A 575,316-nucleotide genomic window follows, 5' to 3' on the forward strand; every position below is an offset into this window, starting at 1 on the left:
CACTTGTCCTGGCTTACTGGCCTGTCTCATCTTGACCCTCAGATTACCTTCCAACCCAAGGACCCATTTACGGTTAGGCCATAATTGCTAGGTTTCTAATGATTAACGTAGCCAATCTATTCACACCTTTAACTATTCTTTGCATTTTTCTTCTTTGTAAAAAACAAACAAACCTGTTTACAAGATCAGGGGGATGCTCTCTCTAAAGCAGCCGGACTTTGGGCAGGCCTTGGAAGGATGCTGGGTGTCTAGGGAAAGTTAGGCTTACCGTGGGCCCGGCACAGTGCTAACTGCATTATATAGGGCCTATATAAAAGAAAGAACCTATAATATAGGTTCCTTTAAACCTCAAGACAACTCTGTGAGGTAGATATCATTACGATCCCCATTTTACAGATTCGAGGCTTAGGGAGGTTGTCATTCATCCACAGTTCACAGCTACTATGCGGACCCCACTTCTGCTTGTAAACTAAGGCGATGAAGAAAAGGGAGGCAGGCCAAGAAGTAAAATATAAAACGGAGTAAGAAGCAGAGGAAACGTAGGCAGGCGATCGGGTGCAGCCTCTTTCCGGTCTCCTCTCCAGCCAGGGCTGAGCCAGCACGATGCCCCAACGCCTCCCAGCGGCCGCCTCTCTCCCCGCAGTGCTTCCGGCCACGGGAGGGTGTCATTGACGAGCGCGACTGCGTCGGCGCAGACCACGTGCGTGCGTGTGGCGTAAGACGTCGGCGAGGAGGCGGGTCTTCCGGTCCTGGCCCAAACTATTTCCGACAGGAGCCGGAAGACCATCCCGGATGGCGCCGGGGGTGGCCTGCTGGTGGAGGTGAGCGTGGGGCCGCCCGCCTTCCCGCGCCCGCGGGTCGCCTCATGCTGCGGGCCGCGGCCGCCAGTCCCCGCTCGGATCGGCGGCGCTGAGGCGCCCGGGCCGAGTGCACCATGTCGTCGGGTCTCCGCGCGGCCGACTTCCCCCGCTGGAAGCGCCACATCTCGGAGGAGCTGAGGCGCCGGGACCGGCTGCAGAGGCAGGCGTTCGAGGAGATCATCCTGCAGTGTGAGCGGCGGGCGGGCCCCGGGAGCGGGCGGACGGACGGGCCTGCAGAGGCACGTGGGGCGCCGGCGGGGACCAGAGTGCCTCGGACGCCCCAGACCATTTTTTTTTTTTAGACCTTCTCTTTCATTTTACCCTTGGGTGTGACTGTGGAGGGGTTCCTTTACTAAATCGTGCGCTCTTCGGAGGCTGGCGCCGTGCACGCTGGCGTTTGTAAATCCCCGCAGCTCACGCAGCGCTTGCTCCAGAAACGTCCTGTTTCTCGGGCATCCGTGTTTTTGAAACGGGCACTGACTTTAAGCATTAACTCGCGCAATGAACATCTTCTGAGTGTCATGAAATGTTTAGCATTTCATCCTTTAGACCTTCCTTATTCCAACTTGATATTCTTTGACCATTGAATATTTTGAGGCTTAATATACTTTAAATTTGGGGCAACATAGTTTTTGCTATTACTGAAAACTTCAATATAAGAAAGGTAGTTAGTTTCGCCTTAGCCGGTTTGACTCAGTGGATAGCGTTGGCCTGCGGGCTGAAGGGTCCCAGGTTCGATTCTGGCCAAGGGCACATGCCTGGGTTGCGGGCTGGATCCCCAATGGGGGACATGTAGGAGGCAGCCGGTCAATGATTCTCTCTCATCATTGATGTTTCTTTCTCTCTATCCCTCTCCCTTCCTTTCTAAAATCAATAAAGATATATTTTTTTAAAAAAAAGAAAGGTAGTTTCCTTCCACCACCGGTGCAATATGAGTAGAAAAATGTACCCTTAAATGCGTTCTAATGAGCACTTCCTAGCTCCCCCCTTCTTCAATGTTACCATAACTGATGACACATTTAGGGTAAGAAATGGGCAGTGTTCAGTCCTGTGGTTTCATCTACCCCCTTGAAGTAAGCCTGACAAGTCTCTCCATTTATATTGATTGATGAGATTTGTAATACTAGTAGTTGACCTGTGTTGAGTTCTGATTGCACTAAATCAGTGGTTCCCAAACCTACCTGTACGTCAGAATCACCTGGGGAATCTTATAAAGTGTGCCGACAAGTTTGAGTACTGTAGTCAACATTTGGCATTTATTATTTCACTTAATCTTCCTGAAAATCCTACGAAGCAGGTCCTGGTGTCCATTTTACACGAGGCGGAGAGAGGTTAAGTAATCTGTCTGGAAAGGTACAGCAGGTTAACAGTGGGGGCCTAGAATTGAAGGTAGACTTGATGGCTCCCAACTTGGATTTGCTGTTCTCCCTTGGTCCCCCAAGAAATGGCCCTTAGATGGGAAAGAAAGGGAGATGGTGGAGCCCTGTTATGGCTTGTACTCAAAGGCCCTGGCAGACCAGTATCATTTCAAAAAGCCAGAGGCACAGGCAACCCTCTTACTCAAATGTGATTCCTTAGCAGGTCATCAGGTATTTATTTAATGCTTGTTCTTCAAGAGCTAATGCACATTGTAAGTCAAATTGGGTTGGAGATCGGACTCCACTCCTTACTAACCATTTTTTACACTTGCCTTTCTGAGTCTGGTTTGCTGCATCTATAAAATGGGGGTGACGCTTGCTCTGCCTGCTTCATAAAAACAAGGCTGTGCATGTAAGTGCTTTGGAAGCCATGTCCGTAAGTCTATAAATGAAAGATGCTTGTAATCACATTGGCACAATTTGAATGTTTTTCTGCACTTTAAAAATGGGCATCTTGATGGGGTGTGAGGATGTAGAAAAGTCAGGAGAGATCAGTCCTGGAAAGGGAACATATCTTTTAATGAGCTGTGGTGGGCAGAGAATATCTGAGGGGCTAGAAGCGGGTAGGAGAGCAAGACCACCTTTCTTTACGCTGAGGATTGACATTGGGGAGATCACTTCTAGTTTGACCTTGAAACGGCCCCAGTCCTCCTTCCAGCCTTCCCAGTCAAGTTCTGACTGTCTATCAGCCCAGAATCTCATGTTCAGTTCCTGCCTCTGAGCCTGAAGAGAAAGATGAAAAGAGGCTGTGGGAGCAGTGGGCATCTTCATCCTTCTCTCTCTTTCTATTTTTTTAATAGTTGGTATGGGGTTTTTTATTGATTTCAGAGAGGAATGGAGAGGGAGAGAGATAGAAACATCAGTGATGAGAGTCATTGATTGGCTGCCTCCTGCAGGCCCTGCACTGGAGAGCAAGTCCACAACCTGGGCATGTGCCCTGACTGGGAATCAAACCGTGACCTCCTGGTTCATAGGTTGATGCTCAACTACTGAGCCACTCAGGCTGGGCCTTCCTTCTCTTTAGTGAGAGGAACTTTAGGAAGGATGCCTCAATACCGCATGTCCTTTGAAAGACCTATTATTATCACAGGGCACCCAGCTCTCCTGTAACATTTGAAAGATCTTCTTAGAGCCCTTTGACACTGGTGAATATCCGAAGTTGGAGCCACTTCCCTGTTCTGACTAGTTCATTAAATTAATGTAGATGAAGAGAGTGTTTCTTTTTCTGCCAGTAATTCCATTTTCAGATATTAAGAAGAAATAGAACTCAAGACTCTTATTTACTTATCCTCATTGGAGGATGTGCTTATTGATTTTGGAGTGAGAGGAAGGAAGAGAGAGAGAAACATCAATCGTATGCATCCTGGGGATAGAACCCACAACCTAGGTATGTGCCCTGACCAGGAATCAGACCTGGGACCTTTCAGATGCAGGGTTCGATGCTCCAACCAACTGAGCCACACCAGCAAGAGCTGAACTCAAGGGCTTGAGAACCTTTAAGAAAATAAAAAAGCTCTTCTAACAGGAATGGTCACTAGCATAAACCCTATCAAAATTTTGTTCTTAAGCAGTTATAATCTTGGACTTTTAGGATATGCAACAACCCCCATCAAATGTAGCTATTCTGCAAATTCCCCATGGTCACTCTCTTGTTCTGGTTAAACACCCCTACCCCCCACCCCAAATATGATCTTGCTGGGCCCCATGTGCCTGTCATTACTAACTACAAGTCCATTTCTAGCTCAGACCTTTGTTTTGAATTCCTGCACTGTGTTGCTTGTCACATTTGCAAAGTTCAGAAAGGGAACTCATTTTCTCCCTTAAGCTCTCCACTCATGTGTTCTCTGATACAATAGCATCTTCCACGCAGTTTCCTGAGCAAGAAATCTCAAAATGATATTTGACTTCTTAGTTTTTACTCCAGGGTAGAAATGGGTAACTGTGGGAGTAGAAAGAATTTTCCATTGCCTTTAATAGGGTGAACATGGGTCCCTTGACTGGGTTGCCCTTGCTTAGGCCAAGCAGCATCTAAGGAGTGTATGTTCCTGAATTTTGGATAATTGCTCTAATTGGTGACAAAGTACAGTACCTAGTACTTTGATACTTAATAAAAGTGAAACCATTTATTTAGGTCCAAGTCTTTGTGTGTGTGTGTGTGGTCCAAGTCTTTATATGACATTAAGTAGTAAACACACGTATGTAGGTTATAATAAATAACTTGATTTTCTCTCTTTTGGGGGGTAGATAACAGGTTGCTGGAAAAGTCAGATCTTCACTCAGTGCTGGCCCAGAAGCTACAAGCAGAAAAGCCGGACATACCCAACAGGCATGAGATAAGGTATTTTGAAACTATCCTGTATAATTTGTACCTCTCATGAATTGAAATTAGTCTCAGTTCATTTCTCTAATTTAGAAGCAAACCAAGTACTGTTTCTGCGCTCTAGTTTTTGTCAGCTCTTTTTAGATAAGATTCTGAAGCCAGATAACTAAAATATTTTTTAGAGGTTCTCCCACCTACCCACCTTGAAGGGTTATTGGTAAGATGTTAGCTAGAGAAATTGCTTAAGGCGGTACTTGGCCAGTTCCTTCTCCAGCCAGTCAGGGTTCACATTTTCTAAATAATCAGACAAGTAAGCATTCCTGAGCAGATTTACATAGTTCTTGTTTAATACAGATTGCCATAAGTTGCTTTTTCTACAAAACAGGTCTATTTGATCCTTTTTATTCATTGTTTTTTCAACATATTTTAGTAGATTGTGAAATAAACTAACAGGTTGCAACAAGTCTTTTTCTTTTAAGAAAGATTAGGGGAAAGGTCTGCGTTTCTATAGGAAGGATGAGTATTGTCTTGTTAAATATGCATATATGAGTTCATGATGAGGATCTGATGTGTTTACTTGGGTCATTTATGTAAACTATATTTCTTTCTGAGGGTGACGGTCCAAAAACCTGAAAGCCAGTCTTCAAAGCAGGGTAATTGGAATCATTCTAGAGTCTTACTGTCTTTTTCCATATGCTCATGTTGCCATATTAAATTTGATGGTTTGTATGAGAACGGTAGCCATTATTGCTCTAAAATTCCATTCTTATTTGCATATTAGTTAACAGTTTTAAGAACAAGGTTAATGGTAATTTGGGGTTTTTAAAAATCCCACAAATGCTAGATGTAGCTTAAGACATATCTTTACTGCTGTAGCTGAATGGGCTGTGTAACTGCCGTGCATGTTTCCACATCTGGCCAGATGGGAAAGAGGAACAAATGGGCTGGCCCAGGTTCCATCCTTGCTAACAACAGTTCAGCAGAGTGTGCCTGGCTGGACCCTGTTGGGAGTCTTCTGTAGCATTGAAAATACTCGGTTCAGTCTTCTAGTCAATTTCAGGTATAGAGAATACCATTTCACCTTTTCATCTAAAATCAATCGATTGAAAACTTGAAGCATTTTATTTCTACCAGGCTAGACTCTTGGTGACTATATTTCTGTATATATTTTTTTTTCTGACAAACTCATTTGCTTGGAAAGGTACTATAAGTAAATGTAAAAACAATTATTTTGGTTGAATATCACAGGGGTGGTAATTTGATTGGGGGTCTTTCCTTCCCCACAAACGTGTGTCCATAATCAGGCCTCTCCTGACTGCCTGATTCTTTATTTTCCATGAGTCATCTATGGTTCCTTTTTCCTTCACTGACCTGCCCCTCCACATATAGTCAGTTCCCTGGGCCTGTTGGTTCCTCCCACAGTCTCGAGTGCATCTGTCCTTTATTTTTTTTATTTTTATTTTTTATTTTTTTGCTGTGCCCCTCTCCCCTTCATTTGTTACCTGCCCTTCCATTCCTGCACTGTGACACCTTCTGCACTCAGACATTCTGTGACTGTAGTGTGAGCCAGGTATTAGGGATATGGAGGCGAATAAGTCAGTGCCCATTTTTAAGGAAGTGGGTCTAATGGGGGTCACCAGTTCAAGGGGTGTTTGCTAGTGAGATAAGTTATGCACAGAATATGGCTACCTGGGTGATTATGTTTTTAAAAAAATTCAATAGTAAATTTGGAGAACTAATGGGATTTATTAAACAATTTGTGAATCTGGCAACATCCCATCTAGCAACTGGAAGTTGTATAAAATAGGAAGTTTTTATAGGAAGGGTGGGGCAAGGGATTACAAACAAAAGAAAAGAAAGAATTATAATCCCAAGGATTTTTATCATGCAGATAGCCTCTTTCTTTGAGGAGGGAGGAAATGGAAAGGGTCCACCTGACAGGTTACCTCTAGTTGTTGATCAGAAACTTTTAAACTGGCTGACTCACATGAGAGAGATTGAAACTGCAGTTAGATCAGATATTAAATGTAGGTTTGGGATTATAGGCTTTTAGCACAAGTGATCCCATTTTGGGCCTTTTGTTTTTTAAGTTTCCTTTCTCCCTCCTGTCTCCTTAAGTCCTGTGCATCTTGTCCTTATTAATCTTAAAAGAATTGTACAATTGAAACCTATTTAATTTTATTAACCTGGGTCACTCCAATAAATTTAATAAAATTAAAAAATACTATCAATTATCTGACTTCCCTCGTCAGTGTTTTAATCCCCTTGCTTACTAAATAGATTAAAATTAAACTCTTCAGCCTGAATATCGTGGATTCCAGTAATTTTCCAAGTATGCTTCCTGAACAGCAGCATCTGGGAAATTGTTAGAAATGGAAAGCCTTGGGTCCTTCCCCAAACCTATTCTTTCAGAAACTCTGAGAGTGGGGCCCCATTAATCTGTTTTAAGAAGCCCTTTAGGTGATTCTGATAACCTCCAACTGTTGAGAACCACTGTGTTAGTCCATGGCTACTCAGGAGTCCTTGTGAATCAGCCAGTGGACGTACGGATTATCAGCTCTATCTCAGACCTGTATCAGTCTGGGGTGGGGCTTGGGAGTGTTTAAACATGCCTTCTAGGTGACTCTTACCTACCTAGTGAAGCACTGTTGATGGACTATTGTTAGGAGTTTGACTTTTATTTTGAGTAAAATTGGAAGTAGTAGGAGGCTTTGAAGTGGCATGAGTGACCTGTATCCTTGCCCTAGTCTCCAGCTCTTCTTTAGAATGCCAACTCCTTTTAAGAGGGCTTTTACATTTTGCATATTCCCCATTGCTCTGCATTAACATAAGGAGATTTGATAAAGATAATTTCTAATCCACATATGCAGTTAATCACCCAGGCCTGTTGATGATTTCTCCTAAGATTGGGGAAGCACTAGGTCGCCTCAGAAGATGAGGCATTGTGTGCTTGAACTTGTGATAAAACTTTAGAGATGGAGATGGGAATTGGAGGGAGCATCGTGCTCTCCCCCCTCCCACTTTCCCCTCTGTATTTCCTTATCCGTGGTGGAGGAGGCAGTTCTCCCCTCCTTTCAGGTGGTGGTATCCCAGCTTTCTTCCTTTCCTCCATTCATGTACATACCCTGGGCGATGGTCTGATAATTCACATCTGTAGCTCCAGCTGAGACCCCTTGCCTGCTGCTGTTTCTGAGATACTGTGCAAACACCTGCAGAGTTCCCAGAACCCCATTGGTCCTTGAAGCAGTCTGAACTCAGTTGCTACATGTCAGCCTCCAGCTAGAACCTCTTTACTTGAAGTTCAGACTCCAATTTCCACTTGGTTGGTGGACATACCTACTTGGTTATCCCCACTGAACTCTTCAGCCCTCCCCCAAACCTGCTTCTCCCATTGTCCCTCCCATCTTAGTAGGTGATGCCTACATTCTATCAGTTGCTCAGTCCAAAACCCTTGGAGTCATTCTTTACTCCTATCTCTGATACCCCACATTCAATTTAAGGGCACATACTGTCGTCTCTCTTCAGAATGGATCTAGCTGGGATCTGACCACATCTCACCCCCTCACTGCTACCACCTTCATCTGAGCTGCACTATCTTAACCCAGACTGTGGGCTGTATAACAGCTGTATAGCTCTAACTGGTCACTCTGTTTTTACCCTTGTCCCCTGCATTCTGCTATCCACCCAGCAACCATAGTGATCCTTTTAAAACCAAAGTCTCTCCTCTGCTCAAAACCCTCCAATGGCTTGCAGTCATACCCAGTAAAAGCCACAGTCCTCCGGCCTGTGAGGCTCTGCCTGACCTCCCCACTCCTCCCCAACTGGCTCTAGTCACACTATCCCTGGAGAACGCCATCTGTGTCCCTCCTCCAGGCCTTTCCAACACTTGCTGTTCCCTCTGCTTAGAAGGGCCCCCACGGACCACAAAGCTTGTACCTCACCTCTTTCCCGTCTCCATTCTTGTATGACCTTTCAGAGAAGCCTTCTTTAATCACCCTGCATAGAACAGGACCCCTGTCACTCTGTACCCGACTAAGTTTTTCTCAGTGCATCGGACCACCTGCCTTTATCTAGTTACTTATTGTCTGTCTGCTCTTAACTTCTTGTCAGTCGCATGAGAGCAGAGCTCTGTGCACTGCTTTCGTCAAGCTGCAGGAGCAGTGCCTGGCACAGAGTTGGTGCTCACATACTTGCCTGGTGAGCAGCCTGCTTGTCTCTTCCATAGTTACCTAATCTTTATTCTGGAACCTACCCTTTATTCCTGAAAGCACGTGGTGGTTTGGGTAGTGGTTGGTCTCCTACTTTCTCCATCAGGTTTATGTGGTGTATAACTACACTGGCCTGGAGAGACTGGCCTGCTTTATTGGCTTTGTTGTCATGTTCATGGTTGAAATTCTGGAGTTATTGTTCCACTACCTGATTGAAAGGGGTCTGATTCCCCCCCCCCTTTTTTTTTTTTTGCACATTCTCTTCATCTGCCTGGTTTGGGAATTCAGTCCCGGACATGATGGTGCATGGAATGATGGCCAGCTACAGGAAATGGCCCACCTGAAGATGAAACACCAGGAAGAACTGACTGAGTTGCACAAGAAACGTGGGGAGGTAAAGATAGCTGCTCTCCTTGTCTGTTTTCTGCTCTCTGTGGGTCTTTTAGTGGGAGGATGGGCAGGCTGGCTTCGTGTGGCATCACCAGCTCTATCTGGGGGAATGAAACAACGGGAAAGGTGTGAGGGCCTTGTTTCCATCAGCAAGAGGGCAAGCCATTGAGATAACTGCCCAGTTGTCATGCTCTAAGATAGCATGGAAGGTACAAGTGGAGAAATTTGAAAGGAAAGAAGTTTTCTGCTTGGTCCACTGAAGATCTAAAGCTTTTTAGAAGCAGATAGCCGATGGATGGTTACCAGAGACAAAAGGTGGGGGGTAAGGGTGAAACAGGTAAAGAGGTCACTTATATGGTGATGGATGGAAACTAGACTTTCGGTCGAATTATATATAACAGTGATGGCAAACCTTTTGAGCTCGGTGTGTCAGCATTTTGAAAAACCCTAACTTAACTCTGGTGCCGTGTCACATATAAAAATTTTTTGATATTTGCAACCATAGTAAAACAAAGATTTATATTTTTTATATTTATTTTATATATTTAACACATTGTATGCGGGAACGTATTTATACATTTTACGTTGACTGGTAGTAGAGCGCGGGACACGTATTAATACGTTTTTTTATAGACTAGCGGTAGAATGCGGGTAACGTATAAATACGTTTGTTTTTATACTTTTTTATTGCTCTAAAGGGTTACTAACATGCAGATACACGAATTCCAAAGGACAAAATTTGGGTCTCTAACACATACAATGGGGAATTATGTATGTACTTCCAGATATAACGGTTATCAATCTATTCAACTGCAAAAATGGCCCGTGCCACCTGTTAGCACGTGATAAAAACTACCTGCAAACAGTGTGTTAAATGCCATTTAACAAAGAAAAATCAACCAAAAAAATGAGTTCGCATGTCACCTCTGACACGCGTGTCATAGGTTCGCCATCATTGATATATAATGTTGCACACCTAAAACTTCTATAATGTTATAAACCAGTGTTATGTCAATAAAGAAAATAATTTTTTAAAAAATCTTTTGAGAGTGAATCCTGAAATTTCAGAAAGAATCGTTAGAATTAAATCCTGAGCTATGTTAACTCTCAATGGTATTGTGATGACACATTATGAAAAAGTACAATAAAATTTACAAATCAGCTGAATTGATCGTTTTATCAGCTGAAGAGTCTGAAAAGATAGCTGGGGTGCAGGGGTAGACAGAGTCCTCAGCAGAAACCTGTCAGTCACCTAGAGCGCTTCTCACCCATCCGAGCCTGCCTTCAACAGGGACCAGCACCCACCATTCCCATGAGCATCCTTATGGGCCCTTCAGCTCCTCTCCACCACCCAGCTCATTTCATCCTGCCTTAGCTCAACCCACAGGCACCTTTTCTTTCTTAAAAATAATTTAACCCACTGTTATTTAGTTTTCAACGAGGCTCTAAAATCTCTTATTTATTAAAGTATTCTTCTTTACCCCCCAGTTAGCTCAGTTGGTGATTGACCTGAATAACCAAATGCAGCAGAAGGACAGGGAGATGCAGATGAATGAAGCAAAGTGAGTAGAGACAACACCTACTTTGGGACTGGTTGTGGGATCATGCCCCTGTTTTATCTACTGTACTCTTGTGAGTAGGGCCAGTGGTGATCAGTGGCAAATGGTAGCCACGTTGGACTCAGCAAGAGTTTCATTTTTGTGCATGTATAGCTTGGGATCTTTTTTCCTGCTCTAAGGATGGAAAAGGCCAGGACAGTGCCCTCAGTCTTCCAGGTTCCCAGCATACTCCTGGGAAGTACCTTTGGCCCTTGGAAATGTCCTTGGGGCATTCACAGTTCTCCCCATGGCCGCTGGGTATGGGAGCTGGTGTCTTCTGTGGTGGAAATGGCCCAAGATAAAGAGTGTGTGGTCCTTGAGAGCAGGGATGAGTTTGTGGGCAGGATTATTCTTGATTGGAGAGAAGCCTGGCAGATAAGATAAACAGAGACTCAAGCCTGAGTCATTGTGCCTTTTTCCTTAACGTGCAGAGAGGGATAACTAGAGGCTTAGAAAAATAAGGGACTTCCTCAGGCATTCTCAGTCAGTGAATGATAGAGCTGATGGAATACACAGGATTTCCAGCCTCTTAAGCCCCTGTTGACCGCTCACATTAAGCACCAGAAGCTTCCTCTCTTCAAATTTTGCTTTTCTGAAAAATGCTGTAATAGTCATTCATTATCTGGATGAATTTGACCCCAGATGCTTCCTCTCCTAATGGGGTTGTCCTGTAAACCATTGGGACTGGACTCTAAGTGAGGTGTAATAACAATGAAGTCTCCTGCATGGTGCCTGATGTGATGGCTGAGGTCACTGCTGGTGCCCGAGCTCATACAGCTCCAGCACCTGGCCAGGTCCTCTGGCCCCCAGCAGGGCTCCTGCAAAGTGCCATTTCTTCCCTGTGTTGTGCTTTCAGAATTGCAGAATGCTTGCAGACTATCTCTGATCTGGAGACAGAGTGCCAAGAACTACGCAGTAAACTGCAGGACCTGGAGAGAGCCAACCAGACCCTGAAGGATGAATATGATGCCCTGCAGATCACTTTTACTGCCTTGGAGGAGAAACTGAGGAAAACTTCGGAGGAGAACCAGGAGCTGGTCACCAGGTGGATGGCCGAGAAAGCGCAGGAAGCCAATCGCCTCAATGCAGAGAATGAAAAGGATTCAAGGTAGGAGATGTATCCATAGTTAATAGGTTTCTTTTTTGCTAAAGTGGAACCTAGGTCTTTGAAAAGAAGGAAACAAACCTGGCAGCTCCTACCACAGGGTGGGGGAAAACCAGAAAACATTAATAAAAGTAATTTTGAGAGTGGATGCAACTGTTGACAGCATTAAGATTTTGCCACAGGCGAGGCTTCTGTGTTCAGCCCTAATCTCATTTGTAAAATGGGAATAATGGCACTTAACCTCAAAGCATTGTTATGAGGATTAAATGAGTTAAAAACTGTAAAGTAATAAAACTCAGCTAAGAACAAGTAAATTGTAAGTGAAGCTTAACTATTATTATTCATGCTCTTGGTATGTCGGTGTGAGGCTGTTTGCTGTAGAAACTAAGTTGCAGCCATGACTAACCCTGAATACACTTTTCTGTCCTGAGAGGCCCTGGGTCCCAACAGGCTTCTCCCTTGCTGGTTCACTGCTTTTTCTAATAACACTAGAGGCCCGTTGCAGGAAGATTCCTGCAAGAATAGGGCTTCCTACGGCTGGAGTGAAGCAGAGAAGGGAGCGAAACCCGCTGAGGCAGGCTTCGCTCCCATCTCTGTCGCCCGGCTTCTTTTGCTCCTGCCTCCACCTCCCGGCTTGTTTTCAGCCGCCTGGCTTGCTTCGCTCCCAGCCGGTGTATGCAAGGTAACCACCATCTTTCTTAGTGGTTAATTTGCATATCGTGCTGATTAGCCAATGGGGGGGGCATAGCGAAGGTACGGTCAATTACCATGTTTGTCTATTATTAGATAGGATAATCCTCCCTCCAGGCTTTGCTCTGACATCCTTTATAACAGCATCTTTACCAATGTTACCAGTATGGATTTGGGACTTTGGAGTCTTTGCTCAGGGCAGTTGTTATTTTGAATGCACTGAATATTTAGATACATTATTAGAGCTAGTTTATTGAGAGCCAAAGCCCCATGCATTTTTTAAGCAAACATAAGTAGTGGGCTTTCTTTTCTTTTTTAATAGGCGGCGGCAAGCCCGACTGCAAAAAGAGCTTGCAGAAGCAGCGAAAGAACCTCTACCAGTTGAACAGTAAGTAGAGCTATGCAATCAAAACTGCTCTGAATAATTTGATTCTCTCTTTTTAATATATTTTTAATTTCTATAAAACCATTTTATGGATTGCTGAAAGAAATGTAAAAGATTTAAGGAAGAAAAGAACCCTCATTACCTTCCAGAAAATTGTTCCTCTTTACACCCCTCATGTGCTATGAGTTCTAACTCCCTGCACCCCTAACTCATGACAACCTCCCTGTTTTCCTGTTGCTACTGACCCACTTTCTCCCCCTGCTTGGGGCAGTGTTATGCTGGGCAGGGTTCTTTTGCTCTTGGTTTGTGGCTTTAAATGGATGTTTGGGCAAATCCTTGAAGCATAAGTGAAGACTAGGATCTGTTGGAACAAAAGGAATTGAATCAGTTGGAGCTTTTCCTAATCTGGAGACAGGGTGGAGAATCTTCCCTGAGACCCAAAGCTTTGTTTTGAGGTGGTGGGAGCTTTCATGACTGAATTCCTTTTGTCTCTAATTCAGAATGTGTTCTTTTCCTGTTGAATTATATTCTGGAATATGGCATTAGAATTATCTGGTTTTTAAAAAGTTACTTGCATATAAATGAAGGGGGGGTGGTTGAAATTCATTTAGGAGTCACCTAGCAGACAAAGGTCTTATTTTATAGGGAAACAAGAAGGTTCTCATACCAAGCCTTTGCTGTAGATGCAGAATGGACATTTCTTCTGTAATTGTAGAGGTGGAAAATGAACCTGACAAAACTGCAATGTAAATAAATTAATTGACCTGGAAATGAGGTTTGATTTCTTAAAAATTACAGCTTTGTTATTTTTGTCCACCAAAGCATTGATTGTCCATCTATTTGCCAGCATAAGTGGGTGACTAGGTGTGACATGATGTAGACAGATGGAGCATCCTGCCCAAGATCACCCAGAAAGGGGCTGAGCTGGGATGCAAAGCCAGGGGTGTCTGTCAAGGCCTGTTCTTAGTCTCTGTGCTTCCCTAAGAGAGGAGTTTCTGGAGGAAGGACATTTACATCTTTGAAGGGTTTTGATAACCAATTGCCAAACCCTTGTATTTTCTGATGGCCCTGGGCCATCAGAGTTCAGAGTACCTTTATGGCTTTAAAATTCTACTTTAAAGCATTTACATGATCTCAACTCATTTTTGCTACTCTTGCCATCTCTGCTGGTCTGTTGTCACCCTTGTGTGAACACAAGTGACTTCCAGAACCACAACCTAGAAGAAAAGAAAGCCCAGCCTTGTTCTCTTCTTCAGACCTACCTTTGTTTCCCTGTACATCCTGGCCCAGGCTGGGTTCAGTTACACAGAACCCTAGATGCAATAGCCAAGGAAAATAAGTTTTCTTTGACTTGGTTTAACTTGCTTGATAACAGGTCCTTACGTATATACTTACCTAATCCAGATAATCATGGAAAAAATCTTGCTTTCAAGCTTCTATGAATCCAAAAATTAGTTGATACAGTCTTGGGTTATTACATTTTATCATTTTACTTCTCCATGAAGATTGAAACTCGGTAGGAGTTCATTAAGACCAAAATAATTACTTGACTTCCCCCTACCAGGAAAATGGGGGGGAGGGCGGTGGATTCCAGAGGCGCTCTTGCATCCATAGGATGAGCAATAGCAAAGGAGTGTGTTCCTGTGACTTGATGGCTTTGTGTGAAATGCGTTGGACTCTCCAAATGTCAAGAGCACCAAGGACTTAATTTTTTCTTCTTCTTCTTAATCCTCACCAGAGAATATTTTGATTGATTTGAGTGGGGGGCTGGGGGGGACATCCATGTGAAAGAGAAATCAGGAATTGAACCTGAAACCTTTTGGTGTACTGGATGACACTCCAACCAACTGACACCCAGCCGGGGCAGGAGCACTGAGTAGTTTAAACATGAACTACCCAGAGTGTAAGTGAATTATGTTTAAATTTTGCTTTCCTGTTTTTTATATTATTAAAGTAATATTTAAAACAGTTGTTAAGGCAACTATTGATTTCATTGCCCTTTTATGGGTCCCTTTGCTTATTCAACAGGACCTTCTCCCTTTACTTGTTTTCTTATACTTTGTAGCTGCCCCTATCTGTGTCCCTTCCCTGTCCCAGGGAACTATTTATTGGTGAGTACGGTCCAGTTGTTCAAGGGCAGGAGGCCTTCAGCTGCTCGCCAGACTTCTGATGGCAAGAAGTTATGTGCTGGTTATGTGGTTCTGGGCTTAATAAACCATTATTTGCTTTCTAAGTGGGATCTGAAAAGATCAAAAGCTCACTTTTAAGGTTGTCTTCAGCTGACTTCTGGATATGATTTAGGCAGGTTAAATGTTTCTTTTAGTATTGTTCAGAGCATGACAGCTCCTTTTTCTCCAGAGAACCCTTAAACATTGATGTCGTAGCAAAGTCACATAAGTGGTATGTTACTGGGAAATGTTGTTGGCATTTGCACAACAGACTCATCATAAAAATCCTGTTGAGCCCAGCCGGTGTGGCTCAGTGGTTGAGTGTCAACCCATGAACCAGGAGGTCACAGTATGATTCTTGGTCAGGGCACATGCCCTGATTTCTGGCTCGATTCCCCGTAGGGGGCATGCAGGAGGCAGCAATCAAAGATTCTCTCTCATCAATGTTTCTATTCCTCTCTCTCTCTCTCTCCCCCTTCCTCTCTCTGAAGTCAGTAAAAACATTAAAAAAAAAAAAGAAAAATCCTGTTGGTCCAGATTGAGCAGAATCAAAGACTCTACTTCTTGCCCTTCTTTCCAGGGATGATGACATTGAAGTCATTGTGGATGAGACCTCTGATCACACTGAAGAGACCTCTCCCATGCGAGCCATCAGCAGAGCAGCCACGTAAGTAGATGGGTTTGGCCAGGAAAGGAGAATGCAGGTGCAGTTTCACAGAGCACATTTGTGGCCACGACAGCAATCTGATGCACCCAAGCCTCTGTGCTGGGGCACTGGTCCTCTTGCACAACCACAGAGATCAGTAGGCTCCTCGGTGACCCCATCTTGCAGTCTACTTAACGGAGGCAAGCCATCCCCTAATGTTGCCACCTGCTGTGAGGGGAAGCAGAAAAAGTTCAATGGTTCCTAAAAAATGACAGTTCAACCTTATTAGGCAGGGTGATTGTTTAGATCAACGGTCGCCAACCGGTGGTCCTCAGACCACTGGTGGTCCGTGAGGTCCGAGAGGTTGGCGACCGCCTGTTTAAGGAAACCTTTGGAGCAGCGGTCGCCAACCAGTGGTCCGTGAGGTCGGAAAGGTTGGTGACTGCTGGCTTAGATCATACTGTTTAATTCTTATTGGGATCCAGGATTCTTTTTATTTGGTTAAGCAGGACTGAAAGAATGGGGATTGGATATTAATAGCCAGAAATTATTAGGTCAGTTAGACAGTTTCATTGTCAAAAGCATTATTGCCAAGGAAGTTAATTTAATTCTAGAGAGCCTTGTTTCTTTTAAAACTTTGAGGCTGGGTTTCCCTCCAACCTTCCCACTGTTGTCTGGTGGTTTGTACTGCGATGGGTTTCTCAGCTGGGGTTTGGGAACTTGTGGGAAACATACTCCCAGGTAACCTATTTTTGTGGACTGTTTTTATTGATTGATTATTTGGGCAAAATGTTCCTAAGGTTTAAACCTATCCTCCCCTCCTCTTTAGTAAGCGACTCTCGCAGCCTGCTGGAGGCCTTCTGGATTCTATCACTAATATCTTTGGGTAGGTTAGAAACCTTCACCTTTCCTTGTTCATATGTATGTAAATATACCTAAGTATATATGTACATGATTTATTATCTTTTTTTTTTTTAATGTACACCAGAATGTCAGTGGTACAGAATATACAGATGCCTTAATTTCAGCTTTTCATTTAGCTTCTTTCTTTTTCCTCAACTTCCTTTCTCTTAATCTTGCTGCGTGCTGATCTCTGGCCTTATCCTTTAGTCTGTCCGACTCTCCCATTTTGGGACATCACTCTTCTTCTGATGCTGCCAGGTGAAAATATTATCTACTCTTATCCCAGCATGTGGGTGTGGGTCATTGATAATTGAGCTGATCAACGCTTCACTGCCCTCCATCATCTATGTCCATGTTCTAACCAAGATGCTTTGCATGTTCCTAGGAATGCCGGCAGCCCTCTGAGTGGGGGCGGTTAGGTTGAGCTCTGTACAGCAGCCACGCTCTCGCCGCTCTTTCTTGGCATGTTTTCAACTTGCCTTGACCACAGTGTATGCTGAGGATGACTGACTAGGCATAGAAACGTCTTTAAATTGTTTTACAAAAATACCGAGCTCTTTCTGAGCTCGCACTTAGATTATGTTCAGAAAGTCTTCAGTAGTTTATGGACTGGGAAGCAGTAGTTCAGGACTCTTCTCAATGTTGAGTTTTGGAATCCATGAGTTAGCAAACAGGGGAGTACATGTATGTGCTGTCTATTTTCCCAGTTATCCTTGAGTGAGGGTGTTTCTGATTTGGCCAGTCATTTTCTAGTTTGAAGGGTCTAAAAGGGAAAAGAAGTTATTGATAAAAAGGTCTTTGACTCCCTTCTGAGGTTGATGGACAAGTAGCCTTGTGCTGTCTTTTCTAACGTTCTCCTTTATGTTACTTCTTAGGAGGCGCTCTGTCTCTTCCTTTCCGGTACCTCATGACAATGCGGATACTCATCCTGGTTCTAGTAAAGAAGTGAGAGTCCCAACAACTGCAGTGTGTGTCTTTGTAAGTATGGTTTCTCCCCAAACCCACACCAAGCCTAGTATGGTAACAGTGTGACAATTAAAGGGTCCTTTCTCCTGCTGCAGCTAATAAACTCTTGCTTTATTTATATCAGGCCTTTGCCCCTGTCTCTGTGTGATGAAAGGGATTAATACATTTTGCTTAGCTTCAGAGGATAGAATTTATTACAGCCACCCTCCGTAATACAGGACTGGCTAAGAGAGGATTGGAAGCATGAGGGATGGGGCATGGGCAAATAATTAGAGATGTGAGAAATTAGTAATTCATGCGATCGCTATCACCAGTTGGCTCCAATTTAGAGTAAGAGTCTAGTCCATGGTCTGTTTGGAAGGGTCAATAGGGTGACTATAGGCTTCATGATTCCCACCTCTATCTGTGGGACTTCTGACCGTTAGGAGCACATGGTTGGAAGCAGTTCTTGGCAGAAGCCATTGTGGTATCAAGTACTGTCAGCTGGAGTTCAGAGCTGGGTCCTAGTACCAAAGGATAGTGTGGTCCCTGCTGGGGAGGCTGAGCAGACATTGAACCAGCGTGGAAACAGGAGAGTGCCTGGCTCAGGGCTCAAGTGAAGGGGGGCGTGGGGGGGGGGGCAGACAGGAAGAGCAGATCCCAGTCAGTTGGGCTGACACTTGCAGTGAGGTAGAGGAGCCAGCTTTCAGGGAGAGAAAGACTTGTTATAAAAATGAGATGGGATTTATAAGGGGGAGCTTTCCGTTCTAGGCATCAGGAGAAACTTTAGTAATTGGATATTTGCACACAGTGAACTACCTTAGATGTAAAGAAAGTCCCACTGTACTCCTGTGGTTCCCTGGCAGGCCTGGCACCTCACAGAGGTCAATGATGATTGGTAAAAGGTCTGATTGCACTTAGTGTCACAGTCCCTTCCTTGCCCTCAGCTCCCAGCAGCCCATTTTTTCCTCCTATCACATTTAAGTCATGTGCATGGGATAATGGAGCAGCTGATAATTGGGATTCTGTCAGTGTGTGTTTCTGAGAGTGGTCAGTTCACAGCTGACAACTATCCAACAGAACCAGCCTTCAGGAGCGTGACGAGGGCAGCATGGGTGTGATGGTGCATGATCTCAAGTTTTCAATCTGAGACCTCTTCAATAGAAAGACATAGTCTTTTTAAAAGACAAGGAAGGGAATTACAGGAGCTAAAAAGTTTGGTCTCCTGTCATACAGCTTTTTAGCAGTGGATACAGGAGGGACGGGAAATCAGATCACCAAGCAAGGAAATAATAAAGTGATGTTTATATTCAGTTATGCTCGAAATAGTATGTTAAGTAAGCATCTTTTTCAGTCCCAGGCAAATGTGAAGATCAGATTTTGTCTTCCCCAAATAACCTTTTGGGCAAATGATTGATGACCTAATGATCTAATGTTTATAATCCATTTTTTCATGGTCTTGGGTTTTTTTCCATTTTATTGTGGAAATTTTCAATCATCAGAGTGGAGAGTAAAAAGAACGTTGGGGTACCATCATCCAGTCTGGCAGCTTCATTTAGCCACGTTTCTCCATCTTACTGTCTCTCCCCTGCACATTCTTGTTGGAGCAGAGTCCCAGACATTGTTTTATCCATAGATATTTTAGTATCCATGGTCTTTTTAAAAAAATATGTTTTTATTGATACTTTTAGAGAGAGAGAGGGAGAGGGAAAGAGAGAAACATGAGTCGGCTGCCCGCTGCACAACCCCTACTGCAGATCAAGCGACCTCTTGGTGCATGGGTTGATGTTCAACCAACTAAGCCACACCAGCCTGGCCACGGTCTTTAAAATAATTTATTTTATTTTATTTTATGTTTTAATTACAGCTGATATCCAATAATAATTTTATTCCGTATCCAGGGTCTTAAAGAGAAGAGATTATAGCAACAACTTCTGGCATTTTCTCCTCTCAATCTAGGATGGGATGCTTTTTGCTTGGTTTCCTTTATTATCCTGACCACAGATGCCATTTTGTCATATCATGTGTTCCAGTGTGGAAGCCAGTCTTAGTAATTTCCCTATGATGAACTTAAATTCTCCCAACTAACACCTGTTAACTTTTGTTGAAGGTCTTGTAGTCAGGCACAGTCCTAGGTCACAAGACTTCTGGAAGTCCTTTTTTATAGATGAGCAAACTGAGGCTTCAGGAAGGTAAGGAACTTGCCAGAAGTCACACTGCTCATACATGTTAGTGCCCGCATAGAATCTCACTCTAACACTGCTGTGCCTCAGTAGCACTGGCATCTGCTCATATTGGGACTCCATGTTAGAATATCCTTGTTAGGAAACCCATAAAAGCTTTCTTTATCATGAGAAGTCATGCTGTATGTTAATTAGATACATAAATGTGATGTGTATTCATGCAATCTGGACCAAAAGGAAAGCAGGTAATCACACTCTTACTCTAAAGCTATTGAGATCATACAAGAATATAAATTGAAATTTCTTATTCTTAAAAGAAATAAGATTAATGTGACAACAAACTTGAAGCAGTTTACACAGAGTTTGAATCCTGAAAGGTTGCACTGTATTTAAATAAGTGGAACTGTTAGCTATAAGAATAAAATGATAGAATCTTAGGAAAGCCTGTGCTAGGAACCCGATGTAGTTTATGATGAGATTCTTCTCATTAGGGATGAATGTTCAACCTCGTGAGACATTCAGAGGGCTCACTTGTATTGGGCTGTCTCTTCCTGGGAATGGCAGTGATTGGGTCTGAAAGGGTGCTTGTCTTGCAGGATGCTCATGACGGGGAAGTCAACGCTGTGCAGTTCAGTCCCGGATCCCGGCTGTTGGCCACGGGTGGCATGGATCGGAGGGTTAAGCTTTGGGAAGTGTCCGGAGGTGAGATCTCAGAGTGTACAAAAGGAAGCTGTGACATCTGATTGACTTGGTTTCAGGCAACCTTTGAATTGTTCATCTTCTCAAAGCACAGTTTGTGTAAGGAGCCTGACCAGAGCATCATTACTGTCTCAGTTGCACTTTATAGCTGATGATGTTTTCTCTGCGTTTCCAAGCAGTGACTGGAAAATACTGTAAAGTTATGGATATGTTTGTGTCTTACAAATATATACTAATCAGAACACCTTCCAAGAAAGTGCAGGTTTTTAAAGGAAAATTAAAAGCAGCTTATCAGACAAGGACCCTAAGATCAAGACACGGTCTTTGATTAGACCTTGTTTCAGAATTGATCTCAGAGCTCTCAGAAATGGGATGGCATTTTGAAAGATGGGAGTTAATGAACCCATCTCTTAAAATGCTGAAGCTACAACATAGCCCACTTTCAACATTTTGAGATTCAGTTAAATATACATATACCTTTAATAAAGCAAGGTCAAAGAATAGGCTGAAGGTTTTTGTAGGAACCACTTTGTCAAGTTTCGAGTCCCTTGTTTCCTCCATGACAGCCTCCCCTAAGCTGTAGAGTTGCTGAAGAACACTGTAGATCACTGTGGTTACAGAAGAGCAGTCTGTCTGTTAGAACAGGTGGTCAGTAAAGCCCCAAGTGTGTCTGCCCTGGCATTTGATTTTCAGGAAAGTGCCTCATTAGTTAAATCCCTGGCAGTTACAACTAGTTGAAGCCCATTAGAATTAGTCCACAACAGCCTGTTCAGTCTGCAGTTTTGTTCCTCTTGGCTAATATTTACTGAACCTTGGAAGGTACAAAGTCCAAGAGACTGTTTATGAAATAGTTTGGGGTGTCCTGTTTTTACTCTTTTAAAATATCAGAAGAATGGCACTCTCCACCCAGTAGGAACACCCATCCTTGCTCTTTCTATCAAAGCAGAGGCTCCATTGGTAATTACTTCTATAAACAGCGTTAACATAACCTCCCTTGGTGCCTTCTAGATAAAAGAGCTTTTGACTTTTAACAAGGTGTTTGGTCTTTGAGATCAATCTCTTGTGTGGAATAGCATTTATCAATCACTTCTTGCATTTTGGCTGCCAAACAAGTAGACGACTATTTTGGGCATAAGTCAGAGAGCTGTTTCTTAGAATTTGCAGTAATAATTTGGTCTGTAAAGGTGTAATCTAAATAAAGACCTTAATTAGTGGATGTTGGCCCTTTTTTACTTTAGAAAAGCTAATGAAAGCTAAGATCCAGGAAGAGGCATATAATGTGCTATATTTTTCAGTTAAGTATAGAGGTGGAGTTCATAGACCAGGTTAGTAATCCCAGTCCTAAATCTGTTTGACAGCTCCAAACCAGTGTTCATATTGCTATTATTTAGAAGTGCTGAGAAAGATAACATTGGAATGTTTCTCGTCCTGTGCTCCCCTTTTATGAACTTGATTTAGAATGGGTCCCTAATTGTTTTCCTAGCTTGTCTATATAGGTCACCCTTAAGCCACCCTATAAAAAAGGAATATAATCACTTCATCATCGAGACTTGTAATCCTGTAAGCTTATGTCTGCATAATTGAAGTTTCCGTGTGTGGGGCCAGCTCTGTGAAAGCGGGACCCAGGAGCGGTAGCTGAGTCTGTTGGTGAGGGAGGGAACACTGGCAGGCAGTTGGGTTGCCAGAGTCTTGGGGTTCATGGAAAGAGTAAGTGCAAGGACAAACTCCAGAAATTTCAAACTAGCTAACTGGAATTCTAATGACTAGTCATTTACATCTAACTAAGCAGAAGCTCTTTTCAGACATTCCTGAAGTGATCACACCTGGATTTTGAAAAGTTGATGGTTCAGAGTTAAGTTGGTCCAAACACGGATCAAACCCAAAGATGTGTTTATGATGTAAGTTAGAAAATTTTACTGAGAAATAACAACTAAATGAAACTCAGTCTCTAAGTCGATTGACATGGCCTATATACACTAAATTTCTCTAAAAGGACAGCTTAACACACATGCAAAATGCTAGGCTCTGCATCCACATATACCTTCGTTGCTCTTAGAAATGTCTCATATTCTGTCTGTCCTGCTGGTTGATTCTGTGATGGTGCAGGAATGCTGTTTTGACAATATAGTTGGCTTCCAGTGTTTCGGGTGCCCCATTTTAACTTACATAATGGCTTTACCTTCTTGTCTTTCCTCCATCTTTCTTTTTATCCAGACAAGTGTGAGTTCAAGGGTTCCCTCTCTGGCAGTAACGCAGGAATTACAAGCATTGAATTTGATAGTGCTGTAAGTATCTAACACCCAGGGAAATAGGTGCGTTCAGAGGTGTTTAGAAACAAGACATCTGGTTTTCAAAATTTAAAAATAACTCACCTGGTTTGCTACTTATCTTGAGTAAAATCAGTATTAAAGAAAGATGCAGGTAGATTACAAATTCTGTGCTGATCATGACTGGGTTGGGGAGGCAGGTCTGCATTAACCCAGCTGATCTCTGCAGACTTGATAAAAGTCCCAGTTTGGGCTGAGGTGTTGTGGGTGGAGAGGAGGGCATCCAGCTAGACCTGCACCAGAGATGAGCAGATCTCCGAGGGGGTAGCTGGGAGGTGAGACAAGGGGAGAGTCAGTTCCTGTGGGCTTTCTGGCTGGAGCAGCGTGTAGAGAATTAGTATTTGCTATTACTGAAGGCGGGCAGCGGAGGGAAGTGAATGCAGGAGGCCAAGTTCCATTTTGAGCTGGAGGGTCTTCAACCTTCAGGCAAGATTGAGCGAGCTTAATAGAAAGGTCTGAACGTAACGGGGTGGGTGAGTTGACAGACACTGGTGGTAATAGTTGGTATTTGGATCAGGTATATAGTTTTAGACATCTAGACCTTCTTGGACTTGATTATTGGGGAGTTTGTATTGTGTGAACTGAATTCCTCTATTTTGGCTGAAATCTGTGTCTCACCCTCCCTCTCCCTTTATTTCAATAGGGATCTTACCTCTTAGCAGCTTCAAACGATTTTGCAAGCCGAATCTGGACCGTGGATGATTATCGGTTACGGGTAAGACCCAGTTAGGAAAATTAGTATAATCTCCTAACTTCTCATGGTTATCAAAGGCACAACAATGGTAGGCAATAGCAGGTCCATTTAATCTGCAATAGGAAACCTTCACTTTTCCATGAAAGACTCAGAACATTCCTATTCATAAGAGGAGGTACTTCCATAGATACCAGTCTTAGCTTAATTTCCGTGATCTTGATGACAGCATATAAACTGACTTAGTAATTACCTCCCAGAGTATAGCTGGAAAGTAGGATATATAGACATACATATGGATGCACTGTGATTGAGAGAAAACAACTGGTGCTAGGAGTCAGATGGAAGGGGCGGGGGGGGGGGGGGGGAGTGTAATGGGATCAGATGTGGAGGAAGCCTGTATCTGAACCCAGACTTGCCGAAAAGTCCTGTGGATTCCAAGACAAAGACCAAAACGTGAGGGTTATATTGCCTTTGTTCTAATGAAAAACACATCATTTGATTTGGAGACTGGCTTTTCTCCTTAAGCTTGAAGGAGTCTTCACATGAGCTCGTTAAATAAGGGCTACTGAAAGCTAAGATGGAGGGCGAACTTGACATTGGTAGGCATTTTACCAAAAGACTTTGACAGCAGCTCTGTGTGTCAGCCCACACAGAAAACGGCATGATGTCAAGATGAACTTATTAAAGGTAGATGCAGGGAGGTGGGAGCTGTGCTGGGTGGTGTACGGTGGTCTGTTTTGGTGACGCAAGAGTGCAGCTAGAAGATTCATTAAAAACACAGTGAATGGATCCCTTAGACTTTCCATTTTCTTGAAGGTGCTGTGAAAAATGATCACAGTGGTAATTCTTGACTCTTAGTTGAAAGAAGATCCAGGGCTGCACATATAAAGTCTAAGGCTTGAAGATGACAGATTATGTTCTCTGAAAGCTGAAGAGCCTGCCTGGGTTCTTGTCTGAGTGAAGGAGTGGAAGTGGACTGCTGGCACCCACAGGCAGCGCTAGGCTTGCCTCAAGCAACAGTTCACGTCTGTTCAAATATTTGAGCGAGTTTTCAGCTTAAAGCGTGAGAGTTCACGCTAAACATGGAAAGATGCCTAGCCTGTTCCATAGCAGTTTTTTAATTCGTTCTGTGGTCTGCCATGTTCTGTGTAACTGCCGTGTAAGACAGTTGTATGCGTCTACAATCATTAACTTACCTAAAGGAAGGTGGCTTTTCTTGAGTGGCCTCTGTATTAGACCCAGTACCGAGGGTGTTATGTGCATTACTGCTGTCGTCCCCAGGGAGGCTCCGATTTGCCCGAGGTCACATAGTTAACAAACAGGTGAGAACTGGAATTGAGGCCTGTGCTCTTTCCTGTGTTGGATTGGCCTGGATTATTCTAGACTGGGAAACAGCTGAAGTGTTTAATTGAGGGACGTACAGCTTTCCTTACATTTGCGGCCCTTGGAGGGAGGACCCAGGCAGGCAGTTGATTCAGTCAGTTGTGCAGGATGTGTTTTTCGTTGGTAGAGTTCTTTACAGGTGGGCATCACCTTTGGGTCTGACATAAGAGGAAGAGGATCTGGAGGTGAGGTAGCTCTGGAAGACAGAGGTCATACTGTTGGGAAACTTTTCTCAAGTGCGCTAGTTTGCAGAGTTTTATCAGAGAGGGTTCTGCAGGGTTCTGCAAGCTGGGCTCGTTTTGGGGCCGTCGTCTCCTTTGCTGGACTAGCTGGCTCTGTGGCCTCAGGTCTGCTCACAGCCATGTCCTGTCCCTCAGTAAATGTGGGAAGAGATCCAGGAGGCCTTTTTCATACATCACACCCTTACCAAGGCCTGGAACTAAGTGGGCTTCCTGTTGTAGGGGCTGTGGCTCCCACTTAGACCCTCTTTACAGAGGATGAATGGACACCTATGGTCTAAAACTCAGATCCAAGCTCTGGTCAGTCTCTCTTTAACTTTGATGATAAGTGAATAGTGTTGGGAGAGACTAGAGCAAGAAGCAACTGGGTGAGTGCTTGCTTTAAAACCCTTTCAGTAAAGGGCCCCTAGAAACAGCCTGGCATTGAAAGGGGCCCATGACAGGACTCCTTCAATACCAGGTGTGTTAAACTCCCTTAAAAATCTAAAGTCAGTGCCAACTGGCCCGGCCACTCTCTGAGCTGTGACTTGAGAAACTGGATTGAAGAACCCACCCTGTTCAGTTCTCTGACAGTGACGTGGAGAGGTGGCCAGAGGCAGGACTGGCTTTCAGGTGGTGGTTATTATTTCAGAAACTTCCTCATCAAGTTCTGCATTTCTCTGGCATCAGTGGTCTTCGGTTGATATTAACAGTAGCTGCCTGCATGGTGGGCAGCCCTCAGGGTCTGCCCCGGAACACGCGAGTCTGGGCAGAGCGCTAGAGAAGAATGCCAAACCTCCCTCCCATGTGGGGCTCGAGCTGCTGCAACAGCCGAACCCACTGTGGCATGTCTAATGAGTCCTTGTTGAAAAGACTAAGGTAAAACTTAAAAGTAGTATTAAAATTAAGTATTATAAGTGAATACAAAAAACTGAGTGAATGATATAATTTTTAATCTGATCCACTTAGAATAAGCACTTTTTAAATGGTAAAAGTGAGTGCTTGTAGGAGGCTCAATTCCTTGCCGTTGAGAACATGGAGATAGAGCTTGTCAGCCTCAGGCAGATCCATCTGGGTTTCCACCAAGAGCAAGATTTGCAGAAGTCCAGACTTTAAAAAGCAAGCTAACAATACATATGAAGGGCCAACCAATAAAAACATTCCTTTTCTTTAGTCCATTAGTCCAGCGGTTCTCAACCTGTGGGTCGCAACCCCTTTGGCGGTCGAAAGACCCTTTCACAGGGGTCACCTAAGACCATCCTGCATATCAGATATTTACATTACGATTCATAACATTAGCAACATTACAGTTATGAAGTAGCAATGAAATAATTTTATGGTTGGGAGTCACAACATGAGGAACTGTTTTACAGGGCCAGAGATTGAGAACCACTGCATTAGTCCAATAGTTCATTCCAGGAAATAAGTCAAGAAAAAAAGCTGTGTGCTCATAGTGTTCATTGCAGCATTATTTGTCATCATGAAACTTTTAAAGCAACTTACGTGTCTGCTGGCCAAGGAAATTTCAGCTAAATTGTCACCTCACCACATACAGATTATTCAGCTATTGAAGTATTTATGAAGACTCAAGTGTGAGGGTGCAAACAGGAAAAGAGTTAGTGCTGTCCACATGTGCCTATTTCATACTGCTAAACCAGCGCGAGAAAGAGATTTGTCTTCCTCAGTTTAACTTAGAGGCCCAGGCTGTGTAGAGCCACATCAGTGTGACCCCAAGCCCATGTGTTTTCAGCTCTCACATGAAAACCTGCTTATACTATAATGTTAAAAATAACAAGAAATATACAGAAATGTGAAAGTGTGCAAGAGTGAGTGCATTCGCATAGCCCATTCATGAGCGATGTCATTTTCTCCCTATGTTGATGAAATGTGATTACAGACAGTGCATATACACAGAACTAAGGACTTAATTAACATTGCATGAGAAGTACCTACCCAGATTCCTGTCTCCTCTGACTTGTACAGATTGGTTGAGTTGTACTGAGTGGACTCACGTTCCTGTACTGTGTGGAATGTCAGCTTTGGTGCTGGAGTTGCTTTCACCAGCAGGATTGGTGGCAGCTTTCACACTGCTACAGCCCAGCCACCACCTGCTGGCACACTTGTAAGATCAGTCCCACTTTCAGAGAGGTGTCGGGTGAGGGATGTGAGTGAGAAGCGAACAGACTTCTTAGAAAGGGAGAAGTACGCGTGTCCTAAGTTTCTGTTCCTGTACTAAATGCAGTTGCTCCACTCAGTATAGCAGAAAGACGGGACTCTTAAATTTCAACACTGAAAACTTTACACGAAACTCTGAGGTCTCATCTTTGGGAGTGAGGTTGAAAGCCATCATTACCAGTGGAGTAAGTATACTAGGGTCTTTTAAAAAGGCTTGTTTTTATTAGAAAGAAAACATCAGTGAATACCTTTTGAGCCTTGGAGGTTTTGCAAATATAAAAGAGGTCAATGATGACTAGTAAAAGGGCTGACTCCCCAGGTCCCCTCCCTGCATCCTCACCATCCCCAGCCGCCTTGCTCCCATCAGGCTCCAGTAGTGCTTTGATGAGTAAAGGGGCAGCTGACACTCTGTGATGTCCCAGGTCTGTGTTCCTTGGCGAGCCCAGGGAGGACACGTGGTTGACATCCCACAGCCAGTCTTGAAGGGATGTGATTACTGGGAGTGTGGTACCTGTGGTTCTGATCTGACTTTCAAGCTGAGACCTCTCTTTGAAAAAACCCCCAGGGCTTTTAATTGTTTATTTAATGAGGCCTGATGTTTCCTTTTGTAAATTGTGTCTATTCTGACTTTTAGAGGCACTGGCTAAACCCAAAGCTTTTAAAATGTTGTGATTTGATATAATACAGTCTTATAAAAAAGGTGCAAGAATAGTGCAGTGTTTCAAAAAAGTCCTCTGGTTGCCCTTGCTGGTTTTGAGGATGGGACACGTGAACTTTGTACTGGTGATGTTTTTGTTTTTTGGTTTTGGGTTTTTGTTTTTTTTTATGTTATTGTGGTCAGAGATTTATCCTATTCCTCTAATATACCTCACCTCTGGGCAGTACCCGTAGATAGATAGGCTTTTTGGGTGTTTCCCCAGCTACTGGTCCTTCTGCCTCTGATGTTCCTGACCAACCGTTGGGTGTTTGGAGAAGCTGGCTCTCGCAGTGTGCTGCCCGCAGGCTTATCCCGCTGTATTTTCTCTCTTCTAGCACACACTCACGGGACACAGTGGCAAAGTGCTCTCTGCCAAGTTCCTGCTGGACAATGCGCGTATTGTTTCTGGAAGTCATGACCGGACCCTCAAACTCTGGGATCTGCGCAGCAAAGTCTGTGAGGAAATTCAGTCTCTCTGTTTATATGTGGGATTAGACATTAACTGCGGAGGTGTTTGTTTCTACATCAAAGCCTGCATTTAGTGTGATACAGTTTGAATGCAAGTGAGAATGGTGCTGAGGTGGTGGCAGTTTTCCATGTTTGAAGCTTCATGTGAATGAGGAGTTCTGTTGGCTTGGGGTCTGAGGGAGTGAGGTTATGTGGACAGCCACAGAGGAGCTCTGCTTGATGACTGATGTTCGGCTTTCTTTCAGGCATAAAGACAGTGTTTGCGGGATCCAGCTGCAACGATATTGTCTGCACAGAGCAGTGTGTAATGAGTGGACATTTTGACAAGAAAATTCGTTTCTGGGACATCCGGTATGATACCCAAGAGCTCCCTCGGTGGGGAGGCATGTGAGAGGGTCTGTACGTGGTAGAACTGTGAATATTTGTATATCGGTTGTTTTTTTAAATCCCTGGAAATGCAGAGATAAGCTCCAGTCCACATTTACTTTAACAGTTTGATATTCTTTACCATGAAGTCGACAGTTGTGGTCAACAACCATGGATTTGCACTGTGTACTTACCGGTGCATGATCAGCAGAGATGAACACCTGGGTGGGTGGGTAATTAAATGTAGTAGGCGGGACAGACACACAGGTCTGCCCTGAGTGCTGAGGCATTCAGAGCCAGCCCCTTTGTTCAGCGATGTTAGACTCATCTTGAGAGGAGAGCAGGCTTCTTATTGCAGAAAAGCCCCCGAGAGACATTCTGGGCAGGGGAGACTGATACTGTGTGTTGGGACCAGATGGCCAGGGCCTTTATAGGCCATTTTGTAAAAGACTTGATCTTAGAAGCCATTGGATGTTCAGCAAAGGATTGCTTCCCAGGAGTCTAGTAGATTGTGTGGGTGGCACTTTTAGAGGGAAATCAGCAGAGTTGATGAGGATCTGAACTCCAAGCAGTGGAGGAAGAAGGTGGGCATCCACTTGAGTGAGAATTCTGGCAGGATTTGGTGACAAGTTGAATGTGAAGGTAGGAAGGAGAAAACTAAAGCAGGACAATAAATGACAAGTTTAGGAAGAGGGTGCAGAGAATGTGTTCAGCTAAGGACATTAGTTTGTGGTTTCTAATAGGCATTTGGGAAAACAAAAGCAGAATTTTTGAAAGAGGTTGGAAGTCCTCAGGAGAGGACTTTGGAGGCATGAGAACAGATTACTCAGACACACGTAAAGCAGTAAGAAGATAGCACTTAGGGGTCCGTCTGAGGAGGAGGAACTAGAAAGGGCAAGAGAACCAGAGTCCTGTGGATGGGCCACGGCTAAGGGAGTAACGGGGTCAGGTGGCAGGAGGGGTCCAGTTGGATGAGGCTGGTTTGATAGGAGGTGGTTGGTGATCCGATTGAGTGAAGGGAGGGCAACTGGGGCAGAAGCCCAGTTGTTGAGCAGTTGTGGACAGAATGGGGAGTGAAGAGCCTTGGCTATAGATGAGGCTTTGAAAGGCCTGGGATGATGCTCCTGACTCCTAGATATCACTTCAAGTTTTACTGGTGTAGCGCCTAATTTAAGAGATGAAGACCCCGAGTTCCAAGGCAGTGAAGTGTCTTGCCTCCAGCCACATACTTACCAACACTAAGATAAAACACTCTTACTTAGTTATGGTTTGTGGTAGGAAATCATCTCCTTAATCGCTTGCTAGTACACCAAAATGCCTGCAGAAGGGTCTGCACCTCCTTCACCTGCATCAGCAACAGGGTCCTGCCCAGGATTTCTGTTCACAGGCCTGGCTATGGACGGGCCCAGATGAGAATCTAGAGAGTGAAAGAGAGAGGGCCTTGCAGAGTGTGGTGACTGCCCCGGAGTCCCAGTTTCACATCTAGCATCACCAAGAAGTTGGGGGCCCCTGAGCTGAACTTAGTGTGGCAGGGAGACTGTGAGAAAGCACAGCTTTCTCCATATTTGGATAGGAGCCCTGGTTGGTACATGCTGATCAGAAGCTCCGATTGGCATTTATCGTATGGTTCCAAAAGTGGGCAGGGAAATGAATCCTTACCAGATTTAGAGTTCTAGTTCTCAAAATTATTACCATAGAGTCTGTTGATGGAAAGATAATAAAAGCAACACTGGTTATTTTTATAAGGCTGGAAACACATTCACTGCCTGGAAGAGCTTTGCATTCTGGTTGACTTGCCTTTTCCCCTTCTCTGCTCCATGGCATGCCATCCTGATTCAGATGGGGAAGTCTGACATTTCTGTGGTACATTTTCTCAGACTTTCCATCTCTTTGGTAGGTCAGAGACTATCATCCGAGAGATGGAGCTGTTGGGGAAGATTACTGCCCTGGACTTAAACCCAGAAAGAACTGAACTCCTAAGCTGCTCCCGTGATGACCTGCTAAAAATTATCGATCTCCGAATAAATGCTGTCAGACAGACATTTAGGTAACTAAAGCCACGCTGGTTTGGGGCTCCTGAGGGTTGCATGAAGACCAGAGGCCCCGGTTTGCTCTCAGACCCTGAGTACTCTGAGCTCTCGGGGTGACGGTGCCCTCTTGTTTGTTTCAGTGCTCCTGGGTTCAAGTGTGGCTCTGACTGGACGAGAGTCGTGTTCAGGTTAGTGGTGATTCTCCTTCTGCCCCACCTCACCCCCAAGCTTGGTTCACCGCAAAGGTTAGGCATGGGCATTTTCCCGCTGAGAAAGTGAGCCAGATTTATACAGTGTCTCAGCCAAGCATCCAGGAGTGAACCTGTAGATTCAGTGCTAGAGGTCACTATCATGTCCTTCCTCCCTCCTGTTCCTTCGTGATTGCACCAAAATGAACTGGTTGCCCACTTGGTTCTTGCTGGGCACGGCAGGTTCGCATCTCTCCATGCATTTAGAGAAGAGCTGTTTGAGAGCTTTTAGGCAAGTGTGGGAAAGTCTAGTGAAAAGTTCCAGCATCGCAGAGAAACTTCTCCACAGTTAATGCTTCTCTCTTTCCTCTTCCCTCTTTCCTACTTTCACTGAGCCATGTGACCAGGCAATCTGCCAGACAAAAGAAACCCTTTGCCATTCAGGGGTTGACTTGATCTCCCTGTGTGTGCTGAGCTGGAGTCTGAGGTAGTGAGGGACTGTGGCCTCAAGAAGTAACATAGTGGCACTGTTCTTCATTGGGTGGGTGAGGCCAAGATAACAGGGTGAAATAGCTTTGGTGTAACAGTCGTGAGTGTCAAGTTCTGATTTTTTGGGTATACAGGCCCAGCCCTGTGTTTGTCTCATAAATGAAGACTAAACATTGCTTCTTGCCGGGAGGTCCATGAGGATGCTGGGGGGGCGGGGGGGGGGGGGGTGACACCATTTCCTGTCTTCTGTGTTCTCCAGCCCTGATGGCAGTTATGTGGCAGCAGGCTCCGCGGAGGGCTCTCTCTACGTCTGGAGTGTGCTCTCTGGGAAAGTGGAGAAGGTCCTTTCAAAGCATCATGGGTAAGATGACCCCTGGGAGCCCCTCTGAGGTTGTGAGCAGGTCCTGTGACTTCATCCCAGGAGTCATGCTCTCTTCAGTCATGGACCTGAGTCTGCCCCACGAGGGCAGTGTGCACTCATGTGCTCTGCTGTGAGCTAGGTTAGTGGAGAGAAGCAGCCAGTCCCCCCAGTGCAGCCTGCTGCAATGCTCTGCTGGTATATTTATACAGAATCTTCCGGTTTGAGCAATCAGAATAGTGGCTGTTGGAGAAAAGAGTAGAGAAACATTCTCTTGTCTTCCCCTAGGCTCCTTTTTTTCTTAGCTTTGCTCCATCCACCCAGGCCCAACTGCTAGTTAGAACACAGTCCCAGGGTTCCTCCACAACCACCTCTCTCTGTGCCTCAAAAGCAGTGACAATTTCTACTCCTCCGTCAGTCGTCCTGTCTCTCTCTGCTTCATTCACCCAGAGCTGTTCGCTTAGGGTAGACTTGATTGGGCCTGCTCCTTTCATTCCCAAACTGCTTCCCAAAGCACAGTGCAGGGTTCCTTCTGCATTCTTCTGCTCTTTACTAAGTGCCTGCCTGTGAGCGGGAGCAGCCGGGTGAGTAAAACAGCTGTGGAGAAGGCACAACCCCCAGGAGCGAGGGAGCCTGGTGCCGAGCTCACTGAGGCCTCACAGATGTTCTGACCTCTCCCTTTGAAGCTCGTCCATCAATGCGGTGGCATGGTCCCCCTCCGGCTCCCACATCGTCAGTGTGGACAAGGGAAGCAAAGCTGTGCTGTGGTCAGAATACTGACGGTGTCTCCTCAGGAGAGAGCGGATCCGAAGCCGGAGAAGCACTCAGGCCGCAGCTCTGTCCTGGCAGGTGGCGTGTGGGGTGTAGCTTTGACCTCCAGAGAAGAGCCAGCCAGGCGACTTTCCTTTGAGCAGGACTTCTGAGGATTTGGGCTGCAGTCTCTAATGACCTGGAGGAATGACGCTGCCTCTGCAGCCACTTAGCAGAGGTGGGTCGCTGCCTCCATTCTGTGGGAAACACTACTAGCTCTGACCGTCCATACCTCAGCGGGGCAGGCAGCACAGGCAGTGCCAACAGCACCCCACATGTGTGTGGGGGGTGGGGGGTCCTCCCGCTTATTTCTTCCTTCAGAGTCAGTTCTGGCCAACGCATGTCCTGTCGCCTTGGATCATTTTCCTGGTGAACTTGCTTTAATCATTGGATTAACAGATACCCAAACAGGATTACCCCTGTCCTCAGGTAGCCCACAGGGACTGCCCTGGTTTCCAAGGAGACATGGGACTGCCGCCCTCCCTGCTGGTTCGTATCATTATTCCGAAGCTCTTAGTGTGATCTCCTGATTACGGTTGGCATTTTCTTAGGTCTCCTAAACAAATCTTGGGAAGTAACTGTTCTTCAAAGCTCCTGATTCTACATATCTATTTATTGGTCAAAACATAAACCGCAACTTGGTTACAAAATATTTTTTTGAGAGGAAGTGCAAAAACCTTTTTTTCCAGAGAAGTGTGTGTGTGCTGCAGGAGTAGGTGTCTTCCTAGACCCATCTGTCCCTTCCAAGAAAGTGGGTGCATGCCACGGTCTTTGGGTACAGCTGCTGGGACTCGGGTGTATCTCTGGAGCCAGCAGCTCCAGGTCACTGCCACTGTGCCAAGCCCATGTGCAGTGCCCTCAGTGCTGGAGCACAGGAAGCCCATTCCAGGAGGCGGGAAATGAATATCACCTTCCGTTTCAGGAGCTGTGATTGAGGTCAGGGAAACTGGCCTGGGGCATTTTTTTTTTTAAACATTTCTTTCCCATTTTCCTTGTGTATAAAATTTTGGTTCCTCGAGTGACTGAAACACCAATATTTTTATCACTTTCTAATTTGCACTTTATTTGTTTCCTCCCATACTTGCTCTCTGGACAGATGTTGGTGTGAGTGCTGGAGCCTGGTGAGGGGTGGGGGATGAGGAGTGCCTTTCCTCCTACAGGGCAGAACTCCCCTTCCCTCTTGCCCACCTTCATCTTCTCTTTTCTGTTCAGAGAGCTCGAGTTGAGGGGAGTTGAAATTCACAGGCCAGGGCACATCTTTTATTTATTTAACTGTGTTGCCCAACAGAACTTGATTGTAAATAAAAAAGAAATCTGTTATATACTTTTCAAACTCCATGTCTCTTGGTGGTTCTTTTATTCTCCTTTATCCTGGGCGGGGGGGGGGGGGGGGGGGGGGACTCTTTTATTTATTTTCCTGGCTTTTATTCATTTGTAAGTAATGGAAATACTTTCCTGGTATCTTTTTCTCCTTGTTCATTTAAGTCCAGGTTGTCACTGCCTATAAATATGAACGTCCCAGCTTCCTGTCATTTGCAATTCTTAAACAGGAAAAGGGTGTCTTCAAAACTTGGGGAGTTGTGTTCTGAGAGCCCCATGCACTTCTGTCACCCCTGCAGTTGGCTCCACAGGCAGCAGGACACGCTCCTGGGCCCTGCACGGGAGACTTTGTCCACAGGATTGATCATGAACTCTCCGTGTCTCCAGGCTCCTCTTTGTTGAAGGGGCATGAATTACCTCATTGAGGAGTGACTTTTAAATGGCAGCTCAGATACCTAGCAAGCATCCTTCTGCATTAACAATTAGCATCTCCCTGGAATCCCCCTGTAAGCCAGTTGCATTACAACACTGTTTACCAAGGAGTTGGCCAAACATCTGCTCAGCCCAGCAGCTTGAGTCAAGATAACATCAAGATCTGACGTCTCAGGCAGCACTCTCCAGAAAGCTGAAGAAACCCTTTGCAAGTGGGAGTCTTTTTTTTTTTTTTTTAATGTTTTTACTGATTTCAGAGAGGATGAGTGAGAATCTTCAATTGGTTGCCTTCTGCCCGCCCCCTGTTGGAGATCAAGCCCAAAACCCGGGCATGTGCCTTGGCTGGGAATTGGACCATGACCTCCTGGTTCATGGATCAATGCTCACCCACCAAGCCACACCAATCAGGCAAGGGAGTCATTTTTAAAGGAGACCCAAAGTAAGCATTGCAGTAGCCTTTGATTATCCTATTTTCTTTGAACTTGGAGGGGAGCATTCCTGCTGTCTCTGCTTTTTAAAAAAGTTTCAATTTGAGGTTCATCCACACTGAAGCTTTTCAAGTCACCTGGCCACCAAGATTGAGTTGATGGTGTAGACTCACTGCAGTGGAGTATGGCTTCCATCCAACTCATGGTCTTCACCCTGCCACCTTTGAGGTTATCAGGGACCCTACCTGTGCTACTGGTTTCGTTGGAGGGTGGGAGGTGGGCAAAGGACTCCTGGGTGGTTATAGCTAGTGAGCTCTTTATCAGTGTTGATGCATGCATTAACATGTCAGAAGTTGAGAATTTTAAAACATCTTAACTATTTACTAAGTCGTTGCCCACAATAGTGTAGTAAATCAAATGTGATGTCTTACTAAAGCACAGACTACGCATACTTGCCTTTATCCTAAGAGTCTTTTGTAAAGCCCCTCTGATCTTCACATGATGGCACACGGGACATTTTGTGTGGACATGGGGAAACGGAGGGGCCCAGAGTGGGTGGGTGGGGAAGTTCCAGATCACGGAGTGTGCCAAGGTGCGCAGAGCTGCCTGTGTCTTCACAACTGTGTTCTTAGGGAACTGGACATTTTAAAATGTAGACTTGAAACTCATCACTATGGGGCATCCAGAGAGGAGAGTGGCCATGATAAAGCACCCCATGCAAGACTGCTGGGCTGCAGAAACCAAGTGTTTCTGGTCTGGCCAGTATAGCTCAGTGGTTGAGCATTGACCTATGAACCAGGAGGTCATGGTTCAATTCCGCTCAGGGCACATGCCCAGGTTGCACCTCAATCCCCAGTCAGGTACATGCAAGAGGCAGCCCATGAATGATTCTCATCATTGATGTTTCTCTCCCCTCAAATCAATAAAAATGTATTTTAAAAAATGAAATTATAAATGGTATCTCAAGTGGGCAGAGCCCCTTGAAAAGCATTTAGTCTACACCCCATTCCTTGCTTGGATCTCTTCTACAATAGCCACAAGAAGTTGAATGCTTTCAGGGATGGGGAAATCACTACCACCTTTCTTTGAAAAAGCATGAAGTGTGAGAAAACCAAACCAGCCTCCACTCTACTTCTCTCCGTTGCTCCAAGTTAATCTAATCTCCTCCAGAAGTGACTATTATAATTAGAGCACAGGTGCTTATTTTTCATGGGCACTGAAACCCTTTTGCCACCCTGGGGTCCTACCGCAAGACAGATTTCAAATGTCCATCTTGAGGCAACTTGCCGAGAATGTACATGATGCTCCTGTTCTTCTTGCAGCAGGAGCATGTTGTACAAACAGCCCCAGACTGGAGTCCTGGGTTCTGAGGCTCACTGATTTCAGGTATAAGCAGCCCAACCCATAACAGCCCTCTATTCCCCAGGTCCATTGACTAAGATCATCTTGAAATTAAGGTGGCTTTTAAAAGCTCCCATTCTCTGGCACTTTTCATAAATAGAGTTGCCTCGAACTTCTCAAGCACTCTGCTCAGTAAAACGAAGGCCCTGAAGAACAAGGCTTTCATTCTGTAGCTGATGGTCAGCAGAGTGTACCAGCTTTCCTCATGCATGTGCCCTAATGAACCCCTGGATGATAACCTTGCCCCAAAGCCCGTAAGCTTCTTAGCTGAACATCCCCACCCCCACAAGCCAGAGCTGGGGTTGGTGGCAGGAGAGGAAACACAGGGCATGTTAGCTTCATCTCACAGGACGGCCAACTCCAGAGAAACAAGTATTGCTAGAGCCCATGGTGGCCAGACTTTGAGAATTCACAGTCCAGTAAATTTCCAAAAGAACTGTAGGAGAAGGATAGCAACTTTAAAAATTTTTTATCCTCACCTGAGGCTGTTTATTGATTTGAGAAAGAGAGAGACAATCAGTTGCCTCCCGTACTCACCCTGATCAGGGATCAAACCTGCAACCTAGGTATGTGCCCTGGGCAGAAATCAAACCCAAAACCTTTTGGTGTACTGGACAGTGCTTCATCCAACTGAACCACCTGCCAGGGCAGGTTGGCAACTCTTCTCTACTATTTTAAAGTTCATAAATAATAGGAAATGCAAAACTAATGACAGAGGCAAATCAGTGTTTTCCTGGGTTGTGGGGAGGGGGTGGCAGAGGAGGTTGGTGGAGGAGTTGACTAAAATGGGGGCCAGGGAACTTTGGGGTGATGGAAGTGTTCTGTGTCTCGATCATAGTGGTGAACTCGTCAGACTGTATATTGAAAATGAGTAAATTTTGTTGTATGTCAAGTATACCTCAATAAAGAAGGGGGAAGAAACACAATATTTTAATAACAAAAATTAGAACCTGCCCTGGCCAATGTGCTCAGTGGTTAGAGTGTCGGTCCACACACTGAAGGGTCACGGGTTTGATTCCTGGTCAAGGGCATGTACCTAGGTTGCATGTTTGGGAGGCAAGCAATTGATGTGCAATGTGTCTCTTATCCCTCTCCCTTTTACTCTAAAAATCAATGGAAAAGTATTCTCAGGTGAGGATTAACAGAAAAAAAAAAGTTGATAAGCTTGCAAGGAAGGTTTGCCAGTTTGATTCCACTCGGGGCATATGCCCAGGTTTCAGGTTTGGTTATCAGTCAGGGGTGCACACAGAAGGCAACCGATTGATGTTTCTCTCTCACATTGATATTTCTCTCCCTCTCCCTCTCTCTCAAATCAATAAAAATACATATTTTTTTAAAAGTCATAATTAATATAATCAGTTGGTCAAATAATGTTTTTCTAATTTTACCATTTGTTTTCCACTTATTAGCTGGCATTCCTCTATTTAAAAAGAAGTTTTCTCCCTTAGAAATTAAAAAAAAAAGGTTCCACCCTAACCGGTTTGGCTCAGTGGATGGAGCGTCGGCCTGCGGACTGAAGGGTCCCAGGTTCTATCCCGGTCAGGGGCATGTACCTTGGTTGCAGGCACATCCCCAGTAGGAGGTGTGCAGCAGGCAGCTGATCAATGTCTCTCTCTCATCAATGTTTCTAACCCTCTATCCCTCTCCCTTCCTCTCTGTAAAAAAATCAATAAAATATTTTTAAAAAAAAAAAAAAAGTTCCCCCAAGTTTATTGCCAGCTATTACACTGTTGCAATCCAATGGCTCATTGATTCACTCAAAGAATATTAAGGTCCCTATTCTAAATGCTGGAGATAGGATAAGTAAAAACATTTTTTAAAAGCTCTAAACTCTTGGAACTTATATTCTAATAATGAAGTGTAGGGGGGCAGACAATAAACAAGATTAAGAAAGTAAATTCTCTTGTATGTTAGATGACAATGATTGATATGGAGAGGATAAAAGATTTGGGAAAGGGTATAAAATAGGATGTAAATGAATAGGGTGACATTAAAGTGAAGACCCAAAGGAATGAAGGGCTATCGGTGGGAAGAGTGAGTGTTCCAGAAGAGGGAACAGTGAGTTCAAAGGCCCTGAGGCAGGTTTGAAGAAAAGCAAAGAGGCCAGTGGATGAGCTGAGTGGGTGAGACGGTGAGAAATAATGTCTGACAGCAGGAAAGCCAGGTCCTGCAGGACCTCGCAGAAATTACCACCTTAGGCGGGAAGCCACTGGCATGTTTTGATAGATGCTCACACCCCAAACAAGCTTTCTGCATATACTCCCTTCATTCCCAGACACCAGGTAAAGTCCAGCATGTGAGTAAATGGGTTAGTGGCCATGTCGTGCCATCCATTCGCTCCCTGGGTGTTCTTGGGAGCAGCTGTTCTGGGAACTGGGATCCAAAGGTGGAAATGCAGCGGCTTGAGTGCTTGCCCTGGTAAAGCCTAGAGCAAGTGTCACGTGCACTGTGCCTCTAACCTAGTCCTGGAGGATGGGGAAGGCTCCCCTGAGGAAGGGCTCTTGAGCTGGAATCTGAAGAGGGACTGAGTCAGGGAGGTGAAGAGAGGAGAGAATTGTTCCGGCACAGAAAACAGTAGGACTGGGGTTCAGGACCATGCAGAGAGGTGGGAGAGTTTTAAAGATGTGTGCCTGTGTCCTGAGAGCAATGGGACATGGTAAGCAGGGGGGTGCAGAGCAGGGCTTGGAAGGGCCTGGAGGGTGGAGGTAGATGGTGCAGTCAGACACCGCAGGGAAGCAAGGTGGCTGCTGTGGACTCTGGGGGAGGCTCTGGGCCTGGAGAGCTGTGGACAGATTCCAGAGACACTGGGGACTCAGGAACTAGTCCATAGGACAACAGGCTGGAAGAGAGGGACCTGTCTAGTTTGGCTTGCCTAGCACAGGGGTTCATCTTGAGGTTGACATTTCTCCTTGACCTTTTTGTTTATATCCCTGCCCCCAAGGTTGTGTTAGCTGCCTACTGAGTTTAATCAAGTATGTTGAGCACTTGAAAATCCCCTGTCCTTTGCAGGGATAATCAGTCTATTTCCAGATCCCAAAGAGGGTTAGGATAAAAAGCCGCTTTCTTTGAGCCACTGTGCCTCCCTCCAGGCGCTCCCCACTCAAGTGGGGGGCGGGGGGGCCTCCTGCATCTGAGCCCCTCTGGACAGAGACCCTGGCCTAATGCCTAGAACTGCTGAAACGGCCAGTTCACCCATCTGGACACTAATCCAATTTTCACCCTGATCCTTACATGGGATTTGGCTTTGAGACACTGAGACCTGGGTGCTGGGCCCCACTCCAGATCCCCTACAAATTCCCCATACACATCAGCCAGGGGCCTCTCTGGGGTCATCTGGTTAGACAGCGAGGGCTGCCTGCCATCCCGAGGGCACAGAGACCTCCTCCCCTGGGCCCAGCCATTGGTTGCACAAGGTATGTGACTGCCCTTGCACAAGCCTTCTCAGACATTTGGGGCAGGCACAGGGAAGAGCCAGGGCCAGGATGACAGGAGTCAGGTTTTCATGGAGTCAGCCTGTCCCCATTTCGCCTGTTCCGTGTAGCTTCCATGGACTTGGCTTGTTGGGGAGACTTGGAAGGCAGTGAGCTCCAGAAGCTAAGACGGCCTCTTCATGGTGCAGCTGGGCAGGAGGGAGGAGGAACAGGAAAGCAGCACCGGCTACAAACGGCTGCACAGAACTTTTGGGGGGATTCAGTGCATTTGAAAAGGGTATTTGTGAAGGGGCTCTGTTGTGCTTTTCCGGAAACTTTTCTATTTTAATTGCCATAAGACAGAAAACCTTAGGACAGAAAACCTTCTCATTGGAAGCCAGCTAGACTTCCTGGAGAGGTCTACTAAGGTCTGCTGGCCCTAGCCAGTTTTGCTCAATGACTAAAGGGTCCTGGGATTGATTCCAGTCAAGGACACATGCCCAGGTTTCAAGCTCCATCCTAGTGTGGGGTGTGCAAGGGGCAGCCGATCAATGATTCTCTCTCATCATTGATGTTTCTATCTCTCTCTCCTTTCCTCTCTGAAATCAATAAAAATATTTTTTTTTAAAAAAGAAACGTTTGAGGCTTAGCAATAAAAATAAAAACACAGCTTTAAAAAGTAGCACACTGCCAGGCAACACAAATTAGACAAAGACCCTATTTATAAATCAAACATGGAGATTGAGGCAGTAGCAGGAAATGTCTGATGGATGTACAGCATCTCACAAGTAGGTTTTCTACCCAGAATGCTCTTGACTTTATATTCAGGATTGATTTTACCTTTCTCCAGCCCTCTAATACCCAACGTACATCCCAAGGTGGAAGAAGCTGCCAGAGACAGATAATATGGCTGCCAACGTCAAGACCAGTAAGTCTACACCACACCATGTTATCTTCAAGAAGATCTCCCGGGACAAATCGGTAAGTGACACAGAAGTGAGTGGCTTGTGAAAATGTTTGTTTGTTTGCTTATTTGTTTTTTAAAGGAGCCTTTTCAAGAATAGATATGATCTGCCGAAACCGGTTTGGCTCAGTGGATAGAGCGTCGGCCTGCGGACTGAGGGGTCCCAGGTTCGATTCTGGTCAAGGGCATGTACCTGGGTTGCGGGCATATCCCCACTAGGAGATGTGCAGGAGGCAGCTGATCGATGTTTCTCTCTCATCGATGTTTCTAACTCTCTATATCTCTCCCTTCCTCTCTGTAAAAAATCAATAAAATATATTAAAAAAAAAAAGAATAGATATGATGAACATCAAGACCCTGTGAGGCCAAAGGAAGCTCTGTCTATTTTCTATCTCTGCCTGAGATGGACGATAAGTGAGATATAAGTGAATAAGTGAATTGCAGAAACTCAACTTCTCTTCAGTTGCAGCAAGACTTTAGTCCTGAGACCCTTAATTTTTTTCTAATCACTCATTCTCCAGCCAACCTCCAGTTTTACTTCTTTTCCTAACCCAACCCCCAATTTTATTTCTCTTCGTAGCCAGCCTTGATCCCATGACTTACCATTTCAAACACTGTTTTGCCAATCACTGTATTTGGCCTTTTGTCTATCACCTGCCCAGGGAAAGCCCTAATGCTGCTTTGACACAACTCTCTATTCCTGTGTACCTGCAATGCTCTCAACCTCGCTGGGCCTTCAGGGCTACGGGGTAAGGGAACATGACGGGCCACTCCCTTTCCACCATGCTGCCCTGTGGCTGCGTAGCCACCAATATCCCGGCAAACAGCATACTAGACACAGTTAACGCCACTGTTGGCTCCCTCAGAGGCACATTAGCTGGTCTAGTTGTGCCTATGAACCTCCTGGCAGGGGAGACCGGGGAAGGTCCACCCCAAAGCCTCTGTGGATGGGGTCTCCTTGCTCCATTCAATGGCTTCTTAGGGGCTAACGATCTCACTCAGCACCATCAATTTTAAATTTTCTAATAGCTGCATTGAAAAAGTAAGAAGAAACAGGTGGAATTCATTGTAATATTAAATTTAATTAACCCAATATATCAACAAACTGTCATTTTAGCATGTAAATGACATAAATATTATTGAAAACATATGACATGCACTTTCTGGTGTGCAGTCTACATTTATAGCACACGTCCATTTGGAATGGCTGTATTATACCTATAAGTCATCACCTGTAAATAGTACCTACCGTATTGGACAGTGTAGCTCTAGGTCCTTCTTCCAGTTGACTTCTGAAGCCTATACGGGGCCATCCAAAAAACTCTCTGATCTTTACGGTATTACAGGAGGGAATCGGGCTTTGCACAGTCTCTCTCTACCCTCCTCTCCTTGCTGAGGAACTCCATCATTTTCATCAAGGGCTCTGATTCTTTGGGGTGATACGTTGGGTGCTCCTCAACCTTTCACTCTTCAAACTCTTTTCCAACTTGTGTCTTTCCAGCATGCTTTATCTTGGCTTCTGGCAGAAGTAGAGAGAAACCACTCCTGCTGGGCCATATCATTTATCTATTCTTTTGTTCCTCACACCTAAATATGCATCCTTTGAACCAAGACATTTCGAATTTTTTGTAAATGTAAAAAATAATTCGCCAATTAATGTCTCACAGATTAGGATCACTCCAACTGCAACCCCTGTATGGGTCCCAGCATGGAGTGCCAGGGCTCAGGGTCACTTCTCTGTGATTCTGTCCACTCGGCCCTCTTTCGTCATCTTCACCCTCCAGCTGGTGGCTGCCCCAGGTCTATGTGTCTCTCCCTCCCTTTCTTCCAAGAAAAGGAAGAGGCTGTTGCTTCCTGGGGTCTCTTTTTAAGAGTGAGGAAATAGGCCCTGGGCCTGTGTGGCTCAGTTGGTTGGGCATGGTCCCCTGCACCCAGAGGTTGCTGGTTCCATTCCAGGTCAGGGCATGGGATGCAGGCTTGATCCCCAGTAAGGGACATGCAGGAGGCAGCCAATTGATGTTATGTTCTCATATCATGTTTCTCTCTCTCTCTCTTAAAAATCAATGAACTATTCTTTAGAAAAAGAAGAAAAAAGTGAGGCAATATTTTCCCAGCAGAATTCTGTCCTATATCGTTGGTCAAAACTGGGCCACATTCCCTCCCTAAGCCAATCCTGAGCCGTAGGAATTGGATGATCATAATTGGATCCAGCCAGTCAAAAATCATCCTCTGGGGCTGGTCTCCTCTTAGCACAGGACCACATTGGGGATGGTGGACCCTGCCATAGTTGGTGACTTTCATCCAGGAAGAAGGAGCATGTGGCTATTGGATAGGCAAGCAGCAGGTTGGCTACAGTCCCACATTCAGTTCCACTTCTCTACCTGTCCCTGTCCTTTCCCTTCCCCTTCTATTCCCACGGAAGAGGTGCCTTTGCTCCCATCTGAGGTTCACATCTCTCATACCCTGAGTCTCATGGTCCACCACCTCCTTAGAGTCCTCCATCATCAGCCTCCCTCCTGGGCTATATCTGCAGCCTCTCCTTCTCTACCAGGGCTTTGCCTGAGCAGCAAAACAAGTATTGACCGTATGCACCTTAAAAACACCACCCACTCCCCTTGACGCTTGTTCCCTTTCTAGCTCGCTGACCTTCACAGCCAAAGCATGAAAATGGAGATAACTCCCACTCCTGTCACCAGCCCTCTCCCCTCCCACTCACTCTTCAGTCCTCCCCTTCCTGACTATCTCAGCTGCCTAACTGGCCCTCTTTCCAAACCTGCCAGTTCATTCTCCATTTTGCTGTTGACGTGATCACAATCTGTATTCTCCTCTGTAAAATGGGGTTAATTCCCATCTCAGAGAGTTGTTGTGAGGATTAAATGAAATAATGTAGCCACAAGGCTTAGCTTGGTGCCTGGTACAAGATAAACACTCTAAATGCTATTTAATTGCAGATTTTTCATCCAGCTACGAATGCTTCACTATCTTCCTTCCTAGATTCTTTAGGGTCAGTTCCCCTAAGACCCTTTCTGGCATCAGTCTGCATCCCCATTCGGTGACCATTCACCTGCAGATGAAAGCATCCTTTTGCCTGTGGGCTTCGTACACACAATTGTTTTGCCCAAAAAGCATCCCCCACCACCCAACCTCTCATCCCCCATCTGGTCACCTGCCCATGCTATTCTCAGGTGCTTTAACATCAATCACACAAATAACCTAAGACTTGGGAATTCGCTCCAGGACATCTGATGGGAGAGGGTAGATCTAGGAGATGATTTAAAGTCAACAAAAATGATTTAGGAGTTTATGGAAATAAAAATATGAATTTAAGAGGCTTAGGGAAGAAGGGGGTTAGCCATTCACTGGTGCACTTAGCAAATGTTGATTGAATTCCTGTTACGTAGCAGGTACTGTTGTAGGTACTGTGATGGCTGAAGGACAGAATTCTTGCCATCGAGGCACTCAGTACCTCAAGTTAAAGTGGTGACTGGTGGTGAACCAACCTGTGCTCTCCCACAGGGGGTGATGGTAAAGAGACCTTTGCTGCCAGGGGCGTGGAGGTGGACAGGATGAGGGCTGAGGCAATGATCCTCTCCCTTGCACCCAGCTCCACCCTCCCCTATCCCTCAGAGCACAGGTTCAGGTTTACCTGTAAGGAAGCTCACCTGGTAGGATTTCAGAGCCTTCTCCGAATTCCCAGCTCTTTGCTCAGAATTTCTTTTAACAAGGAGGAGAATCTTTTCGCTCACAGCTAGACATTAAAGGATTAACATGCAAATGTGTGGGAGAAGCCTCATTTGCATAGATGTAATTTTCTACTAAAGTATTATCAGTTAATTCAACCAGTTGAACTGGTCGATATCAGACCTGGGCTTGATGGGTAAAGGTCGAGAGAACAGCGTGCACCCAAACGGGTGGGAAGGATTCCTCGGAGCAGATTTATGAGGCGGAGGCAAGTCCATCAGTCCATCATTTCTGTCCACGGCCACACAGGGGGAGAGTGGGCTGAGAACCCAAGTGGCTCCTCTTCTCAAAACTCATTAAAAGGTTTGGTTCTTGCTGATTATTAAGATGAATGCCTTAGGTTACTGTACTTTGGCCATTTAGAATCCATACCTGTTCTTCCCACAGGTGACCATCTACCTGGGGAAGAGGGACTATATAGACCATGTTGACCAAGTAGAGCCTGTGGGTAAGTTGAGTTTAGAGTAAAATTTCCATGCTGATGTTCCTTTAAGTTATCAGACAACTACTTGTTTTGTATTTATAAAAATCAGCTTGCTAATAATCTAACCAAAGAAATGCAGATTAAAGCATCAGTGAGGTGCCACTGCCTGATTGGAAATAATTTTAAAGAACATGGAGGAGGAGGAAACCAAGATGGCGGCATAGGTAAACACTGGAAATTGCTGCCTCCCACAACAACTTCAAAAATACAACGAAAAGACAAAACAGACATCATCCAGAACTACAGGAAGGCTGGCTGAGTGGAAATTCTACAACTAGAAGGAAGGAGAAAAGCACACTGAGACTCAGAGGAGCTGCGGAAGTAAAGTGCAGAGGCTGGTACCTGAGGACGCGGCTTTCTTTTTGAATCAGGAGGGAATCACAAGCTCCTGACTGCTCTGAACTCCAGTTCCGGGAAGTCTATGGGGACCCAGGACTCATACGGGGAGAAACTGGACTGTCTGGCAGTGGGCAGAACTCAGAACTTGAGGGCGGCTTTCCCTCAGAGGTGCTTGCAGCGATTACCGGGACACTGAGACACGAGGCCCCTTAGGGCAGGGCTGAGGATCAGCCATAGCTGCTTGCTCCACCCTGTTGATTCCCTGAAACCCACCCCACCCAGGCTGTGGCAGAGCCTTTTGCATATGAAAGGCCTGGCCCTTTGCAATCTGAAAATTACCTAATGGATTGCAACTGGGCCAGACAGACCCAGAACTTCCAAGAGAAGGCCTGGGGCCCCACGGCAGCTTGCATTGCTTCACAGCTGGGCCTCATCTGGGCACTTCCAAACCCCCCCAAAAAAGAAGGGGAATCTGCAGATCTCTTCGTAGCTCCTGCTGGGTAGCCTCAGGCAGAGGCTAAATTAGTGCCTCCTTAGATCCAAGAGCTAGTGTGCCCAGTGGTCAGAGTGGGACCATCCAGATTGCAACTCCTCAGATCCATAAGGGTCACACTCAGGGGGCAGACTCAGTGAGCACCAAAGCCCCACTGAAGCAAGTCTTGCCCCATAAGGGTGTCTTCAGCACAGAAGTTGTCCCACTGCAGACACAGCTGATTCTCACAGCCAATTGGCCTGGAGGTCAATTCCTCCCAGCGATACCTACAACAATTAAGGCTTAACTACAACAAGACTGTGCACAAAGCCCACAAGGGGGTGCACCAAGAGTGTCCACCTCAGCTAATTGGGGAGACTGAGCCACTGGGCCCTATAGGACATCTAGCACAGAAAGCCACTCTATCAACACAGGGAAGCAGCCAAAATGCGGAGACAAAGAAACAGGACACAAATGACAGAAATGGAGGAAAGCAAACTATTGGATATAGAGTTCAAAACCCACACTTTTAAGGTTTTTCAAGAACTTTCTAGAAACCACCAACAAATTTAGTAAGACCCTCAAAAAGACGAGTGAGACCGCTGATAAATGTAGTGAGATCCTCAAGAAATCTTGAGTGAGGGCCGAGGGCGGGGTGGGAACCGGGTGATGGGGGGGAAAAAGAGAAACAACTGTAATAATCTGAACAATAAAGATTTAATTATTTTTAAAAAATAAAATAAATAAATAAAAAGATTATGGAGGAGACAAAAGACTCATCTCTAGACTATACAAAGAACACTCAAAACTCAACAGTAAAAGGAAAATAAAATCTAATTAGAAAATAGATAAAAGACATGAGGCATTTCACCAAAGAAGACATGGATATCAAATTAGCACATGGGAAAATGTTTGACATCATTAGTCAATAGAAAAATGCCAATTGAAACCACAATGAAATATCATTATATGCCTGTCAGAATGGCTACAATTAAAAATACTGACACCACCAAATGTTGGTGAGGATGCAGAGACACTGGTTCATTCATGCATGGCTGGTGGGAATGCAAAATGGAAGTCACTCTAGAAAATAGCTTGGCAGTTTCTTAAGAAATTAAACATACACTCACCGATGACCCAGCAATTGTATCCCTGGGCATTGATTTTCCCCAGAGAAGTGAAAACTATGTCCACGCCGAGACCTGTACACATTTGTTCACAGCAGCTTTGTCCGTAATAGCCCCAAACTGGAAAGAACCAAATGTTTCTCCATGGATGAAGACGGTTAAGCAATCTGTGGCGTATCCTAGCATGAGATTCTGCTCAGCGATAAAAAAATAAGGAATGGCCCTAGCCAGTTTGGCTCAGTGGATAGATCGTTGGCCTGCGGACTGAAGGGTCCCAGGTTCGATTCTGGTCAAGGGCATGTACCTTGGTTGCGGGCACATCCCCAGTGGGGAGTGTGCAGGAGGCAGCTGATCGATGTTTCTCTCTCATTGATGTTTCTAACTCTCTATCCCTCTCCCTTCCTCTCTGTAAAAAAATCAATAAAATATATGTTTAAAGGAAAGAAGGAATGGCTGACTCATACAACCGCTTAAGGATCTCCAGGGTGTTATGCTGAGTAGAAAAAGCCAGTCTCAAAAGGCCATGTACTGTAGATTCCATTTATATAGCATTCTGGAGATGAGAAAAATTATAGAAATGGGAAACTGACCAGCAGTTACCAGGGGCTAGAGGGGTAGGGGTGTGGCTCTAAAGCAGCAGTTCTCAACCTGTGGGTCGCGACCCCTTTGGCGGTCAAAAGACCCTTTCACAGGGGTCGTCTAAGACCATCCTGCATATCAGATATTTACATTATGATTCATAACAGTAGCAACATTACAGTAATGAAGTAGCAACGAAAATAATTTTATGGTTGGGTCACAGCATGAGGAACTGTATTTAAAAAGCCAGAAGGTTGAGAACCACTGCTGTAAAGGAAGCACCTGAGGAAGAGCCTGGCGCGAGGGAGCAGTGCTGTCCCCAGGCTGGAGTGGTGGACACACAGCTCTGCACGGGTGATGAAATGACAGAACTGTGCACACATTGTACCCATGTCAGCTTCTTGGTGGTGATATTATGCTATAATTATCTAAGATGTAACCACTGGGAGAAACTGGATGGCGGATGCACAGGGACTTCTCTGAACTATCTTTGCTACTTTCTGTGATTCTATAATTATTTTAACTCAAATAGTTATTGAAAGAGAAAAAAGGAGTGTACAAAACAGGCATTTTTAGGCACTGAGGATGAGCCGTCTCTCAGCAAAACGTCTCTGGAAGGTGGTTTGGCAGTGTGTTATCGAAGGCCAACCCAGGTCTACCATGGGTGCCGACGAAGGTGTCTATGAGGATGCTCATTGCAATATTCATTACAATGGAGAACATTGGAAGCAGCCTAACTCCCCTAACAAGAGGGGGGTAATTAAAAATTTATGCTACATTTAGTCTTTGGAGCAATGTGTAGCCATTGAAATGATGAGTATACAGTGTGTGTGTGTGTGTGTGTGTGCGCGCGCGTGCGCATGGGTATAGATGTTTGCAATATTGTTGAGTGAGGAAAGCAGTTACTGAATAGTATGTGTAGTAGGATCTCTTTTTCTTTAAAACATCCATGTAAGTGCATATACATCTGGGAAAATATCCATGTAAGTGCATATACATCTGGGAAAAAATTCTGTACCAATGTCTTGACCATGGATATCTCTGTGGAGTGGAAATTTAGGTGACTTTTTTCTCTTTGCCTAATTTTCCTATGATGAACATAGTTTACAAATGCAAGTAAAGATCTCTGTCTATAGAGAAGGCCGCTGGTCTCTCTTGTCTCCCCCAGCCTCACTGTTCTCTCTCTTTGCTGCAGATGGTGTTGTGCTGGTGGATCCTGAGCTTGTGAAGGGAAAGAGAGGTGAGAAGCTCTCTTCCTCTGGGAACAGTGGTCTGGGCTGGGCTGGCGCTGGGAAGGGGTGTTTGTGTGGCAGGAGGGCTGGGCACCACTGGGGCTCTCCTGCACACCGTGCTGCCCTCCCTGGTATCATCCTCAGGAGCCGGTCCTGCTCACAGCAGAGCTCACTGTCCCCATTTCTCAGATGAAGCTGAGGACTCAGGGAAGCCAGGTGACTGAGGCGGCAGGAGAAGTAAATGGTGACAGGGCCGGAGCCCAGGTCTGTCAGCTCCATCAACTCTGCACGTGTCCCCATGTCACGTAGTTCTATGCCACAGCCAACCGCAGGCAGGCTCCTTGGTGGGTTTCTCCAAAAGGGGGAGCTGGAGCCTGCAGGAAGGCAGGGTTGGCCTGCTGCTCAAGGTGGTGGTTCTGAACCACAGCATCACAGCTGCCTTGAAGATTCTGGCAGTTAGGAAGTGTGGCAGGTAATTTGGCACAAATAACAGTTCGGAAACTAAATTAGAACAGATTTGAATTATCCTTGTGACAATGTCACAGACTCAGTTCCATTCTGAAGATGCCTTTTTAACTAGTTGCTACTGGCAACCATGAGGCATTGTTCCTAACCCTGGATGTGCCCCGGGAACTATGTCAGATGTGGGGCCATCAGCAGTGAGGGGGCCCGGCAGAAATGGGGCTGAACATCGCCACCCCTGCTGTCTGCTCCCTCCTCATGGTGCCCTCGCCAGGGAAGGGCTCCTGCTCCGAGGTAATACCACGTCACCTCAAGCGATCCGTGTCTCTTATCCTTGGGACAGACACAGACAAAATCCTCAACTAACTCCCTAGGCCCATGGGGGACCACTTTTGTATGCTTTATGTTCTAGAACAATGTGTGGTTTTACTTACCACATTAAAGACAGTGGCAACATGTGTAGGTTCGTGTAATTCTTTGGTCCACTGGGCACAATTTACATCTTTCAATTAGATTGAGTCTCCCGCAGTGGCCACTGCAAGCATGTCAAACTCAAAGGCTAACACAGACCAAATAAACAAGGCATGCGGCCCGTGGGCTGCGAGTTTGACATGCTTGACTTACTAGTAGAGCATGCTGGTTTCCCAGCAGTGTGGGAAGAGGGGTTTCTTCCTGCATTCGACTCCATCTCTTCACTTGGTCCAAAAGCCTCTCTAGTTCCTCTCGCATACCCACATCCAGCTCTGGCACAGACCTGTTTGTTCCCTGGCACAGCTTCCCTCTGCTTCTTACCTTTGCCCTCAGCTCCATCTAGACATCCTCCTCTCAGAACCCAAGCGACCTGCACCATTTAAAAGCCTCCTGAGGTCACTGAGCTGGGGGTCAAGAGGAGGGGGTGGTGAGAGATGGAGGAAACGGTGCGGTCAGGTGACAAAGTAACAGGGTTCTTGGGAGGTGCCCCCAGTCCCCTGGCATGCCCCTGTACAGTAATTAACACACACCCTGGGAAAGGTGTGTGGGCCAGCTGGGTGGTGTGGTTCTCAAACCCCATCCCCTCCAGAAGCTAAAGGTTGGACGCCGTTACTGATGGTGTCAGTGGTCGCCCATGCTCACTCAGCCGACGGGCAAGCCCACGCTTCTCTTGCCTGCCTTCCAGTGTATGTCTCCGTGACGTGCGCCTTCCGCTACGGCCAGGAAGACATCGACGTGATGGGCCTGAGCTTCCGCAGGGACCTGTACTTCTCTCGGGTCCAGGTGTTCCCTCCTGTGGGGGCTGTGAGTGCCCCCACAAAACTGCAGGAGAGCCTGATCAAGAAGCTGGGGGCCAACACGTACCCCTTTGTACTCACGGTGGGTGACCCCTACTATGTGCACACCCCTGCCCTGGTTCCTTCACCCGCAGCACCTTGTAATGTGACCCAGAGCAAAGGAAAGGGGACAGGAGTGACTTCACATTTGTGGGCCTTCAAATTGCACCCTTGGAGGAAATTCTAGATTGCACGGGCTGTGGTTGTCTTTTTTTAAGCCCTTGAAAATAGCCTGGCAGCCTTTGAAGGCACCGTTTGAACCAACGGCTTAAATATTTCCCTTCATCCGACTACCTAATTACATGCGCATGTTATTCCTTAACTTGCCCAGCTATAAAAAGAAAGATGTGCCCCTCCACTGGTCCCGAGGAATTCTAAACGGAAGAGTTCCTTATGGGACAGGAGATCTCAGTGAAATAAGAAGCCTTGTCTGTAGCTCTGTGAGTCATGTCAGAGAAATCGCCTCACCTCTCGAGGCTACATCTCCCCTGGGAGCACCTGGCTCCCCAAGGGCCAGTCTGCCTGCCCTCTGAGACTTGGCGTGAACTCTGCTAGTGTGTCTTATGATTATATGCTCCTCCAAAGTTACATGGTTCAGCCTAAAAAAAGGAAGGAAATTCTGATACACGCTACAACATTATGCAAAGTGAAAGAAGCCAGACAAATACTATGTGATGGTTCTCATAGGAGGTCCCTAGAGTGGTCAGACCCATAGATTCCGAAAGCAGAATAGAGGTTGCCAGGGGCAGGGGAGAGGGAATGGGGAGTGAGTGATAATGGGGACAGAGCTTCAGTGTGGGATGATGCAAAGGTTCTGGAGGTGATGGTGAGGATTGTGCAGAACAGTGTGAATATACTGAATGCCACTGGACTGCGCCCATAAAATGGTAAGTTTCATGTTGTGTATATTTTATCACAGCGCTTTTTAAGGAAGTCACTTTAACAATGTTTCCTGGTCCTGGGTGGTCCCATGCACTGGTGCTGGGAGCCTGAAGTGACATTACCTTTTGGAGATAACATGTCAACGTGTATCAGAACCTGAAAAGTGTGATTTTGACCTGACAGTTCCCTTCCCAGCAGAGTAGTCTCTGGAATTGATTGACACTGTGCTGAGGGGGATGAGGAAGGGTACTTATTGCGACATTGCTGGTCATGGCAAAAAAGTCAAGACCAGCCAACGAAGGTGTCTCGGGAGCCCTAGCAGAGGTGGCGCAGAGCCATGACTCGTGGCGGGAACATTGTCCTAGCACAAGCCCATCCTGAGGAGTAGGATCAGGGTCAGTGACATGAGCAAGCCAGATGGCAGGACACCCGCATCACATGGTCCCATGTCTGAAATCCCCCCACCCCATGCATATTTGTGTGTCCGGTGTACACAAGACTCTCGGGTGGTTTTGTTCACGGCGTCCTTCTGGGAATTGGGGTCGTACATGAACATGTGTTTCCTTTTCCCTGCTCCTCACCCTTGTTTTCTAGGTTTTGTGCGATGTGCATACTTTCCCCATGGAATCACCTCTGAAAGAAGTGATCTGTTGTTTCTTTCCAGTTTCCTGACTACTTGCCTTGTTCGGTGATGTTGCAGCCAGCTCCGCAGGATACGGGCAAGGTGGGTTCAAGAAGAAATGCCATGGATTCGTTCCTTCAAAAGACTTTCAAAAATGGCTTTTTTTTTTTAATGGAAAATTTCAAAAATACACAGAGAAACAGTCTAATGAGCCTGTAGCTTGTCTTCAGCAAGTATTAACCATGAGTAATCCTGTGAACAAAATGGTAGAGTCCCTCCCCTCGTAGGTCTCACAGGTTGATGGAGAGAAACAGGCAAGAAGCAAGTAACAAGTACCTATGGTGCATTTGAGGATGCCGGGCGCTCTGGAGAGCAGGAGACTGTGAGAAGCAAAGGGAGCCTAGAGGGTGCTTGTTCAGGATGTTTAAGGACGGCCTCTCTAATGGGGTAAAGGAGACGCCATTCCCTCCTAGGGGACAGCCTTCCAGGCAGAGGAGATGCTGCGTGGTGTGTGCTGGAGCGGGAGGAGCAGGGGTGAAATGTGGGACCAGGTCAGAGAGGTGTGGGAGGTCTGGCCAGATCGTGAAAGGCCTCAGGAACCATGGTGTAGACTCAGACTTTTTCTGAATGAGATGGGAGCCCCTGGTGGGCTCTGGACTTAGGTTTCCAAAGGATCGCTCTGGCCACTCAGTGAGAATGGGGTTGGAGTGGCCAAACCTGAGCTGCGAACCGACAGAGAAGCAAAGGGGCTGAATCTGTGCAGGGGAGCAGTGGCCATGGTGGACCAGGGACTCCAGGCAAGGAAGGAGGACAGGGGACAGGAGGAGGGAATGGAAGGTGCTGGGACCCAGGGTTACTGGTGGAAGAGTCATTGGCATCTGGGGTACCTGGGGGAGGGAGCTAGACACATGCCAGGTGAGGGCAGAGTGGCAGGTCTACACCTGGATGGAGGGTGCAGTGACAGGCAGTGAGGGGTACAGGGCAACGCTCTCCAATGTGGGTGTCCTGCCTCCATGTTAGAGGTTGTGAAATCAGTGCCATGGGCCCACAGTGGCATTTAAGAAAAGTGGAACGGAATGAAACAGAAGAGAGCGGGAAATCTCAGTGTCTCACATGCAGCAAAGCTCAGGGATATTTTATGGGAGTTGTTTCACATGCACGTGTCTGTTTGCTGGGCCACACTATAAACTTGACTTCTTACCATGGTGGTGAGACATTTGAAAGCCACTGGTCTAGAAAACCGGGTGTGGGCAGCCCAGATGGAGGAAGACGAGGTCACTAAATCAGACTGGGGGACACTGTGCCAGCCAAAGTGCCACCATTCAGTCCATCCTGGGAGAGGAAGTTTCAGAGCTCAGTGTGAACTGAGGCCAGCAAGGCCCGGGAGAGGGGGCGTCTGCATGCCTGGGGGTCCCAGGGCCGTACAGCTGAGGAGACCTTTGCTCTGGGGCTTAGAGAATACACAGGAGTTTGTCAAATATGAACAAGAGAGAAAGAGGAGCGTTAAGCATTTCAGAAGAAGGAATCGTGTGTGCCCGCCGTAGACTGGTGAAAGACGTGGCTTGTGCAGGAAATGGACACGGTGGGAGGGCAGGGGGGCCAGAAGCGAGGTGTTGCATGGCTAAGAATGCCGGGGTGATGGTAGGTAATGACATTTTTATGGCGAACCCTGAAAAGGATAAGGCTGAGACCAAAACAGAAGGTGCAAGTGACACTCCCAAGTGCCATATAACCTATCCAAGAAGGGTGGTCCTGACCTTGATCTTGTCTGCTCTCTGTCCCTGCAGTGCTGTGGGGTCGACTTCGAGGTCAAAGCATTCGCTACAGACAGCACCAATGATGAAGAGGACAAAATTCCCAAGAAGTAAGTTGTGGGAGTTGGTGAGGGGCCAGGGTGGGAGGTGGTAAGAGACCACCCTTCAATTTGTGTCTATGGCAGAACTCTTCCCAGGGGGCCTGCACGTTGAGGATAATGGAGCCTCCCTAGCCCAGGGCAGTTGGGACAACCTCTACCCAGGCTCCGAAGGATCAGTGACTGATCATTTGGGGGAAAAACCAAAAGAGAATGACGGGAGTTAGCAACCTCAAGGGCTCCTGTAAGGCCCTGAAAGCCTCCAGATTCCTTCTTTCGTTTTCTTCTTCTTTTGCCATTTTTTTCATGTGGTAAAACATATATATCATGAAGTTTACCATTTTAACCATTTTCAAATGTACAATTCAGTGGCATTAAGTATATTCACTATGTTGTGTAACCATAGTTACACACAAAATGTCTCATTACTCCAAGCAGAAACTCTGCTCATTGAGCAATACCTCAAATCTCTCCTATCTTCCCAGGCCTGGTCTCCCGTTTTCTTTAAAAATATATATATATATATATATATTGTGTTTGTTTTGAGAGAGAGAGAGGAAGGGAGAGGGATAGAGAGATAGAAACATCAATGAGAGAGAAACATCATTAATTGGCTGCTTCCTGCACGCCCCCTACTGGGCGTTGAGCCCACAACCCAGGCTTGTGCCCTGACTGGGAATCAAACCAGTGACCTCTTGGTTCTTAGGTTGACACTGAGCCACTCCAGCCGGACTTGTTTTCTTCTTCTTCTTCTTTTTCTCCTGTTTTCTTCTTATACCTGAACACAGTTTCCAACTCTGTCACCAACACTTTCTCCTCATACTCAGCACACACCTATTGCTGCCATAGTAATGAGTAGCAGTGATGGAGCACACATTTGAAGCATGTCATGTAAAGCACATGACATGAATTCCCACATCAGCCTCCCCCAGAGGAGGCGGCCCAGAGCCCTAACCCAGGATGTGAGAGTGACCCCCGGGAGAGCGGATGGGCCCCACACCACCCAGCTGGTGAAATCACAGAGAAACTTCAGCCTGGAAACCAGGTCCCCGGGCCCCTTCTCCATCCCTCATTGGGTTCAGCTGTTTGTTGGTTCCCAGGATGACTATGGGAGAGAGACCTGGGGGCCGTCCTGAAGAGGCCCGAGCACTAAATGCAGGACTGTCTGTGACTTCCCGTCCACAGGAGCTCTGTGCGTTTACTGATCCGTAAGGTACAGCACGCACCGTCCAAGATGGGTCCCCAGCCCCGGGCTGAGGCCGCCTGGCAGTTCTTCATGTCCGACAAGCCCCTGCACCTCGCAGTCTCCCTGAACAAAGAGGTAATTCATAGGCACTACTGTGCTCCCTGTGGGAGCAGGTCTGGGGGTGGGCTCCGCCCAGTGCCCTAACGGCTGTGGGCGTGTTTCTAGGGACAGTTTAAGTACCAACCTTTGAGAATGATTGGCTCTTTTTCTTCATTTGGAGCTAGTAAAGGTGACCATTAGAATAAGGCCACACTGACTTGCACTCCACTCATTGTCAGTCCTGACCAACTGGCCATGGGAGGGGCAGAATGTCACACCCTGACTCCAGGCTATCTTTACCCCTCTCTGCCCTCATTTATTAGTGTGGCATCAATGTGTGTGGTATTGCAAACTGTTTACTTCCCTGGAAAATTCAACCATGGGGGGGCGGCCATGACATAGGTTAATGTCATCTATGAGGTGTGTCATAGACAAAAAAGGTGAAGAACTACTGGCTGAGGCTGTCTCTGGCCCTTCTGGTCACCAAGAGTCACACACACATGTTGGCAAGAGCCTAAATACTCTGTGTGCACATGGGTGTGTGCCTGCATGTGCATGTGTGCACGTGCAAGCATGTGCATTCACACATGTGCAAGGGCTTGCCTGCCTGGACCCAGGTTACACAGGCACCTCCACTGAGGAGAGCTCTACCCCACTGATTTCATTCCATTTCATCGTTCTGCCCCAAATAACCTTATGGTTCCACCCAGAATCCCAGGGCTAACTCTGCAGTGAGTCTCAGGACTTGGATATTCTGGGCAATTCACTCTGCTCCACATTAGTCACATTTTCCGTCTCAGCACCCACAGATGGGCAGAGCGTGTTCCAGACCCTCCTCTAGAGTAGACACATGGCTGTCACTTTATCTTCCTTGAAAGTATGGGGATCCAGCCACTCATTCTAGTTAAAGAATTGAGATGAATTTAGAAAGCCACGAGATTAAAGATACCACCACACTCTGTTCTACTTTTCTGATTTATCTGTTAACCTTTTCAGGTCTACTTCCATGGGGAACCCATTTCTGTGACCGTGACTGTGACCAACAACACAGAGAAGACAGTAAAGAAGATTAAAGCATTAGGTAGGACCTACTGCTCAAAGCTGGAGGGTGGAGTCTTCTGGAATTTCTCAACCTAGTCCTATTCCCGAGGGTCTCTCCTCTGGTCAGATAAGGCCCTCCTGGGTCCTTGGAACTACCTGTTTGCCTCTGTTGTCATGGACAGTAGGGCCTCACAGGGAGGAAAGCCCTTTGATGTCATCTCAGCTTCAGGCTGACTTTGGTCTGGGGACAACTTCCTGACAGGTGATTTTCCTGGAGGGGCCCAGGGCCAGGTCTCAGGACAGCCTGGACAGGAGTTTTCCTCCTGGGATCAATGATGAGTTGTGTTGACAGATCAGCACAGCATGGTGGGAAGACACTGGCCTGAGGACACTGGCTTCCTGTGGGCTCTGCTATGTGCATCCTCTCCAAGTCCCACTGGCATTCATGGCAGGGGCTCCTGGTCTACCTCCCTGGGTTTTGTGAGGGCCTTTGTAAATGGTAAAGTGCTACTGTTGCTGGTCATGTTGAATCCCCACAAGGTGATGGCTAAGCCCCACCAATACTACAGGAGAGGCGCCGCCCACTTGTTGTTCCGACACTTCCTCAGCTCAAAGGGCGTCCACATGCAGGAGATGGTCTTATATAATGGTCTTATATGGGCTACATAAAAAAAGACACGACAGAATAACATAGGTGGGACACCTCCAAATTCGCTTCCAACTCAAACATTTGATGACTAAGACAAAGGTAGACTTTGTGTGTTAGGGTGATTTACCATTCCAGGACTTTCAGGCTAAAACGAGGCCAGCCCCAGGCAGACCAAGATGGGTCACCCTATGTGTCATTGATAAGGTTCAGGAATTTTGCTGCATGCATACTAAAGAATTCTAGGTATTTCCTGATGCTAATATGAATGTTTAATTTACGGCTTGTTTTATATTGGTTTAGTTCATATGCCTTTAATTCCTTATAGAACCTGACTTATTTATATAGTGTTCAATACAAAGTAACATGATTGTGAAAGTATCATTTGATACTTTGATTTCAAATTATTTCTCAAAGTTTTATAAATGCTAACATTAACACCATTAATTTTTTAAAGAAGCTATTAAATTTTCGGCTCTGTGCTGAGTGCTTCAAACAAATTATTTCTTTTAATCCTCAATTTTTAATTTTTATTATTATTTTATATATATATCTCCCTCTCCCTTCCTCTCTGAAATCAATAATATATATATATATATATATATATATATATATATATCACCCTCTCCCTTCCTCTCTGAAATCAATAATATATATATGTATTATATGTAATATATATGTAATTATATATGTAATATATATATTATTGATTTCAGAGAGGAATGGAGAGGGAGAGAGATATATATATATCAATGATGAGAGAGAATGATTGATCAGCTATTTCCTGCACACCCCAGATTGGGAATCAAGCCTGCAACCCGGGCATGTGCCCTGACCGGGAATCAAACCCTGACCTCCTGGCTCATAGGTCAACGCTCAACCACTGAGTCACACCAACTGGGCTCAATTTTTATTTTAGTGGAGATTAAAATTCATCTTTTTAATCATCACAACACCCATATGAGTTAGATGCAGTTATCACTCCCATTTTGCTGATGGGCAAATTGAGGCTTAGAGGTGCTAAGTAACACACAGCTGACAGCTAAGCTGGGATTTGAACTCAAGTAGTCTGGTTCCAGAGCCCACCCTCCTGTCTACCATGTGTACCCACAAGCCCATCCTGAGGGGCCTCCAGATGGTTTCTGGCTTGGACACCTGGAAGGAGATGCTCCTTCAGTAAGACAGAGAATGCTGGAAGGGGTGGGCTTGGAGGAGAAGAGCAAGTGGTGAGTTATTTGATGCTGGAAGATTGTGTGCCTTGGGAGGACACCCAGAGGCACATCAGAGGCTCAGCAGAGAGGAGGGGCCTCCCAGGAAGTGCAGTTTTAGGAGACTGGCTCATGGGTAGGAGTTGTGACAAAGCAAGTTATATTGGTGAACAGAAGTGGCTTCAGAAATCTCAGCCTTTAAGCTTTGAGCTGAGAAAGCTAAGCCTGAGAAGCATGAGAGAAGGAAGACCAACCGCATCCCCAGAAGGCCAGGCACCTGCATGAAGGACCCCACATGAATCGCCCACCCCTGTCCTCCCTCTGCAGTGGAACAAGTGGCCAATGTGGTTCTCTACTCGAGCGACTATTACGTCAAGCCGGTGGCCCAGGAGGAAGCACAGTGAGTAACTGTTGGGTTTCTATTTCCTGGGCGGCCCAGGCGTCTTTGTCAAGTTCCCCTTTTGTCCATCTTGACAAGGGAAGTGAATGCTCAGCTAGCTTGCCAGCTCTTCACTTCCTTCCCTTTTCTCACTTCAAGGGCTGCAAAGAAGGTTAGCGTCTCCATTCCGTTCTCACTCCCAAGAGTCCTGAGAGATCGGTCAAGCTAAGACTTGACGGAGAGGAGAGAAATGTCACAATGGGAACAGCTGGACCTTGTATGTATCCTTGGAAGACATTGCTAGAGACTTGATACTATTCCTTACCTCCCTCCCCGCAGCAGATATTCAAACAGTCTGTCAGCCCAGGAAGGGCTCTCTATCTTTTGATCTTCTCCTCAATTTGAAAATCTCATACCAATTGGATTAGCATGCTGGATCAAGTCTCAGCCCCTTATCACGAACGACTTTTCTCCCTTTATTAGAACCAAAACCAAGAATCAACACTGTGATAGCTTCTTGGTGGAGGGAGAGACCTGCCTATTCTTGCTTTGTGCTAGGCAGGCAGATAGAGTCATTAAACACACATGCCCCAGGGAGGATCCCTTGGGAAGGTCTTTGTCTAGCTGGCATGTTCTAAGTACTGATGTATGCAAACAGTATTACCACGGTTAGAGGAAGGGGTGGTGAGGAAAGACAAACTGATTGGCAAGATAATATTACCCAATATTTAAAAGGTAACTTTGGGATAAACTATTACCCAAAGCAGATCCAGTTATGCAGGAAAGAAGCATAACTCACCAACCAAGCCTAAGGTCTCTTTTAGGAGCATCTTTGCACACTGTGACCTAGGAGTCTTCATGGCTCACCTTTGGGCATATGCTCAACAGTGATAGGAGGGAACGGTCCTCAGCTGAGTTTCCACTAATATACCCTATAATCTGGTTCTCTTTTCAGCTCTAGGTACATTTTTGGACCAAATGATTCTCAGGAAACTAGGAACCAATCTAGGGCCCCCTAGAAGTGGCAGGGAGACTGAAAGCTAGGTGGGAATGTGCTAATGGGTCTCAGACCAGAAGCCACTCAGAAGGCAAGGGCAGCAGAGCATGGCCCTCGTCCTTGAACCCTGGGGCTCCCTGGGCTCTAGTGGGTGGTCCTCCATCACTCATTCAGGAGTACTGCCCACCATTCAACCCCAGGTCCTAAGGGCCTGAGAAGTGGCCTTGCTGGCCATCCCTCTTCCTGTTACCTTCCCCTTAGGATATAATTTCTGCTTTTGTCATTTGTGGCTCAAACCAAACAAGTTAAGAGAGGTTCCTGCCCGGCCAGCATGGCTCAGTGTTTGTGTCAACCTATGAACCAGCAGGTCACAGTTCAATTCCCGGTCAGGGCACATGCCTGGGTTGCGGTCTTGACCCCCAGTGGGGCATGCAGGAGTAGCCAATCAATAATTCTCTCTCATCATTGATGTTTCTATCTCTCTCTCTGTCTCCCTACTTCTCTAAGATCAATTAAAAAAAAAAAAAAAATATATATATATATATATATATATATAGAGAGAGAGAGAGAGAGAGAGAGAGGTTCCCACAGGGCCCAGATGGGAGGGTGGGGGCCATCTCGTGCTCCAGCAGAATTCTGTAATGAGCATGCCCAGGAGCTTCCTGTACACACTGCAGGTGAGAGAAGCCACAGCTGCTTGAAACTCCACAGGGGGCTCAAATAGGGAAACCATTCTGCGTGTGGTAGTTCAGACTCCCAGCCTGTCTCAGGGCAGGCTAAGGAAAGAGTTGAGGCCCACTCCTGGGCACTGTTTTTAGGGCCCAGCCCCGCCTACCCCTGGCCAGATACAGGGGTAGGGGGTGGGGGTGCCCGGCATGCTTCCCTGGTTGCAAAGTGGAGATCCTGCGAGTGCTTACTCATTCATAAGGTTGGCAGGGAAGTGGTACAAGGCCACTCTGATGGCTCAGTGTGGCCTGGTGTCAGTGTGCAGATGTGTGGCAGAGCCACTGGGATCAGTGAGCTGGGTCCTGCTGGCCTGGAGAAACATGCTGCTGTGTTCCAAGTTCCATTTCAAATCTACGCTTTGATACCAGTCCCCTGTGCCTGTCAGATGGTGGGCACACCTCCGTCCGACTGACCATGGAAAAGATCTGGGAGCATGTGCTGCTCTGAACCCAAACCAGTGCAGTCTCTGGTTCACAAATGGAGAACCTTGCCTTCCCCTTTTCGATCACCCACCACCATGGGACATGCTGACCCCCCAGAGTGACAGTTTTTGGCAACAGGTGGCCTTGCAGCCAACTGTGTGGTTCACAGTCTCAAGAGGAGATTGGTGTGGTCCTTGACCCTTGGGCCAGTCGGTATCATTTAACCCCACAGAACATTCTAGAATTCAGTGATTAGAGCAGACCAGGGGACTCGAGGAAATGTCGTACTGTTGCTGGCAGCCTATTTTGACTTGTCAGTAATACTCCTCTGCCTCTCGTAAGGCAAATCACAGGTACCTGAACTACATTTTCAATGAATCGCAGGGAGCTAAGATCTGGAACATGCTTGATGGCACACAGGGGCTCCTGGGATGGATGGTGGCTTTATGGCTGTGAGAGCAATTAGCCAAATCGCCTCTCTGATTATCTTCCTGCAGAGAAAAAGTGCTGCCAAACAGTACTCTGACCACAACGCTGACGCTGGTGCCCTTGCTGGCCAACAACCGAGAACGGAGGGGCATCGCCCTGGATGGGAAAATCAAGCACGAGGACACGAATCTTGCCTCCAGCACAATGTGAGTCCTCACAGCTCAGGAGATGACTCAGTGTAAGGCAGAGCAGGGAGAACCAGGAAGCACACCCTGTCCTTGAACTTCCAGAGGGGAAACACCAAGCTACAAGCAGGAGAGGAATCCCTCTGCCCCAAGTATAGAAAGTTCTAGGACTTTGACAGCTTGGTTGAGTTCACCAGTTCCTTGAGAAAACGCCCCCATGATGGTGGAGATGAGGGGTTGGTTTCCCAGTCCTTGCTTTCTATTGCTCCCCCGCATTCTTTTACTTTTCCTTCCTGTTTGTGCAGCATCAAGGAGGGCATAGACCGGACCGTCCTGGGGATTCTGGTGTCTTACCAGATCAAGGTGAAGCTCACAGTGTCAGGGTGAGTGTCCAAGTCCCACCACTCTGTTGGCCCTGTCTTGGCCTTTGATTAAATTGTTTCCTTCCTGAATGATGAGACAGAAAGCACAGGAAGGGCCACAAATTCTACCGATTACCGAGTAGAGTTTTGGAAAGACTCTGTTGATTTAGTTTCATATTTCTGTCTGATAGAACAGCACATGGAAAAGGGTAGAAAAGTGGATGATGAAATATGTGTACTGTTAGTACCACATGACAAGAGGGGTGTGCCTATGCTCATGTGGTGGAAGTTGACATGCAAAAAAGGATGATGAGTTCAGTGTGGTGCTGAACCTCAGGAAGGAATGGTGGCTATCAAGGGAGCTCTCTTAGATCTCAGGGAGGCATCCGTCCATAAGGAAGAGATCTTTCCTTCCCTTCCTAATGTATAATCACAGGATTTGGGAGTTTCCTTGTTATTCAAGAGCACAGATATCTCAGAATTCCGAGGAAATGGTTTTATCTTTTTTAGTAAAATGAATTTCATCCATTTTAAAAACCTTTTCCAAAAGAGAAAAACTTGAGCCCTGGCCGATGTGACTCAGTTGGTTGGAGCATTGTCCCATGCACAAAAGGTTGCTGGTTCAAATTCCTGGTCAGGGCACATGCCGGGGTTATGGCCTTGAGCCCCAGTAGGAGGCATGCAGGAGGCAGCTCCTCCCTCTTCCTTCTGATCTCTCTAAAATTAATTTTAAGAACACATTTTAACGAAGGGAAAACTTTGAATTCTCATTTTCCTTTTCAAATTCCATTGCCAATGGCTCTGGCCTCTAACCTATATGAGCCTTGGTTAGTTCAAACATCAAAGACAAGTCCAGGCATAGATTCCGTAATTCTGAATAGATAAAGAGTTGCCCAAATTTTGGTTGGGACAACAAAGTAGAACATAGGTTGATTTTGCAAATTTTGTTAACAGTGTTTGTGTTCGTTGTGTGTTTTTCAAGATGTACAGTGTTTTCTTTCATTTTCTCAAAGAGGATGTAAAGCAGAGTAGAGTTTCTCTTACAATAATCTTTGTGGCCAAGAGAGAAATTCTGATCTGCGGTTTACTCTTAAACAGTATGGCTTGAACCTAAGTGCCTCCTCATTTGAACTAATCCACTTGAGAAATCACAAATGGAGAGGAATAGTGGAATATTCAGGGACACAAAGGTCCTAAAAGTTGTGAGTGAAGGACAGGACTGGGACACGTCCCTCCTTTAAGTAATGGGAAATGAGGCCATGCTACCATGGTGGGCAGTCACCACAGCCCTGTCTGCTTTTGTTTCCTAGCTTTCTGGGAGAGTTCACCTCCAGGTAAGCCTTGTCACCTTCCTTCTCGCTTGATTCCAGGGTATCAAAGGAACAAACCTGGGGTTCAAAACAGTCACAGTGGAGCCTGGTTTCCTGGCAGCTGTGCTCAGAGCCATTATGAAACCATGCCCTCTGCCTTTCGGGTGCATCATGCAAAACTTGGCCAAGAGCTGGGGATGTTTCTTTGAGACCACAGCTGAGCCTACACCTGGGCAAGGACACAAACACACACACTCAGGAAACCGGCACACTCCATGCAGCTGCCTTGGTTTGGCTGTGTGTTTGATAAAATGTACATAACATGAGGTTTACCATTTTAATCCTTGAAACTATACGATTCAGTGGTGTTGGGTGTGTTTACAGTTGTTGTGTGATTGTCACCGCCACTGAGCTCCTGTACACTGAAAATAATAACCAGGAGGAAAGGAATCTGAAAATCCTAGACGGCTTGGCCATGAGTATGTGAAGTTTCTGGACCACTGCCAGGGAATACATTTAAAATTCTTACTTGATCACTTCTTGACATCTGGTTTATTTTGCTCTGAATCTCACTGGATCCTGTGCAATTTATAACTGTGTATGTGAGAACAATCTGCTTTCTTCTCTTTTGTAGTGAAGTGGCCACTGAAGTGCCGTTCCGCCTCATGCACCCGCAGCCTGAGGACCCAGGTCAGTCCGCAGTGCCCTGACTTTCTCTGTCATTCACAACTTTCAGATTGATTACAAATTCACTGCTAGTCTTTCCTGACCACACCTGTCAGCACGGACGGGCATGGCCATGTCATCTTCAAGGTTCCCGGCCCCGGAAAGGCATGCTCACATGCTCAGTCCTGAGTCAGGTGCTTGTCCACCCTCCTTGAGCACGTGGAGGACGTAGCAGCCCTGGGCTCAGACATGGGCAATCTTGTTAGGTTTTGTCAGGAATAATTTAAGAGTCTCATGCTCTACCGACTGAGCTAGCCGGGCGCGGTATGTCAGGAATAATTTAAAAGCATAGGTTCTCCTGTTGAACAGACCTAGGTTTAGATGTAAAGAAAGTTTAAGGTGAAAAATAATTTTGAGAGCCTGAGGCTTTTGCATTTCATTTGGAAACATTAGCAGGCCTTTGGAAGATGAGTGTTTTGACAATGGAGATTGTGATGAGAAGATAGAAAATACCAGGAAAGAGGGTCCTGACACCGTGGCTCCTGTGAATTGTAACTCTATTGGCTCTCGTACAGGTGTTAAAAGTAAATGAAGCAATGCCTATAGGACTCTGAATGTTCTAAAAACTGTTGGCCTATACACGTGAATGGTGAATTGTATGCTATGTGAATTGGATCTCAACAGAGCTCTCTTAAAAAAGATGGATGAAGCAGCAAAAATAATACAGGTGCCATCTGGGAAATTCTGAGAAAAATTCTCCACTGAGTGTTCAGTGGCTTAGTTGTCAGGACAGAGGAATGGGCCTGCCCGAAAGGGAATCTCGCAGTTACAGCAGTAAGGAACATTGGGAGTAAAAGTGGTGTAAGCAAGCAGGATTTCTTTTTTCCTTATACTTTATATCTAGCTTTTATGAAATGGATAATGAAATGACATCTGAACAGTAGAAGGGGCCCCAGAGTCATTTGGGTTTGTCTCAAAAATATTTTGTCTCCAAGCATCTTTTCCAAATAGTTTGGATTCAAATGCTCAGTGTGCTTTGCCAAAACCTTCCCCCGGGGGAAACATACAGTGTAGCCATGTTTATTTTATTCACTTATGCTTGTGTCATTAAAATACTATTTTGAACTATGTGAGATTGAGATGCATTCTGGTCTCTTTCAAGGACATTTTCAAAGCTATTTTTAAACTGTGGCCTGAGGAGATGTCACAGTTTATGTGAAATTGTTTTCTGCAGCTGTGAACAGACGTTATGGCTGAGCTGGGGGGAAGTGACATTATTCCTTTTCTGGGTATGACATTTCCATGTTCCAGTCATTCTGGTCCTTACATTGAACATATCACACATCTGGACTCACCAATGATCTTTTTTTATACTATGAGATTTCAGGGAAAAAGGACAAGTCACCCTATGGCCTTGAAATTCTGATTTCCAGAGATTTATGAGTCACTCAGTTTTATTCATGGATGCATGCTCACGTCTCACCTGCCTAAGTCCCTGCTTCCTGGCCTGGATGGCAGACTCCAAGCAGAGGAAGCGTTAGGTTGCGGCTGGGAAACTCTGCCAGGGCCAGGGGCCAAGTAATTTGCATGTAGTAAGTGCTGTAGAAATGCTACCAAGCTTTTATTGTCCCCTGTCAAGAGCATCCACGTGGAACGCAGGGTGTTGATTGGATTCTCTTCTGGGCTGATGGTCCCACTTAGTATAATTTTATGCTCAGCACTGAGGGGGTCCTGGAGGCTTCTTGCCCAGGGGATGTTTTGATGAGTCAGTCTCTCCGTAGGCTTCCTGTGGTTAGCAGCCCACACAGGCACTTCCCTCTCAGGGCTGGCTTCCAGGTGGGCACGAGGCACAAGAGCAGTGGCTTGCCATCAGCATGGGGTTCCCGAGAAACCATCTGGAGTTGTTTAGCATCACTTCCCTCTTCCTGGCTCACCACTGAGGGTTGCACCAGTGCTTTACTAGGGAGGCAGAAAGCTAAAAAAGAACAAAAAAACACCCCAAATGAATAGCAATTAACTGGGGCTGCAAAACATACATTAGAATATAACCCAACAAAATGAAGATCAATATGCTAACAGAGAAATAGAGAGGGGCCAGAGGTAGTTCTCAAGGTCTAATGCCCACCCCAACCGCTGGGGATGCTGGGTAAGCATGAGGCCTAGGACTCACCCCTCAAGAGCTGAACGTGTGGATGGTTTGAAGTGGGTAGGCTTGGATCCTGACAGCACCTGGGGACTCTGATCTGGAATGGTCCTAGGGACACGGAGGGAGAGACGCTTTCAAAGAGAAGTGTGACATCAGAGAGAGTGAGGCCAACCAAGGACAGGGTTCTGGAGATGAGATTGTGGCTTGATCCCCTTGAGCAGGTGAGGGTTGTGGCACTTTAAAAAGAAGCGATGGCTAAAAATGCAGGGAGAAGGCTCTCCGAGCAGGAAGAGGCAAAGAAGAAGGAATTACATGCCATTATAATGAAATGTATGTATCTAGACCTTTTATTCCCCCAACTATAAATCACTAAACAAGGAAGACATTTTCCAGGTGCAGCCAGTATACAGAATTTATGCTACTCTCTCTCTTTTTCATTCCATGCCGCAGCTATGGCAAAGGAAAGGTGAGCCACTGCCCTCTGTTGCCCTGTGTTCTTTCTGTGACTTTCTCATCTGGCACAACCATTTTTAGGGTCATTTTGTACACACCTCATACTCTTGACACAGGTTTGGACCCTGGTTTTCCTTTTGTTTCCTAGTACTAAGACACACAAACAAACACATGCACACACATGACACATGCATGCACGGATATAGTGGGTGTGTAGTCTGCTCTTGGGTTTTCACTCTTTTTTTGCCTGTTAAAGAGATTTTCCATGAACAGCTATGAGAAGGGTGGGGTCCTGTGTTCATCATGCAGGAAACTCTCCATCGGTTCCTTTGTTGCAAAAAGATCTGTTTTGCTCGAAGATTTCGTTGTAAGCCTCATAGTGTGCCATGATCAAAATGTTCTTTGTTTAATTTTAGTTTTCAGGATGAAAATTTGGTTTTTGAGGATTTTGCTCGTCAAAATCTGAAAGACTCAGGAGATCCTGAGGAAGGGAAGAAAGACCAGGAGACAGCTGCGGATGAGTGAAGATTGTGACTGAGGACCGGAAATGGGATATTAGCAGTCTATGAGCAAAGCTCCACAGTTAGCCCTTTAGTTATGCTAAATACCAAAGTGTGAGTCTCTTCACAGAAATAAAGTTTGTCTGTTCTGTTGGGTCCTGAGTCAGGCTGGCTTGCTGTGGAGGCTGAGTGATGTCACCAACAGAAGCTGCAGCCTTTAGGGTACCTGAGTCTGGGATGGGGAGGGCAGCATCTAAAAAAGAGGACAACCTTCCCTGCAGCGGCTCATCTCTGGCTCTTCAAGGTGAGAAGGCAGCTGAAATGGATGTGCTCACCTGTGGGGCCCAGTGTGTCCTGGGCTTTCTCCTAGGGTCCTGTGTAAGCCATTTCCCTGGAAATATATAGGGGAGGGGCAGTGTTTCTGATCCCTTTGACCAATTCTAGCTCCAGGACCACAAAAGAACCTCCTGAGATCAACTGGACAGAGGACAAATGTGGGCCAAACACACTTCACTGATTCAACTCTGGGGGCCAAGTCCCTGTTTGAGCTCAGGGTTGTTGGCTAAGTTTCTATTGAATGCAAGCAATAAACTCAGATTTGGCTGGTGTAAGGTGGGAAAGGAATGCATCGAAGGACCTTGGAGTGGCTCAGAGAACTGAATTAAAGGAAGAACCTGAGCTGCCATTTCTGGGTTGGGCAGAAATTGGAGAGGCTCCAGGGGTCCTGCCATTTACCCAGAGCTGTGGCTCAGCACCAGAAGCTCCTGGTCTCGGTCAGGTGGATCAGTGCCCTGTGGCCCACTATGGCAGAGCCAACCCTAAGACCGTGTTGCCCTAGAAGAGGGGATTCATTGCAAGCCTGACAGGCTTCTTGGTTAGAGTATCTTCATGGAGATCCGGCTTAGAAGGGGTGGGGCAGAGAGAGTGCTTTGTGTCAGGGAAAAAGGAGGAACTGCAGGGGGAGGAGGGAAAACCAAGGTGATGCCAGGGCCCTGTCCTTCATGGAGTACCCTCCTGGCCTGTGGTACCCAGCCTGGGGGCCTGCTAATGATGCAGAGAGAGCTCTCTTGGTGGCCTGGAGGGACTTGAGGGATGGGTAGCTCTAGTCCATGCTCCAAGGAGCAGGATAAAAGGGGTTTAGAGAGTTCTGCACAGTTCAACCCACTCACAGGAGGTTGGAGGGTGAATGGGAGGGGGTCGTGTAAGGAGTGACACTTGGGGTCAGGTCTCCAGCACCAAGAGCAGTGGCAGAGGGCTGGATAGCAGTGTGGGGTCCATGCACACGAAGGTGCCCAGAGCTGGGGTGGTTCTGCCAGATTCCAGGCTGGTCTGTGTCTTGGGAACTGGGATTTAGATCAGAGGCTCCACCTGGGACTTTGGACAGGGGTCCACATACACAAAGCGAGGTTTTAATTCTTGTGTTGAGTTTGAGGTACTCATATTGACAGGGATGAATATTCATTCATTTCTAGAGGAATAATAATAATAATAATAATAATGATAACAGGAAGAAGATTGGGCCTTTGACCTGTGGGTTTGCAAGGTCAGACACAATTTCTTCTTCCTTATTTTTCCCATCCTAAGAACACAGCATGTGACCCCCTCCAGCCTGGGCCTCTCTCCTTGTATACTCAGGAAAGGGATGATCAGGGTGGCAGACTCCTCTGGGGATCTGAGCCCTTCCCCTGCTGCCACCACTCCCCCAAAGCCCAGAAGCCAGCGTAGTTGGCTCACACTGAGATCTTGGGTAAGCCAGGGACCTGGGATTCTTCCCTGGAGTGCCTGCTGAGAGAACTAGCTTGCTGGTTCCTGCATTGCTTGACCCCAGGACATCCTAAGTCAGGGTGGATGTTATTAGGCCTGACCTTTGCAACTGTGTGGGTGGGAGAGACGGAGAGAAGAGTGAGCAGGCCAGTTCCTGGAGACCAGAGGTCAGAACAGCCCTTGCCCCCCAGGTTATTCTGGTACCAAAATGGCTGACTTTCGGATTTCCAGGTGCTGGTTAGTTTATGGCCTGCAGTTGGTCACTGGGGAGGGCGTGGGGGCCGGAGCAGGAAGTGAATGGCTGGCCAGCCCAAAAGGGATGTGGAACTTGGCTGGGCCTGCACACGCATGGTGTTGTGTCTGCTGGCGTACTCCCTGCTGACAGGATGTCCGTGTGTAGGTCGGATGTGTGACCCAGGGTTTTCCAGGTGAGCGCAGTGCAAGAAATAGGGTACAAAGGAGTTGAGGGTGCTGCATGGAGCAAGTGGTGGGTGGGAACTTGGGACAATGTTCTGCAACCACAACCAAAGGGCTAGAGAAGTAGGGTTCCCTGCTATGTATTGAGCACCTACCTCGTGCTGGCCATTTTCCATATTACATCTAATCATTCCACAAATGCTTGCAAATTGGTACTGTCATTCCATTTGTTGGATGAGGAAATTGCAGTTCAGAGAGATCATGTACCTTACCCAAGGTCATACAGCTAGTGAGAGTCAGAGTCAAGATTTGAACTCTGGATTCCCTGACTGTATAACCAGACCTTCGTTCACCTTCTGATGCTGAAGTGGATGAGAGTTTGGAGGGTCAGAGGGGGAGATTAGCATTTGTGACTTTACAATGGCTGCCCTTAAGTTCTTTTCTTAAATTGCAAATTTTATTTATTGAGATAATTGTAGATTATCTGTCCCCCAAGGGGTTACATTCTGCAGAACAATAGTCCTATCCCAACCAGGATATTGACATTGGTACAATCCACCCATCTTACTCAGATTTCCCCAGTTTGACTTATACGTGTGTGTGTGTGTGTGTGTGTGTGTGTGTGTGTGTATTTAGTCCACTACCATTTTATCACATGTGCAGTTAATTTCTTTTTAGAATGTCTGTTTTCCTACTCCTTCAACATGTTTCATCACTTCCCTCCCAATCTATTGTCACATCCCTAATGGGTTAGTTTACTGAATCTTGTGGGTGGGATAGATGGGGAGTTGGACACATTTGGAAATGTATGGGGGTGGTTCAGGTTGCCACCATGCCTGGGGGCCAGGGGAACTGTATACCACACCCAGTGAATAAATGTCCCGCTCCACATGTCAATCATAACCCTAGTACAGGGGAGAATGAGACCATCCCCCTGTTTTCAAGTGCATTGTTTTTCTCCTCTAATGGGAAGCGGTTCTTTTTGACAGGAGGTGTGCTTCTACATTGACAGGTCGAGAAGAAAGATTAGGTTGGATGTGAAGTGTTTTATTACTGCCACCTTGATATGCCCTTAAGGTGGGGTAAACATAGGGAGCAGCGTGTTGTCAGAGATGATTCACAGCATGACTCAGACCATAAAGCGGCACTGGGGAGAATGTGCCCTTACAGGCCTGCCACTCCGGGGAGATCTCCAAGGGAACAGCCATTACAGTGAACATAAAGGCTTCTTTGCTCATCGGGGAAACATCCTTATAAGCTTTTAAAGATTACACATTTTATTTTCAAATAGTTTTAGATTTCCAGAAAAGTTGACAAATAGTACAGAGAATCCCCCCATACCGTTTTCTCTATTATTAACATTGGAGGCTACGTTTGCCACACTTAATGACTCAACACTGACATTTTATTATTAAGCTAAAGCCCATTCTTTACACAGATTTTCTTAGTTTTTTACCCAATGTCTTTTTTTTTCTGTTCCAGGATCTCACATGACATTTAGTTGTCATATCTCCTTAGGTTCCTCTTGGCTGTAACAATTTCTAGTTCTTTTTCATAATTGCAAATCTACTTCCATCTAGCCACAGTATCTACCTGCCAACTCTGACTTGCACTCACATTCATGCCCATGGCTTTTTCACCTCTAAAATGATGGTTTCTAGGGCCCAGATGTCCCCTGAGCTTCTGACATGTGCAGGCAACAGCACACCCAGGGACTGCAAACTCAGTTTGTTCAAAAGCAAGTTCATCTCTTTCATCTTCTCTAGGGCTGCTCATGTTCAGTGGGGCTTCATCCCCTGGAGCATCACAAGTAGTCCTGCTCCCTCGTCTCCTAATAAGAAGCAGTTGGTCCAGGTTATACGTCCTCTCGCACTCCTTTGGAGTGGTATCTAAGCCTCTAGAACAGCGGTTCTCAACCTGTGGGTCGCGATCCCTTTGGCGGTCGAACGACCCTTTCACAGGGGTCGCCTAAGACCATCCTGCATATCAGATATTTACATTACGATTCATAACAGTAGCAACATTACAGTTATGAAGTAGCAATGAAAATAATTTTATGGTTGGGTCACAACATGAGGAACTGTATTTAAAGGGCCAGAAGGTTGAGAACCACTGCTCTAGAATAAGACCATCGAGCTTATCTGTGGGGCTTGTGTGAAGACTAGACTTGCTGGTCAAGTGTTTGGCATATCCCCGGTGGTCAGCACAAGGGCACTGTGTGCGACAAAGAAATGTTCTATATCTGTGCTGTCTATGTGGTAGCTTCTAAGCCACATGTGGCTACTGAGCACTTGAAATGTGGCTAGTATCACTGAGGAACTGAAAATTTAATTTTAATTAATTGAAATTGAAGTAGCCACCTGTAGTTAGTGATTATAGTATTGGGCATTGCAGCTCAGTGTACCAGGGGCCCTTGGCTTGTCCCAGAGTGTTTCTGAATTAGACCCTTACATGCTCTGCCATGGATATGAGTCCATTCCCCTGGCCATGTCCCCATGCTGGATGCTACTCTGTGGCCTCTTGGGGTCTTCATTTGTTTTGCTCTAGAAAGCATTGCCAAGTGCAGTAGGGGCCAGAGAAGGCTGTCAGGTGGGCAGGCCAGGGTCAGCTGAGTTTCCAGCAGTCCTTTGAAAGAGTATGGGGACACTTATTTGTGCAGTCCCCTAAAGATCTTCTCCTCTTGGATGGCACCACGCTCCTGTCAACTGGATGTCCCAAAGGGCAGCAGAAGCTCAACTGATTTCATCTGCAACTGTAGGCCCCCAAGTGAAGGGCTCCAACAACCTACCCTGTAGCTCAGCCCAGGGCCTCTGCTTCTGCCTACAGATCCCTCCCATCCTGAGTCCACTTCTCTATTTTGGCAGCCACTCCCAATAATCCAGGGTAGCTACCTGCCCTGATTACCTCATAGCCTGATCACAAGTCCCAGTTTTGTGACCCAGCCCCTCCCAGCTTCCAGTTGCCCTCAGGACTCAGCAGAAAAGACTCATCCCATTATCAGGTTCACAGAGTCTTGTCTGACCTGCCTGACCTAGGCTTATCTCCTCCTGTTATTTTCCTTCCGTTAGGCTACAGCTGCTTCTTCTTCATTTTTTTTTCTTCTTTTTTTTTGAAGACTTGTTCTTTCTTGTCTCCAGGCCTTTGCACAATCTGGTCTCTCTGCCTAGAGCACAGATCCTGGGGTTCTCTTACCATTAGTTAGAGATAACTCCTGCTGGCATTTCCCTTAAACATCATTTTCTCCAGGAGCTTTCTCAGATGGCATCGTGTTCTGGCATCCCAGAGGTCCGTCCAAGTAACTTCTTTCTCTCCTGCATTCATCCACTGCCCAACTGTTTATCGTGCAAGTAACTACAAAAACCAGACTCTGCTTTAGATGCTGGCGGCACAATGCAGGTCCGGGGTCTCCTTAAGGTCACTTACATTCTTTAAAAAAATTAAAAAAAAAAATATATATTATTGTTGGTAATATTACAGATGTCTCCCCCTTCCCCTTTACCACCCTCCTCCCAGCCCCTACCCACCCGGTCACTTACATTCTTGAAGGGGAAGGTTAAAGATTAAGAAAAAGTGAGCATAGATACAAAAAACAAAACAAAACAGAAATTGTGTCCTAGGAAGACAAACAAATGCTAAGATCAGGGCCCCGGACACCAATGGTGGGGGTACGGTCCAAAGCACTACTTGCAAGGGACACAGAGGGACGGAGCGGGAGGTCCGCCTAGGCCCGGCCCCGCCCCCCGCCAGGACAGGCCCCGCCCTCCAGGCCCCGCCCCCGCCCGCCCCCAGCCGCCGTGCGCGCGCTGGCCGGGCAGCATGGCGGCGGCGGCGGGCGCCCCTTCGCCGGGTTCGCCGCAGCAGCCTCCGCCGCCGCCGCCCGAGGAGTCGTCGGACAGCGAGCCCGAGGCGGAGCCCGGCTCTCCGCAGAAACTCATCCGCAAGGTGTCCACGTCGGGCCAGATCCGCCAGAAGGTGAGACGCGGCAGCGGCCCGGGAGCGCGCCCCTCACGCCGAGGCAGCCCCGTGAGGCCCGCAGCTCGGCCGGAGCGGCCGCCCAGGCCCGGCCCAGGGTCCAGCTGCCGGGGCGGAGCGCGCTCCGCGGGGTAACGGGCTGGGCTCCCGGGCTGAGCGCGCCTCCCGGCGGGGCGGCGGCGGGGACCCCGAGCCGAGGCGCAGGTGGGCTCCGCGCGGGGCGGTGGGCGGAGAGGAAGCCCCGCGTCGCAAGGTCTGGGAGGGAGGAAACTGAGGCCTAGAGGCGGGGTCGGGGGGTCGAGCGCACCAGAAATGGGGGCGCTTGGTTGCGCCGCAGGCGTGCACTCCCGGAGCCTGGGGTTCTGCCCATTTCTGATAACTGGTCAGGTCATTTCCCGCTGCCTGCTCTGCAGACACTTACCTGTGGTCTCCTTATAAATCCAGTGGATACCGGTGTGGAGGCTCGTCCCTTCACTCGAGTGCGTTTTCGTGCCCGAAAGGGAAAGGATGCCCGTTTGGTGACCGTCTCTCCCCCTCTCCTCGGGGAAGCGGAGACGGGGTTTTCCCTGCCTGTGCACCTGCTTGGCACCTAGAGCTCCGTGGAGAACTCTAGACGCCAACTATTAGCTGCAGAAAGACGCATTTCCTTTCTGCACGAGGAAAGTTGCACCTTTTGTTTTCCCATTGCGGTTCCCGTGGAAAACTGATTACGGTTTTTGCAGTAGGTGAGCCCTCCCTGTTAGAATTCGGCTTCCTCAGGCAGGTGGCCGGACAGGTGGCCGGACAGGTGGCCGAGGGCAGGCCGGTCTGTGGGCAGCCTCGGCAGATCCAGCTGGCACCGACTTTCTCATCCTGCTGCAGTGCGCTTGTCCTCGGGCCAGTTAAGTTCAGCTGTTACTTTTACCGTGGGAGCCATTTCTCTCATTATCTTCTGCTGGCTTTTGATACCCGTGGTGGGTTAGCCCTTAGCCCCGACATGCTACGAAGCGGGTTTATTGTGATGCGCTCCTGTTATCCAGCAAATAGGTATTGAACACCTGTTCCATGTGGAACAGTGATAACTAATGATAGCAAATCTTCAGTGCTTGCTATGTGTGCCAGGCACTTTTCTTGGGTTAACTTTACAGCACGTGACGTGGGTTAGCTCATTTAGTACTGGTGATAGCTGGTGGAGTTGGGTGTTACCTATCATCCCCATCTTATGGAATTGGAAATCCAGGTAGAGAACTTAAGGGACGTGCACAGGGTATCACAGGTAGTAAGTGTGGACCTGGATGTGAGCCGTGGTCAGAATACCAAGGTGGAAGGCCGTTTCTCCACCCAGGGGTTCCCAGTCTGTAGGAAATGGACACCGGTGTACTTGACTGTGTGGCATAGTAAGTGCTGTGGAAGCTCATAGGACTGAGAATCCAATTATCCTGGGAGGCAGGGATAGAGAGGTCCCCTTTAAGACAGGATCTTGAGGGAAAGGATTTGCCAGGCTAAGTGGGAAGGGAGGGCTTTCCACATAGTTTACTGTCGTAGCTTAAGGTTTAAGCACACCTGGGAATGGTGAGAAGGTGAATGCATCAGGTTGAGAGGAATTAGGGAGAGGAGATGGGAAGGGTAGATTTCAAAGGGCTAGCCTGGGCTTGGGTTTTTGGCCTTGGGCAAGAGTGAGCCCCAGAGGGTTATTCAGAGTATGGGAGTGACCAGGTCAGATGTGTTTTTAGGAAGATCTCCAAGCGACCTTAATCGGTACTGATAGGAGTTGCTCTCTCCTGTTGATTGGTCCTCCAGCATGTTATGTTCCTAGTGTAGGGTAGATCATGTGATTTACAAGTGTGATTAAGATTTGATCTCTCAGAGATTCCAGTGTTTGACCAGAATTCTGTTCTTTGGAGATGGGTCTCCTCCTCCCCAAAACAACAACAACAAAACAGTAGTAGCTGCTATACCAGCTGTTCTGATTGAGGAGTGATGGGGAGAGTGTTAAAAATACACTCTGAGGCTTTGAGTTTCTGAATACAGTTACATCTGCTGTACAAATAGCTTAAGACTGATTTTTCTTTTTGGTAGTTAGTGATTGTCAGAATGTGGGAAATCTGAGGTTTACTGTGTGTGCAATAGCCCCTCCTCCCCCTTTTAAGCCAGTAAGCTTAAAGAAAATTCTCTGCTGAGAATTCTTAAGTGGTGCTTAAGAGAACTATTTAAAATGTATGGAGTATCATTCTGGGCCCAAAAAGGAAAACAGAATCCACTTTAAGTATTTAGAACAGAGGGAATTTAATGTAGGGCATGCTTGCATAGGTGATGAAGAATTGAGAATGCAGACAGTGGGCAGTGAGGCAACCCTGAGATGAGGCAACAAACAGGAAACTACTGCTACCCCTAAGCTGGAGGACAAAGGGAGGAGGTGGCTTGGCTGACTCCAGGAGGTGGCATAGCTGACTCCCCCGAGGCTGGGACCACCCTAAGTTGTCTGGATGGGGCTGGAGCCTTGGGGAAGACACAGCTGCTGCTGGGGACTCACCCATCCCCGTTCCTGCATGGGAAACTCAGCCTGCAAAGATCAACCCCTCCACCACTTGGAATACAGCAGATGAGGAATGGAACTGAGGACAAGCTGGCCCAGGACCAGAGCTGTATGTATGTCAAGTTTTGAAATATTAGTCCAGCAAGCTAGAGCTATCTTAATGGAAAAAGAAAAGGAAGTGTCTTAGGACAGTGCTTCTCAAATTTGAATGTGCAGCAGACACATCCCTTGGGGATCTTGTTGAAATGCAGAATCTGGCTGAGTAGGTCTGGGGTGGGGTCTGAGATTCTGCATTTCTAATCAGCTCCCAGGAGATGCTGCTGCTGCTGGTTCAGGGACCTTATGACATGTGTAAGGAGAGGTCGTACCAAACTCCAGATCTTTAGTTTATGAGTTTCTTTTAAGACTTCCCCAAGTCTTCAGCATACTGAAAATTTGATGTGTGTAGATTGGGGATGGTTATTTGTTAATTTAGCATTTCATTCATGTCTGATATTTTTATATGTTCCAGTTTCCCCAGCAAACAATTCATTTGTATTTCCTAACCATAATACACAATAATGATTCTATAGGACTGCATAGCTAGAGTGGAAAAAAGAAAATGGAGCTAATACACTGGTAAATTAATTCACCAGTACATTATAGGGTGTGATGAAATTTGAGTAAAAGTAGTGTGATCTGTGGAGCATATCAGTTAAGGTAGAGTTTAATTTATTTAAAAGCTTTTTAAAAGTTAACATTTTTGGCTTTGTGCATAAAAGTGCTTAAATTCATGATTTCAAATTTAAACAAAGCACTTTTCCATTGAAATGAAGACTACTAGAAATTAGGTAAAAGCTTAAAGTTATAGAAGTCTTAACAATGACATCTTTATTAAGATATAATTCACACACCACACAGTTCACTCATTTAAAGTGTATAGTTCAGTAGTTTTTAGTATCTTCACAGTAGTGTAACCATCACCACAGTCAATTTTAGAACATTTCATCACCCCAAAAAGAAACCCCACAACCATTAACTCCCCATTTCCTCCCAACTCTCTCAACCTTAGGCTACTGCTAACCTACTTTCTGTTTTTTGGGTTTGCCGATTCTGGACATTTCATATACTAGTAAGTAGAAACATGCAGTACATACCTTTAGTGCCTGGCTTTGGCTTCTCTTATTTATTTATAAATAATTTTTTGAAAAATTTAAATAAGTCCTCACCTAAGGATATTTTTCCATTGATTTTTTTTTTTTTTAGAGACAGTGGAAGGGAGGGGAGAGACAGAGAGAGGGAAACATTGATGTGAGAGACACATCGATTGGTTGACCCCTGTGTGTCTCTGGTGGGGAACTCAGGTATGTGTCCTTGACTGAATCAAACCTGGGACCCTTCAGTTTGGGGGCTGACGCTCTATCCACTGAGCCAAACTGGCTAGGGCTGGCTTCTTCATTTAGAATAATGTGTTTGAAGTTCATCCATGTTGTAGCATGTGCCAGTACTCTTCCCCTTTTTATTCTTTTTTTTTTTAAATATATTTTATTGATTTTTTACAGGGAGGAAGGGAGAGAGATAGAGAGCTAGAAACATCGATGAGAGAGACATCGATCAGCTGCCTCCTGCACATCTACTGGGGATGTGCCCGCAACCCTGGTACATGCCCCTGACCGGAATCGAACCTGGGACCTTTCAGTCCGCAGGCCGACGCTCTATCCACTGAGCCAAACCGGTTTCAGCCCCTTTTTATTCTTGAATAATATTCCATTGTATGGCTATACTACATTTTACATTTATCAATTGATGGGGATTGGGGTTATTTCCATTTTTTGGCTGTTCTGGATAATGCTGCTATGAACAATTGTTGTACACGGTTTTTGTGGATATATGTTTTGTTTCTCTTGGGCATCTACCTAGGAGTAGATTTGCTGGGTCATATGGTAACTCTGCTTAACTTTTGAGAAACTGCCAGACTTTTCCACAGTAGCTGTACTATTTTACATTCCTACCAGCAATGTATGAAGGTTCCAGTTTCTTCATGTCCTCAGTTACTGTCTTTTTGATGATAGCCATCCTAGTGGGTGTGAAGCGGTATAAAAGGTTTTCAAAGCTAGTGTTCAGTAGCATTTAATATCCTGAACTTTGGTGTCAAATCAAGTTGATTCACATCCTGCTTATAAGACGTGATCACAGACAAGTTTCTAAATTTCTCTTAAGACTTGGTTTCCTTATCTGTAAATAGGGTGAATATTAGTTCTTGGGTTGGCAGCAGTGACAATAAATATTAGCTGTTTATTTCTGAGTCTCAATTTCCATATCTGCAAAATGGAATGATAATCATAGTTTTCAGATCTGTAAAATAGAAAGGATGATAACTCAGAGTTAAATGGAATAATCCATGTATAACACTTAGCATAGTGCGTCACACATTGTAAGCATGCAGTAAATGGTTGCTTTTATGATTATTTCTGTCTTTCTAATTATTCACTTTTTGTATCTCATATAGTAGCCATCTCCCTAAACCTGTCCTTCCCTAGCTCAGGCTGATCTGGGTGAGTCTCCATTTCTGTCAGCTGGAAGAGCAAATAAAAATGAGTCTGGCAGACAATTAGCATTGAAGATCTTTTAAAAAAATTGCTAATTTCTTGAATACTAGTGGAAATACATGGGCCAGGCATTATTTTCCTTTTTTCACAGATTCAATTTAACTCAGCAAACATTGGAGATCTTAGGCCCTGGTCGGGTAGCTCAGTTGGTTAGAGCATTGCTTGGCTATGCCAAGGTTGTGGGTTCAACCTTTGGTCAGGGCACATACAAGAATCAACCAATGAATGCATAAATAAGTGGAACAACAAATTGATCTCTCTCTCTCTCTCCCCCCCCCACCTTCCTCTCCCTCTCCCCCCACCCTTTCCCCCTCTTTCCCCATCTCGTCCTCTCACCTTCCCTCCCGCTCTCCCTCCATCTCTCCCTCTCTTTCTCTCTCCCCTCCCTTCCTCCTTCTCTCTCTCTCTCTCTCTCTCTCTCTCTCTCTCTCTCTCTTAAATAAATTTTAAAAAAATTGGAGATCTTAAAATTATTAAGTGTGCTAGGCACTTGGGGTACCTTACTGAACAACAACAAAAACACTCCTAGTGGCAGTATCGTAGCCAATGAGGTTTATCCGAGGCGCGATTATTGCTAATTGAAAACTTTTCCCAAAAACACTCCTAGAGCTAATAGTCTGAAAACAAGACAGACATTAGTAAGATAATCACATTTAATGTGCTGTTGTGGACAGCAGTGAGTGCTAAACAGGAGAGGGCTGGAATGCTCTGGGAGACTACAGTAGATGAATTTGACTTGATACTAAGGGAGGTATGGAAAGGGCTCCTTGAGGAAGGGACTGTTTAGTTTAATCTGAAAGGTGGGTAGGAGAAGGTGACTTCTGGTAATGGTGGGCCAAGCAGCTGACTAAGCCATTCTTCCGGCACCGTCAGCTACAGTGATGGCGAACCTATGACACGCGTGTCAGAGGTGACACGCGAACTCATTTTTTTGGTTGATTTTTCTTTGTTAAATGGCATTTAAATATAGAAAATAAATATCAAAAATGTAAGTCTTTGTTTCACTATGGTTGCAAATATTAAAAAATTTCTATATGTGACACGGCACCAGAGTTAAGTTAGGGTTTTTCAAAATGCTGACACGCCGAGCTCAAAAGGTTCGCCATCACTGAGGAGAGAGCTAAGATAATGTAGAATTACGAGGTTGGGATTTGGGGAGGATGTAATTTGAGGAAGTGAACATGACATTTGGGGCTGCTTTTTACCATGGGATCAATAGTGGGGTCTATAGTGGGAATAGTGTTCCCTCAAAATTCACCCGGAACCTCAGAATGTAACCTTGTTTGGAAATAGAGGCTTTGCAGATATAATTAGTTAAGAATCTTGAGATGAATCATCTTGGATTTAGGGTGGACTCTAAATGTAGTGTCTGGTGTCTTTATAAGAGAAAGGGGAGGGGGAGTTGGACACAGGAAACACAGAAGAAAAGAGCATGTGAAAGAAAACAGATTGGAGTTCTGTTACCACAAACTGAGGCCTGATGGGGCTACTGGAAGGAGGTAATGAATGGAATCTCCCTGGATCCTTTAGGCCTTGTTGACACCTTTATTTTATTTTATTTTATTTTTTAAAAAATAATTCTTTATTGTTGAAAGTATTACATATGTCCCCCTTTCCCCCATTGACCCCCTCCAGTCCGCCCCCACTACCCCCTCCCTGCCCCAGGCCTTCAGCACCCTAATGTCTGTGTCCATGGCTTATGCATGCTGACACCTTGATTTTAGACTTCTAGCCATCTGTATCACAAGGCTACACATTTCTGTTGGTTAGGCCTCCCAGTCTGTGGTACTTGGTTACTGGGCAGCCACAGGAAATTAAAATAGGGCCATATACTGACTCTGAAGGGGAAACTGAGAGGCGGAGCTCTGCGAGGCTGTCAAATGCTTTGGGGGAAGAAGGAAGCTGAGGTAGCAAGGTCTGCCAAAGGGCAGCAGTTCTGGGTGAACTCCCTTAATTTGGGTTGGGATCCCAAAAGCCACTTCCAAGATATGAGGATGAACCAGAAGTAGGACTTCCTAAGGACCGCAGTCCTGCTTCACATTGTGTCCTGTCTCTGAAATTAATCTTTTGTAGAAGCGATAATACCATACAGTCCTCCAGTCATTTTCACAAGCCCTGTTGTAAATTCAGTGTCTGGCTACAATAAAAAATAGACAAACAGGGAGGCAAGGCTACATGAGTTAAAACAAATACAAACAATAGACTATGAAGACGGTTTAATAGGGGCTCCAGATATCAGATGCAGACTTTCAAACAACTATGCATCTCAAAATCCTTGACTGATTATGTTGCAAAGACCCCATTTCCAAATAAAGAGGAGATAAAGACCAGATTGAGAATTTTGGCAGAGACTTAGAAACTAAAAAAGAACCAAATGAAAAATTTAAAACTGAAAAATGTAATAAAGCTAAATTCTCAAAGGAAGGGTAAATTAGACACAGCTGAAGAAAGAATTTAATGGCCAACAGATAGCTCAACATACCCACAAGAAAGCCTGGAGACATGGAAAATTTAGGTGAACAGGGTAGGAGATAGAGATAATATGAGAAGTCTAACGTGTGTTCAGTTGTCATCTCAGAAAGAGAGGAGAGACAAAATTGGGCTGAAACAATATTTGAAAAGATAATGCTTGAGAATTTCCCACAACTGTTTAAGGTACTTACGTCCACAGAAACGATAACCCCATGAACACAAAGAAAACCACAGCCAGTCACTTCATGATATAACTGCTGAAAACCATAGATGAGAAGGAGTCTTGCAAGCATCTGGAGACAGATTACCTTCACAAGAGCAACAGCTGTGTTCTGAACAGAAACCATGGAAAACAAGTCGACTGAAATTTAAGTGAAAGAAACTGTGAACACGGAATTCTTTACTCACCAAAGAAATCCTTCATAGAGACATTTCAAATAAATAAAAACAATTTTTTGGTGAGCAGACCCACGTTAAAGGAAACACTAAGGTATTTTTTTCTTTGTTTTTGGCTGAAGGAAAATGATCTCTGGTGAAAGGTTAGAGTTGCAGGAAGAAATGAAGAGCAACAAAAAGTGTATTTATGTGGAAAAGACCAAGTGATTATTGACTGTAAAAATTAATTATGTCTTTGGGTTTAAAATATCTATAGATTAAAATGTACAACAATGGAGTATAAGTCAGAAAGGAGATAAATGGAATAAAACTATTTTAAAGTCCTTGCATTTCCAGGAAAAAGAACCATTAATGTTAGACAAGTCTCAGATACATGTAATCTGTGTGGCAGCCACTAAATTGTGAAAGACTATATTATATTAAAGCTAAAAGGCAAGTAAAAAATTGAATAATTTCTAAATTTGAAAGAAGGCAGGAAAGGCGAGAAAAGGGAACATTGAGCAAGCAGAACAAATAGAAAGCAAACAGTGAATTGATAGACTTAAATCTTTATGTATCAGTCATCACATTCAATGTAAATGGACTCTAATGCTCCAATGAAAAGACAGATTGTTAGGTAAGAAAACAAAACCTGACTAGGGCTATTTAAAAGAGACATTTAAAATAAAAGCACATCAAAAGATTGAAAGTAGCCAGGACTGGCTTGGCTCAGTGGATGGGGCGTCGGCCTGCGGACTGAAGGGTCCCGGGTTCGATTCCGGTCAGGGGCATGTGCCTTGGTTGCGGCACATCCCCGGTGGGGGGTGTGCAGGAGGCAGCTGGTCGATGTTTCTCTCTCATCGATGTTTCCTGCTCTCTGTCTCTCTTCCTTCCTCTCTGTAAAAAATCAATAAAAATATATTTAAAAAAAAAAAAAAAGATTGAAAGTAAAAGAATGGAAAAAAATACTACGCACACACTAACCAAAAGAAAGTTGATGTAGCTATTTTAATATCAGACAAAATAGGCTTTGAAGGCAAAATATATTAGAGATAAAGATATACTGATAAATGTTAAATGGTTTATTTCAGGTATAATTAAAATCCTCATGCACTTCAAAAATCAATACAACTGTAATAGAAATAAATCCGCAGTCAGTGGGGTTTTTTTGGTTAATCCTCACTGGGAGAATATTTTTTCCATTGATTTTAGAGTAGAAGGGAGGGAGGAGGGGGAGAGACAGCCACATCAATTGGTTGTCTCCCGCACTCCCCCAAATGGGACAGGGAACCTGCAACCCAGGTGAATGCCCTTCACTGGACTCAAACCCATGGCCCTTTGGTTCTCGGGCTGACACTCCAACCACTGAGCAACGCTGGCCAGGGCCATAGTGGGATATTATAACATAACTGTCTCAGCTGCTGTTATGATAAGCAGATAAAACGTTTGTAAAAATGTAGAAGAACTGAGCAGCATAAGTATTAAACTTACCTAGTGGACATATATAGAGCACTGCACCTAGCAATTGCAGAATCAAATTATTTTCTTTTTTCTTTCTTTTTTTTTTTTTTTAAATATATTTTATTGATTTTTTACAGAGAGGAAGGGAGAGAGATAGAGAGTTAGAAACATCGATGAGAGAGAAACATCGATCAGCTGCCTCCTGCACATCTCCTACTGGGGATATGCCCGAAACCCAGGTACATGCCCTTGACCGGAATCGAACCTGGGACCTTTCAGTCCGCAGGCCGACGCTCTATCCACTGAGCCAAACTGGTTTCGGCTCAAATTATTTTCTTAAAAAATATATATATTTTGCCCTAGCTGGTTTGGCTCAGTGGGTAGAGTTTCCACCTGTGGACCAAAGGGTCCCAGGTTCGATTCTGGTCAAGGGCACATACCTTGGTTGCAGGCTCCTCCTGGCCCAGGCCCTGGTGGGTGCATGCAGGAGGCAACCAATGATGTTTCTCTCACATTGATATTTCTCTCTGTCTTTCTCTTTCTCTTCCACTCTCCCTGAAAATCAGTGGTAAGTGTGTGTATATATATATATGTGTGTGTGTGTGTGTGTGTGTGTGTGTATATATATATATATATATATATTTTTTTTTTCAGAGAAGGGAGAGGGAAAGAGAGATAGAAACATCAGTGATGAGAGAGAATCAGTGACTGGCTGTCTACTGTATCCTGTATGCCCCCTACTGGGAATTGAGCCTGCAACCTGGGCATGTGCCCTGACCATGACCTCCTGGTTCATAGGTTGACCCTTAACCATCAAGCCATACTGGCTGGGCAGAATAAAATTATTTTCAAATGCACATAAAAGTGCATTTATGCAGTATAAAAGGCACATTATGCTGGCCACAAGGCAATTCTCAACAAATATGAAGTGATTGAAATTATATAGACTGTTCTCTAAATGGAATTAAGCTAGAAACCAATAAAATGAAAATTCCCATGTATTTAGAAATTTAGAAATCTATTTTTAATTAACTTATGAGTCAAAGAAAGCTAGAAAATATTTTGAGTTGAATAATAGCAAAATATCTATCTATCTATCTATCTTTCTATCTATCTATCTAAAAGCCTAAGCAACCGTTCAGCCGGTAGCTATGATGCACACTGACCACCAGGGGGCAGACACTCAGCGCCATTCAGCTGACCAACAGGTGCCAGACACAGGGCTCATGGCTGGCAAGTGCAGCTGTAGTGGCCTGGGCCTCCCCCTGCGCGCCCCTCCCCCATCCAGACTGGGACCAGCATCAGGACCAGCGGCCCCTTCTTGGTCATGGGCGTGGCAGTATCACCCTAGGACGGGGCGCACCAGAGACCGCAGCTGAGTGGCGGCAGCAGGCGTAGTGGGGCCCGGATGAGCGGGAGCAGCTAGTATCATATATAACTAATGGAATACAGCTGAAGTCATCTTTAGAGGGAAGTTTATGCCTTTAAATGCATTTATATTGGAAAATAAGACATGCTGAAAATCCATGAACTAGGTATATATGTATCAGGTAGTTAGAAGAATAACAACACATTAAATTCAGAGAAAATAGCATGGAGGAAATAGCCAACAGTATTTAATGAAATGGAAAACATTAGAGAGGATCAACAAAGGCAAAAATTGATTAGAAAAATCTGATAAAATTGACAAACTCCAGCAGGAATAATGTTAGAAATGAAAAGGGACATCATAGAAGGTCCTACAGACAATTAGAAAGAATTAAAATGTATTACAAGTACTTTTACAACTAAAATGAAAATTTAGAAAAAGTGGACAGATTCCTAGAAAAACACAACTTAAAACTGACACAAGCAATAGAAATTGCATATTGTTTTATAACTATTAAAGATATTGAATCCATAATTTAAAATCTTCCAGTAGATCCAGATGACTTTTCCAGTGAATTCTAAGTATGTAAGAAAGAAATAACAACAGTGTTACATAGTAAACACTTCCAGGAAATGGTAAAAGAGGGAACACTCTATATCTTTTTATGAGACCAACAAAACTTGAATAGTAATGTTAACGTAAGAAACATTCAAACTTGTAAAGAATTTTTGTGAGTTTATTTGAGCCAAACTGTCGACAATCCCCGGGAAACCAGAGGGTGGTGGTTGTATAAATTATCATCAAAGGAGGAGACGTAAGTGGGTTACATGAAATCCATTGGTGATAGATTAGGGAGGTGGGAGAAAGTTGATTTTCGTCAGGGAAGATACTGGCCTAAGATATGATTGACTACCCACTACAAACTGCTTTTTAATTAAAACAGTTTAAATTTCAGACCATCCTTTGTGGTTACTTTAGGTCTCTGAGTTTGTAAGGCCTCCGCGTAGGCCTTTCCTGAGTTAGTCAGGTTAGTATGTGGCCCCTTTCATCCACAGTATAAAACTTGATATGGTCATTACAAGAAAGGAAGAATTCAGACCAATATAACAATGAACATAGGTGAAAATTTCCTAAACAGAATGTATGATCATCTCAATAGATGCAAAAAACCACAAACATTTTGAGAAAATTCAACATTCATATTCAAATTGGAATAGGGAGAGTGTCTGTAAAGGGTCAGAGAGTAAATATTTAAAGCGTTGTGGACTATATACATTTCCTGTGGCAACTATTTAGCTCTGCTTTGTAGTGTAAAGCAACCATAGACAATATGGGCATGGCTGTGTTTTTTACAAAAAAGGACGATGTGCTGGGTTTGCTCATGGACTGCTTTGCCCTCTCCTGGAATAGGGAAACCCCCATAATCTAATCAGGAGTGTCTACAAAAGCAGCAAACCTCAAGCCTAGTGATAAATGTTGATAGCTTTCCTCATGAGATGGGAACAAGAAATGGATGTCCACCATCACTATTGCAATTCAACATTTGCAGTAATGCAAGAAAAAGAAATAAAGGTATGAGGATTGGAAAGGAAGAAAATAGCATCATTATTTGCAGATGATAGAAACATTGCCTTAGATCTACAAGTATACAGATAAGTTATAATAAATAAATGAATATAGCAGGGGTGCTGGATTCAAGGACAGTGTACAAAAATCTGTATTTCTGTGTGGTATAATAAATATATTTGCTCTTTGTCCCTGGTTCCTGACACAGAGCTCCTTGGTGATAGGAGTGTCTTTCCCTATTCATAACGAGCCCCTTTTGACTATACTTGACTTTATGCTAATGAATTGACTCAGCGTAGGGACCCCTTCAGGATGGGAGCTGGTCACCAGAAAGACCAAACAAGTGATTAGAGGTATGAACTTTCAGCTTTACCTCCTCATCTTCCCCGTAGCAGAGGCGGGTTGGAGATTGAGTTGTAAAAACTCTCAAACCGGAGAGATTGAGGGTTGGTGAACACATTAATGTGCTGGGAGGGTGGCATATGCAAAGAGGGCATGGAAGCTCGGTCTATGCCTATACCTTTCCCTATGCATCTCTTCCGTTTGGTGTCTCTTCCAGGTATTGGTAAGGATGTGGAGCAGTGATGGCGAACCTTTTGAGCTCTGCGTGTCAGCATTTTGAAAAACCCTAACTTAACTCTGGTGCTGTGTCACATATAGAAATTTTTTGATATTTGCAACCATAGTAAAACAAAGATTTATAGTTTTGATATTTATTTTCTATATTTAAATGCCATTTAACAAAGAAAAATCAACCAAAAAAAGAGTTCGCATGTCACTTCTGACACACATGTCATAGGTTCGCCATCACTGATTGTGGAGCAAAGCATGTCAAACTTGCGGTCGGCAGACCACATGCCTCGTTTATTTAAATGTGGCCCTGTGGCTGAATGGAGCAAGGGACCACTCATCTATTAAATTGGTAACACCACTTTAGAAGACATTCTGGCAATTTTACTTGCAAGTATATATCTAACAGCTTATATAAGCAAGTGTACTCCAAGGGGCATGCACAAGAATATAATTAGTGTTAGTAGTTGTAATAGCTCAAAAGTGGAAGCAACTCAAATGTCTACCTATAGTAGAACAGATAAATGATGGCATGTCCTTATAAGAGAACACTACACATCAATGGAAATAAATTGCTACTTGCTGATTTAAGGATTAATCACTGCATTAAAGTTGTCTGGCCAAAAAAGCTAGACATGAAAGAATATGTTCTGTATGATTTCATTTATATCCAGGTCAGAACAGAGAGGATACTAAGGGGTTTAGGCTTGCTTGCTTGTGTATTTAAGCTTATGTGCAAGGAAATGATTACCAGAGAATTCCTGATGGTGGGAAAGACGGGTAGCGATTGGATGGTCCATGGGAGAAGGAGCTTGTGGAGTGCTGGTAGTGTTCTGTTTCTTTCTTTCTTTTTTTTTATTAGTTAAGGTATTACAAATGTGTCCTCATCCCCCCCCCCCCATTAACCCCTAACCTCCCCCCCCCCCCCCCCCCGTTCTGTTTCTTGACCTAGTCCTAGGTGGTGTTTAGTTGGGCTATCAATTTGTGATAATTATACATTTTTGTTTTGTGGACTTATGTTTATATGTGCTATTTTATAATGAGAAAATTTTGTTTTAAAGGATTAATAAATGAATGAAAAGGTGGTAGCTGGTCAGAGTCATGCAAAGGCCCTGTGGCCAGAAAGAGCTTCGGGAAATCTAGGGACTAAAAGAAAGCTGGTGTGGATAGAGTTAGCAAGCGTCAAGGAGACCTTGGTTGTGCTGTGAGGCTGGGAGCTGGGTAGGAGAACCATGTTAGTAGTAGTGGGCTACTATTGCTTTAAGATTTTAATACACAGACATAACCCGATCCAGGTTGAAAAGATTGCTCCGGCTGTGTTGTGGCTGCTTGAGTGATGGTGGCTGACCATGTGGTAAGAGATGATGGTAGCTTGGACCAGGGTTGTGGTGGTGGAGAGAATTGGTTGGATTTGACATGGTCAGAACTTGGTGATGGTTTTGGTGTGGATGTTGGGGAAGAGAAGGCTTGTGGTTTACATAACTAGCTGGGTAATGGAGCTCTTTTCTAAGATAAGGAACTGTAGTTGAGGACTATTTAGGACCATCTTGGATTTTGTTCTCTCTGAGCTCTGCTGCCTGGTATCCTGGGTCCTGTTATGCTCAACTACCCTAATTTCACAGGTGAGGGATATAGACTTGGAGCAGTTAGGTGACTTGCCAGTATGCCAAGTCTCATAGATTCCAGGTTGTACCTCTTCCTACGGTACCCTCCAGCCCCTCACAGTTTTTTCCAGTTCCTCTGAGCCTGAGTGAGAACAGTGGGCCAGTGGCAGAGGGCCTGGTCAGGCTCTGGTTGTTGGCGTTTAGGAAGTGGGCAGGGGAAGAGGACCAGTCAGAGTAGGAGTGGGGAGATGGAGTGATGGGTAAGAAGGTAAGCCGCTGATCTCAGCACCCAGAGCTCCACCAGCACTATCGTTATCATGACTTTTGTATTTCCTTCTCCACTCTTTTCTGGATATGTATAATTTAATTGAAATGAAACTGTGTAAGTTTTTACTTAAATGTTGTAAGCATTTCTCCATGTTATTAAAATCTCTTTATTCTTATCCTTTGTAATAGTTGCACCAGTCTGTGAAGACTGTCTTTACAAAGAAAGCCCTTTAAAAAATTTTTTATTATGAAAAATGTAAAAATAATAATAGTAGTATACACCCAATATACCTACTACCAAGATTTAATAATTAATGTTTCCAAATAATGTTACCCATAGGTATTGAATATAATAATAACAAATTCAGTGGTTATAATAAAAATTTGCTAAACCTTTTGAAGGTGATTTGTAGACATCAGGACAATATACCCTTAAACAGCTCAGCATGCATATCTTAAAAATGACATATTCCTATACACCGTTATTACAACTACACTCCTAAAAATAAGGACTTTTGCCTTGACTGGTATGGCTCGGTTGGTTTGAGCATCATCCTATGCACCAGAACAGTGGTTCTCAACCTTCTGGCCCTTTAAATACAGTTCCTCATGTTGTGACCCCAACCATAAAATTATTTTCGTTGCTGCTTCATAACTGTAATTTTGCTACTGTTATGAATCGTAATGTAAATATCTGATATGCAGGATGGTCTTAGGCGACCCCTGTGAAAGGGTCGTTCGACCGCCAAAGGGGTTGCGACCCACAGGTTGAGAATCGCTGCACCAAAAGGTGGCAGGCTTGATTTCCGATCAGGGCACATACCCAGGTTGCAGGTTCGATTCCCAGTAGCGGTGCATGTGGGAAGTAACCGATTGATGTTTCACAATGATATTTCTTTCTCTCTGAAATCAATTAGAAATAATAAAAATAAGGACACTTAAAAATAAGGAATTTTTCTATATAGTATTATACCTAGACAGTTAATTGTAATTTTCTAATATCCACATAGTTTTTAGATTTCCCCAACTGAACCAAAAATGTCTTTCATAGCCTGACTTTTGGGAACCTGATACCTGTCAAAATTCATGCATTGTATTTACTTGTATCTCTTAGTCTTTTAACTAAGAACAGCTCTCCCCACAAACCTTCTCCCTGCCCTCCCCTCTATGACACTGACTTTGAAGAGAGGAGGGCAGTTATCTTGTAAAATCTGTTTCTGGATTTGTCTGATTGCTTCCTTGTGGTTTCTTTTTCATTGTTCTTTCATCCTCTGTGTTTGCTGTAAACCGAAAGTAAGAGGTTTGAAGACTGGTTATATTCAGGTTGATGTGTGTTCATTGGGTTTATGTGCAGATGCTAGACATTTCCTTTGGACATGTGGATCTCCCTCTTGGCAGTTAGGAAGTAATCTATGAGGTGATAACTGGACACTGTGAAAATATCCTTTTGTCCAACAACTGATAACCAAATGTTTTTCAGCATTCATACATGATACTTGCCTGAGTCAGTTTTATTGAGAGAGTCGGCAAAATGGAGATCCCCACCATGCCCTTTCTTCCATTGCTTCCACATTTATCTGTTGGTTTTCTTCTGGAAATTCTTCCACTTAACTGGAGAAGCTAAAAAGGCAGGATAATTGTCAATCCTATCTAATAAAAGAGAAACTTGGTAATTAGCGTACGACCGCTACCCTTCCCATTGGCTAATCAGGGCGATATGCAAATTAACTGCCAGCCAAGATGGCAGCCGGAAGCCAGGCAGCTTGAAGCTAACATGAGGCTTGCTTGCTTTAGTGACGGAGGACTCCAGCGTTCCCCGCCTGCCTTGCCGGCCTCTAAGCTTGCAGTTTGAAACATAGTTACAAATATAGAAGCTAAACAAAACCCCAGCCGGGCTTTCAGCCAGCCGGGATCACAGAGCTGGAGTTGATACAGTGTTTCGATTATAGAACGCAAACAAACCAGATACCTGCTTCCAGCAGCAGAGGCCTCAGAGCTGGAGCCAGAGCTAAAGCTGGCCCAGAATAAAGAAAAAAAAAAGAAAAAAAGGAGCAGTTGGGAGCTTCAGTCACCCGCCAGCCTGAAAACAGCCCTCAGCCCCTCACCCAGACTGGCCAGGCACCCCAGTGGGGAGCCCCACCCATCCAGGACACCCTTCAGGGCAAACGAGCCAGCCCCCACCTGTGCACCAGGCCTCTATCCTATATAGTAAAAGGGTAATATGCCTCCCGGCACCGGGATCAGTGTGACAGGGAGCAGTGCCCAAACCCCCTGATCGCCCTGCAGCTCTGTGTGTGACAAGGGGCGGGGCCACAACCTCCCTATCCGCCCTGCTCTGTTCGTGACAGGGGAAGGCGCCCCAACCCCCTGATCAGCCCTGCTCTGTGCCTGATGGAGGGGGCTCCCCAACCCCCTGAACGCCCTGCGGCTCTATGTGTGACAGGGTGCGGCGCCCCAACCCCCACCCCCCCACAGGCCCTGCTCTGTGTGTGATGGGGTAGAGCTGTAACCTTCCCATCGGCCCTGCCCTGAGTGTGAGAGTGGCGGTGCCCCAACCCCCTGATCGGCCCTGCTCTGTGGGTGATAGAGCGTGGCGCCCCAACTGCCCCCCACGGGCCCTGCTCTGTGTGTGACGGGGTAGAGCCATAACCTCCCCATTGGCCCTGCCCTGAGTGTGACAGTGGCGGTGCCCCAACCTCCTGATCCGCCCTGCTCTGTGTGTGACAGGGGGTGGTGCCCCAACTCCCCTATCGGCCCTACTCTGTGAGTGACGGGGGAGCTCCTCAACCCCTGATGGGCCCTGCTCTGTGCATGACAGCGGGCAGCGCCCCAACCCCGTGATCGACCCTGCTCTGTGCGTGACAGGGTACGGAGCCCCAACCCCCCTGATGGGCCCTGCTCTGTGAGTGACAGGGGGCAGCGCCCCAACCCCCTGATTGGCCCTGCTCTGTGCGTGACAGCGGGTGGCGCCGCAACCTCCCCATTGACCCTGCCTTGAGTATGACAGAGGGCAGTGCCCCAACCCCCCAATCGGCCCTACCCTGAGCGTGACTGAGGGTGGCATCGCAACCTCCCGATCCGCCCTGCTCTGTGCATGATGGGGCGGCACCCCAACTCCCCAATCGGCCCTGCTCTGAGCCCAACCAGGGGCTGCACCTAGGGATTGGGCCTGCCCTCTGCCACCCGGGAGCAGGCCTAAGCCAGCAGGTCGTTATCTCCCGAGGGGTCCCAGACTGCGAGAGGGCACAGGCTGGGCTGAGGGACCCCCCTCCCCCCCGAGTGCACAAATTTTTGTGCACCGGGCCTCTAGTTTGATATATAATTACCAATTTTCAAAGCAAGGATTTGGTACAATAGTCATCCCCAATGGAGGCAAATGTCAATTTCCCTCTCCTCCTCTCTCTCTCACTCTCCCCCCTCTCCTCTCTAGGGTGTGTATGTGTGCCACTGTGGATTCATGGCTGTTTTTATTCAGTGTTTGACTGTCAGTCATTCTTTCTGATGCTCACAACATTATCCCCGTTTTCCCAAGAGAGCCTCCTCAGGCTGGCTCTTTGGTCTTTGAATGTTTGCTTACTGTGACACAACCTGTCTTTTAATTTTCTGGATGTAAACCAGAGGTGGGGTTGCGGGGCAGAGTGGACAGCTTTTGTCCTGTGGTTGAGGTGGCTGGCCCAGGAGCCACTTGTGTCACTGCCCGTCTCTCCCCTATGCCTGGGATAGACAGTGCCCTGTGATTTCAGCACATCAGCTCTTTGCTTTTCATTTTTTGGTTGTATTAAAATGAATTGGAGAGTTTTTGTCTTCTCTATCTCTGATTTTTGAATCTTTATTTATTTTGTATTTCTTTTAGTTGGTTCTTTATTACTGTTGGTTAGGCAGTCTGTCCCTTCACCAGGAGCTTTTCTCATCTCTGCTCTGTCCTACAACATTCTGTGAGCATCTCCATTTTGCTTTGTACACCACCAGTGACATTTTTTTCAGTGTACACTTTTCCCTTTTGCCCCTTCCATGTGGATTTTAATTCTGCTGAGATGTGATGATTTGCTTCCTTTTCTAATCATGGCCTTTATCTTAGGTTGTTTCCTTTAAATTCATCCTGTTCTTATTTTGTTTGTCTCTATATTTAAAAAGAATTAACTTAAATTTGTTAATAGAGGCACTAATCTTCATGTAATCTTACAAGAACATATTGCCCAGCTGGTGTGGCCTAATGGTTGAGTGTTGACCTATGAACCAGGAAGTCATGGTTCAATTCCTGGTCAGGGGTTATGCTGGGGTTTTCGGGCTTGATCCCCAGTAAAGGGTGTGGAGGAGGCAGCCAATCAGTGATTCTCATTGATGTTTCTATTTCTCTTCCTCTTCCTTCCTCTCTGAAGTCAATTAGAAAATCTACTTATATAAAAACCCTGGGTGTAACATCATGTCCCGAAGCTCGACCAACCGGAAGGAAGTTAGCCTGCAGGGGTCGTCTTGAAAATGGCTGCGCCTTCCCCCAGCGAGGTTTCAGGCAGGAACCCGCCCTCGGAGCGGAGCGTGGAAGTACTTAGTCTGGCCTTCAAACCAGACCTTGACAGTAGGGAGGAGGCAGCCCATTCCTCACAGAATCTGCTGTTGGATAACTTGCTGTCAGTGGCCTGCCAGCCAGGAACCCCATTCACCTGCACCCCGGACCCTGACAGGAGGGAGGAGGGAGCCCCATTCCTCACAGAATTGGCAGGTGGCCAGCTTGCGGTCAGGGGCCTGCCAGCTAGGAATCCTGTTCACCTGCATATCTGTATAAAGTTTTAATACATTATATTAGAGGTCGTGGTGGTTCTGTTTTACCCACAGTGTCTATAGGAATTGTTGCAAATTTACTTCTCGGTGGAAGCACCTTTCATTCCCAATTTAAATTACTGATTCCATTAAATGAAACTTCAATTTCTAGACTCAATATAAAGAGTGAAGTTGCTAAAACCATTAAAAAGGCCCAACTCATTATTGATGAATGCACTATGGGATCCAGTCATGCTATAAACGCCATAGACAGATTTCTAGGAGAAATTATGAGTTTGAATGTTGTATTTGGTGGGAAAGTTCTCCTTCTTGGAGGGGATTTTTGACAATGTCTCAGTATTGAACTGCATGCTATGGAATCGGTCATAGTACAAACGAGTTTAAAGTACTGCAATGTTTGGGGATGTTTCAGAAAGTTGTCTCTTACAAAAAATATGAGATCAAAGAGGATTCTGCTTATAGTGGATATTATTGAAATCCCCTGTAATGGATCTATTATTGAAGCTACCTTTGGAAATACTATATCTATAGGTAATATTAAAAATATATCTAAATGTGTAATTCTTTGTTCAAAAAATGAGCATGTTCAAAAATTAAATGAAGACATTTTGGATATACTTGATGGAGATTTTCACACATATTTGAGTGATGGTTCCATTGATTCCACAGATGATGCTGAAAAGGAAAATTTTCCCATCAAATTTCTTAATAGTATTACTCCTCGGGAATGCCGTGTAATAAATTAAAATTGAAAGTGGGTGCAGCCGAAACCGGTTTGGCTCAGTGGATAGAGCGTCGGCCTGCGGACTGAAGGGTCCCAGGTTCGATTCCGGTCGGGGGCATGTACCTGGGTTGCAGGCACAATCCCCAGTGGGAGATGTGCAGGAGGCAGCTGATTGATGTTTCTCTCTCATCGATGTTTCTGACTCTCTATCTCTCTCCCTTCCTCTCTGCAAAAAATCAATAAAATATATTTAAAAAAAAAAAAAAAAAAAAAAAAGAAAGTGGGTGCAATCATCATGCTATTGAGAAATCTCAATAGTAAGTGGGGTCTTTGTAATGGTACCAGATTTATTATCAAAAGGTTACGACCTAACATTATTGAAGCTGAAGTATTAACAGGATCTGCAGAGGAAGAGGTTGTTCTGATTCCAAGAATTAATTTGTCCCCATCTGACACTGGCCTCCCATTTAAATTGATTCGATGACGGTTTCCCGTGATGCCAGCATTTGTGATGACTGTTAATAAATCACAAGGACAAACTCTAGACAGAGTAGGCATATTCCTACCTGAACCCGTTTTTGCACATGGTCATTTATATATATGTTGCTTCCTCTCTAGTTTGAAGAGCATGTGATGTTACAGTTAAAGTTCTAAATACTTCATCACAAGGGAAATTAGTCAAGCACTTTGAAAGTGTTTTCACTCTTAATGTGGTGTACAGGGAGATAGTAGAATAAGTTTAATCACTTTATCAGTCATTGTTTGCATCACTGTTGTTTTTATATCATGTTTTTGTTGTTTTCATATCATGTTTTTGTCATTTTTATATCATGCCTCTGTTATATCCTTTTGTTACTGTTTATTTATTAATAAATTTATATATTATTTTCATATACATTTTACTAATTTCCTTTCATCTCTCACACTTCTATTATAGAGAAAGGGCAAATAGCAATATTAAAATATCTCCGCTAATTAATTCTCTTTTAATGTGCAAGAATTTCGTGCACCGGGCTACTAGTATATATCCTATCTAATAAAAGAGAAACATGGTAATTGGCGTACAACCGCTACCCTTCCCATTGGCTAATCAGGGCAATATGCAAATTAACTGCCAGCCAAGATGGCGGCCGGCAGTCAGGCAGCTTGAAACTAACACGAGGCTTGCTTGCTTCAGTGACAGAGGACTCCAATGTTCCCCGCCTGCCGCTGCAGGCCTCTGAGCTGCAACTCTAAGCAACTATGTAACAAATATAGAAACTAAACAAAACCCCAGAAACCTGCTTTAGTCTGCCGGGCTTCAGCCAGCAGGATCACAACATTGTAAGCAAAGGCCAGAAACCTACTTTCAGCAGTGGAGGCCTAAGAGCTGGAGTCAAGCCTCAAAGCTAAAGCTGGCCCAGAATAAAAAAAAGAATAAGAAAAAAAGGAGCGGTTGGGAGCTTCAGTCACCCCCAGCCTGAAAACAGCCCTCAGCCCCTCACCCAGACTGGCCAGGCACCCCAGTGGGGACCCCCACTGTGATCCAGGACACCCTTCAGGGCAAACCAGCCGGCACCCACCCGTGCACCAGGCCTGTACCCTATATAGTAAAAGGGTAATATGCCTCCCAGCACCGGGATCAGCGGAGCCGCGAGGCCTCCCGGCACGGGGATCAGCGTGACAGGGGGCAGCACCCAAAACCCCTGATCGCCCAGCGGCTCTGTGTGTGACAGAGGGCGGGGCCACAACCTCCCTATCCACCCTGCTCTGTTCGTGACAGGGAAGGGCGCACCAACCCCCTGATCAGCCCTGCTCTGTGCCTGATAGGGGGGAGCTCCCCAACCCCCTGATCGCCCTGTGGCTCTGTGTGTGACGGGGTAGAGCCATAACCTCCCCATCGGCCCTGCCCTGAGTGTGAGAGTGGCGGCGCCCCAACCCCCTGATGGGCCCTGCTCTGTGCGTGACAGGGGGCAGCGCCCCAACCCCCTGAATGGCCCTGCTCTGTGCATGACAGGGTACAGAGCCCCACCCCCCTGATGGGCCCTGCTCTGTGAGTGACAGGGGGAAGTGCCCCAACCCCCTGATTTGCCCTGCTCTGTGCATGACAGGGGCCGGCGCCCAACTCCCCAATCGGCCCTGCTCTGAGCCCGACCAGGGGCTGCACCTAGGGATTGGGCCTGCCCTCTGCCACCCGGGAGCAGGCCTAAGCCAGCAGGTCATTATCTCCCGAGGGGTCCCAGACTGCGAGAGGGCACAGGCCGGGCTGAGGATCCCCCCCCCCTCCCCGAGTGCACAAATTTTTGTGCACCGGGCCTCTAGTATATATATAAAAGCACATATTTTTTAAAGTCTTCCATTTTCTATAATAATTCATTTCAGATTTCTGTATGTGCTTTATGGTATATCTCCAACCATCCACCCTTCCACTTTTTTGTTCTGATTTATTATCCTTGAATGGTGTTTGCTAATCTGTGGGTTTGAACTGCCATTAGCTGTTTGCTTGGCTGTCCCATCTGAGACTGGCCACAGTGCTGACCACTATTGCTCTGAGCAGGCTTCTCTGCCCCTTTGGTCTGAGTAGTGGGTTGTTTTGGGTCACCTGCCACCTCCTTCTGGCTGGCTCTGCGTTTCTGCATAGAAGGTGAAGGGTGCCTATGTTGGTGGTTTTCCTAAACCTACTTCCTCTGGCCCCATTAGGGTGAGGCACAGCGCAGGCTCCAGGATGAACAGTGATTTGTCCTGTGGCAAGAAGAGGGCCACTCTCTTTTTCTTTTTTTAAAATTTACAATTTCAACCATTGCAAATTTATAGTTCAGCGGCATTAAGTATATTAACAATGTGTGCAGCTATCACTGCTATTTAGTTCCCTACATAGGAACCCTTTCCCCATTAAGTAGTCAGTCCCCATTCTCCCCTCTGTCCCAGGCCACCACCAATCTGCTCTCCATCTCTATGGATTTGTGTGTTCTGGACATTTAATAAAAATGGAGTTATCCAATATGTGTCCTTTTGTGTCTGCATCTTTCCCTTAGCATAGTAGCATGTGTCAGTGCTTCATTCCTTTTTTAACAAAAATACATTTTTATTGATTTCAGAAAGGAAGAGAGAGATAGAAACATCAATGATGAGAGAGAATCATTGATTGGCTGCCTCCTGCACACCCCCTACTGGGGATTGAGCCTACAACTTGGGCATGTGCCCCAACTGGGAATCGAACCAGTGAATGCTTGGTTCATGGGTCAGTGCTCAGTCCATTGAAACACGCCGATGGGCAGTACTTAATTCCTTTTATGGCCGAATAATATTCCATTGTATAGATAGGCCACATTTTATTTTTCTGTTCACCTGTTGATCTATCTTAGAAATGCTTTTACCCTTTGGCTATTGTGAATAGAGCTGCTATGAACAAGTTATTATTTGGATGTTTGCTTTCCGTTCTTTTGGGTATATGCTCAGAGAGTGGAATTGCTGGGTAATTCTGTGCTTACTTTATTGAGGAAGCTTCAAACTGTCTTCCACAATAGCTGCACCATTTTACAGCAATGTTAAAGTGTTCCAGTTTCTCTGCACTTTGCTAACAACACTTGTCTGTTTTTTGTGTTTTTGAATTATGGCCATCCTGATGGGTATAAAGTGGTATCTCATGGTATTTATTAATTTTCACTTCCTTAATGACTAATGATGCTGAGCATCTTTTCATGTGCTAGTTGGTCATTTGTATATTTTCTTTGAAGAAATGTCTATTCCAGTGCTTTGCCCATTTATTTTAAAATATATTTTTATTGATTTCAGAGAGGGAGAAGGAAATAGAAACATCTATAATGAGAGAGAATCACGGATCGGCTGCCTCCTGCATGCCCCCCATGGAGAATTGAGCATGCAATCCAGGCATGTGAACCAGGAATTGAACTGTGATCTCCTGGTTCATAGTTTGACACTCAACCACTGGGCCACACTGGCCAGACAAATTTACTGCACCTTTAAATATAAAAAGGTGAAAATCCAGAAACACTCCAGTTTAAGACTCAGTGAGTTAATGACAATAGGGTGACACCTGTTGTGTGCTGGTCCTGCACTGTGCACCATGCAGAGTGGTCTGATTTCACCTTCATGACTGCTTGACCATCGATTGCCATGAGGTGGCTGAGGCTCCCAGCAACCCCAGGTCACATAACTGGGGAATGGTGGAGTGTGGTGCTGTTCCTGTGCCTAATGAAGCCATGCAGGTGATTGAGGAAGGCAGTAGGGTGGACAGTACTTGGAGATGTTGGGGAAACAGAGAGGCATTGTGTCACAGGATACCATTCAGCTGTGTACAAAGCACGTGCAGGGAAAGGAAGACAAAGGAAGTGTGCAAACTGATCTCAGGGATTGTGCTGGGTGGTGCAATTGAGATTTCTTTTATTTCTATTTTCCTTCATTTTCTAAAATGAGCATTATTATTTTATATAAAACACAAGCATGGCATGCTACCCTTGAAGTGAAGATTCCTGATGGTGGCATGGTGACATGATGGTTTAGAATGCTGTGCTCTTGTAGCAGAAGATAGAGAAGAGTCTGCCCTCAGTCTCCTCTCTCGAATGTCCTAAAACACAGTTGGAACGGTTACAAATGTTGGATCAAAACAGATTAAATTTAAGGAACCAGATATACAAAATGGCATGACTTGTAAAAACAGGATTTAAATTTCATAGCATCCTAATAAACGTATACAGTTTATGGAACATCTTAGCTATGTTTTCCTTTGCCTCAATTTTTAACTCCTATGTTGAAAATAAATCTAAACAGGGAGTTCAAGGACTTGATATAAATTAGCCTGACACTGAAACGATTTTTTAAGAAATCCTCACCGAGTATATCCTTAGAGAGAGGAAGGGGAGGGGGCATTGATGTGAGAGAGAAACATCCATCACGTGCCCCCTGTACATGACTGGGGATCGAACCTGAAACCTAGATATGTGCCCTGACAGGGAATCGAACCGGCAACATTTCTGTGCAAAGGACAATGCTCAACCAACTGAGCCACCTGGCCAGTCAACACTGAAAGTATTTGATGTACGAAACATCAGTTTCTTAGATATGTTCATAATTATGCCAGGGTACATTTGAATAAATTAAGTAGAAATAGGCTGTAGAGAACAAAACAAAATAAAAGCAGAACAATATATGGTTTGGGAAAGCAGCTTATTAAGTAATTTGTGTGTTCTGTAACCCACTTTTTTAATACACTGAAAACATACTGGAAGGATCTTATTTCAGGTTGTAGTGGTGGGTGTTAGCAGTGGCTGGACTCTTGAGTGTTCTCAAGTAAAGTAATCGCCATCCAGTATGCACAGTGGCCTGGCCTCGAGCTGTTTAACAAGGGACTTTATTTCCACCTGATGTTAGAAAACAGCAGGAAATAGTGGACCGAGCGTGTGCCCAGGGAGGAGGATAGTGATAGTTATGATCTTGCTGTGCATTTATTTGTGCAGTGTTTGGTTGGATATGAGTGTTTCCTGCTCTATACAGCACCCCCTGAGGTGGGAGGGGCAGATCGGGAAACTGGAGTGTAGGAGAGTGGCTGCTTTCAGCTCAAGTAGTTCCAGTTTCATGCCTTGAATTCCAGCCTTGGTGTGTTTCATTCACTTCTGAGTTACCAGAGCATCCTGTCTGTACCTCTGTAATGGAAATTTCCTAACTTACACAAAAGTAGGGAGAGAAGTTGGATTAATCACCCAGTCTAAACAGTCGTCAGTGCGTTGTGTCTTGTTTCATCTGTCCCCACCTTCCAACCCTACTTTTTTCTGTTATTTAAAGCAAATTCTTATGGTACTTTTTACTTTGTAAAAGTATCTCTCTATCAGCATGCAATTTCCTTAAAGGTCAAGGGTCCCCGTCTCTTTCATCATATTCCCAGCAGTGCTAGCATTTAAGTGTTCAATAAATATTTGTTGAAACAAAGAGTGCATTTCATTCTACTATCCATAAGGAGGCAGATTTTCCTTTGTAGGCTCAAAGATTCCGGTGAATCTTTGGTGCCTTAACTGAACCCCACTGCGTGTGTTGTGTGTATTTGGGATGTTGCACCTGCTACTGGTGACTCAGGTTGGCCCACTTCCTGTGTAGAGAACTTGGGTTGTGCCTTGATACATGCACACTTATCCATATGTTTACCCCAGAAAAATGGGAGGAGTTATGACTATAGTTAGTCTTGCTTACTGGTAACTTGTAAAAACAAAACAAAACAAAAAAACACAAAAAAAATCTTTGCTCAAGCACATATTTTTTTCACTTGATAATGAATCTTAGAATTGAAATCAGACAGACCTGGGTTTGAGCCCGACCTCTGTCCCTTCTCTATTGATACAGGTTCTCTCTGACCCTCAGTTTCTTCATAAGTGAAATGGGGTGGTAACTGTTCGCAGGGTGGTGAAGATTAAATAAAATGCTGATGATAACTAAGTTCCTGGTATAGAGTAGACACTCTACAAATACTGACCCTGTCTCGCATCTCCCTGCCCATGTTTCTGTGAAATTGGATGTTTACCATACCTCCCTTAGGATGGTGTGTAGATAAAGTGGGATCACCTGTGGAAAGCTCTTAAACCCTGGAATACCAGCATTAGTGATCATAGTGGCCACTGATGGTGACCCAACTGAGCTAGCTCAGCCTACCACCTTTATTAGACAGGAATGCATTTAGCAGATCGATGACACCGGTAGGATCCAGATTATTTCTGCTTTACTACCAGCATTAGACTGTTGCTTGCCACCTCTTGATCTCAACATGGCTGCTATAGCTCTATACACAGTGACTACATTCAAGGCAAGAAAGAAGGGGGAGTTGAAGCCACGTGTGTTCCCAGATATTAATGAAGCAACTCCTATGCAGGATTTCTGTGTAGGTCTGTTTGACCAAGACTGAGCTATGTGGCCAGAACTGAGGAAGTGGGATTAGGACTGTGATGATGGGCAACATTTGGTACAACCAGTCCACTTAGAATTGAGAACGTGTTAGCAAAGAGGGGAGGGAGACAGTAAAAGATGTGCCCTCAGATGTAGGGAAAGAGGCTGTGGACTCCAAATGAAGGGCAGATCTGTGAGCAGCCCTTTTGGGGAGTTGGGGATTACATTTTGGGCTACTTTTAGGCTCTTCTGCTTGTCCTTCGTCATATAGTGGGGACAGGAATGAGGCCTTTCCCTTCCTCTCAGTGGAACCTCTAATGCAGGGGTCCTCAAACTACGGCCCGTGGGCCACATGCAAATACAAATATTGTATTTGTTCCCATTTTGTTTTTTTACTTCAAAATAAGATATGTGCAGTGTGCATAGGAATTTGTTCATAGTTTTTTTTTTAATCTATAGTCTGGCCTTCCAACGGTCTGAGGGACAGTGAACTGGCCCCCTGTTTAAAAAGTTTGAGAACCCCTGCTCTAATGACATAGGGGCTTTGGGATGTGGTAGCTTTAATCTTGGTGGCACTGCATTGAAGGAGGCAAACCATTGGGAAAAGGGAAATTATGTTCTCTTGATTAGTAAGAAAAGAAAGGCAGTCCTTTTTTTGGGTTTTGTTTTAATTTTTATTTATTGATTTGAGAGAGAAACAAACATCAATTTGTTGTTCCACCCATTCATGCATTCACTAGATGATCCCCTTTTGTACCCTGACTGGGCATCAAACCCATCCGGATGACGTTTCAATCAACTAAGCTACCTGGCCAGGGCAAGGCAGTCCTTTTTCTCTAAGTTATTATTTTGGGTCTTTAGGAAAAACCTAATGCGGGGTGCTTTTGAATCAGATTGGCAGCATCCGATGTAGAACCTGGCTCTGAAAGTTGAGAGGAATTCTCCAGCAGAGCAGTTACCTACGTGTCTCTCCTGCTGGTTGTTGGTGCCACGCAGACACAAATATGTGCAGCATTTGGTGTGCCCCTTTGTGTGCAAACATCCTCAGCTTCTGATAGGCTGTGATAAGACCAGATGGTAGGTAGGTTGTCAATAAGTTGCAGATAGTTCGGAATCAGGATGAACTAGTGGGTGGTGTTTTGAATAGGTAAAGGAATTTACCTTTGCCTAATTGAATTAAATCAGATTTATCAGTAGACTTTTATGCTGGTTTCATTTTGCCAACAAATAGTTTTGGTCTGGTTGTGCAGGTCTTCCATTTACTGTGTGTGGCCTTGCATGAGTTAATTCTTCTGTTTCCTAATATGTAAAATGAGAACAAATCTCCAGAGCTGGTATGAAGGTTAAAAGGTAAAAATGGCTCATCTGTATGTAGTAAATGTGATGAGTACTTAATGTTTAAAATAACCTGTAATTCTTTGAATATGTTGTACATGCTTTATGCTTTTTGAACAGATTATTTTTTATTGTTTCCTGTTTATGAATTATGGTGTTCATAAACTATAAACCATAGAAGAAGGTTCGAAATAAGAGTAAGGAGGCCTGACATTTCTTTTGTGGTCTGTTATGAGCTGTTTAACCTTGAACATATTACTCAGTCTCTTGGTAACCAGTTCTCTTATTTGTGAATTGGAATATTAGTGTCCGTTTTGTAGACCATAAGTGTTGTATTAAGAAGGCAAATAGATATGAAGATGCTCATGAAAAGTGCTCTGCACATTTAAGGTAATAAATTTTTCTAGCTTCTTTCCATTGAAATATTTTAATAGTCCTTTTGTATATTAATGTTTTATGCTAACATTCCTACTTTTTTTGGACTTGGTGAATTTGGATGGTATTGTCTAACATAGTTAGTTCCATACCATTTTTTTGTTGAAGGACTAAAAACGTTTAAGGACAAGTAGATGACTGAAGTGAACATTTGCTTAAATTTTCACTCCTTTTATTTTGTCTCTATTCCCCCTTCTATTACCTGGCTTGCCTGCAGCCTGTCTCCTCCCTCAGGCAGGTAGTGGTCAGGAAAATGGGGAAATTTCACACTTGCATGCATGAGACACTGATAGCATCAGCAAAGCTCTGCCTGGAGCTGTACTTCTATCCTTTTATTGATTAACTTTGTTTTTCCTTTTTTTTTTTTTTTTTTAACAACAGACAACATAAATTGTAATGTATGTAAATAAGTTGTACACACATGCACCCACGCACCCAACAGAGCACTAGGATGTCACCCTCAGGGCTCCTTTTTGTCAGGCCCATGATTCAACATCTTTTAGTCACCATTCTGCTGACTCCAGGTCATGCCTTTTGCCAGTTTTCCTTGTAATAGTTTCTTTTTCTTTGTTACTGTTGTTTTTGCAGAAGTTATTAGAATATTCTGGATGCTGGCTCTCACGTATCTTCTCCCAGAAAGTGGCTTCTCCTCTTTTTTTTGTTAAGGTTCTGATGAGCAGAATTTCTCATTTGAAATATAGTTGGCTTTAGTAGTCTTATAGTATAGTATTTTTAAAAATCCTGTTTAAGAAGCTTTTTCTAGTCCCAAAGTCATAAAGAAATTCTCCGATATCATTTGCTGAAACTTTTAAAGTTTTGCCTTTTGCATTGGATCTGTAGTCTGTCTGGAAGTGACTTGTCTGTGGTTTGTGAGGGAAGGGACCATTGTGTTTTGTCCTTCAACAGCCCATGTTTCAGCCCCATTCACTGACTTGTCTCTCTGCTCCTCTAACCTGTGATGCTGCTGCTGTCAGTTTCAGGCCTATTTCTGGGCTATCTTTGATCCCCCAATTCTACTTCTAGTAATTTGCTCTGAGGAATAGCCCAAGACAGTGTATGCATTTCGTTATAGCAGTACTCTTTGAAGTATTGTTGATGGTGCTGAGCAGGAAGTATTCTAAATGTTCTAGCAGTGGAGTGAGACACATCTGCACAGTGAAATATATACTCTGTAGCTGTTAAAAATATGTTTACTAATATGAAAGGGTGCTGACATTATAGCACGACAGAAAAAATAGGAAGTTCAAGTACGGTATGTACAGTCTGATTCCATGCTTATAAATAGTTAACGTGCATGTTAATAAAACAACCCTTTCAGTGCACTTTGATCTGGCTTCCCCCTGGCAGGTCCTCCTCTGACTTCTCCCATTGCCACCGTATTTGACATCCACGAGGTCTTCCCAGTGCTTTTTCATCTGCTCCCTGGTTTTTTGCTCACTCTTCTCATCCTGTTTTGGATTCCCGCCTCCTCTCTGCACCAGTGTTGGTGTCCTGGGGTTCCTGGTTGGGTCCCTGGACTTCCTCTCATTCCATTCCTTATCCATAAGGGACTGCCTTTAGGCTTCTCTCCCATAAACTTTCTCTTATACCCCCCACCATATATCACTCAGCTGGCCCAGCATTCTCAAGACTCCTAGAGCCAGGATGTCCAGAGGGAAGCCCACATCCTCCCCATGAGGACCCTTGGAATCATTCTGGTTTTCTGTCCTGCCTCCTTGCCTCTGTCTGTGGTGGGTCTTCTTCCCTAACATGCATGACTATGTCATGTCTCTTCCTCCCAGACGCTTGTTGCTGGCTGCTCTTTTACAAGAGTTTCTGGAGTATTCTTCCTGCCTCTAGGTTTTATGCCTTCTCTCTTTGCTCCACACTGTGGCCAGAATCATCATTCAAAAGTGTATATATACCCCTTGACCTGTGGCTCACAGGCCTGGCTGTCAGTGATCTAGGCCTGTTCCTCACCTTCCTGGCCATTGTCCCTGCCTTCCTGACCCTCTCAGGCTCTGTGCAACCAGTGCTGTGACTGTGGTGGGAGTGAAGGACTGATGAGGGAGGGGCTCCCACTTCCTTACTAGAGAGGGGCATCCTCACCCTGTGACTGGGAACATGCGTTCCCTCAGAGACAGAGGAAATCTGGTGGGCAGGTGGGTTTGACCAGGGCTCACCGGGTCTGTTTTTGCATTTCTCTGCCTCCTGGTTGAAGCCTCTTTTAAGGACACTTCCAGAGTTGCCTTCCTCAGTTCTTTCTTTGTTTCTGAGCTTCCCCTGCAGCAGGTGACTAAGCAGTCTCGCTGTGGCCAGGCACATGTCTGTCTGGGCAGTGGGTGGCTTAGGCTCAGGCTGAGTGCTCTGCTGGGTTTCACCTCTGGAGTCCAGCTGGGGATTTGCTTCCTCTCTGTCTGGATGTGGGCTAGTGCTCACATTCTCACTTGCTACTCCATCTGATTTTCAGTGCCTGTGTGTGTACTCTTCTCGTCTCTGGTGGTAACGAAAGTGTCCTGGATTGCTTGTAGGACAGAGTCAGCCCTCTTGTTTGTGCAAAGAACGTGACGGGATGATTCTGAGAGCCTGGCTGCCCAACATGCCCTGAGCCAGCTGCAGTTGAGATCTGGATGTTTGAATCTGGCTCTTTGCTCTGTGGGGTGTAAGGAGGAGCCCTGCCAGCCCTGCAGTTTCCTGTGGGTGCTCGTTACAGGCTGCCTGATGCAAAACATAGCGGATTATTCAGAGGTGTTATTTTCTTGACCACTTTTGGTTCATTGCTTTTGACCGAGTGTTTAAAAATACTCTGCAACACATCTATAGTATTCACAAGCAGTGAATCAGGAGAAGAAATGTAGTTTCTGAGAAAGCTTCAAAGAAATACCGACTTTATCTCTTCCCCAGCCTTTTCCGCTGAAACCCACCAGTCTTTTTCTGAGCATTCTTGTTCTATAAATAGAACAGCAGCTCTCCTTGGGTAGCCCACGATCAGTTCTCATTCGGTCTCTGAAAGATGTGTGTGTGTGTGTGTTGGATTGTGTTTTAATTTTGCTTTTCTTATGTGTGATATGTGTAGCCGGAGATGCAAGAAAAATTATTCGAGTGTTTATCCTTTAAAAATAACTCAGAACTTTTCTGGGTCTGTGCTTGTTTTTTTTGTTTTGTTTTTTTAAATTTGCATTTAAGAAAGAGATGGAAGAGAGTCCTTCCCCTGCAGAGGTAAGGAAAACTCGTGGGCGAGGAGAGGTGCTTGCACCTGTGAGCAAGTCCTGTGGGGTCAAGAGGAAAGGCTCTCCTGCTGTGGGGTGCAGGCGTCTGAGGTTCTGAGCTACTGTGCACACTAGCTGGCCTGTGTCTTTGAAGAGCACATTGAAATGAACATCACCATGTAAAGAAGGGGTCTGCAAAGAAGGTCAGGAAACTCCCTGGGATTGGAGGTTGGGCTGTCTCGCAGCCTGGGTTCTGTCTGGTTCTGGTTTAGCATATGTTCCCGCGCTTCCAAAAAGCCAGGCCTTTATTCAGTTAAGGATGGAGGTTTCAGATTCTGACTGTAGTTGGTGTGTCTCTCCTTTTGATCACTGGGTGATGTTGTGTTCCTCTCTCTGGAGCAATTACCTGGGAGAGCAGGTGGGCGACCTTCTTACAAGTAAAGGTGCAGGTATACATCACAGAGTGAGTAGGTAGATTCCTCAGTAGATTTTCTCCTGGGTTGGTTCTCTTGGGAGTTGAGAGCAGCTTCCATCATACCTGGCTTGTGGTTGTGAGCTGGCATGTGCCTAGGAAGTTCACAGAAGGGACATCCTGTAGCGGGGTAGGAGAAGAGCATGCTGTCTGCATTCCCAGGACACCCTGGACTGCTGTGCTGCTTAGGTGGGGGTTCTGCTGCACAGCTAGGTGTGTGTGGTGTGTGTTTGGGACAGGGGCTTTCTTCATTGTCATCATCTGGGGGCAGGTAACATTGCATCCTGAGTTCTGCTCCCTCCCTGGTTAGGAGTAGGCCGATGGAGGGAACAGATGACTAGTGCTCTGCTCTTACCTTCTGATGTATTTGGGGGACAGGAAGTTTCTATGTCTGGTTTTTTCTTATGTCATCTGAGGTGGCCCCAGATACCCAGATGCTTCTTACAAATACTTTTTAAAAAGTTACTTAAAATTACTATGGGATTAGGTGATTAAACAAAAGCTTATTTGAACCAATATTCTTGTCCTTTAACAGAATTTTTGTACATTCTGCTTCCATTCCGTGATGAGACTCTATGTAGAATGGACATTTCTGTTAGGTGGGGTAAACCATACCCTGCAGACTCTGAGAGCCAGGCTCTTGTTCATGCATCTTGTTTATTAGTTTTGACCTGTGTTAGTGGCTCCTAGTGGTTCCATGTGTCAATGACCGGGTAGACTCTGGAGCATTTAACTTCTGAGTGATCCGCTGGGCTCTCTCAGCCCACTAGGTGTCCAGCCCATGGGATGCAATGTGAGGGAACAGCTCCAGGATAAGCCATGCCCGATCTTAGCTTTCATTGAGACGAGGTGAGTAGACTGCTGTCCACCTCTTGATTCTCTTAACAAAACTCCTGTTTTGTTGTGGTCTCCTCAGATTTACAGGATGAGATAAATTTGAATGACTTTGGCTATCCACTTATCTCTTACCGTGTGGACAGACACATGTGCCTGGCCTGTGAATATGGGTGAGGGCTGAATGGGGCGCAGGTCTGGAGCCGCACTGAACCCCACAGCAACCTACGTCGACAGTTTTGGCAACAGGATCCTGAGAAATGGCAGGAGTCCAAAGAGCATGGAGACGAGGCCAAGAATAACTAAAAAAATACCAAATGCTGAAGTTGGAGAAGGCACTGGCCCAGGCCGCTTGCTGTGGTCCTTCTAACCTTCTGTCCATTTTTGCTGCACCCCAGGCATGTCCAGGGCACACCTTGGGCCTCTGAAACCCCCACTACTTAGGCATGCCATCGCCCCACAGAGAATTGTGTTAGCCCTCCCCCAGCAGTGCGCTCGGCCTGTCCATAGGTCAAGGTCTGGGGAGAGTGTGAGAAATATTTCTGTTAGGCTGTCAGCAGTTAGAGACGCGCATGTACCAGACCGTCAGTGTGCAGCTTGGGTGGATGAGTGCAGTGGTGCTGTGAAAACGTGTGCTCATGAGTTCGTTTCTGTGCTTTCAGACTGTCATCAAAGAGGGAATGCTCACCAAACAGAACAATTCATTCCAACGATCCAAAAGGAGGTACTTCAAGCTGCGAGGTCGAACACTGTACTATGCAAAGACTGCAAAGGTAAGGAGAAGTACCAGAAACTTCATGGGAGGAAATATCCGGGGACCTGCAGGGTGCTGGGTCTTCATCTGGGAAGAAATCTTCGATTTTTAGAGCTGTGTTTTCTAGAGAAAATACTCTAGGGTTCTAGATTTTATTTCCATGGAGATCTAGGTGCTTATAAACATTGAGTTTTATTTATTTTATGTTGTATGTCACCAACGGGGAAGGAGAAATGTCACAGAAATAACCATATTACAGCTGGATATCTTTCCTGCAGGAAGATTAGGGGTCACAGACTTATATATCTTTTATGGATTAGAGTGTATTTTTAAAAAGTACTTTGAGGTATAATTGGCATACAGAAAGCTATAGATATTTTTTAATGTCTACATTTTGATGAGTTTGGAGATAAGTATACACCGATGAAACCAGCACAAAGTATTTTTGAAATGTACCGGGATTCTTGGTGTGTGAACAGCAGTTCCTTATCCCTGGGCTCTCTAGCCAGGGTACTTCCTGCTGGGTGTCATGTTGCACGTAAGACTGAAAGCTAGAATCGCCCGGCAGATGCTGGGAAAGAGGAGGAGACAGTGGGAGTCACTAAGTTACCGCCATGTTTAAACAAATGTGGTCTTATACTTTTCAGATATTTGTGTGTTTGTAAAACTAGTTTTTGGTATTCTGAACACTAGTATTTTTGTATCATGTTGCTGTCAATACTGATATTTTGGTGTTAAGAAAAATCCGAAATCTGAATCATTTGCATTTTGAGGTGTATCCTTAGAGAGTTAGTACATTAAAATTTGAAATTGAACAGAGCACCTTGTTATAAAGGGTTCTGACCATGTCCCTCATTTTAAAAAAAACAACCTTACAGTTATTTTAGTTCTATGGGCATTAGGGGTTGGGGAGAGGTTATTTAAAAGGCCAAGCCTCTTTTCTGGGTTATTATTATTTCCTCCAGGGGTTCCCTATGGAGTCCTCGTAGAGGGGCCAGTAAGGTTAACAGGAGGTGGGGACTGTGATGGTAGGTTTGGGGGTAGAGGAGAGGAAAATGGGGCCTGTTCCCAGGCCTAGATTCCATACCTTTTTCTGGAGCCTTTCTCTCTCCAGGACTAGATACTTTCCACTTTGCTCCCTCGTTTTCTTTCACAGCCCAATGTCTTCTCTTTGGGTCAGTCTCTCTTCACTAGAATAATTTATTTTAGTGGGGACCTTTCTTCCAAATGTGCTTACTGGAGAAGCTAGAGCCAGGAGGACAGAGGATCCTCAGTCCAGACCCCTGCTCTCTCAGGTAGATCTTGTCTGAGGACATATTTCCCATTTAAAATGAAATGCTGATATTACAGAAAATAAATAACAGAATTATATTATTACCATTATTTTTTCTACTAATGCAATCACTAGTGAACTCCCTCTTTAAAAAAAAAAATCACGGAGCCATGCCTGTGGCTAGATGGGGGGATGTTGTCAGCGCTTAGTTAGGCAGCAAGCCTCCAATTTCAGGGTCCTTGGCATCTATGGATGCTTGACCTGGATTGAGGAGAGTGGTGGGCAGCATTGGGCCAGGGTTTAGGGATGTGCCCACCTCAGGGGTGCCTTAGCTTCATGCTGACTGTGGTCCCTGTGTCTCTCCAGTCGATCATATTTGATGAAGTAGACCTGACAGATGCCAGTGTGGCTGAATCCAGCACCAAAAATGTCAACAACAGTTTTACGGTAAGACTCTGGATACACATCTTTCCTGATTCTTCACCATATCTGGTTTCCCTTTTTAATTTGAACAAATGTGTGAGCAGTTCAGACTTTTTCATCCTTTTCACTCTGATGGGAACGATTCCTGGTAAATATTGAATTTAAGGCTTAAAATAATACTGTGGTTGGTGAATAACGGAGAATTTGGCACTTGTAAGCACAAAAGCTTGGTACAAATGAAAATTTTTAACATGTTGTAGTTTATATTTCTCTAACAGTTTTACATAGAAGTTTGTTTTTCATTATTGTAGAAAATTTGGAAAATACAGGCAAGTATGTTGAAGCAATGTAAAAATAGCCATAATTAGGCCACCTCAAAACAGAATGTTGATATTTTGGTGTATTTTTCTTTTTTTCGTTTTAAACTACCCCCCTCCCTCCCATTTATAAAAGTTTTGTGCTTTCTGCAAAAGTTCTAAGTGCATAAAATCATATGACCCCCCCCCCCCCCCAAGACAAAGGTAGCAACTGTGCACTCTGGAGTGTTTATCTTTATTTCTAAACTAGAGGCCTGATGCATGAAATTCATGCAAGAGTAGGCCTTTGCAGCCCCGGCTGCCCCGCGACCCCACCCCCTGCCCACTGGTCATTCCAGAAGGTTGTTCTGCCGTCGGTCTAATTAGCATATTAGCTCTATTATATAGGATATCTGTGTCTTCACCCACATCCACCATAAGATCATAGTGATCCTTTTGTATTTACACTTTTTTTTCTCTTGACAATTTATGGTGATTATTTCTCTGTGTTAATTGATCTGAATGTTCATCATATTTTTTAATGGCTATGTGGCATTTCTTGTATGACTTTCTAATTTTGGCTTCAGGAGTTGACTTTAGAACCTATAAGTTATGACTCCAATATTAGGAATGGAGTATTTAAAAATAGTTTTCTTAGTATTACTAAGCTATCTCATTTAGACATAAAGTATGCTTCCTATTTTTTTTTCAATTCTTTGATAACAGTCAAGGTGGGTAATTTTCGTCATGTTTAGGATCCGATATTTTGGATTAGTGTTAGTTTCAGATACTTCCAGGTTTTGTTTTTATCTTATTTAATTATTGATTTGATTGATTATTGATGTTGCTGATACAAATGGGATTTTCCTTTCTTCATTTAAATTTCCACTTTGTGATGATGTAACTAACTGTTCCTGGTTTTGCTTCATGGCTTATCGAATTAGCCTTTTCTGATAGTTTCTCTTATCTTATGCTTTATTTTACTTGGAATATTTTTAGCCTTTTCTCCATGAATTTTATGGTTAGTGTCTGGGAGAGACATCTAAAACTATGTAAATGATTGTTCTTTGATATGTTGCTTTTAGAGTTTTTAATTTAATAAGAATAGGTATTCTCATTGGAGTGCTTTGAGCATTAATTTAGGTGACCAATTTGGTTTTAGTATTTGTACATTTCCTAGCAATAAATTTTTCTTGGTAATGTTGAACTTTACAACCAAATTTTGGATTTAGAATTTTCTGTCTATGTGTGTGCTTTCTTTAGTGTGGGAAGGTAGCCTTTGTTGTGTTTTGATTTCAGAGTTAAAATAGCTGCATAAAATTCATTTAGTAACTTTTTTTGATTTTATGTGTTCTGGAACACTTAAAAAAATTTTTATTGTTGAAAGTGTTACAGATACCTCCCTTCCCCCTCTCCCCCATTGCCCCTTCCAACTGGTTTCTGCCCTGCCCCAGGCCTTCACCACCCTGTTGTCTGTGTCCATAGGTAATGCATATATGCATATAAATTCTTTGGTTAATCTCTTCCCCCCTCACCCACTCCCTCCTTCCCTCAGAGATTTGTCAGTCTGTTCCATGTTTCTATGCCTCTGGTTCTATTTTATTCATCAGTTTACTTTGTTCATTAGATTCCTTGTTTGTCTATTTTGATTTTTAGATTCAATTGTTGATAGATTGTATTTATAGCCATTTTATTGTTCATATTTTTTATCTTTTGTTTTCTTCTTACTAATTGCTTTTCTTTTGCTGCTTTTAATATTCTCTTTGTCTTTAATCCTTGGCATTTTAATTATGATGTGTCTTGGTAGGGGCCTCTTTGGGTTCCTCTTGTTTGGGACTCTCTGTGCTTCCTGGACTTATAAGTTCAGATAGGGAAAGTTTTCTGTCATTTTTGTCTTCAAATAGGTTTTCAATATCTTGCTCCCTTCTCCTTCTGACACCTCCATAATGCAAATGTTGGTGTGGTTGAAGTTGTCCCAGATGTTCCTTATAATATGTTCATATTAAAAATACACACACACACACACACACACACACACATAAATACATACACATACATATATATACACATACATACATACTAGAGGCCCAGTGCACAAAAATTTGTGCACTCGGGGGGTCCCTTACCCTGGCCTGTGCCCTCTCGCAGTCTGGGACCCCTTGGGGAATGTCCACCTGCTGGCTTAGGCCCGCTCCCTGGGGGGATTGGGCCTAAGCTCGCAGCCAGACATCCCTCTGGCAGCCCGGGAGCCCTCGGGGGATGTCCACTTGCCAGCGGGGAGCAGGCCTAAGCTGCAGTTGGACATCCTTAGCGCTGCTGAGGAGGCGGGAGAGGCTCCTGCCACCACCGCTGTACTGGCAGCCGTCAGCCTAGCTTGTGGCTGAGCAGAGCTCCCCCTGTGGGAGCTCACTGACCACCAGGGGGCAGATCCTGTATTGAGTGTCTGCCCCCTGGTGGTCAGTGTGTGTCATAGTGACCAGTTATTCCCAGTCGTTCTGCTGTTAGGGTCAATTTGCATATTACCCTTTTATTATATAGGATAGAGGCCTGGTGCATAGGTGGGGGCCGGCTGGTTTGTCCTGATGGGTGTCCCGGATCAGGGTGGGGTTCCTGCTGGGGTGCCTGGCCAGCGTGGGTGAGGGGCTGAGGGCCGTTTTCAGGCTCCCCACACCCCCTTCAGGGTGGGGGTCCCCGCTGGGGTGCCTGGCCAGCCTGGGTGAGGGACTGAGGGCCATTTTCAGGCTGGCCACACCCCCTTCAGGGAGGGGGGTCCTGCTGCAGTGCCTGGCCAGCCTGGGTGAGTGGCTGATGGTTGTTTGCAGGCTGGCCACAGCCCCTTCAGGGTGGGAGTCCCCACTGGGGTTCCTGGCCACCCTGGGTGAGGGGCTGATGGCTGTTTGCAGGCTGGCCAAGCCCCCCAGTGGGGACCCTCACCCCACGAGGGTGTGGCCATCCTGGGTGAGGGGCTGATGGCTGTTTGCAGGCTGGCCACAGCCCCCAGCCACCCAAGCTCCCAGTGGAGGCTGGCTGGAAGCAGGTATCGGATTTATTTGTCTTCTGTAATTGAAACTTTGATGCTTTGAGCGGAGCCCACAGCCGGCCAGGGCAGGCGGGAAGCTTGGCTTCCTCCATCGCTGGGGCAACCAAGCCTCCTGCTTGCTCCAGCTCCGTAGCTGCTGGCCACCATCTTGGTTAGGTTAATTTGCATATAATCGCTCTGGTTGGCTGGTGGGCATGGCTTGTAAGTGTAGCGAAGGTATGGTCAATTTGCATGTTTCTCTTTTCTTAGATAAGATGTATATAAATATATATTAATTTCAGAGAGGAAGAGAGGGAGAGAGAGATAGAAACATTAAAGATGAGAGTATCAAAACATCAAAGATGAGAGAATCATTGATTGGCTGACTCCTGCATGCTCCACATGGGGGATCGAGTCTGCAATCTGGACATGTGCCTTAACTGGAACCTAACCATGATCTCCTGGTTCATAGGGCAATGCTCAACCACCAAGCCACACTGGCCAAGCTGTCTTCATATTTTTTTATTCTTTTTTCTTTTTGCTCTTCTGATTGGGTGTTTTTTGCTTCCTCATATTCCAAATCGTTGATTTGATTCTCAGAATCCTCTACTCTACTGTTGAATCCCTGTAAATTATTCTTTATTTCAGTTAGTGTATGCTTAATTTCTGACTGGTCCTTTTTCATGTTTTTGATGTTCTCACTAAGGTTCTTGTAATTCTCACTAAGATCCTTAAAATTCTCACTAAGACCCTTGAAGCTCTTATTAAGTTCCTTGAGCAGTTTTATAACCATTGTTTTGAACTCTGTATGTAGTAGTTTGCTTTTATCCATTTCATTTAGTTCTTTTTCTGGAGATTTCTTCTGTTCTTTCATTTGTGAATGTTTTTCTGTCTGCATTTTGGTTGCTTCCCTGTGTTTGTTTCTATGTATTAGGTAGAGCTGCTATGTCTCCTGGAATTGGTAGAATGACCTTGTGTAGTAGGTGTCCTATAGGGTCCAGTGGCTCAGACTCCCCAGTCACCTGAGCTGGCACTTTAGGTGCACCACTGTGTATATTGTGTGCACTGTCTTGTAGTTGAGCCTTGGTTGATGTTGGCATCACTGGGAGGAATTGACCTTCAGGCCAATTGGCTGTGAGGACCAGCTGCCACCACAGTGGAAGAGCTGCTGTGCAGGAGACACCAATATGGAGCAGGACTTGCTTCAGTAGGGCTTAAGGTGCTCACAAAGTCTGCCCCTTGAGTGTGTTGCTCATGGATGTGTAAAGTTGTAAGTTGGTATGATCTGAAGCTGTCCACCTGGTGCACTGGCTCTGGGGCCTCTTGGGAGGTGCAAAGTCAGTCACTGCCTAGGTCCACCTGCCAAGAGCTACAGAGAGATCTGTAGATGGCTGCTACTTGTATTGGGCTTGGAAGTGCCCAGGAGAGGCCAAGCTCTCTTGGGCCTCTTAGTGATAGGTATGTGGCATGCTGACTCCAGCTGCTGCTTGTTTGAGAGATTTTAGGAAAGACTGAAGCCTAAACTAGGACAGGCCATTCATAAGGAGAAGCTGCTGTAAAAAGCTTGGGTAGGGGCTCAACGAATCACCAGGGTGGAGCAAACAGTGTGAGCCAGGCTGATGAAAACTCAGATATGGCTTCCAGTCAGCTCTGCGATGGGAAAGGTCTCAGCATAGGAAAAATGACCCCTGCAAGCACCTCTGTCAGGGAGAAAGCTGCCCCTGAGTTCTTGCTCCAATGTCAGACAATTCAGTTCTTCCCCATATGTCCCTGGATCCCCCTTCTCCCCCAGCCTTTGCCCCAGTGCTGGAGTTCAGAGGGAGTGTCCGAGTAAGTTCATGTGCCGGCCCTTTAAGAGGAACCGCCTGGGACTCCAGCTGCCTCCGGGTTACTCAGTCACAATCCCTGCTGGTTTTTACAGCCCGAAATTACTGGGACTTCTCTTCCTAGCACTGGTACCCTGGGCTGAGGGGTCTGGTCTGGGGCCCTTTGCTCCTCACAGGAGCTTTCTGCAGCCTAGATATCCCTTCTGATTAAAAAACATGCCACAAGTAGGTGTCAGACCAGCCTGTTCAGCACCTCCGCCCCTTCTACCAGTCTTGATGTGTTTTCTTCTTTATTTCTCTAGTTGTAGAACTAGCTTTGTTTTTCTTGTCTGATTTTTTAAACCCTGTCTTTTTTAATTTTTAAGAGAACCAGTTATTTGATTATTGATCAATCCTGTTTACTCATTACCTAATTCAATTTCTGCGAATATTTATTGTCCTTTCTTGTTTTTCACAACTTTATTTAAAACAACTTGTTGATTGGCTTATTTTCATATACATAATATCATATATATATATAAAATGAAAACATGAGGGACTGAATTTAACTGAGTGCCGTTTTGTTCACATGCCCAAAGTTGTTTTTTTCCCAGTAGAAAAATGTTATTAAAGACAAATTATTTTTTGTTGATCATTGAAGTTATTGAAGAAAACTTTGAAGTATATAACTATAAATAGGAAATTTGAAACCATCCATATTGCTATTACCCAAATATACCCAGTAATATATTTTGATTTATGTCCCACCAAATACATTTTATAAAATGCAATTTTTAACTTTCTTCACGTAACAGTGAGCTTTTTCTCTTGTAATATCCTTTAAAATCTTATTGATATTTTTAGTATTCCATCATATAAATGTATAAGTTTATGTATTCAGTCTATATTAAACATTTCAATATTGTGATGTACATTTGCACACAAATCCTTTTGTGCATTTCTGATTATTTCCATAGTATAAATTATTGGAAATGGAATTACATTTGAAGTAGAAAACATAAACTTTTAAAAAGCTTTTGAAAAATAAATGCGGTACTGATGCTTGTTACAACTTGAATGAGCCTTGAAAATAACTAAGTGAAAGAAGCCAGACACAAATGGCCACATATTTTATGATTCCATTTATATGAAATGTCCACAATAGGCAAATCTGTAGAGACAGGAAGTAGATTAGTGGCTTTGAAGGGGCTGAAGAGGAAGAATTGCCTGCTAAAGTGTGCAGGATTTTTTTTTTTTTTGAGGGTGACAAACTTCTAAAATTAGATATGGGAAATGGTTCACAACTTTGTGAATATGCTGGAAACCACTAAATTGAATACTTTTAAAGGGCGAATTGTATGGAAATTTTATCTCAATAAAAATATGATGGAAATAGTATGCATTTTGGGACTATACTTGTTACTATGGAGCTGTCAGTCTGATCTGCGAATGAAGCCTGACTTATATTTCATCTCTGTGGGAAAATTTGTGCAGAGGACCAAATGCTCAGCTTCCAGATGTAGAGCTTGTTCTATGTTGGAGCCTTTGGAACTCCATTTCTGGCTGGTAGTCATGGGTGATTCCCAGCCCTCAGGGAAGAGGCACCTATTCTTTCACATTTATTTCCTATTTTGTTACTGCTCTAACACTGCCTTTTCATCTGAGGATGTGTGGAAGGACAAGAGAAAGAAAGATTCATACTGAGTTCTCCAGAAACATTCCAATATAAGGAAGCTCATCCCTTGAATAATCTGTGATGGTGCATGGAATATGGAGATAAATGGGGAATGTTTGGTGCCCAGTCCCCTAGTCACGCTTCCATAGAGTCAGTAACTTCTGGGCACTGGGGCTTTAGGTGATACAAATATTTTCTTTGCTTAAAATTCACTTTTAATGATCTGGCCCAGTTCTCACCCCCTGCGAAATTTACTGTCTGACCTCTGAACCTGTCACTTACCATGCAATGAATGCAGGAGTCGTGTGCAGTTGTCTCTTCCATTGGCTGTGCCCATCTGGAAGGCAGCACACGTGCTCAGGGAGTGAGTGCAGAATGAATCAGTGAATTCACCCAGAAGCTACTGCACTTTCTGGAATATCTCATTTGGTTTTCCAGCTATTCCAGTAGTGATTTCCAAGCTCTACAACTGCTACTAAAATTTGATGCCTGGTACAAACTACCAGTCAACAAGAACTACTGTTACCATGAATCAACCAACAGATAGAAACGTCTAAGGGAGATGGGCGGAGGTACTTGTAGGAGAGGAGAGGTTTTGAGACAGGCTTGATGGAAGAAATGGCATGAATGAGCTTCATGTAATTGGACAAGGGTCTGCCTCTTGTTCTTTAAGGACAGTGAGTCGGGATGAAGCTAAAAACATAGAGCTTGCCTTTAGATTTCTGATAGGCAGAGCGGTGGCACTGGGTGCTTTCAGAAGGTGGGGAGTAGAGCAGACAGTGGGACCAGCCCCTTACAAGGCCAAAAACACAGCAACATGACGAGAAAGAAAAGGGGATTTACCAGCTTCATGTCTCAGCCTCTGCAATAACATGAAATTCTATGCTTTTGATGATTAAACATGTTAATGCTTTTCTATGAAGACTAAAAGACTTGGTATATATTATTGCCAAATTCCCTTAGAAATATCAATAAGACTTTATGAAAATGCTTATTTTTCTATCCTTTTACAAATACCATGTGTTCACATTTTAGAATATCTTTGCCACTTTGATAGTTTAAAAATGGTAATTTTCTTCTTCAATGATTAAAGTGAGTTGAGCTCAAACATTCCTTGCTGTCCATTGGCCATCTGTATTTCTCTTTATGAAATGATTTTTTTTCATGTGCTTTTAGATAGTAGTGTATTTGTAGGGTTCAAAGTTACCTTTTTCTCTCACTCTTTGCCCTCATGGGCTATAATAGTTTTAGTGCTTTTTTTTTTTTTTTTTTTTTTTTTTTAACTAGATTTCATACACTAACAGTGTGCTGACGTTACCAGGTAAAATGTTTTTCATTATCTAACATCTATTTATTTATTTTATTTATTATTTTTAATTGATTAATTAATTCTGTTATTTTTTTCTCAATTTTCATCTGAGGATATGTTTTTATTGATTTTTAGAGAGAGAGGGAGGGGAAGAGAGAGAGGAACATTGATCCAACCAGGGAATTGAACCTGTAACCTTAGATATGTGTCCAGACCAGGAATGGAGTCTGTAGCCTTTTGTTGCACCGGATGACACTCCTACCAACTGAGCCACCCGGCCAGGGCCTAACACATTTTAAAATTATTTTCAGCTTTAGGATCACAAAATTTACAGATTTGTGCTGAAGGTATATTTTTACTACCATAATTTTTCAAAGGAGTTTGTTAAAGCAGCATTTCTGTTTTATTGAAACTATATATTTTAAATAAATTTTTATATTGAAATGTGACTTCCAGCCTGGCTGGGGTGGCTCAGCAGTTGAACATTGACCCAGGAACCAAGAGGTCTCCAGTTCGATTCCTGGTCAGGGCACATGCCCAGGTTGTGGTCTGAATCCTTACTGAGGTTGGGTGCAGAAGGCAGCCTGTTCCTCTCTCATCGATGTTTCTATCTTTCTAACCCCCTTCCTTCCTCTCTTTCTAAAAATCAATTTAAAAAATTTAAAAAAACCAAATTGACTTCCATACCAAAAAGTGCATAAATATGAGTAGAGTTTGTTGTGTAACCACTATGCAGATCAGGTGATGGAATGTATCCAGTTCCCCGGAAGCTCCCCTTCCCACATGTAACAATTGTCTTGACTTCTGATACTGTAGGTGAGTTTTGATTGTTTTAGGTATTTGATGTAAATTGACTCATAATGTATATTCTTTTGTGTCTGTTTCTGATGTAATTCCTGATTTAATGGCATGTGGGGAATTTTTCTAGTTGTATTATTACTGATTTGTAGCTTAATTTTACTGTGATCAGAGAACAGAGTCTGTGATTCTAATCTTTTGAAATTATCGAGACTTTAATACCTGTTGGTTTTTATAAATGTTCCATGTGCATTTGAGCAGAACTTGGATAGTAGTTCTTTATCTTTTTTTAAAAAATAGCATTTAGCCCTGACTGGTTTGGCTCAGTGGATAGAGCGTCGGCCTGCGGACTGAAGGGTCCCAGGTTCGATTCCAGTCAAGGGTATGTACCTTGATTGCGGGCACATCCCCAGTAGGGAGTGTGCAGGAAGCAGCTGAATCGATGTTTCTCTCATCGATATTCCTAGTTCTCTAACCTTCTCCTTCTCCCTTCCTCTCTGTAAAAAAATCAATAAAATATATTTTTTAAAAATAGCATTTAAAAAATCAAATGTTTTTAGAGAGAGAAAGGAAGGGAGAGGGAGAGAGAAATAGAAACAAAAATGAGAAACATCTTCATTGATTGCCTGCCTCCTGTGCGCCCCCTATTGGGGATCCAGCCCACAATCCAGGTATGTGCTCTGACGGGGATTGAACCAGTGATCTCTTGGTGCATGGTTCAATGCTCAACCATTGAGCCACAACGGCCCGGCAGTAATTCTTTATTTTGTTGATTAGGACACAAGTTTAGACATTTTTCTCAAATCTTTTATAATCTACTGATTTATTTTCTGCTTGTCCTATTAGTTATCGAGTGAGATATATTAAAATATCCTATTGTGATTGTAGACTTATCTCTTTTTGTTTTCTTTCTGTTAATTTTTGCTTTATATATTTGGAGGGTTATTACTGAGTCCATACAGATTTAGAATTATTTTATATTCTTACTAGATTGACCCTTTTATTATGAAATAACCATTGTTATCAATCTTAATGTTTTTTGCCTTAAAGTTTACTTTGATGTTATTATAGCTACAATAGCTTTATTTTGGCTAGTAATTGCATTACAAGTAATGGTATATAATTTTCCATCCTTTTACTTTCAACATCTTTGTTCTTATTTAATGTGTGATTCTTGTAAGCAGCATATAGTTTTGTGATTTTAATATTATTGTATATTTAATTTGATTATGTCTTCAACTGGATTATGTTTAATCTATACTTAATTTAGATACTCTTGTACTTGGGTATAAATTTAACACATATTATTACTTGTTTTCTCTATGTCTCACATTTTTTTTTTCACACCTTTATTTTTTTAATCCTCACCTGAGGATATTTTTTCCATTGATTTTTTTCTTCTTTTTTTTAGAGAGAGTATAAGGGAGGGAGGGATGAGGGGGGAGGAGAGAGAGAGAGAGAAAGAAAAAGAGAGAAATATCGATGAGAGAGGGACACATCTATTGGTTGTCTCCCACACCCACGTGCCCTTGACTGGGAATCGAGCCTGAGACCCTTCAGTGCTTGGGCAGGTGCTCTAACCACTGTGATACCACCAAAAGCAGTGCTTTCATCACTTTTAACCTAAGTCCTATTTTATTTTTATTTATTTATTTATTTTTGATTAATTAAATCTTTATTGTTCAGATTATTACATTTGTTCCTCTTTTTTCCCCCCATAACTCCCCTCTACCCAGTTCCCACCCCACCCTCCTCCCTCACTCCCCACCCACTGTCCTCATTCCATAGGTGCACGATTTTTGTCCAGTCTCTTCCCGCATCCCCCTCACCCCTTTCCCCCCCAAGAATAGTCAGTCCACTCCCTTTCTGTGCCCCTGATTCTATTATAATCACCAGTTCATTCTGTTCATCAGATTATTCACTTGATTTTCAGATTCACTTGTTGATAGATGTGTATTTGTTGTTCATAATTTGTATCTTTACCTTTTTCTTCTTCCTCTTCTTAAAGGATACCTTTCAGCATTTCATATAATCCTGGTTTGGTGGTGATGAACTCCTTTAGCTTTTCCTTATCTGTGAAGCTCTTTATCTGACCTTCAATTCTGAATGATAGCTTTGCTGGATAAAGTAATCTTGGTTGTAGGTTCTTGGTATTCATCACTTTGAATATTTCTTGCCACTCCCTTCTGGCCTGCAAAGTTTCTGTTGAGAAATCAGCTGACAGTCCTATGGGTATTCCCTTGTAGGTAACTGACTTTCTTTCTCTTGCTGCTTTTAAGATTCTCTCTTTGTTTTTTGCTCTTGGCATTTTAATTATGATGTGTCTTGGTGTGGTCCTCTTTGGATTCCTTTTGTTTGGGGTTCTCTACGCTTCCTGGACTTGTAAGTCTATTTCTTTCACCAGGTAGGGGAAGTTTTCTGTCATGATTTCTTCAAATAAGTTTTCAATATCTTGCTCTCTTCTTCTGGCACCCCTATAATTCGGATGTTGGTACGCTTGAAGCTGTCCCAGAGGCTCCTTACACTATCTTCGTATTTTTGGATTCTTTTTTCATTTTGCTTTTCCGGTTGGGTGTTTTTTGCTTCTTCGTATTTCAAATCTTTGACTTGATTCTTGTGATCCTCTAGTCTGCTGTTGGGAGTCTGTATAATATTCTTTATTTCCGTCAGTGTATGCTTAATTTCTAGTTGGTCCTTTATCACAACCTCGAGGGTCTCATTAGATTTCTTGTAGGTCTCATTAAGTTTATCGGCAGTTTCTAGAAAATTCTTGAAAAACCTTAAAAGTGTGGTTTTGAACTCTATATCCAGTAGTTTGCTTTCCTCCATTTCTGTCATTTGTGTCCTGTTTCTTTCTCTCCGCATTTTTTTATGCTTCCCTGTGTTGATAAAGTGGTTTTCTGTGCTAAGTGTCCTCTAGGGCCCAGTGCTTCAGCCTCCCCAATTACCTGAGGTAGACACTCTTGGTGCACCCCCTTGTGGTCTTTGTGCACAGTCTTGTTGTAGTTAAGCCTTGATTGTTGTAGGTATCACTGGGAGGAATTGACCTCCAGGCCGATTGGCTGTGAGAATCAGCTGTGTCTGCAGTGGGAGAACTTCTTTGCTGGAGACACCCCTCCAGAGCAAGACTTGCTTCAATTGGGCTTTGGTGCTCACTGAGTCTGCCCCCTGAGTGTGTCCTTTATGGTTCTACGAAGCTGCAAACTGGATCCTAAGTCCTATTTTAATAAAGACTTGATGAAATGTCATCACCTCCTTTACTATTACTTAAAGTTTCAAAATGCAGCAAAAACAAAAGTGGTGGGGTACACCATACCTCTGTTCTCACAGTGCCCCCCCACCCCCGGCATCTCTCCGAGAGTCATCACTGAGTCCATTTGGCTTATTTTGTTTTGTTATAATGCTGTCATGGATGCTGCATGAGAGCAAGGATTTTTGTCTGTTTTTTTTTCACAGCTTTCCCCAAGTGCCAGCACAAAGTAGGTGCTTATAAGTACTTGTTGAAGAGTGACTTCGTCAGCACTAATTTCAGGATGATTTGGGCCCTGTTCTTGTCACTGATGTCACTCAGCAGAATGCTTTCAGTGGCCCAGGCTTTCCTTGATGCAGCATACAGTGTCACAGGGGCGGCAAGTAGTGCCAATGCAGGAACAGCAGGCCATCAAGGAGAGCTTGGCTGCAGTGGGGGGGGGCGGGGTCAGGGAAGGCCTTCTGGGCTAAGGAGGATTATGGCTAGTGATGCCAAGTGTCTTAGGTGCAAGTGGTTCCTGTCAGAGGGAACAGGTGTGTGAGGTAGGCAGAAGTCAGGGGTGTAGTACTTTCCTGGCTTTGGGGGGGATTAAGACTTTTTTTTTCTAAATGTATTGGGAAGCCATTAAGATTTTTAAAGCTAGGAGTGGTATTTGTTCTGATTCTGGCTGCTGCTGGAGACTAGATCTGCAGAGAAGAGGTAGCCAGAATGCGTGTGAGGAGGTCAGCCGGGTCCTTTACTGTGGCCAGGCAAGGGATGTGGAAGTTTGGCTGGAGCCATGAGGTGGGACACAAGGACTGGGTGCAGAGCAGGGCAGTGCAAACAGTTAAACTGTTCTCCTTGTTACCAGTGCCATTCTTTGTTTTGCATGACTTGGGAATTCAATAACCGTATTGAAGCACACTGGGGAATTGAGCAATCCATGGTAGATGGCTTCCTAGAAAGCATCTGGTCACATTGCACATGGCGAGACTCAGGCGGCTCTGTACTCTCCCTTTACCAGGAACCTATTGCTGGCCCCTTCCAGTTTCAGAAACTAGACCTCTTCACCTCAGAGACTGACTTCATGGCGGCTGGTGTCCAAGGCTCCGTTCTTTTTGAGGAGGCAGAATTAGTGGAATTCAGTTTCGTGAAGTTTTTCTAAACTTAGTAGGACAAGGAGCTCGTCATCTTAGGTAGAGAGGTGCTCCTGAGGGATTGCAGGAAGCAGGTCAAAGGCTGAGGGCAGGCAGGTGTAGGCTGCAGCCTGGCCTGTGTCCCTTGAAGGGCAAGGAGCCTGGAGCATGTGGGGATTGTCAGACATTCATGCCCACAATGTGGGCAGAGGATGGCCCACATTGCCTGACAGAGGACAGTGGCTTTTTTTTTCTCCTTCATTTATTTTTAGAGAGAGAGGAAGGGAGAGGGATAGAGTGATAGAAACATGGATCAACTGCCTTCTGCACACCCTCTACTGGGGATTGAGCCCACAACTTGGCATGTGCCCTGACCAGGAATTAAACCAGTGACCTCTTGGTTCCTGGTTCAATGCTCAACCTCTGAGCCACACTGGCTAGGTGAAGATTGTGGCTCTTGATGGAAGTTTCATTCCTTGGAGCTCTTCACTTCATTCAGTGTGGCCCTCGCCACTTGCTGTCATACCACCACCCACTTGTTGCTCTATGCCGTGGGGGACTTGCCTGAGCCTTCTGCCTCAGACCCCTCAGGTTGTGGTGCTGGCGTTGGGCGACACATTGGCCCTGGGTTTGGCTGAGGCACACATTGGTTGGGGATTGGACACCCTCCCACAGGGGCCTCTAGATCCATCACAGTCACAGTTGTCTGAGCAGCATGATTATAGGCACTCTATTTATTCAATGAGTTAATTGAAAGCAATTACCAAATAATTTATTATGTCATTTGGTACTTAATTGGAAATTTTTATTTTAGTTTGGTTTACTTATATTACTTAAATGAAATATACTTTTTCTGTTTGTTGAATAATAACTTTTAATTAAACAAGTCACTGTGGATTACTCCAGATTTCACTGGGCCTAGTGCAGCTGATGTTCACTTTTACCCTTTGGGTCATGGCAGCAACTGCAGTTGAGTTGGACCTTAAAGAGAAAAGACAAGTTTTATTGGAATATATCTAAAATACAAAACCATTAAAAAGAATCATTCTGCTCATTGTTAAAAGCACTAACTCATCCAGTGCCTCCTCATTTCTTACCTAATGCAGTCCAGGGATCTGTGCTCCCATCCTCCTACCCTCCTGCCCAACACGGACCTGCTCTAGCCAAGCCTGCCCTTTGTAGAGAATGACTGCCCTGTGTACAAGTCACCTGGTCTTCATGGGGCCCCTCCATCTGGAGCCCTCTCCCCAGTTCTCTCTATAGATCTGTCCATTCTTCAAAGGTAGGGCAAAAATTTTCTCTGGTAAGATCTCCCTGTTCACACCGTGGCTTCTGCTCCTTTGGGGCAGTGGTTCCCAAACTTGGCTGTGCCTGAGCACTCTATGGTACTTAAAAATGGTTCCTGGCACTATCCCCAGAGATTCTGGTGCTGTTTTACACATGGATGATTTATTTAAGTTTTCCATGATTTTAAAAATATATTTTTACTGATTTTGGAGAAGGGGGGGGGGTGGAGAGAGAGAGAAACATGATGTGAGAGAGAACCATCAATTGGCTGCCTCCTGTATGCACCTTGACTGGGGATTGAACCCACAACTCAGGCATGTGCCTGACACCCTTTGGTATATGAGATGGCGCTCAACTAACTGGCCAGGATCACTTCCATGATTTTGAAGTGTAGCCACCTTTGGGTCACTTAGGTGACACTGCATGAGCACAGGCTCCAAGTGATCTGTGCACTTGGTCACACACACCTACTCACATCTTGCCTTTCACACTTGCTGTCCCCTGTGCAAGATACACCCTGCTGTGCCAGTCAGTGGGAGCTCGAAGTCACTTCCTTGCTCATTTCTGTTCAGAGAGGATGTTGAGTCGTTTCTTCTTTGCAAAGCCCTGCGGGATAAATGTTCATTATTGTGGCAGATCCTGTGGACCAGCCCCATAGATTAGCTGTACCCACTTACCCACACCTTGAGTGCCGGAGTGAGCAGGACCCAGGAGCTTCTCTGACTGGGGATTGAAAACTTCTTTACCCCTGGAGAATATAGGAATATGGGACAGCAATTATGGCTCTACCCTGGCAACCTAATTGCTAAAATCAAACAGAAACCAACTGGAAAAAATGCATGATGTAGAAAGACTAGTTGTTCCTTCTTTTAACAATACTGTGTTGTGGCAAACCCTGGGTGCCTGAGGGTGGACAGAGGTGGATAAAGGGTGTGATTAGGGACTTCACAGCCTGTTGGACATGAAAAGAAATAATTATAGTCCCTGTGACAAGAAGAAGTTTCAAAATAGAGAGGGGATGGGGAGGTGGGGCTGGGGAATGGAAGCTTCCCAGAAGGGGACATGTGAGCTGGACCTGAGAGGAGACTGTCTCTTGCAGAACAGCGTGGGAAGAGCCAGCAGGTGCCTCGAATTCAGAGATCCGACAGACTAGCAGTGTGTCCCGGGTACCCGAGGCCGCTAATTTATTTCCTGAAGTGTTCAAATAATAAGTAATGATTTTAGAGGAGATTTAAATAGGGAGAAAAAAAAAGATCCTACAGTAGCTCAGCAGCTGCTTCTTTTTTCCAAGTTCCCTTCAGACTTTTTATTTTATAGGCAAACACTAAGTGATACATATTGTAATGCACACGTCATGTATGTACCTGTATAATGTATATTTTTGCTTTATTATTTCATCATAAATGTTTCTACCTCAGGAGTCTGTAATGATCGTTTTTATAGTTGCAGATAATTCATTGTGTAGATAGATGTGTCATAAATGATCAAACTTTACTTCTCAAAGTATTTAGGGACTAGGTATGGTTTTCATTTTTCCTGTTGAAACTCTTCCTAGAGTGAGCATCTTACTAGTATGTCCCAGGAAGGACATTTGGGAAAATGCATGTAGTCTCCCCAGCAGAGCAGCTCTGATGCTGAGCCCCCTTCCCAGGAAGGTGGCAGTTTTCCCTGAGAGGACGGCCTGTGCTCCATCTTTTCACCTCTGTCACCTGCCCTTGAAGTTGAGAAGATAAAACTTTTTTTGCTCTATTTGATTTGGGTTTGGTTGTGGCTTATAGCTTCACTTTTGGGCATGAGTACTTTTGTATTCCTGCTTCTACTTACATTGCTTTAGATGGATCATGATTGGATCTTTTGTGTATTCTAACCCCCCAGAATCTCTGGTGAGTATGTCACCTGTGATAAAGGAATAAAGGAGACCGGGCTGGGTTTGATGATGAGAAAGTGGACAGATCAAGGGACCCTGGCATTAAGTGACCGAGCTGGTGGAGGAAGAAACGTGAACAGAAGCTGGATGAACATCTGCTGTCCAGGCAGTATGGCCCAGAGAATGGTGGTGGAGGAGTTGGAATGTGCTGGGGTGAAGGGTGAGGGGGTGGTTGAAGGGGACGGAAGGAGCCTGGGCAGAGGGCGGAAAGTGAGGACTGAATACTTGTTGGTGTCATAGGAGAACAAACTGGAGAGAAATACATGCCCCAGTTTTATTTTTAAATTTCAGGAAAATGGATTGGTCAAATAAAGGAGATTGAAAATAAAGAGGGTTTTCAGTATAAACTGAATGAGAATTAAGTCTAACATCTACATGTTAGAAGGTTGCTTCTGCATAACTTTATTTAACACTGCATACACAAAAGGGAATTTATGTTTAATTCTTAGCAGTTAATGTTTAGAAAATCATAAAAATGTGTTTATTAGAAATAGGTCCTGCTGCCCTGTTAATTTCCTAGGGCTGCCATAACAAGTTGCCATATGGCTTATGCAACAGAAGTGTATTCCCTCACACCTCTGGAGGCTAGAAGTCTGAAACCCAGGTGTCAGCAAGGCTGCACTCCCTCCTGACGTCCTAGGGGAGATCCTGTTGCTCGCCTCCTCCAGCGTCTGGTGGCTCCAGGTGTTCCTTGACTTGTGGCCACATCACTCTACCAGTGGTCCTCAACCTTCCTAATGCCGCGACCCTTTAATACAGTTCCTCATGTTGTGGTGACCCCCAACCATAAAATTATTTTCGTTGCTACTTCATAACTGTAATTTTGCTACTGTTATGAATCGTAATGTAAATATCTGATATGCAGGATGTATTTTCATGGTTCGCGACCCACAGGTTGAGAACTGCTGCCTAGTCTCTCCTCCATCTTCACATGGCTGTCTCCTCTTTCCCCTGTGTCTTCTCTTATCATTGACACTAGTCATTGATTTAGGGCCCACCCAGATAATCCAGGATGATTTTATCCCAAGATCCTTAATTACATTTGCAAAGACTCTTCCAAATAAGCTCATAGGCACAGGTTCTGGGAATTACAGCATCATGGACATATCTTTTGGGAGGCCATCATTCAACCCACTGCATCTGCTTATAGGAAAAAATGCCAAGGTAAGAATGGTGTAAACATGCGAAGTTCATTCTTCCATGCAAAAAGAAGGTAGTTCTTGTTCACTATGGCAGTCCTCCAGGGCATCTGGGTCCTCCCAGAATTTGATTCTCCTGGTTCAAGATGCTGCAGAGTGCCAGTCACCCCCATGTCCCCTTTTGGGAGATGGGAGACAGGGAGGAGAGAAGACTGTAGCCTAGCAGGGGTTTGTAGCTTAGGTTCATGGGTTTCCCCAATTTCTAAAGAGTCTGTGGATATGACTATATTTTATTAAAATTAGTTTCCATTGCAGTCCTAAGTATTTTATTTTCTATATTTAGAGACATTCTGAGAAGGTTTGTATAGGCTTTATCAGACTGCCAAAAGGGGTCATGGCACAAAAATATGTTTTTTTATATATGCACACACACAAGTATAACATATGTTTCAATGTAAATTGAATGAGAGTTATATTCTCATGTAGGATATACAGGTTTAGAAGGCTGGCTTCTGCAAAATACCAGGTTGAAATCTTGCATGACTTCATAAGGCTGTTGGGATGGGGATCTAGCAGGCTTCACTCCTAGCATCATCCTAGTGATTGCCCTGCAATGACCATGTCAGAATGACCATATCGTACAAAGAGAGGACTGGTCTTTCATGCCTGTGTTATAACTTCCTTTTCCCCAAGTGATATTGTTGAAGTATTTTATGGTACCCAGAAGTTTCGTGAGATAAACGTGTTCTTTGTTAACTGTGTGACTTAGGGTAAGACGCTTCATCTTTTAAGGCTTCGTTTTCTCATCTGTGAACTGGGGATAATACTGATCCATCTCACAGGTCATTTTATTAGGTTTGCAAAAAGTGCACTCTAAATATTTCCGGCTTTTATCTCCACCACCACTCATCACTACTAATAGGAATGTGATAAGTTCAACTTGCTAACACAGCAGTTATTCTGATTTAAAGGGATTCCAAAGGATTTCAGATGAAGTCAGTTTTCTAGACTTCTAAAAAAACAGCATCTGCAGTTGCAGAGTAGATATCCGGAAAGAATTGTTATCCTTAAGAGTTCGTAGGCTGCACTACTGTAAACAGGAAAAATGAAATATAGAGAAAACCAAGTGTGATTAAAAATATAAGACGCCTTTGTTTAATTACCTTACATTTTAATTGCATTTGGTTTTCCTTGTATTTTCCCTGTTTTTTTTTTTTTTTAAAATATATTTTATTGATTTTTTACAGAGAGGAAGGGAGAGAGATAGAGAGTTAGAAACATCGATGAGAGAGAAACATCGATCAGCTGCCTCCTGCACATCTCCTACTGGGGATGTGCCCGCAACCCAGGTACGTGCCCTTGACTGGAATCGAACCTGGGACCTTTCAGTCCGCAAGCCGATGCTCTATCCACTGAGCCAAACCGGTTTCGGCAATTTTCCCTGTTTTTTATTACTCTAAATAAAAAGGAAGCTATGTGATAGTTTAAGTAATATTTCTAGTTTTTAAAATCTTGCCTGCTTGGCAATCATGTTTGTTGAATGAATGAAAGTTCCTTATTAAGCCTGCATAGGGTGAAACTGCAGACCTGTTTCTCACACTGTTTCCAGCAGATGTCAGTCTGTGGGGTGGTCAGGGCTGCTCCTTTGGTGAGGATCCATGACCTTTACCCAGATTTCAACATCAATTTTCCCTCTCAGCTTGTTTGGAGCTCAGGTACTTCCTGGGCAAAACCCCTGGGCTGGTCATTTTGGCTTGGAGAGAGGAAATGCTATATATATAATTGGCAAATTTCCTTGCATGGAAAAACTCTTCCTAATTTTTTTGACTGCCGGCCAGGATCTGGGATGGGAGAGTTGGACTTGTGGGTTGGACTGTCTCATAAGTCCTCTGAGGCCAGAAGCCCTGCCAGATGGGAAGCTCTACGTTAGGGAAGCAGCACCTGCCGCCTAGGCTCCCTGCCATGAGTGAGCCCACCCGGTTCCTGGTCACGTGGAGGGCTCCAGAAGAGCCTGACCTCACGTCCTTGCTGTGCCAGCTGTCAGCTGTGGGATCTCAGTTCTTAACACCTGTTGCTTCATCCTCCCATTAGCACAGTGGGGGCAGTACTACCTTGCCCATGGTGGTGGGGCAAGCACCAGGCACATAGTAGGTGCTTAGTGAATTAAATGCTGTGATTGTTAAAACACATCTTGGACAGTAGAGCAGGACTGAAAGGGCAACTGCAGAAGGAAGTTAATCCAGCAAATTCTATGCTTTATAATCTACTGTGTTCTCAGTTTCAAGAAGCAGGAAGAAGCAGGCATCGAGCCCAGTTGGTGGCTATGTGTTTGCTAAGTGTGGGGTTTTGCTGAAGCAGCACCTGCTCTGTGGCACAGATGGCCTGAAGAGCCAGGGACTCCACGTGAGCACTTGGGATTCAGTTCTTACAGTTGTTCCAAGCAGGCAGAGAGAGAAGACACCGTCTTCTGCTGACAGCCTGGCTGGTGAGCAGTGGAACCAATTGTGGTGTCTATTATGTGGATTCAGAGTTGGGGGTGGGAGAAGAGGAGTTGTCTGGGTTGTGTGTTATTAGCAAGTAGGGAAATTTGTGAAGTCCAAGCTATTTTCACAATACTGTTTGTGTGTGTGCGCATGTATGTGTTATATATGTGTGTGTATATGTATGTATGTGTGTTAATTATTAATACTTCTAATTGTCTTTATTTACTAATGACAGGAAACCCAAACCTCAAAAAATAGATAGTTGACAGACCATAATTTGACTATTGTACTTTTGTAAAGCAAAGAGTTCTTTGAGGAAAAAAAAAATGGAGAAAGTACATGGATTTGATTAAAGTTTTTTCTTTGTGTTTCTAGGAAATTAATAATTTTAGTCTTTCTTTACCCAGTATTCTTTGATAAATACGCCAGGGATTTGACTGGGCCAAGTCCTGTTTGGCTGTTTTTTTCCTTGAAAGTTGGGAAAATGATATCATTCTGTACCAGAATGAGCTGGTATTTCAGAGCATGTTGAGTGGTGAGATCTTTTTATTTCCTTGAAACAGTTTATTAAATTAAGATAATTCCCTGCTCTGTGGTGGGGAGGCTGTACTATTATTTATTGACTCAGTAATTCCTCCCCTCCAAAGCTAAAGCACCTGGTTTGAAATGTAAAATCAAAAATAAAACATGGGATTTTTCCCCCACCCCCTGCCTTTTCCCCCCTCCAGATGGTGGAGGACTGTAGGAGCTGTACTAGTTCTGTACAGGATATTTAGCTAAACCTTAAGACCTCCGCCCAGTGTGGAGGTGCTCAGATAAGGTGCCCTACTCAGGGCGACTCCATGGCTACTCCCAGGCTCACCTCCATCCCTGGACGTGTATTAGAAAAGCTGGTTAGTGTCAGGGTGCCTTCTTCTCTATAGCCTTCACTGGCTGCAAAGGTCTAAAGACAGTGGGTCAGAGTAATTAGACATTTGGAAAATGGGCATGGGGGTGGTCCCCACCTCATCAGTGGAATGGCTGTAGGGACACTGACCTTGAGGCAGGAGCCGTGGTGTCTGTTCTGTCCCTGACACTGGAAAGCAGGACCACTTCCTTGCCTGGAAAATAAGGGCCCAGGCATAGCTGAGCCTAGAGGCTGTTGCCAGCTCTGGTTCTGTCTTCTGAGAAATGAACTTTATGGTTCGCTTTATCAAGCAGTATCTAATCACACCAAGGAATAGAGTGGGTATTTGTTGTTCCCAGAGTCATAGTGCTGGTTTGTCCAGGGCACTGCCTGTTCACACACCCTGTTGTAGATGAGTTAGCACCTGTTAATGATTCTTAGCACCCACTTTGACTTGCAGAAGTTTCCTGGCTTGAGTGATAAATTATGTGGTCACTTTAGTCATTCAGAAAAAGGTTCACCCTGTCTTTTAAAGAATATTCCAGTACACTAAGATATGTAAACATTAAAAATATTTTATAACTTGGTTGAGGCATAATTGCTGTACAGTGACCTGCACCATTTGAAATGTACAGCTTGATGAGTCCACACACAAACACACCACCTATTGAAACTGTAATCGCAGTAAGGATAACAAGCATTCAGTCCCCCAAATTTCCTTATAATCTTTCCCTCTCTACCCCTCGATCCACAAGCAAACATTTCTGTTTTTGCAGATCAGTTTGTATTTTTTAGAGTTCTGTGTAAGTTGAATAATGGTAGTATGTTCTTTTTAAAAAATGTCTGGTTGCTTTGGCTCAGTATAATGATTTTGAAATTTTCCTTATCAGGCATATCAATAATATGTTCCTTTTCCATAATTTGTTGATCCATTTACCTGTTGGTGGGTGTTTGAGCTGTTTCTAGTTTAGAGCTATTGCAAATAAAGCTGTTCGTGAACATTCATATAATAGTATATGCCTGTGTGTGGAGGTATCTTTTCATTTCCCTTGGGTAAATACTTAGTAGCAGAATTGCTGGGTCATATAGTAGGTGTATGTTTAACTTTTTAAGAAACTGCTCAACTGTTTCCCAAAATGCTTGGAACATAACATTCCCACCTGTAGTTCCAGTGGCTCCACACCAACTCTTGGTGTGGTCGGTCTTTTTATTTCACACTAGAGGCCTGGTGCATGAAAATTTGTGCACTGGCGGCGGGGGGGGGGGGGCGGTCCCCAGCCCGACCTGCCCCCTCTCACAGTTTGGGAGCCCTCAGGGGATGTCCTACCGACGGCTTAGGCCCAATCCCTTGGGGAGCAGGCCTAAGCTGCAGTCTGGCCTCCCTCTGTGGGAGGCAACAGGGCCGATCAGGGAAAGGGGCCGCCCCCATCACTACCCTGCTGCTGCTGCAGCCGCTGCCGCCGCTGCCACCGCTGCTGCCGGCCCTCTGCCCTCGCTTCTTAGCGCTGGCCCTGCCCCTCTGCCCACTGGGGGGTGAGGGGTGATCTGGGGCCAGGCCGGCTGGGGAGGGGGCTGTGGTAGGTTGAAGCACAGCAGGTTGCACCCTGTCCAGCCTCTGTGGAGGCATGGTGCCAGGACCGGGCCCGAGCTGCTGCCTCTGTGGCTGTCTCTGTGGAAGGGGCAGCACGGGGACTGGGACCACGTAACCTCCACTCCCACTGCCTCTGTGGAAGGGGCCGTGGTGCTGGACCGGCCTGCGCTGACACCTCTCCCGTGGCACCAGCCCTTGGCCCTCGCAGTTGCTGCGGCTTTGTCTGGAAGACGTCCGGTCTATCTGATCTAATTAGCATATTACCCTTTTATTAGTATAGACTAGAGGCCCAGTGTGCACAAATATTTGTGCACTCGACGGGGAGGGAGGGTCCCTCAGCCCGGCCTATGCCCTCTCGCAGTCTGGGACCCCTCAGGAGATGACCACCTGTTGGCTTAGGCCCGCTCCCTGGGGGGATTGGGCCTAAGATGGCAATCAGACATCCCTCTGGCAGCCCGGCAGCCCTCGGGGGATGTCCACTTGCCAGCGGGGAGCAGTCCTAAACTGCAGTCGGACATCCTTAGCGCTGCTGAGGAGGCGGGAGAGGCTCCCACCACCACCGCTCTACTGGCAGCCATCAGCCTGGCTTGTGGCTGAGCAGAGCTCCTCCCATGTGAGAGCGCCCTGACCACCAGAGGGCAGCTCCTGCATTGAGCGTCTGCCCCCTGGTGGTCAGTGTATGTCATAGTGACCAGTCATTCCCAGTCCTTATGCTGTTAGGGTCAGTTTGCATATTATCCTGTTACTATATAGGATAGAGGCCTGGTGCACGGGTGGGGGCCGGCTGGTTTGCCCTGAAGGGTGATCTGGATCAGGGTGGGGGTCCCGCTTGGGTGCCTGGCCAGCCTGGATGAGGGGATGATGGCTGTTTGCAGCTGGTCACACCCCCTTCTGGGTGGGGGTCCCCACTGGTGTGCCTGGCCAGTCTGGGTGAGGGGCTGAGGGCCGTTTTCAGGCTGGCGGGCGACTGAAGCTCCCTACCTCTCCTTTTTTTCTTTTTTTTAATTCTGTGATTTATTTACCTTCTATGGCTGCCACTGGAGCTGAGAGCCAGCTTTAGCTCTGAGGCCCGGCTCCAGCTCTGAGGCTGCAGCTGGCTGAAAGCAGGTATCTGCGTTTGTTTAGCTTCTATAATTGAAACATTGTTGCCATCACTGCCGCTCTAAGCTCTGAGACCTCGGCTGCTGAAAGCAGGTTTCTGGGCTTTGTTTAGCTTCTGTAATTGAAACACTGTTGCAGCTCCAGCTGGAGGCCGGTTGGCTGAAAGCAGGTTTCTGGGGATTGTTTAGCTTCTATAATTGCAACATTGTTTCTTAGAGTGCAGCTCAGAGGCTGGCAGCGGCAGGCGGGGAACCTTGGCTTCCTCCATCACTGGAGCAAGCAAGCCTCCTGTTCGCTTCAGCTGCCTGGCTGCCGGCCGCCATCTTGGTTGGCAGTTAATTTGCATATTTCCCTGATTTGGCAATGGGAAGGGTAACGAAGTTACGGTTAATTACCATGTTTGTCTATTATTAGATAGGATGTTCTAATATGTATGTAGTGGTATCTCATTGTGGTTTTAATTTTCATTTGCATTTCCATGGTGACATTACATCAACATCTTTTCATGTGTTTATTGGCCATTTGTCTGTCTTTTGTGAAGTGTATGGTAGAATCACTTGCCTGTTTTTCTGTTGAACTGTTTATCTTATTATTGAGTTGTAAGAGTCCTTCACACATTCTAGATATAAGTGTTTTGTTGGATATATGTTTTGCCAGTGGTTTTCCAAATCTGTGGCTTGCCTTTTTTAAAATGATATCTGCAGATGAATAGTGTCTTTTTTTTTTGGTAACATTGAATTTATCAGGTTTTTTTTTCTTTATGGTTCATGCTTCTTGTGGTCTGTTCAAGAAACCTTTTTGTACCTGAGCTTTTTCTAGAAGTTTTGCAGTTTTAGGTTTTACAGTTAGGATTATGGTTGATGTACAGTTAATTTTTAAAAAAATATATTTTATTGATTTTTTACAGAGAGGAAGGGAGAGGGATAGAGAGTCAGAAACATCGATGAGAGAGAAACATTGACCAGCTGCCTCCTGTACACCCCCTACTGGGGATGTGCCTGCAACCAAGGTACATGCCCTTGACCGGAATCGAACCTGGGACCTTTCAGTCCGTAGGCTTACGCTCTATCCACTGAGCAAGACCGGTTACAGCTGTACAGTTAATTTTTGTGTAATGTGAGCTAAGAGTTAATATTCATTTTTTTCATATGATCAATTTTTCCAGCAGCATTTGTTGAAGCGACTTTCCTTTCCCCATTGAATTACCTTGATACCTTTGATACAGGACAGTTGACCATGTATTTGTGAGTGTATTTCCAGATTTTCTCTTCTGTTCCATTGATCTATATGTCTACACTTACCCTAATGCCACATTTTATTGATTACTGTAAATTTACAATATATGTTGAAATAACACAGGGCAATTTCTCTAAGTTTGTTCTTTCTTTTTTACTTTATCTCTCTCTTTTTTAACTTTGTTCTTTCTTAAACTTGCTTTTGTTATTTTAAGTCCTTTGCATTTTCATGTGACTTTTAATATTAATTTGTCAATTTCTAAAAAATAAGTTCTCCTGGAATCTTGATTGAGATTGCATTGACTCTATAAATCAGTTTGTGGAGAATGGTATCTTAATAACAGTGAGGTTTCTCTTGAATGTGAGAAAAATTTCTCTCAGAAAGTTATAGTTGTCATGTAGATATCTTTAACATCTTTTGTTAGATTCATTTCTATGTAGTTTATTTTTGTTTCTATTAAATGAAATTTAAAAAATTATTTTCCAGGTGTTTACTGCAAAAATATAAGAATATAATGGATTTTGTGACCTTGGAAAATAACTTATCAGCTCTAGTAGTTGTTTTGTAGATCTCCTAGATATTTCTATGTAGACAGTCAGCATGTGCAAGTAGGGACAGTCTTACTTCCTCTGACCCAGATGCCTTTTATTTCATTCTCTTGCCTCATTGCCAAGGCTGCCAGTACAATGTTGAAGTAGTGAAGCAGTAGTCCTTTCCTTTCTTCCAATCTTAACAGGAAAGAATTCAGCTTTTCAGTGTTAAGTATCATGTTAGTTGTAGGCTTTTTTTTTTAATCCTCACCTGAGGACATGCCGAGAGAGAGAGAGAGAGAGAGAGAGAGAGAGAGAGAGAGAGAGAGAGAGAGAGAGGAGAGAGAGAGGAGAGAGAGAGAGAAGAAGAAGAAGAAGAAGAAGAAGAAGAAGAAGAAGAAGAAGAAGAAGAAGAAAGAGAAACATCGATTGGTTGCTTTGTATATGAAGAAGAAGAAGAAGAAGAAGAAAGAGAAACATCGATTGGTTGCTTTGTATATCCTCCCCAGCTGGGGATCAAAACCAGAACCCAGGTATGTGCCCTGCCCAGGAATTGAGCTGGAAACCTTTCCGTACATGGGAAAATACTCAACCAACTGAGCCACTTGTAGGTTTTTTTATAGGCACTGTTTATCAGTTTGAGGATTTTCTTGTTTGCTTATAATTTTAATTATGGTGTATGTTGAATTTTGTCAAATACTTTTTTGGAAATATAAACGTAATCATGTTTTTTCCCTCCTTTATCTTTTTAAAAGGGCAAATTAAATTGATTGATTTTCGAATGTTAGACCAACCTTGCATTCCTGAGATAAACCCTATTTCTTCATGTTGTATTATTCTTTTATTTATTATTGGCTTCAGTTTGCTGTTATTTTGTTAAGGATTGTTTTTTGTTTGTTTGTTTTATTAATCCTCACCTGAGAATATTTTTTCCATTGATTTTTAGAGAGAGTGGAAGGGAGAGGGAGAGATAGAGAAATACGTGAGAGAGAGACACCAACTGGTTGCCTCCTGTACGTGCCCAACGGGCACTGGGGATTGAGCCTGCAACCAGCGTACGTGCCCTTGACCTGAGTTGAACCCATGACTCTTAAGTCCGCTGGCCAGTGCTCTAACCAACCAGCCAGGACTGTTAAAGATTTTTGCATCTATATCCATGAAAGATACTGATCTTCAAATTTTTCTTTCTTTTCGTTGCCTTTATTAGGTTTTGGTACTTAGGTTAAGCTGGCTTTATAAAACATAAACTAGCATCATAAAATGAGGATCATTATTCTGATAAAGTATGGTGTTATTCCTTTCTTAAATTTTGGCTATAATTTACCAGTGGAACTGACTGAGTGTGGAGTGTTTTGGGGTAAAGTTTTTGATAGTACCTTTGAAATTTTTTGATAATGAATTAAAATTTTTAATGGATGTAGGCCCGTCAGGTTTTTTGTTTCTAATGTCTATATAGACATTTTATGTATCGATTTCTGTTTGTTGGAGGAAGAGATAATAAACTTCCTGAGAGAAAGAATGTCCTGGGAATAGTCTTGGGTTAATTGGTTTGTTGTTGCTGTGTGTCTATCCCTTGGCTTTTCTGTCTGGGAAGCTTTTGTGTCTGCTCCATCCACATGGGACTGTCACAGCTGTGCCATGACAAAGGGAGGTGCCTACTAAGTCAGGCCAGCTGGCCTCGGCTGACCCGCATGCCATGGCTCCCCCTGTGGCTGTTCAGATATCTGTGATTTGTCCACAGGCCTGGGAGACAGATCATCTGGGTCAGAGCTTGCTGAAGGGAAAAAATTACAACATTTTTCAGTTTTAGTTTTTTAAAATGTTAAATCCTCTGGTTGGAGTGAAGTTTTTGAAATATATTTGAAATACCAGAGGGAATACAGGAAATTTGGTCAGAGGAAAGGGGTAAACTGGCTGAAGCTTGGGAAGGGGGTTATAGATGAGAAGGGTTATCCCGAAAGGTGGTGACTTTGCATGTGATCTACCTGCCTGCTGGGAATGTGCTCTGAGATACTCTTTCCTGGATCACTTACAAATAAAAGCCCCCGACTGAGTATATTAGTCACTTGGGGAGTTCAAGGCAGGCTGATTTGGACTGGACATCTCTGAGAGGACATGACTGCTGTGGCTGTGTCCTCCATTTAGGCCCCCAACATCTGGAGGGGGTCTAGTGCCCACTCCCTCATTGCATCTCAGGGGCTGGTTCTTTGTGCACCTGCAATAGCTCCAGAGGTTGGGTGTGGGAGCCAGGGCTCCCTCATCAGGGCTTGGGGCAAAGGACAAGAGGACAACCATGCTCCTCATGGTCCTGTCTCCTTTCTGGGTCGAGATTCGAAGGACACAGGCCCCCATGCTAATTAGAGTGCTGTGTGCATGTGCTGGCACTCATGGCTCCCCAGGCCATGTGTGTCATTGGGTGGGCACTCCATCCCTTGAGGAGGGAGCTCCATGGGCCACTATGTTCCCTGGATGTGATGATTTGGCCAAATCTCTTCTGGCCCTAGATATGTCCTACAAGCAGTGTGGCCTTGAGGAGTCCCCTGTCCTCTCTGGGCTTTTATTTTCCAATGTGAGAAAAGGGGTTAGAATAAATGGTCATCCAGTTAACAGGCATATGCACTAGTCTGTGACCTCACCTTCCAGCTAAACCTGACCATGTGACAGTCATCAGCTGTGAAGAGAACTGGCTCAGATCCAGCCATCCTTGCTTGTCTCCTCCTACAGCTTTGTTTCACAAGCATCACATTTGAATACCATGTTGTGGTGTTTTTTTTTGTTTTCTTATGTGAAAGTAACATGTCTGTAGACATTTTTCTTAGACTTAGTTCTGGGGGAGAGGAGATGACTGCCCCCTTTGTCTTGCATGGTGGATCACCTGGGAGGGGTGAGGCCATTTCATGGCCAGGTTCCCACTTGAGGATTCTGCTCCTGCTGGCCTTGTTCTTTACCTAGAGCAAAGCTTGAGAGCATCCTCACACAGGTAGCAGAGTGGCCTCAGCATGGGGTGTGGCCTTCGTCCCAGACAGTTAAGCTTCCAGGCTGAATCGCAGTCAAGTCCACAGGCTAAAACTACATAGAAATGTTCCTGTGAAACCGGTGTGTTAGGGGAGTTATGCTGAAGTATTTATCAGTGTAGTGTTTTTCACTTTGTGAGGCCTTTCACTTTAAATTGCTTACTAAATGTAAGTACACATACACAGTTTTCATAGGTGACTCTGTAAGTGGGAAGTGTTCAATTCTATGAGTTTTTATTGAGCACGTATTACCTGCCGGGCACTCAGGGATTCCTCTGGGAACGGCACTGAGACCCCCTCCTTTGTGGAGCCAGAGGCAGAAGGGACAAGGTACAAGTTCCATTTTTATGCAGCAGATTGCATTTTACACCTTCACTTCTAATTATCTTTATGCCCTTCCTAAGGTATATTGTTGTAATATACCCCGCGAATCACAGAAGGACGCCTCAAGAAGTCGAATTAAAGAGTCACATTTATTGCAATCAAGGACTATGAGGTGGCATATTACTCTCCCAAATCTCATAGTAATAAGATGGTCGCAAAACCAGACTTACATAGGCAAAGATCACAAAGGTATTGATTACATCCCAGTGTTTGGAATGAGGAACCTGGTTCACAAAAAAGCAGTTTACAGAAGCAGATCAGCATGTTATCTAAATTATAGCTTGGGGTCTCAGGATCACTGAATTGACAGAAACACATTATCTAGAGCCCTCGGCTCTGGAATGAGGAACCTGGTCAGACTTAAGCATGTTATCTAAATTAAAATTTTGGGTCTCTGGAACACTGAGTCAACAGGGACACGTTAACTGGAGCCCTCTGACCTTGAGATAATTGTGCTGTCCTTCCCAGGTAAAGGAAAATGTGCTTTCTAAGACCATTATGACCACAACCAATGAGATATTCACAGTACAATCAATAGGGTATTCAATCGAATGAGGTGATTTTTATAATTCAGAAAATCAAAATAACTTTTCTGTTATTTTAGCAAACAAATAAGTACAGAAACCAAACAGCAGGGTTAAAGTTAAACTATAGTTTCTACCCGAGATGATTGCTACCATACTTCATTATGGGACCAATAATTTACATCAGAGGTTAGTGATAAACTTTTATAGAGAGCCATGTATTTTCAGGCTTTGAGGGCTGTAGGGTCTCGGGCTATATGTAGCAGCCAAAACAATGTCAATAAGTGGGTGGTGGCTTCGTTTCAGTAACTTTGTTTAAAGAAGAGGGGACAGGCTGGAATTTGCCCAGCCCTGACTTGAGTCCTCAGATTTGGTCTGTGGGGTTGTTATTTCAGCCTTACTGGTATTCTCTGTTAAATCAGGCTTCCTTAGTGTTGCTGCCCATTTGAGTTGAGAGTTTTGTTTTTTTTAAAAAATATAGTTTATTGATTTTTTACAGAGAGGAAGGGAGAGGGATAGAGAGTTAGAAACATCGAGAGAGAAACATCGATCAGCTGCCTCCTGCACACCCCCTACTGGGGATGTGCCCACAACCAAGGTACATGCCCTTGACCGGAATCGAACCTGGGACCCTTCAGTCTGCAGGCTGATGCTCTCTGTCCACTGAGCCAAACTGGTTAGGGCTGAGGTGAGAGTTTTGAGTTCTTATGAAGTAAATTAAGCTATTTACCTGGAAGATAAGGAAAACTCAAGTTCTGTGCCTCAGCTTTCTCTTCTGTGAGGTGAGGGGCATGGTGCCTCAATTCAGATGAGGTTTTGGATGTTTAACAGAAAACACAGGTAATAGTGGTTTGAGTAAGGTAGAGGCTTGTTTTTCTATTTTTGAAAAAACCAGGGCCAGAGACCAGGCTTTTTCCCTCTTGGTTCCCTCATGGCAGATGCCACAGGAGATGCCACAGGGAGACAGGGAGGAGGTGGCCCGGGACAGGAATGGCTGCCGCTGCTTCCCCCAGTGATGGCCCTAGCTGCAGAGTGGTGGGAAATGTGCTGTTAGCTAGGCCAACAGAGGCCACCAGGCACAGCAGGGTCAGTTTGGAACGAAGAAGAGGAAAATGCTTGTAGTTTTTGTCCCAGATGTTGATTTTGTAGGAAAAAAGAAAAAGATAGGTATATTTTAAAACACTTTTTTACTGTAGAAAATGTAGAAAATACAGAAAACCAGAAGGAAAAGAAAAAATAATCCCTTAACCCCAGTACCTGAAAGGTCAGTTTCCAGTTTTCCAGGCTGTGTGTCTTGCCCTTTAATCAGCCTCCCTCCCTCCATCCTTTGTTAGGCAGTACTATAACGTAAAGATGCCTTCTCATACATTCCTTGTAAACCTGGCTTTCCCCTTTGGCAGTTTGTTTGTTTTCTGGCTGCATAGCATGTTGCCTGATTTACTTAGCTCATCAATAAAGGCATGCATAAGATTGTTCCAAGGGTGGCCTCCTGGTGAGTCAGCACTTGCAGCATTTTTTCCTTGGGCCTGGGATATCTTACTGCCTAATCAGATTGACCTTTGGTGGTCAGTAAAGTGCTTGGCTGACCTTGGACTGCAGAGGTTGCTTATGAACCCCTCCCCTCCCATTCCCTCCCCTGCCCTCCTCTCCCCTCCCCTGCCCTCCCCTCTCTTCCCCTCCTACCAGTTACTGTAACATTACTTGGGTGTAAGCAGATCTACCATCAAACCATCCCAGAGAAAAACAGATACATTATGACAGCATGGTGGTGTCAAGATTTAAAATTGCCAAAGCCTTTCTGCCCTCCTCCCTCCATCCCCATGATCCACTGTTAGGGTACTTTGAATTAGATTTCATGACCACTGGATCAATATTAGTTTGAGCTAATGACTTGGAGCTCATTGCTCCCTCTGTGCAGTAGCCAAGAGGGAGATGCACTTAGTCCTTTTTGCTGGGTGTGTTTCTCTAACAAAAAGTGCACTGGCCCAGTTGTGATCATTAGATGCAGGAGGAGGCCGGCCAAAGGGGAGCACAGTGCTGGGGCTCCCCGCCTTCAGGCCCTGCCTTGGAATTGCTTATTGTGTCTTAGATCTTTGTGCATTTTGCTCATAACTCCACAACTCAGCTGCAGCAACTCTCACTTCTTTTTAAAAAGGTAAAGTTCTATATTTACTGTAGCATTTTCTTATGCACTAGTATTTTTATTAGGATTGCTGTTATTTGTTAATGCTTGGTTACAAAATTGCACAGGTTTTGAGTGCTCTGCCCCATCTCATCCTTTCCCATGAGACTTGTTTTTATTGTGCCTTTTTATAGAGTGTGAGGGTTTATCGCATTGCCTTATAACAGTGATTTTCAACCTGTGAGAGAGAATTTTTAAAACGTGCAATACTGACTATTTCATCAGGGGCACTGAACTCTTTTCCCATAGATTGTCAAATAAAAAAATGACAGTGGCCAACAAAACAATATCTGCTTGGTGTGAATGAAGTATAATTATACCAATTTTTTTTTTGGTCAGATTGGCAAAATAATATATTTTTTGGTGTGTCACAGAATTTTAGTAATTTGTGTGTCATAAGATGAAAAGGTTGAAAATATCTGCACTATAGCAAAAACACTTGTAATGTTTTCCCAATGCTAGGATTGTGTTTTATTCACCTTTATATACAAACTAGAGGCCTGGTGCACAACATTCATACACTTTGGGGGGGGTGTCCCTCAGTCTGGCCTGCACCCTTTAGCAGTCCAGGAGCCCTTGGGGGATGTCCAACTGATGGCTTAGGCCTGCTCCCCGTGGGGAGCTGTCATTCGGACATCCTTAGTGCTGCTGCGGAGGCAAGAGAGGCTCCCACCACCACTGCTGCGCTCGCCAGCCATCAGCCTGGCTTGTGGCTGAGTGGCGCTCCCCCTATGGGAGCACACTGACCACCAGGGGGCAGCTCCTGCATTGAGCCTCTGCCCCCTGGTGGTCAGTGTGCATCATAGTGACAGGTCGTTCTGCTATTTGGCTGATTTGCATATTGCCCTTTTATTATATAGGATACTAGAGGCCTAGTGCACGGATTTGTGCACTGGTCGGGAGGGGGCATGGCCCTGCGGGGATCTGCCTGCTGTGGGAGCACTGCTCATCCTGGTCAGCTGAGAGGCTGTGGACCTGCCCTCTGAGTGGCTGCTCGATGAGGAAATTAGTCTGAGCTGATATTTCGGACTAACGTCTTGGGTAAAGGTGTGTTCTGTGTCCTGGAGGTACTTGGCGGAGAGCTTTGCACCCCAAAGTCACTCGGTGAATGTCCTTGATATGTGATGCCAGGTTGGTTACACCATTGGGGATGTTCAAGGCAGATGTGCTCCAAGATCCTCAGCCATCAGGACAGCCTCCCCGGGGAGTCCACAGTCACGCGCCCTCTTGCCATCCGCTATGCCAGCTCCCCACGCTCTTTCTAGAACACACCTTAGAGGGGCTGCATTAGCTGGTGGGGTCAGGCCAGAGTCTGGATTGTCTCAGGTACTTGATAGGTGCAGAGACTCAGCCTCACCCTGGGCCTGCTGGCAGCTGTTCCCACTGTGGGATCACACTGACCACTAGGGGGCAGCTCCTGTGTTGAGCGTCTGCCCCCTGGTGGTCAGTGTGCGTCATAGCAACTGGTTAACCAGTTGTTCTGCCATTCGGTTGCTGGGCTCTTATATATATAGATGAGTAAGTAAGTGCCATAACCCAAACAAACAAAAGGACTCCCAGGTCTTATCACTGAGATTCTAGATTTAAACACTATTATACAGACCATGGTTCTCAAACATGGGTGGGATAGGGGGTGAGGGAGTGTGATCAGCCCACAGAGGACTTTAGTAGTCAGAGACATTTTGGGTTGTGATAACTTTGGGGTGGGGAGTATGTCCAGGATTGCTGCTCAGCATCATACAATGTTGTGGGGGACAACAGAGAATTAATTGGCCTCAAATGTCAGTAGTACAGAGATTTAAAAACCCTAACATAGACATATAGTTTTTTAGGTGTTTCCTATGAATATCAATACATATGCATTAGTTTCACAAACAGTGGGATCAGTGATACACATACTAATTTATAACTCACTTTTTAAATTTCTGTGCCTCATCATCCTTTTAACAATTGGCTATAAGGTTTTCTGTTGTATGATCGAGTCATCATTTATTTCACCACTCCCTAGTTTTGGAGATTTAGGTTATTTCTAGTGTTTTGCTGTTGGAAACATGCTAGATTTTTTTGGTTTGTATTTTGCCTTCTTTGTGCCTGTTTCCTGTTTCCTACCTGCTATTGGGGAAGTGCCTTGTGGGGCACCACCTCCATACCTGGTGCCCTTCCTGTGGTGGTGCCCCAGGGGCTCTCTGCCTCCACCACCCATGCTCAAGGTGGGCTCTGCTCTATCTCTGAGGTTTCCCACACATCAAACACGTTGCAAGGCTTCATGAAGCACTGTTGAAATATTGAATAGATGAATAACCCCAAATAGGTTTTTCATGTTTCAGTTTTAGGTATTACTTCTTGCTTCATTTTACTTTTTGTTCCTTTTTAAAAATCTGTCTTCTGATAGATTACATGTGATTTTTAACCTCTGGCCCAATTGGCTGTGCTGCCTGCCTGGGCGTCCTGCATTCCTGGGTGCTGGTGTCCTCAGGAAGGCTGTGAGGTGGGGCAGAGCCAGGAGGAGGGTGCTTGGCCTTGACTGTCTGCTCTGGGCCCCTGGGCAGGTCAGTTGCTGTGGTGGTGGTGACCCCATCACCACTTTGCCCCCAGAGATTGGAAGTGAGGTGCGGATTCAGGGAGGAAAGTGTTCCATCAGTAGTTCATGCCTGGCTCCTCTCTGGGGCTCAGGCAGCAGGCAGAGCTGAATGCCTGGAGGTCTGGACCTGCCTTCTGGGGCTTCTTTTGCACAGGGACCTTCAGGAACTTGTTTGCGTGTGTCTATTTTTGTGTTTCGTACGGCTCTCCGTGAGGAAGTGCGTTGTCTACGCACATCCAACTGTTTTGAATAGTCTGTGTCTCAGGGGGCTTTAAGGTAGGATTTGTGTGCACCATTCCAGGATTTTGGGCAGCATCTGAACATCAGGATGTGAGTAACAGGAAGTGACAGAAATTACCGAGTGTGTCAGATGCTTATTCTCAGCCACTTTTTCAAGCCCTGCAGACCGGGGAGCTATATTTAGGAGAGCGTTTCCAGGCTTCTGGTCCTGTCCCAGTACTGTCGCTTTTCCCCTCTTCTGGTCAGTGCTGACCTGCGTGGGGCTGCTTTGTTACTCTGGCGTCTCTTCTCCTCTTTGGTGGTCCACGGGTTCTTCTTGTCCATTGATGTTAAAACTCAGTTTTTGGTTTTGCTGGACCACTCTAATTCTGATCCATTTTGAGCAGTTGGATAATGTTCTGAAAGAGAGGAGAGCAGCAGGTAAGAGTTCCAGATGATGGTGGGCAACATGGGAAGCTGTGTGGGAAAGAAGTTACACTGTAAGGATTTAAATGAAGTGAGTTGTGGGCTCGATCCCTGGTGAGAGGTGGATCAATGATTCCCTTTCATCATAGATGTTTCTATCTCTCCCTCTTGAAAATCAATAAAAATATATTTAAAAAAATAAAATGAAGTGAGTGGAAAGAATTAATAGATTATTGGGTCTCTGGAGGGTTGACTTTTGTATTTCTTATAAGAGGAAGGCTGGGATTTTTAAAGCCATTGGCTTGGTATATGACTTCACCTATATGTTAGAAACAGCCTTTAGTCCCTATCTGACCAGACAGAAAGCCTGCAGGACAGGTAAGCTTTTCTGTGATGAATTCCTGTTGTCTGAGCTTTGTCACAGGAGAAATTTCACCCCTGATCTTCAAAACAAGCACGGTGGAGCCCTGGAAGTCACCTGCCAAGGTGGAGCGCCCACTCCTTACTCGTACTGCTGTAGATGTGGGCGATCTTTGCCCAGTGGTGTTGGACGGTGCTTTAGGCAGGTGCTGACCAGATGCCCACATGGGTTACTCGGTGTCCCCTAAGCCCAGGTGTCTGCTGTGGCTGTCCTCGCTGCAGGAGTAGCTGGGGAGCCAACCATTTGCTCTTAAGCATCGTCTTATATGCCCTGACCTGTGCTGGGCCTGATTATTGCTCCTGTTGCTAGCAGCAATAATGTTCTATCTCCTTCCCTTTGGAGTGATCTGAGGGCCAGGCACCGGTACTCATTTTGCAGGTTAAGAAGTTGAGAACTAGAGAGACAAGTCATTTGCACCAGTGACTCTGACATTTTAGTCTATGTAACTTTTGCAGTATTGCTCCTGTGCCACACACCAGTAACCCTCACCGAAGCTTATTGAGCTGACTTGTCCTTTAAGCTGCAGGACACATATCTTTGTGCTTTGAGGATCCTGAAAAAGGAGTTTCCAGGGTTCAATGTTAGCTTCCAATGGCTGCCACCCTAACGATTCATGGAAGATGGGTTATGTGGGGAGAGAAGGCTTTTTATTGGTCTCTAAAAGCTTCCTTCTGAGGGGTCCCACCAGTACCTCCCTCTTCCTCCTTTTATAAAGCATGCCCCTTACTTTCACACACTCAGCCAGCTCTATAAGATTAAGGATTCTACTCCAGGATGAGATATTTGAGAGGCAAGTTAGGCATAGTAGTGTCTGCCATGAAATGTATGGCAGCCAGTGGTGCCTGTCTGGTGTGAAACTGCCAGAGAGTGCCTGGTGACGGTATTAACTATGGTGAGAATGCAGGTATGGAAACCAAGTTCCAGCGCTGGAGAGTTCCCCAGTTTCACCAGCAGAATCTGTCTGCAGGCATGGCTTCAGGCTGACCCATTCCCTTTTGTAATGTTAAACTCTATACGCTTATATAGTATAACTAGAGGCCTGGTGCATGAAATTCGTGCATGGGAGGGAGGTGTCTCTCAACCGGCCTGTACCCTTTCCAATCTGGGACCACTTGGGGGATGTCCAGCTGCCGGTTTAGGCCGGCACTACCCTCCCCTGCAGGCCTGGTCACCCCCAACTGCCCTCCTCTGCCAGCCTGGTTGCCCCCAACTGCCCTCCCCTGCTGGCCATCTTGTGACGATGTTGTGCAAGGGCATCGTGCTATGCCACCTAGGCTTTTATTATATAGGATAAACTGTGTGAACTGTATATGTGTGTATATATACATAAACATAAATACTGTAAACTACAAATACAAGACATGCTGTATGTGTCACCAGCTCTGGCTTGGGTATTTTAGCTTATTTTTGTGCCAAAACGTTTAACATTTTAAAAATCATTAAATATTTTAGACATTCAAAAAGTAATATAATGGCCTGGCCAGAGTGGCTCAGGTGGTTGAGCATCGTCCTGTGCACCAAAAGGTTGCTGATTTGGTTCCGGGTCAGAGCACATACCTGGGTTGCGGGTTTGATCTCCGTTGAGGGCCTATAAGGAAGGCAACCAATCGATCATTCTCTCTCACATTGGTGGTTCTCTCTCTCTCTCTCTCTCTCCCCCTCCCTCCCTCCCTCCCTCCCTCCCCCCCTCCCTCCCCCCCTCCCTCCCTCCCTCTTCCTCTCTCTCCCTCTCCCCCTTCCTCTCTCTAAGTATGTCCTCTGGTGAGGATTAAAAAAAAAAAAAAAAGAAAGTAACATACTGAACAACTGTGTACATTTACTGGCCTGAGAAAGAAGCATTATGGATGTGCTCAACATGTATGATGAAAGGGAATCATCGATCCACCTTGCAGTCCTTTGTCATCCCTTTCCTGCCCTCCTGCCCTTCCTCCCCAGAGTTCACCCCATGCTGAGTTTGGTGTCTATCACTTGTTTGCATGTTTTTAATACTTGCTCTACTCATATATGTAGGTACAAACAATATGTAGCATTTTTCACCAGTTTCAAATTTTTGAGTAAATGGTGCAACCTGCTTTTTCCACCCAGCATTGTTTCTGAGATTTATTCATGTAGCCACATCCATCTCTAATTAAGTAGTTCAAAGTTTAAAACAACTGATTCCTGGGGAGTGGGGAGTGGGATGTGAATCTCACAGTTACAAGCGTAGCCCACGTTGAGGACCACAACGCTTAATTGTTAGTGTTTATGGCTTATGTATACAGTGTCCTACTGTTGACTTGGGGTTCCCTAGTTTCACACTATAAACAGCACTACTGTGAAGTCATACTTGTCTTCCTGGGCACTTGGGCACAAGTTTCTCTGGAGTGTGTTTCTGAGGGTAGAATTGCCAGGTGTGTACGTCTTCTGCTTGACTAAATGTTGTCAGATTGCTCTTCTAAACGTCACTTTTTAAACTACTGGCAGCAGTGGTAATTTATGAGGGATCTCCTTTCTTGTTTTAATGTAGCCAAGCTGCTGGCAAGGTGAAGAGCTCATGGGTGAGATGACATTCTGGTAAGACACCTCAGCATATCCGAAATGGGACTACTGGTCCCCACCCCACAACTGCAGAGCCTGTTCACAGCTTACTGTCCCAGATAGTGGCTCCTTTTCCAGCTGTTCAGGTGTTGCTGTTGGCTCCTCTGCCTCACAGCCAGCCTGCCAGCCGTCTGTCCGTCCATCCATCCATCCATCCATCCATCCATCCATCCAGTCAGTCTGTCAGGAGATCCTGTTGCCCTCAGCATACTTCAGAATGCACCTTCCCTTTATCTCTTGATGGGATCTCTGAGCTCCTTCCAAAGGGTTTCCTGACTTCTATCCTGGCTCTTACACTCAGTTTTCAATAAAGCAGCAGAATGGATGTTTTTAAACCTAAGTCAGATGCCAGACTTTTGCTCAAAAGCTCTGTGGTTCCCATTCCACTCCGGAGTAAAAGCCCAAGTTCCTACAGGTACCAGCATGGCTCTCTGTGTCCCGTTATTTCTCCAGGCTCTCTCCTGCTCCAGGCCTTTGCTCACCTCTTCCTGCCTTGCCCTTTCAGCCTTTTCCAGTGAGGCCTACCTTGGCTCCAACCTCGTTTTTCTGATCTTTTTTCTGTAGACTTATCACCAGCTACTATTCCATACTGTATAATTTCTGTTTGTTTTTTTGTTAACCCTCATCTAAGGATATTTTTCCATTGGTTTTTAGAGAGAGAGGAAGGGAGAGGGAGGGAGAGACAGAGAGAAACATCGATGTGAGAGAGACACATCGATTGGTTGCCTCCTGCACGCATCCCGACCAGGGCTGGGAGCCTGCAACAAAGATATGTGCCCTTGGCCGGAATCAAACCCAGAACACTTCAGTTCACAGGCTGGTGCTCTATCCACTGAGCCAGACTGTCTAGGGCTATAGTTTATTTCTTTATTATGTTATTTATTCCCTGTCTGCATTTGAGCAGGGATCTTGTCTGTTTGTTTAAATGAATTTATTTCTTAGAAAAAAGGAAGAATTTGGAGCTTGAGGCCTCCCAGCTGGGTTGGGGTGGAGAGTAGTCAGCCTGAGGACATGTCTAGGTATGTGAGAGGGGCCCCTGATGGTTCTGTCTGTTGGGCAGTGGGATCTATGGGTCTGGAGCTGGGGAGGCAGCTTGTCTTGGTGGCATTTCTGGTAGTTTCCAGAGTGCACCTGCTGTCGATGGGGTTCACCCACCAAGGAAGCACAGTGCTGTGTGAGGCAGGACCTGTGGTTCACGACTGGTGTGAAGCACAGCCTGACTGATTTCTCAGGCACTGCTGGTGTAGAAACGAGGCCTGCTATTTCCGGGGCTCTGCCCTTCACAGGCCACGTGTCGCAGCCGGCGGCAGCACCATGGCCCTCCTGTGTACTCGGGCACAGGCATATGCAGAGGATGTGGTTTTCTTTGGGAATGTGTGCCAAAGGTGTGTCGCATAATGTTTCCTTGGCAAGTCAGATGTTTCATGAGCTTGCACTGCCTACAAATAGGGACTTTAATAAGATAAGATTACACTTTTAATTTGTGCTGAGAACACAGATGTCCTTGTCCTTAAGAAAGATGGCATTGTTCTGGAGTTACTCCCAGTTTTCCCACCTTAAACATGTTAGATGTTAGAAAATGTTGTTGATTGGGGTTACTTATTTTTGGTGTAGAGGATGATGCTCCAACCGAGCCACCTGGCCAGGGCGTGGTTGCTTATTTTTAATTAAACCTTTTATTTGGAGAGCAATGTAGATTTACACGGAATTGAAATAATACAGAGATCCTTTGTGTCCTTCACCCAGTTTCCCCAGGAGTAAGGTCTTGCAAAGCTATAGCAAACTTCACAACCAGGATGTTGACATAGACACAGTTAAGATCCAGAACATCTTCATCTCCACCGGGATCCTCTGGTGTCTTTTAATAGCCACACCCCCTTAACCCTCCGCAACCACTAATCTGTCATTTCTGTACTTTTGTCATCTCAAAAGTGTTCATGGGGTCCCACAGTATGTAACCTTTAGGGACCCGCACTTTTCACTCAGGGAAGCTGCTGTGGGTGGGTGGGGGTAGGGAGTCAGCAGTCAGGCATGGAGCCAACCTGCTTGGTGTCTGGCCCCCTACTTCATTAGCTGTGGGACTCTGGGCAGGTGACTCGGTGGGCCTCAGTGTTCTCTCGATAGCTACTTCATTAGGTTGCAGAGAAATGAAACAAGCAAATACCTATAAACACCCAGACATTCCCTGGACTACTAAGTGCCCACCATGGTAGCTGCACTGTCATTTGGCACCTTCTTTGTCATACCAGCTAGTGTCTTTATCATTCAGGAGTCCACCTTCTCATCCAATTAAACATCCCATCTGTATTCTTCCAGCATGTCTCCTTTTTCTCCTTGATTTCTCGAAGAAATCAAGGCTTAATAATCTTGGCTAATTCTTCCCAGGACCTTGGAAGATATTTGTCTGGCTTTAGTATCATAGACTCATTTGGAGTCTCCAGATATTTTATATTTCCTGGAAGTTCATTTTTTGGAAGCAGAAGTTCTTGTTTCCAATAGAACTTTTAAAGTTCTTTTTTTGGTATTTAGCATGTAATTCTAAACTTAAGAATATAAGAATATGATATGGCTGTATAGTATTCCACTATAGCAGCGGTTCTCAACCTGTGGGTTGTGACCCCTTTGGGGGGTCGAACGATCCTTTCACAGGGGTCGCCTAAGACCATTGGAAAACACATATATAATTACATATTGTTTTTGTGATTAATCACTATGCTTTAATTATGTTCAATTTGTAACAATGAAATTGGGGGTCACCACAACATGAGGAACTGTATTTTTAAAAAATATATATTTTATTCATTTTTTACAGAGAGGAAAGGAGAGGGATAGAGAGTTGGAAACATCGATGAGAGAGAAACATCGATCAGCTGCCTCCTGCACACCTCCCACTGGGGATGTGCCCGCAACCAAGGTACATGCCCTTGACCCGAATCGAACCCGGGACCTTTCAGTCTGCAGGCTGACACTCTACCCACTGAGCCAAACCGGTCAGGGATTGGAACTGTATTAAAGGGTCTTGGCATTAGGAAGGTTGAGAACCACTGCACTATAGGAATGCTCCATAATTTATGCACCAGTTGCCTACAGATCTTTTTTTTTTTTTTTTTTTTAATTCTCACCCTCAATGATATGCTTTCCTTGATTGTAGAGAGAGAGGAAGGGAGAGGGAGAGAGAAACACCGTTTGGTGGCCTCCTGTACACACCCTGACCAGGGACCAAACCTGAAATTTGGGTATGTGCCCTGATTGGAAATGAAACCCATAACCGTTCGGTGTATAGGACGATGCTCCAACCAATTGAACTACACTGGCCAGGGCATACCGGTTTTATCTTGATCAATATTTGAGTCATTTTCAATCTTTTATTTTTACTATGAATATTGCCATGAAAAACTGTGTATATATATTGTATGTCACTTCGCATGAGGCATATTTGTAGGGTAAATTTTTTTTTTTTTTTAAACATATTTTATTGATTTTTTACAGAGAGGAAGGGAGAGAGATAGAGAGTTAGAAACATCGATAAGAGAGAAACATCGATCAGCTGCCTCCTGCACATCTCCTACTGGAGATGTGCCCGCAACCCAGGTACATGCCCTTGACCGGAATCGAACCTGGGACCTTTCAGTCCGCAGGCCGACGCTCTATCCACTGAGCCAAACCGGTTCCGGCTGTAGGGTAAATTTATAGAAGCACTGTTGATAAGACAAAGATTTGTATTTTAAAGTTCGCTAGATTTCACCCTGTGTTCTCCATAGGAGGTGTATTAATTCATGCCCCCAATATAGCAGGTTACCAGACTAGTCTCTCTCTGGGAGATTAAAAAAAAAGGTGTCTTGCCCCAGCTGGTTTGGCTCAGTGAATAGAGAGCGTCTGCCTGTGGACTGAAGGGTCCCGGGTTCCATTCTGGTCAAGAGTACATGCCTGGCTTGCAGGCTTGATCACCAGTAGCGGGTGTGCAGGAAGCGGCCGGTCAATGGTTCTCTGTTATCATTGATGTTTCTATCTCTCTCTCCTCTCTTCCTCTCTGAAATCAATAAACATATATTTAAAGAAGAAAAAAAAGTGTCTCATAATTTTAATTTGCATTTATTTTGTAAGATTGAGCATTTCTCATGTATTCAAGATCCATTTCTAAAACTTTAATATTTAATTTCTAACATTAAAAAAATAGCTCTGCCAGTCTCTCATATTCATTTATACTTCTGTCTTCTTTTGCTTCAGCATAGTAGAATTCATCATGTTACTGCGGTAGCCGTGGTGGGTCGTTCTCGTCCTGTACGAATCTGATATCACTGCGTTTCAGTGTGTCCACTTCACAGTGCTGGGTGTTTGGGCGTGTGCAGTGCAGGCCTGTGAAGAGCAGTGCTGCTGTGTCTTGATGAGGATGGCACATTGGCATTGCTGTTGTGCATGTGGATGGAGTTCCCGAGCCATGGGGTGAATATAAAGTCAGCTTTACTGTTTTCCACAGTAATTGCAACAAAGCGCCTTCCCACCAGCATGTGAGAGTTCAGGGTGTTTGCATCCTCACCAATCCTGGATATCTGTCTTGTTAGTGTTGCCATCTTGTGAACATGCCGGGGTTTTAATTTTCATTTTCCAGATGACTTGTGAAGTGGAGCACCTTTCCATGTGCCTTTCTGGCCATTTGTGAAACAACTGTGATGAAATAATGGTTCAAGTTTTTGTTCATTTTTTTCTTAGTTGGTCTGCTTTTTTTCTTACTGATTTTTAAATGCTTTTACATCAGGATTCCAGCAGGAGTAAGAATTAAAGTCCACTAACTGCTCTTCTAGCTTGCCTCAGGGAATTATGTGAGAAATGCTTTTTACCATTTCTCTCTTTCCCCTTCCTTTCTGTTTCCCTCTGTCTCTTGTCCTTCCAGCTTCAAGGCCTGGGGTGTGCTTTCTCTCAAGCTTGTGGGTTTCCATGTAGCTGTCTTGCTCTGTGGTACTACTCTGCTCCTTCCCTTGGTATCAAGTCTGCTTATTCCAGCCATGGACCCTGGCCCGCTGAGTCTGGGATGTCACTGACTTGTCCTGTCACATTCACGGTATTACCCTGGTTTTAATTTGCATTTAAATTTTAAGTTGATTTAGTTATGTGAGCCATTTTTTTACGTTACAACTTTGCTTGAAAAATATAGACCAAAAACATTCTTTGGTCTGCAAAGCTTTTCATGTGTGAAAGCTCGATTTTAGGGATAGTCCTAGCTTTCTCGTACTATCTTTAGTTTCTAGGAGTTATGGTATTGGCTGCAGTCCAAACGAAGGGATACTCTTATTATTCCTTAGAGTGTCTCCTCTAAATCCTGCCTTCTTTTGGTGATGTGGTGAGCAGCCAGGAGGGAATCACCTGAAGGTCTCTTCCAGCACCTGCTTCTCTCCTGGGTCCTGTCCTGGCTGCTCTGTTCCCAAATCAAGGGACTGAATAGGGAGCCCTGCCCAAGACATCTCTCTTAGAAAGCCTCTCACTTCCCTTTCCTTCCGAGGAGGCCCTCCCAGTCTCACCTGTCTCACTCTCAGTCCTGGGTATCTGAGGTGTGCAGACTGCTCCCTGGTGTCTGGGAGGCTTCTCATGGGCTGGAAGGCGATTGGGGATAAGGAGAGGAGTCATGCCTGGTCCGTGGGTGGCTAAGAACTATGAATTCTGTCTCAGGTGGCAGAGTATGACCAGACAGAGGCAGAGACTGATTTTTGTGTGTGTGTGTGAATCCTCTCCTGAGGATATTTTTTCCATTGCTTTTCAGAGAGTGTAGAGGAGGAGGGGGACGGGGAGGGGGGGAGGGAGAGAGAGAGAAACAGAGAAACATCAATGTGAGAGACACATCGACTGGTTGCCTTCCACACACACCCTGCTAAGACTGATTTTTATTTAGTGGGTGGGAGTCTTCTCTGATGATTCTCATAATCTGGGAGGTGGACTCTTGGCCCCAGAATGGCCTCAGAAAGGTGGGTCCACAGGGAAGAGCCTGAAATTGCACTGAGAGTGACAGTGGGACGCGCTTACACGTGAGTACTGTTCTCAGCACTTCCGGGTTCCCGCCTAGAACCTCACAACAGCCTGGTATGTGTCCTCACCATTAGTAGCCCCAGTTTTCAGATGAGCAGATGGAGGCACAGGGAAGGGAAGCACCTGTTCCAAGTAGCACAGCTTGTGAGGGCTTTGGACCCAGGATGTGTCCTGAACACTGTGTGTTGGGTCCCATGCTTGGTTCTGTCCACATTTGGTTCCATTTAATCTCATAACAGCCCTGTCAGTTAGCTTTTATCACCCCCCCATTTCCAGAAGAGAAAATAAGACATTCTTCCCACGTTTCCTAGCCAGTCAGTGGCCAGGTCTGAGGCTTCCAACAGGCACAAGTGTTTCTTGAAATAGCTGAAAACCAGGTTCTTAGACATTTATCTGTTGGTCAGTGTTTACTCCCTGTAAATAACTGCACAGATTGAGGAAATGACATCATTTATCATTTGTTCCATTAAGTCACCATCTTTAAACATAACAGTTTGTCTGTAACTTGCTGTCCAGTGGTGCTAGTGCCCACGAAGCTATTCCAGTAACCCCCCTCCTTCCTTCAGCATGTGGGCGAGGGAGGGCCCAAAGGTCCACCTGCTCCGACCACAGAGCTGAGCTCTGGAATAACATGCACACTTGATCTTGTACAGGTTGTCACGGGAGTAGTGGAAACAAGGCTTAAAATAGAACAGGACATGAAAAATCTCATTGTTCTCTTCTGTAAATACCTTATTGCATAACCCCCAATAAAATCCCCAAGTTATGCAAAATAAATTGTATTATCTTTTTGAAATTGTATTTATTATACTGATAAAAATGTTCAAATATTAAAACTCACCCCGGAGTGAATAAAAAGAAGTGTTTGCTGAGATTTTATAGTTACTGATGAAAAGTCCTTAAGCACTGACCCAAGGCCTTGTCTATTGCCCAGCTGTCTTATGGCCTTTTCTGACCACCCTCCAAAGCACCCATCAGCCCCATTCCCATGATCTGCTTTGTCCTCATGGCACATGTCAGTTTCTGAAATGTCCTTTTTGCCTGGGGTGAGTTCTTTGTGAGCAGGAACCTTGGCTTGTCATGGTCTTTGAGACACTCAGCAGGTGTTTGCTGGGTGGATGGGTAGGTTCAGTGCTGGGATATAGGCTATATGTGGTGCTTTTGAAGCTTCAGAGACAGTGGCTCCCCCCCGGCCCCCCCCTCACTCTGGAGGGCACTCACTTCTCCAGTCTTCTGTTTTCTGTCTTTCAGGCTCCTTTCACCTTCCTCTAGCTTCGCCTCTTTCTACACCCAGCCTGGCCCCCTTCGTGTAGTTATCCCAGTTACCCTGGTTACCTAAAAGAATGAACAGTACCCTGCATCTGTGACTCACTTCTGATTATCCTCTTCTCTGGTTAAGCTTTGTGGGTAGTTTATGGAAATCACAGAAGAGATAATCTACAAAACAGCAGAAATCCAGAAGTTAAATAACATACTTCATTGGTGAGTCCCTGGGAAAGCTGCCATTTCTCTAATACTGCAGATGGGAATGCAGAATGGCACAGCCCCTGCAGAGGGGAATTTGGCAATAGCTACAAAATTACATATGCATTTACTCTGTCACTGCAGTACACTGGTACATATGAAAAGATCTGTGTAAAGGCTGTGCATTTCGGCACTTTTGACATGCCAAAGGCTTTTCAACAACGTAATACCCATTAATAGGGAACGGGTTGAACAGACTGGGTAAAGCTACAAGAAAGACCAAGGAAACACTGCATGCTGCTAAGGAGTGAGGGCGGGGTCTTATACTCAGAGGGAAAAGCAGAGGAGGAGAAGAGCGTCTGTGGCGTGCTACTGCTTCTAAAGAGAATTGTGCTGACACATGTATTAGCACATACCTTACACATGGAATGATAAACCGTAGTTTCGTTTATTTATTTTTAGGGCTCCTTTGGCATAGGGAGGGAACCAGGATGGAAGGAACAGATACAAAGCTAGACTTCTGAATGTACTGTATTTTGTAGATTTGACTTTGGAACCATGTAGATACTTTACATCATTATAAAACAAAATTAAGTGAAAGGCTGTAACTTTAAAAAGTTTTAATAGACATGGCCAGTTTTTCTTTTCCCACCCTTTTTTAAAAATAATTTTTTAAAACTATATTTTTATTTATTTCAGAGAGGAAGGGAGAAGGAGGGGAGAGAGAAAAACATCAATGATAAGAGAGAATCATTGATTGGCTGCCTCCTCCATGCCCCATACTGGGGATCGAGCCCACAAACTGGGCATGCGCCCTTGATCGGAATTGAACCTGGGACCCTTCAGTCCATAAGCTGACAACTATCGGCCAAACCAGCTAGGGCCAGTTTTTCTCTATAAAGTTTATATGCTGTTTACCTCCTGTCAGTGCTTCAGGAGAACTCTTTCTCCCCCCGCACACCCCCCATATCTTTGAAAACACTGGATTATCATCTTTTAAAACTTTGCCAATCTATTAGGTGAAAATAATTTGTTATTTTCATTTGCATCCCCTGATGGCTAGAGTGGTTAATTAAGCATCTTTTTATTTGTTTATTAGCCATTTTGTATTTCTTCTGTGAAATGTAAATTTATAGCCTTTTTTCTGTAAGAAAGATTTATTCTGTTGGTATATAAAGACTTTTTTATATGTTGTGGATATAATTTCTAGTTGTTGATTATTACCAGGTTCAGTTATGTTGCTCAGGCCCTGCATTCAGTAGCTGGCTGTTATTCCATTGTCATGTATTAAAAGGTTTTGTGTGAGAACACTTACATGTGGTACATGTGAAATGCCCACCCTGTTCTTTGAGTAACTTGGACCAGACTGTCCCTGAGCTCTGTCAGTGCAGGATGTCACCCCATGAGCGATTTAGAACAATAACAGCTGTTTCTATTCCTTTAAAAATTTTTTCCTATGCCTTATTACTGTGCCTGAGTAGTAAGTAGATTGTAAGTGTCCACTTAAGTTGATTTTTAGTGAATGTATAACCTAAATATGATAGTCTTTTGGTTTGAGATTGTTCTTGTTTTTCAGTGATTCATGATAACCATTTTTATCCTCTGTTCAATTGAGTATTTGAATGAAGCAGTTATTTTTCACTAAAATATATATGGTGAAAGCAGGTTTTTAAGATGTTTTTATAGTTGTTAGCATTTGTATTTTGTTCATAGATTTGTTGGATATGTTCCTTTCTTTAGGTTATCACTCCATGTAGGAAACTCATCCTGTGTGCTGACAACAGGAAAGAAATGGAAGATTGGATCGCAGCGCTGAAGACTGTCCAGAACAGGGAGCATTTTGAGGTAGAAAGAAACTCTTCTTGTTGCCCTTTCCTTAGTTGCTGCCGTCTGGGTGTCTCTCATGTGTGGGTCGTACAGCTCTGGACTTGCGTTCTCAGCATGGTCCTTGTAAACCAAGGTCGCCCCATCGTACTGCGACCCTGTCTTTTATAACCTTCCTCCTCTCCTCCTCTGGATACTTTATTGATTCCTGTTTAAGTTACCACATTTAAGAATGTCAGAGGTTCACCTTCTCTTTGCTGCCTTTATTTTCTTCTTCCAGCCAACCCAGTACAGCATGGACCACTTCTCAGGGATGCACAATTGGTACGCCTGTTCCCACGCGAGGCCGACCTATTGCAACGTGTGCCGCGAGGCTCTATCTGGGGTCACGTCCCATGGACTGTCCTGTGAAGGTGTGGACGATGTGTTATCTGCTGGGAAAGGTGGTCTGACCCTGAGGTCCAAATGTAGTCACCCCACATCGTCAGGAGTGAAGCGATTGCTGTGACCCCATGCTTATTTATTGTGCCTACTGAGGAGTCTTTGATAAGTTCTTTTTTATAGTAATGGATCAAAGGAAAGAAGGGAGGCAGTAATAAGGAGACATGGAGAAGAAAGTAGAGGCCACGGAGGGAAAGAGTTGAAACTGTCAGCCCCAGTGTAGTTAAACCCCCTCTTGGGGTGAATTGGGCTGTGGATAAATGGATTGAAAGTTGTCTTCTAGATCTAGAGGGCAGGGTTCCAGTGTTTGGGCAGGATCAGAGAAAGGCAAACTGTCTTCCTCGGGCCAGATCCCACCTGTCCCCTGTTTCTATGCAGCTTGTGAGATTAAAAAGGGTTTTACATTTAAAAAAGAATGTTTTTACTGATTTTAGAGAGGAAGGGAGAGGGATAGAGAAATAGAAACATTGATGAGAGAGAAACATAATTTGTCCACCTCTCACATGCCCCCCACTAGGAATCCAGCCGGCAACTCGGGCATCTTCCCTGACTAGGAATCGAACCCACAGTCTCTTGGTTTGTGGGTCGACATTCAACCAACTGAGCCACCACTGAATGGGCTGGTTTTACATTTTTATATTTTTTATTATTTTTTTTTAAATATATATTTTATTGATATTTTACAGAGAGGAAGGGAGAGGGATAGAGAGTTAGAAACATCAATGAGAGAGAAACATCGATCAGCGGCCTCCTGCACACCTCCCACTGGGGATGTGCCCGCAACCAAGGTACATGCCCTTGACCGGAATCGAACCTGGGACCTTTCAGTCCGCAGGCCGACGCTCTATCCACTGAGCCAAACCGGTTAGGGCTGGTTTTACATTTTTGAATGGTTGGAAAAAGTCAAAAGAAGATGACTGTTTTGTGACGCAGAAAGTCATGGAATGGACATTTCAGTGTCCATATGTGAAGCATGGTTCATGGCGGTCCTTGGGCTGCAGGGGCAGGGTGAGCAGTTGGGATAGAGACTGAACTGGTTACTCTCTGGCCCTTTCCAAAAGGTCTGCCAACTCCTGGCTATACTGGGTGTCTAGTCTCACCGAGATCAGTCCCTACCTATGTCCCAGTAGTTAGTTAATAACACAGGGAGTGCTGTCTGTCTGTTCCAACTGTGCAGGAGGCTTGGGCAGTTCCACTGGACCAACTCCTCAAGCACAGGAAGCAGCTGCCATGAATGAGGCTTGAAGGTTCATGTATTCTTTCTCTCACAGTGTGCAAGTTCAAGGCCCACAAACGGTGTGCTGTGCGTGCAACCAATAACTGCAAGTGGACCACACTGGCCTCCATCGGGAAGGACATCATTGAGGATGAGGACGGGGTACGCAAAGGGGCACTGGTCAAACTATTGTGGCTCTCCTCTCCCTCAATTCTCTTCCTTGAGGTTTTGAGTTGCTCCCACTCTGCATTTGGGGGCTCACTGTGGGCTTTTGTGCTGCCGAGTTCTGTCCAGTCCCTGTGAGTCATGCTGTGCCCGGGATAGGAGTGTGGGTGGGACAACCCTGTTCTCCCTCTGCTTGTGGTGAGAAAAGTGTCTTGGTTGAAGTCATTTTGGAGCATCTTTGCCCACGGTCTTCTGTGCCCCTGTGTGGGGTGCTGGGACATGTCCCTAGTGCATGTCTCTGCTTGGTCTGCAGATTGCCATGCCTCACCAGTGGCTGGAAGGAAATCTACCTGTGAGTGCCAAGTGCACGGTGTGTGACAAGACCTGTGGCAGCGTGCTGCGTCTGCAGGACTGGCGCTGCCTGTGGTGCAAGGCCATGGTGAGTGAGCGCAGCCCTCCTGAACCCTGTCAGTTCCTCGATGGGAACAGCCCATTCCTCCTGCAACTGTAGGCCGTATTTGAAGGAGGCTGTGACCCCTTGTGATGCATGGATTCTTGTTCCAGGTACACACGGCGTGTAAGGAATCCTTAGTGACCAAGTGCCCGCTGGGCCTATGTAAAGTGTCGGTCATCCCTCCCACAGCTCTCAACAGCATTGATTCCGATGGTGGGTACAAGGCTCTCTCCTGGCCTATCCCGTTCCTCATGCTCTCCCTCGTGCATTCTCCTTCCTCACTCTAAAAGGCTCTGTTGGTGATTTTGAGATGTGGTGGGGAAGAGGTCAGACCCAGCCATCAGGGGAGAGGACTTATGTACAAAGGTGGTAAATGGTGTCCTGATGGCCACTGGGCAGGCTTAGAACTCAAGGCTGGTACCTTGGTTAAAGGTGATGGATCCAGTAGGCTGTGAGTAGACACCAAGTCAAAGACTTGTGTCTGTCTCTGCTGTGAGCCATTGAAATCATGTGCTACGTCAGCTGGTCTCCATCTAGCAGCTGGTATTAAGTAGCACGTGATTCCATGCTGTTGGCACTTGTCCAGAGCATGTTTGATGATGCATATTAGTAAGTCAAGCATGGCAAACCCTCTGGCCACGAGTTTGACATGCTTGTAGTAGTGTTTGTTGGAAAGGTGGGAAACTGGAGCCTATATCCGGGAGGAAATCAGCTCTTCAGAATAAGAGCAAGAGTGAAAGAGCAGTGCGGTGCCCCTTCTTTCTGAAATTTAGAATCCTTGTAAATATGAAGTCAGACTGGATGGGCACTCACTCTCTTCTGTAGGGATAGTGGCGATGTGGACATATGCTGATTAACTCTTGCTGGTTCTGTGTAAGTTACAGGGCCCTCGGGTGATTACTTCTTACAGGATCAGGCATGCCCATCTGTCTTTCATGGCTTTTAGTCTTCCTCTGCCCTTTTCCGTTCTCAATCCAGGCTTCTGGAAGGCCACATGTCCTCCGTCCTGCACAAGCCCCTTGTTAGTCTTCGTCAATTCAAAAAGTGGGGACAACCAGGGCGTGAAGTTCCTCAGAAGATTCAAACAGCTGCTGAACCCTGCCCAGGTTTTTGACCTCATGAACGGAGGGCCACACCTTGGGTAAGCTTGTGAAATAGATCTTTCTTGGAGTTTAAACATTTTTTGAAGATAATGCATGTTTATTATTAAGAGATTCAAACATACATTTTTAAATAAGAAATAAAGGCCATGTTTCTTGAATCACCCCCTCGTTCCCCAAATTCTACTCGCAGAGGTACCCACTCAATAGTTAATAGAGTTGGGTGTCCTTCCAATTTTCAAATGTGTATTTCAGGCGTGCACACACACTTTTGAACTGAATGTGGTGCACTGTTGCCTGGCATTGTGCAGTATACTGTTTAAGGGTGTCAGCATGCAATAGTGTGGGTGTTTTCTGATGTCAGTGGTTACAGACTTGCTTTGTAGCTTTCAGTGGCTGCTTAGTATTGGGGAGGCTTTCCTCCAAGGAGGCCAAACAAGAGAGTTTTCATTTTGGAGGCACAAGAAGATGCTCACCTTGCAGGTGCAGTGACACATGCAGACGTGCGAGGGCCCAAGTAGCTGGAGAGCTGATGTGTCTTCTTCCTAGTTTTGTGCATACTATAGGTTTGTAAAAACATTTGCTTCTGTGAATTTTGTCGTTTGAACTAACTCCTTCCTCATTTGGAAGCAACAGTTCAAGGTCGGCGCTCTAAGCCTCCTAGCTTGTGAGGGGATGGATCATCCAGAGTATTTATAGTGGGAAGTGCTTGGGGGCCTGTTCTCTGGTTTGTGTTTTCTGGGAGGGTGCTGTGTTTGGAGCAGGGGCTGATGTAACAGGAGCTTCGGGGAGGGGAGAGGATGTGCACATACCCCCAGGGCCTGATGTGGGGGTGTTCCCATGGCAGCTGCTGCTGGAGAAAAGTCCCATGGCAACTTTCTAGCCTGCTCCCTCCAGGCAGCACTCCCGAGATGTAGATAGGTGGACTCAGTTAACTGAATGACGCAGGAGCATATTCACCGCTGGGTTTAGAAAGGAATCTTTTTAGTTAAAAAATGGGGCCAGTGCTCTGGCCGGGTGGCTCAGTCAATTGGAGCATTGTCCCATACACCAAAAAAGGTTGTGGGTTCAATCCCCGGTCAGGGAACATACCTAGGTTTTGGGTTTGATCCCTGGTTGGGGTGCATATGGGAGGCAATCTATTGATGTTTTTCTCTCTCTCTCTGAAAGCAATAGACATATCCTCAGGTGAGGATTAAAAAATGGGGGGGGGGGGCCAGTGAAGGGATCAGATAGCCCTTGTCCTGATATACTAAACAGGTTCACTCAGCGAGGCACTGAGAGTGTTGGATGAATGCTGTGGAATGGCTTTGGACAGGGAACTTGAGAAGAACCAAATATTCCTTGGCTGCATGCAGACCCGTGTTTGGGGTGGTGTTGTGTAGGAGACGGGGCCCCACAAAGGCACAGGGGCAGTTGGTTTAGTAAACTCTTATTTCTGGGAAGCAGCTTCGATCTCACACTTTATAAATAAACTTAGGCACACTGTTTCATTTTCTTGATTCCTGCCCTTGATGTGTCACCTGTCCTTGGAGAGCAGGAGGCCTGGGAGAGGTCAGTGTTCTCAGAGAAGCATCCTGACAGTCAGAGGCAGCCTTGCTGCTTCAGAACCTCACCTATGTTTATTCCCTAAGTCACGTGCATCCCTCATTCCCTTTTGTCTTTCCAGGACGTCCTCTGGCTCAGATTCAGCTAGATGGAAGGCCTACTAAGGTGGGCCCCTGCCTGCCGGGAGTGCAGCACATGGACACATAGTCAAGGTTACATGACAGCGTGTCTGTCACCATGACAGGGAGGCATGCAGATTCTGTGGGAACCCACAGGAGGAGTTTATAAATCAAATTGGGGTTTCTCAATTTCTCCCTGAGCCAGTGTTTGAGGAGAATTGGTGTCATGGGGGGAGGGAGGTTTGGAGCCTGTTGGGCAGAAGGTACTGTGTGTGCCAAGAGGTGAGAAGACAGTGGGATGTCAGCTGCTGGCCAGGGAGGGTTGTGGGTGCTGGCCGAGAGGTTGGAACCTTTCCTGTAAACAAGTGGCAACTAGTTAAAGTGAGACACTGGACAAGACTTGTTTTGGGAAGATCATACTGGTAGCAATCAGAGGTATTGTATTCGCAGGAGACGTGAGCTAGGAAGAAGGCTCTTGTAGTGATTATGAGAGAAGCAATGGTGGACGGGACAGCGGGGTCTGGTCTGGTGACTGTTTTGATGGTAGCTCTGCTATTTTCCCAGGAGGGGAACCTAGGACACTTGAGTGACTCTTTTGGTAGACAAGTGCAAGTATTGTCCTTCAGGAAAGCCTGGAGGTCATGGTTTAGGGTCATTCAGGGTCATCGGCATATGTGTGGTCTCTGAAGCCAAAACTTGGATCAGGCCACTCAGGAAGTGGGTGAGGAGTGAGCAGAGGGGGACACTGCATGCGAGGGGCAGGTGACCATGAAGAGCTCAGGAAGCAGATGGAGGTGGGTTACGTGGGGAGGAGGGATGGGTCACATCACCTGGGAGGATGCAGTGGCCCAGCGGGAAGGTAAAGTGGACATAATTGTGCTTCTTGGGCTCCTCAGCTGCCCATGCAGGTTCTGGCTGCGTGTGAGGACTAGGCAAGTGGGGCGTGGGGACTAGGCGAGGGGGTAATGGGCACAGAGGCCTCGGGTGGGTGGCTTTTGCTCTCAGGTGCCCAGTGGCCCCAGCAGGCTGAGTCTGAGCACCTGGGCTCTGCCTCTGACAGACTTAATCACAGGGAAGGTGCAAGGTCGGCCTGAGGGCCACAGAAGGGGCCCTCGCCCAGGACTAACTGGCCATCATTTGTCATTTAGAATGCATCTCATCTCATTACATTCTCTTTTCTTTGCAGCTTACGCTTATTCCAGAAGTTTGATACATTCCGGATTCTGGTTTGTGGTGGGGATGGCAGTGTTGGCTGGGTCCTCTCTGAAATCGACAGCCTCAATCTTCACAAACAGGTGCCTGAATGTGGAGGAGCCCAGCCCTGGGAATGGGGTGGTGGGGGGTGATGTCACAGTTAGAGAGAAGCTGGGCTGTCTTGGTGACATTCCATGTCCCCTTGGAGTACTGTTCTCAGGCAGGGGTCAGCTAAGGTCTGGAAGGGAAGAGCTGGTAGCTCGATAGCATCATGGGGCCGGGGGCTGAGGCTGGGGCTGGGCTGTGACAGGGGAACAGGAACTTCACAGTTAGAAGTAAAGGTATGACCTTTTTGTCTACTTAGTTGGGCAAAAACGAATAAGATGAACAATGGACAGGTGTGGGAAAGGACACTTTTGTGGCATCAGGAAATGAGATTGGTGCAGTCTGGAAGGACAGCAGTGTGGCAGTACAGATCAGAGTCCAAAGGTTGGACGCTCTTTGAAAGAGCATAGTTGGGAAAGGGTCTCTATGATTTTCACCAGTAGTCGTTATGAATGCCCAGGTAGGGGATCATCAGTGGGGGGAGTGAGCTAGCTCAGTGCAGAGCTTTGACAGGTGGAAACCACCCGCAGATCTCCACTTACTGCCAGGGGGCGAGTGCAAGATGCCACAACATGCTGATTTATAAAGTGCAGGCATGGAACAGCATGGGTGATACGAGTCTGTTGTTGATAGAACAAGGTCCAAGGAAGCCTAACTGTGACTTGCAGTTCCAGTAAGTCTATTTCTGTCCCTTCCTGCTCTCCAGGGTATGTCTTATTTTTATTTCTTCACTACTGGTGAAATCAAACATCTCAACCGTGAATTTTTTTTTCTTTTTCTTTTTTCAATATATTTTTATTGATTTCAGAGAGGAAGAGAGAGGGAGAGAGAGAGATAGAAACATCAATGATGAGAGAGAATCATTGATTGGTTGCCTCCTATGCGCCCAACCTGGGCATATGCCATGACTAGGAATCAAACCATCACCTCCTGGTTCACAGGTCGATGCTCAACCACTGAGCCTTGCCATTCGGGCTAACCATAACTTTTTAAGTGAGTTACCTGTTTATGTTCCTTGCCTAATTTCAATTGGGGTATTTGCCTTTTAAAAAATTAAAAATATTTTAATTTTTAAGGATTATTGTCATTAGGGATGTAAACTCTTTGTTGGTGACATTTTTTCCGTTTGTCATTTGCTTTCAACATACTTTTTTCCAGATCTTCGACCTGACTCTCAGGTGGGGTGGACTGTTTTTAGGCATTTTTTAGCCTCGTGCACTAAAATTTTGTTGGAAGTTGGACAGTGAACTCTCCAGCAAGGCCACTTGCTCAGGAAAGAGAATGCTGCCCTCTAGTGGTAAAGTTAGAGCACTACACTTAGGTCCTGTGTTCTGTTGACTTCCAGGATGATCTACAAGTTTGTCACTAATCAGGAAGGCAGGTTTCATCCACTCAGCTGAGTTCAGTGAACACTATCTCCTTTGGCTTCTCTGTGGCACTTGATTCTCTGGTCAGCCATCTTTCCCCTAGCTTTCCTCGGTGTTTCTCGTCTTCTTGGCTGCCCCTTCCCACCTCAAGCCCAACATTTCCAGCACTGAGCATACCACTCAGCCCTGCCCGCCCCCCTTTCTTTCCTTAGAGTCTGAAAATTATCATCCACCAGACATCCAAGCCAGAGATTTGGCAGTTGGTCATTCTTGATTCTTCCCTTGCCCTCCCTCCTCATTTCTACTTAGTTGCTAGACTCAGTCCTGCCACCCCAGAGTGTCTAAGCTAGCCCCTGTGTGCTGCTGTCCACCCTCCCCGGACTTTCACCATGGGCAGTTCTGCCCGTGTACCCCCCTAAGTGTTCTTTGGTGGCCCCTTGTCTTTAGGACAAAGTCCAGACTTCGTAACACAGCTTGCTAGGGGCCCAGTTTGGCTCCCTCTTCCTTTTCTGCTTCTCTGGTTCACAGGTTGACACTCAACCATTGAGCCATGCCGGCTGGCTCTTCTCTGCTTCTCTGACTTTTTCCTCACTACCCTCCTCTTGATGGAACTCTGACGTGGCAGGGGCCACCTCTCCAGCTGGACCATTACTGTCACCGCCACTGCTCGTGCCTTTTCTTTCAGGTTCCAGGGAGCCAGTGCCAGGACCTCTTCACCTAGTGCTCGGGCTCCCGGTCCTCACCCTCCAGCTTGCTGTCCCCCGCAGGGTGGCAGGGCCTCCCTTGTGCTGGAGCAGGTGACCATTGGCTGTGCAGTTATTAGGACCAGTGACCCACCCTGCACACTGCATGTAGACGATGGAGGTGGAGAGGTCTCCGCAGCCAATGTCTAGGGAGCTTCCTGAGGACTGACTGGATGTGGTGGGAGCTCTGGGGTGGGAATTCCAAGGGGAGGGTTGAGACCTGAGCATGTAGAGGTATGTTGGCTGAGCACTGGGTGTGCTTGAGTTTTGTGACCAGACTGGATGTCCTGGTGCCTGTTCTGATGGGACTTAGAAGCCATTGCTGATGTTTTTAGAGGAGTAAGATGACACTAGTGGTGTCTTTAGAAGATGAGCTTGGCTTCAGTGAGTCAGATTTAGTGGATGGAGGGACAGGCGGCGGGAGTTACAGAATCATTCTTCAGGGGTTCAGACACTCAACAGTCAGAGACAGGACTGTGGCCATAGCTATAAAATGGGAGGGGAAGGGATTTGGGAAATGTAGATCAGAGAGGTACTAGAGCAGCGGTTCTCGACCTGTGGGTCGCGACCCCTTTGGTGGTCGAACAACCCTTTCACAGGGGTCGCCTAAGACCATCCTGCATATCAGATATTTACATTACAATTCATAACAGTAGCAACATTACAGTTATGAAGTAGCAATGAAAATAATTTTATGGTTGGGTCACAACATGAGGAACTGTATTTAAAGGGCCAGAAGGTTGAGAACCACTGTACTAGAGGGTAGTCAAAATGTAGCAACATGTGAGATGCAGCTTGTGGGAGAGGGAGGACTTTTCTGTGGGATTAGAAAGGCCTTGGGCTCTGTGGCTCTGCCTGGGATGGAAGCCCCACCCCTTTTGGAGCAGGTCTCTTCCACTGAGTTCAGCCACCATTGTCAGCAAAGAGGAGGGGGCTCAATACTGTATCTTCCCACTGTGTTCTGCCAGTGTCAGCTGGGAGTGCTGCCCCTGGGCACAGGGAATGACCTGGCTCGCGTGTTAGGCTGGGGCTCGGCCTGTGACGATGACACCCAGCTCCCGCAGATCCTGGAGAAGCTGGAAAGAGCCAGCACCAAGATGCTGGACAGGTGAGTGGGGCGCATTCTCGTGCTGCACCACAGGAGCTGGTTGGAGACAGGTCACCTCGACCAGCTGTTCTTACCTGGGGTCCCTGCGAACCATAGGCCTTTGACAAATAGTTGTAAAAATTTGACCTGAGCCGGAATTCGTTTTTCCTGGGAGTTAAGTTTTGACCAGGGTTATGAAAAAGATAACAGACAGGTTATGAACTGAGTGCTGAGGCTTCTCTTGAGGCCAAGCCTGATCCACTGGGCTGTTAAAGAAGGTGGCTCTGTCCCCTTGAGCCATTGCAGCCGTCATCTGGTGCCTATCAGTAGAGTGCTCATTATCCATAATTGAGCAACCCCATTTTCTCATGTTCTGTTCCCAGAAGGAACCTAAGTATTGGATACATAGTCTCTGTGTGTTTAATAACCCTTTGGCATCCTTCTTGGGTGAACTGCTTTGAGTTCTGACTCATGTCTGAAATCCTGCTAACCAGAGCCTGTGGTGGATTGATGTCATTGAAAATGCTCATGCTCTTCACGATCCTGTGGTTGCCATGAGCAGGTTTGATCACGCGTCCACTCAGCTGCCCCTCCCATGTTGTGCATTTGATGAAGAGCTGGCTGCTGGCTTTCTCTTCCATCACTGGAGCCATAGTGACTAAGTGGTGTAGCATTTTTTCTTAGCTATGGGAGGAGCCAAGTTAGGGACACAAGCCAAGATAAAGGACTTACAGATGAAGTTAGAATTGTTGTAAGGTCAGGTCTCCAGGACACAAGGAGGGAGTTGTAGGGCCTGCCTGGGAGGCGGAGCAACCTCCTGGGAGCTGCCTTTGTGTGCAGGTGGAGTGTCATGGCCTACGAGACTAAACTGCCCCGGCAGGCCTCCTCTTCTACCGTCGTCACCGAGGACTTCAGCGAGGGTTCCGAGGTATTTTCCAGTTACCTCCCGTCCCCTCCCCTCCCCGGCACCCCAGTGCTCTCATGCCCAGCCCTAGGTTAGACCAGGAGTTCAGGGTCAGCTCAAGGTTGAGGTGGAGCCACATGGACTCTGACCTCCCCAGGCTTTGGGTCATCTGGAGGCTTCCCAGTTGTCATCAGGATTTGGGGCCTTCGTGGTGACACTTCCCTAGGACTTCCCACCCTCCCTGCACCTGCTGCTGCCCCACCATCCTCTTCGTTGCCTCCCTTTGCAGCTAGCTGTGCCAGTTCAACCATTCACTCTTCTTTTTGTTTTAGGGCTATTATGTCTTAATAGTTCATAAGGGCCTAAACTTTGCCTTCCTTATTTTATATCCTGCAGTAGTGCAGTCCTGGCACACAGCTGTGCTCATCCCCACTGGGCAAGCTGCTGCTGGCTGAGCAGGAGAGAGAACTCTGCCAGGGGCCGTCTGCTCGCCAGCAGGGTCGACAGTGGGCTAGATCAGCGGTCGGCAAACTGGCCCCCAGGCCACATCTTCCTGGGCCTGCTTTGACATGGCCTGTGAGCAGAGAATGGTCTGTACCTTTCAAGAGAGGAAGACTATGTGTACGGTCTAGCTGATAGTAAAGTTTGTTGGCCCTGGGCTAGGGACTAGAGTTGGCCCTGGGCTAGGGACTAGGGATTACACAGCATCAGATCTCCCATTTCAGCAGGCAAAGATGAGTGAGGAAGGGGGAACTTACATTGAGAGAAGGAAGTGGGCCAGGCCACATTCCCAACCAGGTAGACAGATGTGTTGTCTGCTGTGAATGGAACCTGAGTTAAGGAGTGTTGCCTATGGGAACAGGATAGAAGATCCTAGTTCCTAGCACAGGCTGCTGGTGGTGAATCTCAGGCTAAAGGACAAAGAAGCATGAGATACTTGTAAGTCTTTATCAATATGCTCTTTTTTGTTAAGGCCCTTCTGTCCACATCTGGATGAAGCCTTTGACGTCTTTCAGATAACACTGGCAGGTCTCAGATTGTTGAAGGAAGTGAGCTGAGGCCCGACTAGTGGGCACAGTGGGTGAGGAGTTCACTGGGTGAACTTCCTACAATGATCCCACCCTGTTTTGGGGTAATTGTAGGTGCAGCAAATTCTCTTCTATGAAGATTCGGTCGCGGCCCATCTTTCCAAAATCCTGACTTCCGACCAGCACTCGGTGGTGATCTCATCAGCGAAGTGAGTGCCAGCTGCCTCAGGGGGGTGGGGGGAGTGGGGGGGGCAGGGGTGCCCATACGGGGCCAGTCCGCAGCCAGGACTGTGTCTAGAAGCGATTTTCTGCGCTTTCTCTGCGCTTTCTCCCAGAGTGCTTTGCGAGACGGTGAAGGACTTTGTGGCTCGAGTGGGAAAGGCCTACGAGAAGACGACCGAGAGCTCGGAGGAGTCTGAGGTCATGGCCAAGAAGGTCTGTTCCCTGAGCCCCTGACTGGGAGGGTGTCAGGATGAGAGGCACTCCATTCCACTCCATTTGTTCCCGTCCAGTGCTCTGTCCTGAAAGAGAAGCTGGATTCTCTCCTCAAGACCTTGGACGACGAGTCCCAGGCCTCATCCTCTTTGCCCACCCCACCGCCCACCATTGCTGAGGAGGCAGAAGATGGAGACGGAATGGGCAGCAGCTGTGGCTCAGCTGTGGACCGCTCGATGGGGTCAGCGTGCCCAGCCCGGCCGCAGATATTCAGGCCTCGGGAACAGCTCATGCTGAGAGCCAACAGCCTGAAGAAGGCGATTCGTCAGATCATAGAACACACAGAAAAAGGTAGCTGGTCTCTTAATGACAAAGGGAGCTTTCTTCAGGCAAGTGCTGGGCACTCCCAGTTTCCTCCGAACATGGTGCTGGAAAGGCATCCACCACGCAGGCCAAAGCCTGATAGCCCGAGGTCACTTCCGGCCTAGCGGTTTATCCCTAGGCTGCCTGACAGGAGGCAGCACCTCCTACCTGAGCACATGCCCGCAGCGTTTCTCCCTGCTCACCTACTTGGTCTGATGTAAAGACTGTGGAAAGAGCACCCAGGAATCCAGAAAGTGGAAGGCAGAGCTGGAGGGCGCCCCTGGCTGGTGAAAAGGTGCCTCATGGGCATACGCAGGGGGCTCCTTGGAGAAACTGATCCCTGAATAGGGGGCCCACTCCCTAGAATGGAGCTAACCTGTGGGAACTCTGCCCAACCAACCTCGGGTGCAGCCCTGCAGGATGTGTGTCCTCCAGTTGGAGGAGGGGCTGCCCTGGGGGAGTGTGTTCTGAGAGAGCCGTGGTGCTTAGAACTGAGGTGCTCTTAGGACACCTGGAGAGGTGGGCCCCATCCATCAAGTCAGTGGACAGAGAGAGTTTGGAGGTTGGGGGAGCCCAGGGAGGTAGTCAGAGAAGTGGGGGGACCATGTGCACCATGGTGTCTGAGTCAGGACTGCTGCAGTGGTGGAGGGTGCCCAGGGCCTGGGCAGGTCATTGGCCTGGCGTGCTGACTGCCCACCATCAGCCTGGGGCCTGGGAGAGGTAGATAGACCACATAGGATAAAGATTCGCCTGGCTAGTCACTCCCTTTCTCCAGACTCGGTTTGCTAAGCTTAGATGAGAATGCTGAAAAACCACACTGACCTGTGAACTTCATTGCCTCCAACCTTGCCGGGACCCCCAGATCCCTCCTCGGCAAGTTTTTTCTTGTCTTGGGTCTGTCTTGTCTGTCATTACCCTCGGAAACGATTTCACACATCCACACCCCTCAGATGCTTTCCTAGCCCTCACCTTTTCACTCTGAGCAGATCAGCCTGCTTCTTGCTTCGTGAGAAGAATAAGTCGTGACCTCCTACCTACATACTGGTGGATGCACGAGGTGGAGCCCTCACCACATCTCCCAGGGCTGCTTTAGGCTCTCAATCTTTCACTCACCTTCTTTCCACATCTTCAGCCTCTGGGCCCTCTTCCCAGCCAGCTGGCACGGATTCCCGGTGCCCATGGTACTTGCAGTGTGCTAGGCCCAGCGGGACAGTGGGGATGAGGTGGGAGCTTCAGGTCTAAGCTGTAGCCAAGAGGACACTTGAAGGAAAATCAAACTGGTAGATGAAGAGGGGAGTCTGTTCAGCAGACCTCCATCAGCCTGGCCTTGCCTACAGTAATGTCCTTGGGCTGAGCTGTGGACATTCTTTCCATGCAGCTGTTGATGAGCAGAATGCCCAGACCCAAGAACAGGAGATGATTGTCTTAGGTCTCTCTGAGTCAGAGGAGAAAAAGGACCTGAAGTCAGAGGACACCGTGTGCCACAGTGAGAGCTGCGGGGTTGCCAAGCATAGAAGTCTCCGCAAAGGTATAGCCGCCAGCCTGGGTGACCCTCAGTCCTGCCATCGGCCTGTGACACTCAGAAAGCTTAACACATGGCCTTTCCCTGTACTACCTGCTGTGCGTCGTTTGTCTGGGGGCAGGTGGGAGGGGGTTCTGGGGAGGGGGGAGCCTTGCTGCTGAGGCTCCCTGTGCCCCAGACCCAGTAGATCTCAGAACCTCCTGGTTGCAGCCAGCCACATGCCATGAACATAGGAAATTTGTTCCAGCCAGAGCCAGCCTGGCCTGGCATTTAGGTCAAGGCATTGCCCAGCCCCACGGGTCCTCTTCCTGCGCCCCTTATCTGTCCTGGAACAGCTTAGGCTCCAGGTGTGGAGAATGTCCCTGCCCCCTGGCTGTTATGGCCCCTCCCTTGTATCCAGACAAGCCAATAAGAGGTATCTGTCTCGGAGTTCACTCCATGGTTGTGACCACTTAGAACACTTGGCATGCGCCCCCAGTGTGAGTAGGGTCCAGCCCCTCCGTGCCCCGCCCCAGCCTCACCTTGAAGGCATTCAGACCCACTTGCCTCTTGTCCCCTCTTTGCCTCTCTCTCTGGGCCTCTTTCTTTATCTCACCAGCTCCACATGGGCTGACCAGTGGCTTGGAAGCTCCTCACTTCCCCCGGCCCCTCCACCTGGCATTTCCCTAGTGAACTTTCACAGTAGTCAGTCATGGTTTGTTTTGAACAGTCTTGTGGCTTTGTGTCCTGTTTTTATAGTGTCCAAGTCCCCATGTGAGAAGCTGATCAGCAAAGGGAGTTCTGCCTCTCTTCCTCCCCAGCCAGGAAGCCGGGATGGCCTGCCAGCACTGAACACGAAGATCCTCTTCCCGAGTGAGTGTTCCCACCACCAGGTGGGCACAGTGGGGAGCCTGTCTGTGGGAGGGTGTCACGCCTGTCGCTTTGCCCGGCACTGGGTCTGTGGGAATAAACGAGACCGGGTCTCTGTCCTCGAAGAGTCTATAGGTCCTTGGGAAAGTAGATAGAATTCAGAGTTAGGTCACGGTATGACAGTGCTCTTATTCATTACAAAGGGCAGATGGCACCTAGATCACCTTGGGGCTGGGGATATGGGGGTGGGGCTCCAGGAAGGCATGTGAAGCAGGCAAAATAGTTGTTCTGAGTGAACAAGGAGGGTGGCAGGCTGTGGGTGGGACTGTGGAGTCGTGCCTCTGTTTCTAGCATGACTGCAGCAGGAGCAGGTAGCCGCCGGGAGGGCTGGCCCAGTCCTCTTCCCTGCCCTTGCACTCATTTGCTGGGATGAAGTGCAGGCAACTCCGGGGCAGTGGTGACAGACCTTATCTTCATAGGAAGGAATGCCACAAGGGGTTGAAATTGCCAGCAAGGCTCCCTTAACCAGCTTCAGGTAGAGTCTGGAGGCCTCCTAGCCACACCATGTACTCCTATAAGTGATTTGTCAATTTCTAGTGAATCTCCACTAAATAAAAAGAAAATTCCAGAAACCCTTGGGAAGTGAGCCCTCAGAAATGAGGAGCATTTGGGTAGCCAGTGATAAAGATATTACTGGAGGCATGGATGGGCAGAATGTTCAAAAATAGGTTTCATCTCTGCCTTAATGTGTGATTTAAAGATTTTAAATTGATGCAGGTGGCTCGAAGGTGTTTATTTCTCATGACTGTAGCCTTCCAAAGCTGGATGACTGGGCTCTAAGATGAGTCGTACGAAGAGCTCATTCTGGCGGAGCTTTGTACATTTAATGAGGACTGTCTTCACAAGCCATTTTTGTACGTGTCGCACAGGTGTTGATTTCTATCACCAGTATGTTTGCTTTTGTTTCATGAATATGGGTTGTCTCCCTCACAGATGTTCGCGCGGGGATGTCTGGTTCCTTGCCTGGCGGTTCAGTTATCAGTCGCTTATTAATTAATGCTGATCCCTTCAACTCCGAACCAGAAAACCTGTGAGTGTGGCATGAACCAAGGGGGCATGTTTGTAAAAGAATGCTGGAGCCTAGAAAAGTGATTTGGCATTAACTGGAGTAATTTGTGAGCAGTTGACTAGGAGACCCCCTTCCAGCTGGTGTCAGCTGGTAAGGAAACCCCAGAAATGGGACGATGGGACGATGGGATGTAGCCTGTCCTGGCTCATTTCCTATGGTCATGAGGCAGCGTCTTCTGAATATATGTAATGTTCTGAGTTTTTGGCAGGTTCAGAAACTCCAGTTGGGAACTAACTATCCACTTGTTCTTCATTATCACTGTTTGGTAACTTCGGCTGACCCTGTGTTGGCGCCTCTTCCTGGCTACTTCCTCCCCACCCCCCCCTGCTGTTCTGCTGCTTTCTCCTATGGGGTCTGCTCCCGTTAGAGCTGCAGTCACAGATCCCTGGGCTGGAAGCTCCTGGTGATCCCCAGGGAGACACTGTCCTGGGCTGAGATGTGTGGGGAGGAGAGTTCCAGAGCTGCTTGGTGCTCCCACACTGTGTCCTCTGCCCCTGGCCTGAGGCAGTGAGCAGTGTGTACAGCAGTTCAGTTGCATCTGTTCCTGTGTGTACACGCCATTGCAGACACAGATGGTGTTTGAAAACCCATTCTTCTAGGTTTTCCTTTCTGCTGGCTGATAGCAAATTCTGGGCAGTTAGCGACAGGTGGTAGTGATTGGTTAGAAGTTGCCAACCATGTGTTTGGTGTGGTTGGGGAGAGCCGATGAGAAATGTGCGGTTACAGAGACTCTGGGTTTTGGGAAGGTGAAGCTGGAAGTACGCAGAGTGGCAGTCTTGCCAGGCCAGTTGCCAGGGAGCCGCCTCTGTTCAGACACCTGTTGCCATGTGCTGGCCTGCCCAGTGCTTGGGCATCCCGTCTAGGACCTGCCACTGCCACCTACAGGCCTGTCTGCTCCTCACTCCAGGCCCCTCCCGGGGTTGCCTGGGCTCTTGTTTGGACCCTTCCTGACATTGTTTCCTTGAAAAGGCCAGAGCTACTGTCCTGTGAGCAGTGTCCTGGCCCCCCCCTACCCCCACAACTCCATATTTTGTTTGTTTTCTTAATCTGAGATCTCTGAGGTTCCAAGTCTGGCCGCCACAGCCATTGGTCTATCTTTGATCTCTCCGCTTCAGACTGAGGAGACTTACCCTTCATCTAGGGAGACCAAAGCTTCTTTCCTCCTCCACCCAGGCTGAGGCACCAGGCCGCCACCCGTCACCCCAGGACCTGGTCATTCTGTCTGTGCTGCCATGGCCTTCTGTGGCCTGCCTGTCCACTTCCCAGGCCCCCGAAGCCCTGCTTCCTCCAGGCCCTGAGCCCTGGGAACACTGTTCCGTGAAGGGAGCCAGACGCAAGAGCCCCATGTTTGGGGACCCCATTTCTATGAAATGTTCAGAGGAGGCAGATCCATAGATATAAGAAGTAGATTAGTGGTTGTCAGGGGCTGGGGAGGGGTTGAGAGTGCTGGCTAACGGTGTGAGCTTTCTTTTTGGGGTGATCCGGTAATTCTGAAATGGATTGTGGTGATGGTTACATGACTCTGTGATTGCATCAAAATTGCGTTGTAGTCCTAGCTGGTTTGGCTCAGTTTTCAGATGGTCGGACCCATGGACTGAAGGGTCTCAGGTTCCATTCTGGTCAAGGGCATGTACCTCAGTTGCAGGCTCTATCTGCGGTCCTGGTCGGGGTTTGTGTGGGAGGCAACTAATCGATGTGTGTCTCTTACATTGATGTTTCTCTCTCTTTCCCCCTCTCCCTTCCACTCTCTAAATATCAATGGAAAAATATCCTTGGGTGAGGATTAAGAAAACAAAATGAAAAACAGCCCCCCAAAATTTCATTGTACATTTTAAGTGAGTAAACTATATGGTATATGCATTATTTCTCAACACTGTTACAAAAGAAAAAAAAGAGTTTTGCCTTCAGGAAGAACTGCTAGAGGTTAGGAAGCTGCTAAACAGGGTTGTTTTAATTGCTCTGAAACCCCTTTTGCAGAGAGTATTACACAGAGAAATGTGTCATGAACAATTATTTTGGCATTGGCCTGGATGCGAAGATATCCCTGGACTTCAACAACAAGCGTGATGAGCACCCGGAGAAGTGCAGGTGGGTGACACCTGTGTGCACACCTGTCCTCGAGTCTTCCTCATTTCTCCTGGTCAGTAAGGTAATTTTTGGAGTCAGCAGATAAAAGGATGTGCAGTGTGCTACCTGAATGCCTTGTGTCTGCAAATGGAGGTGCTTTCAAAGGTGGGTGGAAGCAGGTGAAAGTCCAAGAGGCCAGCTCAGAGGAGGCTTCCCCGAGGGTTATCCAGGTTTGGGCAGATTCAGCATAAGAAAGCGAGGGACCCCAGTCAATGGGAAGAGGACTGAGTCTCTTAGGAGACTCCTAAGTCTGTGAGGTTCCTAGCCAGGGGCAGGCAGCACAAAGTGTGCTAAGAAGTGCACAGTGCGTCAGGAGATGGCAGGCTGGTTATTCCACCTGTAAATCGCACACCCAGAAAAGACAGAAACCCCCAGCAGCATTGATCACCAGCACTTACAGATGTGCTTTCCAATTGTCGGGTGGTACACATAATTTTATAGTCAGAAAAGCTCATGGTTATAAAATTTTTGTGAAGTTTTACCTTTCAGGGTATGATTACTTTCTTGAGAAATACTACTTTTCCAGTCCATAAACATGCCTCTGTGCCTTCCCTTCATAGATACTAATAGGAACATGTCCTTCCTGAGGGGTCACTGCCACAGGTAGTCGCTGAGTCGCACCCTTTTGTGATCAGATGCCACCCCCACACTTTTTAGCAATGACTGTAGTTAACTAGAAAGAAAGCCATGACCTACGCCCGTTCTGTCATTCCTTCTCTAGGAGCCGAACCAAGAACATGATGTGGTATGGGGTGCTGGGGACCAAAGAGCTGCTGCACAGGACCTATAAGAACCTGGAGCAAAAGGTCCTGCTGGAGGTGAGCTGGAGGGCTTCCTGTGAGCACTGCTCACTGTGGACCCCTCGGTGGGAGCCCCCCACAGCGGAGCCTCCTCGGCCCTGGGGCGGGTTGCCTGTGAGGAAGGACTGGTTGATGCCCGAATCTCTCCTTTCCTTGTCCTGCTTCTCCACCACGCAGTGTGATGGGCGGCCCATCCCGCTTCCCAGTCTCCAAGGAATTGCTGTCCTCAATATTCCCAGTTATGCCGGAGGGACCAACTTCTGGGGGGGCACCAAGGAAGATGATGTACGTACAGGGGTTCTGGTTAGCATGGGCCTGAGCTTGGGGTCAGGGAGGCGGTGACCAGAGAGGCAGCCCCTTCAAGGAGCATAGGCTACTTGGGGCCCTGATAGAGCATCAGCACTTGGGGTGCTCTGTCAGTGATGCAGAGGGATGGATGCACACCACCTTTCTTGTACTGGCAGTGGGGGTACAGTGAAGAGCAAGACAGGTGGTGTCCCCTGCTCATGAGAAGGGAGGCTGACTAGAACAGATGTGCTCAAGGCACAGGTGTGACGCAGAAGCCAGGCCCAACCCTGACTGGTGGCGATCTGGGAAGGCTTCTAGGAGGAGGGGACATCTATGTTGAGTCCTGAAGGATGATTTGGGGTCAGCCAGGTCAGGTGGAGTGTTGGGGGAGGGAAGAAGAGGAGGCTGTTCCGGGCAGAGGGTTAGTGGCTAAACAGTGACATGGGGCAGAAGTTGTCTGATGGCACTGTGCCGGGGGGGTGGGGGAGGGTGCAGAGAAGTTAGAATTCACATGGGGTTGTATAAGCCAGGGGAGAACTTCGGAATTTATGCTGAGAACTCTGGGAGGCAGTGGTAGGTTTTAACCAGGGGCATGGCTTCCTTTGTACATAAGAGCTAATAAAAATCGTTAACACTAATTGGACATTAATATGTGCTGGTCACTCTTCTGAGACTGTGCACATAGTCCTCATAACAACCCCTTGAGGCATGTACCAGTATTATCCTACTTTACAGATGAGGAAACTGAGGAACAGGGTAATGAAGTGACTTGCCAGGGTTACAAGGCTAGTAAGTGGCAGATCCGGGATTTGATCCTAGGCAGCTTGGTTTCAGGATCTTAGTAACAGGTTCATACTGTAGCTGCTGCTTCAGTTAGGACGCATCACCTCCTTGTAGGGGCCTGTCTGCTTTCACCAGAGCAACAGCCCTAACAGGGAGAAGTATGTGGCGTGTGTTCAGGGAAGTGGGAGCCCAGGTCAGCTCTGCCTCCACCTTTCAGACCTTCGCAGCTCCGTCCTTTGATGATAAGATCCTGGAGGTGGTCGCTGTGTTTGGCAGTATGCAGATGGCTGTCTCTCGGGTCATTAAGTTGCAGCATCACCGGATTGCCCAGGTACTGGCTGTGGTCCTGGAGGCAGGGAGGGCCTGGGAGGCCGTCTCTGGGAGAGCAGGACCTGGCCCAGAACCACAGTCTTGACATTGCACTCTCCCTAATAAATGCGTCCTGGTGCAGAGCCCAGAAGAGTGGGTGCTCAAAATTGGGACCAATTAGCACCCAGCCTGAGCTCCCTGCCCTGACTTTTTCTGGGGGTGCCCCCTGTCTACCCCTCTTGCTGAGGTGGGATGAGATGAGACAGGCCTGGCCTGGATTTGGACCATGCCTGCAGCTTTCAGAAGTGGCAACTTGTGCTTAGGAACAGAGGCTGAGCATATATGTCCGGTGGAGAAAGTGTGGCCTCGCCTAGCTACTCTGAGACCCAGTGCGGGAGGGGATGTAGTGCCTGCGCCCCGCCCCCCGCCCCTCCCCGTTGCTTATTTCTGGTGATGGGTTGGGAAGGGTCTGTCAATCTGTGGGGTGGGGGAGGGTGGTGCTTTATGCCCAGAAACCTGGGTGGGAGCTGACACACCAGCTGACTTGAGCTGCAGCCTGTGTTGTCCCACCTGTTCCCAAAGGAGGCTGCTGGGATTTCACTGTTTCAGGTCTTTGACTGCATTTTTTGTTGCAGAGAGGAGCAGTGCATTCTTTCCCACTTGTGGGCTGTTGGCTCTGTTCAGTGTCGCATGTGCTCAGGGACCCAGTGGCTCTTGGAAGCCATGTGCCCCGACCCTGGGCCTGGTGTTTGTGCCTGATCACTGAGATTTCCTCTGCGATCACAGAGGCAGTTCTGGGCGAGGGGACAGTGGGGCTAGGGCACAGACCCTAAGGCTCCCTGAGCTTCGACCTGGACAGGGATGCTCTGACTGCAGGGTTGGCTGTGGGTGTGGTGCCTGCTGCTCCGGAGGGCAGCTGCCTATGCAGGGTGCAGGGCAGGAAGGTTCCTGTAGTGCCCAGCGGCTGTGAGGCTCCTTGGTGAGCTCTGTGCACGAGTAATGCTGTGATGTTTGCTCAGTGTCGCACGGTGAAGATTTCCATCCTGGGTGAGGAGGGCGTGCCTGTGCAGGTGGACGGAGAGGCCTGGGTCCAACCTCCGGGATACATTCGGATTATCCACAAGAACCGGGCCCAGATGCTCACCCGAGACAGGGTAAGAGGCTGCCTTTGGGGCCAGGGCGCACCTGCAGGCACATCTGTGCTGCTTCTATAAGAAGCCTCGGGGGTTTTTAATGTTTAGTTCTGGGAAATTATTCTTTTTTAGACGCCAGTATTAAGCCAATGGTGTAGGAATTCCTAGGACCGTTTCTCTTCCCCAGTGTAGAAGAGTCTGCCTCTCCCTCTCTGGGAGCCTAGCATGTCAGGTGTGCTTGTCATTGGTAGAGACATGCTCACCTAGAGGGCAGTAGAAAGTGTAACTCTGGGTTCTCGTGCCCTAGGCATTTGAGAACACGCTAAAGTCCTGGGAAGACAAGCAGAAGTGCGAACTGCCTCGCCCGCCGTCTTTCTCCCTGCACCTGGGGATCCTGTCCGAGGAAGAGGCCACCCAGATGGACCAGTTTGGGCAGGCGGCGGGAGCCCTTATCCACAGGTCAGTTTCCGCTCACTGGAGCGCCAGGGCTCCACGCCCATCACTGGCATGCATGGGTTGAGTTCCTCCTCCCAAACCCTTGGTGCTGGTTGGCCTCCTTCACGCAACCCAGCAGGGTTTCTGCTTGCCCTTGGCTTTGATTTATTTCCACCGATCCTCTTTGAGAGCTACTCAGTTTACGTAGATGGAAGTTTAAAATCTACGCGTGTTTTCAGAGCCAGCTCACAGATCTGCACACCTGTCCTGGATTCCTAGGAACGGTGCACTTACAGCTTCCACTTTAGACCACCCTTCATCTGCTCTGATGTGTGGTGTTTCTCGTTTTCTCTAGCATCCGAGAGATAGCTCAGTCCCATCGAGACATGGAGCAAGAACTTGCCCACGCCGTCAACGCCAGCTCCAAGTCCATGGACCGTGTGTACAGCAAGCCCAGAACCACGGAGGTACCTGCCCTTTTCCGGTCTTGCTCCTCTGGGCATGTGTAGCCCTCGGGCCTCCTCCATGGTGTCTTTCCTGGTTGTTCTCAGGGGCTGAGCTGCAGCTTTGTCCTGGAGCTGGTGAACAACATGAAGGCCCTGCGCAGCGAGACAGAGCTGCTGCTGTCCGGGAAGATGGCCCTGGTGAGCTGAGGAGCCGGGCTCTTGTGGGACGTGGCCATTGTCGCACATTTCAGTCCAGATTTTCTGGCTTTAAGAATCTAGACTCATTGCTGGGAGGGGCCTCAGAGCTCCTGTGACCTGACTGTGTGGTTGGAGCGTCCACTTCTGGCCATACCTCCCCACGCCATCCCTAGCATGTCAGATTCCTGCAGACGTGACCGCCTTTGTCATCGTAGACAGAATTCTCCCTTAGACGTCTGTAGGTCGGCAACCATCCTCCTGGGCCCTGGTAGGCACACGAGGTCACTGCCCATCCTCACTCAGCCCTGCAGACCTGGCTGAAGCGGCGGCTCTGGGGAAGCACTCAGGGTGGGGAGGTTACTGGGTCACAGGAGCTAAAATAGGGAAAGGCCGAGAGATGGCCTGACCAACCTTCTTGTTTTAAAAAATGAGGACTTGAAAGGCCGTGCAGGCGAAACAACTTGCTAAAAGTCACACAGCCGGAGAATGGCCCCAAAAGTCTAGTTTTAATACCCTCTGCTCTTCCCTCCAATGTGCCGCGCTGTCCTGGAATGGAACGGCATTTCCTGCAGCTGGTGCCGGCGGGCTGGTCTGTCCCTTTTGACAGAGGGCCCACGGCACAGGGAGGCAGGTGAAGCGTCAGCCCTTGAGTGTGACTGTCCGGCAGGCGTGGTTTCCTGCACTGTTTATGGAGGAGAGCTTAGTTCTCTCCCCCAGCCCTCCTCAGAAGGGGAGGTTTAGAGGACCTCTGAGTGAGCTCAGCCCTGGGGACTGCGTGGCCCCAGCTCCACTGCTAATAACCAGCGCGTCTCTCTTCCCCACGCGGGAGCAGCAGTTGGACCCCCCTCAGAAGGAGCGGCTGGGGGCTGCTCTTGCCGAGATGGACCGACAGCTCAGGAAGCTAGTGGACACCCCCTGGCTGTGCCAGCCCATGGAGCCCAGTGATGAAGAGGTATGTGGGCACAGGCCTTCAGCGTGGGCACCCTCAGTGCAGGTATTGAGTGTGCTCTGTACAGCTTTGGGGTTAAGACAGGGGTGGGCAAACTTTTTGACTCGAGGGCCACAATGGGTTCTTAAACTGGACCGGAGGGCCGGAACAAAAGCATGCATGGAGTGTTTGTGTGAACTAATATAAATTCAAAGTAAACATCATTACATAAAAGGGTACGGTCTTTTTTTTTTTTTTTAGTTTTATTCATTTCAAGCGGGCCGTAGTTTGCCCACGGCTGGGTTAAAATGATGTCAGTCTTGTAGCCCCTGATATGGCTTCTTGAGTCTTCTTTAGTCAGATGCTGTGGAGAGAGGCTGGCGGGAGGAAGGAGTTGGGGGGTGGTATCGAGAAGGACCGTTGGTAGCTGGGCATGTGTTGCCCTTGGAAGCAGAACTCCTTGCTGACCCAGGAGTGGGCAGAAAGAAGGCTGAGCCCAACGCACTGCTTCCCCTCCTGTGGACAAACATTGGTCGGTTAAATGGCAGCTTTTTGGAAGTTTGTTTGTGACAGGGACAGAGTTGGTGTGTTTGACACTTACTCACACTTTTCTTCTTCACGCATTAGAGACCCCCCACTTGGCACAGGTTCTAGAGTTGGACAGACAGGACCCCAGGCACATTGCGCCCTGGGATGCAATCGCCTCCTGCCGCGGAGAGCAGGCAGAAGAGCCCAGACAGGTGCTTGCCAAAGGGTCGTTTTTGTGGGCAGCGTCTGGATAAAGGCAAACCCTAGGCTGCCTTCCTCTCAGGGATAGCGAGCAGAGTGGGCCAGGAGGAAGTTCACCCTGGGTGACACATCCCACAAGGTAACTGCTGGGCACCAACATTGAGCAGCCCAGTCCTCGGCACAAGGAAGCCTCAGATGCTAACTCAGAGTGGAGATTGTGCTCCTACGTCCGGCCCTGAGCACGTCGGGGCTCCTCCCTCCACACAGATGTCCTCTGAAGATGGAGAATGGAGGGCTAGGCTTGTCTTCAGTTCATGGGCAGAGGAGCAGCTGCAGCCATGGCGGGCTCGCAGCCTGGTGCATGGCTGCAGGGTCACCGACCCACCCTGTTTGTTTGGGACTGTCTGGTCTTGGTACTAAAAGCCCATGTCACAGGGATTATAGCTCCAATGCTTCAAACCTAAGAATGTTTTCAAAACAAATATCACCAAGTGCTGTGCAGCCGCCACAGAAACAAACACAAACCACCACAGGTCGTCCCTGTGATGACCCTATAAGCATGTCTAGAGCCACTGGTTTCTAGGTTCCCGGACATGGGCTCAAGGGATAGTGCAGGTGTTAGTTCTTGCAGGAGTCGGTGGGAAATAGTACAGGTAGGTGGAGCCTAAGGGCAGGTTTCGTTACAAACCAGAAACGCTCTGCACTCAGGGAGGGCAGCATGCAACGCAGGGAGGGGCTGGGGCATTGCCTTCATCCGATGGAACCTGAGGCCAGAAATTGCAGCCAGATGTCCTCGGAACAGCACTGGGCCCTGGGGCTTCCTGTGGCTCCCCTGCTGGCCGCCTGACCACTCAGTGCTCCCTCCACCGGGCTCCGGTCAGTCTCCCTTGCGAGGGAGGAGATGGGGGTGAAGTGCAGAGGCCCCAAGGAACCCTGGAGGGGATGATGGCATTTCTACTAAAAAAATAGGAAAGTCATTTACTTGAAAGAAAAAAAATAAGGCAAATCTATGAGCTGGGTTTTTGGGAAAGTAAAATAAGTCAAACTACTCTCTGGCAAATATAATCAAAGAAAAAATGAACAGAATGCAGTGTTGAAGGGAATGTAACAAAACACAAGAAAATAAAGCAAGTTATAGTAAAAGAAATGATAATAAATTTTAAAATCTTGATGAAACTGTTGATTTTTCAGGAAAAATTTAAACTATACAAATTGAAATCTGAAGACATTTAAAAAAGAATAGCCACAGAACAACTTGCAAAATAATCTAAGTAAATACAGCTTCCAAAGGCAAACTGCCAAGGAATGTGTACTTCCAAATGTAAGCAGCAGCATTAAGCTGGAAAAAGACAGACATTGTCCCAGTTCATTTTTTTAAATTGTGGGGAGAAACATAAAAGGTACCAGTCTCTGTCCTGTCTAACTTTAGTGTTAAGTGTATTCACAATATTGTGAAACAAATGTCCAGAACTTTCAGTTTACTTTTTAAAATTAGCACATTGATTCCAAAATTCAGTATTATCAGTAGATCCGTACAAGTCATTTTTTAAATCAAATAATTGATGAAAGAGCTGATTTTTAGAAGAACTCTAGCTGGAAAGTGCAGCGGGATTAAAAGATCATTTTGTGTCCCCTGTGAAATACTGGCATAGGCAGGTCATTGGTGGGGAAGGGAGGGGTGGGCTTAGCCAGTGACCTCCTCTTGCCCAAAAGTGTCCATGTCCTGAGCAGCCTTGCGCTGCAGGGAGGAGCAGGGAGCCATCAGTTCTTACAGGACAGACAGCTGGTTTGTTGGTGGGTGAAGCGGGGTGGGGGGTGTAGGGGGAGAGACTGAGGTTGCTTGGGGACCTGGTCAGGGCCCTGGTTCAGATCAGCGCACTGAGGACAGACTGACCTTGAAGCAGTTGGGGAGATCGGGCACAAGAAGAATTCATTAGCTATACATGGATTGTTGGTGGTGGTTTTGCGTGATAATGGTGCTGTGATTGTGTTTAAAAAAGAGGATTGTCTCTTAGAGTTGCTTATGAAGTAGTCTTGGTGGAATAATTTATCTGAAATGTGTGTATTTTAAAAGGCTGGGGAGTGCTCCCTTTGGCAGCACATATACTAAAATTGGAACCATACAGAGAAGATTAGCATGACCCCTGCGCAAGGATGACATGCAAATTTGTGAAGCCTTCCATATATATATATATATATATATATATATATATATATATATATATATATATATATTTTTTTTTTTTTAATAAAAAATAAAAGGTTGGGGAGACAAAGTACTATAACATGTTGATAATCAGCCTCATTCTACTGGTCTCCTGTCATGAATGGATGAACATATCCATATTAAAAGTTAGAAATAAATGTAATGCTCATTTACATTAATAAAAATTATATAAACTCAGGAACAGGATTTTGTTTGGCTCCTGCAGGAAGCGCTGCGAAGTGCAAGGTGGGTGCCAGCCTGTGTGGGGGACCCATGAGCTGGGCTGATCGCCTGGGAGCTGAAGGTCTAGCAGAGCAGCTGTTAGAATCAATGATGGACAGTTTTGCTGAGTATAAGGAATTTGTAACTGTAAGTTTCTTGAGTGGTCGGTGAGAAAATATCTTGGTGAGATCTCTTTCATAGTAGAGGACTTAAAACTTAGAATGCCTATGATAGGAAGTCCATGAAGGCGACTCTGAAGGGCGTGCAGGGAGTTAGAGCGAGCGGCTCCACAGCACATTCCCACTATGAGGCACTTGTCATTTCCAAACTCTTGGGTTTGGTGCAGTGCCAGTGAACATCCCTGTGCAGTTTTTTCAGTGTGACCCAATGTCCCTATCATAAGCTGCGAAGTCTAACCGTGAGGGTCAGTGTGGGGATGTAGGGGGCTGGGTCCTGGCGTGGATTCCAAGCCGGCGAGGGCAGGAAAAAAGGGGCACAGCTGGGGAATAGGGAACGTGGCTTTATTTGCAAGTGCAGCCAGTGACACACGCTCAGCTTGAAACACGGTATCTGTGTGCACGGAATACAGGCTACCAGGGCGGAAGGAAAGTCGAGTGAGGGATGCTGGGCAGAGTTGGCTCTGCCTGGCCCCTGGAGTGCGCTGTGGAGCTGTGGCTGTCCAGTGGGGGTCAGGGTCACGCTTGCTCCCCTCCTTGACAGTCTGCCTCCAGGAGTAAAATCCAAGGGAAGAGTGCAAAGTGCAGGAAAAGCTTTATTTAGGAAGTTGTGCATGACACAGTTGGGAAAGCAAGGCAGTTCTGTAGCTGCAGACAGATGACTCCTGCAGGCCACAGTGGCGGGGGGTGTGGGTGGGAGGTATGGAGGGTAGAGGGGGGGCATCAGCCTGGGAAAGCACTAGAAGATTGGCTAAATAACCTATTTAATAATCTCCCTATAATGGTACTGATGTCTATACTAATAAAAGGGTAATATGCTAATTAGACCAGGTCAACCGAACATCCTTCTGGACAAAACCATGATGGTGGGGCCGAGGCAGAGGCAGTTAGGGCCGAGATCAGGCTGGCAGGGAAGAGCATTTAGGGCTGAGATCAGGCTGGCAGGGGAGAGAATTTAGGGGCGAGATCAGGCTGGCAGGGGGTTAGGGGCTATCAGGCCAGCAGGGGAGGGCAGTTGAGGGTGAATTGGCCTGCAGGGGAGGGCAATTGGGGGCAACCAGGCCGGCAGGGGAGGGCCGTTGGGGGCTACCACGTCAGCAGGGGAGAGCAGTTGGGGGCATTAGACAGGCAGGCAGGTGAGTGGTTAGGAGCCAGTGGTCCTGGATTGCAGGAGGGATGTCCGAGGGGTCCCAGATTGGAGAGGGTGCAGGCCAGGCTGAGGGACACCTCTACGCCCCCCCCCCCCCCCCGTGCATGAATTTCATGCACCGGGCCTCTAGTTTAAATAATATTTACAAAGCTTTTTAATCACATGGGAAATGCATGGTGTAAAATGAAAAGTGAAATATGAAAATACACACAGCGATCACTGTGAAACCACTTCTAAAAGGCATTAGAAATTAACAAACACTAGACTAAAAATAAAGGAAAAACACAAGAATAAGTAAATTTGGAACAAAGCATCTTTAGGCCCTGCTGCCTCTCTGATCCAGGTGTGACTTGGGGCTTGGTGCCCTGGTGTCTGATTCTCAGTGTTTCTTGCTTTCCACACAGAATGTGATGGATCTTTCCAAACGCAGCCGCAGTGGAAAATTCCGCCTGGTGACTAAGTTTAAGAAGGAGAAGAACAGCAAGAACAGAGATGCCCACAGCAGCCTGGGAGCCCCGGGTACCTGCCTCCTTCCTCTGGCTGTGTGCGCCGCTGTGTGTGCCTCCCAGCCTCCCCTTCCTCCCCTGGTCCTGTGGCTCTTCCCCGATTTCCCAGGCCGCCCCCCCCCAACCCCCCCCCCCCCCCCCAGTGGCCTGCAGGAGTCTTCTGTCTGCAGCTACAGAACTGTGCCTTGCTTTCCCCTCTGTGTTGGGTGCTGACCGTTGTCATTTCCTGCCCTGAACTTGTTCCCCATGTAGACAAGGTGACTGGCCACTGCGCCACCTGCCTGCCTGGATTGGGGGTTTGGGGTGGGAGGACAGCAGAGGTGACGAGACAGAGACACAGAGCTCCCACTCAGACCTGCTTCCTCTGTGGGGCTGCTGATTACCTTTCAGTTGGTTCACTGATCAAGGCCCCTGCCCCTCGGGACCTGGGCCACCAGCTCTTGTGGGCGGTGAAATCAATAGAAAATGATACTAAAGGAAATTTTTCTTTTGGGTCAGCAAATTGGTGCTTAAAGTCTCCGTCTGAAGAGTTGGCCCTGAGCACTGCTTTCCCCAGCGCCCTCGGGTGCCAGGGCCCAGCCTGGGCTTGGGTGGCATTGGTGCCCGCTGGGGCAGTGCCCTTTGATTATTCTTTTTCGCATGTTTGTCCAGAAATTGGGTTTCTTTTAATGATCGTGGCTCTGACTACATGAACTTTCTGCGTGTCTCCCTTCCTGCCGTGGCTCAAACTGAAATGAACCCTCTTACAACAGCGATTTTCAACCAGTGTGCTGCGGAATGTTTAAAAAACGCAGTGCCTGACTGTTCAGTCAGGGTCACTGACCTCTTTCCCTTAGATTGTCCAATTAAAAAATAATCATAGCAGCCAGCAAAACAATAGCCATCCGAAATGAATAAATCAAAATTATGCCTATATTTTTTGTCAGATCGGCAAAAAATATACTTTTTGGTGTGACGCAGAAGTTTATGTGCCAGGAGGTGAACGGCTGAAACTGCTCGAGGTGGAGGGAAAGCTGGCTTTAGCTGCACAGCCAGACCCACTTTCCCTCCATTTGGTGCCTATGACTCCTCTGGGGACACGGGGACAGGGCTGCAGGGACAGACACCAGCTCCTGCCGCAGCTGCACCCCTTTCTGCACAGCTCAGGGCAGTGCCAGTTGCTGGGGCATTGTGGGTGCTGGCTGCTGTGGTGTTCTGGGGTGCCTGTTGTTGGGGTGTCGTGGGTGCTGGCTACTGTGGTGTTTCAGGGTGCCTGCCGCTGGGGTGTCTGGGGCACCTCGGTGCCTGCTGCTGCCTGCCTGGTGCTGGGCGCTGGCACTCACTGCTCTCCTGCTTTTCCGTCTCTGACAGTTCACCTCTGGGGGACAGAGGAGGTTGCTGCTTGGCTGGAGCACCTCAGTCTCTGTGAGTATAAGGACATCTTCACTCGGCACGACATCCGGGGCTCCGAGCTCCTGCACCTGGAGCGGAGAGACCTCAAGGTACTTCCACACCTGGGCTTGCCCGCGGCTCCGTCTGTCCCCTCCCTCTGACCTGGCCATGTCCCAGATCAGGATTCTCTTTACGTTTCTTCTCGGCCCTTTGTGTACAACGCGGGGTGACGCATGCGACTCGGGGTGACGTGTGCGGGGCTCTGGGCAGTGATGTCTCTACCCACCATACCCAGAAGGAGCCAGAGCAGACAGGCGAGGGGGCGGGGGGGACTTTGCTCTGCTGAGCCTGGTTGGATGGGAACTGTTGTCACTGAAGAGCTCCCTGTGGTGGAGGACTCGGAACACAAGAGGTTCCTCTGTCGGTGACACAGTCGATTAGAGTCAGGGAGACCCTGTGGCTGCTGGGGGCCTGGCAGCTTCCCCAGTGCAGCCCTTCTCACCTGTGTCCATGCGCACGGGCTTACATTGCAGGCTGGGCGCCTCGCCTCATCTCGGGGGACAGGGAGGGGCGCCTGGCCCAGCTCAGGGGTGTGGTCTCGGCGCCACGTCCTGGGCAGTGGTGCTTGGGGAGGGAGGGTTTTACTTGCTGCCGGTTGTGTGTGGTCTTTGTCTTGGGTGGTGGTCCCTCAGCAGTGTTGGTGACTGGATCACAGGAGGGGTGTGGAGGCAGCTGCACACTTGTCACTTCTTATGCCGTTCCTGTCCATCTGGTGTCACCATCACTTCCCTCATTTGTGTGCAGAGTTGCTGGGCAGCCCATGGTGGCGCCCGGGGCCTGGCTTGCTGCCTGGCATCAGGGTGCTGTGCTCTCGTTGCAGGACCTCGGCGTGACCAAGGTGGGCCACATGAAGAGGATCCTGTGTGGCATCAAGGAGCTGAGCCGCAGCCCCCCTGCCACCGAGGCCTAGCCTCCGCCCTCTCGGCCTGCGTCCTCCGTTCCTCCTGCGACTGAGGCGGGGCCCGTCCTGGGCCCTTCTCATGGTGCTATTTCTACGCCCTGTGCTCGTGACAGGAAGCCTCTCGGACACTGTTCCTGGCCAGCTCCAGGGCCTCGGGCACACCAACATGGCTACCTTTGGACACGCACCATTCTAACCCAGTGGTGTACGTGGTGACCGTGCCACCACCTCTCTGCTCGCTGACCTACGTCCTGGGCCAGGTCTGGCCTCCCTGGCCCCTGGCATCCCAGCAGAAACAGCCTGGCTGGGCTGCACACAAGTGTCCCAGGGCTCCTCTCTGCCCTTTCATAGCGCGTTGTCAGGCACCGTCTCCCGCCAGCCACTCATGGTTCTCCACAGAGCCCTACGAGGCCGCCACCCACTGCAAATGTCCCTGCTCATTATGAGGTCCTGCCTTCCCTGGTTCGTAGGCACTGTGGATGCGTTTCCAGTCCTGTTCATTCAAATGTGACGTGAAAAGAAAGGAACACTTGCTCCTCCTGGAGCTGGTAAACAGGTAGCCACGTTCTAGGGCTGATGAAGCCCTTCCCCTATGTCTCGGGTCCCTCCTGAGCTGCGGCGGGGGACTTGGTCCTGTGTGTCCAGGATGCAGTAGCCTCGGTGCTGTCCGGGGCCGGGAGCACCCGATGGCCAGTGGCCTCCCTGCAACGGAGGCTGTGTGTTGCACGGGGTCAGTATTTCTCTGGAGACAGCATGTCCATTCTGTGGGACAACAGGCTGCTGCCCGGGCTGTCCTGAGAGCCTCTGACCCGTGGGTGGCTTCTCGTCTGGTGCTGCCAGGCCCCAGGTTCCTGGAGGTGTCGGTGCCTGTGTAGCTCTGCAAGCCGTCACTGCCTTTGACTTTGCCCCTTGCTGCCCTTCCAGAGACAGTCACACCTTACAGGGCTCTCTTCCACCCTGGAAAGGGGGTTCTACGACCCCCACCCCTGGGTGCCAGGATCCCGCATCCCAAAGGGGGGGGGCTGACCTTGTGAGGGGACTGGGCAGGAGGCCTCAGGGCGCTGTCCAGAGTCACCCATAGGGGCCCCTTGGGGACTCACAGCTGAACAGCATTTACCTGCCACTCACTTTGCAGACCCCTCTGACCAGCGTGCCCAGTGGGTCCTCCCTGGGCCTGGCCAGGCACCCGTCTCTGGTTTGGGGGTGCTCGCACTGGTGGTTCTTCTGGGTGCCCAATCCTGTGCTCACGTGTGGCATTGTGGCGGGGTTTGGAGAGCCCCGTGTTCTACACATACCTTCATTGGAGGTGAGGCCAGGTAGCTGTGTCTGCCTTCCCTGCCTCGTGATTCTCTTCCCCATCAGAACAGCTGAAGGTGAAGAAAGGCACTGCCCTGTTTGAGGTGGGCACCTGGATTCTAAGGTTCCCAGGGCGTCTGGATGGGACGGGACAGGCTGGAGCTCGGGGAGTTGCAGGGGGAGTTAGGTTTGGGTCATGTGTGGTATTTAAAGTTAACACTTTGTCAGTGATGAAAGCAGCACTGTTTACATAAAAGCCATTTTTAAAAATCTCGTCAGAAGCAAAGGAATGAACGTCCGTTTTGCATGAAGGTGCGTCAGTGAAGGGCGGGCATCCGTGCCTTGTGGTGTCTTTGTGGTTGCACGTGGGGCTGTACCTCTGCCCGCTCCAGCACCCCTGCTGTGTCCTAGGGTGGGGTGTCTGTCAGTGTGGAGGCAGGAAGGATACCTGGAGTGTCTTGGAGAAAAGGTTTTGTGTTCTTGGGTGGACTCACCCTCATATTTATGATCTTAATTTATACAGCACTCACCGTGGAGCATATGCCTGCTGTGTTGCTATGTACATAGTCCACGTCAGGGGTTGTAAATAAGTGGTTGTGTGTGTAAATAAAAGAAGCCTGTTTTGGATCTCTCATTGTCTGATTTCTTGTCCTCATTCCTTGTACTTTGACATAAAATGTCGGTTGCCAAAATCCTTCCAAACTCCATCAGAATGACATTTTTCAGCTGCTCTAAAAACAAGTTGAATTTGTTCATCATAGGCTTTTCTGCATTAACTTTGATTTCCAAAAGTATTGTATTGAAAATGATTTAGCTTGCTTACTGAGTTTTTGGGTGCCTTTACATTTTGTGCCCAAGGTCTCACCGTACCCTAGTGCTGGCCCCGTGCTGTCTAATCTAATTTTGAGCATTTCTAAGATTCTTAGCTTTTGTGGAAGCCACTGCTTGATGCCTGCAAACACCAGGTCTCCTTTCCTTCCTGCACCGTAGTGGGGAGAGGGCTGTGCCCAAATATGCCCTGCTGCTGTGACCATGTATCCTCTGCAGCTTGACTGACGTGACTTAATTTTGGTCAAAAAGATTCAGTATTTACTGGGATTTCCAGAAAGTTTCCTTAAAAACCTGGGAGCATGCCTTTCTTTCCTCCTGCTGCAGGCCTGGAGGGTGGGCTTGATGGCTGGTCCTCCAGCAGCTAGCTTGGGCCATGGATGGCTTGAGAATGGAAGCGAGTATTGAGGTTGATGATTCTGTTTGGGAAAAGCAAAAGCTTTTTTTAGAGACATGAGTTACAGTGATTTTGCAGGTGTGGGGCCAGGGCCCCTACAAGAGATGGGTGAACTGGTGCAGAGAAAGCTGAGCAGACTGGGCACATCTGAGCAGATGGTTGTGGTGTGGAGGCCTCAATGGAGGCGTGGTCTGAGCACTGAGGTGGGCTGCACAGGGGAGCTGCTGGGGGGGGGGGGGGCGGTGGGTGGAGGGGCAGCTCTGACTGTATCAGCCCCGCCAGGGTGCTGGCCTTAGAATCTGTCTGTATCAGGCAGAAGCGAGTGCTCAGCCTCCTCAGTTTGGATCACAAAAGCATGAACGGGTTGTAGACACATGGAAGGTGAGCACTGGCGGGGAGGTAAAGGCTCCCTGGCTCACGTTGTTCAGAGGCAGATTCAACCATAAGTCTCTGAGCCATTAAGGAAATGGTGTTGCCAGCCAAACTCCAAGCTGGCAGACGAAAGCCTGTGCTCACTTGGTCCCCAGGCACCTCAGCCCCTAGGCCTCCAGGATGAGCCGCCTCGGGAAGGCAGTGCCTAAGTGTGAGGTTCTCCCAACACCCATGGAAGGTGTACCCACAGGGAACATGGATGTGCGAGCCTTTCTGAAGAACAGGGTGGCCAGCGCAGAGGGCAGGGGCTCACCTCACAAGTGGGCGGGGAGTTCGTGCCATCGTGTAGCAGCTTGGGCTGTGACTGCTGCACTGGGCGTCTTCTGTTTCTCGGAAGAGAGGTTTCATTGTGGTCATACCACTCGTTGTGTACTTGGTTCCAGGCTGGGCTTAACATCTCATTTAGCTGTAGATTGAACCTTGAGGTGTTACATCCCAGAGGACCTTGTTGTCCTCCCCCGAGACGGTGGGGAGCAGGAGCTGCCTGTGGAGGGGGACGTGTGGTCTGCTGGTAGGTGGACTAGCTGTTAACATCAAGTTGGGTGCTGTCACATTTGATGTTTCTGTTTGGGGTCTCTTGTGGGCAACCCCACCTGCCTTGCTCTCCCTCCGCTTTTATTTGAATGGAGTGACAGCAAGGTGGGCAGGGCACCCACTTTGAGCCCATGGGTGTCAGGCCCAGGACTTTTACAGGCCCTAGAGTGAGGCAGAGCCTGAGAGGATGCCAGTGTAGCGCTGCTGGTGGCGTCTCGCCACCTGGGGAACCTCTGGGAGGTGGAAACCAGCAGAGAAAGGCACCAGCGCCTGGGACAGCTGCCGCAGCTCTGCTGTGAGCTCCGAGGTTCATGAGCCAGGAGTCCTCAGGCCAGCCGCGCTGAGGGCTGGGTCAGCGCCACAGGGTGCCTGGGTGGGAGGGGTGAGCACTGGAGGGAATGGAGACATTTCTCCCTCCCGACCTGTGTGAATTTCACTGCTTCACTTTCCTCTTTGAAAGGTAGTGAGTCCCCAGAACACAAAATGAGTTTGTTGTGTACTTGACTGACTCGCATTACTGCCCTGCTTTAGATGTGACACAATCAAGAACAGAATCAGATGAGCTGCCGTGCCCCTCCCCGATGGGGTGAACGGCCTGTGAAGCCATAGTTATGGATTACTGGAATTCTTGTAACCCCTTTTGGCAGAAAAATGTCAGGGCGAGTAACTGTCTTCTGCACCTTATGCCAGTTCTGTTCCCTAGAAGGAAAAGGCCACTGCAGTTTCTTCACAGTTTTTCCCAGGAATGTGAACTTATTTAAAACCAAAACATGCTTCTGTTGTTTCTACTGTGGTCCCGATACAGTATTTCCAAATATAAACCATGCTTATTTAGCATCTGACATGCACTCGGGAAAAAAGTCCAAGTGGAACATGAAGCAGTCAGCTTAAAATGGAACGTGAAGACACTTTATTTGTTCTTTATTAAATTGTACAGCTCTCTCTGCAGCCCCAGTGCATCGCAACTTTAAGAAAAAAGGGAGCTGGAGGCCCCAGTGGCTCATTGCGGACGCTAAGGCACACACACCCATCCCCCTCTGTCTTGGTGAGTCACATCCAGTGAGGTGTCTGGCTTCTCAACAGCAAAGCTTTCAGTTACTACATTACTTCATTACCTTAAAATGACACGAAGGGTGCAGCAGGAGACATGTCAGTCACAGTAAAAGGAACAGGAGAGTTTGCACGGAGGGCTGGGCTCCCAGCCACCCTGAGCTCACAGTCCGGGATCTTCACAAACACGCCGCCACCCCAAGTGCGCATCCTGAGACGGGCTGAGTGTTGAGAACATGGGGGCAGCTTGCTAGTGAAAGTCCAACTTCTTACAAATTAGCAGTTTAGACCCAACAATCTCAGACAAATAGGGAGGAGACTGAGGGTTCCAGCTGGTTCTGATGAGGCTGGAAGGGGGACAGGAGGCAAAAGCGGGCTCATCCAACCCAATATCCACTTCCTCTCTCAGCGAGCGGGACAGGAGACCTCGTCCGTCCACCTCTGAACATGGAAGTGCTATCTTAATGTCGGTGATGAAGGGCTGATGAGAGATTTGTGTGACGTTGTAACCGTACTTCGCCTTGTTGGAGGCATAAAAGTGAAGAATTTACTTTCTTTTCAGGAATCCCACTTTTGACTGAGTTAAGTGAATCGTCTGTGTCCTAAGTGTCAGTCGGCTCGTAACACAGATGCAGCATTTGTCATAAATGCCAGTGACACCTTTTAAATCCATAGCTGGCCATGCTGAAGGGAAAGGAAAAGGAGCTTGTGCACGCTTCCTTTGTTTGTTTCAGGAGAGGTTTCTCGGACCATTAGCACAGCGCACAGGCTTCCGGAACGTTCTGATCATGGACGACACACTTTGAACTAGAACAGACTCCCTGTGTGTCCTGCACCAGCCTGGCCAGCCCATCCGTGTGCTGAGCTCTCAGAAGCTCTGAGTGCAGACACTACGCTGTCTGGTCAGTGAAGGGAGGAGAGATGACTGTGTGCACTTCACTGGCCAACATGCTATGCGAGCCTGGAGTCGATGCAGAACTAGGAATGTTCTTGTAACTGTGGTGGCTGGGTCCAGTGCAGTCTCACTGGCACCTGTGAGACAGCCCAGCTGGGAGTCCCTCGGTGGCCATGCTGTGCAGGCCGGTGAGAAAGTGCACTTGCCTGGCCTGAGACCAAACGTCCCTCTAATAAAGTGGAAGCAGCCTACAAGCCTGCTCTCACGGAACCACAAGCAAAGTTGGCAGGGGCGGAGTCCCCTGCTGGCCAGGCCCTGGTACCAGTTCCGACTGAACCTGAGCCCACAGGGACCTCAGCGGTGCCGGCGCTATCTGAAACTCCCCACGTGGATGGACAGAGAAGCTTCTGGTCTGTGGGGCCGGCCAGGTGTCTCTGCACTGGAGAGAAGGCTGTTGCTCTGCACGCGAAGTGCTTCCAGGCTGCGGGAGACAGAGGCTGTCACCAACTCACAGTCACAGACACGGGGTCCACCCAGGTCGGGTGTGGAATGACTTCAGGAGACCAAAGTGGGGAGTGAGTAAGGAGGACGGGCACCCCCGGTGTGGCCTGCATGGAGGTGACGATGCAGTGGTGAGCTGGGTCTGGGCACTGGGGTTTGAAGTGTGGGTTTCAGAGGATATTTGGAGGTCCTGGGAGGTACAGGTGGCCCAGAGGCCAGGGGAGCAAGCCCACTGTACACAGAAGAGGAAACGGGGAGAGCAGGGCGCTTAACCCCGGAGGGGCCTGGCAGGAAGAGGCCAGTGAGGTGAGGCAGCTCTGGAGCAGCCACCGGGGGCAGGTGACAGCTGGTGGACCTGTGATGGGGAATGCCCGTTTTCAGGTGACTGAGCCCTCTGTGTCTGAAGGAAAGACCCAGAAAGTTGGGGGGGAGGAGGGCGGAGATGAAACTGTGTGGCTGTGTCCTCGAGGTGAGGCTGTGAGCATCTCTGTCCCAAGCTCACAGGCCTGGTTCATGTTCTAAAGGACACGAAGTTTCTCCAAAGCACTCAGCCCTGTAATGAGACCTGAGGCTTTGGCCAGAGCTCTGAGTAAGAGCGAGCCGTCCAGAGGCCTCGGCACCCATGAGACAGTGAGAAACCTCACGTTACCTTTTCCTTTTTCCCAGAGCAGGGTCCTCCCTCCCAATGTCATCTCGGACTGTGCTGAAGTCATCGTCCTCTTCCACCAGGAGATTCTGCATTTCAAAATAAGGAAGGAGCCACGTATTCAGACATCGTTTTAGCCTACATTTGAATAAAGAATGTAAATTTATGTGAAAATTACCTAAACCAACATAAGGATATATCCACCTTTACGTAAACTGGATTAATAACTGACAGGAAACACTCTAGTGCCTGATGACAGACTGAGTGGCAGGCAGAGCAGAAGTGACTCTGGAGCCACCCAACCTTTGCTTGTGACTAAAAACGCTGCCCCTGGAGTGAGCCCCGCACAGGCCCCATCAGAACGACAGGGAGAGGCAGAAACACACTGTGGTCTGGGGGCAGCCATGTCCACCTGGCACCTCCAGCTCCAGTGGAGCTGCCGAAAGGCGCACCCGTCTGACTTCCTGGGAACCTCCTGGAAGTGTCTGGCAGTGCGTTATAGACGCAGGACGCTCAGCATGGCCTCCTGAGGGACGAGCGCTCTCCTAGTGCTTGCCGTCAGTTTTACATCTGAATTTATTTACCATCTGAATTTATTTACCATAAATACTGGCCACCCTCAGTGTGAACCAATCAAAATGTTAACCTGAAGGAAGATAACCCCGAAGGACAGCACAGGTCAGAGGACCAGACGGCTCTGGGGGAGCTGACTGGGTCACCTAGGCTGGGACCTACACAACTGCAGGGCTGCCTGCTTCTGCTCTCGGGAGAAACTATCCCAACAAATACTGTCACCTCCAGTCCAGTAACTTGTACATGATGTGCTTTTGTGAAATCATGAAAATACAGAGATAATGGGACAGACACCATGTCCCCAGGGTAGTGAGGGCTGGGCATGGCCCTGCAGTTAGCTCCCTCCTTCCCCTGGCTGCCATGAGGAAACCTGAGTAAATGTGTGCATGGCCTATAATAGAATTATCAGTGAAAGTTAGCAATTAGTGCTAAACTTTTACCATATTTGCTTCATTTTAGTATTTTCCAAGGAAAAGACAGACTCGGTTGATGCCCACCCCTGCTCCAGGTAAGCCCACCATCAACTGGGTGCTAGTGTTCTGTCTGCATTGCCATTCGATGGCAGCACAGGAGGCGGACTCAGCATGTACATGGCTTAGACTTTCTGTAAAAAAAACCATCCTGGGACATCATTTTCTATGTCAGAATGCTCACCTGGATGCACACAGCTCTGGTTTATAAGTTTTAACTGCTGTGTTCTACACCTGTTTCAGTATTTTTCCTCATTGTATCCCCTTTCTGAGGGTCATTTAAGTTCTTCCCAGTCTACGCTGTCACACAGTGGACATTTTTGTGTCTCCTCGCTCCCAGTGTGAGTTTTTCTGGGGTGATGACTGAGTGGAATTACCTTTCCTGAGTGCTGCCCACCGCTTCCAGAGCGGCTAGCCCAGGGGTGGGCAAACTTTGTGACTCGAGGGCCACAATGGGTTCTTAAACTGGACTGGAGGGCCGGAACAAAAGCATGGATGGAGTGTGTGTGTGAACTAATATAAATTCAAAGTAAACATCATTACATAAAAGGGTACGGTCTTTTTTTTTTTTTAGTTTTATTCATTTCAAACGGGCCGGATCCGGCCCGCGGGCCATAGTTTGCCCACGGCTGGGCTAGACGCAGTGCTGGGGGTCTGGCCACAAATCACTGCTGACTCGCAGCTCCCTGGCTACCGGAAGATGCCCACCTTTTCATCTGCTTGTTGGCCCTTTAGTTTTCTGAGAATTGCCAGGTATTATTCATCTTTGCCTATTTCTCCCCGATTGTATTTTTTTGAAACTGATTGGTAGAAGTATTTTACATTTGGATAATGATCCTTATTAATTCTATTGTTGCATATATCTTTTCCTATTTGTGGCTTGGCTTCTGATGACGGTTTCTTTTGATATATGTTTTTCCTTTTAATGTAGTCAATTTAATCAATACTTTGAGTTGTGCATTTTGTTTCTTATTTTAAGAAATCCCAAGTCAAATTTTTTTTCCATCTATTCTTCTGAAGATTGGAAAGCACTGCTTTTCACATGTAAGCCTTTACACTGGCTGCTGTGCTTGGTGTGCGCCGAGGTGCATAGATGTTATGGGACCTGGGGCTAAGGTAAGCTTGAGGGCCCTCTTTATGAAAACCAAAATGACTGCATTTTTTTCTACATGGAACCAATTTCCCCAGAACCACTTACTGAATAATCATTTTTAATGTGGATCTGAAATACCTGTCAGTTCCCTGTCTGCGGGGGTCGGTTTGGGGGCTGTAGCGTCAGTCCTAATGCTGACCAGGCAAGGACCCTGGCCGAGCTCTTCCACGTTTATCCTCTTTAATGTAACCCGTCTGGGTTTTCCCTGGGACGACACCGTTACTGAGAGGCTTCCTTTCTAAGAACATGGTAAAAACTGAAGCTTTAACGCCACTCAAAATGTCTGTGATCCTCTCCAGAGAGGCCTCAGAAGGCTTCTTGTTGGATGTATTCCTAGTTACCTTAGAATTTTATGGATGTTGATCTTGTGGTCTCTTGAATGTCCTATGCAGAAACATGGCAGGTAAACAGCCTTATTTACTTTTTAGGGAAGAGGGTCAATTGTCTAATACAGTGTTGACTAGAAGTGATGATTAAGGGATTAAATCAATCTATTATCAGTAAATAGTTCACTTAAGAATTAAAGAATTAAAAAGTATTGACAACAAACCACGTTTGTCGGAGGAATGTAAGAATGGCCCATGTCAAGGACGTGTTTCTCAGTGACACCGATTTTAATGATTTACAACAAAGAACTCAGCCAACTAGGAATGGAAGGAAATGTAACCTAATGCAGGGACCTCCTCAGACCTACAGCAGCATTTTACTCAGGTCAGACCCACAGTTAGGGTTTTGGTGCTGAGGCCCCACTGGCCACACGAGGAGCTGTCTGCTCTCCCTCTTCGTGTTCTGTGCTCTGAACAATTTACATACAAAAGACTCTGTGCCTTGAAGATTTCATAAATCATTTCTACGAAACCATCTAATCCTGGTGTTTTGTCAAAGTGGGAAAGTTGCTGTTAAAAAACTTACCTTAATACCAATAATATCTCCATCTTTCAAGTAATAAGGTGCACCCTGCAAATTATCTTGCTTTTTCTTCTTTTTCCTCTTGGTAATTTGCTGGTTCTATAGAAAAATCAAGCATCTTGAATAAAGAAACAACCTCGCATTCTTACTAAATTCCCTCTGTGAAAACTTGCAGGGAAGGTGTTATGCAGGAATCCCCACACTTTACCCAGCTGGACACTGGAAGCCACTCAAACTTGTCAGGAAAGTATTTGGCAATTTCAATCTTCTCTACAGGAAGGGAATAGAAGTCAGCCACTCGCTGCCGCAGGGAGCTGGCAGTGCCCCGGGCAGCGTCCCACACCATGTCCATGGGCAGGGCATATGCCCGTTCGCCAGGGAGGCGCATCTGTGTCCTCAGCAACATGTCCTGAGGGCTGCACCAGAAAACAGTAAAACATCAGCTTTGAAGTAAAATGAGGAACACACGATAGATACGAGGGGGGTGATGTGTGAAGCTTCCCCTCCAGCTCTTCTCATTTTTTAAGAGGTTGCCACTAAACCCTCATTTCCTTTCATCCCGACCCAGGATGGAGTGAAGCTCCTCCCAGATGAGAGGTTCCCAGCCACAGTGGCTGCCTGGGCGGCACTAAACATCTGACTGCTGTGGGGTAGCCAGGGAGGAGGGAAAGAACAGTCAGAAAGATGGGAGTAAAAGATCTATGGAAGCTGTTATGTACATGAAGTAAATAAAAACTGCAGGTAAGCCGAACCGGTTTGGCTCAGTGGATAGAGCGTCGGCCTGCGGACTGAAGGGTCCCGGGTTCGATTCCAGTCAAGGGCATGTACCTGGGTTGCAGGCACATCCCCAGTGGGAGATGTGCAGGAGGCAGCTGATCGATGTTTCTAACTCTCTATCTCTCTCCCTTCCTCTCTGTAAAAAATCAATAAAATATATTTAAAACAAAACAAAACAAAAAAAACTGCAGGCAAGACTGGAAGCTGGAGGGGAGAAATGAAAACTACTCTTTCACTTGTTTTTAGGATGGTGTGACAATGAGTGATTTTAAAGATTACTTCTGTTATATTGGTGATTTCACCAAAGGAAAGAGTGATGCAATGGGAGAAAAGGAGTAATTGGAGGAGACCGAACCTTCTCCATGAGGGAGTGGAGGGTCAGCATAGATGCTGGGGTGAAGAGGACGATGAGGAACCAGAAGCTGGTTGGGGGTCTAAGTAAGTGGAGAGCACAGGCTTCAAAGGGATACTGCTTATTGAAAACAAAAGATCCTGCTTAAAACAGACATGCAGAAAGAGCTCACACACGTTAGACCCCATTAGAACAGGCAAAATGTATGAAAGAATTCACAAACTACAAATGGCTCACAAGCCTTTGAAAAAAATGCCCAATCTTAGTAGCAATCAAAGCAATGAAGCAAACCTTTAAACAATGACAATATTCAATGTTGATTTGAGGATGAGGTGAAGTAAATACTCAGAAACACTGTGTGAACATAAATTGATATCACTTATCTGGAAAGGAATAATTTATTTTAAAAGGTTTAAAATGTCCATATCATGTGATCCAGAAATCCCCCCGAGAAGCTACTGGTAACACAATTTGTATTAAGACAGTCACATCACATGAAGGTCAGTGTGGCTGAAAGAGTGCGATCAAAGTTACTGGATGTCAGGTGAAGGAATCTTAACACTCGGTGATGCTAACAAAGACGGCTTATTCAGTTAACTGCCACGCGTCCAAAATGGAAACCATCCCCACACGCCATGACATTTTGAATTTAATTTAAAAAATCAATTTGCAATGAATATTATAAATATATTACAATTCACGTGTTCTTGAATATTCTCAGCTGAAAATTCTCATGAAAAATGATTTTAAAGTTGGTCAGGGCTGCCACTTAGGGAAGACATTTTTTTTTAACAGACACATGTGGGGAAGGTCTGCCACTTGCGTCTACATGCACTTATGGCGTACAATATAAAAGATTCTTCTAGCCCTACCCAGTTTGGCTCAGCGGATGGAGCGTCGGCCTGCGGACTGAAGAGTCCCAGGTTCGATTCCGGTCAAGGGCATGTACCTTGGTTGCAGGCACATCCCCAGTAGAGGGTGTGCAGGAGGCAGCTGATCGATGTTTCCCTCTCATTGATGTTTCTAACTCTCTATCTCTCTCCCTTCCTCTCTGTAAAAAATCAGTAAAATATTAAAAAAATAAAAATTAAAAGATTCTTCTATAGTGAAAAAATAATAGAAAGAAACTTTGGGGTGCTTCTTTATTCAAAAAATACTTTGACGCCGAAACCGGTTTGGCTCGGTGGATGGAGCGTCGGCCTGTGGACTGAAAGATCCCAGGTTCGATTCCGGTCAAGGGCATGTGCCTGGGTTGCGGGCACATCCCCAGTAGGAGATGTGCAGGAGGCGGCTGATCGATGTTTCTCTCTCATCGATGTTTCTAACTCTATCTCTCTCCCTTCCTCTCTGTAAAAAATCAATAAAATATAAAATAAATAAATAAATAAATAAATACTTTGACTATGACAAAGACACTGTTCTAGATATTGGGGATACAGCCATGACCAAAAAACAAAGTACTTGCTCTCGCAAAGATTACATCCTAGTAGTGGGAGACATAATATGTCAGGTTTGATATTAGGATGAAAAAAGTAGAATGAAGGGCCAGAGTGAGAGGTGCTATAAGGCAGTTTGACTTCAGACTCTCCACCTGCATCAACAGAGCGGAACACAGCATCCTGCTTGTCTTTCAAGACTGAGTGGCCTTAGTGTGCACTTGGACTTACTGAACAAGTCTAATTTCTATGGAAAATGGGTTCCATGTTACACAGAACAAAATCTGTTTTAATCTGCCATACTACTGAGAAGCCACCCACTGTGATAAGACATGGAATTCTTACCCTAAGTGTTCTTCTTTCTGAAGGGGTTCTAAGCAGATCTCAGTTCTCCTCCCCAACTTATATTCCCTGATAATAAAATAATAGTGACATTTAATTTTTTAAAACATTCTTTTGTCAATTTTAAGCTGTCTTAATAAGCAAAGTATTATACATTTAAGACGACTATGGCCCTAGCTGGTTTGGCTCAGTGGATAGTGTCGGTGTGTGGACTGAAGGGTTCTGGGTTCGATTCTGGCCAAGGGCACATGCCCAGGTTGCAGGCTCAATCCCAAGTAGGGGGCGTGCAAGAGGCAGACGATCAATGATTCTCTCTCATCATTGATTTTTCTATCTCTCCCTCTCCCTTCCTCTCTGAAATCAATAATATATATATATATATATATATATATATATATATATATACATACATACATATATATATATGTATATATATATATATAACTTTAATACTACTATGAACAATTATACTCCAACAAAATGGAAAACTTAGGAGAAATGGGTAAATTCCTAGGAACATGTAACCTACAAGGATGAATCATGAAGAAATAGAAAATACAAATTATTACTAAGGAAATTGAATAAAAAATCACAAATCTCCCAACCAAGAAAAGTCTAGGACCAGATGGTTTTCACTGATGAAGTCTACCAGATGTTTAAAAAAGAATAGTAATCCTTCTCAAACTCTTTCAAACTTATTTTATGAGGGCAGCACTACACTGATATCAAAGCCAGACAAGGACACTTTAAGAAAAGAAAATTACAGGCTAATATCCCTGAGGAGCATAGATACAAAAATCCTCAAATTAGCAAACTGAATTCAATAATACATTACAAGGATCATATACCATGATCAAATGGGAGTTATGCTAGAGATGGCTAGGTTGTGTCAAATATCTGCAAATCAACTAGTGTGACATACCACATTAACAGAATGAAGGATAAAATCTGATCACCTCAATAGATGCAGGAAAATACATTTGACTAAATTCAACATCTTTTCATGTTAAAAACTCAACAAACTGGATATAGAGGAAATTACATGAGAAAGATCATATATGACAAGCCCACAGTTAACATACTCAGTGGTGAAAAGCTGAAAGATTTTCTCCTATGATCAAGATGCTTGCTCTTGCCACTGTTATTCTGTAGTACTGGAAGTTCTAGTCAGAGCAATTATGTAAGAGGAAGAAGTTAAACTTTCTATTTGCAGATGACATGGTTATATTTAGAAAACCTTAAACCCTATACCAAAAAAACCTATTAAAACTAATAAATAAACTTGCAGGATACAAAATCAACATACAAAAGTCAGCTAGCTACATTTCATACACTCTCAGCTATCAGAAAGAGAAGGTTCCATTTTACAACAGCATCCAAAAGAATAAAATGCTTAGGAATACATTTAACCAAGGAGGTGAAAGGCCTGTCGACTGAAAACTGTAAGACATCGATGAAGGAAATTGATCAAAACACAAATGGAAAGATATCCCGTATTCATGCACTAGAAGAATACTGATAAAATGTTCATACTACCCAAAGAGTTCCACAAGTAAAATACAAACCCTATTAAAATGTCAATGGCATTTTTCACAGAAATAGAAAAATCAATCCTAAAATTTGTATGGAATTTGTATGAAATTATATTATGAAGCTATAATAATCAAAACATTATGGTACTGGCATAAAAACAGACACATAGATCTATTATGGAATACAATAGAGACCCCAGAAATAAATCCACATATATGCTTAATTAACTTACAACAAAGGCACCAAGAAAATACAATGGGGAAAGAATACTCTCTTCTATAAATGGTGCTGGGAAAAGTGGACCACTATCTTACTACACCATACACAAAATCTACTCAAAATAGATTAAAAACTTGAACCTAAGACTGGAAACTATAAAACTCCTAGAAAAATAACAGAGCTCCTAAGTTCCTTGACATTGGTCTTGGCAATGATTCTTTGGATTTCACTAAGAGCAAAGGCAACAAAAGTGAAAATAAACAAGTGGGACTATATTAAACTAAAAAGCTTCTGCACAGCAAAGGAAACCAACAAAATAAAAAGGCAACCTATGAACTGGGAGAAAGTATTTGCAAATCATATACCTGATAAGGGGTTAATACCCAAAATATATAAAAAATCCATACAACTCAATAGCAAAACCCCCAATTTGATTAAAAAAAATAGAGGAAATGAATAGACATTTTTCTAAAGAATATAAACTAACAGCCAATAGGTACATGAAAAGGCGCTCAACATCCTACACTAGTCATCAGGAAAATGCAAATCAAAACCACTAGTTTTCACCTCACACCTATTAGAATGGTTATTATCCTATATAATAAAAGCCTAGGTGGCATCATGCCCTCACGCGATGTCACCACAAGATGGCCAGCAGGGGAGGGCAGCTGGGGGCGATCGCCGGCAGGGGAGCGGTTAGGGGCAATGAGGCAGGCAGGCAGGTGAACAGTTAGGAGCCAGCAGTGCCAGATTGTGAGAGGGATGTCCCAGATTGGAGAGGATGCAGATTGGGCTGAGGGACACCCTTCCCACTACCTCCCCCCGCCTCCCCCCACCCCGACCCCATGCACGAATTTCATGCACTGGGCCTCTAGTAAACAAATAATAAAAAAAACCCAAGAGATAAGTACTGGTGAGGATGTGGAAGACAGGGAACCTTTGTGTACTATTGGTGGGAATGTAAACTGATACATCCATTGTGAAAAAACAGTATGAAGGTTCCTCAAAAAATTAAAAATAGAACTACCATACCAAATGATCCAGCAATCCTACTTTTTCAGGATATCAATGAGAAAGGAAATGAAAACAGGCTATCAAAGAAATACCTGCACTCCCATGTTCATTGCAGCATTATTCACAACAGCTAAGATATGGAAGCAACCTAAATGTCCACCAACAAACAAACGAATGGATAAAGATGAAGTGTGTACACACAAACACACACAGCTATTTTCAGCCACAAGAAAGAAAGACATGCTGTTGTTTGTGACAACATGGATGGACCCTCAGGGCACTATAATAAGATTAAGTCAGACAGAGAAAGACAAATACTGTATAATATTTATTTATTGTAGAATCTGAAAAAGCCAAACCCATAGCAATAGGCACCAGAACGGTAGTTACCAGGGGCTGAGAGAATAGATATTAAATGTTCTCACCATGAAAAAGAAATTATGTGATGTGATACAGGTGTCAGCTAATGCTATGGTGGTGCTAGTTTTACAATGTATGTGTATCAAATCAACACACTGTATGCCTTAACTTACACAATGTTATATCAGTTACAGCTTAATAAAGCTAGAAAAAAAACACTCAGAATTCTGTTCACAGTCTCTGGAACATAGTAAACTTACATGAAGCTACATTTTGTACTTAATATGGAAACTGAAGCTGTTCCAGAGTTTGATTTATGGTAAGAAGCGTCACCCAGTTGACATGTGGAATTGCCAGGGTCGGGCTTTGTTACTGAATTCAACAAGGAACCCACCTGAGCTGCTGCTGGTTTTTTCGTAAAAGCCTCCCAGGGCGCTTACTGTCCACTGTCCAGGCTCTGAGGAAGGCAGGGGACGGGATGAAAAACTCCGACAAGGAGGGCAAGGTCATAGCCTAGAAAAGAAACAGGCATTTGTAGAAATTTGCCTGAGGGTTTGGAAAGGCACTCTTAAAAAGATACTGCTTTAGGAAGAAATGAAGCACTATACAAGAACATCTGAGGGAAAGAGTATCTTGAGTAATGGTACTATCTACTGAAACATTCCCAGAACTAACTCAAACTAATCAGCTGAGAGAGAAGTGAGTTTTCGATTTCTAAATCTGAGCCCAAAACTCTTTTTTGATCAGAATGTTTTAGAAAATGAAACTTTAAAATTAATTTTTAGATGAGTCTAACTCACAAGAGAAGAGGTCACTGTAGAGGAAGCAAGGGCCTCGTCTACATCCATCCTGTGATTCTCCAGCAGGGTCTGCATGGCCCAAGAAGTATCTTTTGATTCTGAAATATTTCAGTATCTTTGGATCCTACTGCTAGCCCCAAACTGATGCACTAATTCTAGAGGAGTAGGCAATTATTTATATTATTTAGGTTGCAGTATATAAAATGGCCAATATTCATCCATTTTAACCTAAAAACAGCAACTTTGTATCTTTCAATCCAGTATGAGGAAAACAGGTCTCTTCCTACTTGGTCTCATGATAATTAAACCATCTGCTTTTTTTTGAGGACACAGGTCAAACGTTAGTGACTGATACTCTTATTGTCTGCCCCCACATTTTTCCCAGAGGAAGAAGGGATGCTCACTTCAGTCCAACAGTAGTAAGATGCTTCTGAAACATTTAGTGTTGTATTCAATTTAGTCTTTCCATTTGGACAAAACACTCTTTCTCTATGAATATTAACACACAAGAAGACACTATAATCTGACATAAAGCTGATATTCTGACCTGGGAAATGGATACTGTCTCTTTAACAACATATAACACATGGATCACAATGATACAAAAACAATGTAAAGGTTAAACTGAATGTTTTACAAATGTTTCAATAAATCATGTTTACCTAAAAGGTAAAAATAAACATAAGCCGCAAGTCACTGAGGGTATATTTGAATGAAAGCACAGCATGCCTGTCAGAGGAGGAGGAATGAGAGCCGCAAGGGCAGCTGGTGGAAAAGAAGACCAGGGAGCTGAGCCGTGTGCGTGTCGCCTGCTGGCTACTTACCACTAAACATGGCATGTAACACATGCCATATCAGAACAGACTGTAAGTGAGGGAAGAGGAGATAGAAGAATAGATTAATATCTCACTGGAAGCAGCCAGACCCCCACTCAGGTACGCTGCAGGAAGAAGTCTGACCTGAGCCTTCAGCTCCCCTAGGGTGGCATCTTCTGAGATTTTGACGTCTCCCAGGTAGCGGAGGGGAACATCCGCATGCACATCACCAGCAGCACCTGCAGAGGACAGAGCCAGATGTTAGAAAGGAGCTTAAATGCATTTATTTCATATTTTTAAAATATATGCCATGTTTTGATGTTGTAAATACTTTTAATACAATTCCATTCATGTAACTCAGAATCGGTTCCTCCAATTCAGGCCTCCTGCCTTTGGAGGGGAGGAAGCTATTGGCACAGGACCATGGCTTTCTCACTGGTGGGGGTTTGAGGAATTTCACACATGTGTCTACTAGAACGTTCTTTTTGATACTCCTTCCGCAAAGAGTACTTTGCCCTTATTCTTTGTATCACCATCCTGTTTCTTTCTCATATCACACCTATCCCACCTGTTTCTCTGTCTGTTTTCTTGCGCGTGTATAAAGACTACGACAGTCAGGGGAGGGCAGACCTGCATGCTCATTGTCTGTCAAGTATGTGGCAGGGTGGGTGTCATGTGGTTGATGTTTACTGACAGAGTCCTTGAGAGTAAGAAGGCCTTCTACATTTGTTATAAAAAGGGGGAAATAAAACGCTATCTCATCTAAAATCCTGGGTATAAAAGTTTGGCAACTAAATTTAAAATTCAGAATAATTTAACTCATTTTGCTTTAATTAAATCTCTTAGTTTATTGTTGGGCACACTGCTAATATACAACAAAATTAGATTGTAAATAAGTTAAAACAAAAAGCTTCATGAATGGTTTTTCTTGTATCTCAAGGACACCAAATGCTAACAGATACTTTTTGGAAACTCCGGATTTAAAAATGTTTCTCATGTATTGTTATATAAAGAAGGACTATCAAACAATGATCCTGTTTCTTCACTTTCATGGAAAAACTCACTAATTAAACACACTTTTTATGTTTGTAGCCAACTCTATATGTAACTATTATTCTATTACCATAGCATTTTTAGAATTAGTTAACACATCTAATATGACCCAACCAAAAAATAACTTAATGCTAATTTCATAGCTAATTCAACATGAAATTATTTTATTGGTCTAAACATGTATTCTTAACTTCAAAGAGTAAGGAGAGAAGAACTTGATTGATTCATTTTTAGTAGTTTCAATACTGAGGTTTAAGGATAAAAAAGAAATATAAGTATATAATACTTTACCCCCCCCCCAAAACAAAGCTAAATAACTAAATAAAGCATGATTAACAATATATAAAGAGTTGATCCTAATAATATATCTACAGTTACAAAGGAGACTGATTGGTGTTTTCTTTATAACGAAATGGAAACCCACTGTTGACAATGGAAAATCAAACTCGCTGCCTGTGATTTCTTGCTCATCGTGACATGTGCTGAATTTTGTCTGTGGAGAAACCACTTACAAGTAAAGCAGAGCATATATACTGTTCAGAAGGCAGTGAGGGTGTGGAATGCCCTGCAGGCAGTTCAGGGGGGGGGGGGGCGGGGGTGGGGAGGGAGCGGTGAAGGGTGCAGGGTACAGGGTGCAGGGGACAGACTCCAGCCCTGCCTCTGTCCCAGCTGCCTCCATATCCTAGTCTACCAGGAGAACCCTGAGAGAGGGCATAAAAATTCCTTGAAAAAATATACTGACATAAAGACTTTAACAAATTGTACCTTATAGCGAATGGTTGGTTTTAAAGCACTGCATAAAAGGATGGTGTTACTGCTTTGGAGTGACTTGTGGAATAAATAGGTTGATTTTCAACCGTACATTTAAAAAAAGAAATAAATGTCATTTGCCCTCAGAGCAGAAGCAGTCGTTCTATTTTCTTTAGGACACGTAGGCCACTGCGATTCTGTTGGTCTCACCTGGGGTGGAAGTAGCTCTCCAGACCCCGCCTTGAGAAGGAGTACAGTTCGTCTGGTCCAGGTGTCTCTTCCCCTGACTCTTGGGCCCCGGAGGCTGGTACCACCAGATGGGCACGTTCAGGAGACCCTGGAGAAGGGAGCATTTCTCACTGCTGTGAGGTACACAGATTAAGTGAACTTCCATTGCTACTTCCATAAAGAGGAACATCTTGACAAAAAGTGTTCCCAAACTTATTGTTTTTCCTTTCAGATGTATAACTGCTATATATTACACTTTTGTTTTTACAATCAAAAAGTTTAAGTGATAAAAATAAGACTAAATGTTCATTGTTTAGAAGTAGCTCACTAGTTACAGACATGAACAGTATAAACAAAATAGAAAATGTTTGACAGAACCAACTATATAAATATATTCAGGCCCCGTGAGAGCAGCAAGGCCCCAGGTCCGGCTGTTTTCATTCATTCGAGTTCCCAGGGGAACTTGAGAGAATCAACAGCCTAATGGTCTAAGCTGGATTCCTGTACACACACTACAGGAAATAAGCACATTTCCTTAAACCTGTCTTGTAATTTTAGTTTTACTAATGTAACTGGTTCTTCACTAACCTTTTTTGTCTGTTAGTAAAGAACTTTAATAGTTTTATTAGGGATTAAAGATGTTACAGAAGATGAGAATGTGAAAAAACCATGTAAAATATTTTAAATATATATTTCAAGAAATGCATATTAAAATAACTTGTTTATTAAGTAGGTGAAGATTAATAAACACTCAACCTCCATTCAATGAAATAAGTAAGTATAAATCAGAAAAACAAAATTCTATTTTTTTACGTATCAGACTGTCAAAAACCAGAAAGTTTAATAATATTCTGTATGTTGTTGAAAATATGGGTAAATTGGTGGCAGAAGTATAAACTTGCAGCAGAGTTTTTGGAGAGTAATTTGAAATTGTCATAATTTAAATGCCACGCCCTAGACCTGCCATCCATGGTGAGAATTTGCCTTCTGATGGACGAGCCCTGAGACAAAGTCACAGGTTCAAAGACAGTCACTGCCAATTGTTGATGGCAGCAGAATAGAGTGGTAGGTCTAGGAATTCTGTAGATAAATGGACATTTATAATATTTTTTGCAGTGTCATTTATATTAACAAAAGACTGTAAGCAACCGAAATCTTCTTTGAAAGAGATTGGTTAAATTATAGTACCTCCATACAATGGGAGATATAGATACCACCTATAGAATGAGATGAGTTGATGTGTATTGCTACACATCAAGGTGGGTGGGCAAAGGTGGGTTTACAGTTGCAATGCAAACAATAAATTAGTAAATAATAATACAAGAATAATTTTGTATTTCATGTACTCATAATTGTAAACCTTTTATCCACTCCTATATATGGATAACAAATATGTATATATGCGCTATGTACACACACAGACTTACTTGTGTGTTGACACAGAGGCATCTGGCTACCTCTGGAGGGACACACTGAGTGGCTGGGGGGCAGGGAGGATAGTTATTTTTCCTGGCTCAGCTTTTTATACACTTTGAATTTTGTATAATGAGTATTACCAATTCAAATATTAACTTTAAAGAACATGTATGTAAAATACCACAGAATTTCATGAAGTCATGGAAAAGAATAAGGTAGGTCTGTATGTGCTGAAAAAACCAACAGATATAAAACACTGTATGGAATATGATCCCCTGTATGGAAACTTTAAATATATATGCATATATTTACACTCAGCATACAAACAGGTATCACTTTTCTTCTTGAAAGGACAAGTAAGTTAATTGTGGCTCTTTCTGGGGAGAAAGACATAGAAGAAACTTTTGTTTTTCATTTTATATAGCCTTCTAGGCTGTGTGAATCTTCTAATCATAAGCTAATGGATATCAGAGTACTGGAGTTTGGGGTCAACTTTTAAAAAAAAAATCTTTACATGTGTACACATTAAAAATACAAATAAGTAATTAATGGGTTTAGAAAATGGGAACATGCAGTGTTTATGAAAGAGGAGGGAAAAGAGCCCTCATATCTGCTGGTAGGACTGTAAATCTAGTACAACTCTCTGGGAAAACAATTTGGCAACATACATTCTCAAGTCTTTAAAAAGTTCATGCCCTTTGACTTGTTAATTCCATCTTTAGAACTATCTGAAGACGATTTCGTTTTTAAGTACTATTATAAGAAAAAATTTAAAATAAGATAAATTTCCAACAATGAAGATAAAAAGTGAATTAAACTGTGATAAGTCATACATTATAACTGTTTCAGGTTCACAAATTAAATAGAAAAGGTAGAAAATAAAACTGTATATACAACTGATTTTATAGGAAGGAAATACCTAACATGTAAAATATGATGGCTGTGTCTGGTAGACTTTGGGGTAAGTTCTTTGTTCTCTTTCTGACTGTTGACAGAGACAACAATAACCATTATTCACAGTGTCTATTGGAAGCAAAGTCTTACCGGAGAAGGAAGTTTTCCTTCCGTTAAAAGCAGAGTGTCTCCAGAACATAGCATAAGCTCTTTCAGTGTTGCATCCTGGGAATATGGAAATTCTTTTTTGTTACTTGTGACTTCTGCAAGGAACAAACAGACCACTGGACTTTTGTTTGTGAACCCTATGCCTCTATTACCCTTGAAATAAATAAATGAATAAATGATAAAGCAGATGTTGAATAGAAAATAGGCTTATAAAACAGTCTATTATTATATATCAAATTATGAGTAGGAACTGTAAGTATCATAGAAGATTAGAGGAAAGGGAGAGGTGAGAAATAATGAGACTGATTTACAGAAGATGACATTTTAGTTAAATAATGAGACTGATTTACAGAAAATGACGGTTTAGTCCAACCTAAAAAGATTCGTTGGATTTAGAAAGGTGAATGAAACAAGAGAAGGAATTTCTCATGAAAAAGCGAACAAAGTCAAGGTCATGTCAAGAATAAGTATGGGCCTTAGCCGGCTTGGCTCAGTGGATAGACTGTCAGCCTGCGGACTGAAAGGTCCCAGGTTCGATTCCGGCCAAGGGCACAAGCTTGGGTTGCGGGCTCAATCCCCAGTGCGGGGCATGCAGGAAGCAGCCGATCAATGATTCTCTCTCATCATTGACGTTTCTATCTCTCTCATTCTCCCTTCCTCTCTGAAATCAATCAATAAATATATTTTTTTTAAAAAAGAATAAGTATGGCTTGGTTAGGGAAGAGCTTAGACTAGACTGATTAGAGTGGACAGTATCAGAGTAACGGGGGGGGGGGGCGGGGCGGGGAAGGATGGGTAGGGTGGTCACAGATCAAAGGGATGTGGAATAGAAAAAAGGGAGCTTTTAGTTCCTTTGTAAACAGCCACTCAAGACTTCTGAGGAGGAGTTTTTGAAAATCAATCTGGCTGCTACATGCATAACACACTGAAGTGGGAAACACCTGGGCTCAGGGAGGCCAGTTGCAATAATTTAGGTAAAAGGAAAAATAAATGGCTTGAACCAGGAGGCCAGCAGTGGACTCAGGAAGGAGTGGAAAAACTGACAGGCCTTTGAAGGCCGAGCCCAAACAAGAAGGCGGCAGGTAAGTTGGATTGGCCACATTTCAGGCTGAAAAAGATCAGGATGGGAAAGACAGGCAGCACATCGGGAAGAGAAAGCAATTTTGAGGGTAATGAGTTTGCTCTAGACAGTTTTAGAACTGTTTGATACCAATTTGGGACTTAATAGAGAAGAAAATCTGGAAACTATGTGACTACATATTACTCTCGACATCCAAACTATACTAGTATGTCCTGAAGATTCTTTTTTTTTTTTTATAATATATTTTTATTGATCTCAGAGAAGAAGGGAGAGGAAGAGAGAGATAGAAACATCAACGATGAGACAGACTCATTGATCGACTGCCTCCTGCACGTCCCCTACTGGGGATTGAGCCTGCAACCAGGCATGTGCCTTTGACCGGAATAGAACTCAGGACCTTTTAGTCCACAGGCTGACACTCTATCCACTGAGCCACATCGGGTAGGGCCTAAAGATTCTTTAGGTCCACTTCTTACTCTGGGCAGTCAAATTCCTGTCCAAGATTCAAGAGGGTCCTCTCTCCATACTGTTATTGACCACGACACAGCACAGAGTGTTTGAGGGATGACCCCAGTACACCTGCTTCAATCAACCTCTGTTGATGTTCACTGCCACTGTATATTACTGAACAGAAGCAGGCAGATAGGGGAGGGGTAGCTGACCACGTTTCACTGTCTAAACGTTCTCACAAAGCTTCATTTTGGGTCTACTTCTAATGCTGTGAGGTTGGATGCTATTTGGGTAAGATTAACCAGACCCCACCTATCCTGTGATACAACCGTTCCTAAGGCTACCCTAAGAGTTTGGCTGGATCTAGAGATGTAGTTAAGAACAGAGCCTAAGTGATTGGTTGGTAAGATGAATTCTGCCATCAACTCAGAGATTAAAATATTCAGGTTTCAAAATTCAGAGTGTATCTCCAAATTCTTTCATTAGTTCAAATGTCTTCTGTTCGCTAAAGTTCTCTGCTTTCTAATGAAGAACCACCATTCCCAGGAACACACTCTCTTACCAAAAGAGGACTTAACACAGATGTCAGAAATAGTCCCACTTGGCTGAGACCTTCTCTCTGAATGCTCTCAAATAACTACAGGGAGGGAAGAGTAAAGGTAGATGCATGTATACATTTTTGAATCCTAAACAAATTAAATCTTTCTCTAGAATTTATTCATGAGTTAGGATGAGTATCCTGAATGAAAATACCATATAAACACAATCATTTTAAAGAGTGAAATATATAAAAATAACCTTACTTCTTCACACAAAGGCTCCCCAGCTTCATAGCACCAATCCATTTTCCTTAAGTGCCACGTATCACCTGTGAAAGAAGCAGAATCAGAATGAAAAAAAATTCACAAGAATGTGTTTTAAGAGTTTGTCAGGAATGACCCTTCTGGGTAAATGAAAATTGAATGGGATTTGATCTAATAATTAACTAATTTTTTTTAAAAAATTCCCTCGTCTGGCTGGTGTGCCTCAGTGGTTGAATGTCAACCTATGAACCAGGAGGTCACAGTTTGATTCCCAGTCAGGGCACATGCCTGGGTTGTGGGCTTGATCCCAGTGTAGGACAGGAAGCAGCTGATCAATGATTCTCTCTCATCATGATGTTTCTATCTCTCCCTCTCCTTTCCTCTCTGAAATCAATAAAAATATATTTTAAAAAATGAAATCAATAAAAATATATATTTAAAATAACATTCTCTCTTCCAGAGCATGAAAAATAAGTTGTTTCCCCAATTTGGTTAATCTCCTATTCCACCAAGAATAGATGTATAACTGTGTATCCTATATAATAAGGAGGTAATATGCAAATTGACTATCACACCCTTGCACACAAGATGGCCGCCCCTATGTGGTCACAAGATGGCCATGCCCATGTCATCACAAGATGGCCGGCAGGGGAGGGCAGTTGGGGGCAATTGGGCTGGCAGGGGAGCAGTTAGGCGTCGATCAGGCTGGCAGAGTGGTTAGGGGGTGATCAGGCTGGTAGGCAGAAGTGGTTAGGGATTATCAGGCAGGCAGGCAGGTGAACGGTTAAGAGCCAGCAGTCCCGGATTGTGATCGGGCCTAAACTGGCAGTCGGACATCCCCTCCAGTGCACAAATTTCACACCGGGCCTCTAGTAATTATATATTTGCAAATGAAAACACTTGCTACTATTACATGATAGCTATGTTATGCCTTTGTTTACATGTATACACATATCACACATGAGTATAAATATATGTACATATACATATAAGTACAGAAGTTAAGTTTCATTTCACTGTCTTGGCTGAAAGTATATGCTAACATTGCTCAGCAACTGATAATGTGTTCAGCAAAACTGGTGCTATCCAATTAGCGGTTAATCTAACGAAAAATAGTACTTTTGGAATACATTTAATAAAGTTGGTATAACAACACTTATAAATGTAAACAGTCTAATTAAATTTCTGTTTTTCACATGCTTGCTGCACTGAGGAAATGGGAAGAAAATTTTTTGAAGGGAGCCGAGTCGAGTGGAAATTGAAAATCCTGGTTATTAAGTTAAACAGCAACATCTTAAAAATAGTCAATTCCCCCACCCACTGAAAGAAACTACAGCCAGAGGAATAAACCTATATCTCATATTCATCCTGCATAGGCCATAGGTTTTGAATCCCAATACTCTTCTTTGCAGACCCTTTTTGTCATTAATTCTAGTTTTAAATACAGTTAAGGCCGAAACCAGTTTGGCTCAGTAGATAGAGCATCAGCCTGCGGACTGAAGGGTACCAGGTTCGATTCCAGTCAAGGGCATGTACCTTGGTTGCGGGCACATCCCCAGTAGGAGATGTGCAGGAGGCAGCTGATTGATGTTTCTCTCTCTCATCGATGTTTCTAACTCTCTATCTCTCTCCCTTCCTCTCTGTAAAAAATCAATAAAATATATTTAAAAAAAAATACAGTTAAGATTTACAAGAATATTTAACTTAATCTAAGTATGTATATTTTTTGCAAACACACCAGTAAGTTAAAAGTGAACACCATTACTTCATAGCACAGCAAGATGGAAAGAACTCGGGTTCTGAAATCAGAGAGGCTGTGTAAATTACACTTGCTGTGTGACTCTGGGCAAGCCATTTAACCATTCTCAGCCTCTGTCCCGTCCTCTGTAAAATGGGAACGAGGATGATCCCTGCTGGGAACACTGTTGTCAAGATGAAATGGGACAATGCATAGAAGCTCCAGAGCACATTACCTTCCCTTCCAGACAACGAATGCAGTCAGAGAGTGGCAAAGCACTCCAATGAAAGTAGTGTGATGCTCGCTGGCTGGGTTCCCCTGGTAGCTACTTCAGACATCCTGCATTTGTGTGTTCATTCATATGACATTCCCTAATCTATACTAAAACACACAGGTATGAAGCACAATCACCAACATTCTGAATCAATGAGGTTTAAACAAAACCAGCGAAAGATTGGAGTGATTCCACAAGGTAATCTTAACTTCATCTCTTTTATGTTTTTGTTGGATCCTCAGTGGTCAGCTAATTTACAACTAGTGTTCTTCCAGCTTGCAAACAGAATCAGGAGAACTTATTATGTACACACAGATATAAAGTGTAACAGATAACCCTGAGAAAAAAAGGGCTGAAACATTTTCATTAGGCTTGTAAGTACTTTCTTATAAGTCAAGGATGTGGATAAGATTCTAGATCATCATGGCCTGTAACTTACCTGGTAGGCCAAATTTCTCCAGCATTATCTTCAAACACTGTAAAAAAAAAAAAAAAAAGTATGTTCATTAGTTTCCTGTTTCAGAGTTACAGTATTGAAAGAAACAACCTCTTTGGATCCTGGGGCCTATTTAAGTCTGATCAAATAGATAATACACATAGTTAAGAAGATGACCGAATAAGCTCTCCTTCCTAAGAGCTGGAGGGAAAAACCCCAGTTATGCTTTGAGAGAAGAACAGGAATGCTGTTGTGGGTGTGTTGTAATTTGGGATGACAATCAAACAACCATGTAGCAGCTGGTTATGTAAGCCTGGAATTTTGAGGTGAGATCCAGTCTAATTGAACCCTAAGGTGCTCATAGCTGGAGAGAAGAGGAAGTAGCAAACTGAGAAGGGGTAGGAAGGGAAATCTGAAGAGCTGCAAGGAACAGTCATCACGTATATACCATGCTGCCGAGAGAGAGGGAGAGAGATGAAGACTGAGAACTGCCCGCTGCACTTGGTAAGAGCTGTTTCGGTGGTGTGGTGGGAACAAGTTTGCCTGCGATGAGAACAGAAAGATACACACATCGCTCCTTTGTAAAGATTTGTGATTTTCTTTCTTTAAAATTAAAAACAAACACAACACTCAAATTCAAGAGAGAATCCACAAGTGAAAATGAAAAACTCAAAATGAAAAACTCCAAAAATATTTTCAGCATGTAACAAGAGTAAAGGAACTTACTAAAAAGGTGTTTTCTCATGGAACTCTTTAACCACATGCAGAGGATCGTAAAATGACCCTCAAGTCTCAATCACTCCTGCAGCCATTCGTGTTTGTCAGTACCCCAACCCACTTCTCGTCTTGTATCCCAGGTTCTTTTTTTTTTTTAATTAAATCTTTATTGTTCATATTATTACAGTTGTTCTTTCTTCCCCCCATAGCTCCCCTTCACCCGGATCCCACCCCCCCCCCCCCGTCTGCACTTACCCACCCCACCTGTCCTTACCCATTGGTGTACGATTTTTGTCCAGTCTCTTCCTGCACACCCCATACCCTTCCCCCCCCAAGAATAGTCAGTGCACTCCCTTTCTATGCCCCTGATTCTATTATAATCATCAATTTATTCAGTTCATCAGATTATTTATTTACTTGATTTTTAGATTCACTTGTTGATAGATGTGTATTTGTTGTTCATAATTTGTATCTTTACCTTTTCTTCTTCTTCCTCTTCTTTTTTTTTAAAAAAATATATTTTATTGATTTTTTACACAGAGGAAGGGAGAGAGATAGAGAGTTAGAAACATCGATGGGAGAGAAACATTGATCAGCCGCCTCCTGCACATCTCCTACTAGGGATGTGCCCGCAACCCAGGTACATGCCCTTGACTGGAATCGAACCTGGGGCCTTTCAGTCCGCACGCTGACGCTCTATCCACTGAGCCAAACCGGTTTCGGCCTTCTTCCTCTTCTTAAAGGATATCTTTCAGCATTTCATATAATACTGGTTTGGTGGTGATGAACTCCTTTAGCTTTTCCTTATCTGTGAAGCTCTTTATCTGACCTTCAATTCTGAATGAAAGCTTTGCTGGATAAAGTAATCTTGGTTGTAGATTCTTGGCATTCATGACTGAATATTTCTTGCCACTCCCTTCTGGCCTGCAGAGTTTCTGTTGAGAAATCAGCCGACAGTCGTATGGGTACTCCCTTGTAGGTAACTGCCTTTCTTTCTCTTGCTGCTTTTAAGATTCTCTCTTTGTCTTTTGCTCTTGGCATTTTAATTATGATGTGTCTTGGTGTGGTCCTCTTTGGATTCCTTTTGTTTGGGGTTCTCTGCGCTTCCTGGACTTGTAAGTCTATTTCTTTCACCAGGTAGGGGAAGTTTTCTGTCGTGATTTCTTCTAATAGGTTTTCAATATCTTGCTCTCTCTCTTCTTCTGGCACCCCCATAATTCGGATGTTGGTACGCTTGAAGCTGTCCCAGAGGCTCCTTACACTATCTTCATATTTTTGGATTCTTTTTTCTTTTTGTTTTTCCGGTTGGGTGTTTTTTGCTTCTTATTTCAAATCTTTGACTTGATTCTTGTGATCCTCTAGTCCAGGGGTGGGCAAATTTTTTGACTCGAGGGCCACAATGGGTTCTTAAACTGGACCGGAGGGCCGGAACAAAAACATGGATGGAGTGTGTGTGTGAACTAATATAAATTCAAAGTAAACATCATTACATAAAAGGGTACGGTCTTTTTTTTTTTTTTTTTAGTTTTATTCATTTCAAACGGGCCAGATCCGGCCCGCGGGCTGTAGTTTGCTCACGGCTGCTCTAGTCTGCTGTTGGAACTCTGTATAATGTTCTTTATTTCAGTCAGTGTATGCTTAATTTCTAGGTGATCATTTTTCATAACCTTGAGGGTCTCACTAGATTTATTAAAGGTCTTACTAAATCTATCAGTGGTTTCTAGAAAATTCTTGAAAAACCTTATAACCGTGGTTTTGAACTCTGTATCCAGTAGTTGGCTTTCCTCCATTTCTGTCATTTGTGACCTGTTTCTTTGTCTCCGCATTTTTTATGCTTCCCTGTGTTGATAGAGTGGCTTTCTGTGCTAGGTGTCCTATAGGGCCCAGTGGCTCAGCCACCTCATTACCTGAGGTGGACACTCTTGGTGCACCCCTTTGTGGGCTGTGTGCTCAGTCTTGTTGTAGTTAAGCCTTGATTGTAGTTGGTATCACTGGGAGGAACTGAACTCCAGGCCAATTGTCTGTGAGAATCAGCTGTGGTTATGGTGGGAGAACTTCTGTGCTGGAGACACCCTTCTGGGGCAAGACTTGCTTCAGTGGGGCTTTGGTGCTCACTGAGTCTGCCCCCTGAGTGTGTCCTTTATGGATCTGAGGAGTTGTAATCTGGATGGTCCCACTCTGACCACTGGGTATCCTGCTCTTGGATCTCTAAGGAGGTGCTAATTTAGCCTCTGCCTGAGGCTACCCAGCAGGAGCTACAGAGAGATCTGCAGATTCCTCTTCTTTGTTTGGGGTTTAGAGGTGCCCAGATGAGGCCCAGCTGTGAAGCAATGCAAGATGCTATGGGGCCTTGGGCCTTCTTTTGGATGTTCTGGGTCTCTCTGACCCAGCTGCAGTTTGTTAGGTAATTTCAGATTGCAAAGGGCCAGGCCATTCATATGCAAAAGCCTCTACGAACAGCTTGAGTGGGGCGGGGTCTCAGGGAATCAACAGGGTGGAGCAAACAGCTATAGCTGATCCTCAGCTCTGCCCTAAGAGGCCCCGGGTCTCAGTGTCCCGGTAATCGCTGCAAGCACCTCTGAGAGAAAGCCGCCTTCGAGTTCCTACCGATACCAGACAGTCCAGTTTCTCCCCATATGAGTCTGGGTCCCCAGAGACCTGCCCGGAACTGGCGTTCAGAGCAGTCGGGAGCTTGTGTCTCCCTCCCAATTGAAAAAAACAACCGCGTCCTCAGTTGCCAGCCCTTTCCACGTGCGCCTCCGTACCTGCACTTTACTTCCGCACCTCCTCTGAGTCTCGGTGTGCTTTTCTCTTTCCTTCTAGTTGTAGAATTTCCACTCAGCCAGCCTTCCTGTGGTTCTGGATGATGTCCGTTTTGTATTTTAGTTGTATTTTTGAAGTGGTTATGTGAGGCAGCAATTTCTGGTGTTTACCTATGCCGCCATCTTGGTTTCTCCTAACCCAGATTCTTTTGAAGCAAATGTCAGCTATCATATAACATCATTTATTAATATTTACATAAAGATAAACATCCTTTAAAAAATAACCCTAAAACAATGACATTTAAAAAAAAAAAGAATTCTTTAATAACAATTATCTAGTCAGTGTTCAAATTTCCCTACTTTCTTCCAAACTATTATTAGTTCTTCTGATTTGAATTAAGGGCCAAATGAAGTCCACACCCTGCCCTGCTTGCTGTTTCTCCTAAGACAAGATCTTTTAACCTACAGGCCCTCTCCCCTGTAGCCGATTTCTTGAAGAGTTTTCCACTTTTGGACTGTGCTGACTGTACTTCTAGGTTTGATCAGACTCAGGCTGTTCAGGGGTCTTGGGGGGCAAAAAAAGGATGGGTAGTGTTAAACTTCTATAATGCCTGAGTGTTGTCCTTTTTGGGTTGTGTGCAGGCTTTCAGGATCACTGCCTTCAGGCGTCATTCGGAGTTGAAAAACTGAGAGTTTAAAATTCTTTCTTTTTATTGGTTGGGATTGTTTATTTAAAAACCTGTTATCATTCTAGTTGCCCTGCAGTATAGTCTGTAAAACAAAAACAGGACAAATGCTCGATACTTTCCTTCATGGTTCCCAAGCATCCACTTGGTTACCCATCGGTATTAATGAAGATGGCATTTTTAGGGTCATATGAGCTCAGACTATATATACCAGTCAACTTTCATGACCATTCCCACTGAGGTCCAAGCTGTCTCATCTTTGACCAGAGGCAGCCTCTTCAAGTTGGCTTCTGTGTTTCTTTGCCGATGCCAGTCATCTTTGCTGGCTTCTCTGCTTTCTGTTCTGACAAGATGCGCTCTCTCTCTCTCTCTCTCTCTCTCTCTCTCTCTCTCTCTCTCTGCTTTCTGTTCTGACAAGATGCGCTCTCTCTCTCTCTCTCTCTCTCTCTCTCTCTCTCTCTCACACACACACACACACACACACACACACTCACATTTCTACCTCTGTGTATGTAACTGTGTGTGTATATAAAGTAAAAACAAAGGAAATATGCCACAATGTTCATATTATGGGATAAGATATGATGAGGGGTTTTAATGTTTTTTAAAAATCTATTTCTACATATCCCAAAGTTCTATGATCAACATTATTGATAATAATAAAAAATAATCTAATGTAAAATTCCAGTTTGCTCACCAATTTTCAAGCTCCCAAAACTACTCCTTTAGTGGATACATAGAATTATTTAAAGTATATTATGTAAACCCCTAGCCTTAGGACCTCAAAATCCTAATACAGGTTATTCCTGTTCCCCATATCAGACACCCACAGACTCCCCTCCTCCCCCAAGTAAAATAACTTACTTCTCTCACAGAGATTGTTTCTTCTACTATGATTTCCATCTCTGACCCAGGCTGGATATCACTTCCCATAGCGAAAAACAGGAACAGCTAAGATTGAGACATAGTGTGAATGCAACTCAGTCTAAATTTTAAAATTCTACAAATTTATTATTTACTCCCAAAAAAGAAAAGTTTCATGTAACCCATGAAGCTTTAATAAAAATATCAAATTATGTAAAACAAAACTATGTTGGGTAATATAATGTTACAATTTAAATAATAATCTCAACTACCTAGAAATGTAAGATGCTTCATCACTAATGTTTTTACTCCTAAAAACCTCCCTCATAGATATTCTTTATTCTTCCATGATCTCCATCTTTCTTGGTCATTCCTCAAAAGGACTTGCAATTACTATACACTATAAGCGTAACTGTGTTTTTCTCTGAATCATTTGGTTTCTGTCCATATACTATGATTCCCAAGACTCTACAGGAAAAATGTGAGTCTGATCTCTTGTCAACTCAGCTGCTTAGAGCCCTATTTTCCTTACCCTTTTAAAAAATATGTCTTTATTGATTTCAGAATGAAAGAGAGCGAGAGAGAGAGAGAAATGTCAATGGTGAGAGAATCATCGATCGGCTGTCTCCTGCATGCCCCCTATGCTGGATCGGGCCCGAAACCCAGGCATGTGCCCTGACAGGGAATCGAACCATGACCTCCTGATTTATAGGTGGACGCTCAACCACTGAGCAACACTGGCCGGGCCTACTTTTCTTTGTAACTCAACTTCACATGCCACGTTTTCCTTCTCCAGCTTGTTCAGGGAAGAAGAAATTAAAGAGAGGTGGCTGGAAAACGAATGAAGTGGATCCAGACAGAGGGTTCCTGATATGAACCAGCTAACCTCGACACAGTCTTAACAATAAGGACATAAATATGACTTTGGGACTGTAATGAAAGTTTACTAAGTAGGTAGGGCTTCTGGCAAAGTCAAACAGATGGTATTTATACAGGAAATGAATACTGATAAAGACCAAGCTGTTGTGAGATATTATTGTGGAGAAATTACAACCAGAATTAATATTCTGTATTGCATTAAATCTAAAATTTAATTAGCTATTACTCATTGCTTTATGTACCACGAAAAAAGAAAACACAGTGCTGGCTATAACTATAGGATGCCATGGACAAAAGATGCAGCCTAATCTCACAGATGTTAAAAGTTGGGGGGGAAAGGGCACATTTCAGAATTTCTGAAATATGGTTGAAACTGGTAGCCATAACATTCCCCTTAACCAGTTTTCACAGAAAAAGAACCTTATGACTATGCTTTGACATAGTATTTTTTATTTACAATCTTTTATTCTCACTCGAGGACATACTTAGAGAGAGGAAGGAAGAGAGAAACATGGATGTGTGAGAGAAATATTGATCTTCCACATGTGCCCTGACCTGGAAATCGAACCCAGCTATATGCCCTCACAGGGAATCTAACTGGCGACCTTTTGGTGCACTAGACGACACTCAACCAACTGAGCAACACTGGCCGGGCTAGTATTTTTTATTTAAACACAGTATTCCTAAAATAAAAGGTTATCATTTAAGGAAAATAAAATGTTTAAGAATTACAGTTTTACTGGAATAGTTAAGGTATCCTATCTAATAAAAGAGAAACATGGTAATTGGCGTACGACCGCTACCCTTCCCATTGGCTAATCAGGGCAATATGCAAATTAACTGCCAGCCAAGATGGCGGCCGGCAGCCAGGCAGCTTGAAACTAACATGAGGCTTGCTTGCTTCAGTGACGGAGGACTCCAACTTTCCCCGCCTGACTTGCCAGCCTCTCAGCTGCAACTCTAAGCAACTATGTTGCAAATATAGAAGCTAAACAAAACCCCAGAAACCTGCTTTACTCAGCCGGGCTTCAGCCAGCCGGACCGCAACATTGTATCAAATACAGACAGTAAACAAAGGCCAGAAACCTGTTTTCAGCATCCGAGGCCTCAGAACTAAAGCTGGCCCAGAATAAAAAGAAAAAAAGGAGCGGTTGGGAGCTTCAGTCACCCGTCAGCCTGAAAACGGCCCTCAGCCCCTCAGCCAGACTGGCCAGGCACCCCAGTGGGGACTCCCACCCTGATCCAGGACACCCTTCAGGGCAAACCAGCCAGCCCCCACCCGTGCACCAGGCCTCTATTCTATATAGTAAAAGGGTAATATGCCTCCCGGCACCGGGATCAGCGGAGCCGCGAGGCCTCCCGGCACTGGGATCAGCGTGACAGGGGGCAGCGCCCAAATCCCCTGATCGCCCTGCGGCTCTGTGTGTGACAGGGTGTAGTGCCCTAACCCCCTGATCAGCCCTGCTCTGTGCGTGACAGGGGGGAGCTCCCCAACCCCCTGATCGACCCTGCTCTGTGTGTGACGATACGGAGCCCCAACCCCCGATGGGCCCTGCTCTGTGCGTGACAGGGGGTGGCGCCGCAACTTCCCTATTGACCCTGCCTTGAGTGTGACAGGGGGCGGTGCCCCAATCCCCCAATCGGCCGTACCCTGAGCGTGACTAGGGGTGGCATCGCAACCCCCAGATCTGCCCTGCTCTGTGCATGACAGGGGGCGGCGCCCCAACTCCCCAATTGGCCCTGCTCTGAGCCCGACCAGGGGCTGCACCTAGGGATTAGGCCTGCCCTCTGCCACCCGGGAGCAGGTCGTTATCTCCTGAGGGGTCCCAGACTGTGAGAGGGCACAGGCCGGGCTGAAGGACCCCCTCTCCCCTACGAATGCACAAATTTTTGTGCACCGGGCCTCTAGTCCTATATAATAAAAGCCTAATATGCTAAGTGTCTGGTCATCCCTTCAACCCATCAAAGTGTAATATGCTAATAATATGCTAAGGCCACTCAACCGCTCCCTAGGATGTGCACTGACCACCAGGGGGCAGACACTCAAAAGGTCAACCAGTTGCTAGGATGTGCACTGACCACCAGGGGGCAGACGCTCTGACCAGGTTAGCTTGCCGCTGGGGTCCAGCTGATCGGGACTGAGCGAGACGGCCAGATATGCCCTGGAGCCCTCTCATGGTCCCTCCCCGTTGGCCAACCTCCTGCGTCCTTCCCTGGCCCCGATTGTGCACTGGTGGGGTCCCTCGGCCTGGCCTGCACCCTCTCACAATCCAGGACCCCTCAGAGAGCCAGTTTCGGCCTGATCACGCAGGCCAGGACGAGAGACCCCACTGGTGCACGAATTGGTGCACTGGGCCTCTAGTGAATTATAAAGTGAAGAACTGACTGTGGGCAGGTGGGTGTGGTGGCCAGGCGATCTCATGTTACCTGAGAGGAAGTTGGTGCTCTTCCAGGACAGAGTCCCAGTGAACTCCCCATCTTCAGTTCTGCTTCCTTCAACGTATAACTGTCTGGCACTACAAAAAATTTTTATAACAGAATGACTATTATTCATTCCTACCTTTCTGGGCAAAATACTATACTTAAATCAATTTTTCTTTTGAAAATCAAGAATGTCAAGAAAGAGAAAGTTGCACTCCATGAAAAAGGGTTATATATATTATTGTTATGTTTGATTTTCTATTTCCAAATGCTAGAATATATTATTCCTGTTATCTGTACAACAATGCTAAGATATGAGGTGACTATGAATATTCTAGAGTCTACTGTCAATAATTAGACTCAATTACATCTAATGACAAGTGTTACAGAGGTTAGAAGAAAGACTCTATTCCACAATAGATATCTCAATAAAGTTAGCAAATTAAAAAACTGACAATAAATCTATAAGGATAAAAGTAGATCAAAAACCCATGACTAAAATGAGGATCAGCTAATCGGAAAGACAGCTGTTTCAAAACAGAAGTGTCTGAATTTTGGTTAAGATATTCTGTAACATATGAGTAAGGCACCTGGATGAAAGTATGTCCTATAAATAAATTTCTAAAAGGTAATTAAAGAATATTAGGTATTGGAAGCCATCATTTAAAGTAAAAGTGTTAAGAAAGTTAGCATGAATATGTGTCAGCTTTTGAAAGCTACCACAAAGATTTACCTGGACAAAGAAGCTTCCCATTTCTATCAATAGGTCTCAAACAGCTGTTCTCAGCTACAAGTAAGAAGAAGCTGGTCAGTGCACCAAAGAAAGGAAACTCAAGAGCCTCTACTGTGTTAATTAGCAGGAAGCTATGATAAGCTAAAACAAAAACAATCCCTCCTTCCCCCAACAACCAGAGAACAAGTACAGGCAGTCTTCACCTTGTACTGCAGTAGCACAGGACTGTAAGAATGCCTTGCAAGCTGAAACGGTGCAAAGCAATCTTAACAGTGAGAAAAACTACAATTTTCTTGCCCTTTAGAAGATACTGTCCTATTTCTTTGAATAAAACATGTCAATAGTGTAAACAGGGCTTGCTTTTTTCAGCTCCTCATATGACTTATGCTACACAGTGAGCATCTTTTCATTTCACAGCAAACTGTCATACTCAGATTTCTAAGTTTGGATCAGCTTCCAATATTTTACATTTTGTGCTTTCACTCATGAAATATGCCCAAGAGCCCCTTTAATGTGAACTGTTTTTTTTTTGCTAGCGTCACTTCTCCTGGGACAGCTTCATTCTTTCTGTCACAACCACGGTCCTCACTTCTGTGGGTAAGTGCCCATTCATAAGTTCCTCCACCTGCGTGGCTAGTCTCTTGAATGACTGCATGTCAACACCTCCATGTCAGCTACTACTTCTATCACTCCACGTGCTTTGTTTCTTTGCAGCACTTTTCTCTTGGTTAGCCAGTTTGATGACCTGTCCTTATAAAATGTCACATGTGTTTACCACTGGGAGAAAAGGAGGCAATGAACTATACACACTCTACTGTCTGTGTGGTGAAATTAATGATCAGACATGCAGTGATGTACGTTTGTTATTTCTGTAGTGATCTGTGGACTGAAGCTGGGAGCCACGTTTGCGCTTTACGCAATTACGCAGTTAAATCCAGTGGTAGCTGGAATTTGAACTGTGTTTCTAGGTCACTGTTACATAATAAACTGTGATAACTGAAACTTGTGCACATAGGAACTTTGCAGAGACTGTCTCTTTAAAATGTTAGGTGATTTTTTTATGCCCATTAAATGGATTAGGGCAGGTGTGCCCTATTTTTGAGGATGCAAATTCCTGTTTTGTGGGAAGGAGTACACCAGGTTTGGTCCAATCAGAATTCTTACAAAGTTGGACATGAAGTGGGGAGGTGGGGAGGGTGGAGCCTTCTGAGAGGGAAAGTATGGCATGGGTCTTAGAAGTCCTAATTTTATTAGATGTTGGCAGAATCTCCTTTCTGAGATTCTTGAGTTCTGTATCCTACACTATAGTCATATGAAACTAGCATATAATTCTAATACAAATTTTTTTATTGTTAATCCTCACCCAAGGATAATTTTCAATTTATTCTCCCCCGTCCCCCCAAAAAAACCACCTTCTAGGATTTTGAGTGAGATTGCATCGGATCCACAAATTAATTTTGAGAGAATTAGCCTCAGCAATATTGTGTCTTCCGACCCAAGAACATGGGACATCTCTCCATTTATTCAGGTTGTTTTTATTTTTCACAGCAATGTTCTCTAGTTTTCAGTGTACAGGTCTTGCACACATTTTGTTAAATTTATCCCCAAGTATTTTAGGATATCTTATTCTAAGTGTTTTCTTAATTTCATCTTCCATTTGTTTTTGTTACCAGTAGGTAAGCATACAATGGACTTTTGTATATGATTTGAATTCCTAATAAACTCACTTATTATTTCTAGTAGCTTTTTAATAGAATTCTTAGGATATACAAATGGACCATAGCACATCAACAGTGCTCACCATCACTGCATAAGGAAAATACAATAGAACACACCATGATCTACCAATTCATATTCACTAGAATGGCTATAATAAAAAATACAGTGCAACTAGTGCCCTGACATATTACTGGTTCAGCCACTTTGGAAAATAGTATGGCAGCTTCTTATAAAGCTAAACATAAATTTGCCATTTGACCCAGCAATTCTAATCCTGCATAAAACAGGATGTCCACACAAAGACAGTGTTTATAGCAGCGGTCGCCAACCAGTGATCCTCGGACCACTGGTGGTCCATGAGGTCCGAAAGGTTGGCAACTGCTGGTTTATAGCACACTATTCATAAAAGCCAAAAAGTGAGTGAATCAATCAACTGGTAAATGAATAAACAAAATGTAACATATCATAGAATGGGATACTAGGAAAAGGAACAAATTACTGATACACAGAAAATCATGGATGAATCAAAAAATGGAGTGCTAAGTGAAAGAAGCCAAACATAAAAAAACAACTTATTATATGGTTCCATTTACATGAAATGTCCAGAAAAGCAAATCTAGACAGATAGAAAGTTAGGTGAGTGGTCATCAGGGGCTCAGAAAGTGAAAAGGAATGAGGGATTGTTTTGGAGTGATGGAAATGTTCTAAAACTCAATTACAGTAAAACTATATACCTCAACTAATAATCACTTAATTAGGCTTCCAACAGGTATTTGATATATAAACTGTGGTATATAAACTGTACCTCAATAAAAGACTGTTAAAGAAAACCCAATGCTGAGTGAATAGTGAATTTATAGAATGCTATACTCAGTATCTTAATTTATGTAAGTGTAAAAACACAATATACACATACACATATATAAGGGAACATAATATATACAATACGAGTCCACAGACTAGACACACACCTAAATCAGATATAGTGGTTGCAACTGGGGAGGGAGAGAGAGTAGGTCTGAGGAGGACACAGAGGGCTTTGTAATGTTTCAAACAAAAACAAACACATGCCAAAATGTTAACATCTGTCCATTTTGGGTGGTACGTGCATGAGTTTTCCCTAAATTATTTTGTTTACTCTCCCATAATTTTTTCAATTAAAAATCAAAACTAAATTAAACCCCAAAGCCAAAAGCAAACATAAACGATTACCTAGTTCCTTCATTAATTTTAATTCCTTTATGGCTTTAATTCGAATATCAAACACCACCTAAAATAGAGAAATAAACTAATGACTGTGTATAAGTTGAAAACAGTGGGAGGAGAAGAAAATGGAGATTGTCAGTGAGTGCATGTACAGATTGAATTATTAATTACCTGATATTTGGTAGTTTTTGCCTACTTAAAAAAAGATTTTTTTCATCCCTGAAATTCCTGTTCTCTCTTCTACAAAGTCAAAATAAAAAACTTAGATTTTAATGGTCAAATTTTTACCAAACTGATGTTAACTGGAACAGAACTCCTATAGAGAATCAGAGAAACAATTCTAGCTAGAAAGAACAAAAACTGACAAACCAGTAACCTTTTTGATGAGAGGAAAAAAAAGAAATTTCAGGTCATCACCTTCCTTTATGTTAAGAATGAATATTCAGTGCCAATAAGCATAAATTATATAAAAATATATAATACTAACCCAAGGGCACTATTTAAAATGTTTAAATTACTTTATTTTAGAACTGTTTTCATTTTAGTTTAGGCTAACTGCCTCTAGGGCAGCGGTCGCCAACCATTTGGACCTCACAGACCACCAGTGGTCCACGGACCACCGGTTGGCAACTGCTGTTCTAGGGCATAAAATTGTGAAAATTTAGGGGTAAAACTGATGTCAGAGATCCACTCTACCCTCACACACTGTGCTAAGAAGGTTCAGGGATTTCACCAAAGTCTCCCAAGTGGGTCAGGGTGGTACGTCTTAAACTTTCCCTTTACTATACCAACAAATATTAATGCACCTTAAGAAATCATAATACTCACAGAAAAGAAACCATTCTAATGGTTCTTTTAATGTTATAGAAAAAAAGCAATGAACTGAGACTACATAAATAAAAAAAGATGTTTTCTGAAATAATGTTTAAGGAAACTAGTATCACAGTCTTCAAATGAAAGACTGGAGGACACCCTTTTAAAGAGAGGATGGCTTTATATAGAGCAGTGGTCGCCAACCTTTCAGACCTGACGGACCACTGGTTGTTGACCACTGCTCCAAAGGTTTCCTTAAACCAGCAGTCACCAACCTTTCAGACCTCACAGACCACTGGTTGGCGACCGCTGATATAGAGCACAGAGTATAATGTAGAGCAATTTCAGTTAAACTTAAAAAACAACACAACACAAAACATATATACCTGTTTTAAAAATTACCAAAATGACCCTTGAAAACAGCATTTCACATTTTGATAAAGATAAATATACGTTCATATTTTGATATAGCATTATATATTTGACAACAAAGCCAGAGGATTCCATTCCAGTTACATAGCTAACTCCCCTTTCTAATTCTAGGCTTTGGAGGGGGGAAAAAGGCACATATTTTCTTGAGATATGCCAAGGACTAATAATAAGTAAACAAGCAATAATCAAGTATTAAAAATAAAATATTGATTTCTTAGGATTTAGAAGTCTGAAACTTTTCTAAAGAGTAAGGTATTGCTTTCTAAATAAAATTGTTAACTAAAACACTGTCAACTAAACTTTAATTATAATCTACTCACTGCGTTAACAGTTGCTGATATTTTAACTTGCTCCTCTTCAGATTCTAATTGACATAAATTATTAACTTGGACCCAGTCAACCTCATTCACAGTAGTGATCCATTTCCCTTGTTTGGTCAACAAACTGTAGATAAAAGATGTTTAAAAAAAAAAGTGTCTTTACAAAGCATTTTTATGGATCAGGAAGAATCAGAAAATCAATACTGTTTCTCTGGCACCACTTCTAAAATCTGCCTCTGTCCCTTAATGTGACTCACTGAAGGTGACCAACTTCTACTGAGCTGGCTTTATGAAAGTTGACTATCTTTTTAGGACAGTGTCAGGCAGTACTCTATGGAGTTTATATTCTAAGGAATCTGTATTAATGACTCAGATATTCTTTGACTTAGACAACTAATTTGTTGCTACACTTTTCAAAGAGAACTGTTGTAATTGAACAATCAGCTGTTGACTTCTGCCTGCACACTTATAACAGTAGGAGGGCTTTAAGAGCAGCTTGCGCAAGGCCCACCCACAGGACTCCGATTTAATAACAGGACAGCCATGTACAGTTGTGCAGACCGACACTGCATCAAAGTGCCACAGCTAAGGGGTATCACTTATATCATACACACTGAATACTTATATTTTTATTATAGAGTGCTATTTTATGATAGCAGATAGCAGTAGAGTGTCTTGTTCTAACAAGCCTTTCCTACAGGTAGTAGTAAAGGATCTTAAGAAAGAAGTGACTTCTTTCTAATTCACATGGAGGCACTGAATGGCTAGTGGAAGTCCTCTTTGGGAGTGCGTATCAGAGCCCTGAAATACAATCCTACTCTTTATTTCAATTATTCCTATTTGGACCCCACGTGAAGTTAGCAATCCTAAATACAGCAAAGTTTTAAGCACAAAGATGTTCCCTGAAGAAACCGTTAAAATAGTGAAAAGCTGATGATGACAATGATGATGATGCTAAAATATTCAGCACTCACTATGTGCACACTCTGTAAGCACTTAACTCTTTCAATTCTTACACCTTTATGAAGTTGGTACTAATTATTATTTAACTTCTTTAAGTAGGCAGAGAGAGATGAAGTAACTTGCCCATGGTCACACTGTTAGGAGGTGATAAAGCTGGAAACAGATCCAGGCAGCTGGTTCCAGAGCCCTTGTCCTTACCCACTACCTGTACTGCCTCCCACAGGAGCAGCTGAGTATACTGTAACATCAACACTGATTCTTATGTAGAATGAGTTTTATGAAGAGTCTACAAACATGGGGAAAGCAAAATATTGCTATCTGCAAAATAACTGGCAGGTTCAAAAAGAAACATTTTCAAAACAAAAAACCAATGATCTGAACTCAGACAAACAGGAAAGCTAACAATGACTGACATGCTTGGGAGGTGCAGTGACACTGTTTGTTGCCAGTCTCCAGTCTTCAGTTCTGTATTTCCCAAGTCCTAATAAGTGTATTACTTTAAAAAAAGAAATATATAATAAACTTTTTAATTAGATACACATGGTGGGGAAGTAAATGTCTGGGAAACACTTACCCAAAAGAATAATAATGATAAATGTTACACAAAATTAGCATAATCATAAATGCTCCTCTGTGTCGCAGGCACTAAATAATACAAAGGCTCTGTAATCTAAGTATATTCACAGCACTGATGAAGCAGGGAACTGACTAGGTTTGTAACCTAAAGTCTCCTATATGTGGAATGGGGGGAGGGAGGTGTTACAGTATGTGACACAATGACTACAGAAACTGACACTCTACAGCAGTGGTTCTCAACCTTCTGGCCCTTTAAATACAGTTCCTCATGTTGTGACCCAACCATAAAATTATTTTCGTTGCTACTTCATAACTGTAATTTTGCTACTGTTATGAATCGTAATGTAAGTATCTGATATGCAGGATGGTCTTAGGCGACCCCTGTGAAAGGGTCATTCGACCCCCAAAGGGGTCGCGACCCACAGGTTGAGAACCGCTGCTCTACAGTGTCAAGACATGGATAACAAAAATGAAGAGAGGCAGTGTTTCTGGGTTCCAAATGCAACTTATGGAAACACGGGCATAGTTCCCCATATAACTGCCCTATGTGGGCAGCTGGGAGGAGCTCAAGAGTCATAAAAAGGATGAAAAACTGAATTGCCGTACGAGATTTTTGTGACAAAATAGTCAGGTAAATTTAGCTATGATCTTAATATAATTCTCATAAAAAATTTCAGGAACTTTGTGAGACTATGTCTTCAATTTTATAAGGAGCGCTAATCAGAATTCCTCAGATAGGATTCTGCTTTATAGCCATCTAATCTTGACTGTATCTTGTTTACATCTATATTATGTAGTTATCACATTACAGTATCATTTTTCTCCAACTTGCCTAACCTAGAACATTCCTACTTACAAAACACAGAACACAATGTCTAGAAATAAAAAGAAACGTTTAACTCTTAGTAAAATAAAGCTTTAGAGTTCTAAAAGATAGTGCTCTAATTTAAATAACTTAAAATTTTTTTTCGAGTTACCTGTTATTATCATTACTGGAATCCTGAATCAGAATCGAGCTTCCATTTCTGAGGCCTTGTTCTCTGAATGTCTTCTTCAAGTCCTCCTTGGGAATGGCAGTCCAGCTCTCTCCACCTACAGATGCAGTATTGCTGGTGAAGATGACACCTCCTGGAATTGCTAAGGCTGTGAATACTGTGCCCACTTCTGCATTAGCTGGGAAGACCAGTGGAGATTCTACCAACTGCCGACACTCTTCACTGCCTGTTGCCGGATGAAGAACATTTAAAAGCAGAGGTTCACAGTCAATACCAGTGGGAATCTGGATTCCGCCAACCTACAATAATGCCAAGACAACCATTAGTATAGTTTACATTTGCCAACATGAAGTCAACACAGTAACAAAAGACTCCTCTTGCAGAATAATTCTCATGTTTTTTCTTTTCAAGTGAAGTTCTCACAAATGTCTTTAAAGTATCAGAAAAATAACTTTAGATATTTCATTTGAAACTTTCTCTTAGCCGTCTTTTATTTTTTAGGAGAGAAATCTGGAGTGGGGACAAAGATGTATGAGTCCTCGGTGGTGGTACTGAAGCCTCGGGAATAAGTGCAAGGGAGACTTCACTGAGTGGCTGAGATGTTCCTCGCCCTTTTCCTGACTTAGAAAGTTCACTCTGAAAACCAAGATGGTGGCATAGGTTAACGCCGGAGTTTGCTGCCTTGAACAACTACTTCAAAAGTGAAACTAAAAGACGGAATGGACATTACCTAGAACCACAGGAACGCTGGCTGAGTGGAAGTCCTACAACTAGGAGGAAAGAGAAACGCATACGGACACTCAGAGGAGGCGCAGTGCTGAAGTCAAATTCTGAGGTGCGGAGTGCGCGGAGCGGGCTGGCGGCGGAGGGCGCGGTTGGCGTTTTCAATCGGGAGGGAGTCGCAGACTCTGAGCTCCAGATCCCGGCGAGTCTTTAGGGACCCAGACTCAAACGGGAGAAGCGGGACTGTCTGGCTTCGGTCAGAGCGAGTGCAGCTTTCTCTCCAAGGTTTGCAGCGGGTGCTGGGACTCAGAGAGGCAGAGCCCCTGGGGACAGGACTGAGAGCCGCCATAACTGCTCTCTCCGGCCCACCCTGTTGATCCTGTGCGACCCGCCCCGCCCAAGCCCTGCACAGAGGCATTTGCCAGATAGTCTCAGGCAAAGGCTAGATTAGCACCTCCCTAGAGGACAGAAGTTCTCTCACTGCAGACACAGCTGATTCTCACAGCCACTTGGCCTAGAGGTCAAACCCTCCCTGGTATTAGCTACAACAATCAAGGCTTAACTACAAGACTGCGCACAAAGACCACTAGGGGGTGCACCAAGAAAGCATAACAAAATGCGGAGACAAAGAAACAGGACAAAATTGTCAATGGAAGATATAGAGTTCAGAACCACACTTTTAAGGTCTCTCAAGAACTGTTTAGAAGCCGCCGATAAACTTAATGAGATCTACAAGAAAACTAATGAGACCCTCGATGTTATGTTGGGGAACCAACTAGAAATTAAGCATACACGGACTGAAATAACGAATATTATACAGACTCCTGACAGCAGACCAGAGGAGTGCAAGACTCAAGTCAATGATTTGAAATGCGAGGAAGCAAAAAACACCCAACCGGAGAGGCGGAATGAAAAAAGAATCCAAAAATGCGAGGATAGTGTAAGGAGCCTCTGGGACAGCTTCAAGCGTACCAACATCAGAATTATAGGGGTGCCAGAAGATGACAGAGAGCAAGATATTGAAAACCTATTTGAAGACATAATGACAGAAAACTTCCCCCACCTGGTGAAAGAAATGGACTTACAGGTCCAAGAAGCGCGGAGAACCCCAAACAAAAGGAATCCAAAGAGGACCACACCAAGACACATCATAATTAAAATGCCAAGAGCAAAAGACAAAGAATCTTAAAAACAGCAAGAGAAAGAAACTCAGTTACCTACAAGGGAATACCCATATGACTGTCAGCTGATTTCTCAACAGAAACTTTGCAGGCCAGAAGGGAGTGGCAAGAAATATTCAAAGTGATGAATGCCAAGAACCTACAACCAAGATTACTTTATCCAGCAAAGGTATCATTCAGAATTGAAGGTCAGATAAAGAGCTTCACAGATAAGGAAAAGTTAAAGGAGTTCATCACCACCAAACCAGGATTATATGAAATGCTGAAAGGTATCCTTTAAGAAGAGGAAGAGGAAGAAAAAGGTAAAGATACAAATTATGAACAACAAATATGCATCTATCAACAAGTGAATCTAAGAATCAAGTGAATAAATAATCTGATGAACAGAATGAACTGGTGATTATAACAGAATCAGGGACATAGAAAGGGAATGGACTGACTATTCTTGGGGGGGAAAGGGGTGTGGGAGATGCGGGAAGAGACTGGACAAAAATCGTGCACATATGGATGAGGACAGTGGGTGGGGAGTGAGGGCGGAGGGTGGGGCGGGAACTGGGAGGAGGGGAGTTATGGGGGGGAAAAAAGAGGAACAAATGTAATAATCTGAACAATAAAGATTTAATTAAAAAAAAAAAGAAAGTTCACTCTGCTCTTACAAGTCACCTCTACTCCCTAATTCAATAGAGCTATAAGTCCCCTTCTGAGTTCCCACAGGGAATATGCACAGACACCTCCTCTCCCCAGCACTTAGTGCAGTTATACCATAAAACCTGAATCTTTGTATTTAGCTTCTGACACCTAGCCTGGCAGAGAGGAGGTGCTCAATAAATATCTCTTTAACACATAACTACTACTAACTGTACCTAAAATTTATTAAATATTTCAGTAGTTTTCTAATACCTAATTGCCTTCACATATGCTGAATAAAATTTCATTACGACTTAAAAAATCCAAAACTATCATGAATATTTCTTCAATATTTTCTTACCTCCACTCCATTCCATACAAAGATGTCTTCCTCATCAGCAATTTCAATGTCACACAATGTCAGATCATCTCCTAGGACGAGGAGGTAGTCAGTGAGACCATTCATCTAAAGAAAGAGCTGAGACACTTAAATATTTTTTTTTGAAAAATCTTTCCCATTAAGAAAAATTAAGAAGGTAGTAACCATATTTAGTATATCACTTTTATCTTTATTTCTCCCATCACACCCTTTAGTTTTTTTCCTTATGTAAGCATTTCCCCATGTTGCTGCATAAGTTTTGTGAGCATGACAGCAGGAAAAGAGTTTAATATAAAGTCAACTGTACTTAACCCTGTGAACAGAAGAATTAGGCATCAAATGGTCCCAGCTCCACTACTAATTAGCTGTTATGTCCTTGTGTACTTCAAGTTCTACACTTCAATTTTCTCATGTATAAAATGGAGATAAAGGAACTTTGTAACAATCAAATGAGATAATTTATATAAAACACTTATCTTAGTATTTGGCAGAGTGAAGCCCAAAATAACTGTTACCACTGTGACTGCGATTATTACTGTTTTGTTGTTATTTAAAGGAAGTAAATACTTTCAAGCTCTCAAAGTACATTTGTTTGTTTTGCTACAAAATGTGAAGCTAAGAGTTGGGTTAAAAAATCATGCTACATAGCCCTGGTTGGGTGATTCAGTTGATTGGAGAACTGTCCTGTACACCAAAGGTTACAGGTTCAATTAATTAACAAATTAATTTGGTACAGAGGCAGCCTTAAATTTCAGAAAATATAAAATGTTTCCATGTTAGCAAAATTTTACATGTTACATAAATTGGACACATTATAAACTGGATAAATTACATAGTTAACCTCGATGAGGGGGTGGGGGGATGAGAAGAGATAAACCAAAGAACTTACATACTTATATGCATAGCCCATTGACATGGGCATTAGGGTAGTGAAGAAGGGGGAGGGGGAGGGGCTTAGAGAAAGGGGGGAAAGGGGAGGAAATGGGAGATACTGTAATACTATCAACAATAAAAAAAATTTATAAGTAAATTGAAAAAAAAAAAAAGAAAGTAGTAGGTAGCGGGGAAGACTGGCCAGGAGTAGAAAATCATAGATGAGCCCCACAAAAATATAAATATATAAAATGAACTGCTGTGTCTTAATATTTATCTTACCATCAAGTGTCTGATAGATGTGAAGTCCTGCTGGTACAAACTTTGCAACACTAAGGACCATGTCTCCTTCCCAAAATTCTAACAGCTACAGAATATTTGTAAAAGAAAAAGAGAACAAGAAAAAAACATATATCACATTTCCAGATTAAATAAGACAGGTAATGTGCCAATATACATATGTGGAAGATACAGAGAGCAAACAAATGAATACCCCCATCCCACCCAAAAGGGAAAGTAAGGAAAGAAGGTATCACTCATTGTTACATCAGAGATGTTAATCTCCCCCATTAGTGATGGAAAAATCTTGGCTTACACAAAGGGCACAACAACCATCTAAACAATTCTATGTAACTTATGGGAAGACACTTTTATCAGAGGCAAACTAACCAACGTGCCAGCCCAGGAATCTGTCCAAAAGAGCAAAATGATTTAATCAGTGCTGTTCAGAAAAAGCGGCACTGACTCTAACACCTGAAAGGAATGCTTCCCACTATAAATTTAAACCGTGTAACAGATTATCGGGGGTTTGTTTTATAAATTTGTAGATCCAAGACTCTGGGGACTGTGGTAACCTCTACAAAATAACATCACCCATAAAGATTAGTTCTATTTAGTCTCTCTCCACAATACCACAAAACAGTTCTCTTGAGAAGAAATTTCATATTTATAAGCGATTAGTTAACTGTCAATCTCACAGCCTCTTGCCAGTGGCTGGCTTCTAAGATAACAGACCTGCACTTAAAGGTCCTTTTCATTTATCACCTAATGTCATCTTAGGGTCAGATCCCCAACTCCACTTCATCAACACTGCCAGGACTGGCTCCGAAATAAACTTTTAATGCAAAAGTTCAGAAATATTAGACAATTTTAGAAATCCTGATGCTGATCCAACATTTAAATATAATTCAAATCAACTAAAGTTAAAAAAAACTGGCCTGCTTTTCTTTGTACAATAGGAAAGTCAAAAAAAAGGCTAATAATTTTAGTAATTGATAGTGTTTCAGAAAATTCAATTATTTCCGGAAAAGAAAAAAAAAGCTTACATTTTCTGTTTCTCTTTTCCTAGATCAGGAAGTACAGTGGGGAGAAGAAAGAGTAGGAAGACCAGGACAGGAATCCTAGTTCCACCACTAACTAGATGTCTGACCTCAGACAATCACAAATAAATCACAATCTCTTCATCTTAGGGTTAGCTTGTCCCAGGAGGTAAAAGAACCAAATGACATAATTAATATGAAAGCCCTGGGGGTAAAATAAAGAGCAGTCTTTTTATTGTCATTAAAATACAACTGGATAAATTATTTGGAAAAAATGATTACGACAATGTTTGACTATAAACCAGTAGGTATTTTCCTTCACTTAGCAATCCTATTAATAAACTAGAGGCCCAGTGCACAAAATTTGTGCACAGGTAGGGTCCCTAAGCCAGGCCAGTGATCAGGGCTGGCCAGGGCCTTCCTTCATTCCGCACCGCCCCCTGGTGATCACTGCACATCATAGCGGGCGGTCAACTCCCAAGGGGACAATTTGCATATTAGCCTTTTATTATATGGGATGCTATTCTGTACTGAAAGGTAGAAGTGAGCTGCTTTTATTTGTTCAGTAGTTCTTAGTTTTAGACAACTTGCTTATCTTTATCTCTTCATTACATTTAAACACACTTTTTAAAAAATATATATATATTTTATTGATTTTTTTACAGAGAGGAAGGGAGAGGGATAGAGAGTTAGAAACATCGATGAGAGAGAAACATTGATTAGCTGCCTCCTGCACATACCCCACTGGGGATGTGCCCGCAACCAAGGTACATGACCTTGACCGGAATCGAACCTGGGACCCTTGAGTCCGCAGGCCAACGCTCTATCCACTGAGCCAAACCGGTCAGGGCTAAACACACTTTTTACATTAATTTTTCAAAAAAGAGACAACTTGGTACTCTCACCCCAAAATAAAATATGCCAGTTTGATTCTGCCCCTGCAAAGTTCCTGCAGGACTATGCCTTGACTGGCATAGAAGCCTCTCTCTAAAAGACTGACCAGTGAGGGGAGAACACCGAGCCATCCCTCTATGGAACTGGCTGATTTTCCTAAGCAGCTTTGAAAAATAAATAGTCATATCCTATCTAATAAAAGAGAAACATGGTAATTGGCGTACGACTGCTACCCTTCCCATTGGCTAATCAGGGCAATATGCAAATTAACTGCTAGCCAAGATGGTGGCCATCAGCCAGGCAGCTTGGAACTAACATGAGGCTTGCTTGCTTCAGTGATGGAGGACTCCAACATTCCCCGCCTGCCGCTGCAGGCCTCTGAGCTGCAAGCAACTATGTAACAAACATAGAAGCTAAACAAAACCCCAGAAACCTGCCGGGCTTCAGCCAGCAGGATCGCAACATTGTAAGCAAAGGCCAGAAACCTACTTTCAGCAGCGGAGGCCTAAGAGCTGGAGCCAAGCCTCAAAGCTAAAGCTGGTCCAGAATAAAAAAAAAAGAAAGAAAAAAAGGAGCAGTTGGGAGCTTCAGTCACCCCCAGACTGAAAACAGCCCTCAGCTCCTCACCCAGACTAGCCAGGCACCCCAGTGGGGACCCCCACCCTGATCCAGGACACCCTTCAGGGCAAACCAGCCGGCCCCCACCCGTGCACCAGGCCTCTACCCTATATAGTAAAAGGGTAATATGCCTCCCAGCATCGGGATCAGCGGAGCCGCGAGGCATCCCGGTACCGGGATCAGCGTGACAGGGGGCAGCGCCCAAACCCCCTGATCGCCCTGCGGCTCTGTGTGTGACAGGGTGTGGCGCCCCAACCCCCTGATCGGCCCTGCTCTGTGTGTGACAGGGTGCGGCGCCCCAAACACCCCCCCCCCACACACGGGCCCTGCTCTGTGTGTGACGGGGTAGAGCCATAACCTCCCCATCGGCCCTGCCCTGCGTGTGAGAGTGGCGGCACCTAACCCCCTGATCGGCCCTGCTCTGTGCGTGACAGGGTACAGAGCCCCAACCCCCCTGATGGGCCCTGCTCTGTGAGTGACAGGGGGAAATGCCCCAACCCCCTGATTGGCCCTGCTCTGTGCATGACAGCAGGTGGTGCCGCAACCTCCCCATCGACCCTGCCTTGAGTGTGACAGGGGATGGTGCCCCAACCCCCCAATTGGCCCTACCCTGAGCCTAACTGAGGGTGGAATCACAACCTCCGGATCGCCCTGCTCTGTGTATGACAGGGGGCGGCGCCCCAACTCCCCAATCGGCCCTGCTCTGAGCCCGACCAGGGGCTAAACCTAGGGATTGGGCCTGCCTTCTGCCACCCGGGAGCAGGCCTAAGCCAACAGGTCGTTATCTCCCGAGGGGTCCCAGACTGCGAGAGGGCACAGGCCGGGCTGAGGGACCCCCCTCCCCCCAAGTGCACAAATTTTTGTGCACCGGGCCTCTAGTCTTAAATAGGATTTTTGAAAAGAAATCCAGCTTGAGATGGACCTTAATGTCTAAATTAAGAGGAAGTGCAGCTAAATTACCTGAAATATTGATTGTCGAAGATCTCCCAAAGTTTTTCTTTTATCAAAGGTTAAATCCCACACGCTTTCTGTTTGAGAGACTACTGGGTGCAGGGCTCCATTGAAGAAATGATAATGAGGTCCCAGGTGGAGATGCAATTCAAAGATATTGTTTGTAGAATCATATTCTGTCCTTTAAAGAGGCATAAAAAGTACATAAATGCTATGTTTTTACAACAAACAGGGTCATTTCAAACCAAAAATATTTGATTTACAATATAAATAAGTTCTCCATTCCACCTAAGTTAATTATAATTAACATCATTTTTCAATGCTCCAAAATGACTCATTTCAGCTTCTCAATAGCAAAATTTCAGCTCTGCCACCATGCATTCCAAGGAAAATGTATTTTAACGTACATTGTACAATGTTACTCTGAATACTGACACTCAAACTCTTCCAATCCTGAGATTATAAACAAAATGCTAGAAACTTGCTCCTAATAACTGTGAAGTGTCAGATTTACAAACTTTTAATTCATCCTGACTTCCACTAGCTCCATAGAGTTTCCCTTGGAATATCTGAGGTTGAACTAATAATCCTCCTGAGTCTACTCCCGCCAGGCCCAATGTCCTCAGCAGCAGCCTTGAAGCATGGTGCCCAACACTCTACTCCAGGCAGTTGGGCCAATGGAGAGTGGAGGAGACTTTTGCCACCGTCCAGATACTTCTGACACAGTCTATTAATGTGGTCAAAGACAGCATCAGCTTTTTTGATGACCACATGACTAAAATCTCTTGGTGTTCTTTTGTTTGTTTGTTTAATACCATCTGCTAAGCCACACCACTCATGCAGGTTATTTTTCATCCTTAAGATACCTTACTCTTTTGGGGAGAAAGAACCAAGATGGTGGCATAGGTTAACGCTGGAGTTTGCTGCCTTGAACAACTACTTCAAAAGTGAAACTAAAAAACGGAACGGACATCACCCAGAACCACAGGAACGCTGGCTGAGTGGAAGTCCTACAACTAGGAGAAAAGAGAAATGCATACGGACACTCAGAGGAGGCGCAGTGCTGAAGTCAAATTCTGAGGTGCGGAGTGCGCGGAGCGGGCTGGCGGCGGAGGGCGCGGTTGGCGTTTTCAATCGGGAGAGAGCCGCAGACTCTGAGCTCCAGATCCCGGCGAGTCTTTAGGGACCCAGACTCAAACGGGAGAAGCGGGACTGTCTGGCTTCGGTCAGAGCGAGTGCAGCTTTCTCTCCAAGGTTTGCAGCGGGTGCTGGGACTCAGAGAGGCAGAGCCCCTGGGGACAGGACTGAGAGCCGCCATAACTGCTCTCTCCGGCCCACCCTGTTGATCCTGTGCGACCCGCCCCGCCCAAGCCCTGCACAGAGGCATTTGCCAGATAGTCTCAGGCAAAGGCTAGATTAGCACCTCCCTAGAGGACAGAAGTTCTCTCACTGCAGACACAGCTGATTCTCACAGCCACTTGGCCTAGAGGTCAAACCCTCCCTGGTATTAGCTACAACAATCAAGGCTTAACTACAAGATTGCGCACAAAGACCACTAGGGGGTGCACCAAGGAAGCATAACAAAATGCGGAGACAAAGAAACAGGACAAAATTGTCAATGGAAGATATAGAGTTCAGAACCACACTTTTAAGGTCTCTCAAGAACTGTTTAGAAGCCGCCGATAAACTTAATGAGATCTACAAGAAAACTAATGAGATCCTCGATGTTATATTGGGGAACCAACTAGAAATTAAGCATACACGGACTGAAATAACGAATATTATACAGACTCCTGACAACAGACCAGAGGAGCACAAGAATCAAGTCAATGATTTGAATTGCGAGGAAGCAAAAAACACCCAACCGGAAAAGCAAAATGAAAAAAGAATCCAAAAATGCGAGGATAGTGTAAGGAGCCTCTGGGACAGCTTCAAGCGTACCAACATCAGAATTATAGGGGTGCCAGAAGATGACAGAGAGCAAGATATTGAAAACCTATTTGAAGAAATAATGGCAGAAAACTTCCCCCACCTGGTGAAAGAAATGGACTTACAGGTCCAAGAAGCGCAGAGAACCCCAAACAAAAGGAATCCAAAGAGGACCACACCAAGACACATCATAATTAAAATGCCAAGAGCAAAAGACAAAGAGAGAATCTTAAAAACAGCAAGAGAAAGATACTCAGTTACCTACAAGGGAATACCAATACGACTGTCAGCTGATTTCTCAACAGAAACTTTGCAGGCCAGAAGGGAGTGGCAAGAAATATTCAAAGTGATGAATACCAAGAACCTACAACCAAGATTACTTTATCCAGCAAAGCTATCATTCAAAATTGAAGGTCAGGTAAAGAGCTTCACAGATAAGGAAAAGCTAAAGGAGTTCATCACCACCAAACCAGGATTATAAGAAATGCTAAAAGGTATCCTTTAAGAAGAGGAAGAGGAAGAAAAAGGTAAAGATACAAATTATGAACAACAAATATGCATCTATCAACAAGTGAATCTAAGAATCAAGTGAATAAATAATCTGATGAACAGAATGAACTGGTGATTATAATAGAATCAGGGACATAGAAAGGGAATGGACTGACTATTCTTGGGGGGGAAAGGGGTGTGGGAGATGCGGGAAGAGACTGGACAAAAATCGTGTACCTATGGATGAGGACAGGGGGTGGGGAGTGAGGGTGGAGAGTGGGGCGGGAACTGGGAGGAGGGGAGTTATGGGGGAAAAAAAGAGGAACAAGTGTAATAATCTGAACAATAAAGATTTAATTAAAAAAAAAAGATATCTTACTCATTTTAAGTTTTTAAATTTTTAGTGTCTTGATTTTTGAGATTTCCTTTCATCTTGGCTTGCCATTCAATATACCTGCTATTTTCTCCCCAGGTTCAAGGCAATGATAAAAATGTTGAACACGCTGAAGCCGGTTTGGCTCAGTGGATAGAGCGTCGGCCTGAGGACTGAGAGGTCCCAGGTTGGATTCCGGTCAAGGGCATGTACCTGGGTTGCGGGCACATCCCCAGTAGGAGATGTGCAGGAGGCAGCTGATCGATGTTTCTCTCTCATCGATGTTTCTAACTCTCTATCTCTCTCCCTTCCTCTCTGTAAAGGATCAATAAAATATATTTAAAAAAAAAAAATGTTGAACACACACACCCCTGCTACATAAGCAGCCACCTCGGCCCACGAAAAGACCATGGGACTTCCATTTCTCTAACCCAATACCCCACAGACTATGTCAGAGAGCAAATAAAGAACCAATTCTTCAGGGGCCAAGATTAGACATCCAAAGAAAATAATGCTGAGACCATTAAGTTATCACAAAACACCCACTTAATAATCCATTACAAGTTTTTGACCAAGACTGACAGTAAGCCCCATAGTTTGTAGAATCTACATTTCCTTCCTTTGCCCACTTCTGTTCTGCCAGTTCTCCACAACTACTTAAGTATGAGGGGTGATTTTCACAGCAGGTTCTCTTTGTACCAAGGGAATAACCTGACAGGCTAGGATACAATTCATTTAGCTAACTATGTGCTCACAGATTTCTCTAGTCTTATGCCGGAAGTCGGTCCATCCTTGCTGCTTGACACAGTCGCTGCAGGAAAGAAACATCTGCACAGCATATGTTTCAAGGGACTTGGCGTATATAGCATACTGTTCTTAATATGTTTGCTCCCCTTAGCGCTGTGTGTTTTAACCAAGGTCACCTCTCCAAGAAAGGTTGTTTCCCCAGGTAGGAATTTTTCCCTGAAGTCAGGGAGGGGATGCCTCTCCTAGAAAGGTTGTTTCCCCAGGTAGGAATTTTTCCCTGAAGTCAGGGAGGGGATGAAACTCCTTAACTAAGTGCCAGGCGGGTAGTTAATCACTACAAACAATCATGCTTAAGCTACATAATCTTTACTCCCTGGAATGGAGATAAGAAACGCCCTAACCTTTGTAATAGAAACTGACAGGATTAAAATCAACTGGGATAAATACGGATGTAACAAGACAATAAACAGCAGAACTTCGCTGGAGATCCAGACCAGAACTTGGCTGGAGATCCTGGCTAGGCTGCTGAGCAACTGAACACTGTCTCCGTGTCCTTCCTTCTTCGCCGACTCCGTCTACACCTTTGGGGACCCCTGGACCTGCTGGGGTTGGACCCCGGCAGTCTTAGGCTTCAATTCTTACTTAGCAATGGCCATTTACATGTCATTATTTCGTTCACTCTCACACGATAAGGATAATTTCAAAGTCAAAGATAATCTCACTATACAGATTCAGCTGAAAACAAATATTGGCATTAACTAGATGACTTTTTTCTTTCTTAATTTTCATTATTAAATACTTAAGACCTAATTTAGATTAATTCTCCAGAAAAACCATTCAATCTCTAAAAGTAAGTTAGTTACCTTTTTGTTTGCAGTTCAATGTTGGCTGCATCCATTTCATTCAGCAAATGACATGGAACCCTGTATCTTGGATTAGCTCGAGCTGTGGACAAAATTTTTCATTAACTTGTGCTGACTAAATGAAAACTGGTTGCTGAAAATTAGCAAGGAAAACTAGAAAGCTTTATCTGTGTGAACAACCATTTTCTCTGGATCTCAGTTTTCCATCTGAAAAATTAAAACATTAGAACAAATGACAGGTACACAGTTCCTTAGGTCAAGTTAGAAGAATTCCACTTTTTCAACTCTCCTTAAATATACCTTTTAAAATGAACACCAACTATTTTCTTTTTGATAATAATTGTAATAATCTGTCACTGTAAAAATTCTGAAAATCATTTAAAAATTGATATTACCTATAATCTCATTCCCAAAAGATACCGCTAAAATATATGCTTTTGGTCTTTTTTTCTATACTACACAATGTGTCTTGTACACACACACACACACACACACACACACACACACACACACTTATTTAAAGCAATTAAATTTGTTACAAAATGGAATTATTTTCAACAAATTTGTAACTTGCTTTTTCATTGCATATACTGCTGAGTATTTTTCCAAAGCTTTAAATGACTGCAGAGTTGTCCATTCTTTAAATAGCATAATTAATCTAACCAATCTTCCTGTTAGACATTAAGGTGATTTCCATTAGTCATTATTACAAAACAATGGGGTTAACAAACATCTTTGAACATAAACAGTTATACACAGCTCTGATTATTTCAAGACAAATTTGTAGAAGTAGCATTAATTTAAGGGTTTTAAACACATACAACCAAATTGGCTATATTACTTTATATGCCTACTAGCTACAGAGGAAATGCCAACCGTTGAGCATCAGAATCTTAGAAATATTTGACTTGGTAGGAAGAGTGTCGTTATCTCAATGCTGTGTTGTTGTTTTTTAAACCTCACCTGAGGATATTTTTTCCATTGATTTCTCTCTAGAATCAATGGAGAGGGAATGGGGGAGAGAGAGAAACATCTATGAGAGACACATTGATTGGTTGCCTCCCCTAAACACCCCTACCTTTGGTTCCCAGGCTGATGCTCTAACCATTGAGCAAAACCCAGCCAGGGCCGAAGCCGGTTTGGCTCAGTGGATGGAGCATTGGCCTGCGGACTGAGGGGTCCCGGGTTCGATTCCAGTCAAGGGCGTGTGCCTGGGTTGCGAGCACGTCCCCCGTGGGAGATGTGCAGGAGGCAGCTGATCGATGTTTCTCTCTCATTGATGTTTCTAACTCTCTCTCTCCCTTCCTCTCTGTAAAAAATCAATAAAATATATTTAAAAAAAAAAACAGCCAGGACTCAATGCTGTTTGGATTCACATTTTTTATTATGAGTTAGGTTGATTTTTTTAAAATTTTCTTTTTATTTTCTTTTTTATTGTTTAAAGTATTACATATGTCTCCCTTTTCCCCCATTGACCCCTCCCCGGCCACTCCCACCCCCCAGGACAAGCCCCCACTGCCCCCGTGTCCGTGTCCATTGGTTATGCTAACATGCATGCACAGAAGTCCTTTGGTTGATCTCTTATATCCCACCCGCTCTTCCTTGCCTTCCCTCCAAGGTCTGACAGTCCATTTGGTATTTCTGTCTCTGAATCTATTTTTGTTCATCAGTTCATTATATTCCACTAATGAGATCATGTGATACTTATCTTTCTCTGACTGGCTTATTTCACTTAGCTTAATGCTCTCCAGGTTCATCCATGCTGTTGCAAATAGTAAAAGTTCCTTCTTTTTACAGCAACATAGTATTCCACTGTATAGATGTACCACTATTTTTGAATCCACTCATCTGCTGATGGGCACTTAGGCTATTTCCAAATCTTAGCTATTGTAAATTGTACTGCTATGAACACAGAGGTGCATATATCCTTTCTGATTGGTGTTTCTGATTTCTTGGATATATTCCCAGAAGTAGGATTACTGGGCCGACCGGGAATTCTTTTTTAATATTTTGAGGAAACTCCATACTGTCTTCCACAGTGGCTGCACCAGTCTGCATTCCCACCAGCAGTGCACGAGTGTTCCTTCTCTGCATCCTCGCCAGCACCTGCCCTTTGTTAATTTGTTGATGGTAGCCACTCTGTGACAGGTGTGAGATGGTACCTCATTGTCGTTTATATTTGCATCTCTCAGATGATTAGTGACTTTGAGCATGTTTTTATATGTCTCTTGGCCTTCTGTATGTTCTCTTTCAGAAAGTGTCTAAGTCCTTTGCTCATTTTTTGATTGGATTGTTTATCTTCCTTTTGTTAAGTTGTATGAGTTCCCTATAAATTTTGGAGATTAAACCCTTATCGGAGATAACATTGGCAAATATGTTCTCCCATGCAGTGGGCTTTCTTGTTTTTGTAATTTTTTTATTTGCAGTTTATTGGTTGTTTCTACTTCTTTATTTTGCATATTGCTTATTTATAAATATACTTTTCCCAATTTACTATTAACGACAATGGAATATATATAAAAGCACTCTACAGATAGCAAAATATCTGACAAATGTATTTCCTCTATTTTCCATAGCTTAATATTGTTGAAGGTTTATATCACTTTTCCTTAAATTTTTTCCTTTCTTTGCTTTTAAGCTTAAAAAGGTCTTTACCTTAAGATTAGAAATATATTTCTATTTATACATCTTAAGTTACTTTTTTGCATAAACATTAAAAGAACTATAATTTAATTCAAGTGATTACTATAATCATAGCTTTATGTTTTTACTGAGAGCAAATTTTCCTTCAATAGTCCATTCTTCAATTTTCATTGATTTATCTCTACGTAAATTTCAGAAGCACTTTGTCAAGTTCCATTCCTTCATTCCCCAGAAAAGTCCATCAAAATTTTGGCTGGACCTTTATTCAATTCCCAAGCTAATTAGAAAACTGTCATTTAGTACATATTTCAATTATGTACTAAACTTCATTTTAGTGACAAAGACAACACTCCATCTGAAGATAGTCTTTTTCTGTTAATGTTTTTATAACTGTGACTTCTGCTCCACGATGTATTTATGAGAATCATTATCATATCTTTTTTCCCCTTAGAAAAGTACAAAGCCCTTTCTGGTCAATAGAATAGTTATGTAACTGTTTCAGATCCAGAAAGTTAATTCCTTTTCACTGACATGCAAATTATTTATTCTTTGTTCTTATTCTTTATAAAAAATGATCACCTTTCTCATTTTCTAACAACAGTATCCTCATCTCTAATCATATCTTTAATCTAAAGAGCTTTCTAGTTAGGATGTTTTACTTTTGAGTAGATCTTAGGAAGTGATCAAGTCTTACACACTGATTTAATACGTTAGTGCCTTAAATTAAAAAAATTATCATTGTGTGTCTCAATGTTTAACCTCTTGGTTCAAGCTCTCTTAGATGGTTCAACAACGAGTACATCAAAGATACTTTAACTGCTCAGAAAATATTACCTTGAAGGAAAGATACAGGAAAAGAAAATAAAAGGGAATATATGAAAATGCGACCAAAGCCACTAACAACTAAAAGGCAACACATGGGCAGATGACAGAGTCACACCTGAGGACAGGGCAACAACACTCAAATCTGCTCACAGTATGTGATCCAAGAAAACCCAATTCTGAAAATCTGACTATGGCCTCATATTAGAGAAAAAAATAATTAGAAATATAGGTTCTTAAATGTGACAGATGGTTGGATTTCTTTCAGCAACATATATTTCTTACTATTAGCTTAAAAATATTTTTAAGTGTTTCAAGAGTAAACCTCCTTTTAAAAGGGTAACAATACAAATAGAATTTAATATTTATCTTTTTAAACTCATCAACTTAAACAAACAGGAACATTTTTCTTTCCATACCTTCAGGTGGTCTCTGCAACTGGGATTTCCGGTAAAACAACATATAGGCGCTCTCTTTGCCCTGAAATTGCTGTTTAATATCCTTTTCCTCAATGGGTTGGACCTTGGAATCATTTATATCAAACCAGTGGGAACAGGAGGTTCTATCATTTAATCCTGGGGATTCTGAAGTAAGTGTCTTGAAAATTTGTTGATCCTTCCTTTGCAAATCAGACTCAGCCTGCAGAGAAGAGTTCTTCAATAGACTGACTTTACTTTGATCTGAACTGAGTAGAAAGATCTGAGAATGAAGCTGTAAGAACTAGACAGAAACAAACAAACAAAAATACTAGGTTAACAAAAAAATTTTTTTAAGATTGGAAGTGATTTTTTAAAAAACCTTCATCTTCTTTTCTGATATCAGATATTTTAACTTCCCTTTTATTTTTGGCCTGACCAGCTACGAGGGAAAAAACAGCCATTTCAGCCATAATAAAAACATTTAATAAAAATCAAAGTTCTCTCTGTTAATCTAATAGATGTATCAAGAAAGTTGTCATGCCACAATCTAAAAAATATTTTCATTATACCTCAATAATGCTGTTTTAAAACGTACTTTATGGAAACAGATTAGGAAGAACAAGCAGTTTTAAAGTATTTAAAGCAACGGAAACAAAGCACAAAACAAAGGCAATCACATGGTGAAGCCTCAGAGAAGATAATTTCAAGACTAGTGACTCAGACTAATTCTGCTGGGATAAATTAGAAATTGCAAGCCTAAATTATTGCTTCACATTAACTAAATTGAATGTTTTCTGTCCAGGAAGCTGACAGGCTAGGCTAGCTCAGGAAATCAAAACATAAAAAGGCTTGTCATAATCCCAAAGACCATTTCTCAGGTTCTTCTAGCTCAGTGGTTCTCAACCTTCCTAATGCCGCAACCCTTTACTACAGTTCCTCATGTTGTGGTGACCCCCAACCATAAAATTATTTTTGTTGCTACTTCATAACTGTAATTTTGCTACTGTTATGAATCATAATGTAAATATCTGATATGCAGGATGTATTTTCATTGTTACGAATTGAACATAATTAAAGCATAGTGATCAATCACAAAAACAATATGTAATTATATACGTGTTTTCCGATGGTCTTAGGCGAATCCGGTGAAAGAAAGGGTCGTTCGATCCCCAAAGGGGTCGCGACCCACAGGTTGAGAACCACTGTTCTAGCTAAAGGATTAGGAAGAACACTGTTCTCTCTCCACTGCCTATCCCACTGCTTCCTCCCCTACTCCTCTTCTCTCATTCCCTAATCTCTGTGCTGCCTTGCATATCCTTTTCTCAGTACAAAGTTATCTTATATAGGAAATCGCTTGGCAGGTATATGTAACATTCACTGAGCTCATCAATCATTATGGAAAGGTGAAAAGCTTCTCTTGCAAAGAAATAATCTATGATAATGCCAACTCTCAAATCTGAAGTATTATTTTATTACAAATAGAAGGGCATATGGTATATGACAAAATATTGTTAACACTGCGTGTAACTGTTGATAAAATAGGTTTGTAGCTAACTTGTTTTAGGTACAATAAAATATCAAACATTTGAAACCTCTGAGTAATGAACTTTTTGAAAAGTTAATTTTTTCTTTGCTTGATAGTTGAGATTAACTCTTTTAAAAAGATTCAAACTTCACTGAAGTCAGCTCCCAGTAGCAGCAGAGCCTACTTTCCATAAGAACTTACCACTTTGTTCTTCAAGGAAGGTGAATTCCCCGACACCAGAAACCTCAATTTACTTTATGAATAAAACCCAGAAATGAAGATGGGCTTTAGCCTACTGCACTTGATGGATGACTAGGGAGTCTATACATTCATTCAGCTTTCTCAGTACCTATATAGAGTATTATACTGTATATTGTGTTATGTAAAGGAAGTAACTAATTAAGTGCCAGATATGTAGACCCAACTTACTGGGTTCTCATAGTATTATCTCCATCCATCCCCAATTAGTATCACTTACTCTTCCGAAGAACTGATCAAGAATATAGACTTCACAAAAGTTTTATCAACAAACTTTAATGAAAACAAGAATTATTATGATAACTGCAGTAGTGACATTTATATCACATTGTATTTTTTTTTTTAATTTTGAAATGTTTTATTTGGAAATGTCGTAATTACCTTTATTTTTTTATTTTTTTTAATTAAATCTTTATTGTTCAGATTATTACAGTTGTTCCTCTTTTTTCCCCCCATAGCTCTCCTCCACCCGGTTCCCACCTCACCCTCCACCCTCACTCCCCACCCACTGTCCTCATCCATAGGTGTATGATTTTTGTCCAGTCTCTTCCGGCACCCCCCACACCCTTTCCACCCTGAGAATTGTCAGTCCACTCCCTTTCTATGCCCCTGATTCTATTATATTCACATTTATTCTGTTCATCAGATTATTTATTCACTTGATTTTTAGATTCATTTGTTGATAGATATGTATTTGTTGTTCATAATTTTTATCTTTACCTTTTTCTTCTTCTTCCTCTTCTTAAAGAATACGTTTCAGCATTTCATATAATACTGGTTTGGTGGTGGTGAACTCCTTTAGCTTTTCCTTATCTGTGAAGCTCTTTATCTGACCTTCAATTTTGAATGAAAGCTTTGCTGGATAAAGTAATCTTGGTTGTAGGTTCTTGCTATTCATCACTTTGAATATTTCTTGCCACTCCCTTCTGGCCTGCATAGTTTCTGTTGAGAAATCAGCTGACAGTCGTATGGGTACTCCCTTGTAGGTAACTGCCTTTCTTTCTCTTGCTGCTTTTAAGATTCTTTGTCTTTTCCTCTTGGCATTTTAATTATGATGTGTCTTGGTGTGGTCCCCTTTGGATTCTTTTTGTTTGGGGCTCTCTGAGCATCCTGGACTTGTAAGTCTATTTCTTCTACCAGGTAGGGGAAGTTTTCTGTCATTATTTCTTCAAATAGGTTTTCAATATCTTGCTCTCTCTCTTCTTCTGGCACCCCTATAATTCGATGTTAGTACGCTTGAAGCTGTCTCAGAGGCTCCTTACACTATCTTAATATTTTTGGATTCTTTTTTTTGTTTTTCGGGGTGGGCGTTTTTTGCTTCTTCGTATTTCAAATTTTTGACTTGATTTTGGGATCCTCTAGTCTGCTGTTGGGTCTCTGTATAATATTTTTTATTTCAGTCAGTGTATGCTTAATTTCTAGTTGGTCCTTTTTCATATCCTCGAGGGTCTCAATAAATTTATCGGTGGTTTCTAGAAAATTCTTGAAAAACCTTATAAGCGTGGTTTTAAACTCTGTATCCAGTAGTTGGCTTTCCTCCATTTCTGTCATTTGTGACCTGTTTCTTTGTCTCCGCATTTTTTATGTTGGTAGAGTGGCTTTGTGTGCTAGGTGTCCTATAGGACCCAGTAGCTCAGCCTCCCGAATTACCGAGGTTGACATTCTTGGTACACCCCTTTGTGGGCTTTGTGCACAGTCTTCTTGTAGTTAAGCCTTGATTGTTGTGTCACTGAAAGGAATTGACCTCCAGGCCAATTGTCTGTGAGAATCAGCTGTGGTTATGGTGGGAGAACTTCTGTGCTGGAGACACCCTTCTGGGGCAAGACTTGCTTCAGTGGGGCTTTGGTGCTCACTGAGTCTGCCCCCTGAGTGTGTCCCTTATGGATCTGAGGAGTTGTAATCTGGATGGTCCCACTCTGACCACTGGGTATCCTGCTCTTGGATCTCTAAGGAGGTGCTAATTTAGCCTCTGCCTGAGGCTACCCAGCAGGAGCTAGAGAGATCTGCAGATTCCTCTTCTTTGTTTGGGGTTTAGAGGTACCCAGATGAGGCCCAGCTGTGAAGCAATGCAAGCTGCTATGGGGCCTTGGGCCTTCTTTGGATGTTCTGGGTCTCTCTGACCCAGCTGCAGTTTGTTAGGTAATTTCAGATTGCAAAGGGCCGGGGCATTCATATGCAAAAGCCTCTGCGCACAGCTTGGGTGGGACAGGGTCTCAGGGAATCAACAGGGTGGAGCAAACAGCTATAGCTGATCCTCAGCCCTGCCCTAAGAGGCCCTAGGTCTCACTGTTCCTTGGTAATCACTGCAAGCACCTCTGAGAGAAAGCCGCTCTCAAGTTCTGCCCGATGCCAGACAGTCCAGTTTCTCCCCGTATGAGTCTGGGTCCCCAGAGACGCACCCGGAACTGGAGTTCAGAGCAGTCGGGAGCTTGTGTCTCCCTCCCGATTGAAAAAGACAGCCGCGTCCTCAGTTGCCAGCCCTTTCCACGTGCGCCTCCGTACCTCTGCACTTTACTTCCACACTGCACCTCCTCTGAGTCTCAGTGTGCTTTTCTCTTTCCTTCTAGTTGTAGAATTTCCACTCGACCAGCCTGTGGTTCTGGATGATGTCCGTTTTGTCTTTTAGTTGTATTTTTGAAGTAGTTGTGCAAGGCAGTAATTTCCAGTGTTTACCTATGCTGCCATCTTGGTTTTTCCTTGTATTTTGAATATTCATTATTATGTATTATTTTGAGTAAGTCAATAAACATTTCTTCACACACACACACACAAAAGCATATATTAAAAGGTTTAAAAACAACTGAGACACCAACTCAAGAACCTATAAAAAAGATGTTCGAGTTAAATCGCAGAGTTGAAAGGAAATAATTAAAGAGCAGAAATCAATGAAACACAGAAGAGATGAGCAGTAGAGAAAAATCAAAGGCAAAAGTTTGTTTTTGAAAAAGTTTAATACATTTGATAGGCCCCTAGCAAGACTGATAAAAAAAAAAAAGAAGACACAAATTATTAATATTGGGAATGAAAAAATACACTAAAAAAGAATTTTGAACAATTTTATGCCAATAAATTTGAAACCACAGATAAAAGGACAAATTCCTTTAAAAATATAATTTTCCCAAATGAGAAAATAGAAAACTTAAATGACTACAATCAAGGAAATTAAAAATATAATTTAAAAACCATACTACAAACAAGTCCCAGGTCTAAATAGCTTCACTAAACAGTTAGAAATAATCAATCTTATGTAAATTCTTTTCCAGAATATAAAAAAGGGAGTATTTCCCAACTTGCTTTATAAATCCTACATAACCCTGATACTAAATCTGACAGACTTTACAAAAAAAATAATATTAAAGATGGGTATTTCTCATAAACATAGACACAAAAGTCCTTAATTCATATGACTCAAACGAATATAGCCACACATAAAAATATATTATGACCAAGTGATTTAACCCAGAAATGTAAGATTTTATAAACATTAAAAAGATCAGTCAATAGACCATATCTATACTAATAATAGAGGAATATGCAAATTGTTCAGGACACAGTCACAGTAACAGTAACAACCAAATAGCAGGCTTTGTGGGGCAACAAGGCCGGCAGGGGGGGAGAGGAGGGGAGGAGGCAGTTGGGGGCAACCAGGCTGGAAGGGGGGCAATAAGGGGCGACCAGGCCAGTGAGGGGGCAGTTAGGGGCGATCAGGCTGGCAGAGAGAGGCAGTTGGGGGCAACCAAGCTGGCAGGTGGGGCAGTAAGAGGCAACCAGGCTGGCGGGGGGGGGGGGGGGGGAGTTGGGGGGACCAGGCTGGAAGTGGGGGCAGTTAGGGGCGATGAGGCCGGCAGGCAGAGGTGGTTAGGGGTGGTCAGGCTGGCGGGGGGGCAGTTAGGGGCAATCAGGCAGGCAGGCAGGTGAGCAGTTAGGAGCCAGCAGTCCCGGATTGTGAGAGAGAAATGTCAGACTGCTGGTTTAGGCCTGATCCCTGGGATCGGCAGTCGGAAATCCCCCGAGGGTTCCCGGATTGGAGAGGGTGCAGGCTGGGCTGAGGGATCCCCCTCCCCATGCATAAATGTCATGCACCAGGCCTCTAGATAACAGAATAAAAGAGTAAAACTATGTGATCATATCAATAGATGAAAAACAAACAGCATTTGATAAAAATCCAACCCCGAGATGAAACTATCAATCAAGTCTGAATGAAAGCTAACTTCCTCAAACTTATAAAGGTTATTTACTAGTATATATGTTTTTAAAACCTGAATAGCTAACATACTTAAAAATGAATACTGAAACATTGATCCAACCATTTTAACCTTCTATGAACTCAGGGCCATTAAACATTTATTTATCAACTGTGATCTAATTAAAGGATGCACTTAAACACTTATTGAAGTAAGCTCTTTGCTTCTGTAAGAAATAGCTCCCAAATATTTACTGTGTGTTCTGTTGCTCTGCTTGTTTCCTGTTGAGTTATCTCATTTCTGGCAGTACAGTTTTTACATCTGATTGTACAGCCTAGGAAACCAGATCACCAAGTTTACTAGAAGTGTGTGTAAAAGAAAGGTAAAGTGAAATTTGGGTGAATATCTGAAGACACTTCTATAAGTAAAATGATAAGTTTTAGGGTATGAACTTTGTGACATTATTTGGCTGTTGTGGTTGAAACCCCCTCCCCTTTTCTTTGCTTACTTCTATGATAAATTATTTAACTTAATAATAAGTAACTTAATGGAATTTTAACCATTAAACAAAAATATTGATTTTATTTTCACCTAACTTAAATTTTCTTCAAATAATTCTTATTGTGGGATCATAATAAGATTTCATGAAAAAAGGACTTTCTATAAGAATGTCATATATTACCTTTCGCAGTGGTCCATACTGTTTTCTGTACTTCTTGTTCCAAGATATTCCTATCTTTTTCAAAAATTTCTGGCCCAGAAGATCAACAAGAATCAGATTACTCTCCTCCTTATGAAAGAAACACAAAGTCATTTAAGAATATCTGTTCCAATTACCTACCAATGGTAAGAAGTGACCATTACAGGATGCAACGTGACCTGCACCTACACCAAAATTCCATGTTGAATTCCTAACCTTCAAAATTTCAACTGTGGCTATTTTTGGATAGGGCCTTTAAAGAAGTTAAAACAAGGCCATTAGGGTGGGTCCTAATGCAATCTGACTGGTGTCCCTACGTGGAAATCTAGGCACACACAGAGACACCAGGGATGCACATGTACAGGAAAGGCCTATGGGTGCTGGAGGCTAAGTCCAGCAGGTCGTAATAAATGTAATAAATGCGAGAAGTCCTCAAAAGGTTGAATGGACTCTTTGAGCAGAGCTGAAAATCTGCATGTTATTACCTGCTGCTGGAACAGCTGAAGGCAATTCCCCCAACTTGATGGTACTTTATTGTTTACCAAACCTTACCTTTGATATGTATATCCGCTTTGCTATAGGGCAAATGTGTGAATAAAAAGCCCTGGGTGAGGAGATTCAGGGAGTTTAGTTACTGAAGCTAAGCCTCCCCTGGCTCCCCCAAAATGCCTCCCAAATTTATATTTCATGTCTAGTCTCTTTATTAATTTATATCGCAGCCCCTTCTCCAGATTCCTGAACCCTAGCAGATTCAGGGAAAGACCCCAGCATATGGGACACAAAGAGGAGGCAGAATCTACAACAGACAAGGAGAGAAGCTGCAAGAGAAACCAAACTTTGATTGATCTTGGACTCCCAGCTTCCAGAACTATGAGAAAATAAATTTCTATTGATTTAAGCCACCCAGTCTGTGGTATTTTGTTATGACAACCCTAGTAGACTAATATGGTGACCATCAAGGACTGAGCCTAAGTCCTCAGTAAACAATTATAAAAAACTGTTTACAAATGAATGAATAAATGAAAGGAGACATACCATTTATTACAACAGGGTGAAAGGACAAAGCAGAAACATACTCCCCTCCCTCTCCCCTATCTTGCCTTGTAGGGCTGGGCCCTCAGCCCAAGCCCCCTCTTTTTCTGAGTGACCACAAGAATGCCGGTATTGACCTAACTCCCCCAACCACCACCTGAGTGGACCAATAAAGCTCCAAGAATGCAGCTAAGGTCCTGATAAGGCTATAGTGGGGGACGGCCCAAGCCTCAGAATGTGCTGGTCACTTCCTGACATTTGTGCTGTAAGACCCTGATGAAAAACCCTGACCTAAATGACCAATCTCTGTAACCCACGTCACCCCCTAAGCCCACCCAAATAACTAGCCCTATATAAACTTTGTTATCTTGGAACTCGGGGCTCTCTCTTGCATCCAGTAATGGAGGCGGCGGGGGGGGGGGGGGGGGGTGGGAACCAAGCGAGCTTGTATTAAAGACTCTCTGCTTTTGCATCAGAAGAGGCTCCCTGGTGGTGGATTATTGGGGACCCCGAACTCTGGGCATAACAAGGGTACTAAGCAAACATTAAAAGTCATCTGTATGAGGTATTACCAATATTAGGAATGAAAAAGGAGACATAACTTCAGATCCTACAAATACTAAAAGACAATATAGGAAACAGTAAATTCTAAAACAGTATGTAAAGTGAATCCCAATTCTATTTAAAATGACAATAGTAATACCAAAGAAACCCATAAACCAATCCCAAGATAAGTGTGTAAACACAAAGAAAACAGAATGTAAAGAATATAGTCAAAGTGTTAACAATGACTGAGCATTTGGTTTATTTACACTTATTATTTTTTTATATTTTTTCTAGGTGTTTTTTCTCTCTCAAGTTTTCTACTATGGATATGTATTTCTTTTAAAAGCAGAAAGTTTCCAATAAAAATAAAAGTTCAAAAAGAGATATAATGTCCAAAGGAAAAAAATAGTATCAAATCTACCTAATCAACCTCATTTACATATATCTAATACAGATACACACAAATATAAGCACACACTCTACCTGTGATAAGATTGTTTTTAGAATCATCAGTGGATCATCAATCTCTTCTTCATTCTGAAGATCTTTCAAATTCACATCTGGTTTACTTTTTTCCTCCTAGAAAAGAAAACAATAAAAAAGTTTCTATCACAGGAGAAACACTTTGTAAAGTACATGATTGTCTAACCACTATGATGTACATCTGGAACTAATACAAAGTAATATTAATATAAAATGAAAAAAAAATTTTTTAAATATAAAAAATCTCCAATTCCTTAAAAGGTAACTAACAAAATAGGAATGTTTATGTTATGGAGGTTTCAAGATGGAGAAATGACAATAAGAACAATATAATTTGTATATGGTTTTGAATTCCAGCTTTGCTTGAATAATCCTGGACAAGTTATTTTCATCTCTCTGACCTCATCTATAAATTAGGATTGTGAGATAAGTAAAGCTTCTAGCACAATACAGTGTTACAACATTTTCTCACTCAGCACTAACAGAAGCCACATTACTACATGTGGAGCAACTATTCATTAATAACATAATTAATTATTTGATAATCAAGAAGATATGTTTTTAAGTATTCTACATCCTAATTAACATAATGATTTGTATCTTACATTTTGACATTTTATTGTGTTTTAGTTACATTTAAAAAATTGGTGGAGAGTTTGGGGTTGATGAGTAATGCATCATAATTTTGCCCATTGGAAATAATTGGAACTAGAATCTCAGTTCAGGCTTTTCCTCAGAACATCTGGAAGTTCTTTTCTTGAGACTATTCAAAACTTTTTCATAAAATGTTAAAGAAGCACTAAAAAATGAAAAGATATATTGTTTTCATATGTAGATTAAAAACCCCACTAAGCATCTAAGAGAATAGCTGATTCTAGAAATGCTCAAAGAAGCATAAAGAGCAGGGATAGGCACAACCCTCCTGAAGAATAACACAGAGGGAGACCTCGCCCTACCACATGGCATGCCTGCTTTTAAAGCTCAGAAATTAACAATGTGGTGTTTGCCTAGGAATGGAAAAGAAGTATGGAGCAGAAAAGCATGTCCCAAAATGGAGTCACACATACATAAACAATTGATATAACAGGATTGGCATTCTAGATTGGTGGGTAAAATTGATTATTGAATAAATGGTAATGGGCAGTTGGGTACCCAAATGAAAAAAAAAAACAATACCACAACATTCACAGATCATTCCAGGAAGAAGGAAATTTTAAATGTAAATGAAAAACAAACTTTTAACTGGGATAAGAACATACAATACAATATACAGATGATGCATTATAGAACTGTACACATGAAACCTATATAATTTTATCAACCAATGTCAGCCCAATAAATGTAAAATAAAGGTTTTTAAAAGTAAATAAAAATCCAAAAACCCCAAACCTAAAAAAAATCCCACAAACTTTTAGAAGACAACATAGGAAGAAAATCTTCATCATCTTTGGTTGGTGCCATGAAAGACAGAAGAAAAGCTAAGGAATTACTGATTAAAGGACTTGCCGAAACCGGTTTGGCTCAGTGGATAGAGCGTCGGCCTGCGGACTGAAGGGTCCCGGGTTCGATTCCGGTCAAGGGCATGTACCTGGGTTGCGGGCACATCTCCAGTAGGAGATGTGCAGGAGGCAGCTGGTCGATGTTTCTCTCTCATCGATGTTTCTGACTCTCTATCTCTCTCCCTTCCTCTCTGTGAAAAATCAATAAAATATATTTAAAAAAAATAAAATAAAAAAAAAATAAAGGACTTAAGCAATATGCTAACTAAATGTAGTTCGTGATCCTGGACTTGATACTAGAGTGGGAAAGAAAATGCTACAAAGGATTTGGATCAGACAAATGGTGAAATCTAAATATAAATTAAATGTTAGCTAAAAAGATGGTATCAGTGCTGAAGTTCCTTATTTTGATCTCTGCTTATGTAAGGGAATGTCTTCATTTTCACGAGATAAGCACTGACGTATTTAGGGATAAACTTAACTTCAAATGGTTCAGCACTAATAATCATAATGTTAACACTGTGTGTATGTGCACGCACACGTGTGCATGTGTGTGTACAAAGAGTGTGTGCTTGCACAAATGTGGCAAAATGTTAATTGGAGAATCTAGGTGAAGAGTATACAGGACGTGTTTGTACTCTGCTGGTTATGTTTCTGTAAGTATGAAAATGTTTAGAAATAAAAATTTTAAACTATCTATACTCACTTTCGGTGCCTATAAAAGTATTCCACAGAGTGAATACATAATAAATGGCAAAAGATTATCTTCATCAAATAGGACTAAAAAAGGAAAAATATTTCAAAGATACTTCTAAACTAATGTCCATGCTCACCTGAAGTTGCCAGTTTCCCAAATGATCGACATCTTTAATATACACATGATAGTGCCCTCCGTAGCAACCACCTTTGTGTATAATAACTGAGAAGAGGTCATACATGTATTCCAAGTCATCCAGTTGACTCTACAAAAGAACATAAACATGGATATAGTTTACACAAAGTGGGAAGATACATAACCAAAGGGCAAAAGAATTTTAACTACTGAAATAAAAATTTCACTGTTTATTATTGTTCTTTAAGGGTAAATTAAGATAAATTTGAACTGACTTTAAATTTTAAAATTATTAATTCTTAGAAGATTATCTATCATTGATCCAATACCAAACACACTACACCAATCACATTCTGTGTCTTGCTTAAATATGAAAACACATACCCAAACAAGATGCTACTTTTATGTACTTTGGCTAAGATCATGTAAACCAATGTGATAACAAAACACACTTGCCTATCAGTGTGTCTGTGATCTTGGCAAGCCCATCTTTGTTATGATACCTATTTTGCCACTTTATAAATGTGGTCTTGAGCTGGTAAATTTTTCCTGTGTTCCAACTAGGTTTGTCACGTGCCTCAAAGTCAAAGCCGTATCTGTCACCGCTCCTGACATGTTGGTCCTCTGAATATAAGAGGAATTTAGCAATTATGAATACTAGCTGGGCTTGTGAGGCAGTTTAGTGGAATGAAAAAGTTTTTTGTTAATTTATTAATTCTATGATCAAACTTTTCTGTAATTAATGCGCTCTATAATATGACTGACCCAACAGATGAATACCTACACTGGCATTTAAAAGAAAAATCTACTTTAGGTTAAGAGATACTTTGCATATGGGTGCTATTTGAAGGGATCCCAATTATTTGAGAAAATGTATTTGCTTAAAAAATTATACTATTAAAGTAAGCAGCATTCTTTTTTTAAATGTCTGGTTCAGGCAAAAGACAAGAGAGATATAAACAAAGATGAGAAGTGGTAATTATTTTTCATTAACACAGATATCAAAAAGAAATATTGCAAATTCCTTGGATAAGTGCTCAATGTTCTCCTTATTTCAGTTTTGTTATTTCAAAGTATGTTAAAAATCATTTGACAAACTGCTGTTTATAAAAGGACAAAACTTTTCCTATATGAGATTGCCGGGAGCCGGTCCATGCTTGCTGTTTCAAGGGACCTGGCATATATGGCATACTGTTCTTAATATGTTTGCTCACCTTTTTGGCACTATGTGTTTTAACCAAAGTCTCTGAGAAAGGTTGTTTCCCCAGGCAGGGATTTTCCCCTGAAGTTAGGGAGGGAATAAAACCTCTTAACTAAGTGCCAGGCGGGTAATTAATCACTTTAACTACGAACAATCATGCTTAAGCTACATAATCTTTACTCCCCGGAATGGAGATAAGAAACGCCCTAACCTTTGTAATAGAGATTGATAGGATTGGAATCAACTGGTATAAATACAGATGTAACAACACAGAACTCAGAAGACAGAACCAGGAGGCACAGAACCTACACAGAACGTTCTCTAGAGACAGAAGAACTTCGCTGGAGAGAACATGGCAAAAGATCCTGGACTGAACCTGACTACAGAAATTGGCAAGAGAACCTGACTAAAACCTGGTGACTGAACCTGGCTGGAGAACCTGGACAGAACCTGGCTGAAGAACCTAGCGAGGGAACATGGCTACAGAACCTGGCTGGAGAACCTGGAGAACCTAGCAAGAGAACATGGACACAGAACCTGGCTGGAGATCCAAACCAGAACTTCGCTGGAGATCCAGACCAGAACTTGGCTGAAGATCCTGGCTAGAGATCCTGGCTAGGCTGCTGATCAACTGAACGCTGTCTCCCTAGCATTCCTTCTTCGCCAACTCCGTCCACACCTTTGGGGACCCCTGGACCTGCTGGGGTTGGACCCCAGCATGAGATGATGGATGTTAACTAAGCCTGTTGTGGCAATTATTTCATCTACATGAAAATCAAGCTATCATGCTGTACACCTTAAACTTATAAACTGATGCATGTCAATTATTTCTCAATAAAACTGGAAAAAATAATTAACTCAATTATCCTGAAAAACAGTTTTTATGTGTGTGTGTGTTTTTTTCAGGCAGTAAATGGAGGGAAAAGTCCACCAACACTGGAAAAACTATTTATTCTGTGTGTCCAATAACAAACTCAGGGCCAACACAAATTACAACCTTTGAATGTTAATTCATATAATAAAACAACCAAAAAGCTCAGTAATTACGCTTGAAGTAGAGGAAGACCCATCTAAATTTAAGAATATTTTTAAAAATTACTTTCATGCATAGAAATTCAATAGCAAGCTAATAAATGTTCTGGTTTTAATAAACATATAAAGAATGATTTGTAACAAGAAATACATCAGTCTTGTCATTGTGATCTTGACATGTATAACAATTACATAGAAAATATTTTTAAATGGCTTATAAAGTAGGTTGATTATGCAATTAATTTGTTTTCAAACTTTCTCTTGCCCAAGTCTTAAGTACTACAAATCCCAGGCTAGTGAAGTTGCAGCTACCTGTTCACTTTCTAGATGTGTAATTCATTACTACATTTAAAGTAAACTAAATCCAAATAGCAAAGTGCCAATTTAAGGTAACTTCTTTTAATGTGAGGTGACTTCTAATTTTGCTCTTAAATTTCATATCAAAGCTTTTTCAAGAGAGTTTAATAAAAAGAAGTGAGAACAAATCCATACTTTGGAAATTCAAAAGGACTGTAATAAATCAGGAGTTCTCAGCTAGAAGTGATTTTACCAATTCCCCTTCCTGCAGGAGACATGGAGATCTGACAAGGTCTGAATACATTTTTGTCACTAGTGGAGAGGAGGGGGAGGTTGCTGCTATCATCAGGTAGCAACCAGGAATGTTGCCTCACATCCTACAATGCATGGGACAGCATAGTGCCATGGCTGAGATTCTGCAATAAGCCAACTGAAAACCAGGTCAGTTAAGAATTCAATATTGAGAGGGAGAAAAAAAAGAATTTAAAAATAAAAGAGTTCAAACCTGTTCACAAAAAGGCTTGAGATTGATCCGAAGAGGGAATGTGTAACAGCTAGTTTCCTTGTATCGTTCACACTTCACAAAATCAAAATTAAATCTTAATAACGAAACAGTAAGAAAGGGAGGCAGCTTACGTAATTTGGCCGACTGTTAAAAGAAAAATTTTTTAAGTTTTTAAAAAGCAGTTGCATAAAGAATACATGTTTCTTAACATATAAAAAAGCAAATTATGACATAATTTTAAGAGGAATATGTCCTTAAATCACAAACTCATCACGATGAACTGAATATAGCCCTTGATATAAACTCATCTATTTTACAGGACTAAAAGTGGTATCACTCATTTATGCTTACAACTAAAATTTACAACCCAATTTTATGTTTTTAGTGTTCATACCCTAAAATCAAGGCTATCTGATGAGCATGTTATAACTGGATAGTCCCCTCCCTAACAATGTTTCTTTCCTGCCCAAGTCCTAGCCTTTCATCTTCTTCCTTTTATTTACTAAGAACTGGAGCTCTTAATCTGGGATCTCCAGATCTCTTTCAATGGATCTGGGCCCTTGAAATATCAAATTTGTACATGTTCATGTATTTTTCTGAGGAGAAGATCCATAGCTTTCATTAGACTTTCAAAAGTGCTCTAACTCCCCAAACATTAAGATCTACTGATTGGGGTTTTATAGTTATTGTTCTTACAAGCAGGTAAGAAGTTTTTAAAAAATTTCTTGCTTTAAAACGAACCACATAATTAAGCATTTTTTTTTTTTTTTAAGTCATCAGCTTTTAGCCCTGGCCAGGTAGCTGATTTGGCTAGCGTGTCATCCTGACATGCCATGGTTGTGGGTTTGGTCTCAGATCAGGGCACGTACAAGAGGCAACCAATGAATGCATAAATATGTGGAACAACAAACTGATATTTCTCTCTCTCTCCCTAAAATCAATTTTTTAAAAAAGTCATCAGCTTTTCCCAACCCTCTTACACTAATGGCATGTAAGGGGGGCAAAACATCCTTCCCCACATATAAAATTATCCAAAATCATAAATATTAAACATTCCTAAAAATGTATGTAAAACAATCCTAAAAATCAAGTGGATAATTAAAAAAAGTTAAATGATAAAACAGCAATTTAACCACATGGTAGATTTTCAAACAAGCTCAAAAAATAAGTCTAAGAAACTAAACTACGATGTGGCTGAGAAAAGAAAGACTGCTCAAAACAAGAAAATATGCATTAATTTAGGTAGTACAACCTAAATTTAGAATGCAATAAATCTAATGCAACTATAACTGAATGTAATTTTAAAAGTATCAAGATAAGCTCAGCTGATGTGGCTCAGCAGTTGAATGTCAATCCATGAACCAGGAAGTCATGGTTCAATTCCGGGTAGGGGGCGTGCAGGAGGCAGCTGATCAATGATTCTCACACTGGTGTCTTGGTTTTTTTTTACTTTTTAAAAAAATTTTATTGTTCAACAATATTACAAACTGTTGAAAAAAATTAGAGGCAAAGAAGAATCGAACAGACTGTCACACTGATGTTTCTATCCCTTTCCTCCCTCTCCCTTCCTCTCTGAAATCAATAAAAACGTATTTTAAAAAAGTATCAAGATCAAAATATTTCCACTGAAAAAGAATTAAACCAATGATATACAAGATGTATAAAAGAACTGCTTTTGTTTAACAAAAGGTTTTTGTTTTACTAATGTGCCAATTAAGCCCAAGTAAAACTAAAAATGTATTTAAGTATCTTTCAAAACTTTTTATCCTCTGAATTTTATATTTATTTTATTAGATTGTAGTCGTAATGCCAAAGATGAGATACAAACTAAATAAGAAAACAATAAACCTCTCTATTTAGGGTTCCTAAAGGGATAAAGGCTGGATAGAAGTATGGACTAAACAGTATAATATTTACCCTGGTTCAAATCCTATTGTGAAAGCTACAGGCATGAGTTTATTGTTTTTATTACATTTTCACCTACAATGACCAGGATCCAAATCAATATCGTGTGTTATCTAAATCATTCCTCATTTTCTTTGTTAGAAAAGTCAGTCATTATCAGCTGTAAATACGTTTTTATTGTCGTAACAGAGTAACTGCAAAGATATGTCTTTTGTGGTTGTTCTTTCAGTGAGTACTCAATAACCACCGAGTGACTCGAGCTCCAGTTCATCATGCTAGGAAGAGCCTATGATACCATCCACCAGCAGTGGAATAGTGACCACTGTGGATAACAATGGCAGCAGCGGAGTTGATGCCACACTGCAGAAAAAACCGTTGCTTACATCCTACCCTCCTTTCATCCTGTGTTTTGCTTTGCTATACAAAAAGAAACCTAGAAGTACTGTCAAGCCCTTTTATTAGGGCATATTAGATCTGCTAGAGTTGGGAAGGGGATATGTACATATATCGAAACTGTAAAATAAGTGCATATACAGAAAGTAAAGAAAGCCATCTATTTTCATAGTGGTAGACAAAGAAAGGAAAGCTCAACAAGCATCTTGGCTGGCAGAAATAAAAACATATTGCCTTCTTTGTAATGGTAATTTGCAAAAAGCAGTGGTGGTGAGGAGTTTATCAACAAAAGGTGTATTTAAGAAACACTGAGGTACAAATAAATTTTTTCCTGAGAAAGAAAGAAGTGGAGAAAATTATTGAGTTGAAAGCTTAAAAAAGCCTTTACTGTAATAATTAAAATATAGATATATAACATGTAAATGTGTTTTCGATCCTTAGTATTAATTAGCAGCTTCAGTTTCAAACAAGCTGACTTCACTTGATAGACCTTCTTGCTAAAGTACTAAGTGGGCAACCTAAGAAAAGGCAGAGTGTCTGTCTTTACCTTTGCTGCTTTCACCAGCCGGTCACAAGATCCACAGTGGTATAAGTTGTCACAATCAAACACTTCCTCTTCTACATACATGTTCCAGAGTGCATCTTCCAGACCTGTTACGTTTTTGACCGCTACTGTTAGATCTAAGAAGTCTTCCTAAAATACACATAAACATAAAACAGAAAAAACACTTTCACAGTTCACATATATATCATACACATAATGAAAATAATCAGATATATTTTTTCTAAAATACTTTACATATGAAGGTATAGATCTCCTGATCCGATATGGTGAAATTCATAACCAAATTATCTTTTCTAAAACAAACTGTAACTGAGCTTAAAATATATCAGGAACGAGTTCATTGTAGATACAATAAAACCTATTTTATCAGGAGTTAAGACAAATGACAAATATACATCTGAATTGAGAAGTGTGTACATGTAGGACTTATTAGTGTCGAGTCCCTAGACTAGAACAGCAAGGGGAGGGCTGAATACTCAAATGAAATTCTGCTTACTCATCTGATTCTGCCAGGGTTGGTTTAACACATACTGAAGAAGTTAAAAAAAAAACATAATTTTGAGCCAAGATACAAAAGTATTCTTAATGAAAATTAAGAGGATATTTTGCAAAATGGGAGTCTATAAATTATACTGTAACTTCATTTGAATTACATGTTTTTAGTAATAAAAACCTGGAAAATCTGACAAGTTTATATTTAGTTTTAATAGCATTAAAGGCATTATTGGGATTATAAAATAACAGTGCTAAGTTCATGATAGAAATCTAAAGTAATACAAGTAACATTTAGATATGGTCTGTAATATATGAATGTGAAAAGTTAATTTCTGTAATTTATCATGTGCCTTAATATACAAAATGGTTTGAAATTTGTTTGTGATGTATTATTATAGAGGTCATTATATAGTAATTCAAAGACACACAACACCTGAATATTTCCAAATTAGGCTGGCCAAACCTATTAGCACAGACAAAAAGAATCAAAAAGTATCTTTTATCCCCAGTACTCATAAAAAAATAGAAAGAGAAGAAAATATCTGTGCCAAAAAAGCAATTAATGCAACATTTAGAAAATGGCATTTAATTTTTTACTCATACTATCAAATACAGAAACTTTCTATAACTCTTGCCATAACAAAAGATTTTTATTAAAGGACAGCTGTTCAGATTAAATCATTTGCTGTCAAAGATAGGTAGAGTAAGTGGAGATTATTATATTTACATGAACAAATTTCCAATTATATTGAATGGACAATCTGTGTCATGACAAAGTATTGTAGGTTATACTGGATTAAACATGATTATAATGGCTTTATATATGTTTATATGTAATAAACATATATTTTAAAACATATAACATGTAAATATAAGCATAAATGTACAAATGAACCTTCTTAAAGACATTAATAAACTAAATCCAATATTTAATTACAAATATTTGTCAATACCCTATTTTTATTACTTCCCTAATTAACTTGATAATATTCCACCACTAACCATGATGAAGTCACTTTCTTTATTTGGCCACAGATCTCTACTTGCAAACATCTCCCAACTCTATTTTCTAACTATCAGAGTAAGGAATAAAACATTAAAACTATGTTTTAAGATATTTGCTTCTTTCAGTTTACATGAAGAAATCTGGATTATAAACTTATGACTTAGGTGTAGTGAGAGTAAAAGAAAAAAACCAATAAAGTGATTTCCAGAAATAAACAGTTTAATCCTCACATGGTACATCACAAATTTAACTGTATGAATTATTCTTAACAATATAACTTATTACTAAAACACTTGCATATTCACCTGCTTTTCACTGACATTCTTACATTCTTTACAAACAATCTGGTTAACAATGGTCCCATGATATAGACGATTGATGAGATCATGGCCGGAGGTCCCAACTAAAGAAGTTTCCAAAGCACTAAAGAGAATTCGATTCAGTTCCTGCACATCATGTTGCCTCATTTCCTATAAAACAGGTAACTTTTATATATGATTTTGTGCTTCACATTTTTAAAAACAGATTTTTAAAGTGATGTTAAAAAAAAAAAAACAACCCACAAGATTTATCAAATCCAAAGGTAAGCCTCGATCAAACATAAGGATGACTAATCTAAACGGGCTGAGAACAGGTTAAGAGACCACCACCTATTTTCAGTTTTATTACAAAACAAAAATATGAACAGGCAGAGCAGCACATCTATTTCATAAAAAAAAATCATACTTGGTTTTATTTTATACAACTAACAGCTTATTTACTTGTTGCTGTCAAATGTTCTGTGTTTGTACACAGTGCCATACCCTTAGGGACACAAAGAGAACAAGGAAAGAAAGTCTTACAATAGGACACAGGAAGACAATGAAGAGAGACAGGAGAAAGGCCGGGAAAGGAAAGTGAAAAGACCTGCCAAGGATGAGTTTATAGTTTTGCTTGAAGCATATGTTCAAATCAGAAACCCGGATTCAAAACCAAGAGCACGTCACAGAGGCAGACAGAATTATTGCTAGGCGGCTTTTTAAGCTGATCAAGCAGTTTGCTATATAAATGGTAAGCTCTTTGTAATAGGTGTTCTACCTCAACTAGTCCATACAAAGATTCTCAGGGTATAAATTGTAAAAATAAACTCCTATACTTCTCTCTGTATCCACAACCTTCTCCCCACCCCCAAATCATAACTGCTCATAAAACCCTGCAAACAAGTGTCCAAAAATATAGTTCTGGCTTGTAATTATTTAACAACAAGAGAGTAAATATTTAAATAGTATATTGAGACCCTAAAACAAAATTAAAGAAGTTAGATAACATTAAACCAGTGTTTACTCGTCACTGCCGGCAATGTTTCTTAGAGAAGCTGACCTCCGTACCTCATTGCTTGTCCACCCAAAGCTGTCAGTGAGGTCTGCTGTGGAGGCAGCTTCCTGGTCTAAGAGCAGGAGCTGAGCAAACAACCGCTGTAACTGTAAAGGTATGATTCGAACCTGAATGAGAACAAATGCATTTCTAAATAAGTCTTTTCAATGTGGTTTGGGGATTTTAAAAGAACTGCATACTAATTTTCTTATATCTCCTAATTCACTCAGTTCACCCAGAAGAAAGTTTACAAATCTTATTACAAAGGGTGATTGTTTTTCTTCAAAAATTCAATCCAGCCCTAACCAGTTTGGCTCAGTGGATACAGCGTCGGCCTGCGGACTGAAGGGTCCCAGGTTCGATTCTGGCCAAGGGCATGTACCTTGGTTGCGGGCACATCCCCACTAGGAGGTGTGAAGGAGGCAGCTGATCGACGTGTCTCTCTCATCGATGTTTCTAACTCTCTATCCCTCTCCCTTCCTCTCTGTAAAAACAATCAATTAAAAAAAAACTCAATCCAAAGCGTTTTAGCTATCTGGAGTTTTCTACCTAGACATAGTTCAGGTCAATACTAAAACCCAAAGAAGCCTTAAAAAACTACCTCATTGATTACAGACGGATAGTAATTTAAGTCTCTAATAGTTCATTCTTTCTCTAAAATGCCTCAGATACAGACATACTCTCATGAGGAATTTTCCAGTCATAGACGGGCTGCACCTGCCTCACTTTCTTCCCGTAGGTTCCAAGCCTGTTCCTGTCTTATTTGGGCTGGAAGCCTGGGCTGACAGAGAAGCTGGTCAGAGCCTAGTTTGCAGACCAAATTTAAGCATCTAAAGTGAGAATCAGCCTTTAGAAACTTTTATGGCAATCTGACATTGTCATGACATCTTTATTATATCCCACAGAAGTATAATCTGCAACAGATTGGGAATTTTTAAAAATACACAAAAACTGGCCCTTTGCTGCACAGGTGGCCTGAGAAGCACTGGGCTGGATCATGAAAGACTCCTCGTAAGAAGTACTGATTTTAGCCTGAAAGCGACAAACTTCTGAATGATGTTTAAGCAGGGGAGGAACATCATTAGATCTGCACTTATGATAAACCAATTCCTCATTCAATTTATTTCCAGAATACCGAAGTGAATGAATACTGGTTATTTGTTGTTATTACAAATAAGTGCATTAAATAGAGTTTGTTAGGCTAGTGTGGACCATTTGCAAATATTTCCTTCACCAGAAGAAAGAATAAACACAGTAGCAGCAGCAGCAGAGACATTACATTTGAAAAATTAATTGTTCCATTGTCAGTAGGGTATAAGCTAAGTCACTTTCTGAAAATAATAATCATATTTGGTAATTAATTAATAAAATTATTGATTTCTGTAAGAAATTTAATTCCTTCCTTAAAAAACACTCCCTCAGTACTCCAAAACAACAACCACCCCTGTAAATCATAGATTTAATACCTTTGCATCAGGATTATCCTTTTCCTCTAAAGAACCAAGCTCTTCTGGGCCAAGAGAAAATAAAGCTTCTAGACATAAAAAGTAGAATCAGAGATGTAAGTGACATTATTTCATTTTAGAAAACCAAGGCCACCAATAAATAAAATCAGTTAACAATTCAGCAATATGATTGCAGCAATGTTTATACCTTTACACATTTTACTTTCTAGTAATATTATTTTTAAGCATTGACTATAAAGGGCATGCTAAGGTTTCAGCATGAAAGGTCTAGAAAAGGAAAATTATTCATATAAAACTAAGAGCAGAAACATCAGAAATCTGTGATGGCCATAGGCAGTAGGTCCCTAGAGCTACCTAAGGAGTATCAGGAAATACAACAAATAATAGTTCTGTATTTGATCAACAGCAAGCCATCCTTTCCTGAGAAGGACCACCTTTAACTCTGAGATTATACCCTTCCTTTTTGGGGCATGTAAATATTTTTCCTGGGTTGAGGGTGATAACAGATGTTAGTGGTCTTACCTAGAAAAGTAAGTTGGTAACCCAAGCCAGTCCCCGGAATTTTTTAAATACAGCATCTCGCTATGCCACCCAATGAGGAAATATATGAATCTTTTGGGAAGTCTGTATTCAAACCTAGATAGGAACTCCTACTGGGAACTTTGATATACTCCAGGGAGAGAAGGGATGGGATGGGTGTTGTCCCTTACTGGCAACCACTCCTGCCTAGTGATTACTATTGTGAATGTTATACTCCTCCGTAATTCCTGGGGGGAACTGGGAAAAAATGAACTACAAGGACTTTTACAATCATCTCCCACTACTCTCAGCAACACTAAACTGGGAGTACAGTGAAACCCAATCTAGCCTAACTCCATAAAATGATTCCAAGAAGCTCCAACACTTTCCTCCCCCAGTCCTTACCCTTTCCCAATTATACTTCCCCTTCAATAAGCACTGGGATTCATGCCAGGCCTTACAAGGAGTTCACAATCCCCACTAAGATATCAACCCACATGCTTGGCTGGTGATCCCCTTTGCTAAGAAGATGTCCTGGGACTCTCAGCCCTATTCTTGCTTAGGGGTACTCATCATGACCTGCTCCACCCCAAACACCTGCCTCAGTCTCTTTTTAAGGCTACTTTTCTACTTTAAGTTGCCCTTTAACTTCAACAATATTAAAACTTGGAAAAGTTCTATCTCCGCCCCCCCCCCCCACCCCCAAGGGATCTACTAAAATCCGACAGAAAAATTCCGACAGAAAAATTCTTATGGTGGAATTACTGAATGCAACAGGGAGAGATTTTTATGGTGGGGATGGAGTCAAGAAGAGGCCCCACTCTTAAATCCCATATGCAGTCCAATCCACTAGAATGGCCCTCGGAAGGGGACACGGTAAATATTTACTAAATCTCTGGAGGGAGGAAGTCTTTCTTAAGCTCAGAAGCAACAGAGAATGTTACAAAGATTTGATAAACGTGCAGTGGTGGTAAGGGGAATGTGGCAGTAGACACCGAATGAACCAGGTTGTCCGTCCTCAGAAAACAGAGACACTGTGGAGAGCTAAACTACAAAACCACACAAAGCTGGGGGCCCCAGTCAGGGTCATGTGAAGGCAAAATAACGTTCACCCTGAAATCAAGACAACGCGGAGGTGAAGACTCCTGTGGAGGAAGCTAGTCTGCAGAGATGGGAATGGGATAAACATGCAGAGAGAAACAGGAGCAAGAAATTAGGGCCCGAAAAGGTTGGGCTGGCTTCCTGTAGGTCATTTCTGGGATATTTCCTTACATTCTTATAATAAATTCCCTTTGAAATTTAGTTAATTTGAGTGGGTTTCTGTTCCTTGCACACAATCCCTTTGTCTAACATCTTTCTTGGGTTTTTGAAATTCACTATTTCCAGATTTTAGAAAGATAATATGAAGAAAAGGTTAACATGATGTTAACTTTACACCCTCAGCAGGGTCTGGGACAAACAGTACCTGTTAATCAAGAAGATTAATATTCCTGTAACAAATGAATGAATATTCAACCGAGTGAATATTATAACTAGACTATAAAAGGCTTCACATCAGGTCAGGTTCTAACACTCAAACAAATTTAGATCATATCAGGTTGTCAGAGTTTTCTGAATTGCAGAACGGCAGATTATGAACTGTTTAAATAACGTGACACCCCTCCCCATCCCAAATGATATAATTGCTTTGGGTAACTCTGGCTTATGTGTTTATTACTTTGGAGAAATTTTAACACTCAAAAATACAAATAGTATAACAATAATGAAGGCCAGTACTCATGACAAAACTGTCTTTATGTTGTCTTTTCAATGATAAGAATTAGAAAAGTAATACTGCCTTTCTAAATTTTGTTACTAAATATTACAGGGGTTACATAGAATATACTTAAGATAACTTAAGCTCCACATTACCACTTTGTGTGTCACAATAACAACAAACACAGGCTGTAGAATACACCTTTACGATACTCTGTCTCTTTGTGATCTTGCACAACGGCTTGGAGATGAGGGTTACGGGCTACTAAGCAAACGCACGTGATATAGCATACCTCTGAATTCAGGTGTAAAATGAAGAGTCTGAAGAAGGGAATTGAGGTAGCAAGTTCCACCCTGATTTCTGATTCCGCTTAAATTGGTAAACTCTCTAGGAGCAGGTGGCTCCAGTGGTTTGGCCTTTAATTCTTTTCCTTTTCCATACTGATTAGTAGTTGATACACTGGAATAATCCTCTTCAAATAGGTCCCCAAACATTGTGAAACTAAATATTACCTTTAAGAAAGAGGACATGTTATAAAATGCTTTTATTTTTACAACAGACTTTCTCCCCGTCGCCCTCCCTGATCCCTGGGAGTCTCTATTTCCAAGTCTTCCCCGGGCCAGTGACTGAACCTGTGTTCCTTCCCCGTAACATGGGATCCCACCTAGCACGCGGAGTCACTGAAACAACCAAGCGACGGTTAAAGAAAGGCGCTGAGTGCACAGGGGCTGGCTCACCACGAGCCGCCGCCGTTCTTAAAAAGGCATCCTGGCCTCACGAAGGAAAACAAAGGAAACCCGTCGCCACAGCCGACCTACTGCCGGGCGGCGGAGGCCAGCCTGGGCCCTGAGAGCCGACCAGGACCCGGGGCGGTCAACCCCTCCCTAAAATCTCTGCTTCGCATACTCCTCCTACCGGATCATGACACTGGAATGAATTCAACGGAGCTAATTACCCTTTACCGCAGCTAAGTGCGTGGCCCGCAGGCTGGAGAGTCGCGAGGAGGTTCACGACCATGAAAATTACGGAGCAAAAGGCCGGGGTCGGTGCCCGGCGGTCCTGACGTCGGCCCCAGGGACCAGGCCACCCGCTCCGGGCCTCCCGTGAGTGCGGCGCGGCGGAGGGCCGCCTGGAAACGAGAAATGCAAAGCTCCCTGCACAGCGCCTAAGTGACGGGAAACGCTGAAATGCACTTATTTTCCTGTTCAACGCTTTCCTCAAAAGAGAAGCACAAGCAGTGGAACTCAGAAGTCCGACCTCGAGCTCGTGGCCGGGACTCCCGCCTCTCCCACTCCCGGCCTAGGCCAGGCCCTCGGGCCCTCCCAGTCACCCCGTGCCCGGGGCGCGAGGAGGCCGAAGTCCTCCTGCCGAGGACCACTGACCCGACGCCAGAACTCCGCGTCCCCGGGCCGGCCCGGAAGTCCCTCGCCTCTCCCTCCTCAGGCCGTGCCGCCCACACGGTCCCTACGCCCCCCAGATCCCTCCCCAGAACCCCGGCCGCCAGCTCCACTTACTGCCTAAAGCCCAGACCCCCGCCCCGGCCCAAACCCGTAGCGAACAGATGCGCCCCGAATAGGCGCCGCCATGTTGGCGCAGGCGTGTCGCCGGCAGCTTCCAGCGTGAGCAACTTGTGGAACCCGGACTACGCGACCCAGGATGCCCCGCGGGAGCTCCGGCCTTATGGGCAATGTAGTTCTTTTGTCCCGGGCGTTTGGGAGTCGGGGTGGGAGGGGAGCGCTTGCTTTCCCCGGTCAGTTCGTCAGTTCGTCCGTTCCCGGGTCCGCAGGCCCTATAGGTCAGGTGGTCGCTCATTCAATCACACTTAAAATTTATACTTATTGCTGTTGGCAGTCCGCACTAGTTGCGGTGGAATACCCAAAGATCACTTGTCTTTTGCATTGGCTAATTCCCAAATTACCTAAACAAAGGAAACATTTGTGTAAGCCTTCAGCTTGGCTATGCACTTTCAAAGACATTCTCCAGTGTACCTCTAGTAAAAAATGTACCACGTAGCCTTGAACCTTTATAATAACCTCAATGTTTGTTTTGTCTGCACCAACTCTAAATACACAAGAATACACTAAAAATACCTCGAAAGTATCCTCTCTTGCTGACTTGAATACCTTTAGTGGACTGTGTCAGCAGCTTATGTATGTAGGCCTGACTTCTGGCATCTCCCCAATCCAATCCAGCTTCCACCCTGGAATGAATGAGGAAGACAGGGAGAAAATCCTCTGGACTTCAGCTAAAGGCTGGAGAAATCGAGAATAGCTGCAAGGCAGGAGTCCTAGTGAATGCCAGACTAAGGGATTTGTAGAAGGAATACTTGAGGGAGACTCCTGTAGCTGGAGTGTTCCAAAGTATTGGTAGGGAAAGGCCTGGAGGCAGCGCACCAGCTAAGAGGTCAAAGGTCTAGGAAACTGCAGTGGGAAAGTCTGTTCTCAGTTCTCATTAGTCTTCACTTGGCCACACTGCCCCTTGGCTTCAAGACTCTCCTCCCTGGCCCCATGGCAGACTATCCTATTGCTTCCCTTTCTGCACTTTGCTTCTCTTTTACCGGCTGTGCTTCATTCCCCTCTTCCAAATTGTAGATATTCCTCAAACTTCCATTCCCTGATCAAGAATGAGCACCAGAAGGTTAGCTCCATCAGGTCACGGGCTGTTAAAACCAGAACGATTGTTGGCATGGAGACTGAGATGTCTCTGAAATGAGTGCATCTGCCCAATTCCAGAAAGTGATCATGAGATGGACTATGAGGAGCCAGACAGGTCAGCAGGTGATTAAAAACCTGCTCTGTAAAAGAAAAAGACCAGAGAAGTGTGGAGAAACACGGGGCTTGGTTGGAAAGTCTGTAAGGAGGATTCTCCGAAAGGTCAGTGGCCTCTAGGGGAACCTTGCTGAAGGCGGCAGCCCCTGCCTTGACTTTTCCAAACAAGTCCGAGCCCCCGGGTGTTTTGCTGGAATCTTGTCGGGGTCCGACCCCAGCAGGTCCAGGGGTCCCCAAAGGTGTGGACGGAGTCGGCGAAGAAGGAATGACATGGAGACAACGTTCAGTTGATCAGCAGCCTAGCCAGGATCTCTAGCCAAGTTCTGGTTAGGATCTGTAGCCAAGTTATGGTTCAGTTCTCTCACTAGGTTCTCCAGCAAGGTTCTCCAGGTTCTCCAGCCAGGTTCAGTCGCCAGATTCTGTAGCCAGGTTCTTCAGCCAGGTTCTGTCTAGGTTCTCCAACTAAGTTCTGTAGCCAGTTTCTGTCCAGGATCTTTTGCCATGTTCTCTCGCTAGGTTCTGTCTCTAGGTTCTGTCTCCAGTTTCTGTCCAGGATCTTTTGCCATGTTCTCTCCAGCAAAGTTCTTCTGTCTCTAGGTTCTGTGTAGGCTCTGTGTCTAGGTTCTGTGTGTAGGTTCTGTCTCCAGTTTCTGTGTTCTGTTGTCTTGTTACATCTGTATTTATACCATTTGATTCCAATCCTATCAATCTCTATTCCAAAGGTTAGGGCATTTGTGATTGCCATGCCAGGGAGTAAAGATTATGTAGCTTAAGCATGATTGTTCGTAGTTAAAGTGATTAATTACCCGCCTGGCACTTAGTTAAGGGGTTTTATTCCCTCCCTAACTTCAGGGGAAAATCCCTACCTGGGGAAACAACCTTTCTCAGAGAGGTGACTTTGGTTAAAACACATAGTGCCAAGAAGGTGAGCAAACATATTAAGAACAGTATGCCATATATGCCAGGTCCCTTGAAACAGCAAGGATGGACCGGCTCCCGGCAGAATCTCTATGTTTAGTCTTTAAACCCGACCTTGTAGAAGCATGTGCTTTCTCAAGGATACTTACCCTGCTGATTGTATCTAGAGGTTAATTTTAGTTCAAGCTGTTATTACAATAAAAGTCTAAGGAGGCAGGCACTCAGAGCTGTTTTGGTGCCTCCTGCCAAGCAGCCCCTTAGCCTCTCTTTCACAGAAATGTGTGTTAGAGTAATCCATTCATCCATCCCTCAGGGTCTGCTGGCCAGTCCCAGCAGAGAAGTTTGGATCAATCACTCAGGCTGAGGTTCAGCGGTTCCCTGGCAAGGAGCCATAATGAGTTGCTTTTTTATGTTTTCATTCATTCATTTATTCGTTCATCCATTCTTTAATAAATATTTAGTAAACATCTTTATTTATTTAATGAGCATCTACTAAGTGGCAGGCAAAGGGCTAGAAGTTTGAGATTTAATGTTTATCTGACTGATATAGGCCCCTAAATTCATAGAGCTCACTTTATAGTGAACGAAACTAAGAAAAAGCTACATGATAGCTGTAGTGATAAGTAACTTGGGGGAAATAACAGAGGAATGTGACAGTAAATGGCAAGGATGGGGGCTGTTTCTGATACTGGCCTCAGAGCAGACTTCTTAAAGGAGAACTTCCCAATGAGGAGGCACAGGAAGAGCTCAGGAAAGACCCCTCCAGGCTGAGAGAACAGCAAATACATAGGTCCTGAGGTGGGAAACTGTCCTGTTCCAGACATAGAAAGGAGGCCTTGAATAAGTGGAGAAAGCAAATGGCAACTGGTTAAAGAGGTGGACTCACCCACCATTTGGCCAAGGCAAGGATGTTTTCTAATTGCAGTGGGAAGCCATTCGATGGTGTTACGCAAAAGATAGCATAGTGATTGATGTTTGAACAAACCCCGCTGACTTCTGTCTTCAGGGCAAAAAGGAAAGCAGAAAAACTAATTTATGAGGCAGTTCTTGGAGTTCAAGTAAGAGACGATGGTGGAATGATGTCAGGCACTAGATAGCGGGGTAGATGTGAGATCTACTTTGGAGGTAGGACGAGACATGGTCATGTGGTGGCTTTGTAATGTATCACCTGGGCTAAGCTGAATTTTGTTTCCCAGAATTCCCTTCCTATTTCTGATTAGGGTTAGTCACAGAGACATTTTTACCTGAAATTGCAGGAGCAATTTTTGTTTTCTTACATGCAGAAGTATGGGACAGGCACTTCTGTAGCTCATACATGTTGTCACCTCTCTGCAGACTCACCTCATTGGCATGAAGCAGCAATTGGACCTGCACCTGCCCTTCCTTGCCCTGACTCCTCCTTCAGCTTCTCCCACACCTGGGCTAGGTGTGTGTTTAGCTCGGTGAGGAAGAGCACCAGCTTGTCCTGCAGGACCCCCACATCATCAAGGTTGGAGGTAATAAGAACACTTCAAGATTCTAGTCCCTTCTTGTAGATCCAAGTTCATTCCTGGGGATCCAAGCTTATTGATTCCTTCCAGAAGACCCACCCTGGTGTCCTTAAACTCTAGCATCATAGGCAAAGATTGTTTACAGAGATACATTCAACCAGCTCCCACATGAGTCAAATCCCTATGACAAATCCCTGACTATTGGTAGTGTTGGTGGTTCTGCTTCTCTGATTGAACCTTGACTGACACAGCTTGAATGGAGGGGCTGTGGGAGAGTGATGCCTTGTACATTATTTTACTTAAAACACCAGGTAGATGAAAATAGCGTTTACTGAGCCAAACTGGGAGAGGAGGAAAGCTCTGGTAGGGAACTCAAAAGTGGTGTTTTGGATATATTAACTCTTAGAAGCTAGTGAGGTAAAATTGGAATGCTATTACAATGTAATTTGTATGGCCAGAACAAATAAATTAGGATGGGGGGGGCAATTTTTGAATTGTTATTATAAGGAAGAGCTTCCCCAAAGTCTGGGATGTCTACAGATAAAATAGCTTACTTCAGAGATGGGCTAAAGAATGGCCATGTGGCCCTTGCCAGTTTGGCTCAGTGGATAGAGCATTGGTCTGTTGACTGAAGGGTCCCGGGTTCGATTCTGGTCAAGGACATGTGCCTGGGTTGCGGGCTCAATCCATAGTGCGGGACGTGCAGGAGGCAGCTGATCAATGATTCTCTCTCATCGTTGATGTTTCTATCTCTCTCTCCCTCTCCCTTCCTCTCTGAAATCAATTTTAAAAAAAATTTTTTTTGAGGAAAGAATGGCCATGTTGACAGGAGAGGAGATCCAGGCAATGGATGGGTACAAAAGTGTACTTAATTTTAAATAGCCTTCTAAAAATGTTTTTCACTAAAACTTTAGTCATAAGGCCTCCTGCATTAAAGAGAAGCACACCACATCTACAGTGACCCCCAGATGCCTGTGGGCCCCACCCCTGCAAGCAGTAATAATTTGGGGCCAACTCTTTTAAGGTTCATGATTACTCTTACAAAAATTAGGATTTTGACCCAAGTGGTTGGCAAAGGTAAAAAACCATGAACCTGGCCTGAAAAACTTGCAATTTTATTGGCATTTTTGTTTCCTTATCTATGCTGTTACTTAATCTATTTGTTATGCAATCTGTACCCAAATGCTATAAACAGGAACGTTTTAAACTGAAGGTCATGTGTTATTAGTGGATTATCAAATTTATTAAGAAGGATTGTGATTAGCATTTAAAGAGAGAGAGAGAGAGAGAGAAAGAGAGAGAGAGAGAGAGAGAGAGAGAGAGAGAGAGAGAGAGAGAGAAGAAAAAAGGGGGAAAGAAATACAATAGTGAAATTACACAACATGGACTCTTCTGTCTGGCTAAGTTTATTCTGCAGAATTATTTTGAAATTCATCCTTGCTGTTCAAGTATCAGAACAAAAAAACAAACAAAAAACCCAAAACCAGCCATTGCCAGTGATTTACTCATAAGAAAATATTGAATGATATATTTTCCTGATAAGAATAGTTTTCTCAACGGTTAAAGGGTTGGCCCACACACTGAAGGGTCCAGAGTTCAGTTCCAGTCAAGGGCATGTACCTTGTTGACAGGCTCATCCCCACCTCTCGGGGTGGGTGCGGGAGGCAACCAATCGGTGTGTCTCTTTCACATCCATGTTTCCCTCTGTCTCTCCCCCTCCCTTCCACTCTCTAAAAATGAGTGGAAACAAATATTCTCAGGTGAAGATTAACAACATCAGCAACAACAAAAAAATAGTTTTGATCTTTACCTGGGCAAAGATAGTGCCATGACTTCAATGCTGGTTTACAAAGGGAACTATTAAGCAATGATTTTTGGACCCTGCGTACTCAGAAAGGTCAAAAAGAAAGTAAGTTTCAATAAAGCTTGCATTTTTGGAATTTGTCCTAAAGGAAATATTGGATTTTATCCTCAGACTACTCTTGGGGCAGGTTTTGTGCCTATACTTCTTCCGTGGACTGTATCACACTAGCTTGACAGCTGGGCTGCTCCAGGCTGCCGCTATCCAATGGCTCCTGCGGTGTTGACTGGCCTCCTTCCTCTATGTGTGTGTCTCCTGCTGGCACCTGGCTTTGCCCAGGCAGGCAAGCTGCTGGTCATCCCCATGGATGGGAGCCACTGGTTTACCATGCGATCCGTTGTGGAGAAACTCAGCCACAGAGGGCATGAGGTGGTCGTGGTCAGGCCAGAGGTGAGTTGGCGCCTGGGACAATCATCCAATTATACTGTAAAGACTTATTCCACGTCTTACACTCTGGAGGATCTGAATGATCAGTTCCGGATTTTTGCTGACTCTCAATGGAAAACTCGGGATCAAAGTATATTTGCCCTGATAATGAATCCATCAAACAGTGTTTTTAAATACTTTTTTTCAAATTGTAGGAATTTGTTTAATGACAAAAAATTAGTAAAATACATAGAAGATAGTTCTTTTGATGCGGTGTTTCTAGACCCTTTTGACATGTGTGGCTTAATTGTAGCCAAATATTTTTCACTCCCGTCTGTGGTCTTCAGCAGGGGACTATTTTGCCACTATCTTGAAGAAGGTGCACAGTGCCCCAGCCCTCTTTCTTATGTTCCGAGGTTTCTCTTAGGGTTCTCTAATGCCATGACCTTCAGGGAGAAAGTGCGGAATCTCATCTTCCACCTAGAGGAACATTTACTTTGTGGCTATTTTCTCAAAACTGGTTTAGAAGTTGCCTCTGAGATTCTCCAGACAACTGTCACAGCATATGACCTATACAGCCAACCATCCATTTGGTTGTTACGAACTGACTTTGTTTTGGACTATCCAAGACCTGTGATGCCCAACATGATCTTCATTGGCGGCATCAACTGCCACCCGGGAAAGCGATTGTCACAGGTGAGTTACCTCTAGTTTTCCATGCTCAGAATAGTGTGGCTTGGACAGGAAAGAGAACAAACATGTCTTACTGAACCATAATTTGTAATTTACATTAGTTGCATTTGGAATTCCTTCCCAGTTTAATGAACTATTTTGTGTCAATTCATTTAATTCTGTGTTAGCAAGTTTTATAGAGTTGTCCCCTTTGATACTTATTTGTATAAAATTGAAGACATTGTATACAAAAATACTGGAAAACACAATAAGAAATAAAACCTGTTTTTGTTTTTGTTTTTTAAATTAAATCTTTATTGTTCAGATTATTACAGTTGTTCCTCTTTTCCCCCCCATAACTCCCCTCCACCCAGTTCCCACCCCACCCTCTGCCCTCACTCCCCACCCACTGTCCTCATCCACAGATGCAGGATTTTTGTCCAGTCTCTTCCCATATCCCCCACACCCCTTTCCCCCCGAAGAATAGTCAGTCCATTCCCTTTCTATGCCCCTGATTCTATTATAATCACCAGTTCATTCTGTTCATCAGATTGTTTATTCACTTGATTTTTAGATTCACTTGTTGATAGATGTGTATTTGTTGTTCATAATTTGTATCTTTACCTTTTCTTCTTCTTCCTCTTCTTAAAGGATACCTTTCAGCATTTCATATAATACTGGTTTGGTGCTGATAAACTCCTTTAGCTTTTTCTTATCTGTGAAGCTCTTTATCTGACCTTCAATTCTGAATGATAGCTTTGCTGGATAAAGTAATCTTGGTTGTAGGTTCTTGGCATTCATCACTTTGAATATTTCTTGCCACTCCCTTCTGGCCTGCAAAGTTTCTGTTGAGAAATCAGCTGAGAGTCGTATGGGTACTCCCTTGTAGGTAACTGCCTTTCTTTCTCTTGCTGCTTTAAGATTCTCTCTTTGTCTTTTGCTCTTGGCATTTTAATTATGATGTGTCTTGGTGTGGTCCTCTCTGGATTCCTTTTGTTTGGGGTTCTCCGCGCTTCTTGGACCTGTAAGTCTATTTCTTTCACCAGGTGGGGGAAGTTTTCTGTCATTATTTCTTCAAATAGGTTTTCAATATCTTGCTCTCTCTCCTCTTCTGGCACCCCTATAATTCGGATGTTGGTGCGCTTGAAGCTGTCCCAGAGGCTCCTTACACTGTCTTCATATTTTTGGATTCTTTTTTCATTTTGCTTTTCCAGTGGGGTGTTTTTTGCTTCTTCATATTTCAAATCTTTGACTTGATTCTTGCGATCCTCTAGTTTGCTGTTGGGAGTCTGTATAATATCCTCTATTTCAGTCAGTGTATGCTTAATATCTAGTTGGTCCTTTATCATAACCTCGAGGGTCTGACTAGATTTCTTGAGGATCTCACTACATTTATCGGCAGTCTCACCAGTCTTTTCGAGGGTCTTACTAAATTTATCGGCGGCTTCTAGAAAGTTCTTGAAAAACCTTAATAGTGTGGTTTTGAACTCTATATCCAGTAGTTTGCTTTCCTCCATTTCTGTCATTTGTGTCCTGTTTCTTTCTCTCCGCATTTTTTTATGCTTCCCTGTGTTGATAAAGTGGCTTTCTGTGCTAAGTGTCCTCTAGGGCCCAGTGGTTCAGCCTCCCCAATTACCTGAGGAGGACACTCTTGGTGCACCCCCTTGTGGTCTTTGTGCACAGTCTTGTTGTAGTTAAGCCTTGATGGTTGTAGGTATCACTGGGAGGAATTGACCTCCAGGCCGATTGGCTGTGAGAATCAGCTATGTCTGCAGTGGGAGAACTTCTTTGCTGGAGACACCCCACCAAGGCAAGACTTGCTTCAATGGGGCTTTGGTGCTCACTGAGTCTGCCCCCTGAGTGTGTCCTTTCAGGGTCCAAGGAGGTGCAAACTGGATGGTCCCACTCTGACCACTGGGCACACTCGCTCCTGGTTCTCTAGGGAGGTGCTAATCTAGCCTTTGCCTGAGGCTATCCAGCAAAAGCCTGCCTGCAGGGCTTGGGCAGGGCGGGTCTTGTGGGATCAACAGGGCAGGACTAGCAGTTATGGCTGCTCTCAGTCCTGCCTTTAGAGGCTCCGCTTCTCAATGTCCCGGTTATCACTGCAAGCACCTCCCAGAGAAAGCTGCCCTCGAGTTCCGACCGATGCCAGACAGTCCCGCTTCTTCTGTGTGAGTCTGGGTTCCCAAAGACTTGCCCGGAACTGGAGCTCAGAGCGTGAGACTCCCTCCCAATTGCAAAAGAAAACCGTGCCCTCAGCCGCCAGCCTGCTCCGCATGCGCCTCTGTACTTTAGTATTTTACTTCTGCACCGCTCCTCCTCTGAGTCTCGGTAAGCTTTTCCCTTTCCTTCTAGTTGTAGAATTTCCACTCAGCCAGCCTTCCTGTGCTTCTGGATGATGTCTGTTCTATCTTTTAGTTGTATTTTTGAAGTTGTTGTGTGAGGCAGCAAACTCTGGTGTTTACCTATGCCATCATCTTGGTTTCTCCTCCACATCTGTTTTTGTTAATCCAGTGCTACACAATAGGAAAATGCTCTTAGCAGTTTTGTGTACATCTTTTTCTGAAGTTATTTTACATATATGCATATAGCTAATGTAAATTCTCACACTCATTTTATGAAAACGAAGTCTAGTATCAGACTGGACATATTGTTCTTTACCTTTTACACTTGCCTGTAAATCATGGACCTTTTTACTGCTGTTACATACGAATGTGTGACATTCTTTTTAAGAGTTGCATAAGATTCTTTACTTTGTGTGTACTGTAGTTTATTCAAGTAAGCAATATTGATTGATAGTTAAGCTTTTTTTTCTTACTTTTTCTATTTATAAGTAAGACTGTACTAAACATTTTAAAATAAGTTCTTTACATTCACACATTTCCATAATCTTGCTCTTATTATAATGGGCCAGACTGCTGGGGAATAGGGTTGCTGGGTCTAATGCTATGCACATATTACACACTTGACAAATGGCTTTCAAAATTTTATTTATTTGTTTATTTATTTATTTATTTATTTAATTGACCATCACCATTTATCCCCACTTTGCCCTCTTCCACCTCCACCCACCTTCCCTGCCCCACGAGCTTCCAAAATATTGAACAGCCTTACACTTTGGTTAACAGTGCATGAGAGTTCTAGGTTTTCCATATCATCTCCAGCTTCAGCTGTGTTCCAACTTTTAAAATGTTTGGTAAAAAAATTCTACATGGCTGCTTCAATTTTCATAGATATATTAGTCATTTGCATTTTTTGTAAATTATGTATTCACATATTTCCATCATCTTTTGTAGGAATATTTTTCTATTTATTTATTTATTTATTTATTTATTTTTATTATTATTATTTATTTATTTTTTTATTGCTTAAAGTAATACAAAGGGTATTACATATGTGTCCATTTTTCCCCCCCCCGCCCTATACAGTCCCCTAGCCTCCCCTATCCCCCAGTGTCTTATGTCCATTGGTTATGCTTATATGCATGCATACAAGTCCTTTGGTTGATCTCTTACCCCCCTACCTCCTGCCCCCCAACCCTCCCCGGCCTTCCCGCTGCAGTTTGACAATCTGTTTGAGGCAGCTCTGCCTCTGTATCTATTATTGTTCAAAAGTTTATAATGTTCTCTATTATCCATGAATGAGTGAGATCATGTGGTATTTTTCCTTCATTGACTGGCTTATTTCACTTAGCATAATGCTCTCCAGTTCCATCCATGCTGTTGCAAACGGTAAGAGTTCCTTCCTTTTTAGAGCAGCATAGTATTCCATCGTGTAGATGTACCACAGTTTTCTAATCCATTCATCTACTGATGGGCACTTAGGCTGTTTCCAGATCTTAGCTATGGTGAATTGTGCTGCTATGAACATAGGGGTGCATATATCCTTTCTGATTGGTGTTTCTGGTTTCTTGGGATATATTCCTAGCAGTGGGATCACAGGGTCAAATGGGAGTTCCATTTGTAGTTTTTTGAGGAAACTCCATACTGTCTTCCATAGTGGCTGCACCAGCCTGCATTCCCACCAGCAGTGCACAAGTGTTCCTTTTTCTCCACATCCTCTCCAGCACCTGTCGTTTGTTGATTTGTTGATGATAGCCAGTCTGACAGGTGTGAGATGGTACCTCATTGTTGTTTTTATTTGCATCTCTCGGATGATTAGTGACTTTGAGCATGTTTTCATAAGTCTCTTGGCTTTCTGAATGTCCTCTTTCGAAAGGTGTCTATTTAGGTCCTTTGCCCATTTTTTGATTGGATTGTATATCTTCCTTTTGTTAAGTTGTATGAGTTCCCTATAAATTTTGGAGATTATGTAGGAATATTTTTCTTTGTAGAGCTAATTTCTATGTCTCTTGCGTATTGGGAATATTAACACTTGGCTTTTTATTTATGCTGCAAATATTTTTTCCTGGGCTTTTCTTTCTTATTTGTCATACAGGTTTTTCATTTTTGAGTAGTCAATCTGGTTAACTTTTTCTTTAATGGTTTCTGGATTTCAACTTGTTTAGGTTTTTCCAAGCCCAGGATATATATAAACATATTTTCCATACTGTGTCTTAATTTCTTTAAGTCCTCTGATATTAATAATTTTTTTGCAATGAGATTTTTTTGATATAAAATAAGAAACTAACTTATTATTTTTCTGATTGGAGAGTCCATTGTCCTATCATAATTTAATACAAAATCCATTCTTCATCCACTGAATTGAAATGCATCTTTATAATATTTAAAACTTCCATATTTATTTACATCTGCTCTTGCACTTCTAGTTTTGTCCCACTGATTTATTTACCTATTCATGTGCCAGTCTCATACTTTGATCAGAGTAACTTTGCAGTAAGTTTTAAAATTTGGTAAGACATGCCTCATACTCACTTTCTTTTTTTTCTGATAGGTGTGAGAGTTTGAAAATACTCAAAAGGACTATATTTTTACTATCTCTTTTGTGCTTCATGTTTTTGACAGTATATTTCAGATCTTTTTGTTTTGTGTATCTGCTTAGCAATTATTATAGTGACTAGAGGCCCGGTGCACAAAAATTTGTGCACTCGTGGGGGAGAGGAGGTCCCTCAGCCCGGCCTGTGCCCTCTTGCAGTCTGGGACCCCTCAGAAGATAACGACCTGCTGTCTTAGGCCTGCTCCTGGGTGGCAGAGGGAAGGCCCAATCCCTAGGGGCAGCCCCTGGTCGGGCTCAGAGCAGGGCTGATTGGGGAGTTGGAGTGCCAACCCCTGTCATGCACAGAGCAGGGCGGATTGGGAGGTTGCGATGCCACCCCTAGTCACGCTCAGGGTAGGGCCGATTGGGGGGTTGGGGCACCGCCCCCTGTCACACTCAAGGCAGGGTCGATAGGGAGGTTGCGGCGCCACCCCCGTCACACACAGAGCAGGGCTGATCGGGGGGTTGGGGCGCTGCCCCCTATTATGCACAGAGCAGGGCCCATCAGGGGGGTTGGGGCTCCATACCCTCTCACACACAGCAGGGCCGATCAGTGGGTTGAGGAGCTCCCCCCTGTCACACACAGAGCAGGGCCCATCAGGGGGTGGGGGAGCTACCCCCTGTCACTCACAGAGCAGGGCCGATACAGGAGTTGGGGCACCGCCCCCTGTCACACACAGAGCAGGGCAGATCAGGGGGTTGGGGTGCCGCCGCTGTCACACTCATGGCATGGCTGATGGGGGGGGGGTTTGGGCGCCGCACCCAGTCACACACAGAGACGCAGGGCGATTTGGGGGTTGGGGAGCTCCCCCCTGTCATGCACAGAGCAGCGCCGATCAGGGGGTTGAGGAGCTCCCCCCTGTCAGGAACAGAGCAGGGCAGATAGGGAGGTTGTGGCCCCGCCCCCTGTCACACACAGAGCCCCAGGACGATCAGGGGGTTGGGGAGCTTCCCCCTGTCACACACAGAGCAGGGCCGATCAGAGGGTTGGGGCGCCGCCCCCTGTCACACACAGAGCCGCAGGGCGATCAGGTGGTTTGGTCGCTGCCCCCTGTCACGCAGATCCCGGTGCTGGGAGGCCTGGCGGCTCCGCTGATCCCGGTGCTGGGAGGCATATTACCCTTTTACTATATAGGATAGAAACCTGGTGCATGGGTGGGGTCCGGATGGTTTGTCCTGAAGTGTGTCCTGGATCAGGGTGGGGGTCCTGCTTGGGTGCCTGGCCAGCCTGGGTGAGGGGATGATGGCTGTTTGCATCTGGTCACACCCCCTTCAGGGTGTTGTTCCGCTTGGGTGCCTGGCCAGCCTGGGTGAGGGGGATGATGGCTGTTTGCAGCTGGTCACACACCCTTTAGGGCGGGGGTCCCCACTGGGGTGCCTGGCCAGCCTGGGTGAGGGGCTGAGGGCCATTTTCAGGCTGGCGGGTGACTGAGGCTCCCAACCTATCCTTTTTTCCTTTTTTTTTATTCTGGGCCAGCTTTAGCTCTGAGGCTCGGCTCCAGCTATGAGACCTCCGCTGCTGAAAGCAGGTTTCTGGCCTTTGTTTACCCTTCTGTATTTGAAACAATGTTGCGGTCCTGCTGGCTGAAGCCCGGGGTTTTGTTTAGCTTCTATATTTGTTACAATGTTGTTTAGAGTGCAGCTGAGAGGCCAGCAAGGCAGGTGGGGAAGCTTGGCTCCCTCCGTCACTGAAGCAAGCAAGCCTCCCTGTTTGCGTCAACTGCCTGGCTGCTGGCCGCCATCTTGGCTGGCAGTTAATTTGCATATCTCCCTGATTAGCCAATGGGAAGGGTAGCAGTCGTACGCTCATTACCATGTTTCTCTTTCATTAGATAGGACTAGAGGCCCGGTGCACAAAAATTTGTGCACTCGGGGGGAAGGGGGGGTCCCTCAGCCCGGCCTGTGCTCTCTTGCAGTCTGGGACCTCTCAGGAGATAACAACCTGCTGGCTTAGGCCTGCTCCCGGGTGGCAGAGGGCAGGCCCATTCCCTAGGGGCAGCCCCTGGTTGGGCTCAGAGCAGGGCCAATTGGGGAACTGGGGTGCTGCCTTCTGTCATGCACAGAGCAGGGCGGATTGGGAGGTTGCGATGCCACCCTCAGTCACACTCAGGGTAGGGCTGATTGGGGGGTTGGGACACCGCCCCTTGTCACACTCAAGGTAGGGTCGATGGAGAGGTTGCGGGGCCACCCCCTATCACGCACAGAGCAGGGCCAATCAGGGGGTTGGGGCGCTGCCCCCTGTCACGCACAGAGCAGGGCCGATCAGGGGGTTGGGGAGCTCCCCCCTGTCACGCACAGAGCATGGTGGATCAGGGGGTTGCGGCGCCTTCCCCTGTCAGGAACAGAGCAGGGCCGATAGGGAGGTTGTGGCCCCACCCCCTGTCACACACAGAGCCACAGGACGATCAGGTGGTTTGGGCGCTGCCCCCTGTCACGCTGATCCCGGTGCCGGTGCTGGGAGGCCTCGCGGCTCCGCTGATCCCGGTGCTGGGAGGCATATTACCCTTTTACTATATAGGATAGAAACCTGGTACATGGGGGAGGGGGGGGCTGCCTGGTTTTCCCAGAAAGGTGTCCTGAATCAGGGTGGGGGTCCCCACTGGGGTGCCTGGCCCGCCTGGATGAGGGGATGATGGCTGTTTGCAGCTGGTCACACACCCTTCAGGGTGGGGGTCCCCACTGGGGTGCCTGGCCAGTCTGGGTGAGGGGCTGAGGGCTATTTTCAGGCTGGTGGGTGACAGGAGCTCCCAACTGCTCCTTTTTTTCTTTTTCATTTTTTTATTCTGGGCCAGCTTTAGCTCTGAGGCTCCAGCTCTTAGGCCTCTGCTCCTGAAAGCAGGTATCTGGTTTGTTTCGGTTCTATAATCGAAACGATGTATAACTCCAGCTCTGAGATCCGGGGCTCGCTGAAAGCAGGTTTCTGGGGTTTTGTTTAGCTTCTATATTTGTTACAATGTTTCTTAAACTGCAGGCTCAGAGGCCGGCAAGGCAGGCGGGGAACATTGGAGTCCTCCGTCACTGAAGCAAGCAAGCCTCATGTTAGTTTCAAGCTGCCAGGCTGCCGGCCGTCATCTTGGCTGGCAGTTACTTTGCATATCTCGCTGATTAGCCAATGGGAAGGGTAGCGGTGGTATGCTAATTACCATGTTTCTCTTTTATTAGATAGGATAGTTAAGTTTGCTACTTTTGTCTCATGACCTTCATAGTAGTTTTTAAAAGGCTGATGTGTTTTGTTTATTAAATATTTGCCTTTATATAATATTTTTCTTTTACATATTTTTATTTCTGATTATGGGTTTTTCTTTTTTGCTTAAAGAAGACCTTTTAATATTTATTGTAAATCTGGCTCACTGGTGATGAACTTCTTTAGTTTTTGCACATTCAGGAAACACTTTTTTTCTCCTTCAATTCTGAACTATAACCTTGCTGAGTAGAGTATTCTAGGTTGTATATTCTCCTTTCAGCACTTTAAATATGTCTTACCAATCCCTTCTGGCCAGAAAGTTGCCGCTGAAAAATCAGCTGATACCCTTAGGGGGTTCTTCTTGTATGTGACATGTGCCTAGTTGTTTTCTTCTTGCTACCTTCAAGATAGTTTCTTTATCTTTAACTTTTGCTGTTTTAATTACAATATGTCTTGGTGTGGGTCTTGGGGTTCATCTTGTTTGGAACTCTCTGTCCATCTTGGACCTGGATATCTATTTCCTCTCCCAGGTTAGGCAATTTTTCACAATTATTTCCTGAAATAAACTTCTTATTCACTTTTCTCTCTTCTTCTTGGACCCATATAACATGAATGTTGGTGTGCTTGTTGTTGTCCCAGAGGTCCCTTATATTCTCATTTTTAAAAAAGATATTTTTTTCTAGGGAGGTGAGGGCATGTGCTGGGTGCAGGGGCAGGAGCAGGTGGGGAGAGGTCAGTTAGGGGGGGAAAGGAGACATATGTAATACTTTCAACAATAAAGAATTCAAAAAGAATTAGTTTTTCTTTGTGTTGCTGTAATTGGTTGATTGCCAATTATCTGACTTCCAGTTCATGGATTTATTCTCCTGTATTATCTAATCTTCTGTTTATTCCTCCTAGTTTATTTTTTATTTTTGTTATTATATTGTTAAGCTCTGCTTGGTTCTTTATTATACTTTCCAACTCTTGGTTCTTTATTATACTTTCCAACTTCCAATTCAGGAAGTTTAAGTTCTTCCTGAATTCCTCTATTCTACTCTCCTGTTTGGTGAGCATCCTTTTGACCATTACTTTGAATTCTTTATCAGGAAAATTACTTATTCTGTTTAGTTCTTTGATGGAAATTTTTCTTGTTTCTTCATTTGAGACATATTCTTCTGTCTTTTCATTTTGTTTGACTTTGCTTGTTGGTGCTTGTTTGTATGAAGTAGACAAAATTGTTATCTCTCCTAGTCTTGAAAAAGTAGTCTATGTAGAAAAGACATCTGTGAAGGCTGTGTGTGCTGGATGGTTTTAGCAGTTGAGTTGGGGCTGGGCAGATGCTTGTGGCTCCTTGAGCGCTGGCTCGCTAGGCTGGAGTGGCTTGAGAAAGGAGGCCTAGTGTGTGTGACGATGCTCTGTTGATTTGATTTCCTTCCTCTGTTCAAAGCTGAAAGGGGCTTTGAGCTGTGCAGCTGGGAAAATACTGCAGCAACCATGCAGGTAGCACAGATTGCTTGGAAAGAGTTACCACCTGCCCTCTAGATCCCAGAGAATTCCTGCAGATTCTGGAGAGCTCCCTCAGTTCCCCAAGCCTTCTGTATGTGGTCAGTCTCTCACTTGTTCTGCAGAAGCTGTTCAATCAATCCTCAATTATTCCTCAAAAGGAATTGCTCTCTATATAGGTGCACATTTCAGTGTGCTTTTAGGAAAAGGTGAGTTCAGGATCCTCCTGTGCAGAGGCCATCTTGGAACTCCCCTTTTGATTTTTAAATGTGACTACTAATAAACTTTAAACTAACGCAGCTTGCATTCTATTTCTCAGGGATAGCACTGGGAAAGATGGTAGTGCCCAGGCTTTTTCATGGACACTTTTGATCAGGCAATAGGTTTGAGTCTTAATTGCTATTATTAGACAGAGGAGAAAAAGGAGAAAGGGAGGGATTTTGATGCTAGGGTATGAGGAATTTGTACTCAATGAACAAAACAAACAAACAAAAAATCCCATGTTAGTTTACCTTAACACCCTACCCCAAGATTGCTGATTATGGACTGGGTGGAAGTTTCTCTCCTAATGTCCACATTAGTCTCAGTTGCTGCCCACTGCCTTCTGCTTACAGAACAACACCAACCCAGAGGACCACCTAAGTTGGAAATTCCACAGAGGCTCCACAGAGGTCTGTGGGCCCCACTCCAGAAACCAGTAATTATTTGGGGCCAATTCCAAGCTCATGATTACTTTTGCAAAAATTGGGATTTTGATCCAAATGGTTGGATCAAAGTAACAATCATGATCCTTGCCTGAAAAACTTGCTTTTTATGTGGTGGTTGTTTTTTTTTTGTTTGTTTGTTTTCTTATCTATGCTGTTACTTAATCTACTTGTTATACAATCTTTACCCAATGTTATAAACAAAAATGTTTCAAAGTGAAGATCATGTCTTATTAGTGGGTTATCGAATTTGTTGAAAGGGATTGTAATCAGTATTTAAAAAGAAAGAGAGAAAAATGAAAAAGAAATAGAATTAAATTGAATGGGATAAAAAAATATCTCAGTTCTGAGGATAAAGATAGTTATTGGAACATTTACTTGTGTACAGCATTTCCATGTTATATGTAAAGTATTGCTGTGGGTTTGAACCAAATTGTTTGAAAGCCACTGTCTCAACCCCATATTGACCTTGTGCCAGCAACCATATATAAAAAAAGTCCATACTGTATAATTCCATTTGTATAAAATTCTAGAAAATGCAAACTAATCTATTGTGACAAAAAGCAGGTCAGTGGTGGGTTGCAAACATTTCTGAATATAATGTGGGCCAGTGGTCGCCAAAGTGGGGAGGACAGGACAATGTTTTGGAATAGTAGAATGAAAGAGTACAACTTGTTTTGCTATGTGTCACTTCACTGAAGTTTAACAGTATTATTGAGGTAAATTGCATATGATAAAGTGCATACACATGACACATAGAAGTTCGTAAGTTCTGATATATGTAAAACGCCACTGAAGTTGTCACTGCAACCCAGATCACAATTGCCCCTGTATTCATTTCCTGGTGCTCCTTTAACAAAAGATGAAAAACTGGGCGGCTTTAAAACCCAGAACTTTGTCGTCTCCTAGTTCTGGAGACCAGAAGTCTTAAATAAAGGTGCTGGCAGGGCCTCATTGCCTGTGAAAATGGAGAGGGAGAATCTTTTCTAGAGTCTTCCTGGGTTCTAGTCTCTTCCTTGGCTTCAGCTGCTTCCCATGTCTCTTGGCCTCAGTTGGCCTTCTCTCGTGAGCTCCTGCCTTCATGGGGCCGTCTTCTTATAAGGGCACCACTCATGGTGGAATATGTGTCCACCCTACAAGTATGGTCCCATCTTAACTAATCACATCTGCAATGACCCTATTTCCAAATAAGGTCATATCCTGAGGTACTGGGGGTTAGGACTTCAACATACCTTTCTTGAGGGAGGACACAACTTAACTCATAACAACCTTCAAAAGTTTCCCTGTGCCCGTTTGTAATCCTTCCAGCTCTATCCTCCCTGAACCATCCCCTTTTCCACCCTTTCTCACCTTCCAGCAACCTACCACTGACCTGCTTTTTGTCACTATAGATTAGTTTGCATTTTCTAGACTTTTATACAAATGGAATTATACAGTATGGACTTTTTTTTATGTGACATATTTTATTCATCAAAATTAGATTGAAATTTATCGTTGTTATTCATTTATCAGAAGTTCACTCTTTTCTATTGCTGAGAAGTATTCAACTGGATGGATAAACCACAACTTGTTTATCCATTCACCTGTGGATGGATATTGGTGCTGTTTCCAGTTGTTTATATGACATATAAGGTTGCTATGGATGTTCATACACGAGTTTTTATATGGAAGTATTCTGTATCCGTTCATATGGTGGTCCGTTAAGTGTGGCCACAGGAGGAGACACAGGAGAGGCTCCAGAAAACAAAGTTTATTACAGTCATAGGTCCTCAAGACACAAGAGATGACACGCCATGCAGAGCTACAAATGGAAGCATCAGGGTTGGTCAGAAGGCAGAAGGTGCAGGAGCCAGCGAGATCCTAGGGCAGGACCTTGATTGGAGTTTTGTGGAAAGGCCGGGCAGGGCAGGACAAACAGCCTAGGGCTGGTTAGTTAGAACATTTTAGCAGGCTTTCAGCTATAGGGGTGTCTCCTACTTGCTTGGTTCCTGGCCCTGGGATGATTAAGGCTGAGGAACGTGTCCCACAGTGGCTTCAGATTGGTTAGTTTGCATGTCAAAGGCATGCACTGTGCTGGGTCCTTTGCTGTCTCTAATAGCTATGTGTATGATAGGTCCATGTTTACCTTTTTAAGAAACCACCAAACCACTGTACATCCCCCAACAGTACCTGAGCTTTAAGATAGCCTTTCTTGCATTTGTGAAAGAATTCTACTTGGTATGAGGAATTACCTTTTTCACTTTACATATTACATATGTTGTATATGCTTATCCTATATCATAAAGAGGCAATATGCAAATGAACCCTCACTCCATCACGCCATCACAAGTCAGTTGCATCACAGTGGAGGCAGGGTTCCTGTAATGAGCGGTAATGAGCAATCAGTAGGGACCTGAGGCTTTGTGGCGCTGAGCCTGGGCGGGGGACCTGAGGCTGCGCCCCCAGCTAGGTGGGTCTTGACGTGGGACCTCAGCCCCCCCCACCCCCCGCCCCACTGCTGGTTCGGGAGACCTGAGCCCACGACTCCAATCTGGCGGGGCTTGACGGGGAACCGCAGGTCTCACCCCCCACTCCAGAGCCGGACTGGGGGACCTCAGGCCATGGCCCCATTCCCAGCGCCAGGCCAGGGGACCTGAGGGTGTACTGGGAGATCTGAGGCTGCACACCCCACCCAGCAGGGTTTGATAGGGGACCTGAGGCTGCGCCCCTATCCCCGGCACCTGGCCAGGGGACCTAAGGATGCACCGGGGGACCTGAGGCTGCACCCCCCACCCAGTGGGGCTTGATGGGGGACCTGAGGCTGTGGCCCTCACCTGGTGGGACTTGATTGGGGTCCTGAGGCTGCACCCCCCACCCGGTAGGTTGACAGGGGACCTGAGCCTGTACTCCCTGCCGGGTGGGAGTTGATGGGGGTGGGGCCGGCCAGGTCTGAATCTGGCTCAATGGGGGTGGGGCTGGCCTGGTCTGGGTCTCATGTGATTTTGAGTTACACATGGGTGGGCGTGGACTTGACTCTGGGTCCCATGGCGTGCCCCAGACTCTGACAGGAGGAAGATTTTCATATAAATTTTACTAATTTTCTTTGAGCTCTGACACTTCTATTATAGAGAAAGGGCATATAGCAATATTAAAATATTTCCTCTAATTAATTCCCTTTTAATGTGCATGAATTTCATGCATTGGGCCACTAGTATATTTATATTATTGAATTTGATTTGCTAAGATTTTGTTTCATATATTTGCATATATGCTCACGAAGACTATTGGTCTGTAGTTTTATCTTCTTGCAATCTCTTTATCTAGTTTTGGTATGTGGTAATGCTGGTCTCATAGACCCATTTATTGTCATAGAATGAATTAAGATGCTCCTTATTGCTTCTATTGGAATATATTATATTTGCATTCTAGAATATATTCTGAAATCATAATATGTATTATTTTTTCCTCTAGTATTTGGTAGCATTTATCAGCTAAACCACCTGAGATTGAAGTTTTATTTGTGGGAAAGTTTGGATTACAAATTAAATTTTAATTTAAAAATATATATGTTATTTCCGTTCAGCTTATTTATTTATTCTTGATTAAAATTTAGAACTTAAGAAGTAGGGGTCAATGGGTAAAAACAGGGAACATCTGTAATACTTTCAACAATAAAGATAAATAATAACAGAATTTGTCCCTTTGATCTGAGCTATAGAACATATTGGCATAAATTTCTCCATGATATTCCCTTAGTTTTCTTTTAATAGCTTTAGAATCTGTAATGAGGCCATCTCTCCCATTCCTGATATTGGTAGTTTTTTTTCTCCTCTTTGGTAGTCTGAGGATAAAATCCAATTTTTCCTTTGGGACAAATTCAAAAAATGCCAGCTTTATTAGAATTTACTTTCTTTTTTGTCTTTCTGAGTAATCAGGGTCCAAAGATCATTGCTTAATAATTCTCTTTGTAAACTGACATAGGGCATGATCTCTGCCCAGGCAAAGATCAAGACTAATCTTACCTGAAAGTGTGCCAGGAGGTACCTCAGTAAATGCTTTCACTCATTATATTCTGATGAGTAAATCATTGGCAATCAGTTGCCTGTGTGCTTTTATGAATATATTAACACACACCCTCCCTTGGGGCAGGTTTTGTGCCTGTACTTCTTCCGTCGACTGTATCACACTAGCTTGACAGCTGGGCTGCTCCAGGCTGCCGCTATCCAATGGCTCCTGCGGTGTTGACTGGCCTCCTTCCTCTATGTGTGTGTCTCCTGCTGGCACCTGGCTTTGCCCAGGCAGGCAAGCTGCTGGTCATCCCCATGGATGGGAGCCACTGGTTTACCATGCGATCCGTTGTGGAGAAACTCAGCCACAGAGGGCATGAGGTGGTCGTGGTCAGGCCAGAGGTGAGTTGGCGCCTGGGACAATCATCCAATTATACTGTAAAGACTTATTCCACGTCTTACACTCTGGAGGATCTGAATGATCAGTTCCGGATTTTTGCTGACTCTCAATGGAAAACTCGGGCACAGTATTTACATTCTATGCTAATGAGTTCATCTAACAGCGTTTTTGAATACTTTTTTTCAAATTGTAGAAGTTTATTTAATGACAAAAAATTAGTAAAATACATAGAAGATAGTTCTTTTGATGCGGTGTTTCTAGACCCTTTTGACATGTGTGGCTTTATTGTAGCCAAATATTTTTCACTCCCATCTGTGGTCTTCACCAGAGGATTATTTTGCCACTATCTTGAAGAAGGTGCACAGTGCCCCAGTCCGCTTTCTTATGTTCCAAGAGGTCTCTTTTCGTTATCTGATACCATGACCTTCAGGCAGAGAGTGTGGAATCACATTATGCACTTGGAGGAACATTTATTTTGTGGCTATTTTCTCAAAACTGCTTTAGAAGTTGCCTCTGAGATTCTCCAGACAACTGTCACAGCATATGACCTGGTCAGCCAACCATCCATTTGGTTGTTACGAAATGACTTTGTTTTGGACTATCCAAGACCTGTGATGCCCAACATGATCTTCATTGGGGGCATCAACTGCCACCCGGGAAAGCCATTGTCACAGGTGAGTTTCCTCTAGTTTTCCATGCTCAGAATAGTGTGGCTTGGTTAGGAAAGAAAACAAACATGACTTACTGAACCATGATTTGTAATTTACATTAGTTGCATTTGGAATTCCTTCCCAGTTTAATGAACTATTTTGTGTCAATTCATTTAATTCTGTGTTAGCAAGTTTTATAGAGTTGTCCCCTTTGACACTCATTTGTATACAATTGAAGAAATTGTATACAAAAATACTGAAAAACACAATAAGAAATAAAACCTCTGTTTTTGTCAATCCAGTGCTACACAATAGGAAAATGCTCTTATCAGCATTTTTCTGAAGTTATTTTACATATATGCATATAGCTAATGTAAATTCTCACACTCATTTTATGAAAACGAAGTCTAGTATCAGACTGGACATATTGTTCTTTACCTTTTTCACTTGCCTGTAAATCATGGACCTTTTTACTGCTGTTACATACGAATATGTGACATTCTTTTTAAGAGTTGCATAAGATTCTTTACTTTGTGTGTACTGTAGTTTATTCAAGTAAGCAATATTGATTGATAGTTAAGCTTTTTTTCTTACTTTTTCTATTTATAAGTAAGACTGTACTAAACATTTTAAAATAAGTTCTTTACATTCACACATTTCCATAATCTTGCTTATTCTAATGGGCCAGACTGCTGGGGAATAGGGCTGCTGGGTCTAATGCTATGCACATATTACACACTTGACAAATGGCTTTCAAAATTTTATTTATTTGTTTGTTTATTTATTTATTTATTTAATTTACCATCACCATTTATCCCCACTTTGCCTTCTTCCACCTCCACCCACCTTCCCTGCCCCACGAGCTTCCAAAATATTGAACAGCCTTACACTTTGGTTAACAGTGTATGAGAGTTCTAGGTTTTCCATATCATCTCCAGCTTCAGCTGTGTTCCAACTTTTAAAATGTTTGGTAAAAAAATTCTACATGGCTGCTTCAATTTTCATAGATATATTAGTCATTTGCATTTTTTGTAAATTATGTATTCCCATATTTCCATCATCTTTTGTAGGAATATTTTTCTCTGTAGAGCTAATTTCTATGTCTCTTGCGTATTGGGAATATTAACACTTGGCTTTTTATTTATGCTGCAAATATTTTTTCCTGGGATTTTCTTTCTTATTTGTCATACAGGTTTTTCATTTTTGAGTAGTCAATCTGGTTAACTTTTTCTGTAATGGTTTCTGGATTTCAACTTGTTTAGGTTTTTCCAAGCCCACGATATATAAACATATTTTCCATACTGTGTCTTAATTTCTTTAAGTCCTCTGATATTAATAATTTTTTTGCAATGAGATTTTTTTGATATAAAATAAGAAACTAACTTATTATTTTTCTGATTGGAGAGTCCATTGTCCTATCATAATTTAATACAAAATCCATTCTTCATCCACTGAATTGAAATGCATCTTTATAATATTTAAAACTTCCATATTTATTTACATCTGCTCTTGCACTTCTAGTTTTGTCCCACTGATTTATTTACCTATTCATGTGCCAGTCTCATACTTTGATCAGAGTAACTTTGCAGTAAGTTTTAAAATTTGGTAAGACATGCCTCATACTCACTTTCTTTTGTTTCTTTTTTTTTTTAATTAAATCTTTATTGTTCAGATTATTACATTTGTTCCTCTTTTTTCCCCCCCATAACTCCCCTCCTCCCAGTTCCCGACCCACCCTCCGCCCTCACTCCCCACTCACTGTCCTCATCCATAGGTGCACGATTTTTGTCCAGTCTCTTCCCGCATCTCCCACACCCCTTTCCCCCCCATGAATAGTCAGTCCATTCCCTTTCTATGTCCCTGATTCTATTATAATCACCAGTTCATTCTGTTCATCAGAGTATTTATTCACTTGATTCTTAGATTCACTTGTTGATAGATGCATATTTGTTGTTCATAATTTGTATCTTTACCTTTTTCTTCCTCTTCCTCTTCTTAAAGGATACCTTTCAGCATTTCATATAATCCTGGTTTGGTGGTGATGAACTCCTTTAGCTTTTCCTTATCTGTGAAGCTCTTTATCTGACCTTCAGTTCTGAATGATAGCTTTGCTGGATAAAGTAATCTTGGTTGTAGGTTCTTGCTATTCATCACTTTGAATATTTCTTGCCACTCCCTTCTGGCCTGCAAAGTTTCTGTTGAGAAATCAGCTGACAGTCGTATGGGTATTCCCTTGTAGGTAACTGAGTTTCTTTCTCTTGCTGCTTTTAAGATTCTCTCTTTATCTTTTGCTCTTGGCATTTTAATTATGATGTGTCTTGGTGTGGTCCTCTTTGGATTCCTTTTGTTTGGGGTTCTCCGCGCTTCTTGGACCTGTAAGTCCATTTCTTTCACCAGGTGGGGGAAGTTTTCTGTCATTATTTCTTCAAATAGGTTTTCAATATCTTGCTCTCTGTCATCGTCTGGCACCCCTATAATTCTGATGTTGGTACGATTGAAGCTGTCCCAGAGGCTCCTTACACTATCCTCGCATTTTTGGATTCTTTTTTCATTTTGCTTTTCCGGTTGGGTGTTTTTTGCTTCCTCGCATTTCAAATCATTGACTTGATTCTTGTGCTCCTCTGGTCTGCTGTCGGGAGTCTGTATAATATTCGTTATTTCAGCCCGTGTATGCTTAATTTCTGGTTGGTTCCCCAATATGACATCGAGGGTCTCATTCGTTTTCTTGTATATCTCATTAAGTTTATCGGCGGCTTCTAAACAGTTCTTGAGAGACCTTAAAAGTGTGGTTCTGAACTCTATATCTTTCATTGACAATTTTGTCCTGTTTCTTTGTCTCCGCATTTTGTTATGCTTCCTTGGTGCACCCCCTAGTCTCTTTTTTTTCTGATAGGCGTGAGAGTTTGAAAATACTCAAAAGGACTGTATTCTTACTCTCTCTTTTGTGCTTTATGTTTTTGACATTATATTTCAGATCTTTTTGTTTTGTGTATCTGTTTAGTAATTATTATAGTGATAGTTAAGTTTGCTACTTTTGTCTCATGACCTTCATAGTAGTTTTTAAAAGGCTGATGTGTTTTGTTTATTAAATATTTGCCTTTATATAATATTTTTCCTTTTACATATTTTTATTTCTGATTATGGGTTTTTCTTTTTTGCTTAAAGAAGACCTTTTAATATTTATTGTAAATCTGGCTCACTGGTGATGAACTTCTTTAGTTTTTGCACATTCAGGAAACACTTTATTTCTCCTTCAATTCTGAACTATAACCTTGCTGAGTAGAGTATTCTAGGTTGTATATTCTCCTTTCAGCACTTTAAATATGTCTTACCAATCCCTTCTGGCCAGAAAGTTGCCAGTGAAAAATCAGCTGATACCCTTAGGGGGTTCTTCTTGTATGTGACATGTGCCTAGTTGTTTTCTTCTTGCTACCTTCAAGATAGTTTCTTTATCTTTAACTTTTGCTGTTTTAATTACAATATGTCTTGGTGTGGGTCTTGGGGTTCATCTTGTTTGGAACTCTCTGTCCATCTTGGACCTGGATGTCTATTTCCTCTCCCAGGTTAGGCAATTTTTCACAATTATTTCCTGAAATAAACTTCTTATTCACTTTTCTCTCTTCTTCTGGGACCCATATAACATGAATGTTGGTGTGCTTGTTGTTGTCCCAGAGGTCCCTTATATTCTCATTTTTAAAGAAGATATTTTTTTCTAGGGAGGTGAGGGCATGTGCTGGGTGCAGGGGCAGGAGCAGGTGGGGAGAGGTCAGTTAGGGGGGGAAAGGAGACATATGTAATACTTTCAACAATAAAGAATTCAAAAAGAATTAGTTTTTCTTTGTGTTGCTGTAATTGGTTGATTGCCAATTATCTGACTTCCAGTTCATGGATTTATTCTCCTGTATTATCTAATCTTCTGTTTATTCCTCCTAGTTTATTTTTTATTTTTGTTATTATATTGTTAAGCTCTGCTTGGTTCTTTATTATACTTTCCAACTCTTGGTTCTTTATTATACTTTCCAACTTCCAATTCAGGAAGTTTAAGTTCTTCCTGAATTCCTCTATTCTACTCTCCTGTTTGGTGAGCATCCTTTTGACCATTACTTTGAATTCTTTATCAGGAAAATTACTTATTCTGTTTTGTTCTTTGGTGGAAATTTTTCTTGTTTCTTCATTTGAGACATATTCTTCTGTCTTTTCATTTTGTTTGACTTTGCTTGTTGGTGCTTGTTTGTATGAAATAGACAAAATTGCTATCTCTCCTAGTCTTGAAAAAGCAGTCTATGTAGAAAAGACATCTGTGAAGGCTGTGTGTGCTGGATGGTTTTAGCAGTTGAGTTGGGGCTGGGCAGATGCTTGTGGCTCCTTGAGCGCTGGCTCGCTAGGCTGGAGTGGCTTGAGAAAGGAGGCCTAGTGTGTGTGACGATGCTCTGTTGATTTGATTTCCTTCCTCTGTTCAAAGCTGAAAGGGGCTTTGAGCTGTGCAGCTGGGAAAATACTGCAGCAACCATGCAGGTAGCACAGATTGCTTGGAAAGAGTTACCACCTGCCCTCTAGATCCCAGAGAATTCCTGCAGATTCTGGAGAGCTCCCTCAGTTCCCCAAGCCTTCTGTATGTGGTCAGTCTCTCACTTGTTCTGCAGAAGCTGTTCAATCAATCCTCAATTATTCCTCAAAAGGAATTGCTCTCTATATAGATGCACATTTCAGTGTGCTTTTAGGAAAAGGTGAGTTCAGGATCCTCCTGTGAAGAGGCCATCTTGGAACTCCCCTTTTGATTATTAAATGTGACTACTAATAAACTTTAAACTAACGCAGCTTGCATTCTATTTCTCAGGGATAGCACTGGGAAAGATGGTAGTGCCCAGGCTTTTTCATGGACACTTTTGATCAGGCAATAGGTTTGAGTCTTAATTGCTATTATTAGACAGAGGAGAGAAAGGAGAAAGAGAGGGATTTTGATGCTAGGGGATGAGGAATTTGTACTCAATGAACAAAACAAACAAACAAAAAATCCCATGTTAGTTTACCTTAACACCCTACCCCAAGATTGCTGATTATGGACTGGGTGGAAGTTTCTCTTCTATTGTCCACATTAGTCTCAGTTGCTGCCCACTGCCTTCTGCTTATAGAACAACACCAACCCAGAGGACCACCTCAGTTGGAAATTCCACAGATGCCCCACAGAGGTCTGTGGGCCCCACTCCAGAAACCAGTAATTATTTGGGGCCAATTCCAAGCTCATGATTACTTTTGCAAAAATTGGGATTTTGATCCAAATGGTTGGATCAAAGTAACAATCATGATCCTTGCCTGAAAAACTTGCTTTTTATGTGGTGGTTGTTTTTTTTTGTTTGTTTGTTTTCTTATCTATGCTGTTAACTTAATCTACTTGTTATACAATCTTTACCCAATGTTATAAACAAAATGTTTCAAAATGAAGATCATGTCTTATTAGTGGGTTATCGAATTTGTTGAAAGGGACTGTAATCAGTATTTAAAAAGAAAGAGAGAAAAATGATAAAGAAATAGAATTAAATTGAATGGGATAAAGAAAATCTCAGTTCTGAGGATTAAGATAGTTATGTGGAACTTTTACCTGTGTACAGCATTTCCATGTTATATGTAAAGTATTGCTGTGGGTCCTGAACCAAATTGTTTGAAAGCCACTGTCTCAATCCCATATTGACCTTGTGCCAGCAACCATAACACACTTATGCAAACATTTCTGAATATAATGTGGGCCAGTGGTCGCCAAAATGGGGAGGACAGGACAATGTTTTGGAATAGTAGAATGAAAGAGTACAACTTGTTTTGCTATGTGTCACTGTACTGAAGTTTAACAGTATTATTGAGGTAAATTGCATATGATAAAGTGCATACACATGACACATAGAAGTTCGTAAGTTCTGATATATGTAAAACGCCACTGAAGTTGTCACTGCAACCCAGATCACAATTGCCCCTGTATTCATTTCCTGGTGCTCCTTTAACAAAAGATGAAAAACTGGGCGGCTTTAAAACCCAGAACTTTGTCGTCTCCTAGTTCTGGAGACCAGAAGTCTTAAATAAAGGTGCTGGCAGGGCCTCATTGCCTGTGAAAATGGAGAGGGAGAATCTTTTCTAGAGTCTTCCTGGGTTCTAGTCTCTTCCTTGGCTTCAGCTGCTTCCCATGTCTCTTGGCCTCAGTTGGCCTTCTCTCGTGAGCTCCTGCCTTCATGGGGCCGTCTTCTTATAAGGGCACCACTCATGGTGGAATATGTGTCCACCCTACAAGTATGGTCCCATCTTAACTAATCACATCTGCAATGACCCTATTTCCAAATAAGGTCATATCCTGAGGTACTGGGGGTTAGGACTTCAACATACCTTTCTTGAGGGAGGACACAACTTAACTCATAACAACCTTCAAAAGTTTCCCTGTGCCCATTTGTAATCCTTCCAGCTCTATCCTCCCTGAACCATCCCCTTTTCCACCCTTTCTCACCTTCCAGCAACCTACCACTGACCTGCTTTTTGTCACTATAGATTAGTTTGCATTTTCTAGACTTTTATACAAATGGAATTATACAGTATGGACTTTTTTTTTATGTGACATATTTTATTCATCAAAATTAGATTGAAATTTATCGTTGTTATTCATTTATCAGAAGTTCACTCTTTTCTATTGCTGAGAAGTATTCAACTGGATGGATAAACCACAACTTGTTTATCCATTCACCTGTGGATGGATATTGGTGCTGTTTCCAGTTGTTTATATGACATATAAGGTTGCTATGGATGTTCATACACGAGTTTTTATATGGAAGTATTCTGTATCCGTTCATATGGTGGTCCGTTAAGTGTGGCCACAAGAGGAGACACAGGAGAGGCTCCAGAAAACAAAGTTTATTACAGTCATAGGTCCTCAAGACACAAGAGATGACATGCCATGCAGAGCTACAAATGGAAGCATCAGGGTTGGTCAGAAGGCAGAAGGTGCAGGAGCCAGCGAGATCCTAGGACAGGACCTTGATTGGAGTTTTGTGGAAAGGCCGGGCAGGGCAGGACAAACAGCCTAGGGCTGGTTAGTTAGAACATTTTAGCAGGCTTTCAGCTATAGGGGTGTCTCCTACTTGCTTGGTTCCTGGCCCTGGGATGATTAAGGCTGAGGAACGTGTCCCACAGTGGCTTCAGATTGGTTAGTTTGCATGTCAAAGGCATGCACTGTGCTGGGTCCTTTGCTGTCTCTAATAGCTATGTGTATGATAGGTCCATGTTTACCTTTTTAAGAAACCACCAAACCACTGTACATCCCCCAACAGTACCTGAGCTTTAAGATAGCCTTTTCTTGCATTTGTGAAAGAATTCTACTTGGTATGAGGAATTACCTTTTTCACTTTACATATTACATATGTTGTATATGCTTATCCTATATCATAAAGAGGTAATATGCAAATGAACCATCACACCATCACAAGATGGCTGCACCCACTGTGGAGGCAGGGTTCCTATAACGAGCTGTAACGAACGATCAGCAGGAACCTGAGGCTGTGTGGCACTGGGCCGGGGCAGGGGACCTGAGGCTGTGCCCCCAGCTGGGTGGGGTTTGATTGGGGACTTCAGGCCGCACCCCTCACTCTGGTGCCCGCCTGGGGGATCTCAGGCTATGCCTCCCACCCCGGCACCAGGCCAGTGGACCTGAGGGTGCGCTGGTGGACCTGAGGCTGCACCCCCCACCCAATGGGGCTTGATGGGGGACCTGAGGCTGCAGCCCTCACCTGGATACACTTGATGGGGACCCTGAGGCTGCAACCCCCACTTGGTGGCTTGACGGTAGACCTGAGGCTGCACCCCTGCCCGGTTCTAGGCCAGGGAACCTGAGGCTGCATTCCCTGCCCAGCTGGGCTTGATGGTGGTGGGGCCAGCCGGGTCTCAATCTCACCCAATGGGGGTGGGGCTGGCCAGGTCTGGGTCTCGTGCGATTTCGAGGTGCACATGGATGGGCAGGGACTTGACTCTGGTTTCCATGGCGTGCCCCAGACTCTGACAAGAGGAAGATTTTCATATAAATTTTACTAATTTTCTTTCATCTCTGTCACTTCTATTATAGAGAAAGGGCAAATAACAATATTAAAATAAATCCTCTGCCCTAACCAGTTTGGCTCAGTGGATAGAGTGTCGGCCTGCAGACTCAAGGGTCCCAGGTTTGATTCTGGTCAAGGGCATGTACCTTGGTTACTGGCACATCCCCAGTAGGGGTTGTGCAGGAGGCAGCTGATTGATGTTTCTAATTCTCTATCCCTCTCCCTTCCTCTCTGTAAAAAATCAATAAAATATATTAAAAAACAAATAAATCCTCTAATTAATTCCCTTTTAATGTGCACAAGTTTCGTGGACCGGGCCACTAGTATATTTATATTATTGAATTTGATTTGCTAAGATTTTGTTTCGCATATTTGCATATATGCTCATGAAGACTATTGGTCTGTAGTTTTATCTTCTTGCAATCTCTTTATCTAGTTTTGGTATGTGGTAATGCTGGTCTCATAGACCCATTCTATTGTCATAGAATGAATTAGGATGCTCCTTATTGCTTCTACTGGAATATATTGTTCTGCATTCTAGAATATATTCTGAAATCATAATATGTATTATTTCTTCCTCTATTATTTGGTAGCATTTATCAGCTAAAGCACCTGGGATTGAAATTTTATTTCTGGGAAAGTTTGAATTACAAATTAAGTTTTAATTTAAAAATATATATGTTATTTCCATTCAGCTTATTTATTTATTCTTGATTAAAATTTAGAACTTAAGGAGAAGGGGTCAATGGGAGATAAAAAGGGGGACATCTGTAATACTTTCAACAATAAAGATAAATAATAACAGAACTTGCCCTAACCAGTTTGGCTCAGTGGATAGAGCATCGGCCTGCAGACTCAAGGGTCCCAGGTTTGATTCCAGTCAAGGGCATGTACGTTGCTGCGGGCACATCCCCAGTAGGAGTAGAGGAGGCAGCTCATTATTGTTTCTTGCTCATCGATGTTTCTAACTCTCTATCCATCTCCCTTCCTCTCTGTAAAAAATCAATAAAATATATTTTACAAAAATAACAGAACTTGTCCCTTTGATCTGAGCTATAGAATGTATTGGCATAAATTTCTCCATGATATTCCCTTATTTTTCTCTTTTTTTTTTGGCTTTCTTTTTTTTTCTTCAAATTAATAATATTTATTAGTTAATTTAGATATTTATTTATTTATTTAGTTAAATCTTTATTGTTCAGATTATTACATTTGTTCCTCTTTTTCCCCCCCATAACTCCCCTCCTCCCAGTTCCCACCCCACCCTCCACCCTCACTCCCCACCCACTGTCCTCATCCATAAGTGCATGATTTTTGTCCAGTCTCTTCCCGCATCTCCCACACCCCTTTCCCCCCCAAGAATAGTCAGTCCATTCCCTTTCTAGGTCCCTGATTCTATTATGATCACCAGATTATTTGTTCACTTGATTCTTAGATTCACTTGTTGATAGATGCATGTTTGTTGTTCATAATTTGTATCTTTACCTTTTTCTTCCTCTTCCTCTTCTTAAAGGATACCTTTCAGCATTTCATATAATCCTGGTTTGGTGGTGATGAACTCCTTTAGCTTTTCCTTATCTGTGAAGCTCTTTATCTGACCTTCAGTTCTGAATGATAGCTTTGCTGGATAAAGTAATCTTGGTTGTAGGTTCTTGGTATTCATCACTTTGAATATTTCTTGCCTGCCAGGGTCCAGCCCCAGCGGGTCCAGGGGTCCCCAAAGGTGTGGATGGAGTCGGCGAAGAAGGAATGACACAGAGACAGCGTTCAGTTGATCAGCAGCCTAGCCAGGATCTCTAGCCAGGATCTCCAGCCAAGTTCTGGTCTGGATCTCCAGCGAAGTTCTGCTGTTTATTGTCTTGTTACATCCATATTTATACCAGTTGATTTTAATCCTGTCAATTTCTATTACAAAGGTTAGGGTGTTTCTTATCTCCATTCCAGGGAGTAAAGATTATGTAGCTTAAGAGTGATTGTTTGCAGTTAAAGTGATTAACTACCCGCCTGGCACTTAGTTAAGGAGTTTTATCCCCTCCCTGACTTCAGGGAAAAATCCCTACCTGGGGAAACAACCTTTCTTGGAGAGGTGACCTTGGTTAAAACACACAGCGCTAAGGGGAGCAAACATATTAAGAACAGTATGCTATATACGCCAGGTCCCTTGAAACATATGCTGTGCAGATGTTTCTTTCCTGCAGCGACTGTGTCAAGCAGCAAGGATGGACCGGCTTCCGGCACTTGCCATTCCCTTCTGGCCTGCAAAGTTTCTGTTGAGAAATCAGCTGACAGTCGTATGGGTCTTCCCTTGTAGGTAACTGAGTTTCTTTCTCTTGCTGCTTTTAAGATTCTCTCTTTGTCTTTTGCTCTTGGCATTTTAATTATGATGTGTCTTGGTATGGTCCTCTTTGGATTCCTTTTGTTTGGAGTTCTCTGGGCTTCCTGGACCTGTAAGTCTATTTCTTTCACCAGGTGGGGGAACTTTTCTGTCATTATTTCTTCAAATAGGTTTTCAATATCTTGCTCTCTCTCATCGTCTGGCACCCCTATAATTCTGATGTTGGTACGCTTGAAGCTGTCCCAGAGGCTCCCTACACTATCTTCGTATTTTCGGATTCTTTTTTCATTTTGCTTTTCTGGTTGGGTGTTTTTTGCTTCTTCGCATTTCAAATCTTTGCCTTGATTCTTGTGCTCCTCTGGTCTGCTGTTGGGAGTCTGTATAATATTTTTTTATTTCAGTCAGTGTATGCTTAATTTCTAGTTGGTTCTTTATCACAACATCGAGGGTCTCATTAGATTTCTTGAGGATCTCACTATATTTATCGGCGGTCTCACCAGTCTTTTCGAAGGCCTTACTAAATTTATCGGTGGCTTCTAGACAGTTCTTGAGAGACCTTAAAAGTGCAGTTTTGAACTCTATGTCCTCTATTTCTGTCCTGTTTCTTTGTCTCCGCATTTTTTATGCTTTCTTGGTACACCCCCTTGTGGTCTTTGTGCACAGTCTTGTTGTAGTTAAGCCTTGATTGTTGTAGGTAATACTGGGGGGGGGGGGGGATTTGACCTCCAGGCCAACTGGCTGTGAGAATCAGCTGTGTCTGCAGTGGGAGAACTGTCCGCTAGGGAGGTGCTAATCTAGCCTTTGCCCAAGGCTATCCCGAAAATGCCTCAGTGCAAGGCTTGGGCAGGGTGGGTCCCAGCGGATCAACAGGGCAGGCGGAGTGAGCAGTTACGGCTGCTCTCAGTCCTGTCCCCAGAGGCTCTGCCTCTCAGAGTCCCAGCAACTGCTGCAAACCTCGGAGAGAAGGCTGCCCTCGAGTTCCGACCGATGCCAGACAGTCCCGCATCTCCCATTTGAGTCTGGTCCTCAGAGACTCGCTCATAACTGGAACTCAGAGCCTGAGACTCCCTCTGGATTGAAACAGACAACCGCGCCCTCAGTTGCCAGCCCGCTCCGCACGCACCTCCGCACCTTTGTATTTTCCGCACTGCGTCTCCTCTGAGTCTTGGTATGCTTTTCTCTTTCCTTCTAGTTGTAGGATTTCCCCTCAGCCAGCCTTCCTGTGGTTCTGGGTGATGTCCGTTCTGTCTTTTAGTTGTATTTTTGAAGTGGTTGTGTGAGGCAGCAATCTCCGGTGTTTACCTATGCCGCCATCTTGGTTTCCCGGTTATAGTGACTTTTAAAGCTTATTCAGCTTAGCCGTAAGAGTTACCTGATTACAATCCAGCATGCTTCTTGCCACAAATCTGGGGTGATTTCATCATCATCCTCATATTGCATATACTCGTCTGCGTCACACATTGTGGCAAGTGGTCCGCAAACTCCTAACGCTGGAAATCACAGACAAAAATGCCCGCAGCAACCACGCTATTTGCCTTTTTAATAGCAAATTATTACAAGTTTCTTTAGTATTAGGAACATTAACGCTTAGCTCTTTATGTATGTTGCAAACATTTTTTCCTGGGCTCTTCTTCCTCCTTTGTCATACAGGATTTTCATTTTGGAGTAGTCAATCTGGTTAACTTTTCCTTTAATGGTTTCTGGATATTAATTGTTTAAGTTTTTCCAAATCTGGGATATATAAATGTATTTTCCATACTGTGTCTTAATGTTTTTAATTCCTCTAATGTGAATAGTTAACTTTTTTTTTTTTTTTAACAATGAGAACCTTACACAGAAGTATACAGATCTAACTTTATTATTTTTCTAAATGGATTGTCCATTGTCCTAACATAGTTTCATAAAATATTCCACTCTACATCTGTTGAATTGAAAGGCATCTTTATTATATTTTGAATTTCCATATTTATTTGCATCTGCTTTTGAACTCTCAGTTTAGAGAGAAGAGAATGGTCTGTGAGGAATCCTGTGACAAGTGACTAAGAGGACTTTTAGGAATAAGAAGGTCCATTGTTTGGTTTTGAGTTTTTTTCTCTGTGCTGCGTTGAGACATCTCCTACCTTAGGGGCCCTTGATTTTCATAAAAGTTTTGCTACATGAAACAGCCTGGCCTTTGCATATTCCAGCACAATTATTTCCAACCATCACAATATTAACATTAACCACTAGTGGCCCGATGCATGAAATTCATACACATTAAAAGAGAATTAATGAGAAGAAATATTTTAATATTGCTATTTGCCCTTTCTCTATAATAGAAGTGTCAGAGATGAAAGAAAATTAGTAAAATGTATATCAAATCTTCCTCCTGTCTGATTCTGGAGCGTGCCGTGGGACCTAGAGTCAAATCCCTGCCCACCACCCTCACACACTTTGAAAACACAGGAGGCCCAGACCCGGCTGGCCCCACCCCCTTGGGTGAGACCTAGACCCGGCTGGCCCCACCCCCGTCAAGCCCCCCGGGTGGGGGGCATAGCCTCAGGTCCCCTGTCAAGCCCCGCTGGGCTGGGGGTGTGGTCTGAGGTCCCCCATCAAGCCCTGCAGGTAGGGGGCATGGCCTGAGGTCTCCCAGCCAGGAGCCAGGGCGGGGGGCACGGCCTTAGGTGCCCCCTCAAGCCCAGGCCCACCCTCCTTTCCCGCAGCGTCATACCAGTGCTGAATGGGGATGCACACAGGCAGTGCGAAGTTAGTGCTGGGGGCGAAAGTCCCCGCCTCTGGCCCTGCCCACAGACTGGTCGTGACTGGAACACCGTAATGGACAAATTAGCATATTTCCTCTTTATTATATAGAAGATAGGATCGGGCTCTTTAAAAAACACACACATCAATTGGTTGCCTCCTGCACACCACACCCCCTTCTGGATTGAGCCCAAAACTGAGGAATGTGCCCTGCTGGGGAATCAAAACAGCCACTCTTCAGTGCACAGGATAATGCCCAACTGACTGAGCCATGTGGGCCGGGGCAGACATTCTTTTTTAAAAAAAAATTGAGCTATAAGTCATATCATAACTTTCATCCTTTATAAACATACAATGCAGTGGTCTTTAGTATGTTCATGAACACAAGCAGCCATCACCATTCTCTAACTCCAGAGCATTTTCCCCACTCCAAAATGAAATCCCATGCCCACTAGCAGTCACCCCCCCTGACAATCTCAAATCTACTTTCTGTCTCTGTGTATTTGCCTGTTCTGGATATTTCACACAAATGGAATCAGGTGATATATACGGTCCTTTATGACCGACTTCTTTCACTTAGTGTTCTATCTTTTTGTAGCTTGTATAAGCCTTTCATTCTTTTTTATGGCTGAGTAATATTCCATGGCTAAATTATAGTTTGTTTATCTGTTCATCAGTCCACGCACATTAGGTTGTTTTTACTCTTCGGCTATGAAGCATATGCTGCTGTGAACATTCTTGCACAACGAGCTCAACATTCGGACTTTAGGACCCTTGTGCCTAACCTGCACACTTGACTGTCTCCCTCTGTGCACTGGAGACTTCTCAGGAAATGTCCTGCCTGTGGAATTTGCCGAGGTTGTTTGACTTACATCAATGGCCTCTAATCACTCAGCGGACATGGCATTTGCTGATTTTGCAGTGTTACAGAATAACGTACAGTTGACCCTTTTTGTTGTTGTTTCACATCAAAGGTTCGTCATTGAACAAATATCTATTGAGAGCCTTCTGTGTGCATGGCTTGCAATCCAATGGGGAGACACACATTAGTCAGTTACAAATTATGAAACATAACGTTGGCCGTCCAGATGCATTGTTCTTAGAAAGAGCCTGCTGGGCTGTGCTTGCCCTGGAGGAGTGGACCTGCATTGTGCTCCCTTTGTGACCATCTGGGAGTCTTATTTTCGTTTAGATGGACCCAAACCAGAATGCTGCCACCTTCTTGCCCTGATCACTCCCCTGGAGGCTGCAATGAAAGCTTGCTTCTTGTGACTGCCATTCTGGTAGGCGTGAGGTGACACCTCATTGTAGTTTAATTTGGCTGCAATGAATTTGCATCTTGGCTGTGTTCTTGGGCCCAGCCTTGTGCTTGGGTGATCCTTTCTATCCTGTTCCTCAGGCTTTTCCTCCCTTCCCTATCCCAGCACGCCTCCTGTGCCAACAGGCATGGGTTAGGAGAGGACTTTGTGTGCCAGTTCAGCTGTGCGTGACTAGCTGTGGGCGAGTCTGTTCTAGCCACACTGGAAACCGCCTCTCCCTTGGACAGCCTGGTTCCCTCGCCCTCTTGGACCTCCCTCAGCAATGTGCCAAATCAGGCAGAACAAACATGACCCTCTCCCTAGGTCTCGGTTGAAAAACCTGAAGATCAGGAGATGGGTCCCACCCCGGGCAGGTGGAAGAGCTGGAAGGAGACACGGGCTTTCCGACTCCTACCTCAGGCTCCCACTGCATGCTGTTTAGACTTATACTTCTCAGATTTTAATTTCCTAACGGCAAGGGGAAGACTCCACGCTCATAGTGTCATTGACCAGCTTTTCTAAAAAAATAAAAAGCTAATGGTTCTTTAAATGTTCTATTTCTTGGATGAATCCTCACAACTAAAAAAAAAAACAAAAGAGAAATTGAAATGTGAGACTAAAATAAACAGGCAAATCAAAAGCAAGTTCATTCGTTCAGCAAACTTGGATCGAGTGCCTGTTGTATGCTGGCACTATTCTGGACACTGGGCATACAGCGTCCTTAAAGTGCTCATGTTCTAGGTAGGGGAGGCGCATAGCAAATAAGTAACAGGTTAGGTGATGGCGAAAGGGGTGAAGCGAAATGAGGAGGGAGATGGGGCTTCAGAGTGATGGGCTGGGCCCTGTGATAATGGGGTCATCAGAGAAGCTTTCTTTGAGATGACACTGAGTGAATCTGGAATGAAGGGAAGGAGCGGCATGTGGATTTGCAGGGAAGAGTCAACACCTTGGCTTTTATCACTGTCTGGAACTGAGGTTGTCCAACTGTAGCCCACAGGCGGAACCTCACCCGCTTCCTGTTCTCATGAACAAGAGTGATGGGAACAGAGTGTCCATTTGTTTAGTGTTGCCTATGGTTGTTCTCCTGGTACAACAGCAGAACTAAATCATTGCCAAGGAGAACAGCTGGCCCACAACATCCAAACTATGTACTATTTATGGCTTTGAAGAAAAGTAATTGTCCACCCCTGATCTAGAACAGTGATTCTCAAAGGGTGTTTTGGAAACCTTGTGGATCCCCGAGACCCTTTCAGGGGTCTGCAAGGTCAAGCTGTTTCCTTAATAGTACTAAGACTATTAAGTTTTAGTTTGCTTTTTCCACTCTCATTTTCTTGTGGTGGTCCTGGGGAGTTTTCCCAAGACTTCACAACGTGCAAAACCATGGCAGAGCAAGTGCACATGCTGATCAGAGAGTCCCTCTCCTCCAGTCAGACATTAAAGGGACTTGCAAAAAAGGTAAAGCGACGTCACTCCTTTGACTACTTTTTTTGTTTGTTTTGGGAAATTTACAGTTACTTTCTCAGAAAAGATGTCAGGTTGTAATGGGTTTAATCTTGTTATCTCAAATTCACAAGGAAGTACTTTTTAAATGTGTCAGTTTCAATTTCTAAAACAGTTTATTTGAATACATGTTACCCACATAAACAAATGTTTCGGGGGTCTTCATGCATTGAGAGTAAAAAGGAGTCCTGAGGCCAAAAGGTTGAGAAAGGCTGATCTAGAAGTAGCCAATTCTATTTTTTCTTCTGAAGCTGCACAAGTTACCCAAAAATGTCCTTTCGTAGGCAGCAAGCCTCCGTTTCTCATCGGTAGAACGATGGTCAGCTTGGGCTTTGTATTGCATGAGTTGAAGGGTGAATGATAGGGTTGAATTGTGTCCCCCAAAAAGTTTTATTGAAGTCCTAACGCCCAATACCTTACAATGTGACCTTATTTGGAAATACAGTCTTTGCAGCTGTAATTAGTTAAATTGAATGAGGTCATTAGGGTGGGTGGGCCTTAGTCCACCATGACTGGTATCTTTATATGAAGGGGAAATTTGGACACAGACAGGGACACAAGCAGAAATGGCCTGATGTTCTACAAACTCAGGAACAACAAAGGTAGCCTGCAAACCACCAGGAGCCGGAGCAAGGCTGGAACGGATCCCCCACCCAGGCCTCAGAAGGAACCAGTCCTGCTGACACCTTGACCTCAGACTGCCAGCCTGCAGACTATGGGAATAAAGCTCTGTTTTTCAGGCCACCACAGTGTGGTGCTTTGTTACAGTGGCCCTAAGAAATGAAGACAATGGGAAATTGTTTTAGAAACTGAACATGTTGGGAAGCCCTGTGCTGGAGCCACCTTCTTCCAACTGCTGGTGGACCAGTCACCTCCATCAAGTGCCCTGCCACCTGACACTTTCCCACCATTTCACATCTCTACATGTTCTTCTCTTCTTCCTTTCTGCCTCCTCTTCTGTTCCCTTCGCTCCTCCTATGGTTATTGTATTCACAGTGCAGGTCATGCAGGGTCACTTTTTGACCCCGAGAGTGTCTGACCAAACCCAGAGGGAGCCCTTCCAAGGGAACTGCACTCAGCTCATTCTCACTGCCCCTCAGGGGAGGGGCTGATGCAACCCCCAGCTGGCAGGTGCAGCAATGCAGGGGAAGGGTGGTGAGGTCGCACAGCTTGGTAGGGGCAGGCTGGCTCCAGCATTTGTGCTCTTAACCGCAAAGTGAGATGTGTGGTGTCAGGGCACATATGTTAGGATTAGATTCTATCTTCTGCTATAACAAAACTCCCCAATAACAGTAGTATAGCTGGGAGCAGGGGGCGGAGGGAAGTTCTATTAGACTTCTCTGTGCCTTCCTTTTAATCCGGCCACTGCTGTGGTAACCAGGATTTGGAGTGAGCAGTTCCATTGTGTTGTTCAAATCATGAATTTACGTCTGTTCATGCTTCCTTTCCACTGTGAGGAGGGTTGACAAGGAAGCAGAGCATCCCGGACAGCTATTCATCTGTGAACATGGTCATCACTGATGCTGTGGAGCCCTGGTGCTCAGGAGAGAAGGCGGGGCTGCAGTGGGCCTCCTGGGGCCTGTCCAGGTTGTCCTCCAACCGGAGAGACAGGTTGGTGCAGACAAAGAGAAGAACTAAACCCAGAAGCTCAGGCAAGAGCTAAGAAGCATGGTTGGCTCAAGTTACCTGTGTTCTTAGAAATAGTTAAATATTAATGTAGGTTCTTGCATATCAGAGGGCAAAGCTCAGAGCACAGAGAGGTAGGCCAGGTCTGTGAAGAGGGGCAGGTAGGGTCAGTGTAGGGGACATAGCCGGGAGCCATCGGAGTCAGGCAGCGTAACCCATTTACTCTTGCTGCACTCCATGGGGATGGCCTGCCTCCCCTGTGCGGCCCGGGGAGTTTCTGCAGGGGTTTTCCTCTTAGGGCTTTGGGGTGTGGCTCTCGGTGACAAGCTGCTGGTGGTCCCCCAGGATGGAAGCCACTGGCTCAGTATGAAGGGCATAATTGAGGTGCTTAGTGACAGGGGCCATGACATCGTAGTGCTGGTGCCAGAAGTCAATTTGCTTCTGAAAGAGTCCAAACACTACACCAGGAAAATCTATGCGGTGCCCTACGACCAGGAAGAGCTACAGAGACGCTTCCGAACCTTTGGGAACCGGCACTTCGAGGAGAGATCGCTCCTGACTGCTCCCCTGGTGGAGTACAGGAATAACATGGTCGTCGTTGACCTGTGCTTCATCAACTGCCAGAGCCTCCTGAGGGACTCAGCCACTCTGAGCTTCCTCCGGGAGAGCAAGTTCGACGCCCTGTTCACAGACCCGGCCATGCCCTGCGGGGTGATCCTGGCCGAGTTCCTGGGCCTGCCCTCCGTGTACCTCTTCAGGGGCTTCCCGTTTGCCCTGGAGCATACGTTCAGCCGAAGCCCGAACCCCGTGTCCTACATCCCCAGGTGCTACACCCAGTTCTCAGACAGGATGACTTTCTCCCAGAGGGTGGTCAACTTCCTTGTTAATCATTTGGAGAACCTCGTATTTCACTGTCTGTTTTCAAAGTACGAAGACCTCGCATCAGACCTCCTCAAGAGACAGGTACACTTACCCACCTTATATCAGAAGGGCTCCATTTGGCTCTTGAGATATGACTTTGTGTTCGAGTATCCCAGACCAGTCTTGCCCAACATGGTCTTCATTGGAGGGACCAGCTGTAAGAAGAAAGGGGTCCTGTCTCAGGTGGGTGGCTTTATTCCTTTGTGATTGCCCCGTTTCTTCACTCTCTGCTTCCCTCTCCTGTCTGGCTCCTCCTCTGATTGTCACCTGGGAGGGCCACCTGACGGAAGGGATGCCAGGCTAGGAGGAGCGGGTGGAGGAGACCTGACTGAGGCTGAGGGTTTGAATTGATGCAAAGACTTTGAATGAGATAGCACTCATGCCTGGCAATAGCAGCAGTTATCTTTAACTGGGTACCCTGGGGACAGTCATGGAAGGAGCCTTAACATTTTCCAAGCCAAATCCTGCACTTACCTGTTGAAGAAACAGGTGAAGCCTTGACCAAGAGACACAGCTAAGAGGGTAGTCCAGGTCAAAACCCATTCTCCCAACTCTGTGCCATGCTTTTTCCCTGGTCCCTAAACCAGGGGTTAACAAACTATAGTTGGTGAACCAAATGGACTTCAGCCCACAGGCCTGTTGCTATATGGTCCAGAGCTAAGAATGGTTTTTATATTTTAAAAAGGACATTAGAAACAATCAGAACTATGAGACAGAGGGGTATGTGGCACATTCAGTCTAGATAGTTACTATCTAACCCTTTACAGAGAGAGCGTGTTGACCTCTGACTAAGGCAAGAGTTTGTAGATTCCCTCTGACAGATGAGGAAAGAGGGCTTTGAAAAATAAAAACTTGTGAGTTTGTTTTTTAAAAAATATTATTTGAATTTTTACACCTTTGAAAAGCTTCAGATCACGTGAACTTTCAGACCAGAATTCTCTTTTTCAATGCATTGTTTTTTTCATCAGAAAGAAAGCCTCAAAGAGGTCCCAAAGACCCTTACCAACCTTCTTTAATATCTGCCAATATCTCTGTTAATACGGTCAACAGTAGCTACAAGGGTGATGAGCATAATTGGACAAACTCCAGGAAGCACAGGGCATAGAAACCTCATATGTCAATAACATTTAATTAAGAAGTTAATAAGCAAAAGTGTAAAAAGAATTATTTGCTATAAGAAGGAAGGAAAAATATCATTTTTGATACCTTGGTACCAATCATATATTTTTGCAAAAAAAAAAGTTGTATTTACTCATATTGAAAAAAACAGGCTGTAGTGAGTGTGCTTTTTGGGCCTTGAAGCTTTGCCTGTGCTTGGCTTTCATCTGTGTCTCAGTTGGCAGTCCCTGCGTGTCACCACAGAGAGAATTCTGTGTCAACTTGTATGTGTAATTATTAGAAATTAAGTTGCAGTGATCAAAATCAGTTTCACTGGTCAAACAATTGAACCATTTCAGCACTATGAAAAAGTGTGCACTTTGGAATAATGAGAATGGGAATCATGTAGACATGGCGGGGGCACAACGTCGTGAAGGGACTAAATGCCACTGAATTGTTCACATTAACATAATTTGTTTTGTTATATGGCCTCATCCAATAAATATTTTTAAAAAGAAGATACATCATCAAACAGAAAAAATTAATGCCTGATTTATAGCTAAAAAAAAAACACAACTCGACACTCCTTAGTAGGCAAATATCATGATCAGGCAATACATAAACAACAGAAGTGGCCAATAAAAGTTTGAAAACACATTTAACTTCAGAAATAACCGGAGAACTTCAAATTAATAAACGATGAAAGTCGATTTCACATATCAAGTCAGCAAGCCTGTTGTATAGGTAACTATTGGCCTGATTTCAAACGCATACTCATATTTCTTTCAAATATGTGCAAAGCCTTTAGGGGACCAGTGCTTGGCGAACAATCCTTGCATAACACTGAGTCACAATCAAGGGTGCCTATCCTCAGGGCAGCCTGTGCGCTCCCAGCCTCGCCTGTGTGGGAGAGCATGAGATCTCTTCCCACTTATGCCCAGGTTAGTGTGACTCTGACCACAGGCCCACCAGCCTCCTCTGCCCAAGGAGGGACTCAGCCACCCCCAGGGCTCCTGGGCGTTTCTGCCCAAGATGTCTTGGAGAAGCCCCTGAGGCACCCAGCAGGTGGTTCCCGCTGGGAGACCCTCAGAGGCTAGGCCCTGGGCAGCCCTGGATGTTCTGAAGCCACTTATCCCACCCAGGACCTCCTCACCAGCCTCATGCACCTTATCATCCGCCCCCTAAGCAGTTCTACTTGTGCCACATTCTCTGCCTCCAGGAGCTCCAGGCCAGGCCAGATCCTGGGACACTCAATATAGGCTGAGACTTTCTGTGAAGTGATAAAAAACAATGTGGTTTTCTTGCAGCATTCTTTGGGAAGCATCTTCCCAGAAAACTACATCCAAATTTCTCAGTACTAGCTCTTTTGTTCCCAAGTTTTCTCCTCTTGTGTTCTGGAATCATCTAGATCAGGGGTGGGGAACCTTTTTTCTGCTAAGGGCCATTTGAATATTTATAACATAATTCAAGGGCCATACAAAATTATCAACTTAAAAATCAGCCTGCTATATTTGGTCAAACATTTAATTCACTCACCGATAATGTCTTGGCAGGGCCAGACCAAAGATTTCTCGGGCCTTATACAGCCTGTGATTGGAAGTTCCCTGACCCTAATCTAAATAGTGGTCCTGAAATGGGGGCGAATTTTGACCCTTGCGGGGATAATGTCTGGAGACATTTTTGGTGTCACAATTGGGGGTGACACTGTAAACTAACTAGTAGGTAAAGTCCGGGGATGCTGTTAGAAATCCTACAAAGCACAAGAAATACCCACCCACTTATTCCCAACAAAGAATTACCTGGCCAAAATGTCAATAGTGCTGAAATTGAGCAATGCTGGTCTGAACAAATTCTGAGTGAGTATCAGTAACTTCTACCCAGCAGGGCCCGGAGCTGGGTGGGGAGGGGGCAGCAAGCATCCTTTGCCCACCCCTGAGCTAACCTCTGCCCCCTACAGGGGTCCCTGCAAGCAATAAGCACTCAGGCTGCAACTTCAACATTTACTGGTTGAGCTGAGGATTGAATTCTAAGCAAGTAAGGGGAACCAAACCCTAAAATGCCGAGTCATTCTTAATAGACACTTTTAGAAAATACATGACTTAGGCCAATGTCTACAATTCCTAGGATGGTTTGCTTCTCTTTCCATACCCGTGTTTACCTTTATGACTGGTTATCTTGGAGATGAACAGACCTGTGGAACATTTTGACAGCACTGTTTCTGTCAGTGAGTAATTATCCATAGAATGGCTAAATGCTAGAATGAGTCAAGGTTTAAAAAACAATATTCAACATGAGTCTCTGAAAAGCTAGAAACTTGGTTGGATAATAATTTAGATAATTTGAGAAGAATGTAATTAAGTGGTTTATTTTATATTGAGATGTAATTCACATACCACACAGTGCATTTAAAGTTTACAATTCAATGATTTTTAATATATTCACAGAGCTGTGCAACCATCACCACAATCCGTTTTAGAACATTTTCAATCACCCAGAAAAACACACACCTGTAATTATCAGTTACTCCCCATTTCCTCCTCTCCTCAGCCTCTGGCAACTACTAATCAACTTTCTGTCTCCATGGATTTACCTATTCTGATCATTTCATACAAACTGAATCATATAATAATGTAATTGACTTTTTTCACTTAGCATAATGTTTTTCATAAGGTTCATTCATGCATTATTTTTTATTGCTGAATGATATTTTGTTCCATTAGCATAATAACTTCATGTAGCTACTCATTCACTGATGAACATTTTAGTTATTTCCAGTCCCCAGTGCCCCTGCAGCTTTGATTCAGGTCCTTGCCTCTCACAAACAAGCTCCAAGTAGGACTCCCAGGGTCCAGGCTGACCCCTCTAAACCATTCTCTACTTCTTCACAAGAGGAACATTTTAAGAACACAAAGCCAAACATAGCACGCCATCCTAGGTGGCTGCCCCAGTCTTTAGGAGAAATCTCAGGTTTGTGGAATTAAGACCCCCTCAAAAAAGAGAAGTTGAAGTCCTAAGCCCCAGCATCTCAGAATGTGAGCATCACCCCAGCTGGTGAGGCTCAGTGGTTGAGCGTTGACTTATGAACCAGGAGGTCATGGTTTGATTCCCTGTCAGGGCATATGCCTGGGTTGTGGGTTTGATCCCCAGTGTGGGGTGTGCCGGAGGCAGCCAATCAATGATTCTCTCTCATCATTGATGTTTCTATCTCTCTCTCCCTCTCCCTTCCTTTCTGAAATCAATAAAAATATATATATATATATATATATAAAAGAAAAGAATGTGAGCTTCTTTGGAAACAATCTTGGCAGAGATCATCAAGTTAACATGAGGTCATTAGGGTGGCCCCTGATCTAATATTATTGGTGTCCTTATAAAAAGGGAAATTTGGATACAGACATATACAGAAGGAAGACAATGTACAGGGAGAAGATGGACACGTGATTGGAGTGATACATCTGCAAGCCAAGGAAGACCAAGGATTGCAGGCAAAGCCCAGGAGCTGGGAGAGGCAAAGAAAGATCCTCCCTAGAGCCTTCAGAGGGAGCATGGCTCTGATTTGGTTCTGCCCTCCGGAGTGTGAGACAATACGATAATACATTTCTCTTGTTCTAAGTTCCCCGGTTTGGGCTCTTGGTTTCAGCGGTCCCGGGAAGGGAATGCACCCCTGTTTTCTTCCTGCTCCCTGCTCTTGCACACTCTGCAGGTTTCCTCGGTCATTTAGTTCTCTTACCGCCCAGAATGCCTCCTGCCATTCCCACGCCTCTGTGCAGGAGTAGGTGGGAAACACCAAAGCATTTGAGAATGAGTTTTAGGGGCATGATGTGGCATCAACTGTGACTTCGCGTCATGCAAAGAGCCATTAAAATGGGTGTGGGGAAAGGCAGAATCACTCGTGCAGTCTTTTGGCCCCATTCGCCTCATAAGATCCAGAGACAGAGAAGCATTGATCAGGCCATCAAACCTCAGAAGGTAGGCAGGGGAGGGTGGGGGGGAGGGGGAGAGAGCAACCAAAGGACTTGTATGCATATATATAAGCATAACCAATGAACACAGACACTAGGGGGATGAGAGCATGAGTGGGGGGTTGGGGAACACTGGGGGGATAAGGACACATGTGTAATACCTTAATCAATAAAGAATAATAATAAAAAAGAATGGGCCTGGGCTTGCAAGTCTTTCCCACCACAAGCCTGTGCCGCCTTATCACCTTGTGTGGAAATGTCTTTTTGTTTCAGGCTCAAAGAATGCTCTTCTTTCTTTTCTTTTTTTGAAGCGTGTGGGTCCATGACACTTGGCCAACCCACTGTTATATTTGTACTTCAAGGGGAGGGGACAGGGTCTTTCTACTGCTGCACAGTAGGAATGCATGTGGGTGAACTGCTCTGTGTCCGCTGTCATAGGGACCTGCTGGCCATGGGGGATCACTATTGGGATTGATTCACTCTGTCTCTTCCCCATGTAACTAAAGCATGCTGGGTGACTATGGTGTGTTCTTGGCAACTCCAATAGCAAGATGCAATGGGCAGAGGTGTTGGGCCTTCTGTCACTGATGGCTGGCATAGTGATGGTCTTCACTATCTGCCAGGAAGTTGGAGTCCCCTATTGGAGTTGGTATCTGGTACCCTATAATCTGCTTTGACAGTTTGGAGCTGTGAGCAGAGTCACCAAGGAAACATACCATGGCATGGAGGATAGGTGTAGGCTTCTCAGCCCTACAGTCCCAGGGTGGTGCTTGCTCCCTGGAGCGATAGGCTGACTGAGGTGCTGGCCACCCTCTGGCCACATGGAGACAAATGAGTTGTAGATAATCTCCTTGTTAACAGGGAGCAAGCGCCACCCTGACGCTTTAAGTGTAATGGGTAAGGACAGACATACCAGAGGTGGCTGCTAAGAAGAGCAAGGAAACTCTACCCAGGCCTTGTCATCTGTTGTCTCCTTCTCTTTCCGCCTGTTTTTGTTTTCTCTCTAGTGCCTTCAGACAGCTGTAAAAAGTTTTTTTGGTAAGAATTTATAATCATTACCTGTGAGAGCATTGGTCTGATAGGAACTACTCCTGTATTACCAGAAGACAAAAATGCTTCTAGGTGAATTAAAAATTTTTTTTTCTCCTGTTAAAAATCCCAATGAGATTTTGTTTGGCCTTGCATTAAATCTATAGCTTAATTTGGGATAAAATCAAGAGTGTTACAACGTTAAGTCTTCCCTTCCAGGACATCTGTGCCTCTTCATTTATTTGATCTAGATTTATTTATATCTCTAATTGGAGCAGAGAAAACACCACCACTATGACTAATTCCCTAGGTAAACCCATTTCTTACTTGGCTTATAACATCTTGTCAGGTTGGGTTATAACCACAAGGCAGATGACCACAGTGATGAAAGCTAGAGAGGTGGCCCTGGTATATATACTCTCCTACACGTGTCCAGTGCAGTTACAGCCATACAAGGAACAGGGACTACCAAGTTATTAACAGAGTGAAGAGGAGTCAACTCTGGTGACTTGCTGCTTCTGCCATTGATATGGTGGTGACAAGAATCCTTAATGGTAGCTTCTCTTGTTAATGATAATAACAGCAGATGCAGCACCAATAACAAACTTGAAGTTGTACCTTCCTAGCTATTGGCTCCATTTGCCCTCACACTTTTAATGTAGGACAGGAGCAGCCTCAAGCCTACATACTCAAGATATTTTGAATGGCTTTTTGTAGGAGTGAATGGAGGACAGAAATGATAGGATTTAACCTGTGAGTAGAAGACAGAAACGGAGTCTTGGGGAAAAAATAGAGTTATGTCTTGGACAGAAAGAGGATCTGCAAAAGAGAGTAGAGAACTTGCTGTTGGAGAGGAGGAGGGAACCAGGATCCTGGACACACAGCCTACAAGGAAGGGTTAAACCAAACACTGCCTGCACAGTGGCGGCTGGTGTTCCATGGGAAGTGTCTTGGTGTGCACACATTTGTCCAATGATGGAACCTGTTATCACTGTGAATCTTTCATGGGGTCATTTCCTCCCAAAGGGAAGCCTCAGCCTTGCTAGTCATGGTGGCCTGGGCCTGCAGGTTGGTATGGCAGAAGCCAAGGATGCCGAAGAGCACACTCAGTGAGAAAGTGGGACGCCACAAGGAGCCCACCCACATCATCAACAGGTGAACAGGACAAGGAGATGGCAGCTAAGCACAGATGGGCGTCACTTTCTGGAGCAGGCCTGGCCTCATGGGCATGTGACTCATGAGGCTGCTCAGGGCTCCACCCTTAGAAGGAGTGCACAAATTATGCAGCTCATCCTGTTCTGGAAGAATCTGTTCTTATGAGGACTTAGGAGTATAAATGACCTGAACATAAACCACAGGATATATTAAAGGAAGGCCCTGATTAAGGTACACCCTAGTCCCGAAGCAGAGTAGCACAAGACTGGAACTTTCAGCATGCAAGAGAAGAGGAATTCAGACAGAGACTGGTGCGAAGCCAGGTGACAGCTCCCTCCTGTTTTGTGGTGAGCAGGGGCACCAGACCAAGGATGGTGCTCTCTGACCCCACTGTGTCATTGCCCATAATGGCAACTCTTATTCCATGGAGTAGGTATAGGCATCTCAACAACCCCTGTGTTGTTTTCATCAAGTCTAGAATTCAGAGTTGCTCCAGATATTTCCACATTTGACAGCTGCTTCAAGTAGACTCTTCCCAAAACATTGCACGAGGTGTGTCCTTGTGCAAAAGAGGAACAGAACCAGAGAGCCAGCGTCCACCTCCTGTTAGAGAAAGCCGCCTTAGCAATTGTTATGCCCAGATTTCAAGATCCCCAAGAAACCACACCAGGGAGCCAGCCATGTCTGATGCAAAAGCAGAGAGTCTTTATTCAAACTCGTTTGGGCCCCCATCAGCCACACTGGCCGACACAGCGGCAAGCGGCGGAGAGAGCGCGAGAGCCCCGTGGAAGAGGGGTTTAATAGGGGGGTTGGAGTAAGGGGAGGAGAGAGGACTGTGGGCCCTGCTGATTGGCCAGGCACAAGTCGGTGTCTCGTTACACAGGATGTGGTCATATCTATGGCGCACACTTCCCTTGATTGTCATTGGTTAGTTTAAAGAAGTCCTGGGTGTGGCTAGCAGAGGCTTGGACTTCCAGGAAGAAGCCTTGCTGAGCACATGGCTGTCCAAAAATGGAGGATTGGGGGCAAGATGGAGGGCGTAGCCCTTGCCCTTTCAGCAATGTTATATGTATTTTTCTGGATGTGCTTAATATTGCCCAAACGGGAGGAAAGAGTTTTAAGAGTTATCAAATAAGGTCACATCCAGCAGAGAGGTTTTGGTTGTGGACTAGCATTGGTGACTTCTTGGAGTTCAGTCACAGCCCTGTAAAACATGGTTAACAGAGGAGTGGGTGGGGAAGAGAATGAATGGGCATCCACAGCCTCGTTTTGGGAATGGAATGAAAAACAAGAGCGTGAACTAAACAGTTCCTCTGAGAGAGCAGTGGACTCAGATGAATTTCTCCAAAGTCAGGGAGATCGATCTCTCCCTAGGGGAAGCAAAAGGGTAAAAGGCTAGTGGTGAAGGACAGGGGCAGGTTCATTCTGTAATGATTAATGTAAGTAGTGCACCCTGCCCTCCAGTGATGTGCCAGTCTGTGAATTGGCTTGATGATATGATAAGACAAAGAAAATAAGTGTATAAGACACACTGTGATCTGGGGAGTCAGCTGCTTTTGCATCTACCGAGATGGCTTCAGGACTCCAGCTTCCACCACCGCTGCTCATGGGATTGCTGCTCTTCCTGTGTGTCAGGCCCTGGACTGAGGGCGGGAAGGTACTGGTGGTCCCCATGGAGGGCAGCCACTGGCTCAGCATGCGGGAGGTCGTGAAGGAGCTCCATGCCAGAGGCCACCAAGCAGTAGTCCTCTCACCAGAGGCAACTTTGCATGTCAAGGAGGAGGACTATTTCACCCTGAAAACCTATGCCATTCCATTCACCCAGGAGGAATTCCAGTATCTCATGCTGGGCCATGCTGACCTGGTTTTTGAAAGAGCACATTTTCTAAAAACATACTTGAAATCTATTGTAATTCTGAAAAATGTGTCTTCGGTCTTTCAAAAGTCTTGTGAGGAGCTGGTGTATAACCAGGACCTGATCAGGCATCTGAATGCCAGTGCCTTCGACGTGGTTTTAACAGATCCTGTCTACCCCTGTGGGGCAGTGCTGGCTCAGTACCTGTCGCTTCCTGCTGTGTTTTTTTTGCGTGCCATTCCCTGTGACTTTGATTCGGAGGGCACACAATGCCCAAATCCTTCCTCATATATTCCTAGGTTATTAACAAGGAATTCGGACCACATGACATTCCTGCAAAGGGTCAAGAACATGCTCTACCCTCTGGCCCTGAAGTACATTTGCCATGTTTCTTTGTCTCCTTATGCACGGCTGGCCTCTGAGCTTCTGCAGAGAGAGATGTCACTGGTGGATGTTTTTGGCTATGCATCCGTGTGGCTGTTCAGAGGAGACTTTGTGTTGGACTACCCCAGGCCGATCATGCCCAACATGGTCTTCATTGGGGGCATAAACTGTGCCAACAGGAAGCCATTGTCTCAGGTCTGTATTAGTGCTTATATCCGCTCAGTGTGCCAGGCAGAACACATTTTATTTTTTTAAACTAATTCCAAGGGCTTACTTACCTACCAATCTTTCTGTTAATTTCTACCTCTTGTTCTCTAACAGTCTTGATGACATAAATTGTTCAAGTGTCTCAAGTAGTGTGGTTAAGTTTGCAATGGTCATTTAAAAAATGAGAGAGAGGGATGAAGTTCTGTAATAGGATTTACACTGGTGTGATTCAATCAAGATTGTCCTTTTGTTATGGTATCATCTTCAGGGTTGTGCAATTTTCTTCAGCTGTGTAGGAGCAGACAAATTGAGTTGCAAACTTATTTACAAGGGAGTTTTTGCTTGTGGGTGTTCAGTAGAAGGATAAAGGAACTAGCAAATTGCCTTTATTTACATGATCATTTATAGTGGTTCTGTTTCAGAAGATACTGAGGAGAAATATAATGCAAGCCACGTGTATCATTTAAAAATTTTTAGTAGGCATGTTTAAAAAAAGCAAAAAAGTATTAGTTTTAATATACTTTATTCAACCAAATATATCCAAAACATTTTTCTTTCAACATATTCTCAATATAAAATTATTAATGAAATTATTTTACTCTTTTCTGTCCAACACTAAGTTTTCAAAATTTGGTATGTATTTTATACTTACAGCATATTTCCATTTGGATTAGCCACATTTGAAATGTTCAATAGTTATGTATTACCAATGGCTACTATATCAGACTAGGGGAAGCAAAAGGGTAAAAGGCTAGTGGTGAAGGACAGGGCCAGGTTCATTCTGTAATGATTAATGTAAATAGTGCACCCTGCCCTCCAGTGATGTGCCAGTCTGTGAATTGGCTTGATGATATGATAAGACAAAGAAAACAAGCATATAAGACACACTGTGATCTGGGGAGTCAGCTGCTTTTGCATCTACCGAGATGGCTTCAGGACTCCAGCTTCCCCCACCGCTGCTCATGGGATTGCTGCTCTTCCTGTGTGTCAGGCCCTGGACTGAGGGCGGGAAGGTACTGGTGGTCCCCATGGAGGGCAGCCACTGGCTCAGCATGCGGGAGGTTGTGAAGGAGCTCCATGCCAGAGGCCACCAAGCAGTAGTCCTCTCACCAGAGGCAACTTTGCATGTCAAGGAGGAGGACTATTTCACCCTGAAAACCTATGCCATTCCATTCACCCAGGAGGAATTCCAGTATCTCATGCTGGGCCTTACTGACCTGGTTTTTGAAAGAGCACATTTTCTAAAAACATTCTTGAAATATACTGTAATTTTGAAAAATATGTCTTCGGTCTTTCAAAAGTCTTGTGAGGAGCTGGTGCATAACCAGGACCTGATCAGGCATCTGAATGCCAGTGCCTTCGACGTGGTTTTAACAGATCCTGCCTCCCCCTGTGGGGCAGTGCTGGCTCAGTACCTGTCACTTCCTACTGTGTTTTTTTTGCGTGCCATTCCCTGTAACTTCGATTCGGAGGGCACACAGTGCCCAAATCCTTCCTCATATATTCCTAGTGTATTAACAAGGAATTCAGACCACATGACATTCCTGCAAAGGGTCAAGAACATGCTCTACCCTCTGGCCCTGAAGTACATTTGTCATGCTTCTTTGTCTCCTTATGCACGGCTGGCCTCTGAGCTTCTGCAGAGAGAGATGTCACTGGTGGATGTTTTTGGCTATGCATCCGTGTGGCTGTTCAGAGGAGACTTTGTGTTGGACTACCCCAGGCCGATCATGCCCAACATGGTCTTCATTGGGGGCATAAACTGTGCCAACAGGAAGCCATTGTCTCAGGTCTGTATTAGTGCTTATATCTGCTCAGTGTGCCAGGCAGAACACATTTTATTTTTTTAAACTAATTCCTAGGGCTTACTTACCTACCAATCTTTCTGTTAATTTCTACCTCTTGTTCTCTAACAGTCTTGATGACATAAATTGTTCAAGTGTCTCAAGTAGTGTGGTTAAGTTTGCAATGGTCATTTAAAAAATGAGAGAGAGGGATGAAGTTCTGTAATAGGATTTACACTGGTGTGATTCAATCAAGATTGTCCTTTTGTTATGGTATCATCTTCAGGGTTGTGCAATTTTCTTCAGCTGTGTAGGAGCAGACAAATTGAGTTGCAAACTTATTTATAAGGGAGTTTTTGCTTGTGGGTGTTCAGTGGAAGGATAAAGGAACTAGCAAATTGCTTTTATTTACATGATCATTTATAGTGGTTCTGTTTCAGAAGATACTGAGGAGAAATATAATGAAAGCCACATGTATCATTTAAAATTTTTAGTAGGCATGTTTAAAAAAAGCAAAAATATTATTTTTAATATACTTTATTCAACCAAATATATCCAAAATATATTTCTTTCAACATATTCTCAATATACAGTTATTAATGAGATAGTTTACTCTTTTCTGTCCAACACTAAGTTTTCAAAATTTGGTATGTATTTTATACTTACAGCATATTTCCATTTGGATTAGCCACATTTGAAATGTTCAATAGTTATGTATTACCAATGGCTACTATATCAGACTAGGGGCCCAGTGCACGAATTCGTGCACCTTGAAAGGAACTGTGGGCCGCGAGGTTGTTGTGGGCACAGGGGCGGATCTCAGCCCATCCTCTGTTCCTTCACCTGCCCCCTCCCGCCACAGCCCCTGGTGCCCTGTCTGCAGGCAGCCCTGTTCCTGCCGCCGCCACTCCCACATGCTGATGGTGCCAGCCCCACTCACACCTGCTGATAGTGAGGAGCAGTGGGTGCTAGTGGTGCCTGCTGCCCCAACTGCCCCTCAGGAGCTGGGGAGGTGGAAAAGCCCTCAGGGGCGATTGGGGCCAGCAGCTGCTGCTCGCACCGCTGATGGTACTGAGAGATCAGGACTGGCACTGGGCGCTAGCAGCAGGTGCAAGTGGTGGCTTTGGTGCCGGCTGCGGGTGTGAGCAGGGCCGGGTTTGGCAGTGGGTGTGAGCACCAGGTGATACTGCAGCACACAGGAGCAAAGAATGAATTTTCAGTAACCACCAGAGGCTCATCCTGATGACAGCGACCGGGGGCCCACCTTGGTCTGGCGCCCCTGCTCACCTGCTTCTCCATCCTGCTATGGCCAACGCCCGCCATGTTCCATGCTCTGTTGCCTACTGCTGATGCCCATCATGTTCCGCGTGCGTGCCCCCTCGTGGTCAGCACACGTCATAGCGACTGGTTGTTCAGTTGTTTGGTTGTTCCACCGTTCGGTCTATTTGCATATTAGGGTTTTATAAATATACACTAGAGGCCCGGTGCATGAAATTCGTGCACTGGGGGTTGGGGTTCCCTCAGCCCAGCCTGCCCCTCTCACAGTCCGGGAGCCCTCAGTGGATGTCCTACTGATGGCCACAGTCTGGCAGCAGAGGCTTGGAGCAGGCGTCCCGTGTGTGTGTGTGTGTGTGTGTGTGTCTGTCTGTCTGTCTGTCTGTCTACTAGGGCCTGCCCCCAGCCACGCCATGTAGGCTCGAAGCAGTTGCCGTGTGTGTGTGTGTGTGTGTGTGTGTCCCCACTGGGGGTCTGCCCCCAGCCACATTGGAGGCTCAGAGCAGGCACTGTGTGTGTGTGTATGTGTGTGTGTGTGTGTGTGTGTGTGTGTGTGTGTCTGCTGGGGGCCTGCCCCCAGTCACACCATGGAGGGTTGGAGCAGGAGTCCCTCTGTGTTGATCTCTCAGGCTCCTGGCCTCCACTGCATGTTGTACTCTCCCTTGAGCTATGGCCAGGATGGGGGTGCTGCTTGCAAGCCAGGCTTTCCTGCTCCCGGATTGCCATGGCGACCAGGGAGCCGGCCCAGCTGGGGACTGCCCGCAGGCTGGGATTTCCTGCTTCTGTATCAGGCCCAGCTTGGGGCTTCCCGCAGGCCAGGCTTGCTTTCCTGCTCCCGGATCCTCATGGCGACCGGGGAGAAGGCGCAGCTGGGGGCTGCCCGCAGGCCAGGCTTGCTTTCCTGCTCCTGGATCAGGCACAGCTGGGGGCTGCCTACAGGCTGCACTTTTCTACTTACCGATGGCCGGATCACCACAGCGACCCAGGGCCCAGCAGCACTTTCCTGCTCTCCAATAGTCATAGGGTCCCGGCTGGGGGCGGGGCTTAGCCGTGCAGAGCTTAGGTGGCACGGTGGTCCTGGCTGGGGACTCAGGTGGCACACAGGGGTCCCAGCTGGGGGTGGGGCTTATACCCCACTGCCCAGGGCTGCACATGGGGCCCAGATGGCAACTTGCGCTGTCCCGCCCTGCCTGAAGTATAGAATAGAGGCCTGGTGCATGGGTGGGGCTGGCTGGTTTGCCCTGAAAGTGTCCCAGATCAGGGTGGGGGTCCCGCTTGGGTGCCTGGCCAGCCTGGACGAAGGGCTAAAGGCTGTTTGCAGTTGGTCACACCCCCTTCAGGGTGGGGGTCCCCACTGGGGTGCCTGGCCAGTCTGGGTGAGGGCCTGAGAGCCGTTTTCAGGCTGGAGGGCAACTTAAGCTCCCAGCCTCTCCTTTTTTTCTTTTCTTTCTTTTTTTTTTTTTAATTCTGGGATTTATTTAACTTCTATAGCTGTCACTGGAGCTGAGAGCAGGCTCTAGCTCTGAGGGCTGAAAGCAGGTTTCTGGGTCTGTTTGGCTTCTATAATTGAAACTCTGTTGCCATCACAGCAGCTCTAAGCTCTGAGGCTGAAGCTGGCTGAAAACAGGTCTCTGGAGCTTGTTTAGCTTCTATAATTGCAACATAGTTGCTTAGAGTGCAGCTCAGAGGCTGGCAGCAGCAGGCCGGGAACGTTGGCTTCCTCCGTCACTGGAGCAAGCAAGCCTCCTGTTTGCTTCAGCTGTGTGGCTGCCGGCCACCATCTTGGTTGGCAGTTAATTTGCATATCCTGCCGATTAGCCAATGGGAAGGGTGTCAGGGTTATGGTCAATTTGCATGTTTCTCTTTTATTAGATAGGATAGATAGTATATGATCAATATTTGTAAATGTTCCATAGAAACACCTAAAATTTATATTTTTAATTTTTCTATTAAAAAAACCCTCAACTTGCCCAATTCTGAAAAAGATGTCTTAAACTATTCCCTATTTAAATAAATTTTGCTCAGTTTCTATTTGGAATTTTAATAGTTTTAATAGTTATTCTATAGTTACAAGATTGGTACACATAGTGTTATTACTGTTTATTTTCTTCATAGTTGGCCTTTACAATTTTTTAAATTGTGGTAAAATATACCTAAGATAAGATTTACCATCTTAACCATTTTAAAGTGTACAGTGTAGTACTGCTAAGCACTTCACAAAGTTGTACAACTAATCTCTAGAACTCCTTTCATTTGGAAAACTGAAGCTCTATGCCCATTAAACAACTCCCCATTTCCCTCTCTTCCCAGTCCCAGGTAAACACCATTCCTCTACTTTATGTCTATGTGAAATTGACTATTTTAGATACCTCATTCAGCATGTGGCTATCCACTTTTCCCAGCAATATTTGCTGAGACTGTCTTTTCCCCATTGAACGGTTTTGCCACCCTTGCCAAAAATCATATTATCATATATGTGAAGTCATCTTTTTAACTTAAAAACATTATAAAAAGTTTGCTTAAAGTGTTTTTGATAACATTTCCCCTCTTCTGATAGTTTCTTTTGATGTAAGAATTTCTATCATTCACACAATATACTAGTGTATACACACACACACACACACACACAGGCAGTCCTCGGGTTACGTCGGACTTGACTTACGTCGTTTCATGGTTACATCGCCATCTCCCATTTACAGTATTTATATAAAAAAAGTTCCATCATTTTGACATATGTACATATGTGCTTTATGTTTTTTATTATTTATTTACCACAAGTAAAGGTCAGAAATTATCTTTCTTTATAATTTTTTTTACTGTTTCACTTCATTACTGCTGTGTATGTGCTCCATGTGAGCGACGTAGGTGCTTATGTAGGTGGATTCTGACTTATGTCGAAAATCGAGTTACATCGCGTCATAGGAACGGATCTCCAACATAACCCGAGGACTGTATGTATATGTATGTGTGTGTGTGTGTGTATGATTTTATTCTTTCCATTTAGTGTAAATTCATTTTTTTTGCATTGTTTCCTTTTTTAAAACAAGTGTTTGTTGTTACTTTGGGAATTCTCTGTCACTTTTCCATTTCCATGTAAATGCAGTGTAGCATCTTCAAATCTCTGCTCTCCTACCTCCCTCTTTCACTTATAGGCACCCTTGTGATTACATTTTTACCCAGATAATCCAAGATAATTGCCCTATCTCAAGATCATTGACTTAATCATACATGCAAAGTCCTTCTACCATGTCAGGTGACTCATCTGCAGGTAACAGGGATTAAAAGTGGACAGATTTACAGGGCCATTTTTGTGCCTACTATGTATGGTAAGTCTAAAGTTAAAACCAGATCTTATTGAAAACTTTCAAGTTTTTCTCTAAATATTGAAATATTTGTTCTGGTTCCTTTGGGAAATGCCTGTCATCCACAGATTTATATTTTCCATTCTCTGTCACTATCATCTTTTTAAAAAATATATATTTTTTATTGATTTTTTTACAGAGATGAAGGGAGAGGGATAGAGAGTTAGAAACATCGATGAGAGAGAAACATCGATCAGCTGCCTCCTGCACACCCCCTACTGGGGATGTGCCCGCAACCAAGGTACATGCCCTTGACCCGAATTGAACCTGGGACCCTTGAGTCCGCAGGCCGACGCTCTATCCACTGAGCCAAATCAGTTAGGGCTGTCACTATCATCTTACTCTTTAAGTTTATCTCCTCTATTTTTCTGATGCATCATAGGAGAGTATCTCTGAAATAGTATGTTTGTATCACTGATTTTACTTTCTCCATTATCAATTGTTTGGTTTTTTGCTTTTGATGTGCATTTAAAAATGTTATTTTTTGCTTACTTCAAGTCAGCTACTGTCCCCCCGCAATGATATGAATGTACTTATTTTCAACAAATATTTTTTTCATAAAGCTCCAAGGTAAAGAATTCCTCTGAATTTTGTCAAATGTAGATATGTCAAATGAAGCACTCTCCCTGGTCTTACAGAAATATTCTTATCCTCTAAGTCAGTGGTTCTCAACCTTCCTAATGCTGCAACCCTTTAATACAGTTCCTCATGTTGTGGTGACCCCCCAACCATAAGATTATTTTCGTTGCTACTTCATAACTGTAATTTTGCTACTGTTATGAATCGTAATGTAAATATCTGATATGCAGGATGTATTTTCATTGTTACAAATTGAACATAATTAAAGCATAGAGATTAATCACAAAAACAATATGTAATTATATATGTGTTTTCCGATGGTCTTAGGTGACCCCTGTGAAAGGGTCCTTCGATCCCCAAAGGGGTCGCGACCCACAGGTTGAGAACCGCTGTCTTAAAGTGACATTAAAACCGTCAGCCTCAAGACTATGTTTAATAAGTAGGAAAGTGTATGCAGACATTTGCAACAGTTTTAAAGAGAAACAAAGAGAAGTCCTATTAGCGTGGTCCTAATAAGAAGAACAAACAGGCATAGGCATTGAACCGTTTATAAAGTGCCCAGTAGTTATTTTGAAAGTAGAGCTCACTTGCAATCTCCAAAAAAATGTCCTGCTATTCCTCCCCGTGTGCTTTAAGCGAAACGTGGGGAGGGCTGGAGTTACTTGGTGTCAATGTGCAGCAACTGCTCTCTGCCGTTTATGATCAGGGACTTCAACTCGCCGTCTTGCTCCACTTCCACCCTTTCTTGGCCATTCTCGACAATTCTCTTGGTGGTGGTTTTCTTGCCATTAATGATTTCGGTGGAAGTTGACACGGACTTGAAGTTACCCATCCCACCGCCACTACCACAAGACGTGGAGAAGGAAGAGAGGCCCCCATTCCCCAGAGAAGCGAAGGAATGAAATCCTGTATCGAAAGAAGAAAACCCACCAAAGGCTGGGAACTCACTGAAGGTGGGGAAAAGGGGCGAGGACCTTCTGCTCCTGCTTCTCCGACCTCCCAAAATGTTATCAAACGGGTCTCTGAACAAGTCAAACGAAAATGGGTCCCGGCCGCCAAAAAACTCCCTGAAGACCTCGACCGGGTCGCGGAAGGTAAAGACACACTCGAAGGGGTCCTCGAAGGGCCCGCTGCCGCCGCCGGCCTCCACGCCCGCCTCGCCGTAGCGGTCGTAGACGGCTCTCTTCTTGGAGTCCGACAGCACCTCGTATGCCTGGGCCACTTGTTTGAACCTCCTCTCCGCCTCCTCCTTGTTCTCAGGGTTTTTGTCCGGGTGCCACCTGAGCGCCAGCTTGCGGTAGGCCTTCTTGATGGCGTCGGAGGAGGCCTGGCGGGGCACGCCCAGCACCTCGTAGTAGTCCACCATGTTGGACGGCCGGCCACGGCCCACAGGCCACGGGCCACGGGCCTCGGGCCAAACAGGCAGCAGCGCAAGCCTGGTGTCCCAGGGCGCCCGCCCGGCGCCCAGTGAGGCCGTCCAGGAGGTGTGCCCCCTGTGACGTAGCCCGCATCTGATTGGTCGAGGCCACAGAAGGCGGTGCTAGGCCTCTCCCACTTCCTACAAGGCGCTCTGTGACGTCTTTCCTGTGGTGCCAAGGCCCCGCCCACTTAGGCTCCTCCCACTGGGCCCTCAGTTGAGCTGTGAGCTCCAAATAGGGCACAAAAGAGAGGAACTTAGCTTGTGGAATATACCTTTGTTAAAGTTGGAGTGAATTTAGTCTGACCCTGGGCTAAAGAACCGTCATAGAGTTTGGCTAGACATCCATTCAACTTTTTGGCCTCAGGACCTGTTGGCTTTTGTTTATGTGGGTTCAATCTAGCGACACTCCATTAGAAAGTAAAACAATAAAAAATCCATTAATCAACTTAATAGCAATAAACCCATTACACGGTATCATAAATCATATTTTTATAGAAAAAATACTTCTTCAAAACAAGATTTAGTGAAGAATGGTGTCATTTTACATTTTATTTTTTGCATCTCTCCGGCTTAGTCAAAGAGAGCTTGATTCTTTTATCTGCTTCCGCATTCAATCTTTTGCTGTATCACATGTACAGGGAACTCCCCTGTACACTTAAGAGAGAATGAGAGTGGAAAAGTCCAATATCATGATTATGGAAACAGTTTAACTTTGCAAAATTCCCCTGAAAATTTTTTGGGGATTCCCATAGTGCCCTGGTCCATAGCAATATCGAAATGATTGAAGCTTGCTGGCTTCATTCATAGTAATGTGTCTAAACTTGGCTTGCAGTGATTATTTCCACTAAAATGCTATAACACAACCATGATTTTATTTTTGGCCTTTCTTGACATCTGATTTCTCTCCACTTTCTCATTCTCTCTCTGACCCTATATTTTTTTGCTTTGATAAATGGTGAGGCAACACCAACAGAGGTCACTTAGTTCTAAGAGGAAAATGATTAACCAATGAACTCTCTAATACCCTAGATCAGTGGTTGGCAAACTGTGGCTCGCGAGCCACATGCGACTCTTTGGCCCCTTCAGTGTGGCTCTTCCACAAAATACCACGTGCGGCGCACATGTACAGTGCGATTGAAACTTTGTGGCCCATGCGCAGAAGTCGGTATTTTGTGGAAGAGCCACACTCAAGGGGCCAAAGAGCCACATGTGGCTCGCGAGCCGCAGTTTGCCGACCACTGCCCTAGATAATAAAAGGCTAATATGCAAATTGACCAAATGGCTGAATGACCGGTCGCTATGACACACAATGACCACCAGGGGGAGACATTCAACACAGGAGCTGCCTCCTTGTGGTCAGTACATTCCCACAGGGGGAGCACTACTCAGCCAGAAGCCTTGGCAAGCATAGCAGCAATGGCAGGAGCCTCTCCCGTCTCCACAGCAGCACTAAAGATGTCCAACTTATGGTTTAAGCTCGCTCCCACATCCGGAGGGACTGCGAGATGGCACAGGCCAGGCTGAGGGAACCCTGCCCCCCCCCCCCCCATGAATCTCGTGCACTGGGCCTCTAGTTTCATCATAAAGGGTACTAGATTCAAAAGGGTGTGTGTGCTATATCACCAGAACAAACTGCTAACTTTGAAAGGCTAAATATAAAGCCTGGACCTGGCACTTACTAAGCATATGAAATGAACAGTAATAAGAAGCTGATTGGGAGTAGAAGTCATTGTGAACAAAGCAATGTGGGAAGTTACAAAGCATATTTGTGGAAGAGTGAGTGATCCAGAATGGCTGCAGGGAAAGAGGCAGAGGGAGAGGTCAAGTGGAAGAGCTTGAGAGGAGCAATGAGCTTGGACAGGTGGGCTGGGTCCATTCCCAGTTCTGAGGCCAAGGCTGAGGAGTGTAAATTTTATTCTGGGCCCTGAAGCTGTTGACCACGGTTTCAGAGGTGGTGGTGGGGTGTGACCATGCAAAAGCAGCTGATACCTGGAATCAGAAGGCACAGATAGGTCCTGAAGCCCTGAAACAGGACCATTGCAGCTGGGTCTGAGAGGCAGTTGCAGAATTATCTGGATTCAGTACTTTCTTACTTGGATATGGGGCCTAGAGAAAAGGGAGAAGGGAAGTCACACCTACCCAGAAACATTTACTGAGTGCTGAAGGTCTGCAAAACCATAGACTGGCACCTGAGCAAGAGAGTCATTCTAAAGCTGATGCTGAAATCCTACCTGTAAGCAATATAGATGTATACATAGGTAGGCACATACACAAGTAGCAGAGAAAGATATGGAAACTGCTAAAGGATACAAGGCAGAATAAAACAAAATGCTACAGAGATTCAAGGAAGACCAATTTGCTTCCCCGGGAGGGTCTCATAGACTATTTAGAGGGCAATGGACTTGTTTATGCAGCTCCTTTACTTTAGGAGCTTCAACAAACAGCTCCAATCTGATTCCATTAAAAGAGCTAGGAGTGGGTGACTGGCTTCAGCTTAAAGAGAAATCATCTTCTAGTGGATTCCAGGAACTCTCTCGCAGACAACCTATTCTGCAAGAGCAAGACAAGCCCTGACTGGTTTGGCTCAGTGGATAGAGCGTCGGCCTGTGGACTGAAGGGTCCCGGGTTCGATTCTGGTCAAGGGCATGTACCTTGGTTGCGTGCACATCCCCAGTAGGAGGTGTGCAGGACGCAGCTGATCGAAGTTTCTCTATCATCGATGTTTCTGACTCTCTATCCCTCTCCCTTCCTCTCTGTAAAAAATCAATAAAATATATTTCAAATAAATAAATAAATAAATAATTGATTTGTTGTTCTATTTACTTATTTTTTTTTTTTTAAAAAGCGCAAGACCACATCTCTGCCCTGCTCTATGTTTCCTTGGCCACTCATGCTCTTCCACCAGAGCACAGCTCACCTTGCCCTGTAATTGCCTGGTTTGTGCACTGGAGTCCTCCTCATAGGCACCAACTATTTCTACCTTGGTTTTCTGGCGCCAGTTCCTAGCATAGTGCCCATAGGGCCAACACTTCGCATAAATATTCGATGAATGGGAGAACTAGCAATGGGTTTGTATGTCAGGTCTGCTCAGGTTCTAGGGCAGAGGCTTTACTGGATTGTTGTGGTTCTTGGTTGTAATTCTTGAGAGTGAATGTGGATTGCCTGCTATTCATATTAGTAAACAACATGCCCTAGTCATGGGCAGAGTTGGGCCCCAAACCATCTAGGTACACAGAGGCCCCCAAAAGTTCAGAGGTGCTTCATGATGCAGGGAAGTTATAAAATCATTATAGTGGTAACTGTGTTCACCGCCCTTTGGCTCCATGTAATCTCAGATGAACTCTCATGACATTGAGACCTCGGGAGAATTATTGCTCTTAATGTTGAAACTGGAGTACAATTTCAGAATTGCAGATAAAGGCACACCAATGAGCCAAGGCATTGCTCCCTCTTTTCTCCTCACCCAGAATCTCGGTCCCAGAGATGGAGAGGGCTTGAGGAACAGAGGAGCTTCAGAGTGCATGTGCATGTGGGTATACAAACATGTGCACTCATCTATAAGCACATACAAAACTGGAAGTTTGTGGAGGAAGGATGGTGGTACACGGAAAAGGGATTCTAAGTACCTACTCTAAATACCAGAATGAGAACATGCCCCACACAACCCCAGTGCTTTAAAGTTACACGTTTATGACTCTTCTAACAGATCCCTCAAGTATGGGCGGCCACTGTTGTTCATGGTCAAAATTTTGGGTCCTGTGCTTTCATCCTTGGATTGTATAGAACAGCAATGGATCCCCAAAGGAAAGAGTGAGATACTCAGTTCTGTCTGCACTCCAACTTGCCCTTTCTGTAGAAGGGGCATTTCTAGTAGGCAATGGCCAGATTTGTTCCCTGACCCTTCACCTGTTGTTTTGGGGCACCAGCTAGTACTGGGTGTTGCTGTGTGAGCACATTCTACTTGGCCCCAAAGTCCTGCCCTCTGCCTTCTCTCCATTTATATCAATTGGGTAATTGAGTGTGGGGATCACAGCTTTACTTCTGACTTCTGATTGGTTGTAAAGTTCAATCATGGCCTTACATACTAATATCTGGGCATTAAAGGAGGTTAGTGGGAATTGTGGTTAAGAGCAGGGTCTCTACATACATGTAAGTGAACATTTCCAGGTAAATATATTTATTTCTGGATGATATGAGCCCAATGACACACATATTTTCACTTTACATTGTTGATGTATATGCAAAACAAATGTGTGCATTCAGTGATCTTTACGTGTTTTATCTTCTAAATTTCATTTTGTATTTATTAAACTATTTCTGACCAGAAAACAATTTAATAGTCTATATGTTATAGTGTCTATACTTTTCTTTACCCAGGTAAAAAGAGAGAAATATTATTATAATTTCCATACTTCTTGAGTACACAATAATCTTACTCTTCATTGAATGTTGGTATTTCTGGAGATAGAATCACATGTACTTATAAACACTTCTTTAAATGAAATGATTCAAATATATTTCTTGTCAGGAATTCTATAACTAATAATATAAATAATCATCAAAATAGAGCTTTGTGGCGTGCATAATAACTCACTGATATTTTATGATGGAGACCTTTTAACAATCATTCAATAATTATTATGGCCCAGCTGGTGTGTCTCAGTGGTTGACTGACGACCTATGAACCAGGTCACGGTTTGATTCCAGGTCAGGGTATATGCCCAGTTGCGGGCTTGATCCCCAGTGTGTGGTGTGCAGGAAGCAGCCGATCAATGATTCTCTCTCATCATTGATGTTTCTAGCTCCCTCTCCCTCTCCCTCTCCCTCCCCCTCTCCCTCTCCCTCTCCCTCTCTTTCTCCTTTTCCTTTTCTCTCTGAAATCAATAAGAAATATATTAAAAAGAATTATTATGATCTCCATTTGATAGGGTAAAACTAAGTTTTGAAATATTAATAAATATACGGTATATAGTTCTAATCTAAAAAAGAAAAAAGAGCAGGTCTCTAGGCTCTGCCGCTTAGGAAATGCAGGATTCTGGCAAGTCACTTTGTCTCTCTGAGTCTCAGTGCCTTTGTTTATAAAATGGGAAAAATAGTATCTGCCTTTACAGGACAATTCTAGAGGATTACAGGTGTGTTGTAAAGTGCTTGACCTCCTACATGGCACATGGTACATGCTCAATAAATACATATTATTTTTGTTCACCTCTCCCCTTTGCTTCAATAAGGTCATCAGAATTTCCCAGAGTATCTTCCTTTCCCTCATCCCTGGGCCTGTGTGATGAGTATAATTTCAGTTTTATTTTATCTATATTAGCCTTTTATATACAGAGTCGTTCTCACTGCCTCTCCAAATGAATACAGATCTGTTCTGCAACAGGCCTTCTGTGCCCACGTACTCAAGGGGCTCTCCTTTCCTGCCATTCTCTACCCCATCAGCATTGGACTCCTCCTTAGTCTTTTCACAGCCTCTCATGTGTCTGTTTATCTGTTTAAATTGTTCATCTGTCGCTCTTGACAGAGGAAGCGGGAGACTCATGTTTGGGGATCTCTGCTGCAGCCTCCAGGCCCAGCGCTGTGCTGGACTCAATAAATACTTTTTGGATGAATGAATCAAAGATGATTGAGCTTTCTTAAAGGTTTCCATGGGCCAAAGGTGGGCTTGCAACATCATTTTCTTTTCTTGCTGAAAGCCATAGTCAGCTTCCTCTTTCACTTCAGGAGAGGAGTCTCCTTTTCACTGCATAGCATTTTTCCTCCAGGGCAACACTCGCTCAGTCCTGGGAAATGCCCTTTGAATGGGGTAAAAGGTGCTGGAGACGCTTCACTTTCTCTCTTCACTCCAGAATGTGATCTGCGCGGTTGATAAGAATTTCAGCCAGTTATAAAACTGTTGTTGCCTATTAAGAAAACTTTTTATTGCTCAAATTAAATTTCCTGCTATCTTTCACTGACGACAGCTCTAGTCATGGAACAAAAATCAAACATTAACTGGCTGTATAGATTGGTTCTTGGAACCTGTAAGTGGGAGAGGACAAACCTCAGGCAGACACCAGTCTTGGTAGCAAAGGCAGGCGCACCATGGCGGCAGGGTCCCGGGGCCCAGGTCCGCTTGTCCTGGGCCTGCTGCTGTGCGCGCTCAGCTTGGCTGTGTCCCAGGCTGGGAAGCTGTTGTTGGTCCCCATGGATGGCAGCCACTGGCTAAGCTTTAGCAACGTCATCCAGCAGCTGCAGCAGAGGGGGCATGACATCGTGGTCTTGGCGCCTGAAGCCTCAATACACATTAGAGAAGGAGCGTTTTACACCTTGAAGACCTACCCCGTGCCATACCGAAGGGAGGACTTGGTAGCGTCTTTTATCGACGTTGGGCATAATGCATTTGAGAAGCAGCCTTTCTTGCAGCGTCTGATCAAAACTTACAAGAAGGTCAAAGAGGACTCGGCCCTGTTATTGTCGGGGTGCTCCCATCTACTGCACAACAAGGAGCTGATGACCTCCCTGGCCGAAAGCGGCTTCGATGCTGTGTTGACAGACCCTTTTCTTCCTTGCGGCCCTATCGTGGCCCAGTATCTGGCTCTGCCTGTTGTGTTCTTCTTGAATGCACTGCCATGCAGTCTGGACTATCAGGGTACCCAGTGCCCCAACCCACCGTCCTACGTGCCCAGGAGTCTGTCATTTAACTCAGATCACATGACCTTCCTGCAACGGGTGAAGAACATGCTCATCGCCTTGACAGAGAACTTTATGTGCAATGTGGTTTATTCACCGTATGAGCTACTGGCTTCGGAAGTCCTTCAGAAAGACGTGACTGTCGAGGACCTTATGAGCTCTGCATCTATCTGGCTTTTCAGAACGGACTTTGTGAAGCTTCCCCCCAGACCCATCATGCCCAATATGGTTTTTATTGGTGGGATCAACTGTGCTAACAAAAAACCATTATCCCAGGTGTGTAATTTGAGTGGGAACTTTACAAGCCTATAATCTCACAAGTACTTGGGGTAGATGAACTTGTCACAGATAGATCCTGAATGCCTAGTTTCAAATGCCCTCTTGTTTAACTTCTAGCTTGCAAGTTTCCTAGGTTGAGTTGTAATTTATATCTGTCTTTGGAGTCATCTTCTCGGTTTTTTCTTTGGGCCTGAGGCTTTAGGAAAGTATACCTGAGGCATTTTATTCTGTGGGCTCCAGTGGATTGTCATCAATGAGAGGTAATAAGGGTTAAATGCCATATGCCCAGAGCACTGGGTTCAGGGTTCCTTTGCAGAGAACAAAAGTGTATAGGACTACCTGGCCTTTAATTGGGGCAGTGCAAACAGCTCACTTGTGATACAGCATGGCTGTGGAACAGCACAGCTGTGGAGTAGCTCAATAGTGTTACAGCTCAATTAGGAAATAACAGGGCTACAAGGAGGACCTAGGGTAAGGCACTTCTCTAGCTAGACAATTCTACTCTGCTCTCTCTGCTCTGTTAACCTGCTCTCTTCTGGGGAGAAGTCTTTGGGAGGGGGTGGGGAAGAGACGCAGTCTTGCTTTTTCAGTTTTTGGTGGAAAGGGAAAATACATTTTCTGAGCCAGAGAAGTCCTGCACCTGGTTCCAGATTGGTCTGTCCTCATGCAAATGAGGAATCCAAATCCTTGCAGTTTGAATAGTCCAAAAATGACTGTCCTGATTGGTCAGAATGGAGCCTCCCCGTAGGTGAAGATGTTGACGAGGGGCATATATTTATGGAGCTTCAATTGGACAGGGAAAGTCTCAGTTTCATAGGTTGAAATAGGATTCCAGAAACACTGCAAGCAGGCAGTTCAGTGTGGGAGGCAGGCAGCTTACTGCAGGCTTCTTCCTGAATCAAGGTTTGCATGAGAGGGCCCTGTTTAGAAACAGCTGGGCTCTTTGTAAATTTGAGTCCCGTTAGCCACCTGGAGCCTTTCTCAGTAGGTATTGTCTTTCTCAGGGTCTACATAACCTACACTTCCATTCCTTTAGAGCAGTGGTTCTCAACCTTCCTAATGCCGCGACCCTTTAATACAGTTCCTCATGTTGTGGTGACCCCCAACCATAAAATTATTTTCGTTGCTACTTCATAACTGTAATTTTGTTACTGTTATGAATCGTAATGTAAATATCTGATATGCAGGATGTATTTAGGCGACCCCTGTGAAAGGGTCGTTCGACCCCCAAAGGGGTCGTGACCCACAGATTGAGAACCGCTGCTCTACAGGATATTGTCTTATTCCCAATGCTCTTGATAAAAGTCCTGAGCTTCAAGAGTAAAGATAAAATCTTTGTTCTATAAAGAGAGTCCTCAGAGAAAGTACAGCCTGGCACTGGACATACTTTTGGAATGTCTGAAAGACAAAAGATGGTAGGACAGCATTGAGAGCAAATGAATAGAATGCAAGAATTCCAAGATGTCATTCCCCTCTCAGGGTGAGGGACTGTCTTTATGGACATGTAGAGATTCAGAGATGATATTAATACATATATTTTGGGTCTGGGGAAAATAACTAAACAGAAAATCAGTAAGAATAGAGACTCGAAGATGGTAAGGAGAAGAAAAACTGGTATTTGCTGGTGAGTCTGAATGAATAATGATAAAGTGACATGTTTCCAACATGCTAAGTGCTTATAAGGGTTCTTATAAAACAAAAGACATTTTGGAAGGGGAAAATCTAATAAAAGCCTGGAACTAAAAATACTAAACTCTCAGCCAAAGTAAGGAACTAGTTTAAAGGCCCCATTGGAGCCAGTAGGTACTTTCACTTCAGCAGTGGCCCCGTTTTTTTGAAAGATGATCAGGGGTGAGGGAATCAAGGGTTATTTTCAGTTAACAAACACGTTGCTCTACTCTTTGGCTATTCCAGAGCCTGTGAAATTGCAGCAAGGTTTAGGGGAAGTTTTGCCAAGTACGGGGTGGACCTCACCATTATCGAATCCCATAAAAGCTGGTCTAGGATAGACTTGGCCATGCTAACACAATCTGCGTAGTTGGCCTTTGTGACCTGTCAATGAACTTCCAGGCCATTTAACTATGGCCAGTGCTGATATTTAACTTTGGGTGTTCATGGCCCTAGGGTTCCATTAATGTAAGCACATCCCGCTGGTTGCAGAGTGAGTGTGCAAGCGTTTGCAAGGAGGGGAAATTAGATTAGTCTCTTTCTAGACAATAGTGGTTTCACTCAGGAGTGAAGGTAATGGTTGCTTGGAGCTGAGCTGTATCTCCACAGGAATGAGGGCTGTGGTACATTTCTTAAGGAGAAAGGACCTTGGAAAAAGCATCTTCAGGATGTTCTTGCTGCAAAGCAAAAATACAGCCTGGTGGTGGAGAGGATGATGCTGGCCTCCTTGACTTGTCAGATGAGACCAGTGGCCAAGTCTGAGACAAAGTGTTTGGAGCCAGAGGCCTGAAACAGAGTCTGGGGACTAGACAGTGGGTGTCCTTGGAGGAAGGCTGCTCAGTGTTTTTCCTGGTCATGCTCTGAATCAGGCTTGGCAGGAGCCTCTGAACACTGTGTGTGCTGAGCCCTGTCAGAAGGCTCCTCTATCTCACATCCAGGGTGCCCAATGTCCTGGTCTAACCAGGACTGTCAGGTTTTAACACCAGAAGTCCCATGCCTGAGGAAACCCCTCAGTTTTGGGAAAACCCTGCTACATTGTACAATCTCACTAATGCCCTTGGCATTCTTTGGAGACATATACTAGTAAAACCATTTGGAGATTCTCAGGGGGTTGATTAAATCATTAATAACCTACAGTTGGGGAGGGGATTACCTTATTTATGCCTTATTTATAAATAAGGATTACCTTATTTATAAATTCTAAATGAATTTCCACTGTGAGTATGGCATGTGTAGCCTTTCATGTATGTGGGTGTAGGTGTGTGCTGTGTATGTGTGCATGTGCGTGTGTATGTTTGCTGACAGCTGGAGTTGGCTTTGAAGGTCGGGCACAGGGCAATGTGAGTGAAGATTGTTGCCAAGGGTTGAATCTAGGGGCTTCCTTACTCTCTTTCTGGAGACAGGGCCACCATTCTTAATTTTGCCATTCTTCTGACTGTTGCATCCTTTCAGAGCTTTTGTTTGACACCCATCTCTAAAATTAGTTCCATATTATTTCAGGGATTGGTCTTTGATAGGTCATAATCTGTCATCAATTTACTAGTTGGGAACATCTGCCATCACTGTTCCTCACCCCTATGCACACAGACAGTTTCCTGTGCTGGAGATAGTGGAGTGACCTTCTAGGTGTGACCTTCCTTTGATGACAGTGATGGACACGTTGCTATAAGGAATCAGCTTCTGGAACAGGACATGAGCAGTCAATGAGAATCTTTTGCTGGGTGGGTTGGGACTTAGTGCCTGTTCATCCTTCCCACGGTGGCTTTGGTAACCAAGGTTTACACTTATGCCCTTGATATTTTTTGAACTGCACAGTAGGGGCTCAGATCATTGGTGGACAATTGGTCAGGGTTCCTGTCCCTCACTTTGTATCTCTCAGACCTACAGAGGAGCTTATAGCAAAGATAGGGTCCAACATATTTCTGCATATTCTTCTTGCTAAAGCAGGAAAGTTGATTTGCACTCTTTAGAAAGCTCTTCTCCAGGAAAGGTGGGAAAATGCAAGGCTGGCTGGTTACATTTCAGCACTGAGTTGACATGAATATGATATTTAATCATCCAAACGACTGGCTTCCGTGTGGAAGACTCTGCTATAGACTGTGGGTAGCAAGCATCGTTAAAGGTTGTCTTCTGTTTGTATTTTCCTTGTAAGCCTAATCCTTAGCACTCTGTAGCTTTGTGCTTTTGCTCTATTCATTCTTCCTCCATACAAAGAATATTCCAGAAGCCTTGAAAAACACTACAGGCCTTTACTATAGACCTTCTTAAAGGGGAAGTGCAAGAGTTTTAGAGTCCATAGAAAGCTTACACACACACACACACACACACACACACCTTTCATCACATTCTTAGGAGGAAGATATCTGAGTCACAGCTTAATGTATGCAGTCACCCAAAGAATACAAGAAAACATTAACTGGGCATTTCTCTTTTGCCTCCAGGAGTATGAAGCCTATGTAAATGCCTCTGGAGAACATGGAATTGTGGTTTTCTCTTTGGGCTCAATGGTCTCGGATATTCCAGAGAAGAAAGCCATGGAAATTGCTGATGCTTTGGGCAAAATACCTCAGACAGTAAGGAGATGCTAAACTTTTCTATCTTCATAAGAGCTGTAACCCCAGGCCTCCAGCTCTGAATTGATTCTCTGAGTTGGACTTTAGACTCGGGTTTCCCCTGCCACTCCCCAATTATGAATCCCAAGTTCTTCTTTTTTTTGCAATTCCACTCTTAACTGCTCTGTTAAACTATGGCCCACTTCGCTTGGAAGTCTCATTGTCTCTAAGAGACTCAAGGAGAATCTATTAAAAATAAAATATATAGGATATTGTTTCTTCATATTAAATAAGAATATTTCTCCAAAAAGGTGTTAGTTAGGACAATGGTGTATAATTATATTTCTGCATCCACTCATCTATTAAGTAGACTGTCCCTTGGAGTGCAGAAAAGTGCAAAAATCATAAATATATAGCTTGATGAATTTTCATAAATTCACAAAATGTTAGTAGCCCCCAGAGCCTTCTTAGTCACTACCTCCCTCACCCTCGCCCCCTGGTTATGCTCTTTCTGAAGACTCTACTTTCTAGCTACTAGAGCAGTCTTTATAAAAAATCATATTCTGGTCTTTAAACCCTCTTCTCGTCTGTAAGGTGCTGTGGCGGTACACTGGGACTCGACCATCGAATCTTGCGAAGAATACAATCCTGGTCAAGTGGCTGCCACAAAATGATCTGCTCGGTATGTGGAGAGGATTTAATGTGTAGGTCAAACCAAGGTTAAATTAAGACAGTGGGTTAGTAGTTAGGCACGGCCATTTAGCTGGAAAATGTTATGGCCAGCATATCCCACACTGCTTTTTACCCAGCAGGGCATCTCAACCACATTCTCTCCTGCAGACTTCTATAAGGATCACTGTGGACAGCACTGAGTGTGTGGAGTGCTTTCACAACCTAGTGATGCCAGAATGTGACACTCAGAGACCTGACCACCGGCACCCCTCCCTCTTTGCTTCCCAGGTCACCCGAAGACTCGTGCCTTCATCACACATTCTGGCTCCCATGGTATCTATGAAGGAATATGCAATGGCGTTCCGATGGTGATGATGCCTCTGTTCGGCGATCAGATGGACAATGCAAAGCGCATGGAGACCCGGGGAGCAGGAGTGTCCTTGAACGTCCTGGAAATGACTTCTGAAGATTTAGAAAATGCCCTCAAAACTGTCATCAATGACAAAAGGTAAGAGAGAAGGTATGGAGGAATACTGCTTGTGTTTTGCCCATTCCATTCACAGTAATTATTCAAACAAATACATGAAAATCTATTTATAAGTAAGATCATTTGGGATTATTATTCATTTTATAAAAGCACGCTTGATTCCTATGGAACCATGGGAATGATTTTAAATATTATTTTCTCTCATACATTTATAACTTAATTTAAAAAATAATGTCACTATAATAGATGCCTGCTCTATAAGTTCCTGCAAAGAGAGAAATATTCCATTACAGGAAGCATAGTGTCCATAAAATAGAAACAAACCAGGTGCTTCAAAGTACAGCTTTCCCCAGCACTGAAATCTGTGAGAAATTTTGTTCTTTGGGATTTATACATGGGGGCTCATGTGAAATCACTTATAATGAAAGGCAAATAATGAAAAATGCTCACTCATTTATAGATAATAAAGACCATTATAAACTGATGGAAAAAAATAGGTACAGAGGCAGAGCAGCATTGAACAGACTGTCAAACTACAGCGGGAAGGCCGGGGAGGGTTGCGGGTCGGGTAAGAGATCAACCGAAGGACTTGTATGCATGCATATAAGCATAACCAATGAACACAAGACACTGGGGGGCAGGGGAGGCCGGGGGAAGGTCAAGGGGAAAAAAGGAGACATATTTAATACTCTTTGTAATACTTTAAGCAATGAAACAAAATTTAAAAAAAATAAAAATAAAAACGTGAAAAAAAATAATGAAAAATGAAGACAGGTTTGTTCAAATGTGGCTGAAGATGATTCCAACGGCAAAAGCCATCAGATCAAATGGTCTCTACATGAAATTTATTGTCAAGCTCACTAGTAATAGGCTGATTAAAACCTTATGGAAATAAGGGATACCCAGAGGTAGATTTCATCCAACAGTTAATAATGCGTGTGCAACTACATTTCTGCATGTGTGGATGCATGCATGTGTGTGTGTGTGCATGCCTGCCCATGAGAGTGTCAAGAGCTTTCACCTGTAATTGCTTCATTTCAGAAAAGACATCAGGCAAGAGGGCAGATGTAAAACCTGGGAGTGTGTTCAGATAGGAGGAGATAGGACATGGGCACACACTGAGCCTGGACAAGGGAAAAGGGCGGGGAGATGATAGGGCTTGCACGTGTGTGTGTGCGTGTGTGTGTGTAATGCCAGTGGATAAAAAAGAAACATCCACAGAACCCCAGGGCAAAGTGCCCAGTGTGTTGGGTGACAACCTACCCAGAGCAGTTAGTGTGGTTGGCATCCCTTCATTACAATTGGCTGCTTCATGGAGAGAAGCCAACTTCTCCCCATGTGCTCATGAAATTTATTTTCTATGTTCACACTAGTAATATAATTTTGATCTTTTGTTCAGTGGTATAGATACCTATTTGAAACCTAAAAATGACTTGGTAGAAGTTGTTTAGTACTTGATTGTTTTTTCAAAACACTAATCCATCAGCTCAAGTTATTAATTATCTTTATCTATTCATTGTTGAGCCATCTATCTGGTTGTGAATCTCCATATTTCCAACACTCTAAGCTTAGAGGATACCTACATGATATAAAGAAAATTGGAAAAAGTTTAAAGAGCAGATTATGCAACCAGGCCATAACAGGTGCTCAATAAATATTGAATGAATGAATGAAAGTCCAAGGAAATCTGTCTTAAGAGAAATTTTATATATAAGAAAGATGTTTAACTGAACTTATGGAACAATATTAATATTACACTATAGTAATATATCCAAATAAAATGACCGACATGTTTAAGGACAGCAATTATCATAATTGCTTCTGAATAGAAGTGCTTTTTTATCTTTCCTCTCTTTTTTCCTTCCCTTTTCCTTTTGTTTCCCTTCCTTCTCTTCCTCCTCTTCCTCCGCCTTCTCTTTCTTCTCCTGGTGCATGTATACTAAGCATTGCAATATCTAACCCATTTTGAATTTGGATGTTCTGATTCAGCTATCAACACTGCCAAATTCACAGGAATCCATTTTGCTTTAACAGGCTGCATAGACACAACCTCATACAAAATTTAGATCAGTTAGGTTGACAGTTTACCATTGTTTTGGAGATGGCACTTAAAAATGGCTTTTACTTTGGCTAGGTGTGATTGCTTACACATTTGAACAAGAAATCATTCATAATTTCTGACATGACCTTTTCTTTATTCCTTTATCTTACTATAAATAACATATAATTAATTTCCTACAAAAATATCACTGAAAAGAAAAGAAGAAAAGTAACATGCAGGTTTCAAACAATTTAAAATTGTAATTTTTTGGCTTCCAGTACCCTCCCCTCCTCTCCCTTCCCTTCCTCTCCCCTCCCCTCCTTTCCCTTCCCTTCCCTTCCCCTCCTCCCCTCCCCTCCCCCTCTTCTTTTTTTTTTTTTTTTTATCTTTATTTCTATCTTTTTTTTTTTCTTTATTTTTTTTTCTCTTTATCTCTCTCTCTCTCTCTCTCTCTCTCTCTCTCTCTCTCTCTCTCAATAAAGAACATTGTGTGTGTGTGTGTGTGTATTTGCTATTTATAATAGAGATATATTTTCTCTACCAAGTTTGGAAAAACCAGATGTGCAAGCATACAAGCATAAGTGGAGGTTAGTTCACTGCCTTCGATGTTCCAGGCGTTAACATAACTGTCTGTGTTTAGCTATAAGGAAAACATCATGCGCCTCTCCAGCCTCCACAAGGACCGCCCCATTGAGCCACTGGACCTGGCTGTGTTCTGGGTGGAGTTCGTGATGAGGCACAAGGGAGCCCCGCATCTGCGCCCCGCGGCCCACCTCCTCACCTGGTACCAGTACCATTCTTTGGACGTGATTGGCTTCCTCTTGGCCATTGTGCTGGGAGTTGCCTTTGTTGTCTATAAATGCTGTGCCTTCGGCTACAGAAAATGCTTTGGGAAAAAAAGGCGAGCTAAGAAATCTAACAAATCCAAGGCACACTGAGAAATGGGTGAAAAATGAGGTGATCCAAATTTACAGTCAGTGTGAAATACATGTCATGCTCATTGAAGAAAACTTTACTGTAAGTTAGACACCCAGAGTGTTTTTTTAAAATAAAAATAATTTAATTGCTAGTCACACCTCCAGTTAGAAATATTTGAAAATGTTTTCTGCCCCCTTCAATACCTTTCATCTGGACTATATTTTCTACCGTACAAAGGACTTGCCAAGAGGTTTGGACAGGTCCCTCCTTCACTCTGCATTACTTTTCTTACTCAGAAATGGGGCCTGTTTGGGAACCACTGCTGTCCCCGCCTGAGATGACAGTTTTAACATCATCTGGCTTTTATAGACTATTGTGATTAATTCCTTCAGTGTAATGGCAGGTCCTAATTTATTCCTATACTTCATAGATATCACTTTGCATATTTAAAGAAGAAAACCGTTATTCCTTTAAAGCCTAGTGCCTTGTACTTGAATGAATGAATGATACAGAGCCCTTGGAGAACAAAGTATGATTTCTTTCTTTGGGGGAAAAGAGTAATGTATGAAATTGATAGGTAATGTGTTATAAAGGATAACCATTGCTTGTGCCAAATGGATCTGAATTTGATAAAAGCCCAAAGTGTAATGTCTGGCTAGTATATTTTTCTCTGATGTGTGTTTCCCACAACTAAAAACATATCAATAAATTTATATAAATTATATTTCTTAGATATTCTTTTTTTCATTGATGTTGCTTTTATTTATTGTTAAATTACATGTTCCCATTACAAAAGTAATGTATGATTATGGCAGAAAACTTGAAAAATACAGAATTGTACACACACACACACACACACACACACACACAATAAAAATCACCTGAGATCCTCAGAAATAATTACAGTTGCTATTTTGGCAAGTGCACATAAAATATTGCAGCTATGCCCTATATTTGCAGCGTTGTTTACCATTCTTTCTCCACTTCATACTATCACAAACTTTCTCCCAGGTCTTATAGAAACATTTCATTTGTTTTTAATAGCCAAGGACTATTCTATTGCATGGATATAACAGGATGTATTTAACCACAACTTCTGGGTGGATCCACTTTTATTTAAAAAAAAAAAAAAGCTAAGTCTGAGCCTATATTTCTGACTATTTCCGTAGGAAAGACTTTACAACTAATCAGTGGTTGTCTCAGTTTGGGTTTCTCTGCAGTGATGATTCAGGTCAAGTAGTTTATTTGGGAACTGAAGGTGCATGGGCAGTGGGCTGGGGCGTGATAGCCACCAAGAAGCTGGCTCTCCCTGGGTGACAGAGCTGAATCCCCCTGGTGGATGCTGGGAGCCAGCGCACAAAATGCAGCCAACTTACGCTGGGGAGAAGCAAGGCCCTTGGGTATCTGAACACTTGCTTTGCCAGTGATCGGCTGTTCCCAACTGGTTACTAATTTCCTGCACTTCCAGTCAGCATGGTGCCTCTGGAAGACAGAGAGCCCCCGGGGAGGGAAACGCTGTGCGGTGTTGGAGGTGGCTTTATGCACTAAAGGGAGAAGAACACAGGACGTCTGGGTGGGGCACTGCCGCTTCTCATTGCAAGTGGTTTGAAATATTCCCAAACTGCATCCTGAGATGGTGTGAGAAAGCCAGGTTCCCACACCTCTGCAATACAAAGTAATATACTGCCAAAAAAACAACAACATCAGTTTGTTAAGAGAAACGTGGGAACTTGTTTTAAATTTGCTCCTATTTTATTATTACTATGAAAAGTTGAATTTTTTACAAGCTTATGAGCCATTTGTATTTCTGTTTCATTCCTTTGCCTATGTTCCTCTGGGGTGTACTGCCCTGAGGGTTGGCTAAGAGAGCGTTCTGCCCTAGTGAGAATATTCTCTGCCATGTCCTGGAAGTATTTTCTCTGCTTAATTATTTTTGCCTTTAATTTTTTTTCTCACACCTCTGCTTGTCGCTTTGTGTTATTTGCAAACGTTTTAAACATACATGCTTCAAGTTGGAGCTGGGTGTCACGTGGATAGCTAGGGCTTCTCCTGACTCTGCCTCATTTGCCCCTTCCCCAGGCTGCTTTTGGAACACAAGCTCTTCACACCAGCTCCCTCCCCCCACAGTTTTAGACCCTGTGGTGACTCTTGCATTGGGTCCACCCTCTTTCTAGTCACTTCCCGTCCACCCAGTGACCATATCCTGGCCCTGCTGCCCCTGCTCCATGCCCCCTCATCTCTCTCAGGGATCCTGAGCTGCTCTGACCTCTCACGGGCTCCTCTGCACCTTCATGTTTCTAGTCCCACAAGTAAGAGAACCCAACTCTAGACACCTTAAGCAAGTAGGGGGTCTTTTTGTAAGGAGATGGGGTTCCTAGGGACTCAGGCTCATGGCCAAGCGTACAAAAGGGCTGGGATGATTGGAGCCTCTCTTGTCTTCTTCTGTCCTTACATGCTCTGAGTGACAGCTTTGCTCTTCCCCATTCTCTTGTCCTATTCTGCTCCTCTGTCCCCACCTCATTCACAGGGATGCCCTTCCGTGAGGACAGGGACCTTCTTGCTGCCATCCAGAGTCTGGACGACAGGAAGGTGGGGCCTTTGCATCCGCTTGTGACCCTCAACAGCGCCCCCTTAAGACAGCCATTGGGGTCTCTGAGGTTAGGGACCCCCCCATCATCCCCACCATGGGGGCATCTCACACTGGAATGTCCTGCGACCCTGACAGCCCTGCCTGTGGGCTTTGAAATCAGGGCAAGAGCTGTGTTAAGCCCCTGAAAGCCCGTTCCATTCTGGGAGCACTGTCCTGCCCCCTCCAGAGTCACCTACTGGTGGCCGGGCCCTGAGGGCCAGCTTTCTGATTCATTAACAGGGTATGCCTTGCTGTGAGGAAAGGGACCTTTTTGCTGCCATCCAGGGTCTGGACCGAAGGTGAGGTGTTTGTGACCTGTTGTGACCCTCTTTGGCATTCATGTGGCCCCACTGCCCTAACCACTTGACCACTTCCGGCTGTTGACCTGGCCCCACCCTCTCGTTCACGTGATCACTTCCAGCTGTTCACCTAGCCCCTCCCCCTTGTTGACTTGACCACTTCTGGCTGGTCACCTGGGCCCTCCCCCTTATTCCCGAGTCCCCGCCCCTATGTTCACCTGAGCACTTAGCCACATTGGACTGGTTGCTTTGCTCCTCATGCCCCGGGGTGGACTTCCCAATCTCTGGAAGTTTGGGTAAGTTCCTAACACCCACAGCCTCAGATCACCTTCTGCTCACAGGCTGCCTCCTACCCAGCGGGGAGGGCTGCAAGAAGGGGGATGCCACCCCCCCTTTCAGACAGCCATGGAGGTCTCTGAGGCTAGGGACCTACCTCCCTTAGTCCCCACCATGGGGGCATCTCACACCGAGTGCCATGTGGCCCTGACAGCCCTGCCTGTGGGTTTTGAAATCAGGACAAGAGCTGTGGTAAGCCCGTGAAATCCGTTTCATTCTGGGTGCAATGTCCTGCCCCTTCCAGAGTCACTTATTGCTCACCGGCCCTGAGGGCCAGTTCCTGATTTCTCAACCCCAAGATCCTATAGGACACTGACTGGGTTCTGTCTTGCCCAGAGTTCTGAATTCCTGGGAGGAAGAATCTGATTAGTCCAGCTAGACCAGGCGTCCTCTCCTTTTCTAATCAGGAGTGTTGGGGGAGGGATTACAGAGGGAAACCGTGACCACCAGGAGCCCATAACTGTGACCCGAAGGGTCAAAGAAGAGGGAAACTTGTCTCTGGAGAGGTGCCACCAAATGTGTCCACTACATACTCACATTTCCCCCACTTCTTGCCTTGGCCCTTTTCATACCTTTAAGCTCACAGGTTTCTACAATGTTTTCTTATTTTCAAGTTAGTTCCCTTAGAAATGGATGTGGGAAGCTCTACAGAGTGAAAGCACAAGAGTGGCTGATTTTATGAATGGATTGCATGTGAATCAAATATTCCTGTCACGATCTGAGAAATAAAAAGCATTTTCACTTTGAAAAACCAAGCAGAGTCCACGTCTTTCTCCTTGATTTCATTGTCTTTGTGTTCTCTCTAAATAATGTATTCAGGGGCATCTCATTTTTTTTTTCTGTCCTTACACACTCACCATGTGTATAAGAAAAAATGGTCATATTCACCACTCCCACTAGCCATGTCCTTGCAGCTCTTCTGGTTAAGAAGAGAGATCTATTACCCTAGCCCAGTGGTCGGCAAACTGCAGCTTGCGAGCCACATGCGGCTCTTTGGCCCCTTGAGTGTGGCTCTTCTACAAAATACCACGTGCGGGCGTGCACTTACAGTGCGATTGAAACTTCGTGGCCCATGCGCAGAAGTCGGTATTTTGTGGAAGAGCCACACTCAAGGTGCCAAAGAGCCGCATGTGGCTCGCGAGCCACAGTTTGCCGAACACTGCCCTAGCCCTTGCATCTGGGCTGGCCTGTGACCTGCATTGATTAATAGAATATGGCAGAGGTGATGGTGCCAATTCTAAGTTTAGGCTTCAAGAGGCCTTCATGTTTCTGCTCACTCTCTTGGAAGCCCACCTAGCTGCTATGAGACACAACTATCCCAATCATCCTAGTCACTTCAGCCAATAGCTAGCCAACTGCAAGATCCCTGTGTGTGAGGCCATCCTAGACCAGCCAGCCTTCACTTAACCCACTGGCTACTGCAGATGTATGAGTGATTTCAGTTGTGCTTGGTTGGACAAGGCGCAGAACAACAGAACCACCCAGCTCACCACCCATTGACTTGCAAGCACTAATAAGTGGTTTTGAAGAGGCTTGTTACACAGTAGTAGCTGATACATTCACTTTCAGCTCTAAATTCATGACATCTTATGTGTTGCATCTTAGACCCTCAGAAGACAAAGGTGTGTCCTATCTACCTCTGTATCCATCACAGAATGGGAAGCCCCGCTTAACTGCTGTGGAATTGCAACCATGTCACTTAGAGTAATCGTTGGAAGAAAAAAGAAGGCTTAGAGGGGAGAGGGAGGAGGTAGGACAGAGGGGTCTGTGAAAGATGGGGCTTGTGATAATTGTCTCCTCGTGTCTATTTCATATCAGTCAATATTGTTCCGAAGGGCAGACCAAGGAACAATGCATACTTTTTATGGGAAGATGTGCTTGGCACTATAGAGAGGAAGCTCATCTTCTAACCACCCAAAGTCAATGAAGTAGAAATGGGTTAATGAGGGTAATGAGCTTCCTGGTATCAGAGGTGTCCAAGCAGAGGCAGAGGAACTCACTGCCTCTTGGCAGGGCAGGCAAACATTGAGTGTAATTTTGACTGAGCACCAAGGCCCAGATGGCTGTGAGTCTTGTTCTGTTGCCCTGTAATGCATGAAAGGCTTCTGAGGCCAATATTTCATTGCTCAAACTGGTAATCTGGACTCTCTCACAGCTGTAAGTGGCAGGGAAATCCTTTGGGCCTCACTTTTGGTTTAAGGACACAAGGTCCCTGCCTTCCTTGAGGTTCTTTATCTTCTAAGTATTCTGCCAGTGGAAACCCCCTTCCTCATCCTGCAAGACACCTAATCCTCAGGGAGGAGTCCTCTCCCCAGGACTTTCTGTCACCCTCCTCCCCTCCAGCTGCCCAGACCACACCTCTCCACCCTGGGGCTCTATGACAGTATCCCCAGGCTGTGAAGCACCTCCCTCTCACCATTTTCCTCTCCCAAACAGGCCACCGTACTTCACCAGACATGTGGGTAATGTTCAAGCAAGGTTTAAGCAGCATGATGTGGGTTTTTCTCACAGGATCTGTGCATTCTTCAAAGTCCTCAGTTGACAGAGACTCAGGGAGGCAGTTGGAGCTCAAAGTTCCAAGGGTCTGGCACCTAACGGTGATGATTCTAATGAAGACCTCCACCCGCCAGGAGACCTGGTCCTCATCTGTGTTATCACTGAGGAGCCCAACTGTCTCCCATTTTGACAACTGATCCTGCCATTGTCCAAGTCACCATTGATGTTTATTAAGCAAAGAACAGAGCTGCTTCTTGTGTTGTATTTTTGTTCCATCTTGGAGAGAGTTTGGAGAAAAGGTCAGTATTTAGGTCCCAGAGTAGCTCTTTAAAGGATTCCCTAGAGGAAAGGGCACAGGATGGTGAGGGGCCTTGGGGTGGAGTTTGAGACTGAGGAACTTGGGAACAAGAGGAGAAAGGACCTGGGAGTTTTGAATCTTCCATCTTGACGTCTGTGTTGGTGTTTGTCAACCCTTAAGAAGCTGCTGATGTGATAGCCTTTGAAAAAACTATGAAACTTGCTGAGGCAGATTTCTAATTCATCTTTCATTTTCAGTGCCTAGAAAACAGGGAGGAAGGTCTGCTTAATCAAGTGTATTACTTATTTATTGCTGTGTAACGTATTATCATAAACTTAGTGGCTTAAAACAACACCCATTTATTATTTTGTAGTTTCTGTGGGTCAAAGTCTGGGCATGTCTTAGCCAAGTCCTTTGCTCCGGGATCTCACAGGCTGCACTCAAGGTGTCAGATGACTGCATGCTCTACAAGCTCATGCGGTTGCTAGCAGAATCCAGGTCCTTGTGGTTGTAGGACTGAGGCTCTCAATTTCTTGCTATATGGCTACCTGTATCGGCAGTTCACATCATGGCTGTTACCCTTCAAGGCTGGCAGAAGAATTTCTTTCTCCAATCTGCTAAGACTGATATGATATAATGTGATCATGAGAGTGGCTTCCCATCACTTTTGTCAGCCTCTATTGTTTAGAAAAAAATCCTGGAGTCTGCCCACTCTCAAAGGGAAGGGATTATACAAGGTGTGACTCACTGGAGGTCATCTTAGACTGTGTCAATGCACCAAGTATTTTAAAAATCTTGTTTATGTCAAAAGAGCCTGAGAAAGACATGACAGAATCAGCAGTAGACTCAAACGAGGACCTGTCAGAAGAAACAGAGGACCTGGAACCTCTGGAACCAGATGATGGTGGTAAGAAAGTCACCCACATCCTTGCACTCCTGTCTGATCTTGGCCACTAACTCCGTGAGGGCAAGTCCTCGCTGAGGTTTAAGTATCTCCATCCACTCGGTGGACAGATGCAGCTAAGGCTGTGCAGGTGTCGGGGAGGCTGGGGCACAGGGAGCACCTTCTGTAATGGTCACCTTAGCACCAAACATGTGCCATCTCTGTCTCAGGGACTTTCCAACAAGTCACAAACCTCCTCAACATCATAGACAGCGAATCAAAGATGGATGCTGCTGGGGCAGGTCCTGACATGCGGAAGACACTGGCCTCGGTGATAATCACGGAGAAGGCCACCGCCAAGCCCTGTATGGTGATGAACGCTCTCATCCGCTGCCTACAGGTGCCAGAGGTAGGGCCTCCTGCGCCCTGAGCTGCTCCTCTGAGCCCAGCCACAGTGGCTGCTCGTGTGTCCATCTACCACTTAGCACACAAGTACTGACTGTCAAAGGTGCAGGGCTAGGTGCCAGGGTATGGAAATGGGCTGGACTGTGAAGTTCTAGTTTCTTGAGCACCTAGTGGAGACTATAGTTATGTCAATTTTTAAAAGCTCTTCCATCTTCTGACACAGTGGGGTTGGGAGCCATCATTCTAGAGCAGGAGCAAAGCTGGTGGATATGGGAGAGCAAAGACATAGCAGACCCAGGGTGCAGAGCTGCTGGGCCAGTTAGCTTCTATCCCCATGGAGCCATACCATTGCCTAGACCCATGGTCAGCAAACTGTGGCTCTCGAGCCACTTGCAGCTCTTTGGCCCCTTGAGTGTGGTTCTTCCTAAGCCTTAGGAGTACCCTAATTAAGTTAATAACAATGTACCTACCTATATAGTTTAAGTTTAAAAAATTTGGCTCTCAAAAGAAATTTCAGTCGTTGTACTGTTGATATTTGGCTCTGTTGACTAATGAGTTTGCCGACCACTGGCCTAGACCAGTGGTTTTCAACCTTCCTAATGCCACGACCCTTTAATACAGTTCCTCATGTTGTGGTGACCCCCAACCATAAAATTATTTTTGTTGTTACTTCATAACTGTAATTTTGCTACTGTTATGAATCATAATGTAAATATCTGATATGCAGGATGTATTTTCATTGTTATAAATTGAACATAATTAAAGCATAGTGATTAATCACAAAAACAATATGTAATTATATATGTGTTTTCCAATGGTTTTAGGCGACCCCTGTGAAAGGGTCATTCGACCCCCAAAGGAGTCACGACCCACAGGTTGAGAACCGCTGGCCTAGACAGTCCAAGATAAAGGCACTGAGAACCCCCAAGTGGCTGGCAGGCAGCACCACACACTGGAAGGCCACTGAGTGCCTGTTTTATGCCAGTTTCCAAGTTTTGAACAGTTTTTCTCTTGTGCTCATAAATATTCTCCAGGGATTAATCTTGATCGCAGGAAAGACTGTTCTTATTACAATTTGCCCAGCCATTTATGTGGGTTTATTAAGAGTGCTGATTATGCACATAGGCCTTCTAGAGTTTACTTTGAAAACCCAGAGCAGTTATTCTCAACAAATGGGGTGCAATACTGCCCCCAAACGGGTAAAACTGGTTCTTGGAGGGGAGCGGAGAAAATCTCACTTTTTTATGTATAAAGCACAGTCCTGTATACAGCCCATAAACAGGTACATACTATATGTGTGGAATCAAGGTTTCATGAGGGCCGATTAGGGGAGAAATGTCTAAGAAGACTCCTTAGGAAGCAACAACAAAAAAGAAAGGACCTGTTGTGAATCCCTGATCTCGAGCCTTGTGGCACTGAACAGCAATGGCCACAAGGAATCCCTGGTTGGTGTTTTACTAGCCTCTCTTGACTCACTAAACAAAGACTAGGAAAAAAAGACCAACACTCTCTGTATCAGATTTCACGAGTAGAACATATAAATTTGGGTGCATTCCTCTCTTCTTGAGGTCCCCAAATATGCTGAGATGTCTGGACTGTTGGAAAGTGATCTTCTTACTGCCTGGGGGAGGAAGCAGACTTCCCAGAGGGCTTTGCAGGCAATGGCCCACATACAGAGTCATCCCTCATTTCTTGAGAGTGGCTCGTCGTACCTGAATAAATGAGAGTCATTCTCAAATCCAGCTCCCCGGGTGTGGTCTGGATTACAACCTCTTCGTGCAATCCTATAATTTATAACAGTGATAAGTGCTATCTAGGAATTGAAATAGAGATAGAGGAACATTCCCTGGCCTGGAGCGCCCCCTCACTAGGGCAAAGGGCAGAGCAAACCCAACTTCTTGGACTCTCAGTTGGGCCAGTGCCAAGTCTTGAAGACCTGGCATGCTGACTATTTGACACCTGCCTTGCTGAGCATGTCAGACTGAACACAGGGAAGAGGGAACCATTTGCAGGCCACACTGATGGGGCCAGTTGGAGGAGTTCGATGGCGGAGGCAAGGACAGGCGATGGAAGATGGAGGAGTAGGGGTCTGAAGCTTGGGATTTTCCCGCCTGCCATGCTTATTCCTCAGATATCCACCCAGCGGAAAGTCAACATTTACAACATCCTGCAGGAGATCATTCAGCAGGAGGGGGAGCTGGAGGAGCAGTGTGTCCACAGGCTGGTGACCATTGCCTCCAAGGAGATGCGGGAGATCCTGGAGGTAGTGGAACTCTGGGCTCCATTGGTTATCTGTGTCTCTGCCAAACTAGGGTGGGACTATTGGTGGGTATGGTCTGTGACAACCAAGGCTCTTGTCCAACCACTTCATAGGGCAAGAACAGGCTGAGCCCAAGGGGGCCCAGCGGGGCTGGAGAAGGCATGGGACTGGAGGGTTTTATGAGGATCCAGCTGGTGGTCACACCACATGTCCCTCTCCGGTCCCCTCAGGTGGAGGGTTACATGAAGGCAGAGGTGGCCAGTGACACCCTGGTAGCTTTGTCCCGGAACCACTTCAGTGTGGTCATGTATGAGATGCAGCACCGTCTCAAGCCCCTCGACCTCACAGACGAGTTTGTCATCATCACCCTGGCAAAGCTGGCCAATGGCAATGGTAGGGTGTGGGGGCCCTCAACCCAGTTCCTGGCCCCTTCGGGCTGGCCCAGCACTTCCTCCTAGTCTCTGCACCCCCTGCCCCCTCCATTTCTCTCTTTTCTTGTCTTTTTCTGGAATTCCTTCTTTTCATCTCCCTGGATCTCTCAGCTGTCAAGATTCTCTCTGTCTGTCTCTGCCTCACATTTTGGTCTATATTTCTCCATCCTTCCATCTCCTCCAAAACTCTCGCTCCTCTTCCTCTGAGGCTTTGTTCTTCTCTGTCTTCTCATCTCCCTCTCTCATTTTATTTCCCTTCTCTCATTCCCTTTCCCTTCATTCCACAAAAGAGGTACTAAGTCCATGCAGGCATTGCGGTGAGTGTTGGGCCACAACAGGGAATTAAACATGCACAGTCTCTACCCTCATAAAGGACCATAAACAAGTAAACAAGAAAATAAGTGATCATAATAAGAGATGAGGTTGTGAAGAGGACAGCCAGGTGGCTGCTTGAAATCAGGATGAGGGAGAGGACTTCATCTCTGTAGGGTCCTCATTGAGGCAGTTATATTTCAACTGTGACCTAAATGATGAGATGATGATATCTGTGTGAAGAACGGGATGCACTAAGACAGTGGTTCTCAACCTTCCTAATGCCGCGACCCTTTAATACAGTTCCTCATGTTGTGGCAACCCCCAACCATAAAATTATTTTCGTTGCTACTTCATAACTGTAATTTTGCTACTGTTATGAATCGTAATGTAAATATCTGATATGCAGGATGTATTTTCATTGTTACAAATTGAACATAATTAAAGCATAGTGATTAATCACAAAAACAATATGTAACTATATATGTGTTTTCCGATGGTCTTAGGCGACCCCTGTGAAAGGGTCATTCGACCCCCAAAGGGGTCGTGAGCCACAGGTTGAGAACCGCTGCACTAAGAGAACATCATGTGCAAAGGTCCTGAGGCAGGAAAAAAAGCTTGGCTTCTCTGAAGAGCTGAGAGGTCAGTGTGTCTGGAGTTAGAGAGCCAGGGGAGATGGTATAAGATGAGGTTGGAAAGTTAGGCAGGCCAAGTGGGTAGAGAGTCTGGATTGTATTTGAGGGCACTAGAAAGCTACTGAGGGATTTCAAGGCTGCAGAATTGTCTGATGTAACTGAGCTATTGTGTGGATGGAGATGGAAGATGTGTGAAGGGGTGGTGATGGTGACTTGGGTTGGAGTGCATTTGGTGAGCAGTGAACAGATGGAAGGTATGGGTGGGGCTTGGGCATGAAACTATAAGTTGTGTGTAGAAGGCAAAGAGGAAGCAAGAATGACTCTCACATTTCAGGTTTGAGCAATAGGGTATATGGTTGTTAATGTCCTGAGATGGGAAACATGGAGAGAGAGATAACTTGGGGGCTCAGAAAGAACCTCATTTGTATGTATGGAGTTTGCATTCCTTGTGAGATGTCCAACTGGAGAGGTCATGTGGGGAGCTGATGTGTGGATGCTGAGTTCAGAGGGCAGGTCGGGGCTCAGCTTTCCTACCAAGGGACCTCAGAGTGTAGGTGGTGTTCAAAGCCACTGACCCCAAGAGCATGAAAGTAAAGAGAGAAGAGAAGAGAGAAGCCTTAGCATTAAGAAGTCTTAGGAGGGATCGTAAGAACGGGGAGGAAGGTGAGGACAGTGCAGTGTGGTGGGCCTTGCAAAGAGGACAGTGATTCAGCAAGGGCCCAGGGGCAGTTGTGTCCCATCTTGCTGAAGGATCCAGTAAGATGAGGCTGGAGAAGGCTGCTTGGCCAAGAAGAGTTTCATGGTGTGCTGGGGATGGAGCATGGTCAGGCTGGAGGGAGGTGGGAAGGGTGAAGACAAAGAGGATCGATCACTTGCTATGAGATGACAGCTGGAGGGGTTCAGGGGCAAGGGAGGGCCTAGGCCTCTTGTGTGCTGAGGCCAGAGAACCAGGACAGAGGGACAGATGGATGAATAGGAGGAAGGGGCCCAGCCAGGGAAGGAAAGTCTAAAGAAAGCATGTTGGTGGGGATGGGGGCTCCCAGCACAGTGGAAGGCCTAGGCTCAGAGGGGTGTCGGAGTAGGGCCTGTCACCTGTTACTCTTTCTCCGAACAACCTCTTTTCTCTGTCCCCTTCCCATCTCTGTTTCCTTTCTTTCTCTGCCCTCCTCTTTTCTGCCTGCTGGTCTTCCTTCAGTTCCTCTTCCTCACTCTCTTTCTTTCTGTTTCTCATCCATCCAAGAAAATCTGTGACACCCAAAGGGAACAGACATCATTCCAAGGAAGCCGACGTGCTCTGAGAGCTCACTGTCTCCCACTTCCTGCCTCTCCCATCTTTCCCATGGCTCTGTCTCTGCTCTCTCTCTTCCTTCTGTCCCTCTGTTGCCCCTCCCTTTTCTGTCTTCCTTTCCCTTCACCTACATCCAGCTGACTCTTCACCTCTTGACTTCCACACTATTTCCTGTGGCCATAGGGGCACAAAGGGATTCCTTGTCTCGGCAGGCACTGGGATTGGGTTGGGGGCAGAGTGGAAGTGTCATCTTCACCTTCTCCTGGCTAACCCTGCTCCCTCAACCCCTCCCCCACACCACAGTGTTTGAGTTCATGCCCTACATGGGCATCACCCTGGCAACCATATTCACCATGCTGAGACTCGTCAACGAAGCCAAGATGCGCCAGGTGATCTGTGGTGGTACGTGTCCCCCGTGGGCCTGCAGGTCTGGCCCAGTCAGGGTGCTGGAGGGGAAAGTGGGGTAAGAAGTGGGTGTGTGTGTGGGTTGTTGAACCAGAGGCTGTTTGTTCATCTATTCCCAAACATTTGTTCAATCTACTGCTTGGTGTGGCCTCTGATTGGCTCTCCAGGGGGGCAGGTGGCTTAGAGGAGAAAGCTGTCCCTGTGACTCAGCGTAGCTTGCTCTGTAGTTAAGCTTCTCAGACCAGTGAAGGGGATGGGATTCCCCTTCAGGGAGGAGACCAGGGGAAATGTCTCTGTGTTGGGCCTGACTAGGGCAGGTCTTTGATGCTATTAACATCCGATCTCCTTGCCCAACTTTTCATTACATAATGTTTTCTTGGTCCCCAAATCCCTGAACCCTGAGAAAAATAGGGCAAACTGGGTTTGCTTCCCTCTGTATTGTCGTCCCCGGGATGTGGGTAAAGAGTTATGTCCAGGCCTCATCCTTGACCCCTGCATGTGAATCCCAAAGGCCAGGGCCTGGACATGCCTGTGTACTTAATACCACCCCCCCAACCCTGGGGGATTCTTTTATACACAGGTATATGGGATAAAAACTAGGGAGTGGTGAGGAGCTGGGAGGGCAGAGAGAGAGGGATGCAGAGGGGATTTTTCTGGGCTGTCCCTGGCCATCTCAGTAACCTACTAGCTGTGGAAGTGTGGAGCGCTCCCTCCCTCCTGGAGAAGGACTCAACCCTACTTCCAAGGTCCCCTCTGTCACATATTTTTGACTCTGTGGATGGGGCTGTGTCCTGCCTCCTACCCCTCTGGGTTCCCCCTCTCCCACCGTAGCCATGGAGACCTTCTGTGAGACGGTGCAGTTCTACCTGAGGCATCTGGAGGACAGTGTGTACCCTGTAATGACCGAGGAGCAGTTTGCTATAAAGCTGTTCCCCATGTATCGCTATTTCGTGACCGTGTGGCTGAGGAGCTACAACCCAGAGGTGAGATGAGCCCTTCTTAGGGGGGCCTGCCTTCCCCCAGGTAATGGCTCCCTAGCCTGTGGGGCTGGGAGAGCTGAGACACCGCTGGGTCTAGCCTTGTTCCCAGGACCCCAGAGAGATAGTGACCTAATTAATGGCAGAGCTAGGAGGTCATGCCCCTGAATGCCCAGGCACTGGTGCCCCAGGAGGCCGGCTTGATAAAGCCCTGGGAACTTCTAGGTGGGGGTCGTGTTATGTGCAAGTGGGAGCTCTTCATGTGGTTTACCTATGGGGGCTATTTCCATGCCAACTTTATGGCGTAGGACTGTTTTACAAATGAGGAAAGAGACACAGAGTGAATAAGTACCTGTACAAGGCCACCTAAGTGAGAGAGCCAGGACTCATGGGGACAGCCTGGTCTCACTGCTCACCTGTGGGGCCCTGGGCAAGGACTCAACTCTACTTCCAAGGTCCCCTCTGTCACACCTTCTTGAATCTGTGGACAGGGCTGACATGACTCGTCCTTGCTGGGGGCCCTGGGCCAAGGAATCCTGAGATTCCCCTCCTGTGGTAGGTGAAGCTGGGGGTCATCAAGTCCCTGAGGCCCATGCTGAACCTGCTCCTGCCCAACGATGACCTGCGGGAGGAGGTGTACGACTACCTCCCCCTGCTGCTGGCAGAGTACCAGGGCAGCCTGGAGGCCCTCTTCATCACACAGGTACGGGCTGTGCAGGAACTCGCCTGGGCTGGAGGTTTGGTCCCCAAGTGTACCAGGGCGGGCCGGGGGGGGGGGGGGGGGGGGGCGTGGGGGCGGGGAGGAGAGGTGCCATCTGGATGGAAGGTGGGATGTCTGATATTTGGACGATTGACAGCAGACCCAACATCTGTGCCCTATGAGGAGCCATGGGGCCTGGTACTTTTAGGGGGAAGGGATAAGATTCCAAAGGGTTTTAGAGACCATGGTGAGGCTGTGACCTTTGTGTAGTTTCCTGGGGCTGCTATAACAAAGAACCACAAGATGGGTGGCTTAAATCAACAGAAGTTTATTCTCTCAAGGTTCTGATGACCAGACGTCTAAATTCAAGGTGTGGGCAGGGCTGCATTCCCTCTGAAGGCTCTGGGGGGAATCCTTGCTTGCCTTTCCCAGCGTCTGGTGTCCAGGCATTGCTAGGCTTGAGGAAGCATCATTCCTAACTTGTCCTTCATTTTCACGTGGCCTTCATCCCAGTCCCTGTCTCTGTGTCTTCTCTTCTTATAAGGACACCAGTCATTGGATTTAAGGCCTACCCTAAATCCAGGATCACCTCATCATCAAGTGTCTAGACTGTGACCATGAGTTGGTGGAAGGTCATCTGCCACCATTTGGCCATCTATTGCAGGTCTTGAGGCAGATCCTAGAAGTGTCGGTCATCACCAGCACCCCAGTCCCCCAAATGCATCTACACACTATTTTCACAGAACTGCACATCCAGGTGAGGCTGGCAAGCACGGCTGGGCATGGCATTCTCAGGGTGGATCTGTAGGACGAGGGCTGCGGCAAGTGGCCGACCGGGTCAAAAGGGTGGCGGAGGCTTTGTCTTTCTCCTGTGCACCTACATTCCACTGCTCGGCTGTGACCTCACCCACCTTCCCTGCATGGCCCCTTCCTAGGTGTGCACCAAGGTCCCTGTCCAGCAGCAGTACAGCAGCCAGAATGTGAGGGAGATCGAACACTGCTTCATAGCCCTCGGTGAGGCTCTGAGCACAGCTGGGGCTGCCTCCCCCGCTGCTCTGGCTCAGTGGGAGGGATTCAAACTGCCCTTCCCTCTGCAGCTCGCTCCTACCCTAAGGAGCTGATGAAGTTCTTTCTCAGCCAAATGGAGATAAGCAAGGAGGCCATCCGCGTGGGAACCCTCACCCTGATCAGGGCAGTGGTGGGCGCAGATGGTGAGCAAGGGCAGGAAGGCGGGTGGGGGTCAGGAGAGGTGGGTTTCACCCATGTCTGGACTTCTGTCATTTCCTCTTTTATAGACACCACTGGGTGGGGCTAAGGAGCCAACACTCTCAGTTCCTTCACGTTTTCTATCCTTGAACTTAACCAGCACTGTGACCCATCTTCCCCACCCCTAACCCTCTCCTTAAACTCTGAATCCCAGCTTCCACCTGAGTCTGAATTTCAGACTGTTAACCCAAATCTTAGTACTAATCCCAAAGCTAACTCAAAGATGAATAGAAAGACTCATATATCATGTAGGTATAGCCCTAAATCATTGACTCAATGCCCAACTTTAGTCTAAACTCCTGATTCTAAATCCTTAAACCCCAACTCTGGCCTTGATATCAAAAGGGAAATACTGTCTCCAGCCACACACTAGCTCAGACCTCACCTTTTGAACAATGTGCCCCCTGCTGGCAGCATGCAGCCCTGCAGGTACATGGTGAGAAGAGCCTGGGTGGCTTCTGCTCAGCCCTTGAACTGAGTGTCTGTGTGCAGGGCACAAACCTGGCAATTGTGTGCAGGACTTTCTGCTGATAGTAAAGCTCTCTCTTCAAGAAATGCAAATTTAAGCATCAATAAGACCCTTTCTACCTATCCAGTGAGCAGAGATGATGATGACTAGATTGGCCTAGCCATTTTTCTGTAAAAGGTGATAGTAAAATTATTTTCAGCTCAGCAGGCCACATGGTCTCTGGAACAGTGGCTCAATCTGCCATTGCAGAGCAAAAGCAGCCATAGACTACAGAGCATGACTGTGTTCCAATAAAACCTGATTTACAAAAGCCGGATTTGGGCTGAATTTAGCCCATGGGCTACACTTTGCTAATCCCTGGGCTAGAAGAACAAGAAACCAGCTTCTTATACTTCTTTGACAAAGGTGTGAAATGATAAAGAATTTTGGATGCTCAATTGGATAGGGACCAAAACCTGGGCTCAACAATCCAACGTTTTGTCAATTATCTGAATGAAATAATTGCCCAAATGTTCACTATAACATTGTGCATAAAAGCAAAACATTAGGAACAACCTAATTTTTTTCTATAGAAAATTTGTGGAATGATAGTATAACCAAATAATGGAGTATTATACAGCCATTAAGGGTGTAGTCAATCTATACTTTTTCATGGAAAAGCTGCCCTTTATATATTTAGTGTAATAATACAGTGTGAGACAGTATATATAGCATGGCCTTGGTTATTTAAAAGAAATCTATATATTTATGCATAAATGGCTTTAAAAGACACACTTAAACTGTTGAATGGTAATTTTTTATTTTAATCTTGCAATGAACATACAATATTTTTAAAAATATTTTTACTTTTTTTAGAGAGGAAGGGAGAGGGAGAGAGAAAGAGAAACATTGATGAGAGAACAGAACATCGACTGGCTGCCTCCTGCACGCCCCACGGGGAATCCAGCCCCACAACCCAGGCATGTGTCCTGACCAGGAATCAAACCAGCAACCTTTTGATGCACAGGACGATATCCAACCAACTGAGCCACATTGGCCAGGGCAGCACTATTTAAAAAATTTTTATTTTATTAAAAAAAAATGGTTTTATTGGTTTAAGAGCGAGGAAGGGAGAGAGAAAGGTAGAAACATCAATGATGAGAGAAAATCATTGATCGGCTGCCTCCAGCATGCATCCCACTGGGGACCAAGTCCACAACTTGGGCATGCATCCTGGTAAGGAATCGAACCGTGACTTCCTGGTTCATGGGTTGATGCTCAACCACTGAGCCACACCGGCTGGGCGTGCACTATTATTTTTTTAATCTTCACCTAAGGATATGTTTTTACTAATGAGAGAGAGAGAGAAAGAGAGAGAGAGAGAGAGAGAGAGAGAGAGAGAGAGAGAGAGAGAGAGACAAACATCAATTGGTTGCCTCACATACATGCCCCCACTGGGAATTAAAACTGCAATCTTATGGTGTATGGGACGATGCTCCTATCAACTGAGTCACCTGGCCAACATACACTATTTTTACAATCAGAAAAAAAATAAACATTCCTCCTCAGTGCCTGATTGCCTGTCCTCATTTCCTGCTTTTCCTCCACCAGCATGGGATTCCAGTAACACCTAGACTTGAACATCAACCGAAGCACCCAACCCTAATTCTGTCCACACATTATCTCTCCAGAACCTTCTCATGGAGGTGCTTTCTCATCTCCCTTAATCTTCCTCCTCCTTTAACAGGATGTGCTGTCATTAGTTTTAAAACACAAAGCAGCATGTGCTGTGTGCCAAGCACCATGCTAACTCATTACTGCTCACAGGACCTCTGTGAGGGAGGCACTATACTTACCCACATTTTATAGGTAAGTAAACTGAGGCACAGAGGGAAACTGAGTGATTCACCCGAGGTCACACAGCTGGGGTGTACTGGGGACAGGTTTTGAACCCGGTCAGCCTGGCCCTGGAGCCCAGGCTCTCCACAGCTATGCTTTGTAGCCTACTCATACCCACTGTGTGCCCAGAACTGTGTGCCCAGCTGAGGGGACTAAGAAGCTCTGAGGTGGAGACCCTGCTTTCTTTCTTTAAAATATATTTTATTGATTTTTTTACAGAGAGGAAGGGAGAGGGATAAAGAGTTAGAAACATCGATCAGCTGCCTCCTGCACACCCTCTACTGGGGATGTGCCCGCAACCAAGGTACCTGCCCTTGACCAGAATCGAACCTGGGACCCCTGAGTCCGCAGGCCGACGCTCCATCCACTGAGCCAAACCAGTTGGGGCTGTGACCCTGCTTTCAAGGAGAGTCTGACTGGGTTCAAAAGAGACATACAACTAAACCTGGGCCTCGCTGATGTGGTTGAGTGGTTGAACATTGATCCAGGCCCTAAGAAGTCACCAGTTTGATTCCCAGTTAGGGCACATGCCTGGGTTGTGGGCTTGATACCCAGTGTGGGGCATACAGGAGGCAGCCGACCAATGTTTCTTTCTCGTTGATGTTTCTATCTCTCTATCCCTTCTCTCCCTTCCCCTCTCTCTAAACATCAATTTAAGAGAGAGAGAGAGAGAGAGAGAGAGAGTAGAGACTGAGGGAGTGAGACATAAACACATTGCCCTAGGGTGGACTAGTGTGGGCTGGGCCGGGCATTGGGAGGCTCTGAGGGCAGTGCCCTTCAGCATGTGGTGGTGAATGGAGGCTCAGGAGGCTGTGACGTGGACAAGCCACCTGATGCCTGTCCAGGGAAGGTGAGCTCCTGCTGCTCTGGGCATCTCAGAGCCCAGCCCTGAGGCCATCGGCCCTCCAGGCTGGTTTTCCTCTTTCAGATCCCAGAATGAATATCAAGACCATCTGCCTGGCCATCCGGGTGGTCAAGAACACCATCTCTGACACCCGCTCCAAGGTAACAGGGCAGAGACCTGGACGGGTTGGCGCTCAGAAGTCCCTGCTGGGAAGCAAAGGGAAGTCGGCAGGGGCCTTTTTCCATCAGCAGCGCCTTGACTCCTCTCCAGCTCTGTGGGTGGAGGCCGGCCTCCCGAAGTAACGCCCTTCAGTAGGAAACCTAGCTCCCAGCCAGCCCTGAGTAGGGCTGGAGGTGAGTGAGGCCCATCAAAGCTGTGGCTCGCTCTCATCTCACTCTCACTGCTGCCTACTGGGGTCTCAGACACACTTGGACAAAGGGCAGGCCAAGGGGACTCAGCTTGGGCCAGAGCTGCTAGTCTGCCTAGGGGTGTTGTAAGGTCACTACTGCATGTGAAAAAAGCAGATGAGGGATGCACCCTCCACCCTCCAAATAAGGGAGCCACTGCAGCCATGGCCACCTGGGAGTGTAGCTTTGGTTCTGGCCTTGGACCCCGGGGGCTGCTGCCCGACCCCAGGGACGAGAGGTCCAGGATGGGAGGGTCAGCAGAAACAAGGAGGGAATGGGGGATTTGGACTGGGGGTTCAGGCAAAGCTGTCTTCAATAGCTGGAGGCTGTCTGGGGAAGAGAGAACAGGCTTGTTCTGGGCTGGCCCACATATGAGCCCCAGGGAGCCTCAGGTTGTCCCCTGAGGATGGAGCTGTCTATGTAAAAGGCAGTGCACTCTATGTCTCTGAAAGGTCCGGGCGAGATTCTGGGGTGGACATGCTGCAGAGTGGGATCCCTTGGATGAGGCAGGGTAGTGAACAGAGTGGGTAGTGGTCAGGTGGCTCCTGAGACCCCTTCCAGCCCAGAGCACCCCAATTCTACTGTCTCATGTCATGGGATTGGGTGTTGGATGCCCAGCCTCCCACCCTGGAGCCCACCCCGACCCCCAGCGTGTCTGTCGCCCTGTCCTCTCAGGTGAGAATGGCAATTCTCCGCATCATCGGCCAGCTGGCTCTGTCTGGCTTCCAGGACAGGATCAAAGGCTGGGGCCTAAAGTACGTGTCCATTCAGCTGACCCTGTCCACCTACAAATTGGTGAGTGGTCCTGGCATGCAGACCATGGAGCAGGTGGATTTTGGAAATGGTTTCCAAAGTGTCGGAGAAAGAATGTACCTGAGCTTGAACTATATGCATATACGTCCTTGACACAAGTATGCAGACACAGTGAACTGTAGGCAAAGGTGGGTGCGGACACACAGGCAGGAGTCTAGAAAACACAGAGAGGCATTCCCGGCTCTGAGCATCCTGGATACGCAGTGTCCGGGCTTCAACCCCAAGGGGGTGAGGAGATCACACCCAAGACCACAGCAAGCCCCTTGCTAGCCCTCAAGCAGGGACCCCTCGGTTCTGCATTCCAGACGAATCGCCGGGAGAGCTTTCATCAGAGGGACCTGGAGGAAAAGATGGTCCACAAAGTCACCATGGACACCGTGAAGATCATAACCTCTGCTGTCAGTGGGATGACCAACGTGAGTGAGCCCCGCCCACCTGCCCACCGGGCTGGCACACTGAAGCTAATTGCTCATGTCTGCATGGCTCAGGCTTGGGGAAACGGTGCATGTCCAGGACTGTGCTGTTGCTTCTCCCATTCCCACTGCCTGTGATGCGTGGGGGCCTTGATCTTCCAATTGCCTGAGCTGTAGACCTTCAAGATCCAGTTCCAAAGCCAGATGCTTGATGGGAACTTAGAGCCCCCAGATGCTTGGGCAATGGCTGGCACACAGTAAGCCTTACTATGTATCAGTTGACTTATTGCCCGAAATGTATTTGTTGACTTAAATCCCCTTCAGTCCTGATAAGTTGTGTGTGTGTGTGTGTGTGTGTGTGTGTGTGTGTGTGTGTGAAAACAAATTATTTTAGTGGTTTAATTCCATAAACATACAGTAAAGACATGAGGACATACACCAAAATGACACAGTATGACCCCAATGAATTCACAGGCTTACGGAGAAATAAATGTGTCAACTTCCAATTGCAATGCACTGTGATATAGCAATAAGATAGGAAACATTTACCATGCAGCTCAAGGAGGGAATCATTGTCCATTAAGTAAGGCCCTGGGCTAGATACCCCTGTCCAGTGGCAGTTTATCTTAGTAACAGAAATAATTAGAAGAAAAATGATCTCTACAATTCACCGAGCCTGTATATAGCAGGTACTGTGCCAGGTGTGTAGCACGTGGACACTCATTGAATGATCCCAACAGCCCTGTGAGTTAGGCTCTCTTATTATTACCCTGCTTTTGTAGAAGAGGAAATTAAGGATCAGAGAGACATAAATTTGCTCCAGCTTCGAAGCTGGTAAATAGTGCGTCCGGGATTAAAATACTGTTTCCAGTTCACCGTGAGGCCTCCTCCTCGGGGGAACCCAGGAGCTGAGGATTCTAGTCCTGGCAGCCAGAATAGCTGAGTGACTTCACTTGTTAATTAGTAGCACAGGAGCCTTAGTCCAAACTCCCAGAGATGCATAGTGAGGCTTAGGGGGACCAGGATTAGCTGGGGGTGTTCAATAAGCATCCACAGAGGGAGGAGATGGTAGGATGAAATTGGGGCGCTCCAAGAATCTATATTAGTCAGCGTTCTCCTGAGAAACAGGGCCATAGGAGATACACACATACATATACACAACTTATTTCAAGGCATTGGTTTGTGCAAATGGGGGGGCTGGCAAGCCTGAAGTTTGCAGGACAGGCCTGCAGGCTGGAAACTCAGGAGGAGCTGCTGCTGATGTCATAAGGCAGAATATCCTCTTCCTTAGAGAAACTTAGTTTTTTTGCTCTTAAGGCTCTTTAACTGATGGGATGAAGTCCACCCACCCTATCTCAGATAATCTCCTTTAAGGATTACAAAACCCTTCACAGCCACACCTAGAGGAGTGTTTGGTTGAATAACTGGGTACTCTCACCTAGCCATGTTGACACATAAACCTGACCATCACAGTGGGCAAGCTCGGCTGAGTCATCTGCCCAGTGTGCATCTCTGTAGGATTTGGGGTCAGAGGGAGGGTGCTGGTCGAAGAGGATGTGATGGTGTGGGGTTGGTGGGAGGTCAGCCGGGGTGGGAGTTGGGCCCCCAGGACCAGCTGGCTTCCTCCGCCATATCAGGGAGGTGTCACTTGATGGCCCTGACAAAGACTGGGGTTGACAGCAGAGCCAGCTAGTGTTGAGGCTGTCAGTGGGTGGGAGTACAGTTTTGGGAAACTGAGGTGAGGTCCACACTGTGGGAGAACCTGACCCATCTCCTCGTGTGGCCATGGGACGTCCCAGCTAATCCTGGCCCCCTCTCTCCACCAGGAGTTTTGGGTGAGGCTCTTGTGCTACATCATGGAGACCGATAACATGGAGGTCTTGACCCCCATCTGCATCAGCCTCACAAACCTGGCGGAACGCCAGTTCCACATCGTGGATGGGGAGGCCAGCGTGGCCAGCAAGAGCAGGCATGGTGGGCAGATCCCTGAGCCAGCTGGTGGGATTGGGCGGGTCCCTTAAGTGAGACCCTCCATGTCTCTGAACACTTCCCCTCCTCCAGGAAGATCCCGAGCCCAAACAGTCAGGCCAAAGGCCTGCCCTTGTCTCATCTGAGGAGGTAGTAACACTGGACAAACTTCCTCTGGCGGCTCATTCTTCATGTCCCAATGACCCAGCCCAGACCCTACCCTTTCGAGGTCCTGCTCAGCCTCTCCCCTCATGTGACCTCTCTGAGCTGCTGTGAGCCAAATGGAGAAACTATAGATGTCCCATCGTGAGTCCTCTGTAATCCACTCCTCTGTGGTCCCCGCGACTGAGCACTGTGAACATCAGACTCAAAAAAGTGACTAGGCCCAGCTATGTGCAGGATGACACTGCTGTTCCCAGGGGGCTGCTCTCAGGGCCCAGGGGTTTGCTGATGGGCATGGCTGACAGTGGAAGTGATTTGAGGTGCCCTTTAGGACCCAGGGGCAGCAAATGGTTGGAGCCTGCTTTGAGCAACCCATGAGGCCAACCCCTGAGGTCTTCCTCATGCCCCCACTCCCAACTCGGCTCTCTCACTTGCAACTTCTCAGGAAGCCTGGTCCTCCCTTGCCCACTGGTCCAAGCGCTGTGTTTGTTTCTTACAGACTCATTGACTCCCAGCACCTGTAGTTGCGGGGAGGTGGGGGGCAGGTGTCTGATTACTGTTGGCTCAACAGATGCCAAGGTTCACAATAAGAGACGCACACTCTCATGGGAGACCCTGGTGTCCACTACAAAGTGGGCTTATCCTGAAAATAGCATCTTCTAAGCCCCAGCCCATAGCATGATTCTCCACTCTTCCCAGGATAAGCCAATTAAAGTGATGTTCTTTATGGAAAATCCCCTGTGCCCATATATGCTCTCTGTGGACAATGGGATCGTGTTAGGAAAGCACCTTCCAGGGTAGAGCTCCACCTTGGGAACACGGAGGGTGGGGCACATCCTGGTTTGGGCAAAGCACTCCAGCAGGGGTCGAATCTCCTTCTTCCTCAGTGGACCTACCTGCACCGCAGAAGCTGCTGGCCCGTCTTCTGGTGAGTGGCTCGCCCAGGTTGTGCCCTGGCCTGGCTGAGACCGTGTCCTATGGTGCCTCTCCCTCAAGCTCCTAATTCCTAGGGCCCCCAGAGGGAGGAGGGAGCTGGACGCTTGGACAACAGAGCTTTCCTGGTCCCTGCTGTTCCTCTGGTATAGGTGTGCCAGGGACAGTGGACTCAGACCTGCTCTCAGATTCCTCTGCTCGGCCTTTGAGCATCTCAAAGCACCCGCAGGACAGTGGCTTGCCTGCCCCCGGGAGGCGGGCTCCATCTTGCACCTTTGTGTGGACTCCGGATGCTAACCCATGACCCATGGGGTAGGGAAGGAGCTCACGATCTGGTCCCAGGTGTTCTTTGTGGGGGTGAGGAGCCCAGGGCTGCCCAGACCATGGGCAGAGCCCCACTGGAGTCTGGGTTCCCTGCAGGTGCTGATGTCATCCCCCTACGAAGGGGAAGGGAGGGGGATAGCCATGCTTAACCTTCTGAGGACCCTGAGCCACAGCATTGCACCATCCATGGCCGACATGTGGGAGCTGGAGATTCCACTGCTGATCAAGTACCTGGAAGGTGAAGTGCCCTCTCAGCGGGCAGACTGGGGTACTAATTATGTGGCTTGCACACCAGGAGGCGAGGCTATGGTAGACCAGCACAGCCTATTTTGGTCCTTGGGAAGGTGGGGAGGGAAATATAGCGTGTGGTGAGCATGCCCCATGGGGGGCTTCACAGGCCAGGCTAAGGAGGTGCCTCAGAGGGGAGCAGCAGAGAGTAACATGTGTGATCCTTCTTTCTGCAGAACATACTAAGTTTACCTGGAATCAGGAGACTTGGGCGGACAAGCTGATTCAGGTAAAGAGGTGACCCAGCCTGCGGAGGCTGGGGAGGATGGACGAGAGGGTGTGGGGAGCCGATATAGGGTAAGCCTCAGACTGACAAACAAGTCCCAGCTTAGAGGGCACAGTCCTCTTAACATAATTAGGCTTGACCTTATAACACTCCCTAGATCTTATCTGGGAAGCTAATGGGCTGAGGGAAGTGCAGGAAGTGTAACTATGGTGAAAACAAGTGAAACTCACAAGAACAGTGTAACTATGGTAACCACTACCTTGTTTACCTCTGACTATAAAATGGTGCGGCCTAAGCACCGGTGGAAGTCTTTCCTATAAGCACCGGTGGAAGTCTTTCCTCTTGAGTTGGACTTACCCGCCTGGCCCCCCCCATATTCCCAAATTATCTCTTGTCTTTTCTCTTTCATTTGTGTGCGGCTCTTCTTCCAGATTCTGAACTCTGAACCACGTGGGACGTGGAGGGAAACATTTACAACAGGAAGGCACTTGGTGGGGTTGGCATGTGGAGATTTTAGGAGTCCCTAAAGGACACACTCTCCTGTTAGAAGATTGGGGTATGAAGCATTCCACAGCTGTGTCTAGCAGCAGGGAGAACAGAGGGCCTTCCATTCTGTGACACCAAGTACTCAGGAAATCAGCACATGGCTGACACCCTGCCCACCATCTCACAAGCCACAGCTATTCCCCAGACCCCCAAGCCCCCAGAATGTTAGCACTGGATCAGGACTTTATGGGTCCAGTGATTCACAGATTGGGGAGGGGGTTAGAGAAGGTGGGTCACTGCTCAGTACCACACAGCTTCACTGGAGCACTGCACACCAATGTCTTCTGCCTCCCCAGTTTCTGAGACTCTCCCTTAAGAAGACTCGAGGTTCCAACTGGAGCCTGCGTCTGGCCAAAGAGCTGAATAACCAGATCGAGAGTTTTGACAGCCCCTCCCTGGAGAAGGTTGGTCCCCACATCAGCTGTGTGAGAGCAGCTGTACCCACGGCTGTCTACAGGGTCCTGGGAAGAGAGAAGGGGGGTTCAGACCATTGGGGTTTTGTATTGTGTATGTGTGTGTGTTTTTAAGAACCTGCTTGTTGAAGCTGGGCAACCTCTCCTCCAGTCACCAGCTTCCCCATCCTTCTCACCTCACTCTCCACCTGAAGTTGTCTGATATCAGAATCCAACAGGCACGACTGAGATGTCTGAACAGATTTTGGTAGATAGGGAAAGGGTGAGGATGACATAGAGCCACAGAAGGCTAAAGGAGTCTCCAGGTTCTAGCTTAGCAGTAAAGAAGATAAGGCCAAAATTAACATCAGAAATCATTATCTTCCTATATACAAAAAAATACAATACAATATAATGAAAACATAGTCAAAGGACCAGTGCAATGTAAAATATACACTTGATCTTAGCCAAAAGGCCGAGAAGCGATAACAATGTAAAATATATAATCAACATATCTTCAATCATGAAATGTTAAATATGTGAAGAACGCAAAATTGCAAGGAGAGGCAGGGGAGCTAAAAGAAGCCCTAATCAAATAGATACCACCTCTTGTTCGTAAATAGGGTCTCAATGTTGTAAAGGTGTCCATTGTTCTCAAATTAATCTGCAACATCATTTCTCCCCAGTCAAATTCCCAGAAGGAGTTTTTATGGAAATTTGACAATTTTATGAAATTTTACAAGATTCTTTTAAAGTTCATCTGAGTGGGGAAAAAAGTAAGAGAATAGCTAAAAATATATTGAAAATGAAGCAGGGTAAGGAAGGATTCACTGTCCCAGATCAAAGATTGAAGTGTACTAAATAAAATAAAACCACAGGGCAACCAGAAGAATACATGGGGTGAGTATTTTTATGATCTTAACATGGAATAGACCTTCATATGCATGAAAATAAACCAGAAAAGACAAAGGAAAAGAAAGACACTTTCCTCTATGAAAATGAAAAATTTCCGTGTGACAAAATAAAATTATCATAAATAAAATCAAAAGGGAAATGAGACATGGGGGAAAGAGACCACTGAAAGTGATCTGCCAGTTGATTCTTCTGATACTCATTTGTTAAGAGGTGAGCCTTAGACTACGCTTTCTGGTTCTACCACTTCCTGCTTGCTTTCTCATCTCTCAATACTATAATCATAGTTACCTTCTACAGTTGTGTGGATTAAATGTGGATTTCAAATATATACGCCAAGTTCTTACAAGTGAAAACAAAATAGGAGAATAACTGAACAGGAGATGGGGAAAGAATATAGACAGAAATTCCAAGAATGGATCTTGAAACTATGCAAAGGTGATCTACAAGACTAATAAAGAAATAAATGAAAATGGGAATGTCCACCTCTCACTGGTAATGTCCAATTAAGGGGGAGAATGTGGGAAAATGGGTACTCTTGGATTAGTTGGTGGGAGTGTAAATTGTTTCACTTTGTATAGGAGAGAAATTTGGGCCCCATTATTTATAATATGCTTGTCCTTGTACATACAGTCCAACTGCCCCTGAACATTTATTTTAAAGACTGTACACTGAAGTTCCTTTGTCCTCTGACATTCTAGAGCTTCCTGTACCGGGCGTTGGGCTCCACCTTGGCCACAGGCCTGGAGGCTGATAAGGTGGAGGTGTTGCTGCTGGAGCTGCTGTATAAGACCGACTACAGCAAGGACTTTGACCGAGAGGTGAAGGCACTCTGTAGCCCCCTCCTATCCGTCAGAGCTCTCTGGACCCTCAGGGGATATGGCATATGCATGCACGCATGCATGTGTGTGCATGTATGTGCACATGTGTGCCTGTGCATGCACACGCATATGCATTCATGTCTCTGTGTGTGTACCTGTGTGTGCGTGAGTGTGTATGTGTGTTCCTTTGTATAGATACGTGTACCCATGTGTGCATGTGTGTACTTGTTTATGTGTATACATACATACGTGTGTGCACCAATGTGTGTGCACGTGTGTATGTGTGTATGGTGGCTCCTCTGCCCCCTTCCTGCCCCCTCACCCCAGCTGACTGGGTCTCCCCACAGGGTGTGATTCTGTGCTTTGGCCTGTGCGCCCAGGGCCAGGTGAAGACCGTGCTGAGTGTGCTCCAGGACTTTGAGGAGAGGATTCAGGAATCAGAGGAGTCCTGGCAGATCGGTGCTTGGCGGGTAAGGCTCCTTCTCTCTACAACCAGGTTTCTAGGGGCCTCTTAGAGCAGTGGTTGGCAAACTGCGGCTCGCGAGCCACATGCGGCTCTTTGGCCCCTTGAGTGTGGCTCTTCCACAAAATACTGACTTCTGCGCATGGGCCACGAAGTTTCAATCGCACTGTACATGCGCGCCTGCACGTGGTATTTTGTGGAAGAGCCACACTCAAGGGGCCAAAGAGCCGCATGTGGCTCGCGAGCCGCAGTTTGCCGACCAGGGTCTTAGAGCAACAGTGCTCTCAGCACCCAACCAAGGTTCTTACCCAATCACAATAAGAACCTCTCTTCTTGCCTGGCCAGTGTTGCTCAGAGGTTGAGCATTGATCCATGAACCAAGAGTTCACGGGTTCGATTCCCCGTCAGGGCACATGCAGGAGGCAGCCGATCTATGTTTCTCTCACATGGATATTTCTATCACTCTCCTTTCCTCTCTCTCTCTCAAAAAAAATCAATAAAAACATTTAAAAAAAGAAAAGAACCCCCCTCCGTGTCTCCTATCCTCAAAAATGACTGCAATCTGGAGGCCACCTCCAACAGAGCTTTTGCTGTTGGATAATTTAAAGAACACAAGGTGGGCCTTTCCAGAACCCAGATATTTCACAGGAGTCTGAGCCTTTAGCTAATCATGATGAGGGTACCATGATGAGCTATTCATGGTGCAGGCTGGCGGTGCAGGGTCCCAGGCCTCGTCCAGCCCCACTGGGTCTGAAGAAGTGAAGGTGCTTTCCACGTGTTGGGAGCTCTGCCTCAGTGAAAGAATGGGGCTTGGATGGAGGTGGTATAGATGAGAGCAGTGAAGCTTGTCCAAAGGCGTGCAGTTGGCCAGTGGTAAAGCCAGGCGTTGGACCCAAGCAGCCATGGCCAGCCTCTGGTCCAGCTTCCTGCTGCAGGGCCTGGTGCCACAGGTTGGCGGAGGCCCAGTGGGCAGTCATCTGGAGTCACTGACGCCTCAGGCTTTGGCCTTGACCTCCATCCTTGCCCTGGGGTCTAGCTGTTTGGATGGAGAGTATCTCTCAACCTGCTCCACAGAGCAGTACCTGAGACCTGGATTTTTTATTTGCAGCCTGGCAGGGCTCAGGGGCCCCCAGCCTCACATCCACGGAGGGTTTGGTGGTCTCCGACACCTCCTCTCAGGAGAGCAGGGCTGAGGTGTCTGTTCCTGCTGGATCCCCAGCATCATGAGAGCCCCTGGCCCAGAGCAGGTGCCTGGCAGGTGCGGGTATGAGGGAATGCACAGCCTGCCTCTGCTTAGGAGTCTCCACACAGCCAACTACTCACAGCTAATGGACAGTCTGACCTTGCTCTGACTTACTCACCACGCTACACCCAGGGCCCAGCATGTTGTAGGTGCTCAATAAAAAAGTACTGAATGAACGACTGTTTTAGGCACAGTTGGCTGACTCAGTGGCTCTTTTGGTCTTGTAACCAGAGACGATCCGAGAGCAGCTGGGGCTGACCCTGCTCGCTCCTAGCAGGGCAAGTTGAGCACATTACCCCGACCCAGCAGGTCTTCTCCTTGTCATTGGCCTTGCAGAAGGACCACCCCTGGAGGCGGGAGACAGTGAAGAGCGCTCTCATGGTGATGTACAGCTGTGTGGCCTTGCACTGCCACTGGCAGATGCTTCTCACTCATGTGGACACCCCCATCACCGCCAAGATCATTCACCACTACACCAGCAGCTCCCAGGTAACCCAGGAGGACACAGACCCACCATCAGTGCCCAGGAGATGCCCTCCTTTAGCCAGGCAGGCAGAATGTCACCCTGCATTCCTCTTTGGGTGGTGGTGAAGCCGGGAGCTGGGTCCAGGCAGCCCATGGCCCACATGGGGACATCCAGGAGTCCTACATGACTCCCAGCATTTGGGAGGCCCATTGCCCCAGTCTGTGCTATTTTTTGCTGCAGGAGGACTTGGCATGTAGCCCCGCCCTCAAGTGCTGGGAGGGGTGAGCATGGGTCCTCAGAAGTCACAAGATGAGCCCCCCTTTCCAGTCTCCCTCCCTCCTTCTACCCTAGCCTCTGCCCTCCACCCCAGACAGCTGCCCCTTGGCCTTCCATAAGGGACAAGATGTGGGGTTGTCTTCAGAAATGCAAAGGGACTAGCTACTTTCTTCGAATAACAAGGAAGGGAAAACACAGAGAAAGAAGCACATATTATTTTGTTATTATTTTTAAAATTGTAGTAAAATACCCGTAACCTAAATGTTGCCATCATGACCCTGTTAAGTGGCATTACGTACATTCACGTAGTTGTGCATCCATCACCACCATCCATCTCCAGCACCCCTTGTCCTTCAAAACTGAAACTCTGCACCCATCGAATGACTGCCCAGCCACCTCTCCAGCCCCTGGCAGCTGTTCCACTTCCTGTCTCTGAGTCTGACTGCTCCAGGTACCTCGTATAGGCAGAATCATCCAGTATTAAAATGCCCTCAAGATTCATCCATGTTGTAAAAGCAAAGAGGTTTTATCTCAATAACTTTTATCTCCTATGACACACAGGGCTTGGTGCCCCTGGCCAGCGAGGGTGCTCAGTGACTGGCACTGCTGCCCTCAGGTGCAGGTGTGGGGGGGTCTGGCCCACAGCCCTACCAAGAGGCAGGTGCTCTGTCAGTGGCTGAAGGATAGAATGAGGCTGGCTGTCTCTCAGGGTGGTGGGAGGAGCATCCATAGGCGGCTGCAGGGTCCAGGCACGAAGACTTTGGCTGGGGATTCTTGGACTCACTCACAACACGCTTCTTCCATCCCGCTGCCTGGTCTGCGCACAGGACATCTGCCTCAAAATGGCCTTCATGAAGAGTGTGGTGCAGATCTCGAGTGCCATCGAAAACCTCAAGGGCCCGGGGGACTTTCAATTTGCCCAGAAGATGACTCTTACTGCCATTATAATGGTAAGCTGGGAGCCTGGGGCCTGGGGCCTGGGGCCTGGGCAGTGTGGGGTCTAACTCTGCAAGTCCCTGAGGGCGTCTGAGGGACGAGGGGCCTCCCGGGTCTCTGAAGCCCATTCTGTCTCAGTTCTGCTGTGATCCAACTGTAGGAGCTCTGAGATGAGAGTCTCATATCTGATAAAGGGTTTCATAGCCAGGAAACAGCCTGGCTCTGTGTGCCCCTGAGGGGGTGGGTTCAGGGTGGGGACACACAGGTCCACCAGCTCAGCCCCATGTTGCCCCAGCATTTCTCTGTACTTAGGAAGGACCTCTGGGCAGGTGTTGGCTGCAGACAGAGCTTAAAACTATTTTTGCACAGAACTTTGATAAGATCTAGAAAGTGTCCATCACCCAAAGGCAAGAAGCAGTGACAGGTGCTGATGGAGGTTGTGGGACAGCCACTGCCCTGGCCCCAGACCTCCCCATGCCCTGCAATGCCTTAGCCCCGGACACCGCTCCGGCTGTGTCGGAAGCAGTTCAGGAGGGAAGTGAGATGTGGGTGGTACAGGAGGCCCCGAGAAGGAAGCGAACGTGACTTTGGCTCTTGCCTGGACCAGGAGGTCTGTGCATGTCATTTCACACCAGTCACAGGACTGCCAAGTCCTCATTTTACATGTAAGGGAACTTGGTCTCAGGCAGGAGAAGTGGTTTTCCCAAGGATACAGTCGAGTAATGCAGACCTGAGTGGGAATCACACGTCCATCTTGAGTCCCACACCTTTCACCAGATTATGCCCTTCCCCAAAAAAGGCAAAGGCCAAGTGATTCTAAAAATGTCAGGTCTTCCTGGCATTAATGCTGGGAGTGCTGCCACCATCAGGGCCCCTGACATTTAAGGGCCCCATCCTTCCTGGCCTGGGCCTCTGGGTGGCTTGGCAGCTCACTGCCCTGCTCTGCCGGGCAGGCAATCATCAAGGCGGAGCCGACCGACAATCTGGTGTCTCCCATGCGCACCATGGCCATGGATGCCCTCCTGCACCTGAGGTGAGCCGGGCCCCTGCTTGTGCCCCAGGCACCTCTCCTGGGCAGATGCAAATCATCCCTCAGCACTCCTTGGTGCCGGTCTGCCTCCGTAGCAGGGGTCTTGGGTGGCAGCTCCCGGGCAATGGGCCATCCTGGGTGATGGGAGTCTGCTTCATGCATCTTGTCCATAATTCTCAACAATATTTCAGGCTGTGCTCTTCTCCTTGGATGGGAGGTGACTGGCAGAGAGGTAGGCTATTCTTTGGTCCATTAGGAGATGTTTCGAGCAAAAGGTCACACAGTGACCCTGAATAGCCAGCAGGAAGAGGGCCTCCTTCCAGCTGGGTTGGGCTCAGTCAAGGAAGTTAGGTATCAGCATGGTATTAATTCAGTTATACAAATAATATAAGTAATAGAATACCTGAGGTGTGTCTTCTGGAACTGTCCATCCACCGGTGGGGTGAGGGGTAGGGGAAGAGCAGCTATGTGTTTGTAAAATCTGTATTTGAAGTGGTTGGGTCCTCTTTAGGAAATCTCCACCAGTTAGGAGATTCATCATTTAAACTCATAGCAGAACTGCCTGTTGGTTTAGAGGCAACACATGGACAGATTTGAAATCAATTTCACAAACATCCCTTCAGGGACTCAGAGGTAAGGCGAACACATACACAAGGAATTAGAGGTCAGCACTGAGTGTTTGTAGGTGAACAACAAAAAAAATCTAAGACCAGAAAAAGGGGGCTACTAGCAAGATGCAATTCAGTTGTTATAACAGGGACTAGAAAAAGGAGCTGGCAAAAGGAGTTTACCTTTTGATCTGGGCTTAAACAAAGTAGAGGGATGTGGGTAGGAGTTGGAAGCTTCCAGCAGGACAGAACCCCTTTGGGGGAGGGAGGCAGGAGTTTATTAAAGTTAAAGTCACTCCCAATGATTCTAGAGGCACAATAGAGCCAGTGGGGAACCTTTACCAATACAGATACCCTGGCCCCACCCCAAGAGCTCTAAATAAGGATCCATGGAGCCTGACAAGGCCCTAGGGTTCTTCAAAAACTCTCCAGGTGATTCTAAAATGCACCTAGGCTTGAGCATGATTGATTAAGGTATAGCTAAGATCAAGAAATAGCCCAAGTGCCCATCAGTAGATGAGTGGATAAAAAAGCTGTGATACATTTACACAATGAAATACTAGGCAGCTGTAAAAAAGAAGGATCTCTTATTCTTTGAGACAGCATGGAGGGACCTGCAGAGTATTATGCTAAGTGAAATAAGCCAATCAGAGAAAGATAAGTATCAGATGATCTCACTTATACGTGGAATCTAATGAACAAAATAAACTGACGAACAAAATAGATCCAGAAACATTGAAGCATGTAACAGACTTACCCATTTCAGAAATGGGGGCAGGAAGAGGTTAAGCAAAAAACTTAGATACAGCCTATATAATAAAAGCCTAATATGCTAAGTGTCCAGTCATCCGGTCGTTTGTTCAAAGTGTAAAATGCTAATGATATGCTAAGGCCGCTCAACTGCTCACTATGATATGCACTGACCACCAGGGGGCAGATGCTCCAACTGGTAGGGTAGCTTGCTTCTGGGGTCCAGCAGATCAAGACTGAGCAAGGCAGGCCAGACACACCCTGGAGCCCGCCCACAGTCCCTCCCCAGCTGGCCAACCTCTCGCATCCCTCCCCAGCCCCCATCATGCACCAGTGGGGTCCCTCAGCCTGGCCTGCACCCTCTCACAATCTGGGACCCCTCAGGGGATATCGGAGAGCCAGTTTCAGCCTGCTCCCACAGGACAGGCTGAGGGACCCAACTGCTGCACAAATTTGTGCACCAGGCCTCTAGTATATGCATAATCCATGGACAGACAATAGTGTGGTGAAGGCCTGGGGAGGGGGCGGGAAAGGGGTGGAAGATGGCAGGAGTTGGGGGACAACTGTAATATATTGAACAATAAAGATGCATTTAAAAACAAAAAAAGAGAATGGGCTAGATATCTGAAGCAGATATGTACAAACCTGGAGGGGGTTATCAAAACACAGATTGCTGGGCCCTAATCCCCAGAGTATTTGATTCAGTAGCTCTGAGGTGGGGCCATAGAATTGGCATCTGTATATATAAAAGCCAAGCGACCGGAACAACAGAACAACCAAAATGACCAGTCACTATGACGTGCACTGCGGAGGCCAACCAGCCTGATCGGGGCCCCGATTGGCCTCCCCCAACCTCCCACAGCCCCTACCCCTGGTTGGCCTGGCTCCTGATCGGCCCTCCCCACCCCAATCGGGGGTGGGGCTGGCTGGCAACCTTCCGTGTCCCCGCCCCCCCCCCCCCAGCTCTGCCTGATGGCCCCCATCGGGGCAGGCTGGCCAGCCCCCACCCATGCACGAATTTGTGCACCGGGCCTCTAGTTTCTAATAAACTCAAGGTGGCCTACTACTGCTGGTCCAGGTATTACACTTGATCCTGGGCTAATACCAACTTTGAAGGCAGAGTCCATGGTTGTGTTCTGGGAGGAGCAATGGAATGTTTCTGAGCAGGAGATGGACAGGGTTAGAGACACCAAGTAGGAGACGTGGCCTTGGATCCTTGGTTCTGCCTCTCAATCCCTGACATAGTCACTGGACACTGATGGCTGAGCAGAGCACAGACCCCTGGGGAGGGTGCACACCTAAACCCCCAACCAGGAAAGCTGGTCTCTCTCTTAATCTGTGACATGCCTCCACCCCAAGGCCCTGCAAGAGATGGTGCACATGAGTTGTCTGGCAGAGGGCCAGGAGCCCAGGATGTCTACCCCTCCCAGTGGGATCTCAACTTCCACTGACCACTCCTTCTGTCACTTTTTCTTTCCTTAGCAAAGTGAAGCCTTTCTACTCCACAGAGGAAAACAGTGAGCTGATGGATATCAGTATACATTCTGTAATTTCTCTCCAACCCCCAGGAAAGGACAATGAGTCCATTAAGGTAGGTGCCTCTGAGCCACCTCATTTTCTAGGTCAGGATCTGGAAGTTTCCTTTAACATGAATAGTGCTGAGAGCCCACCATCCTGAACCACCCATCTGTGGTTAGAGGCAGCAAAGTGCAGCAGGCTCTGTTTGTCAGTGTAGGGTGATGCTACCTGCTGTAACAGATAAACTCTGAAATCTCTGTGGTTTAACAACATGAGAGTGTAGTTCAAATTGGCAGTGGGGGTGGGGATAGAGCTGCTTTACACAGTTATTCAGGAGCCCTGCCTTCTTCAGTGCCTGGTTCCGAAGTTCTGCATGGGTATTGATATCCAGCATGGAGAGGAAGAAAAAGAGTGTGGAGGATTTATGAGCTACTTTGCTCACCTTCTATTGGTCAGAACTCAGTCACATGGCTCCACTTAAATATAAGGTTGTGCTGGGAAATGTAGTCCCAGACTGGAGAGCTATTTTCCAGGAACACTGTTGGAAAAGAAGGACAAATCTTTTGTGGTCAGGTAGCCATCTGTGCCTCCAGGGCCTGGCCCTGGGTGAAGAGTCAGGAGAACTGGACTCTAGGAGTTCCGTTTCCTCCTTTGTGAAACGGGTTCCTCTTAAGAAGCTGACTTTTACACCATGTGAGAAGACAAGTGTACAGCACTCAATTTGAGCAAAAGTAAAAGAGCTGTTTATCTGATCATCTTACACTGTGCACCCTCCTCATTGCTGCCTGGCTTTTCCCTCTCTTGTCATAGACCCTATACACGAATGCCCTGTGTGTCCTGCAGCAGCTGATGGAGGGCTTCTTGCAGAGGCAGATGGACCCCAAGGGCCTGCAGGAGATGGTGCATGTGAGTTGTCTGTCAGAGGGCCAGGGATCCACCTCTCCCAGGAAGCTGGTCTGAGGGCCAGACTCTCTGTGGAAACAGGGGTATGAGTTAAACATTGTTTTGGGAACTTTATTTAGATAAAATTTAAAATTTGCTGGAAAGTTGCAAATATAGTAAAAAGAACTTTTGTATACCTTTCACTAAGATTTACAATTTTTAATATTTTGCCACATTTTTCTCTTCCTCATTACACACACACACACACACACACACACACACACACACCTTTTAAATCATAGACAGTTGCAGATATTAAGAACAAGAATAGTCTCTTTTTTATTTCTTATTTTTTTAAGCCTCACCTGAGGATGTTTTTTATTGATTTTGGAAAGAGGAACAGAGAGAGAAAGAGAGAGAGAGAGAGAAAGAGAGAGAGAGAGACATTGATCCATTGCCTCCTATCAATGCCCCAACTGGAGATTGAAGCCACAGCCTAGTTATGTGCCCTGGATGGGAATTGAACCCTTTTGATGTACAGGATGGTGCTCCAACCAACTGAGCCACCCTGCCAGGGCAAGAATAGTCTCTTATATAACAACTAGAGGTCCAGTGCATGAAATTTGTGCACTTGGGGGGGGGGGGTCCCTCAGCCCAGATTGCAAGAGGGCGCAGACCAGGCCGAGGGACCCCATCAGTGCATAATTGAGGCTGAGGAGGGATGTGGGAGGTTGGCCAGCTGGGGAAGGGCTGTGGGAGGGCTCCAGGGCATGTCCAGCCCATCTTGCTCAGTCCCGATCAGCCAGACCACAGCAGCAAGCTAACCTACCGGTCCGAGTGTCTTCCCCCTGGTGGTCAGTGCATGTCACAGCGAGCGGTTGAGCAGCCTTAGCATATCATTAGCATATTACACTTTGATTGATTGAATGGCCCACCAGACGACCGGACACTTAGCATATTAGGCTTTTATTATATAGGATAATGATTAAAACCAGGAAATTTAGCATTGGTACAATGCTATATTCTAATCTATGGTCTATAGCAGCGGTTCTCAACCTGTGGGTCGCGACCCCTTTGGGGGTCGAACGACCCTTTCACAGGGGTCGCCTAAATACATCCTGCATATCAGATATTTACATTACGATTTATAACAGTAGCAAAATTACAGTTATGAAGTAGCAACGAAAATAATTTTATGGTTGGGGGTCACCACAACATGAGGAACTGTATTAAAGGGTTGGGGCATTAGGAAGGTTGAGAACCACTGGTCTATAGGCAGGCTTTACTAATTGTTCCAGTAATGCTCTTTATAGTAGCTATTTTCTACCAATCCAGGATCCAATCTGGACATGCATTGCATTTAATTGTCATGTCTCTTAAGTCTCCTTCAGTCTGGAAGAATTCCTTAGTCTTTGCCTTTCATAATCTTGTCATTTTTGAAGGGTAAAGGTAGTTTTTTTTTAAAAATTAGGTTGTTTGCCCTAACTGGTTTGGCTCAGTGGATAGAGCGTCGGCCTGCGGACTGAAAGGTCCCAGGTTCGATTCTGGTCAAGGGCATGTACCTTGGTTGCGGGCACATCCCCAGTAGGGGGTGTGCAGGAGGCAGCTGGTCGATGTTTCTCTCTCATCAATGTTTCTAACTCTCTATCCCTGTCCCTTCCTCTCTGTAAAAATCAATAAAATATATTTTAAAAAAGTAAAAATAAAAATTAGGTTGTTTGCTTTCTTGTTATTGAGTTTTCAGTTTTTATGTTTTCTAGATACAAGTCCGTTATTAGCTATGTAATTTGCAAATATTTTCTCTCAGTCTGTTATTTGTCTTTTCATGAATTTCACAGTGTCTTTTGAAGAGCAAAAGTTTTAAATTTTGATGAAGTCTAATTTATAATTTTTTTCTTTTATGGATCATGGTTTTGGTGTCATATCTAATAATCTTTGCCTAACCCAAGATCACAAAGATTTTCTTCTAATACTGTATAGTTTCAGGTATTACAATTAAGTCTATGATATATTTTGTGTTAGCTTTTGTATATGGTGAGATGTATGGATCAAAGTTTATGTAATTTTTGTATGTTTGCATACAGATAACCAATTGTTCTAGCATTGTTTGTTGAAAACGCTATCTTTTCTCCACTGAATTACCTTTGCACCTTTGTCAAAAATCAATCGACCATGTATGCGTGGCTCTAATTCTGAACACTTATTCTGCTCCAATGTGGTTAGAACACCACATTGGTTAGATACTTGCAAGCCTCGGCCCATTCCCTCCGTCATTCCCACCCAGAGTGCCAGGTTGGCCCCACCAGGGGTCTCATTGCCATTCCCAAGTGAGGCTGCCTATGTATTTGTCTATTTTTACATCAATGCCATCCTGTCTTGATTACTGTAATGTTATGATAAGTCTTAAAATCTGATTGTGTGGGCCCACTGACTTTGTTCTTGGATGCTGCATCCCACAAACATTGACATGTCATGTTCTAACTTTATTTAAGTTCAATATACATTTTAATTTCTCTTTTCATCTTTTCTTTGACCCATGGCTTACCTAGAAATTTTCAAATATTTGAGAATTGTCCAGAGGTCATTCTGTTTTTGATTCCTACTTTAACTCCATTGTAGTCTGAGGACACACTCAAGTATTATTTGAGTCCTTTTACATTGACTGAAGCTTATTTTGTTGTCCAGGTATGGTCTACCTTCGGCGAATGCCTTGTGTGCACTTGAACACTATCCTGCTGTGTTGGTCAGAGTGTTCCTAAATATGAATTAGGCCACGTTGGTTGCCAGTGTTGTTGAAGTTTCCTTCCTGATTTTCTGTCTTGTTCTATCAGTTACCGAGAAAGAGGTGCTGAAACCTCTAACACTCTGGCTTATTTATTTCTCCTTTCACTTCTATCCATTTTTGCTTCCGGAGCTGTTAAGCTCTGTTAGTAGATGCATGAATGCTTAGGTCCTGGAATGCAGGGTGGGCTCTGCTCCTGGCCCTTGCACTGACGGGCAAACATTTGGAGCAAGGCCCAACACACTAATCAGTCAAGAGCCATCTCTGTGAGGACGCTGGGGGGCGCACTCTCTTCCTACAACCTCATCACCCTAGTAGTGGGGCCTGGGAAGGAAACCAGAAGTGTCTAGATTCTCTAGAACTATCTAATAGCATTGAAAATCGGATTCTGAGTAGGAGGAATGAGGGGGGCGGGGCGGAATAGTTGGCCAGGAAAGGGCTGGCCCTGGGGTTTTAACGCCCTCTTCTGGTTATGGGCTCCATCTGTAGCTCCTGGAAAAGTGGATCTTGTCCGAGAAAGAATGGGAGCGGGAGAAGGCTATGAACCTGCATCTTTGTCTCATGCAGAGCTACATCCAGAGCATCGGCGTCTGCGTGAGTACAGGAGCACCAGCCCCCCGCCTGGTTCTGCCCCCCACCCCTCAAAGAGTCCTGTGGGAAGAGGCGGCCTCACTTGGGAATGGCAATGAGACCCCTGGTGGGGCCAACCTGGCACTCTGGGTGGGAATGACGGAGGGAATGGGCCGAGGCTTGCAAGTATCTAGGTTTTTTGGGTCCTGAAGCTCATACCATGATGAGAACCCTCTCTGAGAAAAAGGATACACAATTATGAACACCACATTGGTTAGAAAAGTGCATATTTACTTAAAATGAGAAAATAAGTTACTAAACATTGCAAATAATACAAAGCTTGACAAGTACCACAAACACCTAGAAAAGCAATGAGGTGTTTTCGTTGGTTACCCGTCTGACACAGCTTGAGGAGACCTCTCTTCAGAACCCAGGGGCCTGAGGGTAGGTACCCTGCCCCGTCACACGGCTAGTAAGGAGGGAAGCCCAAAGTTGAACTAAGGGCTCAGTTACAGGAATGAGATAGGTGCCTGGACATAGAGCCTGGGCCTGAGGTCAGCCAGACTCCTCAGATCCTGGCTGCTTGGCCTCCAGGGGCCCAGCTGTGGGGCTCAGGAGGCAGGAATGTGGGCAGCAGTTGGACAGTGGTATCTTCCCCCTTCCCAGACAGGGGCGGTGTTTTCAGAGCAGGGTTCGCCCTCTCTGGCTGCCCATTACCCTGCCCCTGGGCAGCACCAGGTGTGTGAGCGGACAGAGTGTGAGCCTTTAGGCCTCCGGCCCCTCAGATCCCCCTGAAGCTGGGGCAGTTTGGCACACTGATTGGACTCATCGCCCCATGCACCTGTGACTCCAACAAAAGAATTCGCCTGGCCTCAGCAGATGTCCTGTCCAGCCTGCTGGATCTGCATGGTATGTGGAGGGTGGGACCTCACAACCAGCCTCTCCAGGCTGGGAGGAGGGCTGACACCAGGGCTGTCAGCTGTGGGGCTGTCCTTTGGTGGTGGTGGTGGTGGTGGGGGGCGGGGGGGGGGGGGGGTGACAACCTCTCTGTACAAATAAGGCTGACCAGAGAGAAAACAGAGGGTGCAGAGCTCATTGAGAGACCACAGAAACTTCTGGAAGGAGAGGCTCATTGGTTCAGCATAACTCACTGCGGGCATGTGTTGGTTACTGAGGGCCCCACTGGCACGAGGCCAGCTCACAGATACCAGGGACCAGCAAAACTGGCCAGAGATGAGCTGAGGGGACAATGTAGTGTGGTGACCTTCAGAAGGGGAGAGGTCACCTCTGGTGTGGTGGCTGTGGGGGCATCCATCACAGCAGGGACTGCTTGGGCTTGTGCAGAGATGGTGTGGGGAACAATGAGAGTAAAGGCATGCGGGACAGGGTGTCTAGATGCTGTGGTCCAGTCCCTCAGAGGCAAGGTGCCCTGAGAGTCAGGACAGGCGGCCGCTGTGACATAGCCTGTGACTGGGCCTTCTGTGCTGACTGTGTCTGAAACTACTCCCAACAGCAAGCCAGACCTGCTCTTCATGGGATGCGTGCAAAGAGTTGGAGCTTGCGAGATGCAAGCAGGACCTCCAGGGCTTGGAGGTGGAGAAGATTTTCAGTGCGTCCTCCAGAATTGCTAAGGTGATGATCCAGGAAGCTTGTGTGGGCTGCTGGGCTGCTCTCCCAGTGCCTGGATCACCTCTGGGGGCAGGATCTTGCTCAGCCTGGCCACACAGTTTCTATCCTCTTCTGGGAGTCACAGCTTCTGTGGCCTTTGGTCCACCTCATGCCATCTGTAAATGGCCTACAATATGTGAGGTCCCCATGGGGGTTTCCTGGCTCACAGTAGGTGCTAATAGGCCCTGGCTGTCTTCCCTCCTTCCTGTGATGTGCTACACTGAGGGTGAAGGGGGCCCTAGAAAGAACTGAACATGAGGCTAAGCACACAGGCCTTGGCTCATGGGAAGGCTGATGGCATACTTGTGCCTGAAAGTGCCCCAGAGCCACCCAAACTCAGAGGGCAGAGGGGACTTCCTGGAGGAGGGGGCTTGTGTAGTGGCAGGACAGATCGGAGGGCTTCAGGGCTCAGGGCACACTCTGAAAGAAGGCTGCAAAGACAGGTCAGGGAGGGTTTGGGGTGAAGCTTCCTGTGCAGGGTTCAGGCAGGGCTGGCCAAGTGATGGGGAGTGGGAGGTGCATCCTGGAGGCTTTGGAAAGCCCTGTTGAGCCGTAGGAGGCTTGGAATAGAGAGTGACGTCCTGAGCAGGCCCATGATTGGAACAGAGACAGGCTGGGTAGGGAGGTGGGGAGGAGGTCATGGCAATGATGCTGAGAGAGAATGGGGGTCTGGCCTGGGGTCGTAATGTCAAGCAGAAGAGGAGGGTGCATCAGTGGTGACAGGTGGGGCAGGGAACTGGGCCTGGGACTCAGATATCAGACCCCAAGAATAGCCTTCTCTGGTCCTAGGTGATTTGCATGCAGTTTAATTGCGATGAGGTGGTCTCGCTCATCCAAAAGCTCTGTGAGAACATTGGGGCCATGAACCTCCAGCATGACAAGGCCTCCGTCACCTGGATAGACATCTTCCTCCAGATGCGGGTCAAGGAGCTGGAGGATAAGGTAGAAACTGTGGTTGGGCCACCTGGGGCACTTGGAGGCTATTACTGGGTGTCATCCATAGGTCAGCAAACAGTAGGCCTGGTGGTCACCTAGCCATGGAGCGTGGCTTCTCAGGGGTACCATGAGCGGGGCACAGAAAGGTGGCTGAGCGTGGAGTTGGGGACCTGGGCTCACGCCAGCTCCCTGAGGTGCAGCCTCAAGTCCATCCACTACTCAGGGGGCTGCTGGGGTCCAAAGAGGCTCTTATCTGCCAGGGCACATGGCAGGTAACCCACAGTCCTTGTCCCCTGTCGTTGGCTAGCCACCTGGTGGAGGTGTGGCTGGCTGTGGCGGAGAATGTACCCTTTGCCCGGTTGATGCCTTGGTGATGCCCGGCCCCTCCCCAGGTGGCTGAGATCCTGGGTGCCATCTTGGTCCACCTGCCTGTGGTGGATCACCAGGAGGTGCGGCGCCACCTCATCGAGGGCATTCTCCTGTTGGCCCACTACCACCAGGAGACGGTCCTCACGTCGCTCCTGAGGCAGCCTCTGCCCATGCAGAGGTAGGTGATGGGTGCCCTGGGTGGGGGGCCAGGGGCTTCTGTGCAGCCCAGACCGTGCCGTACTTACCAGAAGACCGGGACCTTGAATGGTGCCTTGTCTGACCCTCTCCCTGTATCTCCCGTAGGAGGTACAGCCTTTGGGGAGCCATGGACACAGCTTTGTGAATTCCGGCAGGCAGTTTTCGCATCTCCTTGTCCAATTTGATCTTGTTGGACTTGTCTCTTTGACCCTTCAGAACCCACTAGGACCTTACCTCCCTGTACCTGTGTAACCAGGTCCTTCAAGTCAGGGGTCCCTTCCCTTCTCAGCAGGGCCACAGGCTTGGACTTGGGGATCAGGAAAGCTGCTTCATTATAGCCTGGCCTCACTCCCTTTCCTGTGGAATATGGAGATGAAGCCTCTTCCTCAAAGATGTGCTGGGAGGAGTAGGGGCGAGGACACTGGTTAGCGGCCTAGGACCAGCCTGACTCAAATCGGGCACTTGGAGGCTATTACTGGATGTCATCCATAGGTCAGCAAACAGTAGGCCAGGTGGTTACCTAGCCATGGAGCGTGGCTTCTCAGGGGTACCATGAGCGGGGCACAGAAAGGTGGCTGAGCGTGGAGTCGGGGACCTGGGCTCACGCCAGCTCCCTGAGGTGCAGCCTCAAGTCCATCCACTACTCAGGGGGCTGCTGGGGTCCAAAGAGGCTCTTATCTGCCAGGGCACATGGCAGGTAACCCACAGTCCTTGTCCCCTGTCGTTGGCTAGCCACCTGGTGGAGGTGTGGCTGGCTGTGGCGGAGAATGTACCCTTTGCCCGGTTGATGCTCCACGGCCTGATGGGCCGGCTGCAGTCCCGGTTCACCCCCAGGGCCAACGCCACCTCCAAGGCTGACATCTGGCGCCTGGCTGCAGTAGACCCTCTGATGGTGAGTCGCAGGGGCAGGCCCCGGGGCTCCTCGGGGGTTCTGAGTCGGAGCCCCGATGCCTCCTGTCCTTCTCTCTGCAGACCCTCTGCACCATCCACCTTCTCATTGAGAAGATGGACAAGGACGACAAACTCCTGGACCTCCTCCCGGACCTCATCTACACCCTCCTGATGCAGCTGGGCAGCAGCCAGGGGCCGGAGGCAGTGTCACCCGCCCTGAAGACGTGGAGACTCATCCACACGGGGACCCTGCCCGAGGAGATCAACCTGCAGAGGTGCTCTCGAGGGCAGGCAGCTTGGGGTGCAAGGCAGTGGGCTTGGGTTACACGTGGCCTTGGGCTGCCTCTTAGAAGTCACCTCCACCGAGAGGCCCTCAACATCCCCTCCTGTGGGGAGAGGTTTCTGGAACCTGATCTTACTCACAACACTCCCTCACATGGGTCCAGCACAGTGTGGCTTTCAGAGTCTGCAGACCCAGTCTTAGCCCCTTGAGCTGAGCCCAGCAGGGGTTGGGACCCTGCTTCACAGACCTGGGTGCAGAGCTTGCCCCGCTGAGGTGCTCTGGGCGCTTCTGGCGGGGCTGCCATGCCATGACACGGTCCCACCTTCTTCCAGGATCACAATCAAATCCATGCAGCTTTTGTTCAAGAGACTCGACAGTGAGCGGCTGGTCCACATGCTGGAAGAGCAGGGCGTGTGGGCCCTCCTGGAGAGCGGCTCCACTTTCCTGCAAGGAGCAGGCCTGCTGGCCAGGTGGGCACCCAGGCTCCCATGTGGCAGGTGGAAGAACTTGCATTGTGTTGACCTGTGTCCCACACTTTGGGATGCAGGGCAAAGGGAATCTTTCCTTCCAAACCTTCATGCCCCAGGGCAGGAAATGTGAGGTCAGAGATGGGTGGAGCTTGACCAAGGCCACACAGGGCTTCTGAGAAGGTCCAGGATGGGGGAATCCAGGTCCCGATCACTCATGAGCAGCCCTCGTTTGAGTCCTTTTTATAAAAAGGTGATGGAAAGCAAGTACTTCAGTGGAGAGGAGGAGGGGGGGGGGCAAGAAATGTTAGATCTGCCCATGCGTACCCAGCTCGAGAGCTGCTCTGCACCAGGGGAGCTGAGATGCCCGCCCTGACCGGTGGGCTGTGCTCCCCTCCACAGGCTGTGCATTCAGAATGCGGAGGGCTACAGGCAGAGGCTGTCGGAGCTGGTGCTCAGGGGCATGGCCTCGGAGGTCCTCAGCTGCCGTGTCAGCAGCACAGCGATCTGCGTGGAAGTGAGGCACAGGGGTGGGTGCGGTGGGCTGGGGAGGAGAGGTGGGCAACCCTCAGCTCTCTTGGGGGTCTCATCTCAGGGGCAGGTGCCCAGGCTACGAGGGGCATCTAGTCCAGGGGGCAGGTGAGCATTCATTCATTCATTCCTTCATCACAACAGTAATTCAGGGTGGGCACTGTGGGGAAAGGGGCTGAGACGTGGTCTTTGCCCTGAGGGTAGCAGCCGAGTGATGTGTGCTGTGGTGAGTGTCACAACACACAGGTGGCCGGAGGAGGCCACCTTGGGCTCTTGGAGAGATGGAAGTGCTGGGGAGGGTCTTGCAGGAGGGCTTAGCCAGCCAGGAAGATTGGAGCAAGGGGTTAGGGCCACTGGGGCCCAGCTACCCTCCCATGCACATGGGGTGCTTATGGGGTCATCCTTACTGATAAGCCCTTGTTGTCCCTTCCTGGTGGGGAAGAGAAGTTTCTGGAAATTGATCCAGGGAATTGTCCAGAAAACTTTTGAGGAGAAATTCTATTGGCTGAACGATGCCCCATATACCACAGGAACCAAACATCGGCCTAGTGCGGGGTCCCCAGACTTTTCCTGTAAAGGACCGGGTAGTGAAGTTTCAATTTTAGTGTCACCAATTTGGTGTTTAGTTTTCTTTTGGTTTATTTAAAAAACATTCATGTGTGCGCATGCACACACAGACACACACATGCACATGCGTACACACACATGCCACAGGGGTCCCCGCGGGATTGATGTCCTGGCATTTTGAGAATGAGGCTGATGGTGGTGCTGAATCCCAGATGAGGGAAATGCATGCTTCTTGTGTGGGTCTGTTCGGACACAATGGACGCGGCTCCTGCACGGGGTAGCTGCTCCACCACATTCACTGAAGAAATGAATGACGAAGGCGTGTGTGAATATGGGTAACACTTGCCCAGAGTTTCCCACCTATTTCCTTACTGAATCCTCACGGCAACCTCACGAGGCAGGTGCTGGTCTCACCATCTTTTTACAGATGAGGAAGCAGCGTGGCCTGCCAGGGCCCCACAGTGGCAGGCAGAGGAGCCAGGGGCGGGCTCCAGGGGTTCAGGCTCTGCCTCTCCTCCGATTCACAGGGAGACCATTCTCTGCGCTGAATATAGTCACACGCCCCGTCTCATGACAGAAACGGGCCTGTGTTGGGGATAACTGCAAAAAGTTTTCCTTTCTAGTTCATGAGCGACCCAATTCTGTACCAGGAGAGGCTGCTGAAGCCCGCCATACGGCTGCTAGAGAAGGGCGTGGACCAGAGGGAGGAGGTCCTGCAGGTGCTGTCCCTGCGTGCCCTCGGCAACATGGCCCTGGGCGCCCCCAAGAAGGTGCTGCATCCGACCTTGACCCGGGGGCCCAGGGTGCAGGACCCAGTGGGCTGAGGGTCAGAGCTGAAGGTTCCCTGCCCCCCACACCCCAGGTGAGGCAGTACCGCAAGCTGCTCCTGGAGAAGTGCCTGTACGCCCTGAGGGATGCCCGCAGCACCAGCGTGCCCTCTGAGGGCATGGAGGCCCTGACCAAGATCCTGGCCGAGCTCCGGGAAGGGGACATAGGGTCCTTCTTCAATGCCATCTCTGAGCAGTGCAGGTCCTTCTTTGACAACGTGAGTCCAGACGAGAGCCTCGCTGGGCCCAGGCCCTGGGTGGGGGCTGCGCAGGTGCTCAACCAGGTGAGCAGAAAGGACAGCAGGTCTCACTTGGCGCTAATGGATCAGTTGGCTGAGCTTGGATCTTGTAAAAAATAATCTTCTTCTGGGGCCCAGGGGACTCTTCTCCCTATTAAGGATTGAGCTTTCCCTTCCAATTCCTGGCCACTCACAAATGCTCTTTGGCCACCTGTGACATGCCGAATGGGGCCTCTGCTAGGCAGTGTGCCTGCAGATTCAACACAGCCCTCCTCTAGGAAGCGAAGGTCACAAACACCTGAGTTATGCCCAGTCACGGAGCCCTGGAGGAGAGACTCCGTCCTGATGGAATGATCCAGAAGGCTTCACAGGGGTCAAGACATCCAAAACGGTCCGTGGAGAATGGCTGCAGTTTTGTTGGGCTTCTAGTTCCCGGAGTCTCAAAACTGCTTTGTCCGTCTTGGCCACAGGAGAGCGAGCTGCTGCGCCTGAAAGCCTTCCTCCTGTTCAGCAAGCTGGCCAAGGTGGTCAGGGTTTCCAAGAAGCACTTCTTCAAGGGGGAGGTGAAGAGAGCCTGGGTCCCGCTCATGCTGCACTGCCAGGACCCCTGCCCCGACGCAGCCCAGGTAAGGCACCCTCGGCTCTGCGTTCCAAAGTCTGGGGCCTGCTGTCCCCGAGAGGAAAGTGTTTTCTGGGCCCGCTGGCTGAGCTGCCTGCAGGCTCCCCGCTCCAGACTCCCGGAGAGCCCAGAAACCACATTCAAGGTGCCCCGCAAACTGGCTTTCTGCGGGGGCTGAGTTTCCTTCTTCCCCTGTCACTTCCACCTATTGCCCTTTCTTCTACCAGATTCACTTTGGGGTGTTATGGTCCAGGCATGGTTAAAACTCACCTTAAACCTCACCTGCTCCCTGCAGGGCAGGCTTGTGGGGTGAGGGTGAGGGGCTCTCTCTGGCTCTGTGACCCTGTTTCTCCTCCCTCTCCAAGTCCCAGCTCCTGTAATGCTTTGAGTGGGTGGAGGGAAGGGGAGAGACCCTGCCTCCTACTCTAACTGCTGCCTTACAGGCAACACTGGCTGGCTGGGGACACACAGGTAGGGAACCTCTCACCACACACACGGACCATGACCCTGTCCTCTGTCTTCCTATAGAAGGGGAGGTGGTGGAGAGGTGGCTGAGATCAGGGGCCGTTCTGCAAAAAACAAGTGACAAAGACACAGTTGTGGGGATATAGCTGGCTGCAAACAAGGGGTCCTCAATAGCTCAATTTTTAACTAGCACCTTAGTTCCCAGTTCTGGGGTCACAAGGTAAGTCCCCTCAATCCTGCTGCTGCGAGGCCTGCCAATTTGCACGTGGGGTGGGGGTGGTCCGGGTGGCATCCACAGGGATGTGAGGGGAGGCCTGCAGTGCCCCCTGACTCGGGACTTTGCCCTCATCCTGCCTCCCTGCCTGGGCTCTGCCTTGGGCACCCTGGTGACCCAGGGCACAGAGCATCACCTCTTGGAGACTTCTTTCTTCACTAATCCTCACCTCCATCAAGGGCTCCCACTGTTATTCCACGTCTTCTCAGCAACTGTCCTGTGGGCCGGTGCTTCAGGGAAGGCACAGCAGACAAGTGACCGAGGGGCTTTAATGAAGGAGCCTCAAAGAGGACAGGCCAGGGGACCAGCATGCATGGGAAGTGCCAGAGGCTAGCCCCAGCAGAGCTGCTGCCACTGCTATCCCTGGGCAATAGATGCGTCTCTCTCCTCCTGCCCTCGGTCTCCCGTCAGCATCCTCCTATGACCTAACCCACCAGAGGCCAGAGCCTGCGGGTCTGGCTGGTGCAGTCCTCAGAAGCAGGAAGAGCTGGTGCAGGGCATCTGGGGGAATGAGAAGGCTTGCCCCCGTCCTGCCAACCCCAGCCAGGCCCCCAACCCAATCTCCTAAAAGGGGAGGTCCCAGGCAGGGCTGCTGAGGGCAAGTGGGCTGCCTTGGCCCCCAAAGGGCTTTTTATAAATGCACACACACCCATTACCCAGGCTGGCGGGGCTCTGGTCCCAGGTGCCCTCCCAGGGCCCACCAGCCCACCCTTCAGCTTCCTGAAGCTTTTCCAGGGATACCCTCTGGCTCTATTGATGGAACACAGCCCGACCAGCCCCACAGCTCCTGTGAAGCCCTCGGTCCGCCTGACGCGCCTCCTGCCACCCTGCTCTGTGTCCCTCCAGGCCTGTGTGGAGACCATGTATCAGTGTGTGCACTTCTGGGGCTGCAAGGGCCTGGTGGACTCCTCGGGGCAAAGAGACACCAGGGGGGCTGATGAGATGGCCACTTTCCAGACGACGCTGTGCTCTGTCCTGGTGAGGAGGCTAAGGGGGGGGCTCACCTGTTGGCAGTGGCTGCTCAGTGGCTTAGGGTCTCAACTGCCAGAGTTGACCTCGTGACCCTGTGTTCACCTCCTAGAGGTGAAGTGTCGAGACCAGCACTGTCCTGCAGAAATGAATGCAAGCCACATGCCCATTTTTAAGTTTCCTAATAGCCATGTTAAGAAAAGGGAAAAGACAATAGGGTGGTGAAGGTGTGGGGCGGGGGGCAGGGCAGGGGCAGGCTGGAGGGGGTCAATGGGGGGAAAAAAGAAAACATATGTAATACTTACGATTTAAAAAAAGGGGGAGGGGGACGAAACCAAATTTAATCATAGATTTTATTTAACCCAATAGCTCCAAGTCTTTATTGTTTCAACATGTAATCAATGTAAAAATTATTAATTCAGGCTAGCCATCTTTCACGTGCTTAAGGGCCACACATGGCCACTGGCAACTGTATTGGACAGCATGGGTTTTGGACGAATATAATCTCTTCCCTGGGCCAGACAGGCCAAAGCCAATCCGACAGGCTTCACCCTCCAGGAGTTTTCTGCAGAATGGATAATGGAACACATTGCTGTTAACTCAGAGCAGGTTGATAACTTGGGTTGATAACCTTCCTGGTTTCCTCTGAAGGTCTGTAGTGTCCAATGATGGGGACTTTGGCAGAGGAAGGATATGAATAATGGGCACTTTGAGAACGGAGGAAGTCACTTAGTAAATCATCCCAGGAGTCCACACCCCAATGGCACTGTTTAATGCAGCAGAGGCTGCAACTTAGGAGATAAAACACCTTCTTTTCCTTGAAAAATCACCCTTAAGAGAGAGTGACAATTTGCTGTGTGACCCCGGAGTCACTCGCCCCCTTGGCAGACCCTCCTGCATCAGACAGATGGCAATACACTTTGTATTCCCATCCGGGACCGCAACCGCCCCAGCTCCGTGTATCGCTTGTTTTTTTGCAGACTCAGAAAAAGCCCGCTGTTCTCTACAGTTTCTTGCTAGAAACCATGCCCTACATTAAAAGTAACTTGTCAAGGATCAGAATCGCTTCCTGCAACTTGGCAGGTGAGCGGGCAGATGTCTCCTGATGCAGGAGGGACCTTGAAGGCCATGGGGTCAGTCCTGGGTCTGGAGGGGATGGGGACAGGTGTCAGGTCCAGAGCTCCTGTCTCACCTTGCTGCCTACATGCCTGATTCTCAGGTGTCCTCAACAAACTCCTCAGACACCTGGTCAGGTAAAGCCAGGCCTCTCACTCACCTAATACCTATGTGATGAGCACTTCTCTGGCTATCACTTAGGGGTTATTATGAAGCAGATGTCTGAACATTATCTGAAAAAGCTGGACTTTGTGGCATTACGGAACTGTAAGTCGTGGAGACTCAACTGTAGGTGGGGAGCTTAGTGAAGTGCTGAGGGAGCAGCTTGCTGACCCTTGGTTGTGGGCTTTGTGGGGGTTGGGGGTTGTAACCAGGCACAGAGAGATGGATGGCCCTATGGAGGGCTTTCCAAGGAAGACAACTCTTTGAGGGGTGGTGTTGGGAGGAGGAGGGGGCACAATTGTTCTGGGCTTCTGCCCCCTCCCCCTTCACAAACATTAGTAAAATGCTTCCGCCCTGATCCAGGCGGCAATTGGGGTTCTGGGGATCCCACTGTCCCTTAGAGAAGGGAAGCCCTGAGAGATGGCTGATGTGTGTGAAGACAGCTCCACCTGCCTGTGGGCAAGAGCAGAGGGCAGGGGGCGCAGCCCAACTGCCAGGTCCTGACCCTCCCATTTGTGCTCTCAGCCCTCCAGGAGCTACAGTTGGACACAGATCCTGGGGTGCAGAGGGCAGCCCTGGAGACTCTCAAAATCTTGGATACCTGCAGTCGGCACCAGCTTTTGGCTTCCCCCAAAGGAATCTCCTAGGTGGCCCGAATGTGAAATGCAAACTGCCCACCCTGCCCATAGCAATGCAGACCACTTTGAATTTAGTTTGTAAGGAAAGCATTGTTCTGAGATAATCAGTGTCCCCTCCTTTCCACTGAAATAAACCTCCATTGCCACGTGGATGCAGACTCTTGGCTGTAAGGTGACGATATCCCAGAGTCAGGACAGCAGGGCAAAGGGAGAGGTCATTGTTTCTAGCAAGAAACTGTAGAGAACAGCAGCCCCAAGCATCAGAATCCACCTTTGTCTTCACTGGCATTTAGGTCCCATCCATGCTGATGGTGTCCACTGCCCATGGCTGTGCCAGGCAGAGAGCCGGGTTACTGTGCAGGCCCTGCCCCAGGGCCCCCACTCTTATAGGGAAAGAAGGCATCTACCAGCCAAATGTGACACACATTAGAGCAGCGGTCGCCAACCTTTCGGACCTCACGGACCACAGGTTGGCGACTGCTGCATTAGAGGGCACCATTCTGTACAGTTCATGGGTCCGTTATTGGCAGAGCTGTAAATTGGCTGAGATGCAAGCCCAGTCCCTTTTGCCTTACCTCCCTCTGCTAGATAATAGGACATCAAACCCTGAATTTCTAGGCTCTCTAGCAGCGAGGCCTGGCCAGAGACCTCAGCACAGGCCCACTGGTTGGGGTGAGCCAAGGCACGAGCAGATTGGGGCAAGAATGATAGTTTTCCTGGTAAGGAAGAAAGGTCTAGAACTGCAGGGGCCACTCCAGCCTTGTCTGAGCCAGTCAGCACCCCCTGCTAGTCCTCCTTACTGATTCACAGGGCTCTGGACTGAACATGTCTCCCCAACTTCACACATGGAAACCCTAACCTCAGTGCGAGCGCCCGAGATGGGGCCTTGATGATGGGATTAGTGCCTTTATGACAGCACCCGCTCTGTCTGCCATGTGAGGACACGGTGAGGAGGCGCCGCCTGCAATCCAGGAAGGGTCCTTATTGGAGCCCATGCTGGCACCTGGACCTCTGACGTCCAGCCTGAGAACCAGGAAATAAATTTCTGTTGTTTAAACCACCCAGCTGTAGTACTTTGTGATGCGGCCTGAGCTAATACACATAGGTCATGAGGTCCCAGGGCACAGATGTGGGGGGAAAAGGGTACACATTATTATGAGGACAGTGACAGCCTAGGGAAGACATCTAATCTTATCTGTAATATTTTATTTAAAATAAGAAATCCATAGCACATGGCAGCATAACAATTACTCAACCTGGGTTTGGTCACTGTGTTCTGAATACTTGAAATATTTTATTAACGAAGACATTCTGTTATCAACCGCTATCAACCGCTCCGATAAGAGTCAGATGTCATGGCTACCATGTGGCTACAAGAATACTTGGGGAACATCACAAGAATGCTTCACTACAGCATGCTTTCCTCTAAAAACACAGAAAATGACTTTGTCTGGGTGACTGTGCTCCAATGTGCTGCCTCCTCACGTGGAAGGTGCCAAGTCTCAGGTCCGAATTTTAAAAACTACGCAGCTGAATTTTCCTTCAGAGATCACAGTACCCAGAGCTTAAACTTGTATTTCAAAGCAAACAATTTCTCCCAGGAAATGGGAAGTATAAGAGATGTTGGCACATCCAAATTTAGCAAAGAAAACATGAGCAAAATAGCCCCAAAAGGATACCATTAATACTTTTCATTGAGCAACCTTATTCCAATAATTTCTATACCAAGAACCTGTCAGTCATGTCAATGAAACCAATTTCATTGAAATCTGCTTTGAAGGGGAGATAACTGAAGCAATTTCTAAGTCTTGAGAATTAAAAAAAACACGCACAAACACAAACAGAATAAAGGGGCAGTGGGACAATGCCCTAAAAAACTTGATTGTAGATTTTTAGCTTCGAGTTTTCTAACACAAAATCACTTATCTTCCATCCTGAAAGATGTGCTCTTTCCTCTAGGAAAAAAAAAAAAAGACAAAACGATCTCAGTAATATTCCACTAGCATTTTCAAAGCCAGTCACTAAAAGCTTATTTATTTCAACGTCTATATATATAAATATTAGTGTGTCCATTATAGAAAATGCCAAAATGCTCAATAAATACCCTAAGGCAGCGGTAGCCAACCAGTGGTTCGCGGAGCACTGGTGGTCAATTAGGTCCGAAAGGTTGGCAATCGCTGCCCTAAGGAATGTAAAGAAAAACAAACAAACCTCCCGAAACAACAACTAACAAAAACTAACATTAAGCCCTGAGGCAGAATGCAAACAGGTGGTTAAGTTGACAGTCTTGCTGTCAAATGCGGGTCCAGCAGTTATAAGACTGAAGCTGAACCCCCTATTTACTAAAAGAAAAGACAGACCTATCTAATCGAAAGGTTCGTGGGGGCTGAGGATGGCATGAAAAGGTTCACCGTGGCCTGGCGAACAGAGAGCATTCAGGCGTCAGCCATTACAATTCCTTCTGTATCCTCAGCTCACGGAGATTTGGTCCTTTTCCTCAAGAAATTTGTAATTTAGGGGAAGAAGGAGTCTGCCAGGAGCACATGGCTGGACACTGAAAGCCTCAGCCTCAGAGGACTCAGTCACGCTGCTGGTGGCCGGATCCGAAAAAGTCAAGTGGGCCTGGGGATTCCGAGCTTAAGGCCTCTGGGGCTCATTCAGGGAGGGGCGGTCATTTCTGCATCCACAGCGCCGTCCCACAGGTAGTCAGAGCACTGTAGGGTTTTGAAATATTTTTCGAGAAGGGGAGCCACAGGGGTCTGAACACTGAGAAGCACTAATGGGCAAAGGTAGGGACAGGCCTGGGGGGAGGGAGGGCGGTCTGAGGCGTGGCAGACGGTGACAAATCAGGTGGAGGGGTTCATCCCGAGAGGAAACACACTGTCCTCTGAAAAGAGGTCATAGGGCAAACAGGCAGAGATGGGAAAACAGAAAACAGCATATTTAGGGCAGAGAGGGTCCATCTGAATGACCGCTGATAGGCCCTCTATGGGTTGGGGTAGGAAGGGAAGAGGAAGCTTTTATATACGCCTGACCTGCCCGCACCACTAACACACAAAATCCCAAACCGCCAAGCCAAGAGTCAAGTCCCATCAGCTGGCCGCAGTGACGGGCAGGGACAGTAACATGGTCCAAACCCCGGCACACTGCGCGGCACGCTGGGAAACCTGGCCCTCCTGTGATAACACTCAACGACACAGGGACTTGTCCCACCCCCTCATCTTGTCTCTGGAGAAAATAAAATGGTGCAGCACATTAAACTTTAGCTAAGTGGTCTGCACAAACGACACTGCCGGAGGCGGGAGGGCACTGAGGTTACTGGCTGCCCTCTCGCAGCCCAGCACGTGTGAGATTCCGCACTGGCGGCTCTCAAGGGCCTGCTCCTCCTCCTACTAGGAAATCCAGAAGCAAAACAACGCCATGGTTTCCGGACCAATTTCTCCTTACAACAGCTCTTCTCTGAGTGTAAGACAGAGAGGGTGGAAATGACACGGTTGGACAAGGACGGATAGAGCATGCAAAGTGATGCATTCCGCTGGGAATCGTGTAGAACTTTCTCGGTAAGAATGCTTTTCAGCTCCACCTTGGCACATCTTACCATGAACATGTGCTTGATGTGAAGAAACAGAATTTGGGAGAAAGTTTAGAAAATGAACATGCACAGAAGAATACTGTTATCAAACAGCCACATTTGACAAAAACTCACCTTCCCTTTCCAGTCGGGGGAAGAGCAGACCTCTTCCCCTGGCCTCGGGATGGCCGGGTCCACCATGCGAGAGGGATCCTGGGACTCTGCCCACCTTCCACACACCTGAGGGTCTGATAAGCGGCGTCTTTTCGCGTGGGGCTGAGGCCCACAGCTGGCGGCCAGCTCGAACCACGGAGATGGATGGAGCTCAACTGTGGTCGAGTCCCGTGAACTTCTGATGCTCCGCTGCAGTGACGGTGACAATTTTCGGGGTCCCAGTAAGCCAGAGTCTGGATCTAATTTTTTAAAGAAGGCTTCTGTCTGATTCTGAACTTTCACACTTGCTTCATCTGGAGATGCTTCGGCACAAGAAGGCACCTTCGCCCGCTGAGGTGATTTTTGGCAATACTGCTGATGCAGCTGGTCAAATTTCTCCTTGATTCCATCGTAACGATCTCTTGCAGAGCCTAGAGGATGTACCCCGGGCACTGAAATAGCTTTGCTGAGTGCCACTGACTCCCTAAGTATTCCAAGAGGATTTTCTCGGAAAAGATCAGCTGGGGGGTCAGAGCAGCCTGGGCTCCATGTGGGGTCGGTCTTGGAAAATGATGCAGATGAATCACTTTGGGGCAGGCATCTTCCTGTGTCAATAGCCTGTTTGCCCAGGTTTTTAAAAGCCTCATTTAGACTCTTCACTTTTGCTTTGCTGAGAGGTCTACTTGGCCGGTGGGTTTCTAAGCCCTGGGGGCTCCTGGGGCTTGCTAGACCACTTCTGAGCACATCGACCCCAAAGGAGGAGCTGGGGAGGTAGGTCAGGCCTAGCTGCTTCCTGGGGCTTTGGCAATATTCCTGGTGAAGTTTCTTAAATTTGCTATCGAACGCCCTGTAATGATTCCCTCCCTGGCCCTGCAGCGTTCTTGATCTGGAAACTACTTTTACAGGAGAAATTAACCACTTTAATGTCATTAATCTATTTTCCCGATCAAGACGATGTGTTACACTAGAGTCCACATAAGTTAATGAAGACAACTTCCGGGGTGTTCCCTTAAGCTCCTTTGAGATTTGGAGTTTGTTTACTTCAGGAAAAGCTTTTTCCAATTTCAATCCTGCCTTCTGGCCAGAAAGATCTCGGAAGTTCTGGCTCTCTCTTAAAACCCCCACCTCTTTCACAGGCTCAGAGCAGGGCACGAGTGTCTCCTGGGAGTCCCTCCGTGCGTGCCTGCCGCCTCTGCAATATGTTCTGTTCATTCTGCTCTTGCACCCGTGTCTCCTCCGAGAGCCCCAGTTTCGAACAATGAAGGTTTTGGTGGAGATGACGCACGAGGGCTTTGAGCTGAGCAGCCGGCTCATCGAGTGCAGCATGCCCGCATACAGGTCACTGATGGTCACGTTGCAAATGTCACCAGCCACAAAGGACTGGCTGCTCAAGAAGCTGTGACCACTGGTCTCTTGCAATGAGACACTGTCATTTCTGGGCACTATGACCGTGTCTGGGGAGCAAAGGCGTGAAGATGCAGCTGGCTCAAAAGGACTGTCTTCAGAGACATGGCCACAGTATCCTGGAGAAAAGCACGCAGGTAAATGTGTGTACGTTACCACTTCAAACAATCTGTATGCAGAGATCATGGAACGGAAGGCTGGATCATGACCATAATGGTTTTTTTAATAAAGCAATACAAAAACAAAAGAAATATTACACATATTTGGGAATAGACTCTTCTTTCTACCTACGAAAATGAAATTTCTACGTTCCACCAACCTTCCCAAAAAGAGTCTCCTTTCCCCAGGGGACAGTTTTAGGAACATGGTTGCCTTTTCAAAGACTAACTGGGAACGAAAAAATAGTGACAGTTTGCCTACAGGGAGGGCAGAAGAAATGAGAGTCCTGAATACAGCTGTTCAGACAGCTCTGACTTTTGCACAATGTTACATGTTTTATATATTAAATAAATTTAAACCAACAAAGATGGGGATCACTCTGAATTAAATACAGACAGAAAAATGACCATAACTATCAAACTGATATCAAACTGATAACGAAAGAGAAAACAGAATCCAAACAACTTTGCACACAGTGTCCTGCATGCTCCCTCAGCCGGACACCACGGCCACAATGGGTGAAACCGCCCTGTGTCACTGTTCCATTGCTGGCTTGTGCCCAGTTTGCTGCTTTACGTAGAATTACCTGCTTTTAGGAGGCACTGTGAAGCATTCAGGGATGATATATATGGATGCAAATGAACATATACCGTGTGTGTGTGTGTGTGTGTGTGTGTGTGTGTGTGTGTGTGACTAGACAAATGTGACCCCAAAAAACTGACATGTGACAAAAGTTGATTGCTAAACACAGGAGAAGGATGTTTACGAATGAGTCCTACTTTTCCGGAGATTCAAAAAATTTCAAAATAGTAAGTTGAGATAAAGAGCTAATCAGCAATCAGCACGACAGAGTCGCAGAGGGAAAAAGCAGTTCATTTTAAACTCTTCATCTCCCTATGAAGTGCAGGGGTCTCTAACAGTTTTTGTTGATGAACCCCGCACAGTGGACGGGGATATGCCCAGCGTAAGGGGCTGTGTGGCTCTACCAACAGTGCCCGGGACACGGTTCATGCAGTTTGTCACTCACCATGGGCAGGCCTGGGAGGCGAGGCCAGCGAAGGGACCAGGGTCACACATGTGTCGTTTCCGTCTCCATGATCATACTGAAATCAAAGCGTGATTTTTAACAAAGGAGTTGTCAGATGTCGGGTCTGGGCCCACTAAGATGGTTCCCCCCAACACCAGGACCACTGGATGTGAGGAGACTGTACACCTGAGCCTGGCAGCAGCAGTGACAGGTGTGTGCCAGGATGACAGTAGCCACTTGGGCTTACAGCAGTGGTGGGAAGAAGTGTCTTAGTAAAACCAGGGACTTTGTCCAGGTGGCCTCTAGGATACCCTGGAGAGGCCACCACCTGCCAGGACCCCACCTGCTGCCACTTTAGGATAAAGGCAAAGGCATTTCCGGTGCACCCTCTAATTCAGTGCCCCCAGACACAGGTTTTCTCTGGTTAGCAAGCACATGAAGAAAATATACATGTTCCTGCTAAGTTTGCTGCCTTTGAGGTGAAGAATTTATTCTACACATGTAAGTAATATTGGTATTAAAATGTCCTTTTTATGCCCTGGCCGGTGGCTCAGTTGGTTGGAGCGTTATCCCATACATCAAAAGGCCACGGGTTCGATCCCTGTTCGGGGCTCAGATGGGAGGCAACCGATCAATGTTTCACACTCTCTCTCTCCCTCTCTCTTTCAAAATCAATAAACGTATCTTCAGGTATGGATTAAAACAAAAGTCCTTTATTTTATGAAAAGATATTGACAGGGCTCGGGAAACTACAGAGCTGGCATCCTTACATGGACCTGTACCTTCAGCATTTTTGCTCTTCCCAGGCAAAGCTCAGGAAATGGGCTACAATAGAACTCAGGGGGCACCAACCCTGGGACGGGGGCCACCTCTCACAGGGCTTAGAACCTGTTCACTCAAGGATAGGGCCCTACTGGATTTCTGAGCCACCCCAGGACACAGTGGGCAACAAAGGGCACACCTGCAAGCTTCCCTGACCACATGCCCTAGAGGACCCCAAGCGTTTACTCAAGAGAAGAAGTCTGCAAGCTTGTGAACGAAAGGGCTTGGAAATAATCACTCAAAATGCTCTTTACAGGCTCCGTAGAGAGAACACAAGCCTACACTATCCCTCAATACGTCTCTAGTCTGTGATCAATTACAGAGATACATACTGGGGAATGCATTTACCTCTGCACATCCTTTATCTTGTAGCAGTATGTCCACTTGGGTCAAGTATTTCCTTCTTAACTCATCTTTCAAAGGGCTCCAAGGCACTGCAGGCTGGTAAAAAAAGAGAAGTCAGCATTCTTAAGAGATTTTGGGGATGGATGAGCTCTTGGATTCTGAAACAAACTGGCCAACTCATTAATGCGCAAATCTTTAAATGAAGTTCCTCAAAGTCATCTTTCTACTTCCTGCTGGTACCAGGACAAAGGGGTCCAGCCCCTCTGGAAATCCACCTGACCAGGGATCCGACCTTAGGGAATTTACCAGTGGAACAACCCAAAAGTTAGAAGATAAAACATGCAGGGGTTTATGACAGCATTACTAGAGCAGAAAGAAAAGTAAGTAAAAACAATCTGAATATTCTTAGGTGAGTTCAGGATTCAGCTACTGAAACCGACCCCGATCTGTATGTTTTATAAGAAAAGAAGTTCAGTGTTCCAACCCAGGAGGCAGGAATGGTAGCCTCTCACCTGTCTCACACTGAAGACAGTGGGTCTCAATCTCCTCTCTCTGTGGCTGAGTGGGGTGAGGACGGGACTGGGGACGCAGATGTGGGTAACACAGACACGCATTACTCAGTGTCCCTACTGTGGGGCTGCCTACTTCCCGTCACTGCTGCCACCCCTCCACTATATTCACTAAGCACCGCGCTTCCCTCCTCGGGGTCATCACCTTATTCTAATTAGACGATCAAAGCCACACATGGGTGTATGAGCAAATCTATGCACAAAAAGAGCAATTTCAGAGGAAAAAAAAAGAGCGATTTCAGCGATTTCACGTGCCTGCAACGTTAGCATCTGACCCGGGCCAGGGAATATGCTCCATATTCTGTGTGTATTCTCGTCTATCCCAACTAAGTGGGAAGGTGAGAAGCAGATCCTATAAGGAGACGGTGGCTTCCAGGACCACTGGGGCATGCTGGGAGACAGACACAAAACAAGGGCCTGCCGGAGTATGTGACCTCATGACTCAATGGGCTTTAAGGGCTCACCTAGAAATATTCCCTAGAACACCATCCTATGACATTGCCTCTACGGAGGTAGAACTACTTAGGACACAACTTTCAGTATTGCATGTTCAATCAAGGCAAATGACATAGTGTGAACCACGGCTGTAATTTCTCTGTGTGCAGAGGGAACAACACCCAACATCTATGTACATTCAGTAAATCAGACTTGAACTTGAACTTGGTTTAGTGATGGCTGTCAAGTGATAGATTTGCTGCCTAGGGGAACTGAAAGGGGGACGAAAGACATAAAGGGTGAGATTAGTAAAGAGCAAGCCTCAGAAGAGGAAAGTACAGGTAAGAGGGTGTTGCACTTGCACCCCAAACCCTGACTCTGTCTCTTCATTACAAAAGGCGGATCTTACCATTAAGGCCCCAGCAGCCAGATCTTCCTGGTATAAAGTTGCATCAACATCACTGCTTTTTGAATCTAAAAGCAAAAAAAAAAGGAAATTTCAACCAGAATTTTTAAGAAAGCTTGTATTTTTTTTTCAAGGATGGTTTTTGTATCACTTGAGCATGTTCTACGGTAAAAATTCCAATAGCTTCAAGCGTGTTCCTCTAGTTGGGATGCAGCCATCTGCCACGGTTCCTGAGAATCAGTAATGCAGAGACCCCACCAGAACAGGGGCTGCCTGGAGCGGTGGAGACAGGGAAAAGCAGCTTTTATAGCATTTCTAGCTCTCTCAATGCCTGCTGATCCTAGAAGCCAAGTCCCTCTTGCCAGTGGAAAGTTTGTGGAAGTTAGCAGTTCATACCACTTAAGGGCAGACCTTAGGTCTTATTAAATTCTTGACATTAATTTTTTTGTAAAAAGTTAAAAAAATGAGGTGGGGATGAGGGGCATGTGTTCATTATTTTAGAATATTTGAGTACTGTTTATGTGTCAAGTAGCACAGTGCAAGGCAGCTCCTATGGGGAGCTAGGGAGGAAATAACAGGACACTTCAAGATGTTCTACCTTTTAAAATAGACCTTAGAAAAAGCCACAGTGAGGAATCTAGAGTTTAAATGCTGTAACAGGGACATGTCAGGCCCAGCCCCTCGAGACCTCAGGTTCTAGCCCAGGGCACACTCACCCTCTCCCAGGTCCTGTGTGTAGGGCACGGGCAGCTCGTCACCTCCAGCTGTGGCTTGCACGGTGCCATCTTTCCTGCCGACTATGTGCTCCGGGGAGCCCTCAAAGTTCAGAAAGTTAAAGACATGTTCGTTTCAGTCATAAGACATTTCAAAGCCACTGTAAAGTAACAAGCCTCCAGCCCTTCCATTCACATATGGGAGAACAGGGGGTTTCACAAAGTTTCTCTTCCAGCACATTCTGGGATCAAAGGCCACAACACTTCTAGTAGGTGGTCAAGGTTCCCCTTAGAAAGGAAACAAGCTTTCTTTCTCTAGCTGTGCCCATGGCAGCTACTTCAAAAGCCACTTGGATGGTGAGGGACGGAGCAGGCAAAGCGAGAAGCCAAGGCCCAAGCGAAAGGGCCTGACCTGGCCCTCGTATGGCAGCAAATGAAAAAACAACACGAAACAGGACAGCACTGTCACTACGTCGTCAGGAAGAACACAGAAGTTCAAGAGGCCCCTGGGGGACTTCGTGTGACCGCGGTGCTGTGAGGTCTACAACTCCTTTACAAGCTTTAGCCGGTGGAGTGGCCCTGCGAGCAGAACCAGGTGAAGACTTGCAAGATCAGGAGTGAGGATGTGGGGAGGCCCAGCCCTGTAGGGACAGCCCCGAGGCATCGTTGCTAAGGGCCGGGGTAACAGAATCCTGCCTGCTGGACTTGACAGAGTTATTTGTGGCTGCTGTGTCTGGAGGTGTGGCAGAACTTGGTTTGAGAATTATGGGGAAGTAGCCAATTCTCACCAAATCCTATCTACTGGCAGCTCTGGGGTCTACAAAGAGAACCCAAGCCTTGTGGTAGGACCCAACTGGCCTAAGTAAACAAGCCCACATCCCCAAGCAGCAATCTCAGGGAGGGCGTGTGGGCAGGGGTTGAGAATTTGGGTGTCTTTGAAAGGAGAAGGTAGATTTGGGCACAATCGCCCATGGCAATTCTAGGTTGTAGACATCTGAATTGTCATCACTGACTATGGCCAGCTGTCTAATTCCAGGAAGGGTTTAAAATTCTGTATACCCCAGGCAGGTGTGTGTGTGTGGGGGGGTATGTCTACACTTTAAGCAAAACCCTTAAATATCCAGATGAGAACATTTTTCCAACAGGACCACCAACCACTGGTCTGATTGGTAGGCATCATTATTATGTATAATTTAAAAAGCACATATCTGTCGACCTCCATGGCGGCCTGCCCCTTACAACACAGAACTGAGAACCTGTGACACAGACCACGTGTCTAGCAAAGCCTAAAGTGTGCTGATCCTGATTTGCAATAAAGGAAGGTGTGAACAGCTAAAATACCTATCGACAAGAGAGCAGTTTTAATGGAACAGAAGTGTTCACAATATATATTAAGTGGGGGGAAAAGGGGTAGAAATATGTATACTTAAAAACATGTGTATTATAAAGAGGAATCATGTTATACTTAAGTATTATCTAGAGAAATCAGGCCAATTTTAAGTACACAGTTATATGTATTTCTAACAGTTCTACAATTAAATGTATTATGAGTGTTATTAAAGTAATTAATCAGGGAGAAATCTGACTTCTGAATTGCTGTTAATGGCTTTGGAAACCTAACACTAAGGTTTTCATTCTGAGCACAGGATCCTCAGCCGAGAAGCGGTGATTAAGAAACATCAGACATCCTTGCAAATGTTACTATCGTGGAAGACTGAGTAGCAGGAAGGCAGCTGAATTGGCACTTTCCATGGACATAGCGTGGGCAGAGCTGCAGTGTCCACGGATGAACTCGGGGAAGACAAACCAACCACAGCTGGACTTTGAAAGATGGCACAACGTGGGAGGAAAGAATCGTGACGCTGCCCACGGCATCCTCTCCCTACTCTCTCTCCGCCCCTTTCAGAAGAAGCAAGGAGGCATTTTTCTTTCCTAGAAGGACATGGACTTGGTCTTTTCTGTAAGAACCCAACTAGCAAGCTCACAACTGTGGCTGACGTGTGGGGCTGGGAGAGGTCTTTCCGGCTGGCCCAGCTGTGCATGTGGGGGTCCAGGTGTCAGCCTATGGTAGAGGAGACACCAGGGGACAGAAGGGCTTAAGCCCTCCTTGAACTTGACAAGCAACAGAAGAAATGCTTCTCAGTAAGTTCTTAAAAACAGGAAAATAGGGTTTCTATTTTCCATGGAAGGGCCCTGCGGTGGCTGCTGGTACTGTTACAGCTCACCCATCCTTTATTCGCATCAATACCCCTCCACGGCAGGGGCGGTGGCAATAACATGCGACATTAAATACCTGGATTTGTCCTTTGCTTTTCTCCTTTTCTAGTCTTCCACCCCAAATTCTCAATCCTCGAGAAAAGAAATGAAATAAAATTACCACTTAAGTAATTCTGAACATGGAGTTTCTGTTTAATCTGCACTCAAAGAAAACCAAATGACAGGCTAAAGAAAAGCATAATATTAAAATAAAACCAAGCCATATTTCCGATCCTCTGTTGCTCTTCATCTTTGTGAAGTTGAAGGTTTTCTTTTTTTAAAACCAAGATTAGACAAATATTTGTTGTTAATGAAAATCTCTACCTAGTGTCGGGAACCCCAGGAATCAGCGTTTTAACAAGCTCTCCAGATGGTCTTCTGCATGCTAACGTGTGACTGCTATCAAGGTATTTAGGTGCTTCAACTGCTGTTCTCATCAAAATGGGAATCGGAAATGAGTTTTCGCTGGTGAAATCAGTGGTATTGGAGATACATGAACTGGCAAAATATTCCAGGCACGGCCCATTCTTACTGAAGCCTGTAGGAATGATTCCTACAGAGCCCTGTGTCCTGCCCAGGATACCTTACCTCTGCTTGTGCCAACTTTCACCCAAGGTATGGCTGGGAAGGTAAAGAGATGGGACTTCCTTTAAGAGCAGGTCTTGTGAACCTTTTTGCGCCTGACTTACCCAACACATGGCAGAACTGGATCTGAGGCTGGCTTTCATTAGTAAGAACGAGTTGGTAAGGCTGAATGGGAGGAACTGACATCACCCAGTGCAAATTTTCTCAGCTATTTACCAAAGAGAACCCATGGAAAGTAAGTTTGCACCAACTATTAAACAGCTAACCGTAAATATTGAGAAGGGGGGGTCGGGGATTCCGTACCCTGGGGCGTCTCGTAGGTCAGCGTGGACATTTGCACCACCGGGGCATCCTGGAAGGGTTGGTTGTACTGCAGGAGAGCAAGGGGCATCACGTCGGGTTCCAGGGAGCCAGGAGCCCCTGACCTGGGCGGAGGAGAGCCCCCCCCCCCCCACTCCTTCCCCGGCCCCTGGACCTCCAAGCCTGCCCGCACCCCTAAACCGGCCTTCTCCCCCCTACCCCTGGCCCCTAAAGCCCACCTCCTCTCCCCTGGCCCCGCTCTTAAAGTCCCCCACCTTGCCCCTAGCCCCCGGCTCCCAAAACCCGCCTCCTCTCCCCTAGTCCCCCGCCCCTAAAGCCCGCCTACCTCCCCTAACACCCAGCCCCAAACTCCACGTCCCCTCCCCGCTGCTTCCCTCCTCACCCCAGCCCCCAACCCTGTCTTCCCCTACTTCTCCAGCCCCGCGCCCCTCCCAGCGGGCCGGTGGGGCACCGACCTTCTCCAGCAGCTGCTGCATGTGCCTCTGGAAGCGGTGGCGGCTTTTCTTGAGCTTCTGCATCAGCACGTCATCCCCTGAGACCTCGACCTCCATGGCGCACGGAGACCCAAACCAGGATTCCTGCAGGAAATCGTCCCGGGAGCCTTTCCCCGCGTCCAGGTTCAAATAGAGACCCCGCCCTTCCGGCCCGCCCCTCCGGTTTCCCATTGGCTAGCGTGGAGAGGCTGGGCGCTGATTGGGCCTTTCAAACACGGTAACTGAGCTTTTGCCCGGCCAATCGCGCCCGAGTTTCCGCATCCTCGGGGCTCCGAGGTGTTGGGGGGAGGGTGCGCGAGGCGAGCGCGCAGTAACGGCGCGGTTGTCCCTCGGGCTGCTCGCGTCCCTGGTCATCAGCAGCGCCGCGCGGGAACCCTGCGAAGTGCGTATAATTCCCCCCGTTGTGCACCTGGTGGCAGCCCCCTCACCCACAGGCCTCCCTGGGCCTTGGCTCCCTCGCGCTGTCGCGAGAGCCAGGACCAAGGAAGAGAACACCCTCCCCCCCAAATGACGAATACAAAAGGAGGCAGGCATTTAGAAAGAAGTACCGTACGCCTCACAGATTCCAGTGATGATTATTTTTCTTTATTTAAGTTCTTTATTGTTTAAAGTATTACCTGAGTCTCCTTTCCCCCTCGTCCCCATTGACCTCTCCCGGGGCTCCCACCCCCAACCACATGCCCTCTCTCCCCTACTGTCTGTGTCCATTGGTTATCTGCCCCTCCCCCCCCCCCCCCCCCCCTTACCTCATAGGTTGGACAGTCTGTTCCATACTTCTATGTCTCTGGTTTTATTTTTGTTCATCAGTTTATGTTGCTCATTATATTCCACAAATGAGTGAGATCATGTGATATTTATCTTTCTCTGACTGGCTTATTTTGCTTAGCTCAATGCTCTCCAGGGCCATTCATGCTGCTGCAAATGATAAGAGTTCCTCCTTTTTTTACAGCAGAGTCATATTGCATTGTGTAGATGTACCACAGTTTTCTAATCCATTCATCTGCTGATGGGCACTTAGGCTGTTTCCAAATCTTAGCTATTGTAAATTGTGCTGCTATGAACATAGGGGTGCATATATCCTTTCTGATTGGTGTTTCTGGTTTCTTGGGATATATTCCTAGAAGTGGGATTATTGAGTCAAATGGAAGTTCCATTTTTAAATTTTTGAGGAAACTCCATACTGTCTTCCACAGTGGCTGCACCAGTCCGCATTCTCAAGCAGTGCATGAGGGTTCCCTTTTCTCCACATCCTCTCCAGCACGTGTCGTTTGTTGATGACAGCCATTCTGACAGGTGTGAGGTGGTACCTCATTGTTGTTTTGATTTGCATCTCTCGGATGATTAGTGACTTTGAGCATGTTTTCATATGTCTCTTGGTCTTCTGTATGCCCTATTTCGAAAAGTGTCTATTTAGGGCCTTTGCCCATTTTTGATTGGATTATTTATCTTCCTTTTGTTAAGTTGGATGAGTTCCTTGTAAATTTTGGAGATTAAACCCTTATTGGAGATAACATTGGCAAGTATGTTCTCCCAAGCAGTGGGCTTTCTTGTTGTTTTGTTGATGGTTTCTTTTGCTGTGCAGAAGCTTTTTATTTTGATGTAGTCCCATTTGTTCATTTTCTCCTAGTTTCCATTGTCCTAGGAGCTGTTTCAGTAAAGATATTGCTATGACATATGTCTGATATTTTGCTGCCTATGAATTCTTCTAAGATTTTTATGGTTTCCCGTCTTAGTTTAAGTCCTTTATCCATTTTGAGTTTATGTTTGTGTATGGTGTAAGTTGGTGGTCTAGTTTCATTTTTTTGAATGTATCTGTCCAATTTTCCCAAAACCATTTATTGAAGAGACTATCTTGACTTCATTGTATGCTCTTGCCTCCTTTGTCAAATATTAATTGAGCATAATGGCTTGGGTAGATTTCTGGGTTCTCTGTTCAGTTCTATTGGTCTATATGTCTGTTCTTGTGCCAGTACCAGGCAGTTTTGAGGATAGTGGCTTTATAATATAGCTTGATAGCTGGTACTGTGATCCCTCCAACTTTGTTCTTCTTCTCAAGATTGCTGCAGCTATTCAGGGTCTTTTTTTATTCCAGATGAATATTTGGAGAGTTTGTTCTAGATCTTTGAAATATGCCATTGGTATTTTAATGGAGATTAAATTGAATCTATAGATTGCTTTGGGTAGTATGGACATTAAACATATTTTTAACCTCCTAGCATGCCATTTTAGTTCATATTTTTTATTGCATACTTGGCCTCTTCATTGATATTAATTTTGTAGTATTTTCTCTTAAGTATAGAAAGATAATTGTCTTTCCTCGATTATGGTTGACCAAATTCCATGCATATTTTAGAAAAGTTGTATTCTGCTTCGTAACTCAGTCAAATTCATGTGTTTATCCTGATACAATTACCATAGCATGTGATAGGGGGATCTTCACCTCCCCAAAGCTTGCTCCCCAATCCGATCATGCCAGCCAGCAGAAATGAGGGGAGAAGCGGCGAGTGAGGACTTCAGGGCTCACATAGTGTAAGTGGCCAGGAAAAGCGTTATGATGGACACAGATGTGCTGCCCAGATCCACCTTCAAGATGCCCCTGCTGCTGGGAGGGTTGCCTGCAGGTGCCCTCCCAGGTCCAGAGAGGTAGGTCTGCAGCCCCTGAGCTCCCTTTGGAAGCCTCGCAGGCAACCTATCCAACCTGTCCAATCTCAGTTCTCTCCTTCCCTTCCACGGGTGTCTGACCGAAGGGCACTCTCTAATAAACATTCTACACACGAACTCTGTCCCATTCTGCAGCCTGGAGAATCTGACCTGGCTGCAGGTGCCACAGAATCTACACATTCAGTTTGTAGCTTTTTCAGTTTTCACACAAAAGCTGAGGTACTTTTCCTCCTCCCTCCTAGAAAGTGTTGAGAAATTGAACATGCTGGTCCTTCCGCCCTGTCTGCACACTCAAGTTAGTTTTCAAATGTTTAAGTGTCACATTTAGAGACTTGAGGCCTTGGATACCATTTTATTTTTCTTCTCTTTTAAGGCTTGGAAAACTTTCTCTTCTGTGACTAAAAAGCGTGATTGTGACACTTTTTAAAAAAATATATTTTGCCGAAACCGGTTTGGCTCAGTGGATAGAGCGTCGGCCTGCGGACTCAAGGGTCCCGGGTTCGATTCCGGTCAAGGGCATGTACCTTGGTTGCGGGCACATCCCCAGTAGGGGGTGTGCAGGAGGCAGCTGATCGATGTTTCTCTCTCATCGATGTTTCTAACTCTCTATCCCTCTCCCTTCCTCTCTGTAAAAAAATCAATAAAATATATATATATATTTTTAAATATATTTTTATTGATTTTTAAATATATTTAAAATCAATTTTTATTGTTTTTTAAAATATATTTAAAATATATATATATATATTATTGATTTTTTTTACAGAGAGGAAGGGAGAGGGATAGAGAGTTAGAAACATCGATGAGAGAGAAGCATCGATTAGCTGCCTCCTGCACACCCCCTACTGGGGATGTGCCCGCAACCCAGGTACATGCCCTTGACCGGAATCGAACCTGGGACCCTCAGTCCGCAGGCCAACTCTCTATCCATTGAGCCAAACTGGTCAGGGCGATTGTGACACTTTTGAAAATGGGCCTCTCTTAGGTCCTGGTCCTTACTCCTGGGAAACCACACCCAGGCTCCAAGGCTTCTCTGTCTGTCCAAGGATCTGCTCTGTCCCAGGGGCTCAGGGGCAGATTGAGAAGAAACATTTCTCAATCTCAAGTTCATGTCTTAAATGAAAGGTCCGAAAACGTACCTGCTTTGGCCAATCCTCTAAACTAGCCAAAACAGGTGCATTGGCCCTTGTCCTCAAACTTGGTCTCCCAGTCCCCTCTGACTGGCTTTCCTTAACCCCTGGCCCAAAGTGGTGGCCCATGAAGGAAGAAGTCCTGCAGGATGCTCCTAACTTTACACTATTCCCTAAGATCTGACCTCTCCCCTCCCTCACACATACCTTAGCAACCTCAACCTGTGACCCAGACTCACTACCAAACTCCTTCCCCACCTCCCCCAAACCCATGTAATAGGGAAGGATCACAAGTCAGCTCCTTCCCTGGCAATGGAAGAGGCTGGGTGCAGCACCTTGGGGTCTCACGGGTTTCCGTAACCTTCAGGGATGAGGGGGTGCTCAGCCCTGCTGCAGAAGCTCCACTTCTGGCTGCACCTGCACAGCGCCCTCTGCTGACTTGGCCAGAATTTTCAACCATCAATGTGCTGTTTAAAATTATGTACAAAGGAAAAAATTCTCACTGGAATTATTGTCTCCTCTCATAAAATGTGTCAGAATTTTATAAAATTTTATACAATAAATGGGGATTTGACTGGGTGGTGAACACACAGGGCAATATACAGATCACATATCATATAAATGTGTATATGAAACCTATATGACCCTATTAACCAATGTCACCCCAATAAATTTAGTAGAACTTTTAAAATGAAGATGTATTCTGCATAGAGTTGCCATGCACATAATTCTATGTTGGAAAGGTGTGGCAATGTCATCACCTGCCTGTGGCTGAATAAGCACAGCTTTTGGATGGTCCCAGCATTGGCATAGAAACTGCTATGTGACAGGGAAACATCGCTCTGAGATGAATTATCAACCACAAGCATCAATCCCACCAAATAAAGGGCTCAACTCTCTTCTGTCCCTCAAATCCTTACTTAAGATTAGATTTTCTGTTAATAGTATTACTACTATTACATCTCCCATCTTAATCTTTTTATATTCAACCCCTGCTACTATTGCTTCAAATGTTTTTATTTCTTGAGAGAAATAAGAATTTCTGTGTATCTCTTATTTATCACAATTATTTCTTTAAAATTTTTTAAAAAATTTATTTCAGAGAGAGGAAAAAAGTGGGGGGAGAGATTATGGAAACAGAGGGACTGGGAAATAGCAGAGACAAGTTGACTTTCCAAAAGTTGTCAGTCAAACCTCACAAAATGTGTTTATTTTTTGATTTAATGAGTCTCTCTTTTCAGATCTATCCTAAGTAATCAAGGATGTTGGCCAGGATTTAGCTGTGGGATCTGTAGTGAAGCATGTTTATAAAGTCCAATACGAGAAGGAAGGTTGAGTAAACGGTGATACCTATCTATGTTCCGCTAAAACAGTTCCACTGACAGTTCTGAAGAATGATTATTCTCATCATCTTAAATGTATGTGATTGTGCTTTAGTATAAGGATTAAAAATGTATATTATAAATCTGCATTAAAACAATATCCATTGTATGTTTTAAAAATCTGAATATATACCAGTATGTATCAAAATGTTACCGGTGTTACTACTGGATGATGGGATTATGGATTATTTTTAGTAGTAATTTTCCTCATCTGCATTTTCTGGAATGAACATATATTCTGCAATTATGAGCATGCATTACAATATAATGAAAACACAGCAGAACAAATCATGTGTTTTTACTTTGGCTCTACAAAATTAGAGACCATTTACCCAAATAGGACACGCATGGCTCAAACATTCTAAAACTGCTGTCATACAACATTTTATCATAATGATACCTCACCTCCCAGTTGTTACCCAGAAATGCTTTTTCCTGGGGAAAGTAGGCCTCCAGCTCTTTTGGTTGATGTTCCCACCTCAGGTTCATGTGGTGGGAAATTGCTTTTTATTCTTCACCTTAGGCTTTTTGCAATGCAAATACACTCTTCAGGTCATGATTAATGCGTTTTAATGGGCTATCCATTTTAAAAAATCAATAAAAAGAATTAACATTAAAAATAGAAGGCAATTAGATTGATTTGGATGACCTATTTTTAATAAATCCCATTATTTATGGATCTGAAAACTCTCAGGACCTCTTTCTCTGGAGCCTTCAAGAATTGACTCTTCTGTTATTATAATTTTAAAACAGGAGGCACCAGGTTAATTAATAATTTGCTCAATACTTTTCAAAAAAAGGACCTACCTTAGAAATATTTCTAATTGCTACTCTCCTTTCTTCTTTCCTCAACCCATTTTAGTTCCTTCTTACCACCCATAGTTTATTGGAGTAAGTTTGAAAAAGAAGAAACTTTGTTCTGTTTCTTGAAAAGTTTTGGTGTATCCAGTCCTTACTTAAGATTAGATTTTATGTTAATAGTATTACTAGTATTACATCTCCCATCTTTATCTTTTTATATTTAACCCCTGCTACTATTGCGTCTAATGTTTTTAATTCTTGCAATAAATAAGAATTTCTGTGTTTTTCTCATTTATCACAATTATTTCATTTTAAAAATATATAACTATATTTTATTGATTTTAGAGAGGAAGCGAGAGGGAGAGAGAGAGAGACACATCAATAATGTGAGAGAATCATTGATTGGCTGCCTCCTGCACACCCCACACTGGGGATTGTACCCACAACCCCGGCATGTGCCCTGACTGGGAATGAACTGCAACCTCCAGGTTCACAGGTCGATGCTCAACCTCTGAGCCATGTGGGCCGGGCTATCACAATTATTTCTTAACAGACTTTAGGTGTGTATGTGTGTGTGTTTGGGAATTCTCACTTATTTTATTTTAAATGTCTTGCTTACATCCCAGATTTTTTCTATTGCTGAATGGAAAATATACTTTAGAATTCTATGAATTCTCTTCATTCTATAGTTTTGAAAGTATTTGACAGAAAAAAAAATACTAATTCCCATTTCAATGGCCTATAAGTAGTATTTTTACCGCATACTTGAATTTATTATGAAAATATTATGTTCATTTGCAGCTATCCCTCTGAAATCGATAGTAAAATTTGCTAGTGTTCAGAGGGAAAAAAACCCCAAGGAACCGATGGAAAATTTCTCCTTTACCTGGAGCGCTGCAGTAAGTGTCCTTGAGCCTGCCAGTCCCTGAGGGAACTGTGAGCTTCCATCCGGAAGGGTCCTTGCAGTTGAAGTTAGTGTGCTTAAGAATATGAACATGCAAACCAAAACCAAGACCATGCCCATCATTAAGGCCGTGATGATGATAGCTCTCCTCTCCCATTTGGATCCTGCTAATTTTTATGGTGGGTTTATGGTTCACCAGGCTCTGGCATTGAGATGGTTAATTTTATGTTGACTGGGCTATGGGATACTGAGATATTATCTGGTCACACATTCGTTCTGGGCCTGTGTGTGAAGATGTTTCCAAGAGCAGCTGGCACTTGAATCAGTAGACTGAGAAAAGCAGATTGCGGTGCCCAATGTGGGTGGGCGTCATTCAGTGTGTTGAGGACCTGAAAAGAACAAAAAGATGGAGGAGGAGAGAATGTTCTCTCTCTGCCTGACTGAGTGACCTTGGACTTCTCCTGCCCTTAGACTGGGACTTAAACCACCAGCCTTCCAGTTCTTGGGCCCTCAGGCTCAGACTGGAACCACACCACAGGCTCTCGGAGTCTCCAGCCTGGAATGGGCAGATCAGGGACCACTCAGCCTCCGTAATCATGTCAGCCAATTCTTTTTATAATCTCTTAAATTTGTTGAGGATATTTTTTTAATGGTCTAAAACAGGAGTGGGGAACGTACAGCCCGCGGGCCATATAAGGCCCGTGAAATCATTTGGCCTGGCTCTGCCAAGGCATTAGGAATGAATTAATTAAATGTTTCACCAGATACAGCAGGTTAATTTTTTAACTTGATAACTTTGTATGTCCAGAGAATGATGTTATAAATAACCAACTGGCCCTTGGCAGAAAAAAGGTTCCCCACCCCTGGTCTAAAATATGGTCAATCTGGGCTTCATGGCTGTGCTCCCTCCAGGAAGGAGAGCTGGGGCCAGCTCTGTGTTCGTCAGGTTTCACATTTTGTGCTTTCTCTGTTGATTTTTCTTGGTGACATTATCAAGTGGTTTGTATTTTCTTCTTAATTTTTCAAAGTACTAACTCTTAGATTTATTTATTAGGTCTACACATTTCATATCTTTTAATTGATGAGTTTTTAATTTTACATTTTATGTACTCTCTTTGCCTTACACTTTTTGTTGTTATCAAGCTTCTTGATGGGATTGTCTGCTTAATTATCTTCTTTCTTCCCTATTTCATGATGGAGATGTTTGAAACTGGAATTGTCCTTGGGGCCAGCAGCACATGAATGGACTTAGGGCCAGGCTGCGGGGGTTGTGACTTAGGGAAAGGTGCCTCTGTTTTCTCATCTGTGGGTAAGAATAGTGCCCTCCTCATAGGGTTGTGATGAAGATTAAATGCAATGATACTTTAAAACTCCTCAGTATCTACTACATGTGACTGGGACTTAAGCATTGATTCAATTGATTCCTTAATAGTTGCTGAGTGTGCCGTTGCATGCATGTATCATCTTTTATTCCGTGACTCCCTACTGATGAGTAGATGGTTTGCATTTTTGATCTCCAACTACCGAGAAAACACAGAGCTCTGCATTTCCTTGCATAGGCGTGCCACATATTGAGAAGTGCGAGGAGTGAGCAGAACGGATCCACAGAGAATGCAGGGCTACAGGCATATCCACATGACATTTGATGGACATTGACAAAATGCCCACCTTGGGGGAAGGTCTACCAATTCATAGTCCTACAGGGTCTTCCTCAATACAATGTGTTATCAGAATCTTTGATCTTTGCTAATCTGATAGGTAAACTCTTATCTCATTTTAATTTTCCTTATTATGTTGAGTATATTTTATAAGTGTAATGGCCATCACTTTTCCATTTTTCTGTAAAGTTTTTTTTTTTGTCTTTGCCCATTATATGCTCTGCTCAGGGTATCAATGGGGCTCATACATGGTCCTGATTGAATGCCTTTGTGTTAGAAAATGTAAGGGAATTGGGAGATGGATCCTGGGGTAATCCACTTCCTGAAGTGGGTAATAAAACTAGTAAAAACGGTAACACTATTCATTGAGGAGAAACTGTGCTAAACAGTTTACATATATTGTATCTGTTTGTGATCTCAACAAAGGAGGGAGATGACTTGTTTTGAAGTCTCAGTTCTGCAATTGTTAACCAAGGCCACCTTGGGCAATTGAAATGAGCCTCAGTCATGTCATCTATAAAATACGAAGAGTATCTAGTTCATAGAGTTATAAAAATGAAATAAAACAAGCTAGGTAAGAGCACCTGGCACAGTGCTTGCATAAAGTATAATGGTGCTAAGCAGAGTAATTTGCTAACAATGCAGATGTGGGGCTAGAGAACAGGTAGAAGAGGAGAGTTACTTCCAAGTCACATCGTAATGTCATGAGTGGCAATGACAGGGGAATGTCCATCCAAGGTGTTAGGTCAGGAAAGATAGGTGGGTGGAGGCGCCCTTTTCCATTTAAACTTCCCCAAATCATGGTTTTTCTGAGGCCTGGAAAAACACTTCTTACTTATTTCAGAGAATAACTTTTGGATCTAGCTTTAAGAGTTTTATTTAAAAAGCCAAATGGAATCCAAGTATTAGTGCAAGTATGAGGGCAGAGATTTCTAAATGGTTCTGTAACAGGGACTTCAGTTAAATTACTTTCCCTCTCTGTTTGGAGGGCAACACACTTTTGCATTTTCCAGGTGTCTGCTTTGCTCTTTCATTCTTGGCTTTTACGGGACACCTACCCTGCTGCGGATGGAGCCTAATGGACTATTTTGCCCCAAGAGTTCTGACAATATCACCCTTCTTTGCCACAACTTTGAACAGCTATGAGCAGAGAATGCTGCCTTTCAGCCTGTGGCTTCCTTCTGTACCCCTGTGTAAGGCTTTTGCTAACCTTTCCAGTGGCTCCGAGGATTATGGGAAGGAATTTTCTAAGCCGCGGTGGTGCCGTGAGTTCCATTCCCTCAAGCAGCTCATCTGTGGGGAGATGAGATTCAGCTCCCGTCCCATTTATGGTGGAGATTATATACCCACTTTGATGCTCTTATTTGGAGACAAGTTGCAGGAAAAGGGGAATGTCCATTAAGGTCACAGAGAGGGTCACTGGATGTGACACTAATATTGTGGAAGTTGGGCTTATATATCCCACTGCTGGGAAGCACAGGTAGCAAGGGACCTGATTTCATTATTCATGGAAACAGTTAGACCTGTTGCAGGTCAAGAGGGGAGTCATGACTGTCAGACCACCTGAAAGAGCCCCATTGCTACTCACCCACCTTGATCTTACCTACAATTCCTCTCTATTGAGAAACGTGGGCGAGAACTGTTGGGAACATAGTTGTCACGCAGCCACGGCTGTACTTTATGACTGTAGGAGAACCTTCCCTTCTCCCTGCTTGTTAGAGGGACAGGATCCTGGACAGTGCTGTCATGCCACTGAAATATTGACAACAGTGGTGACAATAAGCATACTGTTTTGTTAAATCTTTCCCCTTTTGAATGTGAGATCTGTCATCACAGAGCACTGTACAAAATATCCATGGGCAGTGGAAAAATACTCATGAGCAAACACCCCCGGAAACCCACCAAGATCAAGGAATAGGACACTGTCCGCACCCCAGAAATTAATTTGTGCCCCACCCACTCAGGTGGTCCATGTCCTGACCTTGCGCTAATACATCCTCATTCTGCTCTGGTTTTGCATGTGTGACTGTACCCCTAAACAATGAGGTGACTTGGCCTGATTCTGAGCTACGTAGATGTGGATACACACTGCAGGTTCTTTTGTACTGTGTTGCCATCTGGGTTAGTTTCCCAGGAAGAGGACTCTGAGACAGAGTTTAAAGCAGGACGTCTATTTGGGGGTGCACTTGGGATTGACCCCTGTGGAAGGGAGGGTGTGGAAAGGGAGTAGACAGAGGAAGAAGTCAGTGGTGATGCAGATCCCAGGGCAGCTTCTGCCCACCACATGGGGCTCTGTGCTAGCTGGTTCTTCTGATTGTCCCACATTGGACCAAGATGGCCAGGCCTTTTGATGCCCACATTGACCAACACTGGGTTCTTTATCCTTTTTTTATGAACAAGGTCTTCAAATCTACTCTTCTTTTATTAGGTTATTTTTTACCAACCGCCCGCATTTGAAATGAAACTGCAGTTGTTGGAATGTTTAGGGAAGGAATTTAGTGTGTGAATATTTGGAAGAAAATAATTCCAATCTGAGATTTGGAACTAATGAGGCATTTCTGAGTTTGTCAGCAAGACACAGTTTCCCACTAGGCTAACCAGGGTTGTTGGTTTGCTCGTTTTTTGGTGAGAATCATTACTTACACAAGGACCAAGCACTCTCTATCTGCAGCTCTGGGAACACGAGAATGCCCTGAGAATTCCGGGATGCAGAAGACATCGTTTCTGTTTCCTTAGAAGTCACAACACAAATGAAGTGGCAGTTGTGGTCACGGGGCATGTGACACAGAGAAGCAAAGGGTAGAAGTGGCTGGTGCCTGCTGAGAAAGGTTCTTGAACCAGGAGTGCCAGAGTTGCACCTTCAAGGCTGAGTGCAGGCATTAGCCAGGCAGGGAGGTGGGAGAGAAAGCGCCCAGGTGGGAGGGCAAGTCAACATGCAAAGCCTGGAGGAGAGAAGGAGCATCAGGCACTGGGGGGCGGACAGGAACCCAGGTCCAAGGCTGTGACGAAGAGAGGAGATGTGTTGGTCAGCTAGCTCACTGGTGTTCAGGTACAGCAGGGAGGAAGGAAGGTTGTAAGGTAGGTAGGCATCCAGTAGGTTGAGCCAGTCTGGCAAATAGCTTTCCCAGCTAGTGGGGCCATGCATCTGAGCTCATCTTGATGTAAAGCATCTTCCCTAACGTTGCCTGTGACACTACTTCTGCCTTTGGGCCATCTTCACCATTTTTTCTTCATTCTCTTCCATGATGCTCAGGAAGTTCCCATTCTGCCTAGAGCAGACATTAGAGATCCAAGAACAGAAAACATCACAAAAGTAAAAAGAGACAATAATAAAGTAGCTGTTTGTGAAATGTCATCAGCTGGACCTGAGTTTTGAGTTGGTGTTGACCAGACATTATGAATAAACCAGGAAAAGGTGTGATCTTGCAATTATGGGTGTGGCCAGGACACCCAAGGTGTCATCTGAGCTAGGACAATTCCTAAAATGCCCATTGTGTCAAAGCACCAAGGGTATTCTTAAGATTGGCATAATCTTTGGAATCAGGGAAGCTAATGGCAAAAAAAGAAAAAAGTCGTAAAAATTCTCACCCTAAGTTTAGGGAATAGAGGGTGGGGAGGGAACTTCATTGTAAGGATCAGGTTGATTTTGGTCCTAAACAGCTTATTCTTTCTTCCCACGTCGGTCATAGGAGAGAAAGAAATTCTCAAAGTGGAGTCTGTAACCTGTCCCTTTAAAGAACACTTTAAGCACCCAGTCCTAAGTGGTTTTAAGCACACAGTATCACAGGACTTGATAAATAATTGATATAAATTAATGGCCAATGAAAGAAACATACCCTCACTGATCTATAATTACTGGAAACATCCTCATATATTTTTCATAAAAGTGTCGTTTCATGGCAGTTTTTTCTCTAAAATTCAGTGTATTCAGAATTTAAATTGCTTTCAATAATGGCTTTCAATTGCTTTCAGTGGCGGGAGAGTCTCTGTCAATATGGGCATCAGAGAGGCCTATGATGTGGGTGCTCCCTTCTCATCTTCTGACTCCATTGGACTCTGACCCCAACTGGTGACACCACAGGAGACTTCGATGAGCAGGACTGCCTGCCCCACCACGCCTCGGGGAACCGCCCTGCTTCGGAAGCCGGGTCCAGGGTTGGCATGAGAGGGAGTTTTCAGCTCAGCCAACTGGTGGCTCCATTCCATTCCCTGCAAATAGAAGGAGAGTTGTGAAGGAAAGTCTCATACGCCTTTTCGTTCCTCCCTGCAGGGTGAGTAGGATGGACCTGTTGTTAGTCCATGGTGAATGACTTTCTGTTCCATGACCCTAGAAACAGAATTGCTTGCAGACAAGAGTCTCCTGATAAAGAAGACTATTTCTCTCCAAGGTAAGGAAGGAGCTCAAGTTCCAGGGAATTGGAAGCTCAGGCAGAGAGCCCGTGTTTGATCTTAGTTCCACGTCATGGTGCGCAGCATGGCCATTGATGTCGGCCTCATGGTACACAGATGATCAGTCAGCCAGTATTTATCAGCAGTGGCGGTGCCAGGATCCAGGGGAGGCACAGGTGCTGTGCTGGTCACCACCTTCTCTAAGGTGAAGGTTGTCTACACCCGAGAAATCACATCACACAGGGACTTTTAATTTAGTTTTGCACTTGCCTCTGGTCTACGGGAAAATGAGCAAGAGGCATTGAACATAGTTGAGTCTGGATGATTTACCCCATTCCAGGACTAGAAAAAGCTAGTAAGGGGCCCAAACAGTAAAAGCATACGCCACTGTACCTGCAGTTACCAGGACTCCGCAGTGATGCACATTCAGTCTTGGTTGTTGGTTATAACATTTTTGTATAAAGGCTAATGATGTATAAATTGGAGCTGATCCTTAACCCGAAGTCTGCAATTAAGAACATTCAAGGCCAAAAAAAAAAAAAAAAAAAAAAAAAAAAGAACATTCGGGGCCAGCACAGGCCTCATGGGACAAAAATCAAGGTGTTGGCAGGGCTGTGTTCCCCTCTGGTGGCTGTAAGGGGGAATCCATTTCTTGATTTTTTTTCAGCTTCAAGAGGTCTCACACATTCCTTGGTTCCTGACCTTTTCCTTGTAGCATCTCTTTAATTGTACTCATTGTCACATCTCTGGCACTGTCTTTCCTTCCTGCCCCTTCCCCTTAAGGGGACCCTTGTGATTACATTGACCCCTTGGGTAATCCAGGAAAATCTCCCTATCTTAAGTCCAGCTGTTTAGCAACCTTAACTCCTCTTTGCCATGTAACCTGACGTGTTCACGGGTGCTGGGCATTAGGACATGGGGCCATGTTTTGTTTACCATAGCAATCTAAATGGATGCTTCTCAAGAGTCTACACTTTTGCTGCTCTTCAAAGACACTAACATCCCGCCGGTTCTGAAGGTGTTGGTGAGAGGGTTTCTGTTGCACATGATGGTGAAATAGAGGTAACGGGACCTCACTCCTCAGAAGTAACTGACCGCTTGGTCGATTCCTCTTATTTCTCCAATCCTGTCACCCAGGCTTTCTGAGATTATAACATCCCTCCCTCCCCTCTGCCATCTCTTGTTGGGATTAAATGGTTCCCTTTCCCCCATTTATAACCTGACCACTGGGTAAACTCAAGGATAACCTTCCTAAAAGACAAATCTGGCAATAACTCAGATAAAGCCCTTCAATGCCCACATTTTTGTAAGATAAATGCCACTTCTCTGCCAGGCTCTGGAAATTCCCCGCCCAGGTGCTCAATCTCCCCTCCCCCACCTTTACTGCAGACCCCAGCTGCACTCAGCTGTTTGCTCACTTGCATCTGGGTTTTGCTTCCTAGGAACATGGTGGGAGGGCAGTTTTTTCTTTCTCCTCCAGGCTATTACAGTGTTACTTGGTCATGTTGCTTTGGTGACTTCAATGTTCAGCATTAGGCCAGGATGTGGTTATCTCCGAGTCAGTGTTAGGCTGATGAATGAGTCAAGTGATGAATAAAGGAATAAATCAATGGGTAAAGTGAGAATGTAAATATGAGAGGCTGTGTCTGAGCTCACATATCAGGAAAGGGTTGCCATCGAATGGCTTATCCTCTGCAGAGGGAGCTGCTCCGATGGCAGCCATTGGAGAACAGAATACAGCAGAAAGACCTCCTATTAGGTTTGATGTGCAGAGATGGCTGGCCATGAACTTGGGTAGCAGAATAACGACTGCAGGGAAAAGAGAGAGACCTCATGCAAACGGAGCACGTCCACACGTGAAGAAGTGACTTCTTCAACATTTGTTCATTGGGCTTTTATTGAGCCCTACCACGTGCCAGGTTCTGCTCCAGGCCCTGGGGAAGCACTGGTGAAGCTTCCAGGCTGGCGGGGGACAGAGGGGATCAAAACCATGTGACACCAGGAAGAAGAAGCTCCCATCAAGTAGTGATCAATGCAATGATGAAAACAAGACAGGATGTGTGACAGAGTGACCAGAGCTGGGGGTCGGGTTTCACCAAGGAGGAAACCGTGTGACAGTGAATGTTAGCTATTGTCACATGCGCATAATTGTAAACTTGTTAAGAATAGGAATTCTTTATTGGGTGAGTGGTCCAATACTTTCCTACTTGAGATTCATCATTATAGATAGAATGAATATAAGGAGAAAGCTGAGCAGAAAGCCTGCCCTTGGTCATTGGGTGGAATGCCTCACCCAAACTGACTAGATTCCCATCATCACAGGCACCGGTTTCCTCATTACCTAACACGATTTTTACTGGACTGAATTCCTCCTGCGTGGGGCTTTGCCTTCTCAGCGTGTGGGAGTTTGCAGCCCCTGGCCCAGGGTCTGGAAGTGAGCCTGTCTCGGTTTGATGGACAGGATGGGGCTTCCAGGGTCATCGTACTGTGGCACCCACTCTCCCCTTGGAAAATGTCCTTCCCATCAGCTTACTTTCGGGGCAAATATTTAGTTATCATCTAGGGTCGCTCGGCTATTTTTGCCTCTGACATTTGAATCCCTTCCCACTCTGGGCTCACTCTGTGGGCTGGTAGTACTTCTAATAATCCTAATTGTCCATCACTGCTCAGGGCCTCTTTCCATTACACCTCATCACCCGCAGCCATCCTGCTTTTAAGCAGCATCCAGGCGTCCCTCCTGCCTGGGGGTGGGCTTCTCACCCCCCGAAACAGAAGGCAGATGGAGCAGTTCTGCGAACCCAAGCGGGCCTGTGATGTGTGTTTCTTCCCATCCCCGTTTCCACCTAAAAGCGGTCACAAATCACTCAGAACTTACTTATCTCCTCAAGCCAAGTTTCGGTAATTTGGATAAAAGGGAAGAAATGGGTTCTTATTGCCTGGAGCTTGAAACTGGGTCAGAGCAGGGTCATATAGGCCAAATTGACCACTGTGTGAATTTTCAAGATGCAAAGCAGTCTCCTTCCCTCTCTCACCCAGGGGCTGGAGCACTCTTGGGCTGGAGTCAGGGCAAAATGTTTTCTCAAAAGACTCCCCCCCCCCTCCACTCCCACCCTGTCACCCCTGCTTTGTCTATTCCAATTGCAGATTTTAAAATGCTGTTTCTTCTTCAGCTCCTTGAAATGATTTACTTTAAGCCTCAAACCCTGTTTTTAACTCCTCTCTCATCGACGTGGCTGAGAAGCTTGTCTTGGTGTCAAGAAATGTTCATGCATTGCCTTGAGCACCTGGTCCGAGGAGTTTAACCCCGAGCAGGGCACACTCACTGGTCCTTTACTGTGCATCCTGGCACCTGAGCTGAGAGCTTGACAGCTGGTGTTATTGTTTGAGGTGAGGACACTAGGCTCACAGAGGTTGGGGCCTTGCCCAAGGTTGCCCTGGAGCTGGGACTTTAATCCAGACCCACCTTCTGGAGATTCAGTGTTTAATGACTACAGTATTCTGTCTTATTCTGAGTGATTTACTATTAATGCATAAGGAAAATTGTCATTGTTTACATTTATGTTGGTGAATATCAAATACTTGATCTGTGAGTCTGAGCAACTCTTGGTCCTTGTCACTTTGGTATCTCTAACATCTCCATTTCTATCTCTGTCTCTCTCTACTTCTATTCCCATTCCCCATTCTCATCCATATCCTCATCTGGCATCACCATCTCCATCATCTCCATCTCCACCATCTTCATGATCTCCACCATCTATATCATCTCCATTATCTTCATCTTTATCTCTGTCTCTACCTCTATTTCTATCTCCATCTCTCTGTCTGTATCAACTACTGTTTATTCTTGTTTTCAGTCCCAGTGTGGGTTCTCATATGCAAAGAAACATGGATGCCTGACATAGAAAAATCATTGAGGAGTTTCATTTACCCCTTATGTCTAGCATAATTGAGGAAGGCTCCCCATGAGAACAAAAGAGTTTCAGGCCCCTACTTATCAAATCACTCAGTAAAACCTTGATTTCTAAAGAGGTGTCAGGCCCCACAGTTCTCTGGTGAGGTCACCTTCAGGGGATTTTGGAAGGTATGAAGTCTAAACAAGTGGCCCAGGGCAGGCCAGGTTGAGGCTGCCAATGCTGAGGTACATATACTCAGGGATGGATCAGGAGCTTCTCACTTGAGAGCAGAGGAGAGACAAGTGCCTAAGGAGCCAGTTTCATCTGATTCTGTCAGGAGGAGCAGAGTTCCAGGGTTTGGGGAGGCATCTGAAGAGCACCAAATCCAGAGAAGCCCTTTTCCCCTAGGCAGAGAAGGCCCCTGGGTTTACCAGATGGACCACTTTATTGGCTCCTACTTTTCTCATAGCTGCTGGCCTTAGAGCTGACCATGGTGCTGGCAGGAATCTGTTTCTTCCTGAGCCCTTGCTATTCAAAGAGTGATCGTGGACTACTGGAAAGACCTCACCTGGAAAGACCTTGTGAGAGATGTAGCATCTAGGTCCCATCCCCTCTCCATATTTCTTGCCAGCTGTCCTACAGGGAAGCTCACTTTCCAGGCTGTATTTTGCCTCGTTTCTGCTGAGTGATGGCATTTCTTCGGATGTCACAGGGATCCTGGTTCAACATTTCGAACCCATGTCCCTGAAATGTAGGTGCAGGTGGAAACATGTGGGGTTCAGTATTGATGGGGGTGGGCTCCTCACTATTTCAGTGGGGCTTGGGAAACAGAAGGAAAGGCCTCCTCTCCTGCTGTCATCTGCCATGGGAACCCCAAGCACATGGACCCTGAATTAGAGGAACAAAAGAAGTCAGAAGGAGGAAGGACATAATATCTGCCGTGGCTGGTCCTTTCAGGATCCCCCCTCCCCCAATTTTGACACAGCCTGAGACACAGGCATCAGACTGAGGATCCCATCTGACTGAGGAGGAGCTGGGGTTGGGTGGTTTGCCTGAGATCTCACAGTTAGCAAAGGCTCAGAGCTGGTGCTCAAACCCACAGCGGTTTCATTCATATTAATGAATTATTTTTATTGTGGCAAAATACACATAAGTTAATATTTGTGATCTTATCCATTGTTAGTGTATGGGTCAGTAGCATTACATGCATTTACATTATTGTGCAACCATCACTACCATCCATCTCCCGTTCATTCAATTGTGATGTGTTTCCTCACAGCACAGAAAACAGGAAAGCAAAGCTGAGAATAGGGTCTAAAAATTCAGCAGGGAGCACGCTGACAGGTTCTGCTTCTCTTAGTGGGGCAAAGAAGGCTCTGGAGACGTGCTCTGGGCCAATATCATGATTCACTTATGAAATCTACTTGGGTGGGGGATGTAAGGTGCATGAAAAATCTCTACTGCAGCCACTGATTTTGCTCAGAGACACCACCTTCTGGCACTTAAAGGTAATGCAACAACATAGCAGTTAAAAAAAACCTTTTTAAAAAAAGTTCATATTTGCCTCAGTAGAGGAATTCGGAGATTTTATTAAATCTTGACTAAAATGGAAAATCTGTAGGTTATATACCTATACCTATCCATCTACATCTTCACCTATACATCTCTACCTATATCTCTAGCCCTCCCATTGCCTGAGGGTATTTACTTATAGCAAAGACTGTTCACATGGGACTTAAGGATGTATTAAAGACATTTGAATAGAACTTGTTTAGGCCAGATGATAATTTGATACAAGTTTGGTACTGAGATGAACATTGGGATAAAACAAAGAACATGATGGTTTAATAGTCATAAAACGAAGGAGAAAAGTCTACACTAGCTTAATTAACTTAACTCCGAGACCAGATGGGGTCCCTTGGCTCCTGATATTTCTGACAGTTACAGTAAAAGCCCATCTTGCTGCTCTTCAGATGGACCCTCGCAGCTGTGCGGTGCTGAAGATGCAGGTCTGGGAGGTTGGGGGGTGCCAAAGGCTTCCACGGCAGTTCTCTGCTCTTCCCGTGGGTATCCGTGGTGGTACTATCTGTCGCAAGGGAGGGGTTGACAACTACACCTGGTCTCAGAGGCTGTATCAGTCACTAGGGATGCCATAACAAATACCACAGACTGGAGGCTTAATCAACAGAAATGTATTTTCTCACAGTCTGGGACTAGAAGTCCAAGGTCAAGTTGGCAGGGTTGCTTTCTTGTGAGGCCTCTCTCCTTAGTGTGCACATGGCCATCTTCTCCCTGTGTCCTCACGGGGTCATTCCTCTGTGTGTGTCTGTGTCCTAATCTCCTCTTCTTTTTTTTTTATTTTAAAAAATATATTTTATTGATTTTTTTTTACAGAAAGGAAGGTAGAGGGATAGAGAGTTGGAAACATCGGATGAGAGAGAAACATCGATCAGCTGCCTACTGCACACCCCCCACTGGGAATGTGCCCGAAACCAAGGTACATGCCCTTGACTGGAATTGAACCTGGGACCCTTTAGTCCCCAGGCCGACGCTCTATCCACTGAGCCAAACCGGTTAGAGCCTAATCTCCTCTTTTTATAAGGTCACCAGTCATATCAGACCAGAGCCTACCTCAGTGACCTCATTTTAACTGGATGACCTCTACAAAGACCTATCTCTAAATGCAGTCACATTCTGAGGTCATGAGGGTCAGGATTAAACCATATTAATTGTGTGTGTGTGTGTGTGGGGGGGGCGGGGGCACAATTCAGCCCCTAACGGGCTGGATCCAGTCTTATGGGGGAGGCAGCAAGGCTGAGCCATGGTCGCAGGAAGTGTACAGTAGTTGCTCAGAAGCACTGGTTTCCCCAAGACTTCACAGGGCTGCATCCGCCTGAAGACTGCCCTCCACACCACCAAACCCTCCACTTCCTGCTACACGTCCCTTTCAGTGTGTGTGTAACCCTCCCTGTTACTATCAAGGACCTATAGGGGATGGCCCATCTAATAAACTCTGAGGCCCCCAGTCTGGTGCTCAGGGCCCTTCCATTCTACTCTGCAGTGCCATGACACCCCTCCAGTCCCAGCTCAGAGGCTTCCCGACACTGACCCTCTGCTTCCATCCCCAAGCCAGCCTCCTTGTCCTCTGGATCTCTTTCTCTAGGCATATTTTAGACCAAAGGTGAAATTGTATGCCCTGTTTTGCAACCTATTCCAATCTTTCCCTGGGAATACAGCTTTAAATCAAGATTAATGTCTCTACAGTACTCCATCCAATGAAGGCATCATTCTCCTCCCGGTTCTCTCACTTCCCCCTCCATGCTCCTTCTGCCACCTGCTTCCTTCTGCCCTCGGAGGGTCATTGCTCCATCACCTTCCACAAGGGCATCCCTTCAGTATGCATTCTGTTCTTCAGTCTCTATAGTTTTCTAGCTTTCTAGCTCTTTCCAGTTCTTCCTTTTTTTTGGGGGGGGGGGGCGGGGAAGGGGTGGTTTCAAACTAGATTTTAGGTTCTGGTTTGCAATTCCATTTTTTTTTCTGAAAATACCTGGAAGGATGTTGTGTAGACTGCAGGCTTAGGAGAGAGAGCACCCAATCCATTGGCAAGGTTGGAAGTTGTTGGGGTAGGGGAGGTTTCAGTCCTGGGATCCACATTAAGGGCAATTTTGAGGTTTCACTTTTTCTCTCTAGTTTTTTAATCTGATTCTCTTTAGCTTTTTTAGTTTCTGGCTAGATCTCTTCTGACATGGGTCTTTATTCAGGTCAAGCACCTGTTATTTCCAATTTTCCACAGTTTCCACCCTTCCCTATTGCCTTATAATCTGTTTGTTTTCATTACCTGTTGGCCCTTGGTGTCATTTATATCTGAAGCTCCGCAAGTGTCACACTCACCATTATAATGTGACCCTATTTTTACATTCTTTGTTTCTTTTTGTCAAAAGGCTTTTCTCCCTGAATTAAATATACCACTATAATTAATTGCATCTTATCTCTCCATTTAGATTTTGCCTAAATCCCTCTGCCTTTACAAAATTTCCCCTTGACACATTATGTTTAATCCCCAAGCCCTTTGCATTTGTTTGCACTGTATAAGCAATTTTCAGATATGCTATCTTATTTCTACTTGTCTATAGCATAGACTTCATATATTAAGACATAATAGAAGTTATCACCAACATCCAAGGAGCATTGACTATAATAAAATTGCTTCAATGATGATGGTGGTGCATCAGTTAAATAAAATGACTATAAGTCGCCCACTGGCCATCATTACTTTGTTTCTCTTGTGGAGTTTTCACAAAGACAAAGTGTAGTTTCAAGGGGGCATGGAAATTACTCTAAATTAATAAAGCTAGCTTCACTGAGCCTTCATGCCGCCCCCATCACCCCTGCCTAGCTAGCCCAATGCTGAATATTTGATTGTGTGGAGAAAGTGAACAAAATCTGCAAAATCAATCAAACAAACAAACAAACCCCCAATGCTTGTTAAATTCCCTCTATTTAAGATTTCTCCCTCATTTAAAGCTTCTAATCTACTAATTATTCTTGCCATTACTTTGCATAATGAACACTTCCCATTTTATTTGTGGTTTAAAAACATGCCACTAATTTGTAGAAATTAAATTTTAATATGTTTTAATACTGATACTGTGGGCACGCCAGGGTGGGAATTTTGTGCTTTTACTTTACGAGCATTTGAAATACCATGTTTTATAATTATGCATGCCTTGCTCATGTTTACTCGCTACATTGCTTCTGTAAGCCTGGCTCCAAGAGTCCTCTTTCAGTGGCTGAAGTTTTCTCTGCTCCTCCTCTTAAAAGAACCTCCCAGAGGAAGGCGGGGCCAGGGAGCTCGGGCTATAAAGGCCTGTTTCTCCTGCAGGAGGTGGGACCTTTGGAGTGAAAGCAAACCCTACCTGAGATCCTCCACTGGTATGTTCTCCTCTGCTTTTCGTCTCTCCGTAACTGTTGTGTTTGCTGGGACTTGTAGAACTGGTGCCAGTTTAGTGTCTCTGAGAAGGGCATCACTTAGTTTTCCTATGAAGATCTGGAGCTAAAGGAAGACAAAATTGGAAATTTCTCAAAGAGCTGTGGGGAGAAGTAAATGCTAGTTCACAGATGTCTTTAGCACTCATTTGGATTTAGATAGAAATGGATAAATCTCTGTTATATTTTTGAGTGATTTAAAATACAATTACAAGCCCCCCCACCCCCAACCCCCACCCCCGATTGACAGAGTCACAAATTTCCTCAAAGGGGCTTTATTAGAAAATTCCCTAACCCAGTTCTAGGTCCTGAAAGTACTGGGAACAGAGAGGAGACTGAAGCAGGTCTCCTGTAAACCAAGACTGTTGAAATCTAAATTAGCGTCAAGAAAGAATGCATTCAAATAGTCAGTATTCTTTGATAATTCAAGTGGAAAAGTATATTTGACTTATTTTTACATACTGTGGTTCCTTCCAGTTTTTTGGCTTCAGAAGCATGCTCATCACTTGTATTATTTAGGAGCAAGAAACACTGAAGAGGTGGATGAATAATTAAAGGTTTTATTTCTATTTAATTTTGAGTCCATTATGGCCAACACTGACTCTCAGTGTGAGGATTCTTAAGCTGAACGTAAGGGGATGGTTATTTCTTAAATCTGTTATCTATGTGCTAATCCAAATACACTTATTACCAGAGAAGTTTGAGTATCCTGAGAGTGTAAATAATTTTATTTTAAAGCTGTGACTTTGAATTTATAATTCTTTAAAGTCTGAAACAGTTATTATCCATGATTATTATTTTTTGTCTTGTCTAAGAATTGATGTTATTCATGGCATCTGTGAAGATTATAGGGTTCCAGGTACCATAGGGACCCCCTGCCTTTCCCCTTATTCTAGGGGATTCTCAGAAAATAGCACCTAAAAGCATCTTCTGTTGCTGGGTTCCACCTCTTGTCTCAGAGGAGACACTTTGGGGCAGGAGACACTGGGATCAGTGACTTCAGGAGCCTCCATTGGCTTTCTCCTTTTTCTCAGCTTTTACCCATCTATTCAAACTCCAAAAACGTGGCCGACAAAAAGAAAGATAACTAGAAAAGCAGGAGAATGCCTGTGACACCAGGAATCTCAGTTCTGTAGCAGTGGATGACATGTGGAGGCCAGGTGTACACCAACCCTCCCAGGTCGCTGCCACTCCCACGTGCACCGTGGCAGCACGCCTGGCAGTGGGCGTCGGGGTGGTATCTCTGGATGGTGTCAGTTATATCTGAAGCTCTGCAAGTGTCACACTCACCATTGTAATGAATAATTGAAGGGAGAGTAGAGTGGAGGTGCCTGGGGTTTGGATGGGCCTTTGGAACATTCTCATCAGAGCATGAACGATTCAGTTCCTCTCTTGTTCAGTATCACAGGCGTTGTTATTTATTCTTTCTCTTTCTTTTCCTTTTTTACCATAAAGAGACGTAGGACTGCACATCCTGTTGGAAAATGGCATCTCAGGTCTGGTGTGACCATGGCGACCAGATTTAAAGCTGAAATGCAGTTTTAAAAACATGCCAAATGCCATTCTTGTATTAGGACAGTAACATAGCAGACTGATTTTTTGTTTTTGCATTGAGCTCAGAGGATGCAAGAGTATTATGTTGTGAAAGGGCGACTTCTGGATTATTTAAAATTATCCATGAAAATCAATAATAAAAATAACATTGGGTCAGTTTCGCCCCCAACCAACGGAATGAGTTTTCTAGCGCTTTATTTACATTTTGATAGTGTATTAATATAGTAAAAATGACAATCTATTCCTTCACAAAGAGGTATTTGTATTAGAGAGAACAAAGTAGTTTAAGGATTGTGCTCTCAGGCCAGCCAGTTTGGGTTTGAATGCTATTCTCCTCTACTTATCAGCTATGTGACTTGGGGGAAGTTACTTGACCTCTCTGTGCCCTGGTTTCCTCATTTGGTTCAGTAGGAAAATAATAATTCATAGAACTCGTGGGAGGATTGAGAGTTGATACAAAAGAGTGTCACACAGTGCCTGGCACATAGTAGGCCTTACATAAGACATAGCTGTTATTTATTCCTGGCAGTAGGACGTTGTTCCTGGCCTGATGATGATGTGTTTCGTGTGCTGGCAGGATGAATTGTCTTGTTCATAGATTCAAGTTGTGATCAGAGAAGAATACCAAGCCAAAACTGCCTCGTAAGCACCTGTCAATTACATGCTTGTGTTTTACAAAGATTCAGTTACAAGTTCTGAAGGCCTTTGATTGAAGCTTGAGATGAGGAAGGCATTGGTGTTGTTTGCAGCTTCTGGTTTAGCCCCGTGGTTCTCTAATTGGAGTCCTTTGACCAGCAGTACCAGCAGCCCCTGGAACGTGTTAGAGACGCAAAGTCCTTGGTCCACCCCACAGCTTCCGGCTACCTTAGGTGAGACCAGCAATCTGAGTTTTAATGAGGCCTCTGGTGGCTCAATCTGTTGGGAGAACATGGGTTTCTCTGGGTGGGTCTTTAGTTTGGCACATGCCTGGGTTGTGGGCTCGATCCCGTGGGGGGCATGCAGGAGACAGCCCATCAATGGTTCTCTGTCATTATTGATGTTTTTATCTCTCTCCCTCTCTTCCTCTCTGAGGAAGCAAGAGGGTGATGGTCTCACTCAAGGTCACAGGGTTAGTGGCTGAACCCAAACTCACTCTCTAAAGCCAGAGCTCTTAACCACTAGGATTTCTTGCCTCCTGCATCTCTCCCTATTCATAATAAATCATAATCTTTCCATTTCATTACAGAGCATCCTGCTCATGGCACTGTCCCCCTACTTCTTTTGGGTGGAATGTTCTCCTATTGATGGAAATTTAGGTTATTTCCAATTGTCCCCACTATAAATAACAGCAGCGACCATCTTTTGAGCAAGACTTTGTAAAGGATGCCTACGCTTATAATTAGTCAAGGTAAACCGTTTGGCCTCTGAAAACCAATCAGAAGCTCATGCCCGGTGTCGGCAATGTCAGGACCAGCAACTTGCTGCTCATCTACACGCTTTCCTGTGTCTCACTTGATTGGAATGTGATCAGAAAGCAGAACTGCCCTTTTCCCACAGCAGCGTCTTCCTTTTAGGCAAATAAAATCATTTCCTGCCGGGTGGTGCCCTACTTAGAAGCAGTTTGCTGTATGGGGATCATAGTGAAGACCCTGCAGGATTGATCTGCGGTTTTACAATAATGTATGTGCAGCACCAATTAATACTCTAGGACTCTCTTCAAAATGCCTGGGGAGAGAAGTAAAAGGAGCATCATTGTTTTAAACAGCTGGGACTGTCCTTTCCCAGGGAGGTTTAAAGAAACTTCCGGTCCCCGTGGGTGGGAGAGTCGGAGGCTGGCCTGGGATGGTGGGCTATCTGGACACAGGAGTCAGGCCCATGTGGCCAAGAGCTCAGGAACCACGTGGCTGAGCGTGGGTCTTAGTCCTTTCCATATTGAGGATGTGGAATTAGTGTGCAAACCAAAGGAGGATTTGGAGGGTGTGTGAGGGTATTTATTCCTTTAAATTAATCACGCACTAAGTATTTGTGCAGAGCTACCAGGTGCACTGTGCCAGCCTCGGGAAGGTAGTGCAAAACGAGATGCATCTGGTCTCTGACGTCAGCAAGCTGACGGGCCACAGGGCTCATGAAACAAATCAAGGTGGTCACAGCAGGTAGAGAGAAGGTCACCGGGCCCCTGAGCCAGCCTGGGCATCACAGGAGACCTCCCTGAAGAAGTGATTCCTGAGAAGATGAGCAGGAGATAACCAGGAGAGGGTCTGGGAAGAGGGGGGTGGGTACTGAGGATGAGAAAGGTGGGGCGCATGTGAGGAGCAGGCCCATGGGAGAGGCAGGATGGGTGAAGGAGGTGGAGGTGACACCGGGGTACTGGGCCTCTGGGGAGCTGGGTGCCAGGAGAGACTGGGGTAACGGGGTGTGCAGGATGGCTGATGCCTGCATTCTAGAAACGTCCCGTTTACTGTGTTTGTGGCTAGCACAGGGACGTGGTGGGTTTGGTGTGCGGCCTGGGATATGGGCTTTGGGAGACAGGGGCAAAGGGTCCAAGTGGGAGGGGCAGGTCTGAGCGTGAGGAGTAGAGGGCAGCCCTGGGGTGTCTTTATGGGAGCTGAGGCTTCTGTGATGCCCAGGTACAGCCTGCACCCCAGCCTGGGAGGGTATTGCCACAGGCCACTTTGAGTATCAGGGAGACCAGAAGGCGCATGCTGGCCCTCAGGCCCCCTGACCCCTGTCTGCAAGGTCCTTCTCCCCCTTCACTTGCGGGTGTCAGGGCCAGGATTCCTCCCCCGACCCAACAGCCCCATCCTCTGGCTGCTACAAGCTGCTAGTTACAGCTGCTTCTGTAAGTTCTCTTTACTCCAAAGCCATGAACCTGGAAGTAGCTATTTTGAAGCCACAGTGTGTGGTGGTCTGTGATGTGCATCACACTGAGGAGAGGGAGCCCCAAGAGGCCCCAGCCCTGGGCGGGAGGGACCAGAGACCCACGGAAGGACAAAGGACAGAGACCCAAGCTGGGTCCAGGGATGAAGATGAGGGAGAGGAGCAGAGGCAGAGCTGCAATTGCCCCTCGGGGCTGGGGGGCTGAACCTGGGCACTCAGCAAAGGGTAGGGAGGAGAGGGCAGAGGGATGGGCTGTGGTAAAGTTTTCCTGCCCGTGACCCGAACTCAGCACCTCCCACCCCCATTCTCCACAGGAGAACAGATGTCTTTCGAGGGTGCCAGGCTCAGCATGAGGAGCAGAAGGAACGGCACGCTGGACAGCACGCGGACCCTGTACTCCAGCATGTCCCGGAGCACAGACGTGTCCTACAGCGAGAGCGTGAGTCTGGGGGCGCCCAGCCGCCGCCCTCCTGTCAGAAAGCATCACTTTGACACTCAGGATTCTTTGGGGACCGATGCCCCTTCTTTAGAAAATGACATCTCAACATGTAGTATTTTGTCCTGTGGGTTATTTTTGCTGAATGGAGAAGCATTTCTTTTCTGTGTTGTTTCTCATGCTCTCCTTTGTAACCTTAGTGAGCTGTTGAATCATGTGCTTCTTAACTGACTTTGATGAAAATGTACACGCTAACCTTTTAATAATCAGCTTAATATTCAGTGCTTGGTGTTCTTACTTGCAGCCCGGTTGGATCACCTCAGAAACGATTCTTGATTCTAAGTCCTTTTCTTTTACTCTAAGGCTGGGCCTTGGTTTGTTCTTGCTAAAGCTTCTCACCTGCTCCAGCCAGCGGCCATGAGGCCCTCGGGTTGCAGAGACATGCCCGTTGTTGCTATTGGATGAGCCTGCACGGGTGGGGGTGCTGGAGGAGACTCTCTCCCACGTGCAGGGCTCGTGGCTGTGGTTCCGTGGACTGACCTTGGGTCACATCAGTGAGCTGTAGGGAAACAGAGGAGCAAGTGGGTGCTCCCTGCCCCTCCCCACACCAGGCGCCTTCGTAGATGTTGCTCCTGGTCTCACCTGGCCTGTGAGGAACACACAGAGGACAGGGACTGGTGGCCTCCGCTGTGCTGTCCTCTCCACCTTTCTGGGTGGAAGCTGACTCAGGTATGGGTGCACCGTGGACTTTGTTCCAGGAGAGGGACTGTCCCTGTCTCCCCCCCCAAACCACCGTCCCCCCCCCCCTTCCCCGCTTTTGTGGTGCACATCTGGTGATGGCCTCCCTGGAGTGAGGAGTCAGGACTGGCGTTGGTGCCAGCAGCCTGACTTGGGAGGACTACATGGTGTGACTGTCTGAGAACTCCAGCTGCCAGTGCCCAGGACCTGAGGGCAGTGGGTTAGGGTTGCCAGCCCCTCCTTCCCATGGCAGGACAGCCCCTGAACCCCACGACCCACTGCCAGGCATTCTGAGCTTGCAGGTCATTCACGGGACAAGCCTCCCTCTCTCCCCACAAGGGACTCTTTCTAGGGATGCGGCCTTGCTGGCAGCGGTGGACAGTGTTCCAGAGTGGTCCTACCACTGCTCACCCACCCACAGAGGGCACGAGCCCTTCCCCCACTTTCCGTGTGCCTCGCTTGTTAATGCTTCTGACCTGGTGGATGTGCAATGGGATGTCACTGTGATCTCCCTTCAGACTTGCCTCATTGCTGTGGGGTTGAGTTTCTTTTCACACATTTAGGGGGTGTTTGTGTGTCTTCTTTTGCTAGATGCCTGCTCAAGTCTTTGCCACTTTCCCATTCGGTTGTCTCTCTCACTCTTAGTAATTTATAGTTTTTCATATATGCTGTTTGCCAATCCCATGATTAATACATGTTGCAAGTATCTCCTCCTGCTTTGAGGAGTGTAGGTATTTTTTGAAGTATTTTTCATCTGTTTCCAAAGTTTGCTTCTGACAATTAAAGGGAAGCTTGTGGCTTACAGAGTCTTTTGGTTGCTTGTCAGAATTAGGTCACAGATACCATACCACCTTGTTGCTGGGGGGATGGACAGAGGTTTTGGAATATATCTCCTTTTGTAAAGCAAGCATAAGAGGACTAGAATCTGCAATACTGTATTACTTATGCCGAACTATCAACAAATGCTTAAATGCCCCTGGTAGCCTTAGAGATGGAAAAACATAATTTGTATATGTATATAATGACTTTCTTACAAGATAACTCCAAGTAATTTTTAGAAAAATTTCCATTTAGTTATAAAAGTTTAAGCAAATGCCTCTTTTTACAAACACTGTGCACTCTAAAAGCATGAATGGATGAGGATGCTATGAATATGTAGTAAAAAGTCTTAGAACCTTTGAAGTAGGCGCAGGTCATTTCAGTATTCGTTAGTCACAGCAGGGGGAGGATAAATTGGTAATGTGCTGTCCAATGTTCTTTCTCCAAAGGAACTGGTGAATTTTATTGAAGCAAATTTTAAGAAAAGGGAGTGTGTCTTCTTTACCAAAGACTCTAAGGCCACGTAAGCAACTATTTTCCCTCCATTTTTGCTTCCATGTTTGAATGTAAATTATTAACTACCGTTTCAACAAACAAACAAATGATCACTAGTCCATTATTGAAGCTGTTTCTGTCTTGCAGTTCTCAGAAATGGTGCATGAGCAGGAAGAATTTGGCAAGTAGCTTGAAGTTGGTCCCTGGAGCAAAATCATTTATCTTATATTTTTAGGTTTGGCAATCATTGGTAAAGGCCCCAAGAGAGGCTGTGGCCCCCTTCAGCACTCCCATAAACCCGGGACCCCCTCTCCCCGTCAGAGGCCGTGGCCATGCATGTGCCATTTTGTAGTGGTTGGCAGGAGACATTGCGCATGTGCACGCGTGCAATCGGACTGGCTCTCTGTCAGGCCTTCCCTTCTAATCGGGTGTTCATCTACTGCGAGTCTCCCGTGTGCTGGAGCATCGAGGCTGGGTTACCAAAGCCTTGGGAGCAGCCCCCAGCAGCTCTGCCCGAGGGAGGTCCTCCGTGGATGCTAGCCAAGGAGCGAGCGAGCAAATGGATTGCCTGCTGATGTGTCCCACAGAAGATGCACATGGACCCCAGTGCACAATGTGGTCCCACCTCCCTCTCCTCTAGTTCCCCTCGGCATTTTCTACCTGCTGAAGAAGAAAAGTCTAGCTGTTAACTGCTGCGAGAGTTGCTGCTGTAGTTTACAATTAAAGCACTGACTCTCTGCTGAGCGGAGGTAGGAACAGAGGAGGGTGTAAGGACAAGCAAGAGAAGGGGCATTAGAATCAGCCCAAGTCCAACCTTGGCCTGGCTGCCTGCTCCCTGCATGGCCTTGAGCCAATTGTTCTCTTTTCTGAACTGAAATCTCTTATCCTAAAACACTAGCAAAGTATTCGTCATGGGTGTGGTAAGGATTCAATGGGGTAACACGTAAACACCTCGTATAGTGCCTTGGAGTATAAAAGGTCCTTAATAAATGAGTGTTCTTACTTTGTGTGAATTAGGAGATGAGCATCAGAAAAACTAAGGGTCTCTCTTTGGTCATTGGTATGAGCTTACTCATCAATGTCATTCCGCTCAGGGAAAATGTGTGCAAGTGTGGCTACGCCCAGAGCCAGCACATCGAAGGCACTCAGATCAACCAGAACGAGAAATGGAATTACAAGAAACACACCAAGGAGTTTCCGACTGATGCCTTTGGGGATATTCAGTTTGAGACTCTGGGCAAGAAAGGGAAGGTAAGCAATGATTTTCTACCCTAACTAGCTAATATAGCAATTATATAGGAACAAAAGTCGGGCTACTCGAGTTACCTTGAACTGCCTTATGGTATGGAGGTGGGAGATGGATGGTCAGTCCAAAAACTATCACAGAGAAAGATAAACCCTATAAAACTATAATAGCTATGGTTAGATTATGTGCAACTGGAAAGTTGGCCTTGCAAGAAAGGCCTTTGGAACCTCAGATGATGACCGGCTCCGCACCCAGAGGCCTGTCTGCACACTGCAGGCACTCCTGTGACACCCATGCTGACTCTCCCTGCTGCAAGAGGACTGATGAACACTGTCATGAATTGTTCTGTTTTGTTTGTCATATGGCATTCTTGAGTATGCATATGGCCCTGAATAAGGTCTGCACACACTCACTTTGCAGGCTCTTATATGGGGTTTTACAGCAAAGTTAAATGATCATTAACAGTGTCTCCTCAAATCCTTCCATTTTCTCTATCTGAATGACAGAACCATTCACAGGTGGCTGAAAGCCTAGGCCTTGACTCCCTTCATCCCCCCTCCCCGCCTAAGCCCTGTCCTTGCAGCCCTGGAAGGTGACCCAGATCTCTGCACTGCCATCTCTTCCCTGGATCTCTGCCCTGGATGGGCCAGCACCGTGTCTAGCCTCCCACAGCTCTCCTTCCCTCAGCCGTGTTCCTCAGTCTGTAGTCATCTCTACCCCTGGAGGAAGCCCTAAAACATAACTGAACCCCACCCGTGTCTGCTCTGCTGAAAACACTGCCCAGGTGCCCTGCTGCCGTTAGGATATAGTCCCAAGTCCTCCATCTGGCTTGGAGGGCCCTTTGGTGGCACCCACATGCCCCCAGTCTGCTGCTCTCCTTCCACTTCCCCATGGGGACCCTCCTTAGCTGGGTTGGGTAGGAGCAGGTAAGCCCGCTGATCCCTGGTGGTCAGGAGAACACGTGCCCACCGTGATGCTTTCCCTCTTCCCACAGTATATCCGATTGTCCTGCGACACTGACGCGGAAATCTTGTACGAGCTGCTGACCCAGCACTGGCACCTGAAAACGCCCAACCTTGTGATTTCTGTGACCGGAGGTGCCAAAAACTTCGCCCTGAAGCCACGCATGCGCAAGATCTTCAGCCGCCTGATCTACATCGCTCAGTCCAAAGGTGCGCTCCTCTTCGGGCTGGAATTCTCATATGCAGTTCGTGCGCAGAATCCAGATGCTCTAGAATTAGATAATTAATCATTATCTTGTAAAAAGCGAGGACCTTAAAGGAGTGGACAGAGAGCTCTGGAGGTGTGGGGGTGCTGTGGTTCACAAACTAATTTTACAGTCAGTGTTAAGGTGCTGCCCTATGGGTAATTTAATGTTTCCTTTAAACGTCTAAGCTTTAATTTTCTTATTTCTACATAAAAATTTTTTACCCGGAATATTCTGAAAAATCAAAATTTATTTATTTGCTCTTTATATCAAGGGTGGGCTGCTGGAAACAGCAGGCCTTAATAACCACCAGTATTGATGGAGATCAAAACAAAAAATTGGGGCTTTATTACTTGAAGTAGTAGCTTAGCACTTTTTATTTTTAAAAAATATTTTTATTGATCTTTAGAGAGAGGAAAGGAGAGGGAGAGAGAAAGAGAAACATTGATGGCTGCCCCCCACGCTTGCTATGGGAGATCGACCCTGCAATCTTGGCATGCGCCCTGACCGGGAATCGAACCAGCAACCTTGTGGTGCACGGGATGATGCCCAATCAACTGAGCCACACTGGCCAGGGCAGCATTGTTTTCTTTTTAACTTTTTATTATGAAAATTCCTTCAGAAGAATTATAAGAATAATACAATGAATGTCTATATCTCTTCATTTAGACTCACCAATTGTTAACATTTTCTCACAATTCTCTTTCCATAAATATCTACATATTATGATATTTTTTGAATCATCTGAGAGTAAGTCATAGGCATCATGACAAAACCCCTAGCCTGGAACATCTACTGAGATGATGTGAGGGGCCAGAGCTGGGAAGTCGGTCATCTGCCTGCACTCTGCGTGGGCCACGTGGGGTGCTACTTCACTTCCCATGGCCTCATTTGAAAGGGGAATGTGGCCAACTGTGAGCACAAGACAGGAACCTTACTCAGAGCCAGCTGAGCCTTTGCTTTCTCCCTGGTTGACAGGCGCTTGGATTCTCACCGGAGGCACTCATTATGGCCTGATGAAGTTCATCGGGGAGGTGGTGAGAGACAACACCATCAGCAGGAATTCAGAGGAGAACATTGTGGCCATTGGCATAGCGGCTTGGGGCATGGTCTCCAACAGGGACACCCTCATCAGGAATTGTGATGTTGAGGTATGGGCGGGATGGGAGGAGGTCTGTGAGGTCACATGGGAGAAGGATCAGGGTGTGGGGTTCTGGCCTGAATGTTGGGGCTCTGTGATGGTGTTAACTCATGGGAAAGTTGGCTTTGCAAGAAAGGCCTTTGGAACCTCAGGAATTAAAAACAAGGATGACATAATCAAAGAATTCCTGGGAAGGAGTTGCCAATGGATGTGTTCAGTTCATTAAAATCTGTTCCCACCAGCCCTGACTGGTGACTCAGTTGGTTGGAACATTGCCCCGTACACCAAAAACTTGCAGATTTGATTCCCAATCAGGGCACATACGTAAATGGTGGGTTAGATCTTCAGTCAGGCACATATGAGAGGTAACCAATCGATGTTTCTCTCTCTCTCCCACCCTTTCCTTCCATTCTTTCTAAAAAAAATCAATGAAAAAAAAAATATCCTCAGGTGAGGATTAATAACAACAACAACAACAAATTCATTTTCTAATCCCTAGACCCTGGCACAGGTCTTCCCATATGATAGATCGCAAGCAAATATGTATTTGTGTATATCAGTGTCCACCTCTACCTGTACCCAGGTACACACACAAATACATGTGTATGTGTATCTGTGTATATGTGTGTGAATATATATGTGTGTGTCTGAATATGTGTATATACATATGTGTATACATATATGTATGTATATGTGCTATCTTTTTCTGAATGCTATCAATTTCAGTGAATTTATTCAAAAGAGCACAGGTGATGGAACAAGAACTGGATTGGGAAGCTGACCTTTGCACTGTCACTGGTCACTTACTAGTATGTGATAATAGGCAAGTGACCCAACCACTTTGAACCTTCATTTCTTTATACTGAAATGAAGGCCTGTTCTATAAGATCTCTAGGATGTTCTGAACTTAAGAATCTGGGAAGAGGTATCAAGGTAGCTGAACCCAAAAGGTTAGCCTTCAGAGGAACCTATAAAAATGTCATCACGCATCTTGGCCGACAAACAGAGTCTCAAAGACAAGCTTCTGTGTGCTTTCCAGGGCTACTTTTCAGCTCAGTACATTATGGACGACTTCAAGAGGGACCCTCTGTACATCCTGGACAACAATCACACCCACCTGCTGCTGGTGGATAACGGCTGCCACGGGCATCCCACAGTGGAGGCGAAGCTCCGGAACCAGCTGGAGAAGTACATCTCTGAGCGCACCATTCAAGGTCAGGACTCAGGGAGCGGGACACTGGACAAACATACTAACAAGAGCAGCAGCAGTAGCACCAACAACAGTAGCGACCAGTTATTGAGTGAAGCATGGTGAACCCACCTGATTAATCTCCTATTCCCAAAGAAGAGCTGTTATTTCTCTGCTTTCCCCAACATATTCGGATGCTTTGCCAGGGTCACTGCGATAGGTACCCTTCAACAGGCTGGAGCAATGACAGATGCTGCCTCGTCCCCCTCTAGTGTGTTAGGATAGAAAGCCTGCTGTCTCTTCTGCTAGACAACAGTTCAAAATAAATAAAATCCCTGATGGCAAATATGAGCTCACAAAACAGTGCAATTAGCTGGCATAGAAATGATAAAAACCAACCTGCTGGTTTAATAGCCGACTGGTTTACTTCTTTGCTTCTTGGCTACTTCGATGTGAAAGAACCACCTAATCAGGGGAGAATGCAGAATTTGTTTGCCATGGAAAGTGAACCACTCACTCTTTCTTCCTGTGGTTGGCATGTGTGCTGTTGTGGAACCAGATTCGCTCGTGATGTAGTGGTCTATTTCATAACAGGGAACTGCTGGAGATGTTCTCAGCTTTACACGTTCATCAATGGGATGTACAAGAAGGGAAGACATTTCTATATGCAGTGCTCCCCCCTTGAGAGAATAAATAGTTATGCAAAATTTTCACCAGCTCAGAAAAGCATAGGGTTATGCAAACGAGTGAGCGTTTTTATTGTGAGGATAAACTTGAATCTGGCCTAATATTTGTTAGCAAATGTAAATCATTTACAGACTTTAGCATTTTAAATACCAGTAACAAATTGCAGCATGACCTGCATCATGCTGTTAGCAGCTTGAGACACTAAGACACATCCAGCGTGACAAAGGGGTAAATAGCGAAGTCCGTGAAGTTTGTAGCCGTCACCCTACACCCAGGGCTCACAGGGAAGAAGCTCCTAGTTCTACTCTCCCTGGTCGTAGGTGCCTTTTTTTTTTTAAAAAAAAATAAAGACTAGGTATTGTTTACTTGGTTAAAAGTATTTTATGTGTATCATTATTTTCAAATGTAGGATTCTGACCAAAATGTAGATGGTCATTAAGAATTTATCAAATTGACTATTGTACACTGAGTATTTCGAATGAGTCCCAAAATAAGTTTTATGTTCATGTTTTTCAGATTCCAACTATGGTGGCAAGGTCCCCATTGTGTGCTTTGCCCAAGGAGGCGGAAGAGAGACTTTAAAAGTGAGTCTTGGTTTGGTTTTCTAGAAGATTGGTTAACAAGCTCTGGTTAACAAGCTCACTCATCTAATTTGTATTTTCAGGGTTTGGGGGCTCACCTAATCTAACCTGACTATTTTCACTAGAGCAAGTCAGTAGCATCTTTCCCACCACACAGTGTTTCCCTACCAGGCTTAGGTTGTCTCCTCAGCTAAGATTTAGGAAGAGAATTTGCAGCGACATGAACAGTCTGAATACTCATTGTTGGCTTTGGCCATCAGCCTGCCAAAGAGAAGGCTTGGCATGAACTCATGAGACTTAAGGATCATAACCAGCATGTATCTGCAGGCCACCCCATCTCTGTGGAGATGAGTTGTGATCAGACACACAAAGACTGACACCAAAACCCTCTTCTAAGACCACCTTGAGCTTACCCACCACATACTTCCTGGGCATACAAAGTCTGAGCATCCCGTGTGAAGGAATCTGAAACCCTAAGTGATCCTGAGATCATGGAAAGCTTCTAGAGTGATTCCGACCTGCATTGTTGAACAGTGAGCAAGAATTCTGCTTCCCATTCCATCCTTGTAGACTTGACATTACTGATCTCGTCTTGCCTGCAGCCAGGCATCTGTTCCAACTTCTCAGAGAGCACTAGTGTGGCCACATGTGGGTGAGTATTTGAAGGCATGAGCATCGTTTTCATGATCGCACCTTTCCAGGAAGAGGACAGCATAAGGAAGTAATTTTACCTCTCTCTTTTAGTTAATTTCCAGGTTGGCTTGCATATCACCCCCCCCCCCCCCCCCCATTTCTCCTAATCTTTTTTAACTCTAAGACAGGTTTATATTATAGGTATCTGAGGTCCTTGATCCTCTCTCCTCTTATTACCAGAGTACACCCCTACAGTTACAAGCAATTTCTGTCACAGTTATTTGGAATTTTATAATCTAGCACTTCTCTTTGTTTATTCTTTTATATAACAACTAGAGATCTAGTGCATGGAATCGTGCACCGGTGGAGTTCCTTGGCCTGGCCTGTGCCCTCTCACAATCTGAGACCTCTTGGGGGATGTCAGAGAGCTAGTTTTGGCCTGATCCCCGCAGGCCAGGCTGAGGGATCCCACTGGTGCACAAATCTGTGCACAGGGCCTCTAGTATGTATATAAGATCTTTGGTTAATCTCTTCCCTCCTTCCCTCCTCCCCCTTTCCCTCTGAGATTCATCAGTCTGTTCATGTTTCCATGCCTGTATATTGAGTGTCTGCCCCTTGGTGGTCAGTGCGCATCATAGCTACCAGTCAAACAGTTGAACGGTCAAACCATCACCTAGGCTTTTATATGTATAGATGATCATTCATTCGTTCGTTCATTCATTCATCAACAGGTATTTGTTGATCATCTGCTATGAGATCTATTACTGAGACTATTGTTAAATAAAACTCTTCCGGGAAAGACTTTTCAGAGGAAAATTAAAATAGAGATTTTTTTCAATGTAAAATTATCAGTTTGAAGAAATAGCAGTCACATAAAAGAGGAAGAGAAATGGAGAGAAAGTAAATGAAAGATGATTACATTTATTATCTCTCTCTGAAATTTTTAATTTAGAATTCAGCTTTCCAGACAGCTGCTGCAGGCCTAGGATGCTGCATTTCTGGAGCCTTTTCCAGGAATGTCTGCTCAGCCAACTCACAGCCCAAGGCACGGAGCACAGAAGAGAGGAGGGGAAGAAGGTGGACACCAGCTCTTTGTCCCCTCCTCTCTCAGCTCCCTTTTTATCATCCCTGCTCCCACCCAGCACAGCCCTGACACCCATAGCTGGTGCAGTGTGAGGTGGAGAAACATCCCAGCTGGTCTGTGGATCAGCCCTCTGCTCACTCTGATGAAGAAACTACACACTGTATGGCCAACATCTGCTCTAAACAAAGGGTTCGGTCTTGGCTAAAGGAAGATGCTTCATAGCTCTGTACCCATATGATCTCACTGTCAAGGGATTAAAGTTCTCATACCTGATTCTCTTGTGCTGGCCTCTCTGGTCTTTATACAGGATGTGAAAGTGTGATAGGTGTGTATCCAGGAAGCAAATTTTTTTCCTCTTTTAATTAAAGGGACAAGGGAAATTAGTTGAGGAGGGAAATATGAATCAATATAACACAATGTGGCTGCTGCTTTGAAGGTGTTTTCATACCTTAAGAGTATGAATATTGCTAACCTTCATCCGAGAAGCTAGCAACGATAATGTCAAGTGCTGTCACTCAAATCGATGGTGTCAGCATTTGGAATGATCGATTTTGTACACAGGGATATTTTCAAGCATTTGTTGATGGAGAATTTCAATTAGTCACATATATCATTATTATGGATTTTGGCATTAGTACTTTCCTCATTCAATGCCAATAGCAAACATTTCATTTGCTTCTGATCAAGAGTAAAACCCCAAAGGGAAAGTGCAGGGATGACATGTCAATGTGTTTGGTTAACCACCTTGACTTAGAGCCTTGGTCCTGAGCTAGGTTTCTGGTTGTTGTGTCTCTTCCATCTGACCGGCTTTGTCTCCCCTCTCCCAGGCCATCAACACCTCCATCAAGAGTAAGATTCCCTGTGTGGTGGTAGAGGGCTCAGGGCAGATTGCCGATGTGATCGCAAGCCTGGTGGAGCTGGAGGACACCCTGACCTCTTCCATTGTCAAGGAAAAGTTGGTGCGCTTCTTACCCCGCACTGTGTCCCGTCTGCATGAGGAGGAAACCGAGAGCTGGATCAAATGGGTGAGCTGTGGGGGAGACTTTAGAGGACTCAGAAAAGGGAAGCCAAGTTCATGGGAAGGGAGAACACCTTACATGCTGCCTCCACCAGCAGCTGCGGCTGTTTTACACTTTCTCAGTGACTTTGAAACTGTGCCATGGCCCAAACCAATTTCTTGGTGGAAATGGAAGCTCACACAAGTTCAATGACTTGCCGAGCCTCCGTACCTCATAAGGGGTATCACGTGGGTTTACACTCAAGTCTGTCTGTTTGCAAAGCAGGCTAACCCTCTTTTTTTTAGAATTTTTTTTTTACCCTCATCTGAGGATATGTTTTTATTAATTTGAGAGAGAGGAGAGAGGAAGGGAGAGAGAGAGAGAAAGAGAGAGAGAAACATGGATCGGTTGCCTCCCCTACATGCCCAACTTTCTTCTTCCTCTAGAAGTAGCGCTTCCTCCCCAAGCTCTCCAACGCCTGAAACCATGGAATTAGGGGGCTCTGCCTCCCCAGAGCTTTGATTTTATAAAAATGTTTTGCAATTAACTATTACAGAAAATTTTCAAAGGATGATATAGCAGATCCCTTCTCTATTCACCCAATCACTGAGTCCCCTTGGCTCTTGTTCACATTGAACCTTCCCTGCCTATAGTTTAAGCCCTTATGACCACATTTGGACAATTTCTGTTGCCCTTTTCTCATTTATTCATTTACTCAATAATAGAACACCATGTGCCAGGCTTGGCCACACACACATACACACACACACACACACACACACCCCTACCCCTGTCACTGGGCCCCTCTGCTTTTTGTTACATGTGTCCTTATATAACCTGTATTCTCACTGTGGTCAAAGACTTCATATTTCCAATTTAGAAATTAGACTCTATGGGCACAGGAACTTTAGGTGGGGGAAGGAGGTCTGCAACTGCCCTGTAGATGGTACTTTTTTTTTTTTTTTTAAAAAGTAGAATAAAAGATTTTTTTACCAAAAGTGTGAACTTTATACTCCTAATGTCTAAAACCAGTTGGCTGACAACTCTGTTCTTTAAATGTTGCCAGCTCAAAGAAATTCTCGAAAGTTCTCACCTGTTAACAGTTATTAAAATGGAAGAGGCTGGGGATGAAATTGTGAGCAACGCTATTTCCTATGCTTTGTACAAAGGTGAGTAAAAATAGCCACTCTGGAAGTCTCAGCTTTGTGTTGCTTCCTGTGACTTGCATTTATGTTTTAAATGGCTTTATTGAAATAGAATCTTGTGCTTGTGCTTTTGATTATGATAGATTAGAAGCTACAATAACTACTGTTGACCTGCTGAGTTAAATTTCCTTGGTTACATATTTTTAATAGAATAAAACATTTTTATGTCATTAAAATGCTGGCCAAATCCAATCACAGCACTCTTCAAAGACCTGTCTCTAACAGTGACTTAGAATTATTTTTTGTGTCTCAGCTCCTCTGAGAGTGTGATAAAGCCATAGGCGTTTATCCTAGGGGTCCACATATATGCACACACACACTTCACACACATCAGTGATTCTGCATCAGTTTCAGGGTTTACCAATCTCCTGGAGCTGAGGAGTGAAGTTTAGGTTAAAACTTCTCACCTATGATCTTGACTAGAATTCCATGCAGGTGGATGTTACCTGAAGTAAATAGAACCTTGGCAAAGACCATCTAGAGTTGAGCTTCCTGATTATAACTGTAAGGTATACAGAGCAGGGCAAGCCACATAGGAAGTAGGATTTAAACATTCGCTATTTTTTAAAAATATATTTTATTGATTTTTTACAGAGAGGAAAGGAGAGGGATAGAGAGTTAGAAACATCGATGAGAGAGAAACATCGATCAGCTGCCTCCTGCACACTTCCCACTGGGGATGTGCCCGCAACCAAGGTACATGCCCTTGACCGGAATTGAACCTGGGACCCTTCAGTCCTCAGGCTGATGCTCTATCCACTGAGCCAAACCGGTTATGGCTAAACATTCGCCATTTATTGGAATCATTCTTATTGTGCTTGCCAGAAATTTGGTTGTAAGAATATTTATTAAAATAGGATTATATCTGTAGAGAAACATAGATCAGAATATATTAGCTCTGGAAAAGACAAGTAGAACATTGTTGTAATATGGCATTATTTCATAGTGTAAGTCAGATATGGTTTTTGAAATATCACATTTATGGAATCTGAATCTATGGAAAAATATCAATATACCATTTACATGGTTAGAATATGAAGTGGAAAACATTATTGCCACTTGAATTGATCCTCATTATATACTTTGGGACATCCAGAATATTGATAAGAATGAGTGAAAATAAAGTGAAAGGACAGTTGTGAGTGTCTGCTTCTTGAAGAAATTGCTTGGAATCCCCTGGGGAAAATGGCTCTGATAATGGGTCATATGAATGGCTCTGGCCCTTTTATTTCTGGGCCTTTGTTGGTTGACTCTGCTGCCCTCTTGTAGCCTTTAGCACCAACAAGCAGGACAACTGGAACGGGCAGCTGAAGCTGCTGCTGGAGTGGAACCAGCTGGACCTGGCCAACGATGAAATTTTCACCAACGACTGCCGCTGGGAGGTACGTTAGCAGCTCTCCTGGCTATTCCAGCCTCAGGTCTGGTCCATTTCTGACAAGGACTCTGGTATTGGCTCTTGCAAAGGGTTGTTTTCTGGTCCATCAATTTTGCCAGGCCTCCCTTTCCTCCTCTGTAGTATGGGGTAACAATATTGACTTAGTAGGTTTGTTGTGAAGAGATGATAATAAATGCACTGATGGGAGAACTCTCAATCCATGAATGCCATCCACATTTATAGCCCTCAGCCGTGATGTGAGAGCCGCTTCTCCATCCGGGTGCAGAGGTGCAGCTCCCCGGGCAGTGGGTGGGCGGGAGGATGGGGAAAATATGTCACATGATTGGAATGGGTATCAGCAGTAGCTTTACTAAAAATGAAGACAGCTGTACTCATTTTGCTCCCTGCCCCCTCTACCTAGCCAGGTTCTGATAAGAGAATTGCCAGCAGTGAGATGCATCAGAGAAGGTAGCACAATTTGGTTGAAGACACACAGTGAATGTCTTAGAGCTAGAGGATCGGGGCTCCCCGCCAATGAGCACCTCCAACATGCAAGTTTTATGTCCCCCAAACACTATTTTACCCCAATGTAGTGACTTTTCTCACTTGCAATTTGATCAGAGTTATATTACCACACTTTCCAGGGATGTCTTCTTATGTACAACTGCAGTTAAATCAGCCATGGCAGCTGTTTTGTAGCAACAATCACAAGCCATCACACTTGCACCTGCAAGGCTGTGGGTGTCTCTGTTCTCAGCTCCTTCTGAATTAACCTGAGTCACTCGTGAGCAGCTGGAATTTACTTAATTTTATACACGTATGCATAGATTTGAAGGTGCATGCATTTCATAACTGGCATCCTTCGCAGCCAGGTTCAGAAACCACTTTTAGGCCTACTGTTGTATAATCAATGATGAAGACTTGATTTATATTAACAGGTGATAAATTTTAATAACAGAATGCAAATAAAGTAATGACTTATGGATTTTTAAATTATTCATTCCTGCAGCAAACATTATCTTGTGTTTGGTCTTTGCATTTAATGAACTGCATTACACATTGCAAAGCTTTAGTTAGTTGAGGGAAAGTATAAGTAGATATAGTTAATTGATTCATAAATGGATCCCTGTGTGAGAAATGGTCTCTTTAAGTAAGGTCATATGATATAAATAAACATAAACTGAGGCACATATTGAATGGTGCATTTAATTTTATTAACTCAGCCTAAGACAGTGGAGGAGGAAGGGCATAACGGCTAAGCATATGGATGGGCTCTGGAGGCAGCCCATCCGCCTGACTTAACCTCTGCAAGGCATTTAACTTCTCCGTGCCTCAGATCCCTCAGATGTGCTGCGGTGGAGCCTGCTCATGCTGGCTTGCAAGAGCCGACTGCTAAGGCTTTAGAGATTTTACGAGTCAGTAATTAAATACCATCATTATTAAAATTCAACTATAGCCCAGCCAGGGTGACTCAGTGGATTGAGTACCAAGAGGTCATCAGTTTGATTCCTAGTCAGTGCATATGCCCAGGTTTCGGGCCCAATCCCTGGGAGGCAGCTGATTGATGTTTCTCTCTCATCAGTGTTTCTATCTCCTTCTCCCTTCCTTTCTCTCTCTCTCAAAAAAAAAATCAATAAAAACATATTTTTAAAAAATTCAGCCCTAGCCAGTTTGGCTCAGTGGATAGAGCATCGGCCTGCGAACTGGGAGGTCCCAGGTTCAATTCCGATCAAGGGCACATGCCCGGGTTGTGGGCTCGATCCCCAGTGGGCAACTTGCAGGAGGCAGCCAATCCATGATTCTCTTTCATCATGGATATTTCTCTCTCTCTCTCTCTCTCTCTCTCTCTCTCTCTCTCTCTCTCTCTCTCTCTCCCTTCCTCTCTGAAATCAATAAAAATATACTTTTAAAAAAATTCAACTATATAGACTTAGGACTAAATACATTTTATTAAAAAACAAAGGTAATACATAGTTAAAACTCATTGCTTTCTAATTATTTTACTACATTTATTATTATCTCTAGGCTCTGGGCATTATTTCTGTCTATTGAGTCTGCATGCTGGAAATAGCGCAAGTGTTGTGCTACTCCAGGTCTATTTTCAATTCTGCATTTAATGATGGCACGTTGGCAGCTGGAAGTTAGCCACAGTGGGAGCATTTACACAATAGGAATTGGCAAAACTACAAAGTGGGGTCTGTTATTTTCTTCCAGAGAGCTGGTTGTTAAACATTGACCAGCACACCGCTGCTCATCTGAAAATGGAGATGATAATAGCAGTACCTACCTCATTGGTTGTTACAATGATTAAATTGGATAATGTTGCTGTAGTGCTTAGGAACATTGGCTCATATTAAATGATATATGAGTATTTGTTTAAAAATACATAAAAGTCGTTAAAATAATGGTAATGTTGGTGTGACCTTTTACATCACACAAAGCAGTCTCGTTGTGTTAGTTCACTTGCCCCTCACACCGATCCATAGGGGGGACTTTCTCACTTTCCTGGGTAACAAACCAGGGATCCATGAGTACCACAGGAGGGGATTACTGATGTTTGATTTTTTTAATAAATAAAAAAAATAGGTTTTTATTTATTTCAGAGCGAGAAAGGGATAAGGAGAGAGGGATAGAAACATCACTGATGAAGGAGAATCATTGATGGGCTACCTCCTGCATGCCCCCTACTGGGGATTGAGCCCACAATCTGGGCATGTGCCCTGACCAGGAATCGAACTGTGACCTCCTGGTTTATAGGTTGATGCTCAACCACGGAGCCACACCAGCCGGGCCTCATTTTTTTTGAGGGCCTGCTCTGACCTTGAATTTCTGAAAGCATCTTGACGTATGTTATCTCATTTCATCTCCACATGCACCTACGTATTTTCTAAAAGAGCAGACTGAGGCTCAGGGAAAATCTTGTCATACTGAGGCTCAGGTCACACATCTGGGTTTGTAAACAAAGATGTGTGCGTGGTTCTCGAAGTGTGGTCCTGCACCTGTGGCAGCTCAGGAACGACCTGGGAACCTGTTAGCAGCACAGATGATCAGACTCTGTCTCAGGCTTGTTAAAGGATGGATTTGGAGGTTGACAACAGCACCCTGTGTTTAGTAAGCCTTTTGGGTGACTCTGGTTGATGTCTGAGGACCACTGCCCTATGGGTGACCAGCGGAAAGGCAAACGGATTTAGAAGGAATTGTGAAACTGGGTACAAGGCACACTTTCCCTGAGGCTAGAGGAGAAAGGGCAGCTTCCTTCCTTAGGACAGCCACCTCTCCCCTCCCTGTCCCGCCTGGAGCCACAGTGTGGGCCCTGAGGGATCCTTGACTGTTTCCTCTGTAGGCAACGTGTGATTCCCAGGGATCCAGCACTAGACAGACACAGCAACCGCCAAGGCTGCCCTTAGCAGAGACATTCATGACACCAGGGCCAGGGGAGTTTCAGGAGTGAAGTGGGCTGGGTGGACGGCAGTGAGCATTGGTGGGGTCCCCGGGGACTGGAGGACCCAGGTTCCAGGAGCAGCTGCCACTCGGCTCCATGATGGTACTCCATGTTGTCCAGGCTTCTGGATTTCAATGCTGGAAAAGTGGATTTGTATGAACTTTCTAATTTTAATGTTGGCAACTGAATTGAATTGTAAGAAATACTATGGAAGACAAAGGGAACATATCTGAGACCTGGTGTGACCCGTAGACCACCGGTTTCTATCTGAACTAAACGGTGCTTGTCCTTTATTAAAATTCCCAATATGCTTCTCTGGAATAGGTTTTATCAGGCGTCCACAAAGTAGAGATAAAGATAAATCATAACCAGGTACAATTGTCAATCATTTCAGTGATGCTGTTATGCAACATGATCAGGTATGTTCTTGGTGGCATGTGGCTTGAAGGGCAGCAGAAGATCCCATGACCCAGAGCAAGGTGTTGGCTGTTGGTGGCTCACAATCAGGGTCCACTGGAGACGTCAGGGAAATGGTGTGAGCTGTACATTCCCCACCCCCTGAGTGCTTCCCTTATGCCAGGCTCTGGGATAAATCCTTGACCAGCATAATCCCTACATGGGTATAATGATCTCTACCTTACCACAGCAGGAGACCAAGTCACATCCAAGCCCACATCTGGCTGATGTAAGAAATCCTACTTCCCCTGAGTGTGAATTATAATCCAATGTTGTATTTCAATGGAAAAGATGTATTTTATTCTCAAGATGGGAGCTCAAAAGAAGTTGAAGATCCTACTACTTTGTGGCTGGAAATATGATGTGGTCGAGAAAGGCCTTGTGCTTCCTTTCCTGGGCCCAGGGCGTGAGTACTCTCTCTGCTCTCTCTCCTCAGTCCGCCGACCTTCGGGAGGTCATGTTCATGGCTCTCATAAAGGACAGGCCTAAGTTTGTCCGCCTTTTCCTGGAGAACGGCCTGAACCTGCGGAAGTTTCTCACCAGCGACGTCCTCACCGAGCTCTTCTCCAATCACTTCAGCACCCTCGTCTATCGGAACCTACAGATCGCCAAGAATTCCTACAACGACACCCTCCTCACATTTGTCTGGAAACTGGTGGCCAACTTCCGGAGGAGCTCCAGGAAGGAAGACAGAAGCAGCAGGGACGAGACAGACGTAGAACTTCACGTATGTAATGGGGGACCTGTCTGCTTGAGTTCTCTGGTTTTGTGAGTCTTCCTTCAAAAAAGTTTCCCACTCCCTACCTCATCGCTGTAAGGTAGCAAACGTGTTGGTATTCTTATTTTTTTCTACTGCCTTTACTGAAGATAACGAGTCTCCCTGGTGAGTTTTCTGATGTCTGCTCTATGCTCTATGCTCTATTTCAAACAACTTGTTGCTGAGTTTCTTAATTACAAAGCTCAGGGAACAGGGGCACATGCATGGCTGCCTGTTCATGTCTTAGCCTTTTGGACATGACCTGCCTAAAATTGCTCTCCACTGCCCATGTAAAGGACTGAAGAACTGCCACATTTTCTTTTGTGGATAAAAGGGGCAGTGGTTATTTCCAAAGGGATGATCCAGGTACCCCTTGGCGAGGATGCTGTGACTAGCAATATGAACACCTGTATTCTCTAGGCCTTCCTATCTTAGGTACAGGCAGTTCCCAGGTGCCAGCACCTGGAGCTCTCTGCTCTGAGCCTGATGCCCACAGTGGGTATATGAAAATCCCAGCCCCTCCCTGTAAGGACAGGTAATTCTGAGGCATGTATGCTGCACTGGTTCCCAGGACTGCCTAGCGGGACTGATCTCTAGCTAACCACCAAGACAATGAGCCTGTTGACAATGCGCCTCAATGGGTTCTTTCCTTTTGGATCTCATTTTCTCAGATGCCCGTTGGTTTTTCTGGGATTGCCTCTTAAGTAAACTACATGTCTCAGGATTGCTTCAGGGGAAGCTACGTCATTGCCTTTAGTGACTCTAGGATTTTAATATGTGTGCCTATATTGCAAAAATCTAAAGGGCTCGGTGTTTAGGAAGTGTTTAGGAAGCTTCCCTCTGCAGTATCCATAACCAGGCCTGACAGTTTGGACCTCGGTAAAACCTGTATATAGGAAAATACACATCCTGTTGTTTTCTATCTGAAAAGGTTCCCCTGGAAGATATGGGGTGCTAAGTAAGACCTGGGGTTTCAATTAATGTATCAGGAATCAAAACGCCAAAGAGATAAGCCACAGCTCTGTAGTGTGGTAATTGAACTTAACCAAACTATAGGGAAAGTTAGAATTAGTCTGAATGCTTTTTCTAGATGGAATTGCTTGCTCTTCAGCTGTCAGAAGTCATTCAGTGGTCAGGTTGCTCTCGGCACCACTTTCACTCTTTATACCTCTCCATCTAGTTGTACATGGTCTTTTATGATCGATAAAAGATTTTGTGTCAAATTATACCACCTGGTGGCTTGCAGAGCTGAGAACTGTGTCCCTGGGCTGTTAGGATGAATTTGTCCACCGAGTACGGAGCCTCCAAACATGGGCTTTCTGCTCGGGCATCCCAACCCCCTATTTTCCTTCTGAGAGGAGTGCAGTATGGTGACTCTCCTTTGCACTTGCTCTAACCCTCCAGGACGTGTCTCCTATTACTCGGCACCCCTTGCAAGCGCTCTTCATCTGGGCCATCCTGCAGAACAAGAAGGAGCTCTCCAAAGTCATCTGGGAGCAGGTGAGTGAGCAAGCCCAAGCCACGCGTCTGCCTTCCTGTGGCTCTCTGGACCTCCAGACTCTCTTGCCTAACCTAAAACATCCTCCATACAATGGAATGTCTGCTGTCAGGTGAGTACGGCTGAGCCCGTTTCACCGTCGGCAGAGGTGTGTCTGGGAGGAGAGGCCACTGGAAGGGAACTGTGCTTGGTGGGCAATCCAGTAGGCACCTGCTTCTCAAGTGTGTGTGGGTGTGTGATTGTTTTCCAAGTGGATGAAGTTTTTAAGTTTAATTTTTAAAATTTATTTCTAGCTTTATTGCATAATAGACAGAAGTAGGACCTGGACACATTCTGCTTTGGGGAACTTACTGAGATTTTTCTTTGTGATTCAGCACAGAATGATGTTTTGGAAATGATTTATGGACAGTTGAAGCTACATTCTCTATTTTTAGTGCATAAAATCAGATATTGAATATTGAGTTCATACATAGTCTTACTACATTATCGGGGTTTCCAAGGCCTTATCCATTTGCTATTTTCCTTTCATATGCTAATTTCATGTTCAAGACTATTTTATTCACATTACAAATTTTGCTTTAAGTCATTACGAACAGTTTAGATTTTGCCATTTTGCTGTGAGTTCATCCTTGTTTGACATTAGAGTTTACTTGACCACTTCAAGGGATTATGAATTCACCCTGACATTTTTTGCCCTTCTCAAAGACCAGGGGCTGCACCCTGGCGGCCCTGGGAGCCAGCAAGCTCCTGAAGACTCTGGCCAAGGTGAAAAGCGACATCAATGCTGCTGGAGAGTCTGAGGAGCTGGCCAATGAGTATGAGACCCGCGCAGTGGGTAAGCTTCCTGGCCAGGATGTCACGTGGGCATAGGCATGCCATGGCACTCATGTGCCAGATGGCAGAGCTCAGTGGCATGTCCACGCTCCTCGATTGGCCTGATCTGTGGGCTGCAGAACATGTGGCTAGGTGTTCATGTGTCTGGTAGAAGTCACAGGCCCCTTGATCCTGGTACTTATTGACTTTTCCTAGAATGAAAGTGGGAAATCTTGGGCTCTCTCATTTCCCAGGGCCAGGTCTAAGTAGCTCAGGTGGGTGTGTGGGGAGTGGGGGTGTTGTGTTTGGATGCTATTAAGAAACTGAAGGTCTGAGGTTTTACCTGACTTACAAGTCATTACGTTAGCTTGCCAGTTTCATATTTACATGCTGGTAGGACCCTAGGTCCCTGGTTCATTACTGGTATCATAGGCAGCAGTCAGAGAAGCATCTTGGGTCGGCCCTCGGTGCCTCGATTCCCCTTCAGTGATGTGAACAAGGGCTGGTTCTGTCAGGGCTGCAGGTGACCTGCCTACGCTCCCCTCCAGGGCGAGATCACCCAGGATCTGCAATGGAAGGCGGGAGAGGCAGCCCTAAGAGTTATCTCCCCGAGTGCCTGTCCTCTGTTTGCTAGTCAATGTCCCTGAACACAGCTTATGAGGGCCCTTGACTCGGAAGGCCCACACTAGGTTGGGGTGTGAGGAAACCACCATCAGTGGCCTCCCAACAGCAGCGTTTCAGACCTGCTCAGCTGTTTCCTTTTTCAGCCGGGAGTTTTGAGTTTGCAATGTGGTACGTCCTGAAACGCACGCGTGTTTGTCTGTTGTTGTAGCTGATGAAAAAATGCTCATGAGCTCAGCTTCTCTGGGTTGGAAAAAAATGTGTCCAATATATGTGTTTTAATATATTAAATTATGTTAATTTATGACTGACCTCAACTAGGCAATGGCTCCTAATACAGGGTGTCCCCTAAAAAATGTATGCGCACTTTGAGTGATTATAAAGTCAGTGTTTATTAACATACAGTTCATTTTCAAAGTTTAAAAGAATCAATGAATAATTTTGTCAATGCCTGTTTTCAAACTGATGACCGTTTTGGTCCAGACACTGCTGATAAGGCAAAGCAATGGAACTGCAAACATCAAGAATCATTTCATTCGGCATTTGTGTGCCTTCAGTTCACTGACTGTTGCTTTGGATTATACCATAAACTTTATCTTTTATGTATCCCCATAAAAAACTCTAGTGGCATTTTAGGATAAATTTTCTTTGTTCAAAGCTTAGTCTGGTTTCACCCATTATTTCAAATCAGTTAAACCTGAAAAGGAGTGAAATTGAGTGAGTTATCAGCTGTGAAAGTGTATATACATTTTTTGGGGACACCCTATATTTTACCAAATTTCCTCTAAAGATCTGCACTCTACTCTTTGTCATTAGGTCTCCAGACATAAGCACACCCTCAGTGCAATATGTCGGTGTTTCTTTTTGGCTTTTTTTGCACCATGCTTTATCTGCAAAGAAACCTCACCAAGAAAGCACAGCATGTAAATGAAATGGGGGGCGGGGGTTGCTCTGGGAAAGGCAAGCAGAGGGTCTGGGTCCCTTCCCCAGTGGCTGAGCCTCACCAAAGAGGGGCTCCCGGTGCTCAGTGCAGCCAGTTCCCCGTGCATCTGTTGGCATCTGTTGCCATGGGAGCGGTGCTGGGGACGCTGTGTGCAAGGGAAATCCCATGCTCAGAAAGAATCATGTTGTGCCAGCATTTTCTATGCTTTTTGCAAACCAGGGAGCTCGCTGGGGGACGGGGGAGGACAGCCCTGGGTGTTGGCCAGTCCTGCCCCAGCTCCCCTCTCTCTCCGGTGCTGATGTGACTGTAGAGCTGTTCACGGAGTGTTACAGCAGCGACGAAGACTTGGCTGAGCAGCTGCTGGTCTACTCATGTGAGGCCTGGGGGGGAAGCAACTGTTTGGAGCTGGCGGTGGAGGCAACGGACCAGCACTTCATCGCCCAGCCTGGGGTCCAGGTAAACAACGTACAGTCATGTCCATGCTTTTACATCAGATGCTATTAGCAACCTTAAAAAATATAATATTAGTAACAAACTGCAACTCCAACGTGAAAGCCCTGGAGGGAGAAGGTGGGTGATGCTACGGGCGATGGCGGTGTCTAGGCATCGGCATGCCTTTGCCCCATGGGAGGGTGCAGGAGAGAGAACATCCTTTGAGTTTCCACAAAGCAGAGAGCACAGCACCACAATTATGGGCGGGGTCTTCGGATCCAGTGCCTGGGTCCCTGCATCCCTAACCAGGAGTGTGATGATGGGCAGGTTATACAAGCTCTCAGGGCCTTGGTTCCTCACCTGGGAAGTGGGCAGGATTTGTTTAACCGTGAAATAATTCTCGCCATACAGAACCCATGTAAGGACAGGATTGAAAATTAAACAGTTTCAAATTGTGGTCATAGCCCCTTAGGACCCAGGTAACTGATATAGACGGAGAAGAACCCTGTTTACTTGGGGCGGTGCGAGGGCCGGTAAGAAAGGTTGGGTACCGTCCTGCATGTCATAGCATTAATAAGGACCCCTGTCCTTTGTCTTTGTTCCCCTGTAGAATTTCCTTTCCAAACAATGGTATGGGGAGATCTCCCGAGACACCAAGAACTGGAAGATTATCCTGTGTCTATTTATCATACCCTTGGTTGGCTGTGGCTTTGTATCATTTAGGTATGAAACCAAGACACATGTGTATGTGTTTGCGTGTGCGTGTGCGCGCTCCCATGTAAAGGACTGTAAGGCCTGCAACTTAGGATGTTCACTCTGCCACCTACAATTAGGTCTGGGATCATCTCTTCCTTTCCCTGGGTTTGATATTAAACAGGTAGAGGTGGGGCCATGTCTCCACTCTCGTAGGCAGAATTGAGATTTGTTAACCATGAAGTGCCAAGGGCTGACGCTTGGCCGGTCCATCTCAGAGCAGCCTGACCCCCCGCCCCTGCCGTGGGTCTGTGTTTGCGAGGACAGTGATGATGCTCTCACGCTGTCCAGGAAGAAGCCGGTGGACAGGCACCGGAAGCTCCTGTGGTACTATGTGGCCTTCTTCACCTCCCCCTTCGTGGTCTTCTCCTGGAACGTGATCTTCTACATTGCCTTCCTCCTGCTCTTCGCCTATGTGCTGCTCATGGATTTCCACTCGGTGCCACACTTGCCCGAGCTGGTCCTCTACGCGCTGGTCTTTGTCCTGTTCTGCGATGAAGTGAGACAGGTAGGACAGCCCCACATGGGGCACCTCTCCCTCCCTCGGAGCGGGGGGTGTGGGAGGGGCAGTATCTTCCTCATGCCCAAGAGGAGCAGAAGTTGCTTCTGAAGTTCCAAAGTCATTATTTTCCCCAAAATAATGTGCGGTAGCCCATGGACTTTTCAGCCTCGCAGCACTCCAGTGAGGTCTCTGAGTGCCAGTGCGCTCTTTGCTCCCTAACTGATGTTCATGGATGATGAATGCCTCAGCGTCGAGAGTGGATCCAAAGAGCACATTGACCTTGGGCTTAAACCATGCCCATAACCAGGAGCCGTCTGTGCTCTGGCTGTCGCCACGGGAGGCACTGGGATGAGTCACAGGGGAGTGGGAGGGCTTTCCAGCTCAGAGCATCTTAATGCCCTGTGTGTCCAAGGGACATACTGGAAAGTCATAGAAGTCCCTGTGGACTGCAGCAACTTTGTGTGAATTATTCATGGTGATTTTCTGCAGTTTCCTGAGATCTGCATTCTCCACCACTGAATCCAAAACCTTAGCCCAGGACTGGCATGGAGTAGGCACTCAGCTCCTAATTATTGAATAAATAAATATCGATGGTGAAGGATGGTGCTGTCCCTAAACCATTATTAAAAGTGACCCCAGGAAAGCTGGTCAGACTTAGCAGTTTACAGATTATGAGAACTGCCAGAGTAGTCCCTTTTCTTGTCCCTTCTGAGTCTAAACCTAACATCATATGCATTCGACACGTAGGGCCTATGTGCCTACAGCATATGAGACACTATGCCCCATGCTTCAAGAGATTTGGAAGGATGGAGAATGCTGTTCTCGACCTCACAGAGTCACTGCCTAGTAAAGAAATCTTAAATTGGTTTCAACTAACATGTCAACTCTGATAGACGTTTTTATGTGACTTCTAGTTGTTCTGGAAAGACTCTAAGGCTCTGTCTGTTCTTAGTAGGCGGGGGTGGGTGGGTGAGGGGTGGGTGTCTTGATCAGTTAGTGATGTCTGCATGGGTTTGACAGATGGGAAGAGTCCTGCTTTCCCTTGCCCAGTAGGGTGAAGTGCAGGTGAGGGATGGAGACAAGGTGGAGGTGGAGAAAGAAGAAGGTAAATGACACAAGTCAGTGTTGAGCACGGCAAGATTATCAGGTTTTATGTCTACCAGAAAGCTCCCTACCCTCCCCCCCCCGCCAAGGACAGGGCCTGCTGACGTGCAGAAGATTTTGGTGATCTCAAATCAGCTTCATGGGTTGACTTAGGGGGTCACAGCTCAATCCAGCTTGTCCGCTAAGGCCACCAGCCTGCTCGGGCCACCATGACATAGCACCACCAGCTGCGTGCTTACAACAGAAGCTCACTGTCTTATTTCTGGAAGCCTGGAGTTCAAGATCAAGTTGTCGGCAGGGCTAGTTCCTTGGGAGGGCAGCAAGGGAAATCTAGGTGTGCTGCAGTCTTTGTGATTCCTTGACTTGTAGAGGTGTCACCTGAACTGTGTCCTCAGGCTCACAGGGCATCCTCTCTGTGTGCATGTCTGTGTCCAAATTTTCCCTTGTCACAGGGACACCCAAATCTGAGGCCCATTCCATTCCTGCCCCTCACTCATGCTCCCAACATTTCTCCACTGGTCTTGTTCCTGACCCTGCCTCCCCCGTGACATTAAGACACTGAAGCCGCTGTCAAAGTCCAGGCACTGTTTGCTTCCTCCAGGCATTTGAAGAAGCCATGAGGTCTGGAGAGAGGACAGATTCCAGGTTGCTTTGTAGTACAGATCTTGGCCTGGATGGAAGATGCAGGGAGACCCATATCATTTATGCATTCTTTCAGCCAATATTTATCGAGCACCAGGCACTGTTCTAGAGACTTGGATACAGCAGTGAAGCAACAGACATCTCTGTCCTTCCGGAGCTTTCTACCAGTTAGAGATGATTGGCAGGGACCTCTCTGGGAGGATAGGCAGGGTCAAGGGGAGGAGGGCAACCCTAAAAGAGAGAGTCTTACGCTTACTGGGAGGTTGGCCCAAGGGACTGGTAACAGTAAAATGTGTCCTTAAGTCACAAACATCTCCATACAAATTGAGAACATTTAACTGCTCAGTCACTTATCGGGTCATGCAGGAAGGAGACTCAGGATAGGTATGTTTTTCTGGGAGAAGAGCCCTGGCAGGTGTTGTGTGAAGTGATGCTGGGTGGGAGCAGATGGTGGGCAGGTGGAGGAGCCTCGGGGAGGGAAGTGGGCTGTGGAAGTGCTGGGTAAGCATGCACTTCCCAGTCATTCCCAGGTCCTGCGAGGGGCAAGGGAGTGAGGCCCCCAGGGTCTGGCCGAGCCCCAGCTATCCTGTCTACCTTCAGATTGGGTGATGTTTGATAGGGAGGGTGATTAATGAGGACCTATAACTTTGTCCAAGTGTTTCTTCTCCTTCTTTTTATGAGTGGCATTTGAATGGGTCAGCGTCCATTCAGCAATACTGTGTGTTAAGGCGATGGTGTGGGACAGGAGTGTGGGTTCAAGGGCAGCCCTGCCCTTTGAGGACAGCTCTGGTTTAGTGGTCTGTGAGGGTGTCTGCAGAACACAGCCTGGAAGATGCTTGTCAAGAAAGGAATCCGCCACTGGGGGTCGCTGTTTCTCTTCTGTCTTCAGGCTCCTGCAGTGGGAATCCTCAATTTGATTGGAGCCCTCTAACAGTTCTGCCGGCCTGGTGCAGCCTTACTTAACCTCACTGGCACTTGTTAGAAAAACCAAAACCAAGCAGGATGTTACTGTTTTAGATTGTGTCTGGGTGTCAGACAATGTGCTCTTTAGTGTATCCCCATATCCCCTCCCCCAGGGGCAGATGATGCTATGCTAAATTGGAATTTTTAACCAAGGCAGTCAATACGCTCCAATACAGTCATTAAATAACTCTTGGGTCCACTAAACAGATTGTGGTTCTTCATTTAAAGTAAGTCCCATCGTCTCTTTGTGGAGCACACTGTGCAATCTTGAGGCCCTTTGAATCCCCAAATCATGAACGATATGAAGAAATATGGCCCCAGTACTTTATGAATGTAGCCCATATCTGGCATTCCATTCAGAAAAGAGGCCTCTGTTTATTTTTTAAAAAATGTTTTCTCACTGGGGTGGTGCCTCCAAACCCCAAAACTGATCTACTTCGGGTTTCTTCCAGCTCGCAGGCCAGGCTTCTGGGACTCTCATGGGCAGGGACTGAGCTAGGCTGGGGCAGCTGGGTCGCCCACCTGCCCCGGGGCCAGGGTTTCTCAGGGGAAGCAGTGCTACAGGTGGGGCCTGTCCTAACCACTCTCTTCTTGCAAATGTTTCTGGGTGGGTGGAGGTCAGTGTCATTGCGACCACCCAAATGGGTGGTTAGAGGTCTGGATGTGATTTCTGAGCCTACAAGTTCAGTGAAACGAGGCCACACTGAAGCTGCTCAGACCTGGAGATTTTTCTATCTCCTTGGTGCTAGATTTCACAATGCACTTACCTCCTCTGTACTGGAGCGTTGCTGTTTGCATTTATAAATGAATGCAAGGAAATGCTTCTTGAAAAACCAATGATGCTTTTTTAATCCCTCCAAGTCTAGGGTTGCTGGATCCCTGTGTGACCTACTAGTAAAGAAGCTGGGTGATGTCCAGAGAGGAATCTAAGATTCAGACTCCTGAGACTGCCACTTGCTTGCCGTCTGCCCTTGAGCAAGTTCCTTAGCTCACCCCCACCCCCACCCCCACCCCCCAGACCTTGGTTTCAGCTGCAAAACAGGAAATATAATATCTGAATATCAGACAGACCTATCTTGGTGAGATCACTCAGTAAGACTGAAAAGTACCCTGTTCCATTGAGGACACTGCTTTCCTGCCTTCTGGTGGTTTCCTTATCTGAGCTCCCTTGGGGCTTTGGTCTTGCCTCCCCATCGGTCTTTATCAGGTTTCATTTTAAACATATTTAATCTGTCCTTCCCAATGGCCCGTGGCTTCCTTGAGACTCAGCACTGCACCTCATGCCCTGCCTCTGGGTCCGGGAGCCCAGCACAAGTGTGTGGAGCCCCGTGGGCTTTCAAATCATGTTTTGAGTAGATGGTGGAATGAAGGGTCAAAGGACCACCCATGTCCTGGATTGCAGAGGGACTGGCCAGATGCAGCCTCCTGAAGGACAGTCCTGTCCCTCTCCATCCCTGGGTGGTCCAAGAAGCCAGGACTGGTCCATACCAGTCATGCTGAAAGGATCAGGGAGGCACACACTGTTCTTATCACTTATTTCTGTGGCCACAGCTGTCCTCAGAGATGCCACATAGAGCACATTTGTGCAATTTTTTTTAAAAGGTTCCTTTGTATCAAGATGTTTTATTAGTACATGTTAGAAAATTCTTACAATAAATACACGGATCTGCGATGCTGACAATATGGAGAACATCCTCTAGAGTTGTGCAGGGCACAGCCTACACCATGGTACTCGGTGGACGGGGATCCCACGTCTGCCCCCACTGGCTGTGCTCACTCTCTGCACATTCATTTTCAAGAACTGTGAGGATACAGGATTCCCTTCTGGTGAGTTCATCAGCAGCACTTGTATAACAGAGCAGCAAGCATGCAACTCACCTCCGGTCCCCCTGGATCAGCACGAGGCACATGCCAGGGCTCACCCAGCACATCACTGGCTCCAAAGGAGCTTGAAAAAATGTGTGGACGTGAGCTAATCCGGAAGCAGTGATGTTTCCACGCCGCTCACGTCCTCTCTCTGTCCCTTTCTGCACTGCAGTGGTACATGAATGGGATGAATTATTTTACCGACCTGTGGAACGTTATGGACACGCTTGGCCTTTTTTATTTCATCGCAGGAATTGCATTTCGGTAAGTAGTCCTCACTGTTTTCCCAGTTTCAGGTGGGTTGGGCTTCTCTTGGAAGAAAGGGTAAAGGAAAGATCTTTGACATTCAAGCCCAAGATAAGCCAGTTCCCCACCTGTCAGAGGTGGTTCCAGAAGGCCACTGTCCCTGCTTCCCGGAGGCACAGAGTGCTAGTGTAGAGCTGTCTCTCCCGTCCCCTCCTGGTGACCTGTAATTGAAAGGGACTCTTCCTGGTTTTCCAACAGGTTTTTCTGTGCTCACACAGAACTTGGGGGGAGATAATTAGAAATTGAGAAGAGTAGAAAGTGATGAGGATCTTAAATATCACACAGTGTTTTCATTTGAGGCCATACAATCTTCCAAAATGCCCTCAATTTCAACTTGCATGCTGGTTATGGAGCCTGCCCTCCTCGCTACAAGTGTATTTCCAATCTAAAAGCAATCACACTAGAAAAACCAATCTAAAATTATGGTCAAAGGCAAAAAGCAATGTGCAATCCGAGGGATAGAGAAAAAATTGGGGTCCACCCAGCACCACGGCTCGCGTTGCCTGTGCCCGCGTCCAACCAGGCCTGCCCTCCCCACATAGCTTTAGGTGGACTCCGAGTTCTATTTGAGCAGCACACGATGTCCCTTTGCAGAGGAGCCTGATGATCCATATTTGTACCCCAGAATGAGGTGTTTACAGTGAATGCTTGATCTATCATTTGCAGGGAGTAAAAACTCAATTTCCTCATCCAGGAAACTCCCTTTCTGCTTAGGTTAAGAGCCCCCAATATTTTTTTTTTTTTTTTACAATATACAAAATAAATCTATTACCAGATTGTAGATACAAAATAATTAGCCATTTACATGCAATAAACATTAGTATTTCAAGAAAAATATTTTAAATATAATAATATTACCAAAACTGTACTAGCATAGTATATAATACAGCCGTGGGCAAACTACGGCCCGCGGGCCGGATCCGGCCCATTTGAAATGAATAAAACTAAAAAAAAAAAAAAAAGACCGTACCCTTTTATGTAATGATGTTTACTTTGAATTTATATTAGTTCACACAAACACTCCATCCATGCTTTTGTTCCGGCCCTCCGGTCCAGTTTAAGAACCCATTGTGGCCCTCGAGTCAAAAAGTTTGCCCACCCCTGGTATAATATCACAAAAGTTGTAGGAAATATTAAAAATTTACAAGTAACAGGAATTCTTCTACTATATTCTAAAATGTTTTTTTCCTCTGGCTCTATTTTTGTTCATCAGTTTATGTTATTCATTATATTCCACAAATGAGTGAGATCATGTGATATTTATCTTTCTCGGACTGGCTTATTTCACTTAGCTTAATGCTCTCCAGTGCCATCCATGCTCTTGCAAATGGTAAGAGTTCCTCCTTTTTTACAGCAGAGTCATATTCCATTGTGTAGATGTACCACAATTTTCTAATCCACTCATCTGCTGATAGGCACTTAGGCCGTTTCCAAATCTTAGCTATTGTAAATTGTGTTGCTATGAACATAGGGGTGCATATATCCTTTCTGATTGGTGTTTCTGGTTTCTTGGGATATATTCCTAGAAGTGGGATCACTGGGTCAAATGGGAGTTCCATTTTTAATTTTTTGAGGAACTCCCTACTGTTTTCCACAGTGGCTGCACCAGTCTGCATTCCCACCAGCAGTGCAGTAGAGTTCCTTTTTCTCTGCATCCTCTCCAGCAGTTGTCGTTTGTTGATTTGTTGATGATAGCCATTCTGACAGGTGTGAAATGGTACCCCATTGTCATTTTTATTTGCATCTCTCAGATGATTAGTGACTTTGGGCATGTTTTCATATGTCTCTTGGCCTTCTGCATGTCCTCTTTCAAAAAGTGTCTATTTAGGTTCTTTACCCATTTTTTGATTGGGTTATTTTATCTTCCTTTTGTTAAGTTGTATGAGTTCCCTGTAAATTTTGGAGATTAAACCCTTATCGGAGATAACATTGGCAAGTATGTTCTCCCATGCAGTGGGCTTTCTTGTTGTTTTGTTGATGGTTTCTTTTGCTGTGCAGAAGCTTTTTATTTTGATGTAGTCCCATTTGTTTATTTTCTCCTTAGTTTCCATTGTCCTAGGTGCTGTATCAGTAAAGATATTGCTACGACATATATCTGATATTTTGCTACCTATGGATTCTTCTAAGATTTTTATAGTTTCGTGTCTTAGTTTAAGTCCTTTATCCATTTTGAGTTTATTTTTATGTATGGTGTAAGTTGGTGGTCTAGTTTCATTATTTTGCATGTATCTGTCCAATTTTCCTAACACCATTTATTGAAGAGACTATCTTGATTTCATTGTATGCTCTTGCCTCCTTTGTCAAATATTAATTGAGCATAATGGCTTGGGTCGATTTCTGGGTTCTCTGTTCAGTTCCATTGGTCTATATGTCTGTTCTTGTGCCAGTACCAGGCAGTTTTGAGGACAGTAAGGGCCCAACATTTGAAGTACAATTGGTTGGACATGATTTCTAGGGCATTCCAGCTAGAAAGTGCGTATGGCTTTTAATTCACCCATTAGCGAGCAAGTAGCGAATCCAGTGATCGGGTGCGAATGAGGTGAGTTTCGTTAAGGGAAACCTGGCAGGATCAGGTCCCAGGTAGTTCGGCTGGAGCGGGGTTTGGGATCCTTGAGCCAGGAAGGTAGCAATGCTGCGATTGGGCTCCGGTAATAGTAACTGAGGATGAAGGACTGGAATGGCTGGGACCTCTAAATGTTCTGTTCTATGTGACGTCTTTGCCTCTGCTGGAGCCCCTGAGGGCAGAAGACCATGGCCTTTGTCTTCAGTGACTGACAGGTGGGTGGAATCCATGGTCTGTCTCTACTTACTCTCAGTACCCCCGACTCTCAGCTGCTTCTTCATGTTTGGTTATTTTTAAAAACAAAGCTTTGAAATTTCTTGTCAGTATCTCACAAATGCTGTTCCCCTTCTGCCCACAGGCTCCACTCTTCCAACAAAGCCTCTCTGTATTCCGGACGAGTCATTTTTTGCCTGGATTATATTATATTCACTCTAAGGTTGATCCACATTTTTACTGTCAGCAGAAATTTAGGACCCAAGATTATAATGCTGCAGAGGATGGTAAGCATGGAGGGTATCTGTGGTTGCCAGTGTTCTTGCTGGAGTTCCTTTCATTGTTGATAGGAGCATTTTGTCCAAGAGTGACTACTGCATCTCACAGTCAGGAAGGTTTGCTTTCTTTGATGTGTTTGCATCAGGGACTTCTTCCGGGTTGCAGTTGAACAAAAGATGATGGTTAGGAGCAAATAGTACAATTCAGTGAGTCGCTAATGAAGATATCAATTTAGGTGTACACTCCACCAAGCACTTTCATTTGAGTCTTCATAATTCACTAAGAGCACAGGCAGGATCGGGACTGTTATATCCATCCCATAGATGCGGACAGCGGTCTAGGAGGTTATTTTGTTTGTCTGGAGACATGCAGAGAGCGAGAAGTGCAGTGAGGGTTGAAACGTCTATCTGATAGCCATGTAGTGTAGGTGGAGCGCAAGCACCAAAGAGCCCTTTCATAATGCTGCAGAGAGGGAGCCACGCAAGGCGACGTGGCTTTCCAAAGCCGGTTTTCCAGATGACCCAGACCTCTCCTGCTTCTGTCTGCAAATCAGATGGGCGTTGGGATGAGCTCATCCAGAGTTTCCTTTCCAACACGGAGGTTCTTTGAGTCTGTGGTTTTAATTCAAAGCATATCTAAGATATCAAGTCACCATGAAGTCATAATATGGGTGCAAAAATTTCAAAAAAATCAAAGTGTGCACTCTTGTTTAATAAGGATAGCTTTGGTTTTTCTCAGAAAACAAATCCAAAAAACGAAGGTGATAATTTAAGGTTTTAATGAGCATGGGAATCATGAGAGATAGAGAAGGGCTTCAAAGTTGGGTTTCTCCTTTGCTCATAGGCTGGTCCTTTACCCAGAAAGCTTCTGCTGCTGAGTTGGTTTGGAGACCTACCAACAAAAATTTAATTCTGGAAAATAGATGTCCCCTAGACCCAAAGGATATGATGGCCATTAAAAAAAAAATAAAAAAAAAAAATATATATATATATATATATATATATATATTTATTTATTATTATTATTGACTTCAGAGAGAGGAAGGGAGAGGGAGAGAAATAGAACATCAGTGATGAGAGAGAATCATTGATCGGCTGCCTCGTGCACACCCCACACTGGGGATTGAGCCCACAACCCAGTCATGTACCCTGACTGAGAATTGAACCGTGACTTCCTGGTTCATAGGTCAATGCTCAACCACTGAGCCATGCCAGCCGGGTGATGATGGCCATTTTTAAAATCAGTGAGCAAATGCTGGGTGACTTAATTCCCCAGGCCCTTAAACCTCTGCTCTCTCCATGGTCAACTGAGCAGACCCACCACCCGGGCACCATCCTGACTCAGTTCTGATGTCTTCCCTTGATAGCTGATCGACGTGTTCTTCTTCCTGTTCCTCTTTGCTGTGTGGATGATGGCCTTCGGCGTGGCCAGGCAAGGGATCCTCCGGCAAAATGAGCATCGCTGGAGGTGGATCTTCCGCTCGGTCATCTATGAACCCTACCTGGCCATGTTTGGCCAGGTGCCCAGTGATGTGGATGGTGAGCCTGACTTGGCCTGGGTGGGCCCAGCTGAGAGGAGGCTGTTGCTTCCAGAGCCAGGGCTCCCCATTCTGACCCTTGGGGCTGTTTTGGAAGCACATGGCCTGAGTTGGGCCAACACTAGGGAGTGAACACCACCCTCAGAAGCTTTGCTTTGCTCCTGAACAGAATTTTATGTCCACCTTAGTGCCCAATACATGGTAGAGACCATATCATCTTGTCTCCCCTGGGCTGGCCCCTCCAGGGGTCCTCACGTTACCTTTTGGTTTCCACATCCTCAGGAACCACGTATGACTTTTCCCATTGCACATTCACTGGGAACGAGTCCAAGCCGCTGTGTGTGGAGCTGGATGAGCACAACCTACCACGGTTCCCTGAGTGGATCACCATCCCACTCGTGTGCATCTACATGCTGTCCACCAACATCCTGCTGGTCAACCTGCTGGTCGCCATGTTTGGGTGCGTGTCACTCAGGCGGTCGCTGGTGTCTGTGCCATGAGGGCCCATGCTGGGGATAGGGGCTGGAGGAACTGGGAGCAGAGCAGAGAAGGCCATCCTTGGGGAGCTTGTGGAAGAGCCATAGGGGACAGGCTGTCTAAAGGGGGTGGGGCCTCAAAGAGACTATATTAAAAATACAGGGTGTCCCTATTAGCTGTGCTGGAAGTTTATTTGACACCAAAGACCAGCCTCTGTAACGGCCTCCAGGACATCCAGACTCCACAGTTAGCATCCGGTTCGTCATCTCCCTGAGCGCCCGGTGTTGGCACAATGGGGACAGAACCTAGTTCGGCTCATCTCCAGCGTTCTTGTTCTCCATGGAACTCAGCCACATGGATTCTAGGGCTGTAACAACTCAGCCTTTATTTAGTTGCTGCTCTAAGAATTTCCTTTTCAATACAAATAAAAGGAGTCAGGAGAGTGGCTCTCCTTTGCGGCTTCTGTCTAACGAAGCTGAGGGAGGATGTGATGGTGACTGCAAAGTATTTTCATTGTGTTTGGCAATTCTTCTTCATACATTTAGAAACTCATGGTTTTCATTTGCCCTTCCTCTTTCGTAGGAGAGTTTCAGAGTCCCATGTGGTAGTTTCAGAGGGAGTCCCTTGGTTTTATGTTGTGGCTTTAAGGGAGGTAGTCATTTTGAGTACCTGGCACAGACAGGCAGTTTAGCAACAGAATGCAAATTTAAAATTATTTGTTAAGCTTTGAGGGGGAAGAGAAACCCTTGGTGGGGGCTGGGTGGGGACACGTGCCTCTGGGGACCTGGCAGTGAGGGGTTACCTGGCTTTTCTGTGGGCAGGGAAGTCCTCTGCCAGCACAGCCTCTGCACTGATGCTTCTGAAAGGTCAATGCTCTGCTTGAACTTATGAAAGGGTTTCAGTATTTCCCCATAGAGTTCAGGGTAAATTTCAAGCTCCTTAGCTCCCCCTGCTCAGGCCATCTGTGACCCGGCCTTCAAACACACCTTTAGGCTCAACCCCTACCATCTGTCCTGGGAAGGCACCCAGGTGTCTGTCCTGAGCAGGGCGCTCTGTCATGCCTGATGCTTTTGTACATGCTGGCCTCTCTGCCAGGGTAACCTATCCCATTGTGACCCCCTCCTGCCCCGCTCTTGCTGGCCCTTTAAGGAGCCAAGTGGCATCCTTTGCCTGAGTGGTCCCAGTGCCCTCCCCACTCTGTGTAGAGACTCCTTGGGCCCTTTGCACAGTGACAGCCTTCTCTCCTCCCTGACAGTAGCTCTGCGGGAGGAGCGCGTGCCTGGCTCAGCACCCGGCACTTTGTGGGTTTGTTCGCTGAATGAAAGGAGCAGGTTCTTTTCGATGTTTGGTTCATTATTTGGTTATTGTTGGGAGCTGAGCTGCCGGGGCTGTTGTTTAGTGAGTGCTTGGCAGGCCAGCAAGGGACTCACCGCATAGATGTGTAATATCTGTTCTGCGCCTGGTGCCGGGGCCACGAATGTCATGTGGCCATTGGTCCCATGTGAACTTAAAGAGGGCATGTGCGACCCCCTCTCTGCCCCAATCTGCTGGCCAGGGAAGGATGAGGAAGGCAGTTGCCTGTGTGGCTCACAGGAACTTAGTCAATGATGCTAGGCAGGGGGTCCCCACATCTGCGCCTGCAGAGACTGGTGGCAGGTGATGGGTGACTCTGTGTCCACGTGTGGGCGGAAAAGGGATCACCAGTTCCTAAACTTGAAGCAAGAGAGGGAGGAAGTGGGCTGCTTAGGGTCCTGTTTTAGTGATAACATCCTGTCAACTGTCACATCCAACACCAGACAGTCCCTGTAAAGCCCACCACTAATACCATATCCACAGACACGAAACAAGCAGATGGCGGCTCCCAAGGCCAAGGTCTCTCTGATCCACGATTCAGCGAGTCTCAGTGAGGCACAGAGCAGATGATGACTTGGCTGTCCCAAGTCTTTGTGTTGTGACCTGCTCACAAAAGCCACTCTCGTGGCCCCTGGCACATTTGTGACCCATTATCTGTATTACAATCATAAAATGGTAGCATTTGGAGCCCAGCCTGTCATTTTCAGGTCGCGGACATGCTCAGCAACTGTGGCCTGGGCCACGGGGCTGTCTGGCTTGCCTGTGTCCATTCGAGGCTCGACCGCAGGTCCCCTGCCCATGAGCCAAGGCTGTTGGGCTGTACCCCACTGTCGCCCCATTCACTGTTCACTGCTTAAGTGTGACAACTTGGGGACACTGTCTTCCTTGGGGGGGCCTCCCAGACCAGTCCCGGGTTAAACCAGCACCTTTCCTCTGCTAATTCTTGTCTGGGAACTTGAGAGGCACCGGAGCAGTCCCCTTGCCATCCTTGGGCTAAAAGGTCGGAACACAGGGTCTAACAGCTGTGATAGGTGTTCTGCGCTTAGTCTGCCTGCCAATGCCCTGCGCTGTGACCCCTGTCTGGCACCACATCAAATATTTATGTACAGGCTTAATCATACACAATGGCCACCTTGGGAACTATAACGTAAAGGCCCGGTTGGGAATTTAACGCAGTGTCAGAGTGCTCTCTAGATGGTGTTCCACGGAGAAAGGAAATGGGGCAAACATCTGTGATAATTCTACATTAAAATGATTGATCACAGGCCCTGTGTGGCTTATCAGAGACACGAAGTGACGTTAAGGTCAGTAAATGACTCAGCCCAGAGACATGGCGCTTACGGGTGCCGTGTTCTGGAGATAAATCCACCCCAGGCATTTCTGAGAAAGACTCGGCAAACATGCTCCAATCTAGGATAATATCTCAGGATAAAAAATATTTTTAATCTTAGGAATAATACATGTTCATTATGAAGATGCAGAAAAGTAGAAAGAAAAGAAAACAATCACCCGGTATAGCAATCTAAAGGAGGGTATTGAAATGGGGTGAAAAAAGAAAAAAGAAGGTCAGATCCTTACAATAGGAGCAGCAGCTAATATTTATTGACCCATTCTCATGTTAGGCACACCCAGGTGCTCACATGTGCAACCTCATTGAATTATTAACCATTTTAGTGTAGGTGTGGCTCTGTTATCATTTATGAATGAGGACCTAGAGACAGAGAGAGATTTGTTCTGCTGGTAAAGGAGAAGATGAGCTCGGGCTAGTAATAATATAATATAATATAATATAATATAATATAATATAATATAATATAATATAATATAAATGCTGCATAAAAAGGCTATTACACAGCACTGTGGTGCACAAGGACAGAGTGATTGACTGTGACTGACATTGGGGGTGGGGCTAGGAGCAGCAGCAGCAGCAGAGGTGACATTTGCCCAGCGGACCCCAGGAGCCCAGAGCCTGGCCGGGGAGGGAGAAATGGGGAGACTAAGGTTGCCTGTGGAGAATGGACAACCTCAATGGTGGGCAGGGAGGCAGGTACTAGGTTATAGAGTGTCTTTTATGCCAGGTTACAGGGTTGGGACATTTTCCTATAGATGAAGAGAGATTTGATGGGTCTTGACACAGGCCTATGGCAACACCTTAGCTGTGTTATCTGGTAGCAATCTACCAAATCGAGTTAGCACTTCAACAGTCAGTGCAACAAAGTCTCTGGTTGTGTCTTACATCTGATTTTGAACCTGAGACATGGGGAGCATTGTAACTCATGCCCCTGGGGTATTGTGAGGGTGCAAGAAGCTAGGGTCATCAGGGTCATGGGCAGTGCTGGCTGGAGACTGCTGGCGTGTGGGCGAGGAATCACAAACAGAAATTGTATGCAATCTGAGAAAAGCCTCAGGAGGGTTTACCTGATGGAAGTCCATCAGGCAAGTTTCTTGAATTTCAATTTCTTCTAAAATTCAGCCATTGTTTTAGCATCTACTTTTTTCTTTGTAATTTTTTTGTAGACGTTTCATTCTGGTCTGTTGATCAAGCTTTCTATTTTGGTCTTTACTACCAAATGGCTTTAATTACTGCTTTAAAAATCATTTTAGCATCTGTTGTACAAGTCCCCTCATTATTCTTATTCAAACTTTCCTGGCTTTTCTTGTATATTTAATCATATGGAGGCGCCTAAGTCTCATCTTCTGAAATCCTTTTTTCCTTCAAAAAAAAAAAAATCTTGTGAATTTTATTGTCATGATGTTAACTTTGTAGAATCATTTAGGAGAAGGAAGCTGGCATTTTTTTAAAAATGCGGTGTCTCCATTTATTCACTTATGTGCAGTTTCTCCATGAAGTTTTATTCACATGGATCTGGCAGATTTTTGTTACGTTTTTTTCTAGCCATTTGTTGTGAGCAAGATATGTTTTTCTAATACACATATATTTTAATTACCACTTTTTGAAGACTATTTAAGTTGTGCTTATTTATTTCGGAACAAGTCTCCTTACTAAATCCTTTTTATTCTCTCTTCTTTTTACCCTGCCATGGAAGTTCCCTCCTTTTTCTTATTTATTAAGCTTTTTTTCCTAATCAGAAGAGGGTGCTGAATGTTGCCAGAAGACTCTGGCAACGATTGAAATAATATTTTTCCTTTTGATCTGTGACGGGTTATGAAAATGATGAATCATGTGCATGTTCTCAGTATTTAGTCACCCTCTGTTCCTTGGTCACTCAGTGTGCTGCTGGGTTTCATTTAGGCACAGGCTATCTGAATCCCAAACATTTGTTATCTCTCGGTAACGTTTTCAGTGTCAGCTTCTGAAAGCTTGTCTCTCTGTGGGCCCCTGCGTCCTCCTCCTCTCCTGCTCGAGGAGGGTGCTCATGTGGTCGTAGGAGATGGAGCGTGGTTACCACCAAAACCTCCCGCCAGCCCAGCCTGGGAGCTGAGGCCACGATGTCACTGGAGATGGAGAGTCAGAGGGAGTGTAGCAGGGTTTCTCTCAGGGAAGGGACTTAGACGGGCACTGGTTGGCAGGGAGACTGGGCAGCATGTGGCTTGGGGTGGGTGACAGCCTGGATGGGAGAGAGGGCCCGAGCTGCTCCGAACGAGGGCCTTGCTGTGGGGATGTGTGTGTGTGTGTGTGTGTGTGTGTGTGTGTGTGTGTGTGTCTCGGGCGGGGGAGGGGTGTGATAATATAGTGAGATTACATTGTAAGTACAAGTTTGAGCCTAATTGTTATATAAGTGTTTTCCTAAAGTATAAAAATTAGTCACAAGCATAATTTTTAATGGTGCCTAATGTAATCATGTTGATTAACCATAGCGTGTGAGGCATATTTTTAGTGTCGAGCATTTCGGTTGTTTCATTCTGTTGGGGTGGGAGTGGGGACAGCCATTACTATGGTGCTGTGGCTAATGGCCATGTGTGTGTATCCACTCACATACTGTCTGTCCTCAGTACCTCCTTACTCTTGGGTGAAATTTCCCTAAGTAAAGTGACTGGGTCAGAGGGGTGAACATTTTTAAGGCCCTTCATGAATGGGAGGGCACATTATTTCCGAAAGACTGGACACCTTTGGTCTCTTTGTATCTAACATCATAATAGACTGATGAGAAAAAAGAGACTCCTTGAAAGGTCTTGAAATAAAAATAATTTCAGAGTTTATTCAACTTTTGTGTGTGTGTGATTGAAAAGAAAAAAAACAAAACCAGAACCAAAAGCCAGACACCATTCTGGCCCATCTTGAATTGGAGAGTGCCTGGTGCTGAGCTGTTCTGGCCCCGATGCCAGCATGGACTTTCTGTCCTGTCCGGACTTGAACGATCAGGGTCATGGACAACAGTCAATAACGCCGTGTTCGGCAGTGAATGCCAGTGTTTGACAGTGAATGACAGGCACGTGGAAGCTGAGCTTGACCTTGTCTCCCCCGCCAGCTACACCGTGGGCACCGTCCAGGAGAACAACGACCAGGTCTGGAAGTTTCAGAGGTATTTCCTGGTGCAGGAGTACTGCAACCGCCTCAACATCCCTTTCCCCTTCGTCGTCTTCGCCTACTTCTACATGGTGGTGAAGAAGTGCTTCAAGTGCTGCTGTAAGGAGAAGCCCATGGAGCCTTTGTCCTGCTGTGAGTGCCGCACCATGTGTGCTGGGATGAAAGGCAGCGGTTAATTTCAGGGGGTGTGCCTGGTCCCTAGCTGAGGTATAAGGGCTTATTCAGCCGCCTCCCTGCTCACGTCTGTCTGTCCGTAAAGCTTGGGCATCGGGCCAGCCTAGTAATTAATTGAGACCCTGTTGTCCATCTGCCAGGGCAGTCCTATTTGGGGAAATAACTTTGGGATGGACATGATAATCATTTAAATAGTATGTTGAACAAGCATGATTTACGGGTTGTTGCTGCCCTTGGCTGCTGGGAAATTTATTCTCTGGGAAGCGTTAGCCTTGACCCCGCAGGGCTCATGACTTTTCTGGCTGCTCTTAAGGAATTAGAAAGCTCCCAATGACTTCACTTGGTAAAATAGTTTCAACTTAGAAATTAGAACGTACAGTCCACTCTAGTAACCAGCCCATTAGTCGCCATTCGGAGGAGAGACTCCCCCTGTATGCTCACCTCCTTTCAGCTGGTGGAGTTGTCAGGAAGGGGCCCATTGGCTTGTCCCTGTCTTTCTGGCTTCCCCTCTCCCCTGCCAGCTGCCATTGCTGACCTTCAGCATGGGGTGGGGGACCAGGGGGAGGGCGGTTGGCCAGTGGGGGAAGGAGCAGGAGGTCCTGTCTAGAAACAGTGGTCTTGGTCACGGCTGGTTCCATGCTCTCTGGCCCGGCACATGTTTGAAACTGACCCTTTGCTGTGGGGGCACTTGGTGGGTCCCTCGGCAGTGGCCTGGCTGCCCTCTCACTACAGTTCCAGATGTGGCAGTGCTTTCCTAGGGCCTGCCCCCCGGGCCTCTGGTATCCAGGGTCCACTGGGCATGCTCTCCCTGTGGGGCCCCACTTCCTTCTGGAAGGCAGGAGTCATCATGTCTACAGGTGAGTCTGTTCTGTCTCTCATGTGCTCACCCATTTCCTTGGCCCTGACAAACTCTGGGTGGCAGGCGGGTCTCTCCCAGGCGCCTCTCCTTCCCCGGCTCTGGGAGCCAGGACCTCTCACTGTCGGATTCCTGGTCACACCTGTCACCGTGCAGGCAGCAGGCACCCAGCTCTGCCGCATCAGGCTACTAGTCTCCATGCTGCGCGGCGTTTCCTTTGCCACTCTCCTCCAATGGACGCATCCCAGGAGTAATTTGAATATCTGCTGTGTTTTCCTTCCTTGAAGAGAACCTTTCCCGAGCCCTTCCCCTCTGAGCAGGATCTATGACAGGTGTGGATGTTAGCGCTATGCACAAACTTGGTTCCAGAAATGACCTTTTAGCCATTTGGGAAAGAAATGGGTGCCTCAGTGTTCATGAATGTTTCAGTTAATCTCATCACAGATTCTAGACAGCCACCAAGGACCAATGAAAAAGTTCTCATGCAATATCTAAACAGGTGCTCAGTAAGATAGAGGCTATCCTTGCCCTCCAGTGGGGGTCAGGATTGCAGGGAGCAGAACAAAAATGAAAAGGCTTTCACTGAGAAATGTAGGGAGCGCTAATTTTCCCGAACGTGCAGGGCTCCATGAGAGTTACACTATGGACACTTAAACCCCAGACTGGGGTGAGTCAGGGAAGACTTCTTGGAAGAAGGTGATATTTAAGTTGAGACCCAGAGAATGAGCTGGAATTAGCCAGGCAAAGAGGCAGAGGCTGGGAGGGAGCCCCCGTGCGAGGCATGGTCAGGAAGAGGAGGAAGTTAGGTCAGATGAGACCAGAGAGGGGCCCCTAGAGCCGAGGGCTGCACAAGGACTAATGCAAGACCCCGGGCCATGTTCCACAGCCAGGTTCTAGCTCCACACAGTCCCCAGCCCACCATGTCACAGTGTCATCCTAAATCCCAGGGGAAATGTAGACAGAAGATATATGGTACTGCAAGAAGTGGTGACATAAATCACAAAGCACGCATCACAATACCTCCCTGCCGACTGCATTTGTTTCCCTCAAGGTGGAAGTGGACAGAGAATCCCAGATCACCATGTGAAGTGATGCCCCTCAGATGCTGATGTTCATTCTCATGACTCGGGGAAGAGCAGTCAATTTGGAGTTTGGGGGCCAGGGGAGGGTCTTGAAATGTGTCCCCTCCAACTGAAGCACTAATGGTAAAAAAAAAATCTCTGTTAAAGGGAAAAGTCTCTCTCAATGGTAAAAAAAAAAAAAAAAAAAAAAAAGTCTCTGTAAAAGCAATCGAGGAAAGGAGTGATCTAAGGTAGAATCCGACACAAATAATTAGCGGGATACAGTCAGGTTGTTCTTGTCTCACACTGGCTTTGCCAGGATGAGATAGAGCCTTTCTGCCTTGTTCGTGCCTTGTGCCCACTGTCCTGGGTGCTGTGTGGCCTGTGGCTGCTGGGGGCGTGCTTGTGTCTCCCTCGGGTCTTTTCTCTGTTGTACCCAATGAAAGGACCCCCAGTGCCACCAGCCATTCATGTTTCCTATCGAGGGGATCATTCCTGTCACTTCAGTGGAACCCAAATATTTAGACGATTCAGAAAGTAAAAATAGGAACTTTACCAACAAACCCATGATCTTTGGGGGCAATTAAGAAAAACCAAACTTGCCAAGAACCATCAACTTTTTTTTTCTTTTTTTGCGTGGAGTTCCTTAATGACATGGAAATGGAAGCAAGCATGAACGTGACCCTCACTATTGGTCATAATATACTTCTGTGCTATCCCTGAAGATGTAAATGCGCCAGTGACTCCCAACTCGTGTCACAGGTTAAAGAATCCTCTTAGTCATCTCTTCTAATAACATTTTCAAGACATTAAATGTCACTTTGGGTCCTCATTAGCTATCACACCTGTGTAATTGCCTTTCTTGATGAAGAACAGTGTTTTGACAATTTGGATAAGCTGCTGGTTTTTCTCCCTATCATTTTGCCTTGGGAGACAGAGTGAGTCATTTTGGACTAAAAGAATGGCAAGTCTTCCTATCGGAGATGGAAGCTGGGCTCTGGAATTTTACGGTACCAGGCCCGAGGTCAGAGGCACTTGGCAACTTGACTCAGAGCTCTCTCTGGCTGCCTGACTCCGAGTCACGGATGAGTGTCTCCAGGGCCCCGGGGAAGGCTGTGGGGATAGCGGCTATGCCTTCAGATTGGGAGGCAAATGAATTGCCAACTAGAGACTCTGGCCACAAGTTCTATATATTTTTCCTGAATGGTTCCCGAGAAAAAACAAGCAGTGGTTGAAAGGTGCAGGAAGGAAGATCTGTACTCCGTGTGAATCAAATACAAGTCTAACAATTAGTGCTATCTGGAAAAAAACTGAATAGCTGCATGAGCTAGTGAATGCCTCGTCACTAGTGGTGTTCTGCTTGGGGAGGGGCTACAAGGGGAGAAGGTCTGCTCTCCTAAGATGCACTGTGCTCACTCCAGGTTCAGTAGAACCGGGAAACTGAGAAGCCAGCAAATGGATAGGAGTTTCAGCTTGAGGAAGCAAACAGGTTAGAAATGACCCGGTTAGCCTGCACCTGTCTCCCCCTGTGGGCCCTGGGAAAGTGATGATTTTACAAGTGTGAGCCATAGACACTCTTGCTCTTCAAACAGTTCTTACTCTCAGGAAGGAATAAAGAAGGGGGGATGGGAGACCCCCAAAGGATGGGATCCTTTCTGCACATGGTGCAGTGATGACTACCGCAGGCTCATTTGTTCCTTCTTAGAAATCTCTAATTCCAGAAACGGCAGTGCTCTGTGGGTGCCACAGCCTCTCATGGTAATTTGTTTCCTAAATTTAATTTGCATTTGCCTCCAATGTTGGGAAAGTCATGGAATTTAAGCTTGAAATTGCTCTTCTTTGGAGAAAAATGCAAGGTTTTTCAAGTAACTTTCAGAAAAGGTGGGATCCAAATTTAAATTTTTGGTGACATATTTAAGTAATAAAAAAAAATATGCTACCCAGTAATTGTATTTTTATGAAAGTCATTGTTTTTCATGATTAAAAAGTAATCAATATTCATTAATAGGACATTAGAAAAATATAGAAAAGCACAAATAAGAAAGAGCAAGGGCACATGTAACCCACCACCCAGAGTTAAATATTGTTAACATACTGATATTTATTCTATTATTCTGTCTGATCGCTTCTCGGCCTTTTGGCTAAGATCAAGTGTAGTATTATTCTGCCTGGGAGTATGATAATTTGATCTGTGCACATACATTTATACTTTCATTTGTTCATTTAACTAATAATACATCATGACCATTTTTCAAACTCAAAAATAAAAATCTGCATGACAACTTTTAACTGGAATATTCCAATGTACCAGTGTACCATAATTAATTTTACCAGTCTCTTCTTAAACATGTAGATTTTTCGTCTTCTTTGTTATCATATACTATTATGATAAACAGTTCTCTGCATTGATTTTTTTTTTAGCACATCAGTGGTTTTTTCCCTTGGAATTATTTCTATAAGAGAAATTTCTAGACTTTTAAGTCTTTGGATATTGTCTGGGCCCCCACTTGTCTCCACCCCCTGAGGACGTAACCATGTACAGATTTCCCAGCCTCTGGGAAGCCTGTTTATCTCCCTCTTTGCTAGCACAGGATATGGTCATTATTGAAGAACCGGCTACTTCTCTGGGTTGGTTGGTGAAAATTCTATGTCATAATTTCCACCAGCATTTCCTGATAAAGTTGGACCATTTTTTCTTGGTCCTTTGTCATTCCCGCTCTGGCCACCTGCATCCAGGACTACCTTGTCCTTTCTGTGCTGATTTAAAAAAAAATATTTTTATTGGTTTCAGAGAGGAAGGGAGAGGAGGAGAGAGATAAAAACATCAATGATGAGAAAGACTCATTGATTGGCTGCCTCCTGCACACCCCTATTGGGGATCGAGCCCGCAACCCAGGTATGTGCCCTGACTGGGAATCGAACCCAGGACCTCTTGGTCCACGGGACAATGCTCAATCCACTGAGCCACCACAGCCGGGCTGTGCTGATTTTTAAAGCCCTCCTCTTAGGCTCCTCCATACATTTTAGTTAGAGGAAAAGACATTGGAAATGATGCTGTTAGGAAAAATACAATCGAAAGAGATTAAGTTAGGAGTTATTTTCTAAAGTGAATAACCACCATTTAAAAATAAATCTTGGGGGAAAAATGAGAAAAATAACAAAAAGAAATAAATGTATATTTGCTGTGTAGGGTTTGCTTCAAATCTGCCACCTGCATTTTGGCTGTCTTTGATTCCCAGTGAATTATTTTTAAATTCAGGAAGATTATACAATTCTCTCTAAGCTCTCACGTGTCGAGGAACAGATTTACAGGTAAAAACTAAGTGTATTTGTTCCAAGCGGACACCTGTGTGAACATGCGAGGGTGGCAGTCCATGGCACTGGTACCTGAAACACAGGGGACATGCTGGACATGCTTCTCCGTTCTCTTGCTTGCTTGCCATCTGAAAGGTGAGGCACTGCAGGAAGCTGAGCCAAGACTGCAGGAACGTGCCCCAGGCCCATGGAGCAGCACACCTGGCCTGCCCTCGGAGGAAAAGATGAGACCTGAGAATTTTCCTGGAGGTCTAATGCTCAGACCTCATAGCTCAATGGGGTGGCAATGTCAGACCTTATTTGCTTCTCCATCAAAATTCCTATCCCTGTCTTAAGTTGAGGGCAGGCAACCTATCAGTAATTTATATATATATATATATATATATATATATATATATGAAAGCCTAAGCAACCGTTTGACCGTTTGACTAGTAGCTATGCTGTGCACTGACCACTGGGGGCAGACGCTCAATGCACAGGCATGGACACATGGAACAGACTGATGAATCTTAGAGGAAAGGGGGAGGTGGGAGAAGGGGAAGAGATTAACCAAAGATTTTATATGTATACTGGCCTGTGGGGATCGGGCCGAAACTGGCAGTCCGACATTCCCTGAGGGGTCCCGGAATGAGAGACGGTGCAGGCCAGGCTGAGGGACCTCACTGGTGTATGAATCCATGCATTGGGCCTCTAGTTTAACAGAATGATCCAGGTAGCATTTTTATGTCATCAAAATGGAAGAGGAGCACAATGAAATGAGAACTAAAATTCACTAGTGAAATGATTATACTAAGTCACAAACCACCGAGACAGGCTTCGGGTCGCTCTCTGTTTAGAATGGAGATTGCATTCCTATTTCATGCCGGCAGAGAAATTCATCAATATTCCATCTCTCTGCGGCTGTCACTAGTAAGTAACATTAGTCAGATCAGCCTGCCCAGGACGAGTCGGATTCTCCTGGCACCAGCATCGCCAAAACACCCGAAGGGTGTTGATTCAGGAGCAAGGGGCAAATGAAACAATTTGAATGTTTTTCTTTGTCTCATTATTCAAGGTTTCAAAAATGAAGACAACGAGACTCTGGCATGGGAGGGCGTCATGAAAGAAAATTACCTTGTCAAGACCAACACGAAAGCCAACGACGCCTCAGAGGAGTATGTCCATCCTTGGTTTCTGCTCTGCAAGCCGCCCTGTGTACCCAGCTGGCAGAACGTAGGCAGCTGATCTGAGCGGCTATGTAGAGAGAAGTTACAGCCAAGAGCAGTCGCACCCAAAGATATTACCCAGGCAGTTGCGGATGGCAAACAGTAAACGTGGGGTCAGCTTTGCAGGGAGGGGCAAACCACCAGCCTGCTGTTCTGATTGCCCTTCTAGGCGCTGGGGAAGGAGTATTTGGAGCCTGCAGAGCAGGGCCCTAGAACCTGGTGACAAGAATGTAGGCCCCTCTGCCATGGCTGCAGAGGTGGGTTCTGGGAAGACCCTCAGGTAATGAGCAATGGGCATCACCAGGCAGGTGCCACACAGGTATTTCTGGAATGGAGTAGAGACATTAGAAGATGGAAAAACAATTTGGTTGATGTGTTGCAGACTATCCCTGAGAATCCTGGACATCCTTTATGGATCACATGCAGCAGTTATAAACGTCCCATAGAACCAGCTAAGCCACTAAGTCCATAGACGGTCCACACGTCACGTGCTACGCAGGGCTGCTAGGAGCGTGCCTTTCTTATCATGTGAGCTACATGGTTTGTGGTCACGTCACAAATACTGAGCACTCCAAACTCACCTCAAAATTCACTGTAACAAAAATGAGTAAATATAAGCAGCACGTGAATCCCATGTGGGAGCCTCAGCACAACCATTGGGGAGCATGGGACATGTGCTCTTTCTCTCTGAGTGACAAAGCAGACGCCCCAAGCTTTCTCCATTCCCAGAGTCTGAGACCCTGGCTTCAGAAGGGAGGGATGGACCTTATGGGTCACCTTCCACCACTTCATCCCCACGGGTAGCATCGATTTGCTGCACTTCTAGCTGTGGTGAGAGTGGAATTCTGCTTCGTTTGGGTATTAGGGAGAATGTTTAAAAAGGTAACTACAGCTGGCATTGATTTAGTTGGAAATGAAAATGATCTGTGTTTTTCTCTTTAAAAGACTGGAAAATGGAGCCTAATAGCCCTTTCTCAATCTCTCTCTCTCTCTCTCTCTCTCTCTCTCTCTCTCTCTCTCTCTCTGCCCCTTGAAGAATGAGGCATCGGTTTAGACAGCTGGATGCAAAGGTATCGTTTTGTTTATAGTTTGAGAAATATTATTTTCATCTCTGTTATCTTTGAGCTTTCAGCGAGAGGCCAGTGGTTATGGTCCGAAATTAGAGAAGGTTATTTTTTAAAAAGCAGATGTGACTCTGTTCATATTCAGCTTCCCTGCATAACATTCCCTGGGTGCTGGAGTGGACCTGCTTCTCAGATGCACGAATACACACGTGAGCATTAGGCACAGGGAGAGCAGGCCTGGACATGGCATGATGTCCCTTCCACCAGGGTATTGGTCAAAGCAGCCCAGGCCAGCCTGGCTTCAGGTCGGGGAGGAGCAGACCGCCGCTTGCTGAGGGGCGGTACGTGTGCGCAGGGAGAAAGGACCTTCGGAGATACGCTATTACATAGTAATGCATCTTATTACGGCCACTCTCGTTCTCACATTGTATTGTTGCTAATTTTTAATTGAGGGGCCGGGAAGACTCCTAAGTTATTAGAGTTGAGTACTGTACACAAACGATCATGCTAGGATTCATATCATGTTTATACCAATGGAGATCAGAAAATATTTATAGACTATTAAGAGAATGTATGAAAGGAGCAATAGGAGATTGTATTCTAAGACTATTTCCATTAGATAGATGCAATATGCACTATATAGAAAACCTTATATGATATATTCGCCTTTCCATATTAAGTATTTATATTTAAACATATTGTCTGCTGCTTCTGTGCCTAGATCACATAGCACATCCAATTTACTGAGCACCTGCCATGTGCTGGCATGGGGCTCAGGGCCATCAAAGCAGACCTGCCCCTGGATCCGTGCCCGGACCCTTTGTTCAGTGGTTTGGGTGTGGGAGCATTTGCAGGCTGACTTCTGCAGCGTGGGATTGCGGGAACAATTTCCTATGCGGTATTCTCATGCATTCCAGATTGCCTGGTTTGGGGAATACAGGAGCTAACGACTTGTCTAGGTGTTGTGTTTGTGGAGAAAACAGGCCGTTTTTGTTGTTGTGTTGTGCTGTTTTACTTGTGGATTCACTTGAGTGGCTTTGGCAGGAGCTGACAGAAAGTAGGGGTTGGGCTGAAGCTTCAAAAGCCACTCCTCGGAGCTGGCCCTGCTCTGGGGCAGAGAATGGCCAGGACGAGGCAACCATGGGCGGGGCAGAACCTCGGGCCTCTTGGACACCCGCTGGGTCTGGCAAAGGTCATCCCGGGCACTGGACAAGCTGACCTGACTCCTGGGGACCAGGGAGACCTTCGCACCAGTGAGGGTCTGGGCAGGGACACCGCCAGAGGGGACAATGGACCTGAGCAGTGGAGGCTGTGGGAGGTGGGGGCTCAGGGATTCGTAGATCATGAAATCCTATTGAAGGCTGTTTACCACATGTGCCAGCCAGGAGTCTCCGGGGACCTCAGAGAAGTGCTTGTAGATGCTGTCTCCTTAGCATGCTCCTGGCTATGGAGATCACCCCCTTTTCTGGTTCTGCAAGAAGCCCACCTAGGCTATGCATTCTGTAGGTTTGGGACGGAATGGACAGTTTCCCAGGGAAGACTCAAACTTCAGAGCACACAGCATGGGTCGTCGTCACCCATGGGATTTAATACCTCTCCCCGCTTCTTGTCCTGCTTCCCTGGCCCCCTCTCCTGTTTATTCCCTCCTCTATCTTCTATGCCTCCTCTCTGAGTCTCCATTTCATCCAGATAAAGTTTAGAGATCATCACTTGTTTCTTTAGCAAGCCCTTGGAACCTTACACCCTACTTTAAACAGCTTATTAAAGCCATTCTACCATCAATAAACACAGAGTTCTCCTCAAAGCCCCTCTGGTGAATAAAGAATGTCTCCACCTCATTGTTATACCAGAAAACAACAGCACTCACAGATGCCTGTCAGTCTGTAAGTAGGGATCTTACTTTGTTTTCCTTTTTCAGGGAGCCACTAACCTTACAGTTTCTTTTTGTTCTTTAAAATAGAAAGTTAAATGAAGAGATTATTACTGAAAATAAGCCCAAGTTAAACACAGGTTTTCTTATATACATGCATACAAGTCCTTCAGTTGATCTCTTACTCCCCCCAACCCTCCCCGGACACTGGGGGGTAGGGGAGGCCAGGGGAAGGTTAAGGGGAGGAAAAAAAAAGGAGACATATGTAATACTCTTTGTGATACTTGAAGCAATAAAACAAAATTAAAGACAAAATTAAAAATAGACAAAAACAAAACAAAAACACACACACAGGTTTTCCCTGAGTGAGTGATATAGCAAAGTAAAGGCCAACTGTACACAAAAGGCATTATGTCTATAACTTTTACCAGGTGCACAATGATGGCATGTAATTTCAAGTGAGATTCGTGCATCTTGTGAAATAAACTTATGAAATATGCATGTATCAAAGATAATTTTATTATGCCTTTACAGAAATTGTTTTACCACTTATCCTGTTTTTTTGTTTGTTTTTTTGTGAAGAGGGACACTTTGCAAAAACTTGATTTATTCGTATTGCATATTATTTTTATTTGTATTATTCACATATCAAAGCACAACTTTATTGGTATCTTATAACTATTCGTATTTGTTACATATAACATTATTTCTAAATATTTCTCTGTGTTGTTAAAATCTATTATTTCTATGTAGGAATCACTAGTGATTTGCATTTGAGTTAAACTAGTGCTAACTGATGGGAATGGTCATCTGCTAGTGATGTGAATTCAGAAAGTAAGCAGTGGACAGGGTCTGAAAACATCACCTCCCTCGCTGTCCCGTTCCAGGCACGCACCACACTCACTCATACACACATCCGTTTCACAGAAAAGCTATAGAGTGGTAATTTAAAATTCGAAGTTGGAAAATCGATCTTAACACCAGTTCTTTTTCTTTTCCTCCCAGCTTAATGATCTCAAGGGTCTTCTGAAAGAGATTGCTAATAAAATCAAATAAAACTCATGGACCGTAATGGAGAAAATTCTAATAATAACAAGGTAAGTCATTTTAATGGCTCTTTTTTTTGCTCTAATTGAAAATTATGATCTTTTTCTCAGTTATTTTATTTTCACATATTGTCAGATTTGAAAATAATGTGTTGTGTAAAGAACGTAAACAATATTGGGTTATAGGACGGAACAAGAGGAAGCCCCTGGTCACACTTCCTGCACTGACTTCGCCCTCAGGCCAGAGGTTGCCACAGCCAGCAGTGGGCTCTTGTACTCTTCCTGATGTTTTAAAAGCACTGGCAACCCGGACAGCTTGGTATTCACTGAATCAAGGTCACACTGTTCTGAGACTTGGCATTTTTTTCTTTCTTATCTCTGTATCACGGATGTCTTTACAGATTAGTGCCTGAAAATGCACCTCCTTGTCACGACCCATCATTTATGTTTGCTGCTGTGGGACATGCAGATGTCTGTGTCTTGTTTTGCTATCAGCAAACATATATTGATCACCTTTTACTACCAAGCATGTTCTAGTAAGGCACTCAAGATTTTAGCAACCGCTCGTTTACACAATAAACATGAAATTTGATTAACTGGCCAAGTTGAACCCAAGGCTTTGCTGTCTGGTCTTCCCATTGGCTTTCATTATGTTTTCTCATTACCTGTCCAGATTCTGAAACCAATGCTTAAAATGGTGTTGGGGACACAAAGACCTAGGAAAAAAGCAACGGACATTCCATTTGAGTAGATTTTGTTTTTGAGAATGAATTGTAAAGAATGGAAATCCGTAGGCTAACTTCCCTCCCTCCCTCCCTTTACTCCTCCCTCCCTCTCTCTTCCTTCCTCTCTCCCTCCCTTTCTTCCTTCCCTTAATATTTACGAAGTGCCTACTAAGTGCTGAAAGAACTGTGCCAGGACCTGTGCTGAGGCGCAGACACTGAGTTCTGCCTACACATTAAGTCCACTGTAGAATTTCTATCCACCGAGTGACTGTTACAGGGTAATTGTGACCATCAGGTCTCTTTCAATATATCTGGACACTCAATACTTTCCCTTGGGTTCTGACAACTGTAGATCATGTCAACAAGCCCTCTATTAGGGGGGACTTTGTTGGAATAAGATTAATGCATATTTTATATCATCAGGAAGGCAGGTATAGCCTCCCAAGTTGCTCAAGAAAAGAAACTTTGCATGTTTAGGAAGAACATATTTCAAGTCTTTCATAGTGGTGTTAAATGAAAACAATATTTTACCTTTTAAATAAATTATATTTTGAGTTTTGGGACATTTGCCATTTTGTTTAAGTTATGATCTGATATATTTTTTAAAATCAGGAAGAGATAAAACAATTATAATGATTTTTTAAAACCATAGAGGTGAATTAATCAGAAAAAAAATTCAAAATGAGATGTGTATATCCATGTCTTAAACCTTGATCTCCACATCTCTCATTCTTTTCCAAACGTGTTGACTGTGAGTAAAATGGAGAAAACAGACTGGCTTCTTATGAACTTGCCCTTGTTACTTAATGAATGACAGTGACTTGGGAGAAGGACTCCCTTCATTTCTAGGTGACCCTCCGTGAAGGAAGGAGGATGAGAAGAGCATACGAGGAAACAGGGGCCGTTCATTCTTGACCACTGTGTCTTTTGGAACAATGAATTGGGCTTGTCCAGTTTTTTAGACTTTTTTCTTCTGGATATAAGATCCATTTTCTTTTTGGTTTGTTATCCGTCTGGCATATCCCTAAGGCGTTCACTGAAAATGCAGCTTTCTAGGCAACCAGCTACATGCTGTAAGAGTGATTCTTCCTGTGCCTCTTTGGTACCTCTCTCTCCTGAGGGTGACGGTAACTCTCCTTGGGCAGGGACAGGGAAGAGGACGCCAACCCAGGTGGGAGTGATCTGACAGTGGAGGTAGGACAGGAGCGGACACTTGGGGGCAGGTCTTTACCCATTGGTCCATCTGGGCTCTTCCTCCCTGAACTAGCCTTTGATCCAGTGACTCGGGATGAAATAGCAGACGGTTGTATATATATATTTCTTTCTCCTGCACTGAGGTTGAAAGGAAGTAAGACCCAGGGTGAGAGGAAAGCCATTTGTTTTCTCATAGCTTTGTACTTAGGACCCGAGGATCACGGGGAGGGACAGTCACTGGAAATTGATTAATCCCCACACAATAATCCACTGGTTCTTGCATTTGCTGCACTGAAATTCAAGTTCAGTGAAAGAACTTGACGTTCCTTTTGGAGTCATCATAAAACATCATTTTGATAATTACCGCAGTTCTTAACTTTATTGCCAACTCATCCTTTCATTTATGCAGAAACTGCCTAGCAAGTACAGTACTTGGGGACTTCCTGGGTCTTCACCCAGGCAGAGGGAGCCTGGCCTTTTGGCCCTGGGCATGTTGCTCCCATAGGCAAACTGGCAAAAGTTGTACCCACGACCAGCATATTACCCATATATTTGGAAGCAAATTGTATCCTGAGAATGTAAGTGGGGAATCCATTCTCCACACAGTGCTCTCCCTTTGTTTTCCACAGACCTCTGAGAGGAAAAGACACAAGGAGGCTGACAAATCTCTTTGTTACTAAATGAGAACTGCTCAGCTGGGGGTCTTGAGCACCCGTGTGCTTGAACCTGAAGATGAGACAGGTGACGGACTTCACCGGAGAAGGTGGAGATGAAGGAAGACCACCCTTATAGTGCTCCCCTGAAGGCTGCCGTTACCTCGGGGCCTCGGTGACCAGCACTTGCTGTTGATGGTTTCAAAGTCTGCTCCCTCCTTCTGCCTGTACTCTCACTTTGGCCATGCCTGTCCTAGGAGAGCATGTCTCCTCAGAATACGAGCCTGGCCGTGCTTTCCCTCTGTGTCTATCTGTGTGGCTACTTCATTGATCTCCAATCAATTCTCTGTTATTTTCCTTTTTGTGTCATGTGACTAATTTGTTGGCATATTGTGAAGTCTCCCAAATCAGGTCACATTTTAAAACATGCTGTTGAGGAAGAGCCCACTCTTCCCAGGAGAAACTATTTCCTCGCCTCATTCAGCTTTTTATCTCAAAGGAGGCGGCAAAGCTGCACCCTTCCCTCTCACTCACCTGAAGCTCCACCAAAGGAAGCACCCCGTTCCTGACAATGTGCAAATCACCCCAACATGGAGCTTTGAGAGGCACCTCTGCTTTTCATTGGCTGCTCCTCTCTCTCCTCTTATTTATTATTTTCCCATTAAAAATAATTTGTGGGTATTATAGAAAATTTAGACTACATGAAAAAGTAGGAAAAATATAAATAATCCCACCACCTAAAGATAATCACTGCTACCATTTCAGGAGGCTTCTCCAAGTCTGTTCCTATGCATGTTTTATCTCTCTTTTAAAATTTTACACAATGTCATTATGCCATATATACAATTTCATATAAGCTTTTATCAAAGATGTTTTCTTATAGCTGTGGCCTTCTTAAACACTACATTAATAATGGCATAATATTCAGCCTCTAGTGAGTTCCACGGTGTTGGTCACCGAAGGCTGGTTCCAGTCGGTCAGTGGGATGAGCATCTCTGTGCGCAAATCTTTCTGCCACTGTGGAAATTTCCCACGGCTAGATTCCCACGAATATGTATTGATGATCAAACCACTTACAAGGCTTTTTCATAAATTCACAGCCAATAGGGACTATTAACTTGATTATAAGATAGGAGATATATGAACCTAGAGCTCTTAACATGAAATATTATATTTAATCTTTAGGAAGAAGCCAACGTGCTTATTTAAATATTACGCATGGTGAAGGCATTCATAGAGAATTGGCGAGAGTATCTTATTGAACAGGCCTGGTCCCAGTTTTCTCTGGAACAAGTGGCATCTTCACCCCAAAGAGATGGGCTGCAGTACATAAGGCATTCCAAATGCCCATAGTTAGTTTCCTCAGCTTTGAATAGACTATAAACTCAGTGGCCAAAGAAGCAAATCTTAGAAGGAAACCATTAAAAGATAATCTAATTAGAAAAACTACAAAAGCATGAACCAAATGAAAAAAACAAAAACTGTTTTCCTTTTGTCTGGGCAGCATACTTAAAATGACTCCTCACAGCATTCATGCTGCTTTCAGGAAGGAGCACAGATAACAGCAGTCTTTGTACTTCAATCCCATTAATGGCCTAAAAGGGAATCTTTGTCAATAGGGTCGATCAATTCATGGTTTTGGACACTGAAAATAGATGGGATCAAATTTACATGACAAACATTGTCAGTGAATGGCATTTGGGAGATGTCTCTGTGAGAGAATGCCACTTTCATTTCACCATGGCAACTAGAACCTCTGCCTTTTCTGAAGCCACAGAGAGGAGGCTTATGTCATCTCCATACTAACCGGAACAATAAAGCACACAGCACTGCATATGCTCGTGTAGAGAGAACCCACAGTCCCAGGCCCATACCCTCAATTCAAGTAGGAACTTTGAATAAAATCAGTACATTAAATTGAAAACCTCCCATAAGACAAAACTTAGCACAACTCTTGGCTGAACCCCTTAAATGAAGCATTTGTCTATATTTTCAGATTTCCACTGGCTGTGTTTTTGTTAGTTTAACACATGCCTATGTGTGTATCCCCATCAGCAGCTAAAGAAGGTCTCTGTTGACACTGATATCAGAGCTTGCTCAGCGCTCAGAATTCACTCATGTTGGAGAGAGAGGGGTGTTTGTTGCAGCTCGCCTTGGCCAGTAGGTGTTTTTTGCAGGGCTACTCTGTGTTTTTTTGCATAAGAAGTCATTCTTTTAGGTGTCGCTCATGAAAATAGCACAGGTGTTGAAGCACCTCTAATCCGAGGTTCTGTCTGTGTGTGGTCCTAAGAGCGCCCTGTGTACCTGTGGACGGCCACTGGTAGTCCAACTTGGTTTCAATGCGTGGGGTAATGAATTAAATAATGGAGGAATTGGCATGTGTTGTTCTTGTCATTCTTTAAAAGTGATAAAAAGAGAATTCTTTAGTTTGGTCAGATTTATTTCTGTAGAGACTTGGTTCTGGTGACTGGAGCTGACTTCTCTAAGCAGAGGGCTGAGTGAATGCAAGCAGAGGTCCCATGGGTCTGTTTCCTGCCAGCATGACCAGGTTTGCCCATGGCCCACCTTTTGTCACCCCAGTTAGGCCCCCACCTGTAGCCCAAGGTCTCCAGCTTCACTGACCCAGAGCCACCCTCCTGCCCCCACCCCTCAGGCGTGCCTGGCTATTGAGGTAATGGGTCGCCTACAGGCACACAATAGGTGATGTCCATTGTTCCCAACCCCAGGTGGTGATGAAGCGGGGCCCATCAGCACTGATGCAGGGTCCCCCTGCTCCTAGGCCACATTTGCTCCAGGGAGGGTTGGGGACCTGTGTGTGTCATTCCCCCACCACCCTGCTGCTTCTCTGTCCTCATGGGACTGAACTTTGTGGTCGTCATGGATACACTCCCTGCCCACAGCCTCTGTCTCAAAAAACAAAAAGCTCAGAAGTGGGGCTCTCAACCACGCTGGATATGGGAGGTGAGCATCCATGCCCTCTGACCCCAGTCCAGGCACGAGTAGATGGGCCCTTATTCTCTGAAGATGGAAATTGTTGGGAAAAACAGCCTTAGGTGGCATCTCCGGGCACTGCTCAGACCTGAGCAGACATTTCTGAAGCACAGTTGGTTTAGCATCAAGCTGGGGCTATGGGGGTTGCACAAACACATTCATAGCATTATTTTAAAATAAATGTCCCCCTACCAAGCTCTTGTTTGACAAGGATGAATTTCCTCGTCTAGTAGGTGCAGTGCTGGGATTCAGAACTGTGGGACCCTCAGTGGGTTTTCTAACAGGCTGCAAGGCCGGGACTCAGAACTGTGGAGCACAGTGGCTAAGAATCCCAGCTTTGCTGTTTGCTTTACTAGTTTTTGTCTTGCTGAATTTTGAGGTGGGGGAATGGTGTTTGCAATGATTTTGTGTGGAGGAAAGGGAAATTCCAGTGCTCATTTGCCTTCTTGCTTTCAAATAAGTACGAAGGAGCTAAGGATGCTGCTCCAAGCCCTGACTCTCCAGGCCTGTGGTCACTCTGGCCCCCAGGAGGCTAGAATCCAGGAGTCTCTGTCCCTGCCTCCTCCATCCTCTTTTCCCCAAATGTCTCCCCTTTTCACTCCAGCGCTGGCAAATGGCTCTGATGTCTGGTCAGTTTTTCTCAGAGATGAGTGAGGAATAAAAGAGAAACTGGCCTCTGGGTTGATGGAGAGAGCTCTCACCTCCAATTTCACCGCTTGTGTCCTCCGGACAAGCCTCCTGATTGAAGTAATACCACTGCAAAGAGAGCCCCATAGCCCCCGGCTCCCTCTGCTTTGTGGGAATCTGCCACACTCGGGGATTATTCCAGAAACAGGCTTCCTTTCAAGCTGCGCTGTCAGCTTCGTTCAGGCGGATCGGACAATTTATGGAGCTGAGCCACGTGCCTTCAGTGACCCAGAACTGAAGACACTGGGGAGTTCCCAGCTCTGGGCCAAGGGGGAGGAGGGCCAGGGGGCAGGGCTTCTGCACCCCCTTGGGTTTCCCTGACAGCCCACGTCCCCAGGGAGGCCCAGGCACCGCACATCAACCTCCTCTGCTCCCTGATGGACACCCCCCCACCCCCCATCAGCCCCACAGCCCACTGTCCTTGGAGTGTCAGGAAGCAGGAGAATCTCATTCCACAGGAGAGTTGTGTCCAGGCCGGGAGGATGATTTTCCTTCCACTTCCGGGAGCTCTCTGCCTTCCTGCCCCAGAATCCCAGACAGGTCCCTTCTTTATAAGGTTTCCTGTTCGGATCCTCCTGTCACTGACAGTTTCTCCCCCTAGTAAACAGAGAGGAGGCGTTCCTGTTCCGACAGGGAGCGCATTTGGCTTGGATGAAGCACTTCGTGCTCAGAGACGGAAGGAGCATTCTCTCTGACCGAACACCCGCCTCTGCATCCACGGTGCCCGGATTAATTCTCGGTCCTCATGTTCTCAGTGGACATCCGCAGGTGAGAAGTGTCCCTACATCGCTCTTGTTAGAGAAAGGACAAGTGGAACTAACCCACTGCCCAGTCTGTGCCCTCTGAGTTGCTCGGATTTTGCCATCCCTGAATAAGGAAGGCCGAACTCACCTGTGCGCAGAACACCCCCGGGCCTTCTCTTCCTGGCCATTTGGGTCACAGTGTATTTCTGTGAATGTGACAGGGATTCAGGGACAGACATGAAATGATGGTGGTAGCGATTTTCCTCCCCCCGCCGGCTGCCCAGGGAAGATTCTGGCTTGGTTCACAGGCCACTACTTCTGGTGGGGATGGTCCTGGTGATGGGATTATGAGGGAACTTATTTTTTGCCAAATAGTTAGAAGCAGCAATATTGTATGTCACCTTTGGACATTATCCTTAAAGAGAAGAGGCTCTTCCTCCTTTGTTCTTTCCTTCAGCAAGCTGCGTAAAACAAATTGTGATGGCTGGAGCTCTAGCAGCCATTTTGGGCCATAATGACAGGAATATCTTGGAGGAATCTAGGTTCCTGATAGCTGGGGAGTCATCAAATAACACCAGGATGCTTATCATTACAGTTTTTTTTAAAATGTGAGAAATACACTTTTATTTTATTTAACCCAATATTGGATTTTTGGTTCCATGAAGATGAAGCTGATTCAAACTGATCCTTCCTTTTGCTTTGCTAATTCCCTTGTTTTGGTGGAGGACATCCTTTTATCAGTCATGGATGATCAGGAAATAAAAATCACTATATGTATTCCAGACATAAAGGGTTTCTACAGGAAAGAAATGATCAAATCATTACTTCACAACTGTAATCAAAATTAATTCCAAGTGCATTAAATAATTAAAATGTAAAAAGGGAAATTGTAACATATAGGTAAATATGTGATTTTAAACTGGAGGAAGATTTTCTAGAGATGACACTAGAAGAAACAAAAAAATAATTCAGTGGATTTAAAACAAAAATAACAATTTTTATAGGACATACAACATCAAACACAAAATTAAAAAAGAAATTAAAATGAATAGGAAGCCATAGTTTAAACTTGGGCTGCTGATCAAAAGTTCTTGCCTTTCACCAGGGTTTCTCAACCTTAGTACTCTTGAATTTTTGGCAGGATAATTCTTGGTTATAGGGCTCTGTCCTGTGCACTGTAGGATGGTTAGCAGCATCTTTGGTTTCTACTCACTAGGTACTCAGTGGTACCCTCTCTTCTAGTTGTTGACGAGCCAAAATGTCTGCAGAGGTTGACCCGTGTCCTGAAGGCAAACTCACCCCTGGTTGAGAATCACTGCTCTACACCTGTGGTTCTCACACTTGAGTCCACATCAGAATCACGTGGAGGACTTGGCAAACCCAGATGGCTGAGTCTTCTCCCTAGGGTTTCTGATGTAGCAGGTCAGGGTGGGTTTGAGACTTTCAAGTGTTGCTGAAGTTGCAGGCCTGGGGACCACACTTTGAGCACCTCTGGTACTACTTTGCTTGCAAATACACATGTCATCCCCTAAAAAAATAAAAGTAATAATAATAATATTAACATTTCCAGTACATGGAAAGGTTGGGACAACAGGCAATCAAGGTATATTTTGACAGTGGAGTTCATCAGTTTAGAAACCATGTTATCACAAAAAATTGGAAGATAGCTGTAAAATTTGTGGTTTACAATCAGATAAAGACTTAGTTTACATTTGCTCCAAACTTAGTGATTTTTCTTCAATAATATTACTATAGAGATGAGCAAAATGAAAAGAGACAAGAGAAATGATATCGATGATAGCAAAGAATCTTATTAGTCTACTAGAGGCCCCGTGCACGGATCCCTGCACTGGTGGGGTCCCTCGGCCTGGCCTGCACCCTCTCGCAATCTGGGACCCCTTGGGGATGTTGGAGAGCCAGTTTCGGCCCAATCCCCGCAGGCCAGGCCAAGGGACCCCACTGGTGCATGAATCTGTGCACTGGGCCTCTAGTATGTATATAAGATCTTTGGTTAATCTCTTCTCACCCTCACTCCTTCCCCTTCCCTCAGATTCATCAGTCTTGTTTCTGTTTCCATGCCTGTGGTTTCCACTCCTGCGTTGAGCGTCTGTCCCCTGGTGGTCAGTGCACATCATAGCTACTGGCCTGTTGGCTGGTCGCTTAGGCATATATAAATGATATTAGGAAGATCATTTAATTATAATTTCTTAGTTATTTTATAATATAGATGATATGGATGCCCACCCATCTTTAGTCAACCTTTTGCTAATTGCTTGTTAAGCTTCCTATTATAAATTTTATATACATTTCCAGGGACTATGTAAGTAAAAACTATACAACCCTCTTCACTTAGTGCCACATAATTTTAATACCTTAACTAAATAATTTTTGTTGGAACAGCAGAAAACTGCTGGAATGAATGCCGTACAGTTTCTGCAGATAGAAACAAGAATAATGAAAGAAATCATTATGGCCTGAATTTCAATGGATGGCTTACATTTAATCTTCTAGGTTTAGCAGACGTGATGGAACTCTGCAGAGGCTTTTTCAGATCATCACTTTTTAGTACTGAGAAATGAAATGACCCATCAATGCACCAGTGAGCTACAAGCAAAATCAATAGTCTTGTGCCAGCAACATTGTTTTATTGTTGTCTCCTTAATCTCCTCTAGTCTTCTGCAATTGCTTTTATTATTACTGCTCATTTAATGAGAGCCTGGAGTTTGGAGCCAGGTGGTGTCGATAGTTAAATCTGGAAGACTGTAATGGAATTGAGTTCAAACCAGGTTAAGAGTAATAGAATTACAAATCTTTAGTGGTCATCATCTCATAGCACACCCTTTGTGTACCTTCTATATACCAGAAATTACTGCAGGCTCCAAACAGAAAGACTTGGATTAAGGTTCAGAGAGACTAGGTGTGCTCATTAATTAATTAATTCAATAAATATTTAATTAAGTTCCTATCTGGGTGTTACAGAATTGTATATACAGGACAGGCATGGTGTCTGCCTCATAGAGCTTATAGTCTACTTGAAGAGAAAGATAATATCAAACAAAAAAGCAAAGTCACAACAGTGATAAGTGCTAGGGAGGAAGAAGTAGGAGCTGAAAGGCAGGAAAGATGATGTTAGGTGGGTGGTCAGAGAGGCTCTCTGAGGAGGCGCTACTTAAGCAGAGACCCAAAGGCTGGGAAGGAACAGAGTCTGGGAAAACAAGAAAAAAAGCCACTATGACTTGTTGGAAGAAATAATGTGTAAAAGGCTATGGCATGGAAGTCATTCTGTGTCCCAAAGAACTTCAAGGACACCTGTATGGCTGGAACCTAGTGGGGGAAAGAGGAAGGTCTGAGATGAAGCCAGAAACTACTGGAGAGCTGCATGGGGTAAAGGACATTTAGACACTGAGATTATCCAGGTGAGCTGTTAATACACCTTTAACACACCTCTCTCATGTGCTGATGAGTGAGACTTACAGAAAGAACACCTTTGGGTTCAGAGCAGTAAATATGTGTGGTCCAGAGAATATGTGAAGTCAGAAGCATGATTTTGAACTTGTGCAGAGGGCAGGCAAAACAGGCGATATTTTAATTAATAAAGTTGCTTTAAGTAGCAGCAATAATATAAAATTTGCATCATGGCACTTTCGATAAGACACATCTGTCATGTTCAGTCTATCCAGAATCATCATCTCCTCCTCCTCCTCGTTGGCAGCAATGCCTGGCCGGCCTCTGGTGAACATCATGCGCTATACCTTGTGCTCTCCCCAGTGGTTTCCTTTTTGTTCTTTCTTCTTGCCCGGAGTCTCCACCTCTCCTGTTGGACACCTCTGCATCCGTCAAGGCCTAGTTCAAGAGACATGTGACCACCTGGGAACTGCGGTCAGGAGAAGTGAGTGAATGGCCAATGTCCCCATCATCTCCAGGCTTATAGCAATTTATGCTTCCGGTGCTGGCACTTACATTTTCGTGTTTAAGCAGGTGAGCTAGATGATTAGTTCATTTCGACATCCTCTGCAGTAATTATTGTTGCCTTAAACATAGCAGATACTAAGAATACTTATTGAATTGAATTCTTACCAGCAGTTACCATTTATTGAGCAATTAATTTGCCAAGCACTCTTTCAAGGGTTTGTGATTTAATCTTTATGTGATGCTTGATTTTATGTGTCAACTTGGCCATGGTGCCCAGATATTTGGTCAGACTTTATTCTGAATGTTTCTCTGAAGATATTTTTCAGATGAGATTAACATTTAGATGAATAGACTTTGAGTAAGTAGATTAGTCTCTATAATATGAGTAGGCCTCATCCAGTAAGTGGAAGGCCTTACTATACAAAGACTGACCTCCCCTGAGCAGGAAGGAATTCTGCCAGCAGATGGCCTTTGGACTTGAGCTGCAACTCTTCCCTGGGTCTCCAGCCTGCTAGCCCACTCCGCAGAGTTTTGGACTTGCTGGCCTCTGCCATTGTGTGAGCTGATTCCTTAAAATGTATGTGTATAACCTATAAACATAAACATTCATATATAAACATAAGCATATATGAACAAAATATATATGTTATGATACACACACACACATCCCATTGGCTCAGTTTCTCTGGAAAACCCTATCCTGACTAATCATATACCTTACATCTAACCATTTCTATCCATTTTATAGACAAGGAAGGTGAGGCTCAGAGGTGTTGGGTCCCATGACCAAGGGTCCATTCCTGACAAGTGTGGAGCCAAGAAAGTCCAGGCCTCCCTAAGCCCCAGCACAATACAGCTTGTCTGCATGAATTCTAAGAATGAGAACACGAGGACCTGCACGTCACACAAACTATATTTGCTCTAAAGTGCCTCTTCTTTGTCATGGTTCACGAGCGACCTTGGGGTTTTGCCGTGCACAAGAACCATCACTATGCAAACACCACCATCCTGTCCAGGAGAAGCGCAAAAATGCCCATTGGCAGAGAAGGCTGGTCCTTGCTTGGCATATTTAAGTCCTGTAGATTAAATTATCTTCTTTGCAGCTACAAGCCCCAGAAATGCCTTGAAATAACCACACACCTTTTATAAACAGTCAATTGCAGGATTTTTAGGAACATGAGAGGGGACTAAACTGACAACAATCGGAAATGAAGTTTGATAGAAAATAAAATATACCCCCTCCCTCCAAAAATGGAATGAAAACAAAGAGAAATAAGCTGTGCATGTGGATGAAATTAAAATAGAGAAAAACAAACAGCACACATGAGTCCCTAAGCCTCTTGCTGTCTTTGCCGTGGGCTAAAGTCCCAGGTTGAGGTTTCAACTTCAAAGTGGCCTCAAACTGGCACCTTTCCACAGGAAAAAGCAGCGGTAAATATTCACCCAGGATCAATTGTTTCTGGTTAAGCTCCAGACTGCCCCAGTCAGAGGGAGCAAACTGGGTCACACCCAATAAAGAAAGGGCTGCTCTCAGGAGGACGTGCTGTCCTCTGACGCATAGAGACACTCTCCGGGCTCTGAATGAAAATTATTCTTCCCAGCACAGAGAAGATGGTGCTGAAGACGTTATTGGTCATGATTGTTCTTGGAATGAGCAACTGGTCCTGTACAGGTAGGGAACTTGGCTCCTCTCAGTCTGAGGGGGGGTGGGGGGGTGGTCCTAGCCCGTGCACCTGGCCTCACGGTGTCCCGCGTGCTTGCGTGCCCAGGTTTCCCGGTGTATGACTACGACCTGGCCTCCCTGCGGCAGGCCCTGGGCGCCTCGGTGGCAGAAGTGAACGCTCGGGCCCTGAGCCCGTATCTGTTCCGGGCGTTCAGAAGCTCCATAAAAAGAGTAAGTGCACAGTGCCTCTCCTCCACGCCTCTTGCTACTGCTTTCTGCCTTTGTTCTTTGGTCAGTGCATTGGGTACACTGTTCTTGTATCTTTTCAGGTTAAAATGATAATGGCTAGTCACCCCTTTCAGACATTTTTTTGGCAGAGAAAGGATTTAATTACGATTCTGCCATAGACTCCCGAGTCTCACTGGCCCCCTTGCCCGGCTCCAGACGGTCCCCGCCGAGCATCCTGCCTTTGTAGTCTGTGTCCCCATGGCTCCTCTTGAAATCCTTTATTAAGAACTTCCCATTTATTAGAAAGGAGGCCTTTTCAAGTTCAGCAGTTCTGCTTCTAATATTTATTGGAAATAAATCCTGGCTTTTGAGATAAAGAAATGCCTTTCCTTTGTCAGTTTAGTAGTAGTCTGTTTCCTGTTAGCTTTGGAAGTAGGGAAAGATGAATTTTCTTGGGCTTTCCGTGCCTAAGTCGGTGACAGGCAAAGAAAGAGAAGCAGATATATCCTTCAAAGGAAATGAGAGTGTGGGCAGCAAATCTCCTCCCCCTCCCTGTCCCCAGGGATTTGATTGCCTAAAGCAGCGGTTCTCAACCTGTGGGCGATCCCTTTGGGGGTCGAACGACCCTTTCACAGGGGTTGCCTAAATACATCCTGTGTATCAGATATTTACATTACGATTCATAACAGTAGCAACATTATAGTTATGAAGTAGCAACAAAAATAATTTTATGGTTGGGGGTCACCACAACATGAGGAACTGTATTAAAGGGTCGCGGCATTAGGAAGGTTGAGAACCACAGGCCTAAAAGGTTCCTGTGCAGAGAAGGGCAGAAATGCCCTCAAGTTGGTTTCGGTGAAGGTGGGGGGTGGGACAGGTTCGATGAATTACAGGCCACGTAGGAGGGAATGGAGGTGCTCTCTCAGTTTGCCTGCTCGCATCTCCCATCCTGGCTGGGTGACGCCTTCGCTCATGCTTAGCTTGTTCACTCTTGAAGCATGAAGAGCATGTGGCTCATGGTTTCCCAGTCTCCAAATACACCATGGTCATCTTGCCCCTTCTTCAGAAAATGGCTCTGTGTCCCATTTCCAGCGTCCCAGGAAATAAATCGAATTGTCCCAGTTGTCTTTTCTAATTGGGCCATAGGTCATGAAGACGATGGGCTATGCTTTAGTTAGGTGTGCAGCCCGGAACCAGCTGTTGTGCCCTGGATGTCGTGGTGGAGGGTCAGTGTGAGACGTGTGCCATAGGCTGACACACCGAAGGGTGAATTCTCTCTGAAGAGACCTGGGCCAGAATGAAGAACCTCATTCCTTGCCCACCGGCTCTGTTGGCTGCGGTGTGGGGAAATCCATGTCCTCTTGCCAACCTGCAGATGAACAGTTTAAATTTGCTTGTAATTTAGCTGTGCTCATGACAGAAGAAAGCGAGGACTTAATTAAATGAATAAGAGCATGAGGATAGGTCCTGAGAGAGCCAATTACGGACACCATGGAAGTCTGGCCCGGGGAGATGAGCTGGTGTGAGGCAGAGCCACCCAGCGCACATTCCGTCATGTGACCATCTTGGTACAGACCCGAGCCCAGCACACATGCACCTGCAAATCAGCACACTTAATGTACGCGTGTGTGATCCTTAATGAGTTCATAGTTAGGTGATGTCCCACCGCATCCTGTATGCTGCTGTTCTACCTGGAAGCTGCCTATGCTTGCCTCTCTCTGGCCTTTTCTGATTATTCAAATGCATTGGTCAGGCGACAGTCACCACGCCCCTTCCACGAAAACGTCACATGTCCGTGAATGACTGCCAAAGGACCCTGAGTGTTGAAATTTGGAGCTACAAATAAATTTTCGTGAGTGGGCAAATTTGCAAGTATGGAACCTGTGAATAAGGAGGATCAATTATACACCTAAGTCATTAGACACAATGCTTCCCTTGGAGTTAGGACCCCGAAGGCTGGTTCCGTCTTCTCCCTGAAGTACCGTGTGCCTTTGGTTAAGCACCTTTCCTCTGGGCCTGAGCCTGAGGGCATGAGACCAGGTGTGGCTGAGATGACTGGTAGCTGTTTTTACTGGTGAAAGATTCTGTAACGTTTTCTCCTTGTGCAGGGAGAGACTGTGCTAACCATGTTAATTTCAGAAACTCATCAGTGGCAAACTGATGCCTTGTTTTTGTGAAGGTCAATATTCTGGGTGAGAACAGCTCGAGCTTGGATATAGAATTCAGCGTTCGGGAGACCACATGCAGGAGGGATTCTGGTGCAGACCCCGCCACCTGTGACTTCCAAAGTGGCTACTTCGTAGTAAGTGTGGTGGGAAGGGCCACCCTCCTCCCACCCCCCTCCCCCCCCACACCCAATCCCACAAGCCAACATGAGGAAGTGCCTCGTCTTCTTCCATGATGTCACAGTAAGAGCTTGGCTGTTGCCTATTGGCCCGTCACACTGGGAGGCACCAAGTGTACCCATGCTGTATTCCCCGGGTGGGGGCAGTGTTGCCCAGTGGTTGAGGACTTGAGCTCTGGGTTACATGGTCTTGAATGATCCTGGCAAATTATTTAGCCCCTGTTGCCTCAGTTTCCTGCTCTTTAAAATGGGGATAGTGATGATTCCAAGAAAAGGGAATACAACGAGGCCAACACCAAACAAAAATCCCAGAGACATTTCAAATTCTACTTAAAATAATTTTAAAACACTATGTGTGAGAGCCACATTATTTTGCGGTTGACTGTTGTGTAATATCTGTCTCCCCCACTAGCTCGGGCTCCATTGGGAATAAATGTCAGGAATAAACATAGGACCACGCATGTTTGGTTTGTATCCCCAGTGACCAGAACATGGTCCACACTTGGTTCGCACCCATGGGCTGCCCCATCAAACCAATGTTTGCTTTCCAAGGCGTTTGCGATGCGATGTACGTGTTCTCGGGCTTTTGTTACACTATCAGTTTATGTCGGGGTTGCTTTATACTGATGTAAATTCTGAAAAGGAATCCTTTGTTTTGAGACTTTTCACCAGGACTATTTTACAAAGGACCCCAAACCCCAAGTGTCAGAGCAAATGAAATCTGGAGCCGAAGGAGAACCTTGGGGTCCTTCCCACTTCTTTTTGTTCAAGTGGGAAAGGCTTCAGGGCAGCCCCTCAGTGCTCATGTGGGAACGTCTGCTTTCCTGGGACTCATAATGTATCAAATGCCTAAGAGATATTTAAATATTTAATTTTTCTCCTTAGGTATTGAGAAATTTTCACTTTGGAAAAACGAAATGCCTCTGTGAATTTTCCCTTTCTGTCTGCGTCATTTAGTCCAGCCCTACAGTCCTCCTGATTTCTGGGACAGGTCTACCCCTCTGTTAGCTGCTGGAGGTACAGCTCATTGCTTTGTGTTTTCCAGCCAGCAGCCTCTTGCAGAAGCACCGTGCAGATGTCAGCCGAGCAGGTGCAGGACGTGTGGGTTCTTTGCCATTGGTCCTCCAGCTCCGAGTCCGACAGCAGCGAAGAGGTATGACCCAGCCTTGGTGTCCATCAGGACAGCTCCTCGTAGAGTCTGTGACAGATTGCTGTAATAGTGTAGTCAGAGCATCACCCAGGTATGGGCAAGCAGAGCTCTGCTTACTCAGCTGGATTCTCTCTTTTGTACCTACAATCTCATTTTCAAATCCTCTTACTTCCTCCAGCCTATCCTCTGTCTGTCTGCATCTATCTGTCTATCTATCTATCTATCTATCTATCTATCTATCTATCTATCTATCCATCCTCTACTTATCCATCTATATCTATGTCTATCTCTTGTTTCCCCAAGGTTTGTGAAATTAGCAAATCTTCAAAGTTTTAGACTTAAGTATGCACTCACTGGTCCCGTGGTTTAGTGGAACAAAAGAGGGACATTTTTGCTGGACTAGAGGTCAAAATTATTTGCCAGCTCTGCAATCTAGGTCAGGATACCTAACCTTCATGATCTGTAGCTTCTTCATCTTAGTAAAGGAATAAATGCCAGGAATAAAGACCACCTGATAGCTTGTTGACCGAACCAGGGAAGGATGGGCAAGGAAGATCAGGTCTTGCATCTGGTATATGACAGGTGAATGGCAGGACACACTCTTTCCTTCAATCACATTGAAATTGATTTGCATGTTGTTGATTTCCATGTTGTTGAAGTACTTGTTGAATGAATTTTTTAAAACTGAGGAAGAAATGGTCAGGAGTATGATATGACTAACTAGGGATAAAAACATAACTGTTAGATTATTTGTTTATTCATAATGGGATAATATTCTTGACAGGTATTTTAAAAACATTTCTACCAATGTACAGCTGGTATTTTTATTTTTATTCATATTTTATTCAATTTTTCAAGATTTAAGTTTTTAGTGAAAATTACATTAAAAGACTATACAATTTCAACTTCAAAAATTATACATAAAAAGTAATATTCCCATATTATTAACATACCCATGCTTTAAATATTTTGTTTGGAAGTCCATTTTATTTATATATTTATATTTAGTTTTTAAAATTTGTTTTTCAATTACAGTTGACATATACTGTATTAGTTCCAGGTGTACAACATAGTGACTAAACATTTATATCACTTACAAAGTGATCACTGGATAAGTCTAGTATTATGGAAGTCCATTTTAGGATTAAGAAGTAATGAAAGCGGTGATGAGAACTCCTGGTACAGGGGGTGGTGTTACTGGCACAGGTAGAACTTTGCCCAGGTTATTAGGACTTTTTCCTTACAGTGTTTAGTTGAGCATAACCTTGTGGCTTGATCTTGTTCACACTGGCTACTTTTAAGGATCAATACCCAGGTGATTTCTGGGGCAATTGCTCCAGGGTCTTATTCCCTTGGTGCTATGACAATACCAAGGGCCTCCTTTTCTAGACTTCATTAAAGTATCTAGAAAGTCAGATATGTTTCACAGTTCACACACTCACACAGTCACTGGTCAGCTAGCCCAGAAGTGACAGGAGGCCACGAATATCATTTCACCAGCATTTTGTTGGAATTGATTTTGTGGTTTCTATGGAGAAAGCTAGGGAGATAGTGAGGAGCAAGACAAGCATAGTTCTGGCCCTTGTGGAGTGTATCAATGATCTGGGTGATGTCTGTTAAGCAGGGGTGACCAGGCAAGTAGTTGGGAGCATGTAAGAGAGGACAGATTAGTGTGTCCCAGGCAGAAAGAGCTTCCCTGGGATCTGATGTTCAACCCAAAAACTGGAGGGTTGACATCAGGACAGAAGGGACAGGAGATGGAAGGGAGGGAGAAAAGAAATTCCAAGTGAAAGGAGATCATGATGGAGTTCCCTAAAAGAGGAGAGAAGCTGGTGGATTAAAATGGACAGAAATCCATGACTGGAATGAGCAAAATGCAGAGAGAGAGGTGTGGGAGTAGGACTGGACAAGACCACAGCCAGTTCAAGATAAGCCTCATTTGTCATGTTGAGCATCCCTGGCTGATCAGAATGGCAATGGGGCTATTGAGGGGTTGTGAGTAGGGCAGTGACAGAATAGATGAAGAGTAGATTGGAACTAGCTAAGAGTAGATGGGGGCTAGGCAGGACAGGTGAACGAAAATGCTGACTGGGGTTGGGAGTTAGTAGTGAATGTTGAGAGAAATGGATTCTAGTTCATTCTATGATCTTTGACACAATTGAAATTAATTTAATAAATGGTCCTCTAAATTAACCCCTCCCTCTTCCATGTCTGACTTGGGAAGTTGATTCTGACTGTTTGGGCAACCCACAAATCTTCTTTTTTAAAAAAAAAAATTTTTTTATTGATTTCAGAGAGAGTTAGGGAAAGGGAGAGAGAGATAGAAACATCAATGATGAGAATCATTGATTGGTGACCTCCTGCACTCCCCCTACTGGGGATCAAGCCCACAACAGAGGCATATGCCCTGACCGGAAATTGAACCATGACCTTCTGGTTCATAGGTCGATGCTCAACCACTGAGACATATGGACTTGGCACCACAAATCTTTCTAATTGCAGAGTGAAGACACTCACTGTTCTCCCAATCCCACATTTTGTAAGAAGATGCTGACATTAAGTTAAGTTAGCTTCTGAAACAAACATGATTTTTACATAAACTCTCAGGTTGCTTTTCCTGGAAGAGTAGGAGATTGAGATTTTAAGAATTCTGAGCCAATTAAAAAAAATTCCTCTTTTAAAAAAAGAGAATTCCTTAAATTAAAAAAAAGCTACAATTCAAACGAAAGAGAAGAAAGCAGATGGAGTTTAAAGTAACTCCTGGAAACTCTGAAGTAAATTTCTTACACGACACAGAAAAAAATTAGAAAACAACTGTTAACTGTTTTCAGTGAAATAAATGGTGATACTACAAACATGAAAGATGATAGACTAGATGAATTTAGACATGGAACAAATAAACCATTCTTGGAAATAGGAAATAGAAAAAATAAAAGACACCTGAGTCATGAAAATAAAGACTACTTGACAAACATGTAGAACACAAAAGAATTTCCAGGGAAAGGACTATAATGTAAAGAAAGATTTAACCATGGAGAATAAGACTGAAAAAATTCAAATTATTATAAATAAGGGTTTAGATTAAATGGAAAGTATCTGGTAAGAAATTGCCTTGAATATTAAGAAATTTGGATTTTCCACTACATAATTTTTTTCACTACATAATTTTTAAAAGCATAAAAGCTATAAAGACATTTGAGGAAATAAATGTCTAAATTTGCTAAAAGTCTCCTCTCCTTAATCAAATAGATATTTGAATCATAGGTAGTCTGTGTTATTTTTTCATTTTCACGGAGAAGCGTGTGGGTCTCTACATGGTGCATAGAACTCAGCCAATCACGTGATGGTGCAGTCGTCAAGAGTGCAATGTTACACCTGTAAGTGGGTGATTGAACTTGACTTTAGACAAATCCTTCTCATTTGGAGTGGAAGAGGAGAGGTCTGGCTAAGGCATCAGCCAAGGGAGAAAATAGTCCCAAAGGGAGAAACTGAGGAAGAATAACTGAACAGAAATTCTGAGCTCAGGGGAGGAGAGGTGACAGGCGCTTCATTTATTTACTGCCTTTCATTTCAAGAGATAGAAACTCAACTAGAGGTAGCCTGAGCTGACATAAGACAATTTCATGACCACATTCCCAGGAAGGAAAGGGAGGAGTTGGCCTTAGGAGCAACTCCATTTAGGCACCTTCAATGCAATGTGTGCCACATTCATTTTCTCCTTCTCCCTTTCCCTTCCCCTCCCACGCCTCTCCTCTCCCCCCCCTTTCTCATTGCCATGGCCTTTCTCCATGTAGTAGGAAGCAAGGCTACCAGCTACTCCACGTTTAGATCCTTTAAACTTTGAGGGAAAAAAGTGTTTCTCTTAAACTCCAGTGGGAGATACCTTTTGGCATTAAATTTCCATTGGCCTGGCTTAGTCATGTGTCTCTATTTTTTAAAAATACCACCTTTATTGAGATATAATTTACATACTGAACAGTTCCCCCTTTCAGTGTGTATAGGTCAGTGGTTTTAATATATTCACAAATTGTACAATCATCACCACTCTCTAAACCCAGAACATATCCACTGTCTCAGAAAGAAACCTCTTAGCCATTAGCAAGTCATTCTGATCCTCATTCCTTCCTAGAAACAGCCACTCATCTCCCTCCTGTGGCTATAGATTTGCCTATGCTGGACATTTCACATGCGTGAAATCATACAATATGTGTTCTTTTATGACTGGCTTCTTTCACTTAGACTCATGTTTTGGAGGTTCATACCTTTTGTAGTATGTGCAAATACTTAATTCCTTAAATTGCTGAATAATAGTTCACTTTTTGGATATTACAAATAATGATACTATGAGCTTTCATGTTCAGGTTTATTTAACTGAATGTATTGGGATTAACTTGGTTAATAAAATTATATAGGTGTAAGGTATATAATTCTATAATACATCATCTTTATATTGTATTGTGTGTTTACCACCCCAAGGCATGTCTCTTTCCATCACCACCTATACACATCCATTTTTAAAATATGTTTTATTGAATTTTTTAGAAAGGGAGAGGAGAGAAACATCAATCAGTTGCCTCCTACATGCACCTTGACCAGGGATGAAGCCCACAACCTGGGCTTGTGCCCTGACCAGGAATTGAACCAGCAAACCTCCGGTACACAGTATGATGGTCAACCTATTGAGCCACATAGTAGGGCTTTCCACATGTATTTTTGTATAGTCTTTCAGTGGCTTCATGAAAGCTACTTATGTGCACCTAACTGCACACATATGGAATCTTCATAGAGAGAAACCTCTAAAAATTGACCTAAACACAGTCTATTTGCAAGTCCATGAAACAAGCTTCTATCTTTCTGGTCCATAGCATTTGGGAGTAATTCTGAGTTCGATGGGAAGCATTTTAGTCAATTTTAGTTTCATGTAAATTGCACTTCCCCACATACTTTCTTAGACATACATGCTTGGTACCCTACAAAGTTATTTGAAATAATATATTGTCTTATTTAATTAATCAGAGTTCTCCAGATAAGAGTTGCATTATTTACAATGTCTTTCCTTTTTCTCTCTTTCATGTGCTGATACATACTGATGTTTACATTTATGTAGATGGTTTTTGGGGGTATATTGGGATCCTCTAAATGGAGAAACAGTTATCTAGTTGGTAAGTTGAGATCTGTTCTTTTTCTAAATGTTTTTTTCTTGAAACAACTTCATATTGAAGCTTTCTGTTAGTGAGTCATTTAAAACTAGACATATCTATGCATAACATTTGAAGAACTACAGTCATTACAGAAAATAAACATTTTCTTTTATTTCTGTTTCTTTCTTCACACTAGGCAATAGCAATACAACCTTTCATTTAAGCATCCCTCTGTGTTTATACAGAGGTTTTCCATGCATGATTTCATCTGACGGCCCCAACATCTCTGTCCAGTAGTCAGGGTAGATGTTGGTGTTCCCCTTGAAAGGGTCTATAAACTTGAACAAGCTTGCTCAACCCTCCTGGATGCATGACCTAAGCTATGGGCCCACATACGCAATAAGGTGTAGCTGGGAGGATCTGGACTAAAGTTCATCTGACTGGCTGGGGCTGAATTGGGTAATCCTCCAGCCACGTGACTGGGATGGACCATCATTTCCTACTCTTGGTTGGGGGAGGGAGGCTCTCCTTTCTTTCCTTTTTGTGTGGCCTCTCATTTGAAGTAAGATGGGTTAGCGTTCTGTGGCTTAGGAGCCATTTTTATGTTCCTGAGGCTTTTTCCTATTGGTGCTGATGGTGGCCAAACTCTTTGGTGATCTCCCACTTCCTCCTTGTTCAAGAGGCACATCGGGGGCATCGATAATAAAATCACACAATGTTCCAGAAGTGGCAAGGCCTTAATACTATTATTGTGTTCCAGATCTCATTCCTGACAAACCCAGACGTGAACAGTTTTATGAACGGTCACATGGTAAGTGGTCCTGTCTTCCCGAGATCAGTAGACCTCAGTCTTATCAAGCAGACTCTGTGGTAGCCATTTCATAGGAGATAAACCCATGAAATACAAACTATTTTAAGTGAAAATGAAAAGATATTAGAGCACTGCAGAAACATGCTTTGCAAATCATTCAAAAGGCAAACTTGAGGCATTAGAAACTCACTTAAATGTTATCGGGAATTGGTTATCAAATCTAGCTCAGGAGATCAGTATTGACCTTTTTCCTGCCCCACATTGGGCATTTTCTGAATAACCCAAATTATTTTGATCTTCTCTTTGCCCTCCACTCTCAACTATATTTTGTGTTAAGCAGACATTAATAGTATTTATTTTTCTTCTGATTATGGATCAGTTCTCTTATTTAATCTTTGTGATAACTCTTTAAACCAGGTTATTGCCTGCTTATATAGAAGAAATGAGTAATAACTCAAGGTGTCAATTGTATGCACAAATACTTACTCTGTACTAATTGCTAGACATGATTTTCTCCTTCAACCCTCACACCCATCCTGTGAGGCAGCACCATGTTCCTTCCCATTTTACAGATGAGCAAACTGAGTTTCTGTAACTTGCCCAAGGCTACCCTCCTGGATGCATGACCTAAGTTATGGGACCCAAGTATGCAATAACGTGTAGCTGGGAAGATCTGGATTAATGCTCATCTGACTGACTGGGGCTAAATTGGGTAATCCTCCAGCCATGTGACTAGGACTGACCAAAAGGTAGTGAGTGGCAGACAGGACTTTGATACAGATCTGCCACTCTAAAGCCTGTTTGTTTCCCTTCATGCTGTTTTCCAAAGTAATTGTGAAATTTACTCTATGTCCAGAGTTCTCTATCACATGAATAAAACAGACATAAATATTTCATTGAGTTCAATGTCTGATCCTCATTAGGCATGCTTATAATTTGAGGCTTGATTAAAAAAAAAAAAAAAAACAACCCAAGGTTTAGACCTTCTCCATATAGTCACTTTGAAAGAATATACAGTTATTCCACTACTGTGACAACTGCTGAGAACATTTTTTGAACACTACTTTTGGAATTGCCTTCAGAATCTCTGGCTCATTCTCTTGAATCTCTGTAGTGGTGGTAAATATTTGGCATTAGATTTAATTTTAGAAATAGCCCAAAGACATTTGGAAATCAGTCTTACCCTAAACATTAAAGCAACAATTGTTTATTAACATAGTTTTTGAGGGTCAGGAACCCAGAAGCAGCTTAGTTGGGCATGTCTGGCTCAGACTCTCTAACAAAGTTACAGACAAGATGTTGACTTGGGCTGTGATGTCATCTGAAGGCTTGCCTGGGGCAGAAGGATTCACTTCCAAGGTTACTCACATGCTTGTTGGCAGGCCTCAGATCTTCATGTGCTGTTGGACTAAGGGCTTCAGTTTCTCATCATATGGGCCTTTCCACAAGGCTGTCTGAATGTCTTCAAAGTGTGACATCTGGCTTCCCCCAAGAAAATGATGAGAGAGAGAGAAAGAGAGAGAGAGAGAGAGAGAGAGAGAGAGAGAGAGAGAGAGAGAGAGAGAGAAAGCGAGCAAGCAACAGAGCACCCATGACAGAAGCAAAGCCTTTTATGAGCTAATTCCAGGAGTGATAGACCATCATTTCTGTACATTTACTGATCACACAGACCACCCCTGGTTCAGTGTGGAAGGGGCACGCCCAAGAGTGTGAATAACCAGGAGGCCATCTTGGAGGTTGGCTACCACACTGGGGAAATGCCATTTGGGATGAGAAATATATGGATATAAATTAATGTTACTGATCCTTTTTGTGTCTCAGAAGGTAATTCCAGAGCTGAATTCTAAAAACATCTTGGGCTTTGGGAGCATCACGGACACAGATGTGCAGCTCTCTCAGAGACGACTTTGAACATGACAATTTAGTTCAATGCAGCAAATCCATGTGACAAGCACTGGGCAGAGCCATAGAGACTGAAAGAAAAATAGACAGTCCATGCCCTCGAGGGCTTACACCTTTGACGGAGACAGATCACAGGCAGTGGCGAGAAATAAGCACTGGGTTCGGTGGTAACACCATGCAGAACAGGGTGCAGGAGAGCTTGATAAGGAAGACGGAGTTGTCATGTTCTCGTGGCAGAATGGGTTCTGGTTATGCTGTCATAATCCTTCTCATTAATTTATTGTCATGTGGCCTGCGAATGACAGAGCCTATGCATTCCTTTTCTCTCTTTAGAGACCATGAGCAGGGTCTTTCCCTCTGGATATAGAAGGTACCCGAACCAGCGGCACAGAGCGAGAGTAAATATTGGCTTTGAGTAGCAGTCTTGAGGTAAGAGAACAAAGGTAAAAACGTGTATTTAGAAACAGAGACTGTTGGAGTGAATGCCTTCAAACTGCAACTCCCACACCTTCCAATGTTGTACTTCACTGTTTACCTCCCATCCTCGCCTTTCCACAGTCCCTTCCCCTTCCAGACACTGCTCCTCCTTCAGCTCTTCATTGTTGCTCCCTCAGGCTCTTTCCTGTGGCTTTTGTGTTTGCTGCCACTGATGTGATCAAGTTGTTCCACTTTAAGAGCAAACAAATAGCAAACAAGAGACCATTCCCTTCCTTTGACGCGGTGTCCCTTCCATCCTCCCTCTTTCTCTGCTGAGCTTCTTGACACAGTGTCTATGGCTCCTGGTCGACCTCCTTGTCTCCTATTCACTTTTCTGCTTTTTGCACACTGGATTCTAATCCTCCAAATCTGGGAAATCTGCCTTCCTTTTCTCCATTGGTAATTTAAACCCTGTGATCACTTGTATTATTTCTGTGATCCAATTCTTTCCTTCTAATGTAGACTACTCTGTCATCTCTTCCACTTGCCTGACTTTATCATTATTATGTAGTTATTTCCAACTCCGCATCTCTTGCCCTGCTCCATCTGGGATCCGGGCCCTGATATCAACTGCCCACTAGATGTAGTTGCTATGGAAACCCTGGGAGCAAATGAAACTCAACCAGCCTCCTCTCCAGCTCCCTTCCTCAAGTGAAGACACCACCGCCCACCTAATTTTCACAAGTTCACAATTTTAGAGCATCGTGGACTCTTCTTTACCCTCTGTCTTCTCCCAACATTGGCAAATTACTGCTTTTGTCCACACATTTTCTCTGGCATTGGCCCAGGTCCTGGTCCCATAATGTCTACCTTGCAGGTCCTCGGCTTTATCTGGAAATACAGGGGAGACTCTGGTCCTGCTCTACTTAAGCCCCCTAATGTTTGCTTCACTTATGGGGTAAAGCAGAGGTGTGCAAAAGTCAGACCCTGAGCCAAGAGGAGGTGTTGTGGGGAGATGGAGACAGCACTGGTTTTCCAAACCCAAACTGAGTATCTAGTCTCATGAGTATATTAACTCTCAGTTACTAGGGATTGGAGCAAACACAGCTATGGATTTCTGAAGGCATTGGTGAAGGGACATCATGAAGGACACAAAGGAATGTTGGTATGCAATCATAGGTACTGATTCAGAGTGCATTCATTTTTACACACACACACACACACACACACACACAATAAAGCTTGGGCTTCTGGGGCTTTAGATTTACGTAGCACCATATACCTCAGGATAAAGTCCGAACTCCCTACCATGGCCCACAAAGGCCTTGGTGACCTGGCCCCGCCCACTTCTTTAGCCTCATCTCTCCCAAGTCCCCGGAGCCCCTAAGCTCTGGCAGTACTCAAATACTGCCAATTTCTCCTGCTGTGACTGCCACCTGGAACATCCACCTGGCTAATTCCTCCTCACCACTCAAGTCTCGGCTCAGTGGCCCCTCCCAAGTCAGAGCTACATCTCTTTAGGGCCTCCCTCAAGTCCTCATCCCAGACATGCAATTGCTTGTCTCCTTTCTGCCCGCTCTGTCCCACCAGACTCCCGGCACAGAGCTCACTGAGCTTCCCTGCCATCGTCTCCCAGTGCCTGCACAGAGCAGAGAACACAGCAAGCATTCAGGAAGTGTTTGTTGAGTGAATGATGGAATTCTTCCCTTTGGACTCTTGAGATTCTTTTATTAAAAAACAAAAACAAAAAACACCGGCTAAGCATAGTATAATTAATTTGTAACCACTGGAATTTGAAAGAAGTCAACTGACTTTTTACTAAAATACAAGGAAAAATTTACCAGTGAGGTTATATTGGATGAAATATGCAAATAGTAGGTTTTCTTTTTCATCTATGTGCCCCTGAATATAAAAACCAGCTTTAGCTGAGATCAAGAAACTACTCATTATAAAGAAACAGACTCATCATATTCCTTTTTTACAAACTTAAATCATTTCTTTTTGCATTGCAGAGCATCCTCGGGGTAAAAGATAGAGTTCTAAATGAACTGGCTGTATTTTATTATTAATGATATGCTTATATTGGCCATGCATACATATGTATTGCTATATAAACTCATGACCTGATTTCTATGAAAAAAATTGATCACTTCAAAACATCTTTTTTTACTTGATTTTTTTTTTTCAGAGAGAGAGGAAGGAAAAGAGGGAGGGAGGGAGGGAGGGAGGGAGGGAGGGAGGGTGGAAGGGAGAGAGAACTTTTTGTTGTTCCACTTGTTTATGCATTCATTGGTTGTTTCTCGTATGTGTCCTGACTAGGGATTGAACTGCAACCTTGGCATATTTGGATGATGCTCGAATGAACTAAGTTACCCAACCAGAGCCAAAAAACATTGCTTTAAAGACAGCACAGACAAAAGGCCAAAGGCTGCCACTCTGGTCTGGGCATTGACTTTGACTGAAGTCCTGGTCTGTCCCTGCCCTCCTGTGACCTTCTGCAGGGCAAGTGTTCACACGGGCTCTAAGTTTGCTGGTAAGGCTCCCACAGGGAGTCTAGTGAGGAGGCTGACCCACAGGGTCTGGAATCAGTAGGCCTGGCTCCCAGCCCCATCTGCCATTTAGGAGCTGGAACAGTGACCCAATCCCTTAACCTCTATGGCTTAGGTCCTTCAAAGATTTATAGTTGTTATAATTTACTGGACCATGAACTCCTTAGGGATGTCTTAGCTTGTTGTCCTTATTATCTTAGTTAAACAATAAGAAAATATAATTAATAGAACTATCTTAAATTAATAATGACAATATCCTTTGTTTCATAATGCTAAAAAATGGTGTCTAGAATATAATATGGGTTCAATCAGGTTGGGAGGAAGGAAGGAAGGAAGGAAGGAAGGAAGGAAGGAAGGAAGGAAGGAAGGAAGGACTGCACAATTACATCAGGTTGGCTTTTCTAAATTGTGAAAGTCACATTTCCCGTGGGGAGCTTTCTGTTTTTCCCTTTTTTAAAATTGATTTCAGAGAGGAAGAGAGAGAAACATCAATGATGAGAGAGAATCATTGATTGGCTGCCCCCTGCATGCCCCCTACTGGGGATCTTACCTGTAACCTGGGCACGTGCCCTTGGCTGGAATCGAACCCAGGACTCTTCATTCCGCAGGCCAATGCTCTATCCACTGAGACAAACAAGCTAGGGTTCCTGTGGGGAGCTTTCTAAATGCAGAGATGTGGGCTCACACAGCCCAGAAGCCTCAGAGCCTGGCTCAGTCTCTGGAACAAAATAGTTGCCGAGGAAGTGTTTTTGAACCATAACAAACACTGTTCTAAGATTCTCTCAGGTTGCTAGAAAATCATGCCATCTATCAAAGTGGCTAGTGGAAGGTATTATTTAAACCAACAGCTCTGAAATGTTTTTGTATTTGCTGTTCTAAAATAGGAACCATGGCAAATCAGCCCCCCTCACATTGGCCGGGCTCTATGAGAGGGTTTCACACTTTCTGGATTGTTATTGCTGGATTTGCTCAGATATTTTCATTACGTAGAGGCTGGAAGACCACAAACCACACTGACTGCCCCCAAACCACAGCAGTGTGAGTGACACATCGATTGTCCATTGTGGAATTCTTAAACTCCATGCCTCAGAACAGCAAAAGAGGCGATTCTTAGGCCTTTTGACAGTTGCTATAGGGTGGAAAGAATCAGTCTCATGGTTTTATCAATTTGTTCGACACATGTTCATCAAATGCCCGATTCATGCCCATCCCCTGCACCAGAGCATATCAGAACTGCCAAGCGTGCTGGGGTCCGTGTTTGGACCCTGCATGTACTTGGCCTTATATAAATCTTGCAACTGCTGTCATCATTGTCTCCCTTCCATAGATGAGGAAGCTGAGTCTCAAAGGCCCCTGATCTCAGAGGTGGTGCTGGCATTGGGGAGTAGCTCTTGATGTCTGTCTGTCTCCAAAGCCCCTCTATTGCTCCCTATGATGCTCTGCCTCATGACAATATCTCCATGTTTAGAAAACAGCACAAGAGGACAAAACCTCAGGATTATTTGTCTAAAATACATTTGTCGTGTGCTGGGTGAAGCTAGACTACTAGCAGCCAACTAGAAGGCAAGGACTTTGATCGATTGGAAGTGTTGACAACATACCTACCTGCCATTAGCTACGTGGGGGTGGCCCTAAAACATGTGCCTCTTGGTTAGCTTGCTGAGTGGTTTCCATACCAAGTATCAGACCCACTAGTGACTTCTTGTCGTGAGCTCCCATGACCACCCACCTACTGGGGAAGCCAAACACCCCTATCCCCTCATAAGATAGGAAAGACCCAGCCCATGCTATGGAGGGAGGTGCAAACCTGGCTGCAGGTGACTCTATTTACTCACAATCTGAGATCCCCTCGCTGCGCACCTGCTGATGACTCCCCAGGTACAGTCCATTCTCCTTGCTATTCGCAGTAGTTCTGCTCTGTAAAGTCAGTGCAAACACCGAATCAATGGGTCCTGTGGGAAGTATAGGGTTCGGTTCTTGCCGGCTTCCGGTCACATTCATGGAATTGCATTGACTGTGCTATATTCTGCTTCTGTCTTCTCCACTAGGTTTGTGATGCTTACTTCCCTCCCTCTCTCCCTCCCCTTCCTTCCTTCCTTCCTTCCTTCCTTCCTTCCTTCCTTCCTTCCTTCCTCCCTCCCTCCCTCCCTCCCTCCCTCCCTCCCTCCCTTCCTTTCTTCCTTCCTTCCTTCCTTCCTTCCTTCCTTCCTTCCTTCCTTCCTTCCTTCCTTCCTTCTTATTGAAGATCAGGGCTACTACACCTTACTGATCTTTGTAATCCCCCCAGGAGATACTCAATGCATACATGTTTATTGAATGGATGAATGAATGAATGAATGAATGAATGAATGACTTGAGCCACACAGCCTCAGTTGACCACAGCTGAGGCCAGCCTGCTCCTTTACTGGCTTGACTGGTTCCTTCCCTCTCAGCCTCCCACCACCAGCTGTTCCTTAGACCAGCCTGAGTCCCAGCATGTGGCTGCAGCCTTTCCTCAGGGCTCCTCTGGACCTACCATTTTTGAGACATGAGTGTCCTATCTGGGGCTGTGTCTCCCTTACCTGGACTCCAGTTCCTCCTCTTCTCCCTGCAGGTGTCCCTCACCCTTTCCTGTGAGGAGCTGGCTGCATTGCCATCTTAGGTTCCATGCTGAATGACACCCAGGACTCCCAGGAGCCCAGGCGCGGTGCCTCCATCGTAAGAATGTGACATGCACAGCACAGGGTCTAATCCTCTCGCCCTTCTCTCTTTTAACAGAAAAATGCATTGGAAGGAAAAGTTTCAGTGAAGAAAGATGCTTCATGAATTGTGTAATTTTCCTTTTGATTGGTTGCAGTCCTTAATAAATGTCTTACGTTTTCTCTTTCATTGCCTGATTTTCTTTTTAAAAAAATATATTTTATTGATTTTTTTACAGAGAGGAAGGGAGAGGGATAGAGAGCTAGAAACATCGATGAGAGAGAAACATCGATCAGCTGCCTCCTGCAAACCCCTACTGGGGATGTGCCTGCAACCAAGGTACATGCCCTTGACCGGAATCGAACCCTGGACCCTTCAGTCCTCAGGCCAATGCTCTATCCACTGAGCCAAACCAGCTAGGGCTCATTGCCTGATTTTCAAAAAAAAAAAAAAAAAAAAAATAGGAGTAACAATTACATTTTTAGATAAGGAGCTAATGCCATGAGATTAGTTTAGCCAAGGATTTTAGGAGCTGAGACATATAAAGCAGCGTGTTTAGCATAGTTATGTCAAACACCTGTCTTAAATCATACAATGGTCATAATTCCTTATTCCTACCAAGACAGGCAGTCCCAGGCAGCTCAGTGTCAAGGAGTGTCTTTCTTTTTGTGACTAATTTTAATTTAAAAAAAGAAAAAAGAAATCATCTGGTGATTAAGGGACAAGAGGCAATCTCCTCCCCCACCAAAATGCCGCCATTGCTTCTTTTCCTTCAGATTTCTTAGACTACAGAGTCAATAGCAAAGCCGGCTTTCTGTCAAAGCAGGTATTGCCAGAAAAGAACTGAGGACTGTGTCCCTGAGACACTTACTTAGAAATCTGTCCCAATTAGGTGCCCCAGTTTGGAGCCAGGCATTTCTGCGGCCAGTCTGCTGTGGGAATGACAGTAGTGAGAGGTCTGGAAGATTCAAGAATCCCCAATTGGAATGCAGTCCCTCGCCAGCGAGACTGAAACCCACACCTGTTTCCACGGCTTTCCATGAAGATGTCAGGAGGTTCTGAGGACTATTTTCAGGACCGATGATACACTAAGTCATTATCAGGCATTTGCACCTTGATTTAGATGGGGCTGTCTATTCCTGCACTGTAGCAAACTGCTCTACTTATTGCAGCTTCTAAGTGTTGGACAAGGCGATTGTCTAACTCACCCCCCACCCATCTTCTATATTTTTTCAGAACTTTCCTGGATATTCCCATACGCTTTGTAAAATTTTAAACTTAAGATCAGCCTGTCAAGTGATGAACAAAAATCCTGTTGATATTTTAAATCAATTTAATCATTAAAATTTAATGACATCAAATTTGTAGATTAAATTAGAGAACAGATTTGAGTTTTGCTTTATAAGAATAAGATATACATTTCCATTTACTGAAATCTTCTTTTTGTCCCTTAGTAGAGTTTAAGTGTGTGTGTGTGTGCGTGCATTTGGCATATTTCTTTTATAATTTATTTATTGGTATTATTCTTTTTGTTGTTATTATAAATGAGATTTTTTTGTCATTATATCTTATGATATAAAACTGACTAATCTATATTAGGTTTTTGGGCCTAAAATCTCACATTATTTTTAATAGGTTTCAGTTGATACTCTAGAGCAGCGGTTCTCAACCCCTTTGGCAGTCGAATGACCCTTTTACAGGGGTCGCCTAAGACCATCCTGCATATCAGATATTTACATTACGATTCATAACAGTAGCAACCTTACAGTTATGAAGTAGCAACAAAAATAATTTTATGGTTGGGTCATAACATGAAGAACTGTATTTAAAGGGCAGGAAGGTTGAGAATCACTGCAGTATTCCATGTATACACTGCAACTTCTGCAAGTGATATTAATGTTGCCTCCTCTTCATTTTTTGAATGTCAATGTCTCTTTTTTTTATTTTCTTTTAATATATTCCCACAGGGTTAGAGGACAGTATGATAATAAGCATCCTGGTTTTGCTTCTCACTTAGACAGAATTCTAAGAAGCATTTTAACATCTCACCAGTAAGCACGATTGGCTTCTGGTTTGGTGTCTAAATTTTTAATCATATTAAGGTTTTATTTGTCATTTCATTGTTAAGTGTATATTGAACTTTATCAAAACATCTTTTGAAATTTGTCTGTTTTGAATCTTTCACATTTGTCTTCTTTGATAAAAATATGGTGACATATGTTAATCTGTTGCCTATATTGAACCACCTTTGCATTTCTGGAACATCCCTACTTCTGGGTCATGGTTTGCTATTCTTTAAATAGGCTGCCACTAGTTATCACTGCTTCATGTAGGCTGTTGATACCAACCTTCATGAGTGAGCGTGATCTACTGTTGATTTGTGTGCTGTCTTTGTCTGATCTGGGTATCAATGTTGTGAAACTCAAGATATCTTGCATCTCCATAGCATCTCCCCTGCCCACCAACTCCCAATGCTGGGTCACGTATCTGGCCATGGAGCTGTCTGGTTTGTTCTGTAGATTGTGCGAGCCCATGCCCTCACCGAGCACAGTCACCTGTCCCAACTCAGCCCCTGCCTGCTCCCAGCACTGCACTCCCCTGGGAATGAGCAGGTCAGCAGGAAGAGAAACACTATGGAGACATGGGCTCATGGGCAACTGACAACAAGGGAGACCTTATAAACGATGCACACTGAGGCTACAGAACCCACACCCTCTGTGTGCTCAGCGACATTTGTTCTAAGAGCAAACATGATCTGATTCCTTCAGGCCAGAATTCAGGTGAGCAATTTGCTGTTAAAAAAAGAGACCTCTCTTATGGCTGAGTCGTATTCCATTGTGTATATGTACCACATCTTCTTTACCCAGTCCTCTATCACAGGGCACTTTGTCTGTTTCCATGTCTTGGCCACCATGAATAATGCTTCAGTGAACATAGAGATGCATATATCTTTGCGTATAAATGATTTAGAGTTTTTCATGTATACACCCAGGAGAGGAATTTTTGGGTCATATGGTAGCTCTATTCTTAACATGGTGTTATATACAGATTTTGTAACTTAGAAATCCACACGTGAAACCTATATGTTCATGTTGACCAATGTCACCCCAATAAAATTTAATTTAAAATAATCATTGCAATGTAAAAAAAAAAAAAAAAGGAAGGAGACCTCATGGCCTTCCTTTGAACAATGCACACCTGTCCTCCCAACTGCCGCCCCTATAGAAATCCCCTATGAGACAAGCATCTGTACACCTTTCCATAAAAATGTCGGAGTGCCAGACATTTTTATGCAGAACAATTTTGGCCTCTCCTCAGAGGCAGGTGTGACCAGAGCCAACCTGTCTGGAGTGGCTTTTTACGTGGGAGTTCTCAGCAGTGTCAACAAGCATAACGATGTTATGTTACTGGCCTCCGCCCCTGGGAACCAGTGCACACCTTTACGGAGGGACCGAGTTTACCTTCCTTGTCCCTTCATAGCTTGGATTAAAAATTGCCCAGAGTTCAAATATTTAATGTTCTTCCTTATTTCCCATTCCTGGAATGTCTCGTTGTGGCACAGCTTGTGGCCAATGTGTGGTGTTCCTCCCTCGCCAGGTACTGGGCAAGGTCTCACTTTGGGGCTACCTCAGCCCGAACATGCACCCGTGACCTCTGCATCTTAGGGGCGGCTTCCTAGGGTGTTCTGTATTGCATTATTTTCCTTTCTGGGTCGCAGCAAGCGATTTAGTTTTTATCATATGATCAATTTTCTACACATTTCACAGCACATGGTCTGATTTGTTCTGTGACCGTGGGGTGCTGGCAGCTCAGAGACAGTGGGCCAGGGGCAAAGGAAGAATTGCCCTACAGAATGTCCTGTGCTGTAGGTGCCAACTTGTGGCCTTTCAAAAATGAAGTGTAGACAGGTCAGCTCTGAGTTTCTGGATTGCCTCTTTCCTTCTTGCTTCATTTTCTTTCCTCAACTCCTGTCTCCTCCTTCCCTCGGTGCTGATACATTCAGTCTTCAGCAACTCACGGAAGGCAAGCTGGGGATTTTCCATCCTGTTCATACATCCTCTGTGAAGAGCTCTGTTTTATGGGAAGAGGGCTTATATCTCTGACATCTGTCCTTCCTTTCCTAAAAAATAAATTATAATAATTAAATCTTTAGAAAGTTAACCAATGGGTCTGAAATTCTCTCAGGGTATGGTAGCCAAACCATTGGCTTGATGGGTCACTCTGGCCATCCAATGTCATGTGTGATTCTTACAAAACCACTGCCAGCCCTGCAGCAGCCCACCTGCCCTCTCATACGTGTGCATGAAGGTGACCCGATGAGTTTGGTTCTCTGAATCTGCCATGGGGACCCCATGAAGGTTGGGGTGGGGAACTGTTTTACTCTGAAGGGCCCTATTAAACATTCATGGTGCTTCCCATCCATTTTCTTCTTCCCTGGACTGAAGGCCTAGACCTCCAAGCTTATGAAATTAGATGCAAAGCTGGAGTTCCTTCCAAGTGTTCCTTTGCCCATGACATTGGCATTCTTTCTTTTCATATTCAAATAGATACTCCCTTGGCGATTATTCAACAGAAAACTGGCATTCCCTGAAAGCCAAACAAAACCAGCTCAAAAAAACAAAATGAACCAGCACAGAAGACATCTGAGCCTTATTTTCTCTGACCTGGCAGGTCAGGGGAAGGGAGAAAGACAGGAGGCTGCCTGGGCACCCAGCTGCCTCAGGGCTCAAAGACCTATAACTAGGTCACAGTGACACCAGGAAATGTGTGTAGTTCTCTGGGCAGAAGCAATGTGGCTGTTGCTGCTGCTTCAAAGGTAGAGCTCAGCATGACTGCAGCAACTGCTGAAGGCTGCCCACTCTTTCCACCCTTTCTTCTTTCTTTCCTGCTTTGCAATAGTGAGTCCTCTCTTAGTTCTCCTCCTAAGGGCCTCTGAGGGTGCCTGCGGTTACTGCTTCCCATTCAAGCCATGAATTGGGATAGGGACATTCCATTCTCAACTCTACAAGTTAGCTCTACCCACATTTAAAGATAATGCAATGCATAGTAAAAGAAAGCATTACATTTAAAAAATAAATAAAATTCACCCAAATTCCCACCACCTACATTTGTCTCTTGAGTTCCCTTTAAAATTGACAATGGAAATAGGCTTCTGACCAAGAATGAGATGCTGGCAGCCCCACCTTCTTTTCTGATCACTGTCAGATAATAAAAAGCTCTGTGGTTAATTTTAGTCCTAAAACAGAGTCAGGTCTTTAATTAGAATAACACCATGTTGTAGGGTATATATGCATATTACATACTAATACATACTATTAGCATATGTCCTATGATGCAGTCAAAACTCTAAGGCGGGTGTCACTGACTTCTCTTTTGTCTCAGACACGTCCTGAGTTAGCCTGCAGCGGGTAAGGGACATGGTCTGTCCTCACCCTCACTCTGAAAGGTGAGGGAGAGGTCTGCACAGTTCTTTGGGGGCGGGTAGCTCTGCATCCTGGGGCCCCGCATAGGAAGGCTGGTTCTTCCACTCAGGTTTCTGTAGAAATGCCCTCTGCTCTCTCTCCTGGGGTTCCTTTGGCTCTGGCCTAAACAGACACAGCTCCATGCCACATGGTCCCTGTGACTCCCCACTCAGTCCCAGGTATTCCTGCATCACCCCCACCCTCCCTCTCTAGGTCTTCTCACCCCTCCATGCAGGTAGAGCTCAGCATGGCTGCAGCAACTGCTGAAGGCTGCCCACTCTCTCCACCTTTTCTTCTTTCTTTCCTGCTTTGCAATAGTGAGTCCTCTCTTAGGGCTCCTCCTAAGATTGACTCAAGATGCCCCCTGCCAGCTGCCCTAAGTTGAATAGTGCCCCCCAAAATTCATGTCTTCCTAGAATATCAGAATGTAACCTTATTTGGCCGTAGGGTCTTTGCAGATATAATTATAAAGATGAGTTCATACTAGATTACGATGGCCCTTCTAAGAAAATGTCCTTATAAGAAAACAGAGACACAGAGACTGAGGGAATAAGGTCTTACAGGCAGAGGTTGGTGTGATACGTCTATAAGCCAAGGAAGGCCAAGGATTGCCTGAGCAAACAGGAGCTAGGAGCAAGGCCTGGAAGGGGTTCTCCTTCAGAGCCTCCAGAGGAACCAACCCTGCAGAACCTCTGCGGTTCTAAGTCACCCAGCGTGTAGGACTTCCTTATGGCAGCCCCGGGACATGAATGCACTGGCTTCCCCCATTTACTCACATCTGATCCCAGAAAACACCCATGTACCCTGTGCCCTGATAAACACTGGAGGTCCCCCAAAGGCAGCCATCCCCTGGCCTTGCCTCCTAAGTCTTTGGTAAGCTCTTGTCCTCTCCATTTCCTAGTGGCAGTTGGAACCCATTTTCTCCTTTTCAGTTGTAGATCAGACACCAGACTTTGGTGTCACCCGACTGCACTTGGACGCCCCTGAGCTATGGGTTGGGCACTAGCATGCCCTCTCCTCTCCCCATGGGTGGACTTGCATAGCAGCCAACCACTCTCTGCAAAGAGACTCTTCATCCTCTCCTCATAGGAGGAGACTGCTCTTCCATTTATCCCTTTGCAAAGCTAAGCTGGCCTTACTAAGAGGTCCATGTGCTGGGCCAAGAGCTCTCCTTCATTCCCTTTGAAATTCTGCATATGGGTGCGGGGAGGAGGGTAGTGTTGGAGTCTTTTCACACTCATTTTGGTTCCCTAGTTCCATCCTAACATCCTATTACAAGTGGTATGTATATAAATATGGTTTTACATTGTTGAGGTGGGACTGTACAAAGTCTTTATGGAGGCATTTCAGGTTCATGGTAGTAGATTAAATTGTGCCTTCCCCCGAAAAAGGACATATCCTCCCAGAATCCATGAATGTGATCATATTTGGGAAAAGGGTCTTTGCTGTTATAAGTCATCTGAGGATCTTGAGACAGGATCCTTGAATTTAGGGTGGATCCTAAATCCAATGACAGGTGTTCTTATAAGAAGAGAGGAAGGCATAGAGATACACAGAGGAGAAGGAGATGTGTAGAAGGCACAGGTGGGACCCATGCAGTCCCAAGCCGATGGACACCTGAAGCCTCCAGTAGCTGGAACAGGCAAAGAAGGGTTCTCCCTTAAGCCTTGGGCGGGAGCTGGCCCTGCAGACCCATGGCTGACACCTTGATTCCAGACTTCCAGCCTCCACAGGTGTGAGGGAATAACATTTTTGTGGTTTTAAGTCACCCAGTTGTGGTGATTTGTTATGACAGCCCTAGAAAACTAACACACTAATTATATTATAAATGTTTCCCCATGTTATTAGACATTGCGGTAATTATTTTTAATGATAACACACTATTCTGTAGTATATGGAAGCCAAATCAACACTCTATTGTAAAATGTTTAATATTTGAAAATTGAACTAACTAAATAATAAGGAATTAAATGCACTTGAATGCACCTTTTGAGTACCTGGTAATTTCCTTAGGAAGATTTCCCCGTGGTGGAACTATTGGGTTGAAGGCTACACCCTCTGCTCTGCCTGTACCTTCCCTGCCTGAAGTCTACTGCTCAAAACCTGTAATTTCTGTAACTATTATTTTATACTGGTTGGTACAAGACATGTAATAACCCTGTGACTCAGTTCTGTAACAATTCTTACAGATGCTGGTCTGTGAACATGAAAAGTAGCCTTCTGAAAACAAGGCCTAACCCAGTACTTACCCTGTCTGGGTTACCCGTCTGATATATTTCAGTCACAGTTAGCTCACGTCCCTCCATTTGGTGCCAGGCATGTATTAAAAATGTGTTTCTTTGTGCCTTACCTTTTCTTGGTCTCTCCTCTAAAAGCAAGCCCTGAAATAGCAAGTTGCCCTTCAATCAAGCACCACGCACAAACATGTCTTGGGTCAGCTCCCTCCTCCATCTCCAATACTTAGTAGAACAAATGACATAACTTCTGGAAGTAATGCTGCAAGAAGACTTTGGCATTTTGCTCTGAAGAAGTCAGAATTGAAAAAATTACTGAAAATTCTATATACCTGGAGGTAAAGGACCTGTGGTTCAGCTTGTAGTCTGCTAACATCTAATGCTTTGACTTGAGCATGTTTGTATCCCTTAACCGTGGTGACATAATCGGGACAGTGAGAGCAGTGGGCTGAATGGTTTCCAAGATTCTGTCCCCCTGCTAATGTTTAAATGGCCTGTTTGAAGGCCTTTGCATGTTCATGTCTAAGTACTGGGGCAAACGTGTCTGAATCGCATCAGCCTTCCTCTGCACATCAGTCAGAGATGGGACCCAAAATGAATGCCTGGCCAAAATAACAACCTCAAAAACCCCGATCACATTAAACCAATGCAGTTGTGCCAGGAGCTTAACATGTTCATTCCGTTGAATGAAACATCTGATTTTTACACGAACTGCTATCTTGAACACAAGGCTGTAATTAGAGCTGATAAAATAAATCATGGAATCCTTATTCAGCCAGCTATTATGTCTCATTGGTATGTTTATAAGAGACTGTGACCTACCATAAGCATGTCTATATAATTCTGACCTGGAATTTAAAAGTGATTTTAATAATTTAATCTAGAAAGAAACTGATTAATATAATCAAATAGGGGATTTATTATTAGTTTGGCCAGTTACTATGAAATAACACTGCTTGATTCTAAGAGAGAAACATAGAAATATGCACATATACATATACATACAATGTATAAACACATGCAGCACACACACGTACACAATACATAGGCACACGTGCACACACATACACACAGTACATAAGCGCACAGGCACACATGTGCACACACGGACATACAATGCATAAACACACACAGGCACACACTAAGTAGTATAAAACACACAGAGGAGCATCTTTACCTTCTTCTTCTTCTCAGCACCTTTCTGCTTCTCCTCTTCCTCTTCCCCTACATCACAAAGAAAGATGCCATTTCCACACAGCAGCCTTTTGTGTGGCACTACCATCTGCTATGCACTGGCAACCATGTTCTCCACCCCAGCCTCCCTGCAACGGGCACAGCAACACATTTGGAATCGGGAATCCGGAATCCACAAGAAATGACGAAAGTGGGAATAGCACAGGCATAGGCCCAAAAAGCAAGCTTAGATACCTAGAATGTTCCAGCAGGAAGGGATAGACAGGTGACCTGTCTCCACCCCAGCTTTGAACCATGGGGAGCCTGAGATCCAGGCAGCATGAACCTGAGTCACAGCCAGAGAAGGGATTTGAATTCAGGGCCTCCAACTCCCAGGTCACATGCTATCTGGGGGTCAGAACTTACAAGACCCACAGTCCAGTTACCAATAACCATAGGGGTCATTGGGTGCCACTGTCTTACAGGAGGAAGCCTGGGCTTCAGGGAAGAGGGTGCCCCCCTATATTCCTGTGAGTGTGGCCCCAGGAGAAGGACCATTTTTCTGCCTCTGGAGTTCCAGCAGCCATGTCTGCGCCAGTCTGCACATGTCTGCTGTAGGCCCGCCTCCCAGGAGCCCCGTTTGTGGAACACGCAGACAGGATGGCATGCTCCAGGGGGCAGCCTCACCTACAGAGAGCCTTCTGTCTGCCCTTTGCTGGTGGCCATTAGGTGACGTCAGCCTGCCGCCCTGGTTAGCAGACCTTCCCTATATGCTCTTCAGCTTCCATTATGTGGCCAGTTTGTGCTTTACTCCGTGTTTGTCTCCCATGTCTTGCTCTCCCTCTGAAGAAGGCCATCTTTTGCCATCTCACACTGAGAACCCAGATTAATTTTGCACAACTGCCTGGCTGGTGCCCACAGGCAATACCTCGCCTTCCAGCAGGACCAAGAGAGCCAGCCTCAGTGAGTGGGAGTGACCTGCACAGCCACCTCTCCCTCCAGAGTCAGGAGCCCTTTCAACTTCGGGCTCCGAGGCCAAGTGTGCTCACTTAAGGTCCTTTCCTGTAAGGTAATCTTGGGGACACTGGGGCTTCCCCATGGCCCGGGTCAATTTTGTTGAATGGACTCTAGACTCTTTCAAAAGGACCTGATCCTTCTTTTTTTTTTTAAGTATATTTTATTGATTTTTTACAGAGAGGAAGAGGGAAAGAGAGTTAGAAACATCGATGAGAGAGAAACATCGACCAGCTGCCTCCTGCACACCCCCTACTGGGGATGTGCCTGCAACCAAGGTACATGCCCTTGACTGGAATCGATCCTGGGACCCTTCAGTCCGCAGGTTGAGGCTCTATCCACTGAGCCAAACTGGTTAGGGCGAACCTGATCCTTTTGAATTTTGCACAGTCCTAAACATAATCCCTTTGATAAAAGGGTCTTTGATCCTGATTATTGGAACACTATGGAAAGTCTGTAAATATCCTATATAATAAAAGGCTAATATGCAAAGAGACTGAAAGGCAGAAAAACTGAACAACCAGTCGATATGACGTGCGCTGACCACCAGGGGGCATGTGTGGAAGATGGCGGGCATCAGCTGTGGCGGGATGGTGGAGCAGGTGAGCAGGGGCACCAGACCAAGGCGGGTGCTGGTTGCTGTCATTGGGGCAAACCTCTGGCTGTTACTGAAAATTCTTTGCTCCTGCGCACCGCAGTCCTGCCCGGCACTTGCACCTGCTGCTGCTGCTGGGGCCACTGCTCACACCCACTTCCAGTGCTGGCCCTGCTCACACCGCAGCTGTTGGTGGAGCCGCCATTCGCACCCACTGTCGGCACCCGGCACCAGTCCCAATTGCTCAGCGCCATCAGTGGGTGCAAGTGGCCACTGCCAGCCCTGTTTGCTCCCGAGGGCTTCTCCACCTCCCCCTGCTCATGAGGGGTGATCAGGGCAGCAGTCGCTGCTCGAACCTACTGAGGGCACTAGGCCCCACTTGCACTAGCTGCTGGCGCTGGCCCCAATTTCTCTGCGTCAGTGGGTCGAGTGGGGCTGGCACCATCAGCAGATGGGAGCAGTGGCAGCAGGAGAGGGGCTGCCAGCAGAGAGGGGACTGGGGCCCATGGCAGGAGAGGCCAGGTGGCGGTGTGGAGGATGGGCCGAGACCCACCCCTGTGCCCACTGCAGCCTCACGGCCCACAGTTCCTTTCAAGGTGCATGAATTCATGCACTGGGCCCCTAGTGTTTTTATAATTCCATGTAAAGTTGGTGTGCACTCAAATGAAACCAGTCTGAGGCAGCTGCTGCTCTCTGGACAGGCCCATGATAGAATTCAGAAGGAATGGGGCAGGGGGTGGGGATAGGGTTGGAATGAGTGACTGTTCCCTGCCGGCCAGTCTGGTGCTCAGACCCTTTAGTCTCATTTTAAGTTGCCACCGCCAGCACAAGAACAAAGCGTGTGACTTGTTAATGTGCAGCGTGACGTCATTAAAGACTGATGTTAACCTCGGGTCCAGCCTAGCCTTGGAGCCTCGGAGCCGAGCCTCGGAGCCTTGGAGAGCCAAGCTGAGCCACGAAGAGCCGAGCCACGGAGGGCCGAGCCAGGAAGAGCTGAGCTGGTCCCGAAAAAACACAACAAGAAAAAGGTTAGGAGGGAAAAACAAAGGGGTTTAACTGAGTTGGGTTGGCATTTTTCGGATGGCAAACATTCAAAGGACCCTTCTACAGAGACACCTTGTTTGTTGGTGTGCATCTGGGGGAGGAGGAAGTTCTTGAGGGACTTTTCATACCCGAAGGGCTTTCGGCTTGAAGTTTTTCATCCCCGTGGGCCTCCGGTTTAGCCCCTTGGCCAGACTCACCCATCATTCCCTGCACGGTCCTGCCTGACCCGGCTCCAGATGCTTCAGCAAATGGAAATGCGGATCATTTCTGTGGCTCTGTAAACACCCCGCTTACCCAGAAGCACACCAGCCAGCCAGTCCCCGAAGCCAAGCCAACTCTGGGCTCCGTACTTAATGTCCTTGTTCCTTGTCACCCCAAACAAGGTGGACTAAGTGGCCAGCCAATCTGCTCTTTTCTACTTTTCTTTTCCTTGTTTTTTCATTCTCTGTTCTATAAAAGCTTCCTGCCTTCTGCCCCACATGGAGACTGTCCATGTCATGAAATGTTAATGTTTGTTTGTATCATCAAAATTGTCTTTTGTAATCATGGTGTAACATGTACTGACATGAACTGAAGTTTCCTAAGACAGACAGGGGTCATGTCACATGACTAAGGGGAGCAGGATATGCCATCCCCAAATATGCTGTTTGTCATTCGCCTGTTATTCTGTCTTTTATTGCAGGGGTCTCAACTAAGAATGCAGAAGAGTAGAGGGAAATTAGTTTTTCCTTCCTTACAATTTCCTACATTTATTTAATCAGGCATTTTCTCACCTCCTCCCCTTTTTCGGTTTGGGAAGCTTGTCAAGGGGCGCTTTGGGAAATGCTAACCTAGGGACATATATATTACTAAGTAAAATTTAAGCCCACTGCCGATGCTTATTCTGGCTCTTTGGCTCAGAGAAGATACGTTCTTGGCAATGCAACTTGGAAATCAGAATTCATTTTCCATAAAAACAATGCAGCTAGATGTAATTGAAATAGTACGATTAGAGCTATAATTTGGATGTATGTGGGCCAATTGAGCTTTTGTGGACTAGTCTGGAAACCAAACACCAGGAACAGAGCTGCCACAAAGGGAGAATCCACTGGGGGTTGCAAGAAGATTAGAAACATACATGTGGACTTCGACATGCTTACTCGGGGAGCTGACTTTGAACTCTCAAAGCAAAGCTTTTTATTAAGCGTAAATTGTGCACCCACTTTTTGAATGACTGAACCTAACACAAACTGTTCCTACTTGTTGCCAGCTCATTGCCTTAAAATTCTGAGTCGTTCTTTCATGTTAAATTTTTCTTAAGGATTACAAAAAAAATCTTCAGCAAATGTCTTACAATTATAATCAGCTTTACTTGTTGCTATGGAGTTTTGCTTGGTTATAAATTCTTCATCTACTGCTCCTGTTTCAGAAAAAAACATTCAACTGACTAAGTTTTAAAGATCTGATTGGCTTCATTCAATAATTCATGAATTGGGCAGCATCCCATCTAGCCGTTAGAAAGGAGCTCCGAGGAGATGAACGAAATGAAACTGTGATGATGAGGAGGGGGTGAGACGAAGAGGGATGATTTCAGACAAGGTCGCCTTCCTTTGGAGGATGTCAGAGCCCCTCACTAGGGCTGACCAGGTCATTGCAGACGGACTGGTTTGAGATTCCACTCCTGGGAGTGGCTGAAACAATAATCAAGTTCGGTATGAAGTCTAGGGTTGGTGACAGGGGCATGGCACAGGTAGCTCTATTTTGGGCCTGTCTCCTTTTCATACTCCTCCTTCAGCTCAAGTTTCAACAGCTGAGCAAATATTCTGACTCTAATGACAGACAATACATACAATTTGTAATAGTTTTAGTCTTCACTGTAGCAATGCCTACCCAAGGAGTGCCAAGAAAAGAAAACAAAACTGGAAAGATATTTCATAGTAGCGCCAACACAGATCTTCAAGAAGAAAGATTTGGAACGTTTCCTTTTTATTCGGGATGGAAATTTTGTCTAAACAGCTTGAGAACTAGAGAAGCCATTTGTCAAAAGACTCATTTTAAAACGTTTAAATCTCAAGCTGTTAGTTGGGAAGCAGGCTCCTCACCAGCAATTTTGTACTAACTTGTTTTTCTAGAAGAAAACATGTTTAATATTTGTCAAAATGATTTTGATGATCTTATTATTCTATGGTTGTCAGAGCAAAATAAAAATCAAGGCTATACCAGGCCAGATAAATGTAAAATACTATTTTTTTAAAAAAAGAAGATATTGTATTAAATAAGAGTAAAATCAAACTGCCACGGTGTATCGGGCCTTGTTCTGAAGACTTAAGCCCGTACCACCCAAGAGAGCCGAGCATTTGCCATTCTAAGTTGCTCAGATGTCTGAGCTCTTCTGCAATGTAAGAGTGGAAACTTTAGATGAAAGCGGAAGTATTTAGAGGTGAAATGGCAAAATTTTTGAAGCTCAATTTGAAACGGTGGCTTTGTAATATGTCAACTTAGCCATGCTGAGCTATGCTTCCCAGAATTCTCTTTCCTGTATGTTTCTAGTCAGGGTGGGCCACAAAAGACATTCTTGGGAGGTTTTGAGGGCAGAAGAGATGCAGCTGTCATTCTGTGGGTCATGCACCTCACTGCGGAGCAGCTGGCTCACCCCTCGCCTTGTTGGCGGGAGCAAGCAGCCGGGCCTGCCACCAGTCTACCTCCCCTGGGATCCCCTTCCTGCTTCTCTAGCTCCTGGGCCAGGTGTGTGTGTGGTGAGCTCTGCGAGGGAAGGCTCCAGCTCCTGCAGGACATCTGCTTCGTCAAAGTTGGTGGTGGCGAGAATGACACAAATCTACCAGTGGTAGATTCTGTTGCTCTCTGAAGATTAGCCATCTGCCTGCCCATCCTTGTGGGGTGCCAGTCTTGATCTCCTACATTTTATATTGATTTTCCCTTCTGACTGCTGCCTTGTGGATTTCAACCTCCAGCATCAGAAACAAAGATAACAGCCTTACAGATACATGGGAACAGATGTCGCTATGTAGCTATGTAGCTATGTAGCTATGTAGACATGTGGTGATGGATCTGCCTCTCTGAACTCTGGCACACACAACTACCTACATAAATAAGTATATGTGTGATATTGAAAGAAAGAAATTCAATACAATAAGCTGTTAGTATTCTTTAACCTAGAAAAAAGGTATATGAATTTTTATTTTACTATTCTTTCAGCTGTTTTGTATGTTTAAGCTTTTCCATACAGGCGATTTGGGGAAAGAAAGAATTGATCTTAGTAATGAGCAAAGTTCACAGATTTTTTTCACAGTGTCGTGTCCTAGCCTTTTTGTCTCTACCTGAATAAAACTTGGAGTCTTACTCGATCTTGAATTCTTTCCTGTGTGGGTCAAGAGCCTGGAAGTCCCAGACCACACCGTGCAGAGCCAGGCCCGGGCACAGAACCGGTCCAGCGATACCACTACTAATGCAATCCTCTAAGAATTTTATCCCATGTCCCAAGTGTCACCAGTGGAACAGAAGCTCTTCCCCACCCTATGTGAGCTCAGGGAATCCTTCTGCCAAATGCTTTCTGGTGAGTCTTTTTCTGAACTCAATTTCTTCTCAAATATTCATAGGCCAACACTCAGCCAAAGATTTGAAGGCTCTTTCTTCCCTGGCAATCTCCAGAATTCTCACTCTGTTTTTGTAGCTCTTTCTTCTATATTTTACCCAGAACATTCTAGCCATGTTGGCCCTTCCAAAGTTCACTCTCTTCTTCCTCAACTCAGGGAGACCACTGGGCTCTGTATGGGACCCAGCCTGGAAACTGCTTGTAGTCCATAAACTGGGGCAACCCGAGGGCTTACTGCACTGATTTCCCTTCTCTCGGGGATCCTGCACTTTCAGTTATCCACGGTCTACAAAACACTATTCCATACAGTGCGACCATCCTCTCGTTGTTTAAGTCAAGAGGGTCTTTGTTAATCCATCTTGGCCAGAAACATCCAGTTATTTATTATGGATCATATAGAATATTTTCATAAAATGATCTGTTAATTTTTAACATTTTACCTCATAGAAAGCAGGAAAGATTGCAATGATAACCACAGGAGCCATCGCAGAGTTCTACCTGACATTTCTAACTTTAACTCACAGTAGCTGAAGTATAAAATTCTCATGGGGAAATTCAATTCATAAGCCGTCACCTTTGCCCAGTTTTAGCAGCAAAGTTCTGCACACCAACTGTGAGTCCTTCAGGCTCCATGAATTGGGTTATAATTTCTGCTCAGTAGGAATCTGTGTCAGGTCACTGAGCCTCTAGCCCAGGGGTGGGCAAACTTTTTGACTCGAGGGCCACAGTGGGTTCTTAACCTGGACCGGAGGGCCGGAACAAAAGCATGGATGGAGTGTTTGTGTCAACTAATATAAATTCAAAGTAAACATCATTACATAAAAGGGCACGGTCTTTTTTTTTTCAATAGTTTTATTCATTTCAAACGGGCCGGATCCGGCCCGCAGGCCATAGTTTGCCCACGGCTGCTCTAGCCTCTGTTCCCCCTTGAGGAATGAGGATGTATTTTTAGGCAACTTAGAGTTGAAAATGAGCCCTCTGCTCTCACTGTAGTGATTGGCTCAACCCAAAATCTAATAGTGCTGACAACCCAGTAACTTTACTTTGGAGACCATGTAACAAACAGCCAAGATTATTATTTATTTACTTTTACTTTCTTAACCCTCACATGAGAATCTGTTTTTATTGATTTTTTTAAGAGAGAGAGAGAGAAACATCAATGTGAGAAACATTGGTGGGTTGCCTCTCATATGTGCCCCAACTGAGGATCAAACCTGTCACCTAGGTATGTGTCCTAACCAGGGATAGAACCACAAACCTTTATGGTGCATGGGATGATGCTCCAAACAGCTGAGCCACCCAGGTAGGGCCAACCAAGATTAAGATGGACAACAACAGAGAAGTGATCTGAGAGTTCTGGGTACCGTATATTGAATTTTTGGGATTGGACTTTGCAGTGAATCTGTAAAATCCTCACACATTTAATTTTTTACACTTTATATAATTGCTTCTTTCATTTAAATTCAATTCTGAAAAATTTTCCTTCTTTTGGAACAGTTACCTTAAAATTAAAATTTAGTTTTATGGTATCCAAACATGGGTGATATATACTGATTTCATATTGTCCTCTCTTCATCTGCTAACCACATTACCACAATCATCATGCTTGCATACTCCCCTTGCCTCCCAAATATCTCATCCTTTCTCAGGGAAAGGCTTTTTTGACTTCAAAATCCTTCAGAAATTAATTTTGGCATAACTTCTTTACTCCTTCCAAGTTACTTTGAAACTTTTATCATTTCTCTCAAATCATAAATCATTTCCTTTTGAAAGGAAAAAGTATCTCTTACTTCTCTTTGAAGTATATATATTTTTTAAGGCTGTCACACTTAGACTTTGCTAAAGACGCCAGAATCTAAAGTTATTCCTGTGTTTACAAGTGACTTGACTCACGGGCCTCTTGTATCATTGAAGGATTGTTTAATAAACCATTCATCAACTGCTACATTTACCCAGGAATTACTCTGTTCTGCTAATTTAGTCACACTGCTTCAGCGAGCTTTAGGCACCTTCAATAATATCCGTAGCATACTCATGAGTTCCCCAGTGGAGGCCCACATTTCTACCTAATTTCTGAGTGATCTAGAACATGCTTAGTTGAACCAGCAGAGGGTCTGACCCCACCAGGCCAGTCACCCCTTTACCTCCCAGCATTTGATCCTAAGGCTTTGGCCAGAATCAAGCTAAGCAGGTGCTGCCAGATCACACAGTCTGGTGGAGAGATGAGCTTCCCCTTCCTCCTGCGCTTTAAAAAAGGGTACTCTGGCCGCAGTCGACTGGGCTGTTATGGGTGATGCTGAGGTATCTGTAACTTCCTCCCTCTTCTCCTCCTCCCTGCACACCCCACCCATCCATAGATAATGGGGAGATGATTGTGTAAGAGACAGCCTGGCCCACACGCTATGTGTTTGGATAGAGCCACTGCAAATATTGACATGCGATGCTCGGTGTCCAGCCCCTGGCTCAGTGTCCAGCCCATTGCCCTCAACGAAGGAGGAGCAGTGGCACATTCTGTTCCATTCTCACACTCACCCTTCTTCTGTGTTTATCCCAATGTTTGGCTGAAATCTAAAAGTGGAAAAGTGCCCAGGTTAAGCTTTTTTTGAACATTAAAAATCTATAAATCACTTCCTGTCACATCAATATGAAAAGCTGAAGGCATAGGTACTCTGTAATGAATTGCATAAACAACACACAGAGCCAATATAATGAAGTAAAAGCTACAGATATACATCCCCCTTAATTTATGCGAGTGAGCACATATCCACAATTTACAGGTCATAAAGCAAAAAATCAAACTTCGCAGCTCTGATTATTGACATTCCTCAGAGATCACTCCTTGTGATATTCCGTAATTTGGATATTACAGATATTAGGGCATCATATAAAAGATTATGGAATCCCTGGAGAAAGAGAGATAAAAGCCAGGCAGTTGAAAAATGGGAAAAAGAATGAGTCCAGCTGGAGAAACCTCATCTTGTGTAGCGATGGAATGCAGGCTGTGATGGATGTAGAAAATACGTTGTCCATCCTTCATCACATGGAACCGCTCCAGTACCATTCAGTTTATGGCATCAGACTGCTAACAACAACAACAACAACAACAACAACAACAACAACAACAACAACAACACAGTAAGAGCCTGGGAAAAGCTTGAGCCAGAAACAAAGGAGAGACAGGAAACGTCTGAGCTGCCCCCTATGAGCCCCATTCCCATTTCATTCCTTTAGTTTGATATATGCAACTTTCTGTACCAAATCTGATTAATTCAAAGGCGGTGGAGAGATCATTTGAACTTAATGGATTATATGTTTTTATTTGCAAGCCTGGCCTTTTATTGAATAGCTAATTTCTCTATTCAGCAGATGTAAGCCAAGGAGCCATACTCCTCCGGGTGAGGAATAGAAAGGAGTGCAGATAGCCTTTTTGGATTCAGTTAGGAGGCGGGAGGAAACCTAATAATAACTTAAGAAAGACTTTAGATTGCCCTAACTGGTTTGGCTCAGTGGATAGAGCCTCAACCTGCGGACTGAAGGGTCCCAGGTTCGATTCCAGTCAAGGGCATGTACCTTGGTTGCAGGCACATCCCCAGTAGAGGGTGTGCAGGAGGCACAGCTGTCTCTTTGTGGTGTTTTCTGGCCCAATTACTCTTTCTTGGAGTCCATTGTGGGAGGAGGGGGTGCTCTCACATCACCCAGCTGCTGTTCTTAGAGCCTTGTGTGGGTGTCCACCGCTCACCACACCCTGTCCTGGGTTGGGGTCCCCTGCCCTCTAGATGGCTCTCCACGCTGCCAGTCACTTGCTGCTGCTCCGGACACTCTCCACCAGCCTCCACACCCGCTGCATGATCAGCTCGTCCAAGGGCTTCCCGATCATCTTGCCTATTTGTTCTGGTTGTAGAGTATACAAAGGCATCAAACATACTGCCCTTGTATCTTTCTACTTGCATATTTTAAAGAAACATTATGATAAAAGCAATGTAATTCAACTCTTTTAGAAGAGAATGTATTCGGGTAAAATTGAGAGACACGGTATTTTCTAAAACATTGTGATATAGACTAGACAAGTGTCTTTACGGACAATGAAATGGTTCAGGGAGGGTGAGCCTTGTACCAAACAACTCAACCAGCTTCTGACTTGGTTACATCCTTTTTACCCTCCAGGCATCCCCTGGTCCTGTTCAGCAAGGCCCCAGATCTGGAATCCCAGGGCCTGAGTTACAGGGAGGCAGGTCATGAACCAGCAAAAGGAGAACTGTTCTAACACTTGAGCTATTTGCCAGGTTGCTCAGGAACAGAAGGGCATGGTGGCCACAGGAACAAGGTCAAGGTTGCCTTGATGCCATAGGTGGCCAGGGCAGAGGAGTGTCACTGTACCAGAGGGTTTCCTGGCACCACACTCAGGCCCTTCCTGGGGAGAGTTGTGAGATCTCCCATGTGCAAAGGTTAAATTTGCAAATCACACCGCAGGGAGTCAAATTGGCAGCTCCTGAGCAGTGATTGGGGTCACAGGGACAAATGCTAATGACCCTATTAAGAGTGACAGGAACATGTCTTTGTCCTCATCAGTGAAAGTCATCTCCAGATAGCAATAAATTGATTTCTGAGTATCTTGTGCAGCATAAATAAACAAATACATGGCCCAGAAATGAAATTCTAATAGACTTGGTGGGAAGTAATTTGTGAACAAATCTTTCTGCTGCTCTGTATGCCAATGGCATCTCTGGGAGAGGTCGTCAGTGTCTCCAATGCATTTTCTAATTACTAATGCTAATTAGCTGCATCATCATTTGCATACCATTATGAGGCAGAAGCTACAGAGGGCAGAGGCTCTGGAGTTTTTATTTTTCTCCTGTTCGTTCAGGAATGAGGGGACTTCCACCCAGGATGTGTGTGTCAACAGACAGAATGACTGGAGTAGGGTTCAACCCTTGGCATGTCCTTGGGGGCATGGCAGCTTCCAGCTCTCAGATCTGAAGACAAATGCAACTTTATCTCTATACTTACACATGTGTCTGTGTCTGTACCTATATCTATATCTACTAGAGACCTGGTGCATAAATTCATGCACCAGTGGAGTCGCTCAGCCTGGCCTGTGGGATCGGGCTGAAACCGGCTCTTCAACATCCCCCAAGGGATCCAGGATTGCGAGAGGGCACAGGCCAGGCTGAGGGACCCCACTGGTGCATGATCAGGATTGGGGAAGGACTCGGGATGTTGGCCAGCCAGGGAGGGACTGTGAGAGGGCTCCAGTCCGGCTGGTCTCACTCAGTCCCTATCTGTCAGCTGGACTCCAGCAGTAAGCTAACCTATTGGTCAGAGCGTCTGTCCCCTGGTGGTCAGTGTACATCATAGTGAGCGGTTAAGCTGCCTTAGCATATCATTAGCATATTATGCTTTGATTGGTTGAATGGATGACTGGACTACTGGACACTTCGTATATTAGGTTTTTATTATATAGGATATCTATATCTATATCTAAATCTATATCTATATCTAAATCTATATCTATATCTATATCTATATCTATATCTATATCTATATCTATATCTATATCTATATCTATATCTATATCTATATCTATTTATATCTATATCTATATCTACATCTATCACCTATCTTCTATTTACGTCTATCTATCTGTCTATCTACCTATCTAGGTAGGCCCATGGCCAATTTGCAAAGGTTTTTAGGTACTCCCAGTTCTGGGAGGTGTGAGGGGTGAAAAAAGTATTACTTTTCCTCCCACCTTCTAAGTTCTTCTGTTAGCATAGGTAGCTAGATATTAATAATGGGAGGGAGCAAAGGGAATCAGACATTGTTGAGTTAATGGGCTGGGGAGCTGAATGGGACACTGCGCCTGCTGCTTCACTAGGAAGCTACAGCTTCACACATTCCCCCAGTCATCACAGAGGGAGGAATAAAGACAGCAGGAGAAATTCCTCTATGGGCACATGCGCAGGAGGAGCCAAGACGGTGACCACAGAGGCCTGTCTGTCTAGCTCAGGAAAAGGATCAGATTGGATAAAGAACTCAAGACCCTGGAAGATCCAGGAAATGGATTGGTTAGAGAGAGGAACCAGCAGAAGCCCAGGAAAGATTGGGAAGTTGATTGGTTAGTTTGAAAGGGTACCTGGTCCTTCCCAAGCCTGACATGATACAACCTAAGCTTAAGAAAGAAGCCTTTAATCAATCTCTCTCTCTCTCTCTCTCTCTCTCTCTCTCTCTCTCTCTCTCTCTGTCTGTCTCTCTCTCTCTCCACACACTCAATCAGGTCCTTTGCACGTTCTCTCTCCATAGCAACCATGCGGCCCCAACAGCTGCCTGGGGTCAGGAAGCCCCGTGACTCCACACATGGGCCTGGGCACAGCGCAGCCAGAGTACAGCTGGGAAGGGACTAAGCTAGCCTATCAGGACAGAGACATGGCCTGAACCAATCACTCAGGATGTCTGGACACTGGCCCTATGTGTGGGCCTGATGAAGACAAGGCTACATTTTTTTCACTGTGGGACAGACGGAGACGAGACATTGGGAATCCAGGGCAGTCCTTTCATTTTGCTTCTACAATAAAACCTTACACACCATACCACAGCCTCCCATAACCGTGGGTCCCTGGAATGCCTTCCTTCTGACGCCCTGAAAGGCATCATTTCTACCAGGCAACACTTCTAGCTGGGCTAATAATTAAATTAACAGACAGATAACAGGAAAAAATTAAAATGTTAATATGCGTGCAGGGGAGGTGGCTGCTTAGCTCAGTTGGTTAGAGCATGGTGCTAGCATGTGTGCAGGGAGAATTAATATAAGCATGAAAATTCCAAAGACTGTGAGGCAAAATTGGGTAATATATGACATTCCGAACAAAGGGTAAAAAGCATATATGGGGTTTGAAATTTCAAAGAAAGTAGGCAGTTTATAGGTAGTAGAGGATTATCGGAACACACTTGGCAGGTAAATGTTTGCTCGGCAACCCAGAAACCGTAAGACACAGCAGGCAATCTAGCTAACTGGCCCCTGCTTTGCACCTTCCAATCTACCGTGCTTAATTCAAATTAGGCTGAGGTGAATCAGTTAAGACCTCCCGGAGGAGGTCTTTTTGAATCTCTTGGCAGGAAAGGGGGAGGTCAAACATTCTTCATGAGCCTTTGTTTCTTAATAACCAGCTTAAAATCATTATTCCAAAAGGCAAAACTTTGGTCCCCTTTAGAGGTCATGTGGCACAGTGGTTAAGAGCCCAAGCTGTGGAGTTAGACCCTAGCTCAGCCAGATGAGGGAATCTGACTACTACGGGTTCAGGATTTATGTTGACACTGATGGGACCAAAATTCTGCCACCCTAAAGCTGCCTTTTGGGATATTGATTTTTATATTAGGGAACAAAGGACTCAGAACCTTTGACCTTCCCCCTGTTCCTGCCCAAGAGATTCAGACAGAGAAACTTGCTTTAGGGAGTGTGGTGGGCAGTTAGACAGACATGAGCAGAGCAAGGACAATGGGCCAGGCACAGAAGGTCACCAGGGTGGAAAGCCCCAGCGCCTAGCAAAGGAAATTGTAGGGTAGGAGCTCGCCCCTAGGGTGACATTTTCTCCCCTAGCATCTCGCTGGTCATGAGGTTTGGCCATGAGGTTTGGCCGCCCTGACTTTTCCTCTCCAGAGATAACATCTAGGCCTCAGTTGTATTTCAGCTCCAGGTCCAGAAAAGCAGCAAAACCAGACCAGTGACCCCATGGCTGACCTCAGGACCAGCTGCGTTAGATAATGACTCCCTGTCCTGGTGTCAGCCTATCAATCAGTGGAAACTTAGACCCTGAAAGGACACACATGGAAAACTGCTGAATAGACTACTGAGATCTTCCCTAAAATCTCCACCCTTAAGATCTTTAGGACCAAGATCTAACATGCTCTCCCTCAAAAGAAAGAGCACACCCTTGCCTTTCCCTTCCCCTTCTCCCTCCTACTCCTCCCTGGCAAGTTACCATTATTTTCCTCACTGCAAGCTCCAAGGACCTTTCCTTTCCCTCTATAACTTGTTTCCTAAGCCCTTTTCTTCCACAAATTATTTCTTCCACCTCTGTGACTTTCCAAATAAATGTTCTCTTATAGTTGGAGTCTTGGCTCTGAATTTTTTCTTAGCCAGAACTCAAATTCTGAGGTTGCTGAACTCAGGTCTAGTCTGACCCCACCAGTCTAACACTTGATGCCATTCCCCCACCTACAACACTTCCTGGCCACCCTAATTCAGGAGAGAGTGTCTGCAGAGCTGAATGCCTATAGTGGATGTTTGGCTTCTGCTTGTTTTTCTGCTTTAAACACCTCCCCCCGCCCCCCTCCCCACACATACAAACAGCAGGAAACTATAAAAAATCAATTATTTTTTTAAAATTCAGAAGATAGAGTGTATATTTCTTAATCCATTTACATAGTCTATATCATGACAGAAATTTTATCTGAAAATTAACCGCTAGCTTCTCCTCTCCATATTTGTTTATCTTCGTGGATTTTTAAAATGAGAAATAGGATAAAGCCTTTAAAAATATATAGCTAGCCTACCTTTGTCATTCTAACCTTGAGGTTTAAGTGTTATTTCTTTAAAATAAATACAGTATAAAACTTCATAGTACTAAAATACAGAGCCATTATAATTATGTGATAAGCAATATAGAGCAGTTGTTTGAGATGTGAAGTGTGGGATTTTATTAACAAATTAGAGAATCAAAATGTGTCTGTAGCTTGCTGGATTAGGATTTGTGTGTGTTAATGTGCTTGAAATGACACGTATGGAGAGTCCCCAAATGAACTCCACTGCATTTAATTATGTGTTGTTTAGTGAACACATCATAGTATACTCCACTCTGCCATACTGTCCTCATTCCTTTTCCCACAGGTTTAATAATAGTCTTTGCATTTCTGGAATATATTTAAGCATAAGTAAATGCCAATCATCCTATAAGTTACAAATTTAGCCCATTACTCCGCATCCCTCTATTAGTCTTCTACTGCTGTCTACCAAATCATCACAAACTTAGCAGGTTAAAGCGTTACACATTTATCATCTCACTAGAGGCCCGGTGCACAAAATTCTTGCACGAGGGGAGGGGGTCCCCTTAGCCCAGCCTGCACCCTCTTGCAATCTGGGACCTTTCGGGGGATGTCCAACTGCCGGTTTAGGAATCCCTGTGAATCAGGCCCAAACAGGCAATTGGACAATCCTCTCACAATCTGGGACCACTGGCTCCTAACTGCTTGCCTGCTGCCTGATCGCCCCTAAAATTCAAGCTTCTTTTTTTAAATTTTTAATATTTATATTTAGTCTTTATTTTTTTATTTTAAAAGTCAAGCCTCTTGAGAACATAAGGTGTTTAACATTATTGCATACTAGAGGCCCAGTGCACAAAAATTTGTTCACTCGGGGATCCCACAGCCCGGCCTATGACCTCTTGCAGTGTGGAACCCCTCGGAGGATGTCCACCCCAGTGGGGACCCTCACCCCATGGAGGTTTGGCCAGTCTGGGTTGGGGGCTGAGGGCCATTTTCAGGCTGGCCAAGCATCCTGGAGACATAAGCTCCCAGCCCCTCCTTTTTTTCTTTTTTTTTTATTCTGGGATTTATTTACCTATTCTATAATTCAAACTTTGTTGCCTTTAGCAGAGGCCTGCAGAAAGCTTGGCTTCCTCCATCGCCAGGGGCAGCCCACACCTGCTCACTCCAGCTCCGTGGCCACGGCTGGCTGAAAGCAGGTATCTGGGGTTTGTTTACCTTCTATAATTGAAACTTTGTTGCTTTCAGTGGAGCTCAGAGCTGGGCTGTGGCAGGCAGGGAAGCTTGGCTTACTCCATCACTGGAGCAAGCAAGCCTCCTGCTCGCTCCAGCTCTGTGGCTGTCAGCCACCATCTTGGTCGGGTTAATTTGCATATAGTTGCTCTGATTGGCTGGTGGGCATGGCTTAAGGTGTAGCGAAAGTATGGTCAATTTGCATGTTTATCTTTTATTAGTATAGGATTCCATACAGAGAGCTAAGCATGGTAAACACAGCAAATACTTAATATTTATGGGCTTCTATATAAACACTTTCCAACCAGGAATGTTTTAAGAGGCAGCCTCCAAAAACTTGAACTGGAAAACCTAAAAGTAGAGTGCTCAGATTTCAGGCATCAGGTGCTTTTAGCAGGATTTCTATCCCAATTAAACTCTAATTCTTAGCTCTCAACAGTCTGGACAAACTGCCCTTCACTATCTCCAAAGTTTCTTATTCATCACTAACCCATTTTCTTCTGCTTCAAACCAAGGTAACAAATGAAACCTTTAATTCTGATCTTCCTTGCTGCAAGGGAACAGCAAACCTCAATCGAAATAATTTCCCGCCAGAAGTCATATCCAAATACTGTGAGACTGAGGACTATAGGACTGACTATGTGCATGCGCAATAACAAGCTCATGTTCTAGCAGTAGGCACCCAGGCTTCCTCCACAATCCCACAATCCTCTGGTTGCACACTTCCAGTTCTTCTAGCTCCTCCTTAAGTGGTGTTTCCTTCAGTTGCGTTGCAACGTCCAGGGCCTCTAGTTGGAGAAGATTTTTCTGTTCTTTGGCGTTGATAGCTGTTTACTATTTGGAATCAGTGAAGTTTCGGGAGTACAGCCACTGCCATGAACATGTCGGTCCCAAGTGCACTCATGAGACAACCGCCCATTCAGTCCACGGCTGGCGCCATCCTGGTTCGCAATGAGAAGGGTACTGTGCTGAGCCATTTTCCAATTGGACCTTCCTCTTCCTTCCCCAACACACTCCAAACCTACTCCGGGCTGACCACCCCAACCCCACAGACCCTAAGGACCTCCCCGCTATTTCTTTGACTTTCTCCCATCAAACTTGCACCCTGTCGTGTTGCCTAGGGGTGCTGCTAACCGCTCCCTGGGGGTCGGGGCCAGCCTGGGCGAGGGGCCTTGGTGTTCTGGTCTCTGGTCGTTCTGGTGTTCAGGTTGCTGGCTTTATATATATATATATAGATGATTCCCATGGGTCAGGAGTCTGGATGTGTCTAGAATGGGTCCTCTGCTCAGGGTCTCTCAAGGCTGCAGTCAAGGTGTTGTCAGGCTGTGTTCTCATCTGGAGGTTTGACTGGGGAAGAACCTGATCCCCAGCTCCCTCCCTGTTGTTGGCAGGAATGATCTTGTGACTGTAGGACTGTGGGTCTGTTTTCTTGCTGCCTCTCAGCAGGGCACAGCTCTCTGCAGCTCCCGGAGGTCTCCCACAGTTCCCTGCCACACGACCCTCTCCATAGACATTCACAATGTGGCTGTCTGCTTCTTCCTGCAACACTCCAGGGAGGAGATCACTCAGGGCATCAGTGCCAGGGGTGGGCAGGGACCAGGGGCCATCTGAAGACTCTGCTGACCACTGGCCTCTTCATTGTGATTCCAGCCCGATGCTCTAGGACTACCTGAGACTTGTACTAAGAAGCAGAAAAGAATGGCATTTTAATGCCCAACTTAGATTTAGAGAATTTGAGACATTTCACGGCTTATTTGCTTCATTATTCATGTATTTTCAGAGTAGTAAACTCTGCTAGATTCTCTTTACTACTGGGACATCAATCCCCCAGCTCTTTTGAGTGCTGATACATGGAGTACAGAAGCCTGCTTCCCTGGACTTCAGGTGGGACAATTCTATGCAGCATTTTAGATCCAGAGACAACACACACACACACACACACACACACACACACACCATGGATTAACCAGTTAACTACAATGATATTTCGAATTTAATTCAAAAAGGTCCGCCGCTTGCGTCTATAGATGCTTATGGTGCACAAATGGTTAAGTCAAGGCTAGACTTTATCTGAGGCCAGATACACATACTTGCTTTGCTCCTTCCCTTTCCCTCTCCTGCTCCCTCCCTCCCTTACATGTGTCTCCTAAAGAGCATTTTCTCAACACAACACCTGGACCTGTGTCCCTGACTCAGGTTCTTCTTCTAAGGGGTCCAACCTGAGACATCTGCCTTGTTTCAAAAGAGATGTCAGGTGCTCTAGCACAGCCATTACCTGCCTGGGTTTGGGCGCCAGGCAAGTCGGAGTTTGTTTTCTGCTTCTGCCACTTACTAGCTTTGCACACTTATTAGTTAACGTCTATAAGTCTCAATTTCCCTACCTATAAAATGGATTTCATAAGGATAAGAGGACTAAAGGGAGAGGGCAGATAAAATGCATATAGTAAGTGCCCAAGATATTTAGCTATTTTCATGATGTCCAAAGGAAATGGTGAGTCTGTGGACAAACTTTTCAAGAAAACATGTTTATTAAAATTTTAAGCTCCACACATAGGCTTTCCTTTACATCTAATGTAATTATGCAGGCTCTCCCAGAAGTGGCTTTGATTTGTTCTTTGATACTATGGTAATGAGCTCCCATTGGAACATTACTTCTTTCAGCACTGCCCAGGGACCCAAGACCCTGCCGCAAGGCTGGCCGCCCTTTCTGGGCAGCCCAAAGCCAGAGGTCCAGAGCCCGGCTGTCCTTTGAGGACCAAGAGCCGTGTCTTTGAATTCTTAGCAACTTGCTCTTATCGCTTTTTTAAGTGAATCAACCTAGGCATCTGGGTTTCTTCCAGTTCTGCGGCTTACCCACTGCCCTGAGCGGTGGATTAGAGCTCAGATCACAGTAGCCTTTTTCATTAGAAGGTGCGCATGTGTGTATGTGTGTGTGTGGGGGAGCAGTAGGCGGGCTCTCAGGGCGGGAAGAATATAAACACTTACCTAGTAGGTTTTATTTTATCGCTGTTCCATTATGAGTGACCATTAGAAGGATCACGGGGAAAAGGGGAGGCAGGGAGAGGTATGGCTGAGTTGCAGCAGTCACCCAGGAGAAAGGGAATGGGATCCTGAATGAGTGCAGTGATGGTGGGGGTCGGGGGAGAGAGGTGGAAAGGAGAGCTGAACCAGTGGGTTTGATAATTGGTTGAATGGAAGGGAAGAGAGGACAAGAACAGGACTATGGGTTCTGTGTTTGGCAGTGAGGTTGATGGGGAACGCAGTGGAAGGAGTGGGTTTGGGAGTGAGAATATGAGTTAAGTTTGGGTTGAGTTGAGATAGGACCTCCAGATGGAAACATCTGCTAGGCAGCTGGCTATAAAGAGGGAGGTATAATAGCCCCGATGTGGCAGTGAGGAGAGAGTATGGGGGTGCAGGAGAAATTTGCCTCTGCTCAAGAGGACTATTGGGGAGCACCACCCAGGGGTGTGATCAGACTCTGTCAAGTCAAAGATAGAGAAGTATTTCATCATATCCGGGGGGCAGGGGGATTAACCCCAAAAGTCTCTTCCTCCCTCCGGAGGATATTGAAATATTGGGGGAGGGAGGGAAGGAAGAGTGAAGGCTCAGTGAGGGAAGAGGAAGAAGAGAGAATGTGGGAATGAGACCGTGGCAGGATGCAATGACCAGAGGCACTTCCAGCTCTAATGGGACCAAGAAGAAGAGGGTGCAGAGCATGAGGGTTAGTTAAGTGTAAGAGCTCCAAAATAATTAGGCACTGACAGGTGCAAGGGTGCCCTTCTCAGTGAGCAGCTCAGCGATGAGTTTTTCTGGCCCCTCCCACCGGTGGCAGGGTGGGGTTGGGGCTTCAAATCCTGGCATGTGTGCAGGAATCCCTAACCCAGCTCAATCCTAACAACATAAAAATCAAAGCCACCACCACTCCCCTTTCCTCAAGCCTCTGTACTGGCTTGCGCCCACCTTGATCTCCCTAATATGTGATTAAACCTTTTCACCTCATCCTGGGGCCCAGTGTTATCCTAATCACTCTGGGATGGACAATTGCATAACCTTCTTGGAGCTTTTAGGCATGACACCTGGCCTGGAAGACTGTTTGGCTGTGAGGTGGCCTGGCCCTGGCTTCAAGGCCTCCCAGGTGGTGGTGCTGTAGTGGGACCAGGACCTGGTCTAATCCCTCCTCACTCCCCCTCCAGCTGATTGCTGTTCTCTCTTAGCCAGCTTGCCTCAAGTTCCTAAGGGCAGAGGCTATGTGTTTTTTTCGTTACCATTCTGTTCTTAGAGAAAGAAAGGAAAATAAAGTGGAAGCTTGGAATCTGGTTCTAGACCAGTCGTATATACACCAGGAGTCAGGCCCAGCCCATCCCTAGCCTTTCCATGGATGTCTGGTTTTGGAAACTTTGGGCTAAAGGGACAAGTTAAAAAGGTAAGGTAAGGAGCAGAACCGCAGCTGAGGACTAGGATTCTAGCATTCAGAGTTATCCAGAAATTTCCGCAAGGAGTCCCCATCTTGGGGAATTTTTAAGCAAAGGCGGGATCTGGGTTCTTTAGGTGAGATTCCTAAAGTGGGCGCTTCAGGATTAACTTCCATGGCAGCCACTTGTGATGGGAGAGGTGCAGTTACTCCTCACGGGCACTAGATGGCGACCAGGCATCAATAAGGCTGAACAAGGAGGCCAGGTCCTGGGCTTGGCTGGTTCCACCCCACAGTGACCCTGGGAGGTCGACAGGAGACAGGAGGGCTGGTGGGGCTAAGGACTTTGCTCAAGGATCACAGCCTTTCCTCTGGCCACAGCTGAGGCTTCAGGGGAGCTAGCGAGCAAGACAGGAAGCAGGAGTGGGCCGGAATGTGGGACAGAGGAAGCTCGTAAAGGTGCTTTAATATCGATAACACCGTTTAAGCTGTTCCCAGTGGTCAAGCACTGTTTTAAACACGTTCCATACTCTGAGGTGTTTAATCCTCACACTGACACCGTGGGTTGGGATTGTCATCATTGTCATTTTACAAATGAGGACACAGGCAGAGAGATCGGGGAGCTTGTCCGACATCATGCTGCCAGTAGGTGCCAGAGCTGATTCAAACCCAGAGTCATTGCTCTGTATCTTTTTGTGTTGCTTTTTAAGTGAGCAATATGGACAAATATATTGAACCCAATTCATTCATGGACCAGGGCTTCCTTCCATGGCCCTGAAACATCAGGATGGTCCTTCCTGGGACAGTAGGGAGCAGGCCTGCGGGTCAGGCCGTGACCTATTTGACTAGCGGGACACGCACAGCTCCTTCCCCCGCCTTACATGAGTCAGTCAAAGCACTTTCTAGAAGTTTCCCCTGTGAGTCTGCACAGTAAGGAGAGTGATGGCCACTGCTTGCTATTTTTTCTTTCTTTTTTTATTTAAGTATAGTTGGTGTACAATCTTATATTGGCACATTACTTTCAGGTGTAGCAATGTGATATTTTTATACTTTACAATCTCTCTATATAAAAGCCTAATATGCAAATTGTCCCCTTGGGAGTTCGACCAGGAGACCGGGAGTTTGATTGCTCACTATGATGTGCACTGACCACCAGGGGGCGGCGAGGAATGGAGGAAGGGCCCAGCTGGCAGCTGGAAGGCCCCGATCGGCCCTGATCATCGGCCAGACCTAGGGACCCTACCTGTGCACAAATTTTGTGCACCGGGCCTCTAGTGTATATATAATTATTAATTATTAATGATCTTTCACCCTGTGAGCTTATCACAATATAATAATTCCCCTTGCCCCTCTTACCACTCCCCCACCCCTCCCTTCTGGTAGTCATCCCTTTGGTCCCTGTTTCTATGAGTCTGGTTTTGTCTTGTTTTAGATTTTACACCCACTGCTACTTTTGAGAAGCCTTAAGATCAACAAGATCTTTCTAAGGTGGAGATCACAGAGGCAGAAAATCAAGTCCCTCTGGGGCAGGACTCACTGTTTACTAGGCTCTTGCTCCCCTTTCCTCCTCACGGTCTGGACAAAACATCCTCATACTCAGAGGGATGAAGCTACTGACTCTCTCAGGAAAGTTTCTGACATTGAACAAAAGTGCCCAGCTTGCCATGCCTTTGTTCTTTGAGAAACCAGACTACTTCACCCCCAAATGCCTGAAGGTTACATTTGCAACCAGTGACTCACTCCATTGAAGTTAATGTTTTTTTCCTGTAATGATGTCAAGTTTTTGACACTAGTTGGAGCTTGGTGAGGATATTGAACGGGAGCCAGAAAGAATCCCACAACCGGTACAATTACGTGAAGAAGCACTTAAGGTCCTTTTAGTCTGGGAACCAACTTCACCAGGCGGCATGCTGAGTGTGAGTCTCCAAGCCCCAGGGCCAGCTCAGCGGCAAAGTCACCCTACCCAGGGGCACTTGGCCACCAACTGGGGCATTCTGGGTTCAAGCTGGTTTCTTGTCCCAGAGGCCCTTGGCTGGCAGGGATGGAATTCTACCCCTCTGCCCCCATGGTCATAAAGCAGACAGGCATAAGGCAGCATGGGGCACCCTCCAATGCCTGGCTTCCACCAGGAAATTTGGGCTTGAAAGTGGAATTTAGACTCATGTTATTTTGTTGGTGTTATGATTCAAAATATTTTCTCTCTCAAATTAAGTTTTGTAAGTGTCACATTTTAAACCCCTGGCAAGGCGAGACCAGTGATTTGAGCAGCTCAAGACTGTCCTCAGTCTCTACCTAAAATGCCACGTAAGGAAGATTCCTACAACCCTGCCCACAAAGCCCCCAGCACTCGGTCACGTTTGTGGTGCCCTCACAGCACCGTGGTCCTTCTCTGCGGTGACATCTGTTTGCCATGTGCTGGCTGTGGACTTGATCTGAGTGAGTCCCCACCCCATTACACTAAGTTCTATCTCGTGCTTGACAAGCAGAGTGGTCAGGAAATGCTGTTGCACCTCAAAACATGAAACACTAGAATTACTAAAAAGGAATACAAATAAACACATTCAATTAAAGGAGAAAACTTATCCACGCGGGTCAGTCCCGTCCCATGGGAGCTGATTAATTCTATCATGGCATCTACATCCAGTGGCCTACTGTGCAGTCATTGACTTTCATGACGTAGATGTATCAGCTGACTAAGAAAGATGTTCCAAGTACACCTTGTGAATATGCAGTTTATAAAGCAGTCCATTAGAAAATACACAAACCCGCATAAAAAAAATGTGTGGAAGTATAAACTCTAGAGTGTTAGGAGTGTTTACATCTCCAGGAAAGTAGGTATGGCAAACACTGCTGGTTGAGCAGCCAACCCACATCCTCGTCTTCCTGAGTCCCAGCTAGGCCATGTGTCCCAGCCTCCCTTGCAGATAAGTGTGGCCATAACAGATCTCACCAATGAGATCAGGGCAGAGTTGATGTGTTCCATATCCAGGTCTGCTCTTTGGCCATCTGCTGGCTGGGGGTCAATGCCCAGGGTGACTTGGGCTTTGAAAGCCACATGGATGAGTGGCAGAGCTGTCAGCAGCCTGGATACTTGAATGACTGATCCTGAGCTCTGCACAGCACCAACACACACACCAACCTACACCTACAGCGATGGTTACTGGGGCTGTGTCTTATGAGGGCATTTTAAAGGCAGGGGACTTGGAGGGTGGACACAAACAGAGACAGGGGTCTTGGAGACTGCTGGGTAGGTGTTGCAGAGCCTCGTCTTTTTGGGCCTCTCCCCTCTGCATACCAAGGAGGGAGCTCCCTCCCTCGAGTGCAGGATCTGATTGCATCTGCATTTCCCACCCAGAGCAGGCTCCCTTCCCACAATGCATTTGGATTCCACAGCCTTCCAGGCATAGTCAGTTACTGAATTAGCCTCATTTTGTTACTGTGATTCAATCCTTCACTAATTTCAAACTTAGATTTTATTTCAAGCTCTCTGGGCAGATGGGACTTGTGGCTCCCATAGCTTGGTCTAGTGCTTGGGCATTCAGGAGGAAGAGGGGAAAACATGTCCCCCTCTCTAGCTTTATGTGGCAGGCCTCTCCTGGTTTGGTGGAACCATTGCTCCCTTACATGACAACCCCCTCTCTGTGGAAGCCAGGTGCTGCACCTATGACTGTTGCTGACTTCCTGTCTACACGGAGCAGCCATGGATTTCCTTTCTGTGGGCATCACACGCTGGCTCTCAGGGGGAAACAGTGCCCAGGTGTGGGAGATCTTGCTAGGACTTGATATCCTCATCTCTCCATCAGCTCCCACCACTTTCATCCATCTCATAACCTCCTACTTTTGGGTTCTCTTGCCAAGTGGGTAGTCCTCGTAGGTGTTGCTGGCAGTGCAGCATTGTCCCAGCCACCTTCCATAATACCTACTCTACCACTGGACAATGCTGGACTCTTTCTACCCCCAGCTCCCTCTCCCTAAGTCAGTGGTACCCTGGAGATGACTTGACCAGCTCATAAAATCTGAATATTAAATTTTCAGAAACTTTGTGAGCAGATCATGGAAATATGCCATGGGGGGAGTGAGTATTTACACTACGGGGATTGGCAAAAGCCAGACACCAGAACTTTTTCTTTGTCTTTTCTATCTGCAGAGCTGGTTGTTAGAATATTACCAGCACACCACTGACTTTCTCTGTGGGGCTAGTGGCTGGGTTACTTTCAAAGAAGAGACAACCTCTACTGTTGAAGAAAGAGGCCGCCACTTGATATCTAAAGCCAAAAAGCTGAGTGCACTGCTCACAGGGGAGGGCATGCTTCTTAGGCTCAAGTCTCTGAAAAAAGCAAACTGCTGATTCCATATAGGATTTGAGGTGTGACCCCAGGGATTGGAGGACTTTCTGAGGCAGGATTAGTTGTCCTTTAGCTGTGGAACCTGGGTACTGGGATTTGACTGTTACTGGTTGGCTGACTCTCAAATTGTGCTCCCTGGTGTGAAGATGATAGAAATGAGTTTAAGACTGGCTACGGTGGTTACCTGTGACTATGGCCAAGAACAATCAGCCTCTTTCTTTCTTGAATTTGGAGTATGGGAACTTCTTATGTTCACTATTCTCTGACTCAGCGGTGACCTCTTGGTTCTTAAAGGAAAGGAAGTTTGAGAGGCGGTCCCATGGACAGATAAGGAGGAATGTGTGGTTTTGGCTCTTCAAACTCAGTGTTCTCTGCACAAAAGACAGTCAACCTTGACTCTTCCAGTCCTGCTCACAGTGGCAAGAGCTTCTGACTGTTTGGCCTCTCTTTTCCATGGGAGTTTTATGCTGAGGCTTGTAACCATCCACAGGAGTGGGCTATCTTCATGGCAAATGCTTCATTGTTCTTGAGTAACCTCTGAGAGCAAGGAAAGCCCTCATCATAGAAAGTCCTTCTGTGAATAGAGCTGAAGACCATCATCTTTTAATTTCTCACCGGTGACTCTGGGGTAACGTGAATTATTTGATTAAGTCAGGGATACAGAACTCACTTGAGCCTGAAAGCATTTCCTTGGAAGCTCTGGATATGATATTTAAAAAGGGCTAGAAATAAACATGACTATGGCTCATTTATGTAGAGTCAACTGTCTTATAAAAGATCACACGCAGCAGTGTTTACCTACAGGGCAGTGGAACAGCAATACTGCAATTAATTATTTAAGCAATAGCATCTCTGAGAGTTGCTTAAGTGATATTTATGGTATTTTGCCATGGCAACTGCTCTTGTTTTGAATAGCATTAAAAATCTATCAAACTGCAGTAGTGGACTTCTGGTTTAAGATTGCACTGGGTTAGCAGCCTCTGAGACAGCCTTCCCCAACCTCCTCTGAAATTCCTGTTGAAGATAAAGAAACCTTGAGTGCAGCAATATGGTCGTGGGCCGGCTGGATATGGGGACCCCTGTGCAGAATGATCACACCGCAGAAGGGACAGCTGTGTGAGTCCAGGGAAGATGAGATGCCATGTCTTACATAGTATCTGAGTTTCCTGGGGCTGCTGTAACAAATGACCACAAACGGAGTGGCTTAAAACAACAGGAATATATTATGTTACAGTTCTGGGGGGCAGAGGCTAAATAGGCCAGGAGGGCTGGGCTCCTTCTGGTGTCTCTGGAAGACATTCTGCTTCTTTACCTTCTCAGACTCTGACCCTCCTACCTCCAATTACATTGACCCCACCCTAATAATGCAGGTCAGTCTCTGCGACTCAAAATCCTTCGCTGGGTCACATCGGCGGAATTCCCTTTAACCATTTAAGATAACATATTCAAAGGTTTGGGGGCTTAGGATGTGGCATCCTTTGGGCAGGGCATCATTCAGCCACTACACACAGGTTCACATCTCATGTCCCAGGAATGGGACTCTGGGAAGCCAGCCCCATGGGGAGCTTTAACAGCCCCACAACAGGTCCAGTTCCCTGCCTTTGAGTTCCTCCTCCTCCTCTCACACCCCTGACATCGCCTTGAGCTCACCAGTCTGTTTGGTGCCTCTGTGTCCTTGTAGATGCCGTCCTCATGTCCCTTCCACACTGGGGGCCCCACACTGGGGGATCCACACTCCACTGCAGAATCCTCTGGCTTTGGGCCACAGCCCTGTCCAGGCCCTACTGAATGCCAATGCCACCACAAAAAAAGAGAGCTCAGTCTTGGCTGGTGTGGCTCAGTGGTGGGGCCATCTTCTTGCTGCCTCATCACGTGGTGTTTACTCTGTGTTTGTGCACCCCAGTGTCTCTCGTGAGTCCTAATTTCTTCATAAAGGACACCAGTTAGACTGGATTAGGAACACCCTCACGGCCTCATCTTAACTTAATTATCTTTTTAAAAAATTGATTTGAGAGAGGGAGAGAGAGAGAGAAACATTGATTTGTTGTTCCACTTATTTGTGCATTCATTGGTTGTTGTTCATGCCCTGATGGGGGATCGAACCTGAAACCTTGATGTGTCAGGATGTCACTCTAACCAACTGAGCTACCTGGCCAGGGCCTAACTTAATTATCTCTTTAACAGCCCTGCCTGCAAATAAAGTCACTTTCTGAGGTACTGGGGTTTGGGATTTCAACATATGCACTTTGGGGAATGCAGTTCAGCCACAAAGACACAAAGGCCCACAGAAGTCAGGACAGTAGGTTAACGTGATTTCCTGCAGGGAGGAGAAGGGAGCAGGAAGGTGTCCAGGCAGCCTGCAGAAATCCCAGGATAATTAAGCTGGCCTCTAGCAAGGGTTCTAACGCTCTCCTGACAGCATCTCTGTCTCCCTGTTAGCCACTCTGTTGGCTGAAGCTCAGACACAGAATCAACAAAACATGTTACAACAATTCTTATTTAACTTTCATTTCAAGAGACCTTACTATTTGCCAGGCCTTCTGTAAAAAGAATTTTTATACACTGGATTCATTCAACAAACAGTGAATTCTTTTCTGCTAAAGTACAAAGAGCTGTGGAGGACCCTTTGCTGAACTTACGAGAGGAAGCGATCCATGTGTTTTCCATGGCCCATAGCTGACAAGACTCGGCAGGGAGCGGCCGATGACTCAGGGTGAGGCCCCAGGCCCAATACTTGACTAACTCAGGACGGGGAAGACCACATCCTGTCTCCTATTTCTGTTTCTCATTAACTGGAGGTTGTGTGTGTTCACAGAGCTGTGCAGACATTAATCACATCCACAAACACCGACAGAGACTTTATAACGTGGTGGAGTGTGTGCTATTCCCAAGGTCAGCAAAGGTCATCCAGAAAGTCAATGTTAAAGAAGACACAACCCATCTGCCTGGGGGTTGAAGCTACCACATGGTCCCAGTGTTAACCTGGGCGCAGAGGGTCATTTATCCTCATCTTTACCAGGCAGAAGGGTTGTCCTGGTGTTTGGAGAATTGTTGGGAGGGAGAAAGGAATCTTGGGAGAAAATTCTCTCACTGCACATCAGGTGTCATACTTGTTACTTACAATGCTGCCTTTTTATATTCTCACCTGCTTTCTTTTATTTCTGACGGGACAAGGGCTTGGTCCCACTGGCCACTCTGTGAAATGGGTTGAGTCTAGCTCTTTGCTGCAGTTGTCACAGGGAGGCTTGCTGAGCCGCCACTGGGAAGAAATGGGGCTCAGCTCACATCGTGGCTGGGAAGGCACAGGGAGCTTGGCTGAGGTCCCACGACCAAACCCATGAAAGAGAGGCCTTAGGCAATCATTGGCGAATTGTTCTCCATGTGATGGCTTCTTCCCAGGTTAGCTCTGTGGGAACCAGTGGCTTAACCCAGACCCAGGGGCTCTGACTTGGCAATGACCTCTAACAAGTAAACTGTTAAAGATCAGTAAATAATTAACACAGGTTCATGGAGATGCTCAGCGAAGCATGTCCAGAGCATCTAACCACTAATAATAAATGTTAATTGTCACCTTTAGATTATAGACTCAGATAATGAGATCAAACACACAGGAAGTCATAGCTCACCATATCCCTTTTCAAACGTGTCACTTTACAGTGGTTCTCAACCTTCTGGCCCTTTAAATACAGTTCCTCATGTTGTGACCCAACCATAAAATTATTTTTGTTGCTACTTCATAACTGTAATGCTGCTACTGTTATGAATCATAATGTAAATATCTGATATGCAAGATGGTCTTGGGCGACCCCTGTGAAAGGTTCGTTCGACTGCCAAAGGGGTCTCGACCCACAGGTTGAGAACCGCTGCTTTAGAATGAAGTCTTGCCCTCCATTAATGGGTGCACAGTGTGTCTGCCCTGATAGGTAGGCAGAGTTTGACTATAGCAGGAGTGGGGAACCTTTTTTCTGCCAAGGGCCATTTGGATATTTATAACATCATTCTCAAGCCATACAGAATTATCTACTTAAAAATTAGCATGCTAAATTTGGTCAAACATTTAATTAACTCACTCCTAATGCCTTGGCAGGGCCAGACCAAATGCTTTCTTGCGTTTTCTATGGCCCGCAGGCCAGATGTTCCCCACCCCGGACTATAGCGTGACCAGCATGAGGGTCCAGTCTGCCCTCCAAGGCTGGTTCTTCTCTCTCTGGAAGCTGAAATACAACTCTGTTGCCAGATTAGCCATTAAACTTAGCAATTTTGAGATTGATTCAATAATACAATCTGAGTTTAGGTGCACAAACAGGAAGCTGGAACTATTAAGGGATAGCCCAATACTAAATTCAACCCTATTTTAGGCAGTGGAACAGCACCAGGTGTCTGACTTGTGGGATCAGACCAAACCTGGGTTCAGCAACTTCAGTACTTGGGTTCTGGCTAGGAAAGAATTCAGAGTCCAGACCCAAACTGTCCTCTCTTAGGATTTTCATATTCCAGACATCTCACATGTACATGGAATCATGCAGTAGGCGGCCCTTTAGGTCTGGCTTCCTTCACTTAGCCTAAAGTTTTCAAGTTCACCTCCATGGTAGCTTTATTAGGCCTGGGGTGCTGGCCTTGCCATGCTTTACCCTATTCCTCACCACAACAAACACCTGCTAACAAGTACCCATGCCCCTGACCCCTCCCACTGCTAGGGGTTTAATCTTAAGGGAAAAATGATTTAATAGCCAGACCTTTGACATAAAAGTTCCCATATTTTCTTGCTATGGCGTAGTTCAGGCTTTCACACTTCCATAACAATTAGTGTACAAGGTTGCAAACAAACAACTGCATCTATTGTACTTTGCGGGCTGTCGACAGGCTGTCAGGGGTCATCTAGACGTCCGCCAGTTTTCTGATTGGGGGTCAAGGTCTGTCTAGAGCGAGCCTGGGTTGCGTGTGTGCAGTTGCTGTGGGCACAGGGAGTATGCATTCTCCTCCATTGGTGGCAGGGCCTTCCCTGAGCTGAGGTCGGCAGCCCTCTCCTGCCCCACATTTTGAAGAATGTTGACACGGCTGGGCTGGCTCTTCCTGGATGTGTACTCCAGGGAGTCTGGGCCATGCCAGGACCTGTTCTTCACCTTGAAAGATTTAGACATTTCATGCTTTCAATTGCCCCAAGATTGATGAGACCTTGGGAAACCATGTCTGCTAACTACATTTACAGGAGTTTGATTTACAGCCGGTGTTGAAACTTGGTTAATGTACTGTTGGGGTTTGTATCAGTCAGAATAGGTTGGCTGTGCCACCATGATAACTCCCAAACTCAGAGGCTTAGCGACAAAGCTTCTATTCCTGTTGGTGCAAAGGCCACTGCAGGTCCCAGCCTTTGTCCAGAGCAGCAGTCCTCAGGCGGTGGCTTGGTGTTGCACCTCCACTGTAACCACATTAATGAGTCGGGGGAAAGAGCATTCTGGAGGGTCTCTCTGATGCTATTTAAGTGCTTCCCCTGAAGCAGCACATGCCACCTCCACTCACAACCCATTGGTCAAAGAAAGTCATGAGACCACGTCTAATCTCCAGGGGGGAGGGGATAACAGTTCCCGGAGTGCCTAGAAGGAAAAGAACTGGGAATATGGAAGAGAGACCCACCCTTCCTAACAACTGGAATCCCTACGTCTATTCCCTCCAGAGAGTGTAGCCCTGAGAGGTGGGATTACCAGGAAGGGGGCAGGGGGCCCCAGCTGTGCAACAGGATCTGAATGTGCAGTTGTGTTTATAATAATAACTCCATTAATAATAGCTAATGTGAGGCTTGCTTTATACGTTATGTCATAGGTCATGTAATGTTAACTGTTTGAATGAGTCTGATGAGCCTTCTTTGCTCCTATGTTGATTCAGTGTGAAGGTCGGATGATTTGTGGCCATCAGAAATTGGGTTTCCTGTAACCATTCATTTATGCACCTTACAGTACATGTTACTTCCTGGCTGCATTTTGAAATAGTGGGGAAGAGGAAAGGACCTCCCAAAACATGACTGGAAGGGGTTAGCCTTCAGTGGGTAGGGGGTCTGACTACATGTGTTTGATTTAAGAAAATAAAGATGGGGGTTCCAGTTATCAGCTGCTGTGGAACACACCAAATCCTAAGGAACAATCTAGAGCAAGTTGTAATCCCTACAAATAAATGTTAAAATTCCCTTTCACGTGTTTATCTGACGCACACAGAGTTGCTCTTCAATTAAAATGTGAGGTGGGTGCTCCTTACTGGTACAGCTTCAGACCTAGTGACAGCGTCAGGTGAATTACATGAGGGGCGGCAGGTCTCTCTAGATCATGTCTCCACTGTTCAGAACAACCTGTGCACATCCTCTGTTGCTGACAGGACCCAGTTTGCAACACTGTGATGAGTCGGCCCAGGGGGTGAAGAGTTTCTGCTGACCGGCAAGGCAGGATGATGCATACCTGGTCCCAGAGTCATCACAGGCAAAGGGAGCGATCACACTTCCCATAAGGTTACCAACCTAGAGTGCGCAAAGACAGGTGGTATGTGGATGTGTGCTGTGGATGTGCTGTGGGTTGTGGGCTGTGGGCTTGGAATGTGTGTTGTGGATGTGTGTGTATTGTGGGTGTAGGTTGTGAATGGATGTTGTGGTTTGTGTGTGTGTTGTGGGTGTGTGTAGGTGGGTATTATGGGTTGTGGGTATTGTGGGTTGTGGGTATGTGGTGTGGGGGTGGGTGTTGTGCCGTGTGCACACACACATGTATGTCTGCTTGTGTGGGGAAGGAATAGAAGCAGATTCCTCAAATTGGGCTCAAAGTCAGGAAGGCAGGCGGCACAGAGAGGTGGCAGGTGATACATGTCCAGCCTGGTGGTGCTGGAGGGTCCAGGAAGCAGGTCGGGGTAAACAACATAATGGTCCAGATACAGGCCATTATGGCCAGGCCATGGGATGACTGAAAAGTGGACACTATTTCAAATAACCCCAAATTGAGGCTGGCCCAAGGGACACCAAAGACCAGGGAGGAGGCGAGGGATCAAACTTTCTGTCTCTTTCCCAGTGAGGATCAGAGTCAAATACATTACATGCAACATCATCTATCTTCCCTGATCTTCCCTAATCTGCGCTCTCATTCCCCCCTTGAGCCCTTCTGTGCTATGGGCCTGGCATTTCCATTTCTCTTCAGTAACTATTTACATTGGCATCTGCTCATTTCTAAGGAGTTTCTTCTTCTTTTTCCTTGACATCCTAAGCTCTTTGTCTCTCAGATGACAGCCACACACACAGAAGGAATGCCTGACTCTGCACTGTCATTTAGCTTTATTAGGAATTCTGCTCTGTAGCCATATTTATGAACCCCAGGGTTCTCACTACACTGGGTTTCATTGGGATTCATATCTTTTGCATAAATGAAGCAAGTGGCAGTGGCTAAAGGCTGCCTATGGAGTCCATTTCTTTTTCTATTTCATTTAAAACTTCTACCTTCTGATCATGGGGGTCACCTAACCTGGAAGCCTGGAATGTCAGGAAGAACAGGGGAGGACTGAAGGAAACACAGTAATGCTGGGTCCAGAATATGAGCTGTAGGTGGGCAAAGGCTGTCCCGGGTGGGGTACCCACTACACCTGGGAATGAGATCCATGGTGGGCCCAATCTTGGTCACCAGTGAGGAATTGGTGCAGTAAGATTCCACATGGTGACCTTCTGATGACCTTGGCTGTGTGTAGTGTTGCAATGCAACCATTAGTCTGATTTTGAATCCTAGCTCTGCCACTTATGAGCACTGTGGCCTTGGGCAAGTCACAGTCTTTCTGAGCCTTTGCCTTCATATCTGTAAAATGGGCTGATGACACTCAGCTCAGAGGCTGCACTGAGGTCAAGGAGACACTGAGATGTGACAGCACCCAAAACGGTGATGGCATAGGGTCTACACTCAGCACTAAGGAGCTTTTTCCTTCTTCTGCGGCAGTGCCAGTCCTCAAGAGGTGGCTGTGGTGCACAGCTTGGGCATAAAAGGAAGAAGAAATGTTAAATCTCCACTAAGATTTATCTCATCTCTTTTGTGTTCCTCCAACTTCACCCATTTTGTTCCTGTGACTAACCTTCTGGTCCCTGGAACCAGAAATCCATAAGTCAAGAGCTAAGAGAGAAAGGTCTAGGAAATGAGACTTTATGAATCTCATTGTCAACTCCAACCTCAAAGGTAAATGCAGATGACTGAGAAACCCTTGGAGATCATAGGACAGAGGCAGTGACTCTGTGTCCTTCCCCAGAGTCCCTTTTAATCCACCACTTCCCATTGCTCACTGTCCCATGGATCCATTTGGCCTCCAACAGCATCCCTTCCCTACAGGGGGTGCCATTCAGCATCACCTCTGTGGATGGTACCCTAAGGGCAGACTCTTCCCTTCCCTGTGCCACTGATTCTGATCCTGGCATCTCTCAACAATTCTTAGCAGCACCCTCCCAGCTCTTGTCCCTGCTTCTACACTTGCTTCCCTCAAATCCACCTCCTCACTCAGCCCGGATAACTTCTCTGAAACTCAGATTTGCCTCAGATCCTTCAGGGACTGGCTGTTGCTTGCAGGACAACCAAGGCCACTGCTGGCAGTTATGTGCTGTCTGGTGGGAAAGCCAACCCCTAGAGACAATCTGTGTACAGTCATTACCTGGCCAGCCACTCCAGAACACTGAGTGAGGATTAGGCTGTTGGTGTGGGCTATCCTTAGCAGTGCAAAGTGGAGCAAAGTGAAGGTCACTGGGATTCGAAGAGGTCCAGTGGACTTAAGAGTGTCTAGACATTCAGTGGCCCTTACATTTATATGACTTTCTCATTTACAACATGCTTTATTGAGAGCTTGTCAGTGTTTCCACTAATCTGTATTCATTTTAATTTCATAACTGGTTTAATTTCATAAAAGAGAGATTTAGTAACTCAGTACCTTAGAAAAAAGCCAGGGAATGACAGAGTTGTAGAAAGAAACCCAGCCTTCTGACACACGTGTCCCTCTCCACACAGACCCTTCTGCAGAATATGACAATTTTGCAAAATTGGGGGAAAGAAAATATCCAGAGCAATGATATGCATTCACTTCATCCCCAAATGCCATCTTATCTCATCTTGATTCTTAAAAATGGCTGAGGTATCACTTTGTTACATACACACAGTCTTACTCCAGCAAGGAGCAAACATACTCCCACCCCTTCTCCCCTGCACTGGTTGCATCCATCTGATCCCTTGGCCATCTCACAGCAAGTCTCCCTATGTCTGTCATGGTACTGTGACCAGCGTTGATAATGAACTTGGATCAATAATTGAATCCCCAGTGCCATAGTGTGTTTCAACAGTGACTTAGAAACAGACTGTGCTATGGTAGAGAAATTCTTGTCTGGGTAAGGACAGCCTTGTCTTGAAGTCTTTGGTGAACAACACAATGACTCAAAGATAATTCTTTGCCTTAAACAGCTATCAGTCATGCTCATCTTCTCTAAGAGTTGCATGTGCAGCAAATACGTAGTTATTAATTTATATATTATTTCCTAATCAGAAATATTCTGAGAAAAATATTTCTGAGCAACCATGGGTTGAAGTACTGGTGTTCTCTTAAAGATAAAGAAACACGTAAATGCTCTCATGTTATATCTGTGGGAGACCCCATGGAACATTCTGCCCATTCTCTTCTAGGTGCATGCAAAGCCCACAGCTTATTTTGTTCTGGTGCCTCAACTTGTGGTGCTACCAGAGTAATTCCATTGCCCATGCTCTTAGAAGATGGAGAGCAAGGTGTCAGCTGGGCCATGGCTCCAGGGAAGAATCCTTCCTTACCTCCTCCTAGCTTCTGATGGTTGTCAATAATCATCCTCGGTATTCCTTGACTTGATCCTCTGTCATAGTGGCTTACAGCTGGATCCCTCCAATCTCTGTCATGTCACCATGTGGCCTTCTTCGTTCTGTGTGTCTGTGCCCAAATGTCCCTCTCCTTATAAGGCACCAGTCACTGGGTCAGGCCCCACACTGATCCAGCGTGACCTCATCTTTACCCAATTACACCTGCAAAAACCCTATTTCCAAATAAGGTCCATTCACAGATTCCAGGTGGGTGTGGATTTTTGGAGGACACTGTTCAACCCAGTCCAGTGTTTCATGAATAATCTTCTCTGGTCCTCACAATGGCCCCATTGGGTATGTTGATCATTCTGAAGCTTAGAGAAGTCAGCGAAGGTCATACAGTGAGGAAACCATGGGACAGGTGTTGAAAGCCAGGTGCTTCAACCCCAAGGCCCTCACGTGCAATCACCAACAGCACTGTTGGAGGCGCTATTTGTACCAGAGGCCAACAGGTTAGGAGAGGCATCAGTGTGAAGAGTTTGTCCAGTCAAGAGGAAAATGAACAACCAGCTCCGTGGGTAACAAGGGCCTCAGTCTTAATTTTTCTCCTATAGGAAAGGAGGAGGAAGCTGGGGAGTGGGGAGGAGAAGAGGAGGACCGTGCACCAGGTCCCTCGAGGCTCCGGGTGGGAAGGCAGGCTGGGAATTGCCCCCGAAGGTGTTCAGGAGTCACTGCAGCTGCTGCGGGATCCAGCTGCGGAGCGCCCAGGTCTTCTGGGGCAGGTGGGGCTCCCGGTGGTTCTGGGAGGTGCAGATGCTCATGGCAACAGAAAGAGAAGCTTTCTGCCAACGAGACATCCTTTTCCTAATGAATTTTCATTTCCCTTGATGAGGACACATGGACAGGCTTAAAAATAGCATCAGCGGAGCCTCCTACCTTCATCATTTCCACTTTCACACCCTGAATGAGCGCCTCTAAATTTGGAACTGACAAACGGAAAAGATTCCCATCCAGAAATAATGGGCTTAATGGGCCTTGTGACAAATGGTTGAGGTTTCATTTTCCACTGCCCCTTAGTTTGAAGTATTCTCATTATTTTTCAAGGAGGTGCCATGTACATCTTTGTTTGCAATAATTGGGTCTGAGTTGAAAGGAAAAGCCCCTGTGGAATGAGTTTCCTGTGAAAATCAGAGCTCCACCTTCTAAAATGAAACTGTAGTCGGAAGCCATCTGGCTTAAGCAGTCTAAGTATGAAAAGGTCGTGTCTTCCCACTGTTGTCAGAAAGGTGGGAAGACGGCTCTTCAGAGTGTGCGAAGGGAGCACTTTTCCCAAGAGGGAGTGGGCCTTGTTGGTCCCGGCTCCTTCCAACCGCCCGAGTGAAGGCACAGGACCTCTCGGAGGCTGCCTCCTTGGCATCCGCTGGCCCTCACCTTAGAAACACGTGTGTGTCCTATCTATCTTGTTTCATTCTACTTTTAGCAAGAAAGAAGATGGCTCCCTTTCAGTATAAAACTATGAATTTTTCAGTTAAAATGGTGAATGGAGCATACGCATTTAGCTCCCCCATCCATTATTTTATTTTATTGTTTATTTTTTGCCAATAAAATGTGAGCAGTGATTAATGGACGTGTCCATTTTCCAACACTCTTATCAACAATCGATTTAATCAATTATTATCAACCATTGACAATCTGGTAGCAAATCAGTATTTACATCTCTTTATGTGTTTTTCTTTGATTATTAATAAAGTCAAACCACTTCATATGGCCCATTTATAATTACTCCTCTGTGAACTGACTTCTTAAGTCAATTAACTAATTTTTTTAAAAAATATGTTTTTATTTATTTTAGAGAGACAGGAAGGGAGAGAGAGAGAGAGAGAGAGAGAGAGAGAGACATTGATGTGAGAGAGAAACATCGACTAGTTGCCTCCCGTATGCACCTCGACTGGGGACCAAACCAGCATCCTGGGCAAGTGCCCTGACCAGGAATTGAACTGGTGACCTTTTGGTGCATGGGATGACACCCAATCAACTGAGCCACACAGACCAGGGCTAACTAATTTTTATTGTAAGTATTCTTTGCATATCAACCCAGTCTCTGCCAGATAGGTTGCAAACATTTATCGCTCTTTGTCATTTTTCTTTCAACTTTATGCATAATTTCTTTACACAAAGAAGCTAATGTTTATACAGTCAAATTTTATTCTTTACTTAAAAGTTTCAGTCTTATGGCATGTTTAGAGAATGCTTCTGCACCTCAAAATTATAAATATTTATCTAAAGCTATATTCCAGGGCTTTTATATTTTTATTTCTTAATATTTAAATTTTTATAAACTAGAATTTATTTTGCAGCAAGGAGAGAATTCTAGTGATTGTATTTTCTTCTCCAACTGCTTAATAAGTTGTCTCAACTTCACTTACAAAGCCATTCCTCTTTATCCTCATTGATTTAAAGGTACGTGAAGTTTTTGATGACATGGGGACATACTCAAAATCATACCATATGAAAAGAGCTTAATGACCCAACATTGTGAAGATAGAATGAGCCCCCTATCTCAAGCAAATGTATTTATGGAAATTTTTTGGAAGGAATTGTATATGCTATATTTTTGGAGAGTATTTTATACTTTAATCCTTTGACATATTTTCTAAAATTCCTACAATGTGTTATGTTATTTTATAATCAGAAAAAAAAATCTATCATTTTAAACTACTGTGTTCTTGAACAACGTAAGGAGAGAGGCCTATAAATCCAGCTTATTGTCCTCGTGGAATTCTTTCTCTGGCCTCGGCTGTATTGTTCAATGTTCTCTGGCAACATAACTAATCTTCTGCTGTACGGTGCCTCCATATTTCTACTTCAGCATCCCATAAACTTTCCCAGCAGTGGGGATAAATAGGAGTTTTTCTGAGTGAAGAATTATAGTGCATCGTTAGTGAAAAAGCAAAACCTTAGGAAAGCCACTGAGTTGTGCACAGTGAGATAAGCAGGAAATTAGCAGAGCCCGAACTTAACTCACTCTCCTCCTGTTTAATGGTTTTCTTCTTCCTTTTGCTTCTAGTTACAATAGATGTTGAAAATACAAGAACTTTTTTTTAATGATTTGAGAAGTCATGCCAATTTCCTCGAAGGGCATCATGGTGGTAAGTTTCACTCTTTACAATTCACAGTGAGATTCTGTGCAGCAGTGAAAATAAAGTAACTAGATCTGCCCCTGGTGACTGGGCTGTTGTCAAATTAAAGATGGTCAAGATTCGAAGGCCTGCTGCAGTCCCTGTAACACAGAAAGCACATGAACGCATCCGTCCCCTGCCTGCTTTCCCACTTACCCTCGTGTCTGACAATAATACACCACCAGAAAAACACTCGTTCTTAGGAAAATTCAATTCAGTAATCACTTATTGAACATACACACTAAGTAATGCTAGGCACTGAAGCAGATACAAAGATGAATGAGGTTAACAGTCAAATGAGAAAGGCAAGCGAGAATAGAAATGCTCCTAATAGGACATGCATATGCAAATGTCCCTCTTTACCCAGGGCAGGGTGACAGTTTTAGAGTCATCGCCTCCCACTTTGCCACTCGATGTTCATGATTATAGACAAGTGACATTTTGATGGCAGCTGGCGGGAATGAGGAATGTGGTTTGTGGCCATGGAACAGAAGACTGGTGCGAACGAAGGCCATGGGCATCAACCAGAGACATACAAATTTGCCCTAGAAAGTGGTATTGATTATCATCGTGAAAAGAAAAGAATATTTATGAAAAGGAGCGATCAATAATGGCTACTGGATTCCACAAAGGACTGTTTCAAAATCCAATTCAGTAAATAAATAATATTTTTCATGTATAAGGAGGCACTGTGCTTGGCTATGAGGGATATTATACAATGAATGTGTCAGGTAAGAAACAGTCTTACCCTCAAGAAACTGGCCGTTTAGTGGGGGAGAAAGACCTGAGAACAATGAAGGCAGAATGGGACACGGGCTTTGGGGAAAGTGCCAGGCTGTGGGGTTAGGAGAGAGAGACAATAGACTTGGTCGAATGGATCAAAAAAGATGTAAAGGAGATGGGGCATTTGAAACAGATCTTGAGGAATGACTGTGTGAATATATTCCAAATATTACATATGCCTTATAATTTATGTATCCAATTTTGTTTATATCTTTCTTACTTTTCTGAAATTATTTTTTAAATTAATCAAGCAGAACCTTCTTACAGTATCATGAAACACAAACATACAGTCAAATGGAAAGTCCTTTTCACTAAGGCTCACAGTTCAATTTCTTTTTCCAGAGATTTATACATCTGTATTATTTCAGAACATTTTCTCTGTGCTTGATTACCTATATTTGTATTTATGTAAGTATTTGAAAAAATTGAGCTACAATATGTACAACTTAAGTTTATACAATGGTATATGCCAATCATATCTCAATAGAGCTGACAAAACATAGTGTGTCAATGTTATGAAAGACTGGAAGAATATACTTTATAATGTTGATTACTTCTAGTTGGCAAAATTAGGAATAATTTTATACTTCTGTTACTCTTCTCTGTTTTCTACAATCAATGTGTATTTTTAAAGTGAAAAATATCGTTGAAAAACCAAACCAACCAAAAAATGGTCAGAGGAGAGAAAGACTTCTCTTTTCTCAACGATAGAAAACAAATCCTGGCTACCCTTTCAAGGGACCAACTTGGCTCCTAATTTACCGCCTCCCCCCCACAACTAATTAGTAACAGAGGAATATGTCTCACTGATTCCTGCACCCATCTCTGTGGCTCGGAGGCTGGGATGATAGCACACTAGAGGTGGGAATAGTACCAGCCAGACCACTTGGCTCCTGCCCAGGGGTGGGATGAATGTCTGAGAGGCAAGTTCTCCTTTAATGTGCTATGTACTGGCTTATACAGTGACCTGCTCCCCTCTCCCTGCCCACATTCATGTCCATCCAGAACCTGTAAAGGTAACCTTATTTGTGAATAGGTAGATGTAATCCAGTTAAAATGAAATTATGCTACATTAGGTGGATCCTTCCCCAATGACTGGTGTCCTTATTAGAAGGAAATTTGGAGACTGGAGGCAGATGTGAGAATGATGCGCCACAAGCCAAGACACCCCGAGGATCGCCGGCAGCCACTAGAATAGATGCTAGGAGAGAGGCACAGAGCAGAGCCTCCCAGAGCCTCCAGAACCCTGAGAGAAGATGCTTACCTGATGCTTGGAGCCACTGGTGTATGGAACTTTGTCCCAGCAGCCCTAGGAACCAGCACTTGCCATGATGCAAGTGCAGCTCCGTACCCTGCACAGCCCTCGTGTCCCCCACAGAGGCACTCACCCTGGTTGTTAACAAGAATGCTCATGTCTCCCCGTTGTGTGTTCTAGTGGTCCTGTTAGCCTCCGGAGGGATGGAACTGGGAGCAAATTTTGATCCTAGGGTCTTAATTTCTGTGAGTCTTTTTGCTCCAGAAAAATGCATTAAATCAAAAGAAAATGAGGGTGGACAATGCTACTGAAATGCTCAGGGGATGGGTTCCTTGCCACTTGAAGTTGTGATGTATTGCTATGTGTGCCTGTGTATGTGTGGTTATGGGAAGGTGTGAGAAAGGGGGAGGCTCGTGGCCAAAGAAAGGGAGTTAGGAAGATGCATTGAGAGAGAGAGAAAAGGAACAGAAGACATTTAACCAAAGAAATTCACTTACTGGTCATAAAAATATCTGTGGCTACTGTTCTGAGATGCACAGTCTGCTTTGTAAGCCTCTGCTGTATTACTTAGAATACAGATTTAGGCACCTCTTTCTCACATAAGCCTAATTTAAGTCAAGAACTACTATATAGAGGAATTCTTGCACCATTTTTCTTTTAGCTACTACGAGGAAAGCCATTCTTTCCTTCAAATTTTTTTACAAATGGAGTGCTTTAGTTTTAAACTAATCTGAAGTCTGTCAACCGACCAAAGAAATTCACAGTAGCAGGGTGCAAATTTCAGACATGTATGTCTTACAAAGAAAAGAATCCATTTCAATTGATTTTCACTGGATTACAAATGCCAGCTTCAGCATGGTTCCAGCTAGATTTAAATATAATTTTACTATTACAGCAAATCATGAAACATGGAAACTTCCGGAGGGTCATACATGGGGAACCCTAATGAAAGCATTTATTAATAAGCAAGGGTTTCTGTTTTACGGGAATTGCTGCAGCTATCATGGATGACTTGCCTTTCCAGAAAAGGGGCAAAAATAAATCCATTGTTATATTAGTAAATTCATAATTAGTTGGGCAGAAGAATTCTAGCCAGCTCTTTATTTTATGTATGTATTTATTTCTTGTAGCCAGCTCTTTAAACACACTCTAGTTATAAAGACCTGGGCAGGTTGTGTTAAAGAAAAAAGTATTCATTACTGTTGTTAAAGAACAGTAGAGCAGAGTTTATTTGGGAGACCAGGAGAGAGAAGGTAAGTGGGTGAAAATTTACTACAGAAAGGAAGCACCAGGGATAAGGGAGATTCTGGCTAAACCATCCTGACATTTTTGCAGAAGGCAGGCCAGGGTGATAAGACACCAGAATCTGATCAAATATTCGGGGTGGTCAGACACCAAGTAAAGGAAAAAAACACTTCCTTCTACTCTACTGACCACACTTCTGTGTTGGCCCTTGAGGCCTGTCAGTCTAACCTGGGGAAAAGATCATTGGCTAGGAGGGTGAAACCAATGGAAGCCCCTGAAAACTTGGGAAGCTAATTGGTTATTTTGAAAAAGTTCCTGGTATAATCCCAGGAGAAAAAGAGCTCTCTCTCTCACTTTCTGGTGCCCCACACTCACCCTGTGTGTTCCTGTTCTCTCCCAGCCAGGAGCACACAACCATGCAGGTCGACTGGCCACCTGGGGCCTGCAACAGGCTGCATGGGCTCCAAAGAACTATGAAGCAGAAACTCTGGGCACTGGCCTTGCTGAAGACAGGGTTGGACTTTTTCCATGGTGGGACGGAGGGAGATGGGACATTGGAAGCCCAGGGGCAGGAGCAGACTTCCCTGATAAATCTTGAAATAAGACCACAATCTCCCATGCGTGGGTTCTTGGAATTCTTTCCTGGCAATCCCGTGGAAGAGCCTGTTTTTCACCGACAACACTTCCTTGGGTTTGCTAATTTACTAGAATGGCTCACAACACTCAGGAAAGTGCTTTACTTACTGTTGCCCATGTATTAGGAGCAGCAACTGGAAGCAGCAAATGGAAGCGATGCACAGGACTAGGTATTGGGAAGGGGCATGGACTTCCTTACCCTCTTCAGTTGCGCCACCCTCCCAGCACCTCCATGTCTGCACCAACCCGGAAGCTCTCCCAACACCATCATAGAAGGTTTTATGGGGGCTTCATTACCTGAGCAGGGTTGACTCAATCTTTGGCCATCATGATGAACTCAACCTCCAGCTCCTTTCTTCTTCTGGGGGTGGGGAGAGCTGAAAGTCCCAGCCCTCTAATCACATGGTTGGTGTCCCTAGCAACAAGCTCCCACTCTGAGGCTGTCCAAGAGCCCTCAGCCCCCAGTCATCTCATGAGCATACAGAAATACATTTATCACTTCGAATATACTCCAAGGGTTTTAGGAAATGAGGAGAGAGACCAAATAGGCATTTCTTCTTATGTCATACCAAGGGCAGGGAGTTTTTGCTAATCTGATGCAGCAGGATTCTTGCTAAAACTGGAGTAAATGGGCCAAAGGCCAGAGCCCAAGGATGAGACACAGTCAAAAAGAGGACTCAGAAGAGCATGACTAAGGTTTGGTTAAGGACAGTTCCAGATACAATGGGAAACAATGATACGCTCCGTGAGGGAGAGAGAGAGAGGCAGTGACCTGTGAACAAATCACAGCAGTGTGCCCAGCACCCAGCACTGTCCCTGGCACACAGTCCGTGCTTGGCAAATATTTATTCAATGAACAAATTATGCTTATTTTTTAAAATGGTCATTATTGATTGTATGTAAGAGTCTAGCAGGAAATTGATCAATGTGGATCCAGCATTTATACACTCAATCTTGTTATTCCATCAAGAGGTTTTTCTGAACACCTTCTTTTATGGCAGGTGCCCTGACAGGTCTTAGGGTACAAAGTTGAGCAAAAACACATGTCCTGCCTTGGTGGGTTTGCAGACAGGTGTCAATCACACCAATCCACAGCCAAATGTGGAATCAACTGTTCAGGAGGGACGTGCAATGCCACAGATGCCCATGCCAGGGAGGGCGCCCTGGTCAGAGAGGTCCAAGATGTCTTCTCAGAGGGGCTGGTGCACCTTGGTCACGACAGCAATGAGGCACGTGGGAAGGGGCTACAGAGCATGCTGGCAGGGTTGTGGTTAAATCATTTCAGCCACACACACGAATGGTGTGGATAACAAGCTCCTGATATGTGGCCTTTCTAAAAATATCTGCTCCCCCTTTGTGTTTCCTGTAATATTGCTAGTAGATTTAGGAAGTCTCCATGATTTTTCAGTAGCTAATCTAAGCGCCTATTACTTATTTTAAGTAGGAGATTCTATTGTTTAAAAATGATTACAGTTTCTTGGATTATAGTAGTGTAATAGCCATCGGTTTTTACACTGAATCTGCTACCATCTTTCCACCTCCATGGCTGCCCATCTGAGCAGCCCTTCTCCCTTCTCCCAGTCACCTCACTTGGCTTTAGTTTAAGCAGAGAACTTGAGCTGCCTTTTGTTTTCCTGTTCATTTATTTGTGTGTTTATTGACAACTCGGCCCCCCTAAGACATAAGCTATATGAAGGCAAGGACCTTTTCTGTCTGGTCCACTGCTACATTTCTGGTACAGAGAACAATGATTGATAGGTACATGGAAGGCACAAAGAATACACATGAATTCATAAAAAGATAAGAGAGATACAGTAAAGAAGGGAAAAAATGACATTTTATTTATCAATAAGGTAGTTTGGCAACACTTTGCTGTGTGGGAGCTGCTGTTTGAGGAAGTCAGTGTGCTCCACCCCTGGAGCCCCACCCCCAGCACTTTCCCTATCAGCGCTAAAAACCACAGGACAGTAAGTATGGGTGAACCTGTGGCGCACTGCACATTGGGAGTTGTATATTCATAAATAATTAACAATTAGTTTTTTGGAGTGGGAAAAGAACCACACCCTGATCTGTAGCATTTGCCAATTTCTGTGGTGTAAACACTACCACTTTAACCAATTTTAATCTACCAACATGAATTCACTGAAGACGGAGTTGGGAAGATTTGAGCACAGTTGGGTCTCACAAACCTGTACAAGCCACCTGAAAAGGCACAGGTCCCCTAAGATCTCACAAAATCCTATGTGACTTATGTATTTATAGTGGGTAGGACTCTCCTTCCAGACACATGTCTGTGTTCTATCATATTACCCAGTTGCAGACCGAACTCTCATTCTCCCTGGCTGTCGGAAAGGTTAACTTTGGTCCTTCTTGTCTCTTCCATCCCCCTTCTCAGGGTCTTGTCCAGGATGTCACACGGTGCCTAGGTGCAGGAGACACCTCCGGTCCTTGGTCAAAGGAAACATGCATGGACCCACATCTACTTTCCTCTCAGCTCAGATGGAATGCCTTGCCAGTCTTGGTGTCTACTTACAATAGTAACCGTGCCTTTCTGTTGCTAATAATGGCCCAGTTCTGTGTGGTTGTGATGTGAGAATAGCTAAACAAAAAGACTTTTTTCTCCCTCCAAAAAAGCATAGCTGCAAAGAACAACATAATGGCCATTTTTAGTGCCAAGAACTAGAGTGGTGATTTTCTACATCTTCAAAACTCATAATGATGGGCCTGAGTCTTTGGAGATGTTTTAGATGAGGAGCAGTCAATAAACCACCAAGAAGCAGCTTTTCTGTGACGAGCATACAATTCCTTTATAAATAGGGGAAAATGGACTAAAATGTCATCATGCATAATTTTGAGTGTACCACGTGATCTTAATAGCTATAAGACAAAAATAAAGAAAAAATACTTGAACCCTGGCTGGTTTGGCTCAGTGGATAGAGCATCAGCCTGTGGACTGGGGGGGGTCCCAGGTTCGGTTTCAGTCGAGGGCATGTACCTTGGTTGTGGGCGCATCCCCAGTGAGGGGTGTGCAGGAGGCAGCTGATCGATGTTTCTCTCTCATGGATGTTTCTGGCTCTCTGTCCCTCTCCCTTCCTCTCTGTAAAAAAATCAATAAAATATATTTTAAAAATATTTGAAAGAAATGCACCCAATTGTTAATGGTGCTTGTCTTGGACTGTGAACATATTTACAATTCCTTTCTTTCTTTTACTTTCTTTTTTTAGTGTCCAAACTTAAAAACAAACAAACAAACAAAAAAACCCCTAAGCATTACTTTAATCATAGAGAAAAATATTATTGAACTTGGAAAAACTAGACAACAAGCAAAGAAATAAACCATGTTTCTACTATGCCAATGAAAGCCAGAGAAGGTCTTGGGAGGTAGATGCTGCCTTGAACTCAGTTCATGTCTGGAAGCTGGGGAGTCTCCGCTGGGGTGGAGGAAGGTCAGAGGCAGCAGCAAGAGGGCAGCTGAGAGGACAGCTTTTCAATGTCTGCTGACATTGCCCTGGCAGCTGCTACTGGCCACTCTACTGCAGAAATTGGCAGCTGCTGTCTGGACCATTGGTTCCACTGTCCGGTGTAGAGGTTCCAGGAACTTGGGGCTGCCCTAGGAAAATGACCACAAGGTGGCAGTAGTAGATGCACGCTTTATCCTGGGATGCTTTGACAACTTTGTGGGGAAGTCCCTCAGGCTGCATTTTGTGGGGTTACTGCTCAGAAGGCGAGGAGGCCAGGGAAGCTGTGGGGAGAGAGGGGTATGAAACAGGAGGCTCACATATATCTCTCACAAACCTATGTGCACTATGCCCTACAACAACCTCAAAATCTATAATGCAACAATTGACGGAATGGCAGAGAAATAGGCAAATTAAGTTTTGTCAAGTTTAACTCACTTTTCCCTGAAAATAGTAGATTAACTAGGCAAAATTGAAAAATAATAAACAGAGATACCAAAGACTTTCACAATACTATTGAGCTTGAACTATTAGTTGCATGTATAATTGAAAACTAAATTTACAAAGAACACTTGTTCTTTTCAACCATATCTAATATTCGTATCAAAGAAATGCATGCATTTGATCACAGAAGGTGGTTGTACAGATTATACATCACTAAAGCAAGGTACTTGGAACAAGGACACATCAGGTCCTTGCAGGCTCTCAGTATTTATAATTCCAGGATTTACTTCCTTTCACTCTTAGAAATAAGTGTTAAGTAGGAAGGGAAACATAAGAACAGTGGGGGACCTCACTATTTGGGGGCCCATGGAAGTCTTCTCTGAGCAGTGGCCATTTGCAGTGCAGAACAATAAGGGAGAAAGGAGGGTGTAAAGAAAAAAAATCCAGTGACATTTATTAAGGACTAGAGGCTCGGTGCATGTAATTCTTGCATGGGGGGAGGGTCCCTCAGCCCAGCCTGCACCCTTTCACAATCCAGGACTCCTCAGGGGATGTCTGACATCCCTCTCACAATCCAGGACCGCTGGCTCCTAACCACTGACCTGCCTGCCTGCCTCATTGCCCCTAACCATTTGCCTGCCTGCCTGATCGCCCCTTACCACTCGTCTGCCTGCCTGATCACCCCTAACTGCCTCTGTCTCAGCCCCCGCTGCCACGGCTTCATCCAGAAGGATGTCTGGAATGACATCTGGAAGGTTGTTTGGCTGTCTGGTCTAATTAGCATATTACGCTTTTATTATTATAGATGATAAGGCAGGCTATTTAAGACTTGTGATAATGGTAAGCATCACTGCAATGGAATTTTGCAAGGAGGGAGAGAGGGTAGATATTTATAGCCAATGAGCAGGGTGGGAGTCAGTGGATGGAAATCACTAAGAGGAAACATCAGGGGTAAATGGGGTAAAGGGTTTCTGGCTATACCAACCTAATAGGATTCTTGCTAAAGACAGGCCAGGTGATCAGACAATGCTGGGTGGGGAGGAGGGCGGGGGGGCGCAGGGGGCGGGGATGAAGGATGAGGATCCTGATCAGATATTGAAGGTGATCAGATATGGAAGGTTGGAGTTCTGGTTAAATTGACTTAGCAGTGTCCTTGCTAAAGCTAGATGGGCCTCAGAGAAGGTTCAGGAGCCTGAATGAAGTTTGGTGAAGATCAATAATCTTTGTGAGGGTGGCAGGGATGTTTGGGAGAGCCTGGTACAGGACATGGCAGTCACTAGAAGGGCTGAACCAGCCTCTGAGACAGATAAGAATCAACTGGAACGAAGTATTGTTCCCAGTGTCCAAGCTCCTTGCCATGTAGCTTCTCAGTGCCCACCCACTGCGGGCAAGACAAAGTCCCTGAGCCTATCTGCTGGGCTTGACCACGTGGTTTGCTTTGGCCAATGGGATGTTAGCAGACTGGGTGCAGGAGACATGAATGTGCACACGAGTTTTTGCCTGCACTTCTGTCCCTTGGCCAAAGGGATGTGTGACTAAGTCCACTTTGTCTTCTTTTCAGGTTAATAACACTAGGCTTATATGACAAATTAATACTGACTTTGTGTTGTCATTAGCCACCAGTGAAAGGTAAGGGCAAAAATCAAACTATAGGATATTAACAGAGTTCTAAGTAAGTCCTCACTGTATTGCAACTTAGAATCTCCGGATTCCTGCGTGACGCAGCTGCGCACTGTCTGTACTGCGGCATTGGCCTTGGCACCTTCAAGCACATGCGAGGTGGGACTCCCGTGCGGGGGATGAGACATTTGTTTTGTCTGGAACACACATCTGAAGTATAAATTTTCTGTTCAAACACATGTTTTAATAGGTTGTGTTTTATTTTGTTGGCTACTAATTTAAACACTTGCACTGCGTGAACAGTCAGTGACTAATTCCAGGTTCTCTTCATGTGGGAATGACTCAAAGCTCCTCTCTAAGTGCTGCATTAATCAGAGTGACTCACCTTCTCCCAGTTCCAGAGCTAATAGTGTGGAGGACCCAGTCAGCACTTCAGGAAATGAGTGAGCAGGGAGTAAGCTGGCCGGCCTCCTCCCCTTCTCTACTCTTGAGTTCAAAGGGAAATGTCCCAGGAGAGTTTCTATCTTGTAGTATAGGACCATTATTTTGTATTCCTTTTAAAAAATCTTTCTAATGAAGTGTAACTTATAGAATTAAACATCTGTACTAACAAAAGCATAATATGCTAATTAGACCAGACAGCTAAATGACCTTCCGGATGTCATTCTGAACGTCCTTCTGGACAAAGCCATGGAGGCTGAGGCAGAGGCAGTTAAGGGGGATCAGGCAGGCAGTGGAGCAGTTAGAGGCGATCAGACCAGCAGGGGAGCAGTTAGGGGAGATCAGGGTGGCAGGGGAGCAGTTAGAGGGCAATCAGGCTGGCAGGCAGAGGGGAAAGGGGCAATCAGGCAGGCAGGCAGGGGAGCGGTTAGGAGCTAGTGCTCCTGGATTGTGAGAGGGATGTCCAACTGCCGGTTTAGGCCCAATCCTGCAGGGGTCCTGGATTGTGAGAGGGTGCAGGCTGGGCTGAGAGACACCCGCCCCCCGCACAAATTTTGTGCACCGGGCCTCTAGTACATAATAAGGACATAGCTTGATGGATTTTAGCAATGTTAACTCCCCAGTGTATTCAGCACCAAGCACAAAAATCAGAGCATTAGCTACACCCTAGAAGCCCACTGTGCCCTGATGTCTTTTTTATCCAGCCTTATTGAGGTATTATTTACATAAAAGTTGCACATATTTGTAGTGTACAATGTGATGCTCTCATATGTGTGTACATTGTGAAATGATCACCACAATCAAACTAAGTAACACATTCATTGCCTCACTGTTATCTCTTTTTGTGTAAGAACATTTAAGATCTACTTTCTTAGCAAATTCCAGATATATGCTGTTATTAACCGTAGTCACCATGCTGTACATTAGATCTCCAGAATTCATTTATCCTGCACAACTGAAACTTTGTACCCTCTGACCAAGAGTTCCCCATTCCCTCCCCCCGCCCCCCCCCCCCCAGCCCCTGGCAATCACCGCTTCTATGAGTGAGACTTTTTAAGACTCCACATGTTAGTGACATCATGTAGTATTTGTCTTTCTGTGATTGGCTAATTTCACTTAGCATAATGTCCTCCAGGTTCACCCATGTTGTCGCAGATGATAGGATTTTTTTAAAGTCTGAATAATATTCCTGTGTGTGTGTGTGTGTGTGTGCATAACATTTTCTTTATTCATTCATCCACTGACAGACATGTTGTTTCCATGTCTTGGCTGTTGTGAATAATGCTGCAATGAACAAGGGGGTGCAGATATCTCTTTGAGATATTGATTTCATTTCTTTTGGATATATACCCAGAAGTGGAATTGCTGGATTGTGTGCCCCTGATTTTGAACTCTATAAGAGAGTTGCCTGTTTCTTAAGTTTATGTAAATGGACTATAGATTATAGGCTATCTGTAGTATATATTCATAGACTTATACTATATACTCTATATACTATATATTCATAGATTATATACTCTTTGTTTTTTCACTCACTTTAGCTTGGTGGGTTTCATTCATGTTATTAAGTTTAACCATTGTTTTTTCATTGCCATTGCTATGTATATTTGCTCATCCTTTCATTTTTCATCTCCCGGTATTTCCCCCTTTGGGTAAACTTTTGTAAGTAGCATGTCAGGGAGAATCTTGGTATTTTAATAAGTGGGTTTATCCATTTCTTGACTTGCTTTGTTCTCAGCTGTAATGCACCTCGATGCTCCCTTTCTCACCTGCCCTTTGCCTTAGAGAAATATGTTTAGCTTGCTCATATCCTCTGAAATGGCTTTGAACTTTGACATTCTGAATTTAATCCTATCAGAGCAGTGTTCTTCAGAGCATGTTTGACAGAACACTGGCTCTGTGAGATGGTCTGTGGAAAAAGAGATCTCAGTTCAAACATCACAAATAAAGTGGAATACTATGTACCCCCTTAGAGAGTCTTAAAGAACAACAGCATGGAAAAGGTGCTGTTAAGTCCTGCAGTGGAGGGGGAGGGGCACCTGTCTTTGTTTGTTTCCCAGAGTTATTTTTAGGAGGGCTTATTCCATGATTGTAGCCTGAAATCCTTAAGAAGATATTTCCTGCCGTAACCGGTTTGGCTCAGTGGATAGAGCGTCGGCCTGTGGACTGAAGGGTCCCAGGTTCGATTCTGGTCAAGGGCATGTACCTTGGTTGCGGGCACATCCCCAGGAGGAGGTGTGCAGGAGGCAGCTGATCAATGTTTCTCTCTCATCGGTGTTTCTAACTCTCTATCTCTCCTCCTTCCTCTCTGTAAAAAAAATCAATAAAATATATTTTTTTAAAAAAGAAGATATTTCCCAAATGTTAGTCAAATATGAATTTCTGAGCCTGTGTTGGTAGTGGGTTTGGGGGTGAAGGGGATTCCAAAACTGAAAAATTTCTCTCCCTACAAGCCCATCTGTTCTTAAGACTCAGTCATGTGGCTTGGTGCTCCTAGAAGAAGAGGGTGGGCACCTGGAAGCATCACCCTGAAGCATCACCCTGAAGCAAAGAGTTTCATAGGTGATGCATTTGACCTACAGGAGGTCCCCTTGGGACATGAAGGGGAGGTGGAAGCCCTTCAGAATGGGAGGGAGGAGGGGGAGGGGAAAGGAGAGGAGACTAAAGAGGTGAAAAACAGAAACTGTGCAGTCTCTGGGCCACAGGGATCCAGAAGAAGGAAGCTGTAAGTTCTGGAATGTCTTATAGGGAGTGTAGGCCAAGCCGTGGCCAATGCTGTAGCTGAGACCTTGAGGTCCCACAGCTCCAGAGAGAACCAACGTGGGACCATGGGTGCCTCAGGCTTTTGCAGGAGGGCCAGGCGAGCTTTAGTACAATTAGGGCATCACTCAGAGGCCTGTGAGGCCCAAGCCTGGGTCAGAATTCTCTCTGGGAACAGAGAGCACACTCGAATTAGGATACCTGGAGTAGGGGTGAATAAAGGAACTATCTCCAACATGTGTCTATTGTCTGCAGGGGCTTGGGCTGGGAGGAGGAGGAAAGGCTATGTATCTGAATGAAGCCCTATACTTCAGCCTTTCCATGAACTGGACATTCTAGTGACCGGCAGGGGCCTTCTTGCTACCTAAGAATAGCCAGAAGAGCCAAGGACTTCCCAGATTTTCATTGGGCAGGGAAAACCCAATGCCACGAACTTCATTTGGGGGGATATCAGAAGACAGGATCACTTGATTCTTCTAGACCAGTGGTTCTCAACCTTCTGGCCCTTTAAATATAGTTCCTCATGTTGTGACCCAACCATAAAATTATTTTCGTTGCCACTTCATAGCTGTAATGTTGTTACTGTTATGAATCATAATGTAAATATCTGATATGCAGGATGGTCTTAGGCGACTCCTGTGAAAGGGTCGTTCGACCGCCAAAGGGGTCGCGACCCACAGGTTGAGAACTGCTGTTCTAGACCATAAGTCCCCTGGTACCATGTGCTTGACACGTGGAGAATTCTAGGAGAGAATATACAAATAAGCTAACATTGCATTTACCACCTTTCTAGCTCGCTGAAGACTCCACCTGTATTTTGTCTTTTAACTTCCACTGTCTGCCTGGGAGGAAATGCTCTGATCTTAGGGACAGGGAGCCTGAGGATAACAGAGATTAAGTAATTTGCCAAAGTTTATCCATTGAGTAATTGTGCATCTGGGGTGAATCAAAATTCTTAACAGAATCCAGTTGAGGAAGGAAGTTGGGCGAATAGATGAACAAGACTGGCCACGAGGTGATAACTGTTGAGGGCTGGTGGTGGCAGATGGGGCTCATTATACTATTCTCTCTACTTTTTAAATTTAAAAATTCCCATAATAAAAAGTGGAAAATGTGTTGAACATGTGGTTTGGGGAGGACACGGAACAATCAGAAGGGACACAGCTTGTAAGTAACTGAAGTGCCCACCCCACTGTGTTCTGGCTGAGGACCAGCTCTCAGAGCAGTGGGGACTCAAACCCACAGTCCCCATCCAGCCTGGGACCTTACCATCACCCCCGATGGCCCATCTTGCTGAAATGGCAAGAGAATTGGCTCTGGGGACAGATCCTTTCTTTCTTCCTCTCTTCCTTCCTTTCTTTCTTTCTTTCTTTCTTTCTTTCTTTCTTTCTTTCTTTCTTCCTTTGTTAAGAAATATGCTTTTATTGATTATTTTTAGAGAAAGAGGAAGGGAGAGAGACAAACATCAATTAGCTGCTTCCTGTATGCCCCCTCCTGGAGATCGAGCCTGCAACCTGGGGCCGGGAATCAAACCAGTGACCTCTCCGTGCATGGGACACTCAACCAACTGAGCCACACCAGCTGGGTGGAGGACAGACCCTTTCTTGTCCCCTATTCCTGTGACCTAATCCTCCTCGGACTCTCCCCTCTCCTCTTTCTAGGGTAGTTGTACATTGGGGCAACAAGGAGGGTCTTTCCATGGACTTGACAGTTGGGAAAATCAGATTTGTCCCATGAAGAGTTAAACTCAGTGCATGATCTCAGAGAAAAAACTTGCAAAGCCACACTGCAGAGGCAGAATGGATTCTGAGCCATTAGCATGGGAACCAAATGCTCATTTGTCTAATTAACAGGTTTCAAGGTCACACTTCTTTCTTCTCCATAAGCGCATATTCCTTTAAAAGTCATTAAAATCTTCCGTGGAACAGGGTTTGATCACACACACCGAGCGTCTTGGGCCTCTGTGGTTTGCAACCACTGATGTGTCTCTACAGCGACTCCTCTTGATAGTTTAGGCACCAAAGTTTTTGAGTTTTATTTTTATTGACCAGAACTAGAATGCATTTAATATCATCCTTATAACATGGTCACAATCATTCTTTTGGACTCTGGCACATGTTCCTAAATGTGAGATAAAGAGATAGGATCAGAGTTGTCCTGAGTCACCCTGGGGAAACTTTTGTACCATCCACCATTGACTTGCCGTGGGAAGTAAAAAGGCTAAGATCCACTGTTTAGAAGCCCAATAACTGATTGTGGAGTTGGATTGAACACTAAATCTTGCAGTTTCTATTCAGAACAGAAATACAGAGATAATAAAATGGGTTCCTTTGAACAAAAGTCTGACCTGGAGGGGGTGACACATGTGAGCGGGGGGCAAATTACTCTCTTTGCTCCTAAACTTTTACAGGAAAATCACCACCAAGAATCCTCTCAGTCGCACATCAAATGCTTGGGTTGTTCAAAGGTATTGATAATGATAAATCGGCCTTGGGTGGAAGGTTTATGGTTGGGGATAATTTTATTGATTTGGGTCTGGCTGGTCTCTTGAAAGCACAACATTATTTTCAGTGAATCGATTGTGTCTGGTTGGAGAAGGCTGTGCACTATGTTTGCCTTAAATTGTATTTAAATAATTGATCACAATTTGTATTTGTTAATGACCTTTAACTGAACTGTCATTGACCCAGGTTGGGCCACAGAGATCAATTTTGCAGGTGGCTCATTTGTCTTTGTGACTTTTCTAAGATACTGGTGTTTTTCTTCATTCCAATCCTCTGTTGGGTGTGTAATTCAGAAACCAAGGATTCTGGCTTACTTTTGTGCATTAAAATGGACTTTTGATGAGAAGCGTGCTTCCCCCTCCACAGCTCTGGAAAGTCCACATGTGGAAATGTCATTTTCCCTGTTGGGGTCAGATGTTGAAACTGGAGGACAGGAAAGAAAAAGCAACACCAGGTATCTCAAGTGGAGCCCATTCCCTTTGTCTCTCAAATCTG

The 575,316-nt window shown here is 45.2% G+C and overlaps 10 protein-coding genes, 4 non-coding genes and 1 pseudogene across 52 annotated transcripts; 12 read left to right on the plus strand and 3 right to left on the minus strand.

The window, feature by feature from the left end:
* Positions 1-749: 749 nt before the first annotated feature.
* Positions 750-66,685, plus strand: ATG16L1 (autophagy related 16 like 1). 9 transcript variants are annotated; one of them, XM_036318878.1, is made up of 33 exons: positions 750-1,049; positions 4,523-4,616; positions 9,095-9,200; positions 10,685-10,758; positions 11,651-11,902; positions 12,912-12,977; positions 15,723-15,809; positions 16,618-16,674; positions 16,899-16,949; positions 17,567-17,669; positions 20,416-20,521; positions 22,733-22,803; positions 23,489-23,560; positions 28,348-28,468; positions 28,726-28,831; positions 30,744-30,893; positions 31,017-31,064; positions 31,813-31,914; positions 40,591-40,693; positions 44,805-44,865; positions 48,614-48,658; positions 50,269-50,462; positions 51,966-52,025; positions 53,711-53,787; positions 54,961-55,096; positions 56,057-56,141; positions 58,283-58,355; positions 60,977-61,114; positions 61,399-61,476; positions 62,766-62,789; positions 63,400-63,455; positions 66,028-66,043; positions 66,447-66,685. In XM_036318878.1, exons 1-33 carry the CDS (start codon positions 935-937, stop codon positions 66,553-66,555), a joined length of 3,036 nt encoding a protein of 1,011 aa, XP_036174771.1. In that variant the 5' UTR covers positions 750-934; the 3' UTR covers positions 66,556-66,685. The 9 variants fall into 9 exon arrangements, 7 of the variants coding, with proteins under 7 accessions (XP_036174771.1, XP_036174765.1, XP_036174766.1 ...); XR_004969184.1 differs by lacking the exons at positions 40,591-40,693; positions 44,805-44,865; positions 48,614-48,658; ... (10 more) ...; positions 66,028-66,043; positions 66,447-66,685 and adding exons at positions 32,598-32,899; positions 34,341-34,686 and having other exon boundaries at positions 758-1,049; XR_004969183.1 differs by lacking the exons at positions 40,591-40,693; positions 44,805-44,865; positions 48,614-48,658; ... (10 more) ...; positions 66,028-66,043; positions 66,447-66,685 and adding exons at positions 32,598-32,899; positions 33,818-34,054 and having other exon boundaries at positions 758-1,049.
* Positions 18,520-18,790, plus strand: LOC118662342. The gene has a single exon (XR_004969723.1).
* On the plus strand, positions 27,599-27,859 carry LOC118662340. The gene has a single exon (XR_004969721.1).
* A 5,821-nt stretch (positions 66,686-72,506) lies between the features above and the next one.
* On the plus strand, positions 72,507-188,098 carry DGKD (diacylglycerol kinase delta). Of its 6 annotated transcripts, none has more exons than XM_036319950.1 (30): positions 72,507-72,683; positions 106,770-106,880; positions 108,501-108,581; positions 155,555-155,659; positions 155,919-156,051; positions 157,351-157,457; positions 157,774-157,899; positions 158,025-158,127; positions 158,893-159,055; positions 161,868-161,976; positions 165,059-165,198; positions 166,018-166,105; positions 167,224-167,318; positions 167,445-167,544; positions 167,622-167,895; positions 169,286-169,435; positions 170,168-170,281; positions 171,272-171,368; positions 173,385-173,495; positions 174,256-174,352; positions 174,512-174,619; positions 175,623-175,736; positions 176,734-176,868; positions 177,155-177,306; positions 177,638-177,749; positions 177,834-177,926; positions 178,759-178,878; positions 183,742-183,856; positions 185,194-185,324; positions 186,095-188,098. In XM_036319950.1, the coding sequence occupies exons 1-30, from the start codon at positions 72,528-72,530 to the stop codon at positions 186,182-186,184; spliced, it is 3,630 nt and encodes a 1,209-aa protein (XP_036175843.1). In that variant the 5' UTR covers positions 72,507-72,527; the 3' UTR covers positions 186,185-188,098. The 6 variants fall into 6 exon arrangements, with proteins under 6 accessions (XP_036175843.1, XP_036175845.1, XP_036175846.1 ...); XM_036319951.1 differs by lacking the exon at positions 72,507-72,683 and adding an exon at positions 104,717-104,811; XM_036319954.1 differs by lacking the exons at positions 72,507-72,683; positions 106,770-106,880; positions 108,501-108,581 and adding exons at positions 143,032-143,349; positions 151,224-151,391.
* Positions 78,309-78,446, plus strand: LOC118662386. The gene has a single exon (XR_004969744.1). It is a non-coding gene; the product is annotated as a U4 spliceosomal RNA (small nuclear RNA).
* On the plus strand, positions 181,666-181,772 carry LOC118662399. The gene has a single exon (XR_004969754.1). It is a non-coding gene; the product is annotated as a U6 spliceosomal RNA (small nuclear RNA).
* Positions 188,099-188,225: 127 nt separating the features above from the next.
* On the minus strand, positions 188,226-269,910 carry USP40 (ubiquitin specific peptidase 40). 22 transcript variants are annotated; one of them, XM_036319933.1, is made up of 33 exons: positions 269,801-269,883; positions 269,242-269,415; positions 268,579-268,798; positions 266,012-266,079; positions 264,560-264,673; positions 263,498-263,662; positions 261,674-261,820; positions 258,829-258,972; positions 255,795-255,923; positions 253,463-253,558; positions 251,384-251,491; positions 244,735-245,035; positions 240,851-240,932; positions 236,459-236,630; positions 232,950-233,034; positions 231,777-231,847; positions 228,867-229,183; positions 226,351-226,474; positions 224,792-224,849; positions 221,861-221,914; positions 221,134-221,222; positions 217,828-217,914; positions 212,802-212,838; positions 210,351-210,415; positions 207,999-208,169; positions 205,521-205,647; positions 203,652-203,746; positions 202,287-202,405; positions 198,770-198,835; positions 196,068-196,275; positions 195,863-195,958; positions 192,758-192,843; positions 190,558-192,088 (listed from the first exon to the last, which is right to left on the minus strand). In XM_036319933.1, exons 3-33 carry the CDS (start codon positions 268,778-268,780, stop codon positions 191,977-191,979), a joined length of 3,795 nt encoding a protein of 1,264 aa, XP_036175826.1. In that variant the 5' UTR covers positions 268,781-268,798; positions 269,242-269,415; positions 269,801-269,883; the 3' UTR covers positions 190,558-191,976. The 22 variants fall into 22 exon arrangements, 17 of the variants coding, with proteins under 17 accessions (XP_036175830.1, XP_036175826.1, XP_036175827.1 ...); XM_036319937.1 differs by lacking the exons at positions 190,558-192,088; positions 269,801-269,883 and adding an exon at positions 188,226-188,718 and having other exon boundaries at positions 269,242-269,764; XM_036319934.1 differs by lacking the exon at positions 269,242-269,415 and having other exon boundaries at positions 269,801-269,910.
* A 5,396-nt stretch (positions 269,911-275,306) lies between these two features.
* Positions 275,307-344,317, plus strand: LOC118661312 (UDP-glucuronosyltransferase 1A1-like). Of its 5 annotated transcripts, none has more exons than XM_036319235.1 (5): positions 275,307-276,385; positions 339,358-339,489; positions 340,063-340,150; positions 340,429-340,648; positions 343,309-344,317. In XM_036319235.1, exons 1-5 carry the CDS (start codon positions 275,531-275,533, stop codon positions 343,604-343,606), a joined length of 1,593 nt encoding a protein of 530 aa, XP_036175128.1. In that variant the 5' UTR covers positions 275,307-275,530; the 3' UTR covers positions 343,607-344,317. The 5 variants fall into 5 exon arrangements, with proteins under 5 accessions (XP_036175128.1, XP_036175127.1, XP_036175129.1 ...); XM_036319234.1 differs by lacking the exon at positions 275,307-276,385 and adding an exon at positions 290,804-291,729; XM_036319236.1 differs by lacking the exon at positions 275,307-276,385 and adding an exon at positions 318,972-319,868.
* LOC118661314 (UDP-glucuronosyltransferase 1-6-like) lies at positions 309,272-310,412 on the plus strand. Its single transcript, XM_036319237.1, has one exon. It carries the CDS (start codon positions 309,507-309,509, stop codon positions 310,395-310,397), a length of 891 nt encoding a protein of 296 aa, XP_036175130.1. The 5' UTR covers positions 309,272-309,506; the 3' UTR covers positions 310,398-310,412.
* On the minus strand, positions 327,339-328,334 carry DNAJB3 (DnaJ heat shock protein family (Hsp40) member B3). Its single transcript, XM_036319238.1, has one exon. It carries the CDS (start codon positions 328,244-328,246, stop codon positions 327,539-327,541), a length of 708 nt encoding a protein of 235 aa, XP_036175131.1. The 5' UTR covers positions 328,247-328,334; the 3' UTR covers positions 327,339-327,538.
* A 6,152-nt stretch (positions 344,318-350,469) lies between the features above and the next one.
* On the plus strand, positions 350,470-393,374 carry MROH2A (maestro heat like repeat family member 2A). The gene is made up of 41 exons (XM_036320291.1): positions 350,470-350,551; positions 350,758-350,936; positions 353,064-353,195; positions 353,423-353,585; positions 356,162-356,260; positions 357,095-357,246; positions 357,800-357,943; positions 358,605-358,697; positions 358,876-358,954; positions 359,038-359,151; positions 362,482-362,558; positions 363,480-363,599; positions 363,923-364,033; positions 365,857-366,004; positions 367,048-367,088; positions 367,514-367,655; positions 367,882-367,934; positions 368,774-368,881; positions 370,483-370,602; positions 370,950-371,072; positions 372,645-372,797; positions 373,878-374,000; positions 374,940-375,019; positions 377,857-377,965; positions 378,703-378,798; positions 382,046-382,150; positions 382,912-383,035; positions 383,640-383,758; positions 384,584-384,736; positions 385,123-385,277; positions 386,030-386,189; positions 386,270-386,463; positions 386,804-386,941; positions 387,341-387,455; positions 388,660-388,806; positions 388,899-389,081; positions 389,573-389,728; positions 391,307-391,438; positions 392,410-392,512; positions 392,747-392,812; positions 393,233-393,374. Exons 1-41 carry the CDS (start codon positions 350,470-350,472, stop codon positions 393,352-393,354), a joined length of 5,013 nt encoding a protein of 1,670 aa, XP_036176184.1. The 3' UTR covers positions 393,355-393,374.
* On the minus strand, positions 391,767-406,994 carry LOC118661834 (Holliday junction recognition protein). The gene is made up of 9 exons (XM_036320290.1): positions 406,567-406,994; positions 406,094-406,160; positions 405,243-405,298; positions 402,953-403,052; positions 402,240-402,304; positions 400,830-400,922; positions 399,660-399,735; positions 397,052-398,592; positions 391,767-395,300 (listed from the first exon to the last, which is right to left on the minus strand). Exons 1-9 carry the CDS (start codon positions 406,774-406,776, stop codon positions 395,268-395,270), a joined length of 2,241 nt encoding a protein of 746 aa, XP_036176183.1. The 5' UTR covers positions 406,777-406,994; the 3' UTR covers positions 391,767-395,267.
* Positions 406,995-433,130: 26,136 nt separating this feature from the next.
* Positions 433,131-488,167, plus strand: TRPM8 (transient receptor potential cation channel subfamily M member 8). The gene is made up of 25 exons (XM_036320853.1): positions 433,131-433,258; positions 435,262-435,335; positions 436,402-436,558; positions 437,548-437,725; positions 438,739-438,911; positions 439,941-440,115; positions 441,294-441,361; positions 443,903-444,100; positions 445,140-445,242; positions 446,548-446,660; positions 450,988-451,278; positions 452,713-452,808; positions 453,512-453,641; positions 455,494-455,639; positions 456,226-456,338; positions 456,660-456,876; positions 461,618-461,709; positions 464,673-464,814; positions 466,173-466,344; positions 466,626-466,803; positions 472,604-472,794; positions 479,123-479,222; positions 480,310-480,343; positions 483,213-483,304; positions 485,802-488,167. The coding sequence occupies exons 1-24, from the start codon at positions 433,142-433,144 to the stop codon at positions 483,261-483,263; spliced, it is 3,309 nt and encodes a 1,102-aa protein (XP_036176746.1). The 5' UTR covers positions 433,131-433,141; the 3' UTR covers positions 483,264-483,304; positions 485,802-488,167.
* Positions 476,875-477,040, plus strand: LOC118662378 (annotated as a pseudogene).
* A 7,469-nt stretch (positions 488,168-495,636) lies between the features above and the next one.
* Positions 495,637-507,826, plus strand: SPP2 (secreted phosphoprotein 2). The gene is made up of 7 exons (XM_036320642.1): positions 495,637-495,830; positions 495,928-496,052; positions 498,229-498,351; positions 499,439-499,546; positions 504,651-504,705; positions 505,445-505,495; positions 507,731-507,826. The coding sequence occupies exons 1-7, from the start codon at positions 495,740-495,742 to the stop codon at positions 507,814-507,816; spliced, it is 639 nt and encodes a 212-aa protein (XP_036176535.1). The 5' UTR covers positions 495,637-495,739; the 3' UTR covers positions 507,817-507,826.
* The last annotated feature ends 67,490 nt before the right edge of the window (positions 507,827-575,316 follow it).

The sequence above is a fragment of the Myotis myotis genome, unplaced genomic scaffold (genome assembly GCF_014108235.1).
Source record: "Myotis myotis isolate mMyoMyo1 unplaced genomic scaffold, mMyoMyo1.p scaffold_m19_p_8, whole genome shotgun sequence".
Classification (NCBI taxonomy): Eukaryota; Metazoa; Chordata; class Mammalia; order Chiroptera; family Vespertilionidae; genus Myotis; species Myotis myotis.

Excerpts from the sequence above, each read along its gene's own strand:
- MROH2A (XM_036320291.1), top strand. The coding sequence starts at position 350,470 with ATGACAGAATCAGCAGTAGACTCAAACGAGGACCTGTCAGAAGAAACA. Across the intron at positions 353,586-356,161 it reads AAAGCTGGCCAATGGCAATG|TGTTTGAGTTCATGCCCTAC; the intron begins GTAGGGTGTGGG and ends CCCACACCACAG. Across the intron at positions 358,955-359,037 it reads ACACTGCTTCATAGCCCTCG|CTCGCTCCTACCCTAAGGAG; the intron begins GTGAGGCTCTGA and ends TTCCCTCTGCAG.
- DGKD (XM_036319950.1), top strand. The coding sequence starts at position 72,528 with ATGGCGGCGGCGGCGGGCGCCCCTTCGCCGGGTTCGCCGCAGCAGCCT. Across the intron at positions 108,582-155,554 it reads ATGTCAACAACAGTTTTACG|GTTATCACTCCATGTAGGAA; the intron begins GTAAGACTCTGG and ends TCCTTTCTTTAG. Across the intron at positions 177,307-177,637 it reads GCGGGAGCCCTTATCCACAG|CATCCGAGAGATAGCTCAGT; the intron begins GTCAGTTTCCGC and ends CGTTTTCTCTAG.
- LOC118661314 (XM_036319237.1), top strand. The coding sequence starts at position 309,507 with ATGGGGATGGCCTGCCTCCCCTGTGCGGCCCGGGGAGTTTCTGCAGGG.
- ATG16L1 (XM_036318878.1), top strand. The coding sequence starts at position 935 with ATGTCGTCGGGTCTCCGCGCGGCCGACTTCCCCCGCTGGAAGCGCCAC. Across the intron at positions 31,915-40,590 it reads GTCCTTTCAAAGCATCATGG|GTGGAAGAAGCTGCCAGAGA; the intron begins GTAAGATGACCC and ends GTACATCCCAAG. Across the intron at positions 50,463-51,965 it reads CGTACCCCTTTGTACTCACG|TTTCCTGACTACTTGCCTTG; the intron begins GTGGGTGACCCC and ends GTTTCTTTCCAG.
- LOC118661834 (XM_036320290.1), bottom strand. The coding sequence starts at position 406,776 with ATGGGAAACCGGAGGGGCGGGCCGGAAGGGCGGGGTCTCTATTTGAAC. Across the intron at positions 403,053-405,242 it reads AAAGCAAAGGACAAATCCAG|GGCTCCCCGGAGCACATAGT; the intron begins GTATTTAATGTC and ends CTGAACTTTGAG. Across the intron at positions 395,301-397,051 it reads CCCCCGACTGGAAAGGGAAG|AGGAAAGAGCACATCTTTCA; the intron begins GTGAGTTTTTGT and ends TTTTTTTCCTAG.
- SPP2 (XM_036320642.1), top strand. The coding sequence starts at position 495,740 with ATGAAAATTATTCTTCCCAGCACAGAGAAGATGGTGCTGAAGACGTTA. Across the intron at positions 498,352-499,438 it reads TCCAAAGTGGCTACTTCGTA|CCAGCAGCCTCTTGCAGAAG; the intron begins GTAAGTGTGGTG and ends TGTGTTTTCCAG. Across the intron at positions 505,496-507,730 it reads GTTTTATGAACGGTCACATG|AGACCATGAGCAGGGTCTTT; the intron begins GTAAGTGGTCCT and ends TTCTCTCTTTAG.
- DNAJB3 (XM_036319238.1), bottom strand. The coding sequence starts at position 328,246 with ATGGTGGACTACTACGAGGTGCTGGGCGTGCCCCGCCAGGCCTCCTCC.
- LOC118661312 (XM_036319236.1), top strand. The coding sequence starts at position 319,005 with ATGGCTTCAGGACTCCAGCTTCCACCACCGCTGCTCATGGGATTGCTG. Across the intron at positions 339,490-340,062 it reads TGGGCAAAATACCTCAGACA|GTGCTGTGGCGGTACACTGG; the intron begins GTAAGGAGATGC and ends CTCGTCTGTAAG. Across the intron at positions 340,151-340,428 it reads GCCACAAAATGATCTGCTCG|GTCACCCGAAGACTCGTGCC; the intron begins GTATGTGGAGAG and ends TTTGCTTCCCAG.
- TRPM8 (XM_036320853.1), top strand. The coding sequence starts at position 433,142 with ATGTCTTTCGAGGGTGCCAGGCTCAGCATGAGGAGCAGAAGGAACGGC. Across the intron at positions 433,259-435,261 it reads ACGTGTCCTACAGCGAGAGC|GAACTGGTGAATTTTATTGA; the intron begins GTGAGTCTGGGG and ends CTTTCTCCAAAG. Across the intron at positions 461,710-464,672 it reads ATCGCAGGAATTGCATTTCG|GCTCCACTCTTCCAACAAAG; the intron begins GTAAGTAGTCCT and ends TTCTGCCCACAG.
- USP40 (XM_036319934.1), bottom strand. The coding sequence starts at position 268,780 with ATGTTTGGGGACCTATTTGAAGAGGATTATTCCAGTGTATCAACTACT. Across the intron at positions 245,036-251,383 it reads AGTATGGACCACTGCGAAAG|TTCTTACAGCTTCATTCTCA; the intron begins GTAATATATGAC and ends GTTTCTGTCTAG. Across the intron at positions 226,475-228,866 it reads TCCAGTAATGATAATAACAG|TTTGTTGACCAAACAAGGGA; the intron begins GTAACTCGAAAA and ends TTTTATCTACAG.